Below are 576,716 nucleotides of genomic sequence, written 5' to 3' on the forward strand. Positions count from 1 at the left end.
AGGTCTTTTCCCTATTGTATCTATTTCTGGAAATTTCACATTTACGTGAATATGTTTAAAATCCTTCACTGTCTAATGGATTAGTGCCCTTTCAAATGAGGAAAAAGCATCATGATACAAAATTGTATTCTTAAACATGGTATTTCCCAAGCACCTTAAATAAAATAACAAGTAGCACAATGATCCATTTTGCCCTGCCTTTTCAAAAACCCTTGCACATTTATTGTAGGTATCCTTTCAGATTCTGGAGTTTATTCCAAATCCTAATCCTAAAAAAAGTTAACTTGAACCACAGGATTTTGCTCATTGGTATCATTTTAGTCGAAAGTGGCAGTTTACCTGATTACTCTGAAGTGACCTGCTACCTAAGATCTTTTTAATTTCAGGGGTTTTGTAAAATCTTAATTTATAACACAGGAAGCCTAACAGCATACCCTCCAAAAGAAGAAAGCTGTCAAAAAAAGAAAACAAAGGGGCACAGATTTGCCTATAAAAACCATGTGCTACTAAATGTATTAGTGAAATTTTAAGAACTATGGTTATTTTTAAAAAGCACAATATTTTATTTATTTATTTATTTATTTATTTATTTATTTATTTATTTATTTATTTATTTATTTATTTATTTATTTATTTATTTAATCAAATTTTTATACCGCCTTTCTCCCGAAGGACTCAGGGCGGTTTACAGCCAGATAAAAACAGAACCACAAAATAAATACAAAATAAAATAATATTTAAAAAACTTATTCAATTTGGCCCAAATTAAAATATCTTTAAAACAATAAAGCCCACTAAAATTAAAACCAGATAAAATCTAAAATCCTATGCCAGTCCTGCGCGGATGAATAAATATGTCTTCAGCTCGCGGCGAAAGGTTCGAAAGTCCGGAAGTTGGCGAAGTCCTGGGGGAAGTTCATTCCAGAGGGTGGGAGCCCCCACAGAGAAGGCCCTACCCCTGGGGGCCGCCAGCCGATATTGTTTGGCGGACGGCACCCTAAGGAGTCCCTCTCTGTGAGAGCGCACGGGTTGGTGAGAGGCAATCGGTAGCAGTAGGCGGTCCCGTAAGTAACCCGGTCCTAAGCCATGGAGCGCTTTAAAGGTAGTAACCAGCACCTTGAAGTGCACCCGGAAGACCACAGGTAGCCAGTGCAGCCTGCACAGGAGTGGTGACACATGGGAGCCATGAGTGGCTCCCTCTAGTGGTTATCATATAGATAACCACTAAACTCCTCGGCATGTCCCTGTAATGAATCATCCCGCTCCCCCTGTTGAAGAAGAGAGCGGGTAACCCGAAACAGGGCGGCCGGGCGGTTATCTGCCGACGCAATGAGGGAGGAGACATAACAATGTCTCGCTTCCCTCAATGCCACTAGGTAGGTCCTACTATATGACCTAACTAGTGTCCGATCAGCTTCTGAATGGCTGGACCTCCAGGAACTCTCTAGGTGTCTTCTCCGGCGTTTCATCTCCCTCAGCTCCTCAGAGAACCAAGGAGCTGGTTGAGACCTACGCCGGGTCAGAGGCCGCAAAGGCACGACATGGTCTAGAGCCCCAGCCACGGCCAGTTCCCAAGCCGCGACTAGTTCTTCAGCTGTGCAGTGAGCCAGACCCTCAGGGAACGGCCCAAGCTTCGTCAGGAACCTCTCCGGGTCCATCAGGCGCCTGGGATGGAACCAACGTATTGGTCCCATCTCCCTGTGGTGTTGAGTGGCGGTCCGAAAGTCCAGTCAAAGGAGAGAGTGATCTGACCATGACAAAGGTTCAATGACTAGATCTCTCAAGTCCAGATTCTTCAACCACTGTCCAGAGATAAAAATCAAATCCAGTGTGCCTCCCCCAATGTGAGTAGGGCCATCAACTACTTGTGTCAGGTCCAAGGCCGTCATGGAGGCCATTGTCGTGTCCCACTCCTCCGCTGACGGCCAGGTCAGGGAAATCCGAATCAGGCGTGCCTCTGCAGCTCTGCCAAAGTCCTAGCAAAGTCCTCAAGGCAGGCAGGAGACCAGAAAGTGACTTCAGCAAGATATGTTCGACTTTGCCTGACTCAGAGAATGCCAGAAAGCAGATCCTTTATATAGGCCATGGGGTGTGGCTCCATGACTCAGCACTTATCCAGGCCTGCCCCTCCCTTCCTTCTGACGCCGCCGCCTATCAATTCTTCTGAAGCGAGGGTCACTCCAGTCGGCAGCTGTTGGTAATTGACCTCCCTCAGGCTCACATGCTGTGGGGGAGAGGGAGGGGTCTAGTTGCTCCGTTTGCCTGGGCATGGAGCCAGGGCTGGGGCCGGGAGGTGCTTCCTCCTCCTCAGCCTGTCTGGGCATGGAGCCAGGGCTGGGGCCGGGAGGCATACTAGGACATTTCTCAGCGTTCGGAAGCAGATAAGAAGGCCCGGCTGCAGTGAGAGCAGGCAAGACACAACAGCCATGAACTCCCGAGCTGTCGTCGATGACGTGCCGGTCGATGGCAAGTTAAAGTCCCCCATGACCATAAGTCTGGGGGTCTCAACCGCCACCCCAGCAAGCACCTCCAGCAGCTCGGGCAGGGCTGTTGTCACGCAGCAAGTAGCCAGGTACATGACCAACAAGCCCATCTGACCCCTATGACCCCACTTCACAAAGAGGGATTCACAACCGGCAATCTGAGGTACAGTGGTCTCCCTCGGCTCTAGACTCTCCTTAATAACTTAATAACTGCCACCCCCCCACCCCTACCTTGGGCTCTCGGTTGATGGAATGCTCGGAAACCCGGTGGGCACATTTCAACAAGGGGCACCCCCCCTCCGTGCCCAACCAGGTTTCCGTAACGCTCATGAGGTCTGCGGATCCCCCCTGTATAAGATCACAAATTAGGGGTGCCTTGTTAACCACAGACCGTGCATTGCACAACATCAACCAAAGACCCAAGCTCTGAGGGTCTTGGCCACCCGGGGAACGGGAGAAGTCTAAGGGGTCGGGGCGTGCGATCGCTTTCAAACATCGAGCACGCGCCCCCAAAAAGCGATATGACCCCTCACTTCCGCCATATTTGCCCCTCCCACTTACCGTGCAAATGGAACCACCCTCACAAGTAGGAACGCAATCCTCCCCCATAACCTTCGAACCTATTGGACAAACGCCGCGAGTGCACGCAGGAACTGTCCCCCCCGAACGGGTTACCCCCAACACCCGCCCTTACCCTCCCTCCCCTTAAAAATTCCCTATCTAAAAATCCCCATTTCTTTCTTTCTAGACGCATGCCACCTCTGTGGGTCCCAAGACCCATCATTGAGGCCGGCCCTCGGTAATGAGGCGGGCCACTCCTGCGAGGTGGGGGCACCTCGCAGGTGCAAGAGTTCATGTACAGAATATCGCATAGATAAGATAGGAATCAGCGAGTAAGTGGTACTGTCCCAGGTTGGCAGAATATTATTATGTGATGGTTCCTCAAATGGATACCCATTATCTGATGACTCTTCAAATGGGAGCTGGCATATGATGACGAAGATGATATAAAGATGGAAAAAAATAGACAGATAGCATCTATGGCAACTAATCCATGATAAAGTCCTGGTAAAAAGGTCTTAATAAGTCCAGGATATACTGCTAATATGTCATTACAGTGAGATTTTACTGGCCTTGCTCAATGCTATATGTTGAAAAATGACTTCAGCAGCCATCCTAGCTCTTTTTATAATTCTTTACATTTAAATCCTATTTAGGCTATGCAATTTCAAATGGAGGACTATCCTTAAAAAGCCTTTACAAATAACACATTATCTCCTCATTATTTAAGATTTTAAAATATTTTGCATGAATGCCCACTATACATATACAGATACACATATACAAATAGGGAAAATTGTAACTTTTTATAGCATGCAATGTTTTCTATTTTTTTTTATTCAACAAGATCAACTATACCAATTTACCAAGATAGGAGAATATCATTCATATAGTAGGCAGAAAAATGCCATAAATGCATTAATGTGCAATGTAATAAAAATAAGCATAAACCAACACACTACAGAATTTTATCCATTCAGTTCTAATTATCATCAGACTGATTCTTGGTTATTATTTAAGTGGAGGTGATTGTACCAAATGCAATTCAATACTCCTAAACAAATGCCAATTGTTTCAGTTCATGGAAGAAATTAACAAATATTTCACATGTTTTATTTCTTTTATCTCTTTGTCAGTCCATGCTTTCTTTCATTTCTAAGGCATCTAGAGCAATGTTTCTCCATCTCAACAACTTTAAAAATGTGAATTCAACCTCCCTGCAGAGTTAGTGCAAGAGAATTTTAATGTCACCAAGGCACAATATGACCATGACAGAAGAACTAAAAAAGGTCCTCTCTCAGATCACATTGTTGCTACTCTGATAGGAAAACCAAGTTTGAGGTGAGGCCACTGTCCCTGTGAGCCTAACTTCAAGAACAAGAGAACTGGTAACTTGTGGAACAGCACCCCTGATGGATACAAGATGACCATAGCTATATATCTTCCCCTGCCCTGGCGTCTCACCTCATGTCAAACTCTAAACTGGTCGGACATATTTCAGAGAGGGCAACAATCCCTCTGAGTCAGGTCTCTCTCTCTCTCTCTCCCTCCCTCTCTTTTCTCCCTCCCTCCCTCCCTCTCCCCTCTCTCTTATCAATGTCTGTTGGCTAACAGTATTCTATCAAAGTTCTTGCAAAGGAAATTCCCTTATCTGATTGCTCACTAATTCTATTATTATAGACTGTATGTATTTTCTGTGTTACCTACTGTCTATTTTATCTGGAACCAGATAATGTATTTTATTTTTCTTTTGTCTTATTGATAAGATTGCAAGACTAATCAATCAATAAACTATTGAATTTTATTCTATCCAAATCAGAATGCCTCTAAATCCTCAATGCAAAGGGAAAATACAAGATGCCCTTACACATCGCTTATAACCCTGTCAGAAACATCCAGCTGCTCATTACTGGAAAAGAACAACCAAACACTTACTACTCACCTTATATCTACAAATCAGTAAAAGACGGCTCTTTGAAATATGAAAAAGACTAATATAGATTTGATAAATTATTATTGGTATGAAATAGGAACAAATGTCCTGTTTACACCTCATATAGACAAATAATGCAACATTGGATAATGTGTCATTTCACATTCTAGGCGTTTTAGAGGAATAAATATTATCACATCAGTACAGCATTCTGTCAACAATTGTATTTTCTGACTGAAATAATCAATGAGGAAACAGCACTCTCCCCTGAAGCTATGTGCACCGTCTAGCATCTACAATAAGATTTTTTCACTTGGCACTCAATACAGTTCAATTAATGTTTAATTCATGTTTTCTTCTTGAAGCCAGATGAAAAGAGAGAGAACATTCATCAATAGTAAAGATGTAGCAAAAACAAACATTATTTTTTTTTGTTCCAATACTACCATCTTTTTAAGATGCAAGACACTAGAGCTAAGACAAAAGACAAATCTTTTTACCAGCCTTTTTACCAGAGTCAGATTTAATTCCACAGATGATCAAATAAAATCTTTAAAAATGCAATGCAAAGAAAATTTAAACCAAGTATTAAAAGTTTTGCCAACTTGTATCTTATTTAATTCCTTTCAATTGGAATTCTCTCCCTCAAACTAAAAAAAGAATCCTAAAACATAAAGCCTTTTCAATTTTCTCCCTTTTAAAAAGGAAGAATCTTTCTACCATTGCCTTGTAATCAGTGGTGGGATTCAAGTAATTTAACAACCAGTTCTCTGCCCTAATGATTTCTTCCAACAACCAGTTTACCAAACTGCTCAGAAAGTTAACAACCGGTTCTCCCGAAGTGGTGCGAACTGGCTGAATCCCACCACTGCTTGTAATCAAAAGATCAACCTTCCTAGCATCTAACCCTTGCACAAACATACACAGACTGAATGTTGTGTGAATACTTGGTTTATGTAAATGCTCTTCTGTATAAAGTACACATGCCTTGTACAAGAGTTAAATTTTATTTCTATGATGAGTTTTGATTTTTATACCCAGTGATCTCTGTATATACTGTAATTGTCATTTAATTTTCATACCCAGATCGCTTCTTTACTCAGAAGGAATAGCTCCTATTTTCTTCCAATCAGAAATTTAAAAATATGATTGCTATTTATTTATTTATTTATTTAAATTTATTCCAAATCATGATCCAATCCAAGTCAACTGCCTGAAAGGAAAGGATTCAGGGGGGGGGGGGAAACCCCACTCCTTTGGCAAAAATATATTCAGCTAAACCATGTATTGAAACTCAGTCACTCTAGTTTTATTCTTTCAGCTATTTGGGTATTGAAAAGAGAGTTCATCGTACCTATTCAATGATACGGCTTGGCTTTATTGCATAAATTGTTGTGGACTTTTTTAAAAAATTACATGCATAGTACCTGCAATAAATAAACCCTGCAGATATTGATCAGAGAGAATCATAATGAATTTGCATATGGTTAGGAGAACAAAGAAATAACCTGCTCCCCCTTCTATTTTTCAAATAGATTATTCCAAGTATGTTAAGCTGCTTTCAAGAAATCTAGGTAACTCTAGAAAGATTATGCAAATATTTCTTTTTCCTTTCCCTATTTTTTGGTAACATTTTTTAAAGCTCCAAGCTCCATCCTCCATTATCTCTACCAGACAGCTGGCAACTGTATCTAAAGGATTATGCATAATATACATGTGAGCCCATGAAGCAAATACATTCAGAGCTAAAGAGAAAAAATGCTATAACCCTCCAGGGGGCGAACAGAAACTCCTAAATATATTGTCAGCATTCTTTTTCTTCTGAATTCATCAGGAGGTTAAAAGACCAATTAAAATACATAGAGAAAAATGTTAAAATATTCTACTTTCTTTCATTTTAAAAATTAGGGGATAGCTATACCCTATGCTCCCTGTTCCCCATCAGTCCATCTTTTTGCTATCATATTGATGTATTCTTGTTGTTTTCTTTTTCATTGTTATTTTACAGTTCTAATATTTTGTTTCAGTTTTATTTACACTCTTTTCATTTTTTTATTGTAAGCCTAGAGTAGCCCCATGGTGAGATAGGCAGCAAAGTAATTTCAAGCAAAGCAAATAAATAAATAAAAAAACAATAAATACTGTAACTTCACAGCACGTATAGAATTTTCACAAGTGCATTACTTTGTATGTAGAAAGTATTCAACAAAGCAAATAACACAATATACATGATGATGAACTATGTTATTTATAGTAGTAATTTACTGAGAATGTAATATACGGTACATACATTCTCAGCAATCAACATCTTTCTTCTTTATTTACAGAACCTGTATTACAGATAATCCTCCACTTACAACAATTTGTTTAGTGACTGTTTGAAGTTACAACGGCACTGAAAAAATTGACTTATGACCATTTTTTTACACTTATGACCATTGCAGCATCCTCTTTGGTCACATGATTTAGATGCTTCACAATTGGTTCATATTTATGACAGTTGCTGTGTCGCCGGGTCACGTGACCATCTTTTGCAACCTTCTGACCAGCAAAATAAATGGGGAACCCAGATTTACTTGACAACCATGTTACTAATTTAATAACTGCTGTGATTCACTTAACGATGTGCAAGAAAAGTCGTAAAATGGGATAAAACTCACTTAACAAATTTCTCACTTAGCAACATAAATTCTGGGCTCAACTGCATTCGTAAGTAAAGGACTACCTGTATTGAGTTCTTTCTCTTCCTTTTTAAAGATGTTATAGTATAACAGGTAACAGTAACAGAGTTGGAAGGGATCTTGGAGGTCATCTAGTCCAACCCCCTGCTCATGCAGGAAACCTGTATTAGGGATTCAAACTGCCAAACTGCCAACCTTTCTGATCAGTAAGCTCAGTGTCTTAGCCACTGAGCCACCTAGTCAGGTATAATTTTTAAACGTAGTCAAAAAAGTAATACCAATAGAAAGATATAACAGATAACCCAACTAAAGTGTAAAGATATATTATCAAAAAGCATCTCTGAATAAAGAAATGTTTACCTGGAATTCTAAGCATATAGAATAAATGCTGAATTTCTCAAAGAAAATTACTCCAAAAGTTAGCACTAGCAAAAAAAAATGCTTTGTATTTGAATGAAAATTTAAAGCTCTTCTGGAGAATAAAATGTGCGGGCACAGAGAATCCTTTAGATATCAGGGGAGTTACAACTAAGCCCAAAGATGAGACAGTGAAATTGAATTGAATCCAATTCATTATTTGTTTACATTTAATAGACAGAAACGTGCCAGATTAAAGCTACAGCCTAATAAATGTACTCTGGAAGATTCTAGGGTGTAGCTTCCTTGAACCTTTCCCTCCTTCCCCCATCGAATTTGGGACTGCACAGTCTCTTATTTTGAGTCCCTCTTTCTGAAATGTGCTGCCACCACCCTGGAAACCGTGCTGCTATTGCAGAGATGTCCCCCCCTTTCCTTTCCAGATGTACACTCCATTTCACAGAGGCCCAAAATAGCTTCCAAAACTCAAGCAAACAAACTGGAAGCCAGTGGCATTACCATAAAATTCATCCAAAATGAAGTTGTCCCTTCACTCACCCACAGAGATTAGACAGAAAACTTAGTCTGTGAATCCATTACGGCGTTCTCAGCAAATACAAAATTACTTTCATTTTAAGTATAAATTATTTGGGCAGGGTGGAACTAGTCTTTCTTTCAGGTAAATGTAGTAGATATTACACAGTCATCACAGAAAATTCCAATCAGCAGTCTACTTATTATATTTTTCACATAGTGACATTTCTGAATGCTTTCAACAAGCTTGACATAAGCTGTATTGTAACTTGTAAGTGAAGAAACAACATAGTAGTGAACAAACTCAGATTTTGCATATAGGCCAGTGGTGGGTTTCTATCGATTCGCCCTGGTTCAGGCGAACTGGTAGCAGCAGTGGTGAAAGGCTCCACCCACCCACCCAGATGTCATCATGGATCCTGTGTGCATGCACAAAAGCATGGCGCGCGAGTGAAGCAAGTGCGCGCGCTCACAGTTCCGAACCAGTAGCGAAGGTAAGTGAAAACCACTACTGCTATAGGCACTTTCCATTAACAAATATTTCTAAGTTAGCCTACCATGAAAATATTCTGGTTTCAAGAAAATATTTATTTGAGTATACATGTAATAACAGCAGCACGAATTGTTTTTGCACAAAACTGGAAAACAGAGAAAATACCACTGGAAGGAGAAGTTATAAAAAAAATATAGATTGTGCAGAAATGAATAGATTAACTTTGATGATCAAAGAAAGATAGGTTTCAGAATATTTTAAGATATGGGATAAATTCTATCATTGGTTAGAAAAAAGGTATAGATAAGCAATGGATAATTATGTAAGAAAATGGTATAATTAAAATATTGTATTTGTGAAAAAATTGTAATAAATTAAATTGAAATGAAGAAAGAAGAAACAACAAAAAATGGAGCCATGAAGAAAACACCAAGATGTCACACGGAAGGAATGACTGATGTATTAAATGTTTGTTTGTTTGTTTATAAAATAAAATAAAATTATTTAAAAAAAGAAAGAAAAAATATTCTGGTTTCTTCCATTTGAAATAAAGGGTAGAGAAAAACTATTATTTGTTGCAAGAGGAAAGCCAGCATCCCTGCTCTGAACAACACACTAATAAAAAATAAAATGGTCTACAGCTTTACAGTTGAACAAGTGAATGGCAAAATCAGAGCAGTTCTCACCAACAGAGGGCTGGTTTATTGATAAAGTATATCTTGTTATGCTGTGCAAATGAGATATATTTACTTATACGTCAGTCTAGCTTTGCTAATCCTTGTGTTGGCATAGGCAGATAAAGCATTGCTTCTGATCAAATACACATTTGATGATTCTGAAATGAGTTTACATCTACATACCTTAATATAGAGATAGAGCCATGCTTCTGTAACATTATTGAACTGGAACTGATGCATATTGATGCTAGATTATCATTTTATACTTCTATAATAAAAATAAGTATACCAGCTATGCTTTTAATCAAATAAATTTAGGCTAAAAGCTATGGAACTGTGAACTATTATTAAGGAGCCAGCTACAAAAGATTTATCTGCTGCTACAAAAACAAAACCTCTGGTATTATTTTCTTTTCCTATCAACTCAGAGAGTCACAAGAATGGGAAGTTACAGAGAAAATTATATAGCTTCCCCCCCGCCCGCCCCGTTCTGAAGCAAGACAGGATTGCTTTGTTTCATTTTTTTTTATTTGCATTTATATCCTGCCCTTCTCCGAAGACTCAGGGCTGCTTACACTGTGTTAAGCAATAGTCTTCATCCATTTGTATATTATATACAAAGTCAACTTATTGCCCCCAACAATCTGGGTCCTCATTTTACCTACCTTATAAAGGATGGAAGGCTGAGTCAACCTTGGGCCTGGTGGGACTTGAACTTGCAGTAATTGCAAGCAGTTGTGTTAATAACAGACTGTCTTAGTCTGTTGAGCCACCAGAGGCCCTAAAATAGATTTTCCCCAATCTATTTTATGCTTCTCAGTTTATATATGCTCATCATCTTTTCCATTAGACCAAATGTTTCCATTCCTTCCCGCCCACTTGCTATGTTTAGGTGCTAAAGAGGCTGTGGTTCTATCACAAGTATGTTTCTACTAGAAATGGCTTTAATTTTTTTTACATAGTTTGGGTTCAATCAACCAAACTTGATTCAATCAGATAATAATGTCTAGAGATTTTAATCAAATTTGGACTTAATAGATTGTAGCAGAATTTCAAATAATGTAAGTCATGAAAATACAAGTCATAAATTACAATCTCCAATCACATTCTATCCTCTCTCTTGATGGTTTTAAAGAAAATAAATAAATAAATACATGATTATTAAAAGACGCACTTTTAATAAATAAAGCAGATAAAACAAGATTTAAATTTTTGAACAATTATGCAAGACAACTGCCATGGGAATTATAGAATGCTTTTATGTCTACTAAAATGTGTCTTAATCATTCTGATCTTTTTATCTTTTATTTTTTAATTGCAAAAACAAGAGTACTGGGAATGAGAAAAAGCATAATATATTACTGGCTGCTAAATTAAGGTTTAAAAATCCCCCAAAATATTTTTTCTGTAATTAAAGCTCTCTAGCATAAATCAACAGATTCAAGTTTCTATGCAACATTATGCCACACATTAATTTATATTCTTGAAAGCATCTCCATTTGCAAAGTATTTTAAGCAAATTGGTAAGATCCTAGACATAATTAAAATATGAAGAAGTTTGAATGTACAAAGTATGGGTTACTACTAAATAAACTGATTTACTTTATTAGAAAGATTCTAAGCCACTCTGGATGGAAGACATATGTTCACTTTTTACATGTGAGCTGAACTTTTACTGATGGTGTAATATTATTCCATGTGGTCAAAGTATAATTTATTTTTAAGGCCTTTATTTTCTATATTTCAGCGTGTGTGGGGACGGGGTTGCTTTGGTATTGTTCTTTTTGTATTTTTTTCATCACAGTGGGTTTTCTTTTTTCATTTGAATTATTCATTTGCTTATTCTTTGGTATGCATGCCATTGTGGAACCTCTTAAAATGCTAGCATCAGCTGATTATTTACATTTCATTTACCAAGAACACATATTTATACTGCCTTTCTTTTAGAATGCTGCTGCCTGATACTTGCATATCACTGAAGATAGGGAAAATGATAAAATACTAAAGTTTTCAATGATATTGATTCTAAAGTAATATTATATAAACATAAAATGCTTCTAATTAAAAGAAGAAAATAGGCATTTTGAAATTCAATGCCAAAAGGATAGGAATGCCAAGTTAAATTAGGATCCTTATCTCACATGCTATGAAAACAGAAAGCAGTAGAATTCATGTATTGTGGAGTCCTTGCTCTAATATAGTGTTTTGAAAATGTTGACAACACAATACTGAACTAGAAAAAGAGTTTTGATCTAACTGATGGTGGGGCCCAGGATCTATATTTTCTGTTTTGTGTTCTGCCTCTGCAAAATATGGGGGGCAATGTGGCAACACTGGGATAGGGGATAGAGTTATCAACATTTTTAGAAGTATTTTTAAATTTTATTTCTATTGACTGTGGGAAGCCCCCCTCCCCCCTCCCAAAGAATGAAATATTAAAAAAGGCAGAATATTATATTCAAGACAGGATATTTCGAAAACTCCCTGTGGCAAAATTTGACAGCTAGCAAAAACAGAGTAATAGAATCAGAATAAGCAGCCCCTCATCCAAGATCCAACACAGGATGAAAGCCATTAGTCACAATAGGAATTGCCCAGCACTCTTTCAAGAAACATAAAGCCCATATTGCACAAATCCCAAAACTTCAAAAGTATAGAACATATAAGAACCCTTCCTCTTTCCCAGTTGGTTATTCGGCTGACCCAGAACCCAACTGCTAAATATCACTTCGCTTCTGCAATTAAAAGCCTCCTTCTGAGCAGCTATTTTTTGGCTCTTCAATTTCAAAAGGTGGCAGTGTTTCGTGTTGTTGTTGTTGTTGTTGTTGTTGTTGTTATTGTTGTTTTCTCTGCCAAGCGATCTCCCGGCTGGAAAGCGAGACCCGACTTTTTCCTCCTGACATGACTTTAAAATTCCTCCCCCCAAAGTGAAATGTGTGCAATTTAGTGGGGGGAGAAAACTGGGGTTTAAATGGGTGGTTTACTATTCATGTTTTAGGCACATCTACTAAAGGATCTAGTTTTTACTCTTTTACCCCCTTCAATATTCCAACATCTTTAAAAAATCCTCACAAATCTCAACCTTACCATTGCTCGGTGTATCCTGGGGGCTACCTATGGAGTGCCAGAGGACAAATGTGACCTCCATATTGACCACCTGATCAAGTTTCTTTTTATATTATGCAAAAACTTTTCTAACTCCATACTTTCAAAGAGGAAAAAAAACCTAAGTATTTATTAGTCTGCTCATACAGATACATTTGGGGCCAAAATTAATGAAAAGGGAGCAAATGCTAATGTAATTATTTGTTCACATATCAGGCATTATTCTTTCTGGTTTCAGATATGAAAAAGCGGCCTGCTCCAGGTCCTCTTTATTACAGAGAGCCTCTCCTGATACAATACCTGCCCTTTGGAACATTATTGCCTTAGAGATTAGACTGGCTCCAATCCTGCTGGGCTTTTCACAAGGCCTTAAAAATATAGTTCTCTTATTGGGGCTGGCAGACTGGAGATGTGGCTGAACTTGTACAATGGTTGTTGATCTGTTGTTGTGAGTTTGTTTTTACTCCAGTTGTGGATAGGGCTAGTGTTGTTTCTTTGTTTTTATGTTTTTTATGCTGTTTTAATTATTGTTAGCCACTCATGAACTTGAAACCGGCAAACATACAAATTGGAATAATAAATAAATAAACAATGCATGCTAGACAGTAAGGCTCTGCTAAATAATTGTGGATAAGGGTTACATAAATATTTATCTATTTCATATATTCATTCTATTTCTATACTGTCAAATCTGCCAGGGACTTCTAACAATTTACAATAGTGACTCATATGATTAAAATCCATAGTAAATTAAACCAACAATTAAAACTTTCAATAAATATAGCAGAACCCCTAAGCATAATCTTTAATAAAGCTTTCACGACTAGTTCCCTTGCAAAACTCTGGTCTTTTGCCACAGTCATCCCTATCTTCAAAAAAGGAGACCCCAGCCTAGTTGAAAATTACAGACCTATCTCTCTGTGTTGCATCTCATGTAAAGTAATGGAATCTATCATAAACCAATCCATTATACTCCACCTTGAAACTAATAACCTACTCTCTAATAAGCAATTTGGTTTCAGAAAAAAATTGTCTTGTAACCTACAACTTCTCCACTGCAAAAACATATGGACTACCAACCTTGATCAAGGAAAAGCAATAGATGCAATCTACATAGACTTCTGCAAAGCTTTTGACTCAGTAGTACATGACAAACTTCTCTTAAAACTAAAATCCTATGGCATTTCAGGACCTCTCCACAACTGGATAAATGCCTTCCTATCAAACAGACAACAAGTGGTCAAAATTGGCAATGCTCTATCAAATCCTGTTCCTGTTGTGACCCAGGTTCCTGGACCCGGACTCCTGGACTCGGATGATTCAGAAAGTGAGGGAGAAGACCTGGCCAGCCCTGCTTCTCTTGAGCCCTTTCCCTCCCTGGCACCCACTCAAAGGGAGGAGGAGGGGCCGGCACAGCCTGATTCCATGGAGCCTCCTTCTGATTTGGCAACGCCCCAAGAACAGTTTTGGAGTGATGCAAGGTTACGTAGACGTGATCGCCGTGCGCAGCAGCGGAAGAGTTGGGACAAAGCCAAGTCATAATTGTCATGCAGTGACATCTGCAGAGACTATAAATAGGAGGCGGGACTTCCTGGTTTTTTGTCTTGGACAAAGTAATGAATTGGCGCGAGCTAATGAATTGGCGCGAGCTAACTGTTTCAATGGAGGGAAGAATATATTCGTGAGTAATTCTGGCCTTATCTATAATTTCCTCGTTATCTCCAGAAACTTGGCAGGCCCGTGGGTAGACGTGGCCAGGACATGTATCTATGTAAATAAAAGGAAAAAAGGAAGGCCTCTGACGGACTCTTTGCTGGGAGTATTGGGGGAAGGGAAACAGAACAGTTCCTGTCAAAAGTGGCGTTCCTCAAGGTAGTGTTCTTGGACCAACGCTCTTCATACTATATATAAATGATCTCTGTGACCTTATCTCTAGTTATTGTGTTCTCTTTGCTGACGACGTCAAACTATTCAATACCACTAACAATACTTCTACCTTTCAAAATGACCTCAACTTTGTTTCCGATTGGTCTAAAACTTGGCAACTTCAAATATCAACCAGCAAATGCTCAGTCTTACATATTGGTAAAAAGAACCCTAATATCAAGTACAAGCTTGATGGACATTACCTTACTGACAACCCCCTCCCTGTCAAAGACCTTGGAGTTTTTATATCAAATGACCTAAATGTCAAAGCCCACTGCAACTACATAGCAAAAAAAGCTCTAAGAGTTGTAAACTTAATTTTACGTAGCTTCTTTTCCAAAAACTCTACACTACTAACCAGAGCTTACAAAACATTTGCCAGACCTATTCTTGAATACAGCTCATCCGTCTGGAACCCATACCACATCTCTGACATTAATACTATCAAACGCGTTCTTCGCTCCTCCGAAATCAACAAAATATCTTATACCACCAGGCTTGAAATTCTGGGTTTAGAAAACTTAGAACTCCGCCGACTGCGACATGATCTGTGTTTAACACACAGAATCATCTATTGTAATATCCTTCCTGTAAAAGACTACTTCAGCTTCAATCACAACAATACAAGAGCAAACAATAGATTCAAACTTATTGTCAACCGCTTCAGACTTGATTGCAGAAAATATGACTTTTGTAACAGAGTTGTTAACGCTTGGAACTCACTACCTGACTCTATAGTCTCTACTCAAAACCCCAAAATCTTCAACCAAAAACTGTCTACTATTGACCTCACCCCATTCCTAAGAGGACTATAAAGGGCATGCATAAGAGCACAAAAGTGCCTACCATTCCTGTCCTATTGTTCTCTTCATTATAATATTATATGCATACTTTTACTTATACTTTTACTTATATATACTTTTTCTCTCATGATGAGTTATTTTTATGTTGATGATTGTATATACTGTTGTGACAAATAAAAAATAAAAAAAAATATCCACAGTAATCATAAGAAAGGTTAAAATTACAGATGTATTGGGAATACCCTATTTAAAAATATATTATCAACCAGCTCAGCTGGCATCTGGTATTCTTTTTATAACAGAAATTTCAACAATATTATGATGGAAAATATTCAGTTTTGTGGTTAAACTTGTCTCTCCTATCCCCAACAGATCTTCATGAAATAAAAGAACACAATAATGATTTCACACAAGCAATGTGTTTAAGAAGCTTTTAGAATTTTGAGAACATATCCAAATTTATTCTAGGTGCAACTGAAACCACAAAAGGAATTCTAAAAGGTCATTACCTTACAATTTAGAGCAAGCTAAACAATTAGATGGGTTTTTTTGGTCATCTCAAATTTTAGTAAATTTATTAGCAAACTAAAATACAGCTGAATCAGTATGTATAAACAGCTAGTAAATAAAAGGAGATATCTAGATGATTTGGAGATAGATAAAATCTCTTCTCAAAATATTCTTGTTAAATAAAGATATTTGAACATGATAATAAAAATTCTAGAATACTGGCAAGCAAACTTGAAAAGTTAAGGTAAACATATTACTGCAATTAAAAATAGCAATAGTCAAATTGTGACCAAAACCAAAGATATGTGAGCAATTTAAACTTTTTTTTTCAACAACTATATTCTTCAAATAAGCCATCACCAAAATATCAAAATAATCCAGGCAGTGTTTTTTTTTAATTGAAAAAGTTTTTAAAAAAACAAAAACATTTTCCCCCCCTTTTTTCCCCCTCCCTCACAGAAAACCCCTTCCCCTCCCTTCCCCCGGCTTCCCAGGTCAATCACAAGGTATTGTTATACATAAACCAAACATAGAGTAAAATTTTCCTTCTAATCCAATTAACCTCATCCAAATCTTTTCATCTCCCAACCCCCTCCCCATTACATAAAATAATACTTCCTAATTATTCAAAGGCAGTCTGATATTTCTTAATCTGATATCTATTTTGTAAATAATCCATTTTTTCCATTCAATTAAATATCTTTCCTGCGTATTGTCTTTTAAAAAAGCTGAGATTTTAGCCATCTCAGCCAAATTAATGACTTTCAATATCCATTCTTCTATTGTAGGTACCTCTTCTTTCTTCCAGTATTGTCCAATCAACAGTCTTGCTGCTGTTATTAAATTCGGAATCAATTTAGTCTCAATCCCTGTACAATCCGTTATAATTCCCAAAAGAAAAAATTGCGGCAGGAACTTTATCTTCTTCTTCAGTACATTTTGAATAATCCACCAAATTCTTATCCAAAAGGCCTTAATTTTCTTGCAAGTCCACCAAATATGAAAATATGTAGCATCATCACAATCACACCTCCAACATTTCGCTTGGATATCAGGATACATACATGATAATTTTTTGGGATCTAAGTGCCATCTATAAAACATCTTATAAAAATTTTCCCTTAAATTCTGTGCTTGTGTAAACTTAACATTTCTAACCCAGATTTTCTCCCATGTTTCCAACATTATTGGTTCCTGAATATTCTGTGCCCATTTTATCATACAGTCCTTTACCAAATCCTTTTCCGAATCTATTTCAAGCAATACATTATACAATCTCTTTATATGCTCCTGGGTCTGATTTCTAATTTGCTTTATTAAATTTTCCTCCCTTTGCATTATACCAATTTTTTGATCCTCTTTCCATCTAGCACTTAGTTGCCCATATTGAAACCAAGTATAATTCCTCCCTTCTTCATTTAATACCTGTAATGATTTTAATTACCTCCTTCAGTATACAAAAGTTCTTTATAAGTAATCATTTCCTGTCTCTGTTCTATATTTATATTCTCTATTGCATGTCTGGGACTCACCCATATAGGAATCTTGTAGTCTAATTTATAAGAATATTTTTTCCAGACCCGCAAAAGAGCACTTCTCAACACATGATTCTTAAAAGCCCTATCCACTTTTTTTTCATAAAATAAATACGCATGCCATCCATATAACAAGTCATAACCTTCTATGTTCAAAATTCTTTCCTCCATTAAATTAAACCAGTCACTTATTACTGAAAGGGCTACTGCTTCATAATATAGTTTAAAATTAGGCATTTTTAAGCCACCTCTTTCCCGTGAGTCCTGTATTATTTTCATTTTAACCCTCACCTTTTTACCCTGCCATATAAATTTATTAATCCCAATCTGCCAATCCTCCAGATTTTTATCTTTCTTAATTATTGGTATCATCTGGAACAGAAACAAAAATCTAGGTAACACATTCATTTTAATAGCCGCAATCCTCCCCAATAACGACAACTGCAATTTTTTCCAGACACTCATATCATTCTGAACTTTTTGCCATAACAAGTCATAATTATTCTTATAAAGTTTCTTGTTCGATGAGCTAATATAAACCCTAAGTATTTAACCTTTTTTACCACCTCAAATCCTGTCATTTCCTCTAGTTTTTGTTTCTGTTGTATAGACATATTTTTGATTATCACTTTTGTTTTATTCTGATTTATTTTAAATCCTGATACCTTTCCATATTTATCAATTGCTTCCAACAAAAATCTACTTGAATTTATAGGATTTGTTAAAGTAACCACTACATCATCTTCAAAAGCTCTAACTTTGTACTCATATTGTCTAATTTTAATTCCCTCTATTTCCGTTAATTCTCGTATTTTATCTAATAAAGGTTCCAGAGTCAAAACAAACAATAGTGGTGATAAAGGACATCCCTGTCTCGTTCCTTTCGCAATCTTAATAACTTCTGTCAAACTACCATTTATTATAATCTGAGCTGTTTGCTCTCCATAAATCGCTTTAATTATTCTAACAAAACAATCTCCAAATTGCATTTTCTCTATTAATTTAAATAAAAAATCCCAATGCAATCGATCAAAGGCCTTTTCCGCATCCAAAAAAATAAGTGCTGCTGAAGTATTCTTCTTTTCCAAATATTCCAATATATTAATAATCTGTCTAACATTATTCCTCATCTGCCTCCCTTTTATAAAACCAGATTGATCAGTATGAATTCTTTGTTGTAAAACTAACATTAATCTATTTGCTATTATTTTAACAAAAATCTTATAATCATTATTTAAAAGTGAAATCGGCCTGTAGTTACCGGGTTTAGAGCAATCTTGCTCCTCTTTTGGAGCAAGATTTCCGGTCAATCCAGGCAGTGTTGACCGGAAGTTGAATCATGGCAATAGGACTTTCCATTTTTTGGTTTGAATCTTCTTGGATAAGCAAAGGAACATTTCAGACCAAAAAAGAAAAGAAGCCTAGCTGCCATGAATCAACTTCCAAACATCACTAATAAAATTAATCAATTTCTAAATAGATTAACATTCTCGGAATTGATTCTAGAAGATATTGACTGCATAGAACAGGGGTAGTCAACCTTTTTATACCTACTGCCCACTTTTGTATCTCTGTTAGTAGTAAAATTTTCTAACCGCCCACCAGCCCCAGAGTAATGTGCCATGTATCGTCTGCACATGCCTCTTGCGCATCATGGATTGGGTTGGGGGGGCACCAGCTACCAGCTCTGCTTGTCTGTTACAGCTTGGTGGTGTGGGGGGGAGATGTGCAAGCTATTCTGGGATGAGGCTCTTTTGTTTGGGGTCGCACTATAGTGCCATTTAGTTTCACTTACGTAACGTGAACTAAACTTATGCGTGGGTGATACAAATAGTATATTTTCAGAAATTTAAATTGTCATAAGGAATTTTATGAAAATCTAATGAAAATGTTTTTAAATAATGCTATGATTTTTTTTTAAAAAAGTCAATTAAATAAAAAAAAATAAAGTGCTTCAGTATCGGACAAAACCCCTACTGCCCACCATGAAAGCTGGAACGCTCACTAGTGGGCGGTAGGGACCAGGTTGATTACCACTGGCATAGAATCTCCTATTTCCATTTCAGAAATTTTTGAGGTTTTTGACACTGCTCAAAATGGAAAATATCCTGGCCCTAATTGATTGTCAGGGAAATTTTATAATGAATTCAAACACATTTTAATATTTGAATGTTTATTTTTATGCAGTATTTTGCACTAAGGGATCCTTTAGCAGTGTTGAAAACAGTCTAAGCTTACTTTGATTCTTAAGTGAGATAAAGATTCCCAGGCACTTTGTAGGTGCATTTCACTTCTTAATACAGATTATCAACTAAATAATTAACTAATCGATTAAAAATGATTTCTCCATCAGAAAATTATTAAATATTATGCAATTTAATAAATCTTACCAAGCCATTTACTCTTTGGATATATTTAAAGCTTTTTATTTCCTGGAAATGTATTTTTTAAAACAAATAATTAAATTCAAATTTGGGCTAGTTTTCATAAGACTACTGAAAATATTTATGGATCAATTAAAGGCCAGATAAGAGTTAACAGTTACTATTCAGCTCCCATCACAATTTCAAGAGGTATCAAGCAGGATTGCCCCTTGTTACTTTTACTATTCAACCAAGCTATAAAAACACTGGCAATAGGTTTTAGATCTAATTATTACATTTGTGGAATGAAAATAGGAGGTGAGACATATATTTTAAATCTATTTGCAGATGATATGATTTTGAATCTCTCAAATACTTCTTATTCAGCTAGATATACAGAAGTAAGGAGTTATAGGAATTTGCAGAGCTGTCAAGACTGTAAATTAATTTTCATAAATCACATCTGGGCTTTCTTCATGGTGGCTCCCACCCTTTGGAACATCAGCCCTGTGGAGATTAGATTGGCTCCCACTTTGACACTCTTTCGCAAGGCCCTAAAAGACCTGCTTTTACCAACAGGTCTGAGGAATCCAGAGTAGGATAGAGCCTATCAAGTGGCTTTCTGATTGACTGTTGTTGCTAGGGGTGTGAAGGTTTATTGTTTTTACTGTTTGCATATTGGATTTTTTATTTTTGTAAGCTGCCCAGAGTCACTATGAGTGAGTGGGTGGCCATAAAATTCAGATATAGATAGGCAGATAGGCAGGCAGGCAGGCAGGCAGGCAGGCAGGCAGGCAGATTAACCAACACCATTTATGTCCCATGCCCATGCCTGAATCTAGATGGAAAGGAATATACATCATCTATGTCTAGGTCACTCTATAATTGCTTCTCCAACCACTCTCACCATAACCTTCCTCCAAAATGGAACAATGTGTGCATCATAGTCTTTTTCAGGCACCATCCATACCGAGATTACTGACGACCTCCTGAATCCAGCCATCATGCTCTCCCTGACCCAATCCTGAGGTTGAGTAAAGAATCAGTCTAGAGAACACCTTCATCAGTCCATAGGCGAAGGGAAGTCCCCATCAACATAGAAAGATGGAACCATGTCAGACTCTTCTCATAAAGACCCTGCCAATTCTGTACAAAATGCTATACAAGACCTTCATAGTGGCCAGACAAGATCTACAGGTGTTCAACCCTCCCTAGAAGAGAGTTGGCCATGCTAAACAAAGCTGTTGGATAAGACAATAAGGGAGAGGTATGAATATATCAGCAATTAAGAATAAAAATAACAACTGCACTTGTTTGAGCACCTGTAATGGTTGAAACATTTTTACTTATTGTCAAATGGTCACAGTATTGATTTTATTATTTCCTATTCATTATAATATTACTAAAAAACCACAAAAATTTTATAAACAATATAAATATAGGGAAAGGGGAAATATTTTTAAATAAATAAAATTTCTAGAAACAAATTATATTACTGTAATTTATTTTTAATCATTTCTCTCTTTTTCATTGTATCATGCCTCATTAGAAACCTTAAGTTTTTGTAAACTATACACTTTTTTCCAGACTAAACCACTTTAAGATAACAAAAGCAACACCTGTAATATAACATTTTAAATATAAAATAATGTTCACAAGTTTATAAACACAGTAATTCAGAAGTAACTAAATCATACAATTATTATTTTAAGTTGTACTTTTTTATTTATTTATCCAAAGCAGACTAAAAAGCAGGGCCAAAGAATCAACCCCACACTTATAGCAATGTTGCTTAACTTTGGTGATTTAGGACATATGGATTTTAATTTCTAGTACTCAACAACTAACATGCTGGGGAATCCTGGAAGTTTAAATCCATGCATCTTAATGTTGTCAAGATTGAAAAACATTGATTTATAGGAAAAAATTCTGCAGCATGAGAACCCACCATTCAAATGTTCTTAAGGAAGCTCATAAATATGGTCAGACAAATCAGATTTAAAGTAGGAAACAACTTTTTATTAGTTGTTATTTAAGTAGCCCACTTGGTGATAAAAGCAACAGATAAAAGCAACACTCTTCATACTATACTAAATGATCTTTGTGACCATATCTCAAGTAATTGTGTTCTCTTTGCTGATGATGTCAAACTATTTAACACCACCGACAATACATCTACTATTCAAAAAGGCCTTGATCTTCTAACCGCTTGGTCTAAAACTTGGCAACTCCAAATCTCAACCAGCAAATGCTCAGTCTTACATATTGGAAAAAAGAACCTAAGCACTAAGTACATGCTTGATGGACATTATCTTACAGATGACCCCCACCCTGTTAAAGACCTTGGAGTTTTCATATCAAATGATCTAAGTGCCAAAGCCCACTGCAACTCCATAGCAAAAAAGGCTCTAAGAGTTGTAAACCTAATCTTACGTAGCTTCTTTTCCAAAAACACCACACTACTAAACAGAGCATATAAAACATTTGCTAGACTAATTCTTGAATACAGCTCGCCTGTCTGGAACCCATACCACATTTCTGACATCAATACAATCAAACGTGTCCAGAAATATTTTACAAGAAGAGTTCTCCACTCCTCTGAAAACAACAAAATACCTTATCCCACCAGACTTGAAATCCTAGGTTTAGAAAATTTAGAACTCTGTCGCCTTTCACAAGACCTAAGTTAAACTCATAGAATCATCTATTGTAATGTCCTTCCTGTTAAAGACTACTTCAGCTTTAATTGCAATAATACAAGAGCAACCAATAGATTTAAACTTAATGTTAACCGCTTTAATCTAGATTGCAGAAAATATGACTTCTGTAACAGAATCATCAGTGCTTGGAATACTTTACCTGACTCTGTGGTCTCTTCTCATAATCCCAAAAGCTTTAACCAAAAACTTTCTACTATTGACCTCACCCCATTCCTAAGAGGCATGCATAAGAGCACAAACGTGCCTATCGTTCCTGTCCTATTGTTTTTTTTTCTTATATATATATATATATACTTATACTTCCTTATATTTCCTCATATATATGTTTATATACTATATATAATCATTTTGTGTGATGCTTATTATATTGTTGTGACAAAAATAAATAAATAAAAATAAATAAATGACTATGAAGCTAGCACATCCTGTCTTATTTTCCACAAAGAATTCAAAACGTAACTTTAATAAAAAAATAACTTTGAATAGGAATTGCACATAAAATTTTTGGATTCCTTTGTAAAGGTAAAATTTCTTTTGTGTCAGGTTCAAACATGTTTCCTTAATACATGAAAGTCTTCAATGCCATTTTCTGGGATATTTTTTTCAAGTTCCTAATCTAATTGATGAGGTTTCCTGATAGTCTCTTATCCAAAGATTAATTAGATCAAATCGTGTTCAGTTTTGCATGATCAAATAAAATAGAAATAGTATTAAACCACCAAGCCTGAAAGCTTAGAATGTGATATCCCCCTTTTTTCAAAAGCAAATTTAGTCATTTCTCCAGGACTAATTTTATCCCTGCTATTGTGACAGCAGTTCCTGATGGCAAAGAGGTCCAGGAAAGTCAAAACTAGTTTGAATCTAAAGCACAAATAAATTATTGTACTTGGGGCCAGAGACATTTCAGAACAGACATTCACTGAATTCGTTTCAGATCTAGTATTATAATGTGCAAAATGAAACAAAACTTCATTTCCAACCTTCCTTACAGCACTTATAAATGAAGTTACAAATAAATTAATTCCATCAAGGTTACATCACAGTTCTCTTCAACCTATAAACCGCCCTTTTCAATCAGCACATCCAGAAATCATTATCATTTTTATCCATTTTCAGGTGAAAACCCCTACATAAAGGGTTTTGTGTTTTTTTACGGAAGTACTTATTGCTTTATCCTTGATGAAACAGGTCAATTTTGCCAATTCTGCTAATTCTGTCATTTTCACAGTTCAATCCTCCATTGTGCCTGCATCTTTTTTGCATATGTAACCTCACTGCAATTACCATATATAAAATCAATCTAGTCTTTTCTAATTGGCTATTCATGAGTCTTAATAGAAGAAATTATGGTTTCATCTGATATTAATTTTTAAAATTCTCTGCATCATCGTATGTATTTGTGACTTATATTTTTTCAATTTTTCACAAGTTCACCAGACTTAGTAACATGCCCTCTCATGCTTTGCCCATTTCCAACAATAATTAGAAGTACCTTTCTACATCTTAAGATAATTTATATGGTAACATATACTAACAGTACATCACTGTATAGACATTCCCTCTTAAATTACAACACATTCAATTAAATGTGAATTTAAGTCCTTTTAATGGCATTTTCGTCCATTGATCCATTTGCATATTATAACCAAAATCCTTAATTCATTTTGTCATACATTCTTTAATTTGTTCTTCCATTTCAAAACTCAACAGAATTTACACATTTTAGCAATCACGTGTTCATCATTTGTGTATAATTTTGTTTCAAATCCAATATCCATGTGGTTCTATTTCCATTATTATTTTTATTTTAAACTCATCCAGCTGGCTTCATTCCTAAGGTGGAACTAGAATTCAGGGTCTCCAGTTTCTAGCCTTATGCCTTAATTACTATACTAAACTGATTTCTCATCACACTTGCCATCTGTTACTGTTATCATTTAGGTTTTATGGATTTTATTGTAATCTCTTTGATTGTTGAAAGTCATCCAGAGTCACTGAGAATTGGGCAGCATCCATGTTTAATAAATTATTATTACTACCGGTATTACGGTTGGTCACATAGATAGCATGTGCACAGATGCTTAGACTATATTTGTCATTTTTGTCTACCTATCAAGTTTTTCCCAAGGATCTGGAATAGGTAGGTGTTGTTGTTCAAGAATATTAATGTTATTTTTCAGGATGTAAGCTGTTCCACTAAAACTGCCATTTGCAATTGACTAATGGTGATTTTTTCAATGCCCATAATGTTCAAGTGGTGCTCCAGATGTTTTGGAACTGTACTGAGTGTGCCAGTTACTATTGCTACTATCTTTTTTTTTTTTTTTTGCCACAGTCATGCTACTTCTTTTTGCAGATCTTTATATTTTATTATTTTTCTTCCGTTCTGTTGTCTCCCGATACTACAACATCCACTATGCAGACTTTTTTGTCTTTCTGGGGTGTCATGTGACATCTGTTTGAATTCTAAGGTCCCAGCACACTTTAGCTTCTTCATTTTCTATTACTTTATCTATTTTGTGATCCACTAGTTCTAGCTAGCACGTAAATGGTACTTCTTGCAAATGTTCCAATGCACTGTTGTTGCTATTTTGTCATGCCATTGTTTGGAATCAGTTTGCATGCTCTTCTTGCAGCAGCTAGCTAGATGATCCACTGTTTTTTCTGCTATTTTGCAAAGATGGCATTTGTGGGTTTTTTTCTGGCTTTCTATACATTTGTTCTTAAGGGTTGCTCTTGTGAAGCTAGAATTAGCCCCACTGTCTTTTTTTTTCAACTTTACTGCTCTTAACCATTGCCAGGTCTTGTTATCATCTGCTTTGGCTGCTAGTTTACTATTATTATAAACTGAATTATTTTTATTAGAGGCCATAGACCCAAATAACCCAAAACCACAATATAATACATCTGTTAAAAGTCCGTACTTTGCTATCCAACAAAGCTCAAATTCCACAGTACAGGTTACAATTATAAACACTGCTATAGCAAGATTTCTTTTAGAAATTTTTGAACTGTATCAAGTTTTCTCATACTTTCTGCTACATTCCTTCTGCTCATTAGATATAGAAATAGAATTCCAAGGGGGAAAAAAACATCATTTATCTATCTAAGAAGTCACACACATTTATGAAATTTAATAGACTTATGTGTAATCTTTCCTTTGGTGAATATACAGTTAAGTGGAAAATGATATACTAGTGGAAAAAAACAATGTGAGCATAACACAGAAAGTTCAACAGATATTAAGTATGTTACTTTAATATCTATTTTCAGATATACATGCAACTTATTTTTAATTAGCAAAAAATCAGAGACTAAAATTAACTCATGTAAGAAATGCATACATTTAAACTATTACTGCATAATATGTATCTTTCATTTTATAAAAATTACATTTACAAATAGAAGCTCCTTTATCTAGTTTGGAACAGATTCTACTTTGGTTCCAATCATTTTTAATGCTACTGCCTGAAATTTAATCTCAAGGTTAAACATTAAATAAAATGTATTCTTTCAAGCGGCGAAATGTATTAGATACACACTAGCAAAATGTTTACCCAATTCATCATCACATTTAAATGTTCATTGTATATTATTTTTTTAAAAAGTCCACTAAACTATATCAATTGCATCATTTTTTCCCTCACTGGATAAATTTTAGTGGGAGATACAGTTTGATTATATTTCATTAGCGATATAATTGAAACCCAGATTGACAAATTACATTCAGATTACTTCATGTTGCCATTTCTAATTTCAATTTCCCATTTCCTCCCATTCCTTTTGTACATACAGATTTTCTTTTCTCTAACATTTCAGTTGTTCCAAGAATCAATTCAGTGTGTATACTAATTTTTTTTAATTAATAATCATTGTTACCTAAATTCATCTGTACCTTAAAAGCTGGTTACATGCATCCTTATGTGTAAGATGGTCCCATCAACCTCATCTTACCAGCTTGGAGACCAATAATTTTCTTCCTTTCTTTGTCTTACACTATCACTAGCAGCACCATCACAAAATCATGCCAGTCTCAGCCCCAGGGCAGCTAATTGGGATGTTAAATACAGTCTTTCTGACTCCCTGTCCTAGGGGGGTAAGGAAATTCAGGAATGACGTGTTCAATTACAATTAAGCCTGACACATGCACACAGCATGACCTTCACTAGGCTCTTTGATGTTATTAAAAATAACCTATGTCAAGGACAGAGGAAATGTTTAAAAGGGAAAATTGTGGGGTCTAAATTAAATTTAACGATGATGTTCCTCAGCACCATTCCTCATGCACCCAGCATTATCACAAAACAAAAGAAACTGCCCTTCTGCTGAAACCGAAAAACTCCACTATGCTATTATTGTATCAAGCAATTTTAAGCATAAAGGGATATTACTTTATATATTGTATCAGATAAATGCAAAAAATGGTACTTCCTCAGCTCTGAAACAATTCCACAAAATATCATTCTGAATATGTGCATTTATGTGTAGTGTATGCTGTTTGTCTACATAATGTGCAAAAGTGTTTGTGCATATGTGTGCGCATATATTTATTTGTTGCTTGTATCTTTACAATTTATACTGATATTGTTTCCTGATTGCTTAATTGTAGCCTATGACCATCATTAAGTGTTGTATCATTCATTACATGTTAAATTTGTGCCCTATGACAACCATTAAGTGTTGTAAGTGTTATACCTTGATGAAGGTATCTTTTCTTTTATGTACACTGAGAGCATATGCACCAAGACAAATTCCTTGTGCGTCCAATCACACTTGGCCAATAAAAAAAATAAAATAAAATTCTATTCTACACATGTCTGTTATATGTTACAATGAATAAAAAAAAATCAATAGTTGTTGTAATTCTTTCCACAACATTATATTGTATGAAGATTCTTGAAATATAATAATATATCTATTATATTTGCAAAAGGAGAGATCAGAAGTAGAGTCTGTTTTACTAGCTTAGCTCAGACAAACTCATCTCTTTCAAATGTTAACCATTGGAAGAACCTCACAACATCAATAACTAATGCCTTGTGGTGCTTTTTTAAAATCTTTCCTCCTCATGGGCGGGATGGAGGTGGGAAGCACAAGATTGGGGAAGAAAGAGAGAAAGGAAGAGAGAATGAGAAAGAGGGCACATGAGTAGCTGTATAATTACTTTTAGATGCCCTGCATCTAAATTCCTGATTTAGTGTTACTGGTGTTACAAAACAACTGATTTGGTGTTACTGGTTGTCTGTACATGACTCTGTATATTTTTTTCCAAGTAAAGTATAAAGTAAAAATACTTTAATTAAATATATAACCAACATGTTTTGTAACACATCTTCTTCTCACTTTCTTTGACAGGTATAAATTTACAGATTTTTAAATCATATTTATAAAGTAACTACACATTTCCCAATCATTTGCTCTAAGCATATGCAGTCCTGTCTATACAAACAGGATATGTCTCTGCATTCCTATGACTCAATCCGCTCTATTGCTGACCTGGGTAATCAAATTTTCTTGGTTATACATTGTGCAATGGCACAAATTTTTGTTCTAATTTGTTTAAAAAAAAACCTCTCCTTTCCCAGGATTCAAGCAGATTGTAACAAAAGCTTTGTAACACAGCATAAAACATATATTGGACTATTACCAGCATATAATTGATTTTACTCTACTCTAAACAATTCTATGTATAAGCATCTTTCAAAAACAATCTGCCAAAGATTAAAAATTAACAAATATGCAGTTTGTAGTTCTTTTGTTATTCAAAAAGTTTTTATTAGTCAAAAAAAAGGTTTATACAAATACATATCAGGTATGGTAAATTTTCATTTTTCTTATCTAAAATAAGAATTTTACTCAAATTTTTTAACACATACAACAGCCATATGGCAAGCAGGTAACACGAAGTAGCTAAGTTTACAAATTTTAAATACGTAATAAAGAAGGGTCAAGAATAAACAGAATATCGTACTAAAGAGAATAAGGAAAACCAACACAATCCCAAATATCTTTATCACTTCCTAGTTTTGGATCTCAGAACTCTGGGTTCAGCCTGACCCAACTCCAGGGCCGCAACAGCGGCAGCCGCTTCCGCCCCATGATCTATAACCTCCCCTTCTTCAATTCCTGGGTCATCTGATTCCAGGAGGGCTTTGTGTTCCTCCACATAGGCCGTAGCCTCCGCAATTGTACTAATTTTTTTCACAGTTTGTAGTTCTTGAGAATCAACATCATGTAACTGCTGAGCAAAAGTGACATCTAAAATATCACAAATGAGAAGAGACAGAAATTTACCACTAAACCTAACCACAGGGTATTGTGGGAATTCTACAGGAAACTTCATATTCATGAAGCTTAATTATACTGAAATTGCCAATCTGTAAAATACAGCTACACTCCAGTTCTGGTTTCAAGAAAAACATGAACAAAGATAATATGGTTCCCAGGAGATGCTTCACAAAGATATACAGCAAGGCAAAAAAAGAAAAAAAAAACAGGGAGGGAAGAAAGGAAGAACACAAATCCAAATGTGATTGTGGCATATATCCAGAGATGCTGTATTTATCGTGGTGAAATGGAATCACCACTGCAGAAAAAATTCAGCCAGCAAAAGAGGAATATTTCTAAAGAAAGGCGCCAATAGGGAATATTCACAATATCCAGGAATATCTGGCTATAAGGAATGAGGATAAAAAGAAATCTACACATGCTCATGGACATAGACATAGCCTTTGAAATAAGTTTAAGTTTAAGTTCAATATAGCATCCCTTTATGACATTAATACTACTGTCATATTACATGATAGTTATAGGCTTCATTGGGCAAAAGCAATAACATACCTTTAAAAAAGAAAGAAAAATCCCTATTCAACCATTCACACATTTTTCTCTTATTTTATTTATTTGTATCCTGCCTTTATTGTTTATCATTTAATTTATTATTTATATTACTAAGGAAGTCAGCCGTGGTTCTTTCTGGTTATTTGGAGTTTAAATTTGGTTATTTGGAGTTTAAATTTGTCTTTGATATCTTTTGTTCTAATAAAATGTAGATGAGAAAGATTTTGAGGGCAGCTATGAACAAGAATATCTTCGAGATCAGTTGGTATAAACCAATCTACATATGCTCCAGTACTATTTAATAAAAAGACCTTGCTCTTCTGCAGTATGGAAATTCAGTCACACTGATATATGCTGCAGGTAGGACAGATGTTCCAGTGTCATTTGGGGGAACCCTTTATTACCTAAACTTCCATTGCATATTTTTGTTCCCCAGAGAAAACTTTAATAATAATACATAGTACTTTATTGAATATTTTTCATGCCCAATAATAGAAAGCCATGAAACCATTAGCTTTGCGCTGTTTTCTATACCTAGGCTATATTTATTCCAGAAGCAGAAATATCTTAAAGCACCAGAATGTTCTGAGCAGTCTTCTGCATGGAAACAGACATACCAGACAACCCCAATATTTTCTTTTCAGCAATTTCAGATATGGGGAAAATAGTCCTCCAAGCATAAAGTGTGGTTTTTTTCTTTTTTTAAAGGTAACTATACTACCTATCATGAAAGCTGGGGTTGCATACTCATTTTCTGCAGGATGGTAAAGGGAAAAAAGCTACACCTTACTGCAAAGAAAGTTGTTTCGTATTAGAAAACAAGCAACCTCTATGCATCTTGTATAAGGTCCTTGTATAAGGACCATGTTGTATGCAACAGAGATCATAATGCAAGAGCAATGCAAGTTATCATTAAATAATGGTTCTAAGTTTGTTCTAGCAGATAACAGTTGTTCTAAATAAACAACTCCTTTCATTCCCATAGGAATAAAATATCAAGTTTCATATAATGTTATGTAGTATGCTATAATCATATAATATCTATAGATTTCGTTAGATGTTACTGAAGTCCAATCAGTTAGACCAAATAGTCAATAGTGACCATTCAATCATTGTGTAAATCACTACCTGATTTACAGTCATAAAATTTTGGTATAAATCTATTGAACACCAGATACTATAACTTAATAAATTACTATAAGGAAACAATGAAAAGTGCTTGTTTAAAATCGAAAGCATTTATCAGCTTATGCAATCCAATACTTCGGCAATGTAATAGTTAGAGTGCTCCCTATTTTTCAGTTGTTTTTTCTCTATCCAAATTGCAGATCTACATCTTCTACAAATGGCCAATACTGTGGATAACTTTCATACTATTCTTACACTTTATTGCATAGTATCTGTTTAAATGTCTAGCTATTGATTACAATTTTTATATTCTGATTTTCAGAATAAAAACTGCTTAGAATTAATTTAATGATTATTTCATCTGAAAAATCAGTGTGACTTTATACTGTATTTGGAGGAAAAGGAAGACTGCCATAAGACTAATTATTTATCTTACTTATTAACTGACTCCTACTGAATGTAACCAGAATTTCTCATTTCCACTAAATTAAAACAACTGAAGCCTAAATGATTTGCAATAGCAATTTAACTACACATTTGTTAAAGCTATTCCTCTTAAATACCGTTAGTACTATTTTTGCATCCTTAATGGAAGGCTATTTAACCAAATATATGAGCATTTTTCACTTTGAGTGGGTAGGCAAGGAAGACACCATAGTTGCTGATGAGATAATAAGTGCTTGCTTCAAACCAATTGGTATGGCCAATTTGGTTCTTTTTAGACATATTATTCTCATTAATGCTTATTTCTAAATTTTTCTAGTACTTCAAATGCTCTTTAAATATGTTAGCAAAATAATCACAAGACCTCATACCTCATAATGGACAGGGCATAATATGGGCAACAACATCTGCTCTATACTTATACTCTTATGGTTAGGGGGAGGTCTTTGAAGGATTGCAGAATTGGACCACATGTCATCTGTATTTATGCAACTGCAATTATGTGTCCAGTTCAATCAACATAAATCACAACTACTAAAATACCATTATGTGTTTATTCAGGAGTCCGAACTCTTATAGTACCTGCCAGGATAAGTGCAATATCATGATTTCTAATCAGTAGCTTATAGTGTAGATTTAAATGAGCTCAAAATGGGAACAGCAAAGATGTAGTAGAGGCATATTAAACTGTGCAATACGTGGCATGGACACATGAGATTGGAAGATGGAGTCCTGCCAATTATAAAACTCCAAAATATTTCCAGTAAGTAGGAGAGATTAAAAAAAAATACTTAAATCAGAAAGAATATGAGAAACAATTAATCAAGAACACAGAAACAAAGAGATTTCCCTCCTCCCAATTTAAAGGTCTTCTCTTCTAGCATTTATGCCACAGTATTTTGGTATTAGTAGGAAAGAGAAGAAAAGCTCTATTTTTTTATGGCCAAGTTACATGCTCTTGATCTACTTTTTTCCTTTCCCTTTTTCCTTTTCTATACTTTTGTTCCTTTTGTGTATTTTTTTATTTCTATCTGTATTTGTTTTTATTTTTCTACATGTAATTCTTAAAAAAATTATTTGGGGGGAAAAAACAATGCGTTGGTTTTGTTATTACTCTGAGGATCTGTACCAGAACTGATAAAAGGTGTTAATTCTGGTTTTCTTCTAGCTTTAATGATGTACATCACGGGTAGTCAAACTTTTTATACCTACCGCCCACTTTTGTATCTCTGTTAGTAGTAAAATTTTCTAACTGCCCACCGGTTCCACAGTAATGCACCGTGTATCGTCATCTGCACATGCCTCTCGTGCATTGTGGATTGGGGTTGGGGGGGCGCTGGCTACCAGCTCTGCTTGCCTGTTACAGCTGGGTGGTGTGGGGGGAGATGCGCGAGCTATTCTGGGACGAAGCTCTTTTGTTTGCGGTTGCACTACAGCGACATTTAGTTTCACTTATGTAACGTGGTCTAAATTTATGCGCAGGTGATACAAATAATATATTTTCAGAAATTTAAATTGTCATGGGGAATTTTATCAAAACCTAATGAAAATGTTTTTAAATAATGCTATGAATTTTTTTTAAGTCAATTAAATTAAAAAAAAGGAAAATGCAAAACCCCTACCGCCCACCATGAAAGCTGGATCGCCCACTAGTGGGCGGTAGGGACCAGGTTGACTACTACTGATGTACATTAAAATGTAATCATATGCACATCAAAAATCAGATTAGTGCATACAATGTGTTAAATTAATCCCATTTTTACATATCCAAAATATCCCCAAAGAATTACATGAAAACCTAAGTACTGATTACTACAAGCCAACAACTAACATGTAAGTAAGAAGGCTTCAGTTATTTTCATTTTCTATTTGTCAGAAATCTGCCCAGAGTCTGTTTTTTGTGGTAGCGATTGGTAGCGATAAAAGAGAATTACTTTCAGTCCTTAGAAGGTACTAGAAGATGTTCTTAGTTGCTCAACACAGCTGTCTTTATCTTTATGTATTTATTATTTACTCATTCAATTTATGTAGCAGATCCTCTCAAACAAGTGATTCTGGGTGGTGAGTACTTCTAGAACAATTAAAACAGTACCAAAGAAATATATGTAGCAGCAAAGAATATTTTTATAACAATTGTCAGTAAAATTAAGAAACAGGGTCTTTAAAATATTCAGGGCCATGTTTTTAAAGCTTTACAAGAAGTCAACAGGGTCAGATTTTTATCCGTAGCACATGATTGGAAGGCTTCAGTGTGTGCATAATTCTATGGAGTCAGTTCCCACAATTTCAGTCTCTAGTTTTGCAATTCAAACTCAACATTTCAAACACTTTCTTTGAATTCAAGTATCTTTTCTAAAGCTTGCTGGTAACACTAGAAACACTTTTGAGAAAAATGAGTGAGAAAAACGATGCACGTTTGCATGCTTTGTTTCATACACATGCCCACATGGTTTGCAACTGTTAACTGGAAGGAAACTAATGCACTCCAAATGTTTCTCACTTAAATCACATAATCCCTAAACTAGTGGCCCTGACCTTCTAGAACAGGGGTGTCAAACTCGATTTCATTGAGGACTGCATCAGGGTTGTGTTTGACTTTGGGAGACCGGAGTGGGGGTGGCCAATGTGGGGATGGCCAGCTCAACATCACTCGTGTTGGAGGTGCCTGTGGTGGCCCAAGTGCTCTGCCAGCAAAAATGGGCTCCTGAGCTCCATTTTTGGCTGTGACGGCCTCCTGCAACCCTCTGCCAGCAAAAACAGAGCTTGGGAGTGCCGCCCACAGCCCTCACGAGCTCTATTTTTGGCTCTGATGACCTCCTGGGCTCCTGCAACTCTCTGCCAGCGAAAATAGACTTGGGAGTGTTGCCTGTGGCCCTCACAAGCTCCATTTTCAGCTGCAATGGCCTCCTGCAACCCTCTACTAATGAAAACAAAGCTCGGGAGGGCCCCATGCAGTCCTCCCGAGTGCTGTTTTCGCTGGCAGAGGCACTGCAGGCCAGTCCTTTGCTGTTTCCAGGGCAGCCCTGTGGGTCTTGAGTTTGATACCCCTGTTCTAGAAGTAGCACATCACTATCTGTTTTCAGAAGTCCACAGATTAATAAATAAAAATAAATATAAATCCACAGTAAAAGCTACATCAAGATTTAGGCCATTCCCAATCTGGACTATAGTCAGATTTTATTTGTGAATGAAAAACTAAAAATGACCTCCTTTCAGTTAGACGTAATAATTTTCAGCATGTGAAAAATACAAAATGCTCTTGTTTAATGGAAAGCAAAAATATGGTGTACTTTCCTACCCTCTTCATTTGAGAGAAAGGAGTGACTAGATTGCACCTAATAGAAAAAGGGTTACAGCCTTCTCTATTGCTTTAAGACTCCTACTATTTAAATAGCAGTAAAGCCTTTATTCATTCCATGTAAAAGAGAAGGTGTGTGTGTGAATGCACAATGTGCACACACGGGATCCATTCAGATAGTTGTGTTTCACGGTGAATGGTTTTTGCATATCCCCAAGATCATAATCTCTCATATGAAAACACTGAAATCTTGTGTGTATTTGTGATTTCACAAAATTTTAGCCACTGGAAAAAAATCTAAATTCTTGAACACCATTTAGGAGAGAGTTGGGGGGCTCAGTACTAGTAAGGCACCATACTGTTGTCTTTGCTTCAGAGAAGTTCTTGTATGTATAAACATTCAAATGCATAAATACCCTGGATAATATAATATTATTTTTTGTCTGGATTATATTACTTCTTGCCTTAGCATTAGCTGCAGTTCATCAATTAAAGCTACCAAAAAGAGAGAGCATTTTTGATTTCAAGACTTTCAGATTTTCAAATGGCTACCATTAATGATTATTCTGCATGCTTACAAAGCAGGCATTCTTCTATCTGAATATCAAGAGATTAGATTGTGTCGCCTTACAAGGCCTAGCAGAGGGAACAGCAATCAGGCAAAAAAAGCTAGGTCAACACAAATGCACAGGTGTAGATTTTTGTGTGTTTTTTTTATGTCACTCAGTAGGGGTCAAATCTCATACTCCACTGCACTTCCACAGAAGTGCTCAATTAGATGCTAGGACAGTAGCTCACCTGAGACCAGTGATGGAGCCATAAATATTTAACTGTAGTGCAACAAAGCATGAATTGCTTTACTCCAGTTTACTGCACAGAATGCCCCATTATCTACCGAACTTAGCTAAATCCTGCATTTCTGCATTAATTCACAGCTATTACGCAAACGGCATAAAAAACAGGAAAACACATTTCTCCATGTCTACCTCTTCTTCTAGCTGGTTCCTTGTTTGATGTAAATTTTAAGTGAACACCAAAGACTTAATGACCACACTAAAATCTAAAGGGATAACAAAGCATATCAGAATCAGGAAGCAAACATTAGCAGAAATTGAAAAAGTAATAGGTACCTCTTCTGTAGATACCTTCATACTTCATTTCATGCACCTGTAATTCCCTTTGTCAGCTACATGATTAATTCAAAGAATGATTGATATTTTTTCCCTTTGCTCATTCCCACTGACCTGCTTTTGCTGACAGGTCTGTGTGGATCATACTCCTCCATCAGCTAAAACGTTGGTATCATATTTGTGTCTGCAGCCTGCAGTAAATATTTCACTTAGCATTAACAGAACGTTAGTGCCTGATAAAAAACAGGAAGGAAGGAAGGAAGGAAGGAAGGAAGGAAGGAAGGAAGGAAGGAAGGAAGGAAGGAAGGAAGGAAGGAAGGAAGGTTGTTTTGGGAATTTCTGAATTATGGGTGGGGTGTACAAGCATCTCCAAACATGCACATATGGTAGAGGGAGAGCTCTATTTTAAGCAAGGAAAATTGCTGAAAAATTACACGCAATAGCATATTTGTATAATCTCATGAGATGGAACTGGGCAATTATGTGCTTAGCTATAAGGCATATTAAATCAAAATTCCCCAGATGTTTTGGGCTTGCAAGCAGGAGTCACGCCAGTCACTGCTGAATTATCATTACCTATGATTGCTAAGAATGGGTAGAAATGCATTTATTATTTATTCATCAAATTTACCAGCAATTTGCAACTCCAGGCAGCTTACAACAATTAACATAAATGGAAGATCAAAAAAGTAAGAAACTAACTGTAAAAATCTATGTTAGGGAAGCAATAAAAACAATAGAAACAAACCAAACAACCAGTATCATAATTCACCCTGGCTTCAGATTGCTGGCAAGCCAGGTTTTTAAGCACTATAGTCACTGAAGGGGCAATACTGTTCAAAAAGCAGGATGTCTACTGAGAATTCCTATGTATACCAAGTGATTTACATCCGATGTCACTATTTTATCAATGGGAACAAGAAAAAGCTGACATTGCCAGACCTTACTAGGTAGAAAGAAACAACTGAATTAAGGTGATAATATATAAAAAAAAACCAATTGTCTAAACAGGGATAAAATGTGAACGATCATGAAAAAGGAACTCCTGATCCAGAAAAGATTATATTTAGTACATAATATCCTCTACACATCTCCTTAGTCACAGCTGCCATTTGTTCTTTGAGCAAGAGTTATTAAGTCCAGGAGGCTCCTCACATTGCACACACAATTTGGTTCTAGAAAAATGCAACCCTGCCAAAGCCTGCAAGTTGGAGAAACTCTGGAATCAGAAGTTTCTTGAATCCAAAGCCACTTGATCTTTCTGGAGTTGACTCAACCCCATCCAGATCTTTCCACTCAACAGGATAGAACCTTAATAATACTGCTGTTGGATAAAAATTTAAAACTGAGTATAATCTGCATAAGCTGTTATGACCCTCTGCCAATCGATGGCCTCATGTTAAATGCTCAATGGAGGAAAAAGTTGAGGTATGTCCTGAAGTACTTCATGAAGTGGAGACGTAATTTTTCCCCTTTATTAGCACTAACTGGAACTGACACAGAGTTGACAGTACATCGCTTTATATTTCATTACCAAACTCCAGAGCTGTCCATGAATCAATACAATTGAAACTGGAGAGATCAAGAAGGACCAGAAAAGTTACACCACCCCACGCTGATTCAACAACAAGTTACCTACAGTCCAGATCAATGTCTTGAACTGGACTTCCAAGGAAGAAATAATGGACTGAAGACAACTTCATGAAAACTATATCTAAGAACAGTGGGGTAATGAAAAGGCAGCAAGTAAACCAGCTTTTTGATAATTCCTCTCCAGATAAGAAGAGCAATTGAGATTGTCCACAAATGCTCCATACAGCTGCTCCTTGCAAGGAGACCACAAGATAATGATCTCACGTGGGCTAAGAGCTCTTGGAGACAATTCATAATTGTGAAAACTAAGTGTCATTTTTTTCTATGCTATCATAATTTTGAATGGCCATTAAACAAATGGTTATAAGTTGAAAACTAGCTGTAGACCATATCTAAAAGTTTTTATGGAAGGGAACAAGTTATACCTATCAAGATTGAGACTTTCAATTTAAAGTCAATTTTAAAATGAAAGGCTACAAGAATGACATGGAAAAAAATGTTACACTGCACATAAAGAAACTTGCTGATACCTTAATAATTAAAAGAGATATACAAACAACAATGCAAGAGAGTTTATTTGAATATTTTTGCCACATTACATTTACAAAAGAGACTGATTAAACTTTTGGAGAACTTTGTGAGAAGGAAGAAGTTCTATGACATTATTTGAAGGAGCTAAAGATTATTTAGAAAATTATAATTTAAAAAAGATGAATTGACTGAACTTCAGTTTGGCAAGATTTAGAGTGGCGCAGTCTATTTATCCTTGACTATAGGAGTTGTAGTCCAAAACATTGGGAAAGACTGGTACTGGTAGATTTGGAAAGGCTACAATAGATTATGTTAGCAAATATACCAATAATTTTTCCCCCATCCAACTATCATTTATAATAAAATTTACTAAAAAAAAGTCACAAAAATCCACAGCTGAATCACAAACAAGGTTCACAAGGTTTATTGCCCATTACCTTTTGAGTAGTAAATCATGCAATCACTAAAAGAATTAATGCTACTTCTGTTTTTTTTCCCCCCTCTATCCAGTTTTTCAGCATTTTCTACACATCTTCCTCAAAGGAAGAATTTTTTTAAAAAACCTGTATTTTGTAATTTGGCTGGCTGGATCAAGTCTATTATAAATCCCATGAGACTGGGTTTTTATGGATTAATTTACTCTTGCAATTTGAATTTGAAAAACAGAAGCAATAATAGCAATAATTACTCCTGGCAAAAGTGCTGTATATGTATTGTACAAAGGGGTTAACCATTGTAAAGACAGCAGAGTTGCTCTGAAGCTGTGTGGTTTAACAAACTTGAATATGGCCATTTATACTGGAAAGACCTTGTGTATACTGTACATGTTTATGTGTATGTATGTGTGTAGGTATACACACATACATCATGAAAACAATACATTTGAAATAGTCACTTCTTAAATGTGATTAAATAAAAGGTTAAATTAAATAAATGTTAATATTTATCAAATATGCTATAGGAGCTGGCTAGTAAGTACCATTCATTCAGCTCATCTGTCGCAAAGCTAAGTACCAGTTCCAATTTGTTGTCAACACATCCCTAACTGAGACTATTAGACAGATTTTATGATCACCAAGAGATCCAGGCAATTAATCTCTTGTGTTAACAAGTTTTAGCTATTAACTGACACTTGATGCCCAACTGACTACAATTTCCTGATGTGACAAAGCACAAGAGAGAAAAGTAGGGAGGCATTAAAAGAAATAATAAAACTGCATGTTTTAGTGTTATTTAAAAGATTTGACATGCCTTTTAAAAAAATCTGAACTGCTTGATTAAGGTTTCTACTTCCAAACTAACAATACATTTCTTTTCTCCATTCCCATCCTTTATTTGGTCTTCATTTTGGTCATGCACCAACAATTTGCCCTCACTGTTTGCTGCGCTGCCTAACACATCCTAAGAAGTGATAGCCTCCTAAGGGAATGTGAATTGTTTGCTAATTGTCATTCATTCTTTCAACCCATAGTGTTCATAATCAATAAACACCTTTTTATTTTCCTACCACAACCACCCTTTTATTTATTCACTGAGTATTACAAGCAGTTTTGCTAGGACAATAAGAGTGAAATACTAAGCAACATATGATAATTAGTGGCCCAGAGTAGATATACACGTTCTGAACAGTAAAACCAGCTAAGTCAGTAGTTGTGGTTAATACATACCATAATTGCTTCCCAAACTAATAAATTACATTGTTCAAGAAATTTTCCTCTTGAATAATGCAGTTAAATCTTTCTCTCCCTTCCTGACCATTATTACTTTGAAGTTTGTTATCTAACTGAAATAATTACTCCAAGTAATATAGTCCAGGGCATTTTGGTGCATCACACCAAAGGGGAGTGACATAAAGGCATTTTGGACAAGAAATTCTAAGTTCATTTATATTCTTTCATGGTCCAGTTAAAAGCAACACTGATCTCTTTATTTTAGTTACCTGTTGCTGTCTTCAGATATCTCCATGTACAATTTTATTCTGGAGTACCATGATTTGATTTGGTCACCTGTTTTCCTTCAACCAGATCCTAACAACCAGATTATGCCTTACATAATATGTGGAATGACTGCTGTTTATTTGCAAACATGATTTGTAGCTATACAGTTTAAAATATTTAAAAGCATCTGTTTTACATATTTTCCCCATCAAATGAATAAATACAGTATGAAAATTTTCTAATTTGTGAGAGCTACAGGATATTAGATTATCAAGCACTACATTTATCTGGACTCAGCATTTCTGGAAATGTTCCTGCTACATTACGAGCAAAATTGTAATTTTTATATCTGAAAAAGTTAAAAATGGAGAGCACAAAGTTGTCTGGGTTTTTAAAAAAATCAGCTAACAGGGAATGCACAGAGAATACATTTTTAAAAAACAGCAATGGGAATGTATACAGAGAATACATTCTTTGAGATAGAAAGCATATTTTTCTGCCAATATAAGATGGTTAAAAAAAAACACAAAATATATCTACCAGTTCTTTAATTTCCCAAAGTTCATTAATATTGACATGAAGTATATTTTTAAATACCTAATCAGAGAATAATCATTCTAACCAAATTTAATTTTAATTAAATGTAAATGTAAATGAAATACATCAAGTTTAATTTTTGTCCCCAGCTGCATTTGCTAATTTTTTTTAATGCAGTCCTTAGCATGCTAACTCAAATGTCGAGTACATCCCTTAGCAGTAAAAAGATTATGTGTGCTTGCTCTTCACTCTTCCTGGAAAACTGTAATAGTGTTCAGTGTTCAATCAACCCCTGATTAATTAACAACAGGAAACTTAAGACTCCAGGTTCAATTAATATTCATAATTCTTAGCAAATGGCCAAATTATTATTGCATTAATTATTGCTAGAATTTAGCCCTTTTTTATTGTTACACGACAGTACATTTGTAGTGTGACCGCTTTTCTGATATACAATAGTATCATGGATACCATAAAACTATCTTTTTCCCTGATGGGAATCCTGTATATTTCATTTAATACTTAATTCAAATCACACTGAGTCTGAATTACCATGTGATACCATAAAAAGTGCTCAATCCTGGAGTTCTGAAGTCACACTATTTCTATTCTAGAAATGCTTTCTATCTCAAAGAATATATTCTCTGTATACATTCACTATTTGATGGTTTTTAAATGATAATTATTTATATATAAATAACAATACAACAATCAAATAAAACCAGAATATAAAACAATCATATAAAAACAATCATTATAAAAATAAACACATCCATTATTTAAAAGTTTTTTAAAATCATTAAAAAATGAAACTATAGAAACCACAAAGTGTAACAATATATAGGTATAGAGAGATACACAATCACATATCATCAGTAATAGCTGAGCCACCTTAAAATATTGCTAGTTCCCTGGGAATGCCAATTCTGATGACATAACCAGGTCTTGAGGGATTTCCTGAACATTAACAGGAATGGAGCTAAACTCACTTCATATGAAATATAATATTGTTTATCCAGTTGAAGATCAGGAAAATTTGAAAATATACCACACAAAAGTAAAATCAAATGGATAAAATAGGAACATAACAAGCAGTCTCTATAATAAAAAAACATATACTATTATTGCTGTTAATTACCTATGTATTGTAAATATAAAATCTATTATGTAAAAATATGTACTACCTAAAACAAGATAGTTAACATGTTAAGTAAGTTGAAGTGACAAATAAAAATATATTTTCTGTGACCAGTTATTTTCCACATAGCAACACAGAATCTGGCTACTGAATAATTTAGTATTTTCTAGAAGATGGTTCACATAAAAATTGTTTGCTCTTCCTGAAAATTTACATGCTATGAATAGAATATAAGGAGAAATAATATTTATGTAGAATTTACATGTGAAATAGTTTATATCTTGTCACCACACGGGCAGAGATAATAGTATAAATAAAGACATCTGACTTATGCAGAAGAAATTAATTGAAATATGTATGCAAGTATTTCCACATATTATTTGTGAATGCAGCCAAAGTAAAATGCCACTCACTTACAAACCTTATTTAAATAAAAGCAATTCATAAAATGGAATAGTATTCCAATTTTTTTTCTTATATTGATTTTCTAAAAATATGAAACAAAAATCACAGCCTTAAAAAGAAGAGAGTGACATTGGTATCCCAAACCTACCTAAAATTGAATCCAAGAGAAGACACAGTGAACTGCTTCATCCTAACTCTGACATGGAATACCATTATTAAATTTTACCACTTAAATAGAAGATATAGTGTCCTTTTTTGTGTGCACTTACACAAGAATGGGAACTGTTTGTTGTAATATAGAGCATGTTTGGGTACTTTAAGACTACAGGTAATAATGATAGTTTATTGATTGATTAGTGTTACAACCATGTAAAATATATCAAACAAAAATAAAATATAGGACAAGTTGGAAAAAAATAGGTAAAAGGAAAATACAGTAATAAAATATAAATGCAGTAAATACAAAGAAACAGCATTCAGGTAAATACATCACCTTTACAAGATACCCCAATTTTTTTGATATAATGGGTTTATAGAAATTTATAGCTAATGGAAAGAACTGCATCACCATTTTAATCATGAGCAAAAGGCCATTTCTATATTTCCCACTTTAGAAATACGAAAAAAGAGCTGCTTGTCATACATCAAAAAGACCAAACAAAGAAATGTATTTAATAGTTGCATCTGCACTATGACAAAGCAACATTTCAGAAACAGTTGACTGTTTCCATCTCATCTATAACTGTTTAGATAGGCATTGATCACAAAATGGAAAAAAGTGATAAAAAGGTTGGCATCAGAAAATGGAGAAAATTGTATTTTAGCTGTTTCTTAAAACACAACCCTTTTTTGCAAAAATAAAATAAAATGCTATGGTAGAAGCATACCTATTATATATTTTAAAGAACTCACAGGAACTCTTGGCCACTTCACCAAGTATCGAATGCCAAACCTGAACGCACGGATGCTTTAATGACATGCATGAATTAGAGTAGAAAGCAAAGTCAACTGAAAAGAAAGATATATAGGAAAAAGGAGAAGCTGAACTAAAAGACTTTTCCTACCTGAGACAAGTGAGACTGTGTCTTTCTCCCATGAGACAACAGTGATGTAGGCCTCCACAGAGGAGGGGATAATGCACTTGAAGACCGCTACATTGCCTCTCATGGCTTTCTGGTCCTCCACACGGACTGTATATGGTTCCCGTAAAACTAAAGCAGAGAACGGGAAGGAAGCCGAGTCACACAAATAGATAAAGAGTACAGAAGATGCATAATCTGAGCTAAGAAATCACAAACAAAACACACATTGTGTCCACCTGAAAATAACTGAAAAGAAAAAGAAACAAAGTAAGATCCTTTTGTTTTTCCAAAGCCTTCCAGGCAAATTTGTCCAAGTCAAAAAATTAACAATGGAGTCATATTCCATTATAGTTCTCTTCTAATGGACCTTATAACGTTAGGTGAAGAAAAATTGACAGATGAATTAAGATGGAACCACAGTAAAATTGAAGGTACTGTTGTTTTAAAAAAAGAGTTTGCCAGTTTTTTTATCTTAAAAGTAGTACATTGAAAAATGGTGTGTCCAATTAACCAATAAAATATTCAATTTTTTCCTCACATAGTTATTCAGGGGTCCATTTTATTCATTTTTATGCTTTTTGCTCCATGAGAGACATCTTTTAGAGTTTGTGGGTTGGACCCGATACCTAGTTGATGACACTTAGATTTAGTTTTATTTTTAATTCACAGGAAGAATTCTATGATGTTCTGGAAAATCCTGACTAAATGCCTAGAAACAGTAATAAAATGGTGCTAGTCAGGAACTGACATTACCTGGGCCGCGGTGTGGCTCAGGCTGTAAGATAGCCTGTTATTAAAACACAGCTGCCTGCAATTACTGCAGGTTCTAGTCCCACCAGGCCCAAGGTTGACTCAGCCTTCCATCCTTTATAAGGTAGGTAAAATGAGGACCCAGATTGTTGGGGGGTCAATAAGTTGACTTTGTAAATATACAAATAGAATGAGACTATTGCCTTACACACTGTAAGCCGCCCTGAGTCTTCGGAGAAGGGCGGGATATAAATGTAAACAAAAAAAAAATTTGAAATGGATATGGAGAATTGGTGGTCAAACTCTGAAAAGTATTAAGCAGAACCTATTGTTTATTAGGCAAACTGTGTGATCCTGGTGAATCTATGTTGAACACCTCAGTTCCTTACTATCTTTGAAAGGTGTCAGATACCCGCATACAGACAGTTCCAGCTTGTTTAAGTAAATTATGTTACTCTGTTCAAACATCATATCCCCAACCTTCATGATGAAGATTAACAAAAATTGACATCTGAATTCTTATAAAACAATATAGACTACCCATATTTTATTACTAAAGCAAGGCTGTTAAATGGGTTTCAGATTGTAGCATAGTTGTCCCTATAGATTTGTTTTAGTGAGTAAGAACAGATGAAGCAAAAGAAAAAGCTGTTAACAAAAATGAAACTATGATAATTATTATTGTGGAAAGTCAACCACAGACCCCAGTATAAACATATTACTGGCATATTGGGACTCTGAATTCTTTCAACATAAAGCTAACCAGTTTTATTTAGTTTCCTTTTTGATTATTAAATATTATTTAGATCTGGAAATAAATACAGAACTGACTTATTATTCCATCTATAAACAGAAGGAAAATATGTAATCCTGTACCATTTTAGAATGCAGATGGAAAATACATGCGCTAAAAACAATGTTGCATATCTCCCGACCTTTTGTTTAGATTTTCACTTTTTATATATTTTATACCTACCATGATTCATATATTTACTTTTTATACATTATATGGCTCTTAGAAGCCATTCCCTTTATAATCTCATTTTTATATCTTTATACCTTTTTATACTAATAACTTTTTTAACTTTTTACTTTATCTATTATATTTTTATGCTTCTTCCTAATGAACGCACCCATCCTTTATGACCACAATAAAATTGATCTGCCACATATCTGCTGCACATCAACTAATCTGTTTGATTCAGTAATGCAGTCCCTATTAATATTCTAAAGTAATGAAGTATCATAGAGTTGCAATTCCTTAATTTCTGAAAATTCAGATTAACTCAGTTATTTTTACGGCTCATTTTTTTCTCCTATCCTCTTATCTATTAAATAGATTTAAATTCCATCAAATGAAGTTCCTATTCAGTAATTTAAAGTATTTAAAGAATGCCATGCAGTAGATAACACTATAATTATTATATACTGAAGCCTTAAAACCAGTTAAAATAGATATTAGATGCATAGCTGCTTCACTTCTTTCTTGCTATTGTATAGCTGATATAGTTGGTTCAAAGAAGATACCACAGAACCCAAACTAAATAATTAATTCATGTACCCCAGCTTTCCAGATTTTGCATATAAAATACTTTAGTAGTAATGATAGCTACTTCCTTAGATAATATATGAACTATCTTTAACTAATTATTTAGTAAAGTTATTATTAAGATCCCCATCGTGATTATTGCTAGGTCCACCCACTGTGCTGATGGCCTAAACACATGCACATGTGTATTACTTCCTTTGCATAGAACAGAATTAACAGTGAGGCAATGCATCAGGAAAAGGTCAAAAACACCCTCCCAGTTCTGCTTCATATTAAATAATGAATTTCTGACTACGTGTGCTCTCTCAGTGTTATTCTAATCTTTTCAGGTTCTTATTTGATACTTTTCTCTCTATCTTCTAAATCCTTCTTTGAAACTCATATCATTTTTTTCTGAAAGTATCCTGTTTTGTTTAATCAGTTCTTCAACTCCCATCTAACTTCTCCTACTTAATCCACAATACTGCTGATCAACTCCTGACCCCATTCCCAAATTTCTATATGAGTGATCTCTCTTAGATATTTTTGAACAAGAATTGATCCATTTCTTTAGGCTGTAATGTTGTCTACTATAAGTTTCTGGTGCTGAAGTTTCTTCAGCTCCTATAATCATCCAAACATTCTATCTAGTTGTTGTAAGAGTCAAATACACCTGAAAGTCACTAATTTCAAGTCATGCTGTAAATCAGGCCTTTGAAAAACTTTTAATAATATTTGAGAAACTTACCGGCCTTAATATGAACATCCTGACTTCTGATTTTCCCTGAAGGATTTTCAGCTGTGCAATAGTAAGTGTTATCATGGATTAAGTTATTAAAGCTTGAAGGAGGGAAAGGGAAAATTTGGAGAGTGCCATTAGGGTGGACGTGGCGGATCCCTGGGACATCGTAGATCTCCTCGCCCGTTGCTAGGTACCATCTGAGCGTCACAGGGGGGATTCCTGCTGCTGGACAGGGTACCAATGTCCCTGTGGTGCTAGCAAACACTACCTCTTGCAAAGATGCATTGACAAAATATAAGCTGGCATGTAGATCTTCACCAAAAACTGCAAGATAGAAATAGAAATTCAAAAAATTACCATTATGATCATCTTGTCTTTTTTAGTACCTAAACTTTATATTATAAACTTTATATTTATTTTTATTTATTTATCATATATAAGAACCACCCATCTCCCTTACAAAGGGAATTGAGGCAGTGTACAACAAAATCAATGGAAGTAAAGTAGAGATTTATTTGGGGGAATTGCAAATTACAAATAAATCATGATATCTAGTAAAAGAGATTACAGAAGATTATGCATTTTCTTGTTCAAATTCCTTGGCAAAACATTATAAATTAATCTAATTAACTCAGAAATGATTAAAAATTCCAAATCAGAGAAGCAAAGTATAGGATAAACAGACACAGTAGCATCTTTATTGGATAAAGCAAATTTTATTTCTATTTCAGCAGTTTTATTAAAATAGTATAAAAAGTATAATTAAAATTTTATTTTTAAAAAAAATCTAAGAGTATAATTTTTACCTATGCATTTCTGCCAAAATTTATCAAATTTTTTAACTTACTTATGCTTCACCATTTGGATTATTAATAATCTTGGCAAAACTACTCAAAAACCTCTTCTTGATATACTTAGTAACAGTTCAGTACTCTGGACAGAGGGTAAACTCTGTCACCATTCTCTGCCAGAACTAAACTACATTTGTTCCAGAACTTCCACCCATGCTTTTCCTTATCCTTATCACTTATTCATGTAGTTTTATGCTGCAACATCTACAACTCACACTCTTTTCTTTCCGGCCAATAACTATTCATCTTCCTTCCTATTTACAATATCCATTAAACATTCAAAATGTACAGAGCTCCCTCCCATTCTGAAAGAATGACTTTTTTAAATGACCACATTTAGGTAATGCATGCCAACATGCTTCATCACGTGAAACCCCCCCCCCCTTCACTCCCATGCACTGGAGAGAGCTTGAAGATAAGCATTCTTTGCTGGGGTTCTTTCTTGTGGAATTTAGGAATGAGAGCAGTTTCCCTATTCTTGATATTTTAGACATCATTAAAGACCTGGTTGTTCATAATGCTCTGAGGCAGGGGTCTCCAACCTTGTCAACTTTAAGACTTGTGGACTTCAACTCCCAGAGTTCCTCAGCCAGCTTTGCTGAACTTTGCTGAACTTTGCTGGACTTCAACTCTGGGAGTTGAAGTCCACAAATCTTAAAGTGGCCAACGTTGGAGACCCCTGCTTTAGTTTACTTTAGCCCACTTAGCCAAAGTCAATTGTTTCCTCTGTCTTGTTTTTATTTCTCTCCATTCTGTATGTTGCATAGGCAACAACCATCATTGTGAATTTAGTCAGTGTCAACTGACTTTCTTCCATAATGCATAATTATCAAGGACCCTTAAGGCTGGCATTTTGAGGAAAAGAAGCCTGCATCTGTAGAAAACTGTACTTGATCCCTCATTTTGAGTACTGTAACCATGTGGGCCAGTAAACTTGTATACACAACATTTTGTGAGCCCATATGTGGTAAGCCTAATGGAGCAGCTCTCTGCCGGAGGGCCTCCAGCTGTTGCAACAGCAACTACAAGAATTCCCAGAAGCTACAGTCCCAACACATCCCAATGACTGCAAGTTTGGAAAGACTAGATAATTTTTCTCTACCACTTCATGTCGAACACTTGCAAACTGCAGTTCTTGCCTTGGGGCAGCAAGATTGGTTGCACATTTTAAATTTCCAGTTTAAGCCAGAAATAAACATCTTCTCTTTCATTTTTGGGTAAAACTTTTATAACTTTGCTTAAGCAAAGTTTTTTAAAAATTAACTAGTTGTACTATTAATTCCTTAATGTTTATTACCTTTTAACCTTTTCAATTTTATTCTCTTTTTGGATGTATAGTTGTAATTCTCCTTTTGCATGATTTAAATTTAGTTTAGTTCTTTACCAAACTTCTTTAAAAGGCTAATATATATATATTAGTATATATCTACATACCAATGTATTTATTTATTTTATACATAACACTATATGTTCATATTCATGTTAAGCAACACACACACAGAGAGAGTATATACAGTATCTCCCCTTCTCACCCTTATAGGTGGACTATGTCTTCCTCAATCTCAGGTCCCCTATCAGAGGCCTGTGAGTTTCAGGGTTCTGCACAGTATCTTAGTGGTTCATAGGACTGCACTTTTTTGGATAGAGAGCTCTGACATTGTTCCTGTGATCTGTTGGAGCCACTCTCCCAACTTAAAGTCACAGACCTGAATGCTCCTATCACCACTGGGAGCACTTTGGCCTTTACTTTCCACATTCTCTTCTATTCCTCCTTCAGGCCCTGTTACTTCTCCAGTTCCTCATAGTCTTTCTTTGTAAGGTTGCTATAACTTGGCATGACTGGATGGATGGATGGATGGATGGATGGATGGATGGATGAATGGATAGATAGATAGATAGATAGATAGATAGGTATCACACCACTGTGTTTTGGACTTTCACTACTACCACAATGACTAGTTGATTGGCTGGTATCTGTCTGTCTATTTAGTCATGGAAATCTCACAGGATCTTAGCCCTTTTGTTTTCCACAACCTTCTGTGGGATCTGTCATTTAGATTTAGGAGGTCTAGATATGTTATGTATAGATATTTCTATACACAGTGCCAGCTGCTTGGTTGTGCCATTGAGTGAATCCTGCCATGCATCATGAGTAGCTCGATAGCATAGTGGTTAGAGCACCATCCTTGATATAATAATTCCTTTCTCATCCTTATGGATGGTTTCTGTCTCCGCCCCCCTTCTATACATATATAAACTTTTTCAGTGTAGGAAGGTATCAAAGGCTGTGCTACTTGAACAGAATACAAAGAAAGTTTAATTTTCTCAAGTGTTAATTTTAAATATAAAATGTAAGAGGGCTTCCTGCTGATAATTTCAGACTTGCTTATGTTCTATTCCCTATTTCCCATAGTTTGTGTCTGCTATGCTTTTAATGTATTGAGCTAAAGACGCATAGAAGGTTTTTTAAGTCAATCAAAATAAAATGATTGAACTACAGAACTATTCTAAAGAGTTCATAAATCAACTGTCAAATTAATAGTAGATCGTTTAAATTAAAAAAGCTGTTAGTAAGCTATTAAAAAGCACAAGGGAATAGGAGTTTGCTTGCATGCATTAGAACAGCTATATATACAGCTTGGAGGCAAACCCCAAGAAAGCCTGAGGCTTCCTTCTGAATATGGAAAAGTAGATGGAACTCAAAAAAAGTCTCCAATGATCAACTGAATTTATAAAATTATTTATTGAACTTCTATGCCTCTTCAAAAAACACAACACTGAAATGCTTAGATGCCCTCTTTTATAAGTAAGGTCAGAAATTCAAAATATATACATAACAAAAAAGGGATAAACAACAAAACAGCAACAGAGATAAATCAAATAATTTTAATTAATGCTCACATTATAAAATGGAGAAGTTTGCAACAGCTCTTCCTCTACGTTCTGTTGGAAAAGGTGCTTGGTTTGGCAGGCGGGGGGGGGGGAGGTAGTGGGGTGGGCATGCTGTTCCAAAGAATGTAGGCAGCAATGAAAAGGCCCATGCTCATGAAATTGGCAACTCCCAATATGAACAGACTGGAAGAGAGCCCCTTCTATGTGATCACAAAGGAAGAAATGATTGGGACAAGGTTGTGCTGAAGTTATCCAAATCCTGAATCATGAAAGGCTTTAAAAGAGACAATTAGCACCTTGAATTGTACCTGGAAACCAGCTTTCGAACGAGAGATGCAATTTTCAAACTAGAGATATTACATTGGAAAGTCCTGGAATAACATACAGTAGCTGCTGAATTCTGGGCTTGCTGGGTGCAAGAAAATTTTAGGCTCGACTAGATAAGCCAAGCCCTGTTGGATTATCATTTCAAAATTATTTCTATACCTAAACGAGAAAACAGAATGACTATAGGTAATCCAAAAAAAAAGAAATGAGAACAGCAATGACTTCTGATTTCCTGTCAGGTTCCACATTGGATTTCCTTGTGGCAAGCTGGTAGGGAACATCAGAAAATTCCCTCCCCTTCCCTTTCCCTCAAATTCCTGTTGGCTTCCCCATTAACTTTGCTTGTGGAAGCCAAACGGAAGGTTGCCAAAAGTGATCATGTGACCTTGGGCCACTGCAGCCATCATAAATGCAAGTTGGCTACTAAATGCTCAGATCACAATCACATGACCACAAGAGTGCTGTGATACTGGAATTTTGAGGACTGCTCATAAATCTCCTGTTTCAGCATTGTCCTAACTTCAAACAGACTGCCCATGCAGAAAGTGAAATCATATAGAAAGACCAAACATAATATTGTATGTGATTTGATTTTCAAGCCTAGACATTCACATTCAACATGTAGAGAAAAGTACCAGATCATGATACAGTGATGGGAAAACTAGAGCTGTGCAAAGCATTTGAAATACATACTTTACAAAACAAATGGCAACATTTCTACTGTGACTGTCAATAAAATAGATAAGTGTGAATATATATACATAGATAACCAGAAATAGCTTTTAAAACAGCTGTGCAGGACCTCTGGTAGATACAGCTGCTTTAATATTTCACCAAAAAAAAGATGTTTTGTGAAACACTTCTTCCCATTGTTTTGCACAATCCTTAGGTCAAAAAGTAAAAACCTTCTTGAAATAAGATAATAATAATCAGTACAGGAATAAGGCTTGGAATAGAATACATATGGCTAAGCAACATTTTTTTGTGTCTCTTTTACTCCCCCATGGTCTCATGAGTGGGGCTGAAATGAAGAGTAGTTACAAACTGAACAACAAATGATTGGAAGATAATTATTCTCTCCCTGACACATATTTTTTCCTTCCAAAACCATGTTTCCTCTCTCTGAAACAGCAGAAGGGTGGATTGATTTAGTACAGAGGTAACACTGGTTCACACATTATCTACTCTATGCTTCCACTCCAAAGATGGCTTGGAAAACGGACCACTAGTTTTAATTATTGTTTTTGGTCAAATAGATTTTTGCAGTTGCAGTTTCTGGTCCCCTCCTCCCCAAGACTTGTTATAGTCCCAAATTATGGAGGTGGTAGGGAGTATTCCTGGAAGAGATGACAGAAGAGTCAAGAGTGTATCCCAGCAGCATCACCCAAGGCAAGAGATTTGTCTCATCTAAAGCAGGAGTGTCAAACTGGTGGCCTGTGGGCCAGATGCACCATGCACAGGCCACGCCCATCCTGGCTCTGCAAAGGCAAAAAACATCACGATATATATAAATAGAGTTTAACACCCATGATCTAAAGCAAACTGGCACCTATATTGTGCAGCAATGACGTAGAAAGATGCTGGAAGTGGGTGATTGCCTTAGTAACAACAGCAAAAGGTATCATGTAATTATAATGTATGGGACAAGGCAGACATAAACCACTCTTGTATTTTACCTGGAAAACCATACCGATACACAAAATAAAGTGACTGACAATACAGTGCCAAATGATAGGCTGTTCAGCTTGGATGTCCCTCATGCCACAGAGGAAGAGTGACAATATTTAAAAATACTAATAGTTTTATGATGTGGCTACATTAAAGACTTTAGGATGTCTAGTTTCTCAAGTTACTACAGTATGTGAAGAAAGAAAATCTGAAGTTACAAACACAGAATTGCAATGGGAACATAGAACGTAAGAAGCCTGAACATGGGAAAATTCATAATGGAGAAAGATGAGTCTGATCTACTAAACATTGATATTTTAGGCACCAGTTAACTAAAATGGACTAGAATTAGACACTTTCAGATCACACTGTTTACTACATGAACATTGACATGAAAAAGAAAGAACAAACGATTATAGTCAGAAACACATAGCAGAGAGAGAATATAACCAAATAATAAAATAAGATTTATCCAAATTTATGATCAAGTCATTCCTGCAAAAGAAAAGGATTAAGATTAGCCATAGTTGGGGTCTGACTGTGGACTGAGGATTACAAATCTCACACATGCAAGTTCCATATCAAGCTAAAGCTAAAGCAGAAGAAAGCCAACCCAGTTTCCACAATATGATCTTCAGCATATACCTATCAATTTCAAGGACCACATCAGCAATTGTTTTGAGATCCTGAATCTCGTTGATGAAGAAACAGAGGAACTATAGAATGAAATCAAAGAATTTATTAAGGACGAATGTGAAAAACAGAAGAAAGCAAGTTTCTCAATGTTCTTACACAAAACCTATACAGTGAACAGGGTGCCACTGCATTGGACATAATGAAACAGATGATTCCAGATTGTCATAGGAATGAGACAAGTTTATATACTCTCATCCTATTTGTTTCACCTATATATCAATATATATTGAGAGACACTGAAATAATGGTTTTAAAAAGAGGAAGAGACTTGTAGTAATAAAAGTCTGGAGGTACCATGGAAAATAAGGCCACTGTCAAATATTAACAAAAGCCAACTAATAAATACAGCAACTATCCTCAAAAGTGATAATGAAGAAGTTGAAATGATGGATAACTTTTTGCCTTTGATCAACTATTGACAATAATGAAGCCAGCAATTAAGAAATTTGCTGCAAATTATCACTTAGATAGCATTCAGCAAGACGGTACTCAGATCCATCTATATCTAGAATTGTTCAGCAATGGTTTTCCTGTGATGTATGGAAGAGAAAGTTGGACTTAGAGGAAGTATAAAATGATACTTAGGGTTTTGAATTTTGCTATTGGAAAAGAAAAGAAACAAATAGATGATAAAAACAAATCAATCCAGACACAAATGATCAGGCTCAAAAGACTAATTTTTTAATACATTACTGTACATGAAGATCCAGCTCTCTCAAGAAATCTATAGTGCTGAGAAAGGTAAAAAGAAATACAACAATGATTAACACCAAAGTAAATGGACTCAATTATGCCTGGAATGCACTACCAGACTCCGTGGTCTCATCCCAAAATCTCCAAAATTTGCCTACCGTCCCTGTCCTAATGTTCCCTTTAGTTATATTCATTTTATGCATTCAATTCATGCTAATACTTATATATATTATTTAATATTTATTTAGAATAAATAAATAAATAAATAAATAAATAAATAAATAAATAAATAAATAAATAAATAAATAAATAAATAAGTAATGCATAGTTGGGGGACAGGTCATCTTTAAGAAGGAAACATATGAGATGAATTTAAACAAATCAGAAATTGTGGTATATATACCAGTAATATACATATTTTCACTATCCTTCTGCATTGTCCAATTATAATTCAAATTATTCATAATCAAAATCAGTCAGTCATAAAAATATTATATGCACTGAGCCATGGCTTTAATGGAAGAGAAATGTTTTCAGCTGAGATCAGAGCTGGTTATAATAAATCAGTTCATTTTGTTTCACATAAACATAAGAATAGTTCAAAATAGAAACTAACATGTAATTATGAGAGTTGCATAATTTAAAAGAGAAAACTGATGGCATAATATGAATAAGAAAAATGCAGACCTAAAAGCAATTGTGAGTCTGTGAAAATTATTTAGTTTGCTGGGCTATTCCAGATTCAGGAAAAATAAAGGTATTCAAACTACTACTTTGAAAACAGAACTATTAGTTTGCTCTATTGAATAACAAGTATAAGGAATAGCTAAGAAAATATTTGTTATAACCAAAAATCTCTTTGAAGAATAGGCTATTCCATTAAATCAATTGTTTATTATTATATTCTAGTTTTCATCTGTCCGAACAATTAACATTTATCTTTACTTGTTGAAAGTGCAATGTTTACATATTTTAAGGAAGGAAAAAAAACCTGCTCATAGAACAATATGAGTTCCTGTATTCCCTATCAAACTTTTTTGGTTACTGAATTCCAAAGCCTGTCAAAAATACACATCATATACAAACTGCAGTGATTGGGTTTATCCAACATATTAAGCCCAAACTAAACAAAATTCATTAGGGTTTAGTGCAATATATGAACTTATTGCCAAAATAAATGTAGGTGACAGCACATGGAAAAAATCCTGAAGTAAATGAAGACATTAAAATGGCACTTAAATGAAAAACAAAATATACTTTCAATATTCCCATTATGTTGACTACTAAACATATCTACTAATCAGATCTGAAGTGCTCACAAAAAATTCTCAATGTTCAAATTAAAGATACCTTGAGTCATAAATAAACATCAACTACTATATACAGATGAAACTCAAAAAATTAAAATATTGTGCAAACGTTCAATATTCTAGGCTCAAAGTGTCCCACTCTAATCAGTTAATTAAGCCATAACACCTGCAAAGGGTTCCTGAGCCTTTAAATGGTCTCCCAGTCTGGTTCAGTAGGAATCACAATCATGGGAAAAACTGTTGACCTGACAGTTGTGCAGAAAACCGACACCCTCCATAAGGAGGGAAAGCCTCAAAAGGTAATTGCAAAAGAAGTTGGATGTTCCCAAAGTGCGTTATCAAAGCACATTAATAGAAAGTCATGTGGAAGGGGAAAGTGTGGAAGAAAAAGGTGCACAAGCAGCAGGGATGACTGCAGCCTGGAGAGGATTGTCAGGAAAAGGCCATTCAAAAGTGTTGGGGACTTTCACAAGGAGTGGACTGAGGCTGGAGCCAGTGCATCAAGAGCCACCACACACAGACGGCTCCTGGACATGGGCTTCAAATATCGTATTCCTCTTGTCAAGCCGTTCCTGAACAACAAACAACATCAGAAGCATCTTACCTGGGCTAAAGAAAAAAAGAACTGGTCTGTTGCTCAGTGGTCCAAAGTCCACTTTTCTGATGAGAGCAACTTTTGCATTTCATTTGGAAACCAAGGACCCAGAGTCTGGAGGAAGAATGGAGAGGAATACACTGCAAGATGCTTGACGTCCAGTGTGAAGTATCTACAGTCTGTGTTGATTTGGGGAGCCATATCATCTGCTGGTGTTGGTCCACGGTGCTTCATTAAGTCCAGGGTCAACGAAGCCGTCTACCAGGAGATTTTGGAGCACTCATGCTTCCTTCCGTAGACGACCTTTATGGGGATGCTGACTTCGTTTTCCAGCAAGGCTTGGCACCTGCCCACACTGCCAAAAGTACCAAAAACTGGTTCAATGCCCATGGGATTATTGTGCTTGATTGGCCAGCAAACTCACCTGACCTGAATCTATGGGGCATTGCCAAGAGAAAGATGAGAGGCATGAGACCGAACAATGCAGAAGAGCTGAAGGTCGCTACTGAAGCATCCTGGTCACACCTCATCAGTGCCACAGGCTGATAGCATCCATACCATGCCGCATTGAGGGAGTAATTGATGCAAAAGGGGCCCAAACCAAGTACTGAGTACATATGCATGCTTATACTTTTCAGAGGTCCGATATTGTTCTATGTACAATCCTTGTTTTATTGATTTCATGTAATATTCTAATTTTCTGAGATTGTGAATTTGGGGTTTTCATGAGCTGTCAACCATAATCATCAAAATTATAACAAATCAAGGTGTGAACAATCTCGCTTTGCATGTAATAAATCTATCTCATATATTAGTTTCATCTTTTAAGTTGCATTACTGAAATAAATGAACTTTTGCACGATATTCTAATTTTTTGAGTTTCACCTGTATTTCAACAACTGAATTTAAAATACCCAGTGTAGTAGTATATAAATGTATCCTCCTCTCCTTGCAATTCATTGTACTTTCATAAGTAAGTTCATTCATTTTGTTATTTATTATATTTACTATTTTACTAAAGCAAGAATTAGCTGGAAGGCACTATGAAAGAAATATCTACTTATCTATTACTGGAATTCACATCTTTATGTAGAATTGTATTGAATTTATAGAATTCCTACCATTTTTCGGTACCATCCATGAAAAGAAAGTAACTGACATTCCTAAATTCTTAAAATGGTTACAGCAAAACTGAGAAATGGTTACAGCAAAACCAGGGCCGCTAGAAGGATCAAGAAGAAAAGAGTGTGTTGTGTGAATTCCTGATGGCTTCTTAAGAAGCTTCAATAATGCTTAAGGAACCAAATCTTCTTTATCATAGTTTCATATGCATTGGTGAAAGCTAGCTTTTTATCTGGAGCAGGGTTTTCACAGTATGACCTTGACCATATACCCATTTCAAGAAGGACATCAAGAACAACTTTGAAGTCTTGAATCTCATTGACACCGAACCAGAGGAATTGTCATTAAAGATGAATGTGAAAACAGACTACCACCACAGACTGCCTTTTTCTACAGCTGCTGAAAGAATCTTTCTAGTATTCAGAAAGGGTAACACAAGAGTACTTCAAAATTAGACAAGGAACTCAAATGCAATGAAGAAGAGACTCAGGCAATTTCTGGAGGATGGTAGATTTTTGGAAAATAGCCAAATGAGGTAGGATTTGAAAGCAGTTGCTCCTTTAAGACTCTAACCTAAAAAAATGTGAAAAATAACAATAAGGAGTTTCTAGATTTCAAGTTAGACAACATGAACAAAAATATGTAATGTAATGTAATGAAAAGTGTGGGTCCATCTGAGAAGAAGGTTAATTGTACAGTACTTATTTCACAAATAAATCTAAGGTCAGAGTGCTGATACAGAAGAGAGCCAAATTTTTCTTTATGGTTAAAAAACCTCAAGTAGAATAGAGTAAAATAAAACAAAATAAAACAGATAAATAAAGGGAGGATATATCCTAGGTACAGAGAACAAAGGTGCTGTTGCTGTGGTTGTGAAAGGCAAAATATGGGATATTTTAGAAGGATAGGAGTCCAATCAATAATTCCATAAGCTCTAAACCAGGGCTCCCCAATCCCTGGTCCACAGGCTGGTACTGGGCCATGACCTGTTGGGAACTGGGTCATGCAAGCAGTGGTGAGTGCACATAGTTCCATTTGCGCAAGCAGGTGAATGCATGAAACCATCCCCTCCCCCCTTCTGCTGCCGCTGCAGCCAGTCTATGGAGACTGAAAGGTTGGGGACCACTGCTATAAAAGATAGAAGCATGCTAATTCCATCAGTACAACTGAAAGTCTGCTCATAAGACTCCAAACAAAATCTGCCTAAATGAAAGACCCACATATGTGAAATTCAAAGACAAAGAATAACACTAGTTCTCCTTTAGATTCATATTTTCATAATGTTGTTTTCAATTATAATTCATTCCTAAGAACAGAACCATAGGACTTGACTTGTAGAAGTGAACAAGTGAGCAAGGTGACTGGAAAATTCTCCTTATGCAAACAGAGATCTATTCAATAAGATATATTATAACTCAATTATAATAGCAAGCAACCATAAGCAATTCACTGATCTGCTTATGCTTGGGCACTACATTTTTAATGCATAGTAGGATCGTAAGATGTGAAGAGATCTGGCCCATAAAATCTCCAAGAGTTGCATCATTCAAGAGTTGAATGAATAATATCATCATCATTTGTAGAAAAAATATGAAATTTATATAACAGCAAGCTTCAATATCAAATCTTTAAATTTGGCAGAGAGTTGACATTGTTAATTTAATATACTATATCTGCTTTCAAGTAGATTCAATTCAAACACAAATCTAGTGACTCTGCACTATAGCAATTGATGTTTTGAAATTGATCATACAAACTCAGTGCATAACACAATTCAGCATGCAAACGTACTTTTAGTACAAACTCAGCTGGTAAAAGTTACTATCACAGATAATAGTCATGAAAAACATTAAAAAGTATATGGCATCCGATGGCATATTTCTACATACTGAGAAATATGTTTGTGAATACTGATGCAATTGAAAAGGAATTATCACTGATGTATTATTTTAAACTATGGAATTACTATCCATGTATTGAACATGTAATGGATTTAAGTCATTAGTATTTTAGATCTAAACAATGTGGAATTATAGCATGTCAACAGTGAACAAAAACAAAATTGTACCTTTCCCGAATTGCTGTTCATAATTCAACTTAGCTGTTGAAATTTTCATTCCCACAACACATTTCTCCAAAGCAATCTCATAATCAAATCCTTAATAAGCATTATTAAGTATGTAATTATTCCTGACTACCAAAAAGGCCAATTAAAAAACTTCACAAAATTGTACATTTCCATTCATTTATACAAGACAGAACTTACTATTAAATCAAAAGGAAGCTTCCTCGATTAACAAAAATAATCAAGTGTCCCTTAGGTTGAAGCATAAATGGAAGTAGAATGAGTAGCATTTCTGAAAGCATAATAAGCATTTTTCTTCCAACTTTTTTTAATAACACAGGGAGCATCAATAATGAATGCCAAATATCTTTGATTCAAGTCTTTCATCAGCTAAAAAGATATCATTTATTTCTGATCTACATGCCTCCCCTAATGTTGGAAAAGATAATGTTTGGAGTAAAGGAGAAAACAATGAAGTGCAGGTGTCGGCTGCGAATCATATGGAGTTTTTATTATTACTGAGTAGAGGAGTTGACTAAGAGATTTTTTGTCACATATAATTTTGTGATGTTTGCTGTAGAAGAGATGTCTGTGTGTCTGTTTGTCCTTCTATCTATCTATCTATCTATCTATCTATCTATCTATCTATCTATCTATCTATCTATCTATCTATACACACACACATACACACACACCCCTACTTCTCTGTTGCTAGGCTCCTGTCCCAAGCAACTGTGAGATGGGTTTTCTGTGCTATATTATCCACTTGTATGTGCTCTTTATTCTGTGCTGTCGAAGTAAAAATTCAAGAGACACAATTCATTGTTTTCTGAAAATCGTGTGCAGCAGGAATATATCATAGAAAAGGGCAAGACTGTTCATTCTCTCATCTGTAAGAAGACATACTTCTGTAGTATGTTTTCAATCCCCCCCCCCAAAAAAAGACTCTTAACTATTTTCTTAAAATTTGCAAAGGTATTCCTATTATAAGAGTTATTGTCATTGCAAAAAGACATTAACTGAAAGATTAGAGTATCAGATAACAATTCACATTTTCCTTGTGCTTAAAGATTATCTGAAATGTGCAATTATCTAACTATGAAAAACACAAAGGTTAGGTTATGAATTGTTTTAGCAATGCTGTCAGGATTAATTTGGTCCCATTTCCGAACAAATAGATGGATTTAAAATAATGTTAACTATCAAATCCATTCAGTTTAATGTTTAAAACTGCTCAAGAAACATCTAAAATAGTAATGTAGCTTTCACAAAAATGGACAAATAAGGTCAGGAATATTTTCTAAATATAACTTAGAAGGGACGTTGGTACTTACCTGAGACGCACCTTCTAGTTCAGTGGAGACAGCAGTCAGAATGGGTGGAGCTCCTCTGTTCAGATTGGATAACTGAGTCTGTTGAAGCTGAAAGTCCCGCCCCTTGCTGCTGGGAACCCCAGATTTTGATGAAGGCGAGAAAAACCAGACTCAATGCGTCGTGGAAAATAGAGAAACAAATTTTATTATCCAAAACAAACAAACAAAAGAGGATCCAGACCGAAATAGGGAGGGACTGACTGCTGTCTCCACTGAACTAGAAGGTGCGTCTCAGGTAAGTACCAACGCCTTCCCGGTTATGTTGGAGACAGCAGTCAGAGTGGGACATACCAAAGCCTAGTGTCCCTAACTACGGGAGGGATCGGTCTGGACAGATTCAACCTCAGATACAAGTACCTGCTGCAGGCCAAAGGCAGCTTCAGCCGAAGCATACTTGTCCACTCTGTAGTGTCTAATAAGCGGAGGCGGCGACCAGGTGGCTGCCCTGCATATCTCTGGCAAGGATGCCTGAGTAGACCAGGCCGCTGAGGTAGCTGCACTGCAGTGGAATGTGCTGTTAAAGCGGGGCCTAGGCAGGATCTCATCTCGTAAGCCTTAGCTATCGTATGCCTAATCCATCTGCCTATAGTGGACGATGTCACTTTCGCCCTAAAGAAACAGGAAGGAAAGACACAAACAAGGACTCTGTTCTCCTTAACTCTGCTGTTCTCTTAATGTAAATTCTCAAAGCTCTTGAACATCTAAAGTATGCCAGCGCTCTAACCCGTGGACTGGGTGAGGGCAAAATTAGGCAAATTAAGTTCCTGCATGCGATGGAAAACTGAATTTACTTTAGGAATGAATGAAGGATCCAAACGGAGCACTACTCAATCCGGATGGAAAACACAAAGATCACTGCGGACAGAGGGCAGCTAATTCTGAAATCCTTCTGGCAGAGGTGATAGCCACCAAAAGGCAACCTTACAAGTTAATAGCCTCAGAGAGGTAGACCTCAATGGCTCATAAGGAGGCCCTGTTAGGGAATTTAGGACCAGCGAAAGATCCCAAGTGGGATATCTGTGGACCACGGAGGACATAAATTTTGGCCCTTTGAAAACCTCCTGATAGAAGGATGTTGAGACAAGGAAGTCAGTGGATCACAGGATAAAACCGTGGAAATAGCTGCTACCTGTCTACGAAGTGTGTTGGGAGCTAACCCTTGTCTAACCCTTCCTGCAAAATTCCAATATATGCAAAATGGAAACCCGGAGTGGAGAAACCCCGCCTTTGACACCAGGAACAAAAAGCCCGCCAAGAGGCTGAGTAAATGCGCTCAGTGGAAGGCCTCCGGACGCTAACATAGTCCGGATAAGCCTGGCAGACATATTGTCTCTTCTCATGGCGCCCGCTCAAGCGCCAGGCGGTCAACTGGAGCCATAGAGGATCTGGATGAACCAGAGCCCCTTGAGATAACGACACTCTGCTGGGAGGAATCCTCCAGGGGAGCCACTGACAGCGACTTGAGATCTGCGAACCAAGACCTCCGAGGCCAGTGAGGCGATTAAGATGACCTCTGCCTGTTCCTCCAGAATCCGACGGACCACTCGGGATGATTGAGAGAGGCGGGAACGCGTAGAGTAACCCCTCTGGCCATGGACTGCGAAGAGCATCGACTCCCTCTGCTAGATGATCTGGAAATCTGGCAAAGAAACGAGGAAGCTGTGTGTTCTGCCGTGTTGCAAACATGTCCACCACTGGAGTGCCAAATCGACGTGAGAGGTCGTTGAACAGATCTGGATGCAGACGCCACTCCGCCTGGTTGATGACTTGACGACTGAGCCAGTCTGCCTGAATATTGGACACCCCTGAGATGTGTTCTGCAGTCAAGGACAGAAGATTCCGTTCTTCCCACAGGAATAGGGTCCTTGCTTCCTTCATCAAGGACTTGGATCTGGTGCCCCCTTGTCGGTTGACATGAGCCTTGGCTGTGATATTGTCCATGAGCACCAGGACATGCTTACCTGATAGATGGTTCTGGAAAAAACAAAGAGCTAGATAAATAGCCCGTAGCTCTAGCCGGTTGATAGGAAAACGGCGTTCAGTGATGGACCAGCTCCCTTGAGCCAGCAGCGATTTGAGGTGTGCACCCCAACCGAAAAGACTGGCATCCGTAGTTACCACCAAACGATGAGGCTCGTGCAAAGGAGATCGCTGGAAATCGCTGATGACAACCACCAGAAGAAGGACTTGCGAACCTCCTTGGGCAGTAGGACTTTGGAAGTGGAATTGCCTGTGCCCGCTCTTTGGAATGGCAACAGGAACCACTGGAGGTCTCTAGTATGAAATCTCGCCCATGGAACGATGGAAATGGTTGAAATCATCTTTCCCAGGAGTTGGGATAATGACAGCAAGGAAACTCTGCTTTCCTTTATTAAAGAACCAGCTAAAGATCTTAAACTACTCTGTCTCTCCTGAGATAAAGAGACTCTACCTAATATGGAATCAATATTTGCTCCTAAGTGAAGTAAACAGGTTGAGGGGGTCAAATGACTTTTCTCTATATTAATAGAGAAGCCATGTAAAGAAAGAGTCTGAACTACAATCTGTAAATCCCTTCTGGCCATTGACTCTGACGATGATAAAATTAAAATATCATCCAAATAACAATAAAGTCGAATAGGTATGGACCTAAGATGAGCTGCCATAGCAGCCAAGATCTTGGTGAAAACCCTCGGGGCAGAAGACAACCCAAAGGGCAGTGCCCTATATTGATAGTGAACCCCCTTATAACAAAACCGGAGAAACTTCCTATGATCCGGGAAAATAGGGATATGAAGATAAGCTTCAGTGAGGTCTATGGAAGTGAGGAAGTCGCGCTTCGAGCGCCATCTAGAATCGAGCGAAGAGTGCATTTTAAACTTATGATAAACAATAAAACGATTTAGTCTCTTGAGGTCTAAAATGGGCCTCCAGCCCCCCGAAGATTTGGGAACTAGGAACAAAAGAGAATAAAACCCATGTCCCCTTTGCCTTACGGGAACTGGTTGAATAGCCCTAATCTCCATTAAATGCTTAACTGCTGCCGCCATATGGACCCGTTTATCCCTGTTCCTAGATACCGGACAGCGAATGAAAAAATCTTTTGGAAAGGAAACAAATTCCAGAGACAAACCAAATCGAATTGTATTCTTAACCCAATTATCAGAAGTAGTGAACGCCCATTGATCCGCAAAATGGGCTAACCTGCCCCCTATCGGAGGACTAGCAATGCACCTATCGATGACGCCGGAATGGACGACTTCCTCCTCCACGAAAGGGCCGCTTGGAAGGGCCTACCCCGTGAAACTCTATCATGACCTCCTCTTTGTCTAGGAGCCCAGGACCCCTGGAACTTGGAAGAACCAGCCCCCCATTCAGAACCTCGAAAGGAAGATTGACGTTCCGGGTGGCTCCACTGCGCTAAATGGCGGGCAATCTCAGTCCGCCCGTTCTTTGTGATTCTGTGAGAGCTGTTTAGACAGCGTTAATCTGCTGTCAACAGCTCGTAAATCTCTACCCTCGGGCAAGGAGGGGGATGATGAGCATTTGAGCTGAAGTTGAGCCCCCAAGAAAAGCCCCAGAATGATTTCTGGTGGTTTGATGGGAACGCTCCTTCTATAGCTCAAAAAAAGCTCCAGAATCCAGAACGCCTCTGCAAAAGCAGAGCAAAACGCAGCGTCCATCTCCGTGACTGAAGAGGATTATTGATAAATTGTCAACACGGAAAGAGCCGAAAGCAGGAGGGCTGGCATTTGTTTGTAAGATGATTTTAACTCCCTGACAGAGAAGTTATTTTTATTTAAGAGTGGAGATGAAGAAAGATGGCGTTTTGTGTTTTGAAAGTGAAAGCTAAGGAAATGCTGATTACAATTGCTGGCGTGGAACCTTTAAGAAGAAAATAACAAGATTTTTTTTTTAAATGGAATTCTTTTTTTAAAAAATCTATTCTTTTTTTTTATTATCTTTTTCTTACAGTGTTTAAGAAGAAAAATTTATTGGGTTTTTTTTTCTTTTTATTCCCCCCCTTTCTTTTTTCTTCTTTTTGATATTACTTAGTTTAAAAATGGCTTTTAAGCAAAGAGATTTAACCACTTCTAAAATATTGGAAATTTCTTCACTTCAGGTACGGAAATTGAGAGAGGATATTAAAGAAAGTCTAAGGAATTTTTTACAGGAGCTTATGGGCTCATCTTTCAGAAATAGATCAAAAATTTAATGAAATGGAGAAAGAAATACTGGATTTTAAAGATTTGGTGGAAGAGCAGAGTAGGGAGATGAAAAAATTAAAGGAATCAATTACCCCATTATTGTTATCTAGTACACAGACAGAAGAAAGACTGAATGAATTTAACCAAATTAATTCAGATTTGCAAAGGAAAATAGATGAAGTTCAAATTAATTTGAATTTAGAAAATAAAATAGATGATATTCAGGTTAAGGCTGATAAGGCAGAGGAAGAAAGGGTTATATTACAATATAAATTAATGGAATATGCTATAAGGGTGAGAGGAATAAGAGAGTGTAAGGAAGAAAAATTGAAAGAGATTTTATTCAGGCCTTTGCTCAGATAGAGGGAGTGGAATCAGAAGATTTTGAAGTTAATATTGAAAAAATTTATCGTGTTAATTCTTGGTGGGCAAGGCAGAAGTGCTTACCGAGAGATGTGGTTATTTATTTTACAAATAAGAGGATTAGGTATGGAATTTTGTGAGCATTTTATAAAAATAAATTTCAAATATTAGGACAAGATATAATAATGATGAAGGAAATTCCTCCTAAAATGTTAAGAAAGAGAAAAGAATTTGCCTTTCTGGTGGATGAGCTTAAGAAACATCAGATATATTTTAGATGGGAGGTTCCAGCTGGTTTAACACTGAATTATAAAGGAAGAAAAGTATTTTCTCAACACAATTTGTAAAGCACGAGATTTTTATACTAATGTATTAAAGATTGGGAATCCTTTGTTAACAGATGTTAAGTTGAATGGTGAATAGATGGTTGAAAATGTGTAAGACAGAAGAAGGGGAGGGAGAATGTTTAACTTTAATATATATGATTATGGTTAATTTTTGTAAATGATTTATTGTGGATATAAATGTGTAATTTTAGGGGTACTATTTGATATATTTAAGGTATAAAGGAATAGGAAGATGGAATATTGTTTAATTTTGGAGGATAGATAGTAAAATTTAGGAATTTGGATTAAATATTATATTTAAGAGATGGATGTAATGTTAATTAGAATGTAATTGTTATAATAGATATATTTTGGATAAGTTATAGGTGTAATTTTAATAATGTTATTTGATATAAGTAAGGTAAAGTGAAGATTTTAACTACTACAATTGATACTTTGGATATTTGTAATATTATTTGTCGTATATATAAATGTTAAAGATGTGAAAAGATGGACTATTGCTTACCCTTGAAGGTTGGACAGAAAAATTAAAGAAACTAAGTTGGAAATATGAACTATTTTTGAGAGACTGCTTAGGGAAGAAAGACATTTTAGAAGAACCCTTGGTGAATATTGGAAGATGGAACGTTGTTTTGATATTGATTGATGAAGGTTGGATATTAAAAACTATGTACTTTATTCAAGAATAAACACTAACTCAATCGGAAACTTCTGAGAACTCTAGGAGTGGAATGGTCTGATATATAATGGATTGGAAGAAAAGTATCTTCTTTGTCTTTGGAAGGGGAGTGGAGGTTTTAAGGAATGACTATGGATTATGATTTGTGCTAGATTTTAATTTTTGTTGTTAGTTTTATACCCTGTATTCGGTTCTCGGAAGTCCTGGGGGGTGGGGGGAGGAAGGGGAAGGGAGGGAGGGGCAGAAAATGGATTGATAGTTAATGTACAAAGATGATTGAAGATGTATAATTAATGTAAGATCGGACCTCCCTGGCTACTACTTTAGAATGATGGGAAAGAAGGAAGTAGAAGAGAGAAGGAGGAAAGAGAAGAGGAGGAGGAGGAAAGGAAGGAAGAGGGAAGAGGAGGAGGAGGAGGAGGAGGAGGAGGAGGAAAGGAAGGAAGAGGGAAGAGGAGAGGATGTAGATAAGAGAGGGGAGGATGGTTATGGAAAGTAGAAGAAGGAAGTAGAAGAGAGAAGGAGGAAAGAGAAGAGGAGGAGGAAAGGAAGGAAGAGGGAAGAGGAGGAGGAAAGGAAGGAAGAGGGAAGAAAGAGGAGAGGATGTAGATAAGAGAGGGGGAGGATGGTTATGGAAAGTAGAAGAAGGTAGAGAAGGAGAGTAAAAGGAAAAGGAAAGGGGTGGTGACCGGGCAGATCCGATTAATTGTATATGATGGTACATTAAATATGCTATTGGATATGTTATTGGATAAGAATGTCAAAATAAAACTTTTTTGAACAAACAAAAAAAAAAGAAAGGAAGATTGACGAGAAAAGGGAGTAAATCTGGCTTCCCCTCTGCGATAGACTGAAGGTAATATCTTTCTTTTGTCTTTAGTCTCGACCAATAGAGGGTCCAACGCAGCACCAAAAAGTAGCTCCCCTGCGAAGGGAGCCGATGCCAGCCTCCATTTGTGGCGGGCATCCGCCTGCCAATGTCTAAGCCAGAGTAAGCGTCGAGCCGTCAAAGCTGAAGCCATGGATTTGGAAACAAAACGTATGGCATGTAAAATGGCATCCGCCGAAAATTGAACAGCTGCAATTATCTTATTCAGGTCCTGGTGGATACGAGTATCCTCTGCTGGAAGTTTATCCTGTAATTGTCTGAGCCACAACAAGGTGGACCTATTAAAGAAAGATGCTGAAGAAGCCGACTGGATTGCCCAAGCTGCACCTAGATGAGCTCTCTGCAGGACTTGCTCCGCCCGTCTATCCTCTGGACGAAGGTTCTCTTCAGGCTGGCCCAGAATGGATGAGGAAGATGCCAGAGCTGCAACTGGACCATCTACAGTGGGTGTCTGTAGAGCTGAAGCTAATTTGGGGTCCACATTGAAGAAAACGTTTGTCTGCTGAGGAAGGAACCGTAGAAGAACCAGGGGCTGTCCACTGGCGTTTGATTACGTCCATGAAAAGTGGGGGTGCTGGAATAGAATCCGGAACTCGGTCAGGTTCAGAAAAAAGAATGTCAGATGCACCCTTGGAGGATGATGCCACAGGTTGATCCGAGGAAGAACTCAATTGAGCCACATTCTTTGCCTTGAAAAGCAAGGACTTAAAAAGACTAGGAGGAAAAAGACCAGTAAATGCCGGCTGGTCAGGTAATAACCCTTCATCTTCAGACAGGTCAGGATCTCCCCTTTCTAATCCCTCCAAAAGAGAGGGATGGCTAGTTACTGAGTGGGTAGGCGAGACTGTACCCAGCTGTGACTGCATTTCCTCCTCTTCAGGATCCTCCTCCCTCACTGATAGCCTTGAATGGGACAAGGAAGCCCTCTCAGATATCTGCATGCCCGATAAAAGGGTCCTTTGAATCGTCTGTTCAATGATTGCCTGAATATGTGGCGAAACAGGCAAGAGGCTCTGCCCCCTGACCAACAACATGGGTTGCAGTAGAAGGAACTATCTGAGAAAACTCCTCAGGAGACTCAATAACTGGTGCACCAACTGTATGAGAAACTGGAGGAAGGATCCCCCATAATGCGTCTGTAGGAATATCCACTGGGCAACATTGTAAGGAAGCTTGACCAGGAGAGGTAGAAATAATACCCTCTCGAATAAGAGACCCAGCAGAAGTACTGGGTTCTGGATTGGCCATTGAAGAAGAGGGTAAATTAGAGACTGCCCTACTACATATTCTCTGTATTGCTTCATCTCTTCTCTGCTCATCCCTCAGAGATGCTTTAGACGACTTACTGCAGCCTGAAGTAGGTGGGGCCTTGGTTTTCTGCTTGGAAACACGTCTGCACTTTGCAATAGGGGCCTTGGGAGAGACCCCTCCTGATGGACCTTGCTCCTCCGGCAATGGAGACCCCTGGCGTTTGTTGGATTTTGCCAAGGCCTTAGGCATGATGAAATATTAAGTTTCTAGACCTCAATAAGGCCAAAGAATCACTTCTCCTCTTTTTTTTTTTTAAATTCAAAATGGCGGCCGCCAATAGAGAGAGGGAGAAATTGACTATTAAAGTCCGAACTGGAGGAGAACTGCAGCTGAAATAATGAGAGCACAAAGCTCCACGCCCAAATTAGCCCCTAACTCTGCCTAATGTAAACTTCAGTACTAATCTTCTAAAGACTCACTCCAAATGTGCTCAAAATGGCCGCCGGAGTTTGGATAGGGGAGGGGCGGAGTGAGCACTAAGCTCTAAGCGTCTCCTTCCGCAGCTGCAATAAGCGATCCATTTAAACTGTTTTGGGCGGGAAAAATCAGATCGCGCGAAATAGGAGACGGAGGGCTGGGTAAATTGCAGGCTACCCTGTGGGAGCGGAAACCAAACTCCTCAGTGATCATAATTAAAGCCGGGTGGCAAACTAATCCAAACAATTTCTAAACCGCCCAGCAAGCCCTCGGCAGTGCTAGAAGCTGCCCCAACGATACTGGGAGTGAATAACTCCACTCATCCAATCCCTGCTGGCTTCGGGGGCGCTAAAAACCCCACCAAAAATATCCTGGAACGCCTGCAGCTCAACAGGATTGAAGCAGAAGTAATAATCACTTCTGCAGCCAGCGGAGAAAAAAATAAGAAAAATGTTACTCACAAGTATGTATCCTGCAAGTCAGGCAGGGAGATCACAAGTATGTATCCTGCAAGTCAGGCAGGGAGAAATCCACAACGCAACCGTCCAGGCTGAACAACTGAGTCAAAATCTGGGGTTCCCAGCAGCAAGGGGCGGGACTTTCAGCTTCAACAGACTCAGTTATCCAATCTGAACAGAGGAGCTCCACCCACTCTGACTGCTGTCTCCACCATAACGGAGAAATAATTATGCAGTAGAAGCTTCCATTGCCTCTCCAGTTACTTCAGGCATTAGGAGCCCACAAATTTATTTGGCTTATTCTTTAGCTTGTTTCTTAACAAGTTCATGAACACAAATTACCATAATGCTGACTCAATAAACCACAAACAAATTTCTAATTTATTCTACTACATCTTCAGGAGCAACTGAAACTGCATCAGTTCATACAGTCATGGAAACTGGAGCTGAAAAGACAAAATGGTAGTTCAAAAGGCATGACAGAAGAGAGATAGGAGTCCTTCCTTTCATTGCGTATTCTCCACTTAGCACCAAATCACATGTATGACTCCACCCATATCTTATGAGAGCAAAAAGTCTTCTCAAGAAAACAATGTGCATTTAAGGTGTGCTGAAGAATTTGGGAAATTCATATTGTTCCTCCATCCAAAGACAATTCGTGAAGAGGGTAATGACAGGCCAAACTACATGACAGAATCAAGTTACATGGAAAGCATTTCAAGAATTGTGAAGCAATTAAAGATGGAGAACTGCATAGCAGTTAAGGTGTTGAGACCCAGGTTTAAGCCCATGAGAATTATGCTCTCAGTTAAATCTAGTTTGTAAGTTTGTTGTTTAGGGAAAATTTAGAAAACAGTCTTATGTATTTCACCTTGAGTGAATGGAAAGCATGATATAGGCTAATAATAAAAAGCAACATAAGCAAAGTCCTAAGGAATTAATAATAAATTAATCATAACCCTATACGCTTGAGTTTATTTTCAGTATTTCTAGCCTGCTTTCATACAGAAAATGAGACCTAGTACAAGTAGTAATGCTGGACTCAAGATTAATTTTGAAACAGTATCACTTACGATCAATGATTTATTTTTTCATAAACTTCCATATGTGACAAGAGAATATAATGATATTTTTCCAACTCAAATATGTATATTAATATAGTCATTAAATTATATGTATTAACTACATTAAAGAAATAAAACAAACTCTATTTGCAATAACTGGGTAGTTTAAGAAAACATGTGCAGCATGCAAAATGTATGTTATATTTTATGTAGCTCTTTTAAGCCAAGCTCATAACCAGTTTTAGAAATTGATGGAAGAGAAATTAATTCCAAAATTAATCTGAAAAAAAATAAATAAGAAATTAAGTAAAACCTTAGGTTAATATGCTTTATCCTTTTCTCCCTCTAGAAAAAGGATGGGATGTGAACCACATTGGCCAGAATATCCCAATCCTTCTCTTTCTTGCAACCATTCTTCTTTGCTGTCATTCTGGGATGCACTCATTAGTTATATCAATAGTTTTGCACAATGCACAGAATGGAGACCATCACACAGTTAGTCCTTACTCTTCCTGGAAAGGTCTGGTATCTGCTACCTGCAGATCCCAGAATTTGATTACAACTAGAAACAGGGACTGATTCCACAGTATTTTCTGTGGATTAAAAAAATTATAAATAACTTCTAGATGTGTTTGTTATATCTATTTAAACTAAAATATTTGTTCTTACATGTCCATTTAATTGTAGCAAAATATTCAGAATTGTGTTCAAAATTAATAAGGCCAAGAACCTGACCCCCAAATTGCACAGGCAGGTTGAGGCAAGAACAGAGTTATCAAAATCAATAAGTACTAATCAATCAATGGAATGAAAGACTTAAGAGGAAAATAGGGGAGACAAGTTTTAAAAAAAAGGTAGGATTAAAGGAAGGGATGTGGATAAGAGATAATGGTTAAGGGGAGAAAAAAGTTAAAGGTATGTAATGATTATATGGTAATAGTTGTATTAATATTAGAATGATATGGTTGAATGATGGTATTATTAAAAGTGTATAAAATATGATTATCGTGTAGGTAAAGTGAAAGTAGATATATTTATGTGTATTAAATAAATTTTAAAATATATAGACAGGAAGAGTTAGAGAATGGGAATATGAATATGAATGATAAAACAGAATATCATGTCTTTGAATATAATAATATGGAGGGGGGAAAAGAAAAACATTAGTGGAAGTTTAGAATGGAAGGGTGTAAAGCAATGTATCACAAAGCCAAATAAGTATGGAAAAGAAATATGAAAAATAGACACAAAGAATGAAAATAAGGGCCGCGGTGTGGCTCAGGCTGTAAGAAAGCTGTTATTAAACACAGCTGCTTGCAATTACTGCAGGCTCGAGTCCCACCAGGCCCAAGGTTGACTCAGCATTCCATTCTTTATAAGGTAGGTAAAATGAGGACCCAGATTGTTGGGGGGGCAATAAGTTGACTTTCTATATAAATATACAAATAGAATGAGACTATTGCCTTACAATGTAAGCCGCCCTGAGTCTTTGGAGAAGGGTGGGATATAAATGTATTTTTTTAAAAAAAAATAGTGGTAAGCTTGAAATGTGGGGATGTAAGAAACTGATATTTAGACAGTATCCTGTATGATTAATGAAATTAATTAATGTTAGTATTAAAAGAATAAGATTGCAGTTGCATATATATATGTGACTGGAATAATGATGTGTATAAAATTATTAATATGAAGATTCGTTAATTAATATTATGATGATAGTATAAGTGTAAGTCTGTTTCTTTGATTTTTGAATGTAATTTAAAGAAGCTGTATGGTTATCATTGAAAGAGATATTAATTGGAAAATACCCCATATTCTATAAGTATTGGGAATATTATATGCAACAACGAAAAGAGAGAGGGAAATGGAGTGGAGTGGAAGGGAGTAGGAGAGGAGGGGAGAAAGAGTAAAGGTAGAGATGAGAAAGGAGAGAGGGGAGGGGAGAAGAGTAGAAAGGCAAGGAGATAGAAGCGGAGAAGAAGAGAGAGGGGAAATAGAGAGGGGACAGGAGAAGGAGAGAAAGAGAAAGGGAAAAAGAGGGAAGGAGAGGAGAAGGAAGGAGGGAAGTAGAGAGAAGGAAAGGGGAGTAGAGAAGAGAAGGAAGAGAAAGGAGAGGGATATTGTAAAAATCAGTGAAATATGTTATACAGGAGAAAAGAAAACAGATGGACAATTTCGTATTTTTTTTCTTGAGAGTTATACTATTGAAACTATAATGGAAGATAATATGGATGCTAAAGCACATCAGTCTAGATGTTATTGCATACTAGTTAATATTTATATGAAAATTAAAATTATGTGTAAAAGGTAGGAGTAAATAATATGAAATAAGAAAAATGGAATGTAATAATTAGGAATATGTTTATATGTATTGAAATGTATGATACTCAAACATCATGCCATTCACACAATGATATGTATAAATTTAAAAAATAACAATAAAAACTTGATTTAAAAAACAAAATCAATCAATACATTCTGGCTTATATGTCTAATTCATACAATATTGTCCTTTCCATACTCAGTTCTGATGAAAAATAAAATATTCAGAAACAATTCTAATTTTAAAAAAGACAGGGCTTAGCTAATAAAAATTAAAGGAAAACCCAAAAGCTGAACAATACAATTTAATTATAGATGATCACAGTTAGCATGAAGGTGCGGTCAAGTGCATTATCAGTTTGGAATCCCTTCACACTCACAAGAGAAGTCCAGCCCTCCTTGCATTCAGTTGACTCTTACCTAACCAATTTGTCTTAACTGTTAGTAGTTCAGATACTTGTATAGAGATAGCATGGAATAAACTTGTACTCATTTGAACAACCTTGATTCCTGATTTCTTGCACCCAACATTAATTATTCTACTGAACGCCAACTATTTCACCCACACCTCTTATACAGCTAGCTATGAGGAAGAATCTATAGTCCTTGATTTACAACTGTTTGTTTAACAACTGTTTGAACTTACAACAGCACTGAAAAAGAGATGGTTCTCACACTTATGGCCATCACAGCATCCCCACAGTCATATGATCAAAATTTGGGCATTTGGCAACCAGCGTGTATTTACACTAAGTGCAGCAACCCAGGATCATGTGATCACTGTTTGTGACTTTCATAGTTGGCTTCCTACAAGCGAAGTCAATAAAGAAAGCAGGATTCACTTAATGACCACATGATTCATTTCACAACTGCAGTGATTCACTTAATAACTGTGGCAAAAATGTTGACAAATCAGGTGAAACTTACTTAACAACTATCTTGCTTAGCTCTTGACATTTTGGTCCCAATCGTACAGATAGTCCTTGGGATCATCCTTACTATTACGCAAATCAAGATAGTTGTCTGAAAAAGGAGATCTGGAGTGAATGCACAGACAGCAAACTGTTAAGCATTGTTGGATTTTAACTGCCAAGTTCAGAAAGCCTTATTTCTGGTATTTCCTGCCACAAGTACAAAAATAACTTGGCAGGCCTTATGCAGCTTAATATGCATAGAGCAGAAAACACAATTTGCTTTACTGCCTTAGGCAGCAAAATATTTGGGTCCAGCCCTACCATGTAAGCTGTTGACAGCTACAAGTTGATCTAGATGCCTGCGTTTCTCATCTTGTTCATGGAACTACCTGCAATAGACAGAAGTCTATTTTGCAACTTACTATCCCATCTCAAGGAAATATTTTAATTACCTGCCAATACAAGAGATCCTGGTGATATAGGCCAGTAGGTTGGGCAGGTTTTGATTCTGCACCAAATTTGAGTACAAATGGTTGCAAGCATTCCTACTCAATTTCAAGCCCCAACTGCTGCAGGCTCTTGGTAGTTAATATCTTTACAATCTTGTGATTGCTTTCACATAATGCTTGAAAATATATGTACTTGTTCCTCAGTTATTATTAATATTTGCAATATGACTGCTTAGCTAGTCACAAAAGTTTCTGAGTAGAAGTACATGTAAAAATGAACTTTAACATTTAGATTTACACAGAGGAAATTGCCAATTACAATCTTTTTTTATTTATAGGCAAGATATGACTTTGTGTGACTGCAGAGAAGACATACTTATTCTAAATGAAAGTTAGGCTGCTTTCGGCACTCTTTCAGATATCTTAAATTAAAAGGCAAAGTCCAATACTGTAATACTGTTTTGTACACAGCACAGGGATTAATTTATATTCCCAAAGTGTTCAGTGCCTAAAAACTAAATCTACTCCACATTTTGCCTGTTTTGCACAGAACTGATCACTACATGAACTGTTCATAAAAGCATTTTTAGTATGGAAGCCTTTCAATTCCATCCACTAGAAGTTACATTTAACACAAATGGAAACCTTCTATGCTTTCTTCAGCCAGCTTCTATAAATTGGTTTCATGTAAATTTTACAAATGCTCTTTTATTTAGTGGAAATTATCACAAAGGAAATATTTAAAATCTTTAATTTAATCATAGAAATAAATAGATATTTAACCGAAATCATTCACACAGATATATATATTTTGTGATGTTACTTCAGATGCACTGTAACACTATATCTTTAAAGCCCAGAGAATGAGCATTTGCTGACATCAAATAGAAGAGAAAATCTGAGATGAAATGAGACAAGGTAGTAATAACTGGTTAGTATACTGGTTAGGGCCTCTTGTGGCTCAACAGGCTAATGCAGTCTGTTATTAACACAGCTGCCTGCAATTACAATTACTGCAGGTTTGAGTCCCACCAGGCCCAAGGTTGACTCAGCCTTCCATTCTTTATAAGGTAGGTAAAATGAGGACCCAGATTGTTGGGGGAGGCAATACAAGTTGACTTTGTATATAATATACAAATGGATGAGACTATTGCCTTACACAATGTAAGCCGCCCTGAGCCTTCGGAGAAGGGCGGGATATAAATTCAAAAAAAAAAAAGTAACTATAATGATAGTGGTGAAGATGATATTATTCCTATTAACATTTGTTTAGATTTGTTGCCACAAATTACAATGATGCTTTTTCTTTAAAGAAAGCAGAAATCACCCAATGAACATGAGACCTGAAAAATTCAGGCCCGAAAAAAGGAAGTATCTTTTTTACATTAACAATTAAATTTTGGAATTTACTACCACAAAATACAGTAGAACTTCTGGTCACAACCATAATTCGTTCCATAACTTTGGTTGCAAACCGATTTGGTTCTGATCTGATCCTAATTTTGGAAATTTGGCATTTGCAAAAAAAAATGGCGCGGAAAGGGAAGTTGTCTGCAAAAAAAATGTGAATTTTTTGGTCAGAACCTGATTTGGCTGTGGTCAGAAGCATTTGTGACCAGAGGTTCTACTGTATGGTGTTGGCTACCAACTTGGTTTTCTTCAAACAGGGTTTAACCAATTCATGGGAGTCATGCCGATCAATGGCAGTTAGCCTTGATGGAAGTATAACTGCCTCTGAAGACCATCGGCTGAGAGACCAGTTGATTGAAACAGACAGCTGGACTAGATGAGCCAAAGGTATAGCTTATGTTCTTATGTTCTTCAAATATTTATATCCTGCCTCCCATACATCTTATCTTAATGTTGTAAAGTGGAATTAAACAGCAATAAAATAGGACTTGCTAACTGTACACTTATTCAGAAAAGGTCTGGTGAATTGCCTAAACAATGTACTGTAATGATAGGCACCTCACTAACTTCAAGAAATAACATGCCAAGTGGCAGGTGCAATTATAGAAAATACTCAGAAACAACTCCCACTGCAATATATGAAATTTTTCATACATTCGGTAGGTTCTCCATAGCAAATTTAATGACCAACATGCCTGTAATGATGAAGACAATCATGTATTCTAGTCATAACCTGCCAGTCCTCCTAATATGCTTATGAATGTTCTTACATTTGTATCAAAATATGATTTCAAATTATTCATGGCATGAAATTGTTCATTAGACATACTAAATTCTCCCTTCTTGGAGTCAGATTTCAACCTATTTTTTAAAAAATACTACTTAATACAAATAATGAAGAAACTTTGTTTATAATGATCTTTCTTTTGTTCAATATCATCAGCCAAGTACATGCTACTTAGTCTGATAAAGTCTCATCATAAGAAGCATCTATCTGTATATTACTAAAAGTCTTGCTCTCTTAACCTTTACCTGTGCAAATCAGTGCATCATACTGCAGAATGATTTCAACCAAGATACCTCAAACAGGCTAACTTGCAGAAAACATGCCTCCAAAATCCAGAACTCATGACTCCCATGGAACTGAAATTTGAATTTTGATAAAAACCTCACAACATAAAAATTATCATAAAACAGTTTATATGTCAAGGTTCCAGAAAAACCTCTTCTGCATAAAAAAAACTCAGAAGCCATTGTATTTCAGAGTTCTTTACTAGCATAAGGAAACTGGCACCCGATGAGTGAAATTCCAAAACTGAACTTCCAGATTCTTTTCCCAGTTATACAAACCCCAAGAGTCCCACCCCCCTAACCCCTTTGCTGGTCACATGGTCCCACGTTCTCCCAGTTCATTCGAATATCTTCTCGCCACTCCTCCTGCAGATGTGAACACCATCCAACCTTGACCGCTTGAAGAATGTTACCATACCCCTCAACCCCCCTTCTTCCCCTCAGGGGAAAAATGTGGCAGCGTCTGGAACCCTAAGGCCTAGTATGGTTTCCAGGCCTGACATTATGATATAATAAAAAATGTCATAAAGCATTTCCTGTTCTGATGTTTGACTGTTATTTTCAAGTCAGAGATATCTGTGAATGTATCCCAACTTTTCCAATGAAGGCAGTACATTAGAAGTTCTGCCATTGCGGAATCTAGTAAGGGAATATCTTTGAAAGGATGACTCAGTGGGTCATGGGTTTTCTAGTTTTAGAGTAATTCTCCCAAATTTGGTGACTATAAGATGTACTGGATTTAAACTGTGATAATATTTAGATAGTATGAGTTTTGGGTTTTGTATATTATATATCTGAGAATATTCGGGGAAATCTTACTTTGAACAAAAATACATATAGGATATCTCTTAACAAAGCTATTTCCTTATGATTTTAGAATCAAAATATTTTTATGTTGTATACCAATCCTAATATTTCCTGACAGCCTCATGAATTAAAAGAAACAAAATATTTTTTCTCCTAAGGAGCAGAAAAAATATTCAGGATAATAAAGTTGATTGCAAACGTACACAATTTTTTTTTAAAAAATTGTTTATCCTGCTGGTAACAATGGGACAGAGACATTGAGCATAGATTAAATATGATGTTTTTATTCTAATATATTAATCCTAGAACCCTAGAAGATTATTATTTTTTTACAGAAGGCAGTTTTTTTAGCAGAATATTGGAAAGGATATAATTGCTTGCTCAAATTTCAGTACTCCTATATTATCTATTGTTTAATTATCAATTCATTTCCAACCTTAATTTAAAATATTGTTCTTGATTTCTAATGCTTTCAATACTTAGGGAATAAGTTATCGGTAGGACAGCATATTCAGGTAAACAGTTTAACTGCTATTTTTTGAAACACCCATAACTGGCTGAGATAGCACAACATTCAAATCATAGTTTACAATGCATAATGAATATATATAACTCTAATACAAAACCAAGGAAATGATATCATGTCTTCATGTAACTGGCTAACATTATTATATTAATGTGTTAATATTAATAGTAATGTGTGAACATTACTGATAGCCCCACATTTGCAAATCACCAAGTGCTTCCATATAAATGATTCCTAAAGCTATTATCCAAAAGAGATTAAGCTGCTATTTTGTTTATAAATTCCTTTTTGGAAAGTAAGAGACATTTAAAGTACTGTACATTCTGGAATGCTTATGCATTGTAGTGGAGAAACCATCACCTATACCAGGTCTGTCAAACTCCCAGCCCGCAGGCTGGTTTAGCAAACGGGGGGAAAGTCCCGATACATCACATGACACCACCGTGATGACACGAGTTTGACACCCCTGACCTACACAATTTAATTTGAATGAATCAAAACACAAACAACAGAAAACACAAAGTATCTACAAGAACAAGGATCTAATCACAGCCCAGTAAACAAGAAATGATCAGGAAATAATAAGCTAAAGCCAATGACAAAGTATCCTTATATTCCTATCCCTCAATTCTGACCTTAGCATCTAGTGATATTCTATTAGAAGAAGTAAGACCCACAACATAACAGGAAGTGTATTTAGAGTCATAAATTCCTTGTTAGATACTTAGACACTCAGGTCTCCAGAAGGGGAAAGAAGTTTCCATTCTCATGAATGATGGCAAAGTTAGAGAATACAGAAAATACAAAGTTAAAGAACATGATATAACTCAAGAATGTGTACAGTGACAAAGTTGTTTGAGGTAAGTTTACTTCATGGTGGGGAAACATGAGAGTATTATCTCAGTGTCTGCTTATAAAAATCTAATTTCATCTGAATATGAAATTAGAAACAGTATAAAAGGTAAAATAGCTTGTGCCGAAATTGACAGTCTTTCTTTCAAATAGATCCCTTTAAGTGCATTCTTTACAAAACTTGATAGAAAATCCTCATTAATTATTTCTGTATAGGAATGCTGCATCATATTAAATAAATTTCAGTCTTTTTACACCATTTTGCTTGTTTTCATTTAGAATTGTTCTAGCAAAAAATTAGACAATTTTTGCCTCAGAGAATGATTGAAAGATAACTATTGCATATCCAATCTTTATGTCCTTAGAAAACTACTGAAGACTTGAGTGTTCTCACAGGCTGTGGGACAGGATGATTGTAAAGCCCCTTTTGCATGTTTTGTTTTGTTTTGTTTTGTTTTATTCTTGTTTTGAATACTTAGCTGTATCTTTTATGCTTTTACATATATATTACTTGTTAAGCCTCACAGAATCATTTCAGGGTTGGATGATCAATACATAAATAAATAAAATTGAAATCCCAAGACTTTAATCTAAAAAAATTATTGTTTCTTTAAAAAAAGACCTTTTCAACTATCCCAGTAAACTTTAAGATAAAGGCTTACCTAAAACAGATATATACACTGGGCTTGTTCAATATAATACAATTGCTGTTATTGTAAAACTGTATGAAATAATGTCATAGCAAAGTAAGAGCCTTGTTTGCCAAGCCCTCTTGGGTAGCATTTAAATAGGTCTGAAATACTTTGCATTAGTGTTCCTAATTAATTAATCTTAAATTTAATTTGTCTTTAGTGAGTTTTTATGCTGGCTTTATTTTGCCAAACTTTCTTGGTATCCAATTTTCAGTTGCAACATAATATGAGTCTGTTGTACTGATTATTATACTGCTAGATACAGAGTAAAAAGCACATTGTCTTGCTCCAAGAAAGGGTTTACATACAGTATAGCATAAATAAATAAATAAATAAATAAATAAATAAATAAATAAATAAATAAATAAATCTGTCAGGGATATTTCAAATGCCTTGGGAGAAGGAATTATGACTATAGAATCTCATGCAAATCTTTAATTCTTAGAAAGACCAAAAATCATCTCCATTCTGTATTTCCCTTGTCAAACACCATATTGGCCTCCTCTAAAATGTCATTGGCCAATTGTAGAGAAAAGTAATTAGTTGCACTCCACTTCCTGCTAATTATTGAGTGTATAATCTGCCAAATGATGTACAAGCCCTTGTTGACTGTGGCCTACTGCCTCCCTTTGCTATCATAGGCATACTCACAGGCAGGCAGCGAATGGCTTACCAGTGACAGCTGGCAAACCAGCCCTTGGGAATAAAACATTTTAGCACTTCATAAATTTCTAACAAGGTTTCAAATTGATGCAGTTTTCCTGCTCTCGGTTCTGCCAGCAAAGCAAAAGGGGTAAAATATGCTAATTAAATCTATGGTCCAAAAAAGAAAGTATCTGACTGATAAGGTAGTTGATTATTTTTAATAAGCAGCAATTAGAGCATAATTCCAAAGAAAGTTAAAAGTTCTTAACATTTGCAAATGGTAGGAAAGCCAAATATTTTTTTCTAACTAGTCTATCTACAGTAGTGTTTTTCAACCTTGGCAGCTTTAAGATGTGTGGACTTCAATTCCCAGAATTCCCCAACTAGCATGGAAATTGAGAATTCAGGAAACTGAATTCCACACATCTTAAACTTGTCAAGGTTGAAAAATATTGTTCTACAGTATATGAACAAATTCACTTTTTAAATGGTCCCTGTATAATATTCTTAAAATCCAATGAATTTGACACTTAACAGGTTAAAGTATGGTCAGGTACTGATAATCAAGAAATCAAGTTTAGAACAAAGAAGTTCTCTATATTTTAATAATGCATTAATTTGTTTTATAAAAGTTGTATAAAATTATGCACAACGATAATACATGTACATGGGAAAAACCTATCCTTAAAGGCAACATCCAATCTTATTCAGAAGGCTGCAAAATATTCTACCTTAACATTTAGAATGTTAAATTGCTGTAATTATATTAATAATCTGTATCAATTAAGGGGGACCATCTGGGTCCTTCTAACACCTTCAACAACATCAAATAACTTTGGTCAGAAAACCACTCCGAACAGCGACAACCAGATTATCCAAGGAAATCCTAGTACAGTCTTACAAAAGGAATTTTGCTTTCCATCCTAGTGTTAAAATACAATGCTTATTTGGCATACTTTTAAGAAGAGCTTTTTTCAGAGCAATGCATAAAACTCTGGAATCTCCTTCCGACAACAGCCATTTAACTCCATCTCTCTGCCACTAGTATATATCCTTCTATTTAGATTGGCTATTAGGTTGCAATTCTGTAGCTGCTGGTTTATCAAATATTTTAATTAGTATATATATTTATTTTTTTAATCTACTGTTGTTATATTTTAGGCAAATTTTAAAAAACAAAGCCAGAACTGAAATGTTGAGGACATGCAATAAATCTCTGATCTAATCCTTCCTTTTCCTTCAGCTTGGAGTTCCATCTTATCTTTCACCTGAATTAATTTAAGAAAGCTTGAGAAGACAAGACACAAATATTTGAGGTGCAGATAAATTAAGAATTTTGAAGTAGTGCTTCACAAGTTTTTTGGATAGTAACAGTTTAAATACCACTATTCATCACAGTTTCCCTTCACTTAGAGCAACACATCAGAAGATTTGATAAGTAAAGCAAATCACTAAGAGAATATTTAAAAGCAAGCCAGTGGTATCAAACTTACATGTAAGTAATTATTTATTCACCTAATCTGGGTGTATATCCGCCAACCTGTAGTAACTGTTAATATGTGATATGTACACAGTCCAATTTATTTTCTTCCTCATTTTTGAATTTCCTCACTTGCTACCAGTACCTGACTGATCATTTGAATTAGATGTTATTCATTGATATGCACTAAGTAAATACTTAAATATCCAAAATATCTCTTTTCACTATGTATAAACCATATCATTTAAAAATCTGTGTGAAAACAATAATTAAAATCCATAAGAGTCATACGGTATTGCTTCTGAACTATATGAACTTATGGACTTTCCAAAAGGGTTGATGCAAATTTTTTACTTATCTATTTATTGAAGAATTTGTATGGCCAATTCAAAACAAGTATTGGGTGTGGGGGACTACAATGCATCAAAATAATAAATAACATTTAAAAAAAATAATTTAACCATGATCATTGAAAAGAAGAGATAGGACATGCTATTATTGGCATGGAGATAATGAAATGATACAGAAGAGAGATCAAAGCTGGCAAAAATAAAGACAAAAGAACAACTAAAAACAGGTAGAAAAATCATTTAGCTACATATGGAATGTCATAAATGAGGAAAGATGATACAAAAGGGATAACAAGGAAGAGTTCACTCACTAAGCCAGCTGATTTCTAAATGAGTTCTACTAAGTAACACAGCCTTTTTTGCTGCTGATGTTGTTGACATCTTATTTCCTTGGGTGTAATCTTTAGGGAGTCCACATGATGCCATGTGAGCAGCGGTTAGCCAAAGAGTGTCAGAGGGATACAATTTGTTTGCTCCTGACTTGCATGTGAGGCCTTAGGGCCTCATTTTACAATTGACAAATATTCTCACAAACTGAATCAGAAAATAGTATCAGATTCAGTAACGTTTACTTATGCTTCCTCACTACATTGCTTAGTGCAGTGGTTCTCAACCTTTTCTTCACTATGGACCCCCTTCAAATATCTTTGGTGGCCACAAACCATAGCCAGGGACTCCCAAGATTTAACTGAAGATTTAGATCATAATATTTATTCATGCCTTTGCGGATCTCCTGTGATGACATTGTGCCCCCCGCCAGGGGTCTTCAGATCACAGCTTGAGAACCACGGGCTTAGTAAGTTTTTTTTAATAATTAAAAACATGTTCACCTCAATGGAATCTTAGAAAAAAATTAGATAAAGGACACAGGCCTCTTTCTAATCTCTGCACCTGTTAGCAAAATAAAAACAGACACAATGGGACCAGGTTTAGTAATGCAGAAGAAGCTGGCAAAAGGGAGAACAGGTTCAAAAACAGATCAGATCTAGCCAGATCTGTAAAAAAAGATATTCCAGGAAAAAAAAACTCCATTCATTTATCCACAGGCACTGAAAGTGATTCAAAATGCTGCAGATTGTGCTTCTCCTTTCCTTCTCCATCCTTCTTCCAGATCATGGGACACTAAGAGGAAAATATGCAGCCTGTTCCATGCTTTCCACCACACAAACATATGATGATGATGATGATGAATACTCTCTATAAAGACCCGAATACGCCAAGACCTACCTACCTACACACACACACACACACACACACACACACACATATATTTTCTGAGGTTTTTGCGGGTGTTTGTATGTAGGTCTTTGGTTATTCGGGTTTTTTCCCGTGTAAAATTGGAAGTGTCTTGGCGACGTTTCAACAAAGTCTCATTCGTCATCTTCAGGCTTCAGCTTCGTGCTTCTGGGAGCAATGTGTGATTGCAGCTGTTTCTTCCTTTTTAACAGCTGCAATCACACATTGCTCCCAGAAGCACAAAGCTGAAGCCTGAAGATGATGAATGAGACTTTGTCGAAATGTCGCCAAGACACTTCCAATTTTACGCAGGAGAAAACCCGAATAACCAAAGACCTACACACACACACACACACACACACACACACACACACACATATATACACACACACACACATATATATATTTGTTTGTTTTTGTATATATATTTATTTTATTTATTTATTTATTTTTATTTTATTAATTTAATTTATATACCGCCCTTCTCCCAAAGGACTCAGGGCGGTTCACAGCCAAATAAAAAACAGATTACACAAAAATTAAAAGCAATTTAAAAATCTAATTCAATTAAGCTGAAACAAAAATTTAAAACTATAATAAAACCATAATAGAACCCATGTTAAAATTACGTTAAGCCAGCCCTGCGCAATAAAACAAAAAGGTCTTTAGTTCGCATCGGAAAGTCCAGAGGTCAGGGAGTTGACGTATCCTTGGAGGCAGCTCATTCCAGAGGGCAGGTGCCCCCACAGGGAAGGCCCTCCCTCTGGATATATATAGAAGGCCCTCCCCCTATATATATAAATAGAGTTTCTATGGGGAACAATTTCACAATTACAACAAGAATAACAACAACATTCAGTGATACAGTTACAATCACAGAACCAACGCAAGTTGGAGAGTTGCACAGCTTCTTCTGGGACCTTCAGATGGCATAAGAGAGGCCCCCATTGAGGCCGGAAAGACCAAAAAAATGCTATTCCTGCAACGAGAAAAATCACAAGCAAAATCCATTCAACCTGTGCCTTCAAGTCCCATCTGGGGTGCCATAGATGTAAGATCCCAAACCGTACTTGAGTCACCAAAATGCAAAGAGAGAGACTCAAGACGAGGGTGGCAAAAAGAAGATGATTTTATTTATGGTCAAAAACAAAATACTGGGTGGGGCTATATCCAGAACATACAGATACAATGCATGTGAGGAGATAGCCACACCTTGGGGAAGGTGTGGTGTCCTTTTATACCCTGAAAGACATCAGCTTAGTGCCCAGTGCTTGCCCCCTGACCCATCCCTTCCTTTGGCAGTGCAGCAAGGAAGGAAGGGGGGTGGGGAAGTGATCAGCAACCTCACTCCTTGAGATATCCACCAGGCACAGAGTGGTACAAAAAAACAAAATAGCACAGAGGTGAGATCACTGGTAGAAGCAAATGGCAGAGGCAGTTCTAATTCTTAGCAAAGCAATTTTTACAGAAGCAAATCAGCAAGTCAAACCAATTCTACTGAGTCTACTATTAAGTCCCACTAATTCTACCTGTTCTATTACTATTATGTCCCTTCACTACTATCAAAAAGACTACTTTTTTCCACTCTGTGAAGATAGTGAATACATGACTTTATGCAAAAGGCAAGATGTATATATCTGGGAGACATAAAAATCTGCACTAATTAATAGATATTAAGTTAGCTATTTAGACCAAGCAAACATGAGTAAAATCCAGCACCCTGAATTGTTATGTGAACTATTTATATAATCAAAATGTCATATATGATATTGTGATGTAGATTGATTTTCTGCCCTACTTCCTGAAGTCTTAAATTTATTCTCAAAACAAAACAGGTGAGGCCTATCATCAAAACACTATTCTAATGATATGGATAAGAAATATTTGGATTAACCATGCTACATTTCAAAGAACACAGAGAGTGTGAAATGTACAGAAATGAATTTTATTTAAAATCAAAGTAAATGATAATTTTAAAGAATGTAAGAAATGCACAAATATAAACAATGTTTAAGGAGAAACTTCTTAATTAACCAGTGGAAGAGCTTGCCTTCAGAAAATTGTGGGAACTTATCACTGGAGGTTTTTAAGAAGAGACTAGACAGTCATTTATCTGAAAAGTATAGGTTCTCCTACTTGAGCAGTGGGCTGGACTAAAAGACCTCCAAGGTTCCTTCCAGCTCATTCTATTCTGTTGCCTTCTATTATATCTTCTAACTTTTGCTACATGTTTCATATGCCAGGCAAAATATATTGAATTGGAAAATAAATACAATAAGAGATCTAAAATTTCAAACATATATTATGTGACATGCCACTAGTTATGCAATGGATGATTGTAATTGTAAATGTGAATATTACATTCCCTTCCCTTTCAAAATAATTATTTGTTTTAACTTTCTGAATTTTACCTTAACATACAGAAGTCAAACAAATGAAACCTATTTTTGAAACAATTAACAGGAAAATCAGATCCTCTCAAAGAAATTCCCCACACATTTATTTTTACACTTTTACTCTCCAAAACATGGTGCTCAAGATAGCTTGTAACAATAAAATCATATAGCAAACATTCAAAAAGCATAAACAACATTCTGAATTACTAGTAATACAGAATGGACTAAAAGGTTCCCAGAAAGTCTCTATTTTATTCCTACAAAAATGTTGATAACTATGGAAATATTACCTCACTCATTCTTAAGGTACAGCTATCAGAAAGAAAAAACAAAATGAATTATGTTTGTTCGGGGCACACAATCTTTCAAAAGAAATGTATGAGAAAGAGATTAAGTGCCACCTCTTCCTATCACTTATTTAGCTCTTTTTAAACTCTTGGAAATGGCTTCTCTAATGTAGAACATATCATTGGGCTAATAATACATGAATGTGTGCCAAAAATATATATATATCCTAAACTGTTTCCAGAGTCAAAACTGACTGATTGCCAAAACATAGCTTTTTCTGACATGCAAAAGCATCACTGAAAAATAAAGCCTGCTTCACTTTTGAGAATACTCCATACAGGCTTCTCTTGTATAATTCACAGACCATATTCTTTGTAACTTCCATAATTCTGTAAAAGTAAATAAAATTATAGCATTTACACAAAAGTTACTAGGAACATGCTCTGCTTCAGTATCATGAAGTATTGTACAAAAAAGCATGAAAACCATGTCTTTCTCTAACAATTTAAAACAGTTATGCTTTGCTTTGGTAAAAGTGTTTAAAAATTTCTTTTGGACAATAAATCTGAGGTGCTCCATACCCTCTAACCATAATTATATTTTCTGTTTTGACAGGCTTGAGCATCATCACTAGCATTATAACAATTCCACTTTAAATTTCTCACATAAGTTATATTTATTTATTAATTTTGACGAATTCATATTAAATAATATATATAAGTATAAGCATGAACTGAATACATAAAATGAATACAATTAAAGGGAACATTAGGACAGGGATGGTAGGCACACTGGTGCTCTTATATAACACATATATAACATATAGCAGTGGTTCTCAACCTTTTCTTCATCACGAACCCCCTTAAAATATCTTTTGTGGCCACAGACGCCCAAGACTCGACTCAAGATTTAACTCAAGGCTTTCTTCAAGCCTTCATGGACCACCTGTGATGACATTGTGGCCCCCAGGGGTACACAGACTACAGGTTAAGAACCACTGACATACAACATTAAGAAATAGCTATTGTGAATTCTTTGTTTAATTGAACGCTTGACCACAAAAATTGGGGTTCATCCTATGGGGTTCCTACCATACTCATCATATATAGGAGGAAGAACATGAAGAATGCCTGGATGTGCATTAAGAATATATACTTGCAATAGCTAAGACATGAAGGTCATTCCAGCTGCCCAGTTAATGCAAGCAGGCATCTATATTAGGAAACTGTGATGCAGGAAGATGACAGATAAACATTTTAGTAACAACAGCAAAAGGCATTATTTTATTACTGCATGGAAGAAGACAATAGTAAATCATCTGTGTTTTTTACCAAGAAAACCTCATGGATAAATAAGATAAAGTGATTGAAGTTATAATATTAAATAATGGGTTAGGAGAAAAAACATAGTAAGGAAAAGAATGTCTTATCATTTCTGTCAACAGAATTATTTCTACATTACTAGCACGTTTTTCAGTCAACAAAACACACATACACACATATTATATATAAAATTAACTGTATTGTTGATAGAAAGAGGTAGCTCAATTACAACAATGAAGACATGAGAAGAACTGGTTGTGTACAAGTTCCAAGTCAAATTAAAGCAGAAGAATAAAACTAACCAGTTTCCACAATATGATCTTGAGCATAAGCTAAAAAGGAAGAACAAAGCTGACCAGTTTCAGCACATGCCCAACATTTTCAAGGAGAATATCAGAAACAGTTTTGAAGTCCTAAGGAACTGTAGAATGAAATCAAAAAAAAGTTAAGGAAGAATGTGGGGCAAAAAACCTGCCAAAGATCAAGAAATAGAAGAAAGCAAACTGTATGTCAGAGAAACTATGGAAATTGCCAAGAAGAAAAGAAAAGCCAAAACTGAGAAAGATAAAACTCTCAAGAAGATATTTAACAAAGAATTTCAGAAAACTGTTAAACGAGAAAAAAAACCCAGTATTGTAACAACCTCAGTAGATTTCATAGAAAAGAAGACATGGGAAGACATGGGAAATGAAAGATTCTGAACTTAGAAGGAATATTCAAATTTGAACTGATATGTCAAAGAATGCCCATGGACAAATAGTAACTGATTCAAAAAAGGTTTAACAAAATATATGTACAATTGTCTATAGTACAAATATCAACATTATCAGACACCCGAGGAGATATTCCTTACATACAAAAACCTCTAATATTAAAAGATGAAGTTAGATTAGTAATCCAGACATTACCAACTTGTAACACTACAAGAACTCAGTGGAATGATTTGCCTTCAAAAATTGTGGTTGGACTAGAAGACCTTCAAGGTCCCTACCAACTCTGTTATTCTGTTATTCTGCTAACTGATGAAATAACTATCCAAATATAGCAAGAAACAAACCATGAATCTATAAAGGCTCTATCCAAACTATTCCAGAAAAGCTGAAGAAGTCAATAGATTGGAAGAAATCACTCTATCAATACCAAAAAAGGAGAATTAACAGTATGTACAAGCTATTGCACAGTATCTTTAATTTGATATACTAGAAAAGTATACCTTATGTGGAAAGGAATGTGTCAGATATTCTTGCTAGTTTTAGAAAAATTTAAAGAAGACATATTGAAAATTGGTGTATGTTCAATCTGTGTTTCATTGATTACAGATAGGACTTTGAGTGGGTTGATCATGTCTATGAAATATCCTTAGGAAAATGGAAACCCCAGAACATCTTATTGTCCTCATGCAAAAATTATAATAGGTTAGCCACCCTCAGTACAAAAGAAATATGTTGAAAGAGAATAGCTCAGGTCAACAAATGAATAAGACATGGCTATATACTCTCCCCTTATTTATCCAATCTATGTTATATGTGCTGTCTCTAGATAAACAGATATTTCTCTAGATTATAGGTGTGATCGGTCAGCCCTGGAGACCACCAATTAGACTGCAAATAGTCAGTCAATCAGTGCCAACTCCATAGATTAAAAGAGGGAAATGACCTTCTCAACTGAAAAGTCAGCATTTTCAATATGTAAGAATTGAAAGAACCTTAAACAAGGAGAAACAGATAGTAAAATTAATGCAGATATAAAGAGAAGAGAAACAGGGATTGTTATGTATCTTTAAATGTTTTGGCGGGAACCAAGCACGTTGCTGATTGGTTGAAGCCGCCGGTTAAACAGTATATAAAGGGTTGTTTCTCCCCAGTTTGTTGCTGGGTTCACCATATATTAAAGAGCTGTTGTCACTACCCTGGTCTCCAGCCTCGTTACTTCCCGAACTTAACACTGGCGACGAAGGTGGGATCTCGAGGCTAAGGAGCACCAGAACCGAGCTGAAGCACGGCAGAACCGAACCCAGCAAATACAGGGCAGAAAAGCGGAGATGGCCAGTTACACTCCGCCCACACCGTTTGACCCAGCTAGAGAGAAATGGGGAACGTACATGACCCGTTTTGAAAGCTTTCTAGAAGCCAATGAACTGCAAGGAGTTCCAGACAACCGCAAAAGGGCATACTTCTTGAGCCACTGCGGTCCCGAGGTCATCGACATCGCGGAAGCCCTGGCAGAGCCAACGCCGATACAATCGGTATCGTGGCAAACTCTGCAAACCATGTTAAAGAACCATTTCGCGCCAACGCCGTCCAAATACGTGCGGCGTTTTGAATTTGGAGAACGCCGGCAGCTAGAGGGCGAATCCATCGGCGACTACATGGCCGCCCTCCGGAAAGCCTCCAAAGACTGTGGGTATCGAGACCTGGACGAGGTGCTACTGGAGCAACTCATCAGGGGGGTCAGAGACATGCGTTTGAGGAGGCGGCTGCTATCGAAAAGCAACCTGACGCTGGCAACGCCTGGACGAAGCCAGAGCGCATGAAATGTCCACCCAAGCGGCGGAGACACTGCAAAAGCCTCTCACACCAAAGGCGAGCACAAAGTCAACCCCGTGCACCAAGAAGAGATCCAGACCGAATCCGGCGGTGAGGATGAGGAAGGGTCTGCCGAACCGAGAAACGGGCAAAGAGGACCGACGAATGCGGAAGTTGCGGAGGTCAACACCAGCGCCAACGCTGCAAGTTTAAGGACGCAACATGTCGGCGGTGCGAGAAGAAAGGGCACCTAGCTCAAGTCTGTCGAGCTCCCCAACCTTCCCGCCGAAAATTCAAATCGGTCAATCAGAGCGCGGGATCGGCAAGGCGGCCCGCGAGTGGCTCAAACAAAAAGGCGCGATTCAAACCAAACGACTGTGGTCATAGGCGCGCCTCAACCCGAGTGGAGAAGAAGATCTACACCAAACCCAAAATAGAAGGAGTACGGTGCCGACTGGAAGTGGACACCGGGTCAGAGATCACCATCATGTCCTGGGACACTTTGGCGAAGTCACTGCCATCAGTCGCGAAGCGCCACCTGCAAACACAACGGCTACGAGTCCACGACTACCAGGGAATCGAATCCCTGTTCGAGGACCACCTCCGTCCGAGTCGAGCACGGACCACACAAGAAGACCCTGCCCATCACGATCGTCAAGGGACCCTGCCTAGTTTGTTGGGACTAGACTGGTTTCGTGCACTGGGCATGGGAGTGACTGGCATCTACAGAAGTGACTGTAACCTGAAAGACATACTCATGAACGAGTTCAAGATGTCTTCAAGGACTGCCTGGGCAAGTACAAGGGGACCCCTATTTCCTTCAACTTAGACCCCAGGTAGCCCCATTAGGTTAAAGGCAAGGAGAGTCCTTTGCCCTTAAACCTAAAATTGACAAGGAGCTAGATAAGCTCATAAATCAGGGGATTTTGGTGCCAGTCGATCACGCAAAGTGGGAGACGCCAATCGTCACCCCAGTAAAACCAGATGGGTCAATTAGAATCTGCGCTGACTACAAGGCGACGCTAAACAAAGCCTTACAGAAAAGCGCTTACCCGGTTCCCGTGGTGCAACACTTGCTGCACTCTTTGGGGCAAGGGCAAGTCTTTGCAAAGTTAGACTTGGCCCAAGCCTACCAGCAACTACCCGTGAGCGCCAACACAGCCAAGCCCAAACGATTGTAACTCACAGGGGTGCATTCAAGTGTACCCGATTACAATTTGGGGTGAGTGTGGCACCGGGGCTGTTCCAAAACTTAATGGAACGACTTCTGCAAGGGCTCCCAGGGGTAGTTCCCTACTTCGATGATGTATTGATATCAGCAGAAAACGTAGAGGAATTGGGGGAGCGTCTGAGAAAGGTTCTGGGCATTTTCCGGTCAGCCGGACTAAAGGTTAAAGTGAACAAATGCCAGATAGGGGTAGAATCCGTCGAATTCTTGGGCTACCGAATAGACAAGAAAGGAATTCACCCCACTGAGAGCAAGGTCAAGGCAATCAGAAAGGCTCCAACGCCCAAAAACAAAACAGAGCTACAGGCATTCCTGGGGCTAGTGAATTTTCTGCGGTTTTAAAAAATAAAGCGACCGTTGCTGAACCGCTGCATAAGCTTCTAGGGAAAAATACTGTTTGGTCTTGGGGAAAGTTGGAAAATAGGGCTTTCGAAGCAGTCAAAAACCTGCTCTCGAGCGATAGCCTGCTCATCCAATATCATAGCTCATTACCCTTAGTGCTGGTTTGCGATGCCTTCCCTTACGGAGTGGGGGCTGTGCTCAGCCACAGACTTCCAAACGGCACAGAAGCCCCTATAGCCTTCTACTCCAGAACGATGTCCTCCCCAGAGAGGAACTATAGCCAGTTAGATAAGGAAGCACTAGCAATTGTGTCAGGGGTGAAAAAATTTCATGAATATGTTTTTGGGCGAGACTTTGAAATTGTGACTGACCACAGACCGCTGTTAGGAATACTGGCTGGCGATCGCCCAACGCCTGTGGCACTTTCGCCACGTTTGACTCGATGGACTATTTTCTTGGCCGCTTATTCTTACAAGCTGCAGCATCGACCAGGAAAAGAAGTGGGGCATGCAGACGCGTTAAGCAGATGCCCACTACCAGGGGCGATCGAAGACCCCACTCCGGGGACGCCCATCCTACTTATTGACTCTTTGGACTCTGGCCCAGTCACATCTAAGGAAGTGGCTCGGGCGTCATACCGGGACATTATGTTAAGGACTGTACTCGGTTGGGTACAAAGGGGGTGGCCCGCTGCGCCGGGCGAACGGTTTAAGGAATTTGTAAAAAAACGTGATGAGCTCTCGGCTCAAGGGGGGTGCCTATTATGGGGTGATCGCGTGGTTATCCCTGAAAAATTAAGGGGAAAGGTATTGGACCTCCTCCACGAGGGTCACCCAGGGATCGTAAGGATGAAGGGGCTAGCAAGAAGCTATGTGTGGTGGCCACTCATGGACTCAGAGATTGCTGAGAGGGTAGGGAAATGCCAGGCTTGCCAAGAGTCCAGACCTCTACCCCCAACGGCCCCAGTCAGGGAATGGGAAAAACCCCAAGGGCCCTGGTCAAGAATCCACATTGATTTTGCTGGCCCTTTCCACGGCCAAACCTTCCTAGTGGTTGTCGACGCATTCTCTAAATGGTTGGAGATCATACTCATGAAATCCACTACGGCCGAGGCAGTAATCGCAGCCCTGCGCCACCTATTCGCAACCCACGGGTTGCCTGACACTCTGGTGTCCGACAACGGCCCGCAATTCACGGCAGCCCAGTTTGAGGAATACTTGGCAGAGGAGGGCATCCGACATGCCCTCTCTGCGCCTTTCCACCCTGCGTCGAATGGCCTTGCAGGGCGTTCCGTCCGGAGCGCTAAGGAGGCATTGTCCAGGCTCAAGCCAGGTGACTGGCAAACAAAGATAGATTTCTTTCTGGCCGTTCAGCACAGAACCCCAAGCACTGCTACAGGCAGAAGCCCAGCCGAATTATTGATGGGACGGAAACTCCGGTGCCCACTTGACCGTTTGAATCCCCATTACACACCAGAGGGTTACAAGGGGGAACTAGAAAAAACAAGGGAAATGGGCATAGGCGACCGAGTGTGGGCCCGCAACTATGGGGACGGCCCAAGTTGGCTCGCAGGGCAAATCATAAAAGCAACCGGTCCAAAGTCATACTTGGTCGAATTACAAGACAACCGAGTATGGAGGCGCCACATAGATCAGATAAGGAAACGAATAGCTGAACAACCCGAGCTAAATGAGACAGATAATGACCACTCCTTATTTGAACCCACAGCTGACCATAACCCGGGGGAGGCGCAAGACTTAGCTGAGGTCCCGGAGGTCCAGCGACGCCATCAGGTTCCCGATGGAAACAGCAGGAAAATTACAAAGTAATCCAGGGCGGGATGGCCAAGAAAAAGAGTCTGCAAGTAATCCAGGGCCCGATGGCCTAGAGAAAGAGCTGGGAGGAGCAAACAGCCCCTCCGACCAGCTCAAAACACCACCCAGGACTGAACCGCGCAGGTCCGAAAGAATTAGGAGACGCCCAGGTTATTTGCATGACTACGTCGAAAAATAACATGTAAATAATATGTAAATAGTGGTAAAGTGTTTTCTGGGAGGGGAGGAGTGTTATGTATCTTTAAATGTTTTGGCGGGAACCAAGCACGTTGCTGATTGGTTGAAGCCACCGGTTAAACAGTATATAAAGGGTTGTTTCTCCCCAGTTTGTTGCTGGGTTCACCATATATTAAAGAGCTGTTGTCACTACCCTGGTCTCCAGCCTCGTTACTTCCCAAACTTAACAGGGATGACAGTTGGGGACAAAATTGAGTAAGGAAAAGATACTTAAACTGCCCCTTCCACCATCTTAAAGCAATATACACACCCTCCTTTTATTCATAAGATTATTTAAAGATGTATTTAATATTAGCCAAAATGTATATTAAAAATAGATTAAAATTCATGTTTATTTTTTATTTCAATTTTCAGTAACCTTCTTAATATTTTATGCTTGCTAGAGGCTAAGCATAAATAAATAAATATATATATAAATATATAAAGCAAGAGCATTCTGCCAATTATAATCTTCCCTTCTTCAAGTCTCACCTGATTACAGCTATACTACTAAGCAAAAGCAGAAAAGAATTAAGGCCATTCTATCAAAACTGTTCAGAAACCAGCCCCACTGGATTCCTCCATTCTCTGAATTATTTCCATTCTGGATACTCATTATACCTAATCATACTTAAGCACTGGCATCTGTAAAACTTAAGGTATGGTTTATGTTTTTATTATCTAATTTACTAAAGAACTTTTAGGAAATTTTGTCCGAGCAGCAGGATGAAAATATATCACATACTTACTTCATTAGTTATATGCAGACTTTTCCACAGGAAAATTCATATTCACCATTTAAGGAGGATATTTCAGCAATGATAAAATGAAGGAGGAATAACAGTGGTAGTTGTAATTGTAATTGCCAAACTTAAAACCTCCTTCAGCAAAACTCTTTTTTCGCTAAGTAATTTTTTAAAAGATATACTTCAAAATTGACAAAAATATGTTTTTTGCATAAGAGAACATATAAGTGTTCCCTATATTATTTATGCCAGTTAGTTGAATCAACACATTTGCAAATTAAGATTGAAAAACCGGTATTAATTTGTATCATATCAATTGGTAAAGATGTTCCTGCAACTCTCAATCACTTGTCCCTGGCTCAAAATTCTCATTTTTTTAATGAAAAGATATCAACATCTTTCCCTATCCTAGCCAACATGTCCTCGTCCATCAGCAATACTTTCACATTACTATTTCAAATAAGGAAATCTTCAACTTGCTATAAATTGTTTCAAAGAAAGGACTAGGATTTATACATTATCTTCTGTTGTTCTTGGGAGAATAAAAATAATAATACGTTTGCTGCCTTTAAAATAATTCAGGTAAGATGAATGAATCCTATTTCATTGTATTTTACTAAAAATACTTGCTACTTTACTCTATTTGCCAAAAAGTGAAGAGCCAAGAGACTTGAGATATATAAATACTGTCCTTATTTTCAAAAATATTAGGGGAGGAAGAGATCAAGAAACTGGTAAAAACTGATACTAGTGAGAAATTTAGAAAAAAATACACCAAAAAATCCTGGATAATAAGTCATTATTTAGTTGAAGATACAATGCTTTGTCAAAAATGAATTCTGCCAGATTATCTTTTCTTTTTGTTCAGGAAATCGATAAAAGTTTCCTTATTTCAGCACAACATTTTACAAAATTTCCAAAAATAATGTGGCTAGCATAGTTATATAACAGGGCTATTAAGCTCTGCAACAAAATATGGGACAATGAATTATTTAACTCAGAAAAATTAAAGAATTTTTTTTTTCTTATGCAGGTTTGTGCATAAGAGCACAAACGTGCCTACTGTTCCTGTCCTATTGTTTTTCTTTTTCTTTTCTTCTTATATATATACATATATATATCAGAAATCCAGGACTGCTTTTAATCCTGGCACAGAACCCTCATGTGGATGTACCCATCATAGTAAATAACCTGAAGATGTCACAGACTATAGGGAAGAGGCAAAAGACCTCCAGAAGCTGACGGAGTCATAGTAAAACAATAACGTTTCTTATTCAGCAGGATGGGTTATTGTGGAGATTTATGTTAGCTTTAAAGAAATTCTTCATCAAGGAACAGCTTCGGAAAGATACAGGACTGTACAATCACTGCCATTTCCTAGAAGCTTCCAGCTATAGTTCCAGCTTTGCTATTAGTCATTACAAAAATAAGACACCAGCATTTCTTTCAATTTTTTAGAATGTTCCTCTTGGAACATGTTGTGCTTTACAAACACTCTCTACATAATGTAACACACGTACGTACACACACAGTCAAGGTAACAGCCATGGGAGAAACTGCAGACCCCCTATCACCACAAAGCAAATTTCACATCCAAATGAGCTATTTTCAGCTGTTACAAATCTTTGCAACCTTAAGTACAGCTTCAGGAAGAGACATAGAATTTTTCATTGTTCACTCAGTTACCCTTCGAAATCTCCCTTTCTTTGATTCTTAAGAAAAAGAAAATCCTTCAGCAGCCATTTTTGTGTACATTCAGAAGGGGTCTGAGTGCTGTGTTTCCCAAAATTTGGCATGTGTTATTTCCATTTTAGATAAAAATGACTTTCTGTTGAAATCCAAAAATGTTCATCATCTTTTTATCATCAAAATAATCCAGCAAATCCTACATTCCTCTAGTATGCAATAATTTCTATTGAGGTGAGGAGGATGAAGTAGATCATTCAGTTTTGGTAAAGTGTTCTAGGCTTTCTCCGTTCACACAAGGACATTATATCAAAGCTATTCAGCATTTCTTCCCTTTGTAACTTGGAGTATCATCTTTGGTCATACAGGAGTTGAAGACTTTTGATTCAGTACTACATGGATATTCCTGTTTCAAAAAACATAGACTGATTAAGAAATACAATTAGTATAGTGGTTTTATTTGTTCAGTTCATTTTGTAATATAACATGTGTTGACTTTTCAAGCTTTTTTGAAATACACATCTTGGGGAACTTCCAATTCTCCCAACTCTTATGATTTTACAATGACTAAATTACATTTAGGGAAGATGAAAAATAAATGTATATATACCACAAAATGTCTATAGTGTAAATGTAAATGACATTAGAAACAAACTGCTTGGAAATTAGTGAAACAATGGGCCGGTTTAGCTCACGCTGGTAAAAGCCTGTTATTAAGAACACAGTAGCCTGCAATTACTGCAGGTTCGAGCCCGGCCCAAGGTTGACTCAGCCTTCCATCCTTTATAAGGTAGGTAAAATGAGGACCCAGATTGTTGGGGGGGCAATAAGTTGACTTTGTAAAAATATACAAATAGAATGAGACTATTGCCTTATACACTGTAAGCCGCCCTGAGTCTTCGGAGAAGGGCGGGGTATAAATGTAAAAAAAAAAAAAAAAATGAACCAGATGCAATATTATTGTGGTTAGTCCCATAGTCAGCCAGCTGTTTAGATTGAATTTGACATTTTGTCATTATTATGGTTCATTGCACAGTCAGATGTTTAGATTGGATTTGGCATTTTGTCTACCTATCAAGTCCTTCCAAGGATCTGGGAAAGGCAGATGTTACTTCTTGATGATGTTAAAGGTATAGTCACAGAATGTAAGCTGTTCCAAATATTGCTATCTTTTGCAATGGACTAATGATTTTTTTTTAATGCTAGTGGTGTTTAACTGCTGCTCCAGATGTTTTGGGATTACATCCAAGGCGTCCATAACAATTGGTACCATCTTTGCTTTCTTTTGCCAGTCATTTTTATTATTGGTGTACTATGGATTCTTTTTAAACAATACACATCTTTAAATGTTGTGTACCTGAGAAAAGATTTGCATCTAGTTTCTTTCTGAATTAAATAAAAATAACATTTTGTTTGCTATCTTATTTCTATCTGACACCTAAAATAAACCAGAACTCTTCATTTTTTTAAAATGAATGAAAAGTCCTCATACAAATATTTATCTGCAAACCAGCAGTACAATCTCTAACCTAGGTTGCTAGGTTACCATCAGGAATCTGCAACCTGAGTCAGTCTCATCACTCTCTACAAACTATCAGATGCCTAGCACATTTCTGTAATAACAGACTCACAAATTGCATCACTAAAGATCTGGTAACTTAATTAAATCAATGCAGTTATCGAGAGCTGATTCCAGACTACAGCCCTGGCAAGAATACTTTTTGGTGATGGACAATGCAGGTCACTATATTTTTCTTCCAGTATATATTGGGTCACTTCAAATATCATTTATTTTTCATTTTAATACATGGATTCTTCAGGAGAAAGTTGCAAAATTCCTCTTCTCTTTTGATGCTGCTTTTAGCTTCTTTGCCATACCCTAATTTTCCAATTCAAGTTTCTTCCATGTTCTTTTTTGTTTTAGATTCTTTTCAAGGTCCTGCCATTTATTGAAACTGCATTTTATGGCATATCTCAGAGAACATGTTTCTTAAATTCTGTCTCATGCCAGCTTCTTCTTATCTGAATTCCAATTCGATACCAAGTGATGGTTGCCATGGTGTCTTTTGCCATGGTGCCTTTAGATCTTTTGCATCAAGAGCTAACAATTAATTCTCTTACAAGATCAACAACCACACTTTGCTGGTTTCCAGAAGGGATATAGAACTTACCCCATGTTTGCCTTTAATATATTTAGCAAGTTTTATATCTAAATATTATTTGGATATTTTATTGTTCAGTTGGTTATGATTAACTTTTATACATTACTGTGTACTATTCTGGAAAATTCGAATGATCTTATTATTTCAATAATAAAAGTTATCTTTAAATCTTGAAAAAGATGTTTTATGTCAAAACAAAGTATAAACATTTGTAAAACATTCAAGAAAACTGTATGTCACTCAAAAGCCCATGAAAAATTCAAAGCATTAGCTCAACTGTGTAATTAAAAAAGAGAAAACTAAGTTATATGTTCTCTGCTAGTTAGCTAAAAAAATGTCAACCCAAATTTAGACTATCATAAAAAAACAGAACTATTTCCAAATGAATAAGCAAAAATGAAGGTGCCGTTGTTAAAGCACCATTATAACACGAAATTGATCCAAGGAGGATCTGAATCCAAAGCTATAATGGTTCAAGAACTGTCACCTTCTTCTGTGTTTTATTATTTCCTGATAGGTTTTTTTAATGAAAAAAAGCAGTTGAGGGGAAAAAAGCTTTTTATTTTCCAGTTACATTGTCAAAATGTATGAAGTAAACAGTAATTTGTGCTGAATATAACGCTGTGGGTTACTGCTTACCATACTGAGAACAAACTCAAGAGAATTTTCCAATAATAATTGTGCTGATATACTGTATCAAACTAATGGTTTGAGGCACAGCGTTGTAAGTTGTATGACATCATACCTCTGATTAAAATGTGTCCATAGTTCCTCAAAATAGCACATATTTGCAGCTTAGGATCACTGGTCGTGCAATGGTTAGAATGCAGTATTGCAGGTTAACAGTGCCCGTAGTCTGCAGTTCTATCCTGATGGGACTCGTGGTTGACTGGCGTAGTGGTTAAAATGCAGTACTACAGGCTACTTCTGCTGACTGCTGGCTGCCTGCAATTTCACAGTTTGAATCTCACCAGGCTCAAGGTTGACTCAACCTTCCATCCTTCCGAGATCAGTAAAATGAGGAGCCCGATAGTTGGGCCAATATGCTGACTCTGTAAACCGCTTAGAGAGGGCTGTAAAGCACTGTGAAGTGGTATATAAGTCTAAATACTACTGAAAACTGCCCAGAGAGTGTTGTAAAGCCCTATGGTATATAAATGAGTGCTATACAAAAAGAGTAGAGTAATTCTGAAACTGCCCTCATTCAGCATTATACAGCCTTGAAATTTACTTTGTATTCTTAGTTTAGTCACAATTTCTCAGCATTGTTATGAAGATAAATTGGAGAAGAAGTATATATGTCATGTTCCATTCTTTATAGTAATTGATAGTAATAGCTAAAATCGAGCTGGCACAACTAAAAGCTTCAGACCAATTCATTGATTTAATCTCCCGAATAAGAATTTCTAAAATGAAGCTTTATCCAGTTTGAATTGTAGAAAAACTAGAATTTACAAACAGAAAGTCACAATTAAATCATCCTTACTTCAAATTTTACCCTGGCGTCATTCATGGATAAAGGTAACTTTTCTTGGTATAACTTGGAATGCAACCTAAAACTACAATATTCTCAATTTGCTTTTTTTAAAAAAGTATATATTCTTCAAACAGGATCTATGACAGCTTTGCAGAGGTTTTGACTGCCTGTTTAAAAAATTGAGAAACACCTATGATGCACAAATATATTTGTCGTGATATATAATTACTATGGCAATTATCATATGGGAGTCCCTTATGGTTTCCAAGAGTGCTGCTCCACAAGTTACTGGATACGAGATCCTGTTTATTAAGTTGGGCTCTAGAGATAGTTGGGACTGTTGTTACTGTACCAACCTCTTTCTATATAGCAGCCTCTCTGGCTGAGCTCCTTGACTTCATTGAAATGAAGTTCCTCAGGCTTATGATTCTGAGGGACTTCAATTTGCCTTCCTTGGGAAAAGAGTTTGAGGTGAGTCAGGAGTTCATGGCTACCACGACAACTATGGACCTATCTAGGTCATCCAGAGCCTACTGTGAAACAGTGATTAAACAACTGATCTAGTTTTATTTATTTATTTATTAACTTTTTATGCCACCCATCTGAGTGATACAGTGACACTTGATGGAATAGTGGCAATCTGCTTTGGAATTGGGGGAGCTGCCTGTGGCTCTTTTGTTATGGTCAGGATATCGCACCCTGGTAACCATGGGATTTTCTGCTGTTATCTGCCACACACTACAAGGAGGCAGAAGCTATTCATACAGTTCACCCCGAGGGTTTTAAAGGGAACTGGAATAGGTGGGTACGTATTTCTGAGGGTCTGCTGCATGGTTCATCTGAGGACTTTTTGTTGGATGCAATAGGAAGGCAACAAAGGCCTTGGATACGATCATGCCTGTACAGCCTCTCTCCTTTTATGGAACCTGTTACTTTTTGTGGTTTAAGGAAGAATTGAGGTAGAAGCAGCAAATTTAAGAGGCACCTAAAGTGCTGAGGGTAGAGAAGAAAAAATGAATTCAACCAAACACAGGTGAGAACCAGTATTACATTATGGTGGTAAGGGAGATGAAGCATCAGTACTTCTCTGCTCTTATTGTATCTGTGAATAGCCAACCGGTGGCCCTGTTTAGGGTGAGTATGGAATTGAGACAGCATTAGTTGTGCATTTTGATGAAATCTGACAAGAGCAGAATGGAAATAATGCATCCATCCTTACTTTCCTTAACCTCCCAGTGGCTTACAGTACCATAGTCATGGTATCTTTCTGGACCAGCTATGGGTTTAAGAGAGAACAGCACTGTATTGAGTTGACTGGGGGTTAGAGATCCCATCCTCAGCCCTTAAACTCTGGAGTCCTAAGGATTCAGTACTCTCTTCACTGTTATTTAACAACTACATGAAGTCACTGTATGAGATTATTTGTAGCCATGGGGTGTATTATCAGTATGCTGATGATACCCAGCTATATAGCTCTGTCTCTGATGAAGTAAGCAATGCTGCCAATGTCCTTTCGTGGTGCCTGTAAGCTGTATGGGTATAGATGGGGAACTACAGATTTTGGCTCAATCCTCGCAAGAGTGTGACTGAGTCTAGTTTAATGAAAAGAAGGACTAGGGGAGACATGATAGCAGTGTTCCAATATCTCAGGGGCTGCCACAAAGAAGAGGGAGTCAAGCTATTCTCCAAAGCACCTGAAGGCAGGACAAGAAGTAATGGGTGGAAACTAATCAAGGAGAGAAGCAACTTAGAACTAAGAAAAAATTTCCTGACAGTTAGAACAATCAATAAGTGGAACAACTAGCCTTCAGAAGTTGTGAATGCTCCAACACTGGAAATTTTTAAGAAAATGTTGGATAGCTATTTGTCTGAAATGGTGTAGGATTTCCTGCCTGGGCAGGGGATTGGACTAGAAGACCTCCAAGGTCCCTTCCAACTCTGTTAGTATGTTATGTTATGAGTTTGGGGCCACCTCTATCTAATATTTTACTGTCTTGGGTTTTGGATGGGGTTGCACTTTCCCAGACAGACCTGCTATGCAATCTGGAGTCCTTCTGGACTCACAACTCCTGCTCAAAGAGGCAGTCATAACTAGGATGGCCTTTATACAGCTTTGTGTTGGGCACCAGTTGTGTCCATTCCTGAATGAGGAAGCATTATGCTCAGTCACTGATGCCCTGGTCACCTTCCATGTAGATTATTATAATGCAATCTACATGGGGATATCCTTGAATAGCATTTGGAAGCTTTAGTTGGTGCACAATGCAGCAGCACAGGCAAATACATATGCACCAAGATCTGTTCATGTTACACCTCTGCTTTGCAAGCTGCATTGATTATTACAGTACAAAGCAAGTTGACCCTGTAACTAAACAAAAGCTAACAATAAGCAACACTACCCTGAGTAAACCCAGAAAAAACACAAGAAATATGTTAATTATGCTATGCGAATTCATCTACAATCAAAATTATCTAAAAATAATGAAGACTAAATAAAACTTTGTGTACAGCTGAAATTGGGTTGGAAAATACGTTGAAAAATAAAAAGGAATATGATTAATATATAAATACCCAAGATACATCTTTTCCATTTAATATCCTCCTAACTTCATATTAAATTAATTATATTAACTCCTAATTTCTGTGCGCCTTGGCATATAGTGATGCTGGCCACATGACCACAAAAATGTCTTTGAATAATGCTGACTCACTTGGCTAAGACACAGAGGTGAGGACCGACAGATCAGATAGATAGATCAGAATCAGATAGAACTGGAAAGGGGAAACCTTTACCTTTGAATTCATATTTGCCATCAAAACCAAATCAGTTGTAAAAGAAGCCGACCTCTGCTATTTTTGTCTGAGCTATTTTTTATGTTTAACATAGAAAGCTGTCACATATAATTTCAAAGATAATCTATCAGATGGTGATTATTTAATTTGAATGATCTAAAATCAGTGTTTCCATGGTCTCCAGAAATGAAAAATGAAATGGGTTATGTCACTAGATTGAAATTATTACAAGAACAACAACAGAAAATGGCTCTGTAATTTAAAATCAAATGTAAATTAGAAAAATAGTTTCCTCTAAGAATAATAAAGCAAAACATTCAGAGATTTCCTAGATACACCAGCTGTTTGTCGTGTCTCAGAATAGCATTGAAATGACATAGATACTGGTACAATTTAGAATCTCTTTCAAAATTACAATAATCAGCTTCATTGTATCCATTTGCAAATAATGTTGATGTTATATTAACTCAAAAAGCCAATCATTTACCATGTATTTATTTATTTGAAGCACACTTAGCTTCATTTTCAAATGACAACTAAAAAGTTTAGTTGTCTAAAACTAAAAAGGCTTTGAGTACAAGTTAAAAAAAATTCAAGGTGTGTGTATCACAGATTGTCTAGTGAGTTCTTAAAGTTACAGCTCCTATAACAACCAGTTATAAGATGCAAAGTGTTCATGTAACCTGAGGAAATAACTGTTCCTAGTAATAGATCAGGATGATTATTGTTCTTCTGAATATTTTAAAACTGGAATTCAGATTTTGAACTACAGGCAGTCCTTGACTTATGACTGCAACCTAGCCCAAAATTTCTGCTGCTAAGCAAAACATTTGTTAGGTGAATTTTGCCTCATTTTATTACCTTTCTTGCCACAGTTGTTAAGTGAACTATTACTATTAAATTAGTAAAATGGTTGTTAAGTGAATCTGGCTTCCCCATTGATTTTGCTTGTCAGAGAGTCACAAAAAGTGATCACATGATGCAGGACATGGCAGCCATTATAAATATAAGTCAGTAGACAAGCATCTGAATTTTGATCATGTGATCCTGGGGATGCTGCATCATAAATCACTCTCTTCAGTGCCATTGTAACTTTGACCAGTCACTAAATGAAGGGCGAGGATTATCTGGATTATCTTAAATAATGTTCTCCTTCCTAAGAGAAAAAAAGCCTTTTTCTCTGTGGTGTCATATAGTGAGATTCAACAATATGCTTGTAGTTTGAAACTGAATTCATTCACAATACATATTAAACAATTACTCAGAGGAAGAGCTGAAAACATCAAGCAAGGTAACTCCAGAGTCTGTGAAGCTCATAGGCAAGTTCTTCCATTCAAATCGTTAAAAAGAAAGAAACAGGGAAAAGCCAATCCCTGTTCAACATTTTAGGCAAAATAATTTCAGTTTCTCCTAAACAAGGTTTTAATAGTAAGCAAGACACATACCTGGCCAGATAACTTGCAATGCAACCATTTTAGAAGTAGAATATTAATTAAAAATTCTAATTTCAGGACCAGCTTTTCCCAATATATACCTCTAAATCTTTTAAAAATACGTCTATTTGCATGACTTGGTTATTATTGCAGTTGAAGCTACTGAATTGTATCACAATTCAAAATAACAGTTTTTCTAGAAAATCATTTTTCCCATGATACATCATTATTTCCTGTCCCAGAATAAAAGGGGGGGGGGGGAAGTACAGATATTTATACTCAGTTAAACTGTTTATTATGTTTATCTTTCTTAATAATGCTGTCAATATGCATTTCCTTTTTATTATAGAATACAAGATAAGAGGTTTCTGGCCCCAGGAGTTTATATTTTGACAGGAAAAATATCAGAGGGAGGAAGATAAAATGAAGGCAAGGTTAAAAAAAAGAATATATAACTGATTGTTGTATATGTTTAGGTATGTTATGGGTTTTGGTGCAGCCTAGCAAAAGAAAGACAGTGACTCAGCTAAGATGAGCTTTGAAGAGGGATTTGAAAGAAAGAAGGCATAAGAAGATGGCATTATATATTGAGTTATATATATTTAACTCAGCCATGGGGCTTGTTAGGCCCATAAATCCCCTTTTCTGCCTTGTTAGTTTCATTTTATTTATTTATTTATTTATTTTATTTGCATTTATATCCCGCCTTTCCCCGAAGACTCAGGGCGGCTTACACTATGTCAAGCAATAGTCTTCATCCATTTGTATATTATATACAAAGTCAACTTATTGCCCCCAACAATCTGGGTCCTCATTTTCCCTACCTTATAAAGGATGGAAGACTGAGTCAACTTTGGGCCTGGTGGGACTTGAACCTGCAGTAATTGCAAGCAGCTGCTGTTAATAACAGACTACATTAGTCTGCTGAGCCACCAGAGGCCCTTGTTCTTGGTTTCAACTATTTTAGCATAATATTTATATATAGCTTTTATGTTCTTATGTCTATTTGTACACTACACAAAGTCATCATACACAGTATTGTACAAAAGTGTTAGGTAGTTGTGTAAAAATGCTGTAAATTAAGAATGCTTTCAGAAATAGAAGAGTCAATAGTCTATTTTTATCCATTAACCAAATGGAAAGTAAATGAAAAGAAATCAAAATCAAATCAATATTTGATGTGATCATTCTTTGCCTTCAAAACAGCATCACTTGTACAAACTCAGGGATTTTGTAGGATTAGAGTCAGGTATATGATTAACTGCCACGCAGGTATCATCAATTTTATTTGTAGGTTGAAACACAGTCATTAACTGAAACAGAACCAGCTATGTAGTACACTTAAAATTGGGTGAGGAACAGCCAAACTTTGCTACTAAGGGGAAGTTGCAGAAGATAGTTTCATGTCACAGGTCATACACCTTGGCAAAACTGAGCACAGAAACAAGATAAAAGGTAGTTATACTGCATAAGCAAGATTGCTCCCAGGCAAAGATTTCAAAGCAGACTGGGGTTTCAAGATGTGTTGTTCAAGCTCCTTTGAAGAAGCACAAAGACACAGGCAACACTGAGGATCGTAGACGTGGTGGCCAGCCAAGGAAACTTGATGCAGCAGATTAAAGACTGCTTACATCCCTTTGACATCAGATGATATCCAACAGTGCCATCAGCATAGAACTGGCAGAAACCAGTGAGACACAGGTACATCCATTTCCTGCCTGGAGACGTGCAGCCAGAAGTGGCCTTCATGGAAGTATTGAGGCCAAAAAGCCATGCCTCTGATATGGAAACAAGGCTAAGCAACTTAACTCTGCATGAAAACACAGGAACTGGGGTGCAGAAAAATGGCAGCAAGTGCTCCGGACTGATGAGTCAAATTTTGGCTGTAGCAGGAGGCAAAGTTTGTTCACTGAAGGACTGGAGAGTGGTACAGTAATGAGTACACTCCTACACTGCAGGAATATAGCATAGTGAATGTTCCTTGAAGTTAGGGCTGCATTTCTGCAAATGGAATTGGAGATTTGGTCAGATCAATGGTGTCCTTGGTGCTGAGAAATACAGGCAGATAGTTATCCATCATGCCATACCATCAGGGAGGACTGTGGCCCCAAATGTATTCTGCAGCAGGACAACACCCCAAACATACAACCAATGTCATTAAGAACTATCTTCAGCGTAAAGAAGTAGTCCTGGAAGAGATGTTTTGGCCCCACAGAGTCATAATCCCAACCTCATCACGGATTACATGGAAAGACAGAATAATTTCAGGCAGCCTACATCCACACAAGATCTACAGTTCTCCAAGAAGTTTGGAACAACCTTGAAGGCACCTTATTGAATTCCTTCAAAAACTTTGTGCAAGTGTACCTAGAAGAATTGATGTTCTTTTGAAGGCAATGGGAGGTCACACCAAATATTGATTTCATTTGGATTTCCCTTCAATTTCATATCTAACCAAAACATGTTATTCATTTACTCAGAAGTAACTCTCATTATATATACTGAAAACATCATATTTTTGCAGAAATAATGTTGTTTAAGGAAGAGCAAAGGATTAAATATTAGCTTTCCATTTTATTGATCTATCTTACTGAGGTGCCAAAAAAAGAAAATCAGCTTTGGTATTACTTTGTTCACTCTGTTACATAGCTTCCTACTCAGAAGATCAATAACTTTATTGAGGGTGGAAAAAGGTTGTAATATAGAATAAGAAATAACACATGAGTTTAAACTACACAGTACATATAGTACAAAAATATGATTCTAACTGATTCACTAAAACTTTAAGCAATCCACAAATGACCAAAATTACACCGGGAAATCTTTAAGTATCCAGAAAAATATTTTTTTAGATTTTATTCTGCCTTTATTATTTCTATAAATAACTCAAGGTAGTGAACATACATAATACTTCTTCTCCTATTTTCCCCACAATCACCACCTTGTGAGATGAGTTGGGCTGAGAGAGTGATTGGCCCAAAGTCACCCAGCTGGCATTCCAGGTTTCTATGGCTGTATTTCAAAACATGATCTTATTTGAAAATTTCAGTTTACCATAAAATCAACATGTGCCACTCATAGTATTTAAAACATATACAGACATTTTAATTGGGAGAAAGGGACGGAGCACGGGAGGAAGGAAGGAAGGACCATTAATATCATAGGCCATCGTTGTGGCACTGTGATGCATCCAGCATCTCAAGGTGAGATACTACTCACACAGCAGAACTGGTATTCAAAAGAAATAAGAAGAGATGATGGGTGAGTAAATCCCATTCAGTATAACGGAGTGTAAATGAGGAAACTTGCATCAGATTGCGTAGTAAATAATGGGTCTTATCCCAGGATACATTAAAGTAACCTTAATTTTAAGAATTTGCCAGCTCATAAACATTTATAATCCTTTAAGATAACGCAAGTAGAAATAAGAACAGAGAAATGTATGTTTTAATACTGCAAGTTGGGATAGGCGGTGCATTGTACAAAAGCAGCAGCAGACCTTTCAAATTCAAGCTTGAAAAAAATATAATAGAAGACATAAAGGGCCGCCAAAATGTATCAAAGAGGCTACAGTGCCTTTAATATAAAAAAGCAATAATCAGAGGAAACAAGGGGGGAAGGGAGCATTCAGCAAATAGAAGCTCTTAAAGGGAAGGCATTCAGGCGATATAAAATGCATTCATTCAGAGCATTTAGCACATCGGATTAATCAAATTATAATTTAATCATCTGATCAAATACTAATTAGCATAATGACTTGAGGGGAAGGCTGCTAGAGAAAATGCAAAGGAACACTTCGGGATATCCAAAACTTTAATGTTATTTTTATGGGGGAGAGGTCCCCCATAAACTCATTTTGTTTAAAACAAATGTGGGGGGGGAGACACTTTGTAGGATTGGAGGATGGCTTTATGTCTTCTGCCACAAGCACCACAAATGGCTTTTTAACACTGGTGCTGTTGTCTGATTCATTAATGCTATTTTTTGCAATTAAAAGATCATTAACAATCTGTTTTCTATTAAGCAAGATTTAAGGAAGACGTACACGTATTTTATCAGGATTACACTCTGCATGTGCATTTTCCTACTGATCTGCCATAACCCCATCATTGCCTTCACCCCCAACCCCAGATATTCATGTAAAAGTTTGCTTCTAGTTACACTCTTTGGGACCCCAAGAGTAAATAATTTTTTTCATATTGGAAGTGAAACTATAAGATAACTTACACTTCTCCAATCTGGTGGCTTCCACTGTCAAAATAGGTATTACTGCTATATAAATATATATGTATTACTGGAACCTATATGCCCCTCTATTGTAAAGACTCTGAGCAGCTGATAATTAGAATTAATCATTTTAAAAACAAAAATTGAATAACCCAATTATAAATAAGAAATCAAATTGTCCACCATTTTGAAAGTACTATGAATTTCTTTCTGAATGATCATGTTTTATGGCTCCCAAAAATGTAATATAGAGGAGACATATAAGTTTCCAGAGATAGGTTGTTCCAAAGGAGAATTTAGAAGTAATCCCTGCAAATCTAAAGAACCCACTTGGAGAAGAATAGTTTTTGTCTCCTGCTATTAAGGTGTCATGTCCTTACTGTAGAGGGGAAAAGAAGCTTAATGTTAGAAGCATTTCAAGTGTTATTCCAGCTAGTATTTTAGTGGTTAAAGATGCTGAGCTTATCAGCTGGAAAGTTGACAGCTCGGGTTCGGGACCTGAGCACTATGCAACAGATTGAGCTCCTTGCCCCAGCTCCTGCCCACCTAGCAGTTCAAAAGCATCCAATTGTGAGTAGATAAAAGGGAAACTAGTAAAATCACTGAATAACCCCATGTGTTCAGTGCTGCCTATTTTAAATTTTACCAAATATAAGAAAACAATGAGTGACATTCATTTAATGCAAGACTGCACAGCTTTTCTACAGGTCAAGGGCCACAGTTGCCCTTTGAGTGATTCACATTTAAATTTAACTACATTAAATTAATGTGATTTAAAGTTAAGTAATTAAGTAACTTTATTATGTTTATTCCCCCTGATCATAATGTTCCCTTTCTATTGTGGTAGAAATGACTGGCTGACATGGCAATATCTATAGGCTTTGAGGTACATACCCACATTCCTGGGGTCAATGTGCAGCACTAGGGACTTAGCTGTGTGCCCTTGACTTATTTAATTTTATCACATGGATATAATTAGGCACAACCTATATTTAATGCTTTCTGATCAGCAGAGGATAAATAGCTAGTATGATACAATCTATTTTAATTAGCTAAGGATTTCAAATGATAATCAGATTACTATCTCGAAATAGCTTTGCATTACAGTAAAACCAAAAGCAGGCAACTTATTAGAACACTTTAACTACAATCCTATGCAGTCTTATTCTGAAGTAGGATTGCTAAAACAAGAGAATAAATGTTCAAAAACAAATGTATTCTTTCAAGAGTTTTAAGTAAAGCATGGATTTTTACAAGTTGCTATTCTACCCTTTTGTAATGAATAATTTTTATTGAAAGAAGATTTTACAATGATTAAAAAAACTACAGAAACATCATATATCATACAATTCATGTTTGTTTTGATACCCAAATTGTTTACTTTTTTTCAGTCTGAAAACCAGTTTTCACAGAAAATTATTTTTGGTCTTCCATTTTCATGTTTATTTATTTATATTTCACACATTATTTTTATAACAACTCAAGGCAACGAACATCTAACAAACCTTCCTCCTCCTATTTTCTCCACAACAAACCTGTGATGTGAGTTGGACTGAAAGAGTGACTGACCCAAAAGTCACCCAACTTTCATGGCCAAGTGGGACTCACTAGACCACGAGTGTCAAACTCGATCGTGTCACGTGACATAGCATGATGTAATGTGACTTTTTTGCCTTTGCAGAGTCGGGATGGGCATGGCCTACACATGATGCATCCAGCCTGTGAGCTGCCAGTTTGACAGGCTGTACTAGACCAAACTCGTTCTCTAATTCTTTGTCAATAACTTCCTTTGTCAACCTCTTTGTTTTTTTTTATTTTAAATTGTCCAATTCACCAAATTCTTTTAGTTCTTCTATTAATACATCAATACCACCTAAAAGCAGGGGTGTCAAACTGACGGCCCACAGGCCAGATGCACCACATGCAGTCCATGTCCACCCTGGCTCCGCAAAGGCAAAAAAATCACAATACGTCATGTGATGTCACGTGACATGATTGAATTTGACACCCATGTCCTAAAGAGTTCTCCAAAATTAAAACTAAATCATCAGCGGATGCCCTTACTTTGTACAAATTCTTTTTTAACTTTCATTTTAGCAATTCTATTATCTTGTCTTATGTTTCTATTCAAAAATAATAACGGGGAAAGCAGGGATCCCTGCCTTCTTTAATTCTGATTCTATCCTGATCAGTAGTGGGTTTCAATTTTGGTTGCTACCAGTTTGCTCGTGGGTACGTGGGCACTCACACACGCATGCAATGCTTCTGCACATGCGCAGAGATGTTCAGTTGGGTGGGCAGAGCCTCCCACCGCTGCTGCTACCGGTTTGCCTGAACCGGGGCAAACCAGTAGCAACCCACCACTGATCCTGATGCCTTAGAAATGGTTCCAAAACTGATAAGAGCAGAACTGTCATATAGATTGTTTCATTCTCTATGTTTATTATATATAATGGAATGATAAATTAAAATAAAACAATAGTCTACAATTTATAACTCACGTCAAGCAAAATGTTTTTGATTCTAACAGAGATTAAAATAAAAATAACATAACCATCGTAAGATTATATTTTAAATACCTTATTTGGGAGTCTGCAAACAATTTAGAAAATACATTTTTCCAGCAATTATGTTGTACTTTTTTATTTTGTATGTTTGAAATATTAATACTTATCATGCAATAATCAATGCTTACTGAAAAATATATTAAATTCAGTGAGGTTTACTCTCAAGTCTGTTGGTAAAAGAGGCAAATTTTTGGTGCCATCATATTTGTTCAAGGTCATTTTTTGACCTATCATCAGGGTCTTTTGTAAAGAATCCTGTCTTCTCATTTGGTGGCCAAATAATTTGAGCTTCAATATCTGTCCTTCTGAAAAAGAGTCAATGGTGATTTCCTTTAGGATTGATTGATTTCATCAATCTTGCAGTCCAAGAGACTCTCAAGAGTCTTCCCCAACACCACAAATCGAAAGCATCAATTCTTTGGTGCTCAGCTTTCCTTACAATCCAACTCTCTAATCCAGTGATGGCTAACCTTTTACGTTACTGTGTGCTGGCCTGCGTTCCAGAAATGACAAGGAATGCATGGCCCTACTGGTCTTCACGCATGGGAGAGCACTGATACCTGGAAGAGAGGCTGTCCAGTGCGCATGTGCGATCCACCACCTGAATGTCCAGTTTCCGGCATGGACACCCCCCCGACAAACAGCTGGCCATCACGCATATGCGTGACCTAACCCTGGAAGTTCAGTTGCCAGCCTGCGCATGTGTAACTGTTCTGTCCCCCTCGCCTCAATCCGAGCGATGACTTAATTAGCTGGCAACTATCAGCTCTGGCAGCAAACTAGCGAGCATCTGCCAAGTGTCTCTGTTATCTCTCTTGCTGCCGATGAGTCAACCAGGAACAAACAGTACTTCAGCTCTAGTTAAGCAGTTGATTTGCTTGCCACGAAGGGGTATAGCAGCCCTTGCTGTTTTTATATCCTGTGGGTTGTGGCTCCATGACTCAGCACTTCCTAGGCCTGCCCCACCCCTGTTTCTGTTGTTCCCGCCTCTCCTGCCTACAAAACCTAGGGTCCAGACAGGCCTGATTGCCATCAGCCGGGTCTGGAGGCGTGGCCTGGGGGAGAAAGAGTCATGGGACGGAGGCCTCATTATCTCCTCCACCTGGCCTGCCTCTGGCTCCTGGAGCTGAGCCAGGGAAGCCGGTGCTCCAGAGGTAAGTCCTGATGGCCCTTCCCCCTCACTTTCCAAGTCACTTTCTGACAGGGGGCCTGGCTCGGGGGGGGCGCAGACACAACAGTAATGGAATGCCACTCTTCCAGGTTTCGCTACTCCCGCATGCATGACAGCCAGCTGACCGGCGTACGTGTGTGCACAGGAACGTGGAAGAGGAGCCAGCAACCCTCCCGGGATGGTTCTGCATGCCGCTTCTGGCACACATTCCATAGGTTCACCAACATGGCTCTAATCTATAGCAAACTATAGACTACTACTGGGAAAACCATAGCTTTGACTTTTGTCGGCAAGGTGATATCTTTGCTTTTTAATATGCTGTCTAGGTTTGCCATAGTGTATTTGAAATTAAGGAGACACTAATCAAACTATAATAAGATAGTAAATTATGTCTTTCCTATTTTATGTAAAAATTTCACAGCCAAATTCTCAAGATAATAGTATGGTGTGCCTTTAAAAAAGGAACAAAAAACAGTTCATAGTGTAAACATGAATGCAGCTGTCTACAATTAATGAGGTACAGTAGACAATATAAAATTGGAGAGATAAATGTATGTTTGGATATTGGCATCAGTTTCATCATTCCCATGAAGTAAATAGCCTTGGAAAGTTCTCACATACTATATATAAATTCTGTTGCTTTTTCCATAGTTTACATAATTAGATTAAGCAGCCACAAGTTCAATCTTCATTTGAGAATAAGCACTTCCTGGGTCAGATGCCTGGAATGGTATTTCTGCAATCTATCCCGATGCCCATATTACCTTTGTGCTTTGTGCTTGAGATTTTAAATAGGTCTTTATGGATCACTTCAGTTCTCCTCCCAAATATGCTGCCAATCATTGAACTGAAAGGGGCCTCTGTGGCTCAGACTGCTAATGCAGTCTGTTATTAACAGCAGCTGCCTGCAATTACTGCAGGTTCTAGTCCCACCAGGCCCAAGGTTGACTCAGTCTTCCATCCTTTATAAGGTAGGTAAAATGAGGACCCAGATTGTAGTGTAAGCCGCCCTGAATCTTTGGAGAAGGGCGGGATATAAATGCAAATTTAAAAAAACCTATTAATTCAATCCAGTACTGTCATCATTTATTTCCAAATTGCAAAAGGTGCTGGTGTTTAATGTGGATGTGACTCTCCTTAAACAAGTATACTATATTTACATGAATTGTCACTGCTGTCTCACTTTTCCTCATTATCTCCTCCACCTGGCCTGCCTCTGGCTCCTGGAGCTGAGCCAGGGAAGCCGGTGCTCCAGAGGTAAGTCCTGATGGCCCTTCCCCCTCACTTTCCGAGTCACTTTCTGACAGGGGGCCTGGCTCGGGGCGAGACACAACAGTAATGGAATGCCACTCTTCCAGGTTTCGCTACTCCCGCATGCATGACAGCCAGCTGACCGGCGTACGTGTGTGCACAGGAACGTGGAAGAGGAGCCAGCAACCCTCCCGGGATGGTTCTGCATGCCGCTTCTGGCACACATTCCATAGGTTCACCAACATGGCTCTAATCTATAGCAAACTATAGACTACTACTGGGAAAACCATAGCTTTGACTTTTGTCGGCAAGGTGATATCTTTGCTTTTTAATATGCTGTCTAGGTTTGCCATAGTGTATTTGAAATTAAGGAGACACTAATCAAACTATAATAAGATAGTAAATTATGTCTTTCCTATTTTATGTAAAAATTTCACAGCCAAATTCTCAAGATAATAGTATGGTGTGCCTTTAAAAAAGGAACAAAAAACAGTTCATAGTGTAAACATGAATGCAGCTGTCTACAATTAATGAGGTACAGTAGACAATATAAAATTGGAGAGATAAATGTATGTTTGGATATTGGCATCAGTTTCATCATTCCCATGAAGTAAATAGCCTTGGAAAGTTCTCACATACTATATATAAATTCTGTTGCTTTTTCCATAGTTTACATAATTAGATTAAGCAGCCACAAATTCAATCTTCATTTGAGAATAAGCACTTCCTGGGTCAGATGCCTGGAATGGTATTTCTGCAATCTATCCCGATGCACATATTACCTTTGTGCTTTGTGCTTGAGGTTTTAAATAGGTCTTTGTGGATCACTTCAGTTCTCCTCCCAAATATGCTGCCAATCGTTGAACTGAAAGGGGCCTCTGTGGCTCAGACTGATAATGCAGTCTGTTATTAACAGCAGCTGCCTGCAATTACTGCAGGTTCTAGTCCCACCAGGCCCAAGGTTGACTCAGTCTTCCATCCTTTATAAGGTAGGTAAAATGAGGACCCAGATTGTAGTGTAAGCCGCCCTGAGTCTTTGGAGAAGGGCGGGATATAAATGCAAATTACCTTTGCTACCAGTTTGGAAATGTGAGCTCACAGGCCGGATAGATCTGGCCAGATTTCACCATTGATCCACACACACAAATAATCATCATATAAGTAGTATGCAGACTGTATGGAACAGGCTACAGAATAAATTGTTTAATTAATTTCCCTTTCTCACACTGAAACTACATAGACAAAAGAGCTAACTGTTCTGAAAGTAAAATATTGTTTATTTGTATTTTCTTAAGATGGAACACTAAAGAACCATAGGATATAGTAAAAACTCTACATGTACATAATGCCAGAAACTCCTATGACAATGGGCAAATGGTAACATAACTTCAAACTGATTATTTTTGTTTATTAGATATGACGCTTATACATAAACATTTTTATCCTGCCGTCTAAATTCTTTCCCAGCATTGCATACTTTGAGCCCATCTCAGAGAAAGAGGGCCAAAATGCCAGCAATTCCTACCCTTTGTATCCATCTTAGCAATTTGTATATGAGGCTGTTTGCTAGGCTATAAAATTGTAAAGCCTTAACTTTTCTACTGAGCTATATTTCTTATGTAATTAATAAATCCTTACAGCCTATCACCTTATATATATATATCATTGTAGAATGCTGGATTCGACTCATAAACTTCTCCATAGCTTAGCACCTGGCAGTCTTCAAAGCAGTCTATGACTGTAGATCAATTCCATCCTCTCTCTCCAATGCATGCATCTCCAGTCCCTTCTCCTTTCCCAAGATCCAGGGAAAGAAAGAACATCTTGGTCCTCAGCAGTGTCTGCTAACCAATAATCTGGATGGCACCAGAGGTGGGTTTCAGCAGGTTCTGACCAGTTCTGGAGAACCAGTATTGGAAATTTTGAATAGTTCGGAGAACCAGTAGTAAAAATTCTGACTGACCCCGCCCCCATCTAAGTCCAGTTGATCGGGCGGAAATGGGGATTTTGCAGTATCCTTCCCCTGGAGTGGGGTGGGAATGGAGATTTTACAGTATCTTTCCCCTGCCACACCCACCACGCCATGCCCACCAAGCCATGCTATGCTCATCAAGCCACACCCACAGAACCAGTAGTAAAAAAATTTTAAACCCACCACTGGATGGCACCATCCTCCTGTCCTTAGAAGAGCCTTAAAACTGAACTATTTAGAAGAGAATTTACTTAACAACTGGCTTCGGTACTTATCTTATTACTATTATTTCTGAATATATGCATTTATTAAAGATTTTGAGAATTTTAAGGATTATTTCTACAATATATTGCTTTGTATTTCTATATATACAACATCAACCCTGACTCAAGTCAAAATAACCCACTGTAGCAAATGTGGTAGTAGAGAAATAAAGAACATAAATAATGTCACTCTCTCTTAATGTATACAGTGCTGAGGCTAATCTAGAGAAAGTAAATACCTGGAAAGATATGTGGCTATTGCTATCTGATGGGAATTAATAGGTACTTTCCATATGTAACATTATTTAAATATAATTATTTAAACATAAATAAAAATACTAAAAAAAATTTACCTAGTTCATTTGAAGTAAACATTTTTTCATATTAGTGTTAAATACTAATATGAAATACTATCAAATAACAACTTAATATTCAAAAATTAAACACCCATTAATTAAAAAGTCACAATGACAACAAATCAGAGCTGAAAAAATTTGAGTTACTGACTCTTCTGCCAATATAAAGATGAACTAATTCTGTAGATTCATTTTATCCTTCCTCCATTTCCCTTCTAGCATACATAGAACTTTTCATTACAAACTGATAGTGGCTCACATTTCCTTCATCAGCATATAATTCCTTAAATTAGTAATCAGTGCACAAAAGACTAACAGAATGTTCCCATTTAATTAACAATGGGCATTCCCAAAAGCAACATATCTTCAGAGTTTCAAACCTAAAAAGACCTGGTTTTTATTGCAGAATTCCTGAAGTTTACCTACTTACAAGCCTTAGTCTTATACCAGGATACAAATTATTTCCAAATTTAATAATAAAATGGTAATAATGCATAACATCAAGCTACCTCAATGGAACTCCCAATGGAACTCCAATTTTATGGAATAACCTCTAGGGATACAGCTGAGAAACAACCTAAAGCGGTTTGTTGAAGGAATCTTTGGATCCACAGATTAAATGATTTTAAGTTTTAAGAAGCTACAGCTGGTCCATCATGATCCCTAATGAGCAGCCAAATTCCACTATGCCCAACTTAACACCTTTCCCACATGAGCTACCTTGGTTATCAGTTGGTTTCCTGTGTAATTCAAGATTCTGGTTATCATCTATATGGCCTGCTAATTAAGGGACCATAGCCTCCTACAGTATCTTTCCATCATGTTCACTCTGACAAGGTGGCTTGGATCTCACCAATTAAGTGATATAATCAAACAACCTAGGAAGTAGTTCTTCTCTGTCACTACATCTGCCCTTTGGAACAGGGAAGAAATGTGTGGAAAAAAATCTTTAAAACCTATTCCCAACATAAACCACCACTGAGTTTCAGTTAGGCGATTGAGATAGAACCATTTGGGGAGAGGGTTATATATACTGTGCTAAATTTATATTTACTGACAAATAAAGGGAGACTAATATAGATCTATTTCAAGCTATTTCTCATCAGCTAGGCATACCCTTCTGGGATTCGAACCTGGGCTTGCTTGCATATTAAGCAGATGTATTAACCTCTAAGCCACAGGTTCTCTTTGCTTTGTCAGCTGTACCAGGGGAAAGATTAAGTGGGCTTTTTTCCTATCAAAGCAACCTGGTCTACCCAAATATGGGAGGGAGCATACTGCTTCCCTTTCGCCTTTCAGCCCCAATCCAGGAGCCCTCACAGGCAGTTGCTTTCACTACATACTATTTTGTGTTAAATTTATATTTACTGACAAAGAACTAAAGGGAGACTGGTATAGATCTATTTCAAGCTATTTAGCTCTCATCAGCTAGCCATACCCTTCTGGGATTCAATTGGATTGGGGCTGAAAGGCGAAAGGGAAGCAGTCCCTCCCATATTTGGGTAGACCAGGTTGTTTCGATAGAAAAAAAAACACTTAATTTTTCCCCTGGTACAGCTGACAAAGCAAGGAGGACCTGTGGCTTAGAGCAGGGGTCTCCAACCTTGGTCCCTTTAAGACTTGTGGACTTCAACTCCCAGAGTTCCTCAGCCAGCTTTGCTGGCTGAGGGACTCTGGGCGTTGAAGTCCACAAGTCTTAAAAGGACCAAGGTTGGAGACCTCTGGCTTAGAGGTTAATACATCTGCCTAATATGCAAGCAAGCCCAGGTTCGAATCCCAGAAGGGTATGGCTAGCTGATGAGAACTAAACAGCTTGAAATAGATCTATACAAGTCTCCCTTTATTTCTTTCTCAGTAAATATAAATGTAACACAAAATAGTTTGTCGTGTAAGCGACTACCTGTGAGGGCTCTTGGATTGGGGCTGAAAAGCGAAAAAGCAGAATTCAAAATCTAACAGTTCAATAGGAATGAAAATAAATAAGCCTTTTTGACCCCATTTTAGAATCAGTCAGCTAGGAAACCAAATAACTGGGTAAATTCCACAACAGGCACTCAACAACTGAGAAACCTCTGTGTCTTGGGCAGGTTAGTCTAATCACCAAACAATCAGAGATGAAAATTGGGATGATAGCTGGGATGATAGCAATAGCACTTAGACATATATACCGCTTTACAGCCATCTCTAAGCAGTTTACAGAGTCAGCACATTGCCCCCAACAATCTGGCTCCTCAGTTTACCAACCTTGGAAGGATGGAAGGTTGAGTCAACCTTGAGCTGGTGAGACCCAAACTGCCAAACTCCTGGCAGTCAGCAAAATTAGCCTGCATTCTAACTACTGTGCCACCACAACTCTAATAGCACACGTACTACATATTTTCCCAATAAAATAAGCAATAAATTGTCAAACATTTCTAAAATATTTCTGTATGATTTTAGAAATAGATATTTTGAAATATTGTTGCATATTGTGGAAAATAAATGAATAAATTTCTAACAGAAAATAAAACCAGAGAAGGGACAGGTAATGCCATTTATGGCACAAAGGCTACTGCCATTATTATCTGTTTATTTATTTATTCCCTTCAGAAAACAATACATATAAACACAAACATGTGTGTTAGTATATCTCCACATTCAAACTGGAGGATATAGACAACAAACATTACTAATATTCAGAATATTGCAAGATCGTTGTGGTTTAAACCAGGGGTCTCCAACCTTGGCAACTTTAAGCCTGGAGGACTTCAACTCCCAGAATCCCCCAGCAAGCAAAGCTGGCTGGGGAATTCTGGGAGTTGAAGTCTTCCAGGCTTAAAGTTGCCAAGGTTGGAGACCCCTGGTTTAAACAATTACTATACCATACTCACTCAAATTGCCAGAAACACTCCTCTAATCTAGTCTGTGAGATTGCTTTCTCCTAAGGCTGCTTTCTTTTTCCTGCTTCAAGCCAGTTTATGTAGGATTTCTTGCATGGATTATCTTTTCTGAATTGCAGTCCTCTTTCAGTAACAAAACATCTAAGTTTGAAGGACAAATCCTGAAGGCTGGGAAAACCTTTAAGCTTCTATATCCCCACTTCTCATCTGTTCCACTATCCCCTGTTACAATTAGTTTTCATTGCATTTAAAAAGAAAGTACATTTTGACACAAAACCTCCTGAATTCCTCATTAGAAGTTACTATTTAAACAGGGGAAGGAGGGAGGGAGGGAGGGAGGGAGAGAAAGGAAGGAAGGAAGGAAGGAAGGAAGGAAGGAAGGAAGGAAGGAAGGAAGGAAGTATTCCATCCACTGAAGAGTTGCTCTCTATTTTTCTAATACTATAATAAGTTCCCAGTGTTGCATGATTTGCTGCCCACTAGTGTCCTAAAACACAGACTTGCAAGTAGACAGCACAATGGTTCATAATCTCGTGATGTATCTGGGGAAATCCATCAAAAGGACTAAACCTGGTACATATTAAAAGACCTTGCCATTAGGCTACTACTTGATGCATACAGGAATTATTTGTCTGATATGCACCTTCCTTCCTAATCAATGCAAATATTATCTCTCTCCCTTGTTAGCAGTCATTGCCAGAAAGAAAATATGGTCAAGATAGATTTTTTTAAAAATGATTTTTCCTACAACCAAGCCACTGATTGCATATTACACTTAATGCCTATGTAATGTGAAGCTTCTAGTCATATTAGTACAGTATACTAATTCCCCAATTCTATTCAAATTCTGATTCAGTCCTGCACAGGTGTATGTATGCATTATGAGATGCGATATCTTCAAATGCTTCCTTTTTATTTGCCAAGAAGTTAATTTCTTTTAATTGTTGATATTTCAACTCTGTGCTAAAAGTAGCACTCATGATGGCTAACACTACAGATAAAATTATAAATTGACTAATTTATAATTTTGCTAATACTAATACGTATTAAACAGTTATAATCTTTTAAAAATACATAATTTATAACTTCGGTTAAAAACATAGGCATTTAAATGTTTTCATTTTTTAGAGCCTCACCATGATATAGCCAGGGGGTGTCCCTGTCCAGAAGCCCTGTTCAGTATGCAATCATACATGAATAGAGACGAGATGCACATTCAAGTCCTATGTGTCATATCACCTCTCAGATCATATGTGTGCGTGCACGCTTCTATTATATATATATAATGCTTTATTAAACACATTTCCAATATTGAGAGAAAAGATAACAAAGCACAATTAAATTCAATATCTATCCCACCAAAACTAATAATTTTAATATTTATTTTTTAAAAACATGTATATTTCTTTGAAGTGTGACTTTTATGCCCTCATAAAATATATAGTGCTAACCACTACTTCTTCAGTTTAATTCTTTTCCCATGATTCCAGTGTTTTAATCTATTAATAAAATAAAAACACTCTAGTTTGTAAAAGATGGATAAATGCATGCATTATACATTCCAAGAAAAATCTTTTAATAGGTATCTATTTTTAGCATTACCTCTAGTTTATTGGTTGCAACTTAGTTTTTATTGATTCTTTTTTACTATGTGTGTATCAACAAACATTATCCAACACAAGCATTAGAAAGAAACAAATAACAAATTGGCATACATATTAATTATATATAAAATACTTATTTAAAAATGAACTCTAGTAGTCCTAAATTAAATTTCAAACAAACTAAATAACTCAAGGTCAATTTTAAATCTAATGTTTCATCTATATATTGCAGGCTCAATATAAATAACAATTACACAAATTTTATTTTTTATCATACTCATATTAAAAATTCCTCAATACAATGAAGCAAAGAACTTGTCATAGTTACTTAAGACAGGATATAGCTACATGACTCTTGTTAGTACCAAAGTAATTAATATAACTGGTCTGAAAATTTATACATCTCTTCTGACAAAAACAGAAGAATCCCATTTGATGGCATGATTTTGTTCATGTTTTAAAAATTAAAAGGGAATTAATCTTGTAATAATAATTATCAATTGTGCCCAAAATATTAAAAGAATTATCAATAAAATTGATACACTGTACTTCATACAATAAGCAGATTCATCTATATCACAATAGACTAGGCCAAAGCTCAACTATGTTTCTAAATTGGGACCATTGATGTATTTTACAAATGAATTTAGATAAGATATAAATCATTAAATATAAAATGGTAATTTTACATGCTATTCTTATTTTATCTCATTGTCTACAGATTAACAGAAACAAATATATTTGTAACAGCATATTCTTGTTCCAAAGAAAACCTCTAAGAGAAGGTATTTAACACAATGCTAAAGAACAACTGGGCAATTATGTTGCAGAATAATCTGTTTTGATAAAAAGCCAGTCAAATAATAATTTTTTTCCTGATTTATTCAAATTTATTCTGATTTTTTTCATATTTATTCAGCTACTTTAGAAGCATTAATCATGTGGCTGAGCATTTGTAGCAGAGAAGTGACAACTCTTATTAATTCTTATTAATAGATCTATGTCACAATATTTTAGGGGAGTCACATATTTTGTTTAAAGAACATACACACACACACACAGTGTGTGTGTGTGTGTGTGTATTACTCTCAACCAATTTGTTATTTTTCCTATATATAATAAAATGCAAAAAAAATTATATCAAATGTTTCTATTAATGTTAAAAAATTGAATTACCTTAGAAACACTTAGTACTTTCTGATGAAGGAAAGGGTGACATTAATGAAGGACATAATTTCTATTAAATTTATAGTTCCAATTTTTCATTTACATTCATATCCCAATATGATGGCTTATTTATCAAGGAACTAAAAAGCTAAATAGCCCATCTGCTTTGGTTTACTGAGTAAAGAAATGAATATTCACATTGCTAATGATTATAAGTATAAAGACTACAACTGTCAGTGCAGTCTTAGACCTTTCCACTATAACCTCCCATGCACACACAAATAAGTCACTATTTCTCTGATGTGGGCTTCCATTGTGGCATTTATAACAAGAATGTAATGTATGAAGCTGCGGCTTTAGATGTGGTTTTACCTTCTTTAATTTGGTTACAAAATGTAAAGCAAATTATTTACATTCTCTGATAATGCTAATTTATGTTTAAGGTAATAATGTCAGTTAAAAATAGACTTTCATGGCCTTTCCACCCCTCCCCCCCCAAAAAAGACAGGAAATCTGTATTCTAAAAGGTATCTTCCTGCAGAGGTCGCAGGGAACTATTTCTGGTAGCAAAAAAAAAAAAAAATCACCCTTAAATGATAAAACTTGTTGCAATTAGGCTATGACAATTTCTAAAGTTAATCATTTTACACTATGAAACTATACCTGGAAGCATTCTAAGTATTTCTTCATTCCATTCCTTTTTGCTAAATTTGCTTTTTTTGTCAATATATTTTTTCTTCTAGGGTATGGCTAAGCAGACCTCGGCACCTCATACAACATTCATTTCTCGCCCTCTGCTTGGAGCTTCAATTATTTGTATCTTTCCATTTTCCCTGCACACCCCCGCCCATGCTTCAATCCTCATTCAGCCTTACTACCAATATTTTGTTTCTACCTGCTTTTCCTATTTTGGAAATTAAAATATATTTCTATGTTAATTGTCAGCATATTAATGACACCTTGAAGAGAACTGTCCTTTCAAATTTGAAAAACCAGAATGCCATTTAACAGCAGCATTCGAGCTGGGATTGTTCTCCATTTCACCTCCAAGCTGTCTTTAGTATCAGGTTTTAAAAACTGTGATATCTTTTCTTCAAAAGTAATATGATACACCATTTAATTGAATTAAGGTATTCAACAGAAGTACCTTTAAGTAGGCATTTAAAAATTGCATGAATTCTGAAGAGACAAAAAACATTGAGAAGAAATACTGCATTTACTAAAATATTAAAGTGACGTTTTACCTTTTCACTTCTATAACTCTCAAAATTGGTTGATAGAGCCCCCCCCAGCCCCTATCAGGTGATGTAAAGGTTATTAGTGCATATTTTTACATAAATGAGGGGATGAGTATATAAGAAATGTCATTGCCATTGCCATAAGAGAGAAAGAGAGGCAGGTTAATATCATAGTTCCTAAACTATAATATTGGATAAAAAGTAATGAAGGTCTGCAAAATTTTAAAAAATGCATGGTAAATGCACCAGTTTTTTTCTTTCTCAACCTCTGAGAAGCCCAATGTCCTTCCTGCAGATACGCACACTGTAGGTTATAATCCTGTATTGTTACAAGGGGAATAGGAAAGGACGCAGACTTCTCCATTTCATCAAGCATACTTCGGTACTAAAAGAGACAGAGACATGGCATACAGTTTACAATCTGCCACTTTGCTAAGTAAGCTAATTTCGATTATTAGAGAGCAATTTTTTCTTCGTCGTCCCGGAGCTGGTCACAAGGCTTGAAGAGAAACGAGAAGCGATTCGGTCAACGCGCCAATCTCTCCGCAACTCCCCGCCCTTCGCCCACCGGCTCCCGGAGTCCGCCCGACCCGCCGGCTCACCATTCAAGATGCTCTGGAACAAGAGGGCGGCCAGCCTCCACATGCCCTGCGCCTTGCTCGCCTCCCAGCCACGTCTGGGCTCCGCTCGCCGCCCGCTTCCTCTCCCGCAAGGCTCCCGCAGCCAGCCAAGAGGGGACCAGCCCTGCTCCTGCCTCGGTGCCCTTCCAGCCAACGCGCTGCCCGCCTCGCCTTCAGCGTCTCTGCGCCGCGGACTCTGCCTTTCTCTGGCACGGAGATGCAGCTCGGGGCAAAAGGGAGGCGGCCGCGGGCACCTCGGGTGGGTCCTCCTTCCTGGCCCAGGTAGAGGCTGGCAGGTTGGCAGGAGCAGGTCCACAGGTGAAGCCGCCCTCCAGCAAAGGCAGAGGACCGTTCCTGGTCATATCCGGCCCTTTCTCTGCGGCAAGCAGGCAGGCAGCTCCCCGCGCACCACCCTTCAGCCACCGCAGCCAGGCAGTAGGCGCATCTTTCCTCTCCTACCGCCTTAATCACATTGATCCCTCTGCTAACCTTCCCTGCCTGGCGGAGAGCATTAACTCTCTCGCAAGCCTCCTCCGCCAGTCGCAGCCCTCGCTCCGTTCTTCAGGCAGGAGGAAAGAGAGAGGGAGGAAGGGAGGGAGGGGGAAAGAGAGGAAGAGAGAGACCCAGCCGGCCAGAGCAATTGCTGGAGCTGCACAGATCTTCCCTCCATGCCAAGTCATCTCCTCTCCTCGGATAGATTCTGATTTTTAAATATAATGCCGTTGACAAGGTGATGACAACTGTGGAAGGCCATCACACAGTGCACAGATAAATTTACCAAATTAAGCTACATTTCTGAAACCTAAATCAATATTTTTTCTACAATAAAAAAGGACACAGTTTGCTTATTAATAACCGGTTGCAAAGGCTTCAGTCCAATTTTGATCGCCTTTTCTATTAATATGCAAGGTAGGTGATTAAAAGTGGACAGCACAATACTTTTAGGCCTGGTCTATTAGAAAAATGCCTGCTCTAGTTTTTTGTATTTTCCCAATGGATTCTACCTGAATGGAATTCTATAAAGGTAAAAAGAATAGAAATACCCATATTTGTGTCCACAATGACACACATACACACACTTATACAGCACCACCCTCTGCCGGTTTACAAGATGGCTACCATGACAACATCCAGACTGGCCTATTAAAATGAAAACCGAATAGAGGAGGATATTAAAAGCCTCTTTTAAAGGCTTTCAGTGTAGTTCCCTAAAATATTAAGAAAAACAGCATGCCTAGGCATTTGTAGTTGTATCTACAGATTGGAATTACTCCAAAAATAGATTCTTACAGCCCATACTTGAAGTGTATATTACAGTAATGCAAAATTCCAATCCAAACCTTTGGCGCAAATTCTCTGGCCTTTATTTCATGTGCAGATCTGTAAACTCAAGATGACTCTGGCATTCTGGTTTTTCAAATTTGAACTCAAACTTACTTTTTTACCTAAAATTGTTATATTTAATGAACTTCAATTGACCAGGAAAAAAGTGTGTGATTGCTTCTAGAGTGTTAAAACAAGACACAGGAATAGAATTAGTTTACAATATCAGCTTTTTTAGGCTCAAATTTGGCTTTTGGAGGTTATAAGACCTTGAAAAAGTAAGAAAAACAGAATTCTTGAAAATAAATCAGATCATGAATCAAATGTTCAATATATATAATAATATAACAAAACTTGTACATGTCTGAGAGTTAGGAATTATACAGTATTCTATAATACATCCCAGAATAACATTGGTAGGTAAGACCAAGTTCTTTAGTGGTAAACACATGTTTATTTATTTGTTTGTTTGTTTAAAACATTTTAAAGCTAATTAATAGCAACACATTTTGAATGGTTAACAATAAATAGCAAACTAATTCTGTACTATTTATTCAGCTAAACTGCAAAATATTCTCAAAAACGAAGATCCTAAATTATACAAGATGCCATCTAAAAAGATTATCAGAAATATTAATTCTTTTCTTTCATCTTGTGGTTTATACATCAAAAAACAGAAACATATCTTACACCATCAATGTTAACAGTAAAGTAAATAAAGTCACAGAATATATCTCTTGCATATAAATACAAATTTATCTCAATTACGCCTCTCAGTCCAAAGTTATTGCATTAAAATGTATATGTAACATTTTGAAGCAGTGATGGTTTACATGTAACAGATGGACATATTGCTGATAGTCTCATATTTAAATTGATAATTTTGTTACAGTGCTTAAAAGTAATGTAAGTGATGCCAACACCATTTGATTTACACCTACTCTTAGACTGTTCTTAGGGAACAAAGCTAAACTGAATCACCCAGTTTCCTAGGCTGTTATCCAGAACATAGTTTTCTGCATGCGGAAGCTACACTGAATTAATGGAGTCAATGCTTTCAGTTCTGAGGCCTTTACTGTCCCCTGATTTTCCTTTAAATTGTTTCTTTTAAATGCACATTTAAAATAAGAGGTGTGAAAAATGTTCTACGTACAAACCGTTCTGCCTGTGAAACAGCTGATGTGGGGTGGATCATTTACAAACCAAAGTAGTTATGTTTTAAATTTTATGTTTATTTTTTATTTATGTTTTAAATTTACTTTATTTAAAATTTTAGGTCCATCTACAGAACAAAGTGGGGCTTTTTTATTGCAGATTTTGAGTAGAGCATAGTTGCTTGCGGTGGGATGGGTAACAATGCGGGAAGGACCAAGAATGAAGAATAATTTTCACTTGTATTGACATTAGCAATGGGGTAGTTCATGGGAGTTAAAGGGAAGGAAAGGGAGTGGCCAGGAAGATCCAGGTTAGCCAATAGGATATGCCAGTGTTTTCCAACCTTAGCTAATTTATGAGGTCTGGCCTTCAACTCCCAAAATTCCACAACCAGAATGGCTACCTGGGGAATTCTGGGAGTTGAAGTCCAGACTCTTAAAGTGGCTAAGGTTGAAAAACACTGGCACATGCCATAGTGGAAGGGCACAACTAAGAAATGGCAGACAAAGGACGGAAGGGGGAGGGCTGAGAAGCCTGGGAAGGGGCACTGATACATGGCAGAGGTTTATCCAAACTTTTCTGTTTTGGCCTGTAACATCACTCTGGGATTATTCTAGACCCGTGATGGCGAACCTATGGCACGTGTGCCAGATGTGGCATGCAGAGCCCTCTTTGTGGGCACACGCACAGTCACCCCAGCTGAGCTCCAATCGTGTTTCTCCATCGCATTTCATTCAATCAGTTCCAACTTTTCACAAAAGAAAAAGATCTCACAAAGTTGGAATTGAGTGAACTTTTTCACTTGCGCGTTTCACAATGGGGCATTCGGCGTCCCCTTCTCCTGGAGCCCATTATGACATGGAGCCACAATGCGACCCTGTGTCATCTCGTCTCAGTTGTTTTTCCTGCAGAGCTGCCTGTGTTGGGATGCCCCGCCTCCCCGCCAGCTAGCTGAGCGTGGGTGCGCTGTTCCTGGGCTTGTCAGCCTTCGGAAGTCATTCCCACCGTCCAGCACCTGGGTGGTGGGAATGACCAGTTAAGGGGTTCCTTTCCCCTCCCCCTGTTAGGGTGTGTGTGAGAGAGAAACAGAGGGAGGCAGAGAGAAAGAAAGAGGGGGAGGGAAAGATAAATGATATTACAAAAGTTTTTCTTTTTTATTGTTGCTAAACATAATGTTTCAAAAGCAGAAAAAGTCACCCCAAAGGGGTCTTTGAGAGCTGAAAGTCAAGAGGCATGGATTTCCCCTGCCTTCTGCATTCCCACTCTGTGCTGAAGAAAACCAAATGGATTGGGTCTCCCCGCTAAGCAGCCCCACCCAGCCTGTTTGCAAACTCCTCCAAGCGTGGCTCCAAACATTCTGCTCGCGCATTCCTACCGGCCAGTGCCAGTTCCGCAGCAGTGGTGGGAAAGGTGTGCCCCCTGCCTGCTGTGCTCTCACTGGCCAGAGGTTGGGCTCCACACCACCACCTCCCAGCCAGAGGGCCACGTTTGTTTGCTTGCTGGTCACCTCCAAGCTGAACTCTGCGTTGTTTGTCATTATTTTAGGTAGTAAAACCTCATTATACAGTACAAGTTAAATTGCTGTGTTGGCACTTTACAATAAATAAGTAGGTTTGGGATTACAGTTTGGGCACTCAGTCTCTAAAAGGTTTGCCATCACTGTCCTAGACTTTATTTCAGCCCAAACCCAGAAACATTCCAGGTGCTATTCCTTCAATGACACAAACAATTTAAAACACAACTGCAAGCCTACCTGTTGAGCATGATGAGGAAGATACCTCAGCCAGTTGACATGTGGTGTTATGAAGGGACAGTTGCTACTTGTAATCACATGCATTTATTTTTTACTACAAGAAAGATGGAACCAATGTTCAGCTACATATGGCAAAATACCTTGGCAGGCCAGAAATGCAAGCTTTATTTTGTTTGGGTGCTATTTGCTAATCTCATTTAGATAAAAAATGTTTTGAGCAAGCCCTAATTCTTCCATCTCATCACTTACTTTTTTTTCTGAAAAGTTAATAAAATTTAGTGCATCCCTAGCAAACCGAGTGACTAATAAACAGAGCATACTAAGTTCCTATTTTGAGTTACTTTTTTCGGTCAGATAAAGTTCAGTTTAACACCAAAAAGCTACCATTCATTATAAAAGGAAGGCTACAATTCTATGCATTTTCATTGATTGCAATCTCATATATATACTTATCCCAAAGTAAATCCTAGTACACTTAGTAATTAGCATCTCTCAGATTTGAAATCTGAATATTTATTTTATGGCACTACACTCTTTTTCAAAATAAATGTGCCAAACGTCTTAGAAAAGCCAGTGAAATGCATTTAGGGGGATTATGTTTTTTACCCTAGTTTTCCTTAACACTTCTTCCCAATAGTTTGTAATTTAAAAGGGTTCAGATGACCTTTCCAATTTTTCAAGGCCAATGTGGGGAAGCATTGTCAGGGGCCGGTTTAGCTCTGCCTGGTAAGGCCTGTTATTAAGAACACAAAGCCTGCAATTACTGCAGGTTCGAGCCCGGCCCAAGGTTGACTCAGCCTTCCATCCTTTATAAGGTAAGTAAAATGAGGACCCAGATTGTTGGGGGGGCAATAAGTTGACTTTGTAAATATATACAAATAGAATGAGACTATTGCCCTATATATTGTAAGCCGCCCTGAGTCTTCGGAGAAGGGCGGGGTATAAATGTAAACAAAAAAAAAAAAAAAATAGGGCCCAGTTTTTTTATGTAGAGAAAGAGATCACACCCTAATCAGGTATGTAAGGGGAGATGCTTTGCATATTCATTTGTCAGGGAATATGATCACTGAGTTAGGCAACAAAGCTAGCCATTTATTTAGATTTATATCACTGCCCATTTCAAGTACTTTTAGAACAGTGACAGGTTTTGGAAATGTGAATCCATCCTAATGACACAGGCACCTGCTAAAAATTACAATTATGAAAAAAATGAAGAAATGTGTATTAGTTTCATAGTGCAAGCTTCAGCCTTTTGTACCTGCATCCCAAGTACATAATTCAGAGAGTTTGTGTCATGACATCACAATGCACATTCAGTCACTCTCCCACTCTGCCCACCTCCTGACTGTCTTAAGCTTGATGGATTGTTGATATGTGCATATTTAAATACTGTAAATATTTTATGCAATGTGAAGGAAATTTAAAATTTAAGCAACTGACCCAAGAATTCTCTATTTTTTTAACAAATGATACAAATATCTATTGTTTTCTTTTAATTTTTTATTACCAATTCACTATTTGTAAAATGAAAGACATCTTGTTTGTACCTCTGTAATTATATTTGTTATTTTTCTTTTTGTTTAAAACTCATATATAGGTAAATTATTGTGTTATGCTATCACATTATTGATAGAGGATATATCTTGATATCAAATTATAAATACAGGTAGTCCTTGACTTACAATCACAATTGAACCCAAAAATATGTTTCGGAGACAGTTGTTAAGTGAGTTTTGCCCCATATTACAACCTTTCTGGCCACAGTTGTTAAGTGAATCACAGCAGTTGTTAAGTTAGTAACATGGTGGGGAAGTGAATCTGGCTTCGCCATTGACTTTGCTTGTCAAAAGGTCACATAAGATGGTCCATGACCCCAGGACACTGCAACTGTCATAAATATGAGCCAGTTGCCAAGTGTCCAAATTTGGATCACATGACCATGGGGATGCCGCAGAAATCTTAAGTGTAAAAAAAGGGTCATAAGACACTTTTTTCAATGCCATTGTAACTACAAACATTCACTAAACAAAAGGTTGTAAGTTGAGGACTACCTGTATAGTACTTTGCTATGAATGGAAGGGAAAGGAATGGAATGATATACAGTATAATTATCAGCTTTTTCATTCCCCGTCCTTCTGCACCTGGAGTGGGCAATCCTATATGTTACAAAATATTTTTCTGGATGCATATATCTCCTCAAAGCAACCCAAGTCTGAGCTACTGATATTTGGCAGCAGTTCACTGCAATTGAATTGTGCAATTTTTTTGTGGGGAAAAAAATCACAACTTTAATAAGGCTCTCGTGTATTTGGTGTGCTTTGCACAGTTTTAATTTAATTACTGCCAACACAAAATTTTTCAGTATATCACTGTTTCTGATCATGTCCCCATCCACCCCCAAAGACTGCAAAATGCAGTACCTAGCCACAAAAAGAATGCCCATTCCTGCTGCATAATGAACAAAAGGACTGTGGCCAAACTATTATATAAATATTTGACCAAGTTTTTAAGAAATTTCATTAAGACGAGCCATATGAACTTAAGAGACTATTTTTTTCACTAGCGAAAAAACTATTTACTAGGAAAATGAATATTTCCAATCAACAGGTAAAATGATAAGCAATTCCCCTCCTCCCAACAGTAAATGAGCATGGTGCAATACTTATGGATAAGACCAGGGAGACATTTATCTGTCTGTCTGTCTATCTATCTATCTATCTATCTATCTATCTATCTATCTATCTATCTATCTATCTATCTATCTATCTATCTATCATTAATCTAGATAGATAGATAGATAGATAGATAGATAGATAGATAGATAGATAGATAGATAGATAGATAGATAGATAGATAGATAATAGATCGATAGAGATAGATAGATAGATAGATAGATAGATAGATAGATAGATAGATAGATAGATAGATAGATAGATAGGTAGGTAGGTAGGTAGGTAGGTAGGTAGGTAGGTAGGTAGGTAGGTAGGTAGGTAGATAGATAGATAGATAGATAGATAGATAGATAGATAGATAGATAGATATAGATATAGATATAGATATAGATATAGATATAGATATAGATATAGATATAGATATAGATATAGATATAGATATAGATATAGATCTAGGAAAACCACAGTCACTGGCAGCACTTCCTGGGTTCAGAGAGAAGGAGGAAGGGGAAGGAAGGAAGGAAGAAAGGAAGGAAAGAGATTGGAATGGGGGGGGGTTTGAGGGAAATCCTGCCTTAGCACTTGGCTAACAGCAGCCCTGCTGCCCTTTTACTATCTACTTGTCCCCTCCTCCTGTCCTCTCCTGGTGGTCTCCTGTCCTATTGCCGAGGATGCTTTGCTTACAAAGCAATGTCTCCTCTCATGGAGAGGGAGTGGGCCTCTCTCTGAGCCATGCACTTTGCCATCCCACACCCATCATGAGCACCTGGCCTAAGGAGAGCGAGCACAGCAGCAGCAGCAGCCTCGAAGAGGAGGTAAGCATGACTGGATGCTCCCTCAGGCAAGCGAAGCAGGGCTTGGCTGCGGGGGTCCTGGTGTCCTGGGAGCTTGACAGCCAGGCTAGGGCACTTGCCCTACGCTGCCCAGGGCTCCAGGCAGCCCATGCTGCCAACTGGGTCCTCTGTGTGGCCTGAGAGGGATGGCAAGGCTCCTCTGATGGATGAGGCTTTGGCGCTCACCCTGGTCTCGCCTTCCTCTTCTGGAGACCTTCAGATCCCGCCTCCCAGCCTTTCCTAGTCCCACAGGAGGCAGAGGATGCTGCTGCTGCATGTGGAAACTTTGCAGGAAGCGGTTTCCTCCGGGTCCAGCTTCTGCCTTGACAGATCTCTGGAGAGGAGGAGGGGGTGGCAGGGGAGCTGCGTGAGGGAAGGCTGCCCCAACAAGCCAGCATCTTACTGCACAGAATTGGAATTGGGGATTCTCTTTCAAGAAGGGCCAGCTTCCCTTGTGCAGGACTGGGAAATGCTGCTCCCCTGACTCATCCCTTTACTCTTGAGAAATCTGTCAAGGCAGAAGTTGGACTTGGAAGAAACTTCTTGCAAACTTTCTGTTTCATGCTTCCATATGCAGTAGCGTTGTCCGCTGCCTCCTGCTTTGCTGTGAGGGGGTACCCAACTGGGAAAGGCCAATGATGTCTGGGGTTGGGAGAAGAATGTCTCTTTCGGAATGCTGTGCACATACAGACACATACATACAACCATTCCAAACTTGGAGACTTTTATCCACATCTGAGCTTGCAAACTGCCAATCATACACGCTTGGGCTTGGGGAGAAGGCTCTCTCCTTTCTCTGTGGATAAAAGTCCCCAAACTTAGAATGCAGTGTGCATGTTTGTGTGTGCGCGCGCACACATGCATGCATGCGCTTAGCTGCCAGAAGTTTGGGGAGGCGAGGAGCTTGTGGGACACCGAACTGTCCCCATGTCGAGTTAGCCGGTGCAAATTGTTCCGTCCTGACCCAGTTGTCCTGAGTCAGCAGTGCCCAGTGAGCGGCATAGAGCCGGCCACGCCCATCTAGTCTCAGCAACCCAGCTGTGAGCACCCAGCCGTGCCTATTATATAACTTGGGCACTGTGAGTCATCATAGTCTTACATTCAGATGGCCCTTTGAGGGCAACCATAATGCTGATGCGGCTCTCAATGAAATTGAGTTTGATACCCCTGATCTACACATTTCTCTAAAACCAACAAGCTTCAATAACTAAGCTGATTAAAATCCATCATGGTTTTGCCATCCATTACACTCTATCCTGCCGCCTAAAAGTGCCTCCTCCTCTTCACAAGTCCATTTTTTAAAAGACAGATCTGCCAGCTCAGTAGTGGTTCTTCTCTCATTCTATGGGGAAAAAAATCTTCCTGTGGGAAACTAGGTTACTCTCTGCATCTATACTCCGGCTACCTGATAGAATGCTGTCAAAGTACTCTGAACTATAGCAGCCAAGTGACTTTCACTTAGCTGGGGTGTCAGCAACCCCTGGCTCTGGAGCCGCCTTCAACTCTTTCACTTCCCTGCTATGGCTCCCTGTTGGCTGAACCCATCACTGGCAGCACAGTTAAATTTAGCACGCTTCACAATGGGGGAGATGGCATCACCTCCTGTTGTGTCTTGCCCGCTCTCACAGCAGCCGGGGCCTTCTTACCTGCTCCCAAACACAGAGGAATGTATGCCTCCCGGCCCCAGTCCTGGCTCCATGCCCAGACAAGCTGCAGAGGAAGGAGCACCTCCCGGCCCCAGCCCTGGCTCCATGCCCAGGCAAACGGAGCAGCTAGACCCTTCCCCCTCCTCCACAGCATGTGAGCCTGAGGAGGGTTTATTTCCAACAGCTGCTGATTGGAGTGACCCTCGCATCAGAAGACTGGATAGGCGGAGGCAACAGAAGGAAGGGAGGGGCAGGCCTTAATGAGTGCTGAGTCATGGAGCCACACCCCATGGCCTATATAAAGGATCTGCTTTCTGGCAGTCTCTGAGTCAGGCAAAGTCGAACTTATCTTGCTGAAGTCACTTTCTGGTCTCCTGCCTGCTCTGAGGACTTTGCTAGGACTTTGGGCAGAGCTGCAGAGGCAAGCCTGATTCGGATTTCCCTGACCCGGCTGTCAGCGGAGGAGTGGGACACGACACCTCCTCTTCCTGGAGCCCATTATGACGTGGAGCATCAGCCTCAGCTGGGCCAGTGTCTCAGGGCGGAGAGCAAATCGCACATCTCCCCGAGTAACCAAGGTGCGCACAGCACAACAAGGGCCGGGAGAAGCACCCACGAGATGAGGCAAGTACAGGGGCACTTCGCTCCCATTCTGGAATATGGAGCAAGTCTCCATCCCCCACCATCACCCTTATCTTTTCAGGCCAGGTGAGAAGTGACTGGGAGGGGAGGGTGAGGGGTGGGGTCAGCCAGTGGTAGGTTCATCTGACAAGGAGCCACAGCAGGGGGACAAAAGAGCTTCATTTATCTGGGAACCTGAAATGACTCTTGATTTAAATCATATGGTAAAATGTACCCAAAGAAGAAGAAAGAACAACATCAGCCAAAAAAAACCCCACCAACTCTGGTCTGTTTTTAGAAATGGTTCAAGAGGGAACACACACACACACACACACAGAGACAGAGACACAGACACAGACACACACACACACACACACACACACACACACACACACAAGACAGACAGAGACAGAGACAGAGAGAAAGAGAGAAAGAGAGAGAGAGAGAAAGAGAGAGATAGAGATGCCTGTTTCCCACAGAAAAGAAAACACCGAGAGCCACAAAACGTGGCTATGCTTGGCTGGGGTTCATGTAACTGGATGGGAGTGAGTGACATTGAGTTGGCCACGCCCACCCAGGTTTTTTGGCTCCTGGTGTTTTCTTTTCTGTGGGAAACGGGTCCAAATGGCTCTGAGAGTTTAAAGTTATAGACATCTGATTTAGCCCAATCTACCTCTTAGGATTGTTGTTATAGGAAAAAATTGGAGGAATGTGTTCTAGATTCTGGCTGAGGGACTCTGGGAGTTGAAGTCCACAAGTCTTAAAGGGACCAAGGTTGGAGACCCCTGTTCTAGATGATCCCCTTTTGCTTTGTGGGAGAGAGGTTAAGCTGAGAGGCAATAATTACTCAAGTCACTCAGTGAGTGTCCTTGATTAAATTTGGACCTGAACTTGGTTCTCCACGTGTGATTTCACCACTGAACATACTCCATTATAAAAATAATCCCTATTTTAAAATTAAGAAATATGGGCAGGAGAAGTATGAAGAAAGCTACAATAGGAAACAACCTATTGTCCCAGCAAGCTGTACCAGCTCATAGAAGCTAAATAACAAAATTAACAAGCCATAATCTATATTATCTTGCGGAGTGGCATGGTGGCCACTTGGAAGGTTGAGAGTTCAATCCTAAACACCAACAGATGTTTCTCTATCAGGGCACAAACAGAAAATACTTGCTGCAAACTCTGCGTAGGTATCAGAAAAGGCATCCAGCCAGTAAATGCTCAGCTCCACTCAGACCCTCACCCTCACTCAGAAGCAAGGAATTACAGGTTCATAACAAGAAAAAAAATAATCTTGAGAGTAAGATAGACAACCAGAAAGTTTTGTTGTTGGGGAAGAGGATTGAGTTCAGGTTGGAAAACATACCTACTATTTACTTGAGATCTACACTGGAATGTTGATTTTTGGAACAAATATATGTTTGTGGAAGGTCACATATATCATTTGACTTTCAGTATGTCACTACCAGCTCTCTTTGCTTATTTATTTTTTTACAACACTACTTGGATCTTTTTCTTCCTTCTTAGCAAACATTGAGCTTGGTTCCAGCCTACCTATGTATGTCACAGTTCATTCATTTGGCATCTTTCAATCCTACGTACTAATCAGCACTCTTGATACACACTTCAGATGTTATATGCACAATAGACAACTTTATGACTTGCATGAGTTTTTCTGCCTTTATGTGTTGATATATTTTTAAAAAAATAGATTTGTGCAGTAATAAATCTATACATTACAAGGTTATCAACAGGTAAGTGTTTTATCTATACCTTTGATGCTTTGGATGTTTGACTAATATTTTATTTAAGTCAAATATTCACAGCTAGGGATTTCAAACCTTTCTTTTTTCCTTCTGATTCTCAATACTTGATGTGCTTGGCCTCACTTGCCAAACCAGCTAATCCTCATCTCTGAATTACCAAAAATTTACTAAGCTCCATTCTATGCCCATAGGGGAAAAATTCCCAGGCATAATCTCTCAGCCTATCAAACGCTTCCAGCAATACCAACTGCCTAAGCATTTTTAAAATTACAAGCTAACAGGCCTAGTATCCAATGCAGGCAGCAAGTCTGAAGAAAGAATATGAGAAAAATATGCTGAATGGCTTTTTCAGAGAAGGTGTGTCTGTTTCTTATTGCTGTATATGTTGCCTTCAATATAGAATTTCTAGGCAAAAAGATTTTTGGGCATTTGTCACCTCTCTTTGCAGCAAATATCCTGAGTCTCAGATAGTCAGTCAATTTTCTCGGCTTATATGACATAATAGTACTGTATGCTGCTATTAAAAAGGAGGTGACTGTGGAAAAAAGTAGCAATTGAGTCTTTTTCCCCTCCCCCAAGCAAAAGTGTTTTCGAACATTATGATAAAGATACTACATTGGTAAAGGAAAACACTCAGTTTCCATCCTGCTTATTTTTATGTTATTCAGGTTTTATCAACCTTTTATCCACCACCATCATTCCTTGTCCTTATCCTACTTTCTCTCTGACAGCTTTGTGTGACATATTCAGCTGCCACTCATGCAAACTATACAAACAAAAAGAAAAAAACAAGAAAGTCCATAGTACTCAGAACACCCCCGTTTTTCTGGATCTTAGCATACCATCTTAAAATGCATGAGTGGATGGGGATCACAGAGGTCATCTAGTCCAGACTCCTGCATATTGCAGGAATCCAGTAAACCATTTTATCTTTGTGGCAGTAACTGGAAGAGAAGATTATGTGAAGGTGACGAAAATCCTTAATTAAAATAGATAAACATCGATTAAATTCTGCATGGAAAAGGATGAAATAGTTTTCATTTTCCTAAAATTGTCTAGCTTGAATGATATGGGAGGCTGTCATTGATCATGTTAAGTACGTGGAACAAATGCAGATTCTCTAATCTACCATTTTTAAATCCTTGGCTTCAGCATATCACTGAAAAAAATACTTACTGAAGGTGGGGATTTATTTCATTTTGCGAGACTTTGTCTCAGTAGAAAGACATCACAAGAATCTGCTATAGCATAACCTTAGGGAAATTTACGAATCTTTGTCATAGTGGGTGTGGCCAGTCATAGGACACCCAGCTGGAAGAAGGCGGATTGTTGAATTTGGTCTCCCTTATCCTCATGTCCTGAGAATGCTGTCTATTACAACAGCTTACATCTGTATTACTTTCCAAGCAGAAAAAAACATCAATTATTTCTATTTTACCGTACTGTCGTCAATAAAAATTATGTTAGGCACTGGCATTTTGTAGCATATCAATTTCCTATTTATTTATTGGGTGGGACAGAAATGCTAATGGTTGTCAAGGGAGGCATTCAGAGCACACTTGTACCTATGATCATCTTGTAAAATACCTTTGCTCAAGGGAATAATAATAATACCATCTATAGGGCTGCTATAAGCAAACAATCAGAGTTGTAGCAGTAATAGGAGCAGCCATTTGAGTTCATACAGCAGCCATTTTGACAGCTTTAATCAGTGTATTCATAAACAGCACAGCTGGAACAGAAATCTACCAGAAGGACAGTATAAGGCAGGTCATTCTTTTTCATGTACAATTCAGTAGCTTTAACATAGATACACACATAATAAAAACTTTTAAACAAATGCAGTGTTTTGGAATCTAGAGCTGTTTGCCCTGTCAGAATTAAGATTTTGGGAATAAAGTCCTCATTTACTCATAAATGACTATGATGTCCACAGCAATTTTATTTTTCATGCTAAAATCTTCTATCTCTATCACCTGCATAACACATTTAAAAAATCTAGTCAATGAAGTATTTCTTACCATGTGCTGGAAAAAGTGCAGAAAGTGAAACATTGCTTGACACAAATTTATTCAAGGAGTAAGAATTTTAGATTGGAATTTAAGGGGAAAAAAACCTTACATCCCAGATGTCTATCTAATCCTAACTTTTACTTCCCAGAATAAGCAGCCAGATGGCATTGGAAGCCTGAACATGTGGTAGGAAAGCAGCCGCCTTTTCACACTATTGTTTCTCAGCAATTTATATCTATGTACGCTTCATTTAAGTACGGAAGTGCAGATAGTTAAATGCAACTATATTCTAACTGTGATATCCTATTTGCAATTACATCACAAAGCATTTGACCTCATAAGCCATTCTCAAAGGATTTCAAGGAGGTAGATTTTACTTGGGATAATATCACTCAGTTAAAAAAAAAAGACATTAACCCAATTTTAGGAAATAAATACTTGTTTATTCCCAAAACATGTTACAAAAGAAGCATTAATATAACTACCCAGTAAGCATGTTAAAATTAAACATGATTTTAAGATGGTATGCTAAAATGAAGTGACTGAGAAGAATTAGACAATGGGAGAAAATAGATGAGGCTTTAACTCTAAGCGAGTCCACTGCTATTTGAACCATAATTTCTCTCCTTACCTTTCTCTCCTTGCAAACTAAATTTCAACCTTATACATTGGCAATTGGTTCAAAAAGAGTGATCTTGGAGTTAGAGTAGACAGCTTAATGAAAATATCTACTCTGTGTACATCACTCTCTGTGATGTAAAAAAGACAAATTCTATTGAAAACATGCAAAAAATAGTAAATACTAAATACTATTAGTAAATAGTTTCCACAAGGAAACATAACCACAATATAAGTACTGCCCAGAACAAGAATAATTGGAGATCTTGATGTTTAGAAAAAGAAAAGACAATTGAAAAAGAGGCCATATGCTGAGATGATCAAACACAGACTTATGAGAACTCAAAGCAGTTACTGATATGCAGGCCTAACAAAATGATGTCCATCAGGTCAGGAAGAATTGGAAGTGAGAAAGCAATGACAATAAATATGGAGTAGCAGAGGCTAATGATAGACATGGCACAGGCCATAAGAAAATACTCTTTATACCCTCTCTTAAAACTGAAGGTCATTCATTGAAAATAAATGCTGCATAAAGAAATCTAAAGAATGTAGTTATAATCTATATTATAGATTATAATATAGGGGTGTCAAACTCGCGGGCTGGATGCGTCACGTGCTGGCCCCACCCCTGTCCGGTTTAGTGAAGGGGGAAAAGTCCCAATACGTCACATGACGCTATCAAGATGATGCGAGTTTGACACCCCTGATATAGAATATGGTGTCAGTGGTTACTGAAATGGTAGCCAATTTGGATAATTCTTAAAAGGTATTGGACAGATTCATAAGGAATCAGAATATTAGTAGCTATTGCTAGCAATTTAATTCTTCTGAATATCTTAAATATTAGTTACTGGGAAAAACTGAAAAGGTGCCTATTACTTTTTAGTCACAGTGCCTGAACTTCCTAAATGCATCTAATAGATTACTCTGAAATAAAGTATTTTGGACTGTATGCAGTGGTGGGATTCAGCCAGTTTGCACCACTTCGGGAGAACCGGTTGTTAATTTACTGAGCAGTTTGGCGAACTGGTTGTTGGAAGAAATCATTAGGGTAGAGAACCGGTTGTTAAATTACTTGAGTCCCACCACTGACTGTATGGACCTATAGTCTAATCCTGCAGCATTCTTATGTTCTTAAGTTAAGGTGCCCTTGAGCTGACCATGATGTTTGATAACTATGTGGACAAGTCCATGTTCTCTTTGTAATGCTGTAGAAGGAGTTTATTTTTTTCAATCAGGATTTTTAAATTTTTTCCAGTCTATTTTATCACTCTGGGTAGTCTCCCTAGTGGTCTTCCATCCAAGTACTTCCATCCAAGTACTACCCAAGTCGAATCCTGCTTACTTTTTAAAATCAGACAAGATTTATTATATGCTGTTTTCTACTGGGATAAAGGCCCAATAATATAGCTAAACTAAATATAGTTTGATGCAGGACCTTGTACTTGGGGTATTTTGGAAAGGTATGTTTTTGCACTAAGGGTAAAACCTGTATATAATTTAATAGGTACATATGACAATTGGTTGCAATTTGTTTTTAAACAAAAGAAGAAGACAGGCTTTGTATAACAGATGGCTTATTTTCAGGTGAATGGACTCAATAAACCTGGACATCTCAACACTACATTTTCCAAAAGGATTCTTCCAATTTGTTCTGTATAAGATACCAATGGACCATCTGACAGAATAATTGCAAGAGGGAGATTTTTCAGATGAATTCTTTGAGGCAGATGCATAGTGAAAATTCCAAGGAAAAAGGGTTGATTGTCATCAAATACCCTGTTCTTAACATTGAAAGACTATGGATACTTGTATCCTCCCAGAAAAAAATAGTAAAGAAAATATTTATTTGATTATACATGTAATAACAGGTGCAAGGATTGTTTTGCGCAAAATTGGAAAGCAGACCAACACCTTTAGAAGAAGTAATTAATTTTTTTTTAGAATGTGCAGAAATGAATAGATTAACTTTGATAATTAAAGAAAGAGAGGATTCAGAATATTTTAAGATATGGGATCAATTTTACCATTGGCTGGAAAAGAGATATAGATAAATAAATTAATAGTTATGTAAGAGAATGGTATAATTAGAATATTGTATTTTTGGAGAAATGTTTAAGCGAGAATGAAGACAGAGATTAAGCGAGAATGAAGACAGAAGAAATAACAAAAAGACGAAGACACGGAGAAAACACTGAGATGTCAGATGGAATGAATGACTGATGTATTATTTGTTTGTGTATAAAATAAAAAAAAATGGAAAAAAAGAGAAAGACTATGTATGATATTATTTTAATTATTTTCTTGTTAAAATATGGTGGGCATATGAGGGAATGGTTTATTTTCTAACAAAGAATGTAATCTATTTCATTAGCATTCAGATTTTCTAGGCCTTTTTCTAATTGCCTGATAAATTTGCCCCAATCTATGTACAGCAAAGGCAACAATAAGGAAAAAGGTGTCTATGCATATGTAGATTAATGTATATGGATGAAGGCTTTATGTAGATAAGGATAAAAAGAATTGCAATATTTTGCACGATTTTATTTTACCAACAAGACTTACCTGTTGAAACAGATATTGGTGAAAAAGTAGCTCCAATTTCATTTTATTGTATAGGATTTATCTGTTTATATGATTCTAGAACTTCTTTACTACAATAATTATTAAAGTAGACTTGAAGCCAATATGGCAAATCTCATTTATTGAAAAAACTACAAGAAAAATAAACCATGTGTAAATACATAATACTGTTATATTAAAACATCATTTTTCAACACAGCACTCTCCAGATGAGTAAAGACTACAACTCTCAGAATTTCTAGCCAGCAGAATTGCAAATTCCAACACCTTTTGAGGTTTGTTCTATATAATTTTCCTAAAATGCTAAATTTCTTACAAGTAATACCAAAAAAGATGGGGAAAAGGTTAGGAGAAGCAAACTGCAGGAACAGGCCTTGATTAAGGTGGTCGCAATGGTGACTTATGCTTTCATCACTTTTGGCTAGACTTCTGCAGTATATTGTACTTGAGGTACCTTAAAGATCACAACAGTTGGTGCAAAATATAGTGGCCTGGTTACTCTCAGGCATTATCCATAAAAGCCCTTTCACCTATGCTTTGGGAGCTACGCTGGTTACCAATATGTTTATGGGCTCAATCACAAGTGTTTTTGACCTCAAAAGCTGTATTTTGTTTGGTGGTTAGGTGCTTGCAGACCATCATCTCCTACCTGAATCTCCGCATCCTTGCTGGGACAAGAATGGGCATACCCTATTTCCATAAAGCAAAGGAAGCAAAGGTCAGCAGGTGCTATTTCTCAGCTGGAAATCTAGACTCATAGAATACTTTCCCCTTAGAAGTAAGTCTTGCTGCATCCATGTTCTCTAAGCAGATGCTTGATGGAATTGTTTTTTATTAACAACATAATTCCCTGCAAATTATTAATATTGGTTTAATTCTTGATCAGATCCAGGTTTTTTTATTTTTCATGATTGCTATTATTTTAATTTATCCTTATAGTATTATAACTTTGATTAGTCATTTTTACTGCATTTATATTTACTATGACTTTTCATTGTTCTAAGCTACTGATCATTTTGCAAAACTCAGAATGTGTATTGTCTCAGCAGTATACAAATTAAATAAATCATAATGATCTAATGATCATGTGGGGTTTTGGGGGGGTTGTTTTGTTTTTCTGTGTGCATGGGTATACATCTACAGCAGGGGTATCAAACTCGATTTCATTGAGGGCCACATCAGGATTGCGTTTGACCTGGGGGGGTGGAGTGGGCGTAGCCAGAGTGTGCTTGGCCAGCTTGACATCACTTGTGTTGGGGGCACCTGCAGTGGCCTGATCGCTCTGCCAGCGAAAACAGGCTCCCGAGCTCTGTTTTTGGCTGCGAAGCCTCCTGCAACCCACTGCCAATTAAAACGGAGCTTGGGAGGGCTGCCTGCAGGTCAGATCTAAGCACCCCGCAGGCCAGATCCAGCCTCCGGGCCTTGAGTTTGACACCCCTGATCTACAGACATTCTCTGAATAAGTTAGGAAACCATTTTCAGAATTCTTAGCCACGTTGGTTGGAAAAGGGCATGCTAGCTGGGAATTCTGGCAACTGTTCTGTGTATATACTGTGTTTATATGTGTGTGTGTGTGTATAGATGTGTGTGTATACTCTGTGTGTGTGTGTGTATAGTGTGTGTGTGTGTGTGCATATATATATATAGGCACCAGACTGGAAGATTTTCTAAAACGTCCTGTGCAAACCATTTAAAATGGAAATAAGCCTGAAAAGCATGAAGCAATAATTAAAGGGTGTATCTATTTGCTTTGTCTGGGTTGACAAAATTTGGAGAAGAAGCAGTTTTAATCGAAAAAACAGTGCAGGGAAAATAATTAGCCCCTTTCTGCAAGAACTGTGAATCACAGTCAGATTTATTCAGTTGCACACATACGCACACCCTCTTATAGAATCAGGCAGCTGGTTAGATCTTCAAAGGCATAAGGGGCTGTGTTAGGTTTAGTTTTATGTTCAGTGATACACAAAGAAGAGACATTCAGGGAGCTTGGCACAAAAGGTAATTAATGGAAGTGAGTTTCTAAACTCAACTTTCATTGTATCCATGGTAGAAAGAAACAAAAATCTAATGAGCTAATAGGTGGCTTTAACATGACTTATAGGTAGGCCACTGTTGAGAAACTGACTTATCCTTAACAATTATGATAGGTTATCTTTCCACAGCAGAAAAAAAAATCAGCATAATATTATACTCTGGGGAAAAAATGGGCATAAATATTATCCATAGTTTGAGAGATTTAGACACTCCCATTCTGCCAAAAGATAAAAGAGAACTAATCCCCATTAATGACTTCTTTCCCCATTTTAGTATCTACCTGAACCCTCTTTTTGCCCCACCTTCATCCGCACTCTTCACTCCACTTCACTGTCTTCCCATACACTTAACCCCACCCTTCCTATTACTGCTTATATATCTGAATTTATATTTAGGAACTTGCTTTAGCCTACATATGGCATTAAAAGTGTATTAGGCTTTGTATTTGACTTTTTAACATAAATAATTTGTTGTAATGTCTCTATATAATGTACATTTTTAAAAACCAAATATTTGCAAAAATGGCGCTAAATTGACTAAACTATTAAAATTATATTTATGAGTTTAATGGCTAAAATAATCCATCAACGCTCTCCCATATCAGTCCTTCACCCATTTTTAATATAGACATGAAACACTTTCCCACATAAGAACTGGGATACTATATGAAATCCAATCTTCTCTCAGGCAACTAGAAATTGGTGCAGGACTGATGTTCAGAAGTAAGTAGTCAGATATGGACTACTTTTTAATACTTTGACATTTGAATTAGCTCTTGGACTCTATTAATAGCAATTATTTTATCAAGGTCCACTCCAATTCCTTACCTTTTGTATGACAAATGGGTCTGTTGGAACAGCTTTGTGGAAAATTATTAGCTGTTCTTATGATGCCCAAAGCGTTGCACAGTATGAAAATTAAAACTAGAATATTGTCAATTTACTCTAACTTTAATTTTTAATAATCCTATGACAAAGCTTTCTTCAATACTTTGAAATTTACTCTTTAAGGGTGTCTCCTAAAAAGGAAAAATGCAACAGTTCATATTCTAATAACCATTTCTTTTTGAGACATGTTAAACATAGCCCCAGTTGAAACATGGAAGCCAATAAAATGCATTGTCTTCAGCTAAAAATAATTGTGGCATCACATTTTGAGCGGTATGTTTGGAAGACCTTTGCCATACGAATCATACAATTATGCAGGTCACCAAGCAACTATAGAGACTTTAAGATGAGGGCTGCCACTTTGCTAAGTAAGCTAATTTCGATTATTAGAGAGCAATTTTTTCTTCGTCGTCCCGGAGCTGGTCACAAGGCTTGAAGAGAAACGAGAAGCGATTCGGTCAACGCGCCAATCTCTCCGCAACTCCCCGCCCTTCGCCCACCGGCTCCCGGAGTCCGCCCGACCCGCCGGCTCACCATTCAAGATGCTCTGGAACAAGAGGGCGGCCAGCCTCCACATGCCCTGCGCCTTGCTCGCCTCCCAGCCACGTCTGGGCTCCGCTCGCCGCCCGCTTCCTCTCCCGCAAGGCTCCCGCAGCCAGCCAAGAGGGGACCAGCCCTGCTCCTGCCTCGGTGCCCTTCCAGCCAACGCGCTGCCCGCCTCGCCTTCAGCGTCTCTGCGCCGCGGACTCTGCCTTTCTCTGGCACGGAGATGCAGCTCGGGGCAAAAGGGAGGCGGCCGCGGGCACCTCGGGTGGGTCCTCCTTCCTGGCCCAGGTAGAGGCTGGCAGGTTGGCAGGAGCAGGTCCACAGGTGAAGCCGCCCTCCAGCAAAGGCAGAGGACCGTTCCTGGTCATATCCGGCCCTTTCTCTGCGGCAAGCAGGCAGGCAGCTCCCCGCGCACCACCCTTCAGCCACCGCAGCCAGGCAGCAGGCGCATCTTTCCTCTCCTACCGCCTTAATCACATTGATCCCTCTGCTAACCTTCCCTGCCTGGCGGAGAGCATTAACTCTCTTGCAAGCCTCCTCCGCCAGTCGCAGCCCTCGCTCCGTTCTTCAGGCAGGAGGAAAGAGAGAGAGAGGGAGGAAGGGAGGGAGGGGGAGAGAGAGGGAGAGAGAGACCCAGCCGGCCAGAGCAATTGCTGGAGCTGCACAGATCTTCCCTCCTTTGCTGAAGCATGAATAAATTTAAAAGGAGGAGCTGATTTATCTCTTCCTGAGCTGAAGTGTCATTTCTTGCAGGTGAGAGCAGCAGATAAAGTACCTTGTGAGCTGAGTTAAAAAAAACAAAACCAAACCACAAGATAAAATGCAATGACAGATCCTGACTTAACAGAAAGCAAGTCACACATAATAGTCAATATGTTACACTTTTTAAATGAGTTTATTTTCTACATTTGAAAGTGAACAGAGATGACCAAATCACGTGTTCTGCAAATTCCTGATAATATATACTAGGATAACATACTCAGATGCTTTCTGCTCCTCTAAGACCACCTTTCTAGTCTGACATTCTTCAGACTAATTTGAAATGATGGGAACAGGTGGCAGTACCTACCTGATCTTGACTCATCTCAAGAAGCTAAGGGGCTTGAAACCTGGTTTACTAAGGTTAGTACCTAGGTAAAAGAATTACAGGGGAGCCGCAGGCTAAAAAATAGAATAGGAAATTAAAGAAGCCAATAACAAACAATTTCTTTATTTACTGTTTCCTTGTAGTCACAAGAAGTTAAACTCAATTTTGGACATTTAATAATTCCCTACTTGATATTCTTCATGGTGGTTAAGAATGATGGGAATTGCGTATTTTGAAGAGATTATATGTAGCTCAGGGTTGAATTGTGTAGTCTAATCTACAACAAGTACACAACCACACTAGTATAGTGTCTTGTGTACAGCTAGTATATAAGAACCAGATATTGCAAAAGAACCAGAAATCAGATCTTAACATTTGATATTGGCAATACTATTATGACAATTCCGTGTTACACTGAGAGCATATGCACCAAGACAAATTCCTTTTGTGTCCAATCACACTTGGCCAATAAAAATTCTATTCTATTCTATTGTATACAATATCATTTAATCCTCCTCAAGTCATGTTTTACATGTAAATCTCAACATATGAGAAATTGTGAGCACACCTTTTCAGTTATGCTAGTGATATCACTGAAAAAACAATATGGGGGTCTGCAGTCAGAAACCTTAGTGTTCTTATAAATACTTCCATATTTATTCCATACTCTGTTAATACAGTTACCAGTTCTCATCAGGCTTCCTACAAATAGTTGTGTATATAGACATGTCCTCTGAATATTGTTTTGAATGAAACTAGCAGAATTATTACCAAATGCCTTAAACCTACCCCTCTAGATAAGATCTACCATTTGGCCAACATTGTCTCACCTGCAGAGAAGCAGGAGCATATAGAGAGAGGCCTAAATCATCCATATCTAGACAACACCCTACAACCAGCCCATTAGAGATTAAAATCCTGGAAAAGCTTCTTTAGACCAATGGGAGTCTTCGAAGAATTTGAAAACAGAGTGGACCTATGGAAAGCTACGAAGAACCAACACTGGATGGAATCAACAGAGGAGCTGGCGCCTGGGTCTAATGAAAACTGGGACATATGGAAATTGTTGCATACACTGTACATGGGTACCTACCTGATCTAATAAGATCCAGATACACTCTGAACAAATGGAGCTATCCAGTGGCTTCTGCCCTTTGCGATTGTGGTGGCATGCAGCCAACAACACATATGTACATCTGTCTTTTGTGCCCTGATAGAATAGAATAGAATAGAATAGAATAGAATAGAATAGAATAGAATAGAATAGAATAGAATAGAATAGAATAGAATTTTTTACTGGCCAAGTGTGATTGGACACACAAGGAATTTGTCTTGGTGCATATGCTCTCAGTGTACATAAAAGAAAAGATACGTTCATCAAGGTACAACATTTACAACACAATTGATGATCAATATATCAATATAAATCATAAGGATTGCCAGCAACAAGTTATAGTCATACAGTCATAAGTGGAAAGAGATTGGCGATGGGAACTATGAAACGATTAATAGTAGTGCAGATTCAGTAAATAGTCTGACAGTGTTGAGGGAATTATTTGTTTAGCAGAGTGATGGCCTTCGGGAAAAAACTGTTCTTGTATCTAGTTGTTCTGGTATGCAGTGCTCTATAGCGTCGTTTTGAGGGTAGGAGTTGAAACAGTTTATGTCCAGGATGCGAGGGATCTGCAAATATTTTCACGGCCCTCTTCTTGATTCGTGCAGTATACAGGTCCTCAATGGAAGGCAAGTTGGTAGCAATTATTTTTTCTGCAGTTCTAATTATCCTCTGAAGTCTGTGTTTTTCTTGTTGGGTTGCAGAACCGAACCAGACAGTTATAGAGGTGCAAATGACAGACTCAATAATTCCTCTGATCAATATATACTTGAGCACCTCATAGCAGCGAACAGAATACAATTTGTGTTGCTAATTTCTGGGCAAGATCTGTTTAAGTACTATATTTTTCAATCTTCTATTTTAAATTTTATATCATATAATATGCTTCATTTGAATCATAATGTTTATGACACAAATAAACATCTGAATGTTCGTACTCCTCAGCAAGGTATACAATATATCATCTAGCCACACTGTTCAACTATAATTTATGAAAGCTTATTATGTAATCAGCTCATCATTAGCATCCACCAGGTTTTTCATGGGTTTGACTACAAACACCTTAGTGTTTCAGTACATAAAAATTAGTATATCCCATTTTATGGAACAACTAATCAGTGGAATGACTTGCTTCCAAAAGTTGTGGGTGCTCCAACAATGGAGGGTTTTAAGAAGAGATTGGACAACTGTTTGTCTGAAATGGTACGGGGTTTCCTGCTTCGGCAGGCTGTTGGAGTAGAAGACCTCCAAGATCCCTTCCATCTCTGTTATTCTGTTACTTAGTTATTCTTCCTTCCTTCCTGTACCAGCAGGTTTCTCTTATATTCAGCACCTACTTTCTTTTTTCCCATAGAAAAATATGGAAATGGAGGTTTAGTTCAAGCAATTATGAACTTATTTTCTTGTTTCACCCTTCCATAAAAGGTTTTTCAATCTGCCAAGAACACAAGCATACTTCCAAAGGGAATGCTGTTTGATTTTGTTCTACTTGGGTAGTGTTTCCACTACCTAAACCTCAATACATGAGAACGTCCTCCAAGTAGCAGAAATCGCAGTTAGTACTCGGAGCTCCCCATTCATTTGCCATTAATAGCATAGTTTTTTCAAGCAAAAAGGAAATCCATGCCTATTACTTTGTGCTGCGTAACATCCCAAACAAAACAGGAAAATTCAAATTTATGACATAAAATAAGGTTACTGGAAGACAAAAGGCAATTTCAAAGAATGACAGGCAATTCTAATATGTTCTGTGTGTTGGTTGTACAATATCTTCTGTAGTGCAGAATTAAACTATGATGTATACAGTTTTCTGATCTTAACTTGACACTCTCTGGGTTTCTGGCTATAAGTTATAAATCCTTTAATAAATTGACCCCCAGTGACTCAAAAGATCCATTTATTATTCTTATTGCTTTGTGACCATTCTGATCAACCAGGAAGTTATTTGGACTCTATCATCCCATAATATGCTCACATAAAGAGAGTTCAGAAGGATATTCTCATTGCCTAGTCCTCATGTGTAAATTTACTAATCCTAAAAAAGCTGAGGTAGAATATAATTTGATAAAATTTCCCTGTTTGGCTTCAAGCAATAGCAGATGCTTCCCCACCACCACTTTTTTAGGGTACGTAATTGCCTTAAATCAAGCATTGACAACTCACAGTTCAATGACTACATATAACCTCTGAGTTCCCTTTTTAAGCCTTGCAATACTCCAGAAATGCACCACTGAAATTTGGCAACAAATGTCATTAAAATACAGGGGCATAATTTCTCACCAATTTTCTTGTGTTATGCTTCCAGCCAACTTAGTATTAACCACCCCCAAAACAGCAAAAAAGTGAAAGTTGAACATTATTCCATACTTCTGTGGCCTTCTGAAAGCCACATTCTGTACATACATAGACCATCTTAAGTCTCATTTCAATAAAAATGTCAGAACCGGACAAGTGCCTTGAATGATAAGCAATGGAATGCAACAAATAATAATTTAAGAGAACTCTGGCAAGATCAGATGCAAAACACATTCTGGAAAGCTTGCAAGGATGGTGGTACAGCAGTATCCTCCTAACTGTAGAAGGTTTTGAAGGAGCTGGCATATATAATTTCAGAACCACTGAATGTAATCTTCAAAGCTCATGTAGCACAGGGGAAATAGCAGAGGACTGGAAAAGAGCTGATGTGGTTCCAATGTACAAAAAGGGAGAAGGGGTGAAATGCATCCAAGAAGTTATAGGTCAGTCAGCTTGACATCAGTACCTGGGAAAATCCTGGAAAAGATAATCAAGTGGAGAATTTGTGAACACCTAGAAACAAACAAGGTGATTACTAGAAGCCAGGCTTTGAAAAAACAGATCATGTCAGACAAAATGTATTGCCTTTTTTGATTAAGCAACTAAATTACTGGATCAATGACATGTTGGGGACATAGTATACTTGGACTTCAGTAAAGCATTTGACAAAGTAGATCACTGAGCAGCCCCGATTTCATTTCAAATTATTTCTATTTCTTAATTACATATCTTCAATCATTCCTTTACATTGATCCTTCATCTCCCCCCCTCCCCACTTCCCCTCCTCCCCCTCCACCCCCGAGACTTCCCAGAACAAAGTACAGGGTATAAGATTAACAATCATAAATTAAAATACAACATAAGTCATAATCCATAGTCACTCCTCTCTCTAAGACCTTAACTCCCCTTCCAGAAACAAAAAAGTACATTCTTCTTCCAGTCCATTATATATCAGTCCATTCCACTCCTAAAATCTTCAGAATCTTCCAATTAAATTAGTATTTCCAGTTCATCAATAAAATATCCAATCTTAATATCCAATCTTCAATTAACACCAAATATATATCAATCCATTCCACTCCTGAAGTCTTCAGAATCTTATAGTTTTTAATATCCAATCTTCATCGATCAAGACTAAGATGATATTCCATCTTCCAGTATTCATCAGAAATTCTTTTATAATATACCTTTCTTCCTTAAACAGTCTCCCAAATATAATTCAAAGTTCCAGCTTAAATTCTTAAATTTTTATCCAATCTCCAAAAATAAGCAATATTCTATCTTCCCATATCTTTAATATCACTTACATAAATCAAATAACATTGCTAATATTAATATTTCTTCAATTTACCTTACATCTGTCAAATAATATTATTAAAATTATAACTTATATCCAAAATATATCAATTATAACAATTAAATTCTATTTAACCAAATACCAACATTACATCCATAAATTTTTCTATCTGTCCTCCAAAAGTTAAACAATATTCCATCTTCCCATTCCTTTATACCTCACATATATCAAATAGTAACACCTTATACCCAAAATAAGTCAGTTGTAAAAATTAAACCCTATATATATATATTTTTTAAAAAACCCATCAAAATCACATCTTAAGCATTCTCCTTCCCCTTGTCTTCTATCTTACACATTTTCCACTATCTGCTCACCAATCAGCTTAACATCTAACAATAAAGAATTTCCAATCTTTAATATATTGGTGTAAAAATCTCTTGTTTAAAAACTTATTAAGAAAAGATAAGCCTCCAAAAGTTCCTATAAAAAAAATATTCTATATTTGAAGTGAAGAAGTTTCCAAGATTTTAGTAGTTAGTTCTGTTTGCTTAAGAGCCATTCTTAAACTGTAAAATCTACCAAAAAGAGGGAGAAAAATTCAATAAACTTTTCTTCTTAAACATTGTGATAAAGAAAAAGGTAAAAAGAAAAAAAATCATTAACAGTTCTTATTCATTCCATTTAAAAAGTAGCTTGTTATGTTCTTCTCTTCCTTTGTCCTTTTATAGTTTCACTTTCCTTTGTATATTGCAAACGCCATTTTAAATCCACTCAAGTTGAAAGTTAGTTCAAAGGAAAGCTATTTAAGAGCTGAAGTTAAGATTTATTACTTGCAAATTCTTGCTAGTCCTCCTACTTTGTTCTGTCTGTGTTGAGTTCTCTTTAAAAATAAATCTTGGCACAGAGATGGTCACAGCTTGTCGTTCTGTATAAACAGAAGCACCCTGGCCACGAAGCTTCGTCAGGCTAAAGGGGAGCTCTCACCCTTTGATCCCCTGGTTAAATTCCAGGGGCTCCCGGGGAGCTCTACCCAAACCTGACCACTCTTCCCTCCCCCTTCTCCCGGGGGAGAGAATTCCAAACCGTTTGACAGCCCATTTATGCTGTCAGGGACGGTTTGACGAAACCCAGGGCAGACGATCCCAAAGGAACATCCACGAAGCCTGCATTGCCAGCGGAAGTTCTGCAATTTGCAATTGACTGACCAACCACACTCAGTGATTAGTCCTCAGTGAAACTACAACTACATGGAGGGAAACAAGCAGTGGGCTGCCTCAAGGTTCCGTCTCGGCCCCAGTTCTCTTCAATATCTAGAGAAAGGAATAAAAGGGGAACTCATCAAAACCAAGCTGGGGTAATAACCAACACCAGGCTCAAGTTCCAGAAGGATCTTTACAGATTTGAATATTGGACCCTATCCAACAAGATGCAATTCAATGATGAGAAAAGTAAGGTCTTACACCAGTGATGGGTTTCCAATTTTTTTACTACTGGTTCTGTAGATGTAGCTTGGTGGGTGTGGCTTGGTGGGCATGGCAGGGGAAGGATACTGTAAAATCTCCATTCCCACCCCACTCCAGGGGAAGGATACTGTAAAATCTCCATTCCCTCCTGATCAGCTGGGACTTGGGAGGCAGAGAATAGATGGGGGTGGGGCCAGTCAGAATTTTTACTACCGGTTCTCCGAAGTACTTAAAATTTCTGCTACCGGTTCTCCCGAACTGGTCAGAACCTGCTGAAACCCACCTCTGTCCTGCACCTAGGCAAGAAAAATCAAATGCATAGGTATAGAATAGGTGGTACCTGGTTCAATAAAGTAACTTGAGAGGAATCAGTAGGTGCCCTTAAGAATGAGCCAGCAGTGTGCTGTAGCTGCCAAGAAAAAAAAAAGCCGACGCAGTCCTAGGCTGTATCAGTGTAGGCATAGCATCAAGACGAGAAGTGATAGAACCACTTTATACCACACTAGTGAGACCACACTTAGAATATTGCATCCAGTTCTGGTCACATTACAAAAAAGATGTTGAAGAGAAGAGCAACAAAGATAATAAAGGGTCTGGAGGCTAAATTGTATGATGAATGGTTGTCTAGCCTATTGAAGAGAAGAATTAGTGATAATTTCCAATACTTGAGGGTTGTCACAAAGAAGAGGAAATTCACATCTCTAGGGTACTAGAAGACAGGACAAGAAGTCATGGGTGGAAGCTGGTTAAAGAGCTATTCAACCTAAAAGTAAGGACAAATTTTCTGACAGTGACCAATTAATCAGTGGAATAGCTTGCTGCCTGGTACTATGGTTGCTCCATTACTAGAGATTTTCAAAAATAGATTGGGCAACTATTTGACTGGGATGGTATAAGGCTCCAGCCTTGAGCAGGGAGTTGGACTAGAAGACCTCAGAGGTCCCTTCTAGCCCTATAATTCTTGATATTATGAGGACTCTTACTAGCAGTTGTATGTAGCCACCATGATTAATATTCCTTGATAGTTTTCCTTCTATGAGAATTTGACTAATTCTCTTTTTCCAGTTCTGCTAAGTTAGCAGCTTTCAACACTCCTTGATAGTAGTTCATGTTATAAACCTGCAGGGACAGAATATTGAACTGTACAGGCATGAGATATTGAGATTGGTTGCGATGCAGTTGCGGGGAAGTGTTATTATGACAATCTGAAAATGTAATTTCCAAGATCAAGAAGACTAAATATTTTTATCTCAGTGTGTAACAATCATATGATAAGAAAATCCAAAGACATTTTTCCCTTCCTACATTCTGAGCCAATAGGAAATACCAGTTTATACTTCCATCATCCCTCATACAAGTGCATCTAAGTATGTAGGAATCATCACACAGCAAATTGTATAGGAACATTGCTTCTGAAAAGGCATATTTTTTTCCTGCAGACTGTGCACACTCCAGTCATTTACCTACATGTGCCAGGGGAAGATTTTATCCCATGCCTAAATTGGGCAACTCTTAAATGTAGGCAATTACTAGACAACCCTAAGGGGTGTGCATAAGAGCACCAGCGTGCCTACCATTCCTGTCCTAATGTTCCCTTTGGTTATTCATTTTGTGTGTTTATTTCATGCTTATACTTATATATATTGTTTAGTATGTGTTTGACAAAATAAATAAAAATAAATAAAAAAATAAACCCATCATTCCTTGGGTCATCTTTTCAGAGATATTTCCTTACCAGATTCCTCAGTGCCTTCAACTATGACAGAATTTCTAACAGCCTGCTTTCACTGGAATTCATTCAGAGATGTATCTGCCATTAAAATAGTCCACGTTGAGTATAGTCAACATCAGCACAGGAGATAGTTTATGACATTTTGTATTATGTCATAAACTGCTTTATGATAACTTTTATGCCATTAAATATTTTATAAAATTTGCCAAATTTCAGTTCCCTGGAGTCATGGATCCTGGATTTTGGACACATTTTATAGTCTTTTTAAGATATCTAGCTTCAAAAAGTTTTGCCTTATGGTGCACTGTTTTACCCAGTTAAAGATTGTAGGAATCAGAGTCAGAGTTTTAGTAATAAATAGATAAAGGTTTCTTTTCAGTTGTTCCTAATACATACATACATACATACATACATACATACATACATACATACATACATACATATTTCATGCTACTTTTTTCCCCTAAGAATTGAAAATATCAGCTATTATGCTTTTCTTGCTCTTTGAAAATTCATTCTTATGCTCATTTGAAGAAAATCATGTTATTAAGACTGTTGCAAGTTCAATACCACTGAAATATATGTCATATTATTTCTAATTGAAGAGACTCTTGTTTTATTTTTTATCATTTACAAGAACAGTTGTAGGATACTATCAGGATGTTGCATAATGTGCTATCAGCATCGGACTCCAAAAACAAATTAATGAATCCAGAGTCTCTTTTGTTTATATTCTATTCATTTGAGTACTTTATTGTGTTGCTCTAAAAACAGTACATGCAAAAAAACCCACCCCTTTTTAATGGCTAGGGTTATACATATTTGGTATCTGACCTACTGCATCTTGAAGATTTTCTCTTTATTTCTCAGTTCTGATCACTGCTAAATAAGACATGATCAATAAGAATTCATAATGTATTTATTAGATTTTTATCCTGTCTTTGTTTCTGGTCAGCTCAGGGCAACTTACATACTGCTCATGTCTTCTATTTTCCCAGTCATGTGAGATGGGTTGAACTGGCCCAAAGTTACCCAGATGGCTTTCTGTCTAAAGAATACTAGAACTCAGTCTCCTGGGTTGTTAGTCCAGCACCTTAGCCATGATACCAAACTAGCTCTCTCTAATTTCCCCCCCAAAAAAAGTTTCCTTATCTTTCCATTGGTTTTTAAAAAATACACCGTCCCCTCATAAGCATGGCTACTGATAAATAAGCCAACTTAATTTTATTTATTTGTATTTGTTTTCATTTGTTAAATAAAATTACATTAAATAAATAAATTTGTTAAATTTATTTGCCACCTATCTCACCACGGGGCTACCCTAGGCAGCCTGCAACAATAAAAAGGAAGAAATGTAAAGAGTATAAACAGAACAGAAGCAAAATAATAGGACAATAAAATAAACAATGAAGAAGAACTCAACGAGCATACATCAATATGATAACAGAAGGATGGACGGGTGGGTTGCAGAGAGCAAGGGCGGAAGGGAGAGTTTGCCATCAATCCAGCAGCCACTTCCAGCATGTAAAGTTCCCCCTCTGATCCCTAGGCCAACCACCAGAGAAATGTCTTCAGGCTCTTGCAGAAGGATAGGAAAGTGGGGGCAAATCTAACCTTAGAGGAGAAGATATTCCAAAGGCCGGGTGCTGCAGCAGTGAAGGTTCTTTTTCTGGATCCTGACAGTCAGAGTTCTTTGACTGATGGGATCTGAAGTAGGCCCTCTCTGACAGCATGAGTAAGACAGGCTTGTCCTAATGAGATGAGACAGTTCATCAGGTAGCCCGGACCTATGCCATTTAATGGCTTCTAGGTCATAACTAACACCTTGAATTGCATTCGGAAGTGGATTGGTAACCGGTGCAGTTTGTGGAGCAGAGGTATAATATGGACCATCCTAGAGGCCCCAAAGATTGTTCTCGCTCCTGCACTTAGCACCAGCTGAAGCTTCCAAATGAATTTAGTAAGAGTATAGGAATGCAACCTTGAGAAAGTTTTGGTTAATAAATCAGATTTTGTTTTATTAATGACTGCTCTAGAAAGTATAACTATTAATGGCTGTTTTGCTAGAATTTAAATGAGTCATTAAGCAAAGCTGGATATTAAATACTGGCGTAAGATTTTATACAAACTGATAAAGGCTGCCATGCTCCCAGCATGTATGGAGTTTATTTCTCTGTACCAATGCATACAGTTAACAGTATAAATTAATTTGATATATTTTTGAAATATATTGTAAAAGAATTTCCTAGAATTTTAATGACATTGGCCTAAAAAGATAATACCAAACCCTTCCAGCCTTGCCCTCCAGCTGTGTTGGACTATAACATTCATTATCCTTAGTAAGCATTTATTAAAAATTTTATTTAAAATATTTTTCAGCTCTTCTTTGCACCAGGCCCTTCAGAATGATACACATTTTTTAAAAATATGATATGCCCTAGACATAATGAACATATTGCAGTACCAGGTAACAAAATATGTCTTGCCTAAAGACATCTAATTCAGGGACTCTTTCATAAACTAAATATTCCTTGGTTCTTCTTACTGCTTGGTTTCCAATGAAAGACATGCATATTTGTGTACTTTAATAGTGGATTATACATGTTTGAACTTATTTCTACTGTAATATAAAATTGATAGGATTTTTGCATGTCATACTATGCTAAACATGTAAAAAAAACCTCATTATTATGGATGCAAATGAAACAAGCTGGTCTTCTTTAAAATGTTGCTGTTTTGTCAGAGTGTTAGACCTGGTTGCACTTGTCACTTATGAGCAGATTGCCCATAAATGTAGACTTTGTATAGACAAGTATAATGAAATATGGGTCTCATTCGTTCAGAAAACAATATGTTAAAAAAGGATACTTGTATAAAAGTTTAGAAATATATATGCATGTGAACATTTTTATTAGACAACCTACTACTAAAGTAGAAAAATGTGGGTTAGACAGCACCACCACCAGATGGATTCGTAACTGGCTGACCAACCGCACTCAACGTGTAATCCTCAATGGAACTACATCCACATGGAGGGAAGCATGCAGTGGAGTACCCCAAGGCTCTATTTTAGGCCCAGTACTCTTCAACATCTTCATCAATGACTTGGACGAGGGGATAGATGGGGAACTCATCGAATTTGCAGATGACACCAAGCTGGCAGGAATAGCCAACACTCCAGAAGATAGGCTCAAGTTACAGAAAGATCTTGACAGACTTGAACATTAGGCACTATCTAACAAAATGAAATTCAACAGTGAAAAAAGTAAGGTTCTACATTTAGGCCAAAAAAAATAAAATGCACAGATACCGTATATGTGGTACCTTGCTCAATAGTTGTACCTGGCTGGATGCTGAGACTCTAGAAAGAGTGCAGAGAAGATGATTAGGGGACTGGAGGCTAAAACATATGAAGAACGATTGCAGGAACTGGGTATGTTTAGTTTAATGAAAAGAAGGACTAGGGGAGACATGATAGCAGTGTTCCAATATGTCAGGGGCTGCCACAAAGAAGAGGGAGTCACAAAGAAGAGGGAAGAGGGAGTCGGGCTGTTCTCCAAAGCACCTGAGGGTAGAACAAGAAGCAATGGGTGGAAACTGATCAAGGAAAGAAGCAACTTAGAACTAAGGAGAAATTTCCTGACAGTTAGAACAATTAATAAGTGGCATAACTTGCCTGCAGAAGTTGTGAATGCTCCAACACTGGAAATTTTTAAGAAAATGTTGGATAATCATCTGTCTGAGATGGTGTAGGGTTTTCTGCCTGGGCAGGGGGTTGGACTAGAAGGCCTCCAAGGTCCCTTCCAACTCTGTTGTTATATTATATATTATATTATATTATATTATATTATATTATATTATATTATATTATATTATATTATATTATATTATATTATATTATATTATATTATATTATATTATATTATATTATATTATATTATATTATATTATATTATATTATATTATATTATATTATATTATATTATATTATATTATATTATATTATATTATATTGATTGCAATTGTTTATTAATATAATGACATATTCTATTTTCATTTTTCTTTGTTATAGTTCTTACACTTTTTATGGCTTATTTTTTTCCTCTTTGTTAATTTACATGTCACTATCACAATTATTATTTGTTGTTTTGTTGTTTTTTGTATTAATTAAAAAGCAATTAAAAATAAGTTATAAAGGACTGCAGTTTAGGTCTGTTTTATTCCTCAGCTTGGAATAATTTTATTCTTAAGGGTTTTTGTCCCTGTGTACTTTGTAGTTATTTATAATCAGATATTACTATATAATGTTATGTTACCATATTAATTATTTTGAATGGATACAGACCAGAGCATAATATTTTAAAATGATTAAGAATACACAATAATATTTTAAATTGTCATTCAATATTCTTGCATTCCACTCACAAATGTCAGTTCAGCAACATGTAAGAAGGTCTTTTCTGTTCAACTCTCTGCCCCATGAATATACAGTATCTCAATTTTTTTGATGTTCCACCAGGACATGAAGCCTCTTCTTTTAGCAAGCTGTCACTACTTAAGTGAAGTGTCATCTGTTTACTGGCTTTCCAAATTCTTATCTCTTGTGCTGTTTGCAATTATTATCATAATATTTATTACTTTAACAATGTGGTGTTCTACTTCAGACTGTTGGAATTTGTGATCTTCATAAAGAAACTATGTAATTATAAGAAAAGCGGGATAAATATCAGTTTAAATTAAATGAGATGATATAAATTAACCTTTGTAGGAAAAGAAAAGTTGTTTTTAAAGTCACAGAACAGATACAGCTCACTGTTTGGACAGAGCTCTTGCTTAATAGCTCTGGCACTGTCCAAACAGTGAGCTGTATCTGTAATCTGATTCTGATTAACAGAATCAACCAATTTGAAAAGAACTGCGCCTCTCACTCTGGAAAACATTTACATGGTTTTAATGGGAGAATCTTCTTTCATATAGCTTTACATTACATGGCAGACCAGGACTAGTGATCTGCTGGATACTACAGGAAGATTGGTGTGTTGTCCCACTCGTGCACACACACACACACACACACACACACACACACACACACACACCACAGGGCTAAGGTGTCTTTATTAAGGCTTCTGAGCCTGAATTGGTAAGGTAAAGGTTCCCCTTGCACAAATGTGCTGGTCGTTCCCAGGCAGTGCTCATATCCATTTCAAAGCTGAAGAGCCAGCGCTGTCCGAAGACGTCTCCGTGGTCATGTGGCCGGCATGACTAATCACTAAAGGCTCACGGAACACTGTTACCTTCCCACCAAAGGTGGTCCCTATTTTTCTACTTGCATTGTTTATGTGCTTTCGAACTGCTAGGTTGGCAGAAGCTGGGACAAGTAACGGGAGCTCATCCCGTTACAGGGCACTAGGGATTCAAATGGCTGAACTGCCGACCTTTCGATCGACAAGCTCAGCATCTTAGCCACTGAGCCACTGCATCCCTTAATACCTGAATTGGTATTCCCCAGCAATTCCCTGTGCTGGCACCAGCTCAACCCCAATGACTTCCACAGGCTAGTCGAATGAAGCCAACACTAGCCCTGAAGGCAAAGGCAAGTCCAGTCCACTAGGCAAAAGCAAGTTCCCAAGGCAAAGGCAAGTTCCAAAACAAAGTCAAATCCACAGGCCAAGGCAAGGCAAGGCAAGGCAAAGCAAGGCAAGAAAAGGGAACATCTAAAGAGACACAATCTGAAGTTCAAGGCAAGAACACGTAGCAAGAAAACAAACATGTTGCTCTCAGTATCGCCTCTGTTTGCTGTGCTAAATAGTCAACCTCTGGTGCATTCCACCAAGGAGGGCAAGGCTTTCTCCTCACAAGTAATCTGGCTGACCTCTGCTCCTGCCTTTTCTTTGCACCACATGTTCTTGGATCAGGTGCAGAAGGCAGTTCCTCTTCCTCATCATTGACCAGCTACAACTGCATGCTCTCGCCACCTGAAGCTGCCCTGCTGCAGTTGTGCTTCACAACCCTATGGCATCTAACCTCCTATAAAGACCTTGGAGTTTTCATGTCAAATGATCTAAGTGCCAAAGCCCATTGCAACTACATAGCAAAAAAAGCTCTAAGAGTTGTAAACCTAATTTTGCGTAGCTTCTTTTCCAAAAACACCACACTATTAACCAGAGCATATAAAACATTTGCTAGACCAATTCTAGAATACAGCTCACCTGTTTGGAACCCTCATCACATCTCTGACATCAATACAATTGAACGTGTCCAGAAATATTTTACAAGAAGAGTTCTCCATTCCTCTGAAAACAATAAAATACCCTATCCCACCAGACTTGAAATCCTAGGCTTAGAAAACTTGGAACTCCGTCGCCTTCGACAAGACCTAAGCTTAACTCACAGAATCATCTATTGTAATGTCCTTCCTGTTAAAGACTACTTCAGCTTTAATTGCAATAATACTAGAGCAACTAATAGATTTAAACTTAATGTCAACCGCTTTAATCTAGATTGCAGAAAATATGACTTCTGTAACAGAATCATCAATGCTTGGAATACTTTACCTGACTCTGTGGTCTCTTCCCATGATCCTAAAAGTTTTATCCAAAAACTTTCTACTATTGACCTCACCCCATTCCTAAGAGGACCATAAGGGGCGTGCATAAGCGCACAAAAGTGCCTACCGTTCCTGTCCTATTGTTTTTTTCTTTTCTTCTTCCTATATATATGCTTATACTTCCTTATATTTACTCATATATGTGTTTATATACTATATAATCTTTTTGTATAAATCTTTTTGTATGATACCTACATATATTGTTGTGAAAAAATAAATAAATAAATAAATAAACCCTAATCCTCTCAGACGGCTGTTTGGAGCCATTGATCAATTCCCCTCCAGACGTGCCTGGAACTGATTCATCCTCCTCTAAGCTGACACCTGGAGAGGTATCTGGAGAAGTGTCCAGGGGAGTCATCACACTTAGATAGAAAGAGAAATACATGAACATGTGCCTGATATTATGATAACAACTTTTTACATTCTATTTTCTGAGAATCCCCATCTGTCAAATGTTATTGTATGGTACATCTTTAAAGCTTTCCCAAGCCATCTTGTACTCTAAATTCCCCACAGCAATGAATCATGAAAAGGCTGTACTGTTTTTGTGCCTTATTAATTAAAACATTTACAGCTTGAGCTGTATTTATTTTTGACTAACAAATGCTCTGCAAACTGTTAGCTATCTCATCAGTCAGAAAAGGAGGCAGAAGGCAGCTGGGCTTCACTTTGAGAATGATCTTTGGAGAAGCAGGCCAAAACTGCCCTCGTGAAAGGAACAGGAGTACAGCAACAATACTCCCAGGCAACTTACCATCTCAACTGAACACAAGCAACACAACAACTTGATGTGCCTAAAGACCTGAAAGTGGTACACAAGATAATATCTACCAAAAAAAAAAATAATGCTGTTCCAAAAGCATTTATCCCTAGGCCTAGCTGATTTCCTTATTTCCAAAACAAAAACCACATTCTAGAATACAACTGTCTCCCCACATTGACAACAGATCATAATGCATTATGTCAATTAATGCTCCATAAAAGTCAAAACCAAAACCTATTACAGTACATAGGAATCATCCACTGACTTTTACTTGCAATGAAATTAGGCAAAATGATATGAGAGCTGCCTTGAGGAACTTTTTAAAACCATTTTTAGCTTGTGATAATAAGGTTTGATTGTTTTGTAACAAGAGAAGGGAAATTCCTGATTATCTACAGCCACTCATCTCTACTAACAATGTTCATTTACTTAACATATTTGTATAATGCAACTCTCAGCAAAGCCAGGCCATGACTGTTATAATGTAAGATACATTTGAAATGTTCCACTAATGCCTATCATGTGGGAAAGGACAATTAAGGTAGGTTCACCATGTCCAGTCTAGACTGAAAGACTAACATTTGAGAAGAAAGGGCTGATAGAACAGGTTCCACTAACGTGTTTCTAGACCAGTAGTAGTCAACCTGGTCCCTATCGCCCACTAGTGGGCATTCCAGCTTTCATGGTAGGGGTTTTGTCCGATACTGAAGCACTTTCCTTTTTTTTAAATTTAATTGACTTTTTTTAAAAAAATTCATAGCATTATTTAAAAACATTTTCATTAGGTTTTCATAAAATTCCCTGTGACAATTTAAATTTCTGAAAATATACTGTTTGAATCACCCGCACATAAGTTTAGTTCATGTTACCTAAGTGAAACTAAATGGCACTATAGTGTGACCGCAAACAAAAGAGCCTGGTCCCAGAATAGCTCACGCATCTCCCCCCACACCACCCAGCTGTAACAGAAAAGCAGCGCTGGTAGCCAGCACGCCCCCACAACCCCAATCCACGATGCATGAGAGGCATGTGCAGACGACGATACACGGTGCATTACTGTGGAACCGGTGGGTGGTTAGAAAATTTTACTACTAACAGAGATACAAAAGTGGGCGGTAGGTATAAAAAGGTTGACTACCCCTGTTCTAGACCATTCAATGTGCAAGAGTATTGTTGACATGTAATTCATATAACCCTGTTTCTTTGAATCTGTTTCACTTGGGAGTATTTTATCGATATCTTAGAATGTTATTTAATCCATGAATTATATGTCATCACCTTGGTATTGACTCTTGGTAATCATACACAGATTTTCTGCATAACTATCTGTACTTTGCACCCTTCCTCACCATCTTTGTCAATTTTAAAGTTAATTTTTATGCTAATATTTACTAATGTAACATTTTAATGTGCTATTTTATTTTTTTTTTATTTTGTCACAACATCATATAAAAGGATTATATAGTATATAAACATATATATGAGTAAATATTAGGAGGTATAAGCATCAATATATATATAGGAAGAAGAAAAGAAAAGAAAAAAAAAACAAAAACAAAAACAATAGGACAGGAACGGTAGGCACGTTTGTGCGCTTATGCACGCCCCTTATGGTCCTCTTAGGAATGGGGTGAGGTCAATAGTAGAAAGTTTTTGGTTGAAGCTTTTAGGATTATGGGAAGAGACCACAGAGTCAGGTAAAGTATTCCAAGCACTGATGATTCTGTTACAGAAGTCATATTTTCTGCAATCTAGATTAAAGCGGTTAACATTAAGTTTAAATCTGTTGGTTGCTCTTGTATTATTGCAATTAAAGCTGAAGTAGTCTTTAACAGGAAGGACATTACAATAGATGATTCTATGAGTTAAACTTAGGTCTTGTCGGCGACGGAGTTCCAAGTTTTCTAAGCCTAGGATTTCAAGTCTGGTGGGATAAGGTATTTTGTTGTTTTCAGAGGAATGGAGAACTCTTCTTGTAAAATATTTCTGGACTCGCTCAATTGTATTGATGTCAGAGATGTGGTGAGGGTTCCAAACAGGCGAGCTGTATTCTAGAATTGGTCTAGCAAATGTTTTATATGCTCTGGTTAGTAGTGTAGTGTTTTTGGAAAAGAAGCTACGCAGGATTAGGTTTACAACTCTTAGGGCCTTTTTTGCTATGTAGTTACAGTGGGTTTTGACACTTAGATCATTTGACATGAAAACTCCAAGGTCTTTAACGGGGTGGGGGTCATCTGTAAGGTAATGTCCATCAAGTTTGTACTTCGTGTTTGGGTTCTTTTTTCCAATATGTAAGACTGAGCATTTGCTGGTTGAGATCTGGAGTTGCCATGTTTTAGACCAAGTGGTTAGATGATCAAGGTCTTTTTGGATGATAGATGCATTGTCTGTGGTGTTAAATAGTTTGACATCGTCAGCAAAGAGAACACAATTACAAAGAGAACAATTCTGTTGCTTTCATTTCTTGTAAGCCACCTAGAGTTACATCTTGGTGAAATGGGTGATATAAACATTTCATAATAAATCAAATAAAAATAAAATGTATCCTTAACCTGATGGTCTTCCATTGGTGCTCCCATTATATTTATATGATTTATGATTTATATTGATATATTGACCATCAATTGTGTTGTAAATGTCGTACCTTGATGAACGTATCTTTTCTTTTATGTACACTGAGAGCATATGCACCAAGACAAATTCCTTGTGTGTCCAATCACACTTGGCCAATAAAATTCTATTCTATTCTATTCTATTAACGATATAAATGAGTCCATTTGCATTGCTCCTGATTGTCCTTTTGTGTTTCCTTCCACGTATCATAGCTGTAGAGAATTTTTTTAAGGTCTTTGCATAACATGTCTGAAGTAGGATATTTTATTACATAATTATTTTCTTATGCTACTTATGGAAAGATGTTGCTTGTTTTTTCCTCTTCCATAAAACCTACAAACAAAAGATCTTATTAAAAAATACATTTTATTTTACTTAACAAGATATATTTCTAAACACATGCACTTCATTAAGTCAAAACCAGTATACAGTAATATTTCTTTTTTGAAGCATAAACTTTTAAAATAGCAATGCAAATTGACCCATATGCAAATATTTACAAACAGAAACTGCAGCAACATGGTAGAGAGTTAGTAATAAGTGACTGGTTTAATTTAACGGAGGAAAGAATTTTGAATATAGAAGGTTATGACTTGTTATATGGATGGCATGCATATTTATTTTATGAAAAAAAGTGGATAGGGCTTTTAAGAATCGTGTGTTGAGAAGTGCTCTTTTGCGGGTCTGGAAAAAATATTCTTATAAACTAGACTATAAGATTCCTATATGGGCGAGCCCCAGACATGCAATAGAGAATATAAATATAGAACAGAAACAGGAAATGATTACTTATAAAGAACTTTTGTATGCTGAAGGAGGTAGATTGCAATTAAAATCATTACAGGTATTAAATGAAGAAGGGAGGAATTATACGTGGTTTCAATATGGGAAACTAAGTGCTAGATGGAAAGAAGATCAAAAAATTGATATAATGCAAAGGGAGGAAAATTTAATAAAGCAAATTAGAAATCAGACCCAGGAGCATATAAAGAGATTGTATAATGTGTTGCTTGAAATACCATACACAAGCACAGAATTTAAGGGAAAATTTTTATAAGATGTTTTATAGATGACACTTAGATCCCAAAAAATTATCATGTATGTATCCTGATATTCAAGCGAAATGTTGGAGGTGTGACTGTGATGACGCTACATATTTTCATATTTGGTGGACTTGCAAGAAAATTAAGGCCTTTTGGATAAGAATTTGGTGGATTATTCAAAATGTCCTGAAGAAGAAGATAAAGTTCCTGCCGCAATTTTTCCTTTTGGGAATTATAACGGATTGTACAGGGATTGAGACTAAATTGATTCTGAATTTAATAACGGCAGCAAGGCTGTTGATTGGATAATATTGGAAGAAAAAAGAGTTACCTACAATAGAAGAATGGATATTGAAAGTTACTAATTTGGCTGAGATGGCTAAAATCTCAGCTTTTTTGAAAGACAATACGCAGGAAAGATATTTAATTGAATGGAAAAAATGGATTGATTATTTACAAAACAGATATCAGATTAAGAAATATCAGATTGCCTTTGAATAATTAGGAAGTATTATTTTATGTAATGGGGGGGTTGGGAAATGAAAAGATTTGGATGAGGTTAATTGGATTAGAAAGGAAAATTTTACTCTATGTTTGGTTTATCTATAACAATATCTTGTGATTGACCCGGGAAGCCGGGAGAGGGGGAAGGGAGGGGGGAAGGGGGTTTTGTGGGGGGGAGGGGGGGAAAAGGGGAAAAATGTTTTTGTTTGTTAAAACTTTTTCAATAAAAAAAAACATGGTAGAGAGTTGAATGCTTTTATTTAGGGGTCATCTTTCAGAATATGTAATTCTATTTCCCATTCCATCCACCAATAATCAGTTAGTATTCTATGTCTGGTAATGTTCAATCCACACTAGGCTGTCTCGATTCTCTCCCTGTCCCTTTTCTACTGAGGATTATTTCTCTAATTTTTTTTACTTTAGCAAACTATGGATCCCTGAAAACTGGTTGCATTTTTTGAATTAAAAATCCACAAAATGATTTGGTATTAGCATATATAATAGACAAGCTACACTTGTATGATCAAACACTGGCTGTGTATTAAGTAAGCAGCGTTGGCATCCTAATTAATAACCTAATTTTTCTCTCTCTCCCATATCCCTTTCTTGAAGGATAGTTGGAGGAGGCAATGCAAGAGAAGTCTCATTCATATACATATAAAATACTTTCAAACATCTATGTTTTAAAAAGCATTTACTGTACACTCGCAATGATTGATATTTGTGATATAACCAATGAAGGAGAGGTTAAAAATACTTCCTTTTTAATGAACTATGTGAGGAGTATTAATAATTATGGTTAATATAGTTATAATTCTCAGCTAGTGGGTATAGTTTTCTAATTTTATTATCTAACATCTGTTGAGTAAGTGGATATTTGAGAATCCAGCCCAATTTTATTTGTAGAACTCTAAATATTCTTCAAATTTATTTTCAGTTTTATCACTTACTTCAACTGAATTAATTTTAATAAGGGTAGAAAATAATTATATTTATCCATTTGATATTTGGTCATATTGGTTTAGACTAATTTAGATGAAGACTACAGGCAGTCCTTGATTTACAATAGTTCATTTAGTGATTGTTCAAAATTATAACGGCACTGAAAAAGTAACTTAATTTTTCACAGTTATGACCTTTGCAGTATCATTTAACAAATGTCTTGTCAACTCGCAAAGCATCTTTAACCTGCTCTCGAGTTACCATAGGCCAGGGGGATGGGAAAGCAAACTTCGTAGCTGCATCAAGGAGCTGGCATCTCAGTTAAGACAAGGCACATTCCAACCAATATGCTGAGGTCATCTCCATGGAAACTCACAGTAGCCAGAGGGGAGTGATTTTTACAACCTGCAAAATTGCTTTGTTGGGGAATGTGACTGATGACACATATTGGGGGGAGGGGGAAACAGGGCCAGAGGCAAAGTGCGAATTAACTAAGGTCAAAGTTGGCTCCACCTGGTCCATGCCGGCATGAAGCTCCTAACAAATAACTGGATTACTTTTGAAGTTTGGCTTGAGGCTTTATGGTCCTAACCTGGCGCCACCTACTGGAATGGGGGGAGAAACCATTTGAAGTCTGGATTGACCATAAAAACAAGTCTGCTGGGCCCAATATTTCAATTGATTCAACTTTGTGCTGAAACATACCCCCATGGGAAGGAATTTCCTAGCTGACGCCCACTCCCACATGCCCCAGTGCAAATGCAAAAGGGAGGAGGTAGTAGACACCATCTTCCCCCCTACCCAAACAGCAGCCCAAGTAACCACCAGACAGCAATGCCATGACCGGCAGACTGATCCGCAAGCGATCCAACCTCGAAACTCAAAACCAACCTGTTAGCAGACCCCTGGTTCCGTGACAACCAACACATCTTGACAAAAAGAGAAGACCTAGCATGGAAGAGGACATAATTCTACTTCCAGAGTTCCTACGCACTTTAATCCTCCAACAAAGCCACAATGTCAAATTGGTGGGCCACTTTGGGTTCCTAAAGACTTTACGCTTAGTATGGAGGCAATTCTGGTGGCCTGGCATGAAAAGAGATGCGGACAGTTATGTGAAAAGCTGCGCCATCTGTGCCACTATGAAAAATACGACCAGAAAAACTCCCCAGACTGCTGCAACCAGTGGCAGAGCTGACGAGGCCATGGGAGGAAATCGCAATGGACTTTATTGTGGAGTTACCAAAGAGCAAGGAAAATACGGTGATCTGGACAGTGATTGACTTATTCTCCAAGCAGGCACACTTCATACCCTGCAGCGGACTACCCTCAGCCCACAGTTAGCCAAACTGATCCTGAAACATATCTACTGCCTGCAGGGAGTACCATGAAGAATCATCTCAGACAGAGGGGTCCAGTTCACAACTAAGTTCTAGAAGGAGTTCCTGCAGTCCATTGGGTCGTCCCAGGGCCTTAGCTCAGCTTTTCATCTGGCTACAAATGGGGGGGGCGGCAGAACGTTTGAATGCCATTGTAGAGAAGTACCTGAGATGTTACATGAACTATCAGCAGTCCAATTGGGCGGACCTGTTGCCTTTCACCGAGGCCGCATACAATAATGCTCTTCACAGTAGCATGGGGCTAACCCTATTCAAAATAGTGAGCGGCATGGACTTCGTCCCAATACCAGAATACACAAAGGATCCCCCCTCCTCAATTAGTTTGACAGACTGGCTGTGGACGTTAAAAGCAGCATGGGAAAACATCAAGAAAGTCCTAGCTAAAGCAGTGCAGACCTATAAGAAACAGACAGACAAACACCGAGCCCTGCAACAACCTTTCCAGCTGGGCGGAAAAGTCTACCTTTCCACAAAATACTTGAGGTTAAAACTCCCAAGTAAGAAGCTGGGACCCAGGTTCATGGGGCCATTCCCCAGACTGAAGATCATCAACCTGGTCATGGTGCAATTAAAATTGCTCTGACTGCTAGGGAAGATACACCTGGTATGCCATAGCAGCGTCTTAAAACCCGTGGTCAGGTCAACCCTTAAAATATTACCCCATGAGCCCTCAGACCCAGTAGTCATAGGAGGGCAAACCCATTATGAGGTGCAATGAATCCTTGACTCAAGGTGGCACAGGAGACAGCTCCAATACCTAATCAACTGGAAGGGCTACCCCTTATCAGGGGTCTTGGATAAAGAATAGAAACATCCAAGCTGATCGCCTCATAGCTAGATTCCACGCAGACAACCCAAACAAGCCTGAGGGGGGAATCGCAACCCTAAAATCTATACCTGTACTCAGACTGTCTTTGCTTTGCACAGGTTGCCTTCAGGAAGTGAGGGGAGCCGAATGTCAACTCACAAAACATCCCTGACCTGCTCTCGAGTTGCCATAGGCAAGGAGGATGGGAAAGCAAACTTCGCAGCTGCAACAAGGAGCTGGCATCTCAGTTAATTAGATTTCTTTTGGAGCTTGGCTTGAGGCTCATGATTTAATTAGGGCATCTGTCGGAACCCTGACATGCCTCACTTAACAACAGAAGTTTTGGGTTCAATTGTGGTCGTAAGTCTGTATAGTATTCTACAGCAGTGTTTTTCAACCCTGGCAATTTTAAGATGTGTGGACTCCAGCTCCCAGAATTCCCTAGCGAGTCTTTCAGGATTGAGAAGCACTGTTCTGTAGGATTTCACAAGATTTGAGCTTGTTTTCCTTATTTTACAAAGTTGTGATAAAATTCATAGTATTATTCCAAACTATTACTTGTGATATATTACACTGCCTCTTACTATTAGACTGTTAATGGCATAAAACCATGAATAAACTATAATTTGATCTGAATCTTGCAGATACAAATGAATATTAGGTCATCTGTTCGTGAGTTTCCCAGGTGCCTATTTCTTTCATGGCTATAATCTAGCACAGAGTTTTCATTCAGTCTCCAAGCTCTACCCTCTCTAAAAATGGTCCATTTTTAAAGAGGGAAAAGGGTGGGGAACGGATGCTTTTGAAGCAGGCAGTGTACAATACTAATCAGGAAAGTGTGGATTTGAAATGTCTTAAGGAATAGGGGAAAGCCTGTGGCTGTTCTTATCCTGCATGCTCAGCTAGTATGTTTTGACATGAAAAGCCTGGAGCTGTGCAAGAGAAACCAGGGGGATGACTTTGCCACAGTCTGTGCACAGGAAAAGTGTGTGTGTGTGTGTGAGTGTGTGGTGGGGGAAACATTGCCTCTTGGAAGGATTTTCTTCAAGAACAGTTAATTAGTCCATGTCATTACCAGTTCAGAAGCCATTAAATTGTCTTCCAGGGATTCCAACTACCTCCACCTGACTGTATTTTATTCTTATTCTAAGGATGCAGCAATTAACCAATAAGGCATGACAAAGAATATGACCATTGGCACAGGATAATCACATCCTTGGGGTAAAGCAGAAAATGAAGAACAGATGAGCACTGTGAATTCCCTGTGGGAGTGATTACCCTCCGATAGTGCTAGCTACCGGGGAGACCACATTGCGATTACAAATTGTTTTGCTTTCATGTAAAATATGTATTATTTAAGGGAATTACTATGTTCATTGCTAGCTGCCATTTTACATTAGAGCCCAGATGTATCAGAAATATATGAAAGATTTTAAGTTCCAATTAGATCTGAAGGAGAGGTGCAATGCCTATTTCCCTACAAAACACTGCATGGCAGGTATGCTACTATCCTACTTCTCAGAAAGTCTCTTGAAATCAGTTCTTTTATTATTCAGTTCACATATCATGGTAAGTTATAAACTGTGGTTTATAAATGACAATGTAGTTTCACAGACACACAAAACTAAGATTACCCGAAATCACCTCATGGTTTATAACATAATATCAACTCAAAATTTCTCACAATTCAGAAGATTTAAAAGCATAGCGATAAGGGTGGCTAAAATATCACCTTGATTGAAATAACCAAGATTTCTAACACATGCTAATACATGCTAACACATTTGTTATTATTAATTCAAGGATAACAAATGTAGAAATGAAAGAGAAGCTGCATATTGAACAGAGTCTAGCTTTTGGAACTTGGTGCCCTATAAGCATGTTATGATTACAACTCCCAAAATTTTATCATTTGTACTTCTAACACATCGGAAGGCCATATGGTTGAGAAACATTGGCTCAAATAACAATATGGTTCTATTTTATGTATTATATAAAATAGTGTTTCTCAGTCTCATGAACTTTAGAATGTGTGGACTTCCCAGAATTCTCCAGCTAAATGCTGGCTGGCATGACCCGCTGCAGGGACGTGCTGAGGAGTTTAACGGTTATCTATACGATAAAATCGTTCAGCTTCGGGACGGTCTGGACCAAAATTGTAGCGATTCGGACGGGGCGTCTGAGGGCGGTCTTGGTGATATTGTTTGGGATGAGTTTGACCCTGTGGCTCCCGAGGACATGGACAGGTTGCTGGGTAGATTGAATGCCACCACGTGTTTACTGGACCCGTGCCCCTCCTGGCTGGTGCTGGCCACTCAGGAGGTGACACGAGGCTGGCTCCAGGGGATTACGAGCGCTTCCTTGTTGGAGGGAGTCTTTCCGGCCGCCTTGAAAGAGGCGGTGGTGAGGCCCCTCCTCAAGAAGCCTTCCTGGACCCGGCTGTTTTAGGTAATTATCGTCCGGTCTCCAACCCGCCGCGGCGAAGGTTGTAGAGAGTATGGTGGCATATCAGTTTCCCCTGCACCTGGAGGAAACTGTCTATCTAGACCTGCTCCAGTCCGGCTTCCGCCCGGTTACAGCACTGAGACGGCTTTGGTCGCGTTGGTGGATGATCTCTGGAGGGCCAGGGATAGGGGTTGTTCCTCTGCCCTGGTCCTATTAGACCTCTCAGCGGCTTTCGATACCATCGACCATGGTATCCTGCTGCGCCCGGTGGAGGGATTGGGAGGGGGAGGGACCGTTTATCGGTGGTTCTCCTCCTATCTCTCCGACCGTCGCAGACGGTGTTGGCGGGGGCAGAGGTCGACCGCGGCGCCTCACTTGTGGGGTGCCGCGGGGTCGATTCTCTCGCCTTCTGTTCAACATCTACATGAAGCCGCTGGGTGAGATCATCAGTGGCTTCGTGTGAGGTACCAGCTGTACGCTGATGACACCCAGCTGTACTTTTCCACACCGGCCACCCCAATGAAGCTATCAAGTGCTGTCCCGGTGTCTGGAAGCCGTATGGGTCTGGATGGGGAGAAACAGGCTCAAGCTCAATCCTCCAAGACGGAGTGGCTGTGGATGCCGGCATCCCGGTACAGTCAGCTGAGTCCACGGCTGACTGTTGGGAGCGAGTCATTGGCCCCGATGGAGAGGGTGCGCAACTTGGGCGTTCTCCTGGATGAACGGCTGTCTTTGAAGACCACCTGAGGGCCGCCTCCAGGAGAGCTTTCCACCAGGTTCGCCTGGTGCGCCAGCTGCGCCCCTTTCTAGACCGGGATGCCTTATGCACAGTCACTCACGCCCTTGTGACGTCTCGTCTGGATTACTGCAATGCTCTCTACATGGGGCTCCCTTGAGGGGCATCCGGAGGCTTCAGTTAGTCAGAATGCAGCTGCGCTGGTGATAGAGGGAGCCCTCGTGGCTCCCGCGTGACACCTATCCTACGCAGGCTGCACTGGCTACCTGTGGCCTTCCGGGTGCGCTTCAAGGTGTTGGTGAACGTCTTCAAAGCGCTCCATGGCATAGGGCCGGGCTATCTACGGGACCGCCTGCTGCTACCGAATACCTCTCACCGACCCGTGCGCTCTCACAGAGAGGGACTCCTCAGGGTGCCATCGGCGCGACAGTGTCGTCTGGCGACGCCCAGGGGAAGGGCCTTCTCTGTGGGGGCTCCCGCCCTCTGGAACGAACTCCCCCCAGGACTCCGTCAACTTCCGGACCTCCGAACCTTTCGTCGCGAGCTTAAAACTCACCTATTCATCTGCGCTGGACTGGGTTAGTTTTTAAACTTATGGGTTTTTAATGGGTTTTTATTCTAAATTTTAACCGTGGCCAATTTAATAAGTTTTTTAATTATATTTTAATCGTATTTATATTGCATTATTTTGTATTTTTTATCAGGCTGTGAACCGCCCTGAGTCCTTCAGGAGAAGGGCGGTATAAAAATTTAAATAATAAATAAATAAATAAATAATAAAATTCTAGGAACTGAAGTCAACACTTCTTAAAGTTGCTGAGGTTGGGAAACAGAGTTCCATAGTATTGTAAGAAAAACAAGCTAAAGGTATTATTTTTATTTTTTATATCTGCCCCTCACCATAGTGCAATTCCACATCAAAAATTATCCTGAGACACAAACACACCTTGCCAGATACGTCCTGCCAGAGTAGAACAGATCATTATTCCCTATTAAATTTGCAAATCTTTTTGAAATCATTAGTTAAAAATGTTCTTGTTGAAAAAGGAAGCTTAACATTTTTAAAATGTCTAATTAAGAAATTAGTTACTAAATTAAGTACCAAAAACAAGTAGAAGATTGTAATATATGGGGAAAAAAGGGAAGAAGGGAAAAGGAATGGGAAGTTGAATAAACAAATTAAGTGAAGATGGATGAAATGAATTAAGTGAAGTGAAGATGGATGGAGTAATGGTGAGGATTATGTTAAAAAATCAGTTTGCAATGGTTAATCTATGCTGATTAAAACAAACAAATTGGAAAATCACCCTGCCCCAACACATACACAAACAAAAAACTTCCTGAATACAGGGTGGGAGGAGACAATTCCATTTTTTCTTGTTCCTTTATTTTCAAAACAACTGGACACATATACAGAAGGAATGCCAAGCAATATGGAAATAGTTTTGATTTCGATGAGTTCCCCATCTATCCCCTCGTCCAAGTCATTGATGAAGATGTTGAAGAGTACTGGGCCTAAAACAGAGCCTTGAGGTACTCCACTGCATACTTCCCTCCATGTGGATGTAGTTCCATTGAGGACTACACGTTGAGTCAGTTGGTCAGCCAGTTATGAATCCATCTGGTGGTGGTGCTGTCTAACCCACATTTTTCTACTTTATCTAGTAGTAGGTTATGGTCTACTTTATCAAATGCTTTACTGAAGTCCAAGTAAATTATATCGACAGCATTCCTTTGGTCCACTAATTTTGTCACTTTGTCAAAGAATGCAATAAGATTAGTCTGGCATGATCTGTTTTTGACAAACCCATGTTGGCTTTTGGTTATTATTTTGTTTGCTTCTAGGTGTTTGGTGATTCGTTGCTTGATTATCTTTTCCAGAATCTTCCCTGGTATTGAGGTTAGGCTGATAGGTCTGTAGTTTCCTGGATCTGTTTTATTTTTTCCTTTTTTGAAGATGGGAACTACATCAGCTCTTTTCCAGTCCTCTGGCAGCTCCCCTGTTCTCCAGGATCTTTGAAAGATATAGTTCAGTGGTTCTGAGATTTAGTCTGCCAGTTCTTTCAGAACTCTGGGGTGTAATCCATCCGGTCCTGGTGATTTGAACTCGTCTAGGGTAGACAGATGTTCACTTACCATTTTTTCCCCTATTTTAACTTGTGTTCCTAATCTGTTGTTTGTGGTGCTGTTTTTGATAGGTTGGATTGTTTTTTCCTTTTGTGTAAAGACAGATGCAAAAAATGAGTTAAGTAGATCTGCTTTCTCCCTGTTGCTTGTCATCTTCTTGCCACTTTCTCCCAGCAATGGGCCAATTGTTTCCTTGCCTTTTTTCTTGTTTTTAACATGTTGGAAGAAGCTTTTTTTTGTTATTTTTTGCTTTTGTCGCTAGCCTTTGTTTGTTGTGAGCCTTAGCTTTCCTCACTTCATCTTTACAGGCTCGGTCTATTTGCCTTAGTTATTTGCCCCTCTTTCCACTTTTTATATGTGTCCTTTTTATCTTTCAATTTGTCAGATACTTCTTTATGCATCCATGCTGGTTTCTTTTGAGATCTATTATTTTTCTTCCTCATTGGTATTGTGCTAGACTGGGCTTTTATAATCTCACTTTTCAAAATTTCCCAAGCTTCTTGAGTTGTTTTCCCCTTGAAGATTCTCATCCATGGAATCCTTCTCAAGCTCTCTCTGAGTTTATTGAAATTAGCTCTCTTGAAGTCCAAGACTCTAGTTTGACTTTGTTCTACTACTTGTGTTTGCATAATGTTGAATTCCAATATTGCATGATCACTTGCCCCCAAGATTCCTATAGCTTCAACACCTTCTATCATTTCATCTCTGTTAGTGAGAATTAAGTCCAATATGGCTGATCCCCTTGTTTCCTTCTCTACTTTTTGGGAAACAAAGTTGTCTGCTAGGTTTGTTAGGAACCTGTTGGATTTTCCACTTGGTGCAGAGTTTGTCTCCCAGTTGATGTCAGGGTAGTTAAAATCCCCCATTACTACTGTGATGTGCTTCCTACATATCTTAGTTAGCTGACTAGCAAAAAGTTCATCTACTTCCTCTGTTTGGTTGGGTGGCCTATAGTATATGCCTATGGAAATATCATTTTCCCTCCCTTTAATATTGACCCAAATGCAGGGGTGAAATGCTACCGGATCAGACCGGATCGGGTGAGTAGGTAGCGGAGTTTGGTTCTGGTTCGCCGATCCGGTAGCAATCGCTGGCTGGCCACGCCCCCGAACCACTCCACGGCCTGCAGTCCAGCCTTCGCAAGCTGGACACCGGAATACCAGGAAGGCAGTTCTTCACCTGCTCGCCCTTGGGTCAGGGGGCGGGGCCCATTCCCCAAGGCCCTGGAACTGCTGCCTTCCCCAACCGGGTCAGGGAATGCACCATTCCCCGACTCTGACCTTTCCCTGGAGCCGCCGCCCGCTCTTCCTTCGCCCACTTGCTGCCCACTCGCCGCCTGTTCCCCCTTCGCCTTTGGTCAGGGCCCAGGGATACTCATTCCCCTGAGACCCAGGAACCACCCCCTGCTTGCCGCCTGCCTCAACCGGGTTGCATTCCCCGACACCAGCCTTGTCCCGGAGCCGCCGCCTGCTCTTCCTTCACCACGCAGCATATACTTACTTTCTTCCAGCAGCTGGCTGCCAGGAAAGGCAAGAGTCCAAAAGTTAGAATCCCTCTCTGTCGTGTCCCACTCCTCCGCTGACGGCCGGGTCAGGGAAATCCGAATCAGGTGTGCCTCTGCAGCTCTGCCAAAGTCCTAGCAAAGTCCTCAAGGCAGGCAGGAGACCAGAAAGTGACTTCAGCAAGATATGTTTAGACTTTGCCTGACTCAGAGAATGCCAGAAAGCAGATCCTTTATATAGGCCATGGGGTGTGGCTCCATGACTCAGCACTTATCCAGGCCTGCCCCTCCCTTCCTTCTGTTGCCTCTGCCTATCAAGTCTTCTGACACGAGGGTCACTCCAGTCGGCAGCTGTTGGTAATAAACCTTCCTCAGGCTCACATGCTGTGGAGGAGGGGGAGGGGTCTAGTTGCTCCGTTTGCCTGGGCATGGAGCCAGAGTTGGGGGCTGGAGGTATTTCTTCTTCCGTGTTCGGAAGCAGATAAGAAGACCCCGGCTGAGGTGAGATTGGACGAGACAAACACTCTCCTTGAATCTGCCGCCGCCATTGCTGCGTTTTCCATGCACCCACTGCGCAAGCGCACACCCGTTTATTTCATTTATTTATCAGTGGCAGGTTGGGTGTGCGCTATGCCAGTGCATAGAAAAAGACAGCATATGTTGTGTCTTGCCCGCCCTCAGAGCAGCCGGGGCCTTCTTATCTGCTCCCGAACACGGAGGAATGTATGCCTCCCGGCCCCAGTCCTGGCTCCATGTCCAGACAAACTGCAGAAGAAGGAGCACCTCCCGGCCCCAGCCCTGACTCCATGCCCAGGCAAACGGAGCAGCTAGACCCTTCCCCCTCCTCCACAGCATGTGAGCCTGAGGAGGATTTATTACCAACAGCTGATTGGAATGACCCTCGCATCAGAAGATTGGATAGGCGGAGGCAACAGAAGGAAGGGAGGGGCAGGCCTTAATGAGTGCTGAATCATGGAGCCACACCCCATGGCCTATATAAAGGATCTGCTTTCTGGCAGTCTCTGAGTCAGGCAAAAGTCGAACTTATCTTGCTGAAGTCACTTACTGGTCTCCTGCCTGCTCTGAGGACTTTGCTAGGACTTTGGGCAGAGCTGCAGAGGCAAGCCTGATTCGGATTTCCCTGACCCGGCCGTCAGCGGAGGAGTGGGACACGACAGCATATTCAAGCAGAGGAACTCTGGTAACTTTTGGATGCTTGCCTTTCCTGGCAGCCAGCCGCTGGAAGAAAGTAAGTATATGGCACGTGGCAAAGGAAGAGTGGGTGGCGGCTCCGAGACAAGGCTGGTGTCGGGGAATGGTGCATTCCCCGACCCAGTTGAGGAAGTGGCGAGCAGGGGGCAACTCTGGGGCCTCAGGGAATGGGGCGTCCCTGGGCCCCAGCCCCTGACCAAAGGCGAAGGGCGAGCAGGGGGCGAGCGGGCGGTGAGTGGGCAGCTCCGGAGAAAGGCCAGAGTTGGAGAATGATGCATTCCCTGACCCCGTTGAGACAGGTGCGGCTCCGGGGCCTAGGTGAAGGGAGGACAGGTGGCAACGGAAAGGGAAAAGGCAGAATAGAAATTAATTTTTTTCCCTACTGGGTTCTGTGGGCTTGGCTTGGTGGGGGGGGGTTATGACTGAGTGGGCATGGCTGTGAGTGACATTGAGTTGGCCACACCCACTCAGTCACAGGACACACCCACCCACCAAGCCACACCCACAGAGTAGGTAGCAAAAATTTTTAGATTTCAACCCTGCCCAAATGCATTCAAGATAATTTTTGTCATTGTTGTGCTCTATTTCTGTAGAGATGTAGTTATTTCTTATATATAATGCAACTCCACCTCCTCTTTTATTTGGTCTATTTGTTTTAAATAATTTATATCCCTCTAGCTGAATGGTCCATTTGTCAGTTTCATCCCACCAAGTTTCCGTAAGGGCAATAATATCATATCTGCCCTGAGAGAGAGAGAGAGAGAGAGGGAGGGAGGGAGGGAGGGAGGGAGGAGCTATTACATTAAATGATTTAAGATAGGTGCTAACTTCCTTTCTAAGGCATCCTCTTGAGATTTAATGTTCTTGCAAACATTAAACCATTCCCAGTGGAATCAAGCAATTGCTCTGCAACTTAGTTTTATTTAAATCTGTGCATTTATTCTTCTAACCAATAGCAAGTTGAAGACTCAGTGAGACTGGATTGTCTGGAGGCTGTTTATCTTTTTCTATACTAGTACCGACAAACCCCTTTACAGCTTATACTTTCTTACTAAAAAGCCTATGTGATAGAATCTGATTTATATACTGTTGATAAGAACCTAAAACAACTGAAATCTACTAGAGAAATATTTCAGACATTGCCACGACTGTTAATATCTGCTCTTCATGGTTTTTTTACTTTAAAATTCACTCTCCATTTTGTCTTCCTACCTCTTATTCATATGTGTTTAAATATTCTCTGTGTATGGTACTTTTTAAAATACTTGGGACTTTTCTGTGGTTATTCTGAATTTTAGGCATTCAGTCTGCTCTGCCTCTGAACGTTATAAAGGCTGTAGAGAAATTAACACCCCTCAGGGGCTAAGACAACTGAGCTTGTTGATCGAAAGGTCGGCAGTTCGGCGGTTCAAATCCCTAGTGCTGCCGTGTAACGGGGTGAGCTCCCGTTACTAGTCCCAGCTTCTGCCAACCTAGCAGTTTCGAAAGCATGTAAAAATGCAAGTAGAAAAATTAGGGACCACCTTTGGTGGGAAGGTAACAGTGTTCCGTGCGCCTTTGGCGTTGAGTTATGCCGGCCACATGACCACAGAGATGTCTTCGGACAGCGCTGGCTCTTTGGCTTTGAAACGGAGATGAGCATCGCCCCCTAGAGTTGGCAATGACTAGCACATAAGTGCGAGGGGAACCTTTACCTTTACCTTTACCTTTACCTTTATTAGAACATGCTTGCCTAGTTCTCCCTACTGTATTGGAACCCTGCACAGTCAGGGGCTTTCATCATACAGAAAGAACCTTACGAGTGTATAAATGATACAACAGGTGGGCTAAGTCAGTATGCAGTGCCTTATCCATTAACCTACACATTTAACATTTGTTTTTAAACATGAAAAAAACATTCAATTTCTTGATGACTTCATGAAGGAAGAAGGTATTGGAAAGAAATCGGTGAGAAAGTGATCTCACTTTGCCTCTCTTTTGTATAAGAGAGAGGGAAGAGAAAACTCTGTAGGCTTCATAGATTTTATTACAATTTCAAAAAAGAAGAATTCCAGAATTTATTTTGGAGTCTGTTTCCTGACCTAGCCTACCTCAAAGCTTTGCAGGGCTATCAATTAGTCACTAGGTGATTATTAAAAATTATACTGTAGGAAATTATGCAGGAATATCTGCAAAGCAAAGTTATTCCCATATTGATTTGCACATCTTCTGTATGTGTGTCCTGTTGTTTTGAAAATAAAAGCACATGAAAAAAGAATTACCTTATCTCACCCTATATTCAGGATTTATTTTTTTTGTTTGTACATGTGTTGGGGTAGGGTGATTTCCCAATTTGTGTTTTTGTTTGTTTTAATCAGAATAGGTTAACCATTGCAAAAATTACAGGGATAAAGATTGTTAATGGAAGAATTTAAAATCAAGTTTATTGATTAGAATGCACTTGTTGCTGGGTTAGTTAATTTAGAAGGATATGGAGGATAACCATGAAGAAGAAATGCAAGATCACTTAATTAAATGTCAACTTTAGCCCTAGAAAGGATGAGTGGGTGAGAAAGAAACTCAAGATAATCCTGCCTTGATTCTGTATGATGTAGGAGGGGGCAGGGAAAAACTCTGTTGTTTTAAATTGTACAGCATTTCATGCTTATACTTATATATATGCTTATATGTTGTATAGTTATTTCATGCTTATGCTTATATATACTGTTGTGACAAAATAAATAAATAAATAAATAAATAAATAAATAAATAAATAAATAAATAAATAAATAAATTTGGGTGGAGTTGTACAAGTCCTGTTATTGCTTGCTCTCTGATCAAAGGTCTGACACTTAAGCAAGGTTATTCTATTGATGCAAGTAGGCAAGAACTGTCTAACACTAGTAAACTTTCCTGGAAGAATCAAAGATTGAATCAGAACTCATGCAAAATATATGCTCTGCCACTGAACGTTGTCCTTTCCCAATCTTAACTGATGCTATTGAACTTCAAAAACATTCAATAGCTTCAATGTTGATTGATACTATTGAACTTCAAAAAAGGAAAAAAAACAGATCCAGGAAACTACAGACCTATCAGCCTGACCTCAATATCAGGGAAGATTCTGGAAAAGATAATCAAGCAACGAATCACTGAACACCTAGAAGCAAACAAAGTAATAACCAAAAGCCAACATGGGTTTGTCAAAAACAGATCATGCCAGACTAATCTTATTGCATTCTTTGACAAAGTGACAAAATTAGTGGACCAGAGGAATGCTGTCGATATAATTTACTTGGACTTCAGTAAAGCATTTGATAAAGTAGACCATAACCTACTACTAGATAAAGTAGAAAAATGTGGGTTAGACAGCACCACCACCAGATGGATTCGTAACTGGCTGACCAACCGCACTCAATGTGTAGTCCTCAACGGAACTACATCCACATGGAGGGAAGTATGCAGTGGAGTACCCCAAGGCTCTATTTTAGGCCCAGTACTCTTCAACATCTTCATCAATGACTTGGATGAGGGGATAGATGGGGAACTCTTTAAATTTGCAGATGACACCAAGCTGGCAGGAATAGCCAACATTCCAGAAGATAGGCTCAAGTTACAGAAAGATCTTGACAGACTAGAACATTTGGCGCTATCTAACAAAATGAAATTCAACAGTGAAAAAAGTAAGGTTCTACATTTAGGCCAAAAAAATAAAATGCACAGGTACCATATATGTGGTACCTTGTTCAATAATAGTAACTATGAGAGGGATCTTGGAGTCCTAGTGGACAACCATTTAGATATGAGCCAGAAGTGTGCAGCAGCTGCCAAAAAAGCCAACACAGTTCTGGGCTGCATAAACAGAGGGATAGAATCAAGATCACGTGAAGTGTTAATACCAATTTATAATACCTTGGTAAGGCCACACTTGGAATATTGCATTCAGTTTTGGTCGCCACGATGTAAAAAAGATGTTGAGACTCTAGAAAGAGTGCAGAGAAGAGCAACAAAGATAATTAGGGAACTGGAGGCTAAAACATGTGAAGAATGGTTGCAGGAACTCGGTATGCCTAGTTTAACGAGACATGATAGCAGTATTCCAATATCTCAGGGGTTGCCACAAAGAAGAGGGAGTCAAACTCCAAAGCACCTGAGGGTAGAACAAGAAGCAATGGGTGGAAACTAATCAAGGAAAGAAGCAACTTAGAACTAAAGAGAAATTTCCTGACAGTTAGAACAATTAACCATTGGAACAATTTGTTGCAGAAGTTGTGAATGCTCCAACAGTAGAAATTTTTAAGAAAATGTTGGATAACCATTTGTCTGAAATGGTGTAGGGTTTCCTGTCTGGGCAGGGGATTGGACTAGAAGACCTCCAAGGTCCCTTCCAACTCTGTTGTTGTTGTTCTTGTTGTTGTTCTTGTTATTATTATTATTATTAACTCTCATGAGCTTGGAATGGGGTTTAGTTAAACGTTAAGCTGTCAGGAAATAGGAGACAAAGCATCAGTGACTGCAAAGCTTTGATCTTACTAACAGGAAGAATTTACAGAAAATGTACAAGCTGAGTGTATGCACATTTGCCTAATATATAGTATTTAGATGGATCACAGAGTTCAGCATTTTTTGGCATGCAATTGGGGCCATGCAATTGAGGCTAACTTTAGCTATCTAACTAATAACCTGAGCTTTAAAAATAGTTTGATTGTGTACAAAGGTGGTGAAAACACAAATGTTCAGATTTTTAAAAATTTGCCTTTTTAACAAGGAACCGGGGAAATGTAAAACAACAACAATCAGTTGTAGACTATATCTCCAGTCAAGTACTAAACCAAGAGATATATCTGATTTCTTCTCACCTTCCAGCAGTGCTGATCATCTCCTGTTAACAGTTAATATTTTCTTGTAAATAGTGTAGTCAACTGGCATTATAATGTTTGAAGAGAAGAATTATAAGAGATACCAGCTTTTCTTATTCCAAATTTTGTTATTATTAGTCCTCAAGAAGCTGTAAAGTTCCTATTCGTTGCACTATTTTGGGAATAAACTGAAGTCTGAAATATGTTTGATAAATCTAAATTTAATGTGATACCATCCATTTAATTTTTAACTTAATTATATTTTTAATTTACTTTTGAGTTTTCCAGGGTAAAACTTTTCAAGAGATAAGTAGATAAGAATTACCAGAGGTCTCAAATTGTAGATTGTTTTGATCCATTTGAGAGAAATCACCAAACAGGAGCAGAAGCCAAAAAAAACCCTGTACTGGCTTCCAGTGACGTCACCGCTCCTGCAGGGTGCTCTAACAGGGCGCTCCACGTTAGAAGATCGTAAAAGTCAGTGAAACAGTATAAATCACTGTTCACTGACCTTAGCATACCTCTTGGGCAAAAGGGGGTGTGCAGAGCTGTGGGGGAGTGGTAGATCTCTCCAGGGGGTTTGCTCTTAAGAGCGAATTTTTCTGGATTTGAGGTCCCATTGAACCTCATTATACTCCAACTTCAAACGTGCTCCTGTTTTTTCAGGAAAAGGGAGTAGGAGTCACTTCTGCTCAAAAGGACTTGTCAAATTGATTGATTTTCTAAGCAGACGGGGATTTCACAAGCGTTCGATCTTTGAAGTAGAAACAACACTGCAAGTATACGGACTCCTCCTTTTGAAATTTGAAACTTCTCTTTGTCTCTGATTAATTGACTTTTAAAATGGCGTCTGAAAGCGAAAGTGAATTTTTTAGTACAACAAAGTAGCGTTATTTGTGGATTGTTATAAACGGAGCTCTCTTATACTGAAAGGAGTAAAGGAAAGTTTTTAAGTTTAAATTCTTGATTCTTTTGAAGACAGAATGGCAACTAAACCTTTAAAGCCTTCTGGAAGAAGGGGATCTGAAGCAAATCTTGAGGATATATTGAAAAAACAATGAAAATTTCTGAAGATAGGCAAAAAGAGATGATGGAGAATTTTAATGCAAAAATAAGAGAAGATATTCTCATGGCTGTTCAAGGATTGAGTAAAAAAATTGAGGGATTGGAAGAAGAGATGCAACAGATCTCTCAATCAAATAAGCACTTAGAAGACAAAATGCAAGGTGTTCAGAAAAAAGTGGATCAAAATGAAGATCAGGTTGTGAAATTGCAATATAAACTTATGGAAGGAGCTCTTAGAATCCATGGTATGCAGGAACAGAGAGGAGAGGACCTAAGAAAAATCATATCAGAAGCATTGGCTGAATTTATTGAAGTGGAACCCCAAGAGGTAGCTTACCAAATTGATAAAATATATAGAGTTAATTCCTGGATCACAAGACAGAGAAAGCTTCCTCAGGACATTGTGGTTTATTTTGTGAAAAGAACTATGAGAAATCAGATTTTGCAAGTTGTATATCAGACAACTTTGAAAATTGGAGAACAGGAGCTGAAGGTCCTGAAAGAGATTCCTTCCAAGATGTTAAGGGATAGGAAGGAATTTGTTTTTTTTACACAAGAACTTAAAAAACATCAGATTCAATTCAGATGGGAGGTGCCAGTTGGTCTGACAGTATTTTATCAAGGAAGGAGATATAGAATTGACACTGTTTTAAAGGCAAAGGATTTTCTTTCTACAGTTTTGAAAGTTGAAATAGAAGTGATAGAAAAACTTCAAGAGATCCAAGAAGGCGTGGTGATCCAAGAGGCTTCATTGCTGCCAGCATCAGAGGAACCACAAGAGCAAAGGGTGACAAGAGGAGCTCTTAAGCGTAAAGAAGAGCAACAGCTTCAAAGTAAAAGTCAGGACCCCAGTATGGAAGCTGTGGGAGGAGCTAGACGGAAGATACCGGAGGAGGATCTTCCGTTGTCTGCTTCAAAGCTTCAGGAGGCCAGTAATGGCAAATAGAATTTTGTCATGGAATGTTAATGGTTTGAATTCAGCTCAGAAAAGAAGGAAAATATTTCACTACTTGAAACAATTTAAAAATGATGTGATTTGCCTGCAAGAGACACATATCAAATTATCAGACCAAAAATACTTAATAAACTCAAAATTAGGTAAACATTTTGTTGCATCAGCTTTGGATAAGATGCAAAATGGAATCGTTGTATATATCAGGAAGGATATACCAGCTAAGTTAATTGAGGCAGATATTCAAGGAAGATTTATTGCTATTGAACTGGTGATTGATGCAAAAAAGACTTTGCTGATAGGTATTTATGCACCTAATCAGCAATAAGAAAAGTTTTATAAAATGTTACACGAGAGGTTGATCCTCTGGGATTACAGTTCGTTTATTTTATTAGGAGACTGGAATGGAGTAATTGATACAAGAAATGATAAGAGAACCTCTTCTAAGAAGATACCTATACATGCAAAACTACCAAAATCCTTCTTTGAAATGATGGAAGACTTTGAGTTTAGGTTACGGAATCCAGATGAGAGAGATTTTACTTTTTTTTCACGTATTGACTTTATTTTAATTTCTAATGACTTGCTTTCTAGGGTGAAGAAAATGAAGATATTTCCGAGGTGTTTAACTGACCATAGCCCAGTATGGATGGAATTATTACAAGGGAAAAAAGGTGGTAGAACATGGAGGCTGAATGAAAATCTGTTTAGATATGAGGATAATGTAAATCATTGTAAGAAACAGATGAAGGAATTTTTTGATTTTAATATGCACAAGGGGATATCTATAGGAACTGTGTGGGAGGCGAGTAAAGCTTTTATTAGAGGTATATTGATATATTTGGATAATAGGCAGAGGAATAATAAACAAAGGCAGCGTAGGTACTTGGAAGAAGAAATTCAAAAGAAACAACAATTATTAATTCAAAACCCACAAGATCACAAACTTGAAGAGGCTATAAGAATATTACAGAGTCAATTTAATATGTTAATGGCAGACCAGGTGGCAATGAATATACAATATGCTAAACATAATACCTTCTGTAATGCAAATAAACCTGGGAGATGGCTGGCATATAACTTAAGGAAAAAACAGAAAGCACGTGTCATACAAAAAATAGAATATAAAGGTAAAGAGATATATCAAAAGGATAAAATTAAAAAGGCCTTCTCAGAATTTTACACTACTCTATATGCAAAAGATAAAATATCGAATAGGGACATTTATGATTATTTGAAAGATTATAAGGTTAATACTCTAACATTAGAACAAAGGGAGGAGTTGAACCGGCCGATAGCTACTGGAGAAATAGTGGAGGCAATTAAACAATTAAAAATCGGGAAACCCCCCGGTACAGATGGTCTTACAGAAAGTTATTATAAAAAACTACAGGATGAAATACTAGGCCCACTTAAAGAATTATTTAATCAGATACAACTAGGAGGGGGAATACCCCCGTCATGGAAAACATCTTTTATTTCACTGATACCAAAAGAGGAGCAAGATTGCTCTAAACCCGGTAATTACAGGCCGATCTCACTTTTAAATAATGATTATAAGATTTTTGTTAAAATAATAGCAAATAGATTAATGTTAGTTTTACAACAAAGAATTCATACTGATCAATCTGGTTTTATAAAAGGGAGGCAGATGAGGAATAATGTTAGACAGATTATTAATATATTGGAATATTTGGAAAAGAAGAATAATTCAGCAGCACTTATTTTTTTGGATGCGGAGAAGGCCTTTGATCGATTGCATTGGGATTTTTTATTTAAATTAATAGAGTAAATGCAATTTGGAGATTGTTTTGTTAGAATAATTAAAGCGATTTATGGAGAGCAAACAGCTCAGATTATAATAAATGGTAGTTTGACTGAAGTTATTAAGATTGCGAAAGGAACGAGACAGGGATGTCCTTTATCACCACTATTGTTTGTTTTGACGCTGGAACCATTATTGGATAAAATACGAGAGTTAATGAAAATAGAGGGAATTAAAATTAGACAATATGAGTACAAAGTTAGAGCTTTTGCAGACGACGTAGTGGTTACTTTAACAAATCCTATAAGTTTGTTGGAAACAATTGATAAATATGGAAAGGTATCAGGATTTAAAATAAATCAGAATAAAACAAAAGTGATAATCAAAAATATGTCTATACAACAGAAACAAAAACTAGAGGAAATAACAGGATTTGAGATGGTAAAAAAGGTTAAATACTTAGGGGTTTATATTAGTTCATCGAACAAGAAACTTTATAAGAATAATTATGACTTGCTATGGCAAAAAGTTCAGAATGATATGAGTGTCTGGAAAAAATTGCAGTTATCGCTATTGGGGAGGATTGCAGTTATCAAAATGAATGTGTTACCTAGATTTTTGTTTCTGTTCCAGATGATACCAATAATTAAGAAAGATAAAAATTTGGAGGATTGGCAGATTGGGATTAATAAATTTATATGGCAAGGTAAAAAGGCGAGGGTTAAAATGAAAATAATTCAGGACTCACGGGAAAGAGGTGGCTTAAAAATGCCTAATTTTAAACTATATTATGAAGCAGTAGCCCTTTCAGTAATAAGTGACTGGTTTAATTTAACGGAGGAAAGAATTTTGAATATAGAAGGTTATGACTTGTTATATGGATGGCATGCGTATTTATTTTATGAAAAAAAAGTGGATAGGGCTTTTAAGAATCATGAGTTGAGGAGTGCTCTTTATGGTCTGGAAAAATATTCTTATAAACTAGACTATAAGATTCCTATATGGGCGAGCCCCAGACATGCAATAGAGAATATAAATATAGAACAGAAACAGGAAATGATTACTTATAAAGAACTTTTGTATGCTGAAGGAGGTAGATTGCAATTACAATCATTACAGGTATTAAATGAAGAAGGGAGGAATTATACTTGGTTTCAATATGGGCAACTAAGTGCTAGATGGAAAGAAGATCAAAAAATTGGTATAATGCAAAGGGAGGAAAATTTAATAAAGCAAATTAGAAATCAGACCCAGGAGCATATAAAGAGATTGTATAATGTGTTGCTTGAAATAGATTCGGAAAAGGATTTGGTAAAGGACTGTATGATAAAATGGGCACAGAATATTCAGGAACCAATAATGTTGGAAACATGGGAGAAAATCTGGGTTAGAAATGTTAAGTTTACACAAGCACAGAATTTAAGGGAAAAATTTTATAAGATGTTTTATAGATGGCACTTAGATCCCAAAAAATTATCATGTATGTATCCTAATATCCAAGCGAAATGTTGAAGGTGTGATTGTGATGATGCTACATATTTTCATATTTGGTGGACTTGCAAGAAAATTAAGGCCTTTTGGATAAGAATTTGGTGGATTATTCAAAATGTACTGAAGAAGAAGATAAAGTCCCTGCCGCAATTTTTTCTTTTGGGAATTATAACGGATTGTACAGGGATTGAGACTAAATTGATTCTGAATTTAATAACGGCAGCAAGGCTGTTGATTGGACAATATTGGAAGAAAAAAGAGTTACCTACAATAGAAGAATGGATATTGAAAGTTACTAATTTGGCTGAGATGGCTAAAATCTCAGCTTTTTTGAAAGACAATACACAGGAAAGATATTTAATTGAATGGAAAAATGGATTGATTATTTACAAAACAGATATCAGAATAAGAAATATCAGATTGCCTTTGAATAATTAGGAAGTATTATTTTATGTAATGGGGGGGTTGGGAAATGAAAAGATTTGGATGAGGTTAATTGGATTAGAAGGGAAAATTTTACTCTATGTTTGGTTTATGTATAACAATACCTTGTGATTGACCCGGGAAGCCGGGGGGGGGGGGTGTGGGGGGGAGGGGGAAAAGGGGGGGAAATGTTTTTGTTTCTTAAAACTTTTTCAGTAAAAAAAAAAACCCCAAACCCCCCCCTGTACTGTATATGTAATTCAAACAGAATTTGAGCACCTTGCAAAAATAAAGAATAACTTATATCTACTTGTTAATCTTTAAATATTAACAATTATTTTCATTGACTTAATAACAAAAAAGTGAGGTAGCTTAAAAAAGAAAGACAACAACTAACACATACTCCCACATGTGCACACAAACACAAAACCTCCAAACCTTATAATTCAAGATCCTGTACAGTACTAGTTTTTATATGTTTATGGTTGTCCTGTGTGATTCATATGTTCTTCTCTTGAAAGATAGGGCTGTATCTGAAATATTGCTAGCAAAGAAAAAAAGGGGCATTTCTTCTGTATGTAAGTGTGTGTGTGTGTATACACACACATTTAAAGGGCTGCCCATCTCACAAAAAGTGACTCTGGGTGGCTTACAACAAAATGGAAATAGAATAATTTGCCAAATGGCACTTAGTGTAATTAAGTTGAGTTATGAAAGTGCTTGAGCAACAACTTATAGAACAGTTTGCATAAGCATTTATGCAGAAGCAAAATATCATGTTTGATGCATACATAAGTATTTCTTCTAGAAGCTGAAGTTATGTATCAGACAAATATTAACACTGATAAAACCCAAAGAGAATTATATTGCATATTAATTTTACATCATTAGTTATGTTCACAACAATTTATAAAGAATACATTTGGGAAATATTTATTCTTGAGCGGCTAATAATCTAATTACTTATATTTTTTTACATAAGTATTTCACATAATTATTCATAGTTTTTAAATACTTGCTCTTAGTCTGAAACAAAATTATTGACAGAAAACTAAATAGAGGCTCTGATCTGAAACTTGGTACAAGCAAAACCTGTCATTTCTAATACCTAGAAAATATTCACATATTGTGAAGTGGAGAATCTATGAAAACTGCAGCTCAAGGAAGCATATTTACAAATGGCAAGATGGTGGTGCCAGATGAAAAATATGTGTCAGAGAGAATTCAAGTGGCCAAAAATACCCATCATCACCAGTATACATTGATATGCATGCATGGGTTTTAAGTTGCTGCTCACACTCTGTACATAGTCTTGGAGATCTTTTGTTTGTCACTTTACATGTGAAAAACCTGAGCCCAATATTTAAACTGTTAAAGCATGCAATATTTATTTCTGTTTTAAATCAATATTTTGACATAATCATCAGGTTTTGTAGAACACTATAGCTTAATAAGGGAAAAGAAACATATATTTTGAATGATTGATTGTAAATGTAAAGTTTCCTTAAAAACTGAGAACACCTCCATGCGGAGACTATTGGCAGTGGTCAAGAATCCAGCTGGTTTATTTCTGGCTGTTCTTCAGAATGTTTGAAATTGTATTTATGGCCACTTTATTTGTCTATGCTGAATTTCTGTAGACAAGCCAACCTCCTATTGGCAGGAACCACCTTTCCACTTCCTAGTTCCATTCAGCATTTTCTCCATCTTAGAGGGCATCAGTTGTTTCAGAGGTAATATTACAGAGGTAATATTATTTTCATAGCTCTTTAAAATACCTCCCCCCCCCCAAAAAAAAGTAGTGTCACACTCCCCCTCCCAATTATCACCACTTCAATTTTTGAGACATCATCAAACAAATGTATACAATATGAAATGGGTAAAAAGCACTGACCTAATGTTATTTCTTTCCTGTTGATTGGGTGATAGAGACTGAATGGGTCGTTACGTTTTCAATATTTTGAGGATCAACAACAGACAACTGGTCAGTTGTAAACTTTTTTTGAGGAATGGAAATGATGGTAAAATTGAGGTAGGTGAGGTATCTTTCCCTATCAGCAAAATGGTGTACTTTTCAATCTTAAATATTTTAAGATGAAATTGATTACAGTAAATGGACATCTACTGTCCATTTAAAATTAGTTTAAAATTCCTGTAGTTTAAAATTCCTCCTAATCAGGAATTATAGATTCATACAATTTACTGCAGCAATCATTCAGTCAGTTCGGTATATCATGTGAATGCAACCAGTAGGTCATGTGATCTCAAAAAACTGAATAAAATAATCCACAATTCAACATATGGTATAAACGTAGGATATTTTGTTAACTGTGATTTCTATGGATAAGTATGTCAGATAAGCACAGCCCAGTAGTCTTTTGATTATTGTGTAATCTGTCAAAGTCCATTATCTGAGCAATAGGAACTTTTTTTTATTACTTTCCTGTCCTGTCCTTTCATTTTATTTCCATATTTTTTTTTCTCTTTTACTACTATATGTTAGAAGGGAAGGGTGAAACCCTATTTGTTAATAATAATTATAATAAAGTCAGACAAGAAGCTATTATCATAAAGCTCCCACCTTTCTTTTGATACTTTGGTACTAACAATTGCATTATGCTATGTTGTTTTGAATTACTACAGTGCACAGTAAACTTGTGCATATACGAATGTATGAATGATTTTTAAATCTTCCCAAAGTTGTATGGGAAATATTTTCCTGCTGCTGAATATCATTGAATCTGTTCTGTCCTTATCCTAGTGCCTAATCCTAGCAAATCAAAATAGGAAATTGCTAAGTTTTGATCATTCAAAATATTGCACTGCCATCTTAAAAAATTATTTATTGCTGTAATGTTTTCACAAGTAGCCTTCAAAGGTGATTCCTGAAAGTAAAATTTTAAAAAGGACAGAATTGTTTAAAAAATGAGACGAAGTATAAGTGACTTGGAGAGATGCTTCCCTGTTTTATAAAAAAGACAATACTGATTCTGCAATTTAATCTTTTCAAGTAACCACTAACCTTCTGAAAATTAAAACAATAGAGCATAAGAAATCACACTAATTTAATATTTTATTTAATTTATTCAGTTTACACACGGTTTGACTCCAAATGACTCTAGACTTTCTTCGTATAAATATGAGGAGTTTACAAATGTTTAGACCATTTATTTGTGTAAAATTATGTGTATTAAACTGATTTTTTACTCCTTGGAGTGCAGTGTAAGTATTTCCAGAAAAATATTGCATATGCATTTTGGACATTGTGTGTTGGCATTTTGTGAATCACAGTGAGTTTATTTTTGAGTGCATTTTTCGCTGTGGTTTACTGACTCTTGAAATGAATCCATTATGATGCTGGACTTAGTTAGATGGCTGTTTGAGGGGCAGATACAAAATCTGTGCTTGACTCATTCTCCTTTTTGGTACTCATTGTTTGCTGTTAAGTTCGGGAAGTAACGAGGCTGGAGACCAGGGTAGTGACAACAGCTCTTTAATATATGGTGAACCCAGCAACCAGGCTGGGGAAAAACCTCTCCTTATATACAGTTCAACCGGCGGCTTTAACCAATCAGCAAAGTGCTTGTTTCCCGCCTAAACCATTTAAAGATACATTACACTCCTTCCCTCCCAGAAAACACTTTACCCATATTTACATGATATTTACATATTATTTTTCAACGTAATCACGCAAATAGACTGGGCGTCTCCTGACTCTTTCGGACCTGCGCAGTACATTCCCTGGGAGTGGGTCGAGCTGACCGGAGGGGCTGTTTGCTCCTCTCAGCTCCTTCTCTAGGCCATCCGGCCCTGGATTATTAGCAGATTCGTCCCTGCTGTTTTCTACTGGAGCCTGTGGGCGTCGCTGGACCTCCGGAATTTCAGATAAGTCCTGCGTTTTTTCCGGGTTTGGGTCAGCTGTGGAATCAAACATTGTATAGTCAGGGCCCGTTTCGATTAGTTCAGATTGTTCAGCTATGCGTTTTCGTATTTGGTCTATGTGGCGCCTCCATACTCGGCCGTCCTTTAACTCCACCAAGTATGATTTTGGACCTGTTCTGTTTAGGATTTGTCCTGCTATCCACGTTGGGCCTTCACCATAGTTGTGTGCCCACACTCGGTCACCTATGTCCATTTCTCTTGTTTTTCCTATGTCCCCCTTGTAACCCTCTGGTGTATAGTTTGGATTTAGACGGTCTAGGGGGCACCTGAGCTTTCGGCCCATTAGTAATTCGGCTGGGCTTCTGCCGGTTGTGACACAGGGGGTTCTGTGTTGGACGGCCAGGAAAACATCGATTTTTGTTTGCCAGTCGCCTGGCTTGAGTCTGGACAATGCCTCTTTTGCGCTCCGGACGGAACGCTCTGCAAGGCCATTCGTCGCAGGGTGGAAAGGCGCCGAGAGGGCATGTCGGATGCCCTCCTCTGCCAAGTACTCCTCAAATTGGGTTGCCGTGAATTGCGGGCCGTTATCGGAAACTAGCGTGTCGGGCAACCCATGGGTTACAAATAGGTGCCGTAGGACTGAGATCACGGCCTCGGCTGTCATGGATCTCATGAGAATGATTTCCAGCCATTTGGAGTAGGCATCTACTACGACCAGGAAGGTTTGGCCGTGGAAGGGGCCGGCAAAATCAATGTGTATTCTAGACCAGGGGCCCTGGGGTTTCTCCCATTCCCGAACCGGGGCCGTTGGGGGTAGCGGTCTGGACTCCTGGCAGGCCTGGCATTTCCCTACCCTTTCAGCAATTTCTGAGTCCATTAAGGGCCACCACACATAGCTTCTCGCTAGACCCTTCATCCTAACGATCCCTGGGTGACCCTCGTGGAGGAGGTCCAACACCCTTTTCCTCAATTTTTCTGGGATCACCACTCTATCCCCCCATAGAAGGCACCCCCCTTGAGCCGAAAGTTCCCCACGTTTTTTTACAAATTCTTTAAAACGCTCGCCCGGCGCAGCGGGCCACCCTCTTTGTACCCAACCGAGTACAGTTCTCAAAGTAATGTCCCGGTATGACGCCCGAGCCACCTCCTTAGATGTGACTGGGCCAGAGTCCAGAGAGTCAATTAACAGTATGGGCATCCCTGGAGTGGGGTCTTCGATCGCCCCTGGTAGTGGGCATCTGCTTAATGCGTCCGCATGCCCCAACTCCTTTCCCGGCCGATGCTGCAGTTTGTAGGAATAGGCGGCTAAGAAGATAGTCCATCGGGTCAATTGTGGCGAAAGTGCCACAGGCGTTGGGCGGTCGCCAGCCAGTATCCCTAACAGAGGTCTATGGTCTGTCACAATTTCAAAGTCTCTACCAAAAACGTATTCGTGAAACTTTTTTACCCCTGACACAATAGCTAGCGCTTCCTTATCCAACTGGCTATAGTTCCTCTCTGTCGAGGACATCGTTCTGGAGTAGAAGGCTATTGGGGCTTCTGTGCCATTTGGAAACCTGTGGCTGAGCACAGCCCCCACCCGTAAGGGAAGCATCGCAGACTAATACCAATGGCAATGAGCTATGATACTGAACCAGTAAGCTATCGCTCGAGAGTAGGTTTTTTACTGCTTCGAAAGCCCTAGCTTCCGACTTTCCCCAAGACCAAGCGGTATTCTTTCCCAGTAACTTATGTAGCGGCTCGGCAATGGTTGCCTTATTTTTTAAAAAGACCGCGTAAAAATTCACTAGACCCAGGAATGCCTGTAGCTCTGTTTTGTTTTTGGGCGCTGGAGCCTTTTGTATTGCCTTGACCTTGCTTTCAGTGGGGTGAATTCCCTCCTTGTCTATTCTGTAGCCCAAGAACTCTACGGACTCTACCCCTATCTGGCATTTGTTCACTTTAACCTTTAGACCGGCTGACCGGAAAATGCCCAGAACTTTTCTCAAACGCTCCCCCAATTCTTCTAAATTTTCGGCTGATATCAATACATCATCGAAATAGGGGACTACCCCCGGGAGCCCTTGCAGAAGTCACTCCATTAAATTTTGGAATAGACCAGGTGCCACACTCACCCCAAACTGTAACCGGGTACACTTGAAAGCACCTCTGTGAGTCACAATTGTCTGGGCTTCGGCTGTGTTGGCGTCTACGGGCAGTTGTTGATAGGCTTGAGCCAAATCTAACTTGGCAAAAACGTGTCCTTGCCCCAGCGAGTGCAGCAAGTGTTGCACCACGGGGACCGGGTAAGCGCTTTTTTGCAAGGCTTTGTTTAACGTCGCCTTGTAGTCAGCGCAGATCCTAACTGACCCATCTGGTTTCACTGGGGTGACGATTGGCGTCTCCCACTTTGCGTGATCGACTGGCACCAGAATCCCCTGACTGATGAGCTTGTCTGTCTCCTTGTCAATCTTAGGTTTAAGGGCAAAAGGGACTCTCCTCACCTTTAACCTAATGGGGGCTACCTGGGGGTCTAAATTGAAGGAAATAGGGGTCCCCTTGTACTTGCCCAGGCAGTCCTTGAAGACATCTTCGAACTCGTTCATGAGTGTGTCTTTTAGGTTAAAGTCACTTCTGTAGATGCCAGTCACTCCCATGCCCAATGCACGGAACCAGTCTAGTCCCAACAGACTTGGCAGGGTCCCTTTGACTATCGTGATGGGCAGGGTCTTCTTGTGTGGTCCGTACTCGACGCGGACGGAGGTGGTCCCTCGAACAGGGATGCGATTCCCTTGGTAGTCGTGCACTCGTAGCCGTTGTGTTTGCAGTTTGCGTTTGGCGATTCTCGGCAAAGCTTTCGCAAAAGTGTCCCAGGACATGATTGTGATCGCTGACCCGGTGTCCACTTCTAGTCGGCACGGCACTCCTTCGATTTTCGGTTTAGTGAAGATTTTCTTCTCGATGCGGGTTGCTGCACGGCCTATGATCACGGTCGTTCGATTTGAGTTCGCGCCCTTTTTGTTTTGACCAATCGCGGGTCGCCTTGCCAATCCTGCGCTCTGATTGGTTGGTTTGAATTTTCGGCGGGAAGGCTGGGGTGCTCGACAGACTTGAGCCAGGTGCCCCTTCTTCTCGCACCGCCGACATGTAGCGTCCTTGAACTTGCATCGTTGACGCTGGTGTTGCCCTCCGCAACTTCCGCATTCCTCCCGGTCTTCTTTGCCCCTTCTCTCGGTGAGGCAAACTCCTTCCTCATCCTCGCCGTCTGATTCGGTCTGGATTTCTTCATTGTGGACCGGGGTTGCTTTTGCGTTTGCGCTCGCCGTTGGCGTGAGTGGCTTTTGTAGGGTTTCCGCCGCTTGGGTGGACATCTCATGAGCTCTGGCTTCGTCCAGAGCGTTTGCCAGCGTTAGATTGCTTTTTGATAGCAGCCGCCTCCGCAAACGGATGTCTCTGACCCCACGGATGAGTTGCTCTAACAGCTCCTCATCCAAGTCTCGGTACCCACAGTCCTTGGAGGCTTTTCGCAGGGCGGCCATGTAATCGCTGATGGATTCGCCCTCTTGCTGTCTGCGCTCCCCAAATTCAAAACGCCGTACGTATTTGGACGGTGTTGGCGCGAAATGGTTCTTCAATAGATTTTGCAGAGTTTGCCACGATACCGATTGTACCGGCGTTGGCTCTGCCAGGGCTTCCGCAATGTCGATGACCTCAGGACCGCAGTGGCTCAGGAAATATGCCCTTTTGCGGTTGTCTGGAACTCCTTGCAGTTCGTTTGCTTCTAGGAAGCTTTCGAAACGGGTCATGTACGTTCCCCATTTCTCCCTGGCTGGGTCAAACGGCGCGGGCGGAGTGTAGCTGGCCATCTCCGCGTTTCTGCCCTGAGTTTGCTGGGTTCGGTTCCTCCGTGCTTCAGCTCGTTCCTGGTGCTCGTTAGCCTCGAGATCCCACCTTCGTCGCCAGTGTTAAGTTCGGGAAGTAACGAGGCTGGAGACCAGGGTAGTGACAACAGCTCTTTAATATATGGTGAACCCAGCAACCAGGCTGGGGAAAAACCTCTCCTTATATACAGTTCAACCGGCGGCTTTAACCAATCAGCAACGTGCTTGTTTCCCGCCTAAACCATTTAAAGATACATTACATTTGCCATGGGATTTTGAATGAATGAATGAATAGCATCCTCTTGGCAATTCAAAAAGACCACTTAATATACGTTTACTGCTCTCATCCCTACTACATGCAGTTTTTTTTATTTTTAACTTAGTATGTCATTCAGGACAATCTCTATTCCTTTCAAACATATGCTGTAAACTTCTGGAAATTACCACTTGGACACTGCTAGATTTAACTTTGCCATAATGACTATGGCTATGATTTCTTCTTAGCTTATTCATACTCCTGCTTGATACAACTTCACACTTAACCTTGATTTTTAAAAGTTTTCTTAAGACTATGACATATAGTCTTATATATTTCAAGCATTATGAGGAATAACTACCTCCTTGAACTGGAACATATTTAGGAATTAGTAAACTGAGTAATATAAAAACAGAGTAATATGGTTATTGATGTGTATAGCTGCAACATATTACACAAATTGAGTTCACATATATTTTTCAAGGATAAACCCATGTATATTTGACAATGTTTGCGTATCACACTTATCCATGGTTATCTAAAGGTTGAATCATGGAAACTGGACCAAACTTTGTTAATCTGAGATGTTCATTTCTCATCCAAGCAACTCTGTCAGTCAGAGCAAAATTAGTTAGAGAGTCAGAGAGTAATTAGAATATGCCAACTCTTGCCACACCAACTTCAAGGGTTTCTCCCCAAAATGTTTTGCAATATGTCAATAAAAACTCAATCATCCAGACCAAAGGTATTGTCTGACTGACAAAGTTGCTTTGTTTCAGATTAACAAAGTTTGGTCCACTTGCCATGATTCAACCTTTAGACAGCACTGGTCTGAATGACTGAGTCTTCAATGACATATCACCCATGGTTAATCAAACCATGGGGTACATTAGACCAACTGTTCCACTTTCTATGACACAATAAACTATAAACTTACTATATAGACAGACTTCATACAGGTTATTAGGTTATTCTGTGATTGTTTAATTTTGCTGAATATTGCAAGCAAAACGTTTAAGAGTGCCAAATATTGCTTTCAATGTTTTCAATATTGCTGTGCTGTACAGTAGCACAGTTCTGAACTGATTGAAAGGAACTACTAACTAAGGCAGCTACTTAAATTTTAAAAACTGTGCAGATCTGGCTTTCTGGAGAAAACAAATTTGAAAGATCCTTTGAGGGTTCAGTGCCTGGTGAATATCTAACATATTCCCAAAATATATTTGGGATTCCCAAAATCCCCAAAGCTTTAACCAAAAACTATCTACTATTGACCTCACCCCATTCATAAGAAGTCTGTAAGGGGCGTGCATAAGAGCACCAACGTGTCTACCATTCCTGTCCCAATGTCCCCTTTGATTGTATCCAATTTGTATAGTTATTTTATACTTATGCTTATATATATGTTTATATATCGTATAGTTATTTCATGCTTATGCTTATATATACTGTTGTGACAAATAAAATAAATAAATAAAACAAATAAACATTAAGAGGTATTCCTGGTGCTTAATTCTCTAGTAGCAGAGACCCTCCAGGAGATGAAGTTCCAGAAATAACACAGGAGATAGAGGAAGAGTAGAAAAGAATCTGGCTGAGCAGAGTTATCTCCTATGTTTAGGCCTATGCTGTGATGATAAAGGAGTTAAAATGCTCTCTTTCCTTAATACCTTAGCAGGCTGCTATTCATCAGTCTTGTTTGGCCTTGTAAACTTCCTGTTAGAGTAAAGACAGTTTTGTAATCTTTGACTAGGTTGCTGTGACCAGTTGGCATACACTTCACCAACAAAGTTACTGGGATTTCCTGTACTCTTGATATAAGCAGTTTTTGGTGGTGACTGCAGTATTGTCTTACTCAGTTTCTATAATTCCTTTTAGTCTGTGACCTCCCAAAAAATGAATAGTGCCCATTTCTTTGAAACTATCTTGATTATTTTCTGTCACTTGCTTTTTGGATACCTGCCTATCCTGAATATATGGGAAAGATATAGAATGTTAACAGCTTGGTTCTGAGAAGTTGTCAGTACCCTATGGTTCACCCCAGTGGTGAAATCCAATTTTTTTTACTACCGGTTCTGTGGGCGTGGCTTGGTGGGTGTGGCAGTGGAAGGATACTGCAAAATCCCCATTCCCACTCCACTCCAGGGGAAGGATACTGTAAAATCTCCATTCCCTCCCTACTCCTGGGGGAAGGATATTGCAAAATCTCCATTCCCACCCCACTAGAGGTGGTATTTGTTGGTTCTCCGAACTACTCAAAATTTTCCATTTCTAGTTCTCCGAACTACTCAAAATTTCCACTACCAGTTCTCCAGAACCTGTCAGAACCTGCTGGATTTCATCCCTGGTTCACCCCCTTCTGAAAAGGCCATACCTTGATCCAGTGGTGTTGGATAACTTTTGCCCCAGCTCCAACCCTCATTTTCTAAGAAAAGGTTGTTTAGCTGGTACCAGTAGCTCAACTCTGTTGCCTCCTAAAGAAAGTCAATTATTTAGACCTTTTCAATAAGATGTGGGTATGAGATGGAAATGGCATTGATTTCTCTCTTGGTGACCTATGTTGAGATTTGGATGGGGGTATACTGATGATACCCTATTGTACATTGCCAACCTGAGCCTTGGGGAAGAAGTTGTCAATATCCTATCCCAGTCTCTGTCAGAGACAGAACAGACTGAAGTTAAACTCGAGTAAATAGAACCTGCTATTAATCACCCTAGTTCTATTTCTCCGCCAGAGGTTTTCTTGCTGGGCAAGCAGTACCCATCATAAAATAAGTTTATGACTTGGTTGTTTCTGAACTCATAGTTCTTACTAGAACAGCAGGTAGAACCTGTAGCCAGAGGAGCCCATGTCCAGGTTCAGCTGGTGTACCAGTTGCAATTTTATCTAGGGCAGGAGGACATGGCTATATTAATTAACCTCATTGTGATTGGATTTGTCTACAGTAATATGCTTAAAACAATTAATCTAAAATGCAGTAGTCTGTACATTCCACTGATATTGGGAGCATATAACACTGATTTTAGGGTTATTGCACTGGTTGCTGACTAAGATGCTGATTTTAACCTTCAAGTCCTTCAGGGTTTGGCGCCTGGATAACTGCAGAACTGCCTACTTTAACCAGTACCAACTTCACTGATGTCTTCCCTTTACTATAAGGCAGGTTAGGAAACAGACTTCACAAGAAATAATGGAACTATTTTACTGATATAGGTTATAGTAACAGAATCAAGAAAGCCTGACATATTTTTCCTTCCTTATATCAAGGAAAGTCAAAGCAGGGTCATTTTAAAAAATTTTCTAATGCCTTCTTGTTTTCCCAGGAGTTTTCTTCTCCAAAGTGATCTTTATCATCTCTCTGCAGATGATAAGAATAATTTAAGAAAAACTGCTGCAAATCCCACATTTTTGGGAAGTTCAGGATGGTGAAGCTAGAATGTAGTGGAGCAACTGTCTGGTAGAGGTCATTTGCTCGCTGAGGAAACTATGAAAGACAGATTGTTTCAGAGGGGCTTCCCTTGAGCTTATTATTGCTTTTTTCTTGGTATTTTTGGCTGATTACTGTTTTTATTGTTATCAAGTATCAAGTTCCTGGTGTTTTAAATGTTATTATGGATGTTTTAAATTGTTCTATTTATACTCTGTGTAAGTGACCAAGAGTTATTTTGATTACAGCAGGGTAGAAATGTCTTTAATAAAAAATAAATAAACAAGTGGATTTTTAAGCACTGTACTGTCAGTTGAAGGTCAACAAACCAATATCCATTTTGTACAACTTTAATTATTATTTTATTCATCAAGGAACCCTGAGGTGTGTACTGGTAAGTATCTGTTTCTGTACTAACCTTGGATAAGCAGCAGTTCAGCTGCCTTCCAAGCAGTTCCCAAGCTATGATAAAGAAATTGACTGTTAATCTGGCTTTCATGATTCTGTCTTAAAGGATAACACATATAATTCACAACACATATAATCACAAATAATCACATTTAGATTTAGTTCAAGGCTGGACATGCTCAGCCATTATCGTTAGTTTAATGCTTAGTATGCTACAAAACCTGAAAAAAGTAGCTTAATTGAAGGCTAGGTATTGTGTGAACATAGCCAGTGGTTTTATAAATCCCAAAGCAAAAGTATATTTTAAAAAAATAAAATAGAAAAGCTTTCACACACCAAAGCTCTAATCCTGAAACTTGCTGATAGAAGCAACCGTGAACTGTAAAAGTCTGCATGGTCAAGACACGATGTTACTATGGCAACGTTGGACAGAAGGGGAAAAAAAGGTGTGTGGTCAGTGGTGGATGACATAAAGGCCCCAGCAAAGAACAAAGGGATAGTAAAACAGAGAGATTCTCCACTTACCTATGGATGGATTCGTTTTACATGTTCCTGATAACTCTGTTATTCCAAATGGCAAGTCTTTGTTAAGATACTACCACCTTAGGAGAAATGAAAGCTATCGTTCTTATTATTTATTATTTATATTTTTATACCGCCCTTCTCCGAAGACTCATGTCCTCTTGTAGGACATTGTGGCCATTTTCCCTACATAACCCCTTCGATTGTAATTCCTTTTGCCAGGTTAATTGCATTATTGCCCCACTTTTGAGGTGCAGGAACCATAGCTGCAGCCCCCCATCCCAGGATAATGTCACTAAATAACCTAGTAGAGTTTCTTGCTCTATTTTCAAAAAACAAGAATAAAATCAAAAGGTCAAGCATCTAAATTATGTTGGCGTCACACTTTTTTGTAGTCCTCAGGGGCTGAAAATAATGAAGGGAAAAACTCCCACTGCTTACCCCAACATTACATTAGTACTAGGAAACACTTATACATGTAACTATTCTCTGATCCACAACAGGAGCTGAATGGATAACAGTGAAAACTGCAATGTAGTTCTGATTCCCCCTGTCTACAAGATGGGGACTATGGTGATAGCCCAGGAGAAGTAGCCAATTCAACTGAGAAATGGAACAAATGGAACAAATGTTTATTAAGTTTTTTATTTTTATCGAAGAAATAGGACTGGACACAGTCATTGGAAATATTCACAAATGCGAAACTATTGTTTGCTTAAACATGATTTATTGAACAAACCATAATGGAATGGATAGAACATGCAAAGTCATAATATGGTTTGCTTAGCATACTGAATGAACCTAGCCATTCTTTGATTAATATGCAACTACACTAGTGTAATGCATTTACATAGAGCTGTTTTTGAAGATATTCCAGAGAGTTTAGCGTAGTTCAAAATATGGCTACCTACATGAAATGTTGGGGACCACATAACTCCAGTCTCCAGTGAATTGTACTGACGTCTAATATGGTACTGAATTCAGTTTAATGTGCAAGAATTGACGTTTAGAGTTTGAACAATTTCAGGGCAAGTTATCTGAAGTATATTTCATTCTACAATGAAGTGATAGGTAAACAAACAAACAAACAAACAAATAAATATCTTCACACCAAGTCTATGGCTACCAGCTGTGGGCTGTAATCTGCAGCCAAAAGATACAGAACTCTTTCATAATGTAGTAGATTCCTGAATATTTGCACTCTAGGTGTGATAACTAGTCAAGACGTTAAGGATTTTTCTTAAATCATTGCTATTAAAATATACAAGGTAACTACTAAAATCAGAAGCATTTTTGGTGGTCCCTCCAACTTTTCAGCTGAAATTTCATTCCATTGTCTGAGAAAATGTTGCTAAATATATTTTTCTACTGTCGCTTTTACCAATTAGAGAGTTATGGAGACCAGCACCTAAGTGCACACATTTTAAAATATATAAATTAAACCTTTGTCTTCATGATTGTATTTGATTAACACCATATTTTATACTGGTACTGACATGTTAACAAAACATGGAAATGCAATGTTATTTGGAATCCAGTAATAGTTCTGGAAACTTGTCCAAAGAAGATTGTTTTAACATTTTTCTCTCTCATTTCTTTGAAGTTGGATTTTGGAAGGATTCCCAACGATGGGAAGACTGTGTACAGTCTCTTTGAACATTCCTGAGTAAGTTTTTGGGTGATCACAGCAGAGGAAATGGAATTTTAGTTTGCCTCATTCAACTTCAGCATCATCATTAAGACTGCCAAGATTTTAACAACATGTCCAAGCTATCAGTGTTTGCTTAGTCAACTTTAAACACCTCAGCTTTCTCTTCAGACCTTAAATCTCCTTTGTATCACTGGGATACAAATACATTGTATTTGTATGTCTTCTGCAAGAATGAAGAACATCACACTGTGTGTAAGATACACTTTCCTATGTTGAGCTGAGTAGAAAAATATTGCCATCAGGACGTGAGGATAACAGTAACATCACTGCTGTTAAAAAGAACAATTCAGCCTGTAAGGCAAATCCACCACAGGCTCCCAGTTAGAAAATCACTGGACTGTGATTTTCATTATATGAACACCTGCATCATATATGGCTGAAGCCATCCATTCGCAATGTTTAATATACATTCTGCCAAATGGAGATGAAAATATAAAGGCCAAAAGACATGCATGTTTCTTAGCTTCTTTCCCTCCATTCTGTGACAAATGCTATTTCTATCAATGTTATATATCATTCCAAGAAGTCAGATGCCCAATTTCTTGGATATCGGAAGATTGTATGGAATATATCTTTTGCCTACTCTACAGCTCATTCCCAACCCCCAACCCTGCTCTCTCCCTCAGGGTAGCTGTTTGGTATTCCATCATTCTGACATGTTTAGCCAGGATAAGGACAGGACAAGCAAGCAAGCAGAGAAGCTGACTCAGGAAAGGATTGTAAAGCACAATTGCAAAATGTACTGTAGATGTAAGGAAACAGATTTTACATATATCTGTGTTATCATTTCTTTACTTCTAATTTGGCTTTCCTTTCTGCTAATTGTAATTACCCTTTCTTAGCCCTTAACTTAAAGTCAAGTTACATCAAACACACCAACAAACATAACTGTGTTATGATTATAACTGTGTATAACATTTACAGAAAACAATATTTTAGCTTTTTCAAGATGGTCAATTGGTAACTTTCGAGGGCCAACATCTGTCATTTGAGTGGGCAAGGACAGGCTTATTCTGCTCCCAATGGAGAGTTCTTGCCTGGAGAGGTGAGAGCTGAGGATGAAGAGTGATATGAGAAAATGTACATATTATGTTTTTTATGAGTAATTTGTAGTAAAAGAAGATTTTACAAAGATCTTTCAAAATTACAGAAACATAGAACAAGAAATGGGAAAAGATTATAAAAGAGTAAAAGTTATGAATAACACAAAAGCAATAAAAAGAAAAATACCTAAAGAAGTCTTTGTTGCAAACATAGCAATTGTTACCTCCATCCTCCCATATTGCATATTATAGTTTCCTTCTTTACCTAAACAAACCATTTTAATTAATAAATCCTGAAATCAGCATTTTGTTTTTATCTATTTTCAGCAAAAATTCTATAAAAGGTTTCCAATCTTTTATAAAAGTAGCTGTAGTTCCCTCTTTAATCAAAGAAGTCAATTTAGCAATTTCTGCGAACTCAGCCATCTTCACAATCCATTCCTCCCTTATTGATGCTGCTACAGTCTTCCACCTTTGTGCATATAATAGCCTCACTGCAGTTACCATATATAAAACCGGTCATCCATGAACCTTTTCTGGTTGAGTGTCCATAAGTCCTAGTAAGTAAGGCTCTAGTTTCATCTGAATATTAATCTTTAAAACTCTTTGCATCACCATATGTATTTGTGTCCAATGTCTTTTCACCTTTTTATAAGTCCACCATGCATGATATGTCCTTCATCTCTTTTTCACTTTCAAAAGAGAAGTAACTTTATACACTTCAGTTAGTTTCTCTGGTGTCCTATGCCAACGGTATCTCATTAAAAAATATTTTAAATTGTAAGGCAATTTGAATTTTACATCTTTAAGCCACATTATCCCCCACTGCTCCATTTGTTTATTGTAACTAAAATTCTAGGCCCTTTTACCAAACTTTCTTTAATTCACTCTTTCTCCATTTCAAATAAAAATGAAGGTTCATACATTTTAGCAATCATATTTGTAGATAACTCATTTTCAAATTCCGTTTTGTCAAATGTTATTCCTGGTACATTTTTATCCAAATTACATACTTTCCTTAATTGTGCATATCTGACCCATTCAGAATTAAATCTCTCTGTAATCAATTATTCTCTTGATTTCATCTTAAGATTTCCATTTTCTTTTCTATAAAATGCTTCTTGAGCTAGGCTAACAAAGGTATTTTCTGGCATAGCCTAGGTTTGTTTCTTTTCCAGATATTAATATGGTATTCCTATGATTTTTTAAAACTTCATTTACTTTAATTTTATCCTACCGTACCACTCAAACCTCAAATCATGATCTTCTAAATCTAAAAGTCTTTTATATCTTAATAACAGCCATTCCTTCATCCAAACCAAATGGCAGGCTACAAAATACAGTTCTATTTCTTCTGCATCTTGGATAATTTTATGTTTTTTTCCCCTGCCATATAAATATGGACATATCTTTTTGGCAATGTTTAAATGCTGCATCAACTCTCAAACCAAGTATTATCTGAAATAAGAAAAACATTTTAGGTATGCCACCAGATTCCAAAAGAACTCAAGATAGTTAATAAATATGTAGACAAAAGATTTAAAAGCAGAGATCAAATCTTATTATAACAAATAATAAAATTAGAACAAAAACAACCTTCCTTTTTTCAATTTTTTTATTTTATTTCCAAAGTTAAAATACAAAATAAAGGAAAAAAAGAACAAACTAACAACCATCAGACACAAATAATATTTTTTTTTATTGGCCAAGTGTGATTGGACACACAAGGAATTTGCCTTGGTGCATATGCCCTCAGTATATAAAAATTATATAAAAATAAAATATTTTAATATAATTTTATATAAAAATGAAATAAAATAAATAAATAAAATAAAATAAAAAAATAAAATAAAATAAAATAAAAAAATTCTATTCAAATAATAAAAATTTAAAAAAGTGTACAACTCTCCCAGTGGTGAAATCCAAATTTTTTTACTACCAGTTCTGTGGACATGGCTTAGTGGGCATGGTATGGCTTGGGGGGCGTGGCAGGGGAAGGATACTGGAAAATCTACATTCCCACCCCACTCCAGGAGAAGGATACTGCAAAATCCCCATTCCCTCCCCACTCCTAGGGCAAGGATATTGCAAAATCTCTATTCCCACCCCACTCTGGGACCAGCCAGAGGTGGCATTTGCCAGTTCTCCAAACTACTCAAAATTTCTGCTACCAGTTCTCTGAACTTCTCAAAATTTCCGCTACCGGTTCTCCAGAACCTGTCAGAACCTGTTGGATTTCACTCCTGAACTCCCCCCAAATGACAAATATATCATTCACACTGATATTATACATAAAAAGTCAACCCTGGTTGAATGCTGACAAATATATAAAAATATCTGATACATTCTTCTCCCCTTACATAATGTAGCTGTAAACTTTCCTCTCTATGTTTGATAAAAATACTATATTACATAAAAAATATCTCTGATATGGAAATCTATTTATCTATCAATCCAACCCAGCATCTGTTTGCTATATAAAAAAAGCAGTCAACAGGTAAGCCCAAAGGTAAAACTAATCTTCAAAGCCCTCTGTTAACCATCTGTTTTTGTAATTAACATGCAGTAAGTTCACAAATAGCTTCCAGTCTCTTGTAAACCTATGTAATCCAATAATCGATCTGGTTAATTTCACCATCTCTACCAGTTCAATCATTTTTTGTAAAATAAAATAAAAAGTACTTAACTTAGATATAGGTGTTTACTTTAAGGTGTGACATAATCAACCATACCCAAAAAGCTGTGTTTCACATTCAGATTTGCAAGATTTTGTTATGATAATCTTATAACAAAAGAGGTATTAGCATTTATAACTTTTGTTTCCTAGTCTGGTGTATATGTTGAAGGGCTGATAGGCATTCAGCTGAAGCAATCCAGCTTCCTCCCAGCACACCTCCCTCTACCTATCTCAGTTACTATTAATTCTCCTTCCCTTCCTCATATAGCAGAGTTCTTCAAACTTGGCAGCTTTAAGACTTGTGGACTTCAGCTCCCAGAATTCTCCAGCCAGCTATGCTTTAAGACCTCTGCCAAGTTTGAAGACCTCTGTCATATAGCGATCCTCCCCTGTAGCCATTATCAGAGACAGGTTTCCAAGCTGTTGTGTGATTCCTTACTCCAAAAATCTAGAGCAAGTACATTAAGGAAGGATTTTGTGTGTGTGTGTTCCTCAAGCCCCTGACTTAACATTAAATTAAACTCTTTGCTATTTTAAGATGGGATACACATATATCTGTAGGGTAAGCCTAAAATAGTTGCAGCATCATTAAGATAACAAAAAAAACCCACAAAAACGCAAAGCAGCAAACAAACAAAAGCAGTTTAACCTTTCTCTCATAAGGAGAGAAAAGGGGAAATCCTGGTCCCGTTCCTGTACATAACAATCCATTTTGCATAATTGTTCTACCAACAGCTTTCAGCAAAAACCTTTAACATATGTTCTGGATTTTTTCAGAGTGTTGTCGTTGAGGTTTAAAATTTAATGACCCACAGGGAGAATGCATTTGTCTTGTGTATGGCTTTTTATATATAAGCAACTACTGTTAAAACATGCTCTCTTTTCAGTTTTTGTGCTTTCAGTTTTTGTGAGCACTGTAAGTTGTGACATTTTAAAGTGAAAAATTAATGAGGCTCTGAAATATGAAATACTTGAAGTCACACTATTTTCACTATTAGTAGGTGTGCAAAATTAGTTGTGTGATGAATTAACTAATAAGAGACTTTGGTTCCAAAGTATCCCAGCCAATAGTACCAAGAAGAAGGACTAGAAAATCTATAAATGGCTTGATCTCTAATTCTTTTAAAGCTTAATTTGGCCTTTATTAAAATTTTATACATAAAATATACAAGATCTACCCATTACAGAAAAGATAGGCTTATTTATTTTCATTAAAAAAAGGAAGCCAATGCTGCTTTTTAATTGAGTGGGAACATCCTGGTTTCTGCTCCATGCAAGTTATACATGACACATTTGAACTGAATGTTATTCTGTGGCCTTTTACAGAATTCCAGTTGCTAGGGAAACCTTTGTCTTCAGCTGATGCTCTTATTACTACTTCTCTTACATTAATATTGACTAGTTCTGGACTATTCCTCCTTGTCCCTGGATTGGAAAAGGTTACTTACATTACTTTTCAATGCCTAAAGCAAGATCATTAGTGTCTGCAGTCAAGGAATCTTTTTAAAAATAATTAAGCAACAACTATTTAAATAAACAAAGTACTTAATAAAAATATATTTCAATACAATTTCTGAATACAATGATTTCTCCATTATTTATTTATTATACCATCATGATCCCTACCTACGAGATTTGAATCATATACATTTAATATAGTTACAACATTTATTATTTAAATGTGCCTGAGCTCCATTCCAAAGGAAAGCAAGTCACATTCACAGTCTGGAAGTCTACTGGAGTCCACAGCTTTTAAACCTAGACTTCACTTTAGCCAAAATCATGCCTACTTACCAGGAAGCAAAATGCATTACACTATATGATTTAGTTCAGAGCAATCATGAATTGCATTGTGTTGTAAGATGCACAAATGTGTCTAGCAGCCAAGACTAGTACAATCACTATAACCGCTTTAAGAACATACATTCACAAGTAGTTACGTCACATATATGTGTTAGACTTCTCTATATTGTAACCAAATTCTCATACTGGCACAACAAACACATTTTAAACAAAACCTTTTCTCATCTCTTTGATGAATACTAAAACATCCTTTAGCATTTCTGAATTAACCCACTGTCTGTGACCTTTGCTTAGCATGCAAAATGTCACTGATTTGAAAATCAGTAATTATTATTTTTTCTTTCCCTAGACTAGCTAGCTTTACTTCTGTGCTTTTTTGTTTATTTAAAGAAGTTCAGAAGTGTAGAATTTCTCCAATCACTTGAGCTAAACTATTTTCATACCAGGTTCCCAAACAACCCCAATGACCTGAATATTTCAAACATGGTGAATTTCTTTAGGTAATCTGACAATTGCAGCATATAATACGGTGTTAGTCAAGGCAAATAAAATGCCTCATCCTCAGATCCACTTTCCCAGAGAAAATAAACTGTCAACACAACCATAGAAACATTTAGACTACTTTGATTAAAACACTAAGAGATAAATACAATCTGGGGAAGCAAAGCTGCTTAGCAATAAGTTCTAGCAAAGTAATATACCAACAGTTGCTCTTACTCAAAGAACATAGCCACTGTCTAGCTCAATAAACTACAGGTAGTCCTTGTCTTACAACAGTTCGTTTAGTGACCATTTAAAGTTAAAATAGCATTGAAAAAAGTGACTTATGAGTTTTTTCACAGTTACGACCATTGCATCATCCCCATGGCCATGTGATCAAAATTCAGATGCTTGGTAATTGATTCATATTTATGATGGTTGTGGTGTCCCGGGGTCATGTGATCACCTTTGGAGATCTTCTGGCAAGCAAAGTCAATGAGGAAGCAAATTCACTTAACAGCCATGTTACTAATTTAACAACTGCAATGATTCACTTAACATTGTGAAAGGTTGTAAAATAAAGCAAAATTCACTTAACAAATGTTTTGCTTAGCAACAGAAATTTTGGGCTCAATTGAGGTCATAAATCGAGGATTACCTGTATTGCTTTCTAGCATCCTCATTACCAAGTGGTTTTGCCTTTAGTCACCATGCTGAACACATAGCTCCTAAATTCAATCAAATTATATTATTGGATCCAATCAACGATTCAGCTATCTTAATCCTATGTATACAGTAAATTAATGTGAGTCTGTATGTAAATGTCAGCCACTTTTTTAGACTTTTGTTTTGACTTCCTTCAGTACCGTAATAAACAATTTGTGTTTAATGAAATAATGTATCTGGACTCCATTACTGAAGAACTCTAGGAAGAACTTTCTCGTAATAATCTATAAGTGTATCATTTTCTACCATTTTATTGGCATGGACAGATTGTTTCTGAATGAGTCTTAGATTAAAATAAGAATGAGGATCATTTAGGTTTTGTTCATTTTCAGAAGATCAAGAATAGTTTCCTAGTAACTATGCCTTGTTTGCTGACTGAAATGGAGGAAATCACCTAGTCACTTCTACACCTTCCTTCTATAGAGAAATGGTCTGCAGCTTGCTATTTCAGCATTTTGTTCCATTGCTTCCAGCCAATATAAAATACAGCATGCATTTTTGTATGAACCAGTAGAACCATAAAACAGAGTGACCCAATTCTCCATAATGCCTGGAAATTGACATATAAATTTTAATTCCACCCCCCCTCCCTTTGCAAAAAAAATTACCTGGGCTAACCAAAAAACTTTGAAGTTTTTTGTGGAATGGAACCGCTTAAATTAAACTTGTTGAGACTGCATAAAATTTCCTCAGTTAATATTATTCTAAACATTCTGTATCTTGTGCAGCTGAAAGCATAGATTTCCTCCATCAATAGGGTAAAGACCTGAAGCCTTGGGCCTAACAAAAATATTTGTCATTTATATCTATATATTTATTTGGTTCTAAGCTACTTACAAATATATACATATCACTTTGCTGTCTGCCCCATAACTGCTTTGATATGCACTGATAATCAGAAAGGACAATTTAAAACTGAAGTTTAAGCATAATGTACATGAATCAAGAATCTTTTCCTTAAAGTTTTTAAAAACATAATTTAAAATGAGAATTTGTCTGCATTATGGTTCATGGTCACAAAACAAATACAAATGGAATTTACCTCACTTTTTTCTCCTTATGGAATTAGATAAAAATTAGTGGCTGCCTTTTCCAAGCCCAGTTACACATTTACAGTTCATTTTAAAATAGTTACTATACCTCATACTATCTGTATGATTCAAGAGGTAAACCTATATAATCACAATTTAATAACTGATAATAATGAGTATATTTTAAAATAGCTATTATAAAATTAATGTTTGTGAAATTTAAGGAAATGCATAGGAATAATAAAAATATTATTATTTAGAATTGCCCTGACTAAGCAAATTAAGGGGCATGGCATGTTTCAAAGGTGGGTTTTAGCAGGTTCTGACCAGTTCTGGAGAACCGGTAGCAGAAATTTTGAGTAGTTCAGAGAACGAGTAGTAAAAACTCTGACAGGCCCCACCCCCATCTATTCTCTGCCTCCTGAGTCCCAGCTGATCGGGAGGAAATGGGGATTTTTGTAGTAACTTCCCCCTGGATTGGGGAGGGAATGGAGATTTTACAGTATCCTTCCCCTGCCACACCCACTAAGCCATGCCATGCCCACCAAGCCACACCCACAGAACCGGTAGTAAAAAAAATTGAAACCCACCACTGGCATGTTTATAGGACTTGTGATTTTATATTGCTTCTTCCATCTTACTTTTTATTCCATTAAATCCACTAAAGAGATAAGAATGGGGCAACTACCTTATATCTTTTCATCCACAGTATTAGAGGCATCCATAAGCACAAACCTTAGAGACACAGAAAGCAGCTATTGTGTATAAAAGACACCTAAGGTTTAGCTGTCTTTACAATGATGGCCACAGATAATGCAGTTTTACATAACATAACATAATAACAGAGTTGGAAGGGACCTTGGAGGTCTTCTAGTCTAACCCCCTGCCGAGGCAGGAAACCCTACACCATTTCAGACAAATGGCTATCCAACAATTTCTTAAAAATTTCCAGTTTTAGGTTATTATCATCTTGTTTAATGTTCTTGATAGAAGATATCTCTAGATAAAGGAGGGGAAAAAAATTATGGGGTAACAATTTGATGGCCACAGGAAGAAAAATTGAGTGAGGATATTTATTCTTTTTTCCTCAAATTATTGTGTGCCAGATTATTTGAGAAGACCCTATTTTCCAACAATCTTGCTCTTACTTTCTAATCAATGCCCAGTTTCCTTATAATTTTTCCTGAGTTCGACAAATACAGAAATGATAATTCAGATTTACGTATCCTGTGAACCAATAAACTCCTCCTCGATTTACAACCATTCATTTAGTGACCATTCAAAGTTACAACAGCACTGAAAAAAGTGACTTATGACCATTTTTCACACTTATGACCATTGCAACATCCCCATGGTCACGTGAATTACCTTCAGATGCTTGACAACTAATGCACATTCACGACTGTTCCAGTGTCCCAGAGTCACATGATCTGCTTTTGCAACCTTCTCACAGTCAAAGTCAATGGGGTAGCTAGGTTCACTTAACTTAACAACTGCAGTGATTCACTTAACAACTGTGGCCAGAAAAGTCGTAAAATGGAGCAAAACTAATTTAACAAATTTCTCCCTTGGCAACATAAATTTGGGACTCAGTTGTGGTCATAAGTTGAGTACTACCTGTATTCCATTAGTTGGCATAGATCCCAAACTCAACTTACCAATCATTTATCATGATTGCTGAGAGCTGAAATCCCAACATATCTGGATAGCTGTGTTATTGTTCATAAAAAACAATAAACTATGAAAGCTTTCATTTCTTCAACCTTTTTTCCCACATTGCAAAATCAGAAACTGGATGTACCTAAAAATATAATTGTAATGCATTACAATAGTTTTTCATTTGAAATAATATGGGTGTAATCTGGATATGGATGTTTTCTGTTCATTTTGCTTTATATTGGCTGTCTCTGATTCATAAATCATACTGGCAGGAAGACTTGACCTAAATGATAACATATAGTAGCTAAAATCAAGTCAACCTGTTAGGTTGTAGAAAATGTGCTAATGTATTTTAGCACATTAAAATGTGTTTTTCCTCCAGTTGTTTTGTAATACATTTCTAAATGGAAGCAACTGTAACTGGGCTATTCTGAAAACACATGCTCTATAATTAAATTCTGTCTGGTTCTTTTTTTAAATGAAGGTCAGAAATATTCTCAAAACATTTTAACATTGGATGAGTGTCTCTGAATAATATACACAATGCAGAATACTTTAACGAAAAGCATTAGTTCATATCACATAGTCACATTTCCCTGTGCACAGTGAATCCTGGGAAAATATAACATGAGGAATATCATAGCGATACAATTCTTCCATTGGATTGCCAATGATGATTCTTATGAATGAGGCAGACTAAGAATATGCTAGCTAAAATTTTCAACACTTGGAAAAAATTCTCAGTGATTTAAATCCAAGTATTTCTTCAGAGGATAGCAGTCACATCCAGCATAGTTTATATGTTAACATTTTTCTCCTTTCTACCCATCCACCCATCCATAATTCCAGTTAAAAGGTCTGCTTTTCCACAACCTCATTTTCAACTAAAGTTTGGGTTCATAGATAATGTTAATATAGTATGGTCATATATTATGACTGGCTCCTCCATGGTTTCAAGACATGTCTTGTTAAACATGGTTTACTGAATGAACCACAATGAAATTGGAGTCGCATAATAAGTTATTTATTTTAAATCACAATGACAGAGCATATACAACGTACTAAACCAAACCAAAGCTAAGCAGAGCCCACGATGGCTTAATATTCTGTTTAAACCAGGCCATCTTTCATGTGATGTGCAATCAAGAATGGATTAGGCTTATTCATATGCAGGAGACCATACAAACTATTCTTCAGCAGCAGTATGGGAAACACATATGAGTTAACATTTTTCTCCTATAAATCATAATAGAAATTTGGGATATTTTGGGAGGGAAGTATGTGTTTCTAGTCTTTAAAATGTTGGTGAGAACAAAAGGACTGATCATGTCTTAAGGAAGCAGTTTCAGGTTGGCAGCCACATACAGTCCCTGCGCTGTAGATTGTTCATAACTGGTGTAATAGAATGTGTGTGATCTAAATCACACACAATTATCACTATCCTTATGATATCCTAAGTAGGAATGATGAAAAAATCAGAAACAAAAATGACAGGCTTCTGCTCCATGGCACTTCAAATTCTGATCGCAAGAAGAACAGGAGAATCTACCTTATACTGAAATAGGTCAGTTTGCATTAGCATTATCAACACTAGCCTTTCCTCAACCTCAAGAGAAGATAGCACAAAACATTGAGAGCTACTGATCAACAAAGCAGGAATTGTAATTCCAAAACATTTGGAGGAGACCAGGTTGCTCTTCCCTATCTGAAAGCAGATCTCCAAAGTTTCTGACAGGCATCTTTCTTACTTTTATCTGGAGTGCTGGGAGCTTAAAATTGGAACTTTTGTATGCCATGAGTGTAAAACTTTATAAAGAAGACAGCAGAAAGAAAAAATAGAATTGTGGGGGAGAGAAAACAAGAATATAAAGAGGCAAGTATGGACATAGCCAGATATTTAAAGCTTTTTATGCCTGAAAAGTGGGAATAAAGATTTTGTCAAAGTGTTATAGCTGTTTGCTTGATTACCTACAATATTAAACAACTATGAGCAAAATATTATACTCTGCCAACTTCTTTTTTACATTTGTAAGTTATTTATAACTGCTGACACTATCTTGAAGTATGTATCATGAAACTACATCAACACTGCTTTTCTCTTTCTTCAGGCAAAAATATAGCCTTCAGGATGACCTTTTCTATTTTCTGTTTTCCGGTTTAGAATAGTGAAAACACATTCCAGATTCTGACTATTTATCTTGCAGATAGAAATTCTATAATGTGCAGCCATCACTGCTTTATTCATACAGTATTCTGAATCCCACTGAGTTAATTGGCAAAGCCTCCTGTCAATTAAATGCCTCTTATTTTAATTGATTGGAGTTTTCTTAGCAGCTATTTTTTGTATATTTTAGCCACAAAACTAAGTGAACCTAGGATGCCCCCCCACTCTCCCCCCCCAGTGAACAGTAGCCCATGAAAAGTGTATTATTCAATTCACTGTTCAGCAACAATAGGATGGACCATATGTATTTCAGATGTATAGAAATGATAATTAATAAAATCCCTGCTCTCTTTAATATACAAATAGCTGCACACAGGAGTGGAAAGTATACTTTAAAAAAAAACGAAGAGAAAACAAACAAATGAACTTAGTTCACAGGAGCACAGAAAAAAATAGCTGGACTGTAATAAATGTGTTCCATAAACCCATTCATGATTTTAATGATGAAAATATGGATTTAAACTATTTTACTGTGCTCACAGCCATTTTCTCTCAGAGTCAGAAGCAACACCTACAGCAGTTGGACTAATGGATCTATTTTTAAAAAATACCATGGAAGTGGAGAAGGTTGATCTGGACCAGGACTTTGGCAGAGGGAACAGGGATTCCTCACTGTGGTACAATTCAAATAAATTCCTCCTCCTCCCCTGCCTATTATTTGTATGAAAAAGATATTAATAGACTCAGTCACCTTAATGGTGTTCTGGAGGAACTTTGAGACCTGGCTTCTCTCAGGCCTCAGGCTTTGGTGGCTGGAGACCCTTGTGGGATGTGTATGTGTTGGTATGTTTTCTGTATGGTTGGGCAGATTTGCCACCTTGTCCTTTATTTTTAATTATTTCATTGTTTATTTTTTTAACATTCGTATTGTATTTTTCGGTTATTGTGTGAGCTGCTAACATTCTGCAGTCAGGCATTTAAATCAATTAAATTAAATTAATCCTGTTTTTTTTTCCAGGCAAACATTAAAAGTTTGAATCAGCATTACAGGAGTCAGCATTTGGATGGGTAAAATGCGGCTTCCCTCTTATCATTAAGTCTATCTGCCTTGGGAATATACTCCCACAGTTAACTATTGCTGATTTTGTGCTCAGTCATCACATGAACTATAGCTGTGCACCTAATAACATAATCTAATTATATGTATTGTCTAAGGGACAGTATCACCATGATGATGTGATTGTGTATTTGTTCCGCCTTTTGTTGTGGGGTGAGAGGGGAGAAATAACTATTGCAGTGCATAAGAATTATTCTTAATACCTTATTTCTTTTTTGTACATTGCTTGGTGGAATGAATAATAGGACAAAAACTTCAGCAAGGATTAAGAATCCAAAACTGAAGCACATATATTACAGCCGCAATTTATTCCCAATGTGCAACGCTATTTGCATTAAGTGCTGTATAATAAATATTAAAAACAAGCTAAATGGCTCAGTGCTGCCACCTTTCTCTGATATACTCCTTTGGTGTGATAATAGAAAGCACTACAGATTCAGAAGGGATTGGCTGGCACTCCAGTTCAGCCTTCTCTGCAGTAGCAAGCTGTGTCAAATTGCTCTGAATTAACGAAGGAGCTTTAAGCAGGCAGAATGAGGGACGGCCTGTGATTATTACATGAAAGCTAAGAAGCTTCTGAATGTTTTCCTGCAGCAAATGATCAAACATGACAGTTTCCACTCGCAGATACTGCATCTAGTGTCATTTCTTTGTATGAAATTGCTTCACTAAGCATAAAGAAAATATATGATTTATTTGATAAAGGCGCTAAATTTCAAAATGTGTGGAAGATGTACAAAAAATAGTAATCATTCATGGATGGATGGATGGATGGAAGGAAGGAAGGAAGGAAGGAAGGAAGGAAGGAAGGAAGGAAGGAAGGAAGGAAGGAATTCTAGTTCTGGTTTTAGCTAGTATTAAATTTATTTCCTACTATCTTTCTTATGATTTCTTCAGATTATACATTTTTCTTAATTTCTCTTTTTTGTTCTGAGTTCATAATATCTTCAAATTCTTTTAAAGAAGCTGTTATCAAAATGGTCTCATCTATCACCATTATTCATTTTGATAAAGCTTCTGAAAGGAATTGGGGAAAAATGTTGAAACAACATAAACAGGCGGGATCTGAAGGATTCAGCTGATGGAAGAATTTTAAATCACTTTGTCTTGGTACAGATAATCCTCGACTTGCAACAGTTCTTTTAGTGACCATTCGAAGTCACAACAGCACTGGAAAAAATGACATGACCATTTTTCAAAAGTGATTTATGACTGTTGCAGCACCTCCATGGTCTCCTGATCAAAATTCAGATGCTTGACGATTAACTCATATTTATGACGGCTCAATGCCTCAGAGTTAGGTGATCACTTTTTGGGATCTTCTGACAAGCAAAGTCAACGGGGAAGCCAGATTTACTTAACAACTGTGTTACTAATTTAACAACTTCAGGGATTCACTTAACAACTGTGGCAAGCAAGTTCATAAAATGGGGCAAAACACATTTAACAACTATTTGGCTTAGCAACAGAAATTTTGGGCTCAGTTGAAGTTGTAAGTCGAGGACTACATGTATTCTCTTTATTTGTTACACCAAGAATCTCCAGAAACCTGCATCTTCAGAATTTTGTCTATGGTCTCACTAAAATGCAACCTTTACTGGGTTCAGGGCTGCATTTGGCAGAGGCATGCCAAAGATCAAAATCAACAAGGGGTATATGGGCTCAAGGCAAAATATACAGTCGGTTTTTAAAACATCATCTGAAATGTAATGAAAAATTCATATAGTAATATGATTAATCTATACTTAACTATTTGTAAAGTTTGTGGGCTTGTAGCTAATGCTTTTCAATATATGAATATATTCCCGAGGCCTTTGGTAGCAGTTCAACTATATCCAAAGAATGATGTTTATCATATACACTAGATAAAAGGATATTCTTATATAAAGATATAGCATAGATATTATACATTCTTAATTATGTTATAATCTCATGTTCAAAAACTGTAAATCTTGTTGAAACAAATCATAATAATATTTAATAATGTTTTATCATGATATTTATATGTTAGTAGATTATATATTTCTGTGATGTAAATGAAACAGGAAAAAATGGGTGAAGAAATCTATTAATGCCAGCAGACCAGAAATTATGCTTTTCCCTATAAGAAATAGTCAAATAACATCATAGGAAAATTATCAGGTGGAACTCCTCAACAGCTTTGCTTGGATAAGAACATAGATTGAGCTTCTATTTCATTTTTTCCAAAATATATAGCTCAAAATTTTCAGTGCATATTAAGTTTATTATTAACTCTAGAAATGTAAAGGAACTTCCAGAGAAGAATCTTATTTTCTAATTTTTTTATTATTTTGTTATTTCTGCTCATATTGCAAGTTCTAATTTAGCAAAGCAATTTGAAGGACTCTCAGCTGATCACAGAACTAGTGCTACTGGAGAAGAAAAAGGGTATAAAGAGAACAGTTGGAGTGGCTGTGATATTGAGCAAGTTTAAGAAGGACTAAAGGGAAGATTTCTAAGAATCCCACGTATGCTGCTTTGAGCATCTCAGTGGATAATTTTAATCAGTTGAGACACTGGGGATTGGTGGATATACATGACTGGTCTGGTGGAGTCAGAGTGCACTGCAGATATATATGTACACTGAAGCTATCAAAGTGAATAAGAACATTACCCCATATAAATTTCTGCTCCTGTTTCTGGAATTTTATAAGAAATAGACTATGCTGATATACATACATTTTGTTTTAAAATGCATAAGTGTTAAGGGATTACTATAAAAAAGAAGAGCGTGAGTTTGTTTCCTGGTAAAGCCAACACTGCTGAATCACATGGGATTTACTTGCTGGGATCTGTAGGAAATGAAATATGAGATTTGACATGAATCAAGATGAATTTGTCATCTCAAGTAATAATGCAAAGATACAGAATTAAAGTAAGGGGAAATGTAGGCTTTGCTTAATGTAGATTTCATAATAGTTATTGAGGAGTCTTTGAAATTGGTTACATAAAATTGGTAATTCAAAAGCAGGAAAGAAAATTTAAGAGCAGAATTTATTGATAAATACCATTGAATAGCAATGTGATCTGAGCATTAATAATGTGGTTATTAATCCCAGATGGAGACATGATTGCTGGTCTGAACTTACTCCTGTTCCATCCCAATTAGTGCTGGATCCACACTTGCTGCCAAGACAGCATTGTTTCTCTACTTCCACTTTTATTCCTGTGATGACATCATTATTGATTAAAAAACATACCCTTTTTGAAAATAAATAAATAAATAAAATAAAAATAAATACTAATAGTGGAAATGTTCCCTTAAGAGTTACTCATTGATTTTACCATCTAAATGTCTGTCATTATCAAACTCTTAAGATTCAAATGATTCACTCCCTCCTTTTCCAGATTTCAAGATACGATTTAAAAGAAAAATGAGCAACCTCAAAGCCTTTTGAAAAAAGCACCTGGGCTGTTTTTTCCTTGAGGAACAAGAACACAACGTTTTGCTTCCATTGCTGCCACTATCCTGCCAGAACCAATGAAGCTTCTTGGATGAGAAGCAAAACGTTTTCTTCTTCCTCAAGGAAACAACAGTCCAGTGGAAAAAAACACCTTTAAAACAACTATGACCTGGATGACTGAGAATCTCCACAGACAACTTTTGGGCATGCAGGATTTATGTTGTTCACCATGGGAAGAGGACCCAAGGTATTAGTGAGCAGTGATGCAATGTGGGTGGGATCGTGTCATACATTCCCACAGCATTTGGATTTTCTGGACTTTTCCTCAGGTTTGAGGAGCAGAGGTTTTTTCAGGGGATGATGTCCCTCTCTTTAAAGCAACATAAAGCCAGGAATTACAGTGCAGCTTTAACCCAATTTTTCTGTCTAAAAATGATGAAATCATACTTGTAATGAATGGACTTTGTAGTCAGTGGAAATTCTTTACATTTTTTATGTCAAAATTTCAATTCGAATTTGGGCACACATTTCCACAATAAAGACATTTGCTAAGTTGTGATCTGCATCACAAAATTCTTATTTTGACAAGTCAGTATACTCTACTTTGTATATGAATTTGGCAAATTCATATACAAAACATATGTTCACACAAAAAAATATATAGGGAACTTTTTTGTTTCATTTCTTAACCCACAATTAATAAACGTCCAACAGATTATTCTGGCAACTGATGCAGAAAGCTATTTGCTACACCTTCATGACACTGAAATCCACTTGTCAGAAATGTCTCCCTTGGGAGTCAAAATCCAAGGTGTATCCTGAGGGGCCCTGGAAGGTATCTTTTTTCTTGCTAGTCTTATTTTTCATTAAGAATAATATATTGCCAGAAAGAAACAGAAAAGAACAGAGTGTATTGCTGAAAAAATCAATTGTGATTCCACTATCACTTTTATATTTATGGGTTTATGACATTAATTTGCAGAGATGATCTGAAACCCATCAATTATATTTTGTAATGTGAGCAGTTCTAATAGATTAAGATTTGAAAATTTATATCACCATATTAAAGAAGCTTCTATGAAATGATATTTAAATATTAACTGATAGCTGGAAAAGTTTATTCCAGTTTCTTGGAATAAAAGAAACATTTATATTGTAATGGAGTATCTAAAAATAACTGGAGCTATAATTTGAGCATTTCTACAAAATGAAAATGCATTCTAGATAAAGGCTATTTATTCTCTCCATTAGAGAATGCAACAATAAGAGCCCAATTAAAAACAGACAAATGGGAAATTATATACTGCAGTTGTTTATTGCAAGGAGACTTTACAGTCACATCTGGTTGAAGGGAAATTAAGGAAAACAAGTTCACTTTTTTAAAAAACAACAACCCTCAACCTTGATTTAAACAGATTCACACTGGAAAAAATGGTTGGATTTTACCTTTAAATAATTATATTTGCTTACTTTTTAATCTACCTCATCTACTATATGCTATTGAAGTTACAGATTTCCAAATTTCATTCATTTTGTACTCAAATTTGGGATTATGTCATGTTATGTATAACTTAATACATAACAACTTGCTATATTCCCTGGAAAAGGAATTGAAGAATCACAGGCAAACAGTTCTGGCTGAGAAAGAAGTCTGCCCTGATTATTCCATATAATGGGGGGGCAGAAAAGCCCATCCACCATTAGCTGAACGTGTTTCAGGGGTTTGGCAGGGCAAATCAAGGAACACAGAATACAGGTGGTCCTTGAAATTGAGCCCAAAATTTCTTTGCTAAGTGAGACACTTAAGTGAGTTTTGTCCCATTTAATAACCTTTCTTGACACAGTTGTTAAGTGAATCACTGCACTTGTTAAGTTAGTAACACGATTGTCAAGTGAATCTGGCTTCCCTACTGACTTCGCATGTCAGAAGGTTGCAAAAGGGAATGACATGACCCCAGGCCACTGCAACCATCATAAATATGAGTCAGTTGCCAAGCACCTGAATTTTAATCTCATGACCATGGGGATGCTGCAATGGTTTTAAGTGTGAAAAACAGACATAAGTCACTTTTTTCAGTGCCCTTGTAATTTCAGATGGTCACTAAATGAACTATTACAGGTAGGACTACCTGTAATTGTCAGCAGGGAAGGCCAGATTGTGCTTTTTCTTCTGGGTGATGCTGATCTGGCTATTCTAGGGGTTGTTCCAGAGATGATATTAATGGTATTCTGGAACAATGAGTTTTGTATTTCCATTCTGCAGGACAATTTGGAATTATTCTAAGACTTTGCAATGTTGCCAGATCATTTGACAGTTCTAGGAAGACTGCTGATTTTAAAATGGTGGAAATCAGAGGTGGTATTCAGCAGGTTCTGACCAGTTCTGGAGAACCGGTAGCAGAAATTTTGAGTAGTTTGGAGAACCAGTAAATACCACCTCTAACTGGCCCCGCCCCATCTATTCTCTGCCTCCTGAGTCCCAGCTGATGGGGAGAAAGTGGAGATTTTGCAGTAACCTTTCCCTGGAGTGGGTGGGAATGGAGATTTTACAGTATCCTTCACCTGCAACGCCCACCAAGCCACGCCGGTAGTAAAAAAGAACCGGTAGTAAAAAAATTTGAATCCCATCACTGGTAGAAATAGAGACGTTTATCACTGTGACTATGTATGACAAGAAAGAAGATACACTTCCCTTTTCACTTGGTGCACTTAATATTTATTTATTTAATTTACATGCTACCCATCTTGCAATTCCAGGCTCATTGACCCCATACTCAAGTTATAAATAAGTTGTTCCTGTTTTATTATCTCCGTTCTTCCTCTTATCATTTTGACCATACTACATAAAAATGGAGACAAAAAAATGGAGAGTAAAATCAGTGCATTTTAATTAGAGGTACTTCTATGGACCTAGTCATACTGCTTGTCTTTGTAGTGAGAACATGAGGCAGAGATATAACTTTACCTTTCCTTTACTGTTTTGCCTTCCACAAGTGTAACATTTAGTATCAGAATATAGTTTAATGAGAAATCTCCACTAATTTTATCCTAACAGCCTGTGACATAGCCAGGGCACAATAATGTATTGAATGAGAAATCTTGGGCCTCCTTGTTTTCCTTAAATAAAATCCCTCAGGAAATTCTCCCTCCCAAACTTGTCCCTTCTGGAATTACCATAATCAATAATTTTAGAAAACTGCATCATTATGGATTTCAGTTCAAATTCCAAGAATCTTAATATTTTCAGTACTGGTCCTAGGCACATACCGGTATGTTATTTCTCTTTTTGGCAAGTATTCTGTGACACTAAGGTTTTGACAATCCTTATCCGTAGATATACTTCCCACATTAAAACGTGAGGTGCCTTCCATCTAAAAAGGCTATATGATTAATCTCAAGGAAGGCTAAAACACGGGAATAGGCAAATCCTGATTTTTTTCCCATTCATTGTGAAGAACAACATAGAATTCTTGTGTTCTGTTGGTGGTAGACTGGAGGGAGAAATCCAATTTAAACTGAAGCAGTTTCCAGAGAGTTTACTGACTGTGGAAAGCTGGAAGTATCATTACAGAAAATTCACAGCAGATTGTTAACATTCTGTTATGCACTATAATGTTCACCACTGTGAAAAAATAAATCAGAGCTAATTATACAATGAAATACTGTACATTCCTCACAGCATTTTAATAGAAAATCAAGTCATTCTGTAGATTCAACAATTCCCTTTGAGTGGTTTCCAGTTAAAGTGTGCAAACAGTGATGTGACAGACATACACACACAAATCTTACTTTCCCATAGCATGTTGCTACCAAATCATCATTCTTTTTTTTTATTTGTCACAACATTATATATAAGCATAAGCACGAAATAACTATACGATATATAAGCATATATATAACCGTAAGCATGTAATAACTATATTTTATTTATTTATTTTGTCACAACAGTATATATAATCATAAGCATGAAAATAACTATATAATATATAAGCATACATATAAGCATAAGTATGTAATAACTATATTAATTGGATATAATGAAAGGAAACAATAGGACAGGAATGGTAGGCACATTTGTGCTCTTATGCACACCCTTATGGACCTCTTAGGAATGGGGTGAGGTCAATAGTAGACAGTTTTTGATTAAAGATTTGGGGATTTTGAGAAGAGACCTCAGAGTCAGGTAGTGTGTTCCAAGCATTAACAACTCTGTTACAGAAGTCATATTTTCTGCAATCAAGATTGAAGCGGTTAACATTAAGTTTAAGTTGTGATTGAAGCTGAAGTAGTCTTCAACAGGAAGGACATTGCAATAGATGACTCTGTGAGTTAAACACATGTCCTGTCGAAGGCGGCGGAGTTCTAAGTTTTCTAAATCCAAGATTTCAAGTCTGGTGGCATAAGGTATTTTGTTGTATTCAGAGGAGTGGAGAACTCTTCTTGTAAAATATTTCTGGACACGTTCAATTGTATTGATGTCTGAAATGTGGTATGGGTTCCAGACAGGTGAGCTGTATTCAAGAATTGGTCTAGCAAATGTTTTATATGCTCTGGTTAGTAGTGTAGTGTTTCTGGAGAAGAAGCTACGTAAGATTAGGTTTACAACTCTTAAAGCCTTTTTTGCGATGTAGTTGCAGTGGGCTTTGGCACTTAGATCATTGGATATGAAAACTCCAAGGTCTTTAACAGGGTGGGGGTCATCTGTAAGGTAATGTCCATTGAGTTTGTATTTAGTGTTTAGATTCTTTTTTCCAATGTGTAAGACAGAGCATTTGCTGGTTGAGATTTGGAGTTGCCAAATTTTTGACCATTCTGACACAAAGTCAAGGTCTTTTTGAAGGGTAGCTGTATTGTTGGTGGTGTTAAATAGTTTGACATTGTCAGCGAAAAGAACACAGTTACATTTGATATGGTCACAGAGATCATTAATGTATAATATGAAGAGTGTTGGTCCAAGAACGCTGCCTTGGGGAACGCCGCTATTGACAGGAACAGGATTTGATAGGGCACTGCCTATTTTGACCACTTGTTATCTGTTTGACAGGAACGCTGATATCCAATTGTGGAGGGGTCCCGAGATGCCATAGGATTTTAGTTTTAGGAGAAGTTTGTCATGTACCACTGAGTCAAAAGCTTTACAGAAGTCTATGTAAATTGCATCTATTGTTTTGCCTTGATCAAGGATCATAGTCCATATGTTTTTGCAGTGAAGCTGTTGTGGCTCCCGCCCCCGAACCTGGCCCCATGCCCGAAAGTGCAAAGAAGGACATAACAGAAGAAGTTGTAAGTTAAATGATAATTTTTTTCTGAAACTAAATTGTTTATTAGAGAGTAGATTGTTTGTTTCTAGGTGGAAGATAATGGATTGGTTGATGATAAATTCCATAACTTTACAGGTGACACAGCATAGAGAGATTGGTCTGTAATTTTCAACTAAGCTGGGGTCTCTTTTTTTGAAGACAGGGATGACCGTGGCTAGTGACCAAAGTTTGGGAAGGGAACTGGTCGTGAAGGCTTTTCCAAAGATTATGCTTAGGGGTTCTGCTATATTAGTGGAAAACTTTTTTAAGAAGTATGCACATAGTCCATCAGGTCCTATAGATAGGGATGGTTTCAGTTTGCGAAGAGCTTTTTCAACATTTGCTTCAGTGAAATCTATATGTGTTAGGTCGTTGTTGGTGTGGTTGGGGAATGTTGGGTATGAGCCATTACTGTTAACAAAGACTGAGCCAAAGAATGTGTTAAAGAGGTTTGCTTTAACTGTTTCATCATTATTTTCTTTGCCGTTAGATTCTTTTAGTGGTAGGATAGATCTCGAGTCATTAAGTTTGTTGTTCACAAAATTATAAAAAGCACAATTGGAATTTGTGCGCAGAAGGTCTTCTTCTTGGTTGTGGTAATTGGTGCATTCAATTTTTATTTGGTTGCATATATCTCTGTATCGGTTTTTGAAATTAGCTACATGTCCTTTTTTGTTTTTTCTTCAGATTTTTTTTTTTTGGATTGAAGCTTTTTTATTGATATGGGTAATTTGTTTTTCTTGATTTTTGTGGTAGTTTGTGGTACATACAGTTTAATGACTCTATTGATTTCAAGTAGGAAAACTCTGTAGTGGTCTTCAGCAGTGATACAGGATGAGAATAGATTTTGCCAGTCAAGAAATGAGAGGTAGGTGTTTATAAGGTCATAGTTGGTTTTTTTAAAGTTGTAGTTTGGAATACTATTATTATGACGATTTTTGTAAGGGCGTATATTGAGACAAAAGTCTATCATGCTGTGGTCACTGTTGGAAAAGGGTTCTTTTATTTGTAGTCCATAAATTGAGTTTGCGTTGTTGCAGAAGATGAGGTCAAGGCAGTTGTTGATTCTTGTATTGTTAGTTACTAGTTGTTCAAGACCCAGATTTGTGACAGCGTTGTATAGGGTAGTATGGATGGGTTCAATTGTACATTCGTTTGTTATCCAGTTAATATGAAGTAGATTGAGGTCACCCAGGAAGATGAGAGGATATGGGCAAGAGGTAGCCCAAGTTAGTAGTGAGGTTAACATGTTCGCATCTGCGATGTCGTAGTCAGGGACTCTGTAGCATAGTAGGAATCGAAGTGTGGTGTTAAGGGACAGGTCGCATACAATAGTTTCAGGGATAGCAAGTTTATGTGCTCTGTTTATGTCTGGCTCTGCGCATGCGCGAGTATGGCATTCTGCTGGAGGGAATAGAGCTGGCGACGGACGATTTTTGCAGGATGGCAGCTTTCGGGTGACCTACTGAGCTGCTCTGATCCCCCGGCCTGTTGGATCATCTTCCCGGTGACCGCAGGAGAGGTTTTCTGACCTCTCGGGTTTGCGGCCGCCAAGAGCAAGGGCCGTGGGGAGAGTGGCGGACAGATAATGGCGGCCATTTTCGGGGCGCAGAGGAGGCCTGCCGCTCGTCGTTGGTGTTGGCTTCGGTTTCAGCCCCAGCCTGCCTTGTCCATTGGTGCTTTACAGCGCACGGTGAGACTTAGGCGGGCTGTGAGGTGTTCCATCTTCCGAAGCTTTTTATTTCCATCGGCGTGAAGTGAGGCGAGGCCGCGGCGAGAGGTGAGGCCTGAGATGAGGCCTCGAGGCCGCGGTTTATCCTCCTTTTCTAATGGCACTTCCATCTGGCGCTTGCCACCTGCATCCTATTTTAATGGTCTGCCCCCCCACCTGACTTTTGGAGATCGAAGGGGTGAAGGATTATTCCCCTGCTTATAGCTGTTTGCCCTCCCCCTGATTTTCGAACGCTGAAGGGGTGAAGGATTATCCCCGGCCTACGGTTGCCTTCTCTGCTTGGTCTTTTTTCATCTTCATGGTCCGAGCTGGCCCCTTGCCATATTGAGATCTGTGGCCGTTTGGAGTCAGCAGCTGGCTGTGGACAGGCCTTTGGCCTGGAGCAGCCTGCTTTCGGAGCAGTTGGCGCAGGGGCTGATATGGCAGGCTTCGGAGGTGGATTTAATGATGGGCATTGATGGTGGGGACGGTAATGCCACCCGTTTTGCCAATGGACCGCTGGACTGGATTATGGACAGATTGGCTGTATTTCCTTGATTTATTAGATCTGTTACAAGGACTCTATCTATGGATCATTACCATGGACGCTATCTGTCTATTTCCTTTTGGGTTTATCATCTTTGTCATCATGTTCCAGCCGTTATTATTTGTCATCATGTTCCAGCTGTTATTCATTTCATCCGATAACTGGACATCCATTGGAGGTTCCATCATGTATGACTGTTCTGCCAACCTGGGACTTTATCATTCTAACGTCTTTCGCCGATTCTTATTTCTTCTATGCATTACTCTGCACGTGAACTCTTGCGCCTGCGAGGTGCCCCTGCCTCGCAGGAATGGCCCACTTTGTTGCCAAGGGCCGGCCTCAATGATGGGTTTTGGGACCCACAGAGGTGGCATGCGTCAAAAAAGAGCCTTTGGGGGTTTTTAAATAGGGAATTTTTAAGGGGAGGGAGGGTTAGAACGGGTGTTGGGGGAAACCCGTTGGGGAGGGTATGTCCAGTCCCAACGCATGCTCACGGCATTACTTTAGTTGGTCCGAAGTCAGGGGGGGAGGGGAGTGTTCAGAGCGTAGAGTGTCATTCCATCTGTACGGTAAGTGGGAGAGGCAGATATGGCGGAGGGAAGGGGCTGTATCGTCCTTTGGGAGCATGTGTTCGATGTTTAAATGCGATCACGTGCTCCGGCCCCTCAGTCCTTACCCGTTCCCCGGATGGTCAGGACCCTCAGGGCTTGGGTTTTCGGCTGATGCTGTGCAATGCCCGGTCCGTGGCTAATAAGGCTCCCTTGATTTGTGATCTTATTCAGAGGGAGTCCGCGGACTTTATGGGCATTACGGAGACCTGGTTGGGCACAGAGGGGTGTGTGCCCCTGGTGGAATTGTGCCCTCCAGGTTTCCGTGCATTCCATCAGCCGAGGGCTCAAGGTAGGGGTGGGGGAGTGGCGGTTGTGATTTAAGAAAGCCTAGAGCCGAGGGAGTCCACTGTGCCTCAGATAGCTGGTTGTGAATCCCTCCTTGTGAAGTGGGGCCATAGGAATCAGATGGGTCTGTTGATCGCGTACCTGGCTCCTTGCTGCGTGACTACAGCCCTGCCTGAGCTACTAGAGGTGCTTGCCGGGATGGCGGTGGAGATCCCCAGACTTTTGGTCATGGGGGATATCAACCTGCCATCGGCCGGCTTGTCATCAACGGTGGTCCAGGAGTTCCAGGCTTCCATGACGGCCTTGGACCTGGTTCAAGTACATGATGGCCCTACACACATTGGGGGAGGCGCACTAGACTTGATTTTTATCTCTGGACAGTGGTTTAATGATCTGGAATTAGGAGATTTAGTGATGGAACCGGTGTCATGGTCAGATCATTTTCTTCTTCGCCTAGACTTTTGGACCGCCACTCACCACCGCAGGGAGACAGAGCCAATGCGGTGGTTCCATCCCAGGCGCCGACCCTGAGAGGTTCCGGACGGAGCTTGGGCCGTTCCCCGAGGATCTTGCCCACGGCACGACTGAAGAACTAGTTGCGGCCTGGGAACGGGCCGCGGCTGGGGCTTTGGACCGCGTCGTGCCTTTGCGGCCTCTGACCCGGCGTAGATCTCAATTGGCTCCTTGGTTTTCTGAGGAGTTGAGGGAGATGAAACGCCGGAGAAGATGCCTAGAGAGCACCTGGAGGTCGAGCCATTCCGAGGCTGATCGGACACTAGTGAGGTCTTTTACTAAGACCTACCTAGTGTGTTGTGACCCAGGTTCCTGGACCCAGACTCCTGGACTCGGATGATTCAGAAAATGAGGGAGAAGACCTGGCAAGCCCTGCTTCTCTTGAGCCCTCTCCCTCCCTGGCACCCACTCAAAGGGAGGGGCCGGCAAGGCCTGATTCTCCCGGGCCTTCTTCTGATTTGGCAACGCCCTAAGAACAGTTTTGGAGGGACGCAAGATTACGAAGACTTGATCGGCGTGCGCAGCAGCGGAAGAGTTGGGACAAAGCCAAGTCATAATTGTCATGCAGTGACATCTGCAGAGACTATAAATAGGAGGCGGGACTTCCTGGTTTTTTGTCTTGGACAAAGCAATGAATTTGGCGCGAGCTAATTCATGGAGGAAAGAATATATTCGTGAGTAATTCTGGCCTTATCTATAATTTCCTTGTTATCTCCAGAAACTTGGCAGGCCCGTGGGTAGACGTGGCCAAGACATGTATCTATGTAAATAAAAGGGGAAAAAAGGAAGGCCTCTGACGGACTCTTTGCTGGGAGTATTGGGGGAAGGGAAACAGAACATTTTGTCCAAGACCTGACTAAAACATCTTCCACCAAAGATGGACCAGCAGCAGGTACAGCAGCAGTTAGAGCAGCTACAAGCGGCTAATCAACAGCTCCAGCAGCAAGTGGCTCACTTGGCAGGCCAACTTGCTGCCAGGAATGTGCCTGCAGCCCCCATCCTCCCCTCCTCCTCCTCGCCGCAGTGCCCGATAACCGTGCCGGATAAGTTTTCTGGGCAGCCTGAGATGTCCCCGACCTTCTTGGGACAGTGCCAGCTCTACATGGCTATGAGGCCAGAGGATTTCCCAGACGACCGGGCTAAGGTGGCCTTCGTGATTAACCTTCTTTCCGGCTCGGCTGCTCGATGGGCCACGCCCTCTTGCTCCAGGACAGCCCCTGCTGGCGGACCAACAGCGTTTTGGCAGCACCTCGCACCATGTATGAGGACCCGTTCGAATGCTGACGGCAACCAGGCGCCTTAAGGAACTCCGTCAAGGAAACGCCCCCTGCAGGAGTACATCGCGAATTTCGTCTTTTGTGCCAGGACTCTGACTGGAATGATGCAGCGCCAGGACGTTGCCCAGGAGGGACTCTCAGAGGAATTGCAAGACGAGCTGGCCCGGCGTGGGCGCGCGGACCCTCGACAACTTGGTGCCCCTTTGTCTCCGCCTCGATGCCCGTCTGCAACGGCGACCGTCCGTCGCACCCCGGGACCCTCCGTCGACATCTGCACCCCACTTCCTGCACCACCAGCACCCAGGGTCGCCCCACGCTTTGTAACCGCTGCGGAAGAGCCCATGGAGTTGGGAGCGCCAGACCTCGCCTAACAGCCCAGGAGCGGAACCGAGGCGCCAAGGGGATTGTGCCTGTACTGTGGGAGCCCGCCATCGCCGCTTCTTGCCCCAGAAAGCGGGGCACGACGCCGGTCCCCGAATCACAGCGTGACCAATCGAAGCGGAGCAGGCCCGACCTCGGGAAACCCTAGGTCGGGCACGTACTAAGCCCCCACTGGACGCTATGGAAGTAGACTCTGGGCCCCTCGGCATCTGATTCTGGACACACGGATATGGTTGGGGAACCAGTCGGACGGGCTCCAGGCGCATGCGCTGGTGGACTCAGGGCCACAACAAACTTTATGGACCAGGCCTTTGTGACCCAGTTTGCGGTCCCGTGGTTCCGTGGACCCTCCGATGCGGTAGAGACAATTGATGGACGAGAACTGGTGTCCGGCCCCATTAAATTCGCCACCCAGCCTTTGCGCCTGGCTATTGGGGACCATGAGGAGGCGATCCAGTTTTATGTCACGGCGGACCTTCATTTTCCCTTGGTCCTTGGGTTGGCCTGGCGGACCCACGATCCTCAGGTGGCCTGGTCGCGAACGCCATCTCTTTCCCGAGTCTGCAGTGCGTCGATCACATCCGCCACACCTGTGCCGGCCAGAACGTCCCCACCGCTGCCATCACCTTGCCTCCTGAGCTGACGGACTTCGCCCGGCGTGTTCAGCGAGAAGGAGGCGGACCGACTACCCCGCATCGGCCCCACGATTGCCCGTGGACCTTCTGCCCAACGCACCACTGCCTGTGGGACGCCTGTATTCCATGTCGGAGCCCGAGTTGGCCGCCTCAGGGACTTCCTGGACAAAAACCTGGCCCGAGGGTTCATCCGCCTTCAAAGTCCCTCTCTCGGCCCCGGTCCTCTTTGTGAAGAAGAAGACAGGGGACTTGCGCCTATGCTGTGATTACCGCCGGCTAACGCCATTACGGTGCGGAATCGCTACCCCGCCGCCATCCCGGAGCTACTGGAAAGGTTGCGGAGGCCACGATCTTCACCAAGCTCGATCTCCGGGGCCTACAACCTGGTGCGGATACGAGAAGGAGGCGAATGGAAGACGGCATTCGCACCGATACGGACACTACGAATACACTGTCATGCCATTTGGGTTGACCAATGCTCCCGCCGTTTTCAGCACTTCATGAACGACGTGTTCCGAGACATGTTGGATCGGTTCGTGGTTATCTACCTCGGCGACATCCTGATTTACTCCCGGTCCAGGAAAGCCACCTTCGACACGTCAGTCTGGTTCTGCAACGCTATGGAGCAACAACTCAATGCGAAGCTGAGAAATGCGTCTTCTTCCGGACTTCCATAGAATTCCTCGGCATATCATCTCGCCCGAGGGCATAGCCATGGACCCATGTAAAGTAGAAGCTTTGTGTAGCTGGGAAGCCCTCGTCGGGTGAAGGATGTTCAGCGCCTACTGGGCTTCGCCAACTACTACCGGACCTTCATCCCGGGCCGCCACTGACAGCTCCACTTACCCAGCTCCTCAGGAAGAAGGTTGCATTCCGTGGGGTCCCCGCAGCAAGAAGCATTCACAGCCCTCAAGAAAGCCTTCGTCACGGAACCCGTCCTGAGGCATCCCGACCCGCTCCGGCCTTTTGTGATGGAAAGCGGGCGCGTCAATGTGGCTCTGGGAGCGGTGCTGCTACAGGCTCCGGCGAATGGCGGCACACTTTTCCCTGCGCTTACTACTCCCGGAAACTCAACCTTCCGAGCGCAACTACACTATCTGGGAAAAGAGTTGCTGGCTATCAAGGCTGCATTCGAGGCTTGGCGACACCATCTGGAGGGCCCGACATCAGGTGGAGGTCGAGCGGACCATCGGAATCTCGAGCACCTCACCACAGCTCGGAAGTTGAACCAGCGGCAGATCCGGTGGTCGTTGTTTTTGCCCGGTTCAACTTCGCGTGACTACATTCCCAGCGGTCACAACCGGAGGGCGGATGCCCTGTCCCAAGCCAGAGTACCTCTGCGCCAAGGACCCCTTCCTCCACGGACAGTGCTGCGGCAGAAGCCTTGGCGCAGCACGGAGCCAGTGGACTTGCGGGCCCAGGTGCGAGGCGCAGCGCCAGGACGCCTGGTCGCAGCAAAGGAGAGCGGAGGTGGGCCCCGTCTCCTTGGACCTTGGAGGAGGACTTACTCAAGTTTCGGGCGATTATATGTGCCCACAGGACCACTCCGAGCCCTCGTCATGACCCAGTGCCACGACAACCCTGCAGCAGGACATTTTGGGTTCTTCAAGACCTCCACCTGGTGACACGGACCTTTTGGTGGCCCAGTGCGGCATGATATACATGCCTACGTGACATCCTGCGTACCGTGCCGGCAAGCCAAGACCGCCACGGGGCCCCTCCCGGCTCCTCCAGCCCTTGCCGACACCCGACAGACCCTGGGGCGATCTCTATGGATTTCCTGACAGACCTGCCGCCGTCCTCTGGGTTCACCACGGTGCTGGTGGTGGTGGACATGCTCACCAAGATGGCACACTTCATCCCATGCCGCGGACTGCCCACAGCCGCAAAACGCCCGCCTCTTTCTGCAGCACATCTTCCGCCTCCATGGTCTACCGGACAGGGTGGTTTCGGACCGCTGGAGTTCAGTTCACAGCCCGCTTCTGGAAGAGCCTGATGGCGCGTTGGAGGTGCAGGTATGTCTGTCGTCATCGCACCATCCGGAGACCGACGGGGTACAGAGAAGGTCATCGGTATACTGGAACAGTATCTCCGTTGCTTCATCAACCAGCAACAGGACAACTGGGCCGACTACCTGTCCCTGGCGGAGTTTGCTTTTAACAACTCTCAGCACACCTCTACTCAGATGACCCCGTTCTTTGCCAATGTGGGTACCATCCGCTCTTCCTCTGGCACCACGGACTCTCCTGTTCCCGAACGCAGACCTTCCTGACGGAATTGCATGCGGTCCAACAGTTGGTACGCCAGCAGCTGAATCGGGCAAAGGAGGACTACAAACGGTCCGCTGACCGCTCCCGACGGGCAACGCCCGCTGGCAGTTGGAGACCGGTGTGGCTCTCCACCAAACACCTCCCGTCCGACCGCCCGGTAAAGAAGTTGGACCACCGATTCATCGGCCCGTTCCTGTCGAGGCAGTCATCAACCCGGTAGCCTACCGACTGACCCTGCCACGATCCATGCGGATCCACCCGTTTTCACGGTCCCTTCTGGTTCCTGAGGCCACACGAGTCCCCTTCGGTGCCCAACAGCACCCGTCACTGTCGCTGAGGGCGGGTCGGAGGAATCTGAAGTCCACAGCGTGAGACTCTCGCTGGCTAAAGGGTCGTTTCCAATATTTGATCGCGTGGAAGGGATACGGGACTGATTTCTCCTGGGTAGATGCCTCCGGCGTTCATGCCCCTGACCTGGTGCAGGCCTTCCATGAGCAGAACCCAGCCCGACCGCATCCCGATCGTCAGCCCGGGGAAGGGCCCTGCGGTGAGGATAGTGTTGTGACCCAGGTTCCTGGACCCAGACTCCTGGACTCGGATGATTCAGAAAATGAGGAGAAGACCTGGCAAGCCCTGCTTCTCTTGAGCCCTCTCCTCCCTGGCACCCACTCAAAGGGAGGGGCCGGCAAGGCCTGATTCTCCCGGCCTTCTTCTGATTTGGCAACGCCCCAAGAACAGTTTTGGAGGGGCGCAAGATTACGAAGACTTGATCGTGCGCAGCAGCGGAAGAGTTGGGACAAAGCCAAGTCATAATTGTCATGCAGTGACATCTGCAGAGACTATAAATAGGAGGCGGGACTTCCTGGTTTTTGTCTTGGACAAAGTAATGAATTTGGCGCGAGCTAATTCATGGAGGAAGAATATATTCGTCCGATAACTGGACATCCATTGGAGGTTCCATCATGTATGACTGTTCTGCCAACCTGGGACTTTATCATTCTAACGTCTTTCGCCGATTCTTATTTCTTCTATGCATTACTCTGCACGTGAACTCTTGCGCCTGCGAGGTGCCCCTGCCTCGCAGGAATGGCCCACTTTGTTGCCAAGGGCCGGCCTCAATGATGGGTTTTGGGACCCACAGAGGTGGCATGCGTCGAAAAAGAGCCTTTGGGGGTTTTTAAATAGGGAATTTTTAAGGGGAGGGAGGGTTAGAACGGGTGTTGGGGGAAACCCGTTGGGGAGGGTATGTCCAGTCCCAACGCATGCTCACGGCATTACTTTAGTTGGTCCGAAGTCAGGGGGGAGGGGAGTGTTCAGAGCGTAGAGTGTCATTCCATCTGTACGGTAAGTGGGAGAGGCAGATATGGCGGAGGCAAGGGGCTGTATCGTCCTTTGGGAGCATGTGTTCGATGTTTAAATGCGATCACGTGCTCCAGCCCCTCAGTCCTTACCCGTTCCCCGGATGGTCAGGACCCTCAGGGCTTGGGTTTTCGGCTGATGCTGTGCAATGCCCGGTCCGTGGCTAATAAGGCTCCCTTGATTTGTGATCTTATTCAGAGGGAGTCCGCGGACTTTATGGGCATTACGGAGACCTGGTTGGGCACAGAGGGGTGTGTGCCCCTGGTGGAATTGTGCCCTCCAGGTTTCCGTGCATTCCATCAGCCGAGGGCTCAAGGTAGGGGTGGGGGGGTGGCGGTTGTGATTAAAGAAAGCCTAGAGCCGAGGGAGTCCACTGTGCCTCAGATAGCTGGTTGTGAATCCCTCCTTGTGAAGTGGGGCCATAGGAATCAGATGGGTCTGTTGATCGCGTACCTGGCTCCTTGCTGCATGACTACAGCCCTGCCTGAGCTACTAGAGGTGCTTGCCGGGGTGGCGGTGGAGATCCCCAGACTTTTGGTCATGGGGGATTTCAACCTGCCATCGGCCGGCTTGTCATCAACGGTGGTCCAGGAGTTCCAGGCTTCCATGACAGCCTTGGACTTGGTTCAAGTAAATGATGGCCCTACACACATTGGGGGAGGCACACTAGACTTGATTTTTATCTCTGGACAGTGGTTTAATGATCTGGAATTAGGAGATTTAGTGATGGAACCGGTGTCATGGTCAGATCATTTTCTTCTTCGCCTAGACTTTCGGACCGCCGCTCACCACCGCAGGGAGACGGAGCCAATGCAGTGGTTCCGTCCCAGGCGCCTGATGGACCCTGAGAGGTTCCGGACGGAGCTTGGGCCATTTCCCGAGGATCTTGCCCACGGCACGACTGAAGAACTAGTTGCGGCCTGGGAACGGGCCGCGGCTGGGGCTTTGGACCATGTCGTGCCTTTGCGGCCTCTGACCCGGCATAGATCTCAATTGGCTCCTTGGTTTTCTGAGGAGCTGAGGGAGATGAAACGCCGGAGAAGACGCCTAGAGAGCACCTGGAGGTCGAGCCGTTCCGAGGCTGATCGGACACTAGTTAGGTCTTTTACTAAAACCTACCTAGTGGCAATGAGGGAGGCGAAACGTTCTTACGTTTCCATCCTCATTGCATCGGCAGATAACCGCCCGGCCGCCTTGTTTCGGGTAGCCTGTTCCCTCCTTCATCAAGAGGGACGGGATGACCCCTTACAGGGACATGCTGAGGAGTTTAACAGTTATCTATACAATAAAATCGTTCAGCTTCGGGATAGTCTGGACCAAAATTGCGATGATCCAGGCGAGATGACGGAGCCTCGTCTTGTTGAGGTGGTTTGGGATGAGTTTGATTCTGTGGCTCTCGAGGATGAGGGCAGGTTGCTGGGTAGGCTACATGCAACTACATGTTTACTGGACCCGTGCCCCTCCTGGTTAGTACTGGCTACTCAGGAAGTGACACGAGGCTGGTTCCGGGGAATTATAAATGCTTCGTTGGTGGAAGGGGTTTTCCCCGCTGCCTTGAAAGAGGCGGTGGTGAGACCCCTCCTCAAGAAGCCTTCCCTGGATCCAGCTATTTTAGGGAATTACCGTCCAGTCTCCAACCTTTGCTTTGTCGCGAAGGTTGTAGAGAGTGTGGTTGCATGGCAGCTTCCCCAGCACCTGGATGAAGCTATCTATCTAGACCCGTTCCAATCCGGCTTCCGGCCCGGTCACAGTACGGAGACAGCTTTGGTCGCGTTGGTGGATGACCTCTGGAGGGCCAGGGATAGGGGATGTTCCTCTGCCCTGATCCTATTAGATCTCTCAGTGGCTTTTGACCATGGTATCCTGCTGCACCGGTTGGCGAGTTTGGGAGTGGGAGGCACCGTTTATCGGTGGTTCTCCTCCTATCTCGCCGACCGGTCGCAGACGGTGTTGACAGGGGGGCAGAGATCGTCCGCGAGGCGCCTTACTTGTGGGGTGCCTCAGGGGTCGATTCTCTCGCCTCTCCTGTTCAACATCTATATGAAGCCGCTGGGTGAGGTCATGAGTTACCATCTGTACGCTGATGACACTCAGCTGTACTTTTCCACCCCGGACCACCCCAACGAAGCTGTCGAAGTGCTGTCCCGGTGCTTGGAAGCCATACGGGTCTGGATGGGGAGAAACAGACTCAAGCTCAATCCCTCCAAGACGGAGTGGCTGTGGATGCCGGCACCCCGGTACAGTCAGCTGCAGCCGCGGCTGGCTCTTGGGGGCGAGTTATTGGCCCCAATGGAAAGGGTGCACAACTTGGGTGTCCTCCTGGATGGACGGCTGTCGTTCGATGACCATCTGGCGGCCGTCTCCAGGAGGGCTTTCTACCAAGTTCGCTTGGTTCGCCAGTTGCGCCCCTTCCTTGACCGGGATGCCTTATGCACGGTCACTCATGCCCTGGTTACATCTCGTTTGGATTGTTGCAATGCTCTCTACATGGGGCTGCCCTTGAAGTGCACCCGGAGGCTGCAGCTAGTCCAGAATGCAGCTGCGCAAATAGTAATGGGAGCCACCCGCTGCTCCCATGTAACACCGCTACTACGCAGTCTGCACTGGCTTCCTGTGATCTTTCGGGTGCGCTTTAAGATTTTGGTTACCACCTTTAAAGCGCTCCATGGCTTAGGGCCCAGGTACTTACGGGACCGCCTGCTGTTACCTCATGCCTCCCACCGACCCGTACGCTCACACAGAGAGGGCCTTCTCAGGGTGCCGTCCGCCAAACAATGTCGGCTGGCGGCCCCCAGGGGTAGGGCCTTCTCTGTGGGAGCTCCTACGCTTTGGAACGAACTTCTCCCTGGTTTACGCCAAGTGCCTGATCTTCGGACTTTTCGCCGTGAGCTGAAAACGCATTTATTTATCCAAGCGGGACTGGATTAAAAGTTTTTACTTAATTTTAATTGGGGTTGATTACTTTTAGGAAATGGGGTTTTACTATTTTAATCTGTATTTTTAAACTATGGCCTATTTAAATAAGTTTTTTAATTAGTTTTTTACTTTGTTTGATATTTGTATTTTATCGGCCTGTAAACCGCCCTGAGTCCTCCGGGAGATAGGGCGGTATAAAAATTTGATTAAATAAATAAATAAATAAATAAATAAAACTTGAACATTTTTTAGATTCAGTGACTTTTTATGAAAGATAGCTACTCCACCTCCTCTGCGGATTTCACGATCTGATGTAAAAACATGGTACTCTTTGTCTGAAATAATGGAGTCAGGGATGGATGAGTTCAGCCATGTTTCACATACAAATATAATATCAAATGTACCATTGTTTAACATGAGTATAAATTCAGGCAATTTGTTTACAATGCTTCTTGCGTTTATCAATTTGCATTTAAGATCTAATATGAAATTGTATACAATCAAAGAGAACATTAGGACGGGAACGGTAGGCACGTTGGTGCTCTTATGCACGCCCCTTACAGACCTCTTAGGAATGGGGTGAGGTCAATAGTAGATAGTTTTTGGTTAAAGCTTTGGGGATTTTGGGAAGAGACCACAGAGTCTGGTAGTGCATTCCAGGCATTAACAACTCTGTTACTGAAGTCATATTTTCTGCAATCAAAATTGGAGCGGTTCACATTAAGCTTAAATCTATTGTGTGCTTGTGTATTGTTGTGATTGAAGCTGAAGTACTTTTACAGCAAGTAATTATAGAAATAAAATGGAAGCCCATGAAAGAACAAAGATTCCAAATTATTTTATCACTTGCTTTCTACCTTACGCTCTTTCTTATTATAAACTGGTTGTGACGTAGAATGCCTTTAAAACCTGTGAATATGCAAAGAGCTCCTGTCCAAACTTGGGAGGCTGATTGGAAATTGCAGAAATCACTCAATCAAATCCCTCTTTGTAAAGCACACGGAGAATCACCTTTAAGGAGGAAGCGCAGTGACCAAAGCAATGACCAGATATGCTGAGCTTGATCTCATTCCAAGAAACTAATTTGATGACATATGACTTACACAGGGTCTTCCCTAGTTGACACAAAGATAAAGGGTGAATCACATTCAGACCTGAAATTCTTCTATTATAACTGTAACTAATAAGCAGTTCTCACTTATATACCATTGGTTTCTTAGTCTGATCTATCTTGTAGAATGACAATCTCACTTATGTCCAATCCAAGTCAATAGTTAGGTTAGATTTGGAAAAATATAATGATATTCCTCCAGCATCTTATTTGTTTTTCATCAGAATGGGATACAACTATTATGAAGTATCTAAATGTCACAGAAGTTATAACCAATCTTTTGAATTATGTTTCTTTAAAATATTATTTAAAGACAAAGTAGTATGAAATTTGCAGGCACGATAATCTTATAATAGGAATACACTAGCAGACAAATTATCTTGAAGGAGATTAGTGCAAAAAGAAAAGATCATCATGAGCAATGATAATGTGTCTTCATGAATGCAGTACAGCTGATTATGACGGGAGGGAGTGAATATTTGTTATTAATTAGTAGTTTTCATAATGTAAATTGTTGAAATATCCAACTATTTAAATCCATCATTTACTTATCTGCTTGCACTCTACAAATGGCTTATATCTTTACCTGAATTTTATGTTGTCAAAAGACCATTGCAAACAAAGCAGTTTCAAACCCATTAATTTTCTTTCTCTTCCCAATAGTGATCATTATTTTAGCTGAATGATGTATTGGCAATGAAATAGAAATGAATTCTTGTAACAGAAGGGGATGTTTAGGATGTAAAGTCTTTGTGAATTGTGGATACTATTTTTATGTAATCAAAACTAGTTGAAAGTGGTTGCTGGAATCTGTTGCTTAATAACAATAACAACTAATTCTTTCAAGAAGTCAAAGAAATGTCAGTAAACCAACTTTGGAAAGACAGAGAGAAGGGGGGGAAATTGTTTCCCATCAAAACTTCTCCATATAGTGGATACTTTAAGTGCTCCACCTTGTAGATGGAGCTGTACAAACTTATACAGTTGAATCAAAAGTTGTATCCTCAACACAATATGGGTAAGCAATCACGATATTAGCGGAACATCTCTTCCCATGTTTAAAAAGAGCTTGTATGAAAAATAAGCAATAGGACTTTAAGATTTAAAAATTAGAAAAAGGAATTAGGAATTAGGAAAGGTACATTAGTACCTTTGAATATTGTCAAAGCTATATTGATTATAAAGTATTTTTGTGGCAAACTTCATGCCAAGATAATGAGTTTTAAGTTTACATGTACATAAATCCCATATTCAGAAACTTACTTACAATAGAACCATACAGATATGATTTTACTGCAGACTAATTACAAAATATATCGACTGATCTACCCCATGCAGAACAATACAATGAAGCCCTCAATTTATATTAATCCCAGAGTTTAAATTTCAGATCATTTCCTCTCAGTTTATAGTAAAAAGAACCTCAGCCATTCTTCTCCTGGTCTTGAAATTGGAAAACATCTACTCCATGTTTATAAAATAGTTTAGCTTGAGAAATGCGGGTTCCCATTTTATCAACTACAGCCCTAACAGGGATAATAAAATATTAAAATTGCTTTACCTAGGAATGTGCCTATATGAAACCCCTGGGAAGAGCTTAGAGAAAAAGAAAAGGGCAGCAATTAACAATTTGTATGATTGGGGAAAATACTCTTTGGCTTGATGAGATTTAGATAAAGATGCAAGTTGATGCCCATATTCCAGAGTCCAACATAAGCAATTTGATATTTTACTGATTTACAGACAGGGTCTCTTATACAATATGTCTCAATGAGATTTCTCTTGTGTGTTGTTTTATTTTTAAGTGGAAGCATGTGTTGGAAGATTAAGCAGCATCCTTTTAATCTCCGATTGTCCAGCTCCCCCTGCTGTAATTACAGATTGTGAGACAGAAATGGCAACAGATGTTCAGTGTCTAAGCTAAGAATTATATACTTAGTCAATATTCCAGTAATTCAACACACTGATTGAAAGAGCAGAACTTTACATTTAGGCTGGATGGCAAAATGAAAGAATTTGTTAGATGTGCTGAATATGAGTGTAATCCTAATTGCTAACTGCTAATGAGCAGAGAATGGTGCAGTCTATATGATAATTGCACTGTGCATAAATAAGATAATTTGCCATTTCTTCCCCCCCACCACTCTTATTCAATGTGTCATACCTTCTTAGAGATCCTTCAAATATATTTTCAGACAGAATCTTTGCTTGCTATCCTGTACTTCCCTTAACAGACTAATTAGTTAAAATTAAAATAAACTAATAACACTCAATCTCATCAGATAGATGACGTTTCTTAGCTGACTGGCTGGCTGGCTTTTTTAATTCAGTCATGTTATTCCTTGTTCTGATTTTAAGGAAAGCAATATTATAGATTAAAACTCAGCCTAAAAAATAGGTCAAGGACTAGATCAAGGGGGTGGGGGTTGAGAGTCTAAACTATTCCAGAATGTATAATGAGATCCAGTCTTCTTTCTGGTTTATCTAAGCCCTTTCCTCAAAAATATTTTATTGTATAAAGGAGCACAGTACCCTACTGCATCAGTAATGCAGTTTGGGACCAACTAGAAACCAAATTATTTTGGTAGGAGAGGATATATCAGTGTCTGTCTGGAGAAAACAAAAGGATCTATGATGGCCTCAGGACAGCCAAGCAGAATATTAGCACAGTGCCATTCTCATACAGGACCTCTATCTGAAAGGTGACCTGCTTGAACTCCCAAAGAAAGTTGAAGTACAGTGGCTCTTTTAAGAAGACAGCCTTAACAAAATGTCCCCTTTGTTTTCTAAGAATATCCCCATTGTTTTATTAAATATGTTTACGATTTTATTAAACAATGGGGATGTTCCAGGCGTGAGGGCTGGAACAAAATGCTGATCTTAATTTTGAAAAGGAAGAAAAGCCCAATGATATTCATGATTCTGCAAGTGCTTTTTTATTTCTCTTAGAAAATATGCTATTTGTTATTACTGTATCTCATGGTAGAAGGATCCAGCCTCTTGCACCAGTGTTCTTTTCCACTTAAAAACAAATGTGCCAAGGAAAATGGGTTTACTATTCATTTTAATCTTTATCCCTAACAATGATGGACAACATATAATTCTCTAAATGTTTTTCAACTTCAATTTTTACCATTCTTACAAACTGTGTCAGCATGGTCAATGATGTGGAATTATGGAATATGTAGTCCAACACTCTCTGAAGGCTCTCACACATTACCTACTCCTGCTCTAAAACATAGCTTTATATAAAAACAACAGTGGCACACCAAAAAAAACAAAAAACAAAATCTAACATCAGGATCCTGTATGATTTAGACCAGACCCCTGATTTAGACCAACTTCTTATTGGAACATTTCATAAGAATTATATGAATTTCACTTTCTGAATGAATTCAGCAACTAAGGAAAAAGACAGAGGGAGGCAGAGAAAAGGCTACAGGGCAGGCAAGGCAATAATATAACTGGAATAACAGCAACAAAATTGTACCAATGGGAAGAGAAATACAGTATTTTTGGAAGATTAGGCAACATGAAAGAGGCAAGGATGTTATCTGAAAATAAGAATATACAAATCAGTAAAAACTTCATTTTCCTGTTTGTATTAGCAGGTGAATAAAATTTTCTATGGATTTCTCCCCCCACCCCATCCATAGAAAACACCATAAAGTAGGCTACACATGGAAGATACATGCATCTCTCTTTGAATTCATGTAATTGCTAAGTAACCAAGAAACTTTTTCTAAAAATTACCATGCTTTTATATTGACTTAAACATTTAACTAACAGTATTGCCTTGTGTTCTTTTTAACACAAATTCTTTTGAGTATTTCCTTTTTCTGGAAACATCACTGACATTATATGAAAAAGTCACAGACACAATAGTACACCTCCTTTCCTAAGGAATTGATGAATTGATAAAATACTTACTTCTGAGGTCCTTGATGAGTTTCTTTAGCTAAATTATATATCTGAAGTATCTGGAAGTCATATAGTTGACCAGAGTGATATGCCAAGTTTAGGAATTTTAGAATGTCAACAGAAAGGACAGGTTTCCGCAGCTTTTCATATGCCATTTTTTTCTTTCATGATTTTTTTTTCTTTAAATCATTGAGTTTTCTTAATTTGGTTGTCCAGTTTTTTTAGTGTATTGTTTATATAAGAACAGACCTGCTCAAAGGCCCATCTTAATACAGCAGCCAACCAATTCCGTCTTGGTGTTCCCAAGCAGGGAACTTACCATCTCCTACCACTGCATTTTTGCAACTAGAATTTGGAGACATGCTTTCGGAAGTAAAGTTGAGGATGTTTCTTTTTTAATATTAATTGCCTACAATAGATTTGTCCTCAATCCAGCCTCTTTCGGAAGCCATCCAAATTAGTGGCCATTACCACATTTTGTTGTAATGAATCTGTTATGATAGGTTAATAATGTCTTGTGGCTAGAAATGTTTTGTTGAAAATTTCCTAGTCAGATGACCCCCTTATGCTTTGAAGTTCGAGAAAAATGTATTCTAGTCCCATGCTGTTCATGAATGTGCATACTTTGATCAGTCACCCTTCAGACAGCTTTCTCCAAGCTAAAGATTTCCAAAATGTTTTTTCTTAGAAAAAGTATTCAACCTCCCTATTTATTTTTTCCAGTTTATATTCTTTTTCTTTTTGTCTGTTTCCTTTAGTTGTTCGATTCAATAAAAGCTCCCGCATAGTAATATTATGGAAACAATTGATCCTCTTTTGCTTTTCTTTAACCAGTCCCCTCACTTTTTTTAGATTTATCTTTTTGTCTCCTGACTGTCATGTGCACCCATTAAATCATTTCTAACATTGGCCCTATTCTTATATAATTATCTCAAACATCTACATGCTTCCCAAACAGATGCTGTCCAGCACCAGCTGGCTTCCTAAGGGGCCATTAAAAAACTGCTCTGCCACCTTTTACATTTGATATACTAGCAGTCTGTTTGCATTTTAATTCAAATGGAATCTATCTCTCTTGTACACCTTCAACTTGTCCCCAAGGTCCATATGCTATCGTAACCCAAGAACTCTGTCTGGTGCAGTGAAATATATTATCATATTACTAGGTGCTGGAAAATTAACTACCTGTTTAGTTGAATTTGCCCATGGAAGATGAAGAGGCATCAAATTATTATTCACCTAATAGAGCAAAATGTCCTAAACACGCATCCTAGTAGAATAGGACCATCTGGAACTTAAACTTGAAGTATTTAGCTTGCACCAAGTAATGACCATTTCAGAGGGAAGAGAGCATGGACTTGAAGGACCCAAAGAAGAGCTGCTACCAAGATCCACTCTAGTTCTCACAAAAATAAAGGAAGGAGAGAGGGAACATATTCAGAATTACAAGATTCTGTTACTATGTTTTTACAGTAAAAGTAGTATTGACCAGCATAACTTTGGTTTCCTAATCTGCTTTACTTTGAAGGGCTGATACCTACAACATAGGTCTACTTGCATATCATTTTAGATAGGAGTCAGTAAATAAATCATATATGACTCAACTCTTTGGAGAATTTTTTTCCTAATGGGAGAACTCAAAAGGCCTTCAGATTTTTCTAAATATAAATTGGTGAAATTCTCTAGTGTCATTTCTGACAAGAGCAGTAACATTCAGCATATCTTCCTGCATCTAACAGCACAGAAGCTAAACTACTACAGAAGACCAGTATAAACAGCCTGCAATGTTTTAAGTGTTGATAGGGAGTAACAGTAATCTATTGGTTTGACGGAAAATGCAAATAAGCAAATTCCAATAAGATGTGAGGCTATGCAGATTTCATGCTGTCACTTCATATCAAATATATACTGTTTGAGAAATTTTTCATAATCATAGTCATAATCTATGGCAGCAGCATTCACAGCGAGGTGCCCAAGTCAAGACTGAAGCCTTACCTCTTTTGTACAAGTGTGATATTACACATGTATAAAAGGGGTGGAGCTTCTATCACACCACACTAGTCATCTTTTAGATTTTGACAAACACATTGCCTTGGATTCCCGTGCTGAGTGCCTGCTGAAGCTGTCTGCCCACTTCCACCTCCCATTTGAACCCCTGTTACCACACTACACTAAGCAACTGCCTAGCTCCTGGCCTTGTAGCAAGCCGTAATCAAATTGGCTTTTTAAAAACTCAGAGAGCTAGTTTATGAGCCATAAAAGCAGCTGGAACCATTGCCTTGACAGTATTTATGCCACTTGCCATCAGAGGCCAGAACAAATGCAGCAGGATGGTGTTATATTTCTGAATATACAGATATAAAATAAGCTGATATGATTCCCTGTTTAGAAACTATTGTATGAGCAACAACTTAAGAAGGCAAGACCCCATGATACAGAAATATCAGGATGTAATGATTTCAAATATTCTGATCCTTACTCTGTTTTACAAAGGATATTGTAGACGTAGACAAAATACATATACACACACACATGGGAACAAAAATGATTAGGGTGTACGGCAAATCTCTTTCCAAGGAAAAATGTCATGCATTCATGATTGCTATATCTCACTGCTGGCTTATTATATATCCATACTTCCATGCTTTAGCCCAGTGTTTCTCAACCTTGCAAATTTTAAGACACGTGGACTTCAGTTTTCAGAATTCCACACACCTTAAAGTTGCAAGGTTGAGAAACACTGCTATAACCAAAGATATACATGTATTTCGGGACCAGTTTGTATTACTTTTGATTAAAAGAAGCTGAAATCTGATGTAATTTAAATTTGCATAAATATCTTCTCACAGCAGATGGAAGGACTATTGGTTTGAACTAGCATCAAGTAGGATGCCTCAAGGGACACAGTGGCTCAGTGGCTAAGATGCTGAGCTTGTCGATTGAAAGGTCAGCAGTTCAGCAGTTCGAATCTCTAGTGCCGTGTAATGGGGTGAGCTCCTGTTACTTGTCCCAGCTTCTGCCAACCTAGCAGTTCGAAAGCATGTAAAAAATGCAAGTAGAAAAATAGGGACCACCTTTGGTGGGAAGGTAAAAGCATTCTGTGCGCCTTTGGCATTGAGTCATGCCGGCCACATGACCAAGGAGACGTCTTCGGATAGCGCTGGCTCTTCGGCTTTGAAACAGAGATGAGCATCTCCCCCTAGAGTCAGGAATGACTAGCACATATGTGTGAGGAAAACCTTTATCTTTAGGATGCCTCAAAAATTATCAGACTCTAAAGGAAGAACTGGAATTTATGGCAACTAAAATGGGGTAGACAGCAAATAGATGCTGAAAATGGATCATAAGTTTTAGGACCAAGAAAGTTTGGACAAGGCAGTGTTTATACTTTAAAGCTCAAAGTGGTCCAAAGCTCACAAAGCAATGTAGGGCATAATCCAAATAAGTGTGCTGAAGACTAGAAGATGATGAAAAGTGGTTAGGATCAACCACTAAACAATGCAGAGGACACAATGTGAGTGTCAGAGGATAAGACTCTGGTGGAAGGGAGGGAAAAGAGGCTGAATCCCTGCTTTTGGATGTGACCATGGTCAAACTACTCTTTTTGTTTAGTCTCCTCTGACCCAAATTGATCTTCCTTGCCTCCAAGAAAGCTCCCTGCAATCCCATCTAAACCAAAGACAAATCAACTCACCTGCTCTTAGTACAGCCCAGGGAGAGCCCTAATTGCAATGTAATAGCAAGGTGAGAAACTGCAGCATTCCATCCTCAATCAGGGACCCTCCGATGTTCCATCTCCTTCACAATGGACTTCCCCACTTCTGCTACTGGTCTTGAAAAGGCTGCATGGCCTAACAATAAAAATAACCCTATGCACCTGGAATAGCCCTAGACTTGCTTGATGGTTACATCAATATTTTGTATTTTATCTCCGGCTGTACACCGCCCTGAGTCCTTCGGGAGAAGGGCGGTATAAAAATTCAATAAATAATAATAATAATAATAATCAAGCAAAATGATCTTAACTCTTTCACTGCCTTACTCAAATTTAGTTTTCAGCACTTACTAAATCTTAACATCTTGTCCGTTAAACAATGGAATGGCACCATTTTGGCACTGCCTATACGTGAACAAGGACTTGCTTAGCTTACCCAAAAGTTGCCAACAAATGAAATCCCTAATTTCCTGCCTCCACCAATAGCTCTCAACAATCTTTGCTTTCCTATTCTTTGAGGTTCCGCTTTCCTGTAAACTGAAGTGTCAATGAACATGATCCTTTTTTCTCAGTGTTGTGCTCTATAGCACTGAAATTTCAAGGACAAAGATGATCAAAGTCTACCAGTCAGAGAAAGGCCAACTGGCAGATGGTCTGAGAAAAAGAAACTCTTTAAGTCTTTCCTTAACTCTAAAATTAGGTCAAAGGTATTATAACACACACATCAACACACACGCACACACAGAGAGAGACAGAGACAGAGAGAGACAGAGGCTTAAAAGTGTTGTATATTGAAACTGAATTAATATAACTGTTCTGAGAAATTGAAAATCTTCTATTGTTCTCTGGTCTGCTTTATCTTTGAGAAAGTTTGAATAGATAGAACCAAATTTTTTCAAAATCTTTGTGTCCATCCTGGCTAAAATATTCAAAGTAAGGGGAATATGATACAGAAATATTTTTTCTTCCATCTTATGTTTTAAAACATATCCATTGAAGTTCAAAGTAGGACTAATAAAAATAAATACTTACTGTATTTTTCGGAGTATAAGATGCACTCCCCCCCCCCACAAGAGTGGGTGAAAATTGTGGTGCGTCTTATACACTGAATGTTGCCGAAACCCCACCCACCTGCCACGCCCCCCTCTTTGGCCATTTTCAGCCTCTGCGTGTTGCATTTTTGGCCTCTGCACACCTCATTTTAGACCCATTCCAGGCTGCAGGGATCACCACAGCACAATGCCGCTGCCAATCCCCGCCGTCTGGATCCAGTTGAAAATGCAACACACAGAGGCCAAAAAACGTGACGCGCAGAGGTCAAAAACATGATGCATGGAGGCGGTGATGTACTGTAGCGATCCCCACAGCTTGGAACAGGTCTAAAATGGGGTGTGTGGAGGCTAAAAATGTGACGCGCGGAGGCCGAAAACATGATGCACAGAGGCGGCAATGGGCTCTGACAATCCATCAGCCTGGAACAGCTGATTGATACTATTCCAGGAGGTCGATCCAACCGTCTGAAGCTGACAAGGCTGTTTTCTGTTTGCTAGCCAGACGAATACCAATGGATGCTAGTAGGCAGAAGCAGAATTTTTTTGTGTTGTTTTCCTCCCCAAAAACTAATGTGCGTCTTATACTCTGGAGTGTCTTATACTCTGAAAAAGATGGTATTTAGGCCATAAATAATTTGTAACAAACTTTTCTGCCATCAGATGTCACTAATTTAGACTGTTTTTAAAGATGATTAGACAAATTTCTGGAAATGTGGTTTCTCAGTAAGTAATATTGATAGTTTCATAGCTATACACAGCCTTCATAATCCTGAGCAGCATATTTTAAATATCAGTCACAAGAGGATACTGCCCTCTTTTGCTTATTAGCTTAAATGCATCTGGTGATTGGCTACTGTGTGATTCAACATGTTGGTCTAAGTGGACTCTTCTTATGTTGTGATGATCTCGCCTTTTATGAAAATAACTGATGGGTAAGATCAGAAAATAAATATAAGGGATGCTGCTTCAGAATAAAAATCTAGCCAATTTCTTTGGCCAGCAGAGTACTGCAGGAAGCCATCCAAGCCAAAAACAGGGAGCAGGGTCCACCCACGCCCCATTTTGGCTGCCAGAGACACCACGGGCCATTCCTTTGCTATTTCCAAGCTGGCTCCATGGGCCAGATTTAAGCACGACGTGTGCCAAATTCAGTCCGCAGGCCTTGAGTTTGACATGCCTGGCCTATGCTGTCTAGGTTTATCTATGTAAGATGCATTGTATTTAGAGAATTGATTTAGAACTAGTCTCTTACCATTTTCCACCACGCCAGTGGAAATTATGGATAACTTTTAAATTAAATTGGTTTCAACAATTTTGAGGCAAAGAAACACAGATCTACCACAGGACTTGGTCAATGCAAGACCATCCAGATATCTGAGCTTGAAGTAGATAAAAAGGTCAGATTGTAGATAACTGTAGTTGGCTTACAAAAGTTTCAAATGCAGTGAGTCCTAGAAAAATAACCAGAGGAAATTGGTAAGCTGAAAACAATAACAATCTGATCTCTAAAAAGAAATGTGTCACTACAACAAATTAAACGTAAAAAATATAATAATTATTTGTTACTTTTAGTCGGAGAGTTAGATTATAATTTTCTACCTTGAACTAAGTCATTGGGTACAATGATACTAATTTCTAAGTAGGTATGTATGATTTGAAGCATTAACAAAGATTAAGGATCAAAGTAGTTAACTCCAAAAGAAATTGTCTTGCCTACTTTCAGCAGACATGCCTGTATTCTACTGACTTTTAAATTTAGATTTTTCAATTTTAAAAAATGAAACTTCTAATAGTTTAAATGGGTTAAATTTGGCATGTGATACTTAACAAACTGATTGACTTCACCATGTTTTTCAGGAGACTCCAGAAGAAGAAAAAAAGGTCTTCTTTAGAGTTACACAGTTCCCAGGAGACATACAGATGTGGACAAGGAAACACGTACTGCGGTGACCTGCAAAATATGTGCTATGTTTGGATTTCTGTCTGAAAAGAATTGTAACTATTCTTGCACCACTGTGTTGCTAAAACAGAAGTGAAGAGTCTGGAGACTTGTTTGGCTACACTGAGATGCACTGGGGAAGATGAGAAGTGTCTGGACATGAATACATGGAACAAGAGATTACTATAAAGAAAACAGAAACTCCAGAGGAGGAGAGCTGGCAGCATTCAACTCAGTGGACCAAGAAAACTGTAAGACAGTTCCACTGTTGGGAGTTGCATAATTATTTTTGGGCCTCCTCACCAAAGTGACTCACAGCTTTCTGGAGAAGAATTTTTGCCTAATGTTCCAGGAACAGGAAAAAGAGAAGCTACATCTTCCCTGGAAGTGAGGAATCCAATGGCTGCCAAAAGAAAAGAAAGAAAAAGGAAAAGGAAAAGAAAGAAAAATGGAGAAAGGGGAAAGGAAAGGAAAGGAAAGGAAAGGAAAGGAAAGGAAAGGAAAGGAAAGGAAAGGAAAGGAAAGGAAAGGAAAGGAAAGGATTGTATAAAGGTAATCAGTGATTTGCTGATTACCTTCTCCAAGAATTCAGAGCTACCATGATATCAAGAGAAATGTATTGTTTCCCAGTGAAAAATCTGGAATATGATGGAGAAGCTGAGTAGATTAATCAAATCTGCAATCCATTTTACTTTTGTTCTGTTTCATGTTAGAACAAATGATACTGCCAGAAAGCCTGAAAAGAATATTGAAGACTTATGAACTGCTCAACAGGGAGGCAAAAGTGCTTGGTGAAAAGGTGATGTTTTCATCTATACTAATGATCATGGCCTGCAAAAGGAGAGGAGGATTCTGGAAGTGAACTTCTGGCTCAAGGGATGGCATTATCAAGTAAACATTGGATTCATGGACTTGTTCTATACCACTTACCGGTATAGTTCTGCTGAGGAATGGACGACACATCATTAAGACTTAGAAAAATGTTTGAGAAAAAAAAATCTTACTATGGTCGTCTCATGGGCTTTAAACTAATCTAGAGATGGAAGGAGACTAATACCCTGAGCCACATAATAGTGGTCCAATTGCCAGAATCTGTGCCATGGGAGAGGCAGAAAAGAAGTCTAGGCAGAGAAGTGGGAGGGGGGGAACCTAGCTGTTTTGAATGAATTCAAGGCACTGGGGCCAGAAGATTGCACCATAGGTTACTCCTGGAAAGAACATCTTTTTGGCACTTTTTCGCTGGTCAGCAGCCATACTTTATTCTTTTTTTTTTAATGGCTCCAGATAGCAATAATGTGGTGTAACACTATTTTAGAATTAGAATTAGAATAGAATTTATTGGCCAAGTGTGATTGGACACACAAGGAATTTGTCTTGGTGCATATGGTCTCAGTGTACATAAAAGAAAAGATACGTTCATCAAGGTACGACATTTACAACACAATTGATGGTCAATATATCAATATAAATCATAAGGATTGCCAGCAACAAGTTATAGTCATACAGTCATAAATGGAAAGAGATTGGTGATGGGAACTATGAAACGATTAATAGTAGTGCAGATTCAGTAAATAGTCTGACAGTGTTGATGGAATTATTTGTTTAGCAGAGTGATGGCCTTCGGGGAAAAACTGTTCTTGTGTCTAGTTGTTCTGGTGTGCAGTGCTCTATAGCGTCGTTTTGAGGGTAGGGGTTGAAACAGTTTATGTCCAGGATGTGAGGGATCTGTAAATATTTTCACGGCCCCCTTCTTGATTCATGCAGTATACAGGTCCTCAATGGAAGGCAGGTTGGTAGCAATTGTTTTTTCTGCAGTTCTAATTATCCTCTGAAGTCTGTGTTTTTCTTGTTGGGTTGCAGAACCGAAGCAGACAGTTATAGAGGTGCAAATGACAGACTCAATAATTCCTCTAGAATTTCTAGAAATTCTTCTAGAATTTCTAGAAGCCTAAGGGAACAGCTCTCAACCCTTTTTGCTGAGTGAATTGATAGTTCCATTTAATTACATGTGACAATCCTACCTGACATTTTAGTATACTGGATTTTGTTCCCTGCTTGTTTTCCTTCATTTATGCTACTGTTGTTTCAGTAGTGTGATTACAAGTACCATACAAAAGAGTCTGGAACCATATAAGATCTACCAATTTGCCATTGTCTGCTGTGTTGGAAGAATTAATTATCTTGGAATGACTCATATTGCCAAAAGTGGGACATCTATGGGGAGAATAACATCTCCTTCCAGCAAAGAAATGCTCATTAAAAATAATTTTCTCTTGGGTACACAAAAATGTAATTTACTGAAGATATAACCAAAGCCCATTTCTTATTTTTGAATTGGACTATAACAGAAATACTTTCAGTCATTATAGTTAGGGGGTGGGGGAAAAGGAATGTGTGTATACTGTATGTGAACAAGAGGATGTTTGCTATGAATAATAGGGGCTCATGATGTCAATTAAGATGGATATTATGGAAGATGTTTCTCTGTCCCAGATAGGCCCAAAAACTTGTTTCCAATGTTTGGTGGTGCTCTTCTTTAGGCAAAGTGGTGAGTGGTTCTAATGAGTTCAAATCTGTAGCTCTTAATCAGTGTTTCTCAACCCTGGCAACATTAAGATGGCTGAGAATTCTGGGAATGAAAGTCCATACATCTTATTATTGCTAAAGCTGAGAAACACTGTCCCAGATCTTTGTTGCTTGCAAGGAATTCTAGGAACTACAGTACCAACACATTCTAAGTCCTTATGTGGGGAAAAGTGAGCATAAATCGTGATTTTTTTTCTTTTTTTCTTTCAAATAGGGGTGGGAGGGATAAACCTAAAAAAACCCAAATCACTTATCCTCCCTGCATGTTGATGAAGGAAATAATAGAGAATGAATATAGCATTATTTGTTTTTTTCATACTTACAAAAACCTTTCATTTATATCAAGTATTCCAAAAGAATAGGCATTCGAATAGTCTCCTGTCTTACCTGATATATAAGTAACATAAAGTCATGAGCTGGCTAGTCAGTCTTTGATTAGATATATATGGTGATTGATTCCATAACAAGATTATGCTTTGCAGTCTTTCAATGGCAGAGATAGCTATGTATTGAGCATCATTTACCAGAGGCGTTCCTGGGGGTGGGCAAATGATGAAGAATGCAGCACAATGTTGTAGTGCATAGTGCAGACCTGTGATTTATATACCTGCATCCACTGTCAGGATGCAAGTCTAAGAGGCAAGGTATGCGCGTACGTATGTTGCATTGTGTCCCTACCACACACGTATAATCAATATTTCAACACCGTAGCTAGCTCCAGACATTTCTGCTGCCTGGAGCTAGCTGCAGTGATGAAAAATTGCTAGTGTAGTTCCACAATCATGGAAAATACACAGAGAATATACCCATACATTAAAAAAAGAAATGAACGAATCAAGAGAGAACATTGCATAATTTCCAGTATTAATTTTTTAATTTGGTTCAATATGGATTATCAAATGATATGACAAGAATTTAACTAAATAGAAATGATTAACAGACACAAAAACATAATTCTTCCCTTTAAGAAGGACTGGGAGAGACTATAACGGGGATAGAAAGGTAGCAAGGATGAACAAGGAACTAGACACTAAATCCTATCGAGAGAGATATTGATGGAATTGAGGATCTTTAGTCTTGAGAAGGCTCAGCAAGATATAACTATAGTCTTCTAATACATGAGAGGATATTCAAAAAAGGTTTGTTTTTTTCATCATTTCAAAATGGAAAATACAAATATAAAATACAAACAAACAAAAATTCAGCGCAGGAAACCAGAATACATTTGAATCAGGGGTAAAATCCAGCAGGTTCTGACAGGTTCTGGAGAACTGGTAGTGGAAATTTTGAGTAGTTAGGAGAACCGGCAAATACCACCTCTGGTTGGCCCAGAGTGGGGTGGGAATGGAGGTTTTGCAATATCCTTCCCCCAGGAGTGGGGAGGGAATGGGAATTTTGCAGTTTCCTTCCCCTGCCACGCCACGCCTAAGCCGCGCCCAAGCCACGCCCCCAGAACCGGTAGTAAAAAGATGTGGATTTCACCACTGATTTGAATGCTATCAAAAAAACCTCCTAACAACAATTAGCAGATCAGTGATGCAACTCATTATGCAGAGCCATGGTGGGCTCTTCTACCCTGGATGCCAGATAACTGTATGGGGGATCTGCTTTAATTTGGATTCCTGAGCAGAGGAACTCCGTGGCCCCAGTAGTCCAGTTTCAAACAATAATTCTATGATTCTGAGTCACTCTCTGTCATTCAAAATATGAAAAGTTAGAAGTGTTTAAATTTAATCCTATATTTTTAATCTTCCTTAGAAATTTTAATCATTTATTTATATTTAAATTTATTTTAAAATAAATAATTTTTTTTAAATGCTGTTTTTATGTCTTTTTCAGATATATACTGACATCTGGTGGACAGATGTGAAATTGATTAAAACAGGTTTTTCCCTCCAAAGTAATAAGCTTGTCAAGAAGCTATGCTGTCTATAATCCAATTTATGAGTAGGGCACCAGATTGAGAGTGGCTGCTCACACATGTAACATGGATATGAAAAAGCTGATGTGATCAAGTCTGAAAGCTTCTTAGCCTATTCTCTACTTGACAAACCTTAGAAAAAAGGTTTGTTTCTCCCAAATCTATGTCTTTTGAGCAGATGTCTCTTTATGCACAGGAATGAATCTAAAAACACAACGGATTTGTTTACAAAAAAATGTAATCTGAATTGGAGAGATACCAATTTTACAGTGGCAAGAGTAGATTTTGGGGAACGTAAGTATGGCAGAGAAGGGAAAGAAACCCAAGCGAAGGCAGAGCTGCAGGAAGACAAACTTTTAGAAATTGAATTAATATCTCAACAGTATGAATGACAGTGAATTTAAGATGATGTGGAAGCTGCTTGGAGTAGGAAAAAATATCTTATAAAGCATCACATAAGTTTGTGCAATTACAGTAATTGGAAGTATGTAAAAGGAAGCTTAGTGAAAAGAAATTCAAGAGACAGCAGACAAGGAAAAAAGGCATATCAGAGAATTATTATATCACAGAATTATCCTTAGATATATACTGAAGAGATAAAAAGAGTTGTCAAGGATGTAGTGCAAAAGAGCAAGGAATTGATAAGTTTAAAAGAGGCAGAGAAAATGCAAAATAATTTTGATGGGAATAAAAATTGTTTTGGAAGCAGAGCCTGCAAGAGAAAACTCCTGCAGCAGAGTGAAAATACAAAAGTAATTTTTTTATATATATAAATATATATATATATATATATATATTTGTAGGTTTTTACGGGTATAGGTATGTAGGTCTTGGTATATTTGGGTCTTTTCCCGTGTAAGGTTGAGAATATCTTGGCGACATTTCGACAAGGTCTTACTCATCTTCAGGCTGGTGCTGGGTCCAGGACAACACATGACGCCACCACCAATCATCCTCACCAGATTCAAACCCAAACCCATCCCACAGATGAAATATAACCACCATCCAGAAGCCAGACCATGTTGGCATCACGGGCTGCTGCGCCTCCCTCCGATCCCCACACAAAGGAAACACGCCAGGAACACATGACAAGACCTCAAACCCGGAGCCAAACCAAAACCCGGGATTCTGCATCACAGCCATCTGCTCAGGACATTACATCACAGAACTCATGAAGTCACAACACCAAAGCTCAGGATGTTACAACACAACCAACCACCCAGGATGTTACAGCACAAGACTCAGAAGGTCACATTAACAGAACTCAGGATGTTTCCACTCAGCCCATATACCCAGGTCGTTACAACACAGAAGACTAATGGGCAGACAACTAGGACCACACCCACGCAGGATTCTACGAAACAGCCGACTAATCTGCAAACATCCACCCCCTTACCAATTAAGATGCAACCACACAGCCAACCAACCTGCTTACAGCAACAAAGCCAACACTCCCCACCTCCCCACCAGTATTTATAGAGAGACGGCAGCTCCGACTACGCTTTGCTCGTACAAGCACGAAGCCGTAAGCACCAGTCTGAAGATGACAAGTGAGACCTCGTCAAAATGTCGCCAAGGTATTCTCAACCTTACGTGGAAAAAGACCCGAATATGCCAAGACCCACATATATATGTGTGTGTGTGTGCGCGCTGGCTCAGTGGCTAAGACACTGAGCTTGTCAATCGAAAGGTTGGCAATTCAACGGTTCAAATCCCTAGTGGCGCGTAATGGGGTGAGCTCCCATTATTTGTCCCAGCTTCTGCCAACCTAGCAGTTTGAAAGCATGTAAAAAATGCAAGTAGAAAAATAGGGACCACTTTGGTGAGAAGGTAACAGCATTCCATGTGCCTTTGGCATTTAGTCATACTGGCCACATGATCACAGAGACGTCTTCAGACAGAACTGGCTGTTCAGCTTTGAAACGGAGATGTGTACCGATTAGAGTTGGGAACGACTAGCACATATGTGTGAGGGGAACCTTTACCTTTAGGGCAATTATAGTGATCTATTGAAACATGGAGTTGAAACATTAGTATTCAAAACTACATGAAAAAGAAGTTATAAATGCTGGCAATATTTTAAAAATTGGCACAGAGATGGTGATAGTAAGAAGTATTAAAATATGGATGTGGTTTGTTTATAAAGTAGCAGTTAGACATTTTGAATGTTTATGTAAAAACTGCAGCTGCACTTGACATTTGGAAGAGTGTTGTTATTTTTCTTTTCTACAAAGGGGAAAATAACACGAGCAAATGCAAAAACAAAAGGATAGCTAATTTGTTATATGTGCCTGAGAAGGGATGTAACAGAAATCTGACAAAAAGATCACCATGAACAAAATTTAGAAGAACAGTTTGAATTTAAGTCAGGCAAGGTGTAGACCAGATCTTTATTTTTAATGAGAAATGTTTGAATATAAGAAAATGTATTGTATGTTTGCTATGATGGAGCAGTGGTTAGAATGCAGTATTGCAGGTTAATTCTGCCTACTGCCAGCCGACTGCCAGCAGTTTGATCCTCACTGGCTCAAGATTGACTCAGCCTTCCATGCTTCCGAAGTTGATAAAATGAGGACCCAGATTATTAGGTGAAATATGGTGACTCTGTAAACCGCTTAGAGAGGGCTGTAAAGCACTGTAGGGTGTTATATAAGTCTAAGTACTATTGCTATTGCTAATTAGAGAAATTATGCAATTGAGTAAATTGGTGTCAATTACATTTGGAGCAGTTGAATGTTGATTGCTGGATGTGATAAGAATACTATACAATAGACATAAATCACACTTAAGAATAAATAATAACCCAACTATTTAACATTGAGCAGCAATGGAAACAAGGACTTGTAACACCTCCTTGGAATAGGTTTAGGTGTAACTGAAAAAAGATGCTTGTCCTAACATTATAGATATATTGATTTTGCCTCTACTTTTCTTTGCAAGCAATGTCATACTATTGGCTGTGGACTCCAATAATTAGCAAAGACTGCATAATGGTAAAAATTGAAACAATATTATTTTGTCTACTTTGGTGGAATGTTTATTAAAGACATGAATAGAACATTTGGAAGAAGGGAAAATAATGGTGGGGAGAGACGGTGAACGGTATGTGATCTATTGCAAGGAACTAATGTTTATGTAGTAAAGCAAGTGTGTATAGTAAAACCATAAGAAATAGATCCAGGCAATGAATGAATATGATCTACATATTTCATACAAAAGCAAATGACTACTATGAAAGAAGTTCTGTATTTGGACACAGAGAAAGAATGAGGACTGAACTGAAAAAGAATATATGTAGAAGAACACGGAACTAATGGACAAGTATTTTAGAAAATCCTGGGTTTAGAAAACTTAGAACTCTACCACCTTAGACATGACCTTAGTTTAACTCATAGAATCATCTATTACAATGTCCTTCCTGTTGAAGACTACTTCAGCTTCAATTGCAACAGTACACAAGCACACAATAGATTTAAGCTTAATGTTAACCGCTCCAATCTTGATTGCAGAAAATATAACTTCAGTAACAGAGTTGTTAATACTTGGAATACATTACCAGACTCTGTGGTCTCTTCCCAAAATCCCCAAAGCTTTAACCAAAAACTGTCTATTATTGACCTCACCCCATTCCTAAGAGGTCTGTAAGGGGCATGCATAAGAGCACCTACCATTCCTGTCCTATTGTTTCCTATTGTTATTTATTTATTTATTTATTTAATCGTATTTATATACCGCCCTATCTCCCAAGGGACTCAGGGCGGTTATATCCAATTAATATAGTTATTACATATTTATGCTTATATATATGTTTATATATCGTATAGTTATTTCATGCTTATGCTTATATATACTGTTGTGACAAATAAATAAATAAATAAATAAATAAAATAAAATAAATAAGTAGAGCTGACAAGAAAAGATGGAGACAATAAGAATTAAAAGCAATGTATGAATAAGGGTACCAAAAGTGATGGAAGCAAGCATGGTTTGCAAAGAAAGATAAGTATGAATAGCTACAGTGCAGGCTGTTAACTAAATGTATTTAGAGTTCTTTTTCTTTTTCCATATACCCTGCCTTTAATTTCCTTTGCATGGAATTTCTTACTTTCCCCCCCACACATTGTGTAGTGTTACCCTCTCAAAAAGATAACTTAATGCTTTGTATTATCCATTAAGGTAGGATTGTGAAACTGGCAGCCTGCAGGCCAGATGAATCACGTGCAAGCCATGCCCACCCAAGCTCCAAGAAGGGGCGAAACATCACAATAGGTCATGTGACGACAATGTGATGCCGCGAGTTTGACAGGAGTGATAGGCAGTAAGGCCTATCTTGAACTGCTGCAGGTAAGGCAGCAAATAAAAGGAAAAGAAGTAATAGGAGATAAAGTTCTGCTTTTCCCTCCTAAGCTAGTAACTCTGACGTTTCATAAGGGAGACACTGTATTACCCAGATTTTTCAAAGCCAGTTCTGATCTCTTTTACATATCATAAAAATAAGGAATACTGCAGTTATAATCAGTGAAACTTTATTAGAATTGAACATTTCTAACAATAAAGAATACAAACTATTATTACTCTGCATATTAGCATATTTGATCTTCAGAGGATTTTTCCCTCTCTTGGGAGATGTGTGGGTGCGCATGTCTGTGCGTGGGTGCATATGCACATGCTTTGAACCACCACCTACCCCACTGATTTCTTCACTAGGTTTTTCAGAAGTGGTTGGTATGCCCTTGCCTCTAGGGCTGAGGAAGACTGACTGGCCCAAGATCACCCAGCTGGCTTTGTGCCTGAGATTAGAACCCATTGTTTCTCAGTTTCTACACTGGTGCCTTAATCACTACACCTAATCCTAATTACATCTGATCAAATGTTTTTGTCTTTCTGAAATTATGTCATGAGTTTTCCTATCCTGAAACATTGGGATACAAAGGGGAGGGGAGAGATGTTCATCGTTTTCTTCCTCTCTCACTGACAAACGATTATGTTTTAAGAATTTATCTCCCTGTCTAAATGGGTCATTTTTAATTTTCTCTTGCCAAGTGTATGTTTATCAATTTTGTAAATGAGGGATCCAAGAAGTTTTATATTAAGTTATAGGTTATATTTTGAAATATATTGGTATATGAGAATGGAATTAGTGTTCTATATATTAATATCTAGGCCTTTTATCCAATTACCAGTAAGTGCAGTATTTGTTAGCTGGAGAAAATCTGCTTTTCCTCCTGTATAAGCTCTTAAATGGCAGTTAGTCACTATATGATCTGGCAAGGAACATCACACTCACATTAAGGGGAGGATAACTGCTCCATTTAAATATAGAGTCTTGGCAGATGCCATGCAAGGTGCAAAACCTATTCAAAGTTTTCAAGCACTGGCAATGAAACCCACTAATATATTTTTCCTGGAATCTTTTTGTGGTTTTCTTTTTCTTTTTTGTGTGATGCACTACATAATATTATTCTCCAAATTTGACAGTATTCAAGACTGCCAGATTACTTTCCTTTATCAAAAAAGAATGGATATGTTTCAATCAGTGCTGCAAACAAATCCCGATATCCAAGAGACTTTGGTATTTTGTAAAATTGAGGGGAAAGTATTTCTATTTGATTCAAGCATTCGTTTAGCAGAACTTGAAATTTAATTCAAATCTAATGACTTTTTTTACCTAACATGTCCTGGCCTCTCATTTTAAGAGACTTCAGACTATGGATTGGTCTTTAATTCTCACTAACAGAGATGAAATGATAGAAGGTGTTGAAGCTACAGGAACCTTGGGGGCAAGTGACCACGCAATATTGGAATTCAACATTAAGCAAATACAAGTAGTAGAACAAAGTCAAACTAGAGTCTTGGACTTTAAGAGAGCTAATTTCAATAAACTTAGAGAGATCTTGAGAAGGATTCAATGGATGAGAATCCTCAGGGGGAAAACAGCTCAAGAAGCTTGGGAAATTTTGAAAAGTGAGATTATAAAAGCACAGTCTAACACAATACCAATGAAGAAGAAAAATAGTAGATCACAAAAGAAACCAGCATGGATGCATAAAGAACTATCTGACAAATTGAAAGACAAAAAGGACAAATATAAAAAATGGAAAGAGGGCCAAATAACTAAGTCAGAATATCAGCAAATAGCCGAGCCTGTAAAGATGAAGTGAGGAAAGCTAAGGCTCACAATGAACAAAGGCTAGCGACAAAAGTAAAAATAATAAAAAGCTTCTTCCAACATGTTAAAAACAAGAAAAAGTCAAGGAAACAATTGGCCCATTGCTGGGAGAAAGTGGCAAGAAGATGACAAGCAACAGGAGAAAGCAGATCTACTTAACTCATATTTTGCATCTGTCTTTACACAAAAGGAAAAACAATCCAACCTATCAAAACAGCACTACAAAAACAGATTAGAAACACAAGTTAAAATAGGAAGAAAATGGTAAGTGAACACCTGTCTACCCTAGACGAGTTCAAATCACCAGGACGGATGGATTACACCCCAAGGTTCTGAAGGAACTGGCAGGCGTGATCTCAGAACCACTGAACTATATCTTTCAAAGATCCTGGAGCACAGGAGCTGCCAGAGGACTGGAAAAGAGCTGATGTAGTTCCCATCTTCAAAAAGGAAAAAAACAGATCCAGGAAACTACAGACCTATCAGTCTGACCTCAATACCGGGAAGATTCTGGAAAAGATAATCAAGCAACGAATCACGAACACCTAGAAGCAAACAAAGTAATAACCAAAAGCCAACATGGGTTTGTCAAAACAGATCATGCCAGACTAATCTTATCGCATTCTTTGACAAAATGACAAAATTGGTATATGAGAATGGAATTAGTGTTCTATATATTAATATCTAGGCCTTTTATCCAATTACCAGTAAGTGCAGTATTTGTTAGCTAGAGAAAATCTGCTTTTCCTCCTGTATAAGCTCTTAAATGGCAGTTAGTCACTATATGATCTGGCAAGGAACATCACACTCACATTAAGGGGAGGATAACTGCTCCATTTAAATATAGAGTCTTGGCAGATGCCATGCAAGGTGCAAAACCTATTCAAAGTTTTCAAGCACTGGCAATGAAACCCACTAATATATTTTTCCTGGAATCTTTTTGTGGTTTTCTTTTTCTTTTTTGTGTGATGCACTACATAATATTATTCTCCAAATTTGACAGTATTCAAGACTGCCAGATTACCTTCCTTTATCAAAAAAGAATGGATATGTTTCAATCAGTGCTGCAAACAAATCCCGATATCCAAGAGACTTTGGTATTTTGTAAAATTGAGGGGAAAGTATTTCTATTTGATTCAAGCATTCGTTTAGCAGAACTTGAAATTTAATTCAAATCTAATGACTTTTTTTACCTAACATGTCCTGGCCTCTCATTTTAAGAGACTTCAGACTATGGATTGGTCTTTAATTCTCACTAACAGAGATGAAATGATAGAAGGTGTTGAAGCTACAGGAACCTTGGGGGCAAGTGACCACGCAATATTGGAATTCAACATTAAGCAAATACAAGTAGTAGAACAAAGTCAAACTAGAGTCTTGGACTTTAAGAGAGCTAATTTCAATAAACTTAGAGAGATCTTGAGAAGGATTCAATGGATGAGAATCCTCAGGGGGAAAACAGCTCAAGAAGCTTGGGAAATTTTGAAAAGTGAGATTATAAAAGCACAGTCTAACACAATACCAATGAAGAAGAAAAATAGTAGATCACAAAAGAAACCAGCATGGATGCATAAAGAACTATCTGACAAATTGAAAGACAAAAGGACAAATATAAAAAGTGGAAAGAGGGCAAATAACTAAGGCAGAATATCAGCAAATAGCCGAGCCTGTAAAGATGAAGTGAGGAAAGCTAAGGCTCACAATGAACAAAGGCTAGCGACAAAAGTAAAAATAATAAAAAGCTTCTTCCAACATGTTAAAAACAAGAAAAAGTCAAGGAAACAATTGGCCCATTGCTGGGAGAAAGTGGCAAGAAGATGACAAGCAACAGGAGAAAGCAGATCTACTTAACTCATATTTTGCATCTGTCTTTACACAAAAGGAAAAACAATCCAACCTATCAAAACAGCACTACAAAAACAGATTAGAAACACAAGTTAAAATAGGAAGAAAATGGTAAGTGAACACCTGTCTACCCTAGACGAGTTCAAATCACCAGGACGGATGGATTACACCCCAAGGTTCTGAAGGAACTGGCAGGCGTGATCTCAGAACCACTGAACTATATCTTTCAAAGATCCTGGAGCACAGGAGCTGCCAGAGGACTGGAAAAGAGCTGATGTAGTTCCCATCTTCAAAAAGGAAAAAAACAGATCCAGGAAACTACAGACCTATCAGTCTGACCTCAATACCGGGAAGATTCTGGAAAAGATAATCAAGCAACGAATCACGAACACCTAGAAGCAAACAAAGTAATAACCAAAAGCCAACATGGGTTTGTCAAAACAGATCATGCCAGACTAATCTTATCGCATTCTTTGACAAAATGACAAAATTAGTAGACCAGAGGAATGCTGTTGATATAATTTACTTGGACTTCAGTAAAGCATTTGATAAAGTAGACCATAACCTACTACTAGATAAAGTAGAAAAATGTGGGTTAGACAGCACCACCACCAGATGGATTCGTAACTGGCTGACCAACCGCACTCAACGTGTAGTCCTCAACGGAACTACATCCACATGGAGGAAGTATGCAGTGGAGTACCCCAAGGCTCTGTTTTAGGCCCAGTACTCTTCAACATCTTCATCAATGACTTGGACGAGGGATAGATGGGGAACTCATCAAATTTGCAGATGACACCAAGCTGGCAGGAATAGCCAACACTCCAGAAGATAGGCTCAAGTTACAGAAAGATCTTGACAGACTTGAACATTGGGCGCTATCTAACAAAATGAAATTCAACAGTGAAAAAGTAAGGTTCTACATTTAGGCCAAAAACAAAATGCACCAGTACCGTATATGTGGTACCTTGCTCAATAGTAGTACCTGTGAGAGGGATCTTGGAGTCCTAGTGGATAACCATCTAGATATGAGCCAGCAGTGTGCAGCAGCTGTTAAAAAGCCAACACAGTTCTGGGCTGCATAAACAGAGGATAGAATCAAGATCACGTGAAGTGCTAGTACCACTTTATAATGCCTTGGTAAGGCCACACTTGGAATATTGCATCCAGTTTTGGTCGCCACGATGTAAAAAGATGTTGAGACTCTAGAAAGAGTGCAGAGAAGAGCAACAAAGATGATTAGGGACTGGAGGATAAAACATATGAAGAACGGTTGCAGGAACTGGGTATGTCTAGTTTAACAAAAGAAGGACTAGGGAGACATGATAGCAGTGTTCCAATATCTCAGGGGCTGCCACAGAGAAGTGGGAGTCGGGCTGTTCTCCAGAGCACCTGAGGGTAGAACAAGAAGCAATGGGTGGAAACTGATCAAGGAAAGAAGCAACTTAGAACTAAGGAGAAATTTCCTGACAGTTAGAACAATTAATAAGTGGAACAACTTGCCTTCAGAAGTTGTGAATGCTCCAACACTGGAAATTTTTAAGAAAATGTTGGATAACCATCTGACTGAGATGGTGTAGGGTTTCCTGCCTGGGCAGGGGGTTGGACTAGAAGGCCTCCAAGGTCCCTTCCAACTCTGATGTTATGTTATGTTATGATGATCAGATTTCATCTTATTTATTTAATGTGCAGTTTCAAGAAATGTTCTGCTGAGCTTATTGGTTATTTTTTGAAGGCCTTAGTAAAGATATTATCTTACTGTTGATGGTTGTGGATTTTTTTTTCCTTAATGGATTGACTTGGTTGATTCTAAGTATTTTAAATATTTAGAAAAACTTCCATGCTTATCAAGTGTTGTTCTATTAAGTACGTATTATCATTAGCTCTGGTTGGTAACATAAATGAAGACTAGGGGAATCCATTATTGAAGAATTTTGCTAAAAAATAATATGGTGTGCAATGTTTTTCTAGGTCATCTAGCACAGGGATAAGACTGTACCATTGTGGTGCTAAGTGGCTTAAATTGGCTAATCTTCAGGATTTCAGCTCATTGAGAAGTTCTCACACTTCCCTTTACACTACAGTGCAAATAAATATCACCAAGGTCTAGAAAACATATAACACTTCACATCTTTTTTTTCTTTTTGTTTCATTTATACATAAAACTGGATTATAATGAAAGTCATTTCTGAGATGATATCTAAAATACACTATTCTCTGTTAAACATAACAAATATTAACAAGTATCTCAGATCTGTAAAGATTTTTAAACAAAATAACATGATGTTAGGTAAACCAGCACAGAAGCCATTTTTTTATTTTGTTGTGTTTACACAGACATACATACCAATCATGCTACTGGTTTTTGGGATAATTAGTATTATAGTAGCTGCTGAATAGGAGCTTCTGTGACATCACTCTTTCAATTATCAGACACAAATACAATTTCTAGAAATGTGTGTAACAGAAGTTCCAAAGCATACAACATCAGTATTTTAATATTTTTCCAGGTAAACCATCTGTACCCTGAAACATATTATTCTAAGAAGATTTATGACATTCTTTCCATCGTTTGTTTCTTGGATACTAACATTTATAGCTTCAGTTGCACACTTGGACTTATCACTTACATGTCATAAAATACTCCTTCCACTTTTTCCTTAATTTTCTTCTAACTTCAGGGCTTGTAATTCCTCTTTCTGCAGTTCTATTTTCATTCAATTTTCTTTCACTTCTTTTATTTTTTCTATGTCCATTTTCCCCAAGATCCATACTTGATCTAGCCATGTTTTTATGTCCCATATTATGTTCCTGGCCTTCTTCCTTAAGGTTCTTTAAAATCCTTAAATATAAACAGAGCAATCAATGTTAACTTTAGATTTTTATTCATTCCCTTGTCAATATGTATGTATAAGTACACTTACGCTTAAAGCAAATATTCAAAAGAAGCATATAAGATATTCCTTGACTTACAACTTTTCATTCAGCGACTGTTGACAGCCTTGTACAAAGGGATCTACAAGCCCAGCCTGAAGTTATACCCATTGCAGCACCCTCACGGTCATGTGAACAAAATTTGGGCACTTAACAACCTACCCGTGCTTGCAGGCAACCCCAGAGGTGATCTGTGCCCACGTTATTTATCTTCCCAATCCATCCCAACCTGCTAGGTCGCACATTCTCTTTCCCCCTAGCATAACGCAATCCAGTTATCTTTTCCACTGATCTCCTTTGGGAAGGAGCTGGTCCACTGTGCAGCCTTTCTACATTGAGGCTGCATGATATTGTCCAAAAAGTGGAAGGTCCTGGGACCCAGCAGGGTGGGAAATGCTCCAACACTGGAAATTTTTAAGAAAATGTTGGATAACCATCTGACTGAGATGGTGTAGGGTTTCCTGCCTGGGCAGGGGGTTGGACTAGAAGGCCTCCAAGGTCCCTTCCAACTCTGATGTTATGTTATGTTATGATGATCAGATTTCATCTTATTTATTTAATGTGCAGTTTCAAGAAATGTTCTGCTGAGCTTATTGGTTATTTTTTGAAGGCCTTAGTAAAGATATTATCTTACTGTTGATGGTTGTGGATTTTTTTTTCCTTAATGGATTGACTTGGTTGATTCTAAGTATTTTAATATTTAGAAAAACTACCATGCTTATCAAGTGTTGTTCTATTAAGTACGTATTATCATTAGCTCTGGTTGGTAACATAAATGAAGACTAGGGGAATCCATTATTGAAGAATTTTGCTAAAAAATAATATGGTGTGCAATGTTTTTCTAGGTCATCTAGCACAGGGATAAGACTGTACCATTGTGGTGCTAAGTGGCTTAAATTGGCTAATCTTCAGGATTTCAGCTCATTGAGAAGTTCTCACACTTCCCTTTACACTGTAGTGCAAATAAATATCACCAAGGTCTAGAAAACATATAACACTTCACATCTTTTTTTTCTTTTTGTTTCATTTATACATAAAACTGGATTATAATGAAAGTCATTTCTGAGATGATATCTAAAATACACTATTCTCTGTTAAACATAACAAATATTAACAAGTATCTCAGATCTGTAAAGATTTTTAAACAAAATAACATGATGTTAGGTAAACCAGCACAGAAGCCATTTTTTTATTTTGTTGTGTTTACACAGACATACATACCAATCATGCTACTGGTTTTTGGGATAATTAGTATTATAGTAGCTGCTGAATAGGAGCTTCTTGGAAGCTCAAACATTCTCTGCCTCGCATAAAGCCACACTTCATCTCCGATTTTCTCTCTGTCACCTTTCATATTGTTTGATCAGAATTCTGCCAAATAGCTTCCTAGAGACACTAAATTACATCCCTTTACTTTCTGTATTCATTCTATTTTTCTCTTTGCAAAGGACAACTGTGACATCACTCTTTCAATTATCAGACACAAATACAATCTCTAGACATGTATGTAACAGAAGTTCCAAAGCATACAACATCTGTATTTTAATATTTTTCCAGGTAAACCATCTGCACCCTGAAACATATTATTCTAAGAAGATTTATGACATTCTTTCCATCGTTTGTTTCTTGGATACTAACATTTATAGCTTCAGTTGCACACTTGGACTTATCACTTACATGTCATAAAATACTCCTTCCACTTTTTCCTTAATTTTCTTCTAACTTCAGGGCTTGTAATTCCTCTTTCTGCAGTTCTATTTTCATTCAATTTTCTTTCACTTCTTTTACTTTTTTCTATGTCCATTTCCCCCAAGATCCATACTTGATCTAGCCATGTTTTTATGTCCCATATTATGTTCCTGGCCTTCTTCCTTAAGGTTCTTTAAAATCCTTAAATATAAACAGAGCAATCAATGTTAACTTTAGATTTTTATTCATTCCCTTGTCAATATGTATGTATAAGTACACTTACGCTTAAAGCAAATATTCAAAAGAAGCATATATGATATTCCTTGACTTACAACTTTTCATTCAGCGACTGTTGACAGCCTTGTACAAAGGGATCTACAAGCCCAGCCTGAAGTTATACCCATTGCAGCACCCTCACGGTCATGTGAACAAAATTTGGGCACTTAACAACCTACCCGTGCTTGCAGCCAACCCCAGAGGTGATCTGTGCCCACGTTATTTATCTTCCCAATCCATCCCAACCTGCTAGGTCGCACATTCTCTTTCCCCCTAGCATAACGCAATCCAGTTATCTTTTCCACTGATCTCCTTTGGGAAGGAGCTGGTCCACTGTGCAGCCTTTCTACATTGAGGCTGCATGATATTGTCCAAAAAGTGGAAGGTCCTGGGACCCAGCAGGGTGGGAAATAGATAGGAAGTGGGGAAGGCCCTGGGCGGCCCAGGGAAGACCACATGTGAGCTGGTCAGGTGCTGCAATGTGAGCCTCGGCCTGCAATGGGAAGAGCAGGAATTGTGGTTGTTAAGTGATCATGTGGGCACTTCACTTAATGACCACTATGACTTATGGCCGTAATGGGCAGGCTCCATTAGAATTGGAAATTGAGGACTACCTGTTCATCTAAGTTACAGTCCACAATAGGGAAAACACATGTCAACATCATCCTATAATCTAAATGCAGAACTGGGAATACCTGTATTTGGGGGATACTCATTGCCATATTATTTCATCCACAGATCTCTGCATGATCGATAAATTGATTGTGTCTCATTAAATCACTGTGACTGTTAGAAATGATATAGATTTTCTCCATGGCAATATGTCTCTAAACTGGTCTTTCAGATCTTCCAATGGTAATCTTTAGCCATTGTAACTGAGTCCATCCAACTTGCTATCCTTCTCTTCTTCTGTTTCCTTCAATTTTTCCAGCATAAGAGCCTTCTCTAAAGAGCTAGATCTTCTCACAATGGGTCCAAAGTAGGATAATCTGTTCTGGACATTAATACTTCAAGTGAGAAGTCTGGGTTGACTTGTTTAATGCTACATTTGTCTGTTTTCTTAATTGTCCACAGTCTTTTCAGCATTCTTTTCCAACACCAAGTTTCAATATTCTTCCTGTCCTGCTTCTTCAAACTCTTTGTACATATAGAGACATCACAGCATGAATATATTTTCCAAGGCCATAACAGTTGCCCTGCAAAGTACTAGTCTGTTGCATATTTCTTGACTGCTTTTCCTACAAAGTTGATGATTGGTATTAAAAGGCATAAATTATCCATCTCTTTTGATATATTTATCAGGACTAAGGTTGGTTATTCTACTTGTTGCCATTAATTCAGTCTTGTTTATATTTTAGTCTCACTTTCTCACTGTGCTCTTTAACTTTTATTACTGGAATTTTCTGATCCTTTTGTTTTTGGCCATCAGGTTTATGTCATCAGCAGTTATTGATGTTTATTTCTCTCACTACAAAATCATGCTCATCTTCTTGTAATCCAGCTTCCCTTAATATATATTCTGAACATAGGTTGAATAAAGAAGAAAAGATGCAGCCTTGTGCCACTCTATTGCCAACCTCAAGCCACTCTGTTTCACCATGCTCCGTCTATATTCTGGCTTCCTGATCTGTATATAAATTTCCATTTTCTGAGAACGATGATATATTTTTAGGATTTCCATTTTCTGAGATTGTTTCGCATCTTGGAGTGATTGATCATTCTCTTCCTTAGCTTAATTGGAACTTGCACCTGAGGGGTTTGGGACCTGTTCCACACTCAGCATCTGCTCATGACTTTGATGCCTCCTTCTTCCTTTAGCAATAAGATAGTTGATTTTAGTGTATAGAGTTTGTATACTTGTATACTTTACACTTTGTATAGACTGTCTTTTTTCAAAGCGTATGTTGACTATGAAGAAACTAGAAGAATAAAATATGTAGGTAACAACTCTTCCTTATTTCAATTTCCTAAACTGTACAGTCCAAGTACGTTTTCCTCTTTAATGTTTCTACCTTTGGCTTTCTAGTCTCCATTCACAAGCAGCACATCTTGCCTGCATGTTTAACTTCAAACTGAACTTGATAATAAAACTCATTAACCTTACCTTCTTACATATTGGTGGTTGGAATATAGGCTTCAATGATTGTCATATTAAAGCATTGGTCAGAAAACTTAATAGATATTATTCAGTCATTGATTGCTTTGTGGCCAATAACTATTCTTGCTACCTCCAACAAGATTCTTTCTTTGTTATCTTCTGAGTAATAAACAGTGTGATTTTCTGACTAAAAGTGTCCAATCTCAGTCCATCTTAGTTTACTGATGTCTGAGCTAGTTGTTTCATGTTTTACTGTATTGACATTTCCCACATACATGCTTCTTACATTATATGTTTCTTACTGTAAAACAATATTTTGCAGCTTCTAATTTTCTTTTCTTATGTGACAATATCAGCAATTACCATATGTTTGGACTATAAGATGCACCTGACTATAAGAGGCATCTAGGTTTTGAAGAGGAAAGAAAAAAAAATTCTGAACCAAATGGTGTAGTAATATATTTAATAAAATATAGCAGAATAATATTTCAACCATGTAAAGTTAACAGCGGTATTAAGAACCATCATCACTGTCATTAACAAATGAGGAGAGACTTTAAGATTCAAGCACTATTTTTCCTGGAAACCCCAAGAACTCATCATCGCTAGTGTCAGAATTTAGGAAGCTCAGTTGCTCACAATCACTGATACCACTTTCTTCGCTACCTTCATATATATCATCTTCAGTTCCATCTAAGGCATTGCTGATGCCACATTTTTTGAATGACCGAGCAACGATTTCGTCCTTCACTGAGTGCCATGATGTTTTCACCCATTCACAAACTTGAGTGATAGTGGACCCCCTCAATTGTCCAGTAGGTGTCAGATCATGATTACCAGCAGCCATCCATTTGTTCCACTCTTCTTGCATATAGACTTTAAATGGTTTGTTGATGGAAATGTCAAGAGGCTGCAACTAGCTGGTAAGTCTCCCAGGAATTATAGCTAGATGACTCTTCACTTCTTTAAATCTTTTTTTGTGTGTGGTTTCACTAATATTGCTCTAAACTAGTTGAACACTAATAAAGCAGTTTTTTTCAGAAGCCCTCCAAGACGTTTGGACCACACTTTTTCAACCCATACTCTCATTCCATTTTCGTCCATCCATCCTTTCTCATGGACATGCACAACAACACCTTTTGGAATCACTTCTTTTTTTCCTGAAGGCCATCATTCTGCTAAACAAATAATTCCATCAACATTGTCAGACTATTTACTGAATCTGCACTATTAATCGTTTCATAGTTCCCATCACCAATCTCTTTCCACTTATGACTGTATAACTTGTTGCTGGCAATCCTTATGATTTATATTGATATATTGACCATCAATTGTGTTGTAAATGTTGTACCTTGATGAACGTATCTTTTCTTTTATGTACACTGAGAGCATATGCACCAAGACAAATTCCTTGTGTGTCCAATCACACTTGGCCAATAAAAATTCTATTCTATTCTATTCTATTTGAGAAGGTTTTTCTTTTGAATATTAACATTGGTGGCAATTTGGTGCTGTCTGCACAGCAGGACAACACAACCATGTAAGGAGTTTTCACGGTTATGCTTTTGGCACCTTTCAGATCAACAGTCTTATTAGATGGCACGTCAAAGGTTAGTGGGCATTTCATCCATATTCCCAATCTGGCCAATTTCAAAATGATTTTTCTTCCTAGCATCTATTACAAATGTATGAAAAGACAGAATCGTCATACATTCATACTCTTTTGGCATTCTTTACACAATTCTAGTGTTGGTGCACATAGCAAGGCCATATCGCCTCATAAATCTGAAGCACCACAATGGTGATCCAGTAAAATCCTGGATGCCTTTCTGTACAGCATTGTGTTTGGCTTCATATATTACCATTTTTGTGGAAACTGGAAGCCATTATTCCGGTGACGTGTGATCCATTCTTTCATGTCCACCACTTTGCAGTAAGCCCATGAAAGTTGTGTTTACTTTTATCTTATACTTTTTGCAGCTGATCCACCTGTTTCCTCCACTCTCTTATCATTTTTTCAGCTGGAGGTGGTCCAAAATGTTTCTCCGCTGCTCTATTTCCATGTTCCTCAGCATATTTCACTACTTCCAGTTTAAAAGAAAATTTATATGCTTGTCTTTTCTGCTTTGACATCCTTGTACTAGATATGTAGCGTCAGGAGGTACCGTAGTATTTTTCTGCAAGAAAGAACAGTAATGTGTCCTTTATAACAATACAGAGCATTGTAACTGAAATCAAGTTCATACATTCATACACAAGTATACCGTATACACTACATGCCACTCTAGCTCATTATGCCCCTGCCCTAAACTAATAATAGATTCATACTCTTTTGGCATTGAAAATTTTGGCAGCTGAAAATTTTAGGACTTTAGTGATTCTTTTTCTCCCGGAAAAAAAAATCTAGCCATGTTATCTTTACAAAGACAAACAGGCAGGCTCTAGCATGCCTGCCCATGCTAATAAAACACAGTCTGCCACCCCCAAATTGCATCAATGGCTGCGGTGGGGAAAGAAGTCATGCCATGCCCAGCAATGGGGGGGGGGAATGGATGGCAGGAGGAGCCCCATCTCGCCACGCACACACCAGTGAAAGGCAGCGGCAACCCGGCAACCCAATGATTCCCTTGCCTGCCCTGTCCAGCACTGGAAGCCATGCCATACCTCTCTCTGGGTCTCTGGACTCACAGTCCAGGCGGTGTAGCAGTCCAGGCAGTGCAGCAGGCAACAGTGGTGCAGCAGGTGGCAGCTGTGCGGCAGGCAGCGGGGCACCAGGTGGTGGTGGGTGGCAGGTGGCAGTGGGGTGGCAGGTGGCGGGGCGGCAGGTGGCAGGGTGGCAGGCAGTAGCAGGGCGGGAGGCCAAGTGGTGGGGTGGCAGGCCAGGTGGGGCAGCAGGCCAGGCAGGGCGGCGGTGGGGCAGGCCCGGTGGAGGGACAGCAGGCCAGGCAGCAGGTCGGCAGGTGGTGGCTGGGCCTCCTGCACCATCCTGGAAGCCAAACAGGGTGTGGAGGGGGCACACAACACCCCTGTGCCCCATTTTGGGCCTGGAAGGCCTCCTGCAATAACCTGGAATCCAAAATGGGGCATGCGGGGGGACTCCTCGGAGGGACGGGGGTGAGGCAGGGCCAGCCCAAGGCGGGGTTAGCCGGTTCTCTGAACTGGTAAAAAACTTAACAAGTAGTTCACCCAAACTGGTGCAAACCGACCGCAGCCCACCTCTGGGCGGAGCCAACACATGATGCATTCGGCCCACAGGCCATGAGTTTGACACCCTTGTTCTAATCCAATCCTACACCATTTCAGACAAATGGTTATCCAATCTCTTCTTAAAAACCTCCGGTATTAGAGTACTCGCAAATTCTGGAGGCAAGCCATTCCATTTGTTAATTGTTCTGTCAGGAAATTTCTCCTTAGTTCTAGGTTGGTTCTTTCCTTGATTTGTTCCCATCCATTGCTTCTTGTCCTGCCTTCAGGTACTTTGGGGAATAGGTTGATCCCCTTTTCTTTATGGCAGCCCCTCAAATATTAGAACACTGCTATAATGTTACTCCTAGTCCTTCTTTTCACTAGAGTAGATATACTCAGTTCCTGCAACCATTCTTCATATGTTTTAAATAATTAAACTATATGTTAAATAATTAAACTAAAATTTTCTATTCTTAAATGTTAGACTTTTGGTCCCTCCTGTGGCTAATGTTGAAATAGAGCTTAAATACAAGTGAGGTTGCTCTCTAGATATAGTTTGTAATACACAGATGTATAAAAAATGCAGATGAAGAAAATGATGAAGAAAAAAATAAGCTGAAAAGAAAAAATGGTATTACAACTAAAGATAAAAAGAATGAAGTATCAGTTTGTAGTTAGTCTAAGAGGTTATAAAATAAGTAATAGTTTGTAATAATACTCAAGAGGTTATTTCCTTTAAAAATATTGTAATCTTTATAGTTTGCAATCCACAGAAGAAAGGAGTGTTTTAATGCAGCCAAATAGAATCCGAGGTGTCTTATTGCAGTTTAGAGCACAGTTTCACAATCCTGGTAAATCAGTTTACAATCCTTATAAATTACAGTCTTGCTTTGTGGTTACTCTAAACAAGACTTGCCTTGTAACAGTCTGGTAATGTAAACAAAGTCTTGAATAAATGATCAGTATTTTCAGAATCATTCAATACATAAAATTCACAAATAAACAAATAATAAATAAAATTCAAGAAGTAGCTCACTCAATTATAAGACCTGGTCTTATTTTCTTCTGGGTTCTGAAATAAGCACTAGGGGTTATTTTCAGGGATGTCTTATTTCTTTTGAGTGCCACTGCTGCGAGGCGGAAGGGGATGGAGCTGCCCCATGTGCCCTGCACCAGCTTACCTCGGGGTCTCTGCAGCCAGGCCATCCATGCCCTGACACCTGCCTCTCCTCATGGCTGCAGCAACAGAGTGTTGCTCAGCCTCCTGCTCCATTGCAGCCTCGAGCAAGCAGAAGAAGTGGGCTGGCGACCACACTGGGTCTCTTGCTAGAAAGGGCAGTTGTCAGGGCGTGGATGGCCTGGCTGCGGGGGCCCTAAGTTAAGCCGATGCAGGCCGCATGGGGCAGCTCCATGCCCTCACCTTGTGGCCGCAGCACTGGTGCGTCGCTTGGCCTCCTGCTCCGATGCTGGAACAAAAAGCGGGCTAGCCACCACGTGGGTTCCTGCTGCACATGGCTGTTGGTGATGCTGCCGTGAGGCAGTTGTTGGGGCATGGGTGGCCTGGCTGTGGGGGCCCTGAAGTAAGCTGGTGTGCATTTGGGAGATCCACTTCCCCCTCGCCTCACCTCACCACGTATTGGAGGCACCATGAGCAACCAGACAGAATGGCCAGCTGGCTGGTGGCAGAGATGTTTATGTAGGGCTTATATTGGGCACGCACAGAAAACATGCTAGGTCTTTTTTTTGGATTGGTCTTATTTTCAGGGAAACATGGTAGTAATTTGAGGTTTTTTACCTTGGAATATGTATGCATGACATCATCTGTTACTTATGTATTTATCTCTCCTGCTTTTCTAAGATGTATAGGTAGGAGTGCAATTCTTGTTGGGTATGGGCCTTCTGTCGATATTCTTTGGAGAGAATCTCACTAATATGTGCTGTCTAATAAACACTGCAGTAAGCCTTGATTATTTGCCTTGGATCCTACATTTGATTCCACACTTGTAAACAAGATAGAGAATGTACCTAATGTACCAGCCTCAGTCACTCCATTGCTATATACAACATTCCCTGGTAATAGTGAAAACACTAGCAGTCAGTTTTGGCAGATTTGGGATAGTGCGTCCCAACTCTGTAACCAAATCACACTTTTACCTCAAGCACGCTCTGTTATTGTAATATAAAATGGGATATCTAATTTACAGACCTGGAAGTACACAACCCACAAACTAGGAGTAGAATACCATGCATAGATGACACAGGCAAGATGTAGGCATTTATTGCACCTATACTGTCATATAACTTTGGTCAGTTGAAGTAGTGATTAGTTATCCCTTTTCCTTCACAATGGCCTTCTCCAGTTCAAGAAACATGGACAAAACTGTGTCTAGGCAATGAATAATTATCTTCTAATACTCATAACTATTACTTGCTTTACTGCAAGACACTTTTGGCACTAAGCATATTATGTCTTGTTCATACAGTGACAATCGTGAATTAACTATGGTCTGTTGAACAATAATTTTGGGGATCAAACATTACTCTCATCCATAAATTTACAAACAAACCAGAGTTCATACAACATGCTCAAGCAAGACAAACCAACTCACATTATGGCATAGTCAAATATATGACCTCAGCTTACAAAGGACACCTTTTGTATCTGATGGGTACTATGAGTAAATGCTGTATATAGGCAGCCAATAGAAGAGAATAATTATTGTTATAGTTCAATAGTTATATACTCTGTTTATAACTAGGGTAATAAAATCTAAAAACCTAAAAATGGTGTACTGATGATGTTACCTAGTCAGGTTATGAAATGTCTGCAAGTGAACACCAAGCTCAGAGAGCACCAAGGACTCCAAAAATCGGTACCATTAGCCAGGCCTAACGTCTAAAAATAAAAATGCTGGAACGAGAGGCTGAGATGGGGGTTTCCAATAAAAATGCATGAGAGACCTTGCCTGTATGAGAGCCATGTGATCGTCATGATCAGGAGACTCTGGTGGTGGTCAGGAAAGCTGTTGTCATCAATGGCTCCTTTCTCAGGGGTTACAGGATTCTAAACCATGGACAAATTGACCTCCGGGTTTGTGAGAAAGTGTATTTTGAAAATCAGAGAAGAGCGTATCAAACAGCTGATTAAACTTCTGCGCAACAGAAAAGTTTCCACATCGGCTGTCGCAACTCCGTGCAGCTTTCATTTTACAGAACTCCCCCCTTTCCCTCCGCTTTGAATAGCTTAGCTTTTATTTCCAACCCCTTAGAAAACATGAGGGAAATTGCCCCTCCTTCTCCGCCTCCAAGGCGTTCGCCGGCCCCGGGGAGGGCTGGCTGGCCCACCGGCCCAGGGAGAGAGTGCTGTTAGCCGATCTGACCGCCCTGCGGGGCACTTTTCTTCAGAACAATTTGCAAGCCCGTCACATCCGCTGGGAAGTTGCTCGGCGAGTGTCTGGAAAAGAAGACGGCGCGCCCCGCAGTGGTAACCGAAGTCCTGAGACGCTTTGAGCTGCGGGAAGAAACTTTCTTTCTCGGGGCGGTCAAGGGAGCTCTTCGCAGGATGGACAGGCGGGAAGGAGCACCATGAAGCTAGGCTGCCCAGGCGCCTTCCTCGCCTCTCACCGTCGCGGCCGCTTTGAGAAGCAGCGCAGGGGCAGGCAGCGGCTCTCTCCTCTCTAACTGCCTCGGTTTGCGGCGACCGGGGGAATGTTGCGGACGGCTGCCTGTGTCGTGCTGCTGCTCCTGCTAGCAGTGGCGGAGCGAGGTCGGGCTCGCTTCGCCTTCCGCCTCCAAGCGTCTTCTCCGGCGATCCCCGAGAGGACCCTGGTTCCCACGCCCGTATTGCTAAAGTCGCGGAGCAGCGGCAGAAACGACAGCGAGACGGCGCTCCCAGAAACCTCGGGCTTGGCCTTAGCGTCGGATCCCGGCGGCTCCCTCAACTTTCTGGCCATGGTGGACAACCTGCAGGGAGACTCGGGACGCGGCTACTATTTCGAGCTGCTCCTCGGCACCCCGCCGCAGAAGGTAGAGACGCCGGAGCGGGGCTGGTGGACCAATGAGGGAGGTTTCCCTTAAAGTTGATCCGTTTGTGCGTTCGCACTCGGGACGACGTCTCCTTTCCGCCACCGCATCACGGAGCGGGTCTCTCCTTTTCCCTATCCTGGGCGATTCAAGGTCCTGGGCGCGTGGGGTGGGGGTGGGGGTACAGCGCTTAAGGCGATCTTCGTCAACCAGGTTGCTCTCCTGGCGTACTGTGGCTTTAAGCAGCTTTGGTTCTGGAGTCCCGGTGGGGAAGACTGGGACAAAACGTCCGAAGGCTGTTGTGAGAAATATATGGGGCTTTCTAAAGTACTTAGAACTACCTAAGATCCGACTGAGCCTGCTACTTCGAGGCTATCTCCGATGCTTCCGGGAGGCTCACACATTTCCAAGGCGGTAGTTGTTTCTGCTGTTCCTTTTTTATTTCTCCACCCCACCCCACCCCGCCCCGCGCAGGAACCGAGGTTTAGAAAATATCCTTTCTCTGACTCTGGAGGATTTGGTAAATTGTTAGCATCTTCGTGTTTTAAAACTCCATTATGTATCCTTGAATGCCTTTGTTCAATCTGATGCTATTGTCATTCAACTTCATTATCATTTGGGGGTTTTAAAACGGATTTTTAAAAATCAGTTACTCACATTCAATTATCTCTGGATAAATAAGTATCCAAACCATTTTTTCCTTTTCCTCCTTTTTTTGAAGTCTGAGGTTTTGCAGAGAGATGGTCAGAACTTTATGCTATAAATTATATTGGGTGGGGTGAGGCTGTGAACTGTTTCTTCTTTTGGGGGTGATGTGTTGTGTCTCGCTTCCAAGTGATAGCAGAAGTTGTAGTAGAAGTCTATTTGAATGAAACCTTATTGCACTATATACTTTATACTTTTTCAGCTGTTAATGCAGCTGAAAAACAGATGGGAGCAGTTTCTGGCTGGGGAAGATTTTGGTGCCCAGAAAAGTAAAATATTACTTTCCTTGCTACAACAAAATTGCTTTTCCCCTCCCCTTCCAGTGATGAATGGGCTTATACACGGCTCTTTATGTTTTCTGAATTTGGAACAGCTCTATAATACTTCAGAATAATCTGAATTCTGGTATTCATTGTGTTTATGTTTGCATGACCTTTTGAATCACAACCCCTGACCTTGCTATAGCATTTGCGATTTCTGAAATAAAAAACAAAGGATCTTTCTATAACTATGTAGCAAAATCCTGGTGTAGATGCTGATTCCATGTGGCTTGCTGGTTGTGTAACTGTAAGCATTCTATTGCCATTGTAAGTTTTACAGTTGGCGCATAAGTACAAAAGTGTCTAAAATGTGAGCTAAGCTTTTCCGGTTGATAAGACAGTTCATGTTTGTCCCCGACACTCCTTTTTCCCTACCCTGTGCCGGGCTGGATTCTGGCCAGGTTGCACATCCTGCTAAGCCAGACCAAAAAAAAAGACAAAAAGACAAAAAGAAATCAAACCATATTATGGATATGAACACAGTATGGTCTAATTTTTTATGTGTGTGAGTATGTGATGTGTGATTTTACACCAACCAGTTACAGAAATTTGAATTCTACCTCATAAGCATAGAATCCTCACAATCTGACCTTTGTGCCAACTGACTCCTGCAAGCCAGTGGGCTAAAATGTTTCCACTTTATTGTGTTTGTGAGAATATTGAGAAAATAATCTCATAATTGTTTAAGGCATGGTTTGTTTTAGCAGCATAATGGGATGTTGGCATGGTGGGCAGCCCTACTTTGTTTATATTCTTTCAGCCCATATAAATTCAGATGAATGCCTGAATTACATTATGAAGCACCCTTTTCTGGGGGCCAGCATTACCATTTCCTAGATAATTCTACCTCCTCTCCTTTCCAAAAGTTCTGGGATCATAATAATGATTGTTATTATGCTGATAATATCAAAAAATAGTGAGAGTTATAGTTGATAGTGTTGATTTGTAACTTGGAAAGACTGATCTTTATGATGAACGAAGTGAGTGAGGAATTATCCCAATTCAGATATTTATCATTTGCTACTAGTTTGCAAATGGTAACTAGTTTGCAAATAGGATAGAGTTTCTTACAGGGTAGAGATGATCCATAACTATTCAGGAGATAAAACAAAGCAGAGATTGCTGCAAATCAACCGAGTGACTCCATGAAAATTATATCTTTCATCTTTCCTTTGCAATTCTTTAGCGCTATTGAATTAAATGAACTTTCCTAGAAGGAAAATAGCTTATTGAACATTACTACTGCTATTTTTACAGGGGTGTGGGATAAATGTACAGGAAATAAGTCTTACTTGATTGTGGACTTTACTTTTAAACAGACCCACATAGAATTTCATTGCTAATAAAGTCTTCAATATTGGATACAGCACATTAAAATATTCCTATTTTCACTCAAACTTTATATTAGCAAATAGTTCTGTGTGGGTTTGTTCAAAAGTAAGGGTTTGAACAAGCTCAGTAAGGGTTCTTGGGTAATATTCTTGGGTAAATATGTCTTATAGCTGCAACATATGAGTTTGTGATAGTAATGCTGAATACTTTATTACGATAGTAATGCTGAATACGTTATTCTATATAGCACACCCACACATACTTATAATATGTAAAATAAATATCTAAATATTTATTGTTTTTAAATAGACCAATAAGGTCAATAATCTGTTATTTTTTAACACAGGAATATGCAAACTTGGCTTTTAAAGAGATTATATCTTTAATACTGTATAAGTTTTTTTTTTCCTTAGATGTTTTATCAGAAACTGGAATATTGCTAAACGGGGGGGAAAAAACTTCAGTAATTTATATATGTGTATCTGAATGCATAGAATAGAATAGAATAGAATAGAATAGAATAGAATAGAATTTTTGATTGGCCAAGTGTGATTGGACATACAAGGAATTTGTCTTGGTGTGTATACTCTCAGTGTACATAAAAGAAAAGATACCTTCATCAAGATACAACACTTACAACACTTAATGATAGTCATATGGTACAAATTTAACACTTAATGATACAACACTTAATGATAGTCATAGGCTACAAATAAGCAATGAGGAAACAATATCAATATAAATCTTAAGGATACAAACAACAAAGTTACAGTCATACAGTCATAAGTGGAAGGAGATGGTACTTTGAATACTTTGAAGTTTTAGAAAAGTAATTATTTTTCTCTGTGTCATGAGATTGCATGTGAAGAATTAATGTCTCTGGGCAGGATGACTAGTCAGATGATAAAGATAAAGTTCTTAATCCTCAGAATGTTCACAATTCTAAAGTGCATAATAATCAGCTGTGTTGATTCGAAAGAAGTATTTTGAAGAGCTGAGTCTTATTTCCTGAAAGCCTTCAGGGCTTAAAACTTTTTTTTCCCAAATATAATGGTTCTTTGTAATATTTCAACTGATCATTATAAGACATTGCTGATATAAAAGGGGATGGAAATGAAGAATGGAGAATCTTCTTCCTTTATTTCAGTTTTGCTCTGTTCCATTAGCTCTTAATATCCTTTTGACTAAAGTGGTGCTTGTGCTCCTTCTCATATCATTTGGTACATTTGTCTGATCATATAGGGTTTTTCTGTTTTTTAGGGTTTTGAACATAGGCTATTGGAAAAGTTTTTCACCAAATTACAAGTGTGCAGTTATATCTGTTCTTCAACTTGTTAAATACTTTTTGTAAAATTGAACCCACTGTTTGGGATTACTTCTACCAATGAACAAGTCAAAAAGTGTTTTTTTAACAAAAAAAAGTTATTTTCCATTCTTTTTCGGTTGAAGAGGCCAGCACAGATGGGGAAACGCTGGAGAAAAAGCCTTTTGAGTGCTTTGGGGGATTTGCATTTTAAAGCCATAGTCTGAATATTTGAAAGGATTATTATTATTGCCAAGATATCATTGCAATATTTCTAACTACTTAGTGCAGGAAGAAGGGCATCTGTAGTCTTTTGGCTATTCCAAACTACAACTCTCAGCAGCCCAATCAACTTGGTTAATGCTGAGGAATGCTGGAGAGCCATAGTTCCTTCCCCCTGAGCTAAAAGTCATATGCTCTCTTCGTATTTGATTTTCCATATGGATCTGACTACAGTGTACAGGTAGACCTTGACTTACAACAGTTCAGTTAGTGATCATTCAAACTTACGACAACACTGGAAAAAGTGACTTAAGACCGTTTTTCACACTTATGACCATTGCATCATTCCCATGGTTATCAAAATTCAAATGCTTGGCAACTTTCTCATATTTATGACAGTTGCGGTGTTTTGCGGATATGTGATCAGTTTTTGTGACCTTCTGACAAGGTCACAAAATGAGGAAGCCAAATTTACTTCACTAACTTAACAATTGTAGTGATTTGCTTAACAACTGTGGCAAGAAAGATCGTAAAATGGGGCAAAACTCATTTAACAACTGTCTCACGTAGAAATGGAAATTTTGGGCTCAATTGTGATCGTAATTAGAGGACAACCTGTACTGTTATTTTGTGTTCAGTCTCTCCTGAGCAGTACTGTGATACTGGGGTTGTTTTTTTCTGTAATTGCAATTGATATTTTTCTCCTATTTCTAGAACTGGACATGAACATAAATTGAATACCTGCCATTGATTTCCCTATGCATAGAGAATAAAAAGCTGCCCCAGCTTTTGTATTATTTTTCTTTTTCTTTGTATTACCTTTGTTTCCTGTTCTGTATTCTTTTCTTGAATTCCAGCTACTTTAGAAAAATATTTATGATACAAAATAGAGATGACTGTAAGTAGTTAAATGTTCAGAGGCAAATAAGAGATGATGTATTTATGTCACTCTGTGTCAATTTCAGTAGGAAATGATGTGAAAAGCTGTAATGAACAAGGGAATGTTGCGGATATAATCTACTTTTTTTTTTATTTGCATTTATATCCCGCCCTTCTCCGAAGACTCAGGGCGGCTTACACTATGTTAGCAATAGTCTTCATTCTATTTGTATATTTATATACAAAGTCAACTTATTGCCCCCAACTTATCAATGAAGCTTTTTATGAAGCTCTGTATTACATTCTTGTTGAAAAGCTATTGAAGTGTGGTTTGGATGGCACCACAGTGAGGAAGATCCACAACTGAAAGTCAGCATTAAGGACTCTATATCACATTGTGTAACCAGTGGGGCTCTGCAGGGATCCCTTTTGGGACCAGTATTATTCAACATTTTTATTAAGGACCAGGGATTGATGGCTTCTTATCACATTTGTGTATGTATGACTTAAAACTTCAAAGCCTGGGTAACATACAGGGTGACAGAATGAGTTTGCACCCTAATCTGGACAGGTTGAAACATTTGACTGAGAAGAAGAAGATGCCCTTTAACAGGGAGAATGTATGATACCACCTTTAGAGATAAAAAAATATAAGATACACATGCAGTATCAGGAATTCATGATTGGAAATATTACATCTGAGAATAGATGGAAACGTGGCTGGATTAGCCAGAGCTAACATTTATCTAGGGTACATTTAAATATAAACTTCCTGATGGTATGATCTGTACATGTAAATAGTCCTACATCCAGAAATATTTAAATAGATTGGACAAACACCGTTCATGAGTGGTTTAATTGGTTTTCCTGTACATTGTAGAAAATTGGACTAGAGAACTGTTGAGGTCCTTTCCAACTCTACAATTTATGATGCTATATCATCAAAAGAGTCTTGAATATGAGTAGTCTTGTCAAGAAGGAACATTTGCTTTACAATGGTTTTTCTTATGATTTCAAACAGTCCGTGGAAAAGAATTTCAAGAATACACAGGTTTATTTTTCTTTGTAGACATTGACAAATCACGGCAGTGTGTTCTATCTAGATAGCAAAATGTTCTGTTCTGCATCAGCACAAACTACAAGTACCAGTAGTTCTCAACTTCCACCCACAACTGAGCCCAAAATTTCCATCGCTAAATGAGACAGTTGTTAAGTGAGTTTTGTCCCATTTTCAATCTTTCTTGCGGCAGTTCTTAAGTGAATCACAGCAGTTGTTAAATTAGTAACATGGTTATGAAGTGAATCTGGCTTCCCCATTGACTGTGCTTTTCAGAAGGTCGCAAAAAGGTGATCATTTGACCCCAGGACATGGCAACGGCCATAAATATGAATCAATTGACAAATGTTGGAATTTTGATTACATGACTGTGGGAATGCTGCAGTGGTCATAAGTTACTTTTTTCAGGGCCATTGTAACTTCAAACGATTACTTAATGAATGATTGTAAGTTGAGGACTACTTGCACTGTTAAATTTGGAAAATACTTTGTGTATTATCAATAATAATAAATCAAAAGACTATGTTGAATGCTTAATGTACATTTGTTCCTGAATTCTTGCTGAATCTGGATTAAGGTTTATTCTACAGTAATAGAATAATACTATGCCCTGATTTATTAGTTCTACAATTAATTCACCTCCACCAAGATTAAGGGTATTTTTGGACATTTTAAGAAAATATTTTATTTAATAAATGTTATATTTACCGTATTTATTTCATTTAACTAGTTAGAAGAAATAGCAATACCAAATTTTGAAACCAGCATTCAAATACGTTTTAATGAAGTTTGATAAAATTTGAAAAATAAAATTTGATAAAATTTCTTCACTTACTATCTCCCTTTATTGCTTTATTAGTCATCCTTGCCTTTGTTTCCTTTTTCACAAAGACAATATTGCTTAAACAGGCTAAAGAGTACAGGTACTCCTCAACTTACAACAGTTCACTTAGCAACTGTTCGAAGTTACAACAGCACTGAAAAGAGTGACTTATGGCCATTTTTCACACAACTGTTGCATCATCACATATCAAAATTCATACGCTTGGCAACTGACTCACATTTATGATGGTTGCAGTGTTTTGGGATCATGTGATTACCTTTTTTTTTATTAAAAAGTTTTACCACAATTTTAACAAGTATTTACCCTCCTCCTCCCTGCACCCCCCACCCTGCACCCCCCCTTCACCCGATCCCCCGACCCCCCCCCCGGCTTCCCAGAGCAGGGTATAGCATTTACCAATCATAAGCTAAAATACGCTAATTATTCATAAACTCCCATCCCTCCCCTAGAACCATAACTCCCTTATTTCATAGAAAAGAAAAAGAAAAAAGGATACTGTATACAAATGCAATTATTACTTTCTGCTCATTCATATGCTATTTAATACTTTTTAGTCTGATATTTGTTTTGAATATATTCTATCCATCTTTTCCATTCCACTATATATCTTTCTTGTGAATAGTCTTTCAAGTATGCTGAAATTTTTGCCATTTCTGCTAAGTTCGTTACTTTTAGTGTCCACTCTTCAATAGTAGGCAGATGTTCCTTCTTCCAGTATTGTGCCACCAGTAATCTGGCTGCTGATATTAAGTTTAAAATTAATCTAGTCTCTATTGATGTACAGTCCGTAGTTATACCCAATAAAAACAATTGCGGAGTAAATTTTATCATCTTTAAAATATTTTGCATAATCCACCAAATTTTAATCCAAAATGCTTTGATTTTTTTACAAGTCCACCATGTATGATAATAAGTAAGGTTCTACATTTAGGCAAAAAAACAAAACAAAATGCACAGGTACCGTATATGTGGTACCTTGCTCAATAGTAGTACCTGTGAGAGGGATCTTGGAGTCCTAGTGGATAACCATTTAGATATGAGCCAGCAGTGTGCAGCAGCTGCTAAAAAAGCCAACACAATTCTGGGCTGCATAAACAGAGGGATAGAATCAAGATCACGTGAAGTGTTAGTGCCATTTGATAATGCCTTGGTAAGACCACACTTGGCATATTGCATCCAGTTTTGGTCGCCACGATGTAAAAAAGATGTTGAGACTCTAGAAAGAGTGCAGAGAAGAGCAACAAAGATGATTAGGGGACTGGAGGCTAAAACATATGAAGAACGATTGCAGGAACTCGGTATTTCTAGTTTAATAAAAAAAAGGACTAGGGGAGACATGATAGCAGTGTTCCAATATCTCAGGGGTTGCCACAAAGAAGAGGGAGTCAGGCTGTTCTCCAAAGCACCTGAGGGTAGAACAAGAAGCAATGGGTGGAAACTGATCAAGGAAAGAAGCAACTTAGAACTAAGGAGAAATTTCCTGACAGAACAATTAATAAGTGGAACGACTTGCCTGCAGAAGTTGTGAATGCTCCAACACTGGAAATTTTTAAGAAAATGTTGGATAACCATCTGACTGAGATGGTGTAGGGTTTCCTGCCTGGGCAGGGGGTTGGACTAGAAGGCCTCCAAGGTCCCTTCCAACTCTGTTGTTATATTATATTATATTATATTATATTTATTATATTATATTATATTATATTATATTATATTATATTATATTATATTATATTATATTATATTATATTATATTATATTATATTATATTATATTATATTATATTATATTATATTATATTATATTATATTATATTATATTATATTATATTATATTATATTATGTAGCATCATCACAATCACATCTCCAACATTTAGCTTGCAAATTCGGATACATACACGCCAATTTTTTTGGATCTAGATGCCATCTATAAAACATTTTATAAAAATTTTCTCTCAAGTTTTAAACTTGCGTAAATTTAACATTTGTAACCCATATTGTTTTCCATGTTTCCATCATTATAGGTTGTTGAATATTTTGTGCCCATTTTATCATACAGTCCTTAATTAATTCCGCTTCTGAATCTATTTCTATCAACGCATTATATAAACTTTTAATATGCGATTGGCTTTGATCTCTAATTTGCTTTACCAAATTTTCCTCATATCAGATTACATCATTTTTAAATTGTCTCAAATAATGAAATATCTTCCTTCTTTTCTGTGGTTACTTGCCAGTGACAGTAATAAAAACTTCCTTAACTTTCACTTTCACGCCCTGTTAGAGCACAGGTGCCATTTTCTCTAGCCATTTCCTCTAGCCTTCTTAGTTCGTTTCAAGAAAAAACAATGTATCAAAGGAGTTAGGATTTGTTACTTGCAGTTACCGGTGCTCCTGTTTTTGCTCCGCCTGGTTTAGAATCCAATTAAAGTCCAATATTGATCCCATAGGTGGTCGCGGTGCTTTGCTCTGCTTATGCAGAGACGCCCCCAGAACCGGAGCTTCTTCAGGCTTCTAGGGAGCTCACCTTTCAACCTTGGGCCTGGTGGGACTTGAACTTGCAGTAACTGCAAGCAGCTGTGTTAATAACAGACAGACTTAGTCTGCTGAGCCACCAGAGGCCCTTTACATTTGAGCACCTCCTCCAATTTGATTTGCAATAGTTCATCTTTGCTTGGGTAAGCATTTAGCAGTGCAGTGAGCTATGGTTTTATTTTTATTTTTTTTAGTGGTCTTATCATTACATATATAGGAGAAGGTTGTTGCCTAGGACTTCAAGGTTAGGCAGGACAAACATTGCAGAATTGATCAACGATTATTTGGTTAATTATTTTAGAATTTCTTCACAGTTTAGTGTTAATTGTGTAGAATGGTAACATTTACAAACCCTTTCCACATCATCTACTCCAGCACAGATTATAATTAGTAATAGATTTTCATTAACTGCTCCAAGGATTCGTTTATTGGCTAACTTTGCTCCTTGAAGGAGTTTTGCCAAATGAAAGTAAGAAATCATATGTAAGTAAAAGGGGTTTGTATGGTTAAAATTTACAAACTTCATGAGAATTTAAAATTTGTTAAAATTATTTTGTGAGCCAAAATAGACCAGGGGGCATTTAAATAACATAGCAGTATGAATGTTTTTTTTTCCATGCTTCAGATATTATATAAAATTATCTGCAGTCCTGAGGCCTGAAATACAAGAAGTGTAAGAGAACTAGTCATTAAATAAGTTGCATTATCTTTTGTATTTCATGGTAAATATGCCCCTATCTTTTGGTGAATGTGAGGAATTCTGGCTTTTCCCCCTGGAGATGGCAGCAAGGTATCTCACCATCTTCAAAGCTGATGAGATACCTGCATCCCGAATTCATCAGAATTGCAATCTTTGATCCAATAAATTCCTGCATCCAACATAAAGGAACTGTTGTTGGAGTTGTGACTGACCAGATAATGTTTTAGTGAACTTTAAGCCATGAGGTAGAAGCCTGCAAAACACTGTCCTTTTTCCAGCTGCACAGCATTATAAGAGAGTAAAAATTTACCTGAAGTCAGTTATTGTGCAATACACATACGGTATTTCTGGCATCACAGTATGTGTAAATTGGGTGTGAATAGTTTTTCTAGGGAGTTTAAACTTCTTCACAATCTTAATTCCAAAAAAGATAAAAACACTGCCATCAAGGCAGATTTCTGAGGGAGAATATAAAGTATCAGGAGATTTGGTGGCAGGTTTACTCCCTACTTCCATCTTATTTCTTTGGCCTTGTGGCTCTATTGATAGCACAGTTTCCTACAAAGAAGTTCTTTTTAAATCAGTGGTATTTAGTTCTGGGTAAACAAGATTAAGATCATGCTTTAAATGTTATAACAATGAAGGGCAGGAGAGTGGTGATTAACTTTGGCCTCCCCATAAATCACAGAAACAATGCTGTGTGTAAAATGCAGCTTTTAAAATAATGAACAACTCCTTTTAAGTAAATATGAGTAGAGACTGTAACCATCCCAAATATTTTTTTTTCAAGATGCAGCTGGAGTTTTTTGTTTTTCTTTGAAGACGTTTCGCTTCTTATTCAAGAAGCTTCTTCAGCTCTGACTGGATGGTGGGGAATGGAAACCTAGAGCTGAGAGCAAGTGACTGGCCCAAGGTCACTTAGCTGCCTTTGTGCCCAATGCAGGTCTGTCCCAGTTTCTAACCTGATGCCTTGACCAGAGCAAAATCTGCCATAGTGGAATGTCTCTGGTTTAGCAAAAGCAGGCTGCTGCTGGAATGTGCCCTATCAAGACAACATTCCTTGATTTTGGGGTGTAGGAATTTAGCACCCACCCCCCTCCTAGAAGAATGAAATATTCTAGGAAATATTTTAAAAAGCAGAATATTATACCTTCCTGGATGAGAAATGGAGAAACATATTTTAAAGACAAAGGAGCTCCCTGCAACTTCCTGACTCCCCCCCACCTTTATCAATGGGCCATTAAAAGCCTCAGCTAAGCTCACTCATTCTCCCCACCTTTGTCAATGGGCAATTAAGGCTTCAACCAAGCTCACTCAATCCCCCCATGATTTGCAACACAATACAACTGAAACTCACCACATGGCAAGGCTCAAGCAAGCTTGAGAGACAGCCAGCAAGGCTAGCTAAGACCCCCACCCCCTGGGAGTCTGACAACCAATCAGGATACTCTTCCTGTGCCCCAGAAAGGTCAAAGCTCAGAAAAATCATAAAACCAGGGAGCACACAGGATCTCGGGCCCGCCTTTCTGTTCAGGAACTCAAGCCATGTGATCCTGACCACCATTAAACCATCTTTCCAAGCAGCCTCCATGTTTCCAGTGTCTTTGTCCCCACTTGGAACTGAACCCAGATGGATATTTCTTCCAACAGGGGTTTACCTTTATTGTTTCTCAAAACAAACTAAATAAAAAAATGTGTTTTGCAGTTTAATGGAATGTCCAAAATGCAATGAAGCAATTCTGTGCTGTTCTAGAAAATCAATTTGTTATTGTTGGAAGAAATATCCATCTGGGTTCAGTTCCAAGTGAGGAAAAAGACACTGGAAACATGGAGACTGCTTGGAAAGATGGTTTAATGGTGGTCAGGATCACATGGCTTGAGTTCCTGAACAGAAAAGGGATGAGATCCTGTGCGCTCCCTAGCTTTATGCTTGTTCTGAGCTTTGAACTTTCTGGGGCACAGGAAGAGTATCCTGATTGGTTGTCAGACTCCCAGGGGGTGGGGGTTTTAGCTAATCTTGCTGGCTGATGTAATCTTCCCAGGTGTCATGTGGTGAGTTTCTGTTGCTAGGTCGGTCCTATTGTGTTGCAGATGATGGTCCATTGAAAAAAGGTGGGGAGAATGAGTTTCTGCCTCTGGCCTATTGACAAAGGTGGGGGGAAATGAGTGAGCTTGGCTGAGGCTTTAATGGCCCATTGACAAAGGTGGGGGGGGCAGGAAGTTGCAGGGAGCTGTTTTGTCCTTAAAACAGGTCTCTCCATTTCTCAGCCAGGGAAATACGTTCTGCCTTTTAAATATTTTCTAAAATATTTCATTCTTGTAGGAGGGGGGTAGGTGCTAACTTCCTACAAAAATGCAGTGAAGCAATTCTGTGCTGTTCTAGAAAATCAACTTGTTATTTTTTTAAAAAATTAATGAAGAAATGCCATTCTCTGTTGCATTGTTTTATTTCTTAGCTCTGTCTAAAATTGTCTAAAAATAATTTAACCTGAACATATGAATTCAGAAGTACAAACAAAAACCGTATTGCCTTCTAAAAATGGGATTCCATTCATTTTGCTCATAGCTTGATTTCCGTGATAGAAGGTGGAGAAGAAGAGGGGGAAACTTTCATCAACAAAGAGCATTCCCCCCAAAAATGCTGGATAAAGAGACTGCACAGTCTTGGGTGGAAGGGCTGCGGGGAGAGGTTCAGGGCAGCCACAGTGTAGAACCTCTCAGGTTCTATTTAGTAGGTAAGAAAAGTTATAGCTTTAGTTTGGCAAGTTTCTGTCCATTAGGTGTAAGCAATAAAGGACTGAACTCAATTGGATCTCACTGTCCTATCTCTGGGTTTCAACCAGACAATTTCACATTAAAATTTCAGCAACTAAACTGCATTCACTAATTCAGTGTTTCTCCGAAGGCCGATATGAGAACTATGAATGGAAGGGGGGGAAATCATATTTGCAAATTCAAAGTGAGCAATAACACATAGTAGCATTGGGCTAATGGCATACATTATAGCAGTTTGAGTGCTTTATCTTCTGTTTTGGTTGGAAGCGGCTGTTCCAGAATGGTTGATGATGTAATTAGAGATTGTTGTGTTAAATGAGGCAGTATTTAAATTGGCTTCTAATTTTCCCACCTATTAACCAGCTTTCTTTTTTTCTCCCACTTTTGCAAAAATCACTGTAGTAGAATAATTCACAGCAACAGCTGATTATTAACTACAGAATATTAAGAATCCTGTGCTCCAGCCACCAGAAAATCAGCATGCAAGATACATATTTTAGACTGGCTGACATTTCCTTATATAAAAATTCCTTTCCTCCTACTGCTTAATTGGTTTTGTAGAATTCACCATTGCTTACTGAAGAGGTGAGCTTTCCTTAGATGGTTTTAAAAGAAGAAAGCCAACAGAAACAACATTCCATATAATGGCAAAAGTCACCCCAAATTTCATAGGATCATTAATGAGATTATGCCAGTCTTGCCTCCAAACTTGTGAGATCTCACAGAAAAACATTGGGTTCTTGCACGGAGAATGTTTGGCAGTCTTCTGTAAGATTTTATAATTAGTGAGCTCCAGATAAAAGATCAGATTTACCAGAAAAGCAGTATAGGTTTAGCACTAACTACTGTATTTGATCCAAACTGCTTGGTATAAAATTCTTACATCCACTTCTTTGCTAAACAAGTCAGATAGAAATGCAGCTCATCGTAATATTTAATGAACATTTAGGTCAGGGGTCCCAAGCTCTTCAGTTCATCAACCCCTTCATAAACTTTCCAATGGTTTATTGACCTTCAACCATTTGTTATATCAAAATGTTTTACCAAATATGACTTTATTGATACTTTGAAAAATCACCATCATCAACTCTTACTTAGATCAAGGGTAGGGAACCTTGACCCTTTTATGACTTGTGGACTTCAACTCCCAGAATTCATGACCCATTGGGGAGTTCTGGGAGATGGTCCACAAGTCATAAAAGGGCCAAGATTCCCCACCCCACCTTAGATAGACCCATTGACCTTTTGTTGTCCATATTGACCATTTTGGCAAATCCTGATTTAGGTAATATTACTACTTTTATTGAAATATTTGAAAAAAGGAAAATGTAATTTGTTAGAATATCTGCCTGTTCCTTTAAAAAAAAGTAACATGCAGAAATTTATCAACCTACGTACCTCCTTTAACACTATAAAGCAGGGGTGTCAAACTCGCGCTGTCACAGCATCATCACCACGTGATATATTGTGACTTTTTTCCTCTTCACTAAACTGGGCCTGGGCAGTATGTGACGCATCCGGCCTGCGGGCTGCAAGTTTGACACACATGCTATAAAGGATGACACCGGGATGACCATGGAGGATCTGAAGGAGGTGAGCATAGATAATGCTGATCCATTGAGTGGCCCCGAGCATCAGGCATGACTGAATGGCTGATAACAACAATGATAGTTTCCTTTGCAGGGAAAAGTTTCAGTATAGAAAAACAATCAGACAATCCTTTGGCACTTCTGATGAAATAATTCTCTTCCCTTCCCCTGCTTAACAAACATGACTTCAGCTGAGAATTTAGGGGCTAATTGTCCCAGGACAACTGGATCATATAACTGGAAGGCTGTCACTGACTTTTTTACTCCAACTATATTATTATTAATGATATGAGCTGGTGTTCCAAGATCAGTAATTTTTAACACTTACGTAATCACTGATCATTCTCTTGTGTGTGTGTTTTTTAAATGTCTGTGTTAGTTTCATTTAGTTGTGGAATGTTAATCTGGATAGCAGTTAATCCTTGGATTCTGGTCAAACCCTAAAGTGAGTTTGCTGATTTCATGTTTGACTAAGCTTAATTGTAGATGATAATTTTCTTTATCTGATAGCTTATGCAAAAAGTATTTCTTCAACAAACTGAACAAGGTTTAAACTATTTTGCCTATTTTAAAATACTTTCCTTAATGACGTAGTTCACTAGTGTGTGTGTGCATGTGTGTTTATCCTAATAATGTTAAATTGAAGCACTGTTTTAATTAGCTATTGTGTGGTGATGGACTTTGTCAAATAGCAACCATTATATGGAACTAATAATTTTCAAATGCTTAATTATGTCTTGTACTTGCAGTGACGTACTACTACTCTAAGCTTTGTAGGTTTTCTCTGAATATGCCATAAATTTTCCATTGTGCTTCTCTACTAGTAATCTCTATAGCCAGGTAATAAATTATAGTTTTGAAATATTACAGACATTTCCTTAATAGTCCTGAATGTTTATTCCTACTCCTAAAATATTATTTATTTCTTATAAGTTTAAAGTTCTGGGTTTCAGTGAGTTATAAATTTGGCTTTATACATATGGCCAGGCCTAATTCTATGTAAAATTGTTTCCTGATTATTAATAGTTCAAGGTAGGGGAAAAGAAATAATCCCCAACATGGTTTTTAGTCAAGCAATATCCCTGCAAGTAAAGGCAACTTAAAGCTGTGTGGCTAGTCTAAACAGTTTCCTGCTGAAATACAGTGATCATAAACATATGGCTTGCTGAACTAAATGGTTTACAGGATGTTTACTCAAATTAAAAGGAGGACAAAGTGTGTTATCCAGATTGCTAAAGATTCCTTTTTTAAAAAAATAATTTTTTTTTTCAGACCAAAATACCAAATCTGTATTCTCAATTCTATTGCTTTCTTCAAATCCTATGTCTATTATTCTACTCTTTCTGCTGCTACTAATCTATACTTTTCCCACACATTTCTTGCTTTGATGCTATCCATACAATATGAAAAAAATAATAAATTTCTACCCCCTAATACTTCTGATTCATCCTCTCTTTTTTCGCCTTTTCCCTATTCATCTTTCAGCAACATGGCACTTTTTCTTTTAGAATTTATAACACAGGTTTCCTTTCCAGCCAAAATCTATATACCACTTAAACTCTCATTGTATTTGTCTCTTTGCATTCTCAAACTAACCCAATAATTTTTGAATCAAGGTACATAAAATCCACTAACTTAAAGAATGCTAAAAAAAATCTAGGTCCTATTACTCCTGTTGAAATTAAATTTCCATGGTGTTTAGACCAGTTTTATTTCAAAGATGGCTGCTGCAGCATCCCCAAATTCATGCAATCATGATTTCTAAAGTTTCCTACCAGCTTTCCCATAGCAAAGTCAATGGGGAAGCCAGCAAGAAGTTGCTCTCACTCCTACTGCTTTTTTCCCCACCCATAAGATTCTATGTATACATTTAGCTAAGTAAATTTTAGTGTATTTGCCACTACAGTTATTTTTCAGCTTATGATATATATTCTTCTTAGAAAAACATGGAACTGTCCAACATTGAGGTAAAAAAATACAGTCAGCCTAAAATTTAATGTTCATTCTGATCCCATCAGATTATGCATCCTTTCTCTCAAAGGATGACCTAACAGGTCAAGGATAGTCGAGTAGAACTTTAAAATTTAAAGATCTAAATATATTTCCATTAGCCAAGAACCATCCAAACCCTAAAGGTTGAAAAGTTGAAAAAGTAAGGATTTTTAAATTGCATTTCACACTTAGGTCAAAAGCTTTTTAAAAAATCAATTTCTCTGAATATAATACAAAAATAACTTTCTTTTCTTTTTAACAGCTAAATATTCTAGTTGACACGGGAAGCAGCAATTTTGCAGTTTCAGGTGCACCAAATACAGATCTGACCTCATACTTCGACAGAGAAAAGTAAGAGTTTTGATCCCTACTTCCCATTCCTTAGGACAGTGACTCCCAACTTTTTGGGCATCGGGGACTGGACTGGTTCCATGGAAAAAGGATTTTCTGCAGACCAGAGGGGACACGGTTTTGCATGCTGCCTGCATCCTGCAGATGGGGCTTCGTTTTGTTTGCGCAGATTGGTGCCAGTTCACGGACCGGGGGTGGGGGTGGTTGGGAACCCCTGCCTTAGGAAACTGTATTGAAGTTTGTATGAAATGTCAGGAAAAAAATAGCAAAGGTAGATAGAAGCTTTTCTTTACAGAACATTGAATAGGATGCAACCTCCCCATTTCTTATTTAAGTATTCCAGCATACTTCTACTTGTGTATCTCTATTAGAATTATTTAATTGATGCACATGATTCCTCCAGCATGGCAATGTGCTCTCTTTAGAAAATAAGTTTTCTAAAGATGAAAAAAAAATATTTAGTCCATCCTAATACTGTTTGAGAAGAGTCAGGGTCCTAAAGCCAAGAAAGACACACTGTGATTCTCTCAGCAGTTTCCCCTATTGTCCCTCACCTATAGATACTTGCACCATAAACAGATATTCTGGGAACTATTAGGAAGGAGCCATTTTTACCCTTTTTATCCCATACAACTATCTAAATTGTGATGTTTCTTGCTCCTCTGGAAAACAGTCCCTCCCTCCTGGGAATCAGGTCAACATTCCTTCACAAGAAGCTTGGCATGCCAGAGTTATAATTTGTAAATAGGTAACAGCATTCTTTTTTTTTCTATGTCACTGACTGCAGTGCCACACATGGAAACATGCTTATAATCAAATGTGTATGTGTTGTGTACTGTATGCAATGAAGCAATGTTATCATATTGTATCACAATGTAAGCTGCTCAGAGTCATTGAACCAGTGAGATGGATGGCATAAAAATTAATAAATAAATACATTTAATAAATAAATTATTGAAATAGTGAATGAATACTTCAACTCTGCACTGATAAATGAACAGGAGAATGTGGGGTTTGGGAGCAGGGATGTCATTTGTTGCCCAACTGAAATTACATGCTAGAGAAAGGACTAATATTTGGCAAAGAAGTGCATTAAATAAAAATGACATAAGGCAGGTTAAAATTGAACTTATTAACGTGCATTACTAGTGCAGTGAAAGGTCATGTTGTCTTAAGATGAAATAGTTGCATGCTTCTATTTCATAGTCAGATATTGCAAAGCATCTAGTAACAGGACAAGCTTAATTGTGATAGAATGTAAATGACACCCAACATTCTACAAGAAATGGTATTTGTGCATAATATTTTCATAGCAAAATTGAAGATTTAAACTGAAGGGAGGTGTAGCCCTTTATGAAGGTAGTCCTTAGCCCCAGGCTGTCTTTATGTGGTGGAACAAATTTATTGCATATAAATTAAAAGACTGAAATGTATGCAAGGATATATGGAGAGGAATAATTTGCCCGACTGATGTGGTATCTGGAAAACGGTGGTTTTATTACATACTGCTTGGTTGGTTGTATTGCTTAGTTGGTGGGGTTTTGCTGATTCTACATAATAGATATAATTGCTATTCTTAAGAATGAAGGTGGACTGTGTATATAATGCTTTTGTCACAGAATATGGAATAACTTTCTTTGTAATATTTTGTTTCTTTCCTTAGATCCAGCACATATAAATCAATGAATGTTGAGGTTACTGTTAAATATACCCAAGGAAGTTGGATTGGAATTCTTGGAACAGATGTCATTAGAATGCCTAAAGGAATAAATGGCACTTATATCATCAACATTGCCACCATTTTTCAATCTGAAAATTTCTTTTTAAAAGGCATTCAGTGGCAAGGGATCCTTGGTTTGGCATACAGTACATTGGCTAAGGTAACTGGATGTCTTATTCATCAGTTTTTTTATATGAAAATAAAAGCAGATATTGTGAGCAAATGAAAGTTTCAAAGCTGCTTCTATGGTTTACTGATTTGTTTCTTAATCTACATTGCTAGTATTCCTGCATGAGTTCACATCCAAGCACTATCCAAGTTATCCCTAATTAGCTTTTGAAATCAGCAACATACTGATTCAATAATGATAAATATTTTATCATTAAAATCATTTTATCATTTAAACCATTAAAATGGTTTTACATTTATTCTTATGAGGCAGTTCCAAAGTTAAAGGTGTTCCCATCCTGCAAAATTTACCCCCAAATTACTAAATGCATGGGGAAATAATCGTATTATCTGTATTTAAATCTAAAGGAAATGAAATTAATAGAAACTAAATTAAAGTTCATGAGGCCACATGGGCACAGTTCTCACCACCCACCTTTAAAGGGATATTATAATGCTAGAAAAGGTGGGGGGGAAAGAACAGACAAATGATTAGGACACCTTTGCTTCGCCCCTGTAAAAAAAAAAAAAGACTATCACATATGAGTTCTTTGTTGTTGGATGAGCATGATAGAAGTATATAAAATCATGTCTGGCCTAGATAACATGGACAGGAAGTGTTTTTTTCCCAACCCTCTTAATTTTGATACGAGGTCATGTATTGAAATAATTATATGGAAAAGGAAATTCTTTTTATACTGTGAAATTTGTTACCAGCTTATTTAAAAATGGCCATCCAATTTAGATGGTTTAAAAAGAGACTGGATATGGTCATGGATGATTACTACTACTTGATACTAATATTGATGGTTTTTTACTACCTCCTAATTAATAGACAGTGTAACATAGAGGGACATCCCCCATCTAAGCTTATGAACTTCCCAAATGCTTCTGGAAGGTCACTGTGAACATAGAAAGCTGGCCTAAATCAGCTTTCCGCCTATTGTCAGTCACTGGATATTAGCTATAATTTGGGTACAAGTGATGCATTGAAGACTATTGGTACTCAAAGATGGTATAAAGACATAGCAATTGAGGAAGTTATGATAAGGGACTTTCCCAAGTCCTGAAGGGCAGGGGAAGAAAGCATAGTCAGTTGTGGCATAACATTTGACACAAATCAAGAGAAGAAATACAGGTAGTTCTGGTTGCAACAACAATTAAGACTTGAACTGTCCTCTCTAAGCAACTTGGCCATAAAGTCACTGTGTCATTCAGTTTTGGTAGTCTAGATTGGCAGTCCTGGTTGCAGATATTAAGTGTGGAAGCGTACACAACTGTGACTTCCAGTTTCCCCACTGATACTTATGGGAAGCAAGGAGGGAACAGCTGAAATTGTGATCAAATGACAGTGGGATCACTGCCATGGCTAGAACTCCAAGGACTGGTCATAAGTCCCCTTGTTCAGTGCCATCACAAATTTAAATGATCACTGAATGAATAGTCATAACCTGAGCACCAATTGTACTGAAGTTTTAGCTATTTTATTATTAAAATAAAGAAATGCAAATAGAAAAAAACGCTAACTATATTGCATAGTAACAGTTGAACGATGTGCAAAGAAACAACTAGTAAGCATAGATAAATAAGAATTGTATGGGAAATTTTTCTAAAAATATGTTCTCCTCTTCCCCTCTATTTATTTGCCTAATTGACCACAACTTGAATACCTAGTTAATTCCTCTGGAAATGTTTCTGGAAGTGCTGGCCACAACCTAGAGTGGAAGACCAAAATTAGAGCATATACAGCAATGGCAAAATTGACCATTTATAACCATAACAGAACTAACAAAATTTAAGCAAGAATGGTTCCCTTATATATTGCACAATGCAGTATACTGTTTCAGATTTTAAGACATTTGAATCAAGATTTTTAGGAAGAAAGATATGACACCAATAAAAAATGAATAAATGAAAGGAGTTAAACCAATGCTAGCAATTGCCTTCAATTTTTAATGTATAGCATAAGTTTGAGGTTTTAATAACCTTAATTTAATAAATTTGTAATTCATTGTTAAAATTCCTTTTATCCAGCAAAAGTAATCTGCATGGGTTGCTCTCTATCAAGTTATTCACAGTGCTTCAAATTGTATACAATGGAAGTTTTGCAATTCTTCTTCTTTTTTAACAGCCTTCAAGTTCTGTGGAGACTTTTTTTGATTCTATTGTGAATCAAGCCAAGATCCCCAATGTTTTTTCCCTGCAGATGTGTGGACCTGGTTTGCCTGTTTCTGGAACTGGTACTAATGGAGGTAGTCTTGTGGGTATCTGTCAGGCTGAATGTTAGGGAAAATATGCATTTTCTTAGGCTACTAAATATAATTAAATCCAATCACGTACATCTTTCTCATATCCTTTAGAAACTGTATGGCTATGGCAGTTTACTAAATTCTCCTAATTGATGATTAAATTGATGGAGTATAGATTTGTCATAACTTTTCTTATTATTTCTTACAATTAGCTTAATAGTGACCCAAATATATCTGATGGATTTTAAAGTTCAAGTTTAAAGATATCTTTTCTTTTGAAAATTATTGAGTCAATGTATAACCTGGACAATCACAACTGAATTATCAATCTTCCAGTACTTTGCTTTTAATAACGTTGAAAAATGAACAATAAAACCTGAGCCTTAATAGTTTCAACATGAACATAGATTGAAACATAATTTCAAATGCATACATTCTGTACACAATAACCATAATTTCTCTTTTGTTTTTTAAAGGAAAGTTAAGAATTTTTCTTCTTGTTCATTTTGTTTTTCTTTAAAATTCAGTATTTTAAATGTAATTTATTGTGTGAGAGAAGTAGTAATAATCCTATTTGTATTTTATTTTTAAAATGTGTCCCATTAAGTTAAATGGTACTTGCTTTTCTAGAATTACACAAGATGAATATATAGTTCAAAGCTATTTAATATTTAAAAGGACATAACGTAGTGACATTTTGTACTACTAGTGATGATTTTTTTGTTTTGTTTACATTTATACCCCGCCCTTCTCCGAAGACTCAGGGAGGCTTACAGTGTATAAGGCAATAGTCTCATTCTATTTGTATATTTTTACAAAGTCAACTTATTGCCCCCCCAACAATCTGGGTCCTCATTTTACCTACCTTATAAAGGATGGAAGGCTGAGTCAACCTTGGGCCGGGCTTGAACCTGCAGTAATTGCAGGCTTTGTGTTCTTAATAACAGGCTTTACCAGCCTGAGCTATTCCAGCCCAGTGATTTTCCTTCCAGTAAGCTACTTTTAAAAAGCAAACAACACAAAAAGAGGTTGCAGAACCCCATTTTATTCAAATTAGTGACCTGATTTTTTTCATTGATCTCTTAGGTTAAAAATAGTTTAGATGATACACAAAAATATAAATGCCCCTCTGGCTTTTTAACTTTCTGACATATTGGGACTACAACTTCCCCAATTCCCAATTCAACAAAAGAATGACTGGGTATATGGATGGACACCTACTCCTTACATGGTCAACATTTGGATCAACATTTCAGTCACCTGAACAAATAAATGTAGTAAGAAGGCACAAGTATCATTTAACTTTGTTCTGCAGCCTCACCTGAATTCATCTCCACTGCTTCATTTTAACAATAGAAAAGTGTGCAAGCGTTGTGAAATTTCAAAATAGGAAGTCTTTAAATCTAGTAGTTTCATTGCCTTCTCCATCTTCCTTTAATGAACAGATCTGTAGGCTACCCTATTTTCCATAGGAATGCCAACTATTGAGAAAGCTGCAGAGAAAAATTCCCCTCTTCAACTTTGAAGGGAATACCGGTAGCCACACAGGGCAGTCTCTTTAAGACATGGACCTACATCTTTAGTTGATTATCTCTCTGGTATTTAACCGATTAGAAATCAACTAGGATTGTATATATTACAGCAGTATAACAAATGCACAGAAATGGAACAGTTTGAAAATGATGTGCTTATTCATTGTTCAGAGATGGAGAAACTATTTAAATTATATTAATAACATTTATGATACAAGGATCTTCTTGGGTCCAAGTAATTTTTGAAATTGATATGCAGCCCAGATTATTAGCCATAACTTTAAACGCATAGGCTTAAAAGTGAAAAATTGTTTAGGCTAACTCAGACAAAGTATTATCATGAGGTGGTTTACAAAGCAACCCTTCTTAAAATTTTAAAGAATCTGTGTCCTCAGGAGGTTTGCTGTGGTTCCTTTCATTTTCCCTGCTTTCAAATGTGCACAGACATGTGCTGACAACCAGAGAAAGCCTTTGATATAATTATATGTACATACAACCACATTTGAACCCAAAATATATGTTGGTTAGTGAGACATTTGTTAAGTGAGTTTTGCCCCATTTTACGACCTTTCTTGCAACAGTTGTTAAGTGAATCATTGCAATTGTTCAATTAGTAACATGGTTGTTAAGTGAGTGATTTACCCATTGTCAGAAGGTCACAAAAGATGATCACATGATCCTAGAACACTGCAGAAGTCATAAATATGAGTCAATTGCCAACCATCTGAATTTTGATCAGGTGGAAATGCTACAACGGTCATAACTCTGAAAAATGGTCGTAAGCCCCTTTTTTCAGTGATATTGTAACTTTGAATGGTCACTAAATGACCTGTTGTACGTCGAGGACTACCTGTTGTACGTCGAGGACTACATAAGAGGCAATCGCCTTAATGCTTCAAATGTTTTGTTCACACCTCAGCATGTTGCGATGTCCCTTTTTCTTTGTACAGCTTTATTAATGTTGCTAGAAAAAATGTTTTAGATTGTAAGGCTTTTATTTTAAATCCTATATTCCTTTCTTAAATGTATTCATTCTCTCTCTCTCTCTCTCTCTCTCAAAAGTAGTTTGTTTACAAGCCTAGTTATTTCTCATCAACCTTTTAAAAATTGTTTTGATTGACTGTACTGAAAAATCAGACCTCATATTGAATTTATGTATTTATATACTTATTACTGTATTTATATACTTATTACTGTAATTTTGAAGATCATCTGTTACATTGTAGACATATTTTGTAAATTAATTATATTTGATTATATGATACAGTAAATTTATTTCTTTTTCAGGTATTGGGTGGGATTGAACCAAGCCTATACAAGGGAAAAATTTGGTATACACCTATTAAAAAAGAGTGGTATTATCAAGTTGAAATACTGAAATTTGAAGTTGGGGGCCAGAACCTTAACTTGGACTGCAAAGAGGTATTTTTAATAAGTAAAAATTATAATTTAATATTCTTCTACTTAATGACAAATTACACATGCGTGGGATCTGTTCCACAGATTCTCTCTCCATATGCAGAATGGGGCATAGAGTTCTGTCCCCGCATGAATACAAAGAAACATAGACCTGAAAATTGTCCTTCTCTGTGGTTGTCATAATATTTTGCTAAGAACTTGCTTTTTATCCTTCCTCAAACTAGTTAATATGTTTTCTTAATGGTCATTTGGGAAACACATTGATATGTAAAATAAGTAACTAGTTATTTCATTGCTGACTTTACTTATTATTTTTGTTTTACAAGCCTAATCAAACTTGGTTGCATAAAAATAGTGTTAAATAAACCAATGCTAATTAGTATTTGAGTGACAAATAAAAGTTGAGCATGGTAAATATATAATCTTAGATGTGCATGAAAGTCAACTTCTGAAGTTTATGCAAAGTATGATATGGGGTATATGTATCAATTAAACTAAAAATCCAAGGCCTGTGGTTGATATCTATATGATTTTATGTTTTTAGGAATATTTGTTTATTTATTTTTATACCACCCAAATTCCAGAGTTGGACAGCCAATAAATTTAAATGAATAAAAAAAGAAATCAAATTGCTTATATTTGCTTCTCAGATATACTCTATCTTTTCAGTTGCTCTGTAGCACCATTTCTATATATCTGAACTTTAAGTGAATTCCCAAACCTTTTGGATGTGTCTTGCATTATGCCTGTTTCTTTGTAACATAGAGTGGCAGGTTTACAAATTCTGTATAGATTTACTCTGTAATGAGTTCAGTGGGATTTTTTCTAGTGCAAGTTTATTGAAATGAAATTACATAAAAGCAAATACCACTGTTAAGATTAGATTTCTGATAAATTAAATTAATTTAGTAACCTAATTTAGTTTGTGTTAGGTCATCTTTTTCTGGTTTCAATTTCTCTTCCTCACATACTTTAATACAGTTGAATGGGAAATATTAATACTTGGATCCATGTCTAATTTTGATGTGATCAATTAATATTACTAATAAAATGACACCAATTATGTATATTTATCCCACTATAAACATGTTAGCCTTTAGTTTATCTTAAGGCTCTTGATTACTTTTGCTTCACAATTGAGCCCAAAATTTAAGTTGTAAGTGAGACATTTGTTAAGTGAATTTTTCCCATTTTACGACCTTTCTTGCCTTGGTTGTTAAGTGAATCACTGCAGTTGATAAGTTAGTCACCCAGTTGTTAAGTGAACCTGTCTTCCCCATTGACTTTGCTTGTCAGAAGTTTGGAAAAGGTGATCACAGGACCTTGGGACACAGCAACAGTCTATAAATATGAACAATTGCCAAATATATGAATTTTAATCACATGATCATGGGGATGCTGGAAAGGTCATAACTGAAAAACTTTTATAAGTCAGTGCTATTGTAACATTGAATGGTCACTAAATGAACTGCTGTAAATTCAGGATTACCTGTAGGATTTTCTCCACCTTTGCGTGAATTGTAATGACAATGAAAAATAATAGATGCTTCCATTTGGGCTGCTCAAAAAAGACAGCATAGAATATGGAGACAAAAATAATGCACGCTCTTAGAAGGATTGGAATTGAAAACAAATAGTTCTACTTTTGATTATATGCTCAAAGGCAGCATGCTTTTTAATGGTATATAAAGATCAAAGAGTTAAAGAGAAGAGGGAGAAGATCTATGGGGGGAAAAGAATTCTTACATGGGTGGTTATGAAAATGTGCCAGGGAAATTGGAGTGGAAATTGATTGGTGTTGGAGCAGATTTGTACAGATAATGACATTTCATCTGTTTCTTAAATTTAAATGTGTGACAAATCAAGTGTATCATTTTGCATGTTCTTCACCTCTAAAATATTCAACAACTAGATCAGGGGTCTCCAACCTTGGTCCCTTTAAGACTTGTGGACTTCAACTCCCAGAGTTCCTCAGCTTTGCTGGCTGAGGGACTCTGGGAGTTGAAGTCCACAAGTCTTAAAGGGACCAAGGTTGGAGACCCCTGAACTAGATAGTTTTATTTGGTTCCTCTGATACTAGGAGATTGTTGCAGTTTGACCTAGTTGTGAGTTGAAGACCAATACAACTGGAGTTTTACTAGTTAGCAGAATTATCCATCTCCATAAGCATAATTCCATCACATCTTTTTCATGTGTCCCCAAGTGGAGGAACTTGAGGTTCTATTTTTAAAAAATTTAAAATAGGTCCTACAGACTGGATAGGCATAGTTGCTTGCGATCATTTTACCTTTACTTTGCTATAAAAATGAACTAGATATGGAAAGTCATCTCTTTCATTTTCAGGTAAGAAGGTCCTTTAAGGGATGAGGTCCATCAAGATGCCGTTAGTTAATTCAAGTATAGGGATACTTGAGAAGAGAGGTCAAGGCTGGTCTTACGATTCCTTTTGGGTTGTTATGCTAGGAAATACCTTACCCTCTCTTCAAGTGAAGATACTTCAAAAACCTTATTGCCTTATAGTATGAATTAAGTTTCAGGTGGCCCAGGCCCTTCACTATATGTTTTCATTCACCCTCTCTCCCCCAAAAGTTTATTATTGACTTGCTAATTGTTATGACAAGTGTTTTCTCCCCCCACCCCTTTCAGTACAATTCAGACAAAGCAATTGTGGACAGTGGAACAACTCTCTTGCGGCTGCCAGAAAAAGTCTTTAGTGCTGTTGTGGGAGCCATTACACAGACTTCTTTGGTAAGCTATGGCTTAAGAGTTTGTCTCACGAGTTAAGTTCTTAAAGGAATTATTTTCAATGCTTATAGTATGATGGGAATTATTTTGTAATCAAAAGCTTGGAACTAAATTAGATTCTTTTTTCTCCTTTTTGGGTGGAGACTTGTTGGAGGCATATATAAGTTAAATTTCAGTGCTATCGAAATCTGTGGTCTCAGTGTATTAAAAACTTCATGTATGCAGCAGATTCAGGGATAAAATCTTTATTTCGTTATTGGTAACCCTAAACAGGATAAGTATTTAATCTTATTTTTAAGGCATAGCTGTACTTGTTTTAAATACTGATTTTCTACACATGGTACAAAGTTCAAAATGTGGATCATATTAATAAATACAGTGAAACATATACACATCTAAAAGTACACCTACTTTTTCTTATAAGAATAAACACCATGATTAAGAGACTGGTGCCCATTATGATCCAATTTGTTAAACTGAAACAAATACTGAAGTCAGGTAATAAAGAGACCTTGTATAGATGCTGAACACTAACCATATTGAGGTAGGGACAGAGTTTGGATTTTCCCCCCTTTTTCCTTATAGATCCAAGAATTCACATCTGGATTTTGGAGTGGCACACAGCTTGCCTGCTGGGATAAAAGTGAAAATCCTTGGACCCTCTTTCCTAAGATCTCTATCTATCTGAGAGATGTTAATTCCAGCCAGTCCTTTCGAATCACTATCCTTCCACAGGTCTGGAGCTCTTATTTTACTGTTACTAATATTTATGGCAAGGAAAATGGACCTGGATTAATCATGTGCTAAACTAAGTGCTGACAGCTGTTCATGTGCATCCCATTTAGATATTGCTGCTTGTGTGTCTTGTTAAGGATTCCAGCAGTGATGCTTATTCCCCTTCAGGGAGAGTCTTGGTGGGTCTTTTGACAACAGCAGGAGGTGGCTTAGCTTTACCTTGATGGGGTGTTTCATGTCATGGAGACAGTGCAGTTCAGTTCTCCCTATCAAAGAGAAGAAATGACAGGGACTTGGAAGCCTGGCAGTTCCTGCTTCTTTGTTGTGTGTGGATAAAACCCAGGATGCACCACAGCCTTGTCCAGTTACTGGAGCTTCAGGAGGCCTCAGGACAAAACATGGCCACTTTGCTTATCGAATGGAAGGGCATGGGGTATTTTCACAAATAGTTTGGAAGTGTTTTATTCAGCCCTCTGTCAAAATGAAGCATCCTTGAACTTTTGCATAGCCCTTCTAGCAGCTTAATTTGAAAAGGGCAAAGGTCATTTGAGACATGCTCAATTCCTTAACAAAGTTGACTGCTCAGTTTTTATTTAATGATGCTGTATCAGTTTTATAGAATTCTCATTGCATTTTATCACCACAATAGCCCTTATGTAAACTAAAGCGAATCTGGATAAATTATACCAGTCAGAAGGTATTTAAATGTCTATGTGAAATATAAGTTGACCATTTTGATTGGTATATGGTGATTGTTCTTGCTTTTAAAGCCTTGTATTTATTTTACAGTTTTTAAAAAAATCATTTGATTTTATTGAATGTTCATTGAGGTATGGTTTGGTTTCTTAATCATCTTTTATGTCTTTCAAAAAAAACAAAAAACACCAGCTTTACATTCAGCCGATTCTAGTGATTGGGCAGAATCTAGACTGCTATCGGTTTGGTATCTCCTCTTCCTCCAGTGCCTTGGTTATTGGGGCTACAGTGATGGAAGGATTCTATGTCATCTTTGATAGAGCCCAAAAGAGAGTGGGATTTGCATTAAGTACTTGTGCTGGTAAGTGACAGATAAAACAAGAGAGAGAGAGTGAACGAGATATTAGAGCAGGAATCTCAATTTGGAATTGACTACCCAGATGGGAGGATGGCTTCTCAATTTACAAAATAGCTGGTAGGTTTGGCCAGCCAAAGAATATCCATTTCCTGATCCTCCTACCACTTCATCTTACCTTTTATCTTTCTGTTACCTAGGCTGGCTTATTTTCAAACAATGGCCTGCAATTATCAACTTCTTTATGAATACTTTTAGGGCTCATGTTAAAGTTCAAACATATTTTTATAAATAGAGGAAATGCCAAAGTTATCATAATAAATAGTGTAATAATAATAACAACAATAGTGTGCCTTTTGAACTGAAAATAATATTTAAAAAATTAAAACCTGAGGGTAGAAGTATCTTAGATATTCTGTACTGGAGACCCTACTTTTCTATGTGTTTTTGTGATTTTTTAATCTTCCAAACAATGTTGCCAAATAGATCAAGCAGAGCAATTTTGACTTCTGAAGGCTTCCTGTGAATTTCATAGGATGGATTGAGGGACTCAGTTTCTTTCAAACACTTACAGAAACTTTGGATCCGTTTCTTCATTTTTAGTGGATTATTAAATGCTTTGCTATTGAAACTAATGAAACTGGCAAGAACAACTTATGCATGCAAGATGCTCTATGTATATTGATCAAAAGAAGAAAAGAATCCATTGTGTTTCAAGAACAAAGTAATTATTTAGATATCAAATTGTTTGTTTTTTTAAAAAAATTGTATACTTAATCGCATAGGTGCCCACACATAAAGACATACACACAACATAAACAATGGACCACTGTCTTTTTTGATAGTGAAAAGTGATCTTACGCTTGAATCATCTCAGGAAGGAAAATGTGAATCAGTAGCCTTGTTACTCTTCTGAAATACGAAGGTGTTTTTTTGCAAATTTTATCTTAAAAATAATGTTCTTAACGCCCACCTTGCAGTGCTAAATAAATTGTTTCTAAATGTCTAGAATATCTTCAAATTTCACATTAATCATTACGCAGGAAAAGGTTTCACAGAATTGAAATGATTTCTTTGATTTTACAGATCATAGAAAACAATTGTTACAACAAAACCTTTTAATATTGTGAAATAAGAATTTATATCTTTGAATTCAACTCATTTTCTTATTAAATATCCTGAATATAGATATGGTGTTTGTTTCGTAGCATGCATATTTTCCTTAGCTTGAATTTAAAAGAGTATACTTGCATTTAATTTTAAACATTTATAGACTTATAGTTTTTAAATATATATGCTTTTTGTTTGCTCTCTCAGTATTTATCTTTCTTTTAATTTTTTTATATAGAACTGCATGGTTCTCCAGTATCTGAGATTGAAGGCCCTTTCATTACCACAGATGTAGCAGGCACTTGCGTATCAACTATCTCTCTCCATGAACCAATCTTGTGGATTGTGTCGTACACTCTTATGAGTTTCTGTGGACTTGTACTTCTCATACTCATCATCTTGCTGCTCATTCCATCACGGTGTCGTCATCGTTATGCTGACTGCGACATTGTAAACGATGAATCGTCCTTAGTACGGCACAGATGGAAATGAAGAATTTGATCCACTTGTGAAGAATCCTTATGTATTCTGATAGGAAATGAAGAATGACTCTCCATTTTCTTCACCCTGATGTTCTTAAGATGTGTGAAGACTACAGCCTGTGCTTCTAAATCAGCATGGTTATATCAGCTGGGAATTACAGGAGATGTAGTTGAACATACTTGCAGGGCACAAGGTTAGGGTATATTAGCCAAAGATGAAGATCCAGACTTCACTCTGTAAAAATACTGTGGTCTATCACCAAATCACCTCCAAGTCTCCTTTAACATAAATTTAATACTTCAACAATTAATTATTTAGTTATATTAATATATAGCCATTTCAAATGCTACTCTATTGTTTGCTTGATATACAGTTGCACCAATTAGTACACTTTTTTAAAAAAGCTGCTCCAAAAAGGTTGTCATCTCTACAAAACAAAAACCTACAAAATATTCTTTTGAGATAAGCCATTCATCAGACTTGCCATAAAGAACAGAAATATTTCTTCTTCTCTGATTAATTTTTTTTTCATTAAAAATATATGTTTCTTGGTGAATCACGACTTCATCAGTAGCTGGCAGAAAGAGAGATTGAAAATTAAAAGGAGGAAAATAAGACAGATTTTTTTAAAAAGAGGAGGGCTTTTTTCCCCCCTCTTTGGAAAATGATCTGTTTCTTTTAATGGTTTACTCTGTGATTCTTTAAAAAGGTGAAGCACAGAAAACATAGAAATCAAACCCATTGTGTAACTTTAGTGTGAAACAAAGAGTGCCTCTCTTCAGGGATTCATTAGTAAGACAGAGGTAGATCTGCTTGACATAGATGCAAATCGCCTTTCACCCACATTCAGGCACAATTGTAACATCCCTTTAAAACTTTGCTCTCTCCCTCTCTCTCCCACACTCCCAGTTCATGACATTTTAACATTTGCAACTTTACCACGCGCATAAATGTCTTGGTTTTCTGAATTCATGCATAAATGATCTTTGAAAGGGTTCTTTGAGACTTTGTGCACATATCCTGCAGAGACAGCATAGATATAAAGCAAAGTCTCTCTCTTTCTCTTTTCTTTCTCTCTCTCTCTCACACACACATTTGTGGAGACTCTAGTCTAAAGACTAGAAATCAAATTTGTAACAATGCAATTGAAGGGGAATTTCTTCAGTTAAATGACTCACTCAACTGTGACCTGGCTGAGAAAGGTGAAGACCGATAAATGACCAGATGTTTAATTACTTTACTTAACAATAACAATTTTTATTGATCACCATTTCAATACAGCAAACACAATGCTAGCAGGAACTTATTTACATATTTTTGTCTATGCTAACTCTCCTCTGTCTTTGCTGATGCAATTGTGCCAAAGGCCTTCACAATATGAGAACATACATTTAAAACAATACCCATAAATATAATTCTTAACTTTAAAAAAAAATCTGTAATACTAAAAAACTTACTGTGGTTGTAGTGTTATTTTCACATATTTTGTAATTATTTTTTAAAATTATACTAAGTTGCAGAGTCTGATCACAGGGTAAGGAGTAAGCCATTATCTCCATGAGGGACACAAAACCTTTTACTAGATGTTGAAAGAAAAATTCTTGCAATGGCAAATGTATTATTCTCAGATTACTTTTGAACTTTTGAATCCTATTATTGGTGCCATATTCACTCTGTTTTGGAATACCATTTTTGGGCTTGAATGGCATAAATGCAAATACTTGAAAAAATAAGCAATAATTGATTCATTAAGAAAGAGGGAAAGCTTTGTTGCTGAAATATGGCTAACAAAATTTGTATTTTCTGACATTTGCTTGCATTGTTGTTTCAACACATCCATCTAAACCGAGAAGAAAGATGGCAGCTTTGTGAGGGTCACAAAAGATGCTGGGCAATAGTGGCCAAGGACCATTTTTAACCTCAAAACACAGTATGCAAGCTTAGCATGGAAGGTGAAAAGTTGTAAGGTTTCAAACATTTCAACTGACGTTTTCCCTATTATAATGGTTATTTATACCTGTAATTAAATTGAAATAAACTTTTATGTAAAAAATTTCCATGGGCATGTTGACTGACTAGTTAAGGACTGATTTCGTTCAATGAATTCTGTGTTACTTTTATGAAAAGTGTCATGGTTTCCACAAGAAACAGCTATTCTTAATCTTCAATGAAAACAAGCAGCAGACTCAAATGAAAGCACAGAGGATCCACTGTAAGACTTAGATGACTGGCAACCCCCATGGAGAGATAGACTAGTACAGGTAGTCCTTGACTTACAACCATGACTGAGCCCAACATTTATGTTGCTAAGCAAGACATTTGTTAAGTGAATTTTACTCCATTTTACGACCTTTCTTGCCACAGTTGCAGTGGTGGGATTCTACCAGTTCGCACTGGTTGTTAAGTAGTTAAGTAAATGATTAACTACTTAAGTTGTTAAGTAGTTAAGCAGTTCAGAAGAAATCTCCTTTTGTTTTTTTCCACTTCACAGGGTTAATCCTGTAAGGAATTACAACTTTCTGGTGGTGTTTCCTAGCCTAATCTTTATTGCCCTGCTTACAGACTGCCTCTCTGTTAACCCTTATTTCATTCTTGGCAGTAGTTCCAGAAGGTTTTTTTTCTTGACTTTCTTAAAGTGGAAGGGTTTTTTTAAGCTTTTTACACCCCTATTGGGAGGAAATACTCCCCTTCTGGAGTTCTTCCAGCCAGGATGCAATGATCAGCACTTTGAAGAAATAATTGAATAACTAAGCAGAAGCTTTTAATGACAAGGAACCAAGTGACATTCAGCAAGGCTTATTGACTAGCTAGAAAGATCGACATTCAAACGTGAGTTTACATACCCTTTCTGACTTTTGGTCTAAAACTGGTTTTTGGTGAAGTTTAATTCTGTGCTTGGTGATGTTTAATCCTGTGTTTAGTGATGACATAATTTCCCCTATTCAGCTTTGCTTGGAAGGAAAAAAATTAACCTCTGAAAAGAAGCAGCTTCTGAAATCTGACTAGTTCCTGTGTCTATTTGTTCTGATAATTGGTTTAACAAGCAACAGATACTCTGTTTGCTCCTTTGCTTCATTCTGGAGAGCTTAAATGACCTCTCTACTAAAGAGTTTCACTTTATGAGCAAGAGTTGGCTGCTGATAGTTATCATTGCATTTTAACTATTTTAATTCCTCAAGGTGCTCTGGCACCCTGCCTGATTTGTAACTCCAGTTTGCAGGTATTTCTAATCTAATGATTGGTATTTAGGGCAGCTTTTTGCAAGCAAAGAAGCTTTTTATATTTTTGTACAGGTAATCCTTGACTTACAACAGTTACAATGGCACTGAAAAAAGTGACTTATGACTGTTTTTCACATCTACGACCGTGGCAGCAAACTGTCATTAGGGCAAAGAAGCGATGTCACATGACCACCTGGTCATGCCCACCCGGTCACATGAAGCACCACAGTTGTGAAATGAGTGACATGGTTGTTCAGAATGCTGCATCGGGCATAAATGATGACCAGTCAAAAGTGTGAGGACCTGTCAGAAATCACTTTTTTCAGCCCTCTGGGTAGTCCCTATGTGCATAGGGACTACTGAGAGGGCTGAAAAAGTTATTTTTGATCGGTCCTCACACTTACGACTTTCTTCACATTTTACGTTTTGTGCCCTATCTTGTAACCGTGGTGAAGAGAAGCAGTTGTGAAATGAGTGACATGCTTGTTAAGAATGCAGCAATGGGCATAAATATGAGGATGGTCATAAGTGCGAGGAATGGTCAAATGTGTGAGGACTGGTCAGAAATGACTTTTTCAGCTCTCTAAGTAGTCCTATACACTTCGCCATGGCCACCCAGTCACATGACGACCAAGACATGTCCCAAAATAAGCCACGCCCACAGAATCAGTTGTTAAAAAATTTGAATCCTACCACTGCATAGTTGTTAAGTGAATCACTCCAGTTGTTAAGTTAGTAACACAGTTGTTAAATGAACCTGGCTTCCCCATTGACTTTGCTTGTTAAAAGTTTGCAAAAGGGAATCACATGACTCTGGGACATTGCAACCATCCTAAATATAAACCAGTTGCCAAGCATCTGAATTTTGATCACATAACTATGAGGATGCAGCAGTGGTTGTAAGTGCGAAAAATGGTCATACGTCATTTTTTTCAGTGTTGTAACTTCAGACAGTCATTAAAATAAATCAAAGACTATCTGTATTTGTAGACTGCAGCTAGGGGAGCAAGCACAAATGGGTCCTTTCAAAATACTGTTTTTAGCATCAGCTTCTTTGGTGAAACTAGCCACTTCATTCAGTTTTGATGGTTCTACCTTAATAGATTTCATGGACTGATCCGATTATATAAAATACAGCACACAAAGCATTTATATTCCATCATTTCATTTTGTTTGTCATCTTTTAGCTTTATTTTTTTTTTAATTCTAATTGCATTCTGCATCACCCAGAATTGTTGGGAGGCAGGCAGTGTGCAAGTTTAATAAATTTTATTCCTTAATGGTGGCAGTTTATAAAACATTCTACATTTTGCATTCATCTAATGACTAAACCATACCTAAATTGCAGTAATGTACATATTTACAGTATTTTAGAGCAAAATGCAGTGAATTGAAAAGTCCATGGCTCTCAAACCATTTTTTTACAAGTAAAGAACTATACACGCCTTAATTCTATCTAAAACAGTGCTAGTCAAAGTGTGGTGGGTGGACAGATGCTGGTTCATTTGTTTCTGGTTCACAACCAAGATAAGTACAAGATCTGAAAGTAAATGTTTAGAAATTTTTATAGCAATTTGAATTATCACAGCATCCTATCAATCCACAACACATTGGAAATAAATGAAATCATCACTGCAGATAGATGCGCTTATCTAAAGAGCTTTCCAAATTTCTATTCTATTTCTAAATAGAATCCTATTCTATTCTTGCTTGAAATCCAAAATAACTTAATGCCTATAACCCTCTTTCTGCCAACTAACTTCTGCTTATTTAGCTGTTCCTAAGCTGGTTTCATATTCAGTAAAGATGATTATTGGATCTTAGTTGGACTAGGCAATGATTCTCAGGGGAATTTATATCATTTCTTCCTTTTACACCATTTCTTTTTGTGAAGTATTGGCAGTAAGAACTTTGAATTCTTGCTTATCCACAATACTGATGAAGGAAGGCATTTCTGTGACCAAAATTGGCTACTCTAAATAATATGTGACCATCTGTTCTGTATATCTACTGTATTAATATAATACATTAATATTAATAGTAATACATTAATAGTAATACATTAATAGTATTATTATTAATTTTAATTAATATCAATAATAATAGTAATAGTAATACATTAATAGTAATACATTAATGTTAATATTAATATTACTCATTGTGTGTTAATTTCATATATGATTAAAACTTTTCATCCACTAAAAAAAGAGAGAAGAAAATAGCTTAATATAAACCGTATAATTTCAAAACTAATGTTCTAAAAAACGCTAATTACTGAAATAAAATTCTGATTATGGAGCGAGCGTTTACTGATGACAATGAAAGTACAGGTCTTTCAAGAATGCTTTCCCTTAATAGATCTTGGAAGTATATATGAGTATTTTATTTCCTCGAAGCAAAATTATCAAATTAGAAAGGTTAAAAGAAAAGAATTTGGCTAGTAAATAATACTTAGTCTGCGATAGAATGTGGAAACAATCAGAAAACAAGCCTTATTTTTCTAAAGGACAAATTGAACAAAGGTAAGTCTGTTGACAGGACCATCCAATGGCAATCAGCTATTGTTGCTTCTGCAGTGAGGTGGGCTGGATATGTGAACTCTTAAATAACTTAAACAAGTGTCCCTTTCATTTTAGGAAATCCGCAGTCAGTTTTTTAATAATAAGAATAGGAATGAACTCTAAAGGAGAAGAATCTCTGTGGGAGTGTCCTGCACATAAAATTGCTCACAGCTATCGCCTAGACAGTTAACCCGTACAAAGTGAAATTCAGAGTTTTTTTAGAAGTTTATGCAGTGACTATATGACTATACAAAGAAGGATAAACATCTTGTGCCTTGAGACTGCAGAATTGGATATATAACATGATATCAGCCAGCAGGGCGTTAACCTATGCATGCATAGCTGAAAACAGGGAGGCCTACATGTACAGATGTAATAAAATGCCAAGAGAGGTGAATATGTAGCTCAAGGTTGAAATGAGGGGTTCTTGGTGATCTCTGAGCTTGACCGTTTTCTTGCAGACGTTTAGGTGATGAAATGTTCTCAAGAAAACAATCAAGCTCAGAGAACACTCAAGTTGCCAAGATTATGTAACAATTGTTATCTGTATTTGCTTGCTTTCATCTTCCCTCCTAATTTTGTTTCCATTTGTTATTGATTCTCATATGTTGAACAGGCCAGCAGGAATGCCTCTCCTTTTCAATCTTTGTACAATAGTACGAATAATGTCGGTGCACTATAAGTGATAAATAAAATCATAAAACATGTCAAAATTATGAACTATCATTGTCAGGTTAGTTGTGAAAATACACGTCAGTCATTAGATTTTTGAACTCTTGGTGTTTCATTAAAAAACTTTCTAGGGTAAATTGTTTTCAGACATACACCATATGCTAAAGCATTTTTCTTTAAAGTGGTTTTGGATTTAGGTTTTCAATGTATGTATTTGTGCTTAATCCACATAATGTCTGATATATATGATACTTAAGGGGATATGGCACTATGTTACGTGTGTTCCTCCAAACTTACCCCAAAAAATGATGAGGAATTTGAAGGCAAAATGCGAGCAAACAACAAATGTACTTTTACTTTGCTCTGCGCATGCGCGAGAATGGTAGCGACCTAGAGGAGCCCGAATCGGCGATGGCGGCTTTTCCTTGAAATGGAGGCTTTGGGCTGACTTACCAGGCTGCTCCGGTCCCTCGGCGTGTGGTTCGATCGGTCTGGCTGCCGCTGGAGAGGTTTGTGGCCTCTCGGTCATGCGACAGCCGAGAACGGGCCGAGGGACGGAGTGGCGGTCCGGAAGGGGGCGGCCATTTTGGAGGAAGCGGAGATGCGAGGGAGGCGAGGGAGGCCTGCTGTTTGTTGCAGGCTCCGGCCTCGGCCTCGGTTCTGGCCCTGCCTTGCCCAGCGGAGCGGCCCTGCCTCGTTTTACGGAGCCCTGCCCAGCGGAGCGGAGCCCTGCCCAGCGGCGAGCCCTGCTTAGCGGAGATCTGCCCAGCGGCCCAGTGGCGAGCCCTGCTCAGCGGAGCCCTGTCCAGCGGCCCAGCGGCGAGTCCTGCCCAGCGGAGCCCTGCCCAGCGGTCCAGCGGTCCAGCGGCGAGCCCGGCCTAGCGGAGCCCTTTCCAGCGGCGACCCCGGCGATCTTGGCCGAATTTCAGCGGCGTGAGATCGTCGGTGATTCCGGCCTGGCTCCGACGGCTTCGGGGTGTGGATTCGGCCTGGTTTCGGCTGGCGCGAATCCCGGCCCGTTTTTGCCTGTCGGTGGGCTTGCCGGCTCCTTCGGCGCCAGTTCCATCGGCGCCAGTTCCATCGGTGCTGGTTGGGCCCGCGGGCTGTGTGGACCGCGGGTGCCTGTCCAACGGCGCCTGTATTAGGCAGCCCCACCGAGGATGGGTGTGGTAATGCCTCGGTGGGAGAGGAGGCCGGAACCATGGCTGAGGTTTGTCCCCTCTTGTGGCCTGTTTGGTCGCAGCTTTCCATCATGTGTCATCGAATGGCCCTTGGTGGCCTGCTTGCTCCATCGTATTTTCCTTTGTGGCCTTATGGCCTGGCTTGCTCCATTTTTTCCGCTCCCCTCTATCCCTATCCCGGACCATGGGTCATCTAAACTGGGCGGTCATGCATTTCCATCAGCGGGATGGAGTGGATTGGACTGGATTGGACTAGCTTGGACTGGTCTCGGGACTTGGGCTGACCGCTAGCCACGTCTACCTGATTAAGATCTGTAGAACTGCTTCCCATAGGCATGCTATGGAGACTGTCGGCCTGTCTGTTCCTGTTCTGTTATCGCTATCCGGTTCCTGCTCCATCTGTCCTTTGACCAACTGGACTCCCGCTAGAAGACTCACCATTTCTATTACTTTGGGATTTTACCACCTTAGCATCCCTCGCCGATTCGCACTTTCCTATGCGCTACACTGCACGTGAACTCTTGCGCCTGCGAGGTGCCCCCGCCTCGCAGGAATGGCCCGTATCGCTACCAAGGGCCGGCCTCAATGACGGGTCTTGGGACCCACAGAGGTGGCATGCGAGAAGAAAGAGCCTTTGGGGGTTTTTAGACAGGGCATTTTTAAGGGGTGGGAGGGGTAGGGCGGGTGATGGGGGTAGCCCGTCGAGGGAACCCAGTTCCAGCGCATGCCCGTGGGGATTACCAAATGGGTTGGGAGGTTATGGGGGGGAGGGTGTTCCTTTGTGTGAGGGTAAGTCTATTGGCACGGTAAGTGGGAGGGGCAGATATGGCGGAAGGGGGGATCGTATCGATATAGGGGGTCACGCGTTCGATGTATGCAGGCGATCGCGTGGCCCCATCCCCCTAACTTTACCCGTTCCCGGATGGTCAGGACCCTCAGGACCTGGGCCTCGCCTGATGTTATGCAACGCACGGTCCGTGGCCAATAAGGCCCCTAATACATGATCTAATTCAGGGGTGCCGGATATTATAGGCGCACGGAGACCTGGTTGGGCAATGAAGGGGGTGTACCCCTGGTTGAGATGTGCCCACCGGGTTTCCGTGCATTCCATCAGCCGAGGGCCCAGGGTAGGGGTGGAGGGGTGGCGGGTGTGATTAAAGAGAGGTTAGAGCCGAGGGAGACCACTGTACCTCAGATATCCGGTGTGAATCCTCTTTGTGAGGTGGGGTCATAGATGTCAGATGGGCTTGCTGGTCGCGACCTGGCTCCTTGCTGCGTGACAGCGGCCCTGCCCGAGCTCCTAGAGGTGCTTGCCGGGGTGGCGGTGGAGACCCCCAGACTTTTAGTCATGGGGGACTTTAACCTGCCATCTGCCGGCTCGTCATCGACGGTAGCTCGGGAGTTCTTGGCCTCCATGACGGCCTTGGACCTGACTCAAGTAGTGGATGGCCCCACTCACATCGGGGGTGGCACACTGGACCTGATTTTTGTCTCTGGTCAGTGGTCGAGAGATCTGGACTTAAAGGAAATAGTCATTGAACCTTTGTCATGGTCAGATCACTCTCTCCTTCGCCTGGACTTTCTGACCGCTACCCAACACCGCAGGGAGACGGAACCATTACGTTGGTACCGCCCCAGGCGCCTGATGGACCCAGAGAGGTTCCGGACGGAGCTTGGGCCACTTCCTGAGGATCTGGCTCACGGCACGGCAGAGGAACTGGCTGCAGCCTGGGAACGGGCTGCGGCCGGGGCTTTAGACCGTGTCGTGCCTTTGCGGCCTCTGACCCGGCGTAGATCCCAACCGCCCTTGGTTCTCCGAGGAGCTGAGGGGGATGAAACGCCGGAGAAGACGCCTAGAGAGTTCCTGGAGGTCCAGCCGTTCAGAGGCTGATCGGACACTAGTTAGATCCTATACTAGGACCTACCTAGTGGCACTGAGGGGAGCGAGGCGTTGCTACGCCTCCTCCCTCATTGCGTCGGCAGGTAACCGCCCAGCTGCCCTGTTCAGTGACCCGCCCTCCTTCACCAGGGGGAGCGGGATGACCCGTTACAGGGACGTGCTGAGGAGTTTAACGGTTATCTATACGATAAAATCGTTCAGCTGAAGGACGGTCTGGACCAAGATTGCAGTGATTCGGACGAGACGTCTGAGGGCGGTCTTGGTGATGTTGTATGGGATGAGTTTGACCCTGTGACTCCGAGGACATGGACAGGTTGCTGGGTAGATTGAATGCCACCACATGTTTACTGGACCCGTGCCCTCCTGGCTGGTGCTGGCCACTCAGGAGGTGACACGAGGCTGGCTCAGGGGATTACGAGTGCTTCCTTGTTGGAGGAGTCTTTCCGGCCGCCTTGAAAGAGGCGGTGGTGAGGCCCTCCTCAAGAAGCCTTCCTGGACCCGGCTGTTTTAGGTAATTATCGTCCAGTCTCAACCTTCCGGCGAAGGTTGTAGAAATATGGTGGCATATCAGTTCCCCTTCACCTGGAGGAAACTGTCTATCTGGACCCGTTCCAGTCCGGCTTCGGCCGGTTACAGCACTGAGACGGCTTTGGTCGCGTTGGTGGATGATCTCTGGAGGGCCAGGGATAGGGGTTATTCCTCTGCCCTGGTCCTATTAGACCTCTCAGCGGCTTTTGATACCATCGACCATGGTATCCTGCTGCGCCGGTTGGGGGGATTGGGAGTGGGAGGCACCGTTTATCGGTGGGTCTCCTCCTATCTCTCCGACCGGTCGCAGACGGTGTTGACGGGGCAGAGGTCGACCCGGCGCCTCACTTGTGGGTGCCCCGGGGTTCGATTCTCTCGCCCCTCCTGTTCAACATCTATATGAAGCCGCTGGGTGAGATCATCAGTGGCTTCGGTGTGAGGTACCAGCTGTCGCTGATGACACCCAGCTGTACTTTTCACACGGGCCACCCCAATGAAGCTATCAAGTGCTGTCCCGGTGTCTGGAGGCCGTACGGGTCTGGATGGGGAGGAACAGGCTCAAGCTCAATCCCTCCAAGACGGAGTGGCTGTGGATGCCGGCATCCCGGTACAGCCAGCTGAGTCCGCGGCTGACTGTCGGGAGCGAGTCATTGGCCCCGATGGAGAGGGTGCGCAATTTGGGCGTTCTCCTGGATGAGCGGCTGTCTTTTGAAGACCACTTGACGGGCGTCTCCAGGAGAGCTTTCCACCAGGTTCGCCTGGTGCGCCAATTGCGCCCCTTTCTAGACCGGGATGCCTTGTGCACAGTCACTCACGCCCTTGTGACGTCTCGTCTGGACTACTGCAATGCTCTCTACATGGGGCTCCCCTTGAGGGGCATCCGGAGGCTACAGTTAGTCCAGAATGCAGCGCTGGTGATTGAGGAGCCCCTCGTGGCTCCCGAGTGACACCTATCCTGCGCCGGCTGCACTGGCTACCTGTGGCCTTCCGGGTGCGCTTCAAGGTGTTGGTGAATGTCTTTAAAGCGCTCCATGGCATAGGGCCGGGATACTTACGGGACCGCCTGCTGCTACCGAATACCTCTCACCGACCCGTGCGCTCTCACAGAGAGGGGCTCCTCAGGGTGCCATCGGCGCGACAGTGTCGTCTGGCGACACCCAGGGGAAGGGCCTTCTCTGTGGGGGCTCCCGCCCTCTGGAACGAACTCCCCCCAGGACTTCGTCAACTTCCGGACCTCCGAACCTTTCGCCGCGAGCTTAAAACCTATTTATTCATCTGCGCTGGACTGGGGTAGTGTTTTAATGTGTTTTAATGGGTTTTAATGGGTTTTTAGTTCCAAATTTTAATTCTGGCCAATTTTAATAAGTTTTTTAATTGTATTTTTTAATCTGTATTTATAGTATTGTATTTTTATTTGGCTGTGAACCGCCCTGAGTCCTTCGGGAGAAGGGCGGTATACAAATGTAAATAATAAATAAATAAATAAATAAATACTTCTATTAAGCCTGTTTGCTACTAAGAGATTTGGGCTGCACTGAAATCAAAGTTCTTTTCTGCCCTCCAGTGATCATCTGAAGTTTTGCATGATTACTACAAGCCATGCAAAAGGGGGAGTTTGAAAAAAAGAAAAGAAAAACTGGCCGGTATATCTGAAATGGACAACCCAAGGGCAAAGTCGATGGATTCAGTTACAGTGGTAAGGAGAACACTGTTAAAACACATGAAAGACATGGTTAAGGGATAGGTTGTCATGGAGAAAAACTATATGCTCGCTAGGAGGTGAAAATGATATGATGGCACATAATCACATCTGGAATAGGGAACCTTTATATCAGAGGAAAATAGTCCTTTTTGTTTAAAAGGCAATACTACATGTAGAGGTAGGTAACTTTGGGAACTAGGAGCACATTCTGAATGCACATATGATGAATAGACTACATAACTACCATGAGAAATTTTCTGTTTACAGAATAGCTGCTAAAGTGGTTAAAGCCAGTCACAAGACAATGATTGTCAAAATGAGGAACCAGTCCATCAGCAGCAGCATCCATAACAGATCCTGCTCCTTTTGTCCATACATAATGACGTCAGGCACATGTATAAAAAAGGTGGACCTTATCTTATAATGGCATTGTGCTGCTTTTGACATTTTGATGAAAATGAGAATCTTCAGTGTCATTCCTATGAGACCCAAATTCTAATACTCCAAATAAACATGTTACAGACTGGGGCTTCACTTTGCAACATGTCAGGTTCTTGTTGCATGGTTTTTATTATAGGAAATATTTTTTTAAAACTGGGCAGGGGAGTGTCTGAGATCACATTTTTAAATAAATAGTTCCAACAATAAAAGGCTGCAAGTCTGAATGCACATATGATGAATAGACTACATAACTACCATGAGAAATTTTCTGTTTACAGAATAGCTGCTAAAGTGGTTAAAGCCAGTCACAAGACAGTGATTGTCAAAATGAGGAACCAGTCCATCAGCAGCAGCATCCATAACAGATCCTGCTCCTTTTGTCCATGCATAATGACATCAGGCACATGTATAAAAAGGGTGGACCTTATCTTATAATGGCATTGTGCTGCTTTTGACATTTTGATGAAAATGAGAATCTTCAGTGTCATTCCTATGAGACCCAAATTCTAATACTCCAAATAAACATGTTACAGACTGGGGCTTCACTTTGCAACATGTCAGGTTCTTGTTGCATGGTTTTTATTATAGGAAATATTTTTTTAAAACTGGGCAGGGGAGTGTCTGAGATCACATTTTTAAATAAATAGTTCCAACAATAAAAGGCTGCAAGTCTGAATGCACATATGATGAATAGACTACATAACTACCATGAGAAATTTTCTGTTTACAGAATAGCTGCTAAAGTGGTTAAAGCCAGTCACAAGACAGTGATTGTCAAAATGAGGAACCAGTCCATCAGCAGCAGCATCCATAACAGATCCTGCTCCTTTTGTCCATGCATAATGACATCAGGCACATGTATAAAAAGGGTGGACCTTATCTTATAATGGCATTGTGCTGCTTTTGACATTTTGATGAAAATGAGAATCTTCAGTGTCATTCCTATGAGACCCAAATTCTAATACTCCAAATAAACATGTTACAGACTGGGGCTTCACTTTGCAACATGTCAGGTTCTTGTTGCATGGTTTTTATTATAGGAAATATTTTTTTAAAACTGGGCAGGGGAGTGTCTGAGATCACGTTTTTAAATAAATAGTTCCAACAATAAAAGACTGCAAGTCTGAATGCACAGAGTAATTTAGAGACTAGAAAGTCTTTAGTCAAAATAGGATAATGAGTTGGGGGAAACAAGGAATCACTCCCTCCTCCACACACACACAACACACACCAATAATGGGATTATCCTTACCATAAAACAGTACGGACCCGGCTGAGCACCAAAGAATTGAGGCCTTTGAAATCTGGTGCTGGAAAAGACTCCTGTGAGTCCCTTGGGCAGCAAGGTGATCAAATCAGGCAGTTTGATCTTGACTGCTCTTAACTGCTCTTTAGAAGGCCAAATCCTGAAGATGAATCTGAAATACTTTGGCCACCTAATGAGAAGGAAGGACTCACTGGAGAAGAGCCTAATGCTGGGAACGACTGAGGGCAAAAGAAGAAGAGGACGACAGAGAATGAGGTGGCTGGACAGAGTCATGAAACAGTCGGTGTGAGTTTAAATGGTCTCCGGGAGATGGTAGAGGATAGGAAGGCCTGAAGGAACGTTGTCCATGGGGTCATGATTAACAACAACAACAAAGACAGTATATTGGTTAATGGCATAACTGAGGTGTCATATCAATGTAGTTAAGGAACTTATTTTGTTGTTGTAATATTACTGCCAAGGTAGAGGAAACAGTCCTAGGATACTTTCAGAAGCCAAAAGAGAATTCAATCCAAGAAGTATAATATTAAAAAGGCTGTCGGATATTATTTAACAATTTATTTATTTATTTATTAATCAAACTTATATACCGCACCATCTCCCGTAGGACTCAGGGCGGTTCACAGGCATATTAAAACAATATAATAAATAAACATTAAGACCCAGTTAAAACTAAATATTATCATGGCCTGATCACTAAAACAATATTTATTTAATTTAATGACTACTTTTCTGCTTTTTTTCTTTACAGAAATGGCATAATTTCTTTTTTTAAACACCTTTATTCTTTTATTGCCAAAGATAAAATAAAAAACAAAAAAATAAAAAAGACTAACAACTATCCAACACTAACAACAAAGAAAGAAAAAACGTGCACAAAAAAAAGAAAAAAAGTCTAATATTAAATATATTTACCATTAAACAAAAAAATATCCACCGTGGCTGAATGTTGAAAGATACATCAAAAATCTAATATATTCCCCTCCTCTTACATAATGGATCTACAAATAGTTATAAACTTGCCCATCTGTATTTAAAAAAAATGCTATATTATATAAACAAAATTCCTAATATGGAAATCTATTTATTTAATAATGAAATCGACCCAATATCTGTACGTGTGTGCTCACACACGCATATGCATATGTAAACAAACAGTCAACAGGTTACCCCAGAGTTAAAACTAATCTTCAAATCCCTGTTAGTCATCTGTCATTTTATTTAACATGTAGAAAATCCACAAACAACTTCCAGTTTCTTATAAACCTGTTCAATCCACTGTCTTTAATTAGAGCAGTTAATTTTGCCATCTTTGCTAATTCAATCAATTTTAAAATACTGTAGAAATGACAGGCATAATTTCATGTCCTGAAAATGGACTTAGTTTCAAATTAAGATACAATCAATACATTATGAAGGGTATAATAAATTAGCTGAGTTTTATAAAACCATTAATAATCCTGTCTTATTTTTGTGCTGTACTCTGGATTTTAAAAAATTATTTGTTAAGAGAAAAGAAAAATACATACTCCAATATCTTCAAAGAAAATGTGCAGTAGAGAAGCTGGAGAGATCATCAGCTAACTTCACATGAGTTTATACATAGCAAGTTTTTTTTTCTTAACAGGATGAAGAAAACGCTTCTAAATGTTTTCCAAGAAGCAAGCCACAAGCCAGCATCTATGCTTGTATTGTAATCTGAAGACCACAAGCCATGTCATATCAGCTGGCACTTCTTTCCAAATGATTAGACATTTCTCTTTATTTGCTAAGTTTACTTTAGAACTTGTTCTCCAGGTAGAACAGCTTGGTTGAAAATGTTTAAAAATTTCCCAGCTAGCTGATTATGCAACATTCAGGCAGTTCATTTTCCATCAATCAGACTTCCTTCTTCACCATTTTGGAGGATTGCTCACCCTTTGCTCTCTTTCTGTTATTAACTTAGGGTGTGACTAGGCAGCAGCCAGGTGCAGCAGTAATATGCTCCCAGCTTTTTCCATCCAGCTAAGAGGAAAAAAAGTAATATCCTGCAGCAGGCTGAAATTGCTACCAAGATTTGCAGCCGGCTAAAGACAATTTTGGAGAGGCCTACAAGTTTACAAAAACAATGCTAATGCGGAACAACTGCAAGAGTAAGTATTCTTTACAAACCTTTTGCCCTATGTCAAAACTTGTCTTTTTCTCTTTTTCTTGTTATTCCAATCAGCATTCCTAAGAGAGCTGACTTTGTTTTGGATTTTTTTAAATAATAGAGCTTCAGTGGGCCTTTCCCTCCATGTTTACTAATACATCAAATATATTAGATAAATATAAAATGAATTGGCGCGCAGGTGCTGGAGCAGGCACCAAACTTGTTTCTCACTTTATAGCAGCTACAGCTCAGCCAAGAACTTAGAGGCAGTCTGATCATCTCCAATTCAGAAAGGATAACCCGTCTCTAAATGTATTGTTTCTGCATGACAGAGAAACAGTTCTAATATATTCTGTGATGTATTTTGTTTATAATTATAGAACATTCCTCCTCCAAACAGATTCTCTGATTTTTATCATGGCAATTTTTGTAAGAAAGGCTTCTTACCTGTCTTGTATCTTTACTTCATACACTTGGTTTAATAACAGCAAACACAGTCCAGAGGACATACTAGTGCCTTATTTTACATTCCAAAATTTATTCAGATATCTGGTTGCTTAATACCTCCTGCTGTCAACTTCTAGTATTCCTCCACAGCAGAACAAAAAATTTTAAGCCAATGAACCCAATTTGAATAGGTCTTGGATGAGTAATACTACAGTGCAGAGTAAATTGACAATAATGGCAGCCCCTCCGTAGAGATGGGTATAATATACAATCACATTTGAGGGTGCTGAGTATATACTCTGTGGTTTGAGCATGTTAGCTGTGAATGGTAGGATCTGTAGTTTAAGGAGGGTGCTTTGTCATGAAAGATGTTGTAAAATGTTGAATGCTAAATTAATGTTGATAGGCTTAATAATACGTTTGTTTTTTAACAAAAAAATTAAAAGGAGAGTGAGCCAGCCAGAAAGGAAGGGTTTGTAATACTATATACAATTTGTCCGAAGTCTGTTACACAAAATGCAATATAATATTCTCCTGCAATATAACTTACCAAGGTTGTTGTTTTTAATGCCATGTAGAGGTCAAAGTCTAGAGTCTTACTATACTTTAAGATATTAATAAGATATTGTGCAGCCAAAATGGCTATTTTGTAGAATGACATACTTTATACACCAACGTAGATAATTTGTCATGAGGCAATAGATGAGAAATTAATTTATTCTGATTAATCTTCAGAATAAATGTTTAATTGTTGATTTTTATTTCTGCTGCAGTATACTCTCTTTAGACTGATATCAGGGATTGGTTGAACTTTAAACCTGTAGGAAGTTATCTGACTTTTTGCTGGGGATGCAGTGGCTTTTAAGGGTAGACTAGAAATGCGACCATTTTCCTCATAGGGATAATATTCAGTTTTTCTGGTTTGTTTCAAATACCCTTGCTTACTATTCTTTCTCAGTTGCTTATCTTTCTGTTGGTTTTTCATTATCATTTATTTATTTATTTATAAAATAAAAATAAAATAAATAAATTCATTATCATCTCTGTTTCTCAATCTATCCCTTGCTAGCTTGGTTTTGTTGTTGTTTTTCTTTTCTGTTTTTGCTTGCTTTCTCTTACAGTGTCTCTTATGGCTTCCCAACAACTGATGGCTGTTAAGAAGCTCTGGTGGTTTCCTTCCCCTTCATTTCAGTCAGCGTCATTCTGCCACATTCTGTTTTGGTGCTTTGCAGATTGCCAGTCTGCCATTAAAGGCAGCCAGATATCTCATCTGTTTGGTGACCAAGCCCAAAGAAATTGCCAGGAACTAAGGGTGGCAGAGGGAGGAGACTAAGTGCTTTTAGCTGCCAAAGGCAACCAACAGGAACTAGATAGAACTCAGTTCCTAATTATATCATAGTTATTGAAGCATCAGAAATTGGACATAAAACAAAACTTCTGTCAGCAGATGATGGAGAATACCATTTTAACATTGGGCAAATACAAACTGTCTGCTAGAGATGAGGCTGTACCTGACCACACTTGTAAATGGATCATAAGCTTCCTAACAGACAGGAAGCAGCAGGTGAAGCTAGGCAAAATCACACCAGATACCTGTAAAATTAGCAGAGGAGCCCCCCCAGGGCTGTGTGCGCTCTCCACTTCTCTTCTCTCTATACACCAATGACTGCATCTCAAAAGATCCCTTGTTAAAGTACTGAAATTTGCAATCATTGCAGACAAATCCAATGATTGGTCTTATTCAAGACAATGATGAATCTGCATACAGATAAGAGGTTGAACAACTAGCCTTGTGGTGCAACCAGAACAATCTTGAACTAAATGCACTCAAAGCCATAGAAATGGTGGTGGATTTTAGAAGAAAACCTCTTATACTACCACCATTTTTTCCTTACGATTTATATTGATATTGATCGTTTCCTGATTGCTTATTTGTACCCTATGACTATCATTAAGTGTTGTACCTTATGAATTTTGATGAACATATCTTTTTTTTTATGTACATGGAGAGCATATGCACCAAGACAAATTCCTTGTGTGACCAATCACACTTGGCCAATAAAAAATTCTATTCTATTCTATTCTACCACCTCTTACAATACTAGACAACACAGTATCAACAGTAGAGTCCTTCAAGTTTCTAGGTTCTATAATATCTCAAGACTTAAAATGGACACCTAACATCAAAAACATCATCAAAAAGCACAACGAAGAATGTTCTTTCTGTGCCAACTCAGAAAGCTCTAACTGCCCAAGGAGCTGCTCATTCAGTTCTACAGAGGAATTATAGAGTTTGTCATCTGCACCCCTATAACTGTCTGGTTTGACTCTGCAACCAAACAAGACAGTCACAGATTTCAACGGATAATTAGAACTGCAGAAAAAAACAATTGCTACCAACCTGCCTTCTATTGAGGATCTGTATACTGCACGAGTCAAAAAGTGGGTTGTGAAAATATCTACAGACCCCTCACATCCTGGACATAAATTGTTTCAGTTTCTACTCTCAAAACAATGCTATAGGGCACTGCACACCAGAACAACTAGACATAAGGACAATTTTTCCCCGAATGCCATCACTTTGCTAAACAACTAATTCCCACAATACCGTCAAATTATTTACTAAGACTGTATTACTATTATTATTCTCATCCTTCCTACTACCTATCTCTTCCCACTTACAATACGACTACAACCATGTTGCTTGTATCTTTACCATTCATATTGTTTTATTTGTTTCCTAGTACGACTTGATTGCTTATTAGTAACCTATGACTATCACTAATTGTTGTATCTTATGATTCTTTATGAATGTATTTTATTTTTCTTTATGTACACTGAGAGCATATGCACCAAAGACAAATTCCTTGTGTGTCCAATCACATTTGGCCAATAAAGAATTATATTCTGTTCTAAATGTTATGACACACAGCCCTGTTGTTAAGAATGGCTGCTAATCATCTTCAAGGAATAGTTGTGTAGGGAGAAGAGCAAATAAAGAGCTGAACTTTGGCTGGATTGTTCTATGTCAATCTTGGACTGGGCTTGACAACAGCTTGCACTTTCACTAACAGCTTTGTGTATGTGTGTTGATTTTTTAGGCGTTGATTTTGGTAGCGCCACTTAGTTTGATAATTTATTTTCCTGATTTAGGAAAGAATAATAAAAAAAACAAAGGGGCCATTCCATGTCAAGTAGTCTGATTTCAGAAAACTGCCCTGCTCGACCATCATGGATTTTGATGAAATGTGGCGTGAACATTCACACATGTCCCCAATGAACATTGGTAAAATGTTACGTGTGCCGATGAAATACTTGCAGAATTATACTCATTTGTGTGACCCCACACTGCAGCCTTCGACAGTATGACTCTGAGGTTCCAGCAACTTTGAGACATATCTCCAGCAATATCTTGTTGAGAGAAACAAAACTTGGCCATCTTGTACAACTTTTTGTGTTCTATTAAACAAAATAAAAACATTCTCATGAGCGATCTCCATTTAGATAATTTGGAGCAAAGTTGGCCGAAAATGTAAGGGGCGTGCATAAGAGCACAAGCATGCCTACCGTTCCTGTCCTAGTGTTTCCTTTCGTTATATCCAATTAATATAGTTATTATATACTCATGCTTATATATATGCTTATATATTATTTAGTTATTTCATGCTTATGCTTATATATGCTCTGTGACAAAATAAATAAAAGAAAAAATAAAAGAAAATATTGTGGCTTGAAAAAAAGGTTCAAGTTTGGTTTTTTATATCTCTGGAAGGAAACTTTGTAGGTTTTCAAATATAAATTTTCATTCTACTGCTTTCCAATAGTTTACAAATTGAGTGTAAAGTAGACATTTTTTATAAAAATGCCAAAAATAGGGTGCTTTTACACCCAAAAGGATCTTCTGGAAACTCTATTAAATCATTCTCATTAGAAAGAGCATGTTTCAACCACACTAAAAAAGTAGGATTGGTTTTTCATTGCTAACATATAAAGCCCTAAAAATAGGGACAAAGTTGAGGACATTGCTATGGTAATGTCACATGCATTCTATTATTGTTTCACCTTGTTTGTTTTATACAGACATCATTACTACTATTATATTGCGTTGGTGCACGGTGACATTGTCACTACCAGTTCAGGTACTTGAACCAGCAACCCTATCGCCATAGAGGGCACACCCGAAAGCTGTGCAATACCAGCCACGGATGGGTTTCTTGGTTCAGGATCCTGAGCCTGTAGTTTGGTTTCTTCCTCAAGGTTCCAAAGCCTTATGTGGGTATCTGTCCAGTTCCCAAGACAGCAATTGGGCAGCTTATCCTAGGTTCCCAAGCCTAAAGTTGGTATCTTATATGGTTCCCAAGCCGAAGTCCGTACTGTTCGTACGAACTGCCAAATTCCAATGATCACTTATTTATTACTGAATTTATGTGCCACGTTCTTTAGCATCACTTCTGGGAATTTATACTGTTGACCTCACAATGTAATTGACGGCACTGGAAGCATGCAAATAAGATGTGGTTCTGGAACCTAACAAACATCTTGTCTTTCAGGCCAATAAAATGAATGAGCAGGGCCTTGTGGATGCATAAATGTTACCAATGCATCATTTTGTTTGATCAAAATTTCTACATTGTCTACCCACATTTTTTGTCATAAATGGAGTGATGAATGAAATGAAATCCGTGATGGTCAAGCAGGGACCCCTAGGCCACTTGACATGGAATGATCCAAAGAGCTTCATGATTCACACATTTATTATAGTATAAGCTTTGTTGATCCTCTGCTTTATTCCTTGTTGTGATTGGTCTCAAAAATATGAATAATTTAATGCTTCACACCTAACTGACCTTAAAATTATTGACTACAGTCACAGCCCTGTTTGATGTTAAGTCTGTTTTAACTGAGAAGATACCAACTCCACCTGCTCAATTCCTAGACTTTATACCAGCTGCTTGGAAATGTTTGTTTTAAAAGGCCTTATTAACAATGGGCATTTTCTCTTTTTATTAACTAAAACTAACATTCTAAGTATTTTATTCAGGAGCAAGAGTGCAACTCTATACATAAAAGTACATTATGCTGAATTTTTTGGACTTGGTCTAGATTCACATATTCACTGAAGAAAAAGAAAATGAATACATATCTAATCGGGTTGCTTGCACCCTACATACAGCTATGTTAAATTAAGCTGCATCAGTTAAACAATATATGTTAATTTAAGTTATTTTATGCATTCTCTGCTTATGAATTAGCATACTAATAATAATTTACTGAGTTAGTTACATATCATTCAATATATTCATGCATCAATTCATTGCCATTTTTCTTCTTGCCTTATTTGGATTTTTTAAAACTGTTTTGTTCTATTTTTTCAGATTTTATGAAATTTGGAGGTTTTATCTTTGCATCTGTCTGCGCTTGGTATTTGGGGACAGTATTGGCATATCTCATACCTCAAGATCCATTAGCATCAACATTTGATCAGCTGCTTCCAGAAAAGCCAAAATTTTCCAGTAAGTGATCACATTTCCAACATATATGTTTAAGATGCACTCAGTTTTCATTTTTGTATCTGCCAAAAAATGACTGCATTCTTTTATGCTACCTCAGATTTGAATGGCTGGACTATGAATTATGTAGGTTCATTGTCTCCTTTGGTTTCTGATATCTTTCAGCATTGTCTGCCCACATATGCAATTCATGTTTAGTTAAAGCAAGCAGATGTATTGACATAGCCTTACCCACCTTTGCTACACTTGATTGGCTGCATCTTCTCAAGGACAAGACGCAGCAGGAAAGTACATATTTGCAGATGTTGCATCTTAACAACACTATATAATTTATATTCTTGCTGATTTTTGATCTGCCAGGTAGCACTTTGTTTTGCTAAAGAGGAACTTATACTTCTTAGTAAACCCAGCTTGTAAGGTTAATATTGACCCAAATCCAAACAGTGAAAAATCAAGACAGCTGAAACAGTGTGGTTAAAAGTCCAATTTTGCACTGCAGCCATCTGGATTTTTGCAGTTGGGTTACAGCGTGAACATTTAGGAAAAAATAGTAAATTGCAGTTGGGAGGAATACATTGTTTTCCTGTGAAGATAAAAAGATAAACTAAGGAAATAAATATCATTGTTGGTATCCAAAAAGTAAAATTGAAAAATTATTTTTAAAAATGCCAATAGACAAATATAAACATTAACTGTTGAGAAGATAGAGATTGATCAGCTGAAAATGTTCAAGAAAAATAAAATAAAATAAAAGCTTGTGGCACACCATCAAATAGCAATGTTAGGTATTTGAAATTAAAACTGTGAATAACAAGACCATTTCTCAGAGAAAATTATATTCTTCATAATACAGTCTGAGACGGAAATAAAAGATTCCTAACTTGTACCGATAAATAAGAATATAAGACCATGAGACTTTCCATTACACAAAAAACATGGATTAAGAATCTTGGTTAAGATACTGAAATAAAATCTCTTTGAAGCAAAGATTGGCTTCATTTTGAGAGACTATGTGCCCTGATATCTGTACCAGCTCTTGGAGATTACTTAGCTAGACTTTCTTCTACATGATCTGTTCCCAACTTAGCTCCACAGGTGTTTTAACAGTGTATCACTCACACTATAACCAAACCCATTCACTTTGATTTTTCCCAATCTTTCCTTGCATCACAGACTTATTGAGCTAGTCCTTCATTTAATGTATCCAAAATATGATACATTATGAATTAGATACAAATTTCCATCCTGTTGAAAATTGTGTTGTTTTCCAAATTTTCTACGTAGCACAGTTTGGTTTAAACCTCCACTGGTCTTTATTCTGCTACTTGCTGTATTTCTGTAAATATATTTCCATCATTTCCTACAGTCTTCCAAGATGTAGGATCTTCCAATGATGATCCAATTTCATCTTCTGTTACCAGAGGTTCCCTAATATATGACATCTCTACTTTATTTACGTTTTTTTTAAATGTCTATTTCTTCTTTATGTTTAGAATCAATGTGATTTTTTTTTTACTGTTCAATCACTGGTGTATTAAGTTCTAGTTGTTATATTGCACCAGTAAAAATGTAATGCCAAGATCTTGACCAATGAGGCTTTTCAAAAAGATCTACAATAATGAAAATAAAATATTGCTCAAACAAATTAATCTCCTGTTTATACCGTATCTGTTAAGCTTCAATTGCAAATGTGTGGCCTCCAAGATTACTTCTCTGTTCTCTATTATAGTGCCAGCCCCCAAAAGACAGAAATGTGACCACTGGTCTCCGTGTTTGGCTGGAAATTATGCTTATCGGGTGCTCAGTGGAGGTGGGAAGGAGAAATTTCCCAAAATCTGTTTTGAAGATAAATTGTAAGTATTTAAGGCCATGTTGACATTCCAAATAACTAAGATACTTTGACAGTTAGTAGCTATTCTCACTATAAATTCTGGAAGATAAAATACCAGCTCTTTAGAAAGGAGGAGATCAATACGATATACAGTAGAATTAGAGAAATAGGAAAAATTATGGGATGAAAAATTACAAATTGACAATTTGTAGAACTTATACAAAATGTGGAAAAACCCAAGGAACATACTACCACATGTGGTGGACATGCACAGCAGCAAAAGAATACTGGATAAGAATTAGAAAGTGGTTAGAGGAAATAACTAAGCAATGAATAGAGCCAAAGCCAGAGCTATTCCTATTAGGCATACTTACAGAAAATTATGACAAAAAAACTCAATATCTCATTCTATGTGTAATAACTGTGGCCAGAGGAAAATGTGATAAATAAAGTGTTAGAGTGCGCCAAAATGGATAAATTAATAATGGAAATAAAAGATAGAGGAGAAACTGAATATTATCTGATATGGAATTTATTATATGACTGGTTAGACAACAGATGCAAAGATCAGGAAATCAACCAAAAAAGCGGATTCAGTATTAATAGTAGGATAAGATGTGATATAAAATGTAAATAGTCAAAAGAAGAAAAATCTTAGAGTAACAACTTTGTATTGTATATAAATGTACATAAATGAATATATTAGTATATTAGTACTGTATATATAAAGGAACCACATGCATGTAATAACATAAAGGGAAAAATGTATTTATACTGGATATATACTGATATTGAAGAATTGCAAAGATGATGAAAATTGTGACATAAAATGGAAAAAAATCTGCTTAATAAAAATCAATTAAAAAGAAAAAGAAAGGAGGAGATCGGAGGTAGAGCTTTATGATTCCTATACCAATGATTACTAAACCATAGCTTTAAAAATTTATGAGAATTTAATCTAGACAAGCCTTTCAGAGCAAAATCTTTCTTTAAATTCATGTGATTCTGAAGCTTCCATCACTCTATTAAAATAATTATTTAAAATATGAAGTCACACAACAATTAACTTGCTGTCATTGATAATATAGGAAAAGGCCTATTGATACTGCATATTTATTTCAATTTCAGACTCATAAGTGAACAAGAAGGAAATGCTGGAAGAGGAATAAATATTGCAATTGTAGACTGTAAGTAAAAACCTATAACCTAGGAACTATAACCAAACTCATGCAAGCTGTCATTAGCACATGTTTTCTTCACTTCCCAAACTTCCAACTTTCTAAAGATGTGAGTTGTGCAAAGGAATTTCAGAAAGAAGAGAAATATATTTCATTGACAGATACCATTAAATAAACATCTATATGTTTCTTTCTTTAAAAAAAAATGCTAGAGCTTCTAGGGTAGGTATGGTGATTTGATGACGGTTCTGTAAAAGCAGAGCCAAAGATTACAGCACAAACCAAGAAACCAGTGAATAGATCAGTTCCTTGGAACTTTCTGGATAGAGAACGGGAGATCATCCACATGTGATCTGGTTCCGTACGAAGAGACTGTAGGACAAGAATTTTCTGTGGATTTGAGTGATTTGGGAGACAACAGGACCTCCCAAACTGTGACAGAGACTTTTAAAAGACACTAAATTTGCAAACTTCTCTTTGTAATCTCTTTCAGAAGTTGCTCCTTAATCACTTCTAAGGTATTATAGGCTTTTTGGAATGACAAGTTTGAAAACATTGAGTGAGTCTGTCTTTAATCATGAGGGAAAGAAAGCTTCAATTATAAACTTGAGAATTTAAAGAATCTGAAATAAACAGCAAAAAAAAGAGATTTTGATCTTAGAAATGGGCTAAAGGTTCATGTAAAATTGGAATATTGAAACAATTTTACTTCGGAATTAATTATAAAGTACAAACAGCTTCTTGTGGGAAACAGATTATGTTTTGGTTTTTACAAGTCACAGCATAGATAAATAGTTTCGTGGTTTTAAGAACAGGACGCTATAGGAAACTAAGGATTTTAGGTAGAGGAAAGATATACAAACCTATAAATTAATGCAAAACATTATAACAATAAAAATAGTGATAGAAACTTTTGAAGAATGGAATGAGAAAATGGTAGCCGTGATAGCAACAAAGTCAGTAATAATGTCTGCTTCTATGGATAGACTTTGTCCAAAAGATGTTACTGAAGAAATGTCAGTTAAAGAATAATCTTTTTCTGATAAGATAGAGATTGTATTAAAAGAGGATTCACAACTGACATGCCAAGACAATGATTTATAAAAAGGTAGTTCATTAGATCTATAAAAAATACCGGCTGAGGTTTTAAATTTAAAAAGAAAATACAAATGACGCACCAAGAGAATGACCTGGACATTTTTTTTTCTACTGGATTTACAAAAAAGGCTTGTTAAAGCTTGGAAGAACATTTTGCAATGAGATAAAGAAGAAATGAAGGAGAAATCAAATCCTATGACAATATTAGAATGAACCAAATATTAAGCCTGTTAGAAGTAAAAGCAAGAATAAAAAGTTGTTGTATTTGATCAAGATTAAAATAAAGATACTGTGGTAGAATGTAGTCTGATTCCCAGGAGGAAGGGGCTGCATTGAAGAAGGCACAAAACAAAACAAAACAGCAAAGTATAGATAATTTGGTCAGGAGAAAGAGAGTTAAGATGGCTCCTCCCCAGCTGGTGGACATGTGATAAAGCAAAGAAATTTTGGAGTAAGATTCATATTATAATACAGTAAATTCTTAAAATGAAAATAAAAACGAAACCAGAAACTTTTCTTTTGGGTTTAATGGAAAAAGAGCAAGACTATTATATACACAAAAATAGAAGGACACTTCAATTCCCACTATGGATGAATGGCTACAGAAGCTAATGGAGTTGGCAGAAAGGGCTTAAATTGACTGTTTTAGTTAAAAGAATGGAGACCGCTTCTGAAGTTTGTGCTTGAAGTGGGGAAAAAATGAAACTTTGATTTTGGGTTTTACTGGTTTTAGATTGATAAGTTTTTATAGAAATGCCTAGTTTTTATTATTATGGAAAAACAAAAAGTTGTGGTTTGATGTTAATGCTTTTTTTATTATTATTATAACAGAGGAAGTTAGAAGTCAATGTTTCTTCTTTTCTTTTCCCCAGTTTCTCTTCACTTTTCTCTCCCCCTTCATCCCCTCACTGCATCTTGCTATTTACTTTTGTATTTTGTATTTTATCATATAACCTAATAAAAATAAACTAAAATAAGTCTCCTTCCTAGCAATCCTCTGAGTATATCTGTAGTAATGCAAACAGTTGTTTTAGTTTGGCACAAGTTCTGTCTATAGGTGAGGAGTTCAGAAGTAATTCTATGTGTCTTTCTTGGTTGTTGAGGCCTGACAGATATCTGCTCTATAATACAGAGATCCATATAAAAATAAGGGAGACTAGGGAAAGGGAACATATGACAAAAGATATATCATAGCGCAAACTCTACCCCTTATATACTGAACTAAGTTGTGACATTATGAAATACAGTAAGTACAAAAAGATGAATAGGTCATTGTAACAGCATGAGGCATATTTTTTTCATTTTATGTGCTTGTCAGTTCTGTGATTTTGTGTGTTTTGTGTATTGGGATGATGTTTGAGCAGATTGCCTGATTCTAAAAACGTTATTATAAATTGTTTTATTTATGTTGCATGGTTTTTAGACATATACAATTTAAAACCTTTTTTTCTGGTGATTGCACTACTTATTGTGAGCTGCCCTTAAAGGTTTGTTCATCAAAGGACTTATATTTTATAAATAATAACAGTGCCAAGTGTATTCTAGTCAGACTATATGTATCAGTTGAATTTTTTCATTGTTAGAGCCAAGTGGAAGATGAACAAAATCAATACTTTGCGAACATAGGAATTGAACAACTTCTTATTAAGGCTTTCTACAAGCTCATAAAAAGAAACTAAATATTTGGTTTTTAGCTTTTTGAACGTAACATTAAAATAGTTTTCTATTCTATGTATTTCTCACCAGTTTTATATATATATATATATATAAACATACACATATTGTTTCTTTTAGATAAGACTGGAAAAGTTGCTGCTACAAATTATTTTGACATGTGGGAAGGAGGTAAGAAGCTTAGCTCATGTTTAGCATCAGCTTATGAGTCAAGTATCTCTGTAATGATACATGTAACATGTATTACATCTGCAGTGCAATGCAACCATGCACTTTTGGTCATGATCATGGATATTTGATTTGGAGTGTTTCCTGACCATATAATTATATAACTAACCTGCCTCATTTATGGGACATCATCATTATCATCATTTACTTGTAAACTGTTTTTTCTATATAGAAAAGAGATTAGTAGATTCCCACTTGCTCCTCTCCCAGGGTCAGGAAATCTACCGATTGCTTCTCTGGCCTCATTACTGAGGCAAAGTAGAACAGATGATTGGGGCGAGCAAATTTTCCTGGCATTATTTTCCTAAGTGTACTTTCAGTGCTAATGTCATTTCCATTAAAGAGCTCTGAGGGGGAAAAGAGAAGGGTACTTGCCATTCATTTCTGTATATTTGAATAGGAGCCCATGTTCAAATAAATCCCAGAACGGAGCTCACTAAGCAGTGGAAATCAAGTCCACACAAGTTTTTTCCCCATACTATAAAAATAAGTGATGGGGGAGGGGGTGTGATCAGGTACGATTGTTTCCTACAATACAGTTGTAAAGCTTGCCAGAGTTCAAGTATTCTAAGTTGGAAATAAATTGATTTCAAAACCCAGTTTGTAAACATGTTGATGGTAAATATGCCAGCCGTTGTCCACATGCTAGTTGGGCTGTCTATTTGTGAAAAAGACATGAGAATTATTTTATGATAATACAGCACAACTAGCTATTAAAATATTATGGTCACTTTTAATAGAGCACATCAGGATTATTTGCTACCAGGCAGATATCAGTCTCAAAACGTTGAAAGAGAGAGAAGTAAAGAATAGGAAGAACAGAATACTGCAATAATTTTGAGCAGACTGTTTAAACTATTCTAAATTTTCTGGTAGTTGTTTGGATATTTAACTAAAATTCTATTTTAGAAAGTGTTTTCTCTGTTTCTCCTTTGCCTTCAGTGGAAAAGAATTGAATGAAATGTTCTTATTTTTTCATGGAATGGAATCTCCCTATCAATGTTATTATTATTTTAAATTACACACAGCTTTCCGTTGTGTACAACAGGAGTAGGGAATGTTTTGGTGGCCAGGGGTGTCCACGGGTGGTGGGAATTCAAGGGATATTATGCCATGATCAAAACCTCTGCCTTCATTATGTGTGCAAACATGATAAATAGAGCAAGGATTCAATTCTGCCCATCATCTTCAATTTTTATTCTCTGGAGACACCCATGTGGCCAAAGGCCACATTTATCATTTTGGGTTAATTGAATATTTCAAAGTGAGGTGGAACAGTATGACACACATAGACATGGCTGAGGGCCTGAGAAACATCAGGTTTTACGTGGGTTTTAAAACTGTAAGATGCCTATTTTATGGTTTAGAGTACAATACAAAGTTGATGTATTTGGCAGCTCACAACAGGGGGTTCTTAAGGGAAAACTTGATCTGCTGAGGTAGTTCCTATTCAATGTTCTTGCCTAGCCTTTTAAAATAATATCAATATTTTTAATGTTATTGCGTTTTAATATTGTTATTTTATTGTTTTGTATATGCTGCCCAGAATCACATTCTCTGAGATAGGTGACCATATAAAATGATTTATAAATAAATAATAAATTAATGTAAGTGTTTTTGGGGAGGAAAGGGAGGAGCAGTGACAAAAAACAGATTGTGATATCCCATCACAAATTTGTGAGTCATGGAATTAGGTCCAACATTGGGGTGTAGATAGAAAAAGCTTGGGGCTACATTAAGCTATAATTACACATCTTTTGTCTTTTTTTGTTATTGTTGTTTGTACTGAAAATATATGAAAACAAGGCCTCTCACCCATCCATGATTTAGAGAATCTCCAAATTATCTGGAACAGGACTATGTGCAAAAGAAAGGAGATTGCTCTCCCATCTGTGGAAATTGAAATGTGATGTTTTGGATCTCACTTCTCAGAAAGAAATATTATTGAGGCTTTGATAGCAAAATGTTTCATTTATAATGCATTTCTCTAAGGGTTTTGCTTCCCCACCAACAGAATTCTCTAGACCAATGACTGATTTTATTAGCAAAGCTCCACAGAAATCTCTAATCTTTATGGTGACTCATGATGATGGAAGTACAAAGTAAGTAAACAGATTCTGTTCAGTCTTACAAACTTACAAATAGGCAAAAATTATCAATTTATGATCAGTTTTACTCTCCAGTTTTGCCAAATATGCATTGCTATGGATTTTCTGTCTTAATTATGATAGAAGCTTGTTTCTAACGCAATTAGGTCAGTGGTGAAATCCAAAAATTTTCCCTATCGGTTCTTTGGGCATGGCTTGGTGGACGTGGCTTGATGGTCATGTGACTGGGTGGGTGTGGCTTGGTGATAATATGCCTGGTTTGGTGGGCATGGCCAACTCAATGTCACTCCCAGCCAGTCACATGACCCTCCCCAGCCACACCTGCCCAGGTTTTGTGGCTCCCGGTGCTTTCTGAGGGAAATGGGTCCTATAACTGGGTAGGCATGGCCAACTTGATTGGTCTCACCCTTAGGAAATTTCTCCTTAGTTCAATTCCCAATAAAGTACCACAAAAAAATAACACTGTTCCAATATTTAGAATAGAATAGAATAACAGAGCTGGAAAGGACTTTGGAGGTCTTCTAGTCCAACCCCCTGCTTAGGCAGGAAACCCTACACCACTTCAGATAAATGGTTGTCCAATCTCTTCTTAAAAACTTCCAGTGTTGGAGCATTTACAACTTCTGGAGGCAAGTTGTTCCACTGATTAATTGTTTTGTCAGGAAATTTAAAAGGCTCCTACAAAAATGAGGGAGTCAATCTATTTTCCAAAGCACCAAAAGGCACAACAAGAAACAATGGATGGAAACTAACAAAAGAGAGAAGTAACCTAGGACTAAGGAGAGATTTCCTAAGGGTGAGACCAATCAACCAATGGAATAGCTTGCCTTCAGAAGTTGTGGGTGCTCCATCACTAGAGGCTTTCAAAAAGAGTGAAGTATACCCCAAAAGGACAGTGCCAGGAACCACTAAAACAATGCAGAAAACTTAAAATAGCCATTCCCCTTTTTAAAAAAAGTCAACCCCCAAAGCAAATGCAGCAGCTGAGAGGGAAACTAAGAGCAGCTGCTCAGGCTAATTGAAAACCTGGGTGTGCTGGCAAAAGCCATTAACCCTTCCAACTCTATTATTCTATGTTCTCTATGTTCTAAATTGGGTGCTTTAAAGCAGAAGCAATACTACTGGCAGGACCACACATACATTAAATTCAGGGCCTGTATGATCAAGCTGCATCATTGTCCCCTCCTGTATCTTTTTGCCCAGGAAGAAACAAGAAGTAGCCATCACTGTAGCAGCTATGAGAGAGAGAGAGAGAGAGAGAGAGAGAGAGAGAGAGAGAGAGAGAGAGAGAAAACCTCTCCTGCATTTTATTTTTAACTGGTTCTCCAATTGCCTAAGCAATTTATTAATGGTTCGAGCGAACTGGTGAGAATTGGCTGAATTTTACCTGTGAATTAGATAATCTTTTAAATGCTGCCTTTTTCTCCGAAGCTATTGCTTCAAATGGGATATCTAAGACTTCCCATTTTTAAATAGTACTGATATTATATGGTAAATTCCACAAAGATGTTTACTAATACATATACTAAATCTCCATTCACTACAAGGTTACTAACTGCAGTATTTTAATTGGGCAATGTTATTAATAATGTTATTTCATTATGTAAAAGATGTTAATATTCCAAATTATTTCTTGTATATTTTTGTTGTATCCTTTATAATTTTTCTCATTTTTACAAGTTTAAAGGAAGGAGTTAAAAGAGTGAAGAACTTGAACTTCGTGATTTCATATTTCTTGAATCTGAAAGTCTCCTGTAGATCTGATGCTGGATTATAGATTCTAATATTTGATCAGGGTTTTCAAGCCAGGTTTCCTCCATACTTGTTGATACCAAAACACTAACAATTTTCAACTATAATGGCCACATCTGGAGGGAGTCAGTTTTGAGAAAATTATCCTACAACTTCTTTCTGGTCCTAGATAATCAGAAGGTGGCAAAGTTGGCTGAGGAACTCTGGGAGTTGAAGTTCACAAGTCTTAAAAGAGCCAAGTTTGCAGACCTCTGCAATAGGTCATAATAGCGGCTGATTTTCCTTTTGAATCACAAAAGGACCACATTCAGGTTATTCTCTTATTTCTTCCAGGTTAAAAGAGGACAGTAAGAAAGCAATAGCAGAATTGGGAAGTAAGGAAATATGGAATTTGAAGTTTAGGTCAGGCTGGGTGTTTTTAGCTGCAAAAGGTTTTAAATTACCAGAAAATATACAAAAGGAAAAGGTAAGAATTGTTTAAACTAATAACCCCCAAATAAGAGTACAATCCTGTGATTTTTGCATGTGATAGATGAGCCAGTAATATGAAAAGTTGATTTTTAATCTGTGTCTGTTTCCTTAACTGCCACTGAGTTTTAGATCAGGCTATAAGACAGAATGATAAACTCCCAGCAACTCTGAAATTATTCCATCCAACACTTAGGCCCTGTTAACAAGTGTTCTCTTTTTTCCTCTATGGCTGGGATTAATAATTATTCCTTAGAAAAACAGGAATGGGTTCTTGTTTTGTTTTGAACAACGCAGTAATTGAAAAATCTGTGTGGAAAAACCTGTCCTATGCTGAGATTCTATCTCACCAAAAACAGTTAATGTGGGGAATTGATTTAATATATTTGTCAGAAAGATACATTTTGTGCTATGTTTTAAAGCCATTCTGCATCCTTTGTTTAGCAAATAACAGAAATATTTTCTTTCTTAATGTAAAGCCATATATTGAATTACAATTTGTATGTATCTTTTTAAACAGATAATTCATTCTGACAATAGTAAGAATCGATACAGTGGATGGCCAGCTGAAATCCAGATTGAAGGCTGTATTCCAAGAAACCTAACAAGCTGAATTCTAATGTTTGCAAAATAGCCCACTGCATATTTATTTATATGGAACTATTTGCCCCCAAAAGCTGGTTGTCAAAAGCTGTGGACAAAAAAAAATTTCTGGATAAAATCAATTTGAAATGCTGGATTCAATTGCAGAATTGATTTTTATCGTGAATAGTAAATAATTATAGATGTGTCCCCTTTCCTCACACCTGCTTTATCTTCTCCTTTCATGATGTTGGGTTGCAACACCCATCATTTCCAGCCACCACAAAAGAGCTAGAATTTTGGAAATTATGATCTTAGTCATTTGACACTCACCAGGCTTGAAAAAGATGAAAAAGAAAAGTATTTTCCTATTGATGTTTTATGTTGTCTCTTAGAAAAGCAATGTGTTGAAAGCAAAGAAGTGCCCTGCAAATGTGCATTTGTAAATTTGCTGTCTCTGTGTGTACATGCCAGAAAGCTCACTAGCACTAAAAGGGCCCATCCATGCACCCAGTTTAAGTGCCTCTAGTTTGTGAGATGGCATAAAAGTGCCCATGTCATTTGCCCTGTCCCAAATACCAGATCTCTACTTTACCATAAAACAAGATGAGGGGGTGGTACTTTCTTGACAGCTTTCCTGTGGTGCAAAGAAAAATGATAGATGGAATTCCCAATGGTGGGGAAAATATTCACTAATTGCTGTCCCAGTATAAGCAGCTTTGGGGACGGAGGTCATTTTTAACAAATCATTAGACCTCTGGGTTTAGCCATCTGGCAGAACTTGATCTGCAGGGTAAGTGGAGTCTTTTTTGCCTTTCCTGATTTACCCCCAAATCATTACTAGTTTCATTGATGAGGTGATGAAGCATTTCATCCCATCCAACAAACTACCTTTCTCTCTCTTGGTTTGTTGCTAAAATTCTTTGCTCTCCTGGTTTTCTTCCAGGAAAAGGAAAAGAAAGGCTGTGTCTTTTTCTCCCTGTCTTGCTTTTTCTCTCACTGTTTGGACTCTGTCTCACTCCTTCTCTTGCTCATTTGCTCTTTTGCTTGTTCTATTTCTCACTATCTCTGTTACTCTGTCTAAAAACAGCTGATAGCTGGCCTGCTGATAAATAGTGACAGGTGGACTCCCCCCACCCTTTGTTTTTTTTGCTTGACTTCCCCGCTGCTGCCTAACCTTAATGCAGTAAAAATGGTAGCCCTGGCCAATTTGAAAAATATTGGACTTGCATTATTCCAAATTCATGTAAATAGCATTTTTAAAGGAATAATTTAACAACTTTTGCCAAGGGAATCCCCACTTACTCTTTTGAAAATTTCAGAGGCAGTTGCCAGGGCAGAAAAGAATGGATTTGTTTACTGCAGCATTAAGCAGGTAGGAGGAGCTGGGCAGATTCCAGCCCTGACTATGTCAACATCATGGTTGCTGCTGAAGCACCCTCAGTCATGGTAACAAGGATTGGGTAGGGAGAAGATGGAAAACATCACATCACATTAAATGAATATGCAGTGAAGAGACCTCAGTGATGAAGTAGAAATGAGACACGGATGAATCATAAGGTATAATAAGCAATAAATAACCTTAAGTAATGGTTACTGAAACATATTTAAGCATTTAAGTGATATGGATGTGCCATGTCAATTTAGCAACAAATCAACAATGAAGCTAGTTTGAAAATCACTTTTTTAAAAAATCACTTTCTGTTTTAGTGCCCTATTCTCATGCCTAGTTATAAGAACCTTTCATGACCTCACAGTATGCTACAATATTTAATATATGCATTGCTTTAGATATGGTAAGGAGTGGTGCAGTGGCCTAGTGGTGGAGCTGTCGCCTCACAATCAGGAGACTATGAGTAGAGGTAGATATTTCTCTCTCTGGGCACAGTGAGAATATATTTGCTGCGAACTCCGCATTGGTGACAGGAAGGGCATCCGGCCAGTAAACACTCAACTCCATTCAGTTGCCCCAACTCCACCCCAATGGAAGGGATTATGGGGGTCATTAAAAGACAAAAATATTGCTTTAGATATGGTAAGAACAATAAACTATTCATATTTAAATTCTATTTTGTCATACATTTACTTGTGACTACCATATACAATTGATGCTAACAGTAGTCAGAGAAGTGGCAGAATGACCTCAGGATCTTATGGTATTATTCAGCTTGGTGGGATTTTGGACATGAATCCCTAGGCCAGTAGACTTTGGCTCCACAGCAGAAATAATTGCATTAGTCATAAATGGGTTGTAGGAGTGACAAAACAATTCATTTAAATGGGTTTTAGACTGCTAAATCAGAATAAATTTGATTGCAGTTACTTCTCCCTTTATGCCAACTCTTGCCGGAATTTCTTTAAATATATGTAGTCCTCACTTAATAACTGCAACTGGAACCAGCAACTCCTTCAATATACTACACTGTTATTAAGTGAAACATCACAAGACCACAGCAGATTTACTAAGTAAATTTAGCTGCAGTTGTTAAGCAAAACACAATAGATTGTTAAGCACAATGTATGATCACAATTTTCAAATCATTGCCAGCTTCCCAATTGATTTTTCTCGCATGCAGCTATCAGTGAAGCTTACAAATCTTGTGACCAGGTGAATATGCCGACGCAGCAGCCATCATAAATGGATGCTGATTGTAAAGTGCTCATACGGTGGGATACTGTGATACTGTGGTTTGAGGATCTACTTTTTCATTTCTGTCATAACTTTGGTCTCTGGATGAGCAGTTGGTAATCAAGAATTGTCATCTGTCAGAAATGACGTAGGGTCTCCTGCCTGGGCGGGGGGTTGGACTAGATGACCTACAAGGTCTCTTCCAACTCTGTTAATCTGGCAACTATCTGTAATGACTGTGCATCTGCAAATTAGGCTGGATAGAGATCTGCTCTTACCCACAATAATGCCAAAATCATTGTAATAAAAGTGCATTACTGATATGGGGCTACGCCCACTTTTCAATTGAAGGAGAAAAGACCACGAAGGATTGGAGAAACAAGAATTATTTATTTAATTATCTGCGCAAATAGGTACAGACTTCCACTCACGTGGAAAAGAAAGACTGGATACCAGGCACCGCCCAGGCATATTCTTTTATAGTATTTGGTACAGAAAGTAGCAAACAGGAAAACACGAGGTGATACGTAATTGGTTTACAGTTAACTTGACCATATATGGCATTATCATACACCTTTCAAGACATGAGCCATCTTCTAACACGTGTCGCTAGTTGCTTTCCTTACCCTATTCTTACCCAGTATGTTCCAGGGGTTAAGACATAAACAGTTACAGTATGTAGAAATAGTTCTTTCAGGTTGCAACATAATTCTTCTGTCAAGCTAGATGCTTTCTGCTTTCCCACACACAGTAATGTTCCATAATTGATACAGAGTTATATGATTATAAAGACTACCAAGAGTATATCTTTTGGGGGTCAAGAGTATATCTTTTGGGGGTCCCTCTACATTACAATGTCACAACAAAAGTTCCACCTTTTTTGAATTTTCATTGTAACATTGTATGAAAGTATCACTGAGGTAAAATTTTCAGCATATGTTGATACATTTTATTATGTTTGTGGTCCGTACCTAATCCATAGGACGATGTTTGGCACATGTCTAGAATAAGGTGAGTGCTCTCAGCAAAATAAATCTTTTTCAAACAGTAGGTAAACAAAGAAAAGGCAAGCAAAAAGTTGATTGGATAGGATAAAAGTTTGCATAAGAAAACAGTTACATGTAGTCAAACATGTTACATATTTGCATCTCATAATATTGTACATGTTCATTAAAATGAGGTCTGACATCAGAAGGGGTGTAAATTGTAAGGGGAAAAAGTTATTTGGAGTTTATGAAAGAGTTTAACCAGGCCCCAATTTGTACTAATAAACTTTTTCTTATCTCGAGATAGTCTCCAGCCAGTTTATCTTTTCAGTTTAGGAATGTTAAAAGCTGTTCCTACATTCTAGTCAGTAATGAGCCCGAACAACATTTTAAAAGAGAGAAAACAAGTAAAATTAAAATATAAAGTAACTATGTTAGTTAACAAGTTACAAAATCCATGTCATGTGCCCCTCAATCTGATGTTAAAAGGATTAATGTTTTGGAGCAGGATCATATGGGAAGACAAGTACAAAGCTATGTTATAGGTGGACAATTAGGACTGTTCAGTGGAACATCTTGCGTGGCTCAGTGGCTAAGACACTGAGCTTGTTGATCGGCAGTTTGGTGGTTCGAATCCCTAGTACAGGTCTCCTGTGTGACCAGGAGGTTGGACTAGATGACCTCCAAGGTCCCGTCCAACTCTATTACTCTCCTATTCTGATTGCAACTCTGAAAAGCCAGCTTTACTCGGATAAAGAATCATTAAATCTGCAGGGTCGTTCTTGAAAAGTTGGAGAGCCAATCTTCTTGTGCCATATCCATCATTGGACATTGGCAATCCTATTTTTATCAACAGCCGCAGAAAAAATGCCTTAGATTTTGAAGTCATGATTATCATCTTCTGCCTTGGAGCATGTTTGCCTACAATCTTTCCTTGGAGGATTAAGTGAAGTATGCTGTTTTTTTCTGGGTGTTGCATCACATGTCTTTCTTTCACTTTTTTATGGTTTGATGATTTCCCTTGGCTTTCCCAGGTTGCTTATCACCTCCTCATTTCTGATTTTGTCAACCCAATTTATACATAACAGCCGTCTGTAAATCCACATTTCAAATGCTTCTAGTTTCTTCAAGAGACTAGAAGATGGACTACTGGAGAGAGCCTATGGACCAGGGGTCTCCAACCTTGGTCCCTTTAAGACTTGTGGACTTCAACTCCCAGAGTCCCTCAGCCAGCAAGGTTGGAGACCCCTGCTATGGACTACTGGAACTAAAATATGAATTATTCCTCTTTAAGAATTCATGGTGGACTAAACAAATGTTCCCAATTCGGGTCTGAACCTGGTGCTGAGGCCAGTAAAGTAGTTCCATGAGGTGCAGGTTTTGTTTTCTTTTATTGGAGCACTGCAAAAAAAGGGGTCCTGGCCAAAATACCAAGAGCCCAGAACAAAGGATTAAGGAAGCTTTGTACATTTTCACTAAAGCAGAAGGTGAGACAAGGCGGGATAATGAGAAATATCTAATAAACATTTTAGTAGCTAACTAGCAATTTGTTCTGTTGGTCTGTAGCTATCCCTATTCCTAAACCTTGGCTAACCAATGCTCAAGGAGTTATATAATACACATTCCATTTACTCCAGACCATCTCTGTTCCTAACTTTTAATTAAGCTATGCAGGATGTCTAACTCTTCCTTACTGTTATCAGTCCTCAAACCACCTACAATTGCTACAAGTATTACACTGCATATTCTATATGACGGGTCTCCAACCTTGGCAACTTTAAGACTTGTGGACTTCAACTCCCAGAATTCCAGAGGGATTCTGGGAGTTGAAGTCCACAAGTCTTAAAGTTGCCAAGGTTGGAGACCCCTGCTCTATGAATAAGCATTCTTTGTTCTTGCCAGACAGACTCCCCAATTACAAGCTTCCAGGTCTCCTTTCAAATGTATGCCATAACCTTGCTTTGTTCTAGTAGCCAGTCCATCACAAACTGCTACGGTACTTTATTACTTTCACACTTCTTAATATTTAATCATTTGCTGTATTTACTTTTAGCAGTTTTTAAAACACCGGTACTTTTAAAAATACTAAACATGCGGAAAGCAAAGAATGGGCTCATTGATTGCTAATTCTTTTGAGAGAAAGTGATTATCACTGGAGTTGAGGTCTGGAGGGAAAAAAAGATGGTTTTTAGGTTTCGGGTTTTTTCCTTCTCCGCAAGATCTCGGAAACTGATTCACATCAGCAGTCAGAAACGAAACGAAACTGGCCCTCGAAGGGAGCGAGCGCTGTTTCTCGGGAAACGGAAAGCTCTCGGTATTGCCGATTAGTTTCGTTTCCGGAGTAAGTTTCGATTTCCCTTCAGCGAGAAACTGAACAGGATGGAGTCAGTGTTGTGTTGCAGAGCCCGTAGTGTTCGCCCGAACTGCGCAGGGAAAGCATCGTCTTCTCCGACACTCCCGGCTCCGAGCCTGAAAGGTAAGAGCGGACAGTATGAAAGGGATTTCAAATTGCACCACCTTTCCTGGCGTTGAGAATCTCGTTCTTGGCGGAATGTTGTTCGTTTCAGCGGAGGGAATTAAATAAAACTGCCGGACGACCCCTGATTATCCAGGTAGTTTGGGGGCCAGGGAAGGAGGTCCGACATAATATGCCTTAAGGTGTTTGAATAACAAGAGAAGGAGAGTCCCGAAGTTGCTGGGTTTTCCTCACTGATGAGCGCAGAGATCCTTTGAGCCTCAGGAACAAGACTGAATTCCCAACTAATCGCTGACTTTGCAGATTGTAGAAAGGACGCCTGTGCAAGCTACGCTACGCGTCTTGTAAAACCATGGTTTGCTTAATAAGCCATGATACTTGATTTCACAGAACAAGCTAAGGAAGAACCATAGACTCACAGCGATGGAGCTTAACTAGAATTAAATGTGCGAACGTTCTTGCAGTGTGTAAGAGTTTCTGCTTGATCTTGAAAGCAGCGAATGAACTTTTGGAGTGGTGGGAGTTGGAGTAAATCAAACAACAGGAAATAATTAAATTAGCAGTAAATAATAAAAGAAAGGAAAGAAAGAAAGAGAAAGAAATTAGCAGGAAGGCAGAGATTCAAGCCATTTGAAAATAAGTTGTATTATCTCATATAAATTGCATGTCTGAGGGTGCTTGCCTGCCATTAACTTAATTGCCTGGTATTTAATTGAATGTAAGAAGGGGAAGCTGTCAGTAGGACCAATGGTTTGGAGGTGCTTTTTAGCAGTTCTAAAAACAATCTTTAGAGACCTTGTAGCTGATCCTTTTACTGAAGAGAATCTAGTTTTTAACAGGTTAGCACCAGACCTTTTTTGTTTTTGTTTTTGTTTGAGGCAATGCACTATTTATGCCACAATTATTGACAGGTGTTCATTTACTGCTTTGATTATGCAATTTACTCTGCTAGCATACTTTCTAAATTATAATTAGCTGCTGATGAAAGGAGTTAAAAGTGGACATCAAAACCACAGAATCCTAAAGATCAAGTGAGGGATGTCACTGATATTATTGCCAAGCATGGCAGCATCTTTTATGAACTAACAATGTTTTTATTCCAGAACATTTTTTGCTGCATAAACATTACAAAGTCTACCATGAAGAAATCCAGAATTACAGAGTATTCTCCGAATAAAAGGTTAAAAAAGGTACTGCTATGCCATATGTCCAGATTATATTTTATGGTGTCAATTAGGAATGAAAGCTGGTTGGGTGATTTTGGGAGCAGTTGCTCTCACTCAGCCCAAATCACACTCACAGGGTTCTTGTCATGGGGAAAATTGGAGATGACAGCAGTAGGTCTGCATACTACTTTAATGTATAAAATCATATTTGGAAAAAATAAAAAACACTAAAACACTAAAGACAGCAAAGCTATATCTGTAGTCAACCTTTAGCAACCACAACTGGGACTGAAAACTTGGCACTAAGTGGGAAATCACATGACCATGATAGATTTATTTCCCCTTAGGTGATTAAGTGAAGGGCTGTGGTTGCTAAGGGAAAAATCACATGACCATGTCATGATTTTATTTATATGTTCACCATGGGATGCTGCTGTGGTTGTAAATGCAAAGACTGGTCCCAAAGTTGTGTTCTTTTTTCCATTGCTGTAACTTTGAGCAGCCAGAATGACTTGGACTATCTGTACCTTTCTTCTCAGTCATCAGATTAACTTCCTAAACAGTGTTTAGGAATCTGTACATCAACTGAATTGACAAGAGTTATTTTTATGAAGCAAAAGAAAACAGGTTCAATCTTGCAGTTGTTGTTTTTTAAATTTCATTACCTCTTCTATATTAGCAATTCTTTTCATGGGAAATACAGTTCCAACTCACTTGCGATGAGGTTTCCAAATTAAGAAAGTGTAAATTCCAATCTCAGTAGAGGAGGCAACTTTGTATTTTGTTTTGTTTCCTTAGGAGACAGAAAATCATTTGTGCAGCCAATATGAAGAGAAGGTCCGTCCCTGTATTGACCTCATTGATTCATTGAGAGCCCTTGGAGTGGAAAAGGACTTGGCATTGCCAGCAATTGCTGTGATTGGAGATCAGAGCTCTGGAAAAAGTTCAGTTCTAGAGGCCTTGTCTGGAGTTGCCCTTCCTAGAGGCAGTGGTGAGAATTTTCCCAAGCTTTTCTTCTTTGAATGCAAACAGACTTCCCCAGTCGGTACTATTCTGATATGTTGGCCTACAAGTCTTATTGCTGTACCTGGGGGAATGGGGTTTACAGTTCATCTTGAGAACCACCTCCACAGGTTTTCAGTTGGAATGAAGCTTTTGAGAGATGCTCAATTAGCTTTGTGAACTTCAGGAGCCTAGAACAAATGTGAACTTCCATATTTTTCTAATTGAAACATGTACTGTATTTTTCAGTGTATAAGTGTATAAAACACACTCCCACCCCACCCCAAAGTCTTATGTCTCTGTGTCTTATAGAGCGAATGTTGCTAAAGCCCCACCCAGCTGCTGGCCCCCATCCTTCGGCCTCTGCCTCCTTGCAACAAACAGCCTGATTTAGCACAAGCATCTGATTCAACACAGCCTGATTTAGCGCAAGCATCTGATTGGTGGTTGGATCTGCCTCCTGGAATACCATCGATCAGCTGTCCCAGGCTGCAGGGATCATCGCTGTCCGCTCTGCACATCCTATTTTCGGCCTCCACCCATCCTGTTTTCAGCCTGTTCCAGGTAGTGGGAATAGGCGGTGGCAGCAGTGGCCCCAGCTGCCTGGAACAGGCCAAAAACGTGACACACAGAAGCCAAAAACGGGGTGCATGGAGGGAAAACATGACACATGGAGGCCAAAAATGGGGCACACAGAGGTGGCAATAGGTGGCAACAGTGGCAATCCCTGCAGCCTGGAACAGGTGATCGGCAGTCTTCCAGGAGGCAGATCCAACCGCCAGTCAGCTGCTCATGCTAAATCAGGCTGTAATGAAGCTGACCAAGCTGTTTGCTGTTTGCTGTTTGCTGCTGGGAGACAGGTTTTTTTTTCTTGTTTTCCTCCCAAAAAGCTAGGTGCATCTTATACATCGGAGAGACTTATACTCCGAAAAATATGGCAAATCAGGCCATTCTCTGCTTATTTTCCTTATTTTCATATTAGCTCCAACTGAATCCAAATCAGTTTGTGCTCATTTTCCAAACCGGATGGCTTCTGTGTGTATCAAAAAAACCCTGTAAATCATATCCAAAAACAGTTACTACCTAGCACATAGCTGAATGGCAATCAAAATAGATTTACATTTTAAAATTTTAAATTACTTAAATTTTAAAATAAAAACTATGCAAATTAAAAAAAATTAAACTATGCAAAAAAACAAACAAACCAGAAACCAAGAAATGGACAGCATAGTATTTAGCTGTTATTTTTCTTTCCGCTTCTCTTCTTAAGTTGTTAAATATCTAATAAAATATATGATATCTATAAAATTTTTAAAAAATGTTTTAACATTGCAGGGATTGTTACCAGATGCCCCTTGGAGCTCAAGATGAAAAAAAATAATAATAATAAAGAATGGAAGGGGAAAATGGTGTATCTAGAAACAGAGGTGGAACTGAAAGATCCATCAGAGGTGGAAGCTGCAGTTAGGAGAGGTAACATTCAGTAACAATAGAAGTGGTTTCATTTTCCTTAAAACGATCAGTATATATAGAATTTTAGCTTACAATAGTTCTGTAATTGTAGTGAAGGATAGAAGTAGAATGAAGGTCTGCACTAGTAGTTTACAGTGGTTTCACTTCTAAACATATTTTTTGCTTGCATTTGATATTTGATTTTAATTCCCTTGACTTTTAATCTAAATATTTAATCATGTTTGCTGCTGTTAGAAATTTCAAATTGTGTTAAATTTTCACAATCTTGCTTTAAAATGTTCACTGAGAAAAGAAAGGGGGGGTATATATTTCTTTTCTACTCTCAGATTCACGTTGTACATTCCATAAACAAATTCTGCTTCACAGCCATAAGAGTACAAGTAGTTCTTGACCTATGACAGACAGCCATACTTCTATGGTTCAACATGCCACAAATTATCTATAGTTTAGATAGAATATTTTGATGTTCTATTCATGTTAGAAGATATACTTTTTCTCATTACTTTCTTTGTGTCATTCCTTTTAATTGTAACACAATTATCCTTTATTTTTGATTCTGCTTTTTCACTGGCCAGGTACTAATATCCTGGTTTTCAACAATAAATTAAGCTAGGGTATGTTTCAGCCTTGCTATGAATCATGATAAAATAAATGCTAGCTACATTGCATTTCCAAGTTTTTCTGGGTAGATCATCTCATTATAACTATGAAAACAGAAATAATACTGCAGAAAAAGCTAGCACAGTAAGGAGGCCCCTCTACTAATATTTATTAAATACTTGCACAGCTTTCTAACTTGGCTTTTTAAAAATATAATATTGTATTATTTATGTATCACATTGTAAAATTTAAAAGGTATGTGTTATGAAATGATTTTAGCATAAATAGTTACATTTGAGTACACAGAAGTACCTACATACTTAAAACCATTACAGGAAACAAGCCTGTTTAAAAATATATGGTAGTCTGTTTTCTTCAGAGAGGTTTTAGAACAAGTGATGGTTTGATAAAACTGCTCTATATAAGGAGTTTTTCATAACTGAGTCTATTGCTTTGTTTTGCCTCACACAACATAGCCCAGAATGCAATAGCTGGCGAAGGACTGGGTATCAGCAACAAATTAATTACCCTGGAAATTAGTTCTCCAGATGTTCCAGATCTCACTTTAATTGATCTTCCAGGAATTACAAGAGTTGCAGTAGGTAATCAACCACAAGACATTGGCAATCAGGTAAAATAAAAAAGATTTTATAAAGTGATAGGTATCTGATTATCAACTGAATTAGGGGCATGAAGATATGACAGCACTGCTTACTTCTAATTTCTGCTAGGAAAGATCTTTACACATTTCAGGAGTGAAATGTACATATAGTTATCTGTTACTGATTGCCTCATTTAGTGACCATTTGAAGTTACAATGGTGTAAAACAAATAGCTTTGCTAGAGATGCATTTATTGCAGCATCCGACAGTTACGTGATTACCATTTGTGTGCTCTGCAACTGGCTTATGACAAGCAGAGTTAATAGAGATGCAGAAGTAAAACAGTTGTTTTCATGTGACATTTCCCTTAGTGACTGTTCAGACAGACCAAATCAGAATTAAGGTTTTTAAGTTTTTGTGATCACATGAGCTTAGTGAAGGTGATGCTTAATGACTGAGTTGCCTGTCCCAGTTGTGGTCCCTAAGTGAGGACTATCTATAAAATTTAACTTTCCTTTGGTTGATCTTTATTCAATAAATGGATTCCAGAAATTACTTTGAGTTCATGCTGTCTATTTAACGCATCTTGGAATGCCAGTGGAACTGAATAATATCCCCAACCTAGTAATCATGATATCCAGATGTATGGGCCCCTACAGTGTTCCCCTGCATAGGCTTCCTGCTCTTGATATATAAGCCTATGGACAGAGGATACTCAATATCTGGATAAAGTGGACAGGCACATTGTTGCTTCTTCACAGATATTGAATGCTACACATAGAAGCAGCTTCTGTGAAACAGAATTTGGCGGGTGGGGGTTAAAGTAAGTTGCAGATTATGTACTATACGTTAGATAATACTTTCATAATACATAATAATCTTATGCATAGTTGTGATAGCCTTAATAGAATAGAATAGAATAGAATAGAATTTTTATTGGCCAAGTGTGATTGGACACACAAGGAATTTGTTTTGGTGCATATGCTCTCAGTGTACAGAAAAGAAAAGAAAAAGAAAAAAAATACCTTCATCAAAGGTACTTTTTTAAAAAAAATAATTTTTATTTTTTATAATAAATAAAATAAATAATAAAATAAATAATAATAATAAAATAAAAATTATTTTATTTTTATTATTTATAAAAATAATAATTATTTTTTAAAAATAATTTTAGAATAAATTATTTATTCTTTCTAGCTTCATTGAAAATCATTTTATCCTCTACGTATGCCTGACATAAAATGCAATTTAATTACAGATCATGAAATTAATTCAAAGTTATATTACCAAACAAGAAACCATAAATTTGGTTGTGGTTCCAAGTAATGTTGATATTGCTACTACAGAGGCATTGAAAATGGCTCAAACAGTAGATCCCGAAGGAGAGAGAACACTTGGTAAGTTAATGAAATTATTAAAATATTTTTTCTACTCATGAAATACAGTAGGATACTATTGTAAAAAAATTTTTATTGGAAATGTAAGTTTTTTTTTAAACTTTCTTAAAAGTTATTGGAAGTCTGATTTTACTAAATTTCTGGTTATCGATGCAGTTGTTGTCAAAAATGAAACATTGGCAGCTACATGTCTCTTCATTTCAACTTGTCATTAGAGTAAGGGGGAGCAGATGTTGATTACATGGGTTAGTTGGAGAAACAAAACCTCTACAGTTCCACTGAAGTTTGTGAGAGTCTGGAAACTTTTCAAGGATGTCTTAACAGATGTGAAGAAGAAGGCAGATGGTTCCCATAATAAAGAGAACTTGTTTACATGGTCTACGTGGAAGCATGGGGATTGGGCCTGGAAATTCATTGTTTAATACTGTGAACTGGTGCCTGAGAATTTGAGAGTTAGTTTTACCTTGCCATTATCATGCAATGTATTCAATAAACAATAAACTTTTCAGAAATGAAATGATCCTGGACTTTTGTTTGGATACTCAAGCTGGATGTTGACAGCTATATATTTCAAATCTGCTCATACAGGTTATCCTGAAATTACAACCATTTGTTTAGTGAATGTTTGAAGTTTATTTTTATTTATCTATTTAAAACATTTATACACCTACCTCCTTATAGCCAGTTCTGGCCGCCTCCCAATTAAAGGTTAAAAGAGCATAAAAGCAAAAACTAACAACAAAAAATAACAAAAATATGGCGCTAAGACAAACCTCTGATATGCAGTCACCTCATCTTATCCCAGCACTTAGGGGAAAAGCTAGCGCTTAAGAGATTTACCAAAAGCTAGAAAGATAGAGGTCTGCCAAACTTCAGGAGGCAGAATGTTCCATAGGGCAGGGGCTGCCATGGAAAAGGCACATTCCTGAGCTCCCACAAGATGGCAATATTTATGGGAAGGGACTAGGAGCGTGCCTACCCTATTTGACCTGGTAGAACAGGTAGATATCATTAGGGAAAGCTGGCCCTGCAGATAACCTGGCCCTGTGCCATACAGGGTGCTAAAGGTAATGATCAGCACCTTGAATTGCCTCTGGAAAGAAAATGTCAAAGCAGCCCACAGAACAAAGATGTTATGTGAGCAAACCTAGCCTACCCCACTCCCCATTACTGTGTGTGCTGCTATGGGGTAACTATTTTCTGAGTAGTACAAGAAGTTATGGCAGCATTGAAAAGAATGGCTTATGACCAGTTCTCATATTTACAACTATTTCAGGGTCCATGCAGTCATGTGATCAAAATTCAAACCGTTTTCAACTGACATCTATTTACAGCAGTTGCATTGTCTTGGGGGTCATATGATCAGTATTTGCACCCATCCCAGCCAGCTTCCAACATACAAAGTCAATGGGGGAAATCAGATTCCATTAATAAACATAGTTCAAAAAAGTGTTTATTAAAAAGATCGAATATTTGGGAATTTATTTTTTAAAAAATAATGAATTATTCAAAATTTACCTTTTGTGTTGGAAAAGGATAACAGCAGATATTTCTAGAGGGAAAAACTACTTTGGTGCTTAAAAGTTTGAGAACTCTTTGCATACAGGTAGTCTTTGACTTACAGCTGGTCATTTAATGACCGTTCAAAGTTACAGTAGCCTTGGAAATGGTGCTTTATCATTTAAAGCTACTTGAAAGCCCACTTCTTCAACGCCAGCAGTGAGGGGAGAATAAATAGCTACTTGGTGGTGTGCGTGTTTAGGGACATTCATTTTTTCAGACTGAATGTGGTTCAGGAATGAACCAGCCTTCATTAGATCATTAAGCCCCAGCCTTTCTCAAGTAAACGAGCATGTCTTCCTTTTCCATCAATTATTTCATAGGTATTCTAACCAAGCCTGATTTGATCGATGAAGGAACTGAGAACGAGACCGTTGATGTTGTCCGGAATCAAAGAGTGCCTCTGAAAAAAGGATACATGATTGTTAAATGTCGTGGGCAGAGCGACCTCATTAATAAACTGAGCTTGGAGGATGCAATCAAGAAAGAGAGAGAATTTTTTGAAGAGCACAAGTTTTTCAGGTAGGATTTAGAAAATAATTCCTGAATATGGTTTAGCAAAATGTGCTCCTTTATACATCAGAGTTTGTTTGTGTCTCTATGAATATGCCTGTATCCAAACTAAAGTCTGGTGAAGTTTCATGTGTGAACTGGGCAGAGATATTTTTCTCTCATGTGCTTTAGCACTTCTAGTTAGTGACTGATGCTTACTCCCCACTTTGTTTCAAATTACCATCAAATTATCTGACCTCATAGCTTGCCTATAGAGCAGGGGTCTCCAACCTTGAAAACTTTAAGCCTGGCGGACTTCAACTCCCAGAATTCCCCAGCCAGCTTTGCTGGCTGGGGGATTCTGGGAGTTGAACTCCTCCAGGCTTAAAATTGCCAAGGTTGGAGACCCCTGCTATAGAGCATATAATCCTAGTCCATCTGAAAGACATTGAGGAACACTGAGATAATACAAATGATAACTTCAATATTATTGAGTAACTCTTGAATTTTATTCACTCTGATCTCCCCCAGTCTTCTTTTGGAAGAAGGCAGAGCTACTATCCCATTTCTGGCAGAAAAACTTACAAAAGAGCTTACTGAGCACATTCAGGTAAGGAACTCTCAATTCATTTCAGGTTGTATAGGAAAGATACCCTTGTGTTACATGTGCATTGTCATACCATGACTCTGATTGTGCTGCATCGAGATGCATGCATCAGAATCCCAGTTAGCTCTCTTTGTAGAAAAGATGAAGCTTTTGGTGGGCAAATTTGCATCCTACTCAAGCTGCATTCTTAAGTCAATACATAATGGCTATATATGCATATTTCTAAACCTAGGCATCTGATTCATACTGTAAGAGAGATTCCTAGGACCAGGTTTATTTGTGTGTGTGTAAATATTGTTATATCACTTGGCATCTGCTAAAATTGGTAGCTTCCTACTGCAAAATGTCAGATGGTTCTGTCAATCCACTATATTTAAAATTTCTGAACTTGCATAAGATTACAGTTTTACACCTTTCCTTTAGTTAATTTTGTTGTTATTGCAGAGATCACTGCCAACTTTAGAAAAGCAAATAGAAACCAGCCTCCAGAAAACGCATCAAAAACTTGAGAAGTATGGTGAAGGTGTTCCTGAATCCTCGGAGGACAAGAAATATTTTTTTGTGCAAGTAAGGTTAATTACAGATTTAAAAAATAAAGGCAGATGTGAGTTTGTGTCTGATCATGAAGTGAATTGTATCCTTGTTAATTAGTATTGTTGCTAAGCACTTACTGTTGTGTTATATCTATAAAATGGCCAAAATACACAACTGTATCATCAGGAGCTTGTCACTGTATTTTCTGTTATTGCTTTGCTTTTGGCTTTGAAGGATGATGGGAATTTTGGGGGAGGGGGACAATTGGGGCATGGAACCTGAGGAGTTATTGATATCCAAGTACAGGGAAAGACCAAACCGCAATTAAAAAACTGCAAAATGGCTGCTTGTTCTTGTCCATCTGAATTTATTCTTCTTTATTCTGTACATTTTGCATTACATGTTTCTGAAAGATTTCATAATCTTTCCTTTCCTTTACTAAACCCTCTTTCCTTTACATTGACATTAATTGTCCATAAACATATTTGAATCCATTTAAATAATAAAAGTGCCACTCTCTGTGCTTATCTTTACACACATACACACACATTCACTCTGTCTCCCTTTGGAGGTGGTTAAATCACCATTTCTCTCACCAGAAGCAATAACTTGGGGAGTGGGATGGCTTTTTCTTTCTCCAGATTTAAGGAGGAAATAGAAAATCAACCCACATGCTCTCCATCGTTCATGAGCGTATTATGGAAAAGGAGGTTTCCCAATCAGCTGATGAGTTGAGTGACAGGGAAATGGTTTCTTATTCATCTTTGCTAATTAATAAAAAGAGCTGAGGATTTAGAGATGAGTTGATAGAAAATGTGGCACAGTGTGAAATGAAGAAAGCATCTGGTTGTATGGTAAGAGACAGTGATGAGTTGTTAATGAAGCTACTTTTGAACTTTTTTGCGAGAAAATCAAATGTAATTTTGATTTTGGGATTTGATGATTAGAATTATATGGAATTATATAAGTAATGTAGACATTGTTAGTTTTGGGTATATGAGTTGGGTATGTTTTTTATCTACTGTATATCTGTATGAAAAAAGTTGGAAGCCATTTTTTCATTATTATTTTTTCTTTTTTTCAGTTTTATTTTGCTTGCTATCTGATTCTTTTTTCTACTTTCTTTTTTCTTTTTCCTTTTATTCATGTTTTTGAAACTTAATAAAATTATAAATACAAACGATAGTGCTAAAAATGCTAAAAAACAAAACAGAACTCTAACCTCAGCAATTATCACACACCCCCAACCACCAGCAGCCATTTACTTGCTTGACAGCCTTATAGCAAAGCATCTGGGACTTTCCAACCTATTCTAATTCCTTCAGGACTGATCTCTCAGAACTTGATACCCAGGTTTTTATATTTAAGGTTCCTGGAAATTGCATGGAGAGTAACTCTCCTCCTGGACTGGAGCACTGAGCTTGTATTGCCATTTTAGCTGGTAATTTTATTTTTACAAATATGTCATTTTGCATTTTTTCCAGAAAATCAAGGCTTTTAATGAAGACCTCTTAAAAATTTTACATGGAGAAGAGGATGAAAAATATTTAAACAAAAGTAGAACAATTACACATATTCGAAAGGCATTTAATGAATGGCAAGATACAATTAATGATAACACTAAAGGTAAACTCAGTTTGGTTATGTGCTTTTCTCTTAGTGGATGTTTCAGCATGAGTTTGAATTCTGGATATGCTTTTATTGCAACACATTTAGGTAGGTTATTAGTATGAGAGGTTCTATATATAACTTTTGTATAAATTTTATCGAAAATCTATAAGAAGGAAGATTAAAAACTAATACAAAGTAATATAAAGTAAGAAAAAAATCTAAGAGCTAAAAGGGGAAAAAAAAGGGGGGGGAGAAAAGAAAAAAGGTACAAAGAAGTAGCTGTCAATCTTCTTTACAACAGTTGTAAGTACAATAATAAATTTACTATGCAATTGCAATCTAACTTCCTTATTTTTGTAATATATCCTTTAATCATTAAAACTATAAATCATAACTTCATTTTTTTCTGTTTTATGCAAAAAAGCCATAAGGGGTTTCCAGTCAGCAATAAACATAGATATTTTTCCCTGATCAGCCAGTTTAATCATTTCAGCAAGTTCAGGCATATATTTTCCTATTGTTCAATCTGTATGCAGGTAATCCTTGATTTACAACCACAGTTGAGCCCAAATTTTCTGCTGTTAAGTGAGACCTTTGTTAAGTGAGTTTTGCCCCATTTTATGACCTTTCTTGCATTTTACGACCTTTCACAGTTGTTAAATGAATCACTGCAGTTGTTAAATTAGTAACGTGATTGTTAACTGAATCTGGATTCCCCATTGACTTCGCTTGTCAAAAGGTTGCAAAAGGTGATTACAGGACCTTGGGACACAGTCATAAACATGAATCACTTCCAAAGGTTGTAACTGTGAGAAATGAGCATGTCACTTTTTCAGTGCTGTTGTAAATGAACTGTTATAAATCGAGGACTACCTGTATTATATCCAATTTTTTTTGCCTACTTTGTCATACATTATTTTATTTCTTTTGTTTCAAATTTCAATAAAAGTTTATATATTTAGCAATTACATGTTCATCATTTATACAGGTAGTCCTCAACGTACAACAATTCATCCAATGACCATTCAAAGTTACATCGGCACTGAAAAAAGTGATTTATGACTGTTTTTCACACTTATGACCTGTGTAGCATCCCCATGATCATGTAATCAAAATTTTGATGCTCGGCAGCTGGTTCATACTTATGACTGTTGCTGTGACCAAAGGTCATGTGATCACCTTTTGCAATTTTTTGACAAAGTCTGAGGATGCCAGATTCACTTAACAACATGTCACCAACTTATCAACTGCAGAGATTCACTTAACAACTGTGACAAGAAAGGAATTTGTTAATTCACTTAACAAATGTCTCCCTTAACAACAGAATCTCTGATTTTCTGGGGTGACAGGGCCAGGAGGGCGTGCATGAGACCATCTTCAAGCCCAGCTTGGCCAAAGGGCAGCAAAGGCACACAGGGCGGGCGGGTTGACTGGCTGAAGGGTGAGTGTCTTTAGCAAGCCACTCTGGCTTTCTCCGAGCCTAACTCCCAGGGTGGGTGGGCGTGCGAGCTTCGGTGGGGCCAGCCCTCTTTTCCTGCTGCCCTGAGCTTCTTTACTCAAGCAACCAAGACACACCCAGCACCAACAAGGGCCAGAAGAAGCACCCACAAGACCCAGCAAGAGATGGGACCCAGTCATTTCTCCATCCCCCGCTGTCGCCCTTACCTTCTCAGGTCAGGCGAGGAGTGACTGGGAGGGGAGGGGAGAGGGATGGGGCTAGCTAATGGTGGGATCAGCTGGTTCTCCAAACTGCAGAAGTTTACTGATTTGGCAGGGAGCTGCAGCAGAGGGGTCAAAGAGCCGCGAGTTGCCCCGACTTAGAGCAATCTTGAGTCATAGACCTTTTGCCTGGACCCAATTCTTGATAGATATGAACTGAAAAGATTGCAAAATTATGCTTTATTCTTCAGACTTTCTAGAGCAGTGATTCCCAAATATTGTCCTTATTTGTGCCACTATGAAGTCATTCAAAACACTTGAGGACCATATATAATTCAGGAATTCATGGCACATATAATTTTATAAGAGGACCCCAAGTTAAATATTTTTAAAAAACAAAAATTTTTAATTATCAAAATGTTGAGATTACTAAATCTCACACGATTTTGTGACGTTCCTGGGATTTTGAAAAAGAATTCTGTATCCCAAAATCTAGCAAGATTTCAAATTAGAAAATCAGAATTGTGTCTGCTTTAAAAAATGAGTGTATAGATTTTGTGCAACGTTACTTGCAGATCAGAAAACACAGGCCATAATTTTGAATCCATTGCATTTGTTTTCACAAGGCGGTCATAAAGCAATAGAAAGGCTTCTTTTTCATTGGTATTTGATAATCAGATATGGGGAAGTTGATGGGGGATATGCTTTGCTTTTTATACATTGAATTGTTTGGATTGAATTTGTGGAATGTTGAGAATTATTTCAATATGATGTTTTACACATTTTAGATTTTAGAATTTTTCATGTGAGTGATAAAGTTGTTTGTAAAATAAAGAAAAAAACTATTTTGCAGTAAATCTTAAAGGAAGTGGGAATTCTGAAAATATATCCCGTGGCAGAGAACTTCCAGGGTTTGTCAATTTCAAAACTTTTGAGAACGCTGTAAGATGGCAAATTAAACGATTAGAGTATCCAGCAATTGGAGTGTTGAAAGACGTTACAGGTCAGTTCTAATTCTCATGTTCTTATTTTTATGAAGTACTTTTGTGAATGACTCTTTAAAAATATTTTGTCCAGTAGTTGCAGTTTTTGGTGTGCATTGTTTAATACAAAAAGAGTTTAAATAAGCCCTACTGAATATGGTGATGCAAAGGCTAGAAAAATGAATCATTTTATGAAGGACTTTTGTGCTTCTTGGGTTGGCACTTGTATTGGATATGTCTGCTATGTAAAAGGTCTCCCTGCTGCACTGATGGAAAGGCTGCTCCAGTAATGCTGAAAGTGATCCACTGAAAGGTGCAATGCCCCCCCAAACTCCCTCTTTTACGTCTTTGTTCTAATGGAGGAATAGTTCCTGTCAAGCTTTCAGTAAAAGAAGCACTGGAAAAGTAGTGGGTTTCAGTTTAGTTTGCTACTGGTTTGCTCGTGTGCGTGTGCTTGCTGTCATGCACGATGCTTTTGCGCAGAAGTGTCTGAGTGGAGCCTCCCACCGCTGCCGCTACTGGTTCGCCCAATCCGGGGCGAACTGGTAGCAACCCACCACTGCACTGGAATCTTTAAGAATGAATACCAACCATGTCTGAAGTCTCTACAGGTATTCCTTGAGTTATGATAAATCATTTAGTGATGATTCAAAGTTACAACAGATCCCCAAAAGGTACTTACAATCCATTCTCAAGTTACATCTGTTGCAGCGCCTGTGTGGTCATTTGCCTTTATGCAAATGACCACAGTTTCATCACAGAAACTGTAGCAAGCCATACTGCCTAACCCCCTCCCCCCGCCCTGCCAGGGCCCCACAGACATTGGGCCTATTTTGCTAGTTCCTCGAGTTCCTGCTCTTCCCCATCCACCCCCTCTCACCAATTGCTCACAAAAATCTTGCTTTCAAAAATCTTCAGAGTTCAGAATGTTGCAGTACAGAAGTAGGACAGAAAAAGACGGCTGCTTGTGGAATTCTGCCATATGGCCCAGCAGTGGAGTTGCCTGTCTTCCATACCCCAACATCCTGAGTTCTGAATATTTTCTAAAAGTAAGCACCAAAGAGCCGTGGTGGTGTAGTGGTTAGAATTTAGTACTGCAGGCTGACTTTGCTCACTGCCAGGAGTTCGATCCTGACTGGTTCAAGGTTGACTCAGGCTTCCATCCTTCTGAGGTTGGTAAAAGGACCCAAATTGTTGGGGACAATTTGCTGACTCTGTAACCGCTTAGAGAGGGCTGTAAAGCACTATGAAGCAGTATATAAGTCTAAGTGCTATTGCTATTGGTAAGTGAGCGATTGGTGATCGGGGGTGGATATATGGGGTGGGTGTGGAGGAGGCCCAAGTGGCTTTGGGGACCCCCGAGGAGTGTGAAACAGAACCTCGGGTATCTCAGTGAATGGTGGGAAGCCTTGGGTGGTCCGAAGCAGGTGTGCTTGTGTCTGTACTAGGGTCTTCCCCATCCCTCAGGTGCCCCATATTCCAGTTAAGAACCCACACATTTATTTAACAAATACATTGGGGGGAGCAGGGATGGTGACTCGTTAAGTGGGCCGTCTTGACTTACTACTGTACTGGGAAGGCTCCATTAAGGTTGTAACTCAAGGATTATCTGTAGTTAAGAACAGTTATCTGAAGTGAACAGGTGGTTCCACAGAAATACTCTCTTTCCAATAACCGTCTCAGTCAGGCAGAAAGCCATAACCTATGTAATAATTACACCTGAAAAAGAAAGGAAAAACATGCAAAAATTCCCTAAAGAATTAGGGGCTAGTCGGTGTTAAACTGAATTTGTTAAAACATTTTTGAATGTTGTATTTTGAGAGGGGAGGGGAGGGGAGAGAGAGAAAACACACACACACACACACACACACACACACACACACACACACTTAAGTCCTGGGCAGTCATCTCACTTACCCAGCACTGGGGTTGAGATGGAATGGACAATAATTAAAACTGACAACTAAAGGGAAACTGACAAATAATCAATATGGCCTAGTTTATTATTGTTGTTGTTGTTGTTGAGGTTGTTGTTACTGTTGTTATTGTTATTATTTCTTACACATTGCAAGTAGGAAAACAGGATCGCTGTATATAAAACAAGGGACTGCAGTGACTGCCTTATATGTATACGTTTCTTCTTTCTAAGTGAAATTGGGATGGCTTTCTCTTCTTTCTTTGTTTCGGGAGCCTGAAGAGCAGTTGATGTTGAAATCAAAGATATGGAAAAGGGAGGAAATAGAGAAACAAAGCACTAATAGAGAGGGCAAATGTTGAAAAAGAAAAAGGTGTTATGAAAGATGGCAAGTGACCAGAGACAAGGCTATTGTTCCTGTACCTGCTAGCATGTCCAAAATGCATCTCTGATAATATAACAAGCCATACGACTTCTGTTCCAAAATAGCCGGTAGCAAATTATTACTGATTTTTCATGCCTTGAAATTGGATTGGAATGAGATTAAACCAATGTCAGGTAACCAGTCAGGAAGATTGATACAGGCTTCTCAGGGCATTATGGGGCTGCTTTTAGTTACAGTTGGACCTAGGATTGGGAAGACACAGGTCTCTCAGTAGCTTAATATGGACAGTTCTTGGTTTTGACATAAGAATACTGGCGCGACTCTGTCTTTAACTTAAAATGTAAGATGTATAGTTAATAAATCACTTTTACATTAAACTATGCTGTACAAAATTATTCAGATTTTTCCAGGGTCCCTCTCTGAAACACACATTTTATATAGTATATTAGATTTAAATAGAAAAATGTAGAAAAAACTTTGTTTCATGCCTAATATCACACACTTCTCCTGATTTTAATATTTATTTATGTAGAACAAAGGAGGTGTGAAGGCTTTAATCCCAATATCCAAGTGTTGAATGTCCAGTTATTATATGGTGTATGATTGGGATCTGCCTATATTTTCAGTTGATCCTGTCATTAAATTGCTCCCTCTTTTTTTCTAGAACTTGTGCGGAATGCATTTATTGGACTTGCTATGCAACACTTCAGTAGTTTCTGTTCTCTCTACAGAGTTGCTCAGGTAATTAGCGATACTTGCAATGAATTTACAAAAGCATAACCATGTAGTTTAAAGTGAAAACAATAAAGCACTATAATAAACAAATTCATTATTTTGGAAGATTTCATGGATCATGGTCCACTTCAGATGTAGTTGTGTATGTGCATGTCTGACTAAGGAGAATAAATCTATATTTATGTCCTAGCACAGTTAATTGCATGATGGATGGTGTGACTTGAGCTATAGATTGTAATTTAGTTCACCATCTTGAGTTATCTGCTCTCCAATTATACTTATTTTCTGTTTTCAGGGCAAAGTACAACTACAGTCTAGATTGCACAGTGAACTGTGGGGAAACCCCCCAATTGTAATTCTGCTAAACTGAAATTGTAACTCTAACTCTATACACTGTAAATGAGCCATCAGGGATAGGAATGATCTTCTTGTAATTCTCAAACCTCCTGAAAAGCATTGTGCTGGGGAAGTTTAATATATTTAAATAAAAGTTGGGGGACGGAGAAATGCACATAAATTCTAGATGACTAACAGTGATCCACAAAAACCCTATAATGAAGTATCTGTAAAACTAGCAAAAAGAGGAAAAACCATAATATAATACCTAAGGAACCATATAATTGTCGTAATCCCACAAATGTGGCAAACTGTTTTTTTCCCTATTATGTAGAATAATATTGAAGATTTAAAACTCGCACAAGAAGACAGAGCAAAAAATATGATACACACTCAGTTTAAACTTGAAAATGTGGTTTACTGCCAGGACAGTGTGTATAGTGAAGATTTTAGAACAGTAAGAGCGACAAAAATCTCTCCAGTTCCTTATTTAGCTGATTTTTCAGAAAAGTGCTCAGTGGAGGAAATGCTTTACCACATCACCGCCTACTATAAAGTAAGTTCAATAGTTTGTGAATGATTTCTCTCTATTTTATAAATCCCCTGTGTTGTGTTTCATTTACTTAGCCATTAATAGGCATAATTTAGTAATTTTTAAAATATATCACCTTCCCTGAGGATATATATCTATGGGTTTCAAAATTCAATACTTATTATTAAATATTTCACTGAAGTAAAAAGTATTTTTTTACTTTTATTAAGATATTCTTCCTTTACAGGTTTAGGTGAGCAAAAATGCAAAGGTTTCATAAACATACTTAGGGTGTTGTATATTTGCATGATTAGCACAGGTCTAAGTACGGCTAGTAAATGTCAGCTTAACAGGTCCATATGAATCATATGACAACCTGTGGACATTGAAATATGTTGGCATACACAGAGAAACACATACGGTATATACATTTACCACATGCACACATACATACTGATATAAAGGTAAAAGTTCCCCTCGCACATACATGCTAGTTGTTCCCGACTCTAGGGGGCGGTGCTCATCTCCGTTTCAAAGCCGAAGAACCAGCGCTGTCTGAAGATGTCTCCGTGGTCATGTGGCCATCATGACTCAATACCAAAGGCGCACAGAATGCTTTTACCTTTCCACCAAAGGTGGTCCCTATTTTTTCTACTTGCATTTTTTACGTGCTTTCGAACTGCTAGGTTGGCAGAAGCTGGGACAAGTAACGGGAGCTCACCCCGTTACACGGCAGCACTAGGGATTCGAACTGCTGACCTTTCGATCGACAAGCTCAGCGTCTTAGCCCCTGAACCACTGTGTCCCTACATACTGATATAGTGTAGCATTAACCAAGTACTGCTTTACTTGGGGCCTCCTGATATGGGTGGAATGCTGCAAAGACACAGGATTTCAGCTTTTGAGGCTCTCTTCAGGTTAAATTAATTTTTTATGCCACAATTTTTTCAGACGCTTAAATACAGAGTGTATATGTGAAGAGTAGAATTATTTGAGCTATAGGAAATAATTCTTCCCCTCTACTCTGTTGAGACTCCACTTGGAATGCTATGTCAGGGCTGGGTACCAGAGTTCAAAACAGACCATGGTGAATTAGAGCAAGATCAGAGGGGGCTATCAATACAGTGAAGAGTCTGAAAATAAGAGTTCTATGAGGAACATCAGATGATAGTTGGGTATGTTTACCCAACAAAAAAAATTGAAGAAAAATGTAATAATCTTTTAAGTATCTGAAGAGTACATTTGAAGACAAAAGGAGCTCTACAGTCTTTATATCTATTATATTGTAAGAACAATTCATGTGAGTTTGCTTGCAGAAACTTGCTGTGCTCCATCCACTTCATGAAAGTCCATGTAAACAGAATTGCAGCTTCTGTAAAAGAGGTACTTGCAGCAATAGCACTTAGACTTATATACCACTTCACAGGGCTTCACAATCCTCTCTAAGCAGTTTACAGAGTCAGCATATTGCCCCCAACAATCTGGGTCCTCTTTTTACCCACCTTGGAAGCATGGAAGGCTGAGTCAACCCTGAGCCGGTGAGACTCCAACTGCCAAACTGCTGGCAGCCAGTGATCAGCAGAAGTAGCCTGCAGTACTGCATTCTAACCACTGCACCACCTGGCCTCTCATTTATAAATGTTTTGTGAGGGGCCATTTATTCTCTTTTCTCTACTCCTCAGTATAGAAATATTGTTAAATACATTCCATATTTGCATTTTTGAAGCTGCAAGATAGCAGGGCATTTTATGAGCATCTGCAAGAGCATTGCCAGAAAATTGAATATAACTTCCTGTTCTCTATTAAAGAGTTGAATATGGGAGAGTATAGGTAGTCCTTGCCTTATGACCACAACTGTGTCATTAAGTGAGGCAGTTAAGTGATTTATGACGATTTCTGCTGTTAAGTGACTTGCACCCAATTTTATGACTTTTGCTATGATTGTTAAGCAAATCACTGCAGTCATTAAGTGAATCCAGCTTCCCCTATTGACTTTGCTTGCCAAAAGCTAGCTGGGAATTTCACAAATGGAACATCACATTATATGACCCCAGGACATTACAACTGTTGTAAATACAAGCCGATTGCCAAATTTTGGTCACATGACTATGGGGATGGTGGGTTGGATGTATGAGGATTTTTTCAGTGCCGTTGAAACTTTGAATGGTCACTAAACAAATGGGTGTGAATTGTACACTAAACAAAAGGCTGAATCTTCTGGCAGGGGTGTGTGGTGGTGGCAATAGGCATCTCCCAACAGAAACAGCTTGATTGTCATTTCATGATAGGGTACAACTTCACAGGGGACAAGACTTTAGTATAAACCTTAACATACTGGTAGGGAGAGATTGTGGGATATCAATATGTCTCCAGCCACTTATATTACCCTGGCATAATTTTTTCCTCCTTAACTTTGGTTTCAGAGTGTAAAAGTCCGGCTTGGTACTCAGATTCCTATGATCATACAGTTATATGTGTTCAGGGATTTTGCTGAGAGGTTACAGAATGCAATGATGCAGCTTTTGCAAAGCGGAGATCAGTTGGAAGCTCTCTTTCATGAGGGGAAAGATGTTGTCAACATAAGGAATTCTTTAAAGGAAAGAATTGGACGACTTCATAAAGCTCGACGACTTTTGAAAAAATTCTTTATTTAAATAGGGTGGCTAATATTTCTGTATAAAAACTTCTGATAGCAGCTCTGCTTCTGTTAGATGAGTGTATTAAGGGTATTTGTAACTTATATTTAACATTTGTAAAATTATTCAGTGATGCTGCTCAACTTCAATAGTGCATTTAACTCTGTCTTCAGCACACTCCCATCCCATTGTGTGTAGTCTATATATTGTATTGTAACCTAAGCTGAAGAAAGGTTAAAAGAGAGAGAGAGAACTAAATCATAAACCTATTTAGGGTTTCTCATCCTTTTTCATTATATAGCAAACAAATATTGATAAGCTCCTTCATGCCAATGGGAGGTGATAGAGAGGTGGGGTGGGGAAAAGGTATTGGTTCCATCATTCAACTTTGGAACAGCCTCCCACTTCAAATTCAAAGGACCCCACCTTTTTAGCCTTCATGAAGGCCATGAAAATCTGGCTCTTCCCCAAGCATTGGGTTAGGTTGATTAAGGAGGCTGATAGCTGGTTGATGTGTCAAGTAAAAAGGGTTCATTTCATTTTATTCTACTGTAATGTGGGCCACCTAGGATCACTATGTAAAGCAGATGGCCATATAAATAGTTTAAATAAATAAACCATTAACCCAATCATTTAAATTATTCATTACGTTAGTTAACCACTGTATCATTTCACGTTTATCAAGTCCTGGAAAATGGATTATTTCAGGAACCACTGTGTTTTACTATTTTAGGACAGAGTAGTAGAAGGGCAGCAGGTAATGCTGACCTGAGACTGAAGGGAAGTTAGTGTGTCTCTTACCTGAAAGGGCATTTACTATCTCTGTGGTACAATCTGCCACTGCTCATTCCTATGTGATGACTGGTGAAGCAAAACATGTTACGCATCTTGGGAGAAAATGCTATTTTAACACTGGTATAGCTAAGAATGTTTTAACACTGACTCGCTCATGGTGTTGGGATTAGTTGAAGCCAAAATCATGAGGGAAAGCACATTGCTGAGGCATGTATTTATCATGGTAGGACCCCAGAGAAAGGCCATAAATTTTCATTTCTTCATAGTAGATACTGTATATCCACAATGTTGTTATCTGTCACAATGCATAGTCTGATTTCTAAATGAAAATATAGTATATTGTTACATTTTCTTAATCGTCGGGATCTAAATTTTTTAGCATATAGCCTGGGAAGTAAATATGTAGGCTAAATATCAACAAAGACCAATCCAGGCCAAAAGTATTTTAAAAAGTTAAATCAGGGCACTAAACCAAAGTATAACTGATTTAATCTTTTAAAATGTAGGCTAAGGAGATCAACAGAGTTCAGGTGAAATAGAATACTGCAGCTCTACTTGCTTCTCTGAGGAGTCCTATTGACTTCAGTGGATCCTATCAGTACTCGCATGTAGGAGTTTAAGTTACATTTGATTAGCAGATCAGGAACAATATAATTCTAGTTCTATTTGCTAGATTTTATTAAGTTTCATTATAAAATCAAAATATAGAACAAAAATTTGGGGGGGGGTGAAGTATGAAGAGAGAAAAGAAATGACTTCCGACATCGTTTCTATGCAATACTGTAGATTGCAAAAAAATAAAAAATCTCAATGGTTTCAGTGCCCTCTTCAGGTTGCTTGTATCGCATAATGTCACCATAGCTCTAGTACCACTTTACACCTCTGATTATTGCAAGAACTTACTATATGGAACAACATTTAAACTTCACTACTGTCTTCAGATTGATGATGAAAATTCATACAGAACAAAACATTAAGCAGAATTTCAGTGACAAAAATTACAGATTGACATTACATCTGAGAAATGCGCTTAGAAACATAATATGAACATTCCAGATCATTCTTTGTAATTTGAATTTAGTTATTCTAACGAGCATTCCAGTAAGATCTGCAACATACTTCCACCAAAGATCTTACCTGAAATTAAACAATTTCTTGCATGAAATGTATTTATTCCAGTGAAAAATAAAACCTGTACATTCATCTCATTTAAGGTTACATTTAAGAGAACAAAAATAAAATATGTTGAAATTGTAGAGACTTTGTAATATGCTTTGCAATCCTGAACAGTGTGCAAATTATTATGTGTAGTGTATATTGGTGGCTCTCAACCTGTGGTCTATGGACCCCTGGGGGGCCATGATGTCATCACAGGGGGTCCAAAGGCTTGAAAAAAAATTATTTAAATCTTGGGGGTCCATGCCACAAAAAGGTATTTAAAGGGGGTCCATGATGAAAAGGTGGAGAACCACTGGTGTATATAGTTTATTATTAACATAGTAAAAACACAGCCAGAGGTAGTCAATTTATATGACAATAAAGCAGAATTAAATAATTAATGGTATAATGGGAATGGCTTTGCTTTATATGCATGTGTAATTGTCATGTAACTAATTCTTTTTAATTCTTAATTCTTTAATTTTAATGTAATTCTTTTTGTTTCCTGTAGTAAATTATATAAAAATAGTTCTGCCTGATTTCTGGTGTGCTCATTGGGTGTGAAACCCAGAGGTTTCTCTCTCTTCTGCTTCAATACAGAAATAAAGTTTTGTCTTTCCTCAGTCTTGTATGGACATCGACTTCTTCACAATGGGATCCCCTAACTAACTAGGCTTTTGGCCAACTGGGAATATGCACAATTTTTCTTCAGATCTCCCAGCTGAATGTGAATTGGAGAGTAGGAAATACACACGTTATATGTATCAACCCAACACGTGTTCAAGCAAAAGAGGAACATAAAACATAAAGGAATTGCAAATTCTCTCTGTCGGGGAAAACGGCCGTCAGGAATGGGTTAATCTCCTCGTTTGCTGATTGGACCGAGTCTTGAAAGTTGTTGCTTATGGTCCCCGCCCTCTCTTTCCTTCCAGCTTTTTCGACTCGGTTTTGCTTCGGACCAGTCGTGTGTTTACAAACCTCGGGCGTTTAATTGGCTAGAGGTTTAGTTGTTGCTTCAAGTTTATTTTATTTTATTTTATTTTATTTTATTTTATTTATTCTAATGTATGCAATTTAACTGGCAAGTGAGAGAAGCGGTCTGACTTCCTAGCCGCCGGAAAAGCCGCGGCGGCTTCGCGGCCCGCCGGTCAGCTGTGAGGCGCTCAGGGGCAGGTTCCCGAAGCGCTGAGACCGCAGTCTCGGAAAGGCAAGGCAGATACCGGGGAGGCTCACGGGCAGATCCCTGACGCTCTCTACCGACAAGAGGCTCGCTGCCTTTGGTTTTCAACGGAACAGGTTACCGCTGAGAGTCTTGGTGCCGCCCAGAACAGCGGCGAGCGGCGCCGATCTTCGCCCCGATCTCCCTATCGACACGCCGCTGGGAGCCATTACTGTGCAGCAGCCACGAGGTGAGCAGTCCGCCCGGCCTACAGACGGAACGTTGGGGTTCGGATAGCGCGGCCAGAGATAAGGAGTCAGCGGGGCCTCATTGGCTACCTCCCTAAGAGCCGGTGACTCGGCATCCTAATTGGGAGTAGGCCTGAACAGCCATAGTTTGGCGGGAGTTTTTTCCAAGATGGCGGACGCCACTATCACCCAACTGGATTTGGTGGATACATCCCCTGAACTCCTGGCCCAGGTGGATCCAGGGGAGGGCCCCTCATCTATCCCCCAAAATTCCCCACCCAAGGGGCGGAAAACAACCAAATCCAGGGCAAAAAAGGGGGAGAGGGCTGAAGAAAGGCGGCACAAGGCTCTAGAAAAGGTTTTTTCTAGAGCTTCTAAGAGGGCCCTCAGATCACCTTCCCCTAGAGGCCGAGGGAAGCAAGGAAGGGGAGAAACCCCTCCTCCTTCAGACCCAGAACGCATTATCCAGACCATGCAGGATTCAGGGGCCTGGTCCCCAGACAGATCATTCCCCCCGCATAAGGCTCAGACGGGAACTACCACGTTATTCCGTACTCTATCGGAGATGGATCTTCAAGAGATCCCAGGGGGTACAACAGAACAAACAGTGACTGTATCACAAGATACTGAAACATCTAGGCCGCAGCCACAGACTGGCGTACCCACATTCCCAGTATTTCAACTTCCTGAGGCCTTTGGGTTGATGATTCAACAAGCCGTACGCCAAGAGTTAGCAAAATCCCTGCATCGGGAGCCCCAGAGGGCATCTTCTTCCAAATCCCAGCATAGAGAAGGGCAGAGGGAAACTGCAAGTTCTGCTTCAGCAATGTTCAGGCCTCATAGGGAGGAATCCTCGGAGGAGGAGGGCCAAGTCTCTTCATCAGGAGAGGAGGAGGCTGGAGAAGCTTGGTCGGAAGACGAAGGCCTTGGTCCTGACCAACCATCATTTGTGGGACTTTTTAAACCCCACATGTTCCGTTCTCTTTTATTCAAAGCATTGGCAACTACGGGACTGGGGGCTTCGCAGGCTCATTCTGCTGATCCACAGACCTTACCCAACACTTCATCTAATCTCTTTGTGGAGCCCACTGTGGTGGCAGAAGCCATTCCGGCACCTAAGATGTTTGTGGATGTGGTACAACGTCAGTGGTCGCATCCTAGTTCGGGATCTCTTCCCAGTGCCACAGACAAAAAGTTCTATAACTGTGCTCCTGATCTAGAGAACATTCTTCAAGTACCTTCAGTGGATGCGCCAGTTGTTGCTCTTACAACGGTCTCACATGTGACGGGTCCAGAGAATGAGGCTCTTCGTCCCGAAGATAAAAGGGCTGACCAATCCCTGGTCAGGTCCCATCAAGCATCGGCCTGGGCCATCAGGTCTTCAATAGCGTCTTCATTTTTCAATAGAGCATCTTTAATGTGGCTCAAACAACTTCAGGGCCGGTTACCAACGTCGGACGTGAGAGCTCACCAGGACCTTAACAAGGTCATTGCAGCCTTGGAGTTTTCAGCTGACTCGACGCTTAATGCAGCCAGGTTCTCAGCTAAGTCAATTGGGTCGACGGTTACTTCCCGACGGCTTTTATGGTTGCGCCATTGGAAGGCAGATACTAGGAACAAGTGGCGACTAGCATCTTCAGCTTACGCAGGGTCAAAGTTGTTTGGAGCTCCTCTCGACCCTATCCTAGTGGAAACTAAGGACAAGAAAAAGGTGCTACCGTCCTTGACTCGCAGGGGTGAACTGAGACAACAACCTTATTTTCGTCCCCCGGCGGCTTCTTCTTCTTCCTCCTTTCGAGGCCAGGAATTCGGAGGATCTGGGTCGCGTCGACAAAGATTTTCACCGTACAGAGGGAGCTCCCAACGGACCGACCAGGTCAGAACAGGATACAAATTCTCCTCCCGTAAACCTTTCCGGGGGGGACGGGGTAAATCGTTTAACCGCTTCAAATAATATCTTAGCGGATATACCCATTGGAGGCAGGTTAGCTAATTTTTATTCCCAATGGGAGGCTTCTACTTCAGATAGGTGGGTCTTACAAACCATCAGAGATGGCCTGGCCTTAGAGTTCATCTCCACTCCCCCGACGGTTTTCTTACCTTGCCCTGTTTCTAACCGCTCTTCCAGCTCTTCCATTGTGGAGTCGGCGATTAGTCACCTTCTTTCTATCCGGGCCATTCAAAGGGTCCCCATTAATCAACAGAAACAGGGGTTCTATTCCAGACTCTTCGTAGTAAGCAAACCGTCGGGGGGATGGAGAGCTATCCTTGACCTGAAAGCCCTGAACAAATTCATTGTGTACCACCGCTTCAAAATGCACTCCTTACGTTCCATCTTAGAGTGCATCCGACAAGGGGATTACATGGCTTCCATTGATTTGACGGAGGCCTATCTGCACATTCCTATTAGGAAAGATCACCGTAAATTTCTTAGGTTTTGTTTTAAGGGTTTTCATTTTCAGTATAGGACTCTACCCTTTGGGTTATCTTCGGCCCCCAGAGTTTTTACTAAAGTCATGGCGGTCCTGTTGGCCCATATTCGGGGGTTTCCAGTTAGGCTTCAGGCTTACCTAGATGATATTCTCATTTTGTCAACCTCAAGGGAAAGAGCAAATAGGGATATAGCCTTGACCATAGAGATATTACAATCACACGGGTTCTCGATAAACTGGGATAAGAGTCACTTAGTTCCTTCTACCATCATCACACACTTAGGGGCGCAAATAGATTCACGTAAATCGATGGTCTATTTGTCGACAGAACGTCAAGCTAATTTGGCTGAGTTGGCCTGTATCTCTAGGTTGTCACATTCAGTTCCATTAGATCAACTCTCTAAGCTTCTTGGGAAAATGGTTTCGTCGTACGATGTTGTTCCTTGGTCTCGCCTTCATAGTCGGCCTCTTCAGTGGTTCCTCTTGCCACATCAAAGGGAACGCCGCAGCTCATCAAGACGCCGGGTGACTCTTCCGCGGGAAGTGGCCGACTCTTTGGCCTGGTGGAATCCAGAGATGTTAGCCAAAGGTTCAGTCTTCAGAGAGCCAGCGAGACTGGTCATTTCCACCGACGCCAGTCTTTCGGGATGGGGAGCGCATCTCGATCAACACCTAGCCCAGGGCAAGTGGTCTCCCTCGGAATGCCTCCATGGCATCAACTTTCTGGAATTACGTGCCATACGTCTGGCTCTTCTGGCATTCAAGGATCTTATCCAGGACAGGGATGTCCTTGTCCTCACGGACAATGTGACGGCAAAGGCGCATATAAACAGGTGGGGTGGCACTCATTCTCGCTCGCTTATGACGGAAGCGCTCTCCCTCGGTCATTGGACCGAATCCCACTTGCGCTCTTTGAAAGCGGAACACATTGCGGGAACAGACAATTGCACGGCGGACTCCCTCAGTCGTCGGACCATCGATCATTCGGAATGGTCATTGTCCCCAGCGAACTTCCAGGAGTTATCAAACCGCTTCGGGCTTCCACTGGTGGATTTGTTCGCCTCCCACTCCAACAATCAAGTTCCTCGGTTCTTTTCGAGGTTCCGCTCTCGGGGGGCGGAGTCAGTGGATGCCCTCCGCAGCAAGTGGCCGCCGGGTCTCCTGTATGCCTTTCCACCAATTCCACTGATCCCTCGGGTGATAAGAAAACTACTCACAGAAAAGGCGGAGTTGATATTGGTCGCCCCATTCTGGCCCAGGAGACCCTGGTTTGCAGATCTGATGTCTCTCTCAATCCGAGAACCTTGGAGGATACCGGACGACCAGGTTTCTCTCCACCAGGGACCTGTCTTACATCCCGATCCGCAATGGTTACGTCTAGCCGTGTGGAGATTGAGCGGGGCATCTTAACTAGGGCAAAGGTTCCATGCCAAGCCATTCCAACTATGCTGGCCTCACGCCGGGATTCTACCAAAAGGATTTATGAGGCCACTTGGCGCTTCGGACTGGTGCACGTCACAGGGATAGTAGCATCTGAGGCTTCAGTCTAGACATTCTGGCTCTTCCCAAGCATTGGGTTAGGAGGAGGTTGATTAAGGAGGCTGATAACTGGTTGATGTAAAAAGGGTTCATTTCATTTTATTCTACTGTAATGTGGGCCATCTAGGATCACTATGTAAAGCAGATGGCCATATAAATAGTTTAAATAAATAAACCATTAACCCAATCATTTAAATTATTCATTACGTTAGTTAACCACTGTATCATTTCACGTTTATCAAGTCCTGGAAAATGGATTATTTCAGGAACCACTGTGTTTTACTATTTTAGGACAGAGTAGTAGAAGGGCAGCAGGTAATGCTGACCTGAGACTGAAGGGAAGTTAGTGTGTCTCTTACCTGAAAGGGCATTTACTATCTCTGTGGTACAATCTGCCACTGCTCATTCCTATGTGATGACTGGTGAAGCAAAACATGTTACGCATCCTGGGAGAAAATGCTATTTTAACACTGGTATAGCTAAGAATGTTTTAACACTGACTCGCTCATGGTGTTGGGATTAGTTGAAGCCAAAATCATGAGGGAAAGCACACTGCTGAGGCATGTATTTATCCTGGTAGGACCCCAGAGAAAGGCCATAAATTTTCATTTCTTTATAGTAGATACTGTATATCCACAATGTTGTTATCTGTCACAATGCATAGTCTGATTTCTAAATGAAAATATAGTATATTGTTACATTTTCTTAATCGTCAGGATCTAAATTTTTTAGCATATAGCCTGGGAAGTAAATATGTAGGCTAAATATCAACGAAGACCAATCCAGGCCAAAAGTATTTTAAAAAGTTAAATCAGGGCACTAAACCAAAGTATAACTGATTTAATCTTTTAAAATGTAGGCTAAGGAGATCAACAGAGTTCAGGTGAAATAGAATACTGCAGCTCTACTTGCTTCTCTGAGGAGTCCTATTGACTTCAGTGGATCCTATCAGTACTCGCATGTAGGAGTTTAAGTTACATTTGATTAGCAGATCAGCAACAATATAATTCTAGTTCTATTTGCTAGATTTTATTAAGTTTCATTATAAAATCAAAATATAGAACAAAAATTAGGGGGGGGGTGAGGTATGAAGAGAGAAAAGAAATGACTTCCGACGTCGTTTCTGTGCAATACTGTAGATTGCAAAAAAAATAAAAAATCTCAATGGTTTCAGTGCCCTCTTCAGGTTGCTTGTATCGCATAATGTCACCCTAGCTCTAGTACCACTTTACACCTCTGATTATTGCAAGAACTTACTATATGGAACAACATTTAAACTTCACTACTGTCTTCAGATTGATGATGAAAATTCATACAGAACAAAACATTAAGCAGAATTTCAGTGACAAAAATTACAGATTGACATTACATCTGAGAAATGCGCTTAGAAACATAATATGAACATTCCAGATCATTCTTTGTAATTTGAATTTAGTTATTCTAACAAGCATTCCAGTAAGATCTGCAACATACTTCCACCAAAGATCTTACCTGAAATTAAACAATTTCTTGCATGAAATGTGTTTATTCCAGTGAAAAATAAAACCTGTACATTCATCTCATTTAAGGTTACATTTAGGAGAACAAAAATAAAATATGTTGAAATTGTAGAGACTTTGTAATATGCTTTGCAATCCTGAATAGTGTGCAAATTAGTATGTGTAGTGCATATTGGTGGCTCTCAACCTGTGGTCTATGGACCCCTGGGGGGCCGTGATGTCATCACAGGGGGTCCAAAGGCTTGAAAAAAAATTATTTAAATCTTGGGGGTCCATGCCACAAAAAGGGGGTCCATGGTGAAAAGGTGGAGAACCACTGGTGTATATAGTTTATTATTAACATAGTAAAAACACAGCCAGAGGTAGTCAATTTATACGACAATAAAGCAGAATTAAATAATTAATGGTATAATGGGAATGGCTTTGCTTTATATGCATGTGTAATTGTCATGTAACTTTAATTCTTTTTAATTCTTAATTCTTTAATTTTAATGTAATTCTTTTTGTTTCCTGTAGTAAATTATATAAAAATAGTTCTGCCTGATTTCTGGTGTGCTCATTAGGTGTGAAACCCAGAGGTTTCTCTCTCTTCTGCTTCAATACAGAAATAAAGTTTTGTCTTTCCTCAGTCTTGTATGGACATTGACTTCTTCACAATGGGATCCCCTAACTAACCAGGCTTTTGGCCAACTGGGAATATGCACAATTTTTCTTCAGATCTCCCAGCTGAATGTGAATTGGAGAGTAGGAAATACACACATTATATGTATCAACCCAACACGTGTTCAAGCAAAGGAGGAACATAATCAAAACATAAAGTAATTGCAAATTCTCTCTGTCGGGGAAAACGGCCGTCAGGAATGGGTTAATCTCCTCGTTTGCTGATTGGACCGAGTCTTGAAAGTTGTTGCTTATGGTCCCCGCCCTCTCTTTCCTTCCAGCTTTTTCGACTCGGTTTTGCTTCGGACCAGTCGTGTGTTTACAAACCTCGGGCGTTTAATTGGCTAGAGGTTTAGTTGTTGCTTCAAGTTTATTTTATTTTATTTTATTTTATTTTATTTTATTTTATTTAATTTAATGTATGCAATTTAACTGGCAAGTGAGAGAAGCGGTCTGACTTCCTAGCCGCCGGAAAAGCCGCGGCTTCATGCGGTCAGCTGTGAGGCGCTCAGGGGCAGGTTCCCGAAGCGCTGAGACCGCAGTCTCGGAAAGGCAAGGCAGATACCGGGGAGGCTCACGGGCAGATCCCTGACGCTCTCTACCGACAAGAGGCTCGCTGCCTTTGGTTTTCAACGGAACAGGTTACCGCTGAGAGTCTTGCGGTGCCGCGCCAGAACAGCGGCGAGAGCGGCGCTTTCGATCTTCGCTCCCGATCTCCCTATCGTATTACCGCCGCTGGGAGCCATTACTGTGCAGCAGCCACGAGGTGAGCAATCCGCCCGGCCTACAGACGGAACGTTGGGGTTCGGATAGCGCGGCCAGAGATAAGGAGTCAGCGGGGCCTCATTGGCTACCTCCCTAAGAGCCGGTGACTCGGCATCCTAATTGGGAGTAGGCCTGAACAGCCATAGTTTGGCGGGAGTTTTTTCCAAGATGGCGGACGCCACTATCACCCAACTGGATTTGGTAGATACATCCCCTGAACTCCGGGCCCAGGTGGATCCAGGGGAGGGCCCCTCATCTATCCCCCAAAATTCCCCACCCAAGGGGCGGAAAACAACCAAATCCAGGGCAAAAAAGGGGGAGAGGGCTGAAGAAAGGCGGCACAAGGCTCTAGAAAAGGTTTTTTCTAGAGCTTCTAAGAGGGCCCTCAGATCACCTTCCCCTAGAGGCCGAGGGAAGCAAGGAAGGGGAGAAACCCCTCCTCCTTCAGACCCAGAACGCATTATCCAGACCATGCAGGATTCAGGGGCCTGGTCCCCAGACAGATCATTTCCCCCGCATAAGGCTCAGACGGGATCTACCACGTTATTCCGTACTCTATCGGAGATGGATCTTCAAGAGATCCCAGGGGGTACAACAGAACAAACAGTGACTGTATCACAAGAAACTGAAACATCTAGGCCGCAGCCACAGACTGGCTTACCCACATTCCCAGTATTTCAACTTCCTGAGGCCTTTGGGTTGATGATTCAACAGGCCGTACGCCAAGAGTTAGCAAAATCCTTGCATCGGGAGCCCCAGAGGGCATCTTCTTCCAAATCCCAGCATAGAGAAGGGCAGAGGGAACCTGCAAGTTCTACGTCAGCAATGTTCAGGCCTCATAGGGAGGAATCCTCGGAGGAGGAGGGCCAAGTCTCTTCATCAGGAGAGGAGGAGGCTGGAGAAGCTTGGTCGGAAGACGAAGGCCTTGGTCCTGATCAACCATCATTTGTGGGACTTTTTAAACCCCACATGTTCCGTTCTCTCTTATTCAAAGCATTGGCAACTACGGGACTGGGGGCTTCACAGGCTCATTCTGCTGATCCACAGACCTTACCCAACACTTCATCTAATCTCTTTGTGGAGCCCACTGTGGTGGCAGAAGCCATTCCGGCACCTAAGATGTTTGTGGACGTGGTACAACGTCAGTGGTCTCATCCTAGTTCGGGCTCTCTTCCCAGTGCCACAGACAAGAAGTTCTATAACTGTGCTCCCGATCTAGAGAACATTCTTCAAGTACCTTCGGTGGATGCGCCAGTTGTTGCTCTTACAACGGTCTCACATGTGACGGGTCCAGAGAATGAGGCTCTTCGTCCCGAAGATAAAAGGGCTGACCAATCCCTGGTCAGGTCCCATCAAGCATCGGCCTGGGCCATCAGATCTTCAATAGCGTCTTCATTTTTCAATAGAGCATCTTTAATGTGGCTCAAACAACTTCAGGGCCGGTTACCAACGTCGGACGTGAGAGCTCACCAGGACCTTAACAAGGTCATTGCAGCCTTGGAGTTTTCAGCTGACTCGACGCTTAATGCAGCCAGGTTCTCAGCTAAGTCAATTGGGTCGACGGTTACATCCCGACGGCTTTTATGGTTGCGCCATTGGAAGGCAGATACTAGGAACAAGTGGCGACTGGCATCTTCAGCTTACGCAGGTTCAAAGTTGTTTGGAGCTCCTCTCGACCCTATCCTAGTGGAAACTAAGGACAAGAAAAAGGTACTACCGTCCTTGACTCGCAGGGGTGAACTGAGACAACAACCTTATTTTCGTCCCTCGGCAACTTCTTCTTCCTCCTTTCGAGGCCAAGAATTCGGAGGATCTGGGTCGCGTCGACAAAGAATTTCACCGTACAGAGGGAGCTCCCACCGGACCGACCAGGTCAGAACAGGATACAAATTCTCCTCCCGTAAACCTTTCCGGGGGGGACGGGGTAAACCGTTTAACCGCTTCAAATAATCTCTTAGCGGATATACCCATTGGAGGCAGGTTGGCTAATTTTATTCCCAATGGGAGGCTTCTACTTCAGATAGGTGGGTCTTACAAACCATCAGAGAGGGCCTGGCCTTAGAGTTCATCTCCACTCCCGACGGTTTCTTACCTTGCCCTGTTTCTAACCGCTCTTCCAGCTCTTCCATTGTGGAGTCGGCGATTAGTCACCTTCTTTCTATCCGGGCCATTCAAAGGGTCCCCATTAATCAACAGAAACAGGGTTCTATTCCAGACTCTTCGTAGTAGGCAAACCGTCGGGGGATGGAGGCTATCCTTGACCTGAAAGCCCTGAACAAATTCATTGTCTAATATCATTTCAAGATGCACTCTTACGTTCCATCTTAGAGTGCATCCGACAGAGATTACATGGCTTCCATTGATTTGACGGAGGCCTATCTGCACATTCCTATTAGGAAAGATCACCGTAAATTTCTTAGGTTTTGTTTTAAGGGTTTTCATTTTCAGTATAGGGCTCTACCCTTTGGGTTATCTTCGGCCCCCAGAGTTTTTACTAAAGTCATGGCGGTCCTGTTGGCCCATATTCGGGGGTTTCCAGTTAGGCTTCAGGCTTACCTAGATGATATTCTCATTTTGTCAACCTCAAGGGAAAGAGCAAATAGGGATATAGCCTTGACCATAGAGATATTACAATCACACGGGTTCTTGATAAACTGGGATAAGAGTCACTTAGTTCCTTCTACCATCATCACACACTTAGGGGCGCAAATAGATTCACGTAAATCGATGGTCTATTTATCGACAGAACGTCAAGCTAATTTGGCTGAGTTGGCCTGTATATCTAGGTTGTCACATTCAGTTCCATTAGATCAACTTTCTAAGCTTCTTGGGAAAATGGTTTCGTCGTACGATGTTGTTCCTTGGTCTCGCCTTCATAGTCGGCCTCTTCAGTGGTTCCTCTTGCCACATCAAAGAGAACACCGCAGCTCATCAAGACGCCGGGTGTCTCTTCCACGGGAGGTGGCCGACTCTTTGACCTGGTGGAATCCAGAGATGTTAGCCAGAGGTTCAGTCTTCAGAGAGCCAGCGAGACTGGTCATCTCCACCGACGCCAGTCTTTCGGGATGGGGAGCGCATCTCGATCAACACCTAGCCCAGGGCAAGTGGTCTCCCTCGGAATGCCACCATGGCATCAACTTTCTGGAATTACGTGCCATACGTCTGGCTCTTCTGGCATTCAAGGACCTTATCCAGGACAGGGATGTCCTTGTCCTCACGGACAACGTGACGGCAAAGGCGCATATAAACAGGTGGGGTGGCACTCATTCTCGCTCGCTTATGACGGAAGCGCTCTCCCTCGGTCATTGGACCGAATCCCACTTGCGCTCTTTGAAAGCGGAACACATTGCGGGAACAGACAATTGCACGGCGGACTCCCTCAGTCGTCGGACCATCGATCATTCGGAATGGTCATTGTCCCCAGCGAACTTCCAGGAGTTATCAAACCGCTTCGGGCTTCCACGGGTGGATTTGTTCGCCTCCCACTCCAACAATCAAGTTCCTCGGTTCTTTTCGAGGTTCCGCTCTCGGGGGGCGGAGTCAGTGGATGCCCTCCGCAGCAAGTGGCCGCCGGGTCTCCTGTATGCCTTTCCACCAATTCCACTGATCCCTCGGGTGATAAGAAAACTACTCACAGAAAAGGCGGAGTTGATATTGGTCGCCCCATTCTGGCCCAGGAGACCCTGGTTTGCAGATCTGATGTCTCTCTCAATCCGAGAACCTTGGAGGATACCGGACGACCAGGTTTCTCTCCACCAGGGACCTGTCTCACATCCCGATCCGCAATGGTTACGTCTAGCCGTGTGGAGATTGAGCGGGGCATCTTAACTAGGGCAAAGGTTCCATGCCAAGCCATTCCAACTATGCTGGCCTCACGCCGGGATTCTACCAAAAGGATTTATGAGGCCACTTGGCGCGCCTTCGTGGACTGGTGCACGTCACAGGGGATAGTAGCATCTGAGGCTTCAGTGCTAGACATCCTGGCTTTTCTGCAGCGAGGTCTCGATGCCGGGCTGGCGACCAATACACTCAAAAGACAAGTGGCGGCGATTTCTTCAGTATTGAGATGTGGGTCACTCATTCCTCTTTCAAAGGAACCTCACATTCAACAGTTTCTCCGGGGAGCTTCTAATATCAACCCTCCGGTAGTCCATCGTTTTCCAACCTGGCGATTGAACGCAGTGCTCACCGCTCTGACCAGGACACCCTTTGAACCATTGAGGGAATCATCTCTTCGGTTTCTGTCGCTCAAAGTCGCCTTTCTAATTGCCATTACCTCGGCTCGCAGGATATCGGAACTGTCGGCCCTGTCTGTGCGACATGATCTCTGTAAGTTCTTCAACGATAGAGTGGTGTTACGACTGGACTCTACCTTTCTCCCTAAAGTTAACAGTCAGTTCCATAGAGCTCAAGAAATAGTTTTACCTGACTTCTGTCCAAATCCCAGGCATCACTTAGAGAAAGTGTGGCACACTCTGGACGTAAGGAGAGCATTGAAGATCTACATTGATCGTACGGCGTCGTTCCGTAGAACGGAGGCGCTCTTTGTGTCGTTCCAACCACTTTCTATGGGACTAAAAGTGACCAAATCGGTTCTCGCTAGGTGGATCAGAGCTACGATAGCTACGGCTTATGAGAATCTGTCTCTACCGGTGCCTCGCAATATTACGGCACACTCGACCAGGAGTGCAGCTTCATCGGCAGCCTGGGGCGCCCAGGCATCAATCGATGAGATCTGCAGAGCGGCGACTTGGTCTACTCCCTCTTCGTTTATTCGACACTACCGGGTGGATTCCTATGCATCGGCCGACGCTGCGTTTGGCAGACGCGTCCTACAGACGGTCCTCTCTCAACAATGACAGGCCGCCATCATCCCTCCCGGTAGGACATTAAGCTTGGGTATGTCCCATTCCTGACGGCCGTTTTCCCCGACAGAGAGAAGGGAGCGTTGTCTTACCTGAACGTCCCTTCTTGGAGAGGGGAAAACGGCCGTCAGCCCCACCCATGGCGTCTGTCCAGGAAGAGGTTGGGGCGGGAGGGCACTAATTCTTTCTCATTTCAGTACTACACGAGGGCCTACGCCTGGATCCTCGCCGAAAAAGCTGGAAGGAAAGAGAGGGCGGGGACCATAAGCAACAACTTTCAAGACTCGGTCCAATCAGCAAACGAGGAGATTAACCCATTCCTGACGGCCGTTTTCCCCTCTCCAAGAAGGGACGTTCAGGTAAGACAACGCTCCCTTCTGTGGCTAGTATGAGTTTGTGGACTTGACAGGGCTTGTAAATTGGAGCTGCACAGTGGCTAGAAGCACTATGGCTGCCTTAATTAAGCCATTTCCTCTCAACCATCCCACCCTGTCCAAATCTGCAACCTGAGAATAACCACTGACTAAGCAAATGGCAACCAGGGAATTTTAAGTGGCAACCAGGGAGAAGACTTTTCTTTAATGAAGCTGTAGAGTCACAGAATATCCTCCCTGGGTAAAGATGTTTTTAAGGCCGAAGGTCAGAGCCCTTTATCTGAACATTAAATGAAGGAATAAAGGATGTTGTCTTTATTGTGCATTCTGGTTTGATATAATGTTTATCCCATTTTATTGCAATATCTATTTTTAAAACTTTTGTTTATGTGAGCATCAAGTATAAATATTCAGGTTTTTTAAACAATAGAGTAGCAAGTTTCAAATATTCATTCATTCATTCATTTTGTATAGCCATCATTTCAGCCAATCACTCTGGGTGGCTTACAATTACTTTAATTGTTGTAACTCTAATAATAATAAAAATGAAGACAGACATACAATTTCCCTGAAAAGAAAACCTATCTTGAAAAGAAAACCTAGCATGTTTTTATGCATGCACCTAATATAAACCCTACCCTCCCCCCTCAAAAAAATAAACCCTATTTAAGAGCCTGCATAGCTGGCCGCCTGCCCATTCCATCTGGTTACTTGCGGTGCTGCAGCCATGAGGTGAGGTAGGGTGGAGCTGCCCCATGTGCCCCGCACTGGCTTACCTCAGGGCCCCTGCAGCCAGGCAATCCCTGTCCTGACACCTTCCTCACAGTGGAAGCACCAGCAGCCATGTGCAGCAGGAGTCCACAATGGCTGCTGACCTACTTTTCTGCTTGCTTGGGCCGCAATAGAGTAGGAGGCCGAGCAGTATGCATGGGTAGCCTGGCTGTGGGGGCCCTGAGGTAAGTTGGTGTGATGCGTGGGAGGCAGCTCAACCCCCCTGCCTCACAGCAGCATTGGCACTCCATGCGGTCTCCTGCCTGCTAGCGAGCAAGCAGAAGTGGGCCTCCCATACATGGAGAAAAAAAATAAGCCCTAGTGCTTATTTTGGGGCCCAAAAGAAAATAAGACCCGGTCTTATTTTTGGGGAAACAAGGTTACATAGATTAGGTAGATAGATTAGGTAGGTAGGTAGGTAGGTAGGTAGGTAGGTAGGTAGGTAGGTAGGTAGGTAGGTAGGTAGGTAGGTAGGTAGGTAGGTAGGTAGATAGATAGATAGATAGATAGATAGATAGATAGATAGATAGATAGATAGATAGATAGATAGATAGATAGATAGATAGAGATAGATGGATAGATAGATAGATAGATAGATAGATAGATAGATAGATAGATAGATAGATAGATAGATAGATAGATAGATAGAAATTACTAAAAACATTTTAAAACAAAAACTAAATAAGAACATTCAGATTAAATATACATACATAGGAGTGAGATCAGCCATGAAACAGGACCTTTAACACATTAAGCAGTCCAAGCATGGGAACATACCCAGGTTTTTAAGGCCTTGTGAAAAACTAACAGGGTTGGGGGCATTCTAATCTCCCAAGAGCGGATGTTGCCTAGAGCAGGGGCCACTGAGGAAAAAGCTTGTCTTCTGGTCCTCACCAGCTGACACTCTTTGGCTGGTGGGATCTGCAGTACGCCCACTCTGCTCAATCTGATTGAACAGGTAGAGAGACTCTTGGAAAAAGGCAATCCTTCCAGTATAAGAATAGCTAGAAATAAGAGTTTGTGAGGGCTTGAAGTTTTCATATCTAGGTTCCTTTCATATGTGTTGAACAGCAACTTCCCATTACTCACCTCTGGCTGCATCACTAGTTCCCTTTCTGATTGGGAAGGGTTTCACAAGAATTGAAATCCGAAGTGCCTCCCACCCACAAAAGCCTTTTGAAATGTTGTATGTGCATTTGTATGTGTATGTGCATTTGGCAAGTAAGCATACTAAATTTTCAGTAATGTTAATTTAAGTTTTGTTTTTGGTTTAAAAACATTTTTAAGTACTGTGTTGAAACATGTTACTTGAACTGAGGAGAGAGCATCACCTTTGTCCTGACAAAAAGCAGAGAATTTTGTTATACAATCTATAGGAGGCAAACATCCATCTGTGTCTTTACCTCATTGATTCACTGAGAGCCCTTGGTATGGAAAAGGATTTGGCACTGCCAGCAGTTGCTGTGATTGCAGATCAGAGATCTGGAAGAAGCTCAGTTCTAGATGCCTTGTCTGGAGTCTCCCCTCCTATTCCCATGTCTGGGCATGCATGACTGCCACTGGAAATATGGGAGGCAAGACCATCCCTATCCTTGGATCTTTATACTGGAGACAGTAGTCATTACTGTCAGCAAGTCAACAGAACTGACGAATCTGGGATGAAGCACGTTTTTGCCTCACTTCTTAACATTATTTAAAATGCGCAATCTGCTGAAATTTTTATCCATATACCATGTTTTCCCAAAAATAAGATATCCCAATAATAAGCCCAATCAGGCTTTTCAGTGCATAAGCCCCTCCCCAAATAAACTTCTCACGAGTTTCAGAAGTTTGATTGAAGTCGTGAGGTTTTTATTTTTACCATACAACATTTCCCTGCACACAACGGTGAGACACCCGACAGAGCTGGAAGGTAGGTAATATGCACATCTTGTGTCTCCCTGGCCCCACCCCTCCCCACCTGCCAACCCAAATTGCATTAAATTTGGGCAGGGGCAGGAAGCCCTGCCGTGCCTGGCAAGGGGGGGGTAGAAGAGATGGCAAGAGCCCTGTCTCGCTTCTCCCCCACCCCACCTGCCACCCCCCTCGATAAAGAGACAGGCACTGTGGAAAAGAGAGCCAGATGGACGCAGGCTTTGGACATTTGGGGCTGCCGGGAGTTGCCCGGTGGAGAGGCAGGAGCAGGGCAGGAGTTTGCAGGCGAGGGGGATGGATAGATGGATGGATGGATAGGAGGTGGGCGAGTGCCAAGAATGCTGTGGAGATTCCCACCTTTGGTTGCCCCAGTTGCTGGGTGGTGGTACAGCATGCATAGATGAGTCTTTGTGAGACTCATCGTGCTGCTGCTGCTGCCTCTTGGAGGAGGACTCTGCAAGCCTTGTTCTGCCATTGTATGCATGAATGGCAGCACCGCTGTGAGATTTAACATACCGGCGCAGCCGCGAGTGGCAAGATGCCAGCTGTGCTGGTATGATGAAACTTGCGGCGGTGCTGCAGTTCGTGCACAACAAGCTTTGCAAAGTCTTGCTCCATGAGGCGGCAGCGGGACACGACAGGGCAGCGCTGGCCCACCACTCGGGCTGGTGCGAAGAACAGGGAGGTGATGGCAGCGACGGGACATCCAGTCCCATACTCATAACCTCCTGCACCCCCAAAATAATAAGACCCCCCCCTCCCCGAAAATAAGGCCAAGCCCTTATTTTGTGGTTCAAAAAATATAAGACAGGGTCTTATTTTTGGGGAAACACAGTATTTTGTTTATTCATCTTTATTCACTCTCCCTGCCCCAGTTTTCAGTCATTTCAGGGAATATCTGCACTACATCTGATGAAAGGAAGGAAGGAAGGAAGGAAGGAAGGAAGGAAGGAAGGAAGGAAGGAAGGAAGGAAGGAAGGAAGGAAGGAAGGAAGGAAGGAAGGATGGATGGAAGGAAGGACGGACAAAGTCAATACTGTATTTGTAAAACATTTATTTTTCAAATTCTTTGTAGATGAGACAAAGAATGGTGTGTTTCATTCTTGAAACTTAAAATACCCAAATGTTTACTAACTGAAACTTAATAATTATGCATGATTTACATTGATTTCACTTTATTGAAATACATTTAATGTTTTCAATAACCATTTCAATGGCACTTCATTGTATAAAAGTATTGCACTCCCAAAACTTGAAGTGAATTTTCCCACCAACACATATATTTTAAAAAGTGCATTTCAATAGCAGCATAATTAGTTTGGTCCAAATCATAGGACTCACAGAATTAACATTTTACTGCTGCAATAGCAGCCTTTCTTAGCCTGACATCCTCCTAACATGCCAATGATTGGTGATTATATTAATCAGTTTTTTAACTTTAAAAACTGCTTCTGCAAATAGGATTTTTAAGAAAAAAAACCAGACCAGTACATTTTCCTAACCCATTCCAAATTGTTACTGTTTTACAAAATGAGGTAGAACTGACAGATTCAATTCAGTATGTAATGCACCTTCACAAAATAACTTTCTATTCTCTGCTATTGTTTTCAGCAGCTGAGGACCTATCTAGCACATCCAGCTACCACAGCAGAAGCAGAATTATTGACGTTTTAGAATACTTGTTTTGTTCATTCTGCATCAAAAATATGTGCCTAGAAATTAGTATTTCTGTTTTCTAGAATAAGCTGATCTTGAATCTATCCACACATTTTGAAAGAGATGTATACTCAAATTATATAGTTTCAGAATCATTAACACCTATTGGAGAATAAAAATAATGAATACTTGGGTACAAAAGATGCATAGTAATATTCGTAAGAAAAATCTTTCACATCTTATATCAAAATATTCATGTGGTTCTTTCTCACTTTAAAAAAATTGGGCCATCCAGCAGCCCATGCTCAACATTAATATCCTAAATATTAAACATCACTTATAAAACATTGAGATGCTGCATTTGATTTCAAAAGCAAAAACATAATTTATAATTTACAAACATTATTTTTAACTTTAAAATGAATGCCAACTGGTAGAGAATCTTCAGAAATAAAGGAAACCAACAACTAGTTCGTAAAAAGAATGTGCTTGCCTTTGATTATTAACACCAGTTTCAAGAAATCAGGTTCTTCAACTGCTTGTTACGAAACGAGGCAGCGCAAATGGAACCAGTTTGCAAACATTCCCATTATAGTCTGCATATGAAGTGTTAAGGACTCAGAAGTCATTTTTGAAAGCACAACCAAGGATTTATAAGGAACAAAAGGATTTGTTCCGCCCTTGATTAAAGTGACTCAAAGGAAGCAGTATCATCTGTTTGCCTGTTAAGAAAAACAAATAAGAAAGCATATTTAAGAGATTCCTTTCCAAAAATAATCAGTTTCAGGATTGGTGACACATTCAAGGAGACAATCGGAATTATAATAAAGTTAATGAACATCCAACAAAATGAAGGGTCTTCTATATCCAGATACATGAATATATTTCAGCCTTGGATACATGAACACAGAGCCATCATTTCTACAACATGAAATTTTAAACTCCTGGTGCTTGAAAATCATAAATCATTATAGAAAAGAGTATATTTGTATGTATGTGCATGCATACATGCACCCTCAAGTCAATGTTGACTTCTGGCAACTGCCTGGACTAGTCCTTGTAGTTTACTTGGCAAGGTTTCTGAAGTGGTTTGCCATTGTTCCTTCGTAGGGCTGTGAGAAGTGACTAGCACTAGCCTAAGGTCACTTATTAGGCTTTGTGCCTAAGACTGCTTGTTAGAGCTCAAAGTCTCATGGTTTGCAGCCTTTAACCTTAACCATTATGCCAATTGACTCTCTATGAGACATGCAGTGGAGAGTTCCTTCTCCACATAGAAAGGAAAATTCTCCATAAGAATTGCGTCCATTTTATGATCATGTAAATTTCCATTGCAAATTTTATCTGATAAATTAAGCCAAAGGATCACATGCCAGGAGAGCCATGTATCACAGAAGTGGACAAATTTAATTCTAGAGTGGAAGGAAAATGCCAACATTTTAACGTGTTTAATATGCAAGCAACTTATCATATTTCCCACAATACATTAAAAAATAAGTTACAGACACAGGTATAGCATGAGACACGTCACTATGCAAGAACAGAATGGGAGGATATAAAGCCTGGGAAAGAGTAGCCAGACCTAAGTATCCAAAGTAAGTTCTAAATTTTGGTTGGGGAAAGTCGGCAGATAATTCTCTTGATCTTTTTCTAATGAGAAAGACCAGTAAAGCAAGGGAAAGGAAAAGTGTGAGTGAGAGCTAATAGGACAAGGCAAGCAGATGTATAAATTGCATGGAATTAAAAATATCTTCCTCTAGACCAGCATTTTGCATCACCAAGTTTAAGATATATAGATGCAGTTCTTCAGGTTACTACGTCATACTAAAGAAGCATGAAAAGCATGTTACATGCTCTACCATGTATTAGAAAGTTACCTGCATGTTTCGGTAAATCCATTCTGTGAACATAGTAATGTTACCATAAACTCCAGGTTTATATTGAGTAGCACAGCCTGTTCCCCAACTTGTGTCACCCACTAGCCACCATAACAAATTTGTCATGGTTACCAATGGACCACCACTATCACCCTAAAACAAAACACAAGCCATAAATGTATTGTAGTATTTCTGCTTCAATGAATTGAATAAATATCCTATCTGAAGAGGTAAATATAAGAATCTGAAAACTATCTCCAATTAAAATGTTACAATTAAAAGCATTTATCAAAGGAGACGGGGTATGTATAATGAAAGGTTATCTCCTGAGCTTAGGGAAAAGATTACATGGAATGCAAAATAAATGACTGATGAAATTAAGCTATATTAATAGATTATTAGGGAGAACTGAATATCAGGTGCAAGTTTCTAATCTGAAGTGGCTGAGGCTGCAGTCCCTTCCAAGTAAACATTTCTACTGTAAATTGCTGAAAGACTTTTGTTGAATGACATGTTGCAAGAGGTCTTGCCTCCAAATAATTTAGAATAAAAAAGCAAGATATAGACAGGAAGCTATAAAGAGGGTAGGAAATCTGTTTTATATTAGCATCCATTATATTACTATTTATTATTTTTGAAGTAAGCATTCTCTTAATTGTATTAAGCTGTAACTCTTAAGGCATCCTTATTTCCTCAGCTCAGTATGATCACTGTCTGTGACACTGGAGCAGGAATTGTAAGATGCTCAGAGATAACAAAAAATAGCAGTAAGAGAATTGTTTTTTAAGTTTTCCTCTTGTTCTGAATAAGAATTGTAGCTTCCCCATTTTTTATTAATGACTACCTTTTTTGAACTGTGTTATCTTGCATCCCACTACATGCCTTTGCAAACTAATATTAAAGTGCTTCACATTTCATAAGTTACCTGACAAGAATCCACCTTTCCTTGTAAGTAGCCAGCACATATCATGGTAGGCAAAACAATTCCATTATAGATATATCTTCCATTACATATATATGAGTCTATCAGAGGTACAGCTGCTGCATTCAGTTCCTTTGAAGTGTTACCTAAAGTTGGAGAAAGACCCAAGAATTACACATGAAAAGGCAAAACAATCCACAATGCTGAAAAGTTCCTGGGCAAGGCATATCTTATTTTAATTTTTCCTGTATATTTTATTGTTGTCCTTTTTAGCCCATTCTTTATTTTTTTTTTAAAAAAATGCATAGTTGTTTAATGTATGTGGGCTCATTCACAGAAATAAATGTGGAAAATGTAAGTTGATCATCAGTGGTTATAAATCTTTCAGTTGATTTCGATATGATTGACACTGGATCAACATTTCCCAAATTTTCCACATTAAGAACTAAACTTTTTCTCCCCCTTCTCCCTCATCCCATGTGTGAAAATATACATAAGTTCTTGAGATTGGATTGTATGAAGTTTCATGAGCTTGATTTTGGAAATGATTACCAATTCCTCAGAGACATTGATAATTTTTAATACACCTCACACATCCATTTACTTGAACTAAGCATGAAATCTGTCAGGCACAAGGAGCTTAAGATTTTGTGAAAGGCAGTCAATTCATTTCCCCATTTCATATCCCAGCATGGACTCCTCACTATTTTATGATGCTTAGAGCCCTCATGTAACCCTCTGCCTTAAACTATTTTAAAGAACATGGTGGTGTAATAATTTTTTTAATGGGAATAAAATGTCAGTTCCATAATAAAAAGAACTGGTAATAATTAACAATGAAGTTTTAATAGCAACTCATTTTACCTCCTTGGTATTTAGCTCCCCATCCAGATATCCAACACTGTTGGTTAGTCTCAAACATCATTCCAGCATTGGGCAAACAAACAGGTCGAATAAAATCTTTGAAGCAAGGACATGTTGTTAATCAGTAACTATGACAAAAAACAGAACTTGATAGGAAACTTTTAGAATTCTAAACCTGAAGATTGTAAAGAACAGACTTGGGCCTTTCAGATACACTAAAGCTCCCACAGACAAGGAATTTAGGGTCATCATATCAGAAATTGTCCTGGCTCATTCAGGAACAGACAGCTGTGCATCCATATGGACAGTATACTAATGGAATTCCAAAAGCAAATTCTAAAATTTGCAGACTGTTAGACAAAGCTGCTGGTCAGTGAGATGAATACCTATAGACTACTGTCATCTCCCAATTCTCAACTGACAGAGTGGCTTGATGGACAGAACTGGGAAAGGTCAGTCCCCTTCTCTTCTCCCTGACAGATCTCCATAAGAAAAGTCAGATCTCCATTTTTATTGAGAATTAAATCCTAGGCAACTAATGTTTAACTAGCAATTAAGCTGGTTTTAAAAATCAGAACCTTTAATTCGGGAGCCTTCAACCTTTTCTTGGTTAGACAATCTGAAAGGAAAAGTAGCTAAATAAGAAATCTGCTCTCCTTTTCTTCAAAGGATCAAGCTTTCAGCAGTAATATTTTATTGGTGACTCCTGAATTAGTTTAATACTATAATAATCTTAACAACTTTCACATTTCATTGCATTAAGATCCTCTATATCATAACCTCCTAGAATGTATTCTTACCTATTTGTAAGAAGCTAAATAACTATTTGTTGGAAGTGCTTTAACAGAAATTCTGGCACTGAGAGCAAGTGACCAATGGAGGAACTTGATGGATAAAATTACGGAATGCAAAGTCTTCCTGGTCACTTTTTGACTATGTTGTTAGGAACAAAAAAAAATCAACCTTAACTTTCTACAAAGACCAATAGATAATGTCTGCTCACCTATCTATACATACAATTAATTAAAATTAATACGGAATAAATCTGTCTGCCCCACTCCCGTCATAAGTAGTCTCTGTGTTGTGGCCTGTCGGCCGCCAGCCCCTCCAGCAGCCAAATCAGATGAGGAGGCAGCGTGGGAGTCAAGGCCAGCATCAAGGCAATCTGAGAGCTCTGAGTGGAAAGAAGAAATGGAACTCTCAGAGATAGAGACAGAGGCAGAGCCTGGGCCATCTATCAGCCCTTGAAAGGAGAGTCAACAGCCCCCAGGTCTGAAGGTGGCTGATAAGGAAGAGGAGGAACAGCTGGGTCCAGTGTATGATGCATGGATGCAAAGCATGAAAGCAGAGAAGAGCGAATAGGTGTGGCAGACAAATATTTATCTCCCTGCTGGTTAGCCACTGATACGACTTCTCAATCCTATTTGGAAATTATCAGAATTCTTCTTGGAATCTGCAGTGCCTTTTGAGTGTGTGTGTCTGCTGCTATAAGAAAGTGAGCACACCTTCCAGGACTTCCTTTACAGGTGTGGGGGGGGGGAGAGACTCCTGGTGTGTTGGGGCCATTTCAGGGGAAAAGGGAGTGAGTGTCACTTTCCACAGGACTTACAGACTTGTTAGCCTGCTGTGAGAGAGACAGAGATACTTTTTGCCGGGGCTGCTAGCGCTCCTAATAAAAGGGAAGTTTGGCTAAATACAGAGGGATTGTCATGTTTGGGAGCCAGGTCAGAGCACTGTGTCTACACAACAGTTACACAACAACATACTTAAACATCATAAATCCACTAATCATAAAATAATTAGGGTGCACCCTCAATATTATCAACTATTACAGAAAGTAATTTGAAATCAATGTGCATCATTTTTCAAGATTTTATGCTGGATGTTTTTAAAATACTAGATAAATCTTACTAATGTAATAAGAATACTGAGGAAAGTACTCTTATAACAAATAACATCTAATGAACTGCTTATATATTTCTAATAAAAGATGGGAACAAAGATGTTAATTCTTTTCATGACATAAAAATTATATATAGAATTTTTACAATTTTCTTGCAGACGCAAATTGAATTATCCTGTGACATACCATCATAACATGCCACGCTCATCAGACTAGGTCTATCTAATTCAGCCTAAAATCTGTTATGAACATTAACTATGGACAAAAAAAAACACAAAAAAACAAATCACATTTTACTTTATAAAATAAAGCAAGTTACTTTGACTTGTGTTATTTAAAAATAATATTGATTTAATGTAATAGAGGTTTATGCTATGTTGATTTCCACAGCATAACTGAGTTTCTAATAGTGAGGTTGATAACTTTTCATCAAGGAAATAATTACATACCATTAAAACTTAGAGGAGATTGTAGCTTCATAAGAGCAACATCATTATTTTTGGAAGTTGAATCATAGTTGGGATGAGATATTATTCTGGCTACTCTAAATCCCTTTGAAGGAACCATTTCTGGCTGTCTCAGAATCCCTGCATAAACCTTCCAGGAGGATGGATCAGAATGTGCCCTAAAAACAGAATGTAAGTCAGGAGTCATGTTCTAAACACAATATATTACTGCCCTATCAGTAACAAATGTCAAGCTATTAAAAACCTATAATATATCCAGGTTAGAATTTAAGTTATAAGTAACCAAGAACAATACTGAACTTCCTAAAAAATTAAAACCTTTGGAGAATATGGATAACCCATGAAGAGAAGAAAGGAGACAGTAGCATATATCAAGAGGCAATATTTAAACAAAAGGGCATATGATTTTATGGATATTTTCTAAGAAGCATTGCAAATTCAATTTCAGTAGATTTGGGCAAGTAATTTATTTATTAAATTTATATGCTATCCATCTTTCCAATAAGGCGACACAGGTACGTCCTTCAATTTCATTTCATCCAGACATTAAAGGATATGAAACAAGGATATATTTTAGACCTACAGCTCTTTAATATATACTCTGATTAAAACTTTCTAAAGAGTCAACACCATGCATTCAACATAAATGACAGCCACTTCCCAATTCTAAAGTATATGATGCAGTACTTCTCTCCCTGCCTATGTAGATATGAAGTGATGATGCTACCTAGTTTGGTAGTGAAACATCTGCAAGGAAACAACCAAGCTCAGAGAGCACTAAAGACCCCTCATTTCACCCAAGTTATAAATATTCTCCTTTATTGATTGTTAAATGATAAATCATAAGATGAGGACTATCCATGTTTTCCCAAAAATAAGACCAGGTCTTATATGTATTTTTGGTCCAAAAGACCCATTAGGGCTTATTTGGGGGGCATAGCTTATCAGGACCCCCACAGCCAGGCCACCTATACCCTGCCACCTGCTTCACCTTGCGGTGGCAGCTTCAGCCCCATCCAGCAGGAGCCCATGCGGCATGCCAGTGGCAACATGAGATCAGGTGAGGCAGGTGGGGGAGAGTGGAGCTGCCTCACCTGCCTTGCACCTGCACACCTCAGGACCGCCATGTCCAGCCACCTGCTTCATCTCATGGCAGTGGCACAGGCAGCAGCAGCCCCTTCTTGCAGGAGGCCATGCAGCTGTCCATCCACTCCGTCCCACCATCTGGTTGCTCAAGGTGAAGCAGGTGGTGGGTTGTTGGGTGACCTGGCTGTGGGGGTCCTGAGGTGTGCGGGTGTGGTACACGTGGGGCAGCTCCACTCCCACCTGCCTCACCTCATTTTGTGGTGCTTGCTCTGCTGCGACGAGTAACCAGACAGTGGTACGGCGTGGGTGGGCTCTTAACTGGGACTTATTTTTTGGGTAGGGCTTATATTAGGCACACTCTAAAAATTATGCGAGGGCTTATTTTTTGGTTGGGTCTTATTTTTGGGGAAATATGGTATCTATAACTTTAGTTGCAGCTAAAGTGTAAAGTCACATATTATACTCTTTTTTTGCAGAATAGTGTTGAACTAATTTTTAAAAAAATGTTCTGGGAGAAACTGTTCAGAACTTACCCTTCTACACAATGAGCTGCTGTTACTATCCATTCAGGGGTGATAATAGATCCTCCACAGAGATGAATTCTCCGAATATGAAGGCTGACTTGCCATGGCCATTCTCCAGGTAATGCAGCATTTCCACCCACAATTCTGTTTCTGGCACTTGTAGGTTTATTTGAAATGCCACACTCTTGTAAAACATAATTAAGAAAAAAATGATCTTCAAGACTTTTTCTAGATATTAATTCCTGATTTCCCTATGTCTTATTTTGTATCAACAAAAATATCAATATTCATATTCTATTTTTTGGTGGAAGAATACAGGGGATATTGATTGTAACATTTTAAAAATACAGTTATAGCACCTTTAGTTAGATTACATATGGATGCCTTCCATCTCAGTTCAGGCAGGTATTTTCATTTCAGAAATGTGGAAGAACAAATAGTACTGTGTTTCCCCGAAAATAAGTCCTAACCAGAAAATAGGCCTAGCCTGATTTTTAGTGTGCTAATATAAGCCCTACCCCAAAAATAAGCCCCTGTTAATGTAGTCATCAGCCAGGGGTGAGTGGGCACGGCCATCACTGGACACCGGGCAGGGGCCGACAGTATCCAGCAACATCCACAGCCCACACAGCAGTGAGTTGATTACTTGTCCAAGCAGCAGGTGGAGGCAGAAGCAGGGGGAGGCATGTGATCCAGATGTGCCACATGGGCTGTGGGAAAGCCAAGAGACGGTAGGATGGAGTGGCCAGGTGGCAATGGGAGGTTCATTTTCATGACTCTCAGCTTTCCTGGAGCACGTGTGGTGCATCTAGTTCACCTGCCTTCCCCCGCCTCTGCCTCCACCTGCTGCTTGGACAGGTATTCAACTCACCTGCTCTGCACAGGCTGCGCAGCCCCAGAGTGCATCAACCAAGGGGCTGGTAGGCTGCAGCAGGACACCATTGGCCCCCATGCACTTGCTGCTTGTGTGCGCACTGGAGGGTGGGGCGCCCAACTGGGCTGATCACCCTGCTATCTTGTTTCCCTGAAAATAAGCCCTAATGCTTATTTTGGAGTCCCCAAAAATATAAGACTGGGTCTTATTTTTGGCAAAATATGGTAGTTTATTTTTATTCAAGAGAACCATGGTTTCATATGGCAGCTATAAAAAGGAAGTACCAGAATCTCCAAGTGAATTAGTTTGAGTAAATTTTGCCTAAACTTCAACCCAAATCTATATAATTTACAACTACATTTTTCTAACGTTAGTTACAACAAAAACAACATCTATCAGAGTAAAAAAGAATAATTTAAATATTTAAGCAGTTATAGTACTTACCTATGCATCGCAGGGCTACCACTTGCTTTGATGGACACAACTTGCTGTAGCACAAAGAAACCAAAGGAAATTTGAATATATGAACTTATTGAGTATATGTATTTATGTAGGCTTTTCATATTTATCCTCAATGGATGAGAACCATGTGACGTAACGTACACTTATACATACAGTAATAATAGCACAAGATTTAGAACAATGTCAAATAGTGTATGAATATAGTTAATAAAGGTGAGTGTAGATAAATGTATTGATTTTTCCTAACTAATCAGAAGATTCTTTCCTAGCAGAGTACCAATTGTATGAAAAAGCTCATAATCAGCCCACTATGGATTTGCATTCACTCAAGCCCTTTTCCACAAGTTCAAATATATATATGGGTTCCAAAACCACAGGTGTAAACATAAAGGGGAATATCAAGATTAATTCATCATAGGTTTTTAACTCCAGTCCTATTTTGGAATTCTAGATATTTTACTTTTCCATTTTTATATATACACGTATAGAAACTATAAACATGCACACCTGTTGTACAATTTTTTATACAGGTCTATGTCTCCAGCACTAGTATTGACCCTCAAAATGTTTGCAGAACCAGTGGTAGCTGGGATTGCCATGCTGTTGAAATAGGTTTTCCTGCCAAAAATATAACAATCAGTTAAATATGTCAAATCCTAACAAATTTCTAATTTCAGCAAAATTGTATTAATTTACAAAGTCACAAATTAATTAACTGTGCTGCTAATACTTCATTTCCCCCAATATTTAACTATTACAAAAGCGTTTCCACTGTGTCTGGGATAATTGTGCATTCTGTTTCTGGAATCAGACTTCCTCAATACATGCAAAAGTGATAGAAATATATATTCACAGCATTTTAATCCAACACTGTAAACTCCCTTTAAAGATTTTATGTATTTTGAGTGCAACTAAACTTTTAGCCTTTCTGCCAGCAGGTATCAGTGCTTGAGTGTAGAACTTTATTTTTTGTACAGTGGCTAAAGAAAACTACTTTTTCCTCTGTAATATCTGGAGCTTATATTGTAAGCTCGTTTCACTTACATTAAAGTACTCATAAGTATGGTAAGGAAATCCTTCCCCAAAATAATGTACTTCAAAAATAGTCAGCATTTTTTAATGTCAGAGCCCTGCCGTGATACAATTTTTTCTCTGTTCCTTAAAAAGGTAAAGGTTCCCCTCGCACCTTAAAAAGGTAAAGGTTCCCCTCGCACATACGTGCTAGTCGTTGCCGACTCATCTCCATTTCAAAGCCGAAGAGCCAGCACTGTCCAAAGACGTCTCCATGGTTAGCAGTATCAAATATAGAGACAAGTGATACAATTCTTATTCCAGATGTGTCTGCCACTTTTCATGGCTTAAAGGATAGGATGAAACTAATAGGAGCCTGACTTTTTGAGGTGAAAGCAATAAGGCAATGAACAAAAGTTTAAACCAACACAATAATTTAAACTGTGCAGCAGGGAACAGATTCATCTGCTAATCATTTAATGGTACTCAGCTAAGGAATTTAAATACTTTCTCAATATATTTCTCAATAATAATTTATTCCCTGTATGTTACTGCAAAAGAGTGAAGAAAATTCAGTATGTTACTTACGAGTTATATCCCAAGTCTTCACATGCAGTCTTTCCATATTTATTATTCCAATCATCATAGCATATAGAGTACCAATCTTTGTTTTCAGATGAATAGACTTCCAAGAGAAATTCTGGTCCATAAAGTCTAACTACAATAATAAAAATAAAGTAATGATGTTAAAAATAAATAACCATGATGCTGATGTTTTTGAAAGTTTTAGAACATAGGAAGCCAATATACAAATAATTGACATGTCTATGGAGATTGTCATCATCCAGGTCATAGTGTCCCTAAGGTGCTTTTTCCAAAAGGCAACTGGACTTCCTTGGTTTTTCCTTTGAAAATGTTTTGCTTCTCATCCAAGAAGAACTGAAGAAGCTTCTTGGATAAGAAGTGAAACGTTTTCAAAGAAAAAACAAGGAAGTCCAGCTGCTTTTTGGAAAAAGCACTTCTGGGACAAAATAATTTATAGTTTCTTCATATTCAAAGAGTTATATGCATCTATAATTATGTCTTGAACATAGACCTGTCTTTTTTGCATCACTGCCATCTGCCAATCATACTGAGCTTATTAATGAAAGAGGAACAAGAAAATTGCTGAAACACTCCTGTACCTGCATTAAATACAGAAAAATGCAGCCAAAGGCTAATTTGGCAAACCTCAGGGCAGGACATCTCTTGTCATTTGAGCATGCAGAAGGTACGTGATTGCTTATGGCCGATAGTAGTTATAGGAACCTAATAATAATGAATTATATTTTTACAAATATATATATAATTCTTATTCAAACATAAGATATAAATAGCTTACCAGGTGCTTATATTTACCATTTTAAAAACACCAGAAAACATCAATGTTTAATAATGCTTAACTATTATTCTAATTCTTATGAATCATTTTTGCAGCCATACAGTATGTTCATATTAACTCAAAATGGAAAATGAGATAAATGTATTTCTTAGTGCAAAGTATATGAGATTAAAGCTAGGATTCTAGAACATGGGGACCCAACTCCCAGGCCACAGCCTAGAACTGGGCCACAGCCTGTTCGGAACCAGGCTGCAGATGTGGCACACCTGCAGTTCCACTTATGTGCGCAGCGGGTGAGTGGGTGCATGTGAAGCTCCATTTGTGCAAGCAGAGCATGTGCGCTTGCCCACCACTTGTACCGGACCATCCCCTCCCCCTCACAACAATCCGTAAAGCCAGAAAAGTTGGTGACTGCTGTTCTAAAATACAGATCATGTGACTGCATCCACTTCTGAAAACAGGTGTTGGTCCTATCTGATACACCCCTTTTCAGCAGGAATGAGAGACTCCAGGCATGGGGTATCACTCTGTCTTCTGGCTCTATGGACTAGGTTCTAACTGTAGAGATGCCTCCTCTTGATGATGCTCCTAGTTTCAACAATGTACCATGAGAGATCCATACACTGCACCTGTAACGACACCCCACGAATGCCCCCTGACCAGACCCCTGTGTTCAAAGGGTGAGGCTGGAGTCTCTCATTCCTGCTGAAAAGGAGTGTATCAGGTAGGACCAACACCAGTTTTCCAGCTAGGAACTCGAGACTCCAGGCATGGGACTTACCAAAGCAGTCAGTCCACAAGGGTGGGTAGTCATCTGGTCCCGCAGTCCGGGCATCTCCACCATATTGTGCCAAACTCACCGACCCCCAACCACCTCTTCCGAGACCCAAGCTTCGATACGGTAATGTCAGAAGAATGGTGACGGAGTCACTCACCGTTCTGCAGCTCTATTCCACAGATTCACTAGTGTCCCCGGTCATGGGTGTGACTGCACTTCTTGTCATGGCAAAGACTGAGCATCGAAGTTCTGGCAATTATAACTCTAATCCAGCTGCCCCCTGTCTAAGGGGAGAACTCCCTCCCCATGGTTGACAGAAAAAAAGACACAAAGAGGTCCTTCATACGTCAAATCCCTGTGTCCCCTTGATGAAATTCTTCCTGACCCGGCTTATCCCAAGTGTCTGTCAGTCCTCTTCTCGGCAGACAATGGATAACGGTAAAAAACAGTAGAATCCACTCCTGTGCCCAGTGAAACCAGGAGGTGAGAGTGATCAGGTCTAGGTCTAGACATAAAAACACTCCTCCATCCGAATGAAGAACACCTAAGTCCTCTCTCACAGAGTGGCCAGTTATGATATCTATGGTCGTATCTTTACTCTAGGAGCTGAGGTGAACCATCCTAGCAGCTCGAAACCAAAACAAAAAGACTGTAGGGAGAGCTGAAAACCCCGCTGGTGTCCCAGTTGGTATAGCAGTGATCCACCGCCGGTCTCAGTTAGTGGCCCTCCAGAGAAACTCCTGACCTCCTGAGGTTGTGTCACCACCTCGCTACCCCCACAACCTAACACTGCAATACTGCTATGTGTTGACTAGTATTGCTGGATCTCATCCTATTTTCCAGCTGCTTGCCCACTTGATGAGTAGTGGAACCACTATCCTTATCGGCTGGATATCTTTGGAGTAGCTCCATAACTAAACACCTTTCAAGTAGCAACAGAATGGACGTCGTGAATGGACATCTGGCCATCTGCATAGGTAGAAGCACACCAAAGGAGAGGTTCTGCCTCTCCAGCATTCCTCACACAACCGCCACTCGGTCAAGAATAGCCCCCCAGGTTTCTGGATGGCCATAAAACCCCCTGGTCGAGGGATACCCTGTCGGACAGAAGTCTCTGCGGAGGCCAACCGACAGGTTCACCCATCCCAGGACCCCTGGGTGCCAGGACTAAAGTGGCGCTATCCAGCCTACTCTGCCAAGATCTGTAGAATCTGCTGAAGACCCCTGGTAGGAAAGCCAGAGCAAACAGTGGACAGTAGGCCCTGGGCTACTGAGAATGAAGTGTGTTGACCCTTGCTGCCCCCTGAATCGGGCACCATGGGAAACAAGGGATTATCCATCCAGATGCTGACAATGTGGAGAGGTCCCTGGGCGGGCTACTGAACCAAATCACAGTCACTTCGAACCACTCTAGAAGCAGGTGCCACGCAAAGCGTTCTAAGGGCTCTATTCAATCACTCTGTCCTCATATAGCTCATCCTGCTTACACTCCACCCTGATGGATCCCAGTTGCGTTCCACCAGATGACCAAGGATCCTGCCGCTAGTGTCTAAGAACAAGTTCCCCCATCAGTTGACATGGTCTTGACCGCATGTGAGTCGGTCATGGGAGGCACACAGTAGCCCTGGAGACCCTCTGAAAATTCAGAGTGCCAAGTTGACCTCCTCAGCTCCCACTAGTGCTACTCGTGCCTGCCTTCACTTACAACTAAGTCTCCTGGATCACAGATCCAGACAATGGGCCTCCCAATCAACTAAACTGTCCTCCTGTGCTACCACTATTTGTTCCTGGACAATAAGTAACATCTCTGCATCATGTGCCTGTAAGTGCACCAGCAGGTAGTCCTTAAGATGTCCCCCCGCCAGGACCCCAACCCTGGGATGGTGAGTGTCCTGATCTTCATCTGAAATTGGCGCCCAAACCATTGCCAAGAACGTGCATGAACTGCTCCAGGCACAACCCCTATACCAGAGATCATTGTGCCTAACAGTGACGACAGTACTTCTAATGAATCGTACTGGCCACCGAACCTCACGCATCAAACTCATGATACTGAGCCCTTTTTTCCGGGAACAGGAGTCCCAGATTAGATCCGTAAAGACACTGAGGATAGCGCCACCTGCGTCCCGTATCCTCCTGCCAATTAGTTACCATAAGGGCCCCTGGTCCTGACCGCAGTTCCGATGAAGCTCGCCCCAAGCTCTGCAGAATTCGGGGAAGCGTCAGCCGTAACTACTGTATCCTGTAGAACTAAACTGGGCAGAGGCCCTGGGAATCCTTCTGCTTACATTCCATTTTGGAATGTAAACAAGCCATGCTGCCAGGACAGGCCACAATTAGGCAAATCAGAAATGAATGCAGCCTGTATAGCTCAGGTTATTCAGGAATGTAACCAAGCCATGCTGCCAGGCTTGGCCGCAATCAGGCTAGTCATAATATTGCAGCCTTGCTGCACCCTTAGACTATCCAGGAATGTAAAGAAGCCCTGCTGCCATGACTGATCACCATCATCTGTATAGAAAAAGTGCAGCCCTATTGCGCCCTCAGGCTATTCAGGTATGTAAACAAGCCATGCTGCCGGGTCTGGCCACAATCAGGCTATTCAGAATAAATGCAGCCTTGCTCGCACTTAGGATAATCAGAAATGTAAACCAGCTATGCTGCCAGAATCGGCCGTAATCAGGCTACTCCGTCTCACTTGTTGACCATCTCAACATTCCTCATCACCTCAGAGGCCAATGCGGACTCAGGTCCAGGACCTTTCACGCTGCCAGCCAAGGACTTCAAGCTGTGCTGGAGGGCCAAGAACCGAGCCTTATGACAGCTTTCCATTCCTGTTTCATTTATTTCATTTTATGTCATGTCATGACAGTTCATGTCATTTCATGCTGTGCTGGAGGGCCGAGAACCAAGCCCTATGACAGCTTTCCATTCCTGTTTCATTTCATTTCATTTCAATATTGCATTGCATTGCTCTGCTTTGCATTTCATTGCGTTGCATTGCATTGCATTTCATTTCATTGCTTTGCATTTCATTTCAATTCATTTTAATTCATCTCATTATTTCATTTCATTTTTTCAATCCCCACAAAAAGCCTCATCCATTTGGCTCCAAAGCAAAACAAAACGATTTTTTTTCTTTCTCTTTCCTTATTGTTCACAGGCTCTATGCTACCAATTGCCACCCTCCTCCGGTACTCACAATTCCCGGAAAAGATTCCAGCTGCAGGCTGAGGCTCTATAAACAGCCTCCAGGCTTCTTCACCTCCTGCCTCTTTGCCATGTAGAAAAAAAATACCGCTCTACAGCTGATAGGTGGCAGCCAACACTCCTGAACACTCCAAAACAACAGCAGCCTTAATACAGAGATCAGGGAAGGCTCCTCTATTTAAAAAAAAAAAACATGGGGAAAGCAAACCTCACCAAAAAGCTAAAATCAACCTGTGAAAATTCCTATACACTACCAAACGCCGAAACTGTCTCAGAAAACCTGCTCACAATCCTCTGCCAAATTGCTGTAATAAATTTTAAAGAGAACCCCAGAAAAAGTCCTAACGAGCTCAGGACTGAGTTGAAACTGGAAGCGTTCATCAAGAGGGGGGCATCTCTTCAGTTTGAACCCAGCCCATAGAACCAGAAGACAGAGTGATACCCCATGCCTGGAGTCTCGAGTTCCTAGCTGGAAAATGCAAAAGCCATGAGCCTCCTGCCACTCATCTTTTGCCTAATAAGTAAATTCTTATACCACTAATAAGGACTAGAATCTCCACTTTGAATTAGAAATATTACAGCTGAAGAATTCAGTTAAATTTTCAGATTGGCTTATTTGCTTCTTCCTTAGTGCTACATTTTGTAACATATCAATTTTTTATGGTTTATGGCTTGGCAATAAGATAGTTCAATACATAGTAAAAAGGACTTTCGCTAGACACGTTTGAACCTTGCTGTTGTAGATGTTGAGGTTCATGAATGATTTACCTCTATGAAAGAATTAAACATTAAAAATATGTGGCAAAACGTTTTATTGAAAAGTATGGATAGAATCTGAAATAGAGACAATACTTTAAATTTGTAATGATTATTTTATGGTGATTTCTTGATTTCAGGCAGACTTTTGACTGCCTAATTCTCAGCAGTGATTTCCTAATGCTCAACAGAAGCATCTCTTGATGAATTAATATGGACCAGATGCTTCAAAAAATAACCTGAGATGATGCTTCTTTTGAGAGAAACGATGCTGAAACTAAACCTACAGTGTATATGTGTAAAAGATTACAAGAATGCTTTTACAGATGAAATCATTTACCATATATTTCTGATATATGAACTAAAGAATTGGAATATCTGATAATGGAATATTAGTGGTCACTTGTTTTAAAGAATGATAATTAGTCTCATTAGACTTAAGACTGAAACTAATTCATCGGAAGATTTTACTTTGAATTTATTGGATGCTCTAAAAATTAAGTCCTTGCCGTTTTCTGAAACAAAAATAATACAGGTAGTCCTCAAGATACGACCACAATTGAGCCCAAAATCATAAGTAAGACATTTGTTAAGTGAGTTTTGCCCCATTTTATGATCTTTCTTGCCACATTTGTTAACTGAATCACTGCAGCTGATAATGATAAGTTAGTAAGCCAGTTGTTAGGTGTATCTAGTTTCCCCATTGATTTTGCATGTCAAAAGGTTGCAAAAGATGATCACATAACCTTGGGACACAGCAACGGTCATAAGTATGAACCAGTTGCCAAGCATCTGAATTTGATCACATGATTATGGGGATGCTATATAGCTCATAAGTGTGAAAAATGGTCATAAATCACTTTTTTCATTGCCGTTGTAACTTTGAACTGTTGTAAATTGAAGACTGCCTGTAATCTTTACAGCCACTAACATATCCATGCAATTAGTATGCAAAGTGCTACAGCTGGAAGCTGGAATCCGGTTATTACAGCCTGAAAATATGGCCAGATTATATTTTCCTATGTTTGTAGGCTTTCCAGAGCTAATCCTGCAGATTCTGAAGAGAGCAAGAAATCAGGCTGAGATAAGCTGTACTATTGCAGTTTCTTGAAAGACTCAGTAGCTGCTATCCATGAGATTAGATTCACTGCAGAATTAACTTGCTAGATATAATTAGTTGATTAAAGTATGGGAGGTTTTAAGGCGGGGGGGGGAGATTTATAGGCAAATGTTTGAAGACAGAAAATGTCATTATTCATTCTTACCACAACGATTTTCATCTTCACCATTAGGGCAATCTTTTTTTCCATCACACCATTCAGATGGTGATACACACACTCTTAGTGAACCACATTGTATCTTGGAGCCAAAACAACTATCTGTCACTATGAAGAAATGTAGGAATATGATGAGATCACAAAAATAAATTAGCAAAAATACATGTATATTTAAAATATATTCTATTTTAAGGACTATCATATAAATAGTACCTTAAGCACATTCTGCTATTATCAGTTCCATTGGATTTTAGATGAGTGTGAAAAGAGGTTAGGAAATTTTGTCATCAGAATTTTTTTGAAAAACGTTATGGTTGTAAGTCACACATTGTTATTCTCAGAAATGGAAGGATTAATTAACATTTATGCTAAATAATTTCACCAAAAATGTTATTATAGTGCCGTTAGAATCAAATTGCTTCTAACTTCAAATTTTATAAAGCAAGAAAGCATAATGTACAGTAATGGCATAAAAGACTCAACACCATGGCCATACTATTTAAGCAGATCATAATTCTTAAAAGGACACACAGTGGTATGAACAGCCATGACAAAATGTTGTATAATCAAAGCTTTTATGCATTCTTACCAAAATACCAGATGAGAAAAGCAGAAATTCCAGCTCCTATTATTAGTACAGTAATTGATAGGAAATACAATGCCTTTTTGGTTCCTGCAGTTAAAGAGAAAAAAAATGTGCCCATGTAATTTTAAAGGACATTTGTTTCTAAACATGCCATTAGTTTACTAAATGTTTAATAATGGCTTTAATTTCCATTATTAACTGAATATAAACATATTTTGATAATAGTTTTGGAATGATTCCCTAAACTGTGCCTCCATATTGCTACTTGTTACATTAACCACAGCACTCTTTTAGCTGATCTCTAATGAACCTATAATGTCCATTTACCAATCTTTCTGAGAGCCACCCTGTAAGCCATCCAGAGTCACTTTGGATAATGGGACAGGCAGCAGATTAATTAATTAAATACATATATATATACATCAGGGATGAAAGCTAAAAAATTTCCCTACCAGTTCTGTGGGCGTGACTTGGTGGTCAGATGACTGGGTGGGCATGGCCAATAACAATAAATAATAAAAATAATAAACAAAGTATACAAAACAATAAGTGGTACCAAAAACCAACTTTCACACTTTACACACACACACACAACACAACACAACTGACTCTCACACAATGTAAAATCAGCTGCACTTCATCCAAAATGGCCCCTGCAACAAGCAGGAACCTCACACAGCCCCAAAAAGCTCAAAAACCAACTTTCACACTTTACACACACAGAACACAACACAACAGACTCACACACACACAAAATGCCACATACAGCTTTGTGAGATTTTATGTGTTTGTGTGGTTAGTGAAACACTACAGAAACATACCAAATCTCAGAAAGCTGCACAAATATTTTATTATTTTATTTTATTAATATTTTTAGATAAAAGCAGCTAAATTTAAAACTTCCTTAACTTTAAATTGCTATGTCTAAAAAAAAAACCTCCTAAAAAAACCCTCAATTAACTATTTTTTTAAAGCTCCCCCCCCCAAAAAAAACCCCAGTTACTTATGAAGGGACAAGGCAGGCAGACTGAGTTTCTCACTGATGAGATGGATTGCAGGCAGGCAGATTGAGTTGCTAGCTGATGCAATTGATTACAGCAGCTGAAGCAAGGCAGGAAAAGCGAGCGAGCCAGAAAGAAGCAGCAAGCTGCCAAGTAGGCAAGTGGGGGCGATTGGGTGGACATGGGCGGGGGGTGGCAGGGATTTTTGCTACCAGTTATCCGAACTACCCACCCCCATCGCTACCAGATCACCTGATCTGGTCCAAACCAGGAGCATTTCATCCGATATACATACATACATTAGATTACAATGCTGTTTAAATGGTTATTTTTGTCCTTGGTCAGCTCCCACTGAACATCTGGAGAAATAAGTATAACATGACGCATAAATGCTAATCTTTGTTTGTTCAGATTACTTTGCTACATGTCCTGCCACAACTGCAAACAAATTCTCTATAGTCAAGCTACTTGGTACTCACACCCAAGGTCTTTTTGGAATCTAAAGTGGAAAATCTACTCCATAAGTATTTCTTTTCCTTATTAGCAATAAAATAAAATAAATTAAGTAAATTTATAAAAAAATAAGTATTTATTATTTATTAAATATCTTTTAATAAGAAAAAAAATCTTATTAGCCAAGACAATTTGAAGATCAGGGTTGGCAAATTCATCAATTACTTACTTTGTACTGTTGCAATAGTAGGATCCTAATCATATCAAATATATAATCAACCAAAGTACTCTTAAAACATGCCCAAACAGGCCTAATTTGCCTCAAAACGTTTTTAAAAAAATAAATGGGAAGCAAAGCTTACTTGGTGTACATTTTGCAGATTTTGTCTGTAAAACTGGCACTGGGATTGACTGTTGAGTAGAAACTCTTGGAACATAATGAGGCAGTGGTGAAGGATAATATGTAGACGTGTAGTGTGGATACATATTATAATCTCTGGTAAATCCTGGAGGAACATTTTCTGTCTGGTATGCATAGTTTTCATAACATGGAGCTGGCCTCTAAATAATCACAATAGAAAGACAAACAGAAAATAAGCAGTTGTAAGCTTCTACAACCCAGCAGTTCTACAGTGAAATAAAACCTCTAAACTAAAAACTAGAAGTCCTAGAAGCTCTGTGGCTTGCAAACATTTATGCCTTTTAATAAAAAGTGTTGACCTGAAAAGGTCAGATTCCCTCTGAATTTTGGCTACTACAGACTAACCCAGCATTCCTCCCAAGGTAACTAACTAATACTTGAGAAACCTTTTCCCATAAACAGGAACACTTTTTACCAACCACCCATTTACTAGACTGCAATAGCATACCACTCACTTACCAAGTTAGATGCCATCTTGATTTTCGGCAACTGAATTATGGCAAGTTTCTTATAAACCTATGAAAACAGGAAAAGGTTTTCTGATTTTGTTTTTATTTCAAAGTGAAAATTTAAATTACTGAGTCCTTATTTTAGTGAGACTCTTCATTTGATTCCAGCACACATACAAAGGTAACCAAATACGTGGTTATTTGAGAAATATTATTTCTATAAAAACTCAAGTGCCTGCCATAAACTCTGGATTAGATTTCATTCCTGTAGCAGAGATTTCTCTCTTAACAAACAAAAAACCCGAACATTTATTATTTTGTTGATAATGTATGTATAGCACTCAGTAACAGAGCTGTTAGATTGTCTCCTAACCAGGCATGAAACATTTGAATTGCAATAAAAGAGCAATGCAGCAGTTACATAAAAATAGTTTAAAGCAAAGAGCAGCTTAACAAATGGAGAAAGGAAAATATTAACCAGCATTAAGGGAAAGAACACAAGTGAGCGTCCCTGGGGAAGATCCCATGGGAAGAGAGTTCTGAGAATTTGCCAAGGAACAACTGTAATTAAATACTGCACACACTTGCAACTATGTAATTAATTCTGGAGAATTTGGCAGTGGCAAAACTGATCAGAAAAGCAGACACAAGATACATATTTTGTTATTAGCCTCTGTGTTTAATCTAAACACAGAAATGGCTATTTTAAATTGGGAATAATTGCAATGATCAGTGATGGCAGTGAACACACTTTTTTAACTTGTGAGAGAAGCACTAAAATTGAAGAAGGACCCTTTTTATGTCCCATCAGCTTCTACTCACAGGTGTAGTTCAACTTCATTAAGCAGCTGAAGCATCAGTATCTTATCTAAGCAACATTTGGCAAAACTTAGCTTCTGTTATAAAAACTGGTGATAAAATGTAAATGTTATCCAGTGCTGGTTGTTGGGGAGGGGGGGGTTGTACTCTTGTTTTGTGCTTTCCTTTTTTCTGTTTATTACATAAAGTCTAAAAAAATATACCAATCACCTGCATATTAACAAGAGGCCATAAAAATAAAAATGTAGCAACACAAGAAGCAGATGCAGCTGGTAACAATAGCAACATTATGAGCCCAAAACGCAGCCACAGAGGTTTCTGCATGAGTGTTCCTTATTGACCTGGGAGTTCTCCTCTGTGTTTGTTTGTGTGTGTGTGTGTGTGTGTGTGTGTGTGTGTGTGTGTGTGTGTGTGCATGCGCATGTTGAAAGTTCAAAAGAATCTAAACATTTCACCTATAATAGTTAGATGTAACTTGATGTTGCTTCCTTTAGTTCCTTCAACTAAAATTTCTAAATGCCAAAATCCTATAAGCAATTAATGAAATTTGAATATACTTTCTTGGGTTCTAAATCATTTTTATTAATTATGTTTGCCAGCAAATTTCCCAAGGCCGGCAATCTCCTCAAAGCAGATGCCTTGAAGGGGCACAATATCTCAATATTCAAATAAGCAGCAGCCCAAAACTATTCTAAACCACAATTGCTGTTTTATATGATTGCTAGCCCTTCTTAAGCACCAGTTAGGAGGCAGTCATTTTCTCAATATTACAAATTAGAAATGCCACCCACTGCTCCATCCTGAAATGACTAAATTTAAAGGTTCAAATCTTGAGGTCCATTTTTCTTTCAAAGCTCGGGGTAAGATAGGGGCTCTGAGGAGCATCCGGTTTAGAAACAATAATTGCTGGAAACAATAATTGTAAACCACAATATTTTGAAATAAGAACAATAACGGAACACAGGACAGGAGATTGTAATCAGTGGTAATGACTCTTCAACAAAGCCAAATAAAACAAGCAAATATGGCAGTAACCCAAAGAAACAAAAGAAGATGCTGTATACTAGTGTTGAATGCTACGAACCTGTGGGCTGAAATGAGAGAACTGGAATTCCTGATCTTAGAAGATAGGATCAATGGGGTGGGCGTAACAGAAACCTGATGGATTAGAGAAAATCAGTGGGCATGGTTCTTTCTGGATACAGACCTAATAGGACAGACAGGAAAGGTTGTAATGGGAGGTGGTCTTCTGGGTAAAAGAGACCAGTCAATCAAATCATCAGGTAGTAACATATAGAAAAATACTAGGCCTTATTGATAAATGGAACATAAATCTTCAGGCCCTGATAGCATCCCACAAGTGTTATTAACAAGCTTAAAGTTAAGGTTGTGGATCTTCAATTCTCTACACCAGGGCTGTCAAACTCACGGCCCACCGCCAGATGCGTCACACGCTGGCCACACTCACGCCAGGTTTAACAAAGTGGAAAAAAGTCCCGATACGTCATGTGACCATGCCGTGGCAACACAAGTTTGACACCCCTGCTCTACATTCTGCTTCTATAGCTAAGAACTGGAATATGGCCAATGTAACTACAATTTTAAAGAAAAGATTCATGGGGAAGCCAGTCAGCTTAATATCTGTTCTGGTGAAGATAGTGGAAACTGCTGTTAAAGATAAAATTACTAAACATTTAGACATACAGGCCTTGCTCAAGCTTACCCAACTTGGCTTAACTAAGGGAAGATTCTGTCTAACTAATTTATTAATATTTTAGGGTGTTAATTAAACATATAGATAAAGGCAAGCTAGTAGATCTTATCTGTCAAAGTACATTCATTAACTGGAATAGGACATGGTAGCAAAGTCAGTCCATGAGGGCTATTTGGGAGGTGAGACAGACTGGAGCCAGGGCGTGTCTTAATCTGCAACTTCTGAGCTAAAGTAAAACTAGTCTGCTGATCTGAGCTGAAGAACCACTGTTGGTATTGTAAATATACTTTATGTGTTATTATGAATATAAAGAAGTTAATTAATCCAACTGATTCAGTTATCTGTGTGTGCTTCTGGATTTGATTTTTTGCAACAAACTCTGACATTGTCTACTTACATTCTGAAAAGAAAAAAAAACTTTTGATAAAAGTCCCTCACCAAAGAAAAGCAATAAACTTAAGAGCCTTGAAATAAAAGGGCAGATTCTCATGCAGATGAATAACTAGTAAGGAATAGAAAACAAGGAGTAGGAGTAAATGAACATTTCTCATAATGGTGGGATGTAACTAGTCTCTCCCTGGGGTTGTGTCCTAATTCCAGTGGTTTTTAATGTATTTATGAGTGATCTGGAATTTTGTATGACTACTGGAATAGCTAATACTGATGACACTAAATTGGTCATACTGGTAAAAACAGTAAGGGATTCTGAAGAATTCCAAATGGGATCTTTGCACATTAGGAGAACGAACATCAAAATAGAAGATGCCATTCAACATGAGCAAGTTGTAGTGATGCACTTGGCATCAAAAATCCTAATTACTGATACAAACTAATGTAATCAAACCTAACACACTGATAAACAAAGATATCTTGGACTAATGGTAAACTGTTCAATAGCACATAATTCAACCTTGGAATTTACTACAAGATGTATCAGGTTGTTTGGCTTAAAAAAAATTGGATCAATTCATGGAAGTCAAGGAGAACAATGTAAATTTGATTGTCTCCAAAGGCCATATTTTGGGAGTTTAGACAGCTTCCTTGTGTAGTTGATTGGCCAAGTAAAACAGATTGCAGATTAGATGTGATAGAGATCTGATCCAGCAGGACACTGCTTATGGTTTTATGCGGAGCTGGTGCAGCACTGAAAACATTAGTATTCAGGGAAATGTGTCTTATTTATTTTTACACTTCTATGGCAGAATATATGGTTTATAAGAATTATATAATTCAGCTTTGCTTGCTACAATATGTTGAAAATTAAAGAAAAACTACAGAACAACTCAATCCCTTCAGTGGTACTCTGCAACTTCATAGTACATCTAATAATCCAGAAATTTGATTCAGATAAATACAGACATATTGAATGTGTTTATTCAGAAGTGTTAATGTTCAGTGGAAATGGTGTAAGAGGAGTTTCCAAGAGTGTTTGTCATATCTCCATAAACCATGTCCTGCTAATTCATAAATAATTTGCATGCTGAAAACCAGATCTTTCTAGATAGTTTTGAGTCAGGCACATGTATTCAGGTCAGTAATTTACAGCTTTAACTATATAACTGGAATGTTAAGAACATACAAGGAAGTAGAAATCAAAACCAACTGAAATGATTGACACAAGCAGCACATGTCTGAAGGAAAATCAAAATAACATCCTAATACAACTGTAGTGTTACTCAGGTAATTATTTTAGAGTCATGTGATGAAATTCACTGACCATAAAGATTGCAAGGGCTACTGTTGTACCTAGGATAATTCCAGGTAGACATTTATTGATCTGGTCTGAAATTTCAATACATAACATACTGCTTTTTTCTAATGAACGTTCTTCAGCATATCTTTTGTCCTTAGGCACTTCTTCCCCTACCTTTTTAAAAATTATTTCTGACTCAAAGGAACATTGGAAAGAAATAACGGAAGGGGACTCTGCCATTTACCAGCATGGTAATTCTCCAAACATTCAACAGAACTGAGCCAAATGTGATTTTGTACAAGAAGCCAGCAAAGGAAAGATCAAGGGGCTATATCTCTTCAAAGACTGTGGAGGAAAAAAGTCCTCCCAAACCTCATTCACCCATGTCTAGGGGCTTTCAATCATGTGCTATCAATCACATGACTCAGAGCTGACAGTATGAAGTCCTCCCTGTACTTCCCAGCACACATACAGTCATGTGAAAAATACACACTCTTTGAGTTCTATGGTTTTACATATCAGGACATAGTAAAAATCATCTGTTCCTTAGCAGTTCTTAAAAGTAGATAAATACAACCTCAGATGAACAACAACACATAACGTATTATACCAAATCGTTTATTTTTTTATTTATATTTATATTTATATGTTTTCTGAGGTTTTCACGGGTGTTTGTATGTAGGTCTTTGGTTGTTCGGGTTTTCTCCCGTGTAAAATTAGAAGTGTCTTGGCGACGTTTTGACGAAGTCTCATTCGTCATCTTCAGGCTTCAGCTTCGTGCTTCTGGGAGCAATGTGTGATTGCAGCTGTTTCTTCCTTTTTAACTGCTAGTGGGGGTTTGAACTGATTGGGTGGGAGCTTGGCTGTGCTCTGATTGGATGGAGGTTTTTTGTGCTCTGATTGGATGGGGGTGTGTCCTGTTTGGGTGGGGGTTTGGTTGTGCTCAGATTAGTCTGAGTTGCAGGGGGATTTGAGCTGGTGAGCTGCATTGCTGTTGTTTGGCTTCGTGTTTGTGGTCGTGCTACATCTTCATGTCTGTCTGCTGTATGTATGGATTGGAAACAGAAGTTCCATGTATGAACATAGAAACAGAAGTTAACAACCAACTTCCCTTCCTAGATGTCTTAGTCTACAAGAAACCCAATAGCTCCCTAGGATACACCATCTACCAGAAGAAAACACACACAAACCGCTATTTGCACGCACTCTCACACCATCACCCAGCACAGATCAACTCCGTAGCCAAGACACTCATCTCTAGAACAAAACACTTAGCTGACGAACAACACCTAAAAACCGAACTACACACACTCACAAACGTACTAACATCCAATGGATTCCAGAGAAATAAGATTACCAAACTAATCCAAAAAGAACCCCCCACTAAAATCCAAGACAGAGAACAAGAAAACGGCACAGCCCTCCTCCCATATATAAAAGGCACCACAGACAGAATCAGCAAGATCCTCCACAAACATAACATCAAGACAGCATTCTGCACAAACCAAAAAATATCCACCATCCTAAGAAACCCCAAAGACAAAACTGAGTTAGAAAATCAAGGAGTATATGAAATCCCATGCACCGCCTGCCCCACCACATACATCGGACAAACCAACAGAAGAATAAGTGCACGCATTGAAGAACACAAGAACTCAGTCAAAAAAGAGAAACCAACTTCTTCCCTGGTCCAACACCTTAAAGCCACAGGACACGATATAGACTTTAAAAAGACCAGAACTATCGCCAAAACTGAACACTTTAACAACAGAATAATCAGAGAAGCCATCGAGATAGAAAAACGCCCACACAGCATGAACAAACGAGATGATACCTCCCGCCTACCAGCCATTTGGAAACCCGCCCTTATTGACAAACGAGTCCCTAACACGAGGAATGACACCAGACCCACACTCACGAGGTCCACACAGGATGTCACCACCACATATTCCACCCAGAAAGCAGACCCAAACCCACACTGATCAGGAAGCACAACCAAGGACCAGAAGCCAGACCGCAGCTGCAACATTAGCCATTTCAAACCCCTCCAATCCATACATACAGCAGACAGACACCCACTATGAAGATGTAGCACGACCACAAACACGAAGCCAAACAACAGCAATGCAGCTCACCAGCTCAAATACCCCTGCAACTCAGACTAATCTGAGCACAACCAAACCACCACCCAAACCGACACACCCCAGCCAATCAGAGCACAAAAACCCCATCCAATCAGAGCACAGCCAAGCTCCCACCCAATCAGTTCAAACCCCCACTAGCAGTTAAAAAGGAAGAAACAGCTGCAATCACACATTGCTCCCAGAAGCACGAAGCTGAAGCCTGAAGATGACGAATGAGACTTCGTCGAAACGTCACCAGGACACTTCTAATTTTACATGGGAGAAAACCCGAACAACCAAAGACTTATATTTATTTATATATATATATTTGTTTTCTGAGGTTTTCGCGGGTGTTTGTATGTAGGTCTTTGGTTATTCGGGTTTTCTCCTGCGTAAAATTGGAAGTGTCTTGGTGACGTTTCGACGAAGTCTCATTCGTCATCTTCAGGCTTCAGCTTCGTGCTTCTGGGAGCAAAGCACGAAGCTGAAGCATGAAGCTGAAGCATGAAGATGACGAATGAGACTTTGTCGAAACGTCGCCAAGACACTTCCAATTTTACGCGGGAGAAAACCCGAATAACCAAAGACCTACATATACACACACACACACACACACACACAAAATGGAAAAGCCATGTGTGAAAAAGTAAGTCCACCCTTAGAAGCAATAATCTGAAGTAATTGTTTTCTATATGACTTTATCAGTCTCTCACATTATTGTGGAGGAATTTTGGTCCACTCTTCTTCATAATATTTTTATTTATTTATTTATTAATTATTTTATTTTGTCACAACAGTATACACAAACATAACATATAAGCAAAAGTATGCAACAACTATATTAATTTGATATAATAAAAGGGAACAATAGGACAGGAACGTAGGCACTTTTGTGCTCTTATGCACGGCCCTTATAGTCCTCTTAGGAATGGGGTTTCATTCATTAGGAATGGGGTTTGCTTCAGTTCATTGAATTTTGTGAGCACAGCTCTCTTGAGGTCCTGCCACAGATTCAATTGGATTGAGGTCTAGACTTTGAGCCATTGTAACACTTTGATTCTTTTCTTTTTCAGCCATTTGCTGGTGTGCTTGGGATCATTATCCTGTTGCATGTTCTGATGTCAACCAAGCTTTATGTGGAAAGATAGCCTCACATCTGACTCTAGAATACTTTGGTATATACAGGAATGCATGGTCAACTTAATGACTTGCAAGGTATGCTGATATGCTGTGGATTGTTTTTGCCAGTGTGGCACTATGCATTATGGAATCAATCAATCAATCAATCAATATCCATATACCCACATATATTATATGACATGGAGAAACAACACATTCTAGTTCGGATGTATAGATGTACATGGTGAGCAAAACTAATTTTGTGAATTTACCAGACGGATGGCATAGGGAACAAAGCTGTTACAGAATCGGGTAGTCCTGCTAGAAATACTTTGAAACCTCCTCCCAGAGGGGAGCAACAGAAACACAATGTGAAGTGGGAGTGTGGGGTCTCTAACCATGCTTTGAGCTCCAAGTACATAGCGCTTATAAACAGTATCCTGAATAACAGGAAGCAATCTTCCTATAATCTTCTCTTACCACTCTCTAAATGGACTTTCTCTCTCAGGCACTGCAACCAACCAAACCAAACAGTGATGCAGAGAGCGTTTGTTAAAACGCTCTAGATAGTGCTTCTAAAAAGTGGCCAAGACAGAAGGAGAAAGATGTGCTCTCATCTGCTGCAGGAAATACATACACTAGTTTGCAGGCTTCACTAAGGATGATGTGTGGAGAGACCAGTTCAGATTGTTAGTTATTGGTAACCCCAGATACTCAATACTATTGACCACCTCTAAAGATGAGCAGTGACAATTGCTTCCTTAAGATCATTGCTGATGTCTTTACATTTTGATGTTGTCTTAACACACACTTCAAGGTTGGAGATCAGCAAACTCCTAATACTTTGACTACCTTCTAGAGATAGTCACCTTTGCTGATGATCAATGAACCAAGGGCACCTGATTAGCAGCACCTGACTGCTGCTTATCCTCTTCACACATATGGAAACAGTAAAGATGTACTTACTTTTTTACACATGGCTTCTCCATTTTGGCTTCCTTTTTGTAAAATAAATGATGACATAGTTTAATATGTCATGTGAGGTTGTATTTACCTACTTTTAAGAACTGCTAAGGACCAGATGATTTTTATTATGTCCTGAGACATAAAACCATAGAACTCAAAGAGAGTATACTTACTTCTTCACATGACTGTAAGCACAACACAGCACACAGAGCAGACCCAGAAATGCAATTTATTATTTTAAAACACACACAAAAAAAACATAAAGGTCTCCTACAGAGAAAAGCCACTGTTCAATTTTTCTTATATTTGATTAAATGCAGATTATGAGCAAATAAGTATCTTGAGCCAAATGTTACAGATACCATGTTACCTGAGTACTTCTGCTGTAATGGATTCTATTTGGGCAGAGGTTGCCATAACACATAAAGATAAATCCCTTTTATAACACTAACTACCGTAATGCTATCCTAAACTTTAGACTATAGCATTCAAAGCTACCATTGAAGAATTTCTGACAGATCAACACTACCTCTTATTTATCTGAGACAGTATTATATCATAAATTCTTCAAATGGGTCAAACTGTTTTCAGCCAATCCAGTAGATTAAGACAAAATCAAACACAAGGATTACAGGAATCCTCATCTATTGTTGTAGGGTGCAATAACAGTATCTTGAAAACCTGTCCGAATTTCTCTCTGCTCATTTGCTCCTGACTGAATTGTTCTTTTTCTTCTCTCAATGGTTTACCTATCCATTTCTAAAAGTTGTCCCTAAATTTCTCTAATAGTAGTCACATATTTCATTTGGGCATGGGGAACAATTTACATCGGACTACACAGCTCCTGTACCATAACAGAAAGCATACATTCCTGCTTAAAAAAACAATATATCATTTTCGCATTTTAAAGTAGCTTTCCATATTCAGTATCCAAATATATGATTTGCACCAAGAGGTATGACGCCTCTTCAAAACTTAGGCTCAAACCCAAAAACCTGCAGGTAGGAGAAGACTTAGGGTATATGAAAAGAGTAAAGCAATATTTCACTAGTCCAGAACAACTTTCATTATGTTTCGTTTTGTTTCAGGAGGTGGAACTCCTGTATCTTTTCTCTTTTACTAGTTTTAAAAAAATCATGTTTAGGATTAAAAATTGTGCCATATGGCAGAGTAAGATGCTGTCATCCAGTGCAAGTACAATCAGATTTGTTTAATCTTTGAAGAATTTTGTGAGAAGATGACAAAAAATGAAAAAAACCAATTTATAGGACATTATTTGAAAGGATTAAAAATCAAGATTGTTTAAAGCAGTGGTCACCAACTGGTGGTCCATGGACCACTGGTGGTCCATGAGAAAATGTTGGTGGTCCGTAGAAAAATTATTTGCATTTCTTATATTGCACTAAATACTATTTATCTTTTTTTTTAAAATCATATAAGTGGTCCGCGGGATTTAAAATTATGAACTTAGTGGTCCCTGAGGTCTGAAAGATTGATGAACCCTGGATTAAAGCAGTGGTAGTCAACCTGGTCCCTACTGCCCACTAGTGGGCGTTCTAGCTTTCATGGTGGGAGGTAGGGGTTTTGTCCAATACTGAAGCACTTTCCTTTTTTTTTTATTTAATTGACTTTTTAAAAAATTTTCATAGCATTATTTAAAAACATTTTCATTAGGTTTTCATAAAATTTCCCATGACAATTAAATTTCTGAAAATATACTATTTGTATTGCCCGCGCATAAGTTTAGTTCATGTTATGTAAGTGAAACTAAATGGCGCTATAGTGCGACCACAAACAAAAGAACGTCATCCCAGAATAGCTTGTGCATCTCCCCCCACACCACCCAGCTGTAACAGACAAGCAGAGCTGGTAGCCAGGACCCCCTACAACCCAATCCACAATGCATGAGAGGCATGCGCTGACGACGATACATGGCGCATTACTGTGGAACCGGTGAGCAGTTAGAAAATTTTACTACTAACAGAGATACAAAAGTGGGCGGTAGGTATAAAAAGGTTGACTACCCCTGGTTTAAAGTAAAAAGAAAGTGTACAAAGTTGATTTACTTGATAGGGTAATCTGGTAATCCTTTTGGACTTTTGATGATCAGGACTAAAACAAGGCTTTATGAATTTGTTTTTAGATAATGAGATATAGGAAGAAGAGAAGTATTCTAAGAGAAGGTGTTAAGTTACTAAAATAGTTTGTATTTTTGATGAAGGGAGAAGCTATTTCTTTATATATTTCTTTTCTTTTTCCTTACTATGTTTTTTATTCTGCACTTTGTTTTTTCTTTGTTTTCTTTTCTTTTTCCTTTATATTAGTTTTTATCTTTTTAAATGTAATTGCAATTTTTACTAAAATTACTATTCGGATAGTATCAAATGAATCAGTTAAATATTGGATTTAGGAGAAGTGTTTGCTTAAGTCAGTCCTGGCTTGTTGGGATGCACTTCGTTACTGCTCTTGAGCCAATAATCTGGGAAGTCATATACAGTTCAGCTTTGTAAAATTGAGGGAAGACGTGTGAACTTTCTCATCAGGATCAAATAAGAAAGTGTAAATAATTGCTGATGCTTTGAGCACAGTTCTTTGTCAAGGTTCAGAATTTCCCTTATGTCAAGCTGTTTTGTAGCCCACTGTCAGTATCATTAAAAATGCATTGGCTCTATGCATACCTTAAAGGCTATCCACTTGGAAAGGTATTCCCCCTCCATTCCTAGGTCCCCCCCGCACACATGCGCAAGTCTAGAGATACAGGAAGTCAAGAGCCTTAGTTTGCTAATACATCCACTTAATTAGATGTTTCTTATATTTTATGTTAGGGTTACACAAAATAATTAAATTACCTATAAAACTACCGTACTCCAAAATGACCGAAAGTCCAAAATTCTAACTCTGCTTCTCAGGTAAGACATAATTTGAGGCCTCTTGATTCAAAAAAGTTTTTAAACTATTTGTTTTTTTCAGCTGTAACTCTAGTTGCAAAGTTAGGAAGAAAAGTTGCCTACTTTACTAGTACATTACAGAATACTTTTGAACACTACCCTAGACAAACAGAAAATTTGCATGTTTGGAAATATCTATATGTATTAGATATTAGATGTAAGCAATTTATAATCAGACCATTGGCCAGCATCTCTGGGAGGGAAAAATCAGTAGATGTATTTCTAACAAAGGAATGTCCAAAGATGTTCATAAATATGGAAAGATCATAAACAATAGGAATGAGTTACATTCTTTAAAAAAAGAAAGCAATAAATTGCATTCTGACTTGGTTTTGAGTCATTCACGTGCCAGCATGCACATAAGGCCTGTTAATATTCCCCTTTTACTTTACTCAGACATTTGGATTGAGGAAAACAATACAATACTATGCAACATACATTTCTCTTTACTTCCCTTTCCTGGAAGTTAGTAACTTCTGACTAGATATATTTCAGAACCAGACCAAACGCAATACATTTTTCCGCATAAGCAACACACATGTGTTAGTCAACTGGACAAGCAGCTGAATCTGGATTCAGCAGTGGCAATGGACTTGTTTGTCCTGCTACAGCCGACAGCAGAAGTTTAACTGCAGGAACAATATGTATTATATATGTATAGCTCTGGTGTTGCTCCCCAGTAATTGCTGCTCAAGATACTTATCTTACTCAGCCTAACATCAGAATCTAAAATATTCCAGTTTTTACAGCTTTTTCTTATGGCACATTTTTTCGTTCAGTACCAAGTAGATTCTAGGGACATGGAAACAAGATGCTTTCATGTTCCAATGTTTCCTAGAATGGGGCAATTTGAATAACCGGGGGAGGCAGGAGCAGTGGGTAGCACTTAAACATTTTTGGGACAAGATATTCTTCTGGAAACACAAACCACCATTCTTGGAGCACATGGATTAGCCTCTTCTATCCTCTTGCACATTCCTAATGAGTATATACTATATAATTTAACTATGTTTACTTAGCAATAGGTTACTCCCATGTAAAGTGCACATAAGATCAAGTCTCAGGTGTCAGTTAAGACTGACACTTGAACTTTAATTTTATGTATACTTACACTGAAACATGTCCACACAGAAATTTGCTTTTCAATTTATCTGTATAAATAATATCGGGAGATGTATTTATAAAAATATAAATTTTTACAGGGCATTGTTTCTGTTTTTATTTTCATATTTTTAGTTTTTAAAAATCAATGTGAAATACCAGTTGGGTTTTCCATGAACTACACACACAGTGATTTTTGTACTCATAATATTTCTAAACTGCACAAAGAAACTCATAAAACACACCCAGATGACCTGGCAAATTTATATGGAACTTCTTCCTCCTTGGTCAGCATTTGAACTGCCTTCACAATGGCCTGCACTCATATTCCCTTTTTCTTTCCTTGAAAAATTCGCCAACATTTTTCTGGAAGATTATCTGATCTTTAAGACATTGTAAGAAAAGAGCTAATTTGCCATAGTCAAATGGTCTGGTAGCCCATCTTCTGACCAACATATTTTTAAAAGCCCAAGCTTCTGTAAACAGCTGCTCACAACTACAGGTGTTAATGAAGTTTAGACCTTTCAAGAAAAAAATGTTTGTTGGCAGCCGTACTTTCAGGCTCCTTCTGATTTTTGATCTTTCAGAACCAGTTTTAAGAATAGTACATTGGGGACAGGTTAGGAAAATGAAAACAGCTTCTTTCCTCCATTTATTTATACAGTAACTCCAGTAGATTAAAATCCTTTTTCACAGCAGACAATGCCTGAAGCCAGTTCAGTGTTAACAATTATATCCAAGGGAGATAAGATAAAAGTGGTTGACTATCTCAGATACAGGATCTTTCAACTAGCATACAGTTGATGGTTGTTCCCCTTAAACTAGCATTTACATAGCAGGTGTTGGAAGGACTTCACATACCAATGTCACTTTAAAGTAAACCAAGTATACATGGCCCTTATGGGGATGGTGGGAAGTGAGGGAAATACATAGCTTTGCTAACACTATTTAATATATTTGATAAGTACTGTATGGACACAATAGTGCAGTCACAGTCTGTTGCTCAGCAGTATATTTAGAAGATTCTGGAAAAAGCGCAGAAATGCAAATTATTTTCTACCTGTACAACAGTAGTTCATGAAACAGATTGCTTAGAAATGGCAAGTTGAGATTTTTACTTTCTAAAATTAATGAAGATTCCCTAACCTTTTCACTCATTCAGGCAAGCTTAAATGGCAGATCTTTTCTTTATCAAATGTGGCTGGCTTCTCAAGTATGATATTGCTAAGGAAGTGCCACATTCACAACAAAAGAGCAATAAAGTGAAAGAGAACCAGTAAGATATTATATATGACCCTCCAGTTCTAATAATTGAGAGGCAGTTGTCCATACTTAGGGAAATTTCAAGCAGATATCGATAAGCAATAGTATATTCTTCAAACATTACATAGGTCAATGCAAAACTAAATTTTCACAAATTCACTTGGCTCTAATTTTCAAGTATTTTAGAGAAGCACTACCAGTAGTGAGAGGAAGGTGGATGATCTTAGCAGAGACTTGCCTTTTGATTTATTTTTCTATTGACCAGAATAAAAACACTTTCTTTGAGCAAGCTGATTAATAAACTTGGACCAAATACTAAAATACAGCCTGAAAAACCTCCAAAACTTGGTTTCAACATACAATTCAGCCCTGAGAATATTTCCCACTTCCACAAATCAGGAAAAGAGGTTTTGTTCAACCCGACCCATGATTCGGATACTTTTAAGTAATTTTAAAATTTGTTCACATATGAGAATGGAAAATTACAATTTATATTATGAATAGTCTTGTCTTCAGACTCTGTTTATGTGGAATTCTAAAAATAAAATGTAAACATAAATAAAAAATAATGCATGCTTTTTTAAATAAAAAACATAATATGCATATAAATTCAATCAATATTTGTATTTTGGGGGGGCTCAAAGATCATTGTTTAAAATTAGTAGTTTCAATCTGCGTCCCACTACTGACTGGGACATAGAATCAATTTAAATACAAATAGTTTGTGAAATGAAACTTACACAACTTTTTGAAGAAACATAAAATTATGGTTAGAAAACAAATACGCTAGTGCCAGCAGCCTCCAGTTCACCAGCTAGGATTAAGGGGAACTGAGGCTCTCTGCTCCCAAAGAACCCTGATTCATCTTTAGCTAGTCACTAGCGAGTTTGCATGAAATATGCAGAGCCAAAAAAGATGTAAGCACATTTTTAGCCCGGTACGCTGTGGAAAGTAAACCTCTGTGGTTAGTGTACTGGTTAAGGGATCATCAGTATGCTGCTCTAAATGCCCCAAAAGAAGACAGAGATCATCCTCCCTTCAGATGAAGATACTGAATAATGGAAACTACTGAGGAAGTTCACATTTGAACAGATTAGTCCAGTTCACTTCGCCTATCCTATAGTGGAGAATACTACAGCACATTTTCAGCTCCTGCCAAACAAGTATTGTATATTATATACAAGGTTGGTTACAAATCATTCAAAGAAAAACAAGAGCTGCTTGGGCTGTAGCCTTTAAATGCAAAGAGAGGGAAGGGCGCGGATATTTTAATTACAAGGTTTTTTTTGTTGTTTTAAAAAACGACACTAGCATTTTCCTCCTTAAATTTAAGTAAATCAGAAAACGACCCGTGCGTATCTTCACCCACTTCATTTCTCTCGGCAAGGCAACTTGTGGTCTTAGATAGAAGCGAATGGCTAGACAAAACAATTTCCTTTATAAAAGAGTATTTTGCGGGCTGAGAATGTGCTTGTCCCGAAGAAAACAGAAAGCGAGGCCAGCGACTGGACTCCTTGGCATTCCCAACTTTCCGGCAGAAAAGGGAAAGCTGGAAAAGGGATGAAAGCCATGCGGGAAGGAAGAGAAAAGCGCGCAGCCCCAACCCCGCCATCGCCTCTCTCCAGCCAAGCAGGCCCTCTTTCCCAAACTGAGCCCAGGGCTTACCCAAGAGCAAGGGATGCGCGGCGCAGAGGGGTTCTCCAGAAGCCTTCGCTGCGCGTCCCAGCCTCCCTGTCGCTTACTTTTCAGCCGGGCGCCGGCAGATGCGCACGCCCTCCTTCCAGGGGGAACGAATGCAGTACCCGGGCGCCACCCGCACCGAGTAGCGCCCTTTCCGGAGGTGCGAGGAAACGCCGCGCAAGTCGCTGCCGAATGGAACCAGATAGCGCCAGGTTGTTCCGCTAGGGCTTCGGGAGCGCTTATGTTGCGGCTGTGCAAAAGGCCCTCCCTCCCCTTTAACGCTTGATACTACCAGGCCGGCCCAACCTGCTATTATTCACCTTTAGAAAAGGAGAGACGTGCCGGGAACGCAGCGCTCGCTAGGCAGATTCAGAGAAGTCGGGGGCGGAGCTTCAAACTGCAATCCAACGCACGCCTTACCTGGAAGTAAACTCCGTCAAAGGCAGGCAGGACGGCAGGACTTACTTCTGAGTAAACAGACCAAACATCGTGCCGGAACTAGGTTCCGGCTACTTGCTTTCCAGTAAGCATAGTTTCTGTATACAAGCAAGGGCAGGGAATCTAAGCAGCTTATTAAATCATTATATTGCCTTTGTTAATCAGCTGACTAGTGCAAGAATACAGGTGGTCCTCGACTTGCAACAGTTCATTTAGTGACCGTTCAAAGTTACAAAGGCACTGAAAAAAGTGACTTATGACCTTGGCAAGACGATTACAACATCCCCATGATCAAAATTCAGATTCTTGGCAACTGGTTCATATTTATAACTGTTGCAGTATCCCAGGGTCATGTGAACACCTTTTGCAACCTTCTGACAAGCAAAGTCAATGGGGAATCCAGATTCACTTAACAAATGCAATGATTCACTTAACAACAGTGGCAATTGTAAAATGTGGCAAACACATTTAACAAATGTTTCACTTAGCAACATAAATGTTGGGCTCAATTGTGGTCATAACTCAAGGTCTATCTGTAGTTGGTTATCATCAGCAAATTCTGGGAATGATCTCCTTTAATAAAGTAGTTATCACAATATCTTTATAATTTGTTTCTCTCTGACCCCTCTTCAATTTATAATTCATCTTGGAAATCTATGGAACGTATCAATAACAGTGTTATCTGCCCAAATTTACATTGAACCATAAATCAACGGGAGGGGCTATGTTTGTACACTATGTTAAGCTAATCAGTGCCCTGCATGTCCTGGGAATACAGCTTTCATGAGGCTATGGTTGAAAGGAACAGTAAACTACAAAGTTAATTTTTAAGGTGCTTTGTGTGAGTCCACAAGCTCTAACTAACTAACTAACTAACTAACTAAAGTTAGAAAAACTATTGAGCTTTTCTAACTTTATGAGTGGCAGACAATCACAAACTAAAAAAGTCAAAATGCTGGGGAACCTTCACCTGTTAACTCTCTTAACGGTTGATCAAAATCAAGATTTCTCTGACCCCTCTTCAATTTATAATTCTTCTTGGGAATCTATGTGATATATCAACAACAGAGTTATTGTTCTGACCTAGGCTTCCTGTGTCAGTAAAACACATGAATAGTCCCAAAAACCTCTTTTATTTCAACAGCTGTGAATTCTGTTCATTCACAGATGAGTCCCAAAGAGTTGTAAAGAGTCCTTCGGGATAAGGCTGATAATCACATATCTTTATCTCCCTTGACACACTGCCAAAGACCTAATTGGCAAAGCCACACAGAGTCCAGAATCAAACAGAATTTCAGACTTTAAACTGAACAGAATTAACAACGTGGCTTCCTGCAAAGGCCCACATGCCTTTGCTCCTCTTCTAAGTCTTATGGGAGTGGCCAATCATCTCCAAGCCCTACTCCTGAGTCGTCCCTTTTGTTTTAACTATTCTTGCCTTCTGGCAGCTCTGAGCATGCACCCACTGGGAACAGGCTCCCCCTGTTCCTCTGCCTCACTGAGATCCAACACTGGAGGCTCCGGAGGCAACGCATACCTCCCAGACGGCCCTTTCGCTGCCTCTGACACAGAGCCTCATCCAAGCCTTCCCCAGACTCCAGGATGGCTCATGCTCCTCCCCAACCTCCTCACTGTCTGACTCTGCTACCAGCTCCGCAGGTCACCGGTGGACCACAACACTTATCTGCCCAAATTTACACTGAACCATAAATCAATAGGGGAGGGGCTGTGTTTGTACACCATGTTAAGCATGTGTGCGCACAGGATGAGGTGGGCACACACACACATAGGCCCAGTTCTCCATTGCCACGTGCAAAGCAAAAAAAGTAGTCTCTGGGATTTTGGTTAAAAAAAATAGTTCAGATCTTCCAATTTAGTGAGATCTTTTTTTTTTTTCATGAGAAGTTGGAAGGTCTGAACTATTTTTTTTTTTACCGTAATCTCACAGACTACTTGTTGCCCAGCACGTGGTGACAGTGAATGGAGCTGGAAAGCAGGTTAGTGAAGGGATGTGGCTGCTCGGGGGGAGGAGGGGGTGAGGGGATGAGGTTTGGAATGGGTGGCCTGGCTAAAGGGCCCTCTTGTAAACTGGTGCAGGGCGGGTGAGGCAGCTCCACACCCCCTGCCTTGCTTGGTCTTCCACCCCCCCACCAACTCACTTTGTTCTTCGTTCTTTGCCATTTTTTTCCCTTGCTTGCCGTCGTAATGGAGCAGGAGGCTGAGCAATGCACTGGTGCAGCAGCCACAAAGTGAGGGAGTGGGGGCTGCAAGGTGGGGGTGCAGAGCTGCTCCCCACGCCCCACATTGGCTTACCTGAATGCCCTGCAGCCAGGCCATCAACATCCTGACAACTGCTTGGCCTCACAGCGGCAGCTCAAACAGTCCCAACCAGCTCAGCCTCTTGCTCCATTACAGCAAGCAAGGAGAAGCAGGCCGGTGGCTATGCGGGGTCCTGGGTGGGGTTGTTAGAGCCGCTGTCATGTGGCCCAGGTAGTTGTCAGGACATTGATGGCGGGGCTGTCAGATAAGCCGGTTCATGGGGCAGCTCTGCATCCTCTGCCTTTCTTCATCTTCCACCCCCACCCCCTCACTTTGTGGCCACTGCACTGGTGCTGTCGTGTCCCACTCCCACTCCGACGAACGAGTCAAGGAAGTCTGTAACAAACCTTTGCAGCTTGCCAAGTTCCTTCGAAGTTTATCAGGGCAGGCAGGAGTCCAAGTTGTGACTTCAGCGATAGAGTCCGATATCAGCAAACTAGATAAGACTTTGCTTGACTCAAGGTTGGAATGCCAAAAGCAGGTCCTTTATATAGGCTGTGGGGTGTGGCTCCATGACTCAGCATTTATCCAGGCCTGCCCCACCCCTCCTTCTGCTGGCATCGCCTCTCAAATCTCCAGAAGCGAGGGTCCTACTACTCTGAATTGTCTTCAGCTGGATCTGCTGGCAGCTTCTGGGAAAGGGAGAGGTCAGAGGGAATAGGGCCGAGTAATTCCAGCACCTGGCTGACTTCCTGCTCTGAAGGCTGAGCCAAAGGAACACACGCTGTATGAGTGAGGTTTATCAGGCTTGTCCTTCCACTCCTGGAATCCTCTCTGGCCATGGGGCCAGGGCCGGGGGCTGGAGGCATGACAGGCCGTTCATCTTCATTATCAGACTCGGAGTCTGATAAAAGGCCCGGTTGGAGACGGGAGGGGCCCGGCTGAGGAGAGGAGGGAGGACGAATCACAACAGGTGCATCACTCATCTTCCTGCTCTGTTATAGCGGTGAGCAAGGAGAAGAAGTGGTGAAGAATGAAGATGAATGGTGGTGGGGGAGTGGAGACAAAGCAATGCAAGCCATCGTGGAGAGCATGGCTGGTGCCGCCGCCATGAGGTGAGGTAAGAAAGTGAGAGAATGATCTGATCAAAGCTCTGTGTGTGTGTTAGAGAGAGAGAGAGAGAAAGAACGCCGCTTGGTTGGCCTAGTCTGATGGGGATTGCCTTCTCCGCCGCACCACGAATGGGGATTGACCATACCCCAAGCCCCACTGTTGTCAAAGTAAATCCTGGGTGCTGCGCTGCAAACAAAAAATACAGCTTTTGTCTGAAGGAGGAGGAGGAGCAGGGAGAAGAAAGAGGGAAAGCGGCTGAGTGAGAAGCACCCCACTGGCCAGACACTGAAGTACATTGCTGCCAGCCCTGGCATAACTAAGGTGTTGTACCTTGGAATTCTTGATGAACGTATCTTTTCTTTTATGTACACTGAGAGCATATGCACCAAGACAAATTCCTTGTGTGTCTAATCACACTTGGCCAATAAAAAATTCAATTCTATTCTATTCTATTCTATTCTATTCTATTCTATTCTATTCTATTCGCTCTTCGAGGTCAGAGCACTCTCTCTCTCTCTCTCCCCTCCCCCCTTTTGTCTGTCTAGTGCAGCGCAGCACCCAGGATTTACTTTGACTGCAGCAGGGCTTGGGGGATGGTCAATTCCCTTTCGTGGCGCAGCAAAGGTAGAAGGCAATCCCTCCCACTGCAGTCCAGCCTGGCGGGAGTGAGGTGGGAAACTGAGCAGTGCTGAAAGCAGCTGAAGGCACACTGGCTGTAGCTGCCCCACTCCTGCCTTGCTTCACCTCATCCCATGGGATGAGCCTCCCCCACTCACTGGAGACCCCTGGATTCGCTCTCCAACCCCCCCGGCCCCTACAGGCACCACCCACATGAGTGATGTCAAGCTGGCCACACCCCCAGGCCACACCCAGTCAGCCGTGACCATCCTGGTCACACCCCTCCTGCCCCCGGAGGCCAACCACAATGCTGATCCAGTCCTCAATAAAATCGAGTTTGACACCCCTGCCCTAAATTGTAAAGTGATCATGTATTAATTTAACACAGTGCATTAACTCAGCCCTCATTATTGCGTTATAATTCATGTAATCCAGGACATTGAATTAACTGACGAATGGTTTCATTAATTCATTAAAGTATGTTACGTGTGGTATGAATGAAAAAAGATGCATGTCAGAAAGGGAATTTTCCTTCAGGCGATCAGGTTCTTATGACCTGCAATCTTTGAGATCGAAGGATATGATGTTGATTTCTAGGCAAATTCAATCTCTGAGACATTATTGCTCTTTAATTCCAATCAATGCTAAAGCATATTTATTTGTAAAAATTGGGATGTTTCAAGATCATCAATTCTCTGCTTGATGTAGTTTCTGCAAAGCAGAATACAGTTATAGCCAAGGATGCATCTGACAGGCAAGATGTTGGACTGGGACTGGGAGATGGGAGATCAAAGTCAGCCACGTAATCTCACTTGGTGTTTTGGGTGAGTCACTATCTCTCAACTGAAAAACAGGTTATTGTTGGGCAGAGAGGGGAACTGGAAGGCAGAATGGATCTCGTGAGCTCTTGAATGAAAGACAAAAGATAAAGAATGAATGAAAAGCAATTCTGGGGGGGAAAAAAAACATTTTATTCTGTTGATTTTTAAGGCCCTTTCAGCTCTTTCTTACACATAGTGATGGCAACATCCCATCTGCTAACACCCAACCCTGAATTGTCTTGAAAAGCCAAGAAAAGTTATATCTGCTTAATATTTAGATGTCAATCTACTAGGAAATCCCTGAAGTAGAAAGCTGAAGATTTAAAAAACACCTATGTAAATGTGTTCATATAATTACCAGGACCTTGTTCAAAGAGCACTTTGAGTGTAATGAAATATGAAAAGAGTAATTCTGAGGAAGTATCTTTGAATAAGTAGGCAATTTTCATAGTCACGTGTTTTTTTTAAGCAAGGATACTTTCCTCATCCTGACTTAATGTAAATAAGCTGCTTTTTTATTCATGAAGCCCATTTATTCCTGTTCTTTCAGGACTAGGTTAATGAAGTAGGAAACTATAACTGTATGTTATGTTCCAAACTAGACACTTGGTTCATTGGTTCCAAATAAATTAATATTTATAAAGCAACAGATGTCTTGGTACTTGGCTTGACATCTGGGCTGTTTAGGCACAACAAACTAAATTGTTATTAGGATGTAACATGCAAATAACAATACATAATTTGATTACCTATTTATGTTAGAAAAAGGAACTATAATATATGCATGAGAACTCTGCTTGTATTTAGGAAAGGCACTTAGCCAAAAATTCTGTGTTGCCATTAAGTGTATGAACAGCAATTATTTCTATATGAAATAAAGGGCCTCTGTGGCTCAGACTGGTAAGACAGTCTGTTATTAACACAGCTGCTTGCAATTACTGCAGGTTCAAGTCCCACCAGGCCCAAGGTTGACTCAGCCTTCCATCCTTTATAAGGTAGGTAAAATGAGGACCCAGATTGTTGGGGGGGGCAATAAGTTGACTTTGTATATAAATATACAAATAGGATGAAAACTATTGCTAACATAGGGTAAGCCACCCTGAGTCTTCAGAGAAGGGCGGGATATAAATGCAAATTAAAAAAAATGATACCAAAATTACTTTCTTCCTTGTTTTACAATGACTCCAGGCTCAATCTAGCCCAGATATTTTGGGAAATTTTATATGACATTGGAAGTACCTTAGGAGATCCCACACAAATATACATTACAAATTTACGATTGTATATGCTAGTTATGCTGTACTGTACATTTAGTAGAGTACAGTACACTTAGTACTGTAATATTAAATGTTACATTTTGATGCCCCAGATAATGCCTATCATTTTATGTAAAACATTCAAATAAATAAATGTTTTTAAACAGCAATCAATTGAATTAAAAAACATGCTATTGATTACATAAAAATTTCCTAGCTGAAGTCAATGTGGAGATATTACTTTTCACACACTTTATCCTTGTATGGATATTTATTTATGTCAGAATTAGTAAATGTATGAACTTTCAGATATTGCTGAGCCACAGTTATGAGTAAATTCAGCCCACTTAACAATGGTGGGGAAGCTGAGAACTATGAGTTAGCAACATGGTGGATGGGATATTAGCTATCTCCAAGTAGTGTGATATGTTCTGCAGATCTGGGGAACCTCACAGGAAACCATGCATCCGATGCACACTTACTAATAAATACACTTAGCAAATCCGTGGAATTTAATTTTAAAGAACCAAGTGCAGGTAGACCTTGACCTACGACCACAATTGAGCCTGAAATTTCTGTTGTTATGTGAGACATTTATTAAGTGAGTTTTGTCCCATTTTATGATCCTTCTTACCACAGTTGTTGAGTGAATCACTGCAATTGATAAGTTAGTAACCCAGTTGTTAAGTGACTCTGGCTTCCCCATTGACTTTTTTGTCAAAAGGTTGCATTGGAAGAGAAGACAGAGCAAACAGAGAAGAAAGTAGAAGAGATGGATAACAGACTTACTAAAGTGGACATCGAACTTGAACAATCCATAATTATGAGATGGATAGAGCAGAATACTTGAGATTCCAAAATAGTGAGGAGGAAAAAGGGGAAGATCTGGTGGAAAAAATGGCAGAATTATTGGCAGATGTGTTCAAAAAGAACCAACAGGAAGTCCTCTCTGGGACTGAAGAAATATTTAAAATATATGCAAGTTATGCGAGAAGGAACAAGCTTCCCAGAGAGGTACATGTGAGATTTTCAAAGAAGGGAATGGGAACAGAAATACTCCAAAGAGCAGGAGATGCTTCATTGAAATACAAAGGAAGAGAAATAGTAGTTCTGAAACAAATACCCAGAAGGGTAAGACACACAAGAAAACAGTATCAATTTTTGACAAGACAATTGATAAAACATGATGTAAACTTTAGATGGCTAATACCTGAGGGAATATCGGTGACTTGGATGGAAAAAAGACATAGATTAGACACAATAGATAGAGCAGAACAATTTTATTACCAATACTTCACACCACATGAGGAAGAGGAGAGAAAGGAGGAAATTGATGGCAAAAAACAAGAGGAAGTGATAGCAGAGGGGAACACACAACAAGAAGAAACTGAAACAGAGCAAAAAGAGAGAAGGGAAAGAAGCAACAAGACAGAAAGATCAGAGAGAAATAAGATCGACTAGAACAACAAAACCTATCAATAAGTAAACAATGGAAGAAGAAACAAAATTACTATCAATTAATATAAATGGATTGAATCTGAACTCCCTAAAGTACAGTTAAAGATATGCTGAATGAATGAATAACCATGATGGAATTGACAGAAGTGATTAAGAGACAAAAGAATAATAGAACACCAGAGCCTGTTGGGTTACGGGCAGAATTTTATAAACAACTAGACAAAATATTAAGCCCAGTGATGTTGGAAGTTTATAATAAAATACTGCTAGAAGCAAAAATACCAAATTCATGGATGGAAGCAAACATTACTCTTATACCGAAAGATGATTCAGACTTAACGCAGATAAAGAACTATAGGCCAATATCTTTACTGAATGTGGACTATAAAATATATGCTTCAATAATAGCAGAGAGATTTAAAAAGTACTTGAATGAATTTATACATTTAGACCAAAATGGATTTTTGCCACAGAGACATATTAAAAATAATATGAGAATGATTTTAAATATATTGAAGTACTATGAAATACACCCTGAAAAACAAATGGTGTTGATGTTTCTACATGCACAGAAAGCATTTGACAACCTTAATTGGCAATTTATGTTATTACAACTAAAATATATGGACTTTGGAGAGAGATTTATTAACATGATTAAAGCAATATACCACAAACAATCAGCTAAGGTGATGGTAAATGGGGACATGACCAAGAACTTTGATATTAAAAAAGGCACTAGACAATGGATGTCCATTGTCCCCACTGCTATTTATATTGACCTTGGAAGTGTTAGCCAGGAATATTCGACAAGATGAAGAAATAAAAGGAATGGAAATTAGAAAAGAGAAATATAAGCTACAGGCATTTGCAGATGACTTGGTCTTCATATTAGAAGACCCCTTAAAAACCGAACCGAAGCTAATTAGAAAGATAGAAGAATATGGTGAAGTTGCAGGAATGAAAATAAATAAAGACGAGACAAAGATTTTAGTTAAAAATCTTACAGATGCACAAAAAGAGTGCTGATGGAAAGAATTAATATACAGATAGTCAAAAAAGTAAAGTACCTAGGAATACAATTAACAGCAAAATGTGTAACAATTAAAGAGGATAACTATATGAAACTGATGTGGAAAATTAAACTAGATTTGAGAAATTGAAAAATCTGCAACTATCATTAATAGGAAGAATAGCTACTATAAAAATGAATATTTTATGAAAACTATTATATTTATTCCAAACAATTCCAATAAAACCGGGGGGGAGATATATTTTTGAAGAATTAAATAAAATAATATTAAGAGAAAAAAGCAAGAATAGGTTTGAAAATGTTGCAAGTCTCCAAAAAAAAGAGGGGGCTTTGGGCTACCAGATTGGGAATTGTATTACCAGGCCTCAGAACTTACATGGATGAAAGAATGGATCACCTTGAGACATATAAGATTACTAACTTTAGAAGGTCACAATCTTCAACTAGACTGGCAGGCTTTCTAAAGGTATGGGAAGAATAAGATACATAGTTTCAAAGACACTACTTTAGGAATGCATTGTTATCAGTATGGTTAAAAATAAAAGAACAACATTATTTGAAAACACCAGTCTAGCTTTCCACAATAGAAGCATTGGTACATCCAAATGTTATTAATATGGAAAAAATTGTAAGATATAAAGATATTTTGAACAAAAAAACTAAGCAGGAACCTAGTAGTCAAGGGATGGATATAGCATAGTGGCCACATATGCAGATACAATCTCGTTATGAGAAGGACACTAAAATGTATGGTTTTAATAAAGAATTAACAGAACTGGACCAGATATTAACTGGAATGGATGAAAAACTGATAAAAAAATATATTGTTACTTATAGGATATTAAACTTGAAAGTGAACAGGTAAAGGAGACAATGATTGTCTGGGCTAAAAATTTTGGATATGCAATAGAATTAGATAAATGACAGAAACTGTGGAATAGAAATATTAAATTGATTATGTCAACTGCATATAAAGAAAATTTGTATAAAATGTTTTATAGATGGCATTTTGCACTGGCAAGATTGGCAAAAATGTTTAAAGATAGATTCATTAAATGTTGGAAGTGCAATCAAACACTTGGCTCATATTACCATATGTGGTGGACATGCCCAAAAGTTAAAAAATATTGGACGAAAATGCATACTTGGTTGGAAAAAATGATAAAACAACACATAGACTTGAAACCAGAGATATTTTTATTGGGCATTTTGCTGGAAAAATATGTTAAAAGGACTATATATTTGTTTTTAAATATATTAACTGCAGCCAGAATTGTATTTGCACAACACTGGAAGAATGATGAGATCCCCACAGATGAGATGTAATTAAGAAAATATTAGAATGTGCAGAAATGGATAGACTAACGCTTATTATTTAGGATAAAGAAGAAACCGAATATTTTTTGATATGGGACTTATTTTATCAACGGTTAGACAACAGAAACAGAAGTTAAAAATTGGGAGATATAAAAAGAGGAAATGTTAAAATGGAGAGTGGTTAAAGTAGATAATGATAAATATTGTTATGATATTATCAATGTTATTGTGATGAATACTATTGTATTTGGATTATGACTGCTTAAAAAAACAGTTGTACCCAGACTACACACTGTTCGATGGAAATTGAATTTTTATATATTATATACCGGTAAATAAAATAAAACATTTTTAAAAAGGTTGCAAAAAGTGATCACATGACCCTGGAACATAGCAATGGTCATAAGTATGAACCAGTTGCCAAGCACTTGGATTCTGATCACCTGACCATGAGGATGCTACAAAGGTTGTAACTGTGAAAAATGGTCATAAGTCACTTTTTTCAGTGCCCTTATAACTTTGAATGGTCACTAAATGAACTGTTTTAAATCGAGGACTAACTGTAATTGGGTTGGATTGTACAATACAATAAGAGACATAATTGGTAACAAAGATTATTGATATTTAATTAAACATTTAAAAGCCCTAGCTAAATCCTTTTTGATTTTACTCAGGACTTTTTTTCCACTTTGTTCAGAAATTAATAATTAACAGGATTGGTAAAGTATGATTCACATTAAGTATTTTAAAGTGACATTGTTTAAAGTAGTTCACCCAAACTAGAACATAAACCTAATGTCCTCACGTGTCTGGGAGTGGAAGATGATGTTAATAGCTTCGTACTCTTGTTTCTAAACAGGAACTAGATGAAGTGATGAGGTCACCTTAAAAATATCCAAGCAAAAATGTCAGAGAGGAGACATACTTTGGTGTCATTCAGAATACTCTCATGACATTGTAACTTCAAAATAATAAACAAACATTTAACTAACTCTGCATATCTTTTTATAAGCAATTTGAATATGTTTGTTAAATGGCCTAGAATGTCACATTGAAATGGGATAAGGATAGCCTCATTGCCAGTTGAAAGGATCACAGGCAAGGAAATCTGCAAATCATGAAGTAATGTGATTGTATCATAATGCAACTTCCATCTAATCCTATCTCTCTTAATTCAGAAACAGGGGCATTCTATTAATTAGAATGCACCGTCTTCCAGGATCTGAAATAGATATGCTGATGAACAGCTACTGGTTTCTTAATTTGGTGGTGCTCTATTTTTTGTTGCTAGAGAGATTTTCTGCTTCATTTGTTAAACTCATTTTGATCATTGAAGCGTAAGACTACAGCCTTTATTCTCTTTGAAATTAAATGGGGAAAAAATGTTCTGTAACATGAAGAAATCTAGCAGGTGAAGTTTTCCCCCCAGACACCTAGACTGATGTGATATGCTCAGTGTCATGAAAGAACAATGAAAGTTGATATCACGTATGTTAAAAGTTTAAAATATCACACAACTCTCTGGAATGTTGCAATAAGTAATAAAGCTAGTCTTCTATATTTTTTCTACCAACATCATCTTAGTTATCCTGCTACCTGCTTTGCAATTTTTAAATGAGGAACAGAATCTTGGTGTCACAAAAGACAAATAGATTCTACATCCTGCCAAACCACCATTATTTCCTTTTATAATAATTTCCACATTCTTCAAAAATGTCCAAGGACAAGAGCACTCCTGGATCGATTTGTCTTCCAGGATGAATCTTATCAATAATTTCCTTTATGGAGAAGAGATATTAAACCAAAAATAGTTCAGTCTTCTGGCTGGTTATTTTATGTGACCCCAACATGATCAGTTACAGAATTATTTCATTCCTGATCTATTCCCAGAATGATTTATTCTGGCATTTCATATTAACATTTATATTCATTCCCTGAACTATATGCTTTAAAAAAAAAATGGGCCTCTGGTGGCACAACAGGCTAATGCAGCCTATTATTAACAGCAACTGCTTGCAATATTGCAGGTTCAAGTCCCACCAGGCCCAAGGTTGACTCAGCCTTCCATCCTTTATAAGGTAGGTAAAATGAGGACCCAGATTGTTGGGGGGCAATAAGTTGACTTTGTATATAGTATACAAATGGATGAAGACTATTGCTTGACATAGTGTAAGCCGCTCTGAGTCTTCGGAGAAGGGCGGGATATAAATCCAAAAAAAAAAAAAACCCGCCTCAAATGGCTGTTTTTACGTGGTAGCTTCCCACTTTTCAGAGGTTTGTCTGCCATTTACGCTGAAATTATTCTGGAAGGTGATTAAAATTCTTGCATAGGTCTTTGAAGGTTTTGGGCAGTTTTTTTTGTTTTGTGTGTTTGACTCAGTATTAATTCTTGATAACTGCCTGGACAATGTCTGAAATTTTCTTGACAAGATTTCAGAAGTGGGCTACCATTGTCTTCTTCCTTAGGCTGAGATAGGGTGACTAGCTTTGTGCCAAGGGTGGGAGCTAGCTTTGTGCCAAGGGTGAGAGTAGATGTCATGATCTCCCAGTTTCTAGCCTGGTGCCTTAACCACTATATTGTAAGAAGCCCCCCACCCCTCGAGAATGAAATATTTTGGGGAATATTAAAAGAGGCAGACTATTATATTTCCCCAAAAGGAGAAATGGAGAAAAATCTTAACAAAGTCAGAAAGCAGCCCCAAACAGCCTCCAGCAGATGCCTGAAGTCTTTAGAGATGGATATTTTGTGCCCATTAAGAAAGACTGGGCCAATCTATTCACAAACAAAACACCTTCAGTTCCAGTTGATGGGATTAAGAAGGACAGGACAGGACTTTTAGGACATAGTAGGATTAACCCACCACCATTAGAACAGCAAAAGACACAAGGCTCACTACATTGCACAATCCCCTAGCAGCATCTCAGAACCCTATAAAAATCTATGTACTCATCAAACCAATTTGTCAGCTGCCCTAGAACTACTTTGTGTTGTTGGTTCTGCTCATAAATTAAACTTCTTTCCTTGCAGCCAATCAGCCTCTATTTTATTTCCAGTGCCTTTCTCTCGGCTTGGAACTGGAACAGATTTTTCTTCCAATAATATCAAAATGTGTCTTTGTGTAATCTCATTATATAAACACTGGGGTTTAATTCATGAGTTTTCATTTTCTTATTGCTGTATTTATTTTATATTCATTGTGTTTGATTAATGTTAAATGTCCTAGTTATAGTGGCAGATTTCCTAAATCATCTTTTGTGTAATGATTTTTATCTGTCCCAAAACTCTTATCAGTTTTATTGAATAACTGCAAATTCTGGTATTACAGCTTATTAAAGAAAATAGACTAAAAGGGGAGAGGCCCCTAAAATGAGTAATTCCTTGGTCAAATTACATGACAGAGGGACTACAATAAAGTTCTAATTACATTTATTAAAAATTACATTCCAGTGAACATGTATACTGTAATTAACCCTTGTTTTTCAAACTATAGTTTACCAAACAAGCCATATTAGCCTGTTTTGATATTAAACTAAGGCAAAACAAACAATTTTAAACTCAGGTTAGTGTAACCTATATATGATTATATTGTAAATTCAAGGAAATGTTCTACCTATTCAGAACTGCAGTTTAAAAGATATTGCAATAATCCTAGAAAAGAGTAATTAGATATGCTAATTTATATCATGTATGACTAATCTCTCCCTCTGGTCATTTTTTCCCACATCTTTAAGGACACATGTTCTTTCTGTTTGGACTTGCCCAAAATATTTATTCAAATACTAAGTCAATGAAAATGTAATGATAGGGCTGTATTACATTCATAGATGTAAATTTTATTTACAAAGAGTATTTATATGCCACTTTTCCCCATTGTAAACCATTTTTATTTACTAACTATTGTCCTAGAATTATAGCTACAATTATAAATAATTTCCTCACCTGGTTCATACGGCAATAGATTAATAGACGGGAGGTTGAACAATTAGCCTCATGGTGCAACCGGAGCAATCTGGAACTGAATACACTCAAAACCGTAGAAAGGGTGGTAGACTTTAGGAGAAACCCTTCCATACTTCCACCTCTTACAATACTAGACAACACAGTAACACCAGTAGAGACCTTCAAATTTCTAGGTTCTACCATATCGCAAGATCTAAAATGGACAGCTAACATCAAAAACATCATCAAAAAAGCACAACAAAGAATGCTCTTTCTGCGCCAACTCAGAAAGCTCAAACTCCCCAAGGAGCTGCTGATACAGTTCTACAGAGGAATTATTGAGTCTGTCATCTGCACCCCTATAACTGTCTGGTTTGGTTCTGCAACGCAACAAGACAAACACAGACTTCAAAGAATAATTAGAACTGCAGAAAAAACCAACCTGCCTTCTATTAAGAACCTGTATGCTGCACACGTCAAAAAGAGGGCTGTGAAAATATTTACAGACTCCTCACATCCTGGACGTAAACTGTATCAACTCCTACCCTCAAAACGACGCTATAGAGCACTGCACCCCAGAACAACTAGACAGAAGAACAGTTTATTCCGAAACGCCATCACTCTGCTAAACAAATAATTCTCTCAACACTGTCAAACTAGTTACTAAGTCTGCATTACTATTAATCTTCTCATCGTTCCCATCACCCATCTCCTTCCACTTATGACTTTATGACTGTAACTTTGTTGCTTGTATCCTTATGATTTATATTGATATTGATTGTCTCCTAACTGCTTATTTGTACCCGATGACTATCATTGAGTGTTCTACCTTAGAATTCTTGATGAACATATCTTTTCTTTTATGTACAATGAGAGCATATGCACCAAGAAAAATTCCTTGTGTGTCCAATCACACTTGGCCAATAAAAAATTCTATTCTATTCTATTCTATTCTATTCTATTCTATTCTATTCTATTCTATTCTATTCTATTCTATTCTATTCTATTCAGGTATCACAGTGTAACTAAGAACTCAACTTAAGACTTAATTAAGGTACTATGTATCTTCCAGACCTGGGAACAGGTTGTGTGGCTTCCAGGTTCACCAATCAGATATAGTTGTTGGGGCAGAAGCATAATAAAATGGATTGTTTCCAGCCATGGCATCTGCTTCCAGCTCTATTTTCACTTCCATTTTTTTATTTTTTATTTTGTAGCTGGCAAAACAGAGACAAAAACAAGTGAGAAAGATTTGGTCTTATCCCTCCCATACAAAGTTGGGCCATTGCTGTTTCTTTTCTAACAAAACCAGCAGAGAAACAAATTAGGAAATATCATCCAGAAATGGCAGTCAGGAAACTATGGTTGTCTTCAGTTCGTTGTTCATAATTCATGGCATGGAAGATAAACCAGATGGAAATTTATAGGAACTGTTATCTAGGCAAAGTGATAAAAAAGAGTGAAATAATATATAGAAGTGGATCAGGCAGACAGTTCTGTAATTCACTGGATTATAAAAGGGAAGAGGAGGAGTCTTGCAAGATTCTGTTATTATAATTAATTTAAATAAAAGTAATCTTAGCCTTCCTGTGCAATTGATTTCCTACGAGTGGGGCTGAACATGGCATGCCATGTTTAATTCTCTTATCCATGATTCATACATTGTGCTTTTCCAAGAGTAAAGAATTGTTTCTTAGTCAGAATGCTCCTAACACTTAATAGTGGAGCTGCTATGTGTGGGATAATGACACAAAATGAATAATTTGTGACACATTTCAGTTAAGATAGGATTTGATGGATTCTGGATCTTTGGGAAGTGAAGTTTGACTTGTGGATGAGAATTAAATTATGCATAGACTAAGCCTTACCCTATAATTTTTGTATGTTCTTGCATCAAGAAATATTTAATGCTTGTAATCAAAGTAAGTCCTGAGATCAGGGGTGAAATCTAAATTTTTTTGCCACTAGTCTGGTGGGCGTGGCTTGGTGGGCGTGGCTTGGTGTGGGTGTGTGTGACTGGGTGAGCGGGACCAACATGACGTCACTCGCGTCACTCTTTCTTTCTTCTCTTTCTCTCTCTTTCTCTCCTTTCTTTTTTTCTTCTCTCTCTTTCTCCCTTTTTTCCTTCCTTTCTTTCTCTTTCCTTCTCTCTCTTGTTAGCCCCGCTGCGTGGGGGCTCTCATTCTGGCGGGGACAGCAGCTGACGGAGCTAACCGCCCCACATTCCAGCCACCCAGGAAGCCTCACCCTGGCTCCACTTACTAGCCCTGCATCCTGTCGCTTGCTGGTGGCTCCCACTCCTGCTCGCTGCTTCCGGGACCACTGCTGAGACCTCAGATCTCCTTGTTGCTGCCTGCTTCCTACTGCCTCTCAGCTGAGAGATGGACAGGAAACAGCAAGTGCTCAGGTCGGCACTGGCCACTTCCATGCCTGCTCAGAAGTCCCAAGCCTGATCGGGAGCAACCCAGGCTGCCCAGGATTACTCAGGGCAGCTTGCCCAGGAGTAATCAGAACTCGATAGCCCAGGCAGCACAGAATTAATTAAGGCTTGCTAGTCCTGATGAGGTGTAGCTGGGGCTGTGCGCCGGTTGCATGGCGGGGGGTGGAGTCAGGGGAGTAGCAGGGCGGGGTGCACTGGGTGCGTTCCCCATCATTGGATGGATGCAGGAGTGGGACCCGAAGTGGAGGGGAAGGCAAGCAGGCAGTAGTCACCCAAATGCCCTGTGGAAGCCAAGCGAGCCTCGCCAGTTCCTCCAAGGCGGCTCTTCTTTGGCTGAGCGCAGCAGGTCTCCCTTCCCAACTGCCAGCATTGGCCTTACATCTGCCTGCCCTCCCGGGGCTGTCCATGCGCACCCCAGCAGAGCAGCAGTTTCTGCTCCAGCGGCTGCTGCAGGAGAAGCAAGAAAGTCCTCTGGGAGGGTGGGCAGCCTGGCCCGGAAGTGGCACATCCCCCGTCATGGGCTGGATGCAGGCAGCGGGGAAGGCAAGTGGGCGGCAGTCACCCAAAGGCCGTGCAGAAGCCAAGTGCGCCAGACCCAAAAGGTGAGCGAGCCTCGCAATGTCCCTCTGAGTAGTCTTGCACACGTATCCCTCTCCCCCCCAGCTGAGAGGCGCTGAGAGGGGGAGTGCTTCTTCACCAGTGGATCTTCTGCGCATGTGCAAAAACTGAGCATGTGCAGAAGGTAAAATGTTACTTCCTAGTTAAAACCAGGAAGTAACAACACCCAGGTGGGTGGGCGGAGCTTCGCTCCATGATTGCTACCGGATCGCCGAACCAATAGGGACGATCACTACCGGATCGCGTGATCCGGCCCGATCCGGGAGCATTTCACCCCTGCCTGAGATCCATAAGTTGTGATTTAGAGGCAAAGAGCTCAGTTTTCTATCTATACGCTAAACATAATGCTTATGTTTATGTAGCATGCTTAGCTATGATGTATTTTGTTTATTTGTGATTCAGGACATTGTGTAACACTAAACATGCATTTGCAAACCATCATTTTTGTGCAATATGTGAATTGTGAAGCTGCTTATGAAGTGGATTATAATTGTATTTAAATGCAATAGTTTACAAGGAAAAGCAAACATTTACTCTTAAAGATGTATTATGTGGTACAATAAACACTTAAGAAATCCCATGACTTCAAAAATCACAATCTTTACATGCTTTAGAAAATAAATAAAATTATTAAACTTTCTTACAAAAAAGCATGATTGTGATTTTTGAAATCATGGGATTTAAGAATACCTTACTGAATTACAGTTCTATCTGTTCTTTTCTAAAACTTACATGTAAAATTATTTTCAGTTTAAACCAAGTATAGTTCAGATTAGTGCTTTTGTTAAAATGAATTTATTGTATGCATTTTGTTGGTATTACTAACACTGCCAGTATAATAAAAACTTGAGTTGTACGAAAGCATTTTGTAAAACATGATCATTGAACTCTAATATATAGGAAATTTAATAAAGATTCGGCACTGATGTCACTGATATAGTTTCCTAGGTTTGAATCACAATGGGAAACAAGAGTGGAAAATCCAGTTTCATAGGTCATTTAAAATAATATAGGCAAAGTAAATTGACTTTTGATCAAATAAAATATTTCAGTCCCATTACCCAGAGAATAAGTGCTCTTGGAAGTTCTTTAAAGACATATTTACTATGAAGTAAACCCACTGATTTCCTTTCAAAACAATCGCATTTTATGCTAATTGACATTATTAGAACTAGTAACAGGCTTCATCAAAGATGTCAAATGTCATATGTTTGTTTCTTATTAATATTTAGTAGGCTGTTGGAGCTTATGAGGGAAAGTATGTAAGTGAAAGGTTCATCCATTCAGCAGCCTTAATCTACTTGTTTCTCAAGCTGAATCCAACAGGGAAATAAAGCCAATAAAAATTGCTGCCTGGAATTCAACCATTTCTATAGCATTGGTAATCATGCCAACAAAATATTCTGTCCAGACATTATTACAAGAGCCCAATTGACAAGAATTCTATCAGTTTCTCCTTCTTGCCCTTCTTATCAGCAGGAATGGATAAAAATGTCCATAACTTTCTGCAAGATTGATAAATCTATTTAAAACAGGTGGGGATCTATGGAAAACATTTTTAAATATGAAATATATGATCTCAAAACATGTCCCTCAGAAGGAACATAACTGCTTCTTCCTTTTACTAGCATGAATAGTAAATAGTTACTACTCACTATTTATTTCTACTTATTTATTATTTATTTATTTATTTATTTAAATTATTTTTATTTATTTATTTATTTATTTATTTATTTATTTATTTATTTATTTATTTATTTATTTATTTATTTATTTATTTATTTCTACTATTGACCTCACCCCATTCCTAAGAGGACTATAAGGGGCATGCATAAGAGCACAAACGTGCCTACTGTTCCTGTCCTATTGTTTTTTTTGTTATATTCTTATACATATATGCTTATACTTCCTCATATTTCCTCATATATATGTTTATATACTATATAACCATTTTGTGTGATGCTTATGTATATTGTTGTGACTAAATAAATAAATAAATAAATAAATTTCATAGTTACTAAGTATTTTAAGGGAATTTTTAAGGGGAGTTTTAAGGGGAGTTTTAAGGGGAGGGTGGGTAGGGGTGGGGTGGGGGGACACCCACAGAGGGTTAGGCTGGTCCCTTCTAAGGTTCACGATTTGGAGGTCTGTAAAACGGAGGTATCTGAGGAGGTTAAGACTCGACCAAGTACGGGCATTTCTATCTGCACGGTACGAGGGAGGGGCAAATATGGCGGAAGTGGAGGCTCATATCAGGTTCGGGGAGTGCGCTCTCGCTGTTTACAAGCGATTGTGCACTCCGGGCCCCTAGACTTTACTCGTGCCCCGAGTGGCTTTTTCCCCCGGAGCCTGGACCTTCGATTGATGCTATGCAATGCCAGGTCCGTTATGAATAAGGCCCCCCTCTTATCTTATTCAAGAGGGGGGTGCGGACCTAATGGGCATTACGGAGACCGGGTTGGGTGCAGAAGGGGGGGTTCCCCTCACTGAGATGTGCCCACCAGGCTTCCGTGCATTCCATCAGCCAAGGGCCCAGGGTAGGGGTGGGGGGGTAGCGGTAGATATTAACGAGAGTCTGGAACCGAGGGAGGTCGCTGTCCCACAGATAGCCGGTTGTGAAGCCCTTCCAGTGAAGTGGAGCTGTGGGGTGCAGGTGGGCTTGCTGATTGCGTACTTGGCTCCTTACTACATAACGGCAGCCCTGCCCGAGCTGCTGGAGATGATAGCCAGGATGGCGGTTGAGACCCCCAGACTTATGGTTATGGGGGATTTTAACTTGCCGTCGGCGGGCGACTCGTCAACGGCAGCTCGGGAGTTCATGGCTTCCATGATGGCCTTGGACCTGACCCAGTTAGTTAACAGTCCCACCCACACTGGGGGTAACACACTGGACTTGATTTTCATCTTGGGACAGTGGCTAAATGATCTGGAGTTAGGGGAGTTATTATTTAAACCCTTGTCTTGGTCAGATCATTTGCTCCTTCAGCTAGACTTTCGAACAGTTGCACCGCACCGCAGGGAGATGGAACCAGTTCAATGGTTCCGTCCCAGGCGCCTGATGGACCCAGAGAGGTTTCTGATGGAGCTTGGGTTGTTTCCGAGGGAATTAGCCCACGGCTCGACTGAGAAACTGATCGCCACCTGGGAAGAGAAGGCGGCTGGGGCTTTAGACCGCGTCGTGCCTTTGCGGCCTCTGACCCGGCGACAAACTCGACCAGCTCCTTGGTATAACGAGGAGCTGAGAGAGATGAAGCACCGGAAAAGACGCCTAGAGAGTGCTTGGAGGTCCAGCCGCTCCGAACCTGACCGAACACTAGCGAGGTCACATATTCAGGCCCACCTAGTGGCGATCAGAGCGGCAAAACATAATTATTTTTCCACTCTCATCACATCGGCAGATAATCACCCAGCCACCCTGTTTAGGGTGACCCACTCCCTGCTTATGCAGGTGGCTTGGGAGGACCCCTTACAGGGGCTTGCTGAGGATTTTGTACAATATCTGTCTGATAAAATCGCTCGGATTCGGGACGGACTGGACACTGATTGGATAGATCCAGGTGGGTTGGCGGGGATGAGTCTTGAGAGTACTATCTGGGCTGAGTTCGATCCTGTGACTCCCGACGACATGGACAGGTTGTTGGGTAGGCTGAATCCCACCACATGTTTATTGGACCTGTGTCCCTCCTGGATGGTACTGGCCACACAGGAGGTTACACGAGGCTGGCTCCTGGGAGTTACCAACGCTTCCTTGTTGGGGGGCATTTTCCCCACCGCCTTGAAAGAGGCGGTGGTGAGGCCCCTCCTCAAGAAGCCCTCCCTGGACCCAGCTGTATTAGCGAACTACCGTCCAGTCTCCAACCTTCGCTTCTTGGCGAAGGTTGTTGAGAGTGTGGTAGCATGTCAGCTTCCTCAATACCTGAAGGAAACTGTCTATCTGGACCCGTTCCAGTCCGGTTTCAGACCCGGGTACAGCACTGAAACAGCTTTGGTCGCGTTGGTGGATGACCTCTGGAGGGCTCGGGACAGGGGATGTTCCTCTGTCCTGGTCCTGTTAGATCTCTCGGCGGCTTTTGATACCATCGACCATGGTATCCTGCTGCAGCGGTTGGAGGGACTGGGGGTGGGAGGCACTGTTTATCGGTCATTCTCCTCCTATCTCTCTGACCGTTCGCAGACGGTGTTGGAAGGGGGGCAGAGATCAACCCCGAAGTGCCTCACTTGTGGGGTGCCTCAGGGGTCTGTTCTCTCGCCTCTCCTGTTCAACATCTACATGAAGCTGCTGGGCGAGGTTATCTGTGGTTTCGGGGTGGATTATCATCTGTACGCTGATGATACGCAGCTGTACATTTCCACCCCAAACCACCCCAACGAAGCTGTTGAGATGATGGGCCAGTGTCTTGAGGCCGTGCAGGTCTGGATGGGGAGGAACAGGCTCCAGCTCAACCCCTCCAAGACTGAGTGGCTGTGGGTTCCGGCGTCCCAGTACAGTCAGCTTACGCCATCGCTGACTGTTGGGGGGAAAGTACTGACCCCCAGGGAAAGAGTGCGCAACTTAGGCGTTCTCCTGGACGATCGGCTGTCTTTAGAAGAACACTTGACGGCCGTCGCCAGGGGAGCATTTTATCAGGTTCACCTGATTCACCAGTTGCGCCCCTTCCTTGATCGGGACTCCTTACACACGGTCACTCATGCCCTCGTCACTTCCCGCCTGGACTATTGCAATGCTCTCTACATGGGGCTCCCCTTGAAGAGCACCAGGAGACTCCAGCTAGTCCAGAATGTGGCCGCGCGGGTGATAAAGGGGACGCCGCATTGCTCCCATATAACACCCATCCTGCGCGGCCTGCACTGGCTGCCGGTAGCCTTCCGGGTGCAATTCAAGGTGCTGGTTACCACCTTTAAAGCGCTCCATGGCTTAGGACCGGGGTATTTGCGAGATCGCCTTCTGCCACCAATTGCCTCCCAACGACCTGTGCGCTCCCACAGAGTGGGCCTCCTCAGGGTGACATCGACCAAACAATGTAGGTTGGCGGCCCCCAGGAGGAGGGCCTTCTCTGTGGCAGCACCAGCCTTATGGAACGAGCTACCTCCGGGGTTACGCCAACTCCCCGACCTCCGGGCCTTCAAACATGAACTGAAGACTTTACTATTTCACCAAGCGGGACTAGCCTAAGACATATTTTAGCAAAATTTTAAGGGGTTTTAATCGGTCTTTGACCCTTTTAGTGATTCGGCCAGTAAATATTTGTTCTTAATTGTTTTTATATATTGTTATTTATTATATTTATATTGTATTGGTGTGGGTATTTTAACATTGGCTGTAAACCACCCTGAGTCCTTCGGGAGATGGTGCGGTGTAGAAATGTAATTTTAAATAAATAAAAATAAATAAAATAAAAATTAATCCTCTGTTAGGAACCACTATTGCCTGAACTGTTCAGAGTTGTCTGAACCATGAGATGGGCAGCAAATAAATTTGATAAACAAAGAAAGAAAGAAAGAAATTACTCGCCCAGAGCATGGTCAAGGTTTACATGGGAAGTCCCTTTGGAAAAGAGGCTATCAGCCCAACGCCCCAGTACAAAATGGCAGCACAGAGCAGCAATCAGTAATTGGGGAAAAAGGATTTGCCATGAAGGTTTATATCTCATAAAATATTAATTGCTGGTGCTTCCTTTCTTCTAAAATGCTTTATTGGGAAGGGGGAAAGGGATAAGGGAAGGAAATACTAGAGTCAGTGGTTGGGAGGTCTGCCATCAAATCCAACAGGCTCAGTCACAACATTTTGGGAGTGATAAAAAAAAGAATCTGAGAAAGTTAAAAAAATTGCTCACCTTACTGTTTTTTGTTCTACTCTTAGAATTTATGAGAAGAGATCAAATGCTTGACTGGTTTAAGGACTGTATTTTCTTTCATGGAAAAAAGGGTGAGCTAATTTCTTATATATCTGCCTCTCCCTAATTCAATAATCACTGCCAATTTACTCACAAAGGGACAAACTATGTTTGAGTAGAGGCTTTCATGATCTAAACCCTCATAGTTTTACAGTTTAAAAGAAAAATACTTACAGAATGTAAGGGAGGCAGAGATAAAAACCACTAACTGATAAAACAGATGGTAACAAAATTTTACCTCAAGAAAATAAGTAAGCAAAAGAAAGAGAATGAAATAACCCTGCCTTGATTTTGCATGATATATGGAAGAACAGTAGAAAACTGCGCAAGCTTTCCAGATTATGCTGTAACCTACAACAATAAAATAGAATTCCAACAGTCTTTGTGGTGTCTTATTCCCAGTCTGGTGTACTTTAAAGGCACAAGGATAAAGGCAGTCCAATTAGGGCTGTTCTGTACTATGGGAAAAGATTCATCCTCTCCAACATTACCTTCAGCAGTGGAGATGCTCTTGGGACTTGTAATTTCACACAAACTAGGTTTTTGATTGCTTGGGACTAATATAGTAAAGTAATTGAGTGTTGGATGAGCATTCAGAGAAATTCATTTCAACCATAAGCATCTTTGATAATTTGGTGTCAGTTTCTCAAGCTATTTTACTTTTTAAAGTTGTTATATGGATATTATACATTTTGCTTTGACCTCCTATAGTAAAGGTGGGATTAAATTATTATTAATAAGTATAGACTGCACTTGGGAAGGAGGGTTCAATATCTTCCCATAATCTTTATCCCAGGAGCCAGGGTACCAGATCCTTTGAGCCTTGAGGTTTTGGCTGCTGCTATCAAATACCAAGCTTGCCAGCCATCTTTGTCCATGATATCATTATGGATGAGAGGGCAAACTAAGCAGCTATTTATGTTAAAGAAAAAAGTATATATATATATTTTTAAAAAATCTTCATTCATTTTTAAAAAATCTTCTCATCGTTATGGGATTTTGCAATGTAACTCTTCCCTTCTATCTGGTCAGGATTTATTAGATCAGTCTGCTCCAAGTACTTAAGAGATCCATCCAGAGGATGCTTGAGGAATTTCCCAAGGATCTGATGTTCTTTTGAGTTTGACACTCTAGTCACCCATTGGAATAAAGGAGCAACTAGAGCTCTTGTCTGAATTGCACTAGAATGGCTTCTCCCTTCTTGCAGATTCATTATTGATTGAATGGTTTATTGAGAAGCTCAGGAAGATGAACCAGCAGGGGAGATGCATTCCTGGAGGAAGACCTGTCTCAAGTAAAAGCTCATGCTTGAGCCTACACAGAGATAATTTGAGCAGCAGAAAGGAAATATTTTTACTCCATATGCTTTGATCATCTGTTTTTCTGATCAGGTTAAATAAAGTTAATTCTTTCCATATCCCTTCTAGATGAGAATGTTATCTCACAGATCAAACAAGACCTTTCTAAACTGCCATTCTTCAACCCTGTTTATCCACTGGAATGATTTCTACAACCTTAACTAATATTTCTGTTTGGCCAAAGCACTAAACTGCAACAAATCTCTTTTTTAAAAAATATATCTAAGGAAAGCTCTCACATCTGATGCCTTAGCCTGCTATACTTTTGTCCAGCTAATGCTTATTTTTATTAGTTCAATAAAAATTATTATGCGATGCCCACTGACATGGTGCTAAGTGGCAATATATAAATGAGTGAAAGAAAAAAATATATTTAATAAGCATTATATCCCAGTAGATGTCTATTGAAATGCTTTGTATACCTTGTGTGCATGCTCTTGAATAATTAGGCTAATGGTTAGCAATAAGTGATCACTAACTTAAAGCTTTATTATTTAAGAATGTGATACACCTCCCATTTTTCTACATTTTTCTTTAGCAAAGTGACAAATAGCATGGAAATGAGTCACACCAGGTACAAAACACATCACATTGTGTAGGAAATTAGTCCCATGGAACTCCATGATATTTACAAGAAAAACTACAATCCTGTTCTCACATTCTTGGGAACCAGACATTTAATAATTACTGTGAAATATCTATGTATTTTACAGGATTTATTTCTCAATAAATTGGATGAGATTGTTCTCTAGGGTTGCAAATCTAAACACATTTATTAGTAACCATACTTCACTGAACACACTAAAAATTACATATGTCTATGTGCATATTTTTGCTCAATGAAGACCTTTTGCAAATTCAAAAGCCTGAACATGGTTTTGTAAACATAATGCTGGCCTGGTAAATATATTGCTATAATAGTTTTTGGATTTAACTATATGTAAACAGTCAGTGAAGGCCAGTTTGGGGTAGTGGTTAAGTCATCATGCTAGAAACTGGGAGAACATGAGTTCTAGTCCTGCCCTAGACACAAAGCTAGGCGGGTGACTTTGTACCAGTTACTTGCTCAGCTCTAGGAAGAAGGCAATGACAAATCTGTTTTGAAAAACCTTGCCAAGAAAACTCAAGAACTTGTCCAGACAGTGTCTCAGAATTGGACATGATTTGAAAAGAAAAAAAGCAGCCAGCACAAACTACGTATGTTTAGCTAATGTGTTTTTTGGATATTTTTTTTTAAATAACAGGACTGCAATAGCCAGTATGCTAACACTCCTTTCCTCTAAGACAGAACAAAAATAGATAAACAATTTTTATTTATCTGATCCCAACAATTCTACAACTTTCAGGGTCAATTCAAAGGCATAAACCTGAAAATATTGCTTAGTTTGCTTTTCATTTGCATTAGTGCCAAGATCAATTTCTTTCATACATTTTCCAAATTGAAAAATACCTGTCAACAAGCTCAACGTAATTCTCAAGAAGGGCCTATTGTAGTGCAATATTTGAGTTGTTGGATTCCATTGCCAAACATGGGCACTTCCACCACTTGCTATATCACGAGAGGACATGTATATGCAGTTGCCCCAGCCATTGAAGATACTGCTCGTGTTTTGTTCAACTGTCAGCTATAGGCTTAGATCAGGTATGTCAAACTCAAGGCCCGGGAGTTGGATTTGGCCCACAGGGTACTTAGATCTGGCCCACAGGACCACCCTGGAAACAGCAAAGAACTGGCCCATGGTGCTTCTGCCAGTGAAACAGAGCTCAGGAGGGCTCTCCCCAGCTCTGTTTTTGCTGGCAGAGGGTTGTAGAGGCTATCCCAGCCAAAAAGCTCAGGAGCCCATTTTCGTTGGCAGAGTACTCGGGCCACCACAGGCGCCCCCAACCCAAATGATGTCAAGCTGGCCACGCCCACCCTGGCCCTCCAAGGTCAAACACAACCCTGATCCGGCCCTGAATGAAATCGAGTTTGACGCCCTGGCTTAAACACTTAACGTCCTGACTGGGAAAAAATAGCCCACTGGGAACTGAATTATAAATAAATTAGTTTATTTAGTCCTGGGCTCTAATGTATATATTGTAAGCAGAACTGCCAAATTCCAAATTAAAGTAATTGAGCTAAGAACCCGATACATCAAACATATTGGGCTGCCCTAAAAGGGAGATTTACTTATTTGGGAAAATGGGCATTATGGATGTTATAAAAAGAAGCATGTTACTTTTTGTATATAAAAGGTAACAAGCTAATATAAAAGAAGAAAAGAAAGAGAGCAAAAAAAAAAAGCAAGAAGTGCAAGAAGCGGCTTTGATATTTTTCATAGCAGTTATAAGTACAAACATATTTTAACCTAAAGTCACATTCTTATTCTTTCTATAATCTATCCTGACTAATCATCAAAATTGTAAATCACAATTCATTTTTCATTTTTATGGGAAAAAAGTCCGTAAGGAGACTAATAGTCACTAACAAATGTAGATAATGTCTTTTCTCAAATCAAAGATGTCAATTTATCCATTTCAGCTAAATTTGTCAACTTTACCAACCATTCCTCCATGTTGGATAGTGCTAAATCTTTCCTCTGTGCATATAATAATCTCCCTGCAATAATGATATATTGAAATATAGATAGTTCTCGACTTACAACAGTTCGTTTAGTGACCATTAAAAGTTACAATGGCACGAAAAAATGTGACTTATCACCGTTTTTCAGTTCCAACCTTTGCAGCATCCCCATGACCATGCAATCAAAATTCAATTACTTTTCTAGATAATTTTTTTGGCATTATGTATCAATTATACATCATTTCATTTTATTTTTTTCTTTGAGATCATAACACAATATAAATTTTAACTTTTTAAGCACATATTTTCCCATTGTTCTATCTGATAGCATGCTCCTACCTTTTTTTTTTTAATAGCATAAGCAGAGCTGAAATGTTGGCATTCCACTCGGCTGATATGAATCACATCAAATGAAAGTGGATCCATAAACTAAATAGCAATTTAACAGTAGATTTGAGAAGGTGCAACTGAGGAAATGAAGGATGGAAGAGTGTTTCATACCCTCGTTTCTTCATACAGAGAACCTGAATCATAGGTTTGCAGCGGATCTCCACACGCTAAAACAAGTCACACAAACTATATGAGCCATTACCAAACCATGCCCTTCTTTAATTTATTGCCTCTCTCACTCCTGATATACATAGTTTCAGCACAACTGTACAACAAGGAAGGAAAGCCTCTCCCGAAGTGGTCTGGTGTTCCACCTTCCTCATAATAATTATTTTCCATACAAAATGTGCTATTCCATCCTTTGCCCAGGAAAAAAAGGAATGGCATCTATAATTCATCTACCATATCTTTCAAAATACAAAACTTAAGAAGGGGCTGAAGTTGACCTCCCCAATTTGCTGTACTCTGAATGTATTAGAACTACTTTTCCTAAAATTCTTGTGCTAGCAGGGAACTGTAGTGCAAACACTTCTCCCTGCCTGTTCAAGATGTTAAGGAGCTAGTGGCTAAGAAGGGAATAAGTATTAGCATAAACTCTTCAAAACAAAATCCTCCATAATTTGTAACATAGTTTTAGCATATCTTTTTTCCCCTTTTGCTGCTTGAGCTGTTTTAAGCATCTGAGAATTAATTAGGACATTTTAAGGTAAATTAAACTAGCCTTTATATTCACCTAATAAAGGGTAGTCTGATGTTCTTAATAAGTAAGGGATTTGGCAAAACGCTAATAATTTATTACAGCATGATTTGAAATGAAAAAGAAATTAGATCCTGGACTATGTTTTCTTTTTGTGTTGTGTACAGCCTTTTAAAATAGATCGTTAAAAAATCTCCTATAAAAGAATTTAGGATTACCATTTTTATAAGGAATAGTTTGTTGTCAGCATTTTTTCACTGGAAAAAATAATCTTGGCTAATGGCTTTATTTTTCCTCTCAGTCTTTTCACAAGAGTGTGTGGGTGTGGATGGGTGTCTGGGTCTTTGTACACACACTTGTTTGTGTAAAAGACAGAGACTCTTGACCTTCACAAGTTTTTGTGCCTTGATTCAGATTGCCATAACATAATACAAAGATGGCACCATCTCTTGCAATTCTCTATTGATTCAGAGCTGAAACTGCCAATCTTCTCAATCCTACTCTCTTATCCAACCTTGCAATTACTTTAACATAGTACACCAGGTATCTGCCCCAACTAGCAAATCAGAGAAAGAGACCAACTGCAAAAATGGTGGTCGTTTCATCACTGGACTCAGGTTGAAATAGACCTAGAGAATTTGTATTGAGTCAAATACTGGTATGTCTTTGGTATCCAGTGAGAGATACATAACTGGAAGGCTATTTGGCACCAGCCAAGTTCGTAGAGCTACTTGTTTCAGCATTTCTAACCTAGCATTATCTTTTTTTTTTAATTTACATTTATATCCCACCCTTCTCCGAAGACTCAGGGCGGCTTACATTGTGTAAGGCAATCGTCTCATTCTATTTGTATATTTATATACAAAGTCAACTTATTGCCCACCCAACAATCTGGGTCCTCGTTTTACCTACCTTATAAAGGATGGAAGGCTGAGTCAACCTTGGGCCTGGTGGGACTAGAACCTGCAGTAATTGCAAGCAGCTGTGTTTAATAACAGGCTTCTTACAGCCTGAGCCACACCTCGGCCCTTTTCTGTGTATGTTATTGTCTCTATCATGATTCCAAACTGAAATGACTGCATTACTATGTATTAATTGCATTGTACTAATGAATAGGGAACAGTGGTCACCGAATTTCCTGATTTAGCTCTATTATTAATTAAACTGGCACATTGCTTGTGCTTCCCATTATAGACAAGATCACATTAAAAAAAAACTAAAATGGCATGAACATGAAAACACCAAAATTTGAACAAACATGAATGCTGCCCACAAAAATAATACTAATTACTATATAAGAATGACAGATAAAGTTATGTCTCGAATATATTAAATCAGGCATCAGCTCAGGCTATTAAACTCTGTGTTCAGTTTTAGTCTGCATTTTTGTGCTCTTTTTTTGTTGTTGTTTTGTACTTTTGTTTTTAAACTTAATTTTATGAATTGTTGTGAGCTGCTTGGAACCATTATATGAGATAGGTGGCCATATAAGTCCTGTAGATAGATTGATTAAAGAAATAAATAAATTTGTTTTAGAAAACTGAAAGACTTCCATTATTTCCATAGGTGAAATGTTTTATTATCTTTAAAGACACACAGAATTTTCACATGATAAGCGTCTCTTCCTCCCAGGTTTTCTAAATTCAGTCTATATTTGAGATTATCTAGTCTGTTTCACTTATATCAAGTTCTGTTTGTAAATCTCAGTGTAAGAATGAGCTTTGTTAGATATCTGTGGCACAGCAGAGCTCCAAGAATGCCACAAGCAAAATAGTCACTCTCCTGGCTAAAAGCTGAGCCCAGAGAACTATCGGGTAACCAGTGGTCTTTGCCAATTGGCATGACATTTTCTAATCTCAGTTCCCTGTCTAAACACACATCCTTCTTCCTTTTTATAATGATGTAAAAGAATGAATTGTTCTCTCACTCTGTCTCTCTCGTGCACACACAGGCATAAATTCCTAACCAGGTTGTTGATGGGATTCTAGGAGGTGATTTAAGCCCCAATCTTCCTCCATTGGAATTAGCCTGAACACTTTGATCATGATGGGAGAAGCAGCTGCCTGATTCCCATTTTGGGAAGATGGGGGAAACCTGGAGGCATTGCTTGCTTTCTTTCTTTCTTGCTTTCTTTCTTTCTTTCTTTCTTTCTTTCTTTTTTTTTGGCAGTCTTGCCCTCAAAAATAGCCTCTTGTGAAAAGTCCAGTTGGATCCAATTCTGGTTGCCTTTCAGAAACTTGGAGCTTTTCTAAAGAGTGTTTGGGGATAAGTGCTTTTTGGGGTATAAATCTGCCTATTTTGGGCTGTTGGCTTTTATTTGAAATATTTTATTGTTATTGTTTGTTGTTAGGAGTTGCAGAGAGTCTGTGCATGATTGCAGCAAGGTATAAATGTGAATTGAAAACCAACATCCTGACAGAAAATAACCATGAACTATTTTGCTCCCAAATCTCAGCATACACAACTCCTCGTAGTTGTCAAAATCAACATATATTTCTTCATCGTTTATTCATTTATTTACGGTTATTGCTAATCAGTCACATCTGGCCTTTTATGACTTAATGAACATCTTTTTGCCAGTATTTCTGTCAATAACTGCTTCTCTGAATTCTTGTAACTCTTGCTTGTGTCATCAGTGATACTATCTAGCTTTCTATCTTCTGTTGCCCTACTTTTCCAAACACTCATGCATTTCTATTTTCTGACCAACAAATCTAGCTTCATTTAAAGTCTTTCCAGACAGCAATCTGGCTTTACTTTATCACGATTGTTCTTGCAGTCAAAGTATTCTTAGCAATGTTCTCCAACATTACAATACAAAGACATGTTTGTTTACATAATGATTTCTAAACTTCTAATTTCAGTGGCTCTATATTAATAGATATAATTTTTCATAAAAATAGCAATCAGCAGCCATCTACTGTCAAAGCCAATAAAACATGTAGTAAAGTTAGCCACTTTGGTCTAGTGGTTAAGGCACCAGGCTAGAAATCAGGAGACTGTGAGTTCAAGTCCTGCCTTAGCCATGGAAAACAACTGGATGACTTTGGGCCAGTCACTCTCTCTAAGCCCAATCCACCTCACATGGTTGTTGTTGTGGGTATATCTGAGTGAGTTAAGAATGCAAGTAGTCCTCAATTTACAATCACAATTTAGCCTGGAATTATGATCATAAACTGTTGCAATTCTTAGGCAAAGCATCCACGTGATTATTTTGCTTAACAGTTATAATCCTGGTTTTCCCCATTGCAGTTTTAAGAAACTGCATGGGTCGTTAAGCAGAGCATGGAGTCCTGAGTGGGAGAGACACTGGAAGGCCTGATATAGGCCCAGACCCACATTGCAGCACCTCAACAGCTCACATGTGGCCTCACTTCTTTCTGCCCCATCACGCCTTGCTCCACTTATTCCTTCTGAAGACTGCCTTTTCAAAAGAGCGCCTAAATGAAGCCAGGCCTTCCTGTGGAAGCCACCTCATACCATTTGTAAGATCTCTCAGAAGAGGGTGATTTTCCAAATTGTGTGATTTGGAGAATTGCACCCCTTCTGAGAGAGCGCAAAAGTGGAGTCAGGCTTGATAGGGCTGGGAGAATGCCTAAGGCTATGAGAGTCAACAGAGTGGGAAGTAGGCCCAAGGCCTTGGGGACCCAACTGGGTGGGAAGTAGTTGCACTGGGGCAGAATGGGGGAAAAGATAGGCAGTGAGGGCAGTGCAGCACCCCTGTGGTTGGTCATAAGACAGGTGGATTGGCAAGCCTTGAATTGTAATCACATGACTACAAGGGCACTGCAGCAGTTCTACCTTTAGGTAAAGGTCTTAAGTCACTTCATTTAGCACTGCCATAACTTTGAATGGTTGCTGAACAAATGGTTGTAACTTGAGAACTATTTGTAGGCAGAAGGCACACATACTAAGGAGAAGGAAGAATTAAGCACGGTCTACTTCCTTCTATTCTTTTTCTTCCCTGTAAAGCCTTTTATCCCCAAATTATTTGGAAAAAAGGTGAACTTGAGATGAAGGTGAAAATAATATGCACTGTTCCACCTTTTGAAATGCACTGTTATTACAAAACAAAGCATTACATCTTTGCTGCCCACGTTTATAGAAGCCAGAATTATTTTCACTCTGCAAGGTGATTTAAAGGTTTTTTTTCATTTTTTAGCTACCTATAAACAAGGAAGCATTACTTTACTGGTTCCTTCAGGAGTGCTACAAGAGGAAAATAGTTTTAAACATTAAAAAGATTATTTTGTTCATTCTGATAGGAACATGAAAAGTTGAACTTGTTGACTGAGCTTGAAAGGTTAATGGATCAAAACTTTGAGCAATACTTCCGCTTTGTCAGGTGATTATGAGCCTGTTGCATGTTTTAACCGTTAATATTTTTCAGTGACTACTGGTTTAGCAAGTACTTCCCAGTGATAAATGACAGGTCACATTTTTATGGCAAGCAATGTAATCTACTGAAAGGAAGATGAAAAATGGCCTGTATTGTATTATAAAATGAATATAATATAATGGCCATTCTATTCACGTGTTTGTGACTAAGTTCAATTGTACGTTAGATTTCTAAATAAAAATGAATAGTATCAAACTGTGATGAAATAGAAAATGTGTGAATGTCCTGTTTCTATTTTAATAGTAAGTAAATTTTATTTACAATCAAATATCATTTGTTAGTTACACATTGTACACAATAAAAAGCAAAAGATAGTGTGACTCAACAAAGACAATATGCAGCAACCTGGGTAAGCCCCTACAGTGAAGTGTAAAGGATTCAAGACCATTCTCTAAATTTAGATTGTCAAACTTTACTTGTCTGTGTAGTTATTGCTGCCATTATGTCTTTCTGAGGGCACCTTACTTGGTGTCCTCCCAATAACTCCAGTGTGTGAAAGAGATTGAGCTTTTACCCACTGGCAATAAAAAGATAAGAATTTAAAAAATGAAATAATTAATTTAATGCCACTTTCTGGTTCTATAACATGGAATTGTACAGCCGTTTCTTTTTTGGGGGAAATAAATCAATCTTGCAGAAGATAAACAAAATCAAACTTTATTTTAAAAGAATTTCCCAAAAATAACATATATAAAACTTGATATGCAATGATATATGCAGTATTCTATTCTATGAATGAGCTAGAAAGGAGCTCTGAGTCCAAATTAGATGTCAGCTTGCAAAAAGTTCATAAAAAGAAAACAAGGAATCTATGAAGCATTTTAAAATTATATGAAATAGCACTTCATAGTGCATTACAGCACTCTCTAAGCAGCTTACAGAATCAGCATATTGCCTCCAAAAATCTGGGTCCCTATCCCCTGCTTGTGCAGATTAATAGGCACAAGATACAGTAAGACATAATTTAGAATAGAATAGAATAGAATTCTTTATTGGCCAAGTGTGATTGGACACACAAGGAATTACTGTATTTTTCAGAGTATAAGATGCACCTTTTTACCCCCAAAAAGAGGGTGAAAATCTGGGTTCGTCTTATACTCCAAATGTAGCCCTGCCCACCCCACCCTTCAGACATTTTCGACCTCTGCGTGTTGCATTTTCGGGCAGTTCCAGGCGGCGGGGATCTGGGTCGGGGCACAGCCTGAGAAATGAGCCTCTTTAGGACGGTCTATGGGTGGGGGAATGTGCCTGGTGACTTCGGCAAACAACCAAGGCGTGACCCACAGTTCGCAGATGGTTCCCTGTTTGGCTGTCCAGCAGCCAGCTCAAGACACACTATGGCCACAATGACTTCACTTGCCAGCAATGTGAGAAGCCGCCGCCACCACCTAAGCCCACTCCGCACCTGGGAGCCCCTAAAGTGAAATGTCCCTCCTTTCCAGCACCGTCGCCCATTGGCCCAACGCAATTCGCAGAGCTGCGTTTCAGGTGGCGGCCGGTTTCTCTCCAATGTGCTTTGGGGAACCAAGGAGAAAAGCATTTTCAGATGTCAGCACCAACCACACTGCGTGCTTTTGGATTCAGGGAGGAAAGCGCTTTGCATAGCATAGCAGGGAATGGGAGTGGGGGGTTGATGGGTCATTTGAAGGGGAGGAGGAAGCTGCACCCGGTGGTCAAGCAGGTCTCGGAGGACATGGCTGACTACTTCTACAAGAGATAAGGGGAAGGACCCAGGGTGACGGTGGGGGGGCATCTTCCTGGACGAGGCCGGCTTTGGCCCTGGTCTCCTTCTTGGTGTGATCCCCTCTGCTTTGGGGTGGGTGGGGGGAAGGAGCAAGGAAGGAAAGGTGAAGGAATACCAGGAAGATGGAACTGCTTACGGTATGCTCTTGCAGAGAAGGGAGGGAGCCTTTCAGCTCTGCAGGAGGTGTGATCTCTCACACTGTTGCAAAGTTGGCATTGCACCTCGCTGGTGTGTTGCCACATTTGTCAGTTTCCTCCCATGCCCCCACCCCCTTGCACCTTCCCCAGCACTGTTTTTGGAGGTGCCTCTGGAGAGTCAAGGTGCGACCCAAGGAATCCACATTGGCAAAAGCAGTGCCTGCCCATGAAAGCTCAGGGAGATTGCCTTTCACCTTCCTTCCCAAAGCATCAGCACCTCCAGCTCCTCCAGCTCTCCTCCTCCAACACCAACCATGGCGCGTGCAGTTAAGAGCATGCATCTTCCCCCTCCCCTTCAAACGAGCGATCAACCCCCTGCCCCCATTCCCTGCTATGCTGTGCAAAGTGCTTTCCTCCCCAAATCCAAAAACACATCGTGAGGCTGGTGCTGTCACCTGAAAATGCTTTCCTCCCTGGTTCCCCAAAGCACATTGGAGGGGAACTGGCTGCCACCTGAAACGCGGCTCTGCGAATTGCATCGGGCCAACAGGCGGTGGTGCTGGAAAGGAGGGATACTTCGCTTTAGGGGCATGGAGAGGGAGTGAAGTCATTGTGGCCATTGTCTGCCCTGAGCTGCCTGCTGGGGGGCCAAAGCCGCTGGGCAGATTCTCCCATCCCCAGACCCATCCAGAAGAGGCTCGTTCCTCAGGCTGTGCCCCGACTCTCCCCACACAGCATGCGAGGGGTCTCTTCAGGGAAAGCGAGTAGTCCCTGCGGATCACAGGAGCACCCCGATAAGTTTTCTGGAAAAGAACTTCTCAGTAATCGATGCCCTCTTTCCCAGCCAAGTCTCTGAGGCACCTTTCAAGAGGAGGGCAGCGTAAAACAGTGCCACCTTAAATGCTGACAGGCAGAGGTAGAATTCTTTTTTTCTTGTTTTCCTCCCCCAAAATTAAGGTGTGTCTTATACTCCGGTGCATCTTATACTCCGAAAAATACGGTAGTCTTTGGTGCCTATGCTCTCAGTGTACATAAAGAAAAATAAAATACGTTCATCAAGAATCATAAGATACAACACTTAGTGATAGTCAGAGGTTACTAATAAGCAATCAAATCATACTAGGAAATACCCTGTTTCCCCAAAAATAAGACATCTCCTGATAATAAGCCCAATCGGGCTTTTGAGCGCATGTATTAAAATAAACCTCCCCCTGAAAATAAACCCTCTCCAAAAATATTTAAATGCAGAGCTGGAAATCAGGTAAGATGGCAAGAGGGGCCCCATCTTGCTCCACGCGCCCCAAAACAATAAGACCTGGAAATAAGGCCAAGCGCTTATTTTGGGGGTTCAAGAAAATATAATACAGGGTCTTATTTTCGGGGAAACATGGTAAATAAAACAATAAAAACTGTAAAGATACAAGCAACATGGTTATAGTCATAAGTGGGAAGAGATAGATACTAGGAAGGATGAGAAGAATAATAGTAATAGTCTTAGTAAATAATTTTTCAGTATTGTGGGAATTAGTTGTTTAGCAGAGTGATGGCATTCAGGAAAAAACTGTCCTTATGTCTAGTTGTTCTGGTATGTGGCATCGTTTGAGGGTAGAAGTTGAAGCTATTTATTTACAGTGTGTGAGAGGTCTGTAGATATTTTCACAGCCCCCTTTTTGACTCATGCAGTATACAGGTCCTCAATGGAAGGCAGGTTGGTAGCAATCGTTTTTTCTGCAGTTCTAATAATTCATTGAAGTCTGTATCTGTCTTGTTTGGTTGCAGAGCCAAACCAGACAGTTATAGAGGTACAGATGAGAGACTCATCTACATTTATATTAACCAAATGATAAAAAAAACATTTGAAACTTAATGCAGCTTCTGAATAAAATGATTCTTCCAACATATAAATAACAAGAAAAAATCAAGGAAACAGTCAGTCCACTAAAGAGAGAAGACAGCAAGGAAGTAACAGGCAGCAGAGAGAAAGCAGAGCTGCCTAACTCATTCTTTGCATCTGTCTTCACACAAAAAGAAACTATAGCCCACCCTATCAAAAACATAACTGTAAAACACACACTAGAAATAAAAGTTAAAATAAGCCCCCCAAAATGGTAAGAGAACACCTGTCTGATCTTGGGGAATATAAATCATTGGGACTTGATGGATTATACCCCAGAGTTCTAAAGGAGCTGACAGATGTCATCTCAAACCACTGTATCATATCTTTCAAAAATCCTGAAGCACCAGGAAACTACCAGAGGACTGGAAAAGAGCTGATGTAGTTCCCATCTTCAATAAAGGGGAAAAACTACGGACCAATCAGCCTAATATCAATACCCGGGAAGATACTGGAAAAGATAATCAAAAAACAGATTGGCAAACATCTAGAAACAAGTAAAGTAAAACTAGAAGTCAGCATGGGTTTGTTAAAAACAGATCATGCCAAACCAATCTTATTTCATTCTTTGATATAGTGACTAAATTAGTAGACCAGAGAAATGCTGTGGACATAGAATTAGAATTAGAATAGAATTTTATTGGCCAAGTGTGATTGGACACACAAGGAATTTGTCTTGGTGCATATGCTCTCAGTGTACATAAAAGAAAAGATACGTTCATCAAGGTACGACATTTACAACACAATTGATGGTCAATATATCAATATAAATACTTAGACTTCAGCAAGACATTCAACAAAATAGACCATAACCTACTTCTTGGCAAGCTAGAAAAAAGTGGGATACATAGCATCAGCATCAGATGGATTTGTAACTGACTGACAAACCATACTCAATGAGTAGTCCTTAAGGATAGTAAGTCCTACGTCTACATGCAGGGAAGTAAGCAGTGGGGTACCACAAGGTTCTGTCTTAGGCCCAGTACTCTTCAATATCTTCATAAATGAGTTAAATGAGGGAGTAGAAGGGGAACTTACTAAATTTGCAGATGAAACTAAGCTGGCAGGAATAGCCAACACCCTAAGCAGCCTAAGCAGGCGGTTGGATTATTTTTTTTAAGTTTTATTTTATTTTGTCACAATAATTTATATAAGCATAAGCATAAAACAACCATACAACATATAAGCGTATATATAATGAAAGGAAACAATAGGACAGGAACGGTAGGCACTTTTGCACTCTTATGCACGCCCCTTATAATCCTCTTAGGAATGGGGTGAGGTCAGTGGTGGGATTCAAATAATTTAACAACCGGTTCTCTGCCCTAATGATTTCTTCCAACAACCAGTTTGCCAAACTGCTCTGAAAGTTAACAACCGGTTCTCCCAAAGTGGTGCGAACTGGCTGAATCCCACCACTGGATGAGGTCAATGGCAGACAGTTTTTGGTTAAAGCTTTTGGGAGTTTGAGAAGAGACCACAGAGTCAGGCAGTGTGTTCCAAGCATTAACAACTCTGTTACAAAAGTCATATTTTCTGCAATCAAGATTGAACATTAAGTTTGAATCTATTGTTTGCTCTTGTATTATTGTGATTGAAGCTGAAGTAGTCTTTAACAGGAAGGACATTGCAATAGATGATTCTGTGTGTTAAATGATTCAGGAATGAATCATCTCTGCTATTTCTAATGCCTACTATGTCTACAACATTTGGTATAAACACTAGAGGGCATCTGAAGATAAGAAATACAATGTTAACTCAATTTGGGGCAATACAGGTAAAATGGATCCATTAATATTCAGTGTAAATTATGAAAATATAATGGAACAGCCAGACATTGCCCTCAACCCTTAGTGAGCAGCTGGTGTTTTCTCACCCTTTCCTCTTCTTTTTCTTTGATAGGTATGTAAACATTAAGAAATGGAGATTATGTTTGTTATCAACACCAGTCTGCCTGTACCCTCCCAGGGATCTCATTTCAATCCCTCCCTCCGTCAGTCATCTGAATTTTGAGTTGCTATCATTTGTTCTTGAATGGAGGGTTTCCTCTGTCCTGGAAACTGGAGTGGAGGCATAACAATTACTCCCCTCTATCTTGTAAGTTTTTGAATAAGCTTTTTCCACTTTGCCAAAGTTTCTTGAGGTTGAGATTAGCAGATGAAAAAGTTGGCAGTTGTCAACTTGAATAAACATTTTTAGGTAATTTTTGGCATACTTTTTGAGAAACATTATTTACAGAATTATATTCCCTGCCCCTTGTTATAAGAAAATAGTGGATATTTTAAAAGTCCTTACCAGCCAGCAGGCTACTAATTAAGAATCATCTGTAAACCTGAAACCCCCATGGATCTACTAAAATGAACTCTATTTAGCCAGAAATAGCCACGAAATACTGAAGGTGTAGATTATCCTTGACGCTTCAGCTGCTTTGATGAAATGATTTAGACCAGGGGTCTCCAACCTTGGCAACTTTAAGCCTGGTGGACTTCAACTTCCAGAATCCCCCAGCCAGCAAAGCTGGCTGGGGAATTCTGGGAGTTGAAGTCCACCAGGCTTAAAGTTGCCAAAGTTGGAGACCCCTGATTTAGACGTTAGCTCATTATAGTTCCTTCCTCCTCAGGATATTCCATTTGTTGGGCGCATGTACAAACATGTTTTCATCTCTTCTTTTTTGGTGAATTTTCCCCCCCACCAGAATTCTAATAGCTCAAAGCACGGCAACTTTCTTCCTGTGAGATGAGTCTTGCTTTCCACAGGAAGCAAATTGAACCCTGCACCATTCAACCTTTCCCCATTTTTCTTTCACTGACCTTTCAGCCAAATTCCAGGCAAAAGCTTAGAGATTACATTTAAACAGATTTAACAAAATCTGTAAGACACATTGAACACGTTGAAATTAGCAAAAAGTATCAGCCTTCTCAAATAAAGGAAATATCTCTAGGGTTCCAGAGACTTCCCCTTTCCATAGATTTCCCCATTAATGGACAAAAGATTCTTTGCTCCCCTGAGGTCCTCATGCTGATATGTAATATAAAGATATAAAGACCACAAGCTCAGCAAGGACTAACCACTGAGCGCCCCTTTTTGGCCAGCCAGATAATTGTGCTCTGCAAGAATTCCTAGAGGGAAACTGTTATATACTTTAAGCACCCTCAGTAGAGGGACTTTCCTGTAAAATAAACTATCTGAGGAAATTGACTTGTGGCTAATACATTGCTACCCTGTATTCTGCTCTTGGAAACCACTTTTTCTTCGAGCAATTGCCTACGTTCTGCATTGTTTTTCTTGTCCTGGCTCAGAATGAACCAAGATTTTCTTCTAGCATTTCTATATATTTTTAAATATTTTCTACTGTTACAGTCAGACTGCCCACAGTCTGCTCCCTAGGAAAGAACGACCCTTGACTCCATAGAGTGTTAGAGAAAAGGTACTTTTTTATAGATGCTGAGTGCAGCGTGAGTGAGGCAAGCCCTGACGGAAAACCGCACAAAAATCATATAATGAAAGCAATCCCCAATGTCCAAAACCCTCCCCCAGAGAGAATAGCCCAATCAGGTTCTGTTCCGATGTTTTGGGAATCTGGTGCCTCAGGTGCCGCTGTAAATTCCTTTCCCAGAGCCGGCGTCCTTGAAGGCAGGAAGATGGCTTGGTTTGGCACCTCTGGTTCCCGTTAGTGTCCATACTCCTCAAATTTCCCAAAACATTCTTTCACATCTTCAGCACTCTTCCCCTTCTAAATGCCCCCTCCCCCCCTGCTATGGCAGTTGCTAGTGGGCTTCAAAGAAAGCAAAGATAGGCAGCTGATTCAGAGTAGAAGAAATAAGATTGTTCTGGCTGAGTTGGGACCATTTTTCAGATGTGATGATGCAGAATCTGGGGCAAGAACCAGGGTATCTGTGATTTTGTCTATGGTTTTCCATCTAGTTCTCAATTCAAAATGGCATGAACCTTTGATGTCACATTTTGGCAATCAACCAAGGAAAATCTGAGAGTCACAAAAGGAATAATAAGTTAACTACCTCTTCTGTGTGACAACACTGATTCTGCACAATAGAAAAAGTGCATGAAACAATCATTAACCCTCTGTTGTGGATACTGAAACCTTTGTTGTCTAGGCATAGCATATTATTATGAAATTCAATTCTCATAATCTTGTGTTTAGGTGATAATGGGAACCATTGCCCAATATAAGCAGGTGCAACAAGGTTAAAGAAGGTGTTGTTTAGTAGAGAATGTTACTTAGCACTATTTTTTTTGCATCTATTATCTATCTTTGCAATATGTCATGTGTCAGATTTCTTTATCTAGCTGTACTTTGCCATTCACAAACATTTTTTTCACATTGGCTTATGGTATTTCTTCTTAATACAAAGGTTGATACCCATTACTGTTGTATCAACACAGTTATGGTTGGATGACTCTAGAAGTCTGAGAGTAACAAATGGGGATAGTATAAAAATGCATACATATATACACTTGGTGCTGTGTCTTTAGTGTGCAGCTGACTCCATTAAAATTAGGATATGAGCAAAACTGATACAGATAATTTAAAGTAAGAGATCGGATTCTTGAAACACACCCTGCTTTTTCAGCTGTAGTTGTGTTGTATATCTGAGGATGCTTATTCTTAGCTATAACGCAAATTAGATCTCTTTGTATTTTGTGCATATTTATTATCTAGCAAAAAGCTTAGTTATGGAAAAGATTTTTTTCAGAAAAACTATGTTGCCTACACTTTCAATTTATTACAAGTCTCCATTATGGAGAAGTGGAAGGGAAACAAAGTATAGTTCTTAGAGTACAGAAGATAAGCATTTTGACCTCTTGCCCTGTTAAAATTGTAGCCAACAACTGTTTAGTTTAGAACCAAAGGCTGATTCTGAATTCATAATTATATTTTAAACTAACACGTTTTAGCAGTGTTACAAGTGGCAAGTTAAATGTTTGTAGTTCCCAAACCAGGGGTGAAATCCTACCAGTTCGGACCAGTTCAGGAGAACTGGTAGTGATGATTGGCATTGGTTCGCCGTAGCAATCATCCCTGGTGGCCCCACCCCCACCCGGTCACCCGCTCAACAGGAACACTGGGGCCACCTTACCCGCCGCCTCCGTACGCTGCACTTGGAAGGGGGCGCCGCCGCTCTCACTGCCCTCCCTCCCCACCTGGCTGCAGACGTCTGTCTGCCCTTCTGGAGCACTGCCACGCCACCACTGTTTGCTTTCTTCCTTCTCCTGCCACAAAATGAAAGTAAATGGTGGTGGTGGTGCTTTGGGAGGGCAGGTGGACGTATTCATTATAGTTGTCAGCTGCAGATGTCTGCCTGCCCTCCTGAAGCACCACTGCGGCGAACAAAGCAACTTGTGCCACACCTCCTCCTGCAGCAAAACGTGCCCAGCCGTGCGTTCCCTTTCCTCAAATCGGTTGTGCATGGGACACTTTGAGAGAGAGAGGGCAAGAGAACTCTCCAAACTCTGTTTTTGTGTGTGTGAGAGAGAGTGAGGGAGAGATCTGAAGCCAAGGCACCCAAACTTCTGGCAGCGGCGGGGGCAGCTTCTGAGCAGCCCTGAGTCAGCCAGCTCCATCTGACCTACTCCCTGAGTTTCACCATTCTCCTGGCCCTCCCACTCAAGCAGCAGGCGGCTCTGCGAGACAACAGTGCCTCTCATTTTTCCCACGGCTTATGCTTGTGTCGTGTCCCACTCCTCCGCTGACGGCCGGGTCAGGGAAATCCGAATCAAGTGTGCCTCTGCAGCTCTGCCAAAGTCCTAGCAAAGTCCTCAGGGCAGGCAGGAGACCAGAAAGTGACTTCAGCAAGATATGTTTAGACTTTGCCTGACTCAGAGACTGCCAGAAAGCAGATCCTTTATATAGGCCATGGGGTGTGGCTCCATGACTCAGCACTTATCCAGGCCTGCCCCTCCCTTCCTTCTGACGCCGCCGCCTATCAATTCTTCTGAAGCGAGGGTCATTCCAATCGGCAGCTGTTGGTAATAAACCTTCCTCAGGCTCACATGCTGTGGAGGAGGGGGAGGGGTCCAGTTGCTCCGTTTGCCTGGGCATGGAGCCAGAGCTGGGGGCTGGAGATACTTGCTCTTCTTCAGCCTGTCTGGGCATGGAGCCATGGCGGGGGCCGGGAGATGCCCCCTCCTCAGCCTGTCTGGGCATGGAGCCAGGGCTGGGGCCAGGAGGCATGCTAGGACATTCTTCAGCGTTCGGAAGCAGATAAGCAGACCCCGGCTGTGGTGGTGAGATCGGACGAGACACAACAGCTTGCTACCTCTGCTTGTTTTTTTGCAAGCGGCGATATTCTCTGCTTCTCTTGGGACACTGGTGTAGGCACCATGCATTGCTCATTGGAGCTGAGCAGGGAAGCCGCTGTCACACTACTCCCCCTCACTTCCCAGAACACAGAGCTGAGGCTATGCACTTCCTGTCCGGGCTGGCCACCGGCAAAGAGTCATGTGGCTGACAGCCACTCAATGCCCCATGTGCAGCCGGTGGGGACAGCTGCTCAATCGCCCAGCGGCCGGTGGGGATGGAGCAACCAGCCCAGCTTGGGCTTGGACTGGCTAGTTGGAGCAGCACTGCAGCTGAGGCCCCCGCTGGTTGGAGCAGCATGTCATCCTCCCTGCTCAAGCAGCGGCGGGGTATTCTATCCCCTCCCAACCACAACCAAAACGATACGCAAGCTGACGATCTTTGCCAGCAATTTATTCTGACGTCAGATAACAGTTCTGGCAATGAACCTGCGATTGCCTGCCAAGTTCTCCTCAGACCAGCGTAATTGCAGTGCAGAAATAAACAAAAGCCAAAGTCTGAATCACAAAATAGCACAGCCAAAGCTCCCAAAAGTCTGTTTTTTGTCCGTCACGGAGCCCTAAGGCAGCTCCGCCCACTTTTATACCCTGTGGGGTGTGGCTCCGTGACTCAGCACTCCCTGGACCGGCTCCTCCTTTCCTTTTGCTGCGCACGCTTCACTCGGCATCGCTGCCTTGCATCTAACCACAATTGATTCTCCTCAGCTGGCTCTTGGAGCTCTGCCAGGGAGGAGGAGGAGGGGTCGGGGGAAAGAGGCCGTGTCAGCTCCTTCTCCTCTATCTGGCCTGCTTCTGGAATCTGGAGCAGAGCTAGAGGGGAAGATTCTGCAGAGGGAATCCCTGTCGGCTCTGCCCCCTCATTCTCTGAGTCACTCTCAGCCAGGAGGCCCGGCTCGGGGGGTGCAGTGGACACAACACAACGTGGTCTGCAAAAATCATTCCTGCCCCGCCACTGCTTGAGCAAAGAGGATAATGCTGAGGAGGAGAAAAACCGTGAGGTTTTGTGCCAGGTGGATGGCCCTATAGTGGCAGCTTGAGTGACTCAACTAAAGTTGTTCTCACCAGTGAATGCTGGTGCAGAAGCCTTGGCTGCAGTGCTGCTCCAACCAGCCAGTCCAAGCCCAAGCTGGGCTGGCTGCTCCGTCCCCACCGGCAGCTGGCCGATGCTGCATGTGGGGCATTGAGCGGCTGTCAGCCACGTGGCTCTTTGCTGGTGGGCAGGAGAGGAAGCGCACAGCCTCAGCTCTGTGTTTGGGGAAGTGAAGGGGAGTGGTGTGACAGCGGCTTCCCTGCTCAGTGCTGGCAAGCGATGCATCCTCCTGTGTTGTGTCCTCCTCACTTCCGTCTGAACGATGGCCAGATCTTATCAGCTCTGGCAGCAAAAGAATCAGCGTCTGCCAAGAGCCCTCGATAGCTGCCAAGATGCTGGTGAGTCACAACCTTCAGCTCTAGTCAATCTGTGGATTTGATCTGATACAAAGAGACACACCAGCTCTTGCTGCCTTTTATATCCTGTGGGGTGTGGCTCCATGACTCAGCACTTCCTAGGCCTGCCCCTCCCCTGCTTCTGTTGTTGAGCCAACCTGGGATTGAGCCAAGCCTGATTGCTGTCAGTTGGGTCTGCAGGTGTGGCCTGGGGGGGGGGGAAGAGTCAGGAGAAGGAGGCCTCGTTATCCCTTTCGCTTGGCCTGCTTCTGGCTCCTGGAGCTGATCCAGGGAGGCCGGTGCTTCCGAGGTAAGTCCTGATGGCCCTTCCCCCTCACTGTCCAAATCATTTTCTGGCAGCAGGTCCGGTTCCGAGTCACTTTCTGGCAGCAGGCCCGGCTCCAAGGCACTTTCGGGCATGGGGCCAGGTTCCGGGGCGGGAGCCACAACACCCTGCCAATCCTCCGTACAAACCGCCTGCTCTGTTTTTCCTTACAAACTGCCCACCCCATTTCTCTGGGATGGAGAGTGGGGCAAGAGAAGGCCCCAAGGTTCACTTGGGCAGTCAAGCCATATGGCGGAGGGAAACTCAAAGAGTTGGGGGCTTTAGAAGGGCAGAATGTGCTTCAGAATGTGCTCCTGGCTCTAACAGTGAGTGATGTGAATGACGTCAAGTTGGCCACATGACCATGTGATCACATGACCAAGTCACACCCACCAAGCCATGCCCATAGAACCAGTAGAGAAAATTTTTAGATTTCACCACTGCCCCAAACCTCATCATACAGAAGACCTCTTAATCTTCATTTCCTATTCACATCTCCTGCATTGAGTAGTGGCTTAGTAGTTCTTTATGCTATCACCAATATTCTAGAATGTGTCTCACACCATACTAGCATTCTCGCAATTAAAAAATCAAAATGCAAAAGTTGAAATACTTTTGATAGTACCACTCCTGGCTATATCATCTATAGCAGTTGATGGCGAACCTTTTTGGCACTGAGTGCCCAAACCGGAACGCATGTGAGTGCCAGAGCCCCAGAAACTTGAAGACCAGGTGGCTGGTGTGCATGTGTGCACTGACCACCTGCTCTTTTGGTTTCCAATGTGTGCATGCACACCGGCCGGCTGGTCTTTGGGTTTCCAGGGCTTTGGCACATGCAAAGATCAGCTGACCAGTGTGCATGCATGCCCCAGAAACCAGAAGAGCAGCTGGCAGTGGTGTGCGTGCCCACAGATAGGGCTCTGTGTGCTATCTCTGGCACGTGTGCCATAGGTTCGCTATCACGGATCTATAGACATGTTGACTACTAGAAGATTCAGTTGTTTCTTTCTTTCTTTGGAGGTACAGTAGATCAATCTAATAGTAGATAAACAGAACCAAGCATTATTTTTTTAAAAAAATTGAAATTAAAATATAAAATAGTTTTTTACTCCTAGTAGTAAATTGCAGACATTCAATGCAGAAGGAGAGAATTATAATTTGCCTATATCATAGCAAAACAGCAGCATGCAAATTATTTTTTTAAAAATCCAAAAGAAAGTGCAGTATTCAAAACAACCAGAAGATGGTGAAGGTCTTCTACAAATAAAGAAGATCAAACCTCTCCCTCTCTCTCTCTCTCTCTCTCTCTCTCTCTCTCTCTCTCTCTCTCTCTCTCTCTCTCTCAGAGAGAGAGAGATTCACAGACCAATAGAGAGATTACATATTCTGAGATATGAATGAAAGCCAAAATTAAATATTTATTTTATAACATGTAGAGAGATATTAATAACATGAGACTTGCCATGTTACAGAGAATGAAAAAGATAAAGTAGCTCAAATTTCTGACTACACATATGTAATTATACCTATAGAATAGAAGGCTTCCTCTACTTCAGTTTTCTGGGCTTTTCTAGCTTTGGAGATTCCCAATATTAATCAGAACTTGCTGAGAGTGATGAAAACATTATTTTCTACCCAGCCTTTGGCATAATCTCTTACAAGCTGGCATGTAGACTACATTCAAAATCCATTTGTTATAGATTTAGATTATACAATATATCTTCTAAAACAATTTTACTTAAAGGATCAAATATATGGGGCACAAGGACATTATGTGCTTTGAGAATTGTGTTTGCATTTCTTGGTTCTACACTAATTTCTTTGAAACAAGAGCAAACTTGGATATCTTATGGAACTTCCTTGTTTCTTTCTGTGTTCTTGACTGAGTGAAGTGAATCATTTGTTTCAAGGTATAACCCAAGCATTTTAGAGCTTTGCAGAGTGGTTGATTTCCTACAGAAGGGAAAACAGGAACAGATAGAGCCATTGTCAATTTTAGCATTACCTGAGCTGGTTTACTGCACCATATGCAAAGAAAGGATTGCAAGGATCTTCAAACTCTCAATCCAGGCAGTCCTAATCATGTTATTTTCATTTTTAGGGACCACCTCTCCTGACTTCCAGGTGCTAGCTACAGAACTACCAATATAATACCTTTAACTGCTTGGTGATGGTGGCAATGCATTTCTTTTCCTTTCCTTTCCTTTGTTTAAACAAAACATAGTTTTCTATCATATCAAGAGAAGCAATAACAATTTATTTCTTGTTTTGCATGGAACCAGAGAGATGTTTCGCCTGAACCTGCAGCAACCAAGAGGATGACACATTGATGGATTTTATTTTTGTTCGTTCCTATTAATACATCAGAGGGACGCGGTGGCTCAGGGGCTAGGACGTTGAGCTTGTCGATTGAAAGGTCGGTAGCTCAATGGTTCGAATCCCTACCGCTGCCGTGTAACGGGGTGAGCTCCCGTTACTTGTCCCAGCTTCTGCCAACCTAGTAGTTTCGAAAGCACGTAAAAATGCAAGTAGAAAAAATAGGGACCACCTTTGGTGGGAAGGTAACAGCGTTCCGTGCGCCTTTGGCATTGAATCATGCCGGCCACATGACCGCAAAGACGTCTCGGACAGCACTGGCTCTTCGGCTTTGAAATGGAGATGAGCACCGCCCCCTAGAGTCGGCAACGACTAGCACATATGTGCGAGGGGAACCTTTACCTTAACCTTTTATTAATACATATTTTAAATAATCGGTCTGGAATTTTCCTCCAATGAAATAACATACCACTAGGAGTCCTTTGTTAATTGATTTAGTTCTACCATAGAATTCCGACTGTAAAAGATTTCACATATTATAAAATGTGTGGTGCTATTTGAGAAGAAGCTTATTGGATTAGAATTAACCTGGTTAACAGTTAGCATCTGGTCATGGCACAAGTTCTAGATAATTTTCCTAAAAGCAAATAATGTAAACATAGTTCTCGACTTAAAGTTATATCACACACATGTGATCAGCTTTTGTGAATTTTTGTCAAGGAAAGTCAATGGGGAAGACAGATTCCCCTCTCACTTCACTTAAGTTAGTTGTTACTAATTTAACAACTTCAATGATTCATTTAATAACTGTGGCAAGAAAGGTCATTAAATGAGGCAAAAGTCACTTAACAACTGTCTCACTTTGCAACAGAAATTTTGGGCTCAGTTGTGATCATATGCTGGAAAGATGAAACTGAGCTTGATCAGAGATTAATTAATATTTCTTAATATCTGTAGCTACAATGATACATCTTGCCACAATTTAAAAAAAAATTGTCTACTTTGTATAACAATATAAAAAAATAAAGCCTCACTTTATTTTTCAAGTTAAGCTTAATTTCTTCTGAATTCATGAGAGGAGGAGGAAGAGCCAATATGATGTAGTGTTGAAGGTGCTGGCCTAGAACCTAGGAGACTGTGAGTTCTAGTCCTTCCTTAGGCATGCAAGCCAGCTGGGTGGCCTTTCTCTCAGGGTTGCTAAATGAGACAAGGAAGAAGTGCTCTGCATGTTTGCCATATTGAGATCGTTACAAATAATAAAGGTGGGATAAAAATCCAATAAATAAAATCCTTGTCATTTTTCTGAAAGCAACATGGAAGTGGTTTGTTGTCACTTTTTTCTAGATTTACTTTTCACCCTCGCTCTTAGACTGAGGATTTCCTAGCAATCTCTCATTCAAGTACCGACATGGATTGGCTCAAGTTAGCTTTTGGAGACTGCACAAAGTTGCTTAGAATATGCCAATAAAATATTAGCTGCATATAGAGAAAATTAAATTGAAATAGTACAATATTCAAACATTTTTGATATTTGGAAGGAAGATTCTGAGGCCCCTCTTCATCAGATCCACCCACGCTAAGGCAAAATAAGAATACCTGTTTTGCCATTCTCACATTTTACTTCTCTATAAGGACATGTGTGTGAAATTGCATTCCTCAGTATTATTTGGTTAAGAAGCTCTTTGCTCTTTGATTCATCCACCCACCACCTTCCTAGTTTAATGAGTGTCAAAATGAACACTCCTATTGCTTTAAGCCACTATTTGCATAATATTCCACCCATCTTCAACTTCTTTATATCTTGGTGTAAACTAGGTTTTTTTTTTTCTTTATAAAAACATGCTGAGTTGAATATCAAATTCGGTACCAGTGTGGTAAAGATTGCTAAACTTTCTCTTTGAAATGCATATAAATATTTCCCTAATAATCTCAAGATTCTATCCAAAAGTGCTGTGCTCATGTCTGCAATGCATTGTTAAAAAAACAACAACACCAGACCTGGCTCATATAAGTTTGCCAGACAAAATGGCACCCTCTTTTCCCTTTCACTATTTCATACACTGCAAATTAGCAAAGGAAAAGTGGCCATGTCCATTTTTAGGGACAAGAAGTAAGCTGGGGAAAACACTGACACACTCACTGATATAGATAAAGATATGATCCAGTTGGCTCCAGTTGGTTCAGAATGCAGCTGCGCGGGTGATTCCCATGTAACACCACTCCTGCACAAGCTGCACTGGCTGCCTGTGGTCTTTCGGGTGCACTTCAAGATGTTGGTTACCACCTTTAAAGTGCTCCATGGCTTAGGATTGGGTTACTTACGGGACCGCCTACTGCCACCGTTTGCCTCCCATCAACCCGTGCGCTCTCACAGGGAGGGACTCCTCAGGGTACCGTCAGCCAAACAATGTCAGCTGGCGGCCCCCAGAGGAAGGGCCTTCTCTGTGGGGGCTTCCAACTTCTGGAACGAACTTCCCCCAGGACTTCGTCAACTCCCTGACCTTCGGACCTTTCACCGCGAGCTGAAGACATATTTATTTATTCGCGCAGGACTGGCATAGAATTTTTAGAAGTTTTACTATTTGGTTTTAAATTTTATTAGTGAGTTTTATTGTTTTAAATGCATTTTAACTTAGGGCCATATTTAATAAGTTTTTTAATTATTGTTTTACTTTGTATTTATTCATTGTTGTTTTCTTTGGCTGTGAACCACCCTGAGTCCTTTGGGAGAAGGGCGGTATAAAATTTAATTAATTAATAATAATAATAATAATAATAATAATAATAATAATAATAATAATAATAATGATATCCACTGATTTTTTGCTACTCCTATATCCAAGAATCTGCTACTGAAAATAATTACCTCTTAGTTCCTACTATTAGGACTATCCAATATCTTTTTCAATATCTTTAGACATGCCAAATCTGAACTGCACAAATCCAGATGGTCAATAGATGAAATGAAGATTTCTAGTAGACATGGTTATGTATCAGAAATTATCTCTCTTTGCTTTCATGCTACAGTATTTAAGCCACAGATGGTGGGCACCCTCTGCTGCTTATCTTCCATGGCAAATAGCTGCAACGGCATCTTCCATGGAAAAGTTGCCAATGCCCGTCTACAGAGATACCAGCTGAAATACTGCTTCCACCAGCATTTGGGAAGAATAGCTGAGGAAACAACTGTCAAGCCACAACTTCTTGGGAAAAGTGAGTCTTGGGGGTGGGGCTAGTAAAGTTGGCCCAGTCTCCTTTCTTCACTCCTCATTCCTTGTGCAAAAGGGTTGGTAAATCTGAGAGAGATGAAAACCTGGACTCTTCTGCTTTCAAAAAGTGAATAGCCCCAAAAATCAGTGATCAAGGACAGAAACGAAGAATATATTTATAGTAGCTTCAGATGACTAATAGGAGCATACTCCACTGCTCCACTGCTAAAAGTATCTTACTGTAATTTGCATTAGACTAACCAGGAAGCTTCGCTTGTACCACAAGAAAATGGAAAACTACTGCAGGTCAAACAAGTTTAAACTTCCTTCACGGTGGGTTAGGAATGAATTGGATGTGGTGCTGTCTAGCCATATCTCTAAATTTGTTTACTGAGACAATTAGTATCTCCATTTAGAATTGCAGTAGCAATTCTAAATGGAGATACTATTCTATTCTAATAATAAATAATATTTAAATTTTAATATTAAATAATTTAATATTATTAATAAATATTAATAAATAAATTAATAAAAATTAATAAATAAATTAAATATTAAATAAATAAAAATAAATAAATAATAAATAATAAAATTCTAGTTTGTTTCTAGAAACAAACAACCTACTCTCTAATAAACAATTTGGTTTCTGAAAAAATTTATTCTGTAATTTACTTCTGCACTGCAAAAACATATGGAATACAAATCTTGATCAGGGCAAAGAAATAGATGCTATTTACATAGACTTCTGTAAAGCTTTGACTCTGTGGTACATGACAAACTTCTCCTAAAACTAAAATCCTACAGCATCTCCGGACCCCTCCAGAATTGGATAACAGTGTTCTGTCAAATAGACAACAAGTGGTCAAAATAGGCAGTGCCCTATCAAATCCTGTTCCTGTCAATAGCGGCGTTCCCCAAGGCAGCGTTCTTGGACCAACACTCTTCATATTATACATTAATGATCTCTGTGACCATATTACAAGTATTTGTGTTCTCTTTGCTGATGATGTCAAACTATTTAACACCACCAACAATACAGCTACCCTTCAAAAAGACCTTGACTTTGTATTGGAATGGTCAAAAACTTGGCAACTCCAAATCTCAACCAGCAAATGCTCTGTCTTACACATTAGAAAAAAGAATCTTAACACTAAATACAAGCTTGATGGATATTACCTTGTAGACCCCCACCCCGTTAAAGACCTTGGAGTTTTCATATCAAATGATCTAAGTGCCAAAGCTCACTGCAACTACATTGCAAAAAAGGCTTTAAGAGTTGTAAACTTAATCTTGCGTAGCTTCTTCTCCAGAAACACTACACTACTAACCAGAGCATATAAAACATTTGCTAGACCAATTCTTGAATATAGCTCGCCTGTCTGGAACCCATACCTCATTTCGGACATTAATACAATTGAGTGTGTCCAGAAATATTTTACAAGAAGAGTTCTCCACTCCTCTAATTAAAACAAAATGCCTTATGCCACCAGACTTGAAATCCTGGGTTTAGAAAATTTAGAACTCTGCCGCCTTCAACATGACCTGAGTTTAACTCATAGAATCATCTGTTACAACGTTCTTCCTGTTGAAGTCTACTTCAGCTTCAATCACAACAATACACGAGCACACAACAGATTTAAGCTTAATGTGAACCGCTCCAATCTTGATTGCAGAAAATATGACTTCAGAAACAGAATTGTTAATGCCTGGAATGCACTACCAGACTCTGTTGACTCTTCCCAAAATCCCCAAAGTTTTAACCAAAGACTATCTACTATTGACCTCACCCTATTCCTAAGAGGTCTGTAAGGGGTGTGCATAAGAGCACCAGCGTGCCTACCGTTCCTGTCCTAATGTTCCCTTTGATTGTATCCAATTTCATATAGTTATTAAATACTTATGATTATATTTATGCTTATATATTGTATAGTTATTTCATGCTTATGCTTATATATACTGTTGTGACAAATAAATAAATAAATAAATAAAATAAGGTTATATGGAAGAAGCCTTACAAGTTGGAAAAAGTCGTAATTAATCTATCATATTTGTATAGCCACCTATCAGAGCCAGGTCATGAGGAACTAATACCTTTGTTTTAAAGTGCTACTATGCAGCTATTCTTTGGATTCTGTCATCTTCACATAATTCCTCCTGCTGCTTTTAGACTTGCTTTGATACTGGTTATGACACCCACGTAGATGTCTTTTAATTTTCAAAGATCAAACTGAATCAGTTTATTGATAATTAAATGAAACATACACAAGTATTTTAAAGCTGAAAATCATTTAAACATATTTTTCCAAAATTAGCAAAATGTCAAAGACTAAACTGTGGATAGCATTGCTCTATCAACATGTAATAATTTAAACCAACCCTTAAAATAGCAACTATCATTTAAAACCTTAAACAGGTTTTTCAACTTTTCAAATGACTGTTTTAATTTAAAAAGGACTCCTCTCTGCTTAAAATATTTGGAATTAGTCATACTAGGAAGTGGATGGAGTTATCTTAAGGTACTGTGTGATAAAGTTATCTAAAGATAGTACTGTACGTGATTGGGTTATCTGGAAGTCCTGCATTATAACAGAACAAAAGAAACCTTTAATTCAGGAACTAATTTGTTTTTCTCTAAGGATATGAATGTTTGAAGACCGGTGAGGTCAGAGGAACATTGAACATTAATTGCATTTATGTTTTACTGTTTTTCATCCCAGTTGCTTCAAAGTAACTGTAGATCGATACCTCAAAATGCAGAATTAACTAATGTACCTATCTACATGTCATTTTTTGTGCTTCAAAAATTAACACTGACCGACTAAAGGTGAGAAAATCTTAGAAGATTTGCTCCAGAGATATTAACAGAAAGCTCAAAGTCTTTGTTTGAGAGAGTAAGAGGAATTTATTTATTTATTTATTAGAATTTGTCAAACAAAACAAGAATAAAAGAAAAATACAATGACTGGAAAAATAGGCAGTGCCCTATCAAATCCTGTTCCTGTCAATAGCGGCGTTCCCCAAGGCAGCGTTCTTGGACCAACACTCTTCATATTATACATTAATGATCTCTGTGACCATATTACAAGTATTTGTGTTCTCTTTGCTGATGATGTCAAACTATTTAACACCACCAACAATACAGCTACCCTTCAAAAAGACCTTGACTTTGTATTGGAATGGTCAAAAACTTGGCAACTCCAAATCTCAACCAGCAAATGCTCTGTCTTACACATTAGAAAAAAGAATCTTAACACTAAATACAAGCTTGATGGATATTACCTTGTAGACCCCCACCCCGTTAAAGACCTTGGAGTTTTCATATCAAATGATCTAAGTGCCAAAGCTCACTGCAACTACATTGCAAAAAAGGCTTTAAGAGTTGTAAACTTAATCTTGCGTAGCTTTTTCTCCAGAAACACTACACTACTAACCAGAGCATATAAAACATTTGCTAGACCAATTCTTGAATATAGCTCGCCTGTCTGGAACCCATACCTCATTTCGGACATTAATACAATTGAGTGTGTCCAGAAATATTTTACAAGAAGAGTTCTCCACTCCTCTGATTACAACAAAATACCTTATGCCACCAGACTTGAAATCCTGGGTTTAGAAAATTTAGAACTCTGCCGCCTTCAACATGACCTGAGTTTAACTCATAGAATCATCTGTTACAACGTTCTTCCTGTTGAAGTCTACTTCAGCTTCAATCACAACAATACACGAGCACACAACAGATTTAAGCTTAATGTGAACCGCTCCAATCTTGATTGCAGAAAATATGACTTCAGAAACAGAATTGTTAATGCCTGGAATGCACTACCAGACTCTGTTGACTCTTCCCAAAATCCCCAAAGTTTTAACCAAAGACTATCTACTATTGACCTCACCCTATTCCTAAGAGGTCTGTAAGGGGTGTGCATAAGAGCACCAGCGTGCCTACCGTTCCTGTCCTAATGTTCCCTTTGATTGTATCCAATTTCATATAGTTATTAAATACTTATGATTATATTTATGCTTATATATTGTATAGTTATTTCATGCTTATGCTTATATATACTGTTGTGACAAATAAATAAATAAATAAATAAAATAAGGTTATATGGAAGAAGCCTTACAAGTTGGAAGAAGTCGTAATTAATCTATCATATTTGTATAGCCACCTATCAGAGCCAGGGCATGAGGAACTAATACCTTTGTTTTAAAGTGCTACTATGCAGCTATTCTTTGGATTCTGTCATCTTCACATAATTCCTCCTGCTGCTTTTAGACTTGCTTTGATACTGGTTATGACACCCACGTAGATGTCTTTTAATTTTCAAAGATCAAACTGAATCAGTTTATTGATAATTAAATGAAACATACACAAGTATTTTAAAGCTGAAAATCATTTAAACATATTTTTCCAAAATTAGCAAAATGTCAAAGACTAAACTGTGGATAGCATTGCTCTATCAACATGTAATAATTTAAACCAACCCTTAAAATAGCAACTATCATTTAAAACCTTAAACAGGTTTTTCAACTTTTCAAATGACTGTTTTAATTTAAAAAGGACTCCTCTCTGCTTAAAATATTTGGAATTAGTCATACTAGGAAGTGGATGGAGTTATCTTAAGGTACTGTGTGATAAAGTTATCTAAAGATAGTACTGTACGTGATTGGGTTATCTGGAAGTCCTGCATTATAACAGAACAAAAGAAACCTTTAATTCAGGAACTAATTTGTTTTTTTCTCTAAGGATATGAATGTTTGAAGACCGGTGAGGTCAGAGGAACATTGAACATTAATTTGCATTTATGTTTTTACTGTTTTTCATCCCAGTTGCTTCAAAGTAACTGTAGATCGATACCTCAAAATGCAGAATTAACTAATGTACCTATCTACATGTCATTTTTTGTGCTTCAAAAATTAACACTGACCGACTAAAGGTGAGAAAATCTTAGAAGATTTGCTCCAGAGATATTAACAGAAAGCTCAAAGTCTTTGTTTGAGAGAGTAAGAGGAATTTATTTATTTATTTATTAGAATTTGTCAAACAAAAACAAGAATAAAAGAAAAAAATACAATGACTGGAAAAATAGGCACGGTAGTGTACTTATGCACACTCCCTCTACTGACCTTAAGTATGTAGTAAGATCCGCGATAGTCAATTTGTGACTGAAACTGTGAAAATTTGTAGCTGAGACAACTGGATCAGGTAGAGCATTCCAGACTTTGACAACTCTATTACAGAAATCAGATTTTTTATGGTCAAGTTTAGGACGATTTATATTGAGTTTAAAGTAGTTGTTTGCGCGCATATTATTTCAATTAAAACAGAAAGTCATTGAATTGGTGTGTCAGCACGTCCCTGATATTATTTTATATTATATACCCAATTTTTCTCCATCCCCCCCATCACCAAAAATCCCCCCATTGTCAGGCTGAAGTAAACTATATTTCCATATTCTCTGTAGCCATCTCAGCATTTTTACTTCACAAAGGAGACAGTGTTTGTGTGTGTATTACAGCTATGTGGGAGTTTAATTAAAATAGAGATTATTTCTGTATAATAGGTATGATTCAGTTAAGTATTTTTAATTTCATATGGGAGAGTTGAAGGTGTGCTGAATTGCCCTTCATAAATGGCCATCCTGGGCCACACATGGCCAACTTCGATGGAATCCTGCACAGGATTTTTTAAAATCACATATAATAAGGAAATAGGTTTCTCTGAAATGAGTGGAGAAAAGTTGAATGTACATAGGACTAGATAACAAAAATATGCAATGGCATGCTATAGAGGTTTCACAGAATTCAGGAACTTTCATGTTGTTGAGTGAGACTTCAAAATATTCACCAACTGGATATTTACAGTCAGAAGATGTCTCAATAGTAAAGAATTACTGAATGATTATTGACATAATCATTTGGGCCATGAAAAACTAAAAGTTGCAGTTTACCTTATATGGCATCTTGTTCAGATCAGTAGCCACAACCTACACTTGCTTCTTAGGACCTTTTGCCCATCAGAAATAATACTGCATACAAAATCCTACTGATCTAAATTTAAGGCCATTGATTATCTGAAGGGTTGTTTCCTTCATGTACATTATTACTTGAGCAATGCTGCACCATATAATCATTCCAATATGCCAAAATGCCTTCTCATTTCAAAAGCAACCAACACTTTGAATACTGCATCCAGTTCTGATCACCATAATACAATATATATATATAATAATGTTGAGATCCTAGAATGAGTGTAAAGAAGAGCAACAAAGATGATAAGAGGTCTAAAGACCAAACCCTACAATGAATGGTTAAGAGAACAAGGTACCCTAACAAAAAGAAAGATTAGGGGTGACACAATAGCTGTCTTCTTGTACTTGAATGGCAGTTACAGAGATGAGGGAATTGACTTATTGTCCAAAGCATCTGAAGGCAGGACAAGAAGTAATGGGTGGAAACTCATTAAAGAGAGAGCCTACCTGGAAATAAGGAGGAATTTTGTGACAGTGAGAATGATTAATCAATGGAACAACTTGCCCCTCAAAGCTGTGGAGAAGGTTTTCAAGAAAAGATTAGACATTCACTTCTCCAGGATGATATAATGACTCCTGTCTTGGACAGGGGGTTAGACTAGAGTAGTTTTCCCCAACCTTTCTTGCTCCATGGACCAGCAGTGGAAGTGGAAGTGGGGGGAGGTGGGGGGGATGGCTTTGTGCATGCAACCTAGCTCCCACTCGTGTGCAAATGAAGCTTCACCAAGGCCTGAGGGTTGGGGACCCTTGGACTAGAGGACCTCCAGTCCAAGTCCCAAAAGTTATGATTTATAACCTTTGTAGAAAAGAAACAAAGTGTTTGGTAAAATTTAAGCTTATAATGAAAATACTTTTATTTTCCTCTTCATTTGGAATCTCGTGATGGTACTATTCTTAGCTGTGATCGTTTTGTTTTTACACATATTTATGTCGTATTCTTCCCCAGAGGCTTAATATATAAACATTTAAACTAATTAAAATATCCCACCTCACCTATACTATGTGTGTAATAATATTTCCTGTGAAATTGTATATGCCAAACTTTTCCTTTTCATTGGACTTCTCTCATATCCTAGTCACTTCGGACTTGAATTACTGCAAACCCCTTGCATGAGGCTGTTCTTGAAGAAGATTCAGAAACTGCAGATAGTCCAGAATGTAGCCATATGAGCAGTTCTTGGCACACCTCAGTATGCCAACTTATAAGCCACACTGTTTTATGAGCTGCACTGACTCCCAATAGATTTCTGGATGCAATTCAATATGTTGGTTATCAGCTCTAAACTTGGCCTAGGTTTGATTTCTTGTTGACTTCCCAGCATGGAATACAATTTGCACAATCAATCAATAGATAACTGGTATATACAATGTTTTACGGAACAGTTTTTAGAGAAGAGAATTATTCTTTTGCCACAGTATCCCTTTTCCCATATGAATTCTTAAAAGCACTATGTTCAGTTTTGAAGATAGTCTTCCTTTTCTTCTTCTTTTTCCTATAGCTTTAAGGAAGAAATCAAAAACCTTTGGAGGTATTCCACTGGATAAGGCATGAGCATAATAGGACCAGAATGCCCATTTATGCCAGCATTTTGTGTCATATTACAGTCAGAACCAAGTCTGAACTAGAGGACTGTAAGTCTCTTCCCCTGCCATTTTCCAACAATCAATACTTAAGGCACACTGCTTTAGGAAAGAGCTATCAAAATTAATAGCCATTGATAGTTTGGTTTTCATGAACTTGGTTAATCCCCATTTAAAACTATCCAAACTGACCACCATTATCCCAACTGTAAGGCGCAAACAAACAATGACCATGTGCTATGTATGACAGTATTTCCTTTTGCCTCCACTGTTGCTTGTATCACCTGAGCTGATGAATTATACTTGTATTATTTTAAACAACCCAAATCTCTAGTTTGAAAAGGAAATCACAAATAGTGTCTAATTCCCTTATGTTCAGACTTTTGAGCAAGCTGATATGGCAACAACAATAATGTTCTAATAATAAAAAGAACATGCCATAGATTGCTAAAATGGAAAATAATATGCTTTTTTCTTGTTTTGTTAATTTGCAACAGGGGCCAATGAAAATTCAGTGCCTAGACAACTCCCTTAAAAATAAACATAATGTGTAATACAGACAAGTCCATATTTTTAAATCATTGCTCAACTTTTATTCAGACATAATTTCCATTAACTTTAATGGAGGCTCTTTCTTGCATAAAACCTGACTACAGCTTTTCAAGATATGACACAATAACATTGTTTTATCAAACCTAGAGTCTTATTATTGTTTGGGACTGTAAATATGAGACAGGCTGGCAGCCTTGCTGAGTAATGATAATATCATATACAAATATTCTTACCGAGCACCACTATAATTGCTTCTAATGGAATATATTTCCAAATACATTCCCTGAACTACTTCAGGTTGATGAGCTACAGTGCACAAATAGCCAGATTACAACCTATGTCTCAGAGAGGTGTGTAGAAATGGCTGCTAAGCTGTGCCTTCTTTGGTTACCTCCAGGCAAATCTCCATTTCTCAGTCAAAGTTCTCTATCTCCAAAATGAAGGGGCTCTAGGTGGAGCAATTGGTTCCACTCCATCATTATACATGGTGCAATGCTGAGTTCAGCTTCTGAAAAAAAAAAAAGATGCAGCATGGAGAATTATGGAAAATAGGACCACAGAAGATGTCAAAACTCCAGGCTTTGATGAAACTCATCTGAATTACCATGGGTACCTCTATATTCTTCGCTTGTATACATCCCAGGATTGTAAAGATGGGTAGAATAAGTCAAAATGACAATATGATGAGGGAATGTAATGTTTTGCTGCAATAAATAGAATAGCAGTAAAAATGATAAATTACAAATTATTACAATGAGGCTCAATAAATACTGTATAATTTTTTAATTAGAACAATAGAAATTATTTGGCAATTAACATTATTTTGCATACTTTTCATGTACTATAACTTCCATATTCTCTCTCTTACTTGCTATTTCTTCAGAAACAGTATCTTGGTGATATTATCTTTTGCCAAAGTATAAGTTGACCTGTCTTTGGATGTGTAGATAACTTTTTAGTAGCTCCAGTGGTGGGTTGCTACTGGTTCTGACCGGTTCTCAAGAACCGCTGGCAAAAATCTGGCCAAGTTCGCAGAACTGGTAATGATGCCCAGCTGGCCACGCCCCCGAACCAGTTCCCTTGGCTGAAGAGATTGTTCAAAAAAAAAAAAGTTTTAAAAGGCTTCTCTGGCGATCCCAACTGAGTTGCCTGAGCACCAGAACCTTTTCTACAAGGTCTTCAGCCGAAGAGCTTGTAGAAAAAAATCCTTTTAAGAGATTCTGGGCTGCCTCATGGGATCGTCAGAGGAGCCTTTTAAAATCTTTTTTTCCTCTGGCGATCCCAGATGAGTTTCCTGATCCTCACAGGCTTTTAAAATCACCTTTTTATAACCTCTTACAACCACCCATGCCCACCCAATTGCCCCCTCCCCCACTTACCTATAATTGCTGCTCCTTTCAGGCTCGCAGACCATGGCTTCTGCAATCAGTTGCATCAGCTAGCAACTGATTCTGCCTGCCTGCAATCCATCTCCTCAGTGAGCAACTGAATCTGCCTGCCTCAATTGGGTAAGTAAACATAGTTCATTGGGTTTTTTTTAAGGAGTTGGATTTTTAGACAGCAATTAAAAGTTAAGGAAGTTTTAAATTTAGCTGCTTTTATCTAAAACGGGTCTCCAACCTTAGTAACTTCAAGGCTTGTGGACTTAAACTCCCAGAACTCTGGGAATTGAAGTCCACAAACCTTAAAGTTACTAAGGTTGGAGGCCCCTGATCTAAATAATATAAATAAAATAAAATAATAAAATAAAATATTTATGCAGCTTTCTGAGATTTGGTGTGTTTCTGTAGTGTTTCACTCCAACTACACAAACACACAAAATCTCAAAAAGCTGTATGTGGCATTCTGTGTGTGTGTGAGAGAGTGTCAGTTGTATTGTGTTGTGTTGTGTGTGTGTGTAAAGTGTGAAAGTTGGTTTTTGAGCTTTTTGTGGCTGTGTGAAGTTCCTGCTTGTTGCAGGGGGCATTTTGGGTGAGGTGCAGCTGCTTTTACATTGTGTGTGTCAGTTTGTGTTGTGTTGTGTTGTGTGTGTGTGTGTAAAGTGTGAAAGTTGGTTTTTGAGCTTTTTGTGGGTGTATGAGGTTCATGCTTGTTGCAGGGGCCATTTTGGGTGAAGTGCAGCTGCTTTTACATTGTGTGTGAGTCAGTTGTGTTGTGTTGTGTGGGTGTAAAGTGTGAAAGTTGGTTTTTGGTACCTCTTATTGTTTTGTATACTTTGTTTATTATTTATATTATTTATTATTATTGGCTATGCCCATCCAATCACATGACTGCCAAGCACTCTCATCCAGTCACATGACCGCCCAGCCATGCCCACAAATAAGCCACGCCCACAGAACTGGTAGTAAAAAAATTTAGAACCCACCCCTGAGTAGCTCCACTACCAAATATCATTTCTCATAATGTGGTCATCAAGTGATGCAGGTAACATTAATGGCTGTAGATTGCTGCAGAAAGACTTCAGAAACTTTTGAATAAGTTCTGCTGATTCTTAACCTGATGCAGAGGAGAAGCCAAAAATTGATATACTGTAGGCAAAATATAATGAACCACTTCAAAAAAAAAACCCAACAACAAGACAGGAGAATATGAATATACTTAATTTAAAGAACTAGACATAGAAAAGTTTCAAGGGTTATCTGATGGGTCTAGGACAACTTGCCATGGCCAGCTCGTGAAAATGTGAAGTCCCCTGCCACCACCTCTTCCCCACCACCCACCCACCTGCTGTCTCTTCCTCTGGCCAGCAGCGGCAAGTTGACCATGTGGAGTTGTTCTATGGCAATTTTGTGGCAGCAAGTTGTAGTGGTGTGCTGGTGATAGTGAGCTGGCCACAGTGAGTTAGCTGTGGTGAATTGTCCCATTCAGTTATCTGATAGTTTCCTCTGATCTACCACTCTGAACTTCAACTGTTACTGTATTGGTGATAGTGGTAAAGAGCAACCATAGGGTACAATTTGCCAGTTGCCTTCCATTTCCCACAATACTCCCAATCTTGGAGGATTGTGGGAAAATAATATATAGCTAAATTTGTTACTGGAAAGGTGAACAGAAGAACCAAAATGCTCACATTGATGCCAGGAACCCTGTGCAGGTATTTGAATTCTAGAAGCTGCTCAGAGCTGTTGAACATTGTTGATCTTGGTCTCCTGTAAAGGTTGTGTCTCTAGTGTTCATCATATAAGGTATATTGTTGTCCTTGAAAAAGAAAGTGAAGAAGAAAAGAAGAAAATTGGGGTTCTGCACCACTCATTTAGAATAAAGACCTCTCTTTTAAAGTTTCACCAATTGACAGATACCAAAAAGCTCAACAATTTTCCCTTGAAGCATCCATTGTTGTTGGTGAGGTTTTTTTGAGGCTATCCAGTCTGCTATAAACCAGGTGCAAGTGATGTGCTTTCCTTTGGAATAACAAAAAGATCTCCAGTAACATTTGCATATTTGTTCCAGGTCCTGTTGGGAAATGTTGCCCTTTGAAAAAGCTACCTATTAGTGGAAATGCAGTTATTAAAAAGGTGTATGCATAAGAGGCTCAGTGTCTCAACACTCCACCCAACCTAGCATAGCTTTCTTAGGAATGCATCATGGCATGGTGAATATTAATATAATATAGAGCATTACAAAACCACAATTACATCACTGCTTGCTCATTCACAATTCATTATATCAAACACATGAGCTTACTTGTTCAAAGGCCTGCACGGGAGCAAAGATAAAACCGACTGCCATCTCAGTGTCTATATTGAGGTGGAGCAATATAATAAAAGTGTTAGATGAGTCACTGCGATTGAAAACCTGCAAAGATTGTGATCTAATTAACTATAATTCATCTTTGGCTGAAACGTAGTTCACTAGAGCTACAAGACAAGTAATGCTTACTGGATATTTTTGAAACCTTTAAAAAAGCAAGAGTCTGATCTGATGCACATTGAAAGTTTTTTATTACTGCCATTTGCACCCAATCCTGTCTTCTCTATCCATGGCAGCATTTTTCCAAATGTATAGAGGGATATTAATTGTTCTACTTGAATCATTTTGTAAGATCAGTTGTTCAACATTCCTACTCTATAGAACAAATCTAATTTGACTAAGTCATCTGAATGCAGTGCAATTTCTTTTTTTTTAGTAAGATTTTAAGCTCTTTATAGCTGGTTCTAATAGCTAAACAGCAGCCACCTTTAGTTAATTTGAACAAAAGTATATTTTGTTCTGATTTACAAACACATGAATATAATGTATTTGGGTCATACATAATGCCTCTCATTCACTTTATATTGCAGCTAATGTGGATTGTTCAATTAAACACATTACATGATGAAATTGTACTGTAAACAAATTCTGTTTGATCCACTCACATTTGTCTATGTATTGCAAGAAATTTTCAAATATCAAATTAACAAAGAGTTGACACTATCACAATAATAAAATAAAAAGGAAAAGAAAGCATAAGAAGAACAAAATTCCAATAAGGCACTAAAAACATGTACTAGCTACCTGTTACTTTAATTACTGTAGTGTTTAGCTATAAATCTCCATTAATTTAGTTTATTAAAATGATGAAGTGTTTTCTTTTTTGAAATACAGGAGAATTCATGCCAGAATTTTCTAGGAAGAAGAAATTATTATTAAACTGGTTTAGCTTTGTAACTAAGATTTCCTGTTAGTTTTCAAGTTTGATATTAATTAAGACACAAACTGGACCTTAATTCTTATGAAATGGTCCAATAAATTCGTGACATATAACTTGTTTAGAATGAGGATGCTATACTTGGTCTCAGAATGGTATGCTGTTCTCCAAAGCATGAGCAAATTGAAGACAAAAATGAAACTACATTTAAGTATAATTTAATTTAATTTAATCAAATAATTAAAGCATTAATTGAAATAGCATCAATAATACTGATTTCAAAGGTTTTCAGTCAGCATAAGAGATGATTCTATAATGGTCTGGGAGAATGTCCTGGAGAAATAGGAGGAGAAGCAGCAGCAGCAGAATAGGAAATAGATAAGAGATAGCTTAGCCTGCAGAAGGAATGATGGCACAGCCATTATCTCAGAAGGGATACTTCCTGGTTTCTTGAACTGTAAAGATTTCCAAATGGAGTTATAGATTGAAGTGCATGATTTGATTTGAGCCTGCAATCTGAGATTCTAGTTCATACAGATTCATTCTGAGATGGCTGAGATTTGAGTTTTGCCCTAAAAAAAGTTCTCCATATGTTACAATAGGGAAGTGTTAACATTCCTGTAAAACAGCAATCCCCAATCTCCGAGCCATAGCCCACTACCGGGCCATGGCTGGCCTATTCACAACTAGGGCTGGACAAATGGCGGGTCGGGGCAAACTCATGTGTGTGTGCAGCTTGACTTGCACGAACAGTGAGCCGGTGCACATGCACATGTATCACTCGTGGAAGTTCAGCTGCATGCATACATGTGCGTGCTGGCCACCATTTGCGCAGCCTAGTTCCCCTCTCCCCCCTCTGCTGGGTCGCCAAGCCTCAAAAGTTGGGGACCACTGCTGTAAAGTCTTTGTTGTGTGTATGTGTATATTTTTTTCCTTTTACATATTTTCTTCCTTTTCCTATTCCACTTTTCTTTTCTGTACTTTTTTCTTTTTTGAAATTATTTTAGTTTATATTAGTGTTTTTTTTTATTTTTGCATTCTTAAACTTCAATAAAAATTATTTCTGACATAATTAGCTAGAGAACTGGAGTGTTCCTGGAGGAACGCCAGGTTGGGCAGGACACACTGGCAAAACCTGGTTTTTTTCTGGACAAGCTTCGATGTCTCAGTGTTGTAGCTTATTGGCAGAACTCTATTTTAGTTGCCTAATTAGCAGAGGAAGCAGAAACAGGTTCTGAGATACAATACCACAGAGATAGGCAAGCCACAGAGAAAATGGCATGTATGGCCTTGCCACTGTTTATTTTTAAAAACATGTTTGGACCAGACAGTGCTTGTATGTGCTGCAGCAATACATTTATTGTTCAGAGGCTTAAACACGCATAATCATGTAGAATTTAAAGGTAAGATTTGATCCTAATGTTTGTGCTGGTCAGCTATGAATCCATATTCAGAGTGTTGAAAGTGGAATCGAATTTCCAGTAATGCTGGCAGGATTATCACAGAAGCGTAGCATTGCAATAGCATCAGGGAGAACAAGGCCTGCATCCGGCCACACTTAAGAAATTGAACATACAGAAAATCAATGAAGCCCAACACAAAGTCAGCCCCAAAGAGTTCTGACACAAAAGCAATTTTATGAGATCATAAAACTCACTGGCAAGGTGTTCATGTCAAAGTCCACAGTGCATTGTGCCATTCAATACCTAACCAAGATTCTCCATATATGGAAATGCAATTGCAAGATTGTACATTATCCACAACAAGCTGGGATTTTATAATATTTATCATATCTACAAAGCAGGGTTGGGTTCTAAATATTTTTACTACCGGTTCTATGGGCATGACTTGGTGGTCATGTGACTGGGTGAGAGTGGCTTGGCAGTCATGTGACTGGGTGGGTGTGGCCAATAACAATAAATAATAAAAATAATAAACAAAGTATACAAAACAATAAGAAGTACCAAAAACCAACTTTCACACTTTACATCCACACAACACAACACAACTGACTCACACACAATGTAAAAGCAGCTGCACTTCACCCAAAATGGCCCCTGCAACAAGCAGAAACCTCACACAGCCACAAAAAGCTCAAAAATCAACATTCACACTTTACACACACAAACAACACAACACAACTGACATGCACAATGTAAAAGCAGCTGAACCTCACTCAAAATGGCCCCTGCAACAAACAGGAACTTCACACAGCCACAAAAAGCTCAAAAGCCAACTTTCACATTTTACACACACACAACACAATATAATTGACTCACACAAACACACACAAAATGCCACATACAGCTTTGTGAGATTTTGTGTGATTGTGTAGTTAGAGTGAAACACTACAGAAACACACCAAATCTCAGAAAGCTGCACAAATCTTTTATTTTATTATTTTATTTTATTTATATTTTTTAGATCAGGGGCCTCCAACCTTAGTAACTTTAAGGTTTGTGGACTTCAACTCCCAGAGTTCCTCAGTTAGGAAAGCTGGCTGAGGAACTCTGGGAGTTTAAGTCCACAAGCCTTAAAGTTACTAAGGTTGGAGACCCGTTTTAGATAAAAGCAGCTAAATTTAAAACTGCCTTAACTTTTAATTGCTGTCTAAAAATCCAACTCCTTAAAAAAAACCCAATTAACTATTTTTTAATAATTTACTTACCCAATTGAGGCAGGCAGATTCAGTTGCTCACCGAGGAGATGGATTGCAGGCAGGCAGAATCATTTGCTAGCTGATGCAACGGGATTGCAGATGCCATGGTTTGCGAGCCCAAAAGGAGCAGCAATTATAGGTAAGTGGGGGAGGGGGCGATTGGGTGGGCATGGGTGGGTATAAAAGGTTGTAAAAAAGTGATTTTAAAAGCCTGTGATGATCAGGAAACTCATCTGGGATCGCCAGAATAAAAAAAGATTTTAAAAGGCTCCTCTGACGATCCCATGAGGCTGGCCTCAAGGCAGCCCAGAATCTCTTTATAGGATTTTTTCTACAAGCTCTTCAGCTGAAGAGCTTGTAGAAAACATGTTTTTTAAAGATTCTGGTGCTCAGGCAACTCAACTGGGATCGCCAGAGGAGCCTTTTAAAACCTTTTTTTTACAACCTCTTCGGCCAAGGGAACCGGTTCGGGGGCGTGGCCAACTGGGCATCGTTGCCGGTTTTGCTAACTTGGCCAGATTTTTGAGAACCGGTCAGAACCAGTAGCAACCCACCACTGCTACAAAGAGCTTTAGAGGTACACGATTCCATTCATGGCATCAAAGTAAGCTTCTGTTTCGATACATGAACCTATTTTGATGGAGTAAATTGATCAATGTTTCACTAATTGAAACAATCCTTTAAAAGTTCACACATTGATCTTTGCGCAAATGCATTCTTGCACTTTATATGCATTCTTGCACTTTAAAATATATAAATTTTGTTGATTGAAGGTTTGCTTAGAATGTAAGGTTTTAAAAACCTGTTGCCATACAGTATTTCAAAAAGATACATTTCTCTTTGATAGCCTCAGAAAATGTGAGCTATGGGTGCATGACCAACTGAGATCTATATTTACTTGCTGTGTGTTTATGCCTTTATCTTAACATCCAATAAAGTTAGCTTGGGCTTTTTAACATAATTGATGTGAAGACTATAATTAAAGATCAGACTGGTACAAACTTTCCCAACCTGGTATTTTCCGAATGGAGTTGTAAATTGCAGGCCCAGCAGATCTGGATGTTGCCAAATGCAGGAAACCCTGATTTTTATCATCAAGCCACCAAAATATTTTTTGAGCTAGAGAAGAGATAGAAATGTATTTAATAAAACTCTGGAAGTTATAATAATATTTTGCTATGAAATTTGACCTAGAAGCAGGGGAAAATATCTTGGGGACTGGAATGGAAGGTCCTTGTTCCTTTTCCTAGTTTCCACAACTTTTCTGTTGGCAGGTGGGTGGGTGTTCCTCATCCATAGAGATCTATGCCCTATGTGGTGTTTTTACATTCACAATAAATATATCTACTAGAACTAGAGCATACCTGTTTAAAGCAGCCATTGTTAAGCTTTAGTTTTAATGAAACAGAGAAGCAAGTATTATTCCGTGTGTGTTTGTGTGTCTGTGTCTGTGTGTATAATGTATCTCCAGGAATAGAATTGTGTACATGTACTCACAGTACTTCCAAGTACTGAGAAGTTTCAGGGTGTTTCTGAAAGAAGAACACTGCAAGTATGAAGGTTAAATGCACAAAATAAGAGAGACAATTAGTTATATAAAGGTTTTACATATATTTACACCCCAACATGAGTTGAGGATTCACAGGTTTAACATGTCCACAGACTGCTTTTCTATATTCAGTTTCCAGGGGAAACAATCATGTCATAAAATTATTTGAACAGGAAAATCAACTATCTGCCTTTTTTGGGGAGCTGCCAGACTCGTGTAGCCTGTTTTCCTATTAAACATTAAGGATACAAGAATAAATCCATCTTGCTGTTGTTTTGAACCACTAAAGAATTATCACAACCATCAGTTGCTCTTTGAGTGGCATTTCAGAGCACTTATTTTAACAGCTTGAGTTAAAGAAATCTAATTCAGTCATTACAGAGTTTGAAGGGTTCATGAAGAATTTTCTAGAATGGGTCACTTTTTAAAACGTTTTTTAATTATGAAATAATATCACCGGGGGGGGGGGGTTTCCCTAGAATTTTATGCTCCTGGGGGTGGGGATGGTATTAAAAAACAATTTTGGAGGATTGGGGGTTTAAGATATGTTAAGTACATTAAGGTTACAAGGGATTTAACCATCTAATTTATACTGGAGCTGGGAAGTAATTACTCTAATGGACACAATTGTTGTTAACCAGTTATTTGTCATCAAAATTTGCAGAAGTAAAATTGAGGAGCCTCAGAACTGCAAAACAGGGATTTTCGGGTTTATTTATTTATTGGTTTGTTTATTTACTTACTTCTATTCCACCTTTATTATTTTTATAAATAACTCAAAGTGGCAAACACACCTAATACTCCTTCCTCCTCCTATTTCTCCCACAGCAACAACCCTGAGAGGTGGGTTGGGCTGAGAGAAAGTGACTGGTCACACACAAAGTCACCCAGCTGGCTTTCATGCCTAAGGTGGGACTTGAATTCACAGTCTCCTGATTTCTAGTCTGGTTCCTTCATGACTACTCCCCCCATCTCTATTAATTTCAGTAATAATATTAAATCAAAAGCTTCAGTCCAGTAAAAAGTACAACTGTATGCTCACTTACTTAAGAATATTTGTTAAGCACAATTGGATTTACCCATGAATAAATAAATACCTGTAAGATAAGGTTGGATGCCCAACAGAAAACTTTGGAACAAATTGGGTTTGATTTATTTATGTTCCATTACTATCAGTGAGAATTGAATGTTAATTCTTTCTGTGTTTATTAATCCCAATTACCGGTGATTCAGTATAATTTATTTCTGAATAAAACAGACATAGCGCAGTATGTAATTGCTAATATAAGTCAGATTCAGGGCCATCCCCAGGAGCTATACAAAAAAATCAACATGGCAGCTGTGACTGCCCAGTTGAAGCCTGCCCCTTATTACAATGCACTTTCCTCTAGTCTAGACAGCATAGCATTTAATGGAAGAAATTTGTTAATTGCTTAGAACAGTGATGGCTAACTTTTTCCGGACTGAGTGCCCAAAGTGTGCGCACCCGAACCCATAAAATGTAATCCATGCATGGCCCCCGTGAATATGTGGCCTGCCCCCGTGCATGAACATGGGAGGCCCTACATGCCCCCCGCGCATGCGCAATTGCCCCCTGCATGTGCCCCACCCCTTGCACATGCACAACAAAGACCCAAAGACCAGCTGGCCATCAGGAGGTGCGCACGCATGCGCAGCAGAGCTGAAATGGGGCAACGGCTCGCATGCCATCAGAGAGGGTGCTGTGTGCCACCTCTGGCATACGTGCCATAGGTTCACCATCATGGGCTTAGAATGTGCCTGAAATGGCTATTTGTTCTGTGCTACATACTTAACAAAGAAGAAGAAAAATTCAAATCCATCGGTCTATAAAAGAAAATTCTCCATTTCCAGGATGGCAATCTCTATAAGTAGTTTTTATCTCTTATTCTGCAATCTGCAGATGAGGAGGCAAAATCACCTTGTAAAATGAGTCACTTGGCCAGGCGCAATTTTGAGTAGTTTGGAGAACCGGTAGTAAAATTCTGATTGGCCCCGCCCCCATCTATTCTCTGCCTCCCAAGTCCCAGCTGACCGGGAGGAAATGGGGATTTTGTGGTATCCTTCCCCTGGAGTGGGGTGGGAATGGAGATTTTACAGTATCCTTCCCCTGCCACGCCCATCAAGCCACGCCACACTCACCAAGCCACACCCACAGAACCGGTAGTAAAAAAATTTGAAACCCACCATTGATACTAAATATATGTAATCCCAAACCATGTTTCTTGCATGCAGTCACTATATGTAAGACATATTTATCAGTCTAACAAATGCAAGTTATGTGATGATTGTTCATTGTTTGTGTTTGATTATTAATAGCCTGCTTGCAATCACCGTGGAACCAGCCATTTTTACTACCCAGTAATAAGATTTAGGTTGGTTTCCAGGTGAACCTTTAATATTAAATAGGACAACTAACGTAATTTATGTGACATTTTCTGAAGAATTCCCTTACGCTACACAACCAAGTCACATTTCATACATTATGCTTCAGAAATTATCATGCACTGAGTTTTTTTTTCAACTTTATAGTTATCTATTTCAAAATAAAAATATCAACAAATAAGAACCACAATAACTTAGTATTCACTTTGTTCTTGTGGTTATGTTGTTAAAATATGCAGACTGCTGCTTTAGATTATGAATGCTATCAATAAAGCCTTTTGTTTTTTAAAAAATTTAAAATTAAAATTTTGCAAACAACAATGTATGAAATCTCCTTTTCAAAGCCATGTTTCTCAACCCTATTGAATCTTTGTTATTTTGCTGTATGAACAGATTGAATGATTTTATATCAGTTTTTAATGAATATAACTAATGTTGAGAGAGAAAGAGAGGGAGGGAGGGAGGGGGAGAGAGAGAAGCAAAGTAAAAAGAGTCAAATCTTTCCATACAAATATATATAGATAATTTGGGGGGGGGGGTTGTACGCTGGATATTTACACTATATTTATTATGAACTGCGCAGAACTGCTGGGAGTGGGATGGCATATAAATTTAATATATTTATACATAAATGTGAAATCATAGCAGTCAGTAATTTAGCTGGGCTTGACCTCCATAGGCATTCATATGACCTTCTGCTTATAAAGTCATTATTGTTACATCTTCCATTCTGATCTCAAGGAAACTAATATTTGAGCTTCAACAATCACATTGATTCCCCTTCTGGTCCATAGCATAAGTAAATATGCACTGAACAACTTACCCTTTTCAAAAGCAAATACTCCTCTACCTCCCTTTTCCTATGAAGACACAATTACAACCATGTGCACTCAACCCAAAGGAAGTAGAACACACAGTATCATTACAATATATAATCATTTAAATATTTTCTTTATTTTATTTTATCTCACTTTTTCATAAAAACCAAACCAGGTAACCAGATTTTAAAACTAAATTGGTTTCTTATTAGAGCAGGGGTGTCCAAACTACGGCCCGCGGGCCAACTGCGGCCCGCGGGTCAGTTTTTATTGGCCCGCAGCAAATTCTGGAAGTATAATTTAATATGGCCCTTTTCGCGCTGCGAGGCTCGCGGCTCCTCCCCATGGGCGGGGAATAATGAAGGGAGGGGGCAGAGGAGGCGGCGAGCGGGAAAGAGGCTGCTGGCCGTGCCTGCCCCCAGCAGTTCTACCCTCGCCTTCCTCGGGCCGCCTGGCGAGGCTCCTCGCGCCTCCCCATGTCGGACACGCGTGGCGGCAGTGACAGCCATCGAGAAACAGGTGAGGAGGCGGCAAGCGCGAAAGAGGCTGCTGGCCGTGCCCGGCCCAGCAGTTCTATCCTCGCCTTCCTCGGGCAGGGAATAACGAAGGGAGGGGGGGGGAGGAGGCGGCAAGCGCGAAAGAGGCTGCTGGCCGTGCCCGGCCCAGCAGTTCTATCCTCGCCTTCCTCGGGCAGGGAATAACGAAGGGAGGGGGGGAGGCGGCAAGCGCAAAAGAGGCTACTGGCCGTGCCCGGCCCAGCAGTTCGACCCTCGCCTTCCTCGGGCCGCCTGGTGAGGCTCCTCGCGCCCCCACCCCTTGGGCAGGGAATAACGAAGGAGTTTCAAGTTCATACCAAATACAAAACAAAGCCAAGATCAGGGTGTCCAAACTTGGTCTCTTTAAGACTTGTGGACTTCAGTTCCCAGAGTTCCTCAGCCAGCTTTGCTGGCTGAGGACTCTGGGAGTTGAAGTCCACAAGTCTTAAGGACCAAGTTTGACACCCTGGCCAAGATGAATGAATATGAAACATTTTCCCCCCTTAAATGAAGATGATATCCACATATTGTTGCTTTTTAGTAGACTGACTGTATCCATCTGTATTGTAATGTCCCAGGTTTTCAGGCCTCTAATATAGTCCTAAATATTTACCACGAGTCATCAGAAATGGCAGCACCGAAGAAACGCAAGATAGCAAGTGAGTGTAGAAGATTTCAAACACGGTGGGAAAATGAATATTTCTTTAAAGAAATCAACGGAAAGTGTGTCTGTTTGATTTGCAATGAAGATGTTGCCGTGATGAAAGAGTATAATGTCCGTCGGCACTATGAGACCAAGCATCAGAGCTACGCATCGTACACAGGTGCCAAACGAGCACAGAAATTCAAGCAAATGGCAGCTAGCCTGCAAGCTCAACAACAGTTTTTATTTCGTGCTAACAAAATACAGGAAAACGCCACAGCAGCAAGCTATGAAGTCGCAAAACTTATTGCCCAGCATGGCAAACCGTTCTCAGACGGTGATTTCATAAAGCAGTGCCTCATCAAAGTCACAGAAGTAATGTGCCTGGAAAAAGTGCAGGATTTCAACAATGTGACCTTATCCAGAAATACAGTGGTGCGGAGAATCGAGGACTTGTCAGCTAACCTGAAACTTCAGCTGAGAGAAGGCTTGTGCTTTTGATTTTTACTCGATAGCATGCGATGAGAGCACAGACGCCACAGACACCGCACAGCTTTTAATTTTTTTGCGGGGAGTCGATGATAATTTTTGCTGTACGGAGGAGCTGCTTGATATGATGAGCCTAAAAGGCACAACGACAGGTGGAAATATTTTTGACGCTGTGTCAGAGGCAGTTGAAAAGATGGGGCTTAAATGGGACAAGCTCTGTGGAGTAACAACGGATGGAGCTCCGGCCATGACGGGTGGCATTCCTCCGGCAAAGGAATGGCATCCATGGTGTGCGTCAAGGTAAAAGAGAGCGGAGGTGAGGCTGTTAGGATGCACTGTATAATCCACCAAGAAGCACTGTGTGCCAAGACTGTGCAGCTGGGCAATGTGATGAACACTGTTGTAAAAACTGTCAACATAATTCGAGCTAGAGGACTGTACCACAGGGAATTTCAAGCTTTCTTATCTGACGTGGATGCTGAATACGGGGATGTACTCTACCACTCTGATGTGCGCTGGCTCAGCCGTGGCTCTGTGCTGCAGCGGTTTTATTCGCTGAGATCAGAAATCGACAATTTTTTGAAAGAGAAGGACCGACCTCTTCATGAACTGAGTGACCCTCTGTGGCTGGCAGACCTGGCATTTTAGTTGATCTTACTCATCATCTGAATACACTGAACAAGAACCTACAAGGCAAAGAACAGCTGGTATCACACCTGTATGCGCACATGAAAGCCTTCTGTGTAAAGCTCCGCCTGTTTGAGACACAACTACGAAGCTTTAATGCTGTACACTTCCCTCGCTGTCTGAAATCAAGTCTGCTTTTCCAAAGGCAGACCTTTCTGCTAAAAGGAGAAATATGTTTCTGTAATTACATCTCTCGTGACAGAATTCAACCAGCGTTTTCAAGATTTTTCTGTCATTGAAAAACAAATCAAGCTGTTCTCGACCCCCTTCCTGGTGGATGCAGAAGAAGTGGAGGAGAGTCTGCAGTTAGAACTGATTGAAATGCAATGTGATGATTCTCTGAAGAGTCAACATCAGCTTCTCTCCCTCCCTGACTTCTATCAGAATTTGGATCATGCCAAGTTTCCTCTGATGAGACGCCATGCAAAAAGAATGATGAGCCTGTTCGGCTCAACATACATATGTGAACAAACATTTTCTCTGTTAAATCAGAACAAAAGCAGACTGAGATCCAGAATGACTGATAGCCATCTCTGTGAAGTCCTTCGTGTCTCAACCACCAAACTTTCGTATACTTAAGCCTAAACTGTGCATAGGGACTACCCAGACGGCTGAAAAAAGTGATTTCTGACAGGTTCTCACACTTTTGACCAGTCCTCACACTTATGACCGGTCATCATTTATGCCTGTTGCAGCATTTTGTGCATAAGGACTACTCAGAGGGCTGAAAAAGTTATTTTTGACCTGTCCTCACACTTTTGACTGGTCCTCACACCTACAACTATCTTTACATTTTGCACCCTATCTTGTAACCGTGGTGAAGAGAAGCAGTTGTGAAATGAGTGATATGGTTGTTAAAAATGCTGCAATGGGCATAAATGTGAGGATGGTCATAAGTGTGAGGACTGGTCAAAAATTACTTTTTTTAGCCCTCTGAGTAGTTTCTATGCCCATAGCCACATCCACTCAGTCACATGAGCAGTTAGCCACGCCCACCAGTCACATGACCACCAAGCCACACCCCAAAATAAGCCATGCCCATTCCCCCCCCCCCCGGTGGCCCGGGCCTTTGCTTATTTTTCTGTATTTGGCCCTCACTCAAAAAAGTTTGGACACCTCTGTATTAGAGAAAGAAGCAAGGCAGAATGCATATTCATAAGGGATTAGTAGTTTTTTTAAAACGACCTATTCTATTCCTGATTTTTATCAACATGACCAGATCAAAAAAAAGAGACACTGCTGGAATTCACAATTATACATGGAGACTATGAATACCATCATGTATCAAAGAACCAGCATTACTTCACAGTAAAGCTAATTCCCTGTTTGTTTTGTCTTTCCTCTTGGAGCTTTTCCGGACAGTCAGGAAAGGTTTGCAGGGATCAGAAATACTTACTTCCTTAGATCTATAATCCACCTGGGGATTGTGCCTATTTGTTGCTTGGTTTCTGATGCTGCAAGGCAAAGAAACTAGCATAATCAAAATCGAGGAACCTAAGAATGATCCATACAACCCTAATAGGACCAAAGCCTCATCTTCTAACTGAAGCTTCTTCCCAGATGTGTTTTTCCTTTTTCACTTTTTTAATTTGGTTAAGCAGCTATTCAAAATTTATTAGTATATTTCACATTTCATAATTTAGTCCAGAGATTCCACTATCATACATTTAAATTGATTGGTTAATTGGTTAGTTTATCAGTTCATGTAAAATTTATTGAGGAAGTCATGAAGAGTTCTGTCTTCAGCCTCTTTTCTTTAGGAAGGCAAGGACTCTGAACAAAACCCAATTATATTCGAGTCTTTACAAACTTTACGCATATATGTCTCTTTGTTTTTAAAGAGAGTTATTTCATCTCAAGCCCTCACTTACCCAAAGGAGGAGCTGCACGTGACTAGAAGTATTAGGGTGTATACTGCATGGATATATGTCCTCCCAACAATTATCTGTAATTTGTAGTTAGTTTTCTAGTTACCTACTATACTTTTAGCTAGACTTACTTTCAAGGAGCTTACTGTAACATACACATTTGTCCTCTTCCATTTTATTACCCACTGATACTATCTCAATCTTCTCCACACTGGGCTCCTTCATGAAATGTGGATTTCAACTTTCTAGAATTCCAAAATAGTGGGGTTCCAGATTGGGAATTCTGGGAGTTGAACTCTGTGTTTCTGAAGAGCATGTAGTTTGGAGAGGGCTGCATAAAATGTATGAAAAGGTGTTTGTATTTGTATTGCAAAAGGAATCCAAATCCCATCCAAAATAATATATTTTTGGCAATGTCCATGCTTATTAGACAAGGAACTGGATTCACATCAATCCATGTAAAGTTACTTTATATATAAATGTTCAAAAATTGAGGAAAAGGGTACTTGAGAATCTTCTATCAAAAATGTGTCTATAGAAAGCATATATCAGGGTCACCTTGTTGTTACATAAATTGCTCGTGGCACCATTTTCATTGTGGTTAGCAATGATCTCTACTGTGGGAAAGAAAAAAATTCAATTTCTCCTTTAAGGAGTATATTTTTTAAAAATGGGGTGTTATGGAGAGGCAGAAGTACATCAGCTTTGTTGAACAGAGTGCAGGATATGCCCTGACATGCTTTACAAAACAAGCTGAATAACTTGGCATCCTATCTATCTATCCTATCCTACCAAAAAGAGTGCAGGATGTTCAGAGATGACTAGAAAACTGAATTTTATGCACAAAAATTGAGATATGATTTGAACTTCCCTATGCCATTTTCTGTTGTGGTTTGTCTTCTGCTTCCATTATGGGTTATTGCCCAGGAAATATTAGAGGAAACCATTGCTCCTTGGTATATAATCAGGCACAAGCAATGGCTTGCTAGACTGGGAGTGGAGACAGCTTGTCAATGCCTCTCCCTGCATGCAGGTTTGCCTCAAACACCCAACACGTGGCAGCAACAAAAAGCTTCACCCGACACTGCCTGTGGCTGGCCTCAGGGACTTGCTGGTAATCTTTTCCCGTGGATGGAGTTAAGTTAAAATACTCATCCTATGCAGCCATTGGGTGTGAATAAGTATTACAAGGCTGGGTTGTAAGCTATTATTACAAGAGCACAGCACATGTATTCTGAGCATCTGTGACGATGTGCTTTGCCTGCACTTCTGACCCCTATACCTATACCATGCTATTTTTATAGTCTACCACTTCTCTACTTTTCTCCAAAGGCCACGTCAGAGACAGCCATAGAAGTAAACAATCTGCAACAAGCCTGTGGGGGAAATGGAGGCTTGCTCAGACTCTGTACAAATGCTGAACCCAAAATACAATGAGGCAACCTAGGTTCATTTTTAACTCATTCAGCCCAAGACAAAGATATTTAATTCTCTCTCCTCCATTCCAAATCCTTCACAAACTCTATCACCAGTATGTTGGAAACAATGTGCTGGACAGGAAAGGACATTAATGTTCTATATTTGACACTTATTAGTGTACTAAATGGGAAGAGAAGGAAGAAGGAGGGAGGGGGTGTACTGGCTTCAGGAATTAACAAATCTGTACTAAATCCCACTGGCAATTATCGGCAGCTCTAATCATATCATCTTGAAATTTTTGAAGGAGAGAACTTGGGAAATAAACCTTAGGCTCACTTCATCCCTCCTAATTTCCCATCCTGAGAAGTTACAAGAGAACATTTTGCAGTATTTTATTTACATTGGAGGTTTAAGGACTATATTTTATATGGATGAAACGAATGATTCCATTTCATACCTTCTACTGACAGTTCTAATTTACCTATTAAGGAACATCTTTATTTTTTGCATCCCTCTTCCCACTTGAGTTTGCACAAAAATATCTCAATCCATCTGATTTACCACAGATATTCCTTACTAGGATCCATGTTCACTACAAATGCCATTATGTTCATTCTCAAAACAATAAAGCTATGGGCAGGGCAATACAGTTTTAACAGAATAATAGAGTTGGAAGGGACCTGGGTGATCTTCTAGTCCAACCCCCTGCTCAAACAGGAGACCCTGTACCATTTCAGACAAATGGCTGTCTAATCCCTTCTTAAAATCCTCCGGTGATGAAGCAACCACAGCTTCTGAAGGCAAGCTGCTCCACTGGTTAATTGTTTTCACTGTCAGGAAATTTCTCCTTAGTTCTAAGTTGTTTCTCTCCTTGATTATTTTCCATCCATTGCTTCACGTACTTTGGAGAATAGATTGACAACCTCTTCTTTGTGGCAGCACCTCAAATATTAGAAAACTGCTATCATGTCACTCCAGCCCTTGTTTGCATTAAACTAGACAGTCCCGATTCCTGCAACCATTCTTCAAACATTTTATCCTCCAGTCCTCTTATCATCTTTGCTGCTCTTTTCTACATTTTTTCTAGTCTCAACATCTTTTTCATATCATGGCAACCAAAGTTGGATGTAAGTATTATAAAAAGCCTCCCCCTCCCCAGATTAAAATATTCTTTATTCTTGATATTAAAAAGAGGAAGAGTATTATATTTCCCCAAAGGAGAAATGGAGAAAAAATCTTAACAAAGGCAGAAAGCAGCCTCAGTCTTCCTGCTATAGGAAAACAGCTTCAAACTAAAACTTGAAGAGGCTGGCCTTTAGGAATGCAGATTTTGTATCCATTTAAGAAGGCTAGGCCAATGTATTCATAAACAAAACACTTTCAGCCACAGCTAACCCAGGCTAGAGCTGATAGGATTAAAAATTTACACCTTTCCCCCAAATTCTAAGGACAGGACATGATCTTGAGGACATAAAAGTGTTCTTGGACCAACACTCCTCATATTATACATTAATGATCTCTGTGACCATATTACAAGTAATTGTGTTCTCTTTGCTGACGATGTCAAACTATTTAACACCATCAACAATACAACTACCCTTCAAAAAGACCTTGACTTTGTATCCGAATGGTCTAAAACCTGGCAACTCCAAATCTCAACCAGCAAATGCTCTGTCTTACACATTGGAAAAAAGAACCCAAACACTAAGTACAAGCTTGATGGACATTACCTTACAGATGACCCTCACCCTGTTAAAGACCTTGGAGTTTTCATGTCAAATGATCTAAGTGCCAAAGCCCACTGCAACTACATCACAAAAAAGGCTCTAAGAATTGTAAACCTAATCTTGCATAGCTTCTTTTCCAAAAACACTACACTACTAACCAGAGCATGTAAAACATTTGCTAGATCAATTCTTGAATACGGCTCGCCTGTCTGGAACCCATACCACATTTCTGACATCAACACAATCGAACATGTCCAGAAATATTTTACAAGAAGAGTTCTCTACTCCTCTGAAAACAACAAAATACCTTATGCCACCAAACTTGAAATCCTAGGTTTAGAAAATTTAGAATTCCGCCGCCTCCGACAGGACCTGTGCTTAACTCATAGAATCATCTATTGCAATGTCCTTCCTGTTGAAAACTACTTCAGCTTCAATCGCAACAATACAAGAGCAAACAATAGATTTAAACTTAATGTTAACCGCTTCAAACTTGATTGAAGAAAATATGATTTCTGTAACAGAGTCATTAACACTTGGAACACTACCTTACTCTGTGGTCTCTTCTCAAAAATCCCAGAATCTTTAACCAAAAACTATCTACTATTGACCTTACCCCATTCCTAAGAGGACTGTAAGGGGTGTGCATAAGAGCACAAAAGTGCCTACCATTCCTGTCCTATTGTTACTTTTCATTATATCCAATTAATATAGTTATTAGAATAGAATAGAATTTTATTGGCCAAGTGTGATTGGACACACAAGGAATTTGTCTTGGTGCATATGCTCTCAGTGTACATAAAAGAAAAGATACATTCATCAAGGTACAACATTTACAACACAATTGATGGTCAATATATCAATATAAATCATAAGGATTGCCAGCAACAAGTTATAGTCATACAGTCATAAGTGGAAAGAGATTGGTGAGGGGAACTATGAAACGATTAATAGTAGTGCAGATTCAGTAAATAGTCTGACAGTGTTGTTGGAATTATTTGTTTAGCAGAGTGATGGCCTTCGGGAAAAAACTGTTCTTGTGTCTAGTTGTTCTGGTGTGCAGTGTTCTATAGCGTCGTTTTGAGGGTAGGAGTTGAAACAGTTTATGTCCAGGATGCGAGTGTTCTGCAAATATTTTCACGGCCCTCTTCTTGATTCGTGCAGTATACAGTATTACATACTTATGCTCATATATATGCTTATATATTATATAGCTATTTCATTTCATGTTAATGTCATGTTGATATGACAAAATAAAAAATAATAATTAATCCACCACCATTGAAATAGTAAAAGACACAAGGTTCACTACATTGCACAACCCCCTGGAGCACGTCAAACACAAAATCCCAGATCCCTATAAAGGTCCATGCACTCAGCCATTTTGTCAGCCACCCCAGAAACATGCTGCTGTCACTGAAGTTTCTGGAAACCAAAATAAACAGAGACCTTCTTTCCAAGCAACCTGCATTTTATTTCCAGAATCTTTCTCGGGGCTTGGAACTGGACCGGATTTTTCTTCCCACACTATGGCCTTACCAAGGCATTATAAAGCACACTAAAATTTCACGTGATCTTGATTTTATCCTTCTGTTAATGCAGTCTAGAACTGTGTTAGCTTTTTCGGCACCTACATGCTCATATTTAAGTGGTTTTCAACTTGAACTCCTGGACTCCCTCTTATAGTTACTGTATTGAGCCAGGTTGGATAAAGAAATAATAAAGAAATAAATTTTGTACTTGTGCATTTGGAGTTTTTTGTTGTTTGTTTTACAAAATCAGAATTTAAAAGTGTGTGAAATATCAGTTGCTGTTAGCTGCGAAGTAGTGTCCGACCCATTGCGACCCCATGGACAACATTCCTCCAGGCCTTCCTATCCTCTACCATCCTCCGGAGACCATTTAAGCTTATGCCTACTGCTTCAGTGACTCCATCCTGCCACTTCATTCTCTGTCGTCCCATTCTTCTTTTGCCCTCAATCTTTCCCAGCATTAGGCTCTTCTCCAGTGAGTCCTTCCTTCTCATTAGGTGGCCAAAGTATTTCATTTTCATTTTCAGGATCTGGCCTTCTAAAGAGCAGTCTAGGACTGACTTGCTTGTTCGCCTTGCAGTCCAAGGGACTTGCAGGAGTCTTCTCCAGCACCAGAGTTCAAAGGCCTCAATTTTTTGGCGCTCAGCCTTTCTTATGGTCCAACTTTCACAGCCATACATTGCAACTGGGAAAACCATAGCCTTGACTATACACACTTTTGTTGGCAGGGTGATGTCTCTGCTTTTTAGTACGCTGTCTAGATTTGCCATAGCTTTCCTCCCCAGGAGCAAGCATCTTTTAATTTCTTTTTTTTTTTAATAAATAATTTTTATTTTCATTTTCCAACATCATATTTATGTGCAAACTATTATCCATCATTAATCATTAATTTTCATTTATTACTGATTCAGGCCTGCCCGATTGCCACTTCCTTTCTTCACAACCACCCTCTCTACCCTCTACTACTTTCACATCCTTCATCTCCTTCGCTTTACTACTTCCTCTCCTCCTTCTCCACTCCTCCCTTCTTACCCTATCTAACCTTCTTATTCCCTCCTCCTTCTCTACTCTTTCCTACCTACTTTCTTCCCTCCTTCTACTCTCTCTCCTTTTCTTTCTGAAATGGCAGTCGAGCATCCCCAATATCATTTTAAATTTATTTTCATATCTTCAAAATTACTGTACATTAATAATCAATCCATGTATCATTTTCCCCTTCCCCCTCTTCCCCTTCCCCCGACTTCCCAGAGCAAATACCGGGTATTATGACCAACAATCACAAGCTAAAGTATACAAAATATACATAACCTCCCACCTTTAAAAATTTAAAACTTTAGATCCCCTCACAATAAAAATAAAGAGATAGGAAAGAATAATAAAAAGAAAAGAAGAAAAGAAGCAATACCAACTTCACATATTACTTCTTCTTACAGTCCATTTTTAAAATTAATCCATCTTCTCAAATTCAATTTTTTCCCCACTTGTATATTCCTTCAAATTTCATAAGTCCATTTCTCAAATTACAGTCCATCTTCTCAAACTCAAATTTTCATCACTTATATATTTCTTCAATTGTCATAACATTTAATATCCAATCTTCCAATACTACTCAATTAAAACAAATAATCATTTAAACTACATCCACAATATAACAGTAAACAGTTAAAATCATTACATCCACATTATCTAAATTCATAAATTTCACTTTCCATCCATCACAATTAAATAATATCATCCCATAGATTTATACCATACAAATAGCAAATAATAAAAATCCTATAATTTATATCCTAAACAAATCAATTCCAAAAATTAACCATAATCATCATATTCACATCTTAAACATTCCTGCCCTCTCCCATTCTATTTTCCATCATTTCCAAACAAATTAACTTAGCATCTAACAACAAAGGATTCCCACTCTTTAAAACATTAATATAAAAATGTCTCGCTTTCGTAACTGAATTAAGAAAATACTTTCTGCCTCTAAAATTCACTGACAAACCCATTGGAACTTCCCATCTAAAATATATCTGATGTTTCTTAAACTCATCCACTAAAAAAGCAAATTCTCTTCTCTTTCTTAACATTTTAGGAGGAATTTCCTTCATCATTTTTATATCTTGTCCCAATATTTGAAATTTATTTTTATAAAAGGCTTGCAAAATTTCATACCTAACCTTTTTAGTTGTAAAATAAATAACCACATCCCTCGGTACTCTATTTTGTCTTGCCCACCAAGAATTAACACGATAAATTCTTTCAATATTAATCTCAAAATCTTCCGGCTCCACACCCTTTATCTGAGCAAAGGCTTGCGTAAAAATCTCTTTTAAATTTTCCTTCCTATTTTCCTTCAAACCCCTCACCCTTATAGCATATTCCATTAATCTATATTGTAATATTACTCTTTCTTCATCTGCCCTATCTACCTTTGCCTGTATATCTTCCATCTTATTATCTAAGTTCCAATTGTTTTGATTTTTTTGAATTTCCTCTATTTTCCTTTGCAACTCTAAATTAGCTTTATTAATTTCTGCAAGATCATCCTCCATCTGAATACAAGAGCTTAATATTTGCGCAATTGCATCCTTTACCATTTTCATTTCCCTCTTCTGCTCTTCCACCACTTCCTTAAAATCCAACATCTCTTTCTCTATTTCATCAAATTTTTGATCTATTTCTAAAAAATGACTCTCCAAAAACTCCTGTAAAGAATTTCTTAATTCCTTTTTAATTTCTTCTTTTAATTTTTGAATCTGAACTGAAGAAATTTCAAAGTTTTTAATGACTTTTGGCACTATTTGCTTAAAAGCCATTTTTTAAAAAAAAATATAACTTAATAACGGACCAAGAAAAAAAAAATTAAAAAAAAATTCAAAAAACTTTTCTTCTAAATCACTATAATCCCAAAGAAGAAGAAAAAATATAAATCATAAAATTCTCGTTTCTTCCATTTAGTCAGTATCTTCCTATATATCTTCTATTTCGACACTAGCTGTTAGTAAGCATTTCTTTAACTTTCGTTTTCAGTACACACATTCCAGAAAACCGCCATTTGCTTTCTTCTCTCCTATCTTCACAGCAAATATATCCTCAGGGGCTTGCAGTCTTCTTACAAACAAGTGCTAGAACTCCAGTTTCTGCTCCGTCCATGTTACAATCCATCATAAATCAATTCCTGCCGTGGAAATTGGACGCTTCGTTTGTCTGCCATAAAGGCAGATGCCTCCCCCAGCTTATCAGGCTATGGAAGGAGAACTCCCCGCAAGCCTCAGAAGCTTCTGTGGCTATATTTGGGTGTCTCAACTTCAGCCTGAATGCTCATCTCTCCCTCTTTGCCCGAGGGAGAGAATTCCAAGCTGCCAGACCAGATTTAAGATGTCCTGACAGCTCTACAGATTAGGGAGTTAGCAGCCTAATCAAAGCTGCTTCTCCAGGAAGCGGAGCCATACCGGAAGTCAGCCGCATCTTTTAATTTCTTGGCTGCAGTCCCCATCTGCAGTGATCTTACGTCAAGTGCCTGATCTTCGGACCTTCCGTCGTGAGCTAAAAACACACTTATTCATTCAAGCGGGACTGGCATAATAGTGTTAAATTTTAATTTGGAGTTTTATTATATTTCTAAAATTTTAAAACTACATTTTTTAATTTATCAGCCTTTTTGTAATTTGCTATGTTTTAAATGTTTTAATTGTATATATTTCGTGTTTTATCTTTGGCTGTACACCGTCCTGAGTCCTTTGGGAGAAGGGCGGTATAAAAATTTAATAAAATAAATAAATAAATAAATAAATAAATAAATAATAAATAAATAAATCTTGGAGCCCAGGAAAATAAAATCTGTCACTACCTCCATTTCTTCCCCATCTATTAGCCAGGAATTGAAAGGGCCTGATGCCATGATCTTAGTTTTCTTAATGTTGAGTTTCAAACCAACTTTTGCACTCTCCTCCTTCACTGACATCAAGAGGCTTTTTAGTTCCTCTTCACTTTCTGCCATTAGAGTGGTATCATCTGCATATCTGAGGTTGTTGATATTTCTCCCAGCAATCTTAATTCCAACTTTTGATTCATCCAGCCCCACCTTTCTCATGATGTGCTCTGCATATAAGTTAAATAGACAGGGCGATAGTATACAGCCTTGCCGGACTCCTTTCCCAATTTTGAACCAATCAGTGGTTCCGTGTCCAGTTCTCACTGTTGCTTCTTGACCCGCATACAGGTTTCTCAAGAGACAAATGAGATGGTCTGGTACACCCATCTCTTTAAGAACTTGCCACAGTTGTTGTGATCCATACAATCAAAGGCTTTAGCATAGTCAATGAAGCAGAAGTAGATGTTTTTCTGGAACTCCCTAGCTTTCTCATGATCCAGCGTATGTTGGCAATTTGATCTCTAGTTCCTCTGCCTCTTCAAAATCCTGCCTGTACTTCTGGTAGTTCTCGATCCACATACTGCTGGAGCCTAGCTTGTAGGATTTTAAGCATAACCTTACTAGTACGTGAAATAAGTGCAATGGTGTGATAGTTTGAACATTCTGTGGCATTGCCTTTCTTTGGAATTGGAATGTAAACTGACCTTTTTCAAGCCTGTGGCCACTGCTGAGTTTTCCAAATTTGCTGACAAATTGAGTGTAGCACTTTTACTGCATCGTCTTTTAAGATTTTGAATAGCTCAGATGGAATACTGTCTCCTCCACTAGCTTTATTGTTGCTCATATTTCCTAAGGCCCATTTGACTTCACATTCTAAGATGTCTGGCTCAAGGTCAGTGACCACCCCATCGTGGTTATCAGGGAAGTTAAGCTCCTTCTTGTATAGTTCTTCTGTGTAATTTTGCCACCTCTTCTTAATCTCTTCTGCCTCTGTTAGGTCCCTGCCACTTTAGTCCTTTATCATGCCCATCTTTGCATGAAACGTTCCCTTCATATCTCCAATTTTCTTGAAGACATATCTGGTCCTCCCTCCTCTATTGTTTTCTTCTATTTCTTTGCACTGTTTATTTAAGAATGTATTCTTCTAGCTATTCTCTGGAATTCTGCTTTCAACTGGGTGTATCTTTCTCTTTCTCCCTTGCCTTTCGCTTCCCTTCTTTCCATAGCTATTTGCAAAGCTTCCTCAGACAGCCATTTTGCTTTCTTGCCTTTCTTTTTCTTTGGAATGGTTTTAGTTTCTACCTCTTGTACAATGTTGCGAACCTCCGTCCATAGTTCTTCAGGCACTCTGTCTATCAGATCTAATTCCTTAAATATATTTGTCACCTCTACTGTATATTCATCAGGGATATAATTTAGTTCATACCTGAGTGGCCTGGGGCTTTTCCCTACTTTCTTCAATTTAAGCCTAAATTTTGCAAGGAGAAGCTCATGATCTGATTCACTTCTCCATCTTTGGCTGCAGGGCACATAGTCAATCTGATTTCTGTGTTGACCGTCTGGTGATGTCCATGTGTAGAGTCATCTCTTGGGTTGTTGGAAAAGAATGTTTGCTATGACCATCGTATTATCTTGACAGAATTCTTTCAGCCTGTGCCTTGCTTCATTTTGTACTCCAAGGCCAAACTTGCCTGTTATTCTGGTTATCTTTTGGCTTCCTACTTTAGCATTCCAATCCCCCATGATGATAAAGACATCATTTTTTGGTGTTAATTCTATAAGGTGCTCTAGGGCTTCATAGAATCGGTCAGTTTCAACCTCTTCAGCACCAGTGGTTGGGGCATGTACTTGGACTACTGTGATATTGAATGGTTTGCCTTGGATGCCTGAGATCATTCTGTCTTTTTGGGGATTGTATCCCAGTATTGCTTTTCCTACTCTTTTATTGATTATGAAGGCCACTCCATTTCTTCTGAGGGATTCTTGCCCACAGTAGTATATCTGATGGTCATCTGAATTAAATTCACCCATTCCTGTCCATGTTGAAGTTCAGTCTTGTCATCTCTTGTTTTACCATGTCCAGCTTACCTTGATTCCTGGATCTTACATTCCAGGTTCCTATGGAGAAAAAATCTTTATAGCATTGGACTTTCCTTTCACCACCAGATACATCCACAGCTGAGCGTCCTTTCAGTTTTGGCCAAGTCACTTCATTCTTTCTGGCACTACTAGTACTAGCCCTCCGCTCTTCCCCAGTAACATATTGGACACCTTCCGACCTGAGGGGCTCATCTTCCGGCGTCATATCTTTTTTCCTTTTTGTACTGTCCATGGGGTTTTCATGGCAAAGATACTGGAGTGGGTTGCCATTTCCCATTTCTCCAGTGGATCATGTTTTGTCAGAACTCTCTGCTATGACCTCTCCGTCTTGGGTGTCCCTGCACAGTATAGCTCATAGCTCATTGCAGGCAGTAATCCATGAAGGGGAAAATCTCAGTACCTATTTCTATATAATAATTTTAGCATATCTGTAAATATTGATTGATTGATTGATTAAATTTCTATGCTGCTCATTTCCTCTATAAAATGATTCTGGATGGCTTACCAATTATTGAAACAGGTAAAAATAATTAAAAGATTAAAATAAGCAAGCATTAAAATATTATTAAAATTTAGCCCAGTTAGTTTATTTTTTATTTTTTCCCTGACTTTTTAAAAGATTTTTTTCAGTTTTCATTAGTTTGTTTTAATCTCTGTGAGCTTTAATAAAGTTATTATTAAAATGTGGCTATTTAAATAGGCCTTGTTTTCTTTTTATGCGATAATCACATTTCTTTACAAAAGTAATACCATTCTGATATTTAAAAATAATAAAAATAGCTATTAATGTTTTCAAATATTAGACAATGAGAAGATATAGCTCCAGGTTTCCTGAACCATTAATGAAATATTTAATAACATTAATAACATATAAAAATATTTTATAAAAAATGAAATTAGGAGAAATAATTAGTATTCTAAATCTATGCTTTTTCACTATAGTTAATTCTTATCCAGTCAGTGAAGCTTATTTTCAAACAAGTTTAAGTATGCAGTCTCACTAGGCCAAAGATTCCTACAGGAATTCTATTATCCTAATTCCTACAGGAATTAGGATAATAGAATTCAAAGAAATCCATTTGGGCATGGGTGTTTAAATTAGGTAATTTGATTAAGTAGTATACAATAAACATATTAAAATCATTCTAAGAGCATAATAATGTAAATTCATGTATTGTTGATCAATTCTGAACATAATTATTAAAGGAAGAATTGGATTCTTTTCAGAAAATGGAAGAATAGAACCAAGTTCTACAGAGCAAGTATTTTTATATATATATCAAGCTCAGAAAAAGGGATTTCTAGACATTAAAGATGTCTTAAAGGTTATATTTGTCTCTACCAAATTGTATTGAGAGTAAAAAGGCAATCACTGCAAATAACTGTAATAGCTGTATATAACTAAAAACCTGAAGAGCCGTATAAAGAGAAACTGACATCAGAATCTCATGGAATGTTGGATTATCCTAATCCCTGCTATCTCAGAGCTAAACCATTATGTATATGTAACTAAGAACCTGTTCTGCCCTTGCTTATCCACAGCATATTCTTCTCTGTAGCTTTCCTATATCTATGATTGATTGCAAATCCCTAGTGATAATCCCCAGTATAAGATATAGATGTTCTTTGTAAATAACTTTTGGGTATGTAGATAAGTCTAGATTTTATGTATTTATGTTATTTGTTGGTGTGTTATAGGTATTGATCAGAGGAATCCAGTTTTGCCTTGAGAGTACTAAAATATAATTTTAAAAACTATGTAATATAGTAATAACAATACAACAACAAAGAGAATAGTATCAATATCATGTCATCAGAAATTCACATAAATACCGGTACTAAAATTTTCCAGAAAGCTATATTTTGTACAATATGGGAGAAAGCAAATAGTTCCATTAGGAGTTTGGAAGTTGAGTCCAAAATAAGTCCTTTCTTTTGAAGAGCCATCAAGCCTTCAAGCACTAAAAAGCTCTACTGCATTTTTATTCCAAATCCAGTTTACAAATCAAATCCACCTCATCTTTTAGGCAACTCAAGACTTTAGGCTACTCTTTGAATGTGTCACAAAAACCAGGAGATCACTTTATTGTGTTCATGCCTCTTCTTCAAAACAGAATGACAATCTTTCTCTCTGTTTTCCTTATTCGTTGAATACTGGGGAGCTAACAAAAGTTCCTAGATTAGCAAGAAAACAAAACATTTTCTAGAATTTTGGAAAGTAGCAGGTTAATTGTGGCAGGAGCTTTCATAGACGACAAGCCAATTAAACCTTTGTCTAAATGGTGACAATTATTGTTTGTGGGACTGGAAATATCAACCGTGTTTCAGTGAATGACCAGGATTTACTGGCAGCATAATACAGCTTTTCTCAAGTATCAAAATTTTAAATAATGTCTGTAAACTCATAAGGGGTAATATTAAATATACTACTTAATCTAAGAAATAAAATTAGCCACTAAAGTGTGTGTGAGGATTGTCAGCCGGGCTTCATAGTACAAAAAGCAGGGAATGGAGAAAGACATATACAAGTCTAAAAACAGGGATTTATTTTCGAAGTCAAGAGGGATAGGCTTGTGCTACTAGTAAGAGAAACATCTCATTCTGATTGTGCTTCTGATGGACTAATAACTGAAATTCATTGTTCACTGTATCCATTTTCATGCCAAATTGGATTTTCTCTGGAAGACAAAAGGTGGAAGAAACACAAAAACATAGAACAGTAACAAATGTTATCTAGACCTCTTGCAAGATGTAGAATTGCAGCTAAAAGATTTCATAATACAGGCTTGTATGAAAGCAGCCACATTGCATAAAGCAATGCTTAGGGTTATCAAAGCATGGCTCACACCCCGGCTTGGCATTGTGGTGTCCTGCCCTGCACACACCTAACTTATTATATTATGGATGACAGCACTCAAAGCACACTGAATTCTGAACATGTACAGTAGGTACCTGATTTGCATGTTATAGAGGTATGTATATATTCATACTGACTGACTTGAGGATTTACTGACAATTGTGGTCCTACTGATTTTTTTTACTCTTATTGTAATAGGTGAGATGTGCTTTACACCAGTTTCTCTTTGATGTTCTTACTCCTTTCCTGAAAAATTATCTTGCTAAAGTGTCATATGCCAAAAAACAGCTCATAAAATACCCATTGAGCCCTAAGATTTTCTGATAAGAAAAATGTGATGGTGCAATGAAACATGAGAAGAAAAGCATCTGTGATGCTCCAAGTGGACATGCTGGAAATAGTTTCCTGGCAATATTTGGCGGGCTACAAGTTCCCTGTTCCTTTGAAAATAATTTGAAATACAGCAAAAATGGAAGAAAACCTAAACTGCTAATTCTACATTTTGGAAAAAGAAGGATTGGCAGTCAGAATCAAATCAGTACAGGCAGCATGAAACAACAGCATCAAATTACCACCCAGTCAAGGACAAAGAGCTTAGAAGAGACACTGACTGAGGGTATTTCTTTTATGGAAGAATGACTTGACAGTGAACATAAACTCCATAAGACTCCTTGATTATAGAACCTTACCTGCAAGGCTCCTTTGAAGATATATTGTATCAAAATCAACAATAGCCATATTCTCCCGTGAAACTAACTTAAACTATGTAAGGTGTGAGTGTATGTGTATGAGTATGTATGTATTTTTAAGAAATACACTTTCATTCTGGGATTGAAGGATAATTTGGTACACTTAGAAGAACCCTTCTCATATCAACATCACCCAAGTGTCCTGAACTTCAGTTCTCTTCATTCTCAACTATCTGGTCCAGTTAGGATGACTAAGAATTATGGTAACTGAATTCCATATATTGGAAGAACAACAGATTGGGAAAGTGTATAGGCCTGGCTAGGTGGGTCATAACAGATATCCATCTAATCCTGTTCTTGCTATTTTCTTTCTTATTTTCCTAGATGCCCAGTATCATAGTCCATTAATTCTAAACCCCAACTCAATGCAGGAATCCAGATTCAACAAACTCTACAGATGGCTACCTAATCTAATCTTCTCAACTAATAAATGTTCTGTCCTATACATTGACAATAAAAATCAGAACACCAAATACAAGTTGGGCGGAAATGATCCCCCATAGACGACCCTCATTCTGTCAAGGACCTAGGAGTACTCATCTCAAATGATCTAAGCCCCAGAGTTCACTGTAATCGCATTGCCAAAAAGGTATTAAGAATTGTTAACCTAATTTCGCAAAGCTTCTTCTCTGGTAACATTGTATTGCTAACTAAGGCATACAAAACCTTTGCCAGACCAATTCTCAAATACAGTTTGTCTGCCTGGAATCCACACTGTATATCAGACGTTAATACGATTGAGCGGGTCCAAAGGAATTTCACGAGAAGGGTACTCCACTCCTCTACTCACAATAGAATCCCTTATGCCACCAGGCTTGAAATTTTGGCCTTGGACAATCTGGAACTGCGTCATCTGCGGTCTGATCTAAGCATAATATACAAAATTGTCTACTACAACGTCTTACCTGTCAATGGCTTCTTTAGCTTCAATCTCAATAATACACGGGCAAACAATCAATACAAACTCAATGTAAACCGCTCCAAACTTGATTGCAGAAATACGACTTCAGCAACAGAGTGGTCAATGCCTGGAATGCTCACCCAACTCTGTTGATACATCCTCAAACTCTCATAGCTTCAACCTTAAAACTGTCTACCGTGGACCTTACCCCATTCCTAAGAGGTCTGTAAAGGGGGCATGCATAAGCGCACCAGCATGCCTACCATCCCTGTCCTACTGTTCCCATTTAATTGCATTTGTTCATGTCCGTGTTCATATTCATACCTGCTATCTTGTACATGTTTTACAAACTAATAAATAAATAAATAAAAATAAATAATCTCTCTGTGTACACCCTAAGAGTGTGTGGGGAATGCAAATGGTAAATGCTCCAGCTAAATCTACTTTTTGCTACAGGCTTAAATGGAATTTGGAACTAGTCTAGAAAGATGCAAATGCAGCTCAACAAATGTTAAGAAAGTGTCAGGGTATACTAGGACTCTCCTGTTGCTGGAAAACAAAAAATAATGTCTGAATTCTCATTTTTAACTGAGCTGTTAAAAGTGTTAAAAGAGAGGGAAGAAGAACATAGAAATAGAATGAAATAAACCCTTTTTTATATTAATAAATCTTTCAAAGCCTACATTATGCACTGATACCTAGAAGGAGGAAACAGATTGAAATTTAACAAATGGATTTTATATTTTAAAATATGAAACCATACAGATTTTTTTTTTAAAAAAAATCTATAATCTTCCAGGGAAAGCAGATAGAGCTTGAACAACTGAATATTTACCTTGCCACTGTCACTTAGGAAAGTATTGGCTTCCGCACTACTTTTTTAGTTAGAACAATAAAGGTGGTGCTTAAATCAGGATATGATAGCAACATGATTTTGACTAGCAGCACCCATACTTTGCTCCAGAGCATACAAGAAGGTCTTGTATGATCTTCAATAAATTATAAATTAAATGTTCCAAACAAGCAAGGCACACAGTCTCCCTTGCTACATTCAAATATGTATGAGCTAGATGCAAATATATACCAGCAGAATGATGAATATTCAAAATAATACAGCCCTATTTACATTGCAAATGAGTGTTATTCTCTGCTTTGCAATGTGGCTAGAACTAGAAAATAGAATAAATACTGATATGACATGTTATGAAGATTAAGGAAGCAAGACACATGACTTGTAGGAGTGTTCATATGTTGTATATTTTCTGTGAACAATTTATAAATCATTTTGAATTTTTGTTTTAACAAAAAGCAGAAAATAGCAATCTAAATAAAGCAAATGTGATATTAATAACAATGAAACAAAGATCCCTGAACAATAAATACATATTTTCAGAGGAATTGTTGTTACTGCAGTAGAAATGCCTTATAGCATTTTAAAAATTTACCAATTAATGACGGTATAAACCTTCATGAAATAGAAGTCTGATCATCAGAGGAATTCACTGGCAAAGCTGACACTAGCATTATTACATCATATGGATCAGGCTTTTGATTGGCTACCTAATGTTGCTTCAAAAGATGTGATCCTGGCAACACACTGGTATGCCTGGAAATCCCTATGAATTTAGCTGGTCTCACTTCTTTAGATAGTCAAGGGACTAGGCTTCTTAGCATCATGGGTTCTTTGTGCTGAACTGTCAGGATCTGAAATTGTAAGAAAGATGCACCTTGCTCATCTGATTGCTGCCATTAAATTGTCATTTCAAGCCAGCTAGCTAACAGGAAAAAAGAAAGAAAGAAAGAAAGAAAGAAAGAAAGAAAGAAAGAAAGAAAGAAAGAAAGAAAGAAAGAAAGAAAAAAAGAAAGAAAGAAAGAAAGAAAGACATACATTAGGTTGAAATGGAGCATATATGAAACATTGTTTGTTTTTTCTTTTAAAAAAATGGTAAGCCACAATTCTTATAAATGAGTAAACTGCATTAGAAAAATAAGAGCATAAGGAAACTGGACTACCAGACACAAAACAGTGCACTCAGAACTGGGAAAAAGTTGATGTGCTTCGGAATAGTGCTTGGGTATTTGCATTAGGTGTGGCTTCTTCACTAGAACCATCTGGATAGAACATCAAATTAACTCCCTGTAGTTGAAGAAGCCTCTTGTCGCATGCTATAATTTAAAGTATGATTACAGTGCAGTACAGCCCATTGCAAATATGCAGACTCAATTTGTAGCATTTGGGTTGCCTCTCTGCCTAATTTAAAAATTAGTGCCAAGGAGCCCAAGAATGTAAAACCTTTTTTCTGCAGCAGCAAATTGAAGACAGGAAAGAAGAAAGAAAAGAAGACTGTAAATCTGCTCTTAAGGCAATGCTCAGGCTGCACTTATCACTCAGCACTATTTCTTTTTTTTTTTTATTGAAAGAGTTTTAAAAAACAAAAACATTTTTCCCCCTTTTTCCCCCCTCCCACCCAAAAAACCCCCTTCCCCCCTCCCCCCCCCCCCCGCTTCCCGGGTCAATCACAAGGTATTGTTATACATAAACCAAACATAGAATAAAATTTTCCCTTCCAATCCAAATAACCACATCCAAAGCTTTTCATCTCCCAACCCCCTCCCCATTACATAAAATAACTTTCTAATTATTCAAAGGCAATCTGATATTTCTTAATCTGATATCTATTTTGTAGATAATCAATCCATTTTTTCCATTCAATTAAATATCTTTCCTGCGTATTGTCTTTTAAAAAAGCTGAGATTTTAGCCATCTCAGCCAAATTAATAACTTTCAGTATCCATTCTTCTATTGTAGGTATCTCTTCTTTCTTCCAGTACTCAGCACTATTTCTACTGAAGCTACATATATACTGGTACTACAAAGCTTGGAAAATAAGAGGCAGAAGAGGTCCTATCCTTCTCAACAAAGCACCAGATTGGGGAAGGCTAAATGCATGACAGTGGTTATGTAAGGCATTGTGAAATACAAAAATGACAAACTACATGGGATGGATACAAGTGGAGCACAGGTCAGAAACTGGTCATAAGGAGTATGTTGGGAAATAGGGGAGATGGTAAACACAAGCTGGCTAGTTTAAACCAATCTTTATGAAAGTATAAATCTTTAAAAAGGGAAGGAGAGAAGTATAAAAATGTTTGCAAGCATGACCAAAAGGAGAAATAAAATTAAGAAAGGATGACAAGGGAGCTGGAGGATAAGGCAGAGCAGTGTAATTTTTTGGAATAGCACACCAACCAATCTTCTATAATGGCAAAAAATAATTGATATGACTCCTAAAAAGCCAATCTCAGCTCATACTTTAGAATAAGGTTGCCAGCTGATCGTGAAAAACAACATGGTTTATTCCTATGTCTTTCACAAAATCTGGATTAGCAAAAATATTCAGGTGAAAATTTTCACTTGTCTGGAGATAACAAATCTCATTCTATCAATGAAAACTGTAGTTAAAAGCATCCCACAGAGGCTTGGTTGAGCAGATGTAAGCTATCATTTTTTTCCATTTAACTGACCTCAAAGCAGAGGAAAAGCAATGGAACAAAAATAGAATAAGCCACTGTGCAACTTCTTGAAAGATGACCAGAATGCAAGGAAATAATCATACTATCAGGAAATGTTCTCCTAGAATTTCAAAGAAAAATGACATATTTGATGCAATGGATGAAATGTTTGTTTAAATGTCAGGTGGTGATTAAGAAAGATAACCAGTCATTTGTTACTTCTATTGTTCCAAAAGCCTTGCAAAACCATCAAGAGAGAGGTCAGAGGTGCCATCAGGACAAGCCTTTAGCACTGAAGTCCCAAGCCTACACAACTGAAAGAGCAATGGTGTTTATGTCTGGAGCCTACTTATGTAGTCCATTGCACCACTACCATCAGTTTGCAATCAGAGATCCTATCCATGAAAGAGATGACAGGGTAGAAGACCAGCGATCTTCTAGGTTGGAGCAATATAAATCAACAGTCACAACATGGAACTTGGTGTTAGAAGATAGCACTTAGTTGTGCAGTTTAGAGAGGTTGGGGTTAAAAAAAATAACAAGACTGAGCATTATAATATTAGACAAGAGGGGGGAGGAAGAAGCAAACTTGTAATGCATCTCATTTTCTTGTTACTTCGTCAATTACTTTTCTGTTTCTGTGGTCTTCTCCTTTCCTAATGTATCCAAAATGATTATGAGGATTAGAGGAAAAGCATCTCATTTTTTAAGCTCTGGGATGGCAACAAGTCACTTCTGAGTGCCTTACAAATGTGGAAAATGATAGTTCTTCAATGGAGATAATAGCGTCCAAAGTAATGGAAATTTCTGCGAGTAAGAACATGGACTGTTTTCTTACCACACTTTCTTTCCAATGGGCAAGTTGTAGCTTGTTAATAACTGATCATCACTTTTTCGTTCAAAAATCTGTTTCTCAAAACATTCAGAAAGAAATATCACCCAAGATAAAAGTGGAAGTTTGGAATAAAAGAAACAGCAAACCTTCATACAGACTTCTCATACTGTGATTTCATTTAATAGGATGATGACTGTATATTAAAAGCATTCTTAATTACTCATTTATATAATGTTAACTACCTGCATTGCCAAACATTTTGGAAGCAATAGTAACCATCACCCATCTCCTTCCACTTATGACTGAACGACTGCAACTTTGTTGCTTGTATCCTTATGATTTATATTGATATTGATTGTTTCCTGATTGCTTATTTGTACCCTATGACTGTCATTAAGTGTTGTCCCTTATGATTCCTGATGAAGGTATCTTTTCTTTTATGTGCACTGAGAGCATATGCACCAAGACAAATTCCTTGTGTGTCCAATCACACTTGGCCAATAAAAAATTCTATTCTATTCTATTCTATTCTATTCTATTCTATTCTATTCTATTCTATTCTATTCTATTCTTCCATTACTACATCAACTAAAAAAGATCTCAGATTCAAGAGTTATCAACTAACCTTTCTAGCAAACACTCAATAAACCAATTCAATTGAAAGTTCCACACAAGTGAACATAGCTTCTTTTCTTTCACCATATTAAATTAATTCCAGTTCCCAATTTGCCCTATTCTATTAAGTATCTCTAAGTACTTTAGGGATATAGAGGGGCTCCAAGATGGAGTCCCTGAACATAATTTTGAAGTCTGGCATTCTTTCACATTAATCTGCCCATTATTCTGAATCCAAGTTCTATATTCTTCTCTTCTGCAAAGAGAAAAAAAGTAAGATTAAATAATTATTTGTAAATTTAAACAAGTCAGAGACTCTAGATATCACTGAACATATCATTCACAAAACATTTCACCACTGACATGCTGACTAGAACTAATGACAATGAACAAACTCTGAAGGACCTCAGATTTTCCTTCACTGTATGCATCATAATTTAATATAGAATTTAACCAAAATTCAGTCTCTCTAAAGGCAAATTCTGCCACCAAAATAGATTATGGAATCGTGTGTAATTAACAATTTTCCATTATTCATTCTGTTTTTATTCATAATGAGGAAAAAACATTTTTAAAAAACCTTAATTGCCTTAATCTGAGTCTAGTTTTTAACTTGAAATTAATCACATACAGAGTGCTATTTATTAAAACAGAGAGAGAGAGAGAGTAGGGGCAGGTTTTCAGTGGTTAAAAAATGGCAGCACAGTTTCTCTGCCTTCTCTGATTCTGCCCAGCAACAACATACCTCTTATTTCAAGCTTATTCTACTGAATCATATTATCATACATATTTGAATTGGTGCCATGGAACAGCAGGTTGGGATCTGTTGCATTTACCATAAGTTATTTAAATAATTGTCTATGTCATTGTTGTTTTTATCCTTACTATTAACGTTTTCTAATCTCAATTTTGTGCAGTTTCATTAATGTCTAAGACCATTTGATATTTTAATGGAGAGCATTTATATCCCCATTGGTAGTACAATAATATTGGGGATCTTGTTGCAACTGATTTTATCTGATGAAGATTGGGATGTATAGACTGCTACTTTAAGCATGTCAATAGTATAAGTCGCAGCTCCAATCTCAAAGATTGAAATAGGCTTCATGCAGTGGTGGGATTCAAGTAATTTAACAACCGGTTCTCTGCCCTAATGAGTTCTTCCAACAACTAGTTTCCAAACTGCTCAGAAAGTTAACAACCGGTTCTCCCGAAGTGGTGCGAACTGGCTGAATCCCACCACTGGCTTCATGGTTACTTTTATTCTCTGGATCACTTTCACATTAATCTAAAAACTAAACAGTGGGCTATATACTCAAGGTAATATAAATGGTTCTTCCCCTTTTTATTCCCACATCATCCATCTAACAGTAATCTAATCAAACAATAAAATCATTTAAGGCAGCATTCAAATGTTCTCTTTCACTCATATGTGTATACTGACTATTGTAAAATTCTGATGAAATAGACAGCTAGATTTTTGCTGGCTCTTGCCATTTCCTTAGAATCAGATGCAAACCTGATGACTAACTCTTTTTAAATTACATTGCTCAATTTAAATATTTACAATTTTAAAATTGTACAGTTTGAATACTCGGAAATATATTCTACTGTGGAAGTAGAAGATATTGCATCCTATCCAGTGGTGGGATTCAAGTAATTTAACAACCTGTTCTCTGCCCTAATGATTTCTTCCAACAACCAGTTTGCCAAACTGCTCAGAAAGTTAACAACCGGTTCTCCCGAAGTGGTGCGAACTGGCTGAATCCCACCACTGATCCTATCTCTCTGAAAACAAAATAGAATTATATACTTATGGTCTTTGTGTGATCTGAGATAATGCTGACTCCTGTTTTTAATGTGATTGGCTTTGTAAGTTTTCCCAGAATCATTTTTTGAATAAACCTTTAAATTAAATTATTCTCATAATTTCTTCCATTTATGGGCATAACAGTATAAGAGAAAATACTCCCAAAGTAATTAAAGTGATAGGGACTTGCCTCAAGTGCAAGTAAGTAGGTAGTCCTCTGCTTATAATCATTTGTTTAGTGATCATTCAAACTTACAATGGCACTGAAAAAAAGTGATTTATGACCATTTTTCAGACTTAAAACCATTGTGGCATCCCCAAGGTCACATGATCAAAATTCAGATGCTTGGCAACTGGTTCTTATTTATGATGGTTGCAGTGTCCTGGGGGGTCATGTGATCCCCTTTTGTGACCTTCTGGCAAGCAAAGTCAATAGAGAAGCCAGGTTCACTTTACAACTGTGATACTAACTTAACAACTGCAATGATTCAGTTAACAACTGTGGCAAGAAAAGTCGTAAAATGGGGCAAAACCTGTTTAGCAACTGTCCAGCTTAGCAACAGAAATGTTGGACTCAATTGTGGCTGTAAATCAAGACCTACCTATGATTTAGTTAACATATAGGAATGCTACCACATGAGAAAGTGCTGCACCTGCTCCAGGACGGGCCCTATCTACTTATGGCGCCTGCAGACTGGCAACAATTCATTGCAGGCAAGTTAAATTTTGGGCTGAAGTCATACAAGTAGTCCTTGACTTATAACAGTTCATTTAGTAACCATTCAAAGTTACAGTGGGACTGGAAAAAAGTGACATATGACAGTTTTTCATGATCACGTGATCAAAATTCAGATGTTTTGCAACGGATTCATATTTATGACAGTTCCAATGCCCTGGGTTCACGTGATCCTCTTCTACAATCTTCTGACAAGCAAAGTCAATGGGGAAGCCAGATTCACTTAATGTTACTAACTTAACAACTGCAGTGATTCACTTAACAACTATGGCAAGAAAGGTCGTAAAATCATACTCACTTAACAGATGTATCACTAAACAACAGAAATTTTGGGCTCAATTGAGGTTGTAAGTTGAGGACTACCTGTAATTGGAGCTATAAATAGATGGATGAGAATATTTCTAGACTAACTTTAAGGCATTCAGAACATGGCTAACAAACTGAACTATTACTATTACTATTTCCATGTCTTTGGATGTGAAAAACATGATTTATCTTCTATTTAACAATATGTTCTTTATAATTAGACAAATGGTAAGTAATACTTTGGTGGGAGAATTGTCTCAATTTGAGTTATCAGTCTTTCCCATGGACCCTTTTAACAAAACCTGTAAAAACTGAGCAGCTAGGGTTTATTCAAGTCATGCTTCTTCTAAAGAACTGACTTTTAACTTACTTGCCTTGCAGCAAATATAAAAGGAATTCATCTGCAGTTGGGTTTTCTAAAAATCTGATGATGGGATGGATCTGAATGCAACAGAGCAAACTCCATTCATGGTTCCCTGGAGAAAGAATATGATTAAATCAAATGAATATTGTAGACATGAGAAGTACAAGTGAAAAAACACTCTGTCATCTTATTCTAATACAAGGGTAACTAATTATTATAATCCTAAACTTAAACTGCTTTCCAAGAATTTTTCTTTTATATTCCTTGACCTTGACTTTGAAGAGGGATATTGAAGTCTGCCTTTTGCTGCTCCCAATAATATATGGAAGTGATTTACATTTTTTGCAGAGGAAGGAAAAAATAGAATACATTCAAAATCGCTTTGAGCCATTTTTGAATATATAAATGGCCTTTTCAGCAAACAACTTGGATTTCTTTTCTAGCAGAATTTTTAAATATTGAGAAGCTATAAAGTACACCAAATTAATGCATATAGAATAGAATAGAATAGAATAGAATAGAATAGAATAGAATAGAATAGAATAGAATAACAGAGTTGGAAGGGACCTTGGAGGTCTTCTAGTCCAACCCCCTGCTTAGGCAGGAAACCCTACACTATTTCAGACAAATGGTTATCCAACTTCTTCTTAAAAACTTCCAGTGTTGGAGCATTCACAACTTCTGGAGGCAGAAGTTATACAGGTAGTCCTTAACTTAGGACTACAACTTGAGCCCAAATTTATGTTGCTAAGTGAAACATTTGTTAAGTGAGTTTTGCCCCATTTTACCACTTTTCTTGCCACATTTGTTAAGTGAATCACTGCAGTTGTTAAATTCGTTGTTAAGTGACTCTGGCTTTCCCATTGACTTTGCTTGTCAGAAGGTCACAAAAGATCACATGACCCCAGGACACTGGAACCATCATAAATATGAACCAGTTGGCAAGCATCCAAATGTAAATCACATAACGATGGGGATACTGCAATGATCATAAGTGTGAAAAAATGGTCATAAGTAACTTTTTGCAGTGACGTAACTTGGAATGATCACTAAATTAACTGATGTAAGTTGGGGATGACCTGTATGTGGTGGTCCATGCTAGTAGCACCTGCAACCCCAGTGAAGTTACCCAATTTCTTGGCATAAAACAAGCAAATAATGTCAACAATAAAAATTTTCTCACTCATGCTACCTTATCTTGGCCATCTTTTCTTAGCATGGTAAAAAAAAAAACACCTTCAAATTAATGTGACAAATGTATTAGGCTGTGTTCAGGTAAGATTTCCTTCATGTAATCGGCATTTTTTTCTCTTTTTGTAGCTTGTAGAACTGTGACAGACAAAACAGGTGCCCATGTCTCTACAGCAACGTTTCTCAACTTAAGCAATTTTAAAACGTGTGAACCTTAACTCCCAGAATTCCTCAACCATCATGCTGGCTGGGGAATTCTGGGAGTTGAAATCAACCTATCTTGAAGTTGCTGAGGTTGAGAAACCCTGGTTTAGAAAAAGGGACACTCCCATGACACTGCATATCTGGCTTTAAAGCATTCCTCTTTAATTTACAAATAGTTCCTTGATATACTATCAGCCTTTGCAACACTCTTTTCCACTGACGGTTTTATTAAAAAGGTATGCTAATGGAGAACTATTACCTTTGTTCCTACAGGTCCCAAAATGCCTGAATAAGCTTACCGTTTGAACATGCTCAGGATTTTCTGTGGCAATGAAAAAGAATGTTGATTTATTATTAACAACCCTGTAGGCAAATCTCAACTCTTTCATTCATAACCCTTCTGTTGCACAATCTGGATTCTGCAAGACAGGTTTACTAGAAAAACCAGACTCATGCAAGGTTATTTTAAAAACCAAGATACCGTGTTGGAGATGTTGGTGGAGACTATAATGTGCAAAGGCCACCCGTTCAAAAAGCAAGATAGTAGCTAGTGTTGACAAGTGAGGAAGGGAAACAATTATTAGAGTTCTTTATGCTCTCACTTACCCAGGGAAAAATGAATGGGAAATAAGCTTTCTTTAACATGGCCCATTGTGCTTTTGCAACAGCTCATTCAAGTTAGCACAAGTCCCTTTGTCAACATTTGAACAAACTACTAAAATGGCAAGCATTTTCCTCGAAGTATATAAAGTAAAGGAACTTTTCTATCATCCCTCTAAGGATGATTCAGACTTTTTATGTTAACCTGGTTTTATATTTTTAAGGACAATTTTTTTTCTCTTTCCTAAACATTTCTTTATATTCAGTCTAATAAGCTAAACAGTTTATATACTTATATTCTGTTCCACTGCTCTTGTAATAAAAGATTATATTGATCAATTTGGGGTCCAGTTTGCTCTACCTGAGATCTTCCTCTCCCATAATCATGAGTTTATTGGCATCAACAATGTATCATAACAACTCTGTCTGGCACCAATTGAAGCAGCAATACTCTTGCATAACTTGTTTAAGCAACTGGTGACGCCATCGACCGGATGAATAAGGCAGAGTGCCCAGAAATTTCATTTGTCTTGGAAATTACGTATGTGATGAGAATTAGGGAATAGGTCTTCAGGTAGGAACTTTCTACATTGGTGTATTTTTCCTACCACAATGTTCAGTGTACTGTTGGGAAAGTACAAGATGCTTGGTGAAATCAAGCAGTTATTGTACTGAAATATGTGAAGCACATGCCTGATATTATTAGATAACCTAGAGAAATTTATTCACAAATTTAATCCTTCATAATTGACAATATGGCACCATTCCTTAAACCCAATTTAAATGTTAACACCCTCTCCCCAGTCCTATACTAAGCAACAATAAAGACAAAGTATAATCTTTTTTCTTCAATTACCATTTTATTTAAGAGGATGTTGAAATTCATAGTTTATTATGAGCAGTCTCCAAACAGTCTGCTGCTTTCTACAGCTAATATTCTTGAGTAGCTAGGAAAAGATCCAAACTATAACTAGCCTGCTGACTCTTACAGGTGGCAAAATAAAATGCATTTTGTCAGAAACAGCATTCTCACGTTTCAAAATCACTATTCAATCATCTAATTGAATTCTTTTTAAACCAACCATAAGAATCCATGTAGTTACTGTATATTGTTTCTACTTGATTTGGAACAGCCTTCCTAATCTGATATATTCCAGATATATTGACTATGACCAATATCATGCATATATTGTTCTAGTCTTGGTATAAATGCCCAGTTTGATTTAGGATGGGTGGCTATAAAAATGTTTTAAATAAAATAGATAATCTCAATTGAGCCATTGGCTATACGGGTAGGTCATAGTAAGAATTGTGATCAAACGTATTTGATTAGTGGGGCACCAGTTTTGGACAGTGATCCTTATAGCAAGCAATGGGCAGTCAAGTCTCATTCTTTAAGGAGGAAATATTCCTTAATATTCCCTGGCAAAATATTTCTGGCAGGAATGTGTCTATGACATAAGGAAACGAAAACAAAGTTACAGTATAAAACACAATTGTTCTTTAAAAATAAAGCACAACAACTATTTTCTCAAAAGCCATTGTACAACTTATTTTATTGGTAAAACAGATCAATTGTGAACGTCTGAAAATAATGAACATTACAAAAGGTGTATTAAAACATACCCAGATCTAAAAAGCCTCAATTTTCTTCTGTAGAAAAAAGAGCATGCAATGTCCTGAATTATATACACAGTATATTTTTATATTAGTCTATTATACATGATAAATCTGTTTTGGAGACATTGCTATATCTGTGGTTCAGTAATTTACAACACTTAAAAAGAAACATACAATCTATTCTTACATTTAATGAAATAAAATTTCCATGTGCTTATGCACACCGGTACAAATGTTATTGTACTTGTGCTTTCTTCCATTTAATCACATGTTGAATGTTGAAATATTATGCATATACACTGTATATATACAGAAGCTGGTACTGCATATTAGAAATGATTTTCTAATTAACACAGGGATGTTCACAATAGTTATTGTAAGCATTAGCCAATAATAACGATCATGGAAAAACTGACCATCAGAGAACTAGAAATGTTTTGAAATAGGCACTTACTTTTTTTTTTTGAAATAGGCACTTACTTTTTTTTTTGAAATAGGCACTTACTTTTTTTTTCAATAATAAAACTGAGATTTTAATTTCTGCGTGGCTTTAGAACAATTATCCCTGCAGTACTTTTTCAGGAATGCAGATACTTGTATTGATTCAGGCATCTTGTAAATAGTCAAGGAAAAATCAATTTAAAGAAACATTCCAGAGTGACAATTAAAGATACATCACCCATTGAATATAAAGAATGATTGAAATATTAGAAACTGACTTTACACTGAAAAGAACAAGGGATAACCTTCTCTCTTTTTTTAATCTCTTCATTATCATCTTTCCAGTGAGCCAACACCCATGTTGAATTATGGGAAAAGAACATCATGTCTTCACCAAGGGCTTACTCAGCGCTCCTTTACACGGAAGTGTGAGATCGAACCCAGAACCTTATGACTCTTACTCCCTTGTCTGCTCAGTTTATTAGACTGAATTGCCACATCAAGAAGTAGCTTCTGTTAACATGTAAGTCAGACTTATATGTGAGCAGATACTCATGCTATGGTCATCATTAGCCTGTCCTACACTCATTAGCCTGTCCTACACTTAAAGCAAACACCTATCTCTGACTGAGCAGTGTAATAATAGTGTTGCTCCCATTTTGTTTAGCTAACTGCAGTGGGGTCTGAAATGCAAAGTTCTGCATATTGATGCAGGCACCATGGTTTAACAGAACTTCAGCTGTTTGTGTGTGTCCACCTTTTGCAGCAAGATGCAGAGCCACCAACCCTTCCTCATCTGAATCATTTATATTCTCTGGATCGACAAGGACCTCTACCACCTCATCATGTCCATTTTCAGCAGCAAGATGCAGTGCTGTCCTGTTTAAAGGACCCCTTGCCAGGATATTGGCACCTTCTTCCATCAACAGCTTGGTTGTGGATAAATGGCCATTACGAGCTGCTAGGTGAAGGGCAGTACAGCCTTCTGCTGTTGTTGCATCTATATCTGCCCCACGATTAAGAAGCAGCCTGGTAGTGCTAGTGTGGCCAGTTTCAGCAGCTACATGAAGGGCAGTGTGAAGAAATGCATTTCTTATGTTGACATCTGACTGGAGTTCTACTAGTATTCGAGCAACTCTGTAATGTCCTCTCTGGGCTGCCAAATGAAGAGGGGTCCTTCCATCTACAGTCTGTGCATTCACATTGACTCCAGGCTGCTTGGCCAGAAGTTTCACAATGGGTAAGTGGCCTTGCCACGCAGCGTAATGTAAAGGCACCCAATTATCCTTTCCTCTGACATCAACATAAATCCCTTTTCTCAGAAAGATGCGCACTACAGTCTCTTGACCATGTTGGCAAGCAACATGGATTGGTGCTCTTCCTTCAAAGTCCACTTCATTCAGCAAGGCATTCTTCTCAAGCAACATTCTTGTGATTAATTCATCCCCATTTTGGGCTGCAAAATGAAGAGCTGTCCACTGATCCTCATCTTTGGCATTCACATTAATTTTCCTTGTGAGAAGCAGCTCAATAATGCTTTTGTTCTTCTTCTCTACTGCAATATGGAGGGGTGTAGAGCTTTTCCTATTGGTCAGATTGGGATTGGCATTGTTCAGTAGTAGCCACTTAACACATTCTTCTTGGCCTGATTCAATGGCCAAATGCAAAAGGCCACCATTCCCATCCAAAATTAGGTCTACATCTTGAGGCTGAAGAATTTTCATCAGTTTACTAGTGTCTCCAGATGTGATTGCCTCAGCCAGCTTTCTTTTCTGGATATCTGTAGCACCAATGTCTGGAGAAGCAAAAAAAAAAAAAGTTCTATTTCAGTCTGGTTTTCACAAAAGCACAAAAGGCCCAAGAGTTCTGTTAGATAAAATATGACGGTTTCCCTGCTGGTACTTCCAATTGGGAAATTCTGCACTCCTCCACACACTTTTTTGAACTCTGGGCAAATTTTCCATGCTTTTATCTCGCTATTCATACTTTGGTATTGGGCTATTAGTATTTATTATTTATTCATTTATCTTTTTGGCTTGTTGACCTACATATGCTCAAATTAGTTTGCACATGGAAGAAGGCACATGCTCACCCACAGAACTAAAGTTAGTTTGGCTTTTTGGCACATTCTTAAATATTTAAGTATAAGTAATATTCTAATATTCAATATTTTTCATTCAGTTGTATCCAGATCTCAGAAACTAGTGGGATAAGTCCCAGCAGTTTTCTTGGCAAGGTTTTTCAGAAGAGGTTCGCCCTTGCTTCCTTCCTAAGGCTGAGAGAAAGTGACTAACTCAAAGTCACCCAGCTGACTTTGTGCCTAAAGTGGAATTAGGACTTATGGTCTCTAACCACTACATCAAACTGGCCTAAATATTCAATATAAGTAAACAGTTAATCACAGTTATGCATTCTTCAGTGTTTGGTGCCTCAACTGTCTTTTTACAGCCTTAGCTGTAAAACCCATTTACTGCATTAATCATGAACACCTCTCTCAAAAACTAAAGAAGGAACTACAAGCTGGTATTCCCATGTATAAAAGTTCACATATATGATATATTTAAATTAAGTAATCCAGGTAGCAAATTTTGGTAGCTACCCCTCTTTTCTTAAAAGCTAATATAAAGACGTTTGACTTAAATCAATATAACCTCTCCTTGTATAGAAACACTTTTCCTATAACCGCTTGGTAATTGCAAATGGAATAACATCCAGGCAGCCTATTTAGCTAATTAATTGCCAAGATCATAGTCCATAATATGACAGGAAGTGCATTTGGGAATTCATATGCAACATGTCAAGCAATTCATACAATCACATCAGTTACCATCTCTTTCTGAATTATTTTGCCCCTAGCTCAAATAGATACATTTGACTACATCTTGCCCAACAAAACTTACCACTTCCAGAATTCTCTCTCTCAAACGACAGTGACAAGGAACCTCGTGAAGAAAAGGCAGAGTCTACAGAAGACACTCCTGACAGTCTCTTGTCACTGGTGGCAAGCCTAGATTCAGATGCACTGCGACTGAGCTCCTCAGGCTGTTCCGTTTGTGAAATTCCTGAGTCCAGCTGGGACAACAATTCAGACAGGCTGTAATCTTTAACTGATGCAGGATCAGGTTCTTGTTTTAGCTGGGAAATACTGGATATCTCCTGGAGAATAGGAGGTGGGAAAAAGAAACATTTCAAATTAAAACATAAGTTGAGTGAAAGATAAGAGAACATATTAAAGTTCACCCAATTTTCCATACATTGCTCAAATAAATACCTTAGGATGGGTCTGAGAAGCTTTTGCATCCTCCTCAGCTGTCATTTCCTTATTCTCATACTCTGGTTTTTCACAGAGCTCTTCCGTTTCAGAAGTAATTTCTAAAAAAAAAAAAAGATACAATTTATTTTCTTCACACTTGCTATAGGCCTCCCTTTTCACTAAAGGGATATTTTACAGATAATTCAGATAATGATTAATTGTTTTGACTTGCCTAGTAGCTCAGTTAACTTCTCCAATAACATAAAATAAACACAAAGGAACAGCCATTTTCACCAGCTCAATACACAGCTTCCCACCTTTTTAAAAAAAAAAATCCCTCTCAACTGTGAAGAGTATTTGCACTATAAATATAATAAAATGTGATTCTGATTTATTCAACTGAAGCAAAATACTGAATGCCAGTTCCACATTTTAAAAAGAAACGTACATCCATATTTTAATCTGTTCCACAAACTGGGGAAAAGGGAAGTTCTGTAATTGTAGAAGGATCAAAGTTTATTTCAGCTTTAAGCATTTTTAGAAAGAGTTGTCAATACTTTTCTGGTTCTTATTCCCGCTCCCCCTTTAAAAGATATTTGCAAGATAACTGCAATGCTAGTTTTCTGTCATCCAGAATAAGGTGGTTGCCCTGGGCAGCAGCAGCTGCTACACTTTATGGAGGAGGCAATTGAGCAGCTCCCTACTTTTCCTTTTAATTGGAAAAAAGGTAGACTCAAATGCCAATTAAGTACATGGATTGGAGGGTGAGAATCTCACCTCAGGTTTGATTGGCCCTGCTATGGCATCTCAATACTTTTTAAACCTCCAGAACTAATTTGCACCACTGAAGCCAGAATCATAAATAAGGCTTCTAATATGTTTGCTTTGTGTTGAATATATTGTAGCAAAGTTAATTCAGATTAGAAAGTTCCACCCTAGGCAACAATTTGGGGAGTTAACTAGATTGGTACACATCTGATGCCTAAATCAACTATTCATGTTTAGACAAGTTCTCCTGTAATCCTTTTCCTGTAATAGGATGTTCCCTGACTATGCATTGTGTATATTTTGTATTCATCATTTTTAACAAGATTTTGGTGGGGCTCCACTGAGGATTAATACAGGCTTTTACCCTGAAATGACTCATTCTTTTACCAAGGAATTTGATTAGAAGCAAAGTTTACCTTTAAATGTTGGCCTCTTGCTAGGGTCATCTTGCCAGCACTTTTGCATCAGTTTGATCAAGTTATTACATGCACGAGGTCTGGATTTGGAGACAGGTGGCAGTTCTGGGCGATGACCATTAACCACTTTCACCATAATGTGTAGAATGTTATTTTCTTCTGCAGAACAGAAAGCAGAAAATAGGTATCTGGTAGGTGCTTCTTTTTAAGATTCCTGGTCTAGTGCTAGACAGACATTTTTCCATCCATGAGATTCTTTTTTTTAAACGTCTAATCTTTCAACATGTAGTAACATGCTATACATGTTACACTATCTATAAATGGGCTGTTCTGGATAATTTTCTTACCCTATTTGAACAGGATGAAACAAAAAGATGAACAGTAGTATACATGGATGTATCAAAAGAATCAGAGGCTCAGTGTTGGAGCCAGAGATGGGAAATGCACCTAGTGCATTTCTTTTCAGTAGCTGTAAATCATAATCCTTAAAGCAATACGGTCTGGAGCTAATATTGGTGGCAGAAGTCACTTATTTGGCTTTTTTACATGCTATCCCACGTTGTAAGCAACTCCATATAATTCAGCTGCTCTTTCTTTAGAGACTTCATCTCATATACCTCCATGACTAGCATGAATGGTACATGCAATACTCCTTTCTGGAATTTCTCCCATCTGATAACTCCCAGGATAGGTTTTAAGAGAGAAACAATAGCAGGAAAGCTATTCTCATGTGATATGGACAGTATTTGAGTAGTTGGAATGGATGAATGCAATCAGTTATTATGGCTGGATATTCTGAAGTGTAACCATATCACAACAACAAACACATTTTATCCAAGGAGGAATTCTGTCTGACATAGTTATTTAGACTTATGATTCACAAGAAGAAATGTTTTACTTACCTGAAAAAGGCTTCTTCTGTGTCAGAACTCCCCAGATAACGATGGAAAAGCTGCAAAGACATAATTAATACCTTTATAAAACCATTAATGCATATATCATGTTGTGTTTACAGTTACATCCTGTAAAGCTAATTACATCGGATTATCAGATCCGAAATGGCAACATTTGTCAAGATTTCAAGTGCATAAGAATTCTCTGGCAATAATCTGCGGGATAGTGCTTCTGGTTCAAAGATGACACGCTGGTGTGCAGTTCACAAATGGCTCTATAATACCAGACTGCAAGTGCAGAGTCTAATACAATGGAGGCTCTGGAAATCCACGATTGCAGTAACTATGTGTGTTACTCTGTGATTCCAGTTGAAGTTTTTTATTCAGTTTTTGAAAGCAACTGTCTTCAAAGCTGCTGAAGGTTTCATAGCACTAGGCTTGGTACAGGTTGGATTATCCCACAGTCTATCCAGCACAGTTATACTTAATTTAAGATACCTAGGCTGTGGCTAGCAGCTACCAATAAGAAACAGATACAACAAGGAAAGAAAAAACCCAGAATACTGTAGACACTTACCTATATATGTCATGCTTTGTATCAAAGTATCTATTCTTCTCTTTAATTCGTTCTGGTGGCAGATATGCAATAGTGCCACAAAGTCCATCCATGCTGAGATCATGAGAATGAGAAAGCCCATTACACTTGGCCAATCCAAAGTCTGAAATCTGATAAAAATGAGGTGTTTCATTTTTTCCAAATATTCCATCTTCCTATTTTGCATTCCTAGACTACTGTGTAAAACTGGAAAGCAAAAATGTGAACCCAACCTGTCCCATGCCATCCATAATTTGCAAAAACCAGCCAACCAACCAACTAACCAAAGTAAATGACTACTAGCCGAAATAGTCTATTCAAATAATTATCAAGCCGTTGTTGTCAAAAGAATAGTTTTGGTTACTTCCTAGTGTGTTCACTTTTTTAATTCTTCTGATAATCATAGGGAATGTTATAGTTCCCATCTTATTACAAGGCAAACTCCTATGAATATATCACAATTATACAAGTATATAATCCTAACCCAGTGCTAACCTAAGATATATAGAATGCTGAACTTGTATAGATCCACATGTATTCAAATCTAAAATACAATATGCCCAGTTATTTATCATCAATGCATTTTTGCCTTCCATATAAAACAAAAAGGCAGAGATACTAATCTCCCATTGAAAATGAAAATATCCCTTCCTCAAGTGAAGAACACTTAAACTTCTGTACTGCTGCTATTCTTAAATAAAGGAACCCCAAACAGAAATGTCAACATAGAATAAGTGAGTTATAATTTCTCAAACAGGGACAAAGGTTGTGTATGTGTTTTATTACATAACATTACACGAGTTAATCAGCTCATCAATGCAAGCATGCATTTTTGTGATTTCAAAGTGCAATGGTTTTGTGAAAGGGACCTATCATTGCCTTCTGCATTTCATTTTCCACACTTCCAGCTTTTTCCATGTGTATATTGTACATATATGTTATTTGGTGTAGCTTTTCAAATACCGTGTTTCCCCAAAAATAAGACCCTGTCTTATATTTTTTTGAACCCTGAAATAAGTGCTTGGCTTTATTGCCATGTGCTTAAAAGCCAGATTGGGCTTATTATCAGGGGATGTCTTATTCGGGGGGAAATAGGGTAATTGACAAACTAGATTTTGATCCAAAGAGGCCATTGTACAATTTGTCCTTGTGATGCCAAAAATGTTTTTCTCCCTTTTACCACAACAAGCACATCTTGTCCAGTACAAGTCCGGCCAAAATTAAAACCCTTCAGTTTTTTGAAGGGAGAAATCAAATGCTGAGATTATTTGGTCTTAAATGCTTAATTCTAGTTAGATTCCCAATTGCACTCTTCCTCAAAAATTAATGCTGCTTTTCCCCGCCAAGTAATAAGCATTTCAAAAACACACAACAGATTTTAACAGGCTGAGTAAATGGTTGATTAAGAAAAGATCAACTCAGAAGGATAAGTTTTGCCTAAATGGTAGTGAATATGTTGGTCCAGAGAATAAACTAAAAGTTTTATTATAAGGAAAAAAGAACTTCCCACCCCTCTACAGCCAGCCCAGTGTCAGAGAATTATTTTTGTATAATATGAGCAATACTTCTCCAAATTTGTACTTGATTTATTTAGGTTTCAAAACAAAAATATAATCTCTGTTCCCAATACAGAAGATTTCTAAAGGGTGAAAAAGAAACAATTCAGCAATCTCAAAATAACTGCTGTTAATCGTCCATGCTTCTGTAACCATTGGGCAGGAATATTGCCCTTTACGTTCTCTATATACCCTAAGAATTTGTTTACTAAAGCACTCTAACAATATAATGCCAGCATATCAACTAAAATGGTACCTTGTACAGCTTTCTATTTCCTATATAAAAAAATAAACCCCTTCTTATAAGATTCAACTATAAAGTTAAATATTTAGGATAAAATGATGTGCAGTAGAAGCCATACCAGGAAAACATGTCTTATTCAGAAACCCTGTCAAATTAAATTCAACTGATTTCACATACAGGTATTCTTTGACTTATAGCAATTCATTTCGTGACCGTTCAAAGTTATAATGGCACTAATAAAAGTGACTTATTACCATTTTTCATACTTATGACCTTTACAGCAGGGGTCTCCAACCTTGGTCCCTTTAAGACTTGTGGACTTCAACTCCCAGAGTCCCTCAGCCAGCTTTGCTAAGTCCACAAGTCTTAAAGGGACCAAGGTTGGAGACCCCTGCTTTACAGCATTCCCATGGTCACATGATAAAAATTCAGATGCTTGGCAACTGACGTATATTTATGACGGTTGCAGTATCCCAGGGTCATGTGATCACCTTTTGTGACCTTCCGACAAGCAAAGTCAATGGGGAAGCCTTATTCACTTAACAACCATATTACTAATTTAACAATTGCAGTGATTCACTTAACAACTGTGGCCGGAAAGGTTGTAAAATGGGGCAAAACTCACTTAACAAATGCCTTGCTTAGCAACAGAAATTTTGGGCTTAATTGTGGTTGTAGGTCGAGGACTACCTGTATATGTATGGACTGCAATCTAGAGGGAATAAGAGTCAGAGAGGAGAAAAAATAGAATGTTCTGGCAACTGCAGATTAAGGACTATTTATTTTGACTTGTAATTTATCATCCCAAAGTTAGGATAAATAATATTATGTATACACTATTACAAATCACTTACATATGGATTTTTGCCATCTTGTAATATGTTTTGTTTTAGTCTTGTTTTAATGTATATATTGTGCTTTTTTATTTGGCTGTACACCGCCCTGAGTCCTTCGGGAGAAGGGCGGTATAAAAATTGAATAAAATAAATAAATAAATAAATAAATTTTTAAAACTTAGCCAGATGGTAAAGGGCCATTATTAGCTAATGATTAAGTGCTGTTTATAATGGGTTGGGGAACTAAAACACATTTAATTATAAATGAAAACAAGGAAGTAGCAAAAGTAGTGGGAGCAGAAAGGAAGAAAGGAAAGAGATAATGGGTATAAATATATTTTAACTTCACTCTTTTTGTAGAGTTTAGATTATAAAAAATGACGAGGAAAAATTAGAAAAAAATAAGGAAATTTAAATTACATTGTGCTTCTGGTTGGTGAAAGAAAAAAATGGATTTAAAATGATGTAACTTTTTAACTGCTTTTGCTAGTTAAATAGCAAAAAAAAATTGCATCATCAAAAACACCATGAAATCTGATTCCTACTCAGAACAGAACACATACCCCACCTCTGTTCTAAGACCTCTACAGTTCTCTCTCCCTCCCCCCCCCAACACTCTCTCTCACTCACACACACAATTTCAGTTAGGCTACAATAGGACAGGGTCAAAAGCAGTGATTCAAGAATTTGCATTCAACATAAAATAGGAAACTTCCAAATTCTACTCAATAGCACAATTCTTTCAAAAATGATAGCCTGTTTGAAACCAAAAGATTATTGGAAGAAATATGATGATGCAACCTAGATAATGTACTAGGTATATTATTCATATACAATGGAAGGAAAACAATCACATAAAGCTTTATATCAGAACAAGGGCATCTACATCACCACTAACCCTTCAGAAAATGATTTTAAAGATTCTTTCTTAATGTATTTACCTAAGATATCATTAAAAAAAGCCTGAGTCAGTTTTCTACAAGCTCAGGATGGACAATATATCCCCTCCAAATGCCTGAAAGGTTCAGGTCCCAAGAGGCAACTGGACTTTGTTTTTTCTTTAAAGACGTTTCACTTCTCATCCAAGAAGCTTCTTCAGCTCTAACTGGATGGTAGGGAACCAGAAAGTCCAGTTTCCTCTTGGAAAAAAGCACCTTTGGGGAAACCATGACATGGATGACTGAGAATTTTCATAGATGTTACTGCTTCTCTCATCATCTCTCAGTCACTCAGATAGAGACGACAGAAAATGGACTTCAACCATACAGTAACTTTCCTTCCCAAGTCAGCCCTTCCTCTAAGTGTGTTGGGGATACATATCCAATCACAGGAAGCTTGTCTGGTAACAGTTGCACTATACCTTTTATGACATACATATCGCAAATATGACTGTGAACAACTATGGAGACTGCCTATCCACATACTGGATTGCTGCAAGAAAAGGGAATCTGAATATCTATTTAGAGCCCAAATTCCAGGCCCTGCCTTCAAAAATCATTTTCAAAGTAATTTATCTAATGTACTTCAGCAATTTAACTCGTGCCCAGAATTTTAGCCATTCATAACAATGGTAAGTGCTAAACTGACTTGAGGAAAGATATTGGTTGTGATGGATGCAGCAGACTTACAAACTTACTTAAAGAGGAAGTGGTTAACAATTGTAGACATCAACTAGATTGCCTTTGGAAAATACAGCTACATCTTAGTGACTCTTTATATAGGATTATAATGAAGGAAGTATTGTTTGGCAAATAATAAACTTTGATTAAAAATTAAGCCCTGTTGCTATGACTTCTGTTTATTTAGTTGCCAGATGTAACTATGCAAATGAGAGATGGGGGAAAAACTTGGATCCAGGATCTCACCTGCTTCCTTTTCTCTTTCATCTTTATTACATTCTTGTAAATGCATATTTCCGATTTTTTAAACTTGCATTTGTGTTCTGTTTTGAAATGAGAGTTTTCACAAGCCAAAGCAGGGCCATAATAAAATGCACATGTGATGACTAATTTATGAATATTCCTATTAATGTAATTTTTCAATTTTAATAATAATAATAATTATTATTATTTATTAGATTTCTATACCGCCCTTCTCCCGAAGGACTCAGGGCGGTGTACAGCCAAAGTAAAAGCAAACAATACAATATACAATTAAAACGAAATTAAAAAACTTATTACACAATTGGCCGAAAACTTTAAAACATTTAAAATTCTAAAAACCCATTTAAAATTCATATAAAATTTAGGAATATGGAATATAAATTTAAAAATACAGCAAAATTTAAGCCAGCCCTGCGCGAATGAATAAATAAGTTTTCAATTCGCGGCGAAAGGTCTGAAGGTCAGGTATTTGGCGTAAACCAGGGGGAAGTTCGTTCCAGAGGGTAGGGGCCCCCACAGAGAAGGATCTTCCCCTGGGGGCCGCCAGCCGACATTGTTTGGCGGACGGCACCCTGAGAAGTCCCTCTCTGTGTGAGCATACGGGTCGGTGGGAGGCATAAGGTAGCAGTAGGCGGTCCCGTAAGTACCCAGGCCCTAAGCCATGGAGCGCTTTAAAGGTAGTGACCAAAACCTTAAAGTGCACCCGAAAGACCACAGGCAGCCAGTGCAGACTGCGCAGGAGTGGTGTTACATGGGAGCTACGTGGAGCTCCCTCTATCACCCGCGCAGCTGCATTCTGGACTAACTGAAGCCGCCGGGTGCACTTCAAGGGGAGCCCCATGTAGAGAGCATTGCAATAATCCAAGCGAGAGGTGACAAGAGCATGAGTGACTGTGCACAAGGCATCCCGATCAAGGAAGGGGCGCAACTGGCGAACCAGGCGAACCTGGTGAAAGGCCCTCCTGGAGACGGCTGTCAAATGATCTTCAAATGACAGCCGTTCATCCAGGAGAACACCCAAGTTGCGCACCCTTTCCTTTGGGGCCAATAACTCGCCTCCAACAGTCAGCCGCGGCTGCAGCTGACTGAATCGGGGTGCCGGCATCCACAGCCACTCCGTCTTGGAGGGATTGAGCTTGAGCCTGTTCTTCCCCATCCAGACCCGTACGGCTATAATGTCCCTGGTAAGTAAATATTCCAAAAATTTAAAGGCTAAGGCACTTAGCTGTGGATGTTCTTTCATAGTGCCTGGAAGCTGTGGGGATCTGGATGGGGAACAACAGGCATCAACTGAACCCTTGAGTTGCTGTGGGTGCGGGGCTCTTTTCTATCAAGGGCTTTTGTTTCTTTGGTCCTGGATGGGGTTGCAGGGCCCCAGCTGGACCTAGTGCACAATCTGGGGATCCTCCTGGATTCACGACTCCTTCAGGTTGTGGGTCAGTTGCTTCCTTTCCTGGACTGGGAACCCCTTCTCTTTGTAATTCATGCCCTGGTCATCTTCTACATGGATTACTGCAAGATATTCTACACTGGAGCTACTCTTGAAAAGTTTCCAGAAGCTGCAGCTGGTGCAGACCTGGTGACATGTGTAGTTATGAGCACCACTAGGACTCCACATGTAACACCTCTGCTGTGTAAGCTGCTTTGAGTGCTGGTTTGCTTCCAGGTCCAATTCAAGGTGTTGGTTATAACCTTTAAAGCCCTTCATAGCATGGGGCCAGATTACTTGAGGAATCATCTCATCTCAATCACATTGAACCATTCCACCCAGGCCAGCAAGAAGGGCCTCATCAGCTGAAGCATTCTGACTGCCAAGGCCTAGGAGGAGAGCCTTTTCTGCCATTGGCTCCTGTCCTATGAAATACCTGGCCCTTGAAGGTAAGATTAGCCCCCATTTTTGTGGCCTTCTAGAAGAACACTAAGAGCTGGCTTAGTATCAAATTAGCATGGGAATTCAATAGTGGTACATAACCCTGGGAATGGTTGGTAATTTTTTATATTTTGTAAGGATTTTTATGATTTTTTTTTTACTTGTCAGCTGCTCAGAATCACTTACATAGTGAGATTTATACAGTATAAATTTGATCAATAAATGCAATAAATACATTTTTTAAAAGGTGGTGGTAAGTGAATATGCTTTTTCTTTGGAATAAGTTTTCATGGGCAAGGTACATGCCATACTTTTTTTCACTCCGATTTCTTTTAATTAATTTGTAAGGTAACTGTAGGCTTTCTTAGCCCATTCATCGGTATGTTTAAGTTTGCTAATAAGCTTACAAACAACTGTTGCATGACAACTGCAAATTTATATTAAATGAATCTTTCCTCTCACCCTGAACCTATTGGTAAAAAAATGGGGAATCATATTCTGAAAGACTGTGACCTACCTTAACATGATAGTGGGCATCAAGCAGGATGTTGGCTGGCTTAAGATCCAGGTGAAGTAAAGGTGGGGACATGCAGTGAAGGAAGTTCATGCCTACAGCTGTTTCGTGGATGATTCGAAAACGTAGCTCCCAGGGAAGTGGTTCAGAGGCCAGGAGCTTCTCCAAAGATCCCGTTTCCATGTATTCCATGACCAACCCTACAGGCTCTTTACAAATGCCATATACTGGAAGAATATAACGAAATTTTGCCATTTCCATTTTCTTTGCTTCCTCCAATAGTTCCATACGCTCCCTAGACAGAAAATGTGAAATACATTATTTAGTTTACCAGTGGGGTACTTAGCTTTTAGTGGCTTTAATATTTTGAATAAAACTTTTTTTAATTTAATGGAAATTTCATCTACAAAAACGGGCGGAGTCATTCATTCTATTATTTAAAAAGCAGAATATCAAGTATGGTTGGTAATCCAAATATAGCCGCAAACTAAATCCATAAGTCTCTTTGGGCCTCTGTGGCTCAGGCTGCTAATGCAGCCTGTTATTAACAGCAGCAGCCTGCAATTACTGCAGGTTCTACTCCCACCAGGCCCAAGGTTGACTCAGCCTTCCATCCTTTATAAGGTAGGTAAAATGAGGACCCAGATTGTTGGGGGCAATAAGTTGACTTTGTATATAAATATACAAATAGAATGAAGACTATTGCTAACATAGTGCAAGTCGCCCTGAGTCTTCGGAGAAGGGCGGGATATAAATGTAAATAAATAAAGTCGATTCATCAATAATACATTCTGCTGAAACATTTTGTCTGTATCTCTGTTTAGATTTGGAAGAACTTCTTCCAACTTGAGAAAGGGCAGAAGAGATCTAAGCAAACAAAAAAGCCTCTCTCATTTCTTTAAAAAGAAGTTCAATATCGATAATAAATTATAAATAGTTAACTCAGCAAATTTGGAGATTATACTTTGGCTGTAAAATAAGCAATCACTTAAAATTAGGTGTACCAAATCTGGGGTTCAAAATCATACTGGCTAACCTCAATTTTACATCACAAGCCCTGGATGCACTAAACTAAGAGCTAAGGCAGGTTCAGGAAGCAACCCTTGAAAATGGGCAGCCTTTCATTATCTACAAAGGCACAATCATGGTTGTGAAGAATTTTGGGACATGTGCTTGCTTCAACCTGACTGAAAACTCAAGGAAAGTGACATCAAACATCTAAAAAGAATTGACACAGAATATTGGATACTATAAATTACTTTTCTATTTAACAGAACTTTTGCCCTGATCGCTAGACCGTCATGAGAGGAAAGCTCTCCTTTTGGGGACCACTGCCATAATAATAATGGGAATCCTTTGCTACCTCCACCAGTCTATTTTCCCTTTCCCCAGTAGCCTGCAAAATCACTCCCCATGTCAACAAACACCCAAGTAAGGATGCCAGCCAAATATCCCTCATGATATGCCAGGTATACAGGAAGTACAGAGACCATTCTGATAGTGCATAGGTTCGGCAATAAATGTAAATATATATAGCCCAAAAGGAGGAAATTGTGGTAAGCCCCTCCCCCAAGAATGAAATATTTGGGGGAATATTAAGAGGCAGAATATTATATTTCCCCAAAGGAGAAATGGAGAAGAATCTTTAAAAATGCAGAAAGCAGCCCCAACAGCCTCCAGCAGATGCCTGAAGTCTTTAGAGATGAATATTTTGTGCTCATTGAGAAATCCAGGCTAATCTATTCATAAATAAAACACCTTCAACTCCAGCTGATGGGATTAAGAAAGAAAGGACAGGACTTTTAGGACATAATAGGATTAACCCACCACCAATCAAATAATAAAAGCACACAAAGCAAACCTCAAAATGATAAAAGACTGAAAACTGTATAACAATTGTCAGCTGTCCCAGAACTGCATGCTGTTATTAGTTCAGCTCATCAATAAATCTTTTTTTTCTTAAGCATTTTATCTTAAGCATTTTATCTCCATTTTATTCCCGGCTTGGAACTTGACCTGGTTTTTCTTTCAACACTAACATGTAACTCTGGAGCACTGGATAACACAATTAGCAATCAGCTATTTACTGTAAATTACTGTATTTACAGTACTTTTCTGAAAGTGAGAACACAAAATAGGCTTGTATGAATGATTAATACAAAAAGATAACATTTCTTTTGAGCAACTTCAACTCCTGATGACTTAATAAACACATCCATTGCTTTTTCCAGCAGATTTTTTGATTTCCCAATTTAGCCTACTGCACTTACAGTATAGTTCCTAATACACAAAACAAAACCAAGTAGAGAATTTGTAACTTGCTTTTCCTGGCACTAATGCTAAAAAAATAGTCTTCCCTAATAAAGGGACGCCAACTCAAAGAGATGAACATAGGAGAAATGTAACAGCAAATTAACTTCACTTCACCCAGGCAATATTATTTTCTATATCAAAGCAAAGATTCAAGGCAATTTCCTTTAATAAACTACTTCATACTGCCTGGAAGTTTTTGGTGAGTGGCACTTGAGAGAGTGCTTTGGATCCATCTTTGTTGAAGTGAAGCATTCCTTTCAAGATTTGTACTGCCCTGGTATACAACAGCAGAAAAAAATCCTCACTTCATCTAGCTGAGAGCTTTTAGTTACAGCACTAAGCAAGCCAAATAATAAATTTGGGCTTTCTCTGTGGGGGCTCCCACCCTCTGGAACGAGCTTCCCCCAGGGCTTCGTCAACTTCCTGACCTCCGAACCTTCCGCTGCGAGCTTAAGACACATCTATTTATTTGCGCAGGGCTAGCCTAGGGTTTTAGTTTTTAAATTTAGTTTTTAATGGGGTTTTATATTATTTTATTCTAGTGATATTTTTAATTCGGCCTAATTAATAAGTTTTTTCATTGTTGTTTTTACCTGTATTATTTGCATATTTTTATCTGACTGTGAACCACCCTGAGTCCTTCGGGAGATAGGGCGGCATAAAAATTCGAATAAATAAATAAATAAAAATAAATAAATAAGAAAACAAGGGATAGGATCTTAAATATTAGAGACTATTGTATGCAGGGTCATAATAACAACTTCTAATAATACTGGTGGAATTACAACATACCATGTAAAATAGGGCCATTTAAGTGGCAACACTACATCATTCTTGCTACAGTATATAGTGAATTTGTAAGGGGAAAAAATGGAGGGAATGGTTATCATGTCCCAGGAAAGAATTCCATGGGAAATAAGTGAAATCAGCATTAGTCATTCAAATCATGGTACACAGTAATTAACTAACAAGTTCATGTTTCAAAGAAAAATATCTAGTAGAGTGCTGCTAGTTTTGAGTGTTGATTAGTTATATCCTTCTTGATGACTTGATAAACAAGCTTTCTTAAGATTTAGAAACCCCCCCCTTTAAAAAAATTCTTTGTCACACCCCAGTTCTTTACAAAGTGTGAGAACAGATGGTGGGTTCTTTTTTTAGTATTTACAATGACTGCTTTTTTTTTTTTTTGCCTTGAGGCAAGTATCCTTTAAAAGAGATGTCTTCAAAGAGAAATATTACAGTGCTTTGACATGATATGAAAGAAGGGAGTGTCTCTGAATAAACAGAACAACAGCTCTTCTCCCTGAGCACATATAAATCATCAAGCTCCAGCTACCTCAGGATTCAGGATTTTGATTTCTTTGATATTGAAATGAAGCTTAACTAAGGTGGTCAGATCAGCCACTGCCCTAAACTAACACAAAAATGAAGCAAGTCAACAAGCTAAAGACCATGTTGTAAAATAAGTTCTTGTAAGGCACAAACAAAGTTCAAAATGTTAAGGAAGCTCTGGATAAGATTACTTCAATCTTAACCTCAAAGTTCCCCAATCTGTTTTATGCTCAGTCTTCCTTCTGGATATGCCTTCAATGGGTGCCATCATTACCGTTTCTTGCTTGTTCCCTTAGGACAGCAGAAACAATAAGGGAGTCTTCAAAGAGTGGCAGGATCCCCCTAATGCAGCTGCATCACAGCCATCTCATTTCATTTTCCCCGAAGGCCATCACTCTGCTAAACAAATAATTCCATCAACACTGTCAAACTATTTACTGAATCTGCACTACTATTAATCTTCTCATAGTTCCCATCACCAATCTCTTTCCACTTATGACTGCATGACTATAACTTGTTGCTGGCAATCCTTATGATTTATATTGATATATTGACCATCAATTGTGTTGTAAATGTTGTACCTTGATGAACGTATCTTTTCTTTTATGTACACTGAGAGCATATGCACCAAGACAAATTCCTTGTGTGTCCAATCACACTTGGCCAATAAAAATTCTATTCTATTCTATTCTATTCTATCTGCTCAAGACATCACATCACAGAACTCCAGAGGCCACAACACCAAAGCTCAGGAACAAAAGACTAGGACCACACCCACACAGGATGCTATGAAACAGCCACCCAATTTGCAAACACCCACTCCATCTACCAATCAAGATGCAACCACACAACCAACCAACCCGCTCACAGCAACAGTCCCCACCTCTCCACCAGTATTTAGAGAGACGGCAGCTCCGACCACGCTTTGCTTACACAAGCACGAAGCCGAAAGCACCAGCCTGAAGATGATGAGTGAGACCTCGTCGAAACATCGCCAAGATACTCTCAACCTTACATGGGAAAAGACCCGAATATGCCAAGACCTACACACACACACACACACACACACACAGTGTGTGTGTGTGTGTTATATGTAATATAATCTCTGAACAAACTATTAAAAAGATATTAAAAGACAGACTCTGAATTAAATATCTATTTAATTAATTATTAATTTAGATATCTATTTAAACAATTTTCATTGAAAGAGGCCAATTTAGCCATGAATACTTCACCTTTACAATATAAAAGCCAATGTTAAGTGGAAAAATTATTACCATTATTTATTATTTTTTTATTTCACAGGAATGGACAATTCTCAAATTTCAAACAAAATACTTTCTACTCTGTGCTTTAATTCCTATTCTATATGCTATCAATAAACACAAATTCCTCTGTACAATTATTTTAAGCCACTACTAAATCCAGGTTTATTTTAAGACACTATTAAATTTTATTTGTCCAATTAGTGAAATACCACAAAAAAGTAGAAAAACACTATTAAAATCTCAGATTCTATGTATAACCACTTTCTGCTCTCTTAAAAAAGGAATATAGTCAAAATTATAAATGTAGATATGATGGCTTCTTATGGGGAAGGAAGAGAAAAGACTGTTTTTTGATTTAGAAATTTTTATTTTACACTGATTTCCCATTATGAGGCTATTAAAATAAATGATCTACAACAGATAAGGTAAATCTTCTATCAATGTCAGTTATTAATTTAGTCAAGCTCAGAAGATACTGTAATACCATACTGTATTGTATTAGCTCAGTACAGACTCCAGGAAGTAATTAAGGACTTGTGTTGATTACTGTTTGGCAATCTTTTATTTCAAGAACATTCACTGTCTACCTGCTGGAATGTCATGTTGCAAACTTAGTTACACATGATTGGCTCTAATTTATAAGCAGGTAGGTCTGATTCACATATAACACTGAATTACAGTACAATGTGATCAAGTTTGGTTTTGTATGATATGTAAATCAATCCTTAAAAAGGGAAATACATTTTGTTTTTTACAAATCACAATTCAGAAACATGGGTTGCTACTCATTATTTTAAACACAGCTTTGGCTGAACCGATTTAATCCTGGTTTATTTTTATATTTTGCCCAGTTTGTTTCTGGGTACTGGCAGAAAAGAATGGTAAAAACTAGGACTGACTGAATAAACTATAATTACTTTTCTCATTTGAAAAACTTCAGTTTGTTATTGGTTTATTCAATAAACTATGGCAGAAACAGATCATGGCATTTGGAGGTGGCTTTATGCATATTTTATACACAGACTTACTTTAGGAAAGACAAGCCCTGGGAGAATTCAGACAGACATTTTTCTACTTTTCACGTGGCCATGAAAACTTATGCTTCAAATTTAAATATAGCTTACTGAGATGTTGAACTTGAATAATCATTTATCTTAACTATAACTGGCTAAAATAAGGCAGTTTTAAAGCTGATTTACTCCAATTAATCAAGATCAATCATTTTTAGGATCCTGGGGCCATTTTTTCAAAAGTATTTTTAAATTAAAAAGATATGGAAAAATTAGATTCAGATTTCACATGACAGTGCATGATGCTGCAAGAATTGGCTAACCTATGAAAACCACTCACTATAGTCACAGATGTTTGACCAGCCTACATAGTAGCATTTTATTGATTTAGGATTAAAAGCAAGCATGGGTCGCTCTTCAGAATATGCATAACATAAGACAAATGAACTTTCTGCCTCCATGTAAGTTGCTTAGTGGAAAATTGCCATAGCTTCACAGAATCTCAGTGTGCAAAATCAAACTTCAGTGTGAAGAGAAGACAAGAGCTATTTCAGGTTTCATAGTTGCTTGATCACTATGATCCCCACAGGTACCAGGCATCTGCCAAAAGCCAGTTTCTTCAGAGTTTGACACTGGAGAGAATGTTTGGATTGAATGCACAAGAGGTATTTTTGAATAGGTCCCATTGCTGTAGAATTCTAATATTTGGCTTCTCTTGGTAAATTTACTTTCCACACTTAAATGCCACCACCTATTTGTTTTCAGCTGCAGAAGTTCAAACACCTAAAAAGTTATATCTTAAGAAATATGGACATTACCAGAACTATAATTCGGAAGCTAGCTATGCACTGCCTTAGAAAAACTTTAATCTTCAAAACAGGTATTTGAAAGTTAGCTTTTAATAAAGACAAATCAAACTGCCTAAAAGAATCTGCTGCTTATCCATGCTACCTTAGACGGAAAAAGTTATCTTTTTTAGATCATGGTCACCCCTATTTAATATCTGTTCAATTAGGAATCATTCTAATTATTCCTTACATTCTTTCTCTACTATTAAAAGCAAACACTCTCTAATAAATAATGGCCCCATAGTTATTTTCATTTCATGGATTACTCAGATGAAAGACAAAGTATTGTAAAATAGTTTCCAAATATTCAGTATTAGGGTTACTCACACCCACATACAATTACTGCATTCATGATCTGATTAAAACCATCATGTGGTTTATTTCCCGACTTATGTGATGGGTGAAAGGAGACTGTGAATACTTTGATTTCTTTTAGGGCAGTAATCCACTGCTGAAATAATGCTTTCTTGCTATATACGGTTAATTTCTGGTTCCCTGGTTTATTTGAAGGTCATTTTATGTCCTGTCCAACTTCTCAACCAATGCAGAGAGATGCAAGGCAAAACCAGTTAAAAAACAGGAAAGAAAATCTAGGAATTGGCCAAATTTATATTGCCTGACATCACAAGGGATTCCAGTGTGTTCAACAAGCCAGAACACAACATACTGTGTGATGCAAAATTTCTGAGAAAGAAGAGGGTTAAATTCTTTGAATAAAAATATCTGAACATGAATAAACTTTGCTCTGATAACTGAAGTAAATAGTTAGCATTAGTCCCAAGGTGATAGTTAAACAGACTTGCAAATATGTATGGCAGTTTCTCCAATTCATGATAAATACTTTGGAGAAATACCAGTAGGTATATTCTTCTTTTTCGTTAAAATACTCATTCATTTGTAATTTAGACCACATTACCACAGTAGGAAGAAAATGACACTTTTATTTACCCCATACAAAATCAAACTATTCACTAAATCATGAGACTGCTCAAAGTTTGTGCTTGTGGTTTGTACTTTTTTCTTGATTATGACTCAAAGCAAAGAGATCAAAAGGAAGAAAAATAAGACCATATATAGCATCCTCTAAGCTACCTGGTGAAATTGCTCTGGAGAAATGAATGCTTTTTTAAAATAAAACCACACAATGGACAAAAAACTGGGATGCACTTTGGTGACTGTACAGGTACTTCTCCAAAATCACACCAATCTGTTTTATTTAAATGCTCAGGCTACTCATATTTACTAAATAATACTATATTGGGAGAAATACAATTACCAAGATTTGCCTTCTGAAAATAGTTATAGTCATCACAGAGATAAAGACTCTATCACCCTCTATTCTTCCCTGGATCTAATTCTTCATATTGCAGTGTGACCTGCATTAAATTTTCCACATTTCACTGCACACTGAACAGATGAAAAATACATGCACTCTGAATTTCTTTATTAGGTATAATATTTAGATATTATAAAGGGTTTGGATCACCATGTGAAGGGTGCTAGAGCAATCTATTTACTGGCACTTTAAGAAATGCTAACATCTTCTGAATAAGGCAGATTTATATTATGGTTAATATTTGTGAAGGAACGAGGATTATTGTTGAGGGCAAGGCAAGGCAAAGTGGATGGAGTTCTATGAGCTTTCCCGTTTTTCTATGTTGGGATAAGCACATTTTTATTACCTTAACTGCATTAAATGCAAAAAAAAGATTCAATTAAGACAGAAAACACATGTTCAAAGTTCACAAGATACAAGACGTCACTGAATTTGAAGCATTATGTTAATTATCCTCAGCAGCTTGGATAACAGTCAAGCCAAAGTTAATCTTTCTATAGTTTTTATTGTTGATTCAATTACAGGTAGTCCTCAACTTACGACCCAATTAAGCCCAAAATTTCTGTTGCTGAGACATTTAACTGAGTTTTGCTCCATTTTATGACCTTTCTTGCCCTAGTTGTTTAGTGAATCACTGCAGTTCTTAAGCTAGTAACTCAGTTGTTAAGTGAATTTAACCTCCCCATTGACTTTCCTTGTGCAAAAGATGATCACATGACCCTAGGATACTGCAACCGTCATAAATACGAGTCAGTTGCCAAGTGTCTGAATTTTAATCATGTGACCATGAGCCTGCTGTAATGGTTCTAAGTGTGAAAATGGTTGTAAGTCACTTTTTTCAGCACCACTGTGATTTTGAACTGTTACTAAACAAACCGTTGTAAGTCAAAGACTACTGTATAACAATTATACCAGCACAGCAGACACCCAAATCCTTCTGTTATTGGGAAGGTTTCACTGATTGTTAGCTCAGCTACTATTTAGTTTATTCTTATTAGGACTCAGCTACTGTTGACCCCACAGCCATACTCATGTTGTTTTTGTAAGAATAAAATGGCAGTGATTGGCCACTGCTTCTTCTGGAGTGCTTTTTCAGCTTCATAATCTAATCTACAACTTCCTGGATTTTCTGGCTGTCTCCAAGGGCGTACTAGGTGGGTGGGTGTCAAAAAAGTTAATATGGTGGATGCAACTGAAGCCCCTATCCTTTTTTACCGCACAGGACTACCGTCCCTGTCCTAATATTTTCTTTTATTCATATCCTTTCCATGTATTTATAATTATGTTTACACTTGCATCTGTCATAAAATACATGCTTGACAAAATAAAATAAATAAAAATAAATAGATTTAGGTCTTGGATTTTGCCATTGTACACATCATCTTGACCTATCCTCAAGGAAGCCCCTGTCATCTTCCATCCAGCACTAATCTGAACTGACCCTGCTTGGCTTCTCAAGTGCAACTAGTGTCATCAGATGCTGAGACCTGTAGCGGTTTTATGATGTTTAAAACACTCCTGCTCAGAAGCAAGACGTGTGGTGCTTTAAGAAACGGAAAATCAGTAATGCCTTATATCAAGAAGTATACAGTATATACTGTACTAAAGTATAAAGACAGGGAAAGGGCATGGAAAGATGAAATGAAGGGCCATGAATAAAATGCAAAATAATTTTGCTTCATTGGAGGGAGATGCAAACTGAACCATAAAGATTCAGTTGGGAGGGAGATACGTGAATAAACGATACCACAAAAACTGATCTGAATAAAAGTTTCTAATGTATGCAATACTAAAGGTAAAGGTTTCCCTGTCCAGTGGGGTCCAATACTAAACTAGAGATTGTATTTATTCAACATGACATCCTTGAGCAGCTCAAGAAAATAAAATGGGAATGAAGGAAAACAGTTCATTAGGAATTAAACACCATCTTCTCTTTCCTGGTTGAAAATTTTAATGTTTTGCTTTAGATGTTATTTTCTCACTGCCCACCACAATTCCACTAGGGTAATAAAAAGCCTGGGAGTATACAATTGGGAGGGAAAATAGCCACAATAATTATCTCCCAAGGTGCTTTGCTGTATTACTCACTTGTGGAAAATGTGTACTTATCCAACAAGTAAAGGAGCCCAAACAGCAGCCTTGTTCCCTGGGTTGACACCTAAAATTCCAATTCACATACCACACAATCTAAGCCAAGTATTTTGGAACTAAGTGGACAACTTTGAGAGAAATACAAATATTCTGACCCCAGACAATCCTTACAACTCAGCCTAAAAAACCTAAGCCCTTAAAGAACAGGTGCCAGAGACAAATACAGTAGTCTGCATTACCAATATTAAGAACTCTTAAAAATACTAATTGCTGTAATATGATTCTCCTACCCTCCCTGATATTTCTGTCACCTCCAGATAAATTGCAAAGTACCAATTACTTTCAGCAATTTCAATGAAAGATGGAAGAAATATACTTTGAATTGTGTTGAGTTTCCCAGATTCCAAAGAACATACAAAGATAAAATTTGGTTCATAATCAAGCATTTTCTTAGTAAGCCATTCATTATTAATCATATGGCTGGTTAGGAATGATGGGGCTTGATTTTGGAGATCAAGAAATAGGAAAAGTTTGGTGTTGTACTCTCATTGTTTACTGATCACAAAAAAATATCTAGCATGTAGATGTGAGCTCCCAATTGCATCAGATTGTCAGTACACACAGGAACTCTTAAAAGAGTTATATTTTACACATTGATTTATGTCTCTCCATTTTTCAACAGTAAATTTAGCAGAAAGAAACAGATGCAGGCTCTCCAGATATAGGAACAGAATTTATGGACACTTGAATTAAAATACTATCCATGGAAAATCATTTCACCCTATGTAGAACTTCCAATACTGTATATATTAACAGTTGTATTAAAAATGTAGTTGAAGACTCTCCTAGATTAGAATATTAGGCATGCAAATTAATGTATATGCATTAATTAGTGCAGTTAAGATTTGGGGTTTTTTTTTCTTCCTAGCATATTCCCACAAGTACAGGAATTGTTATTCTGCCTCAATACCAATAGTCTTAAAAAATGACATATAAAGTTTATGTAATAAATATTTCTCCAATATATCCAGTCTTGAAGCCTTACTACAGGCCTCAAATAACACAAATTGGTTTTTTTTAAACTAGAACAGATCTAAGATGAACATATATATATGTAATTTGAATTTCAAAACAAGGCCATTTCCTGCTTCTGGGCTGCATATTTTGACCTCTACAGCTGCAGCAGGCACTGTTTGATTAGTAGCACAAACCAGATCATGTGTTCGGAATGGATCCCAGCCAGGAAGATATGCTATTTAACTAAAGCAACTGGTGATCTGTAGCTGTCTGGAATGGTTAGTGCTCATAATCAATAACGACAGGCCCACCCAGTAATTGGTAAGCAATGGGCTATACCATTGGAGTTGTCCTTATTTTTTTTCTGCATTAGATATTGCACAGGACATTAGTTGCAAACAACAAATTTAACAACAATATTTAGTCATCATTTATGAATGAGGTAGATATTTCTATTCATCATGGCTGAGGTCCAGACACATTGTGGCAGAGCTGCATAAAGTTGTTCTGTTTTGCTTAACTTTCCCCATCTATTTTTTTGGAAATATTTTCTGGCCCTGGGGAAAAGACCATTGAAGATCAACAGAGCAGCCAATCTGATGTGATATGGCAGCTCTGATGCAATGCTTTATTTACTGATTTATTCATTACTGAAACAGACTGTTCCATTTCAATCCAAAGGTAGCTTAATCTCTGCAGCTAGATAATTTTAGAAAGAAATTACCCATTGTACCTCTTTGAAGTACAAATGCTATTACAGAAACAATCACATTCCAAAAAGCTAGTTACCCTAAATTCCTTATTTTTACTTAGTGCATAAATACCCAGATCTGTCTAGACAAAGCTGTATAGGAAAAACATATCTTAACTACCTTCATGGAGTGAGCTGACTTTCATGCCATCCTGCAATCTTTAGCATCCAAATATATACAAGAAAAGGCAGAAAATGTTTGTCTTGAAATAGAGCACAGTACAAGATCTAGGTGCTATATCAGTTTTCACACTTGCACACTCTTCACTTAAAGAAAATGTTCCCCCTTATTTCATTTAATGTGTCAAGTGCTTTTGCTTTATATTTATTTAACTACATTTCTGACCACATTTAAAAGACTTCGTGCACAAGATCAAAAACCTCATGAATAATAAGACTGATAATAAATTCTCAATGATATTATACTCAGTTGGGTGACCTTTTTTCTCTACAACTGCTTTTGGGATATTTTTTAGCTTTTGAACTTCAACCAAAACAGTAGTGATCAATTGTTTTCCTACAAACCAAGTTTATAACAATGATGAAATATCATGTGACTCCAGAGTAACTTATATGACCAACTATTATAGTTATAATTCCCACTATTTTGCAAGTCATTGGATTGGATAAAAGCTACTTAGAATATTATAGAATACTATAGAATATTATACCCAACATACTACAAAAAACACTATGTAACAGAAGACAAATGCATATAGGTAATCCTCAATTTACAACAGTTCATTTAGTAACCGTTTGAAGTTACAATGGTACTGAAAAAGAGACTTATGACCAGCTTTCACATTAATAATTGTTGCAGCATTCCCATGGTCACGTCATCATGTTTTGCGATCTTCTGACAAGCAAAGTCAATGGAGAAACCAGATTCACATAACAACATGTTACTAACTTAAAAACTGCAGTGATTCATTTAACAACTGTGACAAGAAAGGTCGTAAAATGGGGCAAAATTCACTTAACAACTGTCTCACTTAGCAATAGAAATTTTGGGCTCAATTGTGGTCAAACATTGTAGACTATTAGTATTGGGTAATGTGTCTGCCATTACCTGTCTTGTTATAAATCTCCAGAAATGTGTGGAGCCATTTGATCTGCTTAGGAAATTATTTCTACATAAAAAATGAACAATTTTTGCATATTCTTTTCCATAAAGTATACAATTTAACTCTTGAAGCTATCTTAACCAGAATCAAATTATAGTTTCACTCAGCATGACACACAATTTAGATTACATGGCTCAGCTAAAAGAACCAGCGAACAGATAGCCTAAAACAGGCAGAAAAGTGAATGAAGGGCCTCTCAAAATAGTCATTAACCAAATTGTAGCAGGGCACTTTAGAACTAGATTTGGGAATATCCACATTACTGAAATTTAGCTCCATATTTTCTACCTGATATTTTCACATATATAAGCAAATATTAGTTATTTTAAAACATATACCTTGGAGACAAATTGATTCTACAAGAGCTTTTTACATTTCCTATGTGGATAAATGGTATTACATTAAATCTCAAAAGTCTGCAAACTAAGATATTTAAGAAATTTACATATAAGATCAGTATGCCTAGTGCAATCTATACATATATTATTCACCACCTACAGGCTGCGGAGGACATGGAGTATACTTGTAGGGTGTATTAAAGGTATAGTAATAGATACATCACATGCAAGATTATATGTAAATTGTCACTGCTTTGTTCAGTAGACTCGGACCCAGAAAACAGTCATGAAGATATCAATCAGGTTAAACTTTTTATGGTTAAAAAGATGCCCTAAGAGAATAATCTGGCAGGAGGGAGAACCTCAATTTATAAAGCAAAGTACATATAGATCTGTAAAACAAAAGCCAAAATAGAATATAAAACCTGAGTTGGATCAACCAAATAATTATCTACCTAAGCATTCTGTTCCCACGATGCCCAATCAGATGCCAAGAGAAAGCCCATAAGCAGAAAATAAATGCAGTGGCACTTCTCTGTTTATCTGCCCCAGCAACTGTTTCCTATAACATACAGATCAAGCAAAGGTTATAGACACATTGGCTGGTGATGCTTTAGGGCAGTGCTTCTGGCTGGGGAATTCTGGGAGTTGAAGTCCACACATCTTAAAATTGTCAAGTTTGAGAAACAGTTTTAGGGGATTCTTGCATTGAGCAGGATGTAGCTTTTAATGGACCAATCTGTTTTTTCTATATAGCTATCCTGCTATATAAATCTGATAGTTTTAAATATATATGTTTTTAAGAGAAGAATATCCAGACTGATGATATCATTGCATTTGGGGGTAATGGATCTGTTCCTACACAGCCAAATGATCTCTTAATTGTCTTGAATCTTCCCACAATACTTGATAGGGTGACTGATTTCTATTTGATGAGACCGGTGGTTTTATTCCATGCATACATAGTTGTTATACACTGTAATTATGTCAGATTCCCAAAATGTCTTGGAACACAGGGGAATCTGACCGTATGTACATTTATTAAGGTGACTTTTAATTATAGTTTGGGGTTAAAAATCTATTGAATTGGACTCAAAAAGAAAACTATGTAATGATTGCTTAAAAAAAAACTATCCAGAAAACTACAACTACTAGAGAGTAGCTAGTTTTCATACATGTTAAATCGTAATGGGTGGTTTCGCCTATCATGCCAAGTCAACAAGATAAAACAAGCAAATCATAATGTGGCTTCTTCTCAGGTGTTTAATATGAAGACCTCCTGACATTAACAGTAATGTCTAATATTACATGTGTCTCTCTCCAAGGTCCTCTGGCTGAGCATACATTTTTCTAGCATCTTCTCTGTGATCCTTTTAACCAAAACACATGATCTAACTCACTGCAATCTAGGGAACAAGTGACACCTTGTGAAGGATTAAAAACACTCAATGCTTCTTTGTACAAATATTTCTAGAAGCACTGGTTGGCAACCTCCAAATGGCAGAGCAGAAAGTTTGCAGATAATTGAACAGTACTATAATCCAAGAAACTCTGACAGCCCAAGATGGCACTGATTGCTTTCACACATCACACTATACCAGTGTGATGGTCAGTGAAAAGTCACTAAGGTTGAGAAACTCTGCAGTATACCATGTAAGTACATTGTTTAACTACAGTTAACAATAATTGACTAGGTTCACATACTATGCTAAGATATGAATCATGGCTTTCAAGTCACACTAGCTGGATTCAGATAAGTTAGGCCAAACACAAGCAAACCGCGACAAGAACACAATTCAGGGTTAGCCGCCCTATTCTCAGAAATTCAAGAGCAGCTTTTAGTAAAGCCAATGAACGCAATCCCACCATCTACGCAGCTTTATATCAGAAAACCACGCAAGCCTCTCCCTTTTCCTCTTTGCACGCCACCACCTTTTCTCTTTTGCGGAATAACTAGTCCTTTCCACGTAATTCTGATGCACACACCCCCGAAGGAAGAGCAGGGCAAGAAGAGCGCAGGCAGAGACTCGCCGATGGCTTCCAGCGTCCCAGGCAGTTCTGAACTCGCTCTGCTTGTACAGCCTCTTTTTATCGGGTGCATTACAAAGGAGCCATTAGCGCAAATCTAGAGGCAAATTCGCCTCAGTGTATAAACGCGTCCTTTGTAATCCGATGTAAAAACGGCACCGTATAATGAAAATAATCGTTTTGCACTCTGGGAGCAACGTCCAGGGGCACAAGAACTGCACCGAGTAATGTGGGAGTTGCAAAAAAGGAACCGTGGGAACTTATCTCGGGTGCTTTGATACAACCAAACGGTTAAAGAACATGAAGTGGAATCGTGGAACTTTAAATCGAGCTGAGATGCTCTTCCTGCGCTTCTCGCGTTCCGTTCCTTTCCCTGGACTAGATGACCTCCAAGGTCGCTTTCAACTTTGTTACTGTTACTGCCTTTCTTTACGGTTGCTTTGCAAAGCAACATTAATCTTTGTAGCGCACACGAGAACCCCCGCCCTATAAGCGGGCGCAGCGCCTTTTCACTAGTCCGCCTGGATGCTCAATGAAGCTTCCTAACAGCGCCAAGAAGTCGCTATTTTAACTCGCTAGGAACCCTCTAAAGCTAATTTGTCAAAACAAAACAAAAAACTCGCTGATTAGCAGAGGAAAACCCGTGCGTTAAGACTAATTGCAAGCAAGTCTCAAAGCATACATTCCGAATTCTACAAGTAAAGATTAAACAAGAAAGACAGACAAAGCACGAGAGCTTCGGGAATTCCCTAACTAGCCCCAAATCGCTGCAGTGATGTTACTGTGAACGTCTCCGCTTCCGAAGCGGTTTAACTTTTGGAAACCTTACAGGCTTGCCGGGTTATACAATTCGACGACAGGTCGGCAAGCCCTTTGCAACGGGCTAGCCGCTTGACACCTATGGAATTTCAATAGAGTTAAGCGATCCGTTTTTCTCTGTGACTGTATCGCTGTCCTCTTAAAACATTGCACGGGGGACGTTTCTAAGCCCTCCCGCCCCCGAACTGAACTGTCACCAAATCATATCAAGCGTGTCGGGGCCGCCTACGATCTCAGCCCGATTGCAGCGTCCTCAGTCCATCGCCACCGGCAAGTTTGTCCTCTGGGGGCCTCGGCTCACGCTTCCTGCAGCGCAGGCTTGGGCGCGTCGGCGTGCCAAGGGCGCGCCGACCAACTCGGCTCTTCTCCTTCGGACGCAAAACGGGCACTTACTTCTCATCCACATGCAGGCTGGGCGAACACTTGATGGCAAGCCATGTTTTCCACTGGACGTGGCGGGCTTTGTAAACCTGCCCGAAGCCCCCAGAGCCGATCTTCTCCCAGTTCACGAACTCGCTGGAGTCGAAGGTTTTCAGCAGCCCCATGGCCCACGAGGAGCGACCCTCCGTTTCCATGGGGCCCTTGGAGCGCTCCCCAGCGTGGCAGCGGGACTCTCTCCTCAGGCACCGAACCCACTGCCCGCCTCGCTTCTCGTCACTGTCTCTTTTCTCCAGGTGACTCAAGGTGTACTCACGCACCCAGGCTGACATCACTTCCGGGGTTCGCTGCTCGCCGCTTCGTCGGCCGCGTAATCCGAGGCGTCCCGGGAGCTGAAGTGGCTGTTGTAACAAGACAGCTGTTGCACAATCGCCTGCTGGAGTAAAAGACGGGTTTTCCACCGAAACGCGGGGGCGCCGGGGTAGGATTGCTTTTGGCATCTTTTAGAGAAAAGGGCTTTTTTTCTTCTATTTTATCAAATCAGGAAAAAAAGAAAGCGGCATGAGACTGAGTGAACAGAGAATCTTTTTCTCTGGAAATATTCGTTTCCAGTGTAAAAACGATCACTTTTTTATTCTCATTTAACAGATTAATAGAGTTGGAAGGGACCTTGTAAGTCTTCTAGTCCAAACCCCACACTCACCCTGCCACTCAAGCAGGAGATCAGACCTACACCATTTCTGACAAATGGCAGTCCAGTCTCTTCTTGAAACCTGCCAGTGGTGAAGTTCCCCCAACTTCTGAAGGCAAGCTGTTTCATTGGTTGATTGTTCTCATTGTCAGAAAATTTCTCCTTATTCCAGTGTTAATCAAAGAGGTGTGAATGATATAGGGTCTCCTGCTTGAACAGGGGTTGGAATAGAAGAACCCCAACTGTTATTCTGTTTTGACTGGTATTAATTACACTGATAACAATAACTAGCTGCTATACCTTACTCAGCAAGTGGTCCTTAATGGTACTATATCTACATGGAGGGAAATAAGCTGTGGGGTACCACAAGGTTCTGTCTTAGACCCAGTACTCATCAATATCATCATAAATGATTTAGATGAGGGAATAGAAGGGGAACTCATCAAATTTGCAGATGAGACTATACTGGCAGGAATAACCAACACCCCAGAAGACAAGCTCAGGATCCAAAAAGATCTTGACAGACTTGAACAATGCACCCTATCCAACAAAATAAAATTTAATGTGGAGAAAACTAAGGTTTTACACTAAGGCAGGAAAAACCAAAGGTACAAGTACAGATTAGGTGAAACATGGCTCAAAAACAGTAACTGAGAGGGGTCTTGGAGTCCTAGTGGACGATTACTTAAACATGAGTCGGCAATGCAGCAGCAGCAAAAAAAGCTAATACAATCCTTGGTTGCCTAAACAAAGGCCTAGAATCAAAATCATGTGAAGTATCACTTTATAAAGCCTTAGAAAGAGAGCACCTGGAATACCGCATCCGGTTTTGGTCACCACATTACCAAAAAGATGTTGAGACTTTGGAAAAAGGGCAAAGAAGAGCAACTAAGACGATTAAAGTCCTGGAGACTAAAATATATGAAGAACAGTTTCAGGATTTGGGTTTGGCTAGTCTAGAGTAAAAGAAGGATTAGGGAGGACATGGTAGCAGTATTCCAGTATTTGAGAGGGTCCCACAAAGAGGAAGGGGTCAATTTATTTTCCAAAGCACAAGAAGGCAGGACAAGAAACAATGGATGGAAACTAATCAAGGAGAGAAGCAACTTGGAATTAAGGAGAAACTTCCTAACAGTGAGGACAATTAACCAGTGGAACAACTTGCCTTCAGAGGTTGTGGGTGTTTCATCATTGGAGGGTTTTAAGAAGAGACTGGACAGTCGCTTACCTGAAATGGTATAGGATCTTCTGCTTCAGCAGGAGACTGGACAAGAAGTCCTCCAAGGCCCTTTCCAGCTCAATTCTGATTCTGAGAAATATTATGTTATTAATGGGGCCACGGAGGGTCGTGTAGTTAGGACACTTAGTCAAAAGACCATTGAGAGGTTTAGAGCTTGGCAGTTCAAAACCAGAGAGCAATTTGCCCTAGCTCCTATCTACCTAGCAGGTCAAAAGCATGCAAATGAAAGTAGATAAATAGGTACCACTTCCCACTTATTTTTAGTGGGAAAATAACAGGGACATGAAAAGAGCCCCTTTGGGTGTCCTCTGGGTGTGATACTGGCTGATCCTTTCTTATCTCACCACCCAGTTAAACCCATATTTTTCCCCACTTAGTCCTTCCTCTGCTTCCACTCAGCAGCTGCCACTGCTAATGTTCCAGGGTGACAAATCCCAACCCCCCCCCCTTTTCATCCTCTTCAGAGGTCTTTCCCCTCCTTCCTTCTCCTTAGCGGATTCTGCCCCTATTGATAGCCACACATGCTGTCACAAAGAAAACTTAGTTTTTGACTCAATGATACCACGATCAATACATTTTGATCTCAATCAGAAGGAAAAGCCCCATTTTGTTTCATTTCCAAAATAAAAGATTGGAAATATGAAGATTAGGAACAGACTATTCAGACTCATGTAAACATGGAACTTTTAATGCCCAGAACATTGTGCATACCCTTATGTTTATCTTATATTCATGCATTGGATTTATCCTTAGTGAAGAATTTGCATTTATTTCTATTAAATTTTATCCTGTTTTATTCCATTTTTTCATCAAGATCATCCTGAAATTTATTTCCATTTTCTGTTTTAATTAACAATGATTTATGGCAGAATGAATTAGCTGAATTCGTACAACACATTAAACCTTAAACCATGATTTATAAAACCATAATGACTCAGTTCACATAACATAAGAAATTTAACTGATAAATGTTCACTGGGGAAAAATTAACTTTCTAGATTTTTTTTTAAAAAATTGCACTATTTAAAAAATTTCAAAAAGAAGTATTCAATGAAGATAAATGGAGAAAAATATAATTACATCATTTATACAAGTAACATTTGGTTTATCTCTATACCAACTTATCCTTGGAAGCCACTCTTACTGGAGTCACTGAAGCAGTCGGCGTGAGCTTAAATGGTCTCCAGGGGATGGTAGAGGACAGGAAGGCCTGGAGGAACATTGTCTATGGGGTCACAATGGGTTGGACACGACTTTGTGACTAAGAACAAGAAGTTTGGCCTCATTGAGAAGACTGAAATGAAAAGTTTAAAGAAGAAAAGCAAAATATGAATCAGTGCATAATATAGATGCAATAAGAGTGACTTCCAAGAGGAGAGGCAGCTGCCTGCCTGCTCCGTTCCATCATCTGCTTGCCCACAGCCGCAATAGCTTACAGGGCTTCCTAGGGCAGATGCATTTTCCACCCAGACGTAGAAATGAGGGAGACTTTAAGCTTCGCTTGCTTGCAAATGTGAGCTGTTAGCTCCTTTTCAAAGCATCCCACTGCAGGCAGATGAAGCTTTGTCTTCCTCTGGGTGAAAAGTGTGTGGCAGGGCCAGGCAGAGGCAGAGGAAGGTGGTGGGGGAAGGCAAATGATTCAGGGGTGAAATGTTACCAGTTCGCTCCGGTTTTGGCGAACCAGTAATGATAAAAACTACCGGTTCAGTTGAACCAGCAGTTTAAAAAGCTACCAGTTCAAGTGAACCGGTAGTTAGCTACCAGTTCGGGTGGTACTCCGAACCAGTATTTCCAACAATCAGCTGTGCAGCGGGGTGTAGCTTTGCTAAAAAGCAGGAAATCCTGCTTTCTGGCGAAGTTCAGTCGCATGCCACAGCTGATCCCCCCTCACTTCTACTTACCTTCCCAAGCCTCCTTTTGTTGCATACTGCGAATGCGTGTGCAGAGTGCATGTTTTGTGCGCACTGTGCATGCGCATACAGTGCAATTTGGCATGCAGTTCACACGCACTGCCAAAGAACCGGTAGCAAACTGGTTTGGATTTCACCACTGAGGCGATCCCAACACGATCCCAACATGCTCCGTTTCAAAGTGCCCTATTTACAACCAGACAAAGCTTTGAGTGTCTGTCATTTCTCTGCCAGGGCAAAAAGTGGTCTGCCCTGGGAAGGCCTGTAGGCCATTGAGGCTGTGGGCAAGCAGATGGTGAGAAGGACTACCATCTGCGAGTGGCCAAAATAAGACACCCACAAAAATAAGCCCTAGTGCTTATCTTGGGGCCCAAAAGAAAATAAGACCTGGTCTTATTTTTAGGGAAACACCATAGCAGGAAGTGCAAAACACTTGAGACACAGACATCAATGCAAAAAATTATACAAAGAAGGAGCTATCATGAAGATGATGGCTGAGCAATGTGGAGCCTGCCTGATGTTTGACTACAAAACCCTCACTCAAAAATATCCTGATGAAAGGTCAGAGGATCAGAAGATGGGATGTGAGGACTATTGAGAATGCTTCTGGCTACTTTATCCCATATCCCTGCTCCATGCCTGTAACTTGGAGTTAGTCTAAGACAGCAGTTCTCAACCTGTGGGTCACGACCCCGTTGGGGGTCAAATGATGATTTGCCAGGGATCGCCTAAGACCATCGGAAATATGGGAAGTATACTTGCGAGTTGAAGAATCGTGCTCCAATGGTTGACTCCACAAGTCAGCTGCAGGCTCTTCAAATCACTAGCCGAATTCGGCTTCAGGCGCAATGAATTAAAAAGAGAGAAATCTTTGCTCTGATGTCTCCCTCTCAAGCCAGCTGCAATCACTCCCAATCGCTAGCCTAATCTGGCTTCAGGCGGGATAAACTTAATAGGGGAGGAGTCTCCGCTTTAATGCCTCCGTTAGGCAATCGCAAGCAGTTCAGATCGCTAGCCAATACGGCTTCAGGTGCGATAAATTCAAAAAAACAGTTTGCCGCTTTTTTTCTCCTTCTGCGACTGCTGAGGTCACTGCCTAAAAAATAATAATTTTACGGTTGGGATCGCCACATTGTGGGGAATTGTATTAAGGGGGTCGCAGCACTATAAAGGTTGAGAACCACTGGTCTAAGAAGTGTGGGATAATGCAGAGTGATTAATAATGAGTAATTATATGGTCCTTACTTTATCAAAATATTAAACTGCTAAATTGTCCACAGGTCATTTCTTTCCTACTGCTTTTAAAGAGACCAAAGATATGTTTTGAATGAACCTTGAAATGTCAGACAATATCAGCAACTATCGGAGTTTATTCTTAATTTTTAAGTAACTGGTATATGACTTCTTTGTAAGAAACAAAATTTTATAATAAATGAGGAGTATTTGCAAATGATATCAAGCAACAGTATCAGAAAATGTAGAAATTTCAGAATATTTGCTTTGTTTGGGCTCATGTACAATATCTTATTGTCTGTAGAAACATGTATATGGTACATTTATAATCTGTCAAAGCTAAATTCACTGTTATTAATGCCAAGCTGTGTGTTCTTTTGTTTTACCTACAGGTATGCCTGATCCAGGAAGTAAGAAAACATAATTCTGTATCTCACAACTTAAGGTGAACTGCTATGTGTTTCAACATGTTTATGATGATTACAAGCCCTCTTAAAACTGCAGAACAGGAAAGAGGAGACAAATGGCTTTTGTACTTAAAACAAAAGCAAAGGAAGACCAGCTGTTCCTGAAGGCTACTGGTTCTTATGGGGCTTTGATAATTACAAGATGCTAAGAATATGGAGATAGAAAATTGAGGGGGGAGGGGGCTCTTCAAACCCAGCTACAGTGCTGAATGCTAGTTTTCAGAATACAAGCTGTAGGAAAGGATTATTTGGGATCAGGTACATAGATGAAAAAGTACAATACTTGTACTTGTACAGTACTCAGAATTTGCTTGTTGTCTGAAGATCAAACTAGATTTAATGCTCAACTCAGGCTAGACACATAGTTGGTTTTCTTATTTTTAAAAAAGTAACACTGCCCCCATAGAAAAGTACCAAGTAGAGCAAGAATCCAACAACTTTTTCTAAGTGAAGGGCAACACTTGGTTTTAGAAAATTCTACAGCAGGGGTGAAATGCTACCGGTTCACAGTGGTTCAGGCGAACCGGTAGTGATAAAAGCTATCAGTTTGGGCAAACCGGTAGTAAAAAAAAGCTACTGGTTCATGTGATCAGCTGTGCCGCAGGATTTATATTCGCTAGAAAGCAGGATTTCCTGCTTTCTAGCGAATATAAATCATGCAGCACAGCTGTTCCCCCCCTCGCTGTTCTACTTACCTTATTAAGCTTCCTTTTTCCATGCAAAGCGCATATTTGGTGTATGTGTTTGGTGCATGTGTGCAGCATGCATTTACTGTGCACTGCACATGTAACAGTAACAGAGTTGGAAAGGACCTTGGAAGTCATCTAGTCCAACCCCCCTGCTCACACAGAAGACCTATACTAGGGATTCAAACTGCTTGCCTTTCTGATCAACAAGCTCAGCGCACTGTGCATGTGCAGGCAGTGAACCGGAGACAATCCATGGAAGATTTTAACACTGTTCTATAGGTGTCAATCTAAAAAGCAGTGAGTGAAACCCAGAATTAAAGCTAAATTTTATTTTATTTCATTTGTCTTTAAAAATGAAGTATATAGTTTATATTATTAGTTTATTGTTAAGTATTGAATTTCCGCATTCTCACATATAAAAAATTATATCATGCTAATAGCCATGTCTAAGATTTTTAGCAATTGTGTATAGTCCTGGGGCTTCTGGTTGGTAACCTCTAAACTAGAGCTAAGATTGAAAATAGTTTTCATCACATTTGTGAGTAAAGGTAGAAAGACAAAATATCCAGAACTGATGACTTTAAAGATTCACTGTACCTATGAATTGGTTTGCCATTACTTTCTTCTGAATTTATTTATACCCAATCTAGCCTAAAGCCCTGGAAGATAGATTCTATATCCAAGTATCAACTGCATTGCTTAGTTTTGGTGGGAATAGCCCAGGTCATCTATGAGCTGCCTATTAGATAGGCTGTGGGTGATGAGAAAAGTTCACATCTCATCTCTCTATGTGCTAGGGGAAAAATAAAGAATCCTTTAAATTGTACTTGATTCCTTGTAACTGTCCTGCTGAAAAACTGACATCCCCCATTCATATAGTTAGTCACACTGTCAGCCAGATATTTTTGATTGGAGTTGCCATTTTTATTCACCTATCAAGTTCTTCCCAAGGACCTGAGAGAGGCAGCTATTGTTTGATGGTGTTAAAAGTACAATTGTAGGATGTATGTTATTCCAAGTAAAGCTGCCTTTTGCAATTGACTGATGGTGATTTTGTTGATGCTAATAGTATTCAAAGGATTATATTCATAGAATAGAACAGAATAGAATTTTTTATTGGCCAAGTGTGATTGGACACACAAGGAATTTGTCTTGGTGCATATGTTCTCAGTGTACATAAAAGAAAAGATACGTTCATCAAGGTACAACATTTACAACACAATTGATGGTCAATATATCAATATAAATCATAAGGATTGCCAGCAACAAGTTATAGTCATACAGTCATAAGTGGAAAGAGATTGGTGATGGGAACTATGAGAAGATTAATAGTAGTGCAGATTCAGTAAATAGTTTGACAGTGTTGAGGGAATTATTTGTTTAGCAGAGTGATGGCCTTCGGGAAAAAACTGTTCTTGTGTCTAGTTGTTCTGGTGTGCAGTGCTCTATAGCGTCATTTTGAGGGTAGGAGTTGAAACAGTTTATGTCCTGTATGTGAGGGATCTGTAAATATTTTCACGGCCCTCTTCTTGATTCGTGCGGTATACAGGTCCTCAATGGAAGGCAGGTTGGTAGCAATTATTTTTTCTGCAGTTCTAATTATCCTCTGAAGTCTGTGTCTTTCTTGTTGGGTTGCAGAACCGAACCAGACAGTTATAGAGGTGCAAATGACAGACTCAATAATTCCTCTGTAGAACTGAATCAGCAGCTCCTTGGGCAGTTTGAGCTTCCTGAGTTGGTGCAGAAAGAACATTCTTTGATGTCCTTTTTTGATGATATTTTTGATGTTAGCTGTCCATTTTAGATCTTGCGATATGATAGAACCTAGAAATTTAAAGGTTTCTACTGTTGATACTGTGTTGTCTAGTATTGTGAGAGGTGGAAGTATGGAAGGGTTTCTCCTAAAGTCTATCACCATTTCTACGGTTTTGAGTGTGTTCAATTCCAGATTGTTTTGGTTGCACCACAAGGCTAGTCGTTCGATCTCTCGTCTATATGCGGATTTGTCATTGTCTCGAATGAGACCAATCACTGTTGTGTCATCTGCGAACTTCAGTAGCTTAACAGATGAATCGTTGGAGATGCAGTCATTGGTATACAGAGAGAAGAGAAGTGGGGAGAGCACACAGCCTTGGGGGGGCCCTGTGCTAATTGTATAGGTATTTGATGTGATCTTGCTTAGCTTCACCTGCTGCTTCCTGTTTGTTAGGAAGCTTGTGATCCACTTACAAGTCTGTTCCGGTACCTGTAGCTGGTTTAGCTTAGTTAGAAGAGTGTCTGGAATGATGGTATTGAATGCTGAACTAAAGTCTACAAAGAGGACCCTTGCATAGGTCTTTGGAGACTCAAGATGTTGTAGGATGTAGTGCATAGCATGTTATATTCATATATATTATGTATTTTATATGTGTGTGTGTGTGTGTGTGTGTGTGTGTGTGTAGGTCTTTGGTTATTCGGGTTTTCTCCCACGTAAAATTAGAAGTGTCTTGGCAACGTTTTGATGAAGTCTCATTCGTCATCTTCAGGCTTCAGCTTCGTGCTTCTGGGAGCAATGTGTGATCACAGCTGTTTCTTCCTTTTAATTGCTAGTGGGGGTTTGAACTTCGTCAAAACGTTGCCAAAACACTTCCAATTTTACGCGGGAGAAAACCCGAATAACCAAAGACCTACATACAAACACCTGCGAAAACCTCAGAAAACAAATATATATATATATATATATATATATATATATATATATATATATATATATATATATATATATAAATATATATATATATATATATCTTCATTTGTTATGTTCATAGTGTAAATATCAATTGCACTAGCTATAGCATTTAGACTTACTGTATATAGTGCTGCACAGTGTTTTACAGCCCTCTCTAAGACATTTACAGAGTCAGCCATGACTTCCAATAGAAATTTACCTTCATTTCTTGTTTGGACATTGCAGTTGACTAGGGATAATATAGTTTGCAGTCTCACACTTTTGAAAGCATCAGATTGGGGGGGAAAAACATTCTGTGCTTCTGTTCCTAAGTTGTCCACAAAAGTTAATCATAACTTAACGTGAAAATGAAATCACTACCCTATCAAAATGATTTACAGACCCCTCGCATCCTGGACATAAACTGTTTCAACTCCTACCCTCAAAACGACGCTATAGAGCACTGCACACCAGAACAACTAGACACAAGAACAGTTTTTTCCCGAAGGCCATCACTCTGCTAAACAAATAATTCCATCAACACTGTCAAACTATTTACTGAATCTGCACTACTATTAATCGTCTCATAGTTCCCATCACCAATCTCTTTCCACTTATGACTGTATGACTATAACTTGTTGCTGGCAATCCTTATGATTTATATTGATATATTGACCATCAATTGTGTTGTAAATGTTGTACCTTGATGAACGTATCTTTTCTTTTATGTACACTGAGAGCATATGCACCAAGACAAATTCCTTGTGTGTCCAATCACACTTGGCCAATAAAATTATATTCTATTGTATGATCTTTCTTAATATTTTAGCATTTCCTACCCAAATACTATTTGCATTAAGATGACTCCTGAATTAGTCATTTTAAATACTAAGTCTCTTATTATGATTAGGAAAAACTTGCAACACATGTCTTCAGTTACAAAGTTGGTCATTACAGGGAGAAAATAATGCTACATTATTATTATTTTGTTTATATGAACAAATCACTATAGTGGGATCAATATCTCTCAATATTATCTCAATTTCTTTGAGATATGGGAATCAAATTTAAGAATTGCTATCTCAGATACACTTTGGAAGAACTCCCATTATGATCACTATTACCAAATATCAGGAAAATTATTTAAAGTAATGATATGCATTTATCTATATCTGATTCATTATACCCCATTTAAGTTGATGAAATTATTGAGAAAGGCCCATATATATCAGAAAACGTAATAAAGGTAGAAGATATGCTTACTGTTATTATTTAGTGAAATAATTCAAAGAACTGAAAATATAACTGTGATTCGTGATTGTTGCTACAAGGTTGGCTGTAGCCTGTAGCACAATATTCTGAAAATTCAGAAGCTCCATCATTAGATGTCTGGTAGAAAGCATTATGAAAGTGTTCTAATGGGAAAAAAAATACATATAAAAACGAAAGCTATTAGGATATATTAGAAAAGTTGCCTTTGCTTCTATTAGAGAAAAATGAATCCTTTTTTCAAAGCAGACTAAGCCAAATACTAAAACTAAATAAGCTAGGAAATGTGTTTTGCAATCTTCTCATTTAGATAAACTTGGAGGATCATATAAACCACACTAACATGGTTTTTCAGATATTTAAATCTGGATATCACCCCAGAAAGCAGGCCCTGAAGCAGAGCAGGCACACCACTTGGGTCCTATGAAATGACTCTGCTTAATTGATGGGACCTGAAGCAACCCACTCTGCCACATCTTGCCAGATGCACAGAAACAACCAGACAGAGGTGATCCCTTGAATAATTATGGCTTTGTCATGAGGAACATGTTTTCCTGTTCCATCTGGGTATTGGAAACTGCATGTTTCTGTTCTATTCCTATTTCCTCTTTCTCTACACTCCAGTCCTGTCCATTATCCATGGGATGCCACTGGAGTCAGTCATTAGGAGTTTGAGAACTTAGCATCATCAGCATTATGCAAAATACGTTTCAGCTTTATTTCTGCATAACTTCTGTATCAGGAAAGACTGTGCATGTCTAAACACAACAATGAGATGTATAAATCCTGACAAGCAAAGGCTTTGTTGGGAGAATGGTTTCTGGATATAGGAACTAACTAGGTTATCTGTTATAAATGAAATGTATTTTCACTGTTCCTGGATTCATTGCTGCAATAGGAGCCTCAATAACCTCTGTGACCACCTATAATGGCAAAATACCTCCTCTTGTATCCTTTAATATCTGACAAAGACCAATCATTTCACTTACATGTCTTCCCCTGCGAGGATGTTTTGTTTTTATTAAAACTGTAAACATATTATTATTGTTAACAGTGATATGGTAAGCTGCTTGAAGATATGCTCATATAGGAAGGTATAAAAAAATAAAATTAAATGGGAAAATAAATTGTATCTCCTGCTGTTAGATGAGCTAATCATATCAGCATAGCTATTGTGTCAGGCCCGCAGGCAAACATTTCTGAAATCTTTTTATGTAACTTTACTTTCACATGTTAGCCAACTACGAATACCATTCTTGGTGGAAAGTCTTAACTAAGAAGGCTAAATAATTCAATTTACTATGGTAGCTGACATTTCAATATCCTGTTCCCCCTTTCAGTTTATTAGATTTTGTATCTTGCCTTTCTTTTGGGAGCTCAAGGTAGCATGCATAGAACTCTGTTGTTCAGTTTTTCCCACAGTAACAATGTCATGAGATTGATTGTCCTTCCAGTATTTTCTGAATATTGTCATTTTTTATTTCAGGTTTATTCACAGAAATTGTAACAATTGATCTAAAAACCATATGTTTGTATTTCAGACTATTGAAAAACAAATTATCACTTTGAAGTTCTGACCCTTTGATAACCAACTTTTAATTGTTCAAATCAAAGTGTTGTTTTGGTAGAAATTGACAATGCATAAATAAGTGACAGCAGATCAGTGTTGAAAATGATCCCACCTTATCTCATTAATCCTTTTTACTTCAAGATTCTATTTTCAAAAGAATAGATAAGGAACAAAGGAAGGAGATAATAAATGGCCTTGGACAAAATTCCACCTTTCAGCTAGCATTTGAATATTGATCTCTGAAGATCTAAAATGCTAGTAAATGGTCAGAGAATTAAAACTTTACTTTTTCCTGCCTTTAACTCTCTAGGGCAGGCAGGAATTAAGCATAAGATAAGTTCTTCCCACTATCTCTCAGCAAAGAAAACAATATATTTCTGCTTTGCAGAAATTAGGCCCTATTAACAAAGGGCTTAGTTACTTAAATATCTCAAGTATTGCTAGAAAATATTAAATATATTACATATTTTCTAGTGAATAGTACTTATATTCTTGAAAATGGTTGGCAACACAATTTTAAAAGTCACGTGTACAGAGTAATACTATCTAAATCCATAGTAATTGAACAAGCACCACTTCCCATGTTATTGTTCTAGAAGTATGAAATTTTCACTGGGTGTCTGGCTATCTTCAAATGCTAAGATGTTGCTTGGAATTATTTAGGACCAGGCCTCATCAGTATGGGAGAACTTCTAGTTTCAGCTCAGTTACCTGAATTACCTACTCAGTTACTGAATACCTCAGTTACCTTCTTTTTCTTCTCCTAGGTTTTGGTCACCATAATACAAAAAAGATGCTGTGGCCCTAGGAAGTGTGCAGAGAAGAGCAACAAAGATGAAAAGGGGTCTGGAGGTTACATCATACAATTAAGGGTTAGGGGAACTAAGTATGTTTAGCCTAACAAAAAGGAGGCTTAGAGAGACATGATAGCAGTCTTAAATACTTGAAGGGTTGAGAGGAAGAGGGTGTCAATTTATTTTCCATAGCAACTGAGGGCAGGACAAAAACAATGGGTGGAACCTCATCAGAGGGAGATCCAACATGGAAATAGGAGGAAATTCCTGGCAGTGAGAACAGTTAATGGAACAGTTTGCCTCCATGAAGTGTGGGTGCTCCATCACTGGAGGTTTTCAAAGAAAAATTGGACAACTATTTGTTCAGGATTGTAGAAGGATTCTTGCCCTGGGCAGAGGGGCTGGAGTAGAAGACCTCCAAAGTCCCTTCCATTTCTATTATTCTAAGCCAAGATTTTAATCTCCCAGATCTCTGAATTTCCTTAATTTCCATTGTTTTTAGGTACTTGTATTTCCTATTTGTTTTGTTTCTGCAGCTTTCAGTAGTTAGTTTACTGATTGCTTTTGGGACATATTTTAGTGTGGGTGCTAACTTCCTACAACACCATTCACAACTTCTGGAGGCAAGCCACTGATTAATTGTTCTAACTGTTAGAAATTTTCTCTTTAGTTCTAGGTTGCTTTTCTCCTTGATTAGTTTCCATCCATTGCTTCTTGTTCTGCCCTCAGGTGCTTTGGAGAATAGATATCTCCTTTCCTTTGAATTATGGGATAAGCTGTGTGCCAGTTTGGTTTTACTCTGCAGTTCTTCATTCTTTTGTTATATGTTAAACAGTTGTGTTACACATATTCCTCAGGATACATGGGGTTCCCAACCATTTTGGGCCCTTTGGCACTGGCACTTCAGGAATTTTGAGGGCCTGTTGTAATTGAGGGTCTCACAATTGACACAGTCATATTAACAGAATACTGAATAGAAGTCAAACTAGTAATGCTAAAAATGTATCTAAATATAAGGTAAAAATAATGTCACTGTGTATTTTCATTCACAAAATACAATAATATACCCATTTCACAGCATATATGCACAGATGCACACACATACTGGGTAATTATGGCTAGTTCTATCAATACCTCTTTTCATAGAAATCCACCTATAACGTTTTGTTCTTAACAATCCAGAATAAAGTGTATCAGCCTCCTAACTGACTTTTTACCCTTACTTTATAATATAGGAGGAATCGAAACAGGGCGGGTAAGTTATTTAAAACTCTGCTCGGAATTATTTTCTTACTTTGCTGAACCTCTCAATTAGCAGTGATAATAGTTTCTAAATGTTAGGCTTGAAGTAACCTCCTCCACACAACCAGCCTCATAAGTCTGCACTCACGCCTTTCATCTTCCCATGCCACATAAATTGAGTACATACCATGCAACAACCTACACCAAGAGTTATACAGTAAGTACATGATACTTAAAAAAAATAACCTCCCCTTTTTAAAAAAAGATAGGAAAAATCCCAGTGTTTCTTTTCTAAAGCTCAATTGCAGTTTGTAAGTCATACACTCAGGAAGATTCCTTGGATGCTTAAATGAGAATTCAGAGTGGAAGGTCAGGTCAGATTTTCTCCACTAAAAGTGGAGAAAAGTTTTAAAATTGCATTTATTTATCTACAGTATTTTTATATTGCCCATGTCACCAAATGTTGGGCAGCAATGTATACAGTGAAGATCCACTTCAAATGGTGGCTTCTCACTGTGTGTACTATTTGGAAGTTCCACAATATTCATATTAAATAGTATGAACACATAAGTGAGTTTGCTCCTGAAACATAGAGATGTAGATAAAAATTATATATTAACTCTTATCAGCTAGGGGAAAAAAAGAAACCCAGGAAATCATGTTTTAAACAGAATAACTTCAAAAGAAATCAAACATATTGGTCAGAATCCTTCTTTCTTGCCCTTTTGTATAAGAACAAACATTAATACACACATTTAAAATAACATCACCATCCATTGCTAATAGATGTACAAAACTTTTTCAATAGTTCATGATAACCAACTACATGCTAGAAAAATATATTCTTCATATCTTAATAGACTCCAACAGGTAAGACATAACCAAGAACAGATACGCATGAAAAAATAAATCTAAAATCATTTTAATAATTTCAATCAAGTGTGCGGACAAGAATAGGACAAGTTCTGACCAGGACATTTAATGTCCTACTATCCGAAATGTTTGCCCCTCCACAAAGTAGTTGTACCAACCTTTATTAAATATTTCCTAAAATATCCAATATACATTACACATTTTATAGCCTTAGCCTTACTTTAAAATCACATCCTTGTGATGTTTTATGCATATGCTCAAGCATCCTGAAAAATGATCTGCATCTGAATGACTTTGCATAAGTAAAAAAAAGGGTCTTTTGAGATCAAAGGAATCTTTGCATGCCTTGAATGACTTAAAATCATTAAGTATTTGACTTATTGCCCACTATTTAAAAAAGGTTTGGGGTTATTTAAAGGTGAAAGGTATGTAGGATATAAGATTCCAAATAGTTCATGTAATCTTCTTTATCCCTGGGCAAAGACAGGCAGTACTCAGCTGAATTGCACAAATCTTTTATAAGGTTAGAAATGTGTATCTGATTTTTTGTAACCAAAAGCAATAGCAATTACTCTTAACACAATCTTCATTATTCTCCTTTTTTTGCTCTTATTTTTTATTTTTGTGGATTCAGTCTGACATCATGTATATTAGCCCGCACTCAGGAATAAGTCCTGTATTCTGTACAAACTGCAAAGAGAAATAGCAAGGAAACCAAGAGCGATGGGGCTAGATTCAGTGGAAATATTTTCAAGATCCCCCCTAACCCAGACAGGTATTGTTTTAGTTTCTAGCACACCATTTTTGGCACATGTATACATAGCCTAATGCTAATGGTAAAACAGTTCAGAGAGGTGAGTGATATGCAGCTAGCCAAAGATTGATTAAATCAGTGTTTCCCAATCTGTGAGTTGTGGACTTCAACTCACAGAATTCCCTGCCCAGCAACTTAAAATTGCCATGGTAGTACAATAGTGGTTAAATACTTTCAGCTCATATGAAGATACTATTTGGGTCATCAAATTCTACCCCATATGCATTCCATGAATCAAACTGAAGCAGCCTAGCCACTCATTGTTGAGATGCTGTTTGAAAACATCCAACAAAGAGGAGCCCACCAATTCTCCAGTTAATTGGTTTCAATCTCTTATAAAAACATCTTAACCACAATCCCAGTATGCACTTACTTGGGACTATGACCCATCAAATTATGTTGGATTGTTTGTGAGTATGCATGTATATAGTGGCATTCTAAGTTACAAAAAATTATATCAAAATTATCTCTATATTTAATTATGTATGTCGTTCAGATCTGATTTAGGACTTTCTAAGGGGCTATTTTTCCCACCATTGACCTGTCCAGCCACTTAGATTAGCAGTCTTGGCTTTTCTGGTATGTTTATCACTCCCTCAAGTTTTGCTGTTGCTTCTCTGTGGTTCCCAAGCTATGGAATCCTCTGTACAGAAAAGTGTGCTTGATTCTCACTATCCCAGAGGTTGGAAAAATTGGGAAAACACATTAATGTCACCAAATCTTTAACTGAATTGAGTGTACTGATACTAATTTTAATTGCAGTTATATAGATTTTATCTCCCCTCCTTGTCTCTCTGTCTCTGTCTCTCTCTCTCTCTCTCTCTCCCATACACACAGAGAAGAGGGAGAGAGAGAAAGAAGGAGGGGGGCATATAAATGCATTTTAACTTTATATTCTTTATATATAATTACAAGAAAGATTGTATTCTACCTCCCCACACACAATTACATTATAGATCATGTGTAAATGTAATGAAAAAATAAATTAATAACAAAGGAGAGAAAAGAAAAAGGATTTTAAAAACTGAAACAAATTAACAAAGAGGAAATAAAGGGGGGGAAATCTACCTAAAATATTCAACTTATCAATAGTCACTGGTTCACTAATAAATACCATATGGTACTATAATATAATCAATACAAAATATCATTGTAAAATACCACAGAATCTCTGACTTAGAAATATACTGCTTTATCCTTTGAGTAATAGAAAATAACTGCTTTTAATCAAAACAGGTAAATCACAAATATATCATGTATTTTGTTTGAACGTTATAAATCAGCTTGACCCCTCCTATAAACAGAAAGGCAGGCTATACAGAATAATTCATAGTCACACCGATTATATTCTTGTATTTATTATAGGTGTTCATTTGTTTTTATGTTGAAAATTACCTTGCATAAATATACATATAAAGGTTATAAATAAATAATACATAAAATCAAGATAAAAATGATTTTCTTTCTAATTCTATTTTCCATTTACTGAAGAGTCTATTTCTTCCCAGCAACCCTTGAGAAAAATCTCAGGTGTAACCTGAAACAGCCTTAGTGCTCAGTGAAGCCTAATTTGAATGTCTAGAGCCTCCTCCCACATTCCATCTGAAGAGTGTAACTAAATATGGATTCCACCACCACACCTTTCTCTCTCGCTCTCTTTATTTATTCTTTTGATTGATGTAAAAATTATGGGGAACTTGAAAGCCCACACCCTAATATGCAACTATAAATGGCCTGATAAAAGTACATAGTCTATTTGTCTAATGGCTATTAGGGATGTGCAGCATGTTGCATTCAAGAGAAAAGTACATAGGATGCTCATTGCATCACCTATTAGTAACTATTTAAAGCAACTGCATCTTTTCCTGGAATCTTTTCCGGGTGCAGCTCCTTTAAAAAGCTATCAATGTGCTATGTGAATAGTTGCATGTATTCTTTTTTTTTCCCTTTTGAAGTACTACATAAACTTAAAAGTTACTCATGCAAGTTACATCTGCTAAATTCCCTCTTCCCCTTGCTAAAGGTTTGTCCTCTTTTATATCCAAGGCAAGACCAAAACATGGGGGAAGAGGAAGGAAAATAACAATGTCTAGGCTTGCTTAAAGCATTTGAGATTATCAAGCAATTTAGTTCGTATTTTACAAGCTGAAATGCTTGATTTTTATCAAAAGATTTGGGTCAGACGTTTTTCCTGTTTGGAATGAAATATCTCTAAGGTTCCTTCATGGAATTTAAGTTTCTAGGTTAGTTTAAGTGGTTATTACTTCAGATTTTATTTTTATTTTTCATAAAATAACCACAGAGATATTATGGAGAATAGTACAGTGAAAATTATTTAGCTCCTTGGATTTTGTTTACAGTTTATAGTTGAGGCACACCTTCCCCAGAATTAAGCTCAGTTATTACTCAAGAGGACTCAGACTTCATGACCTCATATGTTATCCAAGCACTGATAGCAGTGTTTACCAGCCCATCAAGATTAGCAGTGTGAAGGATGGTTGCAGTATGTTTCCATGGAAATGCTCAAATACCCTATAGAAATTATTTAGTTGTTCAGTAGACAATAGGTATTCTTTCACAAAACTACTTGCTCACAATGCTGTGTTTTAAATCAGCTGCAGCTCTGAGCAGTGACAATCTTTTCACATATTTTTCAGCTGCCGAACAACTTCATTTTTCCTTGGATCTGCTTTTGCAAGAGTCAAATGCCTGCAGTTTCAGGGCCTGGAGAAGGAGGGGCCATGACTGTGGCGCTGTTCTAAACTCCAATTATTTTGTACCTAAAAGAGATGTACACAAAAGTAAGTGTAAAAATAGAATTTCTCCTAAAGAACTATGGGGGAAATGTCCTCTTCTGGCCCTCTTCCAGTCCAACGGAATTTTGCAGGATAAGCTGGCTAAAAAGTCAGTGTTTCAGAGAGACCTAAAGGATTGGGCTAAATGTTGCTTTAATTTATTTAGTGCTCAGAATGACATTAGATGTATTTAAGAAGGTGTCTGCTACTGCTGAAATGGCCAGCTAGCAGCAGATAATTTTCTGTTCCTTCTGTAGGTTAAAGCAGGGGTCTCCAACCTTGGCAACTTGAAGACTTGTAGACATCAATTCCCAAAATTTCTCTGCCAGCTGTGCTGTGCTGGCTGGGGAATTCTGGGAGTTGAAGTCTGCAAGTCTTCAAGTTGTGAAGGTTGGAGACCCCTGGGTTAAGGCAAACTGTCAAATTGAACTTAACTGCTACTGACTTCATGGACATGTCCATATTGTTTGTTTGGTAACAATATAAAAGGTTATTTTTATTGCCCCCTTCTGGCGCAGTGTTTTGGCTTCCTATTTGGCCTACTATCCAAGGATTTCCATTGATTGTCCTTCCATTTGCTAGGAATCTAAACAAATTTTATTGATGATAATATGATAATGGTAAATAAGCTGATGAACAGGATACAAATGTCACATCTACCTATTGTGGTATCAGTATTAAAAAACCATATGAGATGAATTAACAATAACATAAACAACCTATAAACAGAACATTTAAAGCAAACAAATGTGAAAGTTTGTATCATAGACAAAATGACATAAGAAAAGTTGATCAGATTATTTGAAAGTCCTTACCCATGAACCTTTTTTTGAAAAAAGATTAATTCAAATATTGACAAATATTATGTGGCAGCAATTCATTGTTGTAAAATGGATATTAGGATATATTTATCTTTCTAATATTGCATACTTCTTTCAGCTATTTCCTTTACTATCTATGCTTGAAGGATCCATCATGCTTGCTGCCTTGATAGCTACTGAGAAAAAGAAAACGTATTTCTGTGTGACAATCAGCGCTCTCTCTAAAGTCATGTTGACATTCCTGTTGCTCTGGATTCTGCTAGAGTGCCAAGGTTCTGGCAGCTATGCAAGGACACCAGGTGCTGGCTTTGACCCTGGTTTATATTCTCACAAAAGGATTGACTGACTCAGTCGGCATGTTTACAGTGCCAACAATACAATAACACAAGGTACATAGTTTTATACTGAGTCAGATCTTTGGTCCATCCAGCTCTTTGAATTTGGGGGTGGGGGAGGAGAACAAAAAAAATCAAATCCTCCAAAGAGATCCTGGATTGAAGATGAAGATGTTTCCATACAGTTCATTCTGCCACTATCTTAAGGGGGGTGGAAAATCTATTCCTTTGTTTCTGCAATATTCTGGCATAAAAGTAGGACTAAATAAAGATAACAGAATAACAGAGTTGTAAGGCATCTTGGAGGTCTTCTAGTTTAGCCTCCTACTCAAGCAGGGGCTCCTATACCATTTTTGATAAATGGTTGTTTAATTTCTTCTTAAAATCCTCCAGTGTTAGAGAACCCATAACTTTTAAAGGCAAGCCATTTCATGGATGAATTGTGCTGTAAAAAAATTTATCCTGATTTCTAGATTAGTTCTCTCCATGATTAGTTTCCCTCCATGTAGATGTAGTTCCATTAAGGTATAGATGTTGAGTGTGGTTGAATGGATTCCTTGAAATGCTTTTTTCTCTTATATTTAAGGCAGAGATGGGCAGACTTCAGGCTTTTAGGATATGGGATCTATTTTGCCTACCATTAGAGCTGTGAAATCCCATGAGGTGGAGTGTGCTGGAAAAGGAAAATTTTAGGTATTTGTTTTGACTGCCAGATTCAATCATGCTTATAATAATTCTTCCCACAAAAATTTACCCCAAGTTGCCCCTAAACTTATTTTCAGTGGTATATTTTACAATATATTTTTTGCTGCTATTATGCCACAAGTGGTACTTTGAAATCTTTGTGGTTTATTCAAATAATTATCAAATAATTATTTTCACTATCCTCACTAGAGCCCGGTATTCATTATTATTTACACAAAATGACAGTATACACAGCAAACGAGATAATTATGCTGGATTTCGTATCACAGATCACTAATCGAACACTTCCCAAGCGTTTAGGACTGCGTGATGTATCAGCGAATTATGCGAGCAGATCCCAGTAAGGTGGCCTTCTGCAGCTGACCAATGGTGATCTTGTCAGCGCCAATCGCTTTTAAGTGCTTGCCTAGGTCTTTAGGCACAGCTCCCAGTGTGCTGAGTACCACTGGAACCACCTGCACTGGTTTATGCCAGAATCTCTGCAATTCGATTCTCAAATCTTGATATCTGGTGACTTTTTCAAGATGTTTCTCATCAATTCTGCTGTCACCAGGTATAGCAATGTCGACTATCCACACTTTTTTCTTTTCCACAATTGTGATATCCGGGGTATTGTGTTCCAAAACTTTATCAGTCTGTATTCAGAAATCCCACAGTAGTTTTGCATGCTCATTTTCAATCACTTTTTTAGGCTTATGATCCCATCAGTTCTTTGCTACAGGCAGATGGTATTACTATTATTATTATTATTATTATTATTATTATTATTATTATTATTATTATTATTATTATTATTATTATTATTATTATTTTGTCAAGCATATATAAGATAATAGATAAAAGTATAAACATGATTATGAATACATGAAATGGATATGAATAAAAAGGGACATTAGGACAGGGACAATAGGCACGTTGGTGCACTTATGCACACCCCTTAAAGGTCTCTTAGGAATGGATATGTTAAATTGTATAAGATATGATATGGCCAATACTCTGTTCATAAACTATGTATGTGTGTGGAAGGGAATTGAAAAATCAATAAAAACTTGTTTTTTAAAAAAAGGAATGGGGTGAGGTCAACAGTAGACAGTCTAAGGTTAAAGTTTTGGGGGTTTGGGGAAGAAACCACAGAGTCAGGTAGTGCATTCTAGGCATTGATCACTCTGTTGCTGAAGTCATATTTTCTGCAATCGAGTTTGGAGCGGTTCACTTTAAGTTTGTATCTATTGTGTGCTCGTGTATTGTTGTGGTTGAAGCTGAAGTAGTCATTGACAGGTAGGGCATTGTAAGATACAACACTTTCACATAATTTTCTAATACTTATTAATAGCATTCATGGGACACTTGTACACCCTGAGTACTTCCACTCATATTCTTTCATATTCCTCACAAAACAGTCTGAGTCTGGCCTATTATTTTCTTCACTTCTGCTGACTAACAGTTTCAGAGAAAGTGCTGTGATCCAAGCAGTGCTTATCCCCCAGATAATTAAGGGGGAAGTGCCAAGAAAGCCATCCAGTTGGGATACCATCTCCAACTTACCAGTAATCATAGAATAAAAAAAACACTTTCCTCCATCCAACATGCAAACAATATGCAAAAATTGTTAGCACCCACCCTACATGTTTTTCATTATATGTATCTGCATTTGTTTCATCTTTTTAAAGAAACTGTAGTAATGGGAAGTTGTAGGAAGACAGGTTAATTGAGAAAAAATATAAATCTGCTTACTGCTGTTCCTCTGTGTATTTAAAAGCATTAATCCAATAGCTGTAACAACTGACCATATTTATTTGGTCAACTCTGGACAATTGAACCTCAGAAAGGATAATAAATCTCTGTGTAGACAGTGGTAGGGTGGGGGTGGGAGATAATAAATATTGTCTGGAGCCCAGGAGCTGGATTACAATAATTCCCAGCAGGGGGGAAATAGATTCCCCATGTTCGCCCGAACAATGATTCAGTTGAATTATCAGCTTTGCTCTGGTTTCAAATAACCTGGATTAGGTTCAGAAATAAATCATTTCAGCTCCCAAAAGCATACAATGGGTTGTGCTCAATCTGGAGCCACTTCCAAATTGGGCACAAATTTGGTATGGAGGTGCCAATAACTAAATGTATTTTTCCTTGTGCTGAAATAAGAAGCTAGCTGCTTAATGCACATTGGAATCGAACCAGTACTGTCTATCAGTTGCTCAGAAATATTTCCTTTGTTACCAGTCAATTAGAACAGTTTATGATATACCATGAGCCAATTCATTATGTTTTGCTTTGTTTTGCTTTGCTTTGCTTTGCTTTGCTTCTGGAAAATTTCTGTCTCTTAACCCATTTTCTCACTCAAATAATCACAAAAGGTAGTTATGCCTGCAGGAAATTTTTGAGCATGTTGAGATCTGTGTGCACAGCATGGGAAAATAGCAGAAGAGGGAGGAGAAGGAGAAAAGATTAGATATATTTGCCTCCAGGAACAAGTTTCCCATTCTTTCTTCTGGTTCTGCAGGTAGTTTTAACATGCTTTTATACACATGGATCCAAGCTTATCTTGCTCATTGGGCTTGATTTCATCTATTTTATGCAGACAAACCTTTCTTTTAAGTTTTCTGGGCTAGAATTAAAATTAGCAGATTTTGACTTTGTATGCCACAAAACAACAAAAAGAAATGTTTCATGAATGATTCATATTTTCTTGCACATTTCTGTTTTCTTTATTAGCAGTTGGTCCTTAGAGCACCAGCAGACTGATTTATTTTTTTTAATTTTACATTTATACCCCGCCGTTCTCCGAAGACTCAGGGCGGCTTACACTATGTTAAGCAATAGTCTTCATCCTATTTGTATATTATATACAAAGTCAACTTATTGCCCCCAATAATCTGGGTCCTCATTTTACCTACCTTATAAAGGATGGAAGGCTGAGTCAACCTTGGGCCTGGTAGGACTTGAACCTGCAATAATTGCAGGCAGCTGTTGTTAATAACAGGCTGTTTAGCAGCCTGCGCCACTCAAAGACCCTAGATTCCAACCTTTGTCTAGATATTGTGTATATGTGCTGAAATGACAATATTTATATGCTGACAAATTAGCCAAGATCTGACAGATTTATCAAGTCTATTTTGCTGCAATATGCTTGGAAAAGTGTGGGCAGTATCTGGAAAGTCAGCTGGGGTGCCTGCCCTGTTTAATCAATCAGCTCAATCCTCTGCAGTTCTATTTTGATTTGGACTCCTTGAATTCAGCGAACCTTACTCCCAAGTGAGTCTAATCACAGTATGGGATCATAATCCAAATTATACATATTAAAACCTCACATTAGAGTGGAGGAAAAGTAGTGTGCAACATGGAGATCTCTGGATATGTTAAACTATACCCCCACCATCTCTTACGGTTGAACTAGCTGAGTGGGGCTTATTGGAACTGAAGGTCCTATGTATCTGTTATCTATTCCTGCTTTGGGCTGTGTTATTTCATAATGAGGAATTGGCTTGTATGACAGAAGGTTCTTATAAATATATACCATATTTTCTTGACAGAAAGAATGTTTTTTCCTGAAATAGTAGAGGGTGTTATTTTACATTTGCTGGTAAGACTAGAAGAAATGATTGAAAACAAAGGAATTGACAGCAGGTGCCTAAGGCTGTAAAGCAGGGGTGTCCAAACTTTTTTGAGTGAGGGCCAAATACAGAAAAATAAGCAAAGGCCCGGGCCACCGGGGGGGGGGGGGAATGGGCGTGGCTTATTTTGGGGTGTGGCTTGGTGGTCATGTGACTGGTGGGTGTGGCTAACTGCTCATGTGACTGAGTGGATGTGGCTATGGGCATAGAAACTACTCAGAGGGCTAAAAAAAGTAATTTTTGACCAGTCCTCACACTTATGACCATCCTCACATTTATGCCCATTGCAGCATTTTTAACAACCATATCACTCATTTCACAACTGCTTCTCTTCACCACGGTTACAAGATAGGGTGCAAAATGTAAAGATAGTTGTAGGTGTGAGGACCAGTCAAAAGTGTGAGGACAGGTCAAAAATAACTTTTTCAGCCCTCTAAGTAGTCCTTATGCACAAAATGCTGCAACAGGCATAAATGATGACCGGTCATAAGTGTGAGGACTGGTCAAAAGTGTGAGAACCTGTCAGAAATCACTTTTTTCAGCCGTCTGGGTAGTCCCTATGCACAGTTTAGGCTTAAGTATACGAAAGTTTGGTGGTTGAGACACGAAGGACTTCACAGAGATGGCTATCAGTCATTCTGGATCTCAGTCTGCTTTTGTTCTGATTTAACAGAGAAAATGTTTGTTCACATATGTATGTTGAGCCGAACAGGCTCATCATTCTTTTTGCATGGCGTCTCATCAGAGGAAACTTGGCATGATCCAAATTCTGATAGAAGTCAGGGAGGGAGAGAAGCTGATGTTGACTCTTCAGAGAATCATCACATTGCATTTCAATCAGTTCTAACTGCAGACTCTCCTCCACTTCTTCTGCATCCACCAGGAAGGGGGTCGAGAACAGCTTGATTTGTTTTTCAATGACAGAAAAATCTTGAAAACGCTGGTTGAATTCTGTCACGAGAGATGTAATTACAGAAACATATTTCTCCTTTTAGCAGAAAGGTCTGCCTTTGGAAAAGCAGACTTGATTTCAGACAGCGAGGGAAGTGTACAGCATTAAAGCTTCGTAGTTGTGTCTCAAACAGGCGGAGCTTTACACAGAAGGCTTTCATGTGCGCATACAGGTGTGATACCAGCTGTTCTTTGCCTTGTAGGTTCTTGTTCAGTGTATTCAGATGATGAGTAAGATCAACTAAAATGCCAGGTCTGCCAGCCACAGAGGGTCACTCAGTTCATGAAGAGGTCGGTCCTTCTCTTTCAAAAAATTGTCGATTTCTGATCTCAGCGAATAAAACCGCTGCAGCACAGAGCCACGGCTGAGCCAGCGCACATCAGAGTGGTAGAGTACATCCCCGTATTCAGCATCCATGTCAGATAAGAAAGCTTGAAATTCCCTGTGGTACAGTCCTCTAGCTCGAATTATGTTGACAGTTTTTACAACAGTGTTCATCACATCGCCCAGCTGCACAGTCTTGGCACACAGTGCTTCTTGGTGGATTATACAGTGCATCCTAACAGCCTCACCTCCGCTCTCTTTTACCTTGACGCACACCATGGATGCCATTCCTTTGCGCTCACCCGTCATGGCCGGAGCTCCATCCGTTGTTACTCCACAGAGCTTGTCCCATTTAAGCCCCATCTTTTCAACTGCCTCTGACACAGCGTCAAAAATATTTCCACCTGTCGTTGTGCCTTTTAGGCTCATCATATCAAGCAGCTCCTCCGTACAGCAAAAATTATCATCGACTCCCCGCAAAAAAATTAAAAGCTGTGCGGTGTCTGTATGCCTGTGCTCTCATCGCATGCTATCGAGTAAAATCAAAAGCACAAGCTTTCTCTCAGCTGAAGTTTCAGGTTAGCTGACAAGTCCTCGATTCTCCGCACCACTGTATTTCTGGATAAGGTCACATTGTTGAAATCCTGCACTTTTTCCGGGCACATTACTTCTGTGACTTTGATGAGGCACTGCTTTATGAAATCACCGTCTGAGAACGGTTTGCCATGCTGGGCAATAAGTTTTGCGACTTCATAGCTTGCTGCTGTGGCGTTTTCCTGTATTTTGTTAGCACGAAATAAAACTGTTGTTGAGCTTGCAGGCTAGCTGCCATTTGCTTGAATTTCTGTGCTCGTTTGGCACCTGTGTACGATGCGTAGCTCTGATGCTTGGTCTCATAGTGCCGACGGACATTATACTCTTTCATCACGGCAACATCTTCATTGCAAATCAAACAGACACACTTTCCGTTGATTTCTTTAAAGAAATATTCATTTTCCCACCGTGTTTGAAATCTTCTACACTCACTTGCTATCTTGCGTTTCTTCGGTGCTGCCATTTCTGATGACTCGTGGTAAATATTTAGGACTATATTAGAGGCCTGAAAACCTGGGACATTACAATACAGATGGATACAGTCAGTCTACTAAAAAGCAACAATATGTGGATATCATCTTCATTTAAGGGGGGAAAATGTTTCATATTCATTCATCTTGTTAGTGTCCAAACTTGGTCCCTTAAGACTTGTGGACTTCAACTCCCAGAGTCCTCAGCCAGCAAAGCTGGCTGAGGAACTCTGGGAACTGAAGTCCACAAGTCTTAAAAGACCAAGTTTGGACACCCTGATCTTAACTTTGTTTTGTATTTGGTATGAACTTGAAACTCCTTCGTTATTCCCTGCCCAAGGGGTGGAGGTGCGAGGAGCCTCACCAGGCGGCCCGAGGAAGGCGAGGATAGAACTGCTGGGCGGGCACGGCCAGCAGCCTCTTCGCGCTTGCCGCCTCCTCCCCTCCCTTCGTTATTCCCTGCCCGAGGAAGGCGAGATAGAACTGCTGGGCCGGGCACGGCCAGCAGCCTCTTCGCGCTTGCCGCCGCCTCCCCTCCCTTCGTTATTCCTGCCCGAGGAAGGCGAGGATAGAACTGCTGGGCCGGGCACGCCAGCAGCCTCTTCGCGCTTGCCGCCTCCTCCCCTCGCCGTTATTCCTGCCCGAGGAAGGCGAGGATAGAACTGCTGGGCCGGGCACGCCAGCAGCCTCTTCGCGCTTGCCGCCGCCTCCCCTCCCGTTATTCCCTGCCCGAGGAAGGCGAGGATAGAACTGCTGGGCGGGCACGGCCAGCAGCCTCTTCGCGCTTGCCGCCGCCTCCCTCCCTTCGTTATTCCTGCCCGAGGAAGGCGAGGATAGAACTGCTGGGCCGGGCACGCCAGCAGCCTCTTCGCTTGCCTCCTCCCCCCCTCCCTTCGTTATTCCCTGCCCGAGGAAGGCGAGGATAGAACTGCTGGGCCGGGCACGGCCAGCAGCCTCTTTCGCGCTTGCCGCCGCCTCCTCCCCCCTCCCTTCGTTATTCCCTGCCCGAGGAAGGCGAGGATAGAACTGCTGGGCCGGGCACGGCCAGCAGCCTCTTTCGCGCTTGCCGCCTCCTCACCTGTTTCTCGATGGCTGTCACTGCCGCCACGCGTGTCCAACATGGGGAGGTGCGAGGAGCCTCGCCAGGCGGCCCGAGGAAGGCGAGGGTAGAACTGCTGGGGGCAGGCACGGCCAGCAGCCTCTTTCCCGCTCGCCGCCTCCTCTGCCCCCTCCCTTCATTATTCCCCGCCCATGGGGAGGAGCCGCGAGCCTCGCAGCGCGAAAAGGGCCATATTAAATTATACTTCCAGAATTTGCTGCGGGCCAATAAAAACTGACCCGCGGGCCGCAGTTGGCCCGCGGGCCGTAGTTTGGACACCCCTGCTGTAAAGTATTCCACCTTCTGAAGTTTAAGTTATTTTTGAGAGGCACTGTTTGATGGCGTTTTTAACATTTTGTAACATTTAAACAAGCTTTCCCTCTTTTTTCTTTTTCCTAGGTACTTTTTTTCCCTTTGCCTTATTACCAATATTCTTCTCTTCTTCACTCTTTTCCTTCCTAATGCTGCCAACCTTCCCATTATATATTTCTCCTGCTTACTTTTTCCTGTTTCTGCTAGCAGCTAGAAAAATCTATATATTAATGAATACTTTTTCCAAGAGATCTCCATAAAACTAGCAATAGCACTTAAATGTATATACAGCTTCATAGTATTTTATAGCACTCTCTAAGTGGTTTACAATGTCAGCAATTGCTCCCCAAAATATGGGTGCTCATTTTACTGACCTCAAAAAGATGAAAAGATGAGTCAACTCTGACCCTGTCAGGACTGAACTCCTCGAAGTGGGCAGAGTCAGCCTGCAATACTGCATTCTAAACCACTGCACCACCACAGTATAATTCAAAATAATTCACAGCATTAGAGAATCATAAGTTATAAGGAGCCATTTATGCCATCAAGTTCAGTGTCTTGCTTAGTGCAGAACTCCAAGGCAAAGCACCTCAAAGAGATAGCTGTTTAGCCTCTACTTGAGCAGACCTAATGGAGAGAAGCTCTCTTCGTATTTGGTTATACTATTATTGTATAATTTTTATTGAATTTTTCTTTCAGTAAAATAGTTCCCTACCTTCATTGTAGCTTCACAGATGCCTGATTTGCATGACAGCAATTATACAAAGTTATTGAGTATAGAGTCCAACCACGTAGCCCAGCAAGCTATCTGTAGGGTACCCTGGTATCTCTTGGATCTTCCTCTCTAAAGCTTAAAAATATAAAGCAACGAAGTTGTACCTATTCAGAAATATAAGAGCTAGTTGTGTGATTGTACCGTTTTTCCTGAGTTAAATCAATACAATCAAACTCTAAATATAAAAAGAAGTTGGTTAGGAAAGAGTGAATACAAGGAAGCATGAGGGAAGACAAAAATTGTACATAAAGAATTCCAGGTTAGCCTAGATGAAGTAGTTATTTATCTACTTCTTGAATAAATTCTTGGGATTCAGCATATGTTCAGAGTTCAGAGAATACAACTAAAGAAAGATCATCTAGGCCTCTTGTTTCTATGTTATTAGACAGATCCTCCTTGCTAGGTTTCCCCTCCCTTCCTTTTCTTCTTTTATTTTAAGTCTGATTGTTGAACTTATTTAAACTTAAAGAGGCGGTGGTGAGGCCCCTCCTCAAGAAGCCCTCCCTGGACCCGGCTGTCTTAGGTAATTATCGTCCGGTCTCCAACCTTCGCTTCGCGGCGAAGGTTGTAGAGAGTATGGTGGCATATCAGTTTCCCCTGCACCTGGATGAAACTGTCTATCTAGACCCGTTCCAGTCCGGTTTCCGGCCCGGCTACAGCACGGAGACGGCTTTGGTCGCGTTGGTGGATGATCTCTGGAGGGCCAGGGATAGGGGTTGTTCCTCTGTCCTGGTCCTATTAGACCTCTCAGCGGCTTTCGATACCATCGACCATGGTATCCTGCTGCGCCGGTTGGAGGGATTGGGAGTGGGAGGCACCATTTATCGGTGGTTCTCCTCCTATCTCTCCGACCGGTCGCAGACGGTGTTGACAGAGGGGCAGAGGTCGGCCCCGAGGCGCCTCACTTGTGGGGTGCCGCAGGGGTCGATTCTCTCGCCCCTTCTGTTCAATATCTATATGAAGCCGCTGGGTGAGATCATCAGTGGCTTCGGTGTGAGGTACCAGCTGTATGCTGATGACACCCAGCTGTACTTTTCCACACCGGGCCACCCCAATGAAGCTATCGAAGTGCTGTCCCGGTGTTTGGAAGCCGTACGGGTCTGGATGGGGAGAAACAGGCTCAAGCTCAATCCCTCCAAGACTGAGTGGCTGTGGATGCCGGCATCCCGGTACAGTCAGCTGAGCCCTCGGCTGACTGTTGGGGGCGAGTCACTGGCCCCGATGGAGAGGGTGCGCAATCTGGGCGTTCTCCTGGATGAACGGCTGTCTTTTGAAGACCATTTGACGGCCGTCTCCAGGAGAGCTTTCCACCAGGTTCGCCTGGTGCGCCAGTTGCGCCCCTTTCTAGACCGGGATGCCTTATGCACGGTCACTCACGCCCTCGTGACGTCTCGCCTGGATTACTGCAATGCTCTCTACATGGGGCTCCCCTTGAGGGGCATCCGGAGGCTTCAGTTGGTCCAGAACGCGGCTGCGCGGGTGATAGAGGGAGCCCCTCGGGGCTCCCGTGTTACACCTATCCTGCGCAGACTGCACTGGCTACCTGTGGCCTTCCGGGTGCGCTTCAAGGTGTTGGTGACAATCTTTAAAGCGCTCCATGGCATAGGGCCGGGCTATTTACGGGACCGCCTACTGCTACCAAATACCTCTCACCGACCCGTGCGCTCTCACAGAGAGGGACTCCTCAGGGTGCCGTCAGCTAGGCAGTGCCGTCTGGCGACACCCAGGGGAAGGGCCTTCTCTGTGGGGGCTCCCACCCTCTGGAACGAACTCCCTCCAGGACTTCGTCAACTTCCGGACCTCCGAACCTTTCGTCGCGAGCTTAAAACGCACTTATTCATCTGCGCGGGACTGGATTAGATTTTAAAGTTATTGGTTTTAAGGGTTTTTTTTATTATTTATATTGTTTTTTAAATTCGGCAATAGAATAAGTTTTTTAATTATTGTTTTTTAATTTGTATTTATATGTATTTTAACTGCCTGTGAACCGCCCTGAGTCCTTAGGGAGATAGGGCGGTATATAAATTTGAAAAATAAATAAATAAATAAATAAATAAATTTCATTACTGAGTATAGATGTAGACCAACCTCCTTAGACCTATCAGGCTATTCATAAAGATATATTCCAATTGATCACTTTGAAGTCTCCTATCCAAATGCTTAACAAAGCTAACTCTGCTTAGCTTTTGAGATCATCAAAGCTAAGGTCAGCTAGGTCTCCCAT

General features: G+C 38.7%; 7 protein-coding genes and 1 long non-coding RNA gene across 16 annotated transcripts; 5 read left to right on the forward strand and 3 right to left on the reverse strand.

Annotated features, from left to right (window-relative positions):
- Nucleotides 1-42,591: 42,591 nt before the first annotated feature.
- LOC131199928 (cell adhesion molecule DSCAM-like) lies at nt 42,592-269,804 on the reverse strand. Its single transcript, XM_058186220.1, has 4 exons — nt 269,674-269,804; nt 45,771-46,088; nt 42,727-42,873; nt 42,592-42,629 (listed from the first exon to the last, which is right to left on the reverse strand). The coding sequence occupies exons 1-4, from the start codon at nt 269,702-269,704 to the stop codon at nt 42,592-42,594; spliced, it is 534 nt and encodes a 177-aa protein (XP_058042203.1). The 5' UTR covers nt 269,705-269,804.
- Nucleotides 269,805-270,123: 319 nt separating this feature from the next.
- Nucleotides 270,124-300,954, forward strand: BACE2 (beta-secretase 2). 2 transcript variants are annotated; one of them, XM_058185751.1, is made up of 9 exons: nt 270,127-270,738; nt 287,248-287,336; nt 289,000-289,216; nt 291,356-291,484; nt 294,293-294,427; nt 297,071-297,172; nt 297,755-297,904; nt 298,793-298,961; nt 300,304-300,954. In XM_058185751.1, exons 1-9 carry the CDS (start codon nt 270,421-270,423, stop codon nt 300,555-300,557), a joined length of 1,563 nt encoding a protein of 520 aa, XP_058041734.1. In that variant the 5' UTR covers nt 270,127-270,420; the 3' UTR covers nt 300,558-300,954. The 2 variants fall into 2 exon arrangements, with proteins under 2 accessions (XP_058041735.1, XP_058041734.1); XM_058185752.1 differs by lacking the exon at nt 291,356-291,484 and having other exon boundaries at nt 270,124-270,738.
- A 10,394-nt stretch (nt 300,955-311,348) lies between these two features.
- FAM3B (FAM3 metabolism regulating signaling molecule B) lies at nt 311,349-336,464 on the forward strand. The gene is made up of 9 exons (XM_058185759.1): nt 311,349-312,307; nt 315,967-316,153; nt 321,975-322,112; nt 323,839-323,962; nt 325,069-325,127; nt 328,011-328,061; nt 330,133-330,220; nt 332,312-332,444; nt 332,967-336,464. The coding sequence occupies exons 2-9, from the start codon at nt 316,129-316,131 to the stop codon at nt 333,057-333,059; spliced, it is 711 nt and encodes a 236-aa protein (XP_058041742.1). The 5' UTR covers nt 311,349-312,307; nt 315,967-316,128; the 3' UTR covers nt 333,060-336,464.
- A 2,046-nt stretch (nt 336,465-338,510) lies between these two features.
- Nucleotides 338,511-379,258, forward strand: MX1 (MX dynamin like GTPase 1). Of its 4 annotated transcripts, XR_009155398.1 has the most exons (15): nt 338,512-339,119; nt 340,223-340,309; nt 341,084-341,276; nt 342,623-342,760; nt 343,837-343,991; nt 345,221-345,359; nt 347,243-347,441; nt 347,943-348,021; nt 348,463-348,585; nt 350,037-350,178; nt 352,676-352,825; nt 355,770-355,846; nt 356,511-356,732; nt 359,132-359,827; nt 366,718-368,820. XR_009155398.1 is itself a non-coding variant. In XM_058185748.1 (14 exons), exons 2-14 carry the CDS (start codon nt 340,259-340,261, stop codon nt 379,195-379,197), a joined length of 1,728 nt encoding a protein of 575 aa, XP_058041731.1. In that variant the 5' UTR covers nt 338,511-339,119; nt 340,223-340,258; the 3' UTR covers nt 379,198-379,258. The 4 variants fall into 4 exon arrangements, 3 of the variants coding, with proteins under 3 accessions (XP_058041731.1, XP_058041730.1, XP_058041729.1); XM_058185748.1 differs by lacking the exons at nt 359,132-359,827; nt 366,718-368,820 and adding an exon at nt 379,138-379,258 and having other exon boundaries at nt 338,511-339,119; XM_058185747.1 differs by lacking the exons at nt 359,132-359,827; nt 366,718-368,820 and adding an exon at nt 379,135-379,235 and having other exon boundaries at nt 338,511-339,119.
- On the forward strand, nt 371,949-374,807 carry LOC131199706 (uncharacterized). Its single transcript, XM_058185750.1, has 2 exons — nt 371,949-374,480; nt 374,662-374,807. The coding sequence occupies exon 1, from the start codon at nt 372,665-372,667 to the stop codon at nt 374,456-374,458; it is 1,794 nt and encodes a 597-aa protein (XP_058041733.1). The 5' UTR covers nt 371,949-372,664; the 3' UTR covers nt 374,459-374,480; nt 374,662-374,807.
- TMPRSS2 (transmembrane serine protease 2) lies at nt 378,561-476,406 on the reverse strand. Of its 5 annotated transcripts, XM_058185753.1 has the most exons (17): nt 476,111-476,406; nt 475,406-475,536; nt 473,645-473,744; nt 473,432-473,548; nt 399,489-399,545; nt 398,971-399,169; nt 397,158-397,241; nt 396,557-396,676; nt 389,755-389,884; nt 388,663-388,773; nt 388,138-388,181; nt 386,829-387,003; nt 385,192-385,367; nt 382,840-382,935; nt 381,979-382,121; nt 381,054-381,206; nt 378,561-379,901 (listed from the first exon to the last, which is right to left on the reverse strand). In XM_058185753.1, exons 4-17 carry the CDS (start codon nt 473,447-473,449, stop codon nt 379,890-379,892), a joined length of 1,518 nt encoding a protein of 505 aa, XP_058041736.1. In that variant the 5' UTR covers nt 473,450-473,548; nt 473,645-473,744; nt 475,406-475,536; nt 476,111-476,406; the 3' UTR covers nt 378,561-379,889. The 5 variants fall into 5 exon arrangements, with proteins under 5 accessions (XP_058041736.1, XP_058041739.1, XP_058041740.1 ...); XM_058185756.1 differs by lacking the exons at nt 473,432-473,548; nt 473,645-473,744; nt 475,406-475,536; nt 476,111-476,406 and adding exons at nt 401,382-401,504; nt 414,967-415,204; XM_058185757.1 differs by lacking the exons at nt 473,432-473,548; nt 473,645-473,744; nt 475,406-475,536; nt 476,111-476,406 and adding an exon at nt 415,225-415,286.
- Nucleotides 476,407-516,194: 39,788 nt separating this feature from the next.
- On the reverse strand, nt 516,195-546,495 carry RIPK4 (receptor interacting serine/threonine kinase 4). The gene is made up of 8 exons (XM_058185479.1): nt 546,213-546,495; nt 529,548-529,839; nt 522,624-522,772; nt 522,056-522,105; nt 521,154-521,312; nt 519,988-520,088; nt 519,617-519,872; nt 516,195-518,511 (listed from the first exon to the last, which is right to left on the reverse strand). Exons 1-8 carry the CDS (start codon nt 546,392-546,394, stop codon nt 517,334-517,336), a joined length of 2,367 nt encoding a protein of 788 aa, XP_058041462.1. The 5' UTR covers nt 546,395-546,495; the 3' UTR covers nt 516,195-517,333.
- Nucleotides 546,496-546,544: 49 nt separating this feature from the next.
- LOC131199567 (uncharacterized) lies at nt 546,545-559,200 on the forward strand. Its single transcript, XR_009155365.1, has 3 exons — nt 546,545-546,678; nt 551,664-551,716; nt 558,741-559,200. It is a non-coding gene; the product is annotated as an uncharacterized LOC131199567 (long non-coding RNA).
- The last annotated feature ends 17,516 nt before the right edge of the window (nt 559,201-576,716 follow it).

The sequence above is a fragment of the Ahaetulla prasina genome, chromosome 5 (genome assembly GCF_028640845.1).
Source record: "Ahaetulla prasina isolate Xishuangbanna chromosome 5, ASM2864084v1, whole genome shotgun sequence".
Lineage (NCBI taxonomy): Eukaryota > Metazoa > Chordata > Lepidosauria > Squamata > Colubridae > Ahaetulla > Ahaetulla prasina.

What these genes read in the sequence shown, in the direction of transcription:
- FAM3B (XM_058185759.1), top strand. Translation starts at nt 316,129, where the DNA reads ATGCTAATGCGGAACAACTGCAAGA. An exon ending in AGAAAAGCCAAAATTTTCCA is followed by an intron (nt 322,113 to 323,838) that starts GTAAGTGATCAC and finishes TCTCTATTATAG; the next exon opens with TGCCAGCCCCCAAAAGACAG. An exon ending in AAAATATACAAAAGGAAAAG is followed by an intron (nt 332,445 to 332,966) that starts GTAAGAATTGTT and finishes CTTTTTAAACAG; the next exon opens with ATAATTCATTCTGACAATAG.
- LOC131199928 (XM_058186220.1), bottom strand. Translation starts at nt 269,704, where the DNA reads ATGACGATCACATGGCTCTCATACAGGCAAG. An exon ending in ATGGCTCTCATACAGGCAAG is followed by an intron (nt 46,089 to 269,673) that starts GTCTCTCATGCA and finishes TCTATCTTGCAG; the next exon opens with TTTTTGGTGAAGATCTACAT. An exon ending in GGATGTTCATATTAAGGCCG is followed by an intron (nt 42,874 to 45,770) that starts GTAAGTTTCTCA and finishes TCTCTGCTTTAG; the next exon opens with TTTTACGGGAACCATATACA.
- BACE2 (XM_058185751.1), top strand. Translation starts at nt 270,421, where the DNA reads ATGTTGCGGACGGCTGCCTGTGTCGTGCTGCTGCTCCTGCTAGCAGTG. An exon ending in TCATACTTCGACAGAGAAAA is followed by an intron (nt 287,337 to 288,999) that starts GTAAGAGTTTTG and finishes TTCTTTCCTTAG; the next exon opens with ATCCAGCACATATAAATCAA. An exon ending in GTACTAATGGAGGTAGTCTT is followed by an intron (nt 291,485 to 294,292) that starts GTGGGTATCTGT and finishes TTTCTTTTTCAG; the next exon opens with GTATTGGGTGGGATTGAACC.
- LOC131199706 (XM_058185750.1), top strand. Translation starts at nt 372,665, where the DNA reads ATGGGGAGCGCATCTCGATCAACACCTAGCCCAGGGCAAGTGGTCTCC.
- RIPK4 (XM_058185479.1), bottom strand. Translation starts at nt 546,394, where the DNA reads ATGGAAACGGAGGGTCGCTCCTCGTGGGCCATGGGGCTGCTGAAAACC. An exon ending in ATGCCCACTATCATGTTAAG is followed by an intron (nt 522,773 to 529,547) that starts GTAGGTCACAGT and finishes CATTTTTATCAG; the next exon opens with ATTTCAGACTTTGGATTGGC. An exon ending in GAGAGAGAATTCTGGAAGTG is followed by an intron (nt 518,512 to 519,616) that starts GTAAGTTTTGTT and finishes TTGCTTCTCCAG; the next exon opens with ACATTGGTGCTACAGATATC.
- TMPRSS2 (XM_058185753.1), bottom strand. An exon ending in TCAAGATGGCATCTAACTTG is followed by an intron (nt 399,170 to 399,488) that starts GTAAGTGAGTGG and finishes GTGATTATTTAG; the next exon opens with AGGCCAGCTCCATGTTATGA. An exon ending in GGTAGCCCTGCGATGCATAG is followed by an intron (nt 387,004 to 388,137) that starts GTAAGTACTATA and finishes ATGTTTTACAAG; the next exon opens with AGTGTGGCATTTCAAATAAA.
- MX1 (XM_058185746.1), top strand. Translation starts at nt 340,259, where the DNA reads ATGAAGAAATCCAGAATTACAGAGTATTCTCCGAATAAAAGGTTAAAA. An exon ending in CGAAGGAGAGAGAACACTTG is followed by an intron (nt 345,360 to 347,242) that starts GTAAGTTAATGA and finishes ATTATTTCATAG; the next exon opens with GTATTCTAACCAAGCCTGAT. An exon ending in AGCTTACTGAGCACATTCAG is followed by an intron (nt 348,022 to 348,462) that starts GTAAGGAACTCT and finishes TTGTTATTGCAG; the next exon opens with AGATCACTGCCAACTTTAGA.